The sequence below is a fragment of the Anolis carolinensis genome, chromosome 2 (assembly GCF_035594765.1).
Source record: "Anolis carolinensis isolate JA03-04 chromosome 2, rAnoCar3.1.pri, whole genome shotgun sequence".
Classification (NCBI taxonomy): Eukaryota; Metazoa; Chordata; class Lepidosauria; order Squamata; family Dactyloidae; genus Anolis; species Anolis carolinensis.
In genome coordinates, this window is record NC_085842.1 from 129,775,200 (window position 1) to 130,296,662 (window position 521,463).

Consider the following 521,463-nt stretch of genomic DNA (forward strand, 5'->3'; position numbering starts at 1 on the left):
ATAAATAAATAAATAAATCATTTTTATGTCATAATTAAGTATAGATAATTATATTATAAATAAGCATGACTACATACTGGATTTCTGAAAATAAAAATAGCAATTTTAGTAATTTCACTGTTGACATTTTAGATATAAACCTTTATCATCCCCTATACATTCATAATATTTTATTCTACTTCAAATATAATGAAGCAGCCTCATAGACACCCAGAAAGGGAAGGCTTTTATTAACAAGTTGCCCAGACTTTAGGCCTAGACTGTGCAATGAGTCTTCCAGGTAGTGTTGGACTATAATGCCTATCATTCTTCTTCACTGGCTGTGCCTGCTAAGAACTTCATCCCACAGATTTAGGGGTCCATGGGATGAGGTTCAGAAACGGAGCCCCAGGGGAGCCCCGGGGAGGCCATCACATGACTTCTGGTGGGACTCTGTGAGACTCCATTTCCGCAGCGCATGGAAACGGAACCCTAAAGCCATCTACAGTATTTGGGATTTTCCTGATTCCAAATGGGAGAAAATGAGGGAAAGATGGACTTCAATGTGGAAAGGATGTGGGATGGCTTGCCATCTCAGAAGATGGGGAAAGATGGGAGAGAACAGGATAAGACGGTTCCCTCTACTATCCCTTGCTTTCCACCCACTGGTGTGGTGAGGTCCTAAGACTGAAGTCCAAAACACCGGAGAGCCTGAGGTCCTCTGTTGTCATAGTTTTCAAACTGTGAAGTGGGCTTTCCAAACATACTTGGATCCTTAGCTCCTAACAGTCCTGACCAGCATAGCTAAAGGTGAGGAATGCCGAGAGTTACAGTCCAGCAATATCTTGAAGGTCATACTTTACCAACCCTTGCTTTAGCTGATATCCAGAGAGGATTTGCTGTTTTTTATGATGTGCCCTTACCAGTATTTCAAAATGTCTCCCCAGCTGGGAATATGGCACCCAATCTCTTTGCCATGTGGTCATGGGATACTTGTCCGCCTCTATTAAAGCAGCTCCACTGGCTGCCAATAAGTTTCCAGTCCCAATTCAAAGTGCAGGTTATCACCTACAAAGCACTTTACCCCCAGCCTGGGCACTATAGTTGCTTATTGCACAAGTACTTCCCCAACCCTCTCTAATTCTGATCATGCCCACCATATCCCTGGTTACTGGTTGTTGAGGTTTGGTTTTGACATGTTTTAATGATGTTTTTATACCCTGCTGTTTTAATTATTTAATTGATTGTTGCATTTATTATGTTTTTAACTGCATCTTAGTTGATATATTTTGTTGTATTGCCTTGGGCTTGGTCCCACCTGTAAGTCTCCCCAGGTACCTTTGGGGAGATGGTAGCGGGGTATAAAAATAAAATTATTATTATTATTTTTGAACTTGTCCACAACTGCATGGTATACGGTAGACTCTTACAGTGGTTAGAGGATCCCTCTTATCCTTTGCTGAATGTACATAAAATGTACCTACATAAAAACTCCAACCATCATCCAGGTCAAAAAAAGAAGTACAATTAAAGCCCTGGTAGACTGTGCAAACAGGATCTGCGAACCCTAGCTCCTCCACGGTGAACTGAACCACCTAAACTGGGCTCTATAGGCTAATAGATATTCTACAACAGACATCAGAAGAGCTGCAAGAACAAGAACAAGCCACGAGAGCAGAGACAAAGCTCCACCTAGAGGAAAAGTATTCTTATCATACAGAATGGGGGACGCCTGGCTTGACAGCAGTATGTGCAAAAAAGACTTTGGAGTCCTCGTGGACAACAAGTTAAACATGAGCCAAAAATGTGATGTGGCAGCTAAAAAAGCCAATGGGATTTTGGCCTGCATAAATAGGAGTATAGTGTCTAGATCCAGGGAAGGCATGCTCCCCCTCTGCCTTGGTCAGACCACACCTGGAATACTGTGTCCAATTTTGGGCACCGCAGTTGAAGGGAGATGTTGACAAACTGGAAAGCGTCCAGAGGAGGGCAACTAAAATGATTAAGGGTCTGGAGAACAAGCCCTATGAGGAGCGGCTTAAAGAGCTGGGCATGTTTAGCCTGCAAAAGAGAAGGCTGAGAGGAGACATGATAGCCATGTATAAATATGTGAGGGAAAGTCATAGGGAGGAGGGAGCAAGCTTGTTTTCTGCTGCCCTGCAGACTAGGACGCGGAACAGTGGCTTCAAACTACAGGAAAGGAGATTCCACCTGAACATCAGGAAGAACTTCCTCACCGTGAGGGCTGTTCGGCAGTGGAACTCTCTCCCCCGGACTGTGGTGGAGGCTCCTTCTTTGGAGGCTTTTAAACAGAGGCTGGATGGCCATCTGTCGGGGGTGCTTTCAATGTGATTTCCTGCTTCTTGGCAGGGGGTTGGACTAGATGGCCCATGAGGTCTCTTCCAACTCTACTATTCTATGATTCTATACATTAAAGTAATTACTGACTGCATAAGGAAGCAGAAACACCACCTACAAACAATTTACAGATCCACTTAAAAAATCAACAAATGCTACATTCAGCAAAGGACAAGAGGGATCCTCTCCCCTCTGCAGGAATCTACCGTATACCATGCAGCTGTGGACAAGTCTACACAGGGACCATCAAACGCAGCATTGTCCAAACACAAATCAAGGAAGATGAAAGGCACTGCAAACTAATTCAACCAGAGAAGTCAGCAGTAGCATAGCACTTGATGAGCCAACCTGGACACAGAATATTATTTGAGAATGCAGAAATATTGGACCACTCTGACAACTATCATGTCAGACTACACAGAGATGCCACTGAAATCCACATGCATGTGGACAATTTAATAGAAAGGAGGAAACCATGAAAATGAATAAAAACACCAGAATCAAGATAGTAAATAAGAAACACCACTCAGAAACAGAGGAACTTCAGATAGCAAACAATCAAGTGCCAGTTAACACCTCCCAAACAGAGGATGCCTTCAGGCAAGAGAGCCAAGGCTACCTCTATGTAGATACCCATGCTGATTGATATTGCAGTTTCATGGCTACTCAATGCTTCAGGCTTGCTAATTGCAACATTCACACTTGCTTCAAACAGACATGGGTGCTTTCTCCCACCCTGGACATTCCACAGCTGTATATACACTGAGGGCCATAACCAGAAAAGAATTGGGGTGTGTGTGTGTGTGTGTGTGTGTGAAATGTTTTTTTTTTGTTGTAAATCATGAAGAATAGTTCCATAACACAAAATAATTTAGAAATCAGGATCCATGATAAACTTCAGTGGACACTCATGTGGACTTGGTTAATCAGTTAAAATTCATGAGTAAACCAATTTTTTTTAAGCATGAAAATTTTCAGGTGGTGGGGGGGGAAGGGAGGTTTGAATCCCTAACCTCGCCCCCCCTCCCCCGGCTACAGCCCTGAATACACTCCACTTGGTTCACTGCCAATAGAACCTCTGAAGATGCCAATCACAGATGCAGGAGAAACGTCAGGAGAGAATGCAGCTGGAACATGGCCATACAGTCTGGAAAGCTCACAGCAACCCACGAAGAATATGAATGGACCCACACAGACCTGCTCTCCACACAAAATGGCTGCATCCTAAAGAGACCTTGTGAGGCTGGGTATTCCTTAGCATCGTCTTGAGCATCATGATTAATCTGGTTCAGCACACATGTCTTTTTGAATTCAATTGATTTTTTGGATGCTGAAATGGATTCCAATATAATTCCCTAAAGAGGAATTATCCTATCTGACAACAGAAATGTTTCCTTTTGCCAAGCATCATCTTATTTTATTAAGGGAGTAGCAGCAGCCTTTGAAAAACAATTGTCTTAAAAGTCTTGAGATTTCAGGTCTTTGTCAGAGCGTCAAAGCATCAGACTCTTTCTCCCCATATCTGAAATGCACCAAGAACCGGAAAGGTGGCCAGTGGCAATGGCCCGAGGAAAGGGATCAATTGTTCGTTTAATCCATTCCAGCACATAAACATTCCTCACTACAATAATAATTTCTTATTATTTCCAATGCTTAAATGAGCAACACTAAACAGTTTGGTGCCATTTCTAGAGCTCAAAGGTGCTGTTTCTTTCCATTCTACTGTCAAAGAATTTACTGAGTGGAGAAGAAACAACAACATAACATGAGTCAGTGCAAAAACACAGCATAAATGTCAGCATAGGCAGCACACTCTGCCATTACAGTTTAGTTATTAAGTTGCAAATCACATATCAACATTGTGCATGCATTTAACTAGAAGGAGGTACCTTGGGAAGCCGTGACCAATTTTGTACTTATTGCAGAATAGCAAAGGTGTGATTATCACACACAGCCATTTATGCTCAAACATCAGGTTTTCCCCTGTGTGGAAACACTAGTAGTCAACATTGTTTTGCAGTATTTGAATTGTCAGGGGCAGGGAAGACATACCCTCCAACTGTCCTGATTTGGCAAGGACAGTTTCATGTTATCCTCGATCTTCTTGCATTTTCGGCAGCTTTTATGCTGTTCCAGATTCTCTCTATTCCCATTTCCCACCTTTGTTTTCAGCTCATGTCAGGTGCTGCAAACTGAGTTCAAAGTGCAAACATTGTTTGCATGCAACTCACTAGAAAGGAGAGCAGAGGAGGGGCCAGATAGATTCTTGTTCTTCCCAGTATGCTCTCAGAAATGAAAACTGTGGCAGCCTCTCCTAGCCTGTACTTTGCCATCTTGATCATACTCTGAAGTCTTTTGGCCACACTGTCTTGGGTTTAATCTATAAGATGTTGAAAAGGAGGAGAGAGGAGGTGGGGCTCCCCTTGCCTTTTGCAGCGTCCCTCCGGATGACCTCTCCCAGCGGTTTCATGTAGATGTTGAATAGCATGGGGGATAGGATAGACCCTTGCGGGACCCCACAGGTCAATGGCCAGGGGTCCGAGAAAGTATCCCCCAGCTTCACCATCTGGGAACGACCCTCCAGGAAGGACTGGAGCCACAGCAAAACCGTGCCACCAAGCCCCATCCCGGAGAGCCTCCCCAGAAGGATACCATGGTCGATGGTATCGAAAGCCACTGAGATGTCCAAGAGAACCAGCAGGGTCACACTCCCCCTGTCCAGCTCCCTGCGGAGGTCATCCACCAAGGCGACCAAAGCCGTCTCAGTACTGTGCCCAGGCCTGAAGCCAGACTGCGAGCAGTCCAGAAAATCAGTGTCATCGAGGAATTCCTGGAGCTGCGTGGCAACCACCCGCTCCAGAACCTTGCCCAGAAACGGGAGGCTGGAGATTGGTCTGTAGTTGTTACATACAGATGGGTCCAGGGAGGTCTTTTTTAATAGCGGTTTTACCACCGCCTGCTTAAAGCAGGATGGAACTGTCCCCTGGCCCAAGGAGGCATTTATAATAGCCACAAACCAATCCAACAACCCATCTTTGGCCAGTTTAACCAGCCAAGAAGGACAAGGATCCAGAGCGCAAGTGGTCGCCCTCACAGTATTACATGGATGAAAATGCAAAGGGGTTGTGTTACATGACCTTGTCTTTGGGAAAGAAATGAGAATATCCTGGACTGCTTAGGTTGTAAACCTTTAGAGAAATGCCACTTCTACTTGCGGTAGTATCTTCTCCAAGTTTGTGGATAGAGAAAGCAACCCCCATCCTAAGCTGTTCCTCAACTACACGTGATCTGGTGTCCTAGTAGTTGACACTTTGGCACAACTCAGCCCTCCCCACAAAGTCTGTCTTTCTGAACAGCTGTGTAGATATATTGACAGAGCATCATGTTCCACCTGTGCTCAGTTGAATTCTGAATTTGCCATTCTTTTGCGCTTTCATGAAACACATAATAAAATAGCTACATGATTCCAACATTAGACTCTTAAGAGGAGTACATTCAATACTTTGATGTTCAGTCATGGATTCGATTATTGTAGGGATTAGATTGCACACACCTTTCTCCAAGGCACTTTGAGGAGAAAAATGAGTTCAAACATATGCATGGTCTAGGCAGAGTTGTTGATAACTAGGCTTCGTTGAGGTCTCTCATTCATAAAGTTACCCACAGTTGTAGCTGATAGCAAATAACAAATAGTAAAGATCTGCATGGATTATGGCAGACATAGTGAACATATCTGCTTAGCAAAGATTTAAAAGACTCTTGTCTCACATACCCATCTTATGTTTCTTAGGTTCTTCCCAAATTCCCCACCCCTATTGCCTCATCTGCAACCTACATGTTTTTCCCTGCTCAGTTCATGGTGCCTTAAACAGTTTGCATGGCTATAATATTTTCTCTGCTCTGTTTGCCTTATGTTGATAAAGCTTCTTTTATTTCCTACTAGTATGCCTCCTGTGTTTGCTCCCAATCCTCAGGCTTGTGGGATGTGTCTGTCCGTACTCAAACTGTGATTTCTTGCTGATTCTTAATCCCCCTCTACACTGCCATATAATCCAGATTATCAAATCAGATAATCCACATGATCTGTTTTGAACTGGATTATATGAGTCAACACTGCTGGATAATCCAGTTCAAAGCAGATATTCTGGATTTTATATGGCAGTGTAGAAGGGGCTTCAGCTTCAGGTAAGTGAAACTATGGGTACTGGTCCCACCAATACCTGGATCATACTGCATTTTGGAAGGAAGGCGAAAAAAACAACAACATCTTGCATATACTTTATTTAATGGCCTTTTCCTGAAGGCAGCCAGACCCATTTTGGTTTGGGAAAGAGATGGAGCAGAACATTCTCTCCTCTCAGGAACTGTGGATTTCATATCAAGCCATTTAAAAGGTATTGTATATAGCAATGAAATGCAACTGTTTTTCTGGTATTGTACATATTTCTACAGGGACTTCACCATTGTTAATAGGGTTCGGCTTGCTGTCAAGGAGGGCATGTTCCACTTACTCTCAAGTGTTACACAATTCAAGATGGGTTCCCTGGCATATCCTGTGGGCTAGTCACTGTGCAGTTGGACCATCACAGAAGTTAATTTCGGTGGGAGAGGCACCTGCCTTGAATAAGCCCCCAGCTCCTCTGTGATGGAGGTCCACTGGGACTGCTTTGAATATTTTACAACTCTCTTGAATTATTAACTATGTGTTAGTGACTTAAATGAAGGGGGTGTGGCTGTGAGTCCCCCAGGGTGACAGCGGTGGATGGTCTTGGAAGACAGTTAATGCGCCTGATAACCATGAATTAAGAATGGCAGCCCCATATGATGAGGTGTTGGTGATGGTCCCACCTCCCACAATAGAAGGGGACGGGCACAGGGGAGGGAAAGGGGCAGGAGACACCAGCTGTTGTGGCAGAGGGGGAAAGGAGCTATATTAAGCCATCTGCTTCTCAGCCCCTTCCTGTGAAGAGGCACCTATTCTAGGAGTTGTGAGCAGGGAAGGGGGGCAGGAAGGGAGATCAAGAAGCATGGAATATTTCAGCTGATGGATTTACTGTGGTAAGTGGAGAAGAACCATGGCACTCCGCAGGAGGCTACTGTCCTTTGCTTCAACTTTGGTATCTTGCTTCACCCCTCAGGTGTGAGCCTATGTTCAGTTTGGGGAAACAAAGGAGGCACAGCTTGTATTTTTCCATCTGTGGAGAGCAGTGGAAATTGTCCCTCTGAGCAACTTTCCTCTCATGGGTACATCTGAAAGTAGGAATATATTCACCCTCTTCAGAAGGATTCATTCTCAGGTTCTTATAAGGTGCTGGACACCAGCAGCCCACGGACCATACAGTGCTAGGGAGAGCCTTCACCCCAAAACTGCAAGAGAGGCACCTCCTGTCGGAATATTTGGGATCTAGAGCAGAGTAGAGTGCGGCACAGCTAGTGCTATATATGAGCTTATGGTAGGCAACAGGAGAGAAAATATTCTGATAAGATTCAAAAAAACGTTTTAAAAAATCATTTATTGTTACTGGTAATAAATTCTGTATAAAAGAGGAGATAGACAAGGAAATTTTGGTACAAGAGTCCCTAATGCTGACTCTCATGAATGTCAGCTGCCACCTTGCAGCAGAGAAGTCTCATGGTGCTCCCTTCTCAAAAAAGAGGGTGATAAAGCCCCCCAAAAACTTCTGGGAAGAAGGGGAAATGACAGTCAGGCAGGAAGCAAAACACATTGCGCTACATAGATCTAGGAAACGGGAAAACAAGACAGCACACATGTTCCTTCTGTCCCTAATGACTCTATATACAAATGTTGATGCTTCTTCACTTCCAGAATCTCCATCCCTGGTTGGAGCATGAACTGCAAGTGGCACAGAGTGACAATGCAAAAACCGCTGAAAGCCTAGGGTGGTGGTGGTTCAGGAAGTAAGGTAAAGCAATAAATTCTAGCTGTTGGAAGCTCCAAATTGAGAATCCCCTCAACACTCTATTACATAAGAAACCTAAAATAAATCTTCTAGATAGGCAAGAATAGACATAATCCCCCCACCTGTTTGTGAATTTAGCTGAAAGGTAACATAGAATGTCTTCTAAGAGCTTTCCCTTCTCCAGGTCCTTCTCTCAGACGGAGATCATGGGGGTTCCCTGTTAACTTGTTGTCTGACCTTGCAGGGCTGCTGCTTTTGAATGAGTCTACCATTCCTTGTACTCAGCACTCTCCTGCCTGAGAAAAGATAGAAATGAGAGCCAGGCACTAGGAAATGAGAATTGCTTCTGCTGTGGTAAATAAGGAAATTGGCATCAGACTGGGCTGTCTTTGATGCCAGAAATTTGGAGTTTTTCAAGGATCCCAGATACCAAGGAAAGCCTGGCAAGTTCCGCTAACCACGAATATTCTGAGACGGAAATCAGGATCTCATGAACATGAAGACAAATGACAGAAGCTTTATTCAGTCTGCAGATTGGGCACTTGCATGGCAATGGATGCTCAAAGTGCACAAGCATAAAGCACAAGGAAAAAGTAGACTTTTTTTTACATAAGAGTATCCATGCATTAACACTACTATGGTTCGAATTTCTTCCCATTCTCCTGATTGGCCAGCACCAGAAAGCCGGCCAGCATTTCCCAGGCCTCTGAGAGGCATGCCTCAGCCAGTGCGCATGCTGATTGGAGGATGATGATGTAGTTGGGCAGGGAAGCTCTGGGGTCTCCAATTGGCCAATGGAGGTGGTTCCTGGGGTGAGTGGTCTCCAGGGGGTTGTGTCCACCCCTGGGTTTGTGGCAATGGAATTGATTGGATTATGCAGATACTGGGTCCAGGATGCAGGGACAATGGATGCTGGGTTACCAGACATTTTCCTGTGCCGGGAAGACAAAGGAAAGGTCCAGGAAACGTTTATTGGAGATGATTGTATCATCAAAGTCTCTTCTTGGGTCTTTGTCCAGTGGGCTGTTTGGGTCCCCCAAAGGGGAAGTTCCAGGTGACCGATGGACGGCCTCCTGCTGGGTGTCAGGAAAGACTTTTGTCCAACAGATTATTGTCCTGGCCATGCCTTCTACCCAGGGCAGAGGAGAATTCCTGGAATAATTTGAGATTGCTCAGGAGGTTAAAGAGTTCACTTTGGTTTGCCTTTCATTTAATTTATCAAAAATAAAGCAGTAAAATAAAGCAATAAAATAATAAAATAAAGAAATAGGGATAGGAATCAAAGGAGATTCCATCATAGGTTCATGGCTAGAAATAAGGGAGAAGTGGGGGTTTGTCTTGGCTGCACAAAGGGTAGGAGGGGTCGTTCCATTAGTTATTATAAGCTCTGCACTGTTGTGGAGGTTAGAAGGAGGAAAGAAAAGATATATAGTATAGGGCTGGAGGGGAAAGTGTTGGTGAAGTCCCAAAAAAATGGAGATACATTGTATCATTATTGGAATTATGTTTCTGTTTTGCTATAATGGAGGTTATGTGTCTCTAGAGCAGGCATTTGCAAACTTTTTTCGCTTGGGACCGCATTGCATACCTGGCCAGGAAGGTCAGGCCAGGAGGGGGGGGCACACTCTGGGTAAGGCGGGTCTGGGAAGGGGAGGGTCCAGGAGAGGGTGGGGCCAGGAGGGGCCAGGGCAGGGCCTGGGTCATCCTCAGGTTGTCCTCCCAGCATAAGGACGGGGCTGCTCACCCTATCCTTATGCTGGGAGGAAGGTGGGACACGCAGTGACTGCCCTGATCCTCCCTCCCCCATACTCTTTCCTCAATCCTCGGGCTGTCCTCTTGGCATTATGCCTTGAGGAGGTCGAGACATACGGTGGCTGAGAGAACTCCAGAGGGCTCTCAGCTGCTAAGTGTCTTCCTCCCCCATGTTTTTGGCATAAGGATGTGGCGAGCTGCCCTGTTCTGCCAAGAGGACTAGGAAATGAGGAGGGCCTGAGGTTAGCACCCAGGGGGTTGCTCCTTCTTGAAAGACACAATATTTTTTCTAGAGGAAACAGATTTAGAAGAAAAAGAGACAGCCATATTGCATGGCAATACACAGGGTATAGCAAGTCTTCAAGGACTAGACACTGTCCATAATGTATGCTTCCATAGGTATTGTAGCATCCCTGTTCTATTAATAGAATTTTGTTTTTTTCCTTGTGCTCACAATACCCTTTTATAAAGCCTTTGGATTTCTGTCAATTGCTTTTCTCTTAGAGGAGGGTCAGATAGTGCCTTTGAGTATTATATTTTTAAAACCCCTTATATTTTCCCATTGCTCTTTGCTTTCCATCCCTAACTCCACCCTCACCTCCACCCCCAACATTAAGGTTGAAAGGCTGGGAGGAGCTGCACAATGTCTTTTAATTAGTAGCACTAGGCGTCCTTCCTCTGGAGTTTCCTTTCAGGTCACCTACTTGAGAATGAAGTCCAATGTATTCTTTTTTTGGGGGGGGGGGCTTTATCTAACTTGGTATCCCCAAATATTTTTAGACAACAGCTCTGATCATGCCCATTCACTATTGTTTACAGCAGTTGAAGATGGTGGGGTTATAGTCCTGGAGGATAGCTGCTGCAGAATATGAGTGTTGACCATGGATCGTTCCAGGACTTGGCCATTAGGAGGCAGGCAGGCAGGCAATAGGGAAAAGCACACAACAAAAATAATAGTTCCTCTGGGGAGCCAAAGCGTCTTTTTTCCTGATCTGGAGGCAGAATCGAAGGAATCAGCAGATGAATAGGAACGTTGCTCTACTGTGGATGTGTAGTCTCCTGAAACCTGAAGTATTTGAAATGATGGTACAAGTAACACCTCCAATGGATTACCAATTCGTTATAAAGAAGTGTGTGATATAGCCAAAGCTTGGGAATGTTATTTTTTGTTTTTGTTTTACAGCTCTCCAAACCCATTAGTTAGCATGGGTATTAAGATTTCCAAGTTCTGGTCTTAGCTCCACCTTGGAGGAGATCAGAGGCAGTGGTCTCCTTCTAAACCCGGATGTCTGGCAAAGTGGGCAGTCTTGTTCACTGCTAACCCCTCTGAGTATGGCATGGTGGTGAATGGGGGATACTCGGAGCCAGGGCAAGTCGCAGAGAGCAATTGTCTGAGATTGTTGAGAGTAAAACATTCTTAAAACCAGGATGTGGGAAAAACATGGCACCTTTATCAGAAAACAACTGCACCCACTCTCTGGGCACATATTCTTTTGGAAATAAATGGTAACCATGACCTTATTGAAAATGACAAATGATGTCATATCCATTTGGCAAATGTGAATATCTATTAACATGTGGAGACTACCTTTTGAAAACCACTAGTCAAGAAAAGCATGACCTTTTTAGAAGTCAACTCTTTGAGCAAGTAATATTCACAAGCATTCATGTAATGGCATACAGGTAATTCAGCTGTTTAACTGAAGAACCATGTCTTTGAACTGCCAAGGACAAAGACATGCCACTACAAAAATATATTTGGTTAGTAGAGGATGGTTGTTTCTTTGAAATTGAAATTACAGTTTCAGTTGTAATTGTAATTGTCCAAAACACATACTCTCCCTTTAAAAACATTTTAGTTTAAGATATGCACTCAGAGATTTTTTTAAAACAAAGTCTTCTTTGAAAAATAACATATTTTGTTTATTCATACACATCTAGTATTAATTCACCATACAGGCACATTCCTTATTAAAATTCAGTTATAGATAGGATGTAGCTTCTCTGTGTTGAGTACACAGGGTATCATTCATAAGCAATAGTACATAGTCTTTAAATATAGTTGTACTCACTGAAGTCCATAAACATACTTCTGTATTGAAGACCAAACACATACTTAATACAAAATTGAGTCCTGAGTCTGAACATGCTCAGTACAATCTAATGCCTATAACTCCTCCCACACTAAAGAGGTACAATCAAACTGGCAAATCAAGATACACATAGAATACAGGTTAGCAAATACATACACTAACTAATAAATAGTGAAAGGCCTGGGAGGATGCTATTTCCAACACCCTTTCAGTTTTTCCTCCTCCTTATATGGGAAGTCTCTGCAAAAGTGGGTTGCTGAACAGTCCAGCCTCCCTTATGAACCAGGAGATCTAGGTTCTCCTTGATGCTCCAGGATTCCTCTTCTCATGGAGATGTTCCATAATAATGTGGGGACAAGGCTAAAACCAGAGCTTCCTGGCTGTATTGATAGCTAAGAAAGCATACAACATCTGGCTGGCAATCTGCAATAAAGCAATTATTTCAAATTTCATTAAAACTGGAGAAAGGAGGGGGAAAAAAAAGACATACCAGCAATCTAGACAGAACACAGCCAACGTGACCTTTTTTGGCTCCTTCTGGGCAAAGAGACATGCTCCACCCTCAGTGCTTTTGGCATCAGGTCTCTTGAGAGGTCCAGAGTCCTTATGGACAAAAAAAGAAATGTCAGTGATACAAGATTAGAAAAGATTCCCCAAAGCCACATGCTAATAATACTCACCCCTTTGCTGAAGTCAAACTGGCTGATGTTTACGCAGCCTGTTGGGAAGATTCTCATTTTCTTCCATTGGTCCGTCCCTAATTATTGTTACAAAACACTTCTTAATAATTGTGATATTTATAAGCCTGCTGCTCCAAGGTTCCTGGTTCCTTGTTTTATGAAAATTTTAATTAAGGCAGAGCCAAAAGGAGGCATTTCTCATAACACTGTCAGACAAAAGCAAAAACATATCTTTTCCAGTAATTTGTCAGTGGTTCAAGGGGGCAAGAAATGCTTAACACATGTTGGTTCCAAAAGCATTGCCTTCATTTTTTGTGTGGCTTCATGACTTCATTTTCACAGTTTCAAACAAACCACTTTGTGATCACATTCACTGTACGACTGGCCAGGATTGCTAACATTATTATTCCCAGGAAGATCTCACAAAACGATGCTGAAATAGCACAAAGCTGAAAAAAACTGAACAGCAGATAAGGTGAATATTTGCATAAGTTGTGATTCTGTAATCTCCTCCACTCCTCCAGCCCTATTCCTGCTCTGAAAAATGAAATAGACTTAACATTTGGTTCAGCCTTAGTTTTTTATGTACCAGAATTGAGAGCATCTGCACATCCTCTCCCTGTGCAAAGATGGAATCTGGCCAAGGAGCAATGAAGGATTCTGAGAAGGCGCTCCCTATATTTCTAATTTGCACTGGATCTATTTAATCAAAATCCCTCTATTTCTTGCTGGGTCTGTGATACACAGTATAACAATTAGCCTACATCTCCTCTTGTTCATTTTTAGTTAGTTACCTCTTGCTTTGCCCTCACTTCAAAGAACTGATTTCTGTACTCTTTTCAGCAACTTTTTGCTTATGGCAACTCCATCACAGGGTTTTCTTGGTAAGACTTGTTCAGAGAGAGGTGGCTTTTGCCTTCACCTGAAGCCGAGAGAGTGTGACTTGCCAGGATTCATCCAGTATTTTTCATGGCCAAGTGGAAATTTGAAGGCTGGCCTCTAGAGTTTAACCTTTTATATGTGTGAAAATACTATTCCTGTGTCCGCTCACACTCTCCCGCTTCTCTTTTTCTCAGAGTTGACATGAAGTCTGTATTCTACCTTTCAGCATTATAACAGCTTACATAAAAGAGTATTCAAAGAAATCTGTCTGTTACTTCATGAGATAATTTTGACTGACATGACTATATCTTCTTAATAATCTTAAGGAATCATGAGCTTTGTAGTTTGGAGAGATATTCAGCTTTTGAAACTTGGGAATTCTAGCACACTCTGCTGTGAACAACAGCACTTAAGCATTCTGAAACTGAATTCCAGTCCCTGAGTGAACCAAAAATCCTAGAATTACAGGTGGTGTCATGGGTAATGAAAGTAGCATAACTGTCATGGATACCTTGTGGATCTCAAGAAGTTATTGTAATGGGCAGCTTTTTTCGTGTCAGGAGCAACTTGTAAAACTTCTGGTGTGAGAAAATTGGCTGTCTGCAAGGACGTTGCCCAGGGGACGCCCGGATGTTTTGATGTTTTTACCATCCTTGTAGGAGGCTTCTCTCATGTCCCCGCATGGAGCTGGAGCTGATAGGGAGCTTATCTGCGCTCTCCCCGGGTTGGATTTGAACCAGCAACCTTCAGGTCAGCAACCTAACCTTCAAGTCAGCAGTCCTGCCAGCACAAGGGTTTAATCCACTGTGCCACCAGGGGCGCAACTTATTGGATGGCTATACTATTTGGGCCTGTGGTGGTGGCACAGTGTGTTAAAGTGCTGAGCTGCTGAACTTGCAGACTGAAAGGTCCCAGATTCAAATCCCGGGTGCGGAATGAGCAGCCGCTGTTAGCCCCAGCTCCTGCCAACCTAGCAGTTCGAAAACATGCAAATGTGAGTAGATCAATAGGTACTGCTCCAGCGGGAAGGTAACGGCGCTCCATGCAGTCATGCCGGCCATATGACCTTGGAGGTGTCTACGGACAACGCCGGCTCTTAGGCTTAGAAATGGAGATGAGCACCAACCCCCAGAGTCGGTCACGACTGGACTTAACGTCAGGGGAAAACCTTTACCTTCTTATACTATTTGGAACAAAGAGGGGTGTCTGAATGGTTGTCTTATGATTTTGTCGCATATGTGGATTTAACTGCATTTTGCTTTAATTCCACACTGTACTGGGACAATGACAGGATACAAATTAAACAAACAAACAAACATTTTTATTTGTATTAGTAGTATGTGTTGGTGTTAAAACACATAAAAGGATCACCAAAATTCACTTCTCTGGAACGAACCATTGTCCTTTCAAAAATTTAGTGGCACCATCCCCATGAAGAGAGCCAGTGTCATGTAGCAATTTAGAATCTGGACTCAGACTCTGAAGAGTATGGTTTGATTTCTCTCTTGGCCACAAAATCCACTGGGTGACCTTGGATGAGTCATAAACTTTCGGCCCTAAAAAATCCTGTGATCGGTTCATCATAAGTTGGAAAGGCTTGAAGGACGCAACAATAACAACAACCATCCTGGGAAGGAATGCACCCTGTTTACTAAAAAGCCTTTCCATATGGTCGGTGCATTTCTCATGTTATGATGGGGTATGGAGAGGGAATACATCAGAGGGATAGAAAAACTACATTCTGCATCCTGGTTTTCAGGTGTTTCTAGGGAAGCCAAGAGAGCACAGTATTTGTCTTTCTGTGACTGCATTACGCTGCTCTTTCATATTTAGTCTAGGATCCTCTGTCCTTAGCAGTGCTGATATTCCCCAAATGAGGTCAGTGCACTGTTTGTCAGGCACTGCAGACAAAAGGTGAGAGACAGTTTCTGCCTCAAAGAGCTTTGAGGGGAAGAAAGATTGGGATTGAACCCAAGCATCCTGCCTGTCAGCTCAATAGCCAGTGAGGGAGGAGAAAGAGAGAAGGGAGGGGACCAGGAGAAAAGAGACACAGGAACTAATCACAGGTTGGCTAATTGCATTACCCCCCCCCTCCCTCTCCCTCTCCCTCCCTCCCTCTTCTCTCTATCACACACATGGGGCAAAGTAACCACAAATTCTATACATAGCAGCATTTTTAGGCATGTTCCTGTTTTGGCTTTAGGTGTAATAGTGTCCATCCAAAGTGTGACTTCCTGCTGGCTAGAAAGAGATAGCGAGAGAGCTCTCAAGCTGCTAAATCCTGCCATGCTAGTCCTGATATGGTCCTTTTAAATTAAAAAAAAATCACTATTAAAATCATTCATATGGAATAATGCTAAAAATGGGCTTCTTTCCTTGGCTTCAGAGAACTCTACAAATGTAGAGTGCCATCCAGCCCAAGTGAAGGACCTTTAAGTCCTATTGATTTTAATGAGTGATAGGAAGAAGAGAGTTACGCTCATGCCTAACTTCATCCTCTTGAAATCAATAGGCTTGTTCAGTGTCTAACTTTGGCTGGATTACATGAGTTCAGCTGTATTTGTTCGTATTCTTTTCCAAAACAAGAGAAGGATTTCTTTGTCTGTGCAAAAGATAAAATTTAAATCTAAGTTAACTCATGCCCAAGAAGGGAACATCCAATTTATTAATAGTTTTAGAAACACAGCATCCAGGAGTGGCCTGCTATCAGGAGCACATCATATTCCAAAATGTGAGTCTTCCCTTTGCTGCTCTTCTCTACATGGGGTGGCAGGTGGGGAGCAGGTATTTTGACTGTGTGTACTGTATAGTATTTTCAATTTTCAATGGTATGCTGGCTGGGGGGGAGTGTTCTAGATATGTAAAAATTATACTATGCAAAGGGTCCCCGAATGGATCCGTCACATAATATTGTACCTTTTTTCTTACCACGTTTATGGAACGTCCAAACTGGGAGGTTTGAGTATACCAAATGTCTGTGCGTGTTTCTGTGCGACAATTGAGGACACTTGTCTGACAACCCATGAGTGAATCTTAATGCAAAACAAATCCAAGGTCTGCACCAAGTAGTCGGCCAAAATCCCTCTTCTGACTCATGTTCTTATACTGGAGGTCCTCAGGAGAGCTTGGAAGTGAATCATCTAATGGGCTTTAAGAAGCAAGTGTCTTTGGATGAATGGCAGCTCAGTCTCTCACTCTTAGGTCTCAAAAATCCACGAATGGCTCAGAGGTGACTACAGACTTCATCAAACGGTCAAAACAGAGCCTCATAGGAGTCCCAATGAGGCCATCACATGGCGTAATGGCACTTCTGGTGGGACTTGTGTGGCTTCTTTTCCTAAGTACATGGAAACAAAGCCCAAAGATCTTTTTCAGGAGTTGGGTGTTATCTGACTTCAAGCAGCAAAATGTGGAAGAAAATGGAGAAAAGACAAGGAAAGGCATGGTAAGCACGTGGGATGGCTGGCCACACAGCAGACAGGGGAAAACCGGGAGAGAATGGGGTCGGACAGTTCCCTCTGCTTTCCCCTGCTTTCCCCCACTCCCCCCCATCCGATGAGGTCCTAACAAACAAGGGACCTCGACACTGTACACAGGGACTGTGTAGACAAAATGCCCAACCTTTCCCTCACCTGTCACAATACAGTTGTAAATTGCACACTTCTTGCTGAGCCACTTTTCCCCTCATAGGATATGCAATGGTTCAAAAGTAGTACTTTGCGGAGTAGGTCTACCAGTACAAGATCGACCTGGGCCCTAAGGTTTCTGGGCCAATATCTGAGACCCAGGGATGGCATTGGTGATATCATTATTCTTTAACTACCAACCACAATGTTAACAGGTTATCATTCAAACCCTGTCTAACCTTAAGCCGCTCCGAGCCCTAGGGGAGTGGCGGCATAAAAGTTTGAAAAATAAATAAATAAATAAATAAACCTTGGGGGAGTCAAATTTTCTCAGCTTCGCAGGAAAGCAAAGGAACCCTGCTCTCTGAACACATCTTTCCAAGAAAACCCCATGATAGGTTCACCTTAGAGTCACCATACCTTAGAAACAACTTGCAACAGCAATCCGCCTTCAGGGAGACAAAATGAGGACATCGTATCCTCAAATAAGAATTCTGAACTCCTCAAATGAATTTTTCCTTCAATTTTTTAGCAGTGCAGAAAATGAGACATTGAAAATCATTCACACCCAGAACTCTTCTGTTTGCTGTGTCTGCCTTCCCTTGGCCAATTTGCCTGCCCCTTTTTCATCAATGGCTAAACTGTATTTCTCAACTAAAGTTTTGTTACAGCAGTGAAGTAAATTTCACAGGGGAGCAGAATTCTTATTTGGAGAGGGCCATGCCTTCGTTTTGCCTTCCCTCCAATATTTACAGCTCCTTAGAAGAAAGGCAGTATATAGGTGTTAATATCAACACATATAGTAGCATTCCTAACAGCATCAGCAAAGGAGGTCCTGCCTGGGAATGGAGGATTTGGAGCAAAGTAACAAGAAAGCATATACCTGTCATTGTTGTGTGCCTTCAGGTAGTTTCTGACCTATCGGGATCTTAAAGCAAAGCCATCACAGTGTTTTCTTGGTGAGATTTGTTTAGAAGAGGTTTGCCTTTGCCTTCCTCTGAGGCAGTGGGTGTGAGACTTGCCCAAGGTCGTCCAATGGGTTTCCATGGCTTAACAGGGATCCCAGCCCTGGTCTCAACTACTAGACCATGCTGGCTTCCTGCATATACCAACCACAGCTAAAACATACCCAATCATTCTGTCAGAACAGTTGTTGATGTCTCATTAATATATATTTTTAAGAAATCCAAAGCCACAATCAATCACATATATTTAGAGAAGAATATGGGCCTTTTCTACACTGCCGTATAAAATCTAGATTATCTGGTTTGAATTGGATTATCTGGCAGTGTAAACTCATATTATCCAGTTTAAAGCAGAAATAATAATAATAATAATAATAATAATAACAACAACTTTATTTTTGTACCCCGCCTCCACCTCCCCGAAGGGACTTGGGGCAGCTAACATGGGGCCAAGCACAGGCAATTACAATAAAACAGAATAAAATACATAAAAGACATACAAAAACAATATCAAGTAAAAATGCTTATACAATAACATAGTAAAACAATAAAATAGTAACAATAGCATAATAAAACAGAGTATAAATACAGTACAAGAATTAAATGAGGGTGAGCTGGATTATATGACAGTGTAGAAGGGGACTTGCTGGCAATTACTTAATAATAATAATTAAAATAAAACTGTATTTATACCTTGCCCCATCTCCCAACAAGGAACTCAGAATGGCTTCCAGTCATAAAACATAATAGATATATAAAACAACTGGGTGACATAATGAGTTAAAACAAGTCAAATTAACACAAAAACAATCAACACATGAGCAATTATTATATAAAACAATTTAAGCAAGCTTTTAAAAATCCAAACCATTTAATGTTAAGTAAATAGGTCCAGGACTGGGATGTTTCTCTTTTTCAATGGTTTTACCTTATTCACAGAAGTTATGCAGGATCAAAATGACGTTATCTTCCACTTGCAACACTCCTGTTTTTCCCACTGATTTTTTTCCTTTCTGGAAAAAATAGATAAGAAAAAAAATATGGAATAATTGACAGTCCCCTCTGATTAGAAAAAAACTGAAAGATGCCCATTTTCAAACATAACCTGCAATATTGACATAAAGTAATTCTAACTCTATTGCTAATTGCCATGACCACTGATTTTTCTCAGCAACAACTGGCCCAATGTAAAATATACTGAAGTGTGCTTCTGATTGCAATCAAATGTAGGTATGACCCATTTGGGCTACATCAGTGGTTCTCAACCAGTGGGTCCCCAGATGTTTTAGCCTTCAACTCCCAGAAACCCTAACAGCTGGTAAACTGGCTGGGATTTCTGGGAGTTGTAGGCCAAAACACTTGGGACCCACAGGTTGAGAACCACTGAGCTACAGCAAGGTCTAGTGTAGCAGGTGAGTTTTGCTCCCCTCATTCTTTATAGATAGTTCATTTTTGACAAGTACATGTTGAGTATCTTTTATTTAAAATGCTTGAGACCAGAAGTGTTTTGGATTTTGTTTTTAAATTCTTCAGATTTTTCGATCCTTGTTTTTACATGCACATAGATAATACTGAAGATGAGATCCAAGTCTATACATAAAATTAAGATTTTGGAATACTGAATAAGGGATGCTCAACATGTATTAATTTCTGATGTCTTTATGATACCATGTCATTAAGCTGGTTCATATTGTTTGAGAAATGGTTCAGCTACACCTGTGACAATAGCTGAGTGCGGATGTGGTGTATCACACCTTTGTCACCTTTGTGCTGTAATAACATGATGTGCACTTTTTTTATCTGCACTGAGGCCATCATTACCACCTTGTTTGTGCTTCACAATTGGTTGCTTCATTTTTTAAAAAAAGTATAGCCATAATAACGCAATTACAGTACAATGTCATTGAAGCACAATGACATTAAAAACAAAAGTGCTTCTCCCACAAGTCAGGTGTTTTGCATTACCTTTTCAAAAACTGCTTCACTTATACTCATTAACCCACAATAACACAATTATGGCACAGTGTCATAGCACTATCACACTATTGTCATATAAAATTAATAATAATTAAAAATAATTTACAAAAATTAACACTGTGGTAGGTTGTATTTCAGGAAAATAATTGAGAAACATTCCATGCAGTAAAGGCATTTGAATGGTTTACAGGTCAGGACCACACCATTATTGTACTATAACAAGAAATCATTTATATTAAAAACTAGGAAAGGGTTTTAGAAGCATAGAGAACAAAGCTATTTTCTTGGAAAGTCTTGTCCTCACTGTCATCATCATCATCATCATCATCATCATCATCATCATCATTTAATTACTTATTAATCGCCCTTCATCCAAGATGCTCTAGGCGGTTTACAAGATAAAATTGTAAAGGATAAAAATACATACATACAAATATTGATAAAATTAACATAGATTAAAAGCTCTAGTAAAGAGCCAGGTCTTGAGTGCTAGGGTAAAAGGCCCCAACTCACGCATGGCTCTCATATAGGGCGGCAAGGCATTCCATAAGGCAGGGGCAGAAATAGAAAAAGCTCTGCGCCTGGTCCTTTCCAAGTGCACTTCTCTAGGACCCGGTATATAATAAAGTAAGTCACGTTGGGATGGTCGTTGCGACCTCCGATGATGGGAGAAGGACAGTCCCTAAGGTACGATGGGCCCTGGCCATAAAGAATGTTAAAGGTCAGAACTAGCAATTTATATAGACCATGGTAATCGGTTGGAAGCCAATGCAGATGCTGCAGCACTGGCGTTATGTGGCATTTCATGGGTGTTCTTGTGAGTAGCCTGGCTGCCGCATTCTGAACAATATGGAGCTTTCGGGTCGTGGACATTGGAAGGCCAACATACAGGGCGTTGCAATAGTCCAGCCTAGACGTGACCGTGGCATGGATGACTGTTGCCAGAGCCTCATCAGATAGATAGGGTGCCAGTTGCCTCGCTTGTCGTAGGTGGAAAAAGGCCTGTTTGCTGGCAGCAGCGACCTGAGCTTCCATTGTCAGCTGCGAATCTAAAACGACACCCAGGCTCTTAACGGTAGGCGAAGGAGATAGGGCAGCACCATCGAAGGTGGGTAGCAAATGGGTCAGACCAGTCGAGCGGCCATGCCAGAGAATCTCAGTCTTCGCCGGGTTCACCTTCAGTCTACTAGCACGTAGCCAATTCGACAGAGCCTCCAGACATAAGGTGAAATTGTCTGGTATTGACGTTGCTCCAGGCTCCAAGTGCAGAAGGAGTTGGGTGTTGTCCGCATATTGATAGCAATCTAGGCCGAAACTCCAAGCCAAACTAGCAAGGGGTCTAACGTAGATGTTGAAGAGAAGAGGGGAGAGAATTGCACCTTGGGGTACCCCACATAGGAGGGAAGATCTTTCAGAGACTTGATCCACATACTCCACGCATTGGCTCTGGTTTCAGAGAAATGAGTTGAACCAGTTGAGGGCCTGACCGCGAACTCCGGACATGGCGAGACGGTGAATCATTAGATCGTAGTCAACGGTGTCAAATGCTGCGGTAAGGTCGAGAAGTACCAGAAGCGCTGATCCGCCGCTATCAGACTGGTGACGGAGTTCATCTGTAATGGCAACCAGGACTGTCTCCATCCCATGGCCAGGGAGGAAGCCTGACTGGAAAGGGTCCAGGCTGGCTGTGTCATCCAAAAATTGTTGCAATTGTCCCAGTAGAGCCCGCTCTATCATCTTACCCAAGAAGATGATAGATGATAGTGATACCCAGTCATTGGACATAGCCTGAGGTTTCTCTGGTGGAGATTTTTTTAGGAACCCCCATAGAAGGCCCAACTAGACCACATTAATACCATACCCACCCACTAATTGATCATTTTTGCATTGAAGCAGAAGGAGACATCTGCAATCAGACTCGATGCTGAATCATACTGGGAAAGAGGATCATTAGTGGATTGTTTCCAGTATGCCCAATCACTGTACAGAACAACAACACTCAGAGAATCATGGCATCAAGTGATACGACTAATGGCGTGGTGTAATAAGGACCCGGTACCACATTGTATCATTCTTGAATATTACAGGGCCAAAAAGTTAAGGCTGAACCTCAGTGATGCAAGAGATGCTTTATGCACAGCATTTTCCAGGGTTAAGTCTAGGCGGATATGGATCATATCTGGAATTTTGAAAAACTGCTTTATGTCCTGGTGAAGGATAATGTGGTTTTGCAGATGGTGCTGGATTGGGATTTCCTTCACCATTGTCTATGTTTCCCAAGACAGATGGGAGATGCAGTCCAAAAACATCCAAAGAGCCAAACATTTCTCACCTCAATGTAGATAGCATTGAACTACTATGTCCAAATGTCCCATTCAATATCAGGCAGCTTCTATGAAGTCATTTTTGCCATCTCAAAAGGCATTTCTCCCCAATCTTCTTCTGATCAGACTCTTAATCATTTAAGACTTCATAACCCTCCCTTTTTCTGAAATGTTGGGGCTAGTAAACAGAAAGGGTATCTCTCTCTACCTTGATAATGGGTTCTTCATGCATGCTGTGATTCATTTTCTTGGAACCCTTTTTCACCTTCCATAACCGAGTGCACTTTGGGAGGAAGCCTGCTCATGTTTTGGCACTGCTCTGCCAGAAAGTAGTCAAAAGCCTTTACCTTTTCATCAGAACTGTGAAGTGCTGTTGTCTTTGTGTAAATCTGTAAAATATTGGAAACGGGAGCCTTGTGCGAATAGGGTGTGTATGTGCAGGCACATGTGGGGACCTGTGTATAAAATACAGATCTGTGCATTCCAGGGGATATTGAATGACTGAAACAGAGCACAGATTGATATAAGCACTGTGATTTCAGAGACAATTTTCACCTTTCTCTGCCTGGCTTGCCTAAGCTGTGGCCGCTAAGTGTCACAAAGTGTGGAACTCCCAGGATCAATTTTTTTTAGAAATCCTTCTCCCCAGGATGCTAAGATGAGAAGGCAGGCTGCATTTCTGTCCTCTGCTTACAAGGCTTTCCTTTTTTGTTTTTGTTGGGTTCATGAGAACGAAGCGGGTCGATGGTGGGAAGGCCAAACAGGGTGGCAGCATCTTTCAGTGGACTCACAGAGGGTTGTTGTGCTTCACCTTAGCTGCTCTAGGCCCTCCTAGGATGCCAAGTCCAGGACATGATTATTTATCATTTATTGAATGCTGTCAGTGCTGCAGAGCCCCAGAGAGAGACAGTCTCTGCCCCAAGGAGGTTGCTGTCTGGATGAGACAGGCAGGGCAAGGCAGAAAGCAGAGGGAGGTGGCTGGGGAGGGTGGTGGAGGCCAAGCTTGCTGACAGATAGTTGGCTGCATTTGAGGGATCACTTTAGCTGGGAACACACGGGGCCAGCTGAAGACTGAAAGCATGAAAGAAAGGGGAAGGGGGGTTGCTTAGGAGTGTGTATTTCTGAGCATGAGGGGAGACACAGGAGAAGGAGAAGGAGAACATAAAGAGAGGAAAAGACTGTGTCTGAAAGTAGATCTCATCAGCAGTGGACAGGGGTGACAGTGATGGCCTGACTTTATTATCTTATCACCCCACCTGGTTGATTGGAGGGGAGCATGAGCAATTCTCTCCAGCATAAAATCACACTGAACTAGAGCAATGCTTGAATTGCAAAGAGACCACAGTGGCGGTGGTGGTGGTAGAACTCCTGCTTTCCTCCTATCTCTGGTGATGCTTCCCTCTCAACTACTGTTTGGGAAAACTATTGGGGCACCATGCTTTTGGGCACACCATACCTTCCTGTTTGGAATTACCATTCCAAAAGTGTCTCCACATTAGTTTATTATAGCAAAAACAACCAAGAGTCCATACAGTAGTCCACAAAAGCTCATGTTATAATAAATTGGAGATGCCATGGAGCAATGTGCAACCATGTTTGCAAAATCAGCTATGTTTACACATGGGGGCAGTAGAGCTAGTGACAGGTGACTTGGATTCACTGCTCAACTTTTCTACTTTGTTGCTTTCTCACCTATAGACTGGTGCTCCCAAGGTAGCTTTCATTTCCTTTTGTAGACATATTCCTCTTTCTGTAGACATGTTCCTTTCTCTTTCTTGGTCATGGAGTAGAAAACACTTTCCCCCCATCATATGGTTCACTCTGTTGAAGCTTGGTCTTGATTGATGACAGTCTTTTATTAATGATTACAGACACCAGCTTCTACATAGGCTAACGCGACTCCTTGCTGTTCTAGGTCCACTATGTTTCTCCATGGCTGTGGGCCTGAGCATAATCTGATCTAACTTCTGGGTTTTGGTGGCTTTAAAAAAACCCCAAGTTTAAATATTTATCTATTGCTCTTCCTCCACTAAAGTCCAAGATGATCCATAATGCAACTGCATCTGAATTCCCCACCCCTTCACTTTCTCCAGTGTTATGGCCCCAGGCAGGATCGCTCTTTAGCTCCTACCTGCCCTGCCTGCCTGCCTGCGTTTGGTCAGATACTCTCCCCTGTCAACCAGAATCTGCCATTACACTTCAGAAGTCCCAGCTATCTTGAGAGTGACGCACACAGTCCCCTTCATGCGTTGAAAGGGTGTAATGAGGGAGCCAGAGGGCTGCATGGATTATTTCTGCACCTTGCCAAAGTAATGTGCCATCTCCCACTCCCAAAACACCTGAGCATTCAGTGATTGTCAGGAAGTGTTCTACTTACAGATCTCTTTATGACATCTGTCAAATGCGTGGAAATTCAGAGAGGGCCCTGCAGCACCTCTATCAATTGGCAGCTGGTGGACACAGTCAATCTACTCTAGGACTGAACCCATAACTTAAAGGAGCTATTCAAGGTGCTTGAACTTGTTTGGGGAACAGAGTTCAACCCTTGAGAAATTTAATTTACAGTTCAAGCTAAAGTCCAGAGGGGACTTTTGCACGGATATCATAGCCCTTGGTATCTGCTGGGGTTTGGTTCAAACACACCCATGGATAACAAAATCTGTGGATCCTCAAGTCCCATTGTATACAATGGTGTAATAAAATGATGTCCCTTTTACCATATGGGAAAATTAAAAATGGCTTTTTTGGTGTGTGTTTTAAAAAAATCATGAGGTGGATGCAGAATCCATGGATATGAAGGGCTTACTGTATCCATCTTTCAAGACATGTAGGTATCATATATTTAAAACTTCCTCTGAATGTGGGGCAACATCTACATCAAAAAGAATAACAGCTCCACAGTGAGTGTGCATCTCCTTGAACTCTAACACATGAATGAGCAAGAAGGTAGTTGAGAGTGTGTAGGGGGAATGGAGTGGGAATCTAACTCAAATAGTCATCTGGAACCACAAGAGGTAAGATGGGTTTCAGCATTGGGGTGTAAAATCAGAACCTATGCTGCAGAAGAAATGTGTTACTTAATCATGTCCCAAACATTTTTTGATTTTTTTTGTTCACCTGTATGAACGTATCACCCACACATATCATGTTTTCATCCTAAACATACAACATTGTGTACTAGGAAAGAATGATTTCTGCTCCGGCTGTTACACTGACATTTACTAGCATTTATCTGGGGTCTTTGAATCCTACCAAGATCATTGGTTCCACTCTTCCTGATTATTTATTTATTTATTTACAGCATTTATATTCCGCCCTTCTCACCCCGAAGGGGACTCAGGGCGGATCACATTGCACACATAAAGGCAAACATTCAATGCCATAACATAGAACGGAGACAGAGACAAGACGCAGGCACGGGCTGGCCTTGAACTCATGACCTCTTGGTCAGAGTGATTTGTTGCAGCTGGCTTGCTTTCCAGCCTGCACCACAGCCCAGTGTTTTGTCCTTCCTACTAGTTGTCCCTGCCTTCAGTTCATGGCTGAGATCATATCAATCTCTCTTATATCTTGAACATGTTCTCACAAAAACTGCCTTTGATAGCTAATGGCATCAAATTGCTGTAACTATGCAGGGTAGATACAGCTCAGAACATAAACTTATATTGGTACTAGCTGTGCCCGGACACGCTTTGCTGTGGCGAAGTATGGTGGTATGGGAAATAAAGTGTTGAGGAATTGGTGGTAGTTAAGGTAAAGGGTCCCCTGGGCTGAGTGGGTTGCTAGGAGACCAAGTGAGCAGAGCTTAGCCTTCTAACTGGCAGCAATTGGATAAAAACAATTATTCCTCTCCCTCTAATTAGGACTTTATTTTTCTTTTCGTTTTATTGTATCAACCTAGAGGCATGGATGAGGGGTTGTGATGTCAATTTTTGAGGTTGTGGGGTGTTTACTTTTGTTGTTTTGTCCGCTGCCGTGATGCCATCACTCTTTTATATATATAGATAACCAAAAATTGTATATATTTTGCCACCACTGATATTCTTGACTCTTGTTTAGTTTATAATCTACTAAAACATGTAGATTCTTTCCATATGTACTGCTATCAAAAGATAAACAGAAAACAGTTTTCATAAATATCTGCAATCACAGTCAGCAATTGAGTTAATTGTAACAGGGTAGCAGCACTGAACTGTGTTTGCCACCCAAAATCTCTGGTTCCTGGAAAAATCTACCCCCTACGGTGTTTGAGACCTGGACCATATTGGTCGGTTCTGGTGTTTGCTATGTCTTGTATATCTGACATGCTTGGTACACCTAGGCTGTTAGCAGCTTGAGACAGGTAGCATATCGGAGGCCAATTTTTCAGGATGGTGACTTTGCATGCAAATGCATGTGAATGTGCACAGCATGAGAATGTCTAGGAAGATCTGACTTCTGTAGGTTGTGCTGGCTGAGGCATACTCGCTGTGGGCAGGAGGGGGGAGTTGTATGCAAAATGCATGATGACCCCAAATTCCTAAGAAGAAGAAATGTGTTGAAGCTCTCAGTACTTGTACAACTGGACAAGCCAATCCATTCATGCATCACTTTTTGTCTTTCAAATTTGATTCTGAATAACACAGAGGAATGAGCCAGCTTGGCATCTCAGTTGGAGACTAGACCTAAAGTCAGTACAGATCATTTTAAACTAAGTCAGGGTTTACCACCAATAGCCTCTGAAGTGTTAATGTGTGCCAGGAGTCTCAGGGGGTAGAGGGAAGTCACAGGGCACAGGGCAGGCCCTGGCACTGAGCCCGACTCCCCGACTCCTAGTCCCGCTGTTTCTGGTCACAGACATCTCTCGCCCGGCTGCTCCACCTGTTCCATTTGGATTCTCCCCGTGCCACCTGCGTCTGTACAGGCAGGAAGGTGGCTGGAGCCAAGAAAGGCTGGGGAGGCCAGATCCCCCCAGCCAAGAGCCATGTCCCTGTCCTGTTATTACCATATTTATGAGGCTCAGTGGAGCATAAGCAGCCTAACCTGCTGCCGACCTCCCCCTTCGAAGCGTCCTTCCTCTTCGCCAGCAAGGGTGCTATGAGATATTCATGAGCAGCCTCCTTCCTGTGGAGCTGGGGCCTAAGGCTGGCTGGCAGCGAGTGCATTTTTTATTAATGGGCTTCTGGAGTAAGGGATATGCAGATGTGTGTGCATGTGTGTGTGTCTGGGCATACTGTCCAGAACTGCCGGCACGCTAGGACGAGTGGCCAAGAAAGAGGGAGTCATATTGCAGTCACTGAGCACCTTGTGATGCACACATGGAGCCACGTGATTTGCATTGCGGATGTGCAAACTTTCCAGGTGTCTCAATTTGGCATGGGCAATCCTGATTAATCTTCTATCATCCTGTTTTTTTCTATTGCCTTTAAAATTCCCCAGTTTTTCTCTCTTCCTCTCATTTTCCCTTTTTATCCTAAGCTTACTTCCATTGGTCCAAACTGAGTTCAAAATGTAAAAGTAGTTTGCACTCAGTTAAGTCAGCAGGGTGGAGAGGAGAGGGTGGAATCTAGCTGCAGTGTCTCCTAGCTTATATTTATTTATTTATTTATTTATTTATTTTATAGTATTTATATTCCGCCGTTCTCACCCCGAAGGGGACTCAGGGCAGATCACATTGTATACATATAAGGCAAACATTCAATGCCATGCACATAGAACAAGACAGAGACAGATACAGAGGCAATTTTACCTTCTGCTGAGGGGATGTTCGATTCCGGCCACAGGGGGAGCAGCTGCTTCATCACCCACTGCGATGGCACTTATATGTTCTTCATGATTAATAACTTTTGACATCTTGACCAAACTCTGATGTTGTTTGGCCACACAGGTTCCTTTTTCATCTATGAAATGTTATGCACATCTACATATCCTCTAGGTCTAGTACACACATGCTAGATATATATGTCCTAGAGCACCACACAAATACTCCATGTAGTGACTTTCATCAAGCATGGAAAACGTACTTTGCTTTTGGACTACAACTCCCAAAATCTCCCAAACATCATGGTAACACAATTCAGGAAAATGTAGTCCTTCAAAGTATTTCCTGTTCCCCCAATTCTGATGGTTCAATTCCTTATACCTGAATTTTAGAATGTAGAAAAAATGGCATTGGGTTTTGTTCTGGTTCTAAGACTTGGAAATGTTTGACTTTATTGGGATTGTAGCTCCCAGAATTTGCTAGCCAGCCTGCCAGATGGTCAGCGGTCATGTTGGTTGGGGAGTTCTGGGAATTGTAATGCACAAAATGCGAACAACAAACAAAAACCCCTTTCCAAAATCTGTCTGGTTCAGCAGTCTGGTGATTTAGCAGGAAGCAGAATTGCAACGCTCTGTATCAGACCAGGCAACAAGCACCGAACATGTATAATAATAAATTTTTTGATTTGATATATACTGAATGTGTCTTTCAAAACTCAGGTGTAAAATAGGATTTTAAGCTATTATGACTGCGAAAGTGTGGCAGTGAATACTTCTAGATTGCATTCACATACCTCTAAGATGAAACCTGGACACATGTGGTCATGGAAGACCAGAATTTGGTCAAGGCCCCATCTACACTGCCATATAATCCAGATTATCAAAATTGATAATCCACATTATTTGCTTTGAACTGGATTATATGAATCTACACTGCCATATAATCCAATTCAAAGCAGATAATTTGGATTTTTATGGCAGTGTAAAAAGGGCCCAAGAAGGCAAACATTATCAGTGAGAGAGAATGTAGCAGCTAGGAGAGACTTCAGCACTTTTCTTTTGCCTGAACCAACTGGGATGGGCAAGGCTCCACCTGCTCATCTCCTCCTACCAAGATAATAAACTGCAAACTACTTTTGCATCTTGAACTGAATTTGCAGCACATGTCTTTATTATTATTTAGTTTTGTACATTTATGAGTAATATTTGTAAGTTTATTCTCAACTTGACTACTGCTATTTATTGTCTATGTATTTGATTTGTTTGACCTGTGCTAATTTTTCCCCCTGATTGTCATGTGTGTTTTTGTTTTTATATTGTTTTTTCTGATGGAACCTGCTCCGAGCCCCCTTGGGGAGAGGGGGCGGGATATAAATAAAATTATTATTATTATTATTGACACAACAACATAGTATGACACAGCAAACAAGATAGATATGCTGGATTTCATATTACAAAATCACAAGTCGAACACTTCCCAAGTGTTTAGGACTGTTTGATGTATTTTCTGATGATGCGTGCAGATCCCAGTAAGGTGGCCTTTTGCAGTTGACAGATCGTAATTTTGTCAATGTTTATTGTTTACAAATGCCGGCTGAGATCTTTTGGCACAGCACCCAGTGTGCCAATTACCATCGGGACTACCTGTACTGTTGTGACTGCGCCTTCGGGGATTATGGTTGATGGTGATGGAATTCGAAGAGGAAGAAAAAACCCTCGTGATGAGGGTTCACTGGAGGAGTTGCGCAGGAAGCGACTTAGAGAGCTATATGGGGGATCTTCTGAGGAAGATTCAGATGGGGAGATGGATGCTGAGGAACAGGTGGTGGCTGGGGAAGCGGGCACTGAATTGGCACAGCCACCGGAGATGTCTGGGGATTTGGGGCCTATGGATACTTCTGAACCTGGGGTTTCTGCAGGAGCTGATCCCAATTGGGATGCTTGGAGAAGGGAGGATGGTTCTTTAAGTGTTCATGGGGCTAAGTGTGGGCAGGATGATTGGGACTCCGACAAATTGCTAGGTACTCCAGATCCACGAGCTCTAGCTGTGTGGAGTTCAGACTCTGAGTAGATTTGGGACACCTGGTGTTTGGGTGTGAGTGTTTGGTCACCCAGGAGGAAGGGGAATAAAATGGGAATGTTTGGCCACTGCACTTTGCGTGTGGCAAGGTGTTGCTGAGGCGCCATTGGGATCTCTGTGTTTCCATGAAGACTGGACTTGGACTATGATTTGAATCTGCTGATATCACCTAGCTTGGCTCTCGCTGTGTCTTATCGTGGACCTGTTTTGGATGACTGCACCCTCTTCGGACTTTGGATTGAATTTGACCTGGCTTCTGTCTACACCCTCTGACTGACGGCTACTCCCGGCTTCTGACTATTGGTTTGTCTTTCGGAATTTCTGCTGCCTCCTGACCTGACCTTGGATTCCTCTGACGACGGCTATTCATCATCCCTTTGAGGCTTTCGGCTTATCTGCACCGTGGAAGCAGCTTTATTGCTTTTCTAGTTTGTTTATTTTTCAGCAATTAACTCTATTTGTTTTCCAAAGCTGAATTGAAGCGTTATTTAGTTTTTTATTGAATGCCAGCATGGGAAATTAGCGTGGCTCGTTTTTGAGTTATTATTGTCCAATCTACTCTCGAAACACTGAAAAGTAAAGTGTTTCAAGGATATTTCCTGTGTTTATGTTATTTTCTGGCTTATCTTCGGAATAAACTCTGTTTTGTATGTTAACTGGCGTCTGACTCTTGACAGATTGCCACACGCCCAAACAACAACAACAGAGAGAGCCAAGTCAACATGGCTGGGCTGGACGACAGGCTGGCTGCTTTGGAATTGGAATAGGTAGCCTTAAAGAGGGCACAGCAGATTAAAGGACAGGTCATTGTGCCTGAACGTTTTGACGGGACCAGAGAAAAACTACCAACTTTTTTGGCTCAAGTGGACTTATATTTTTTGCAAATATCTGATCTTTCGTTTCCTACAGACACTAACAAAGTTGCATTTATTTTAAGTTTATTAACTGGGCCAGCGGGGCGTTGGGCAGTCAATGTAATTAGGGGCAATAGCCCAATTAAGAATAATTTGGTGGACTTTAAGGCAGCTCTTAATGAGACGTTTGGAGATCCTTTACAAAAGGAAAATGCAGGTTGGGCTTTATATCGGTTAAAGCAGGGTAAAGGGTCTTTAATTGATTATTTGAATAAGTTTAATTTGCTTAAGCATCAACTGGACTGGGGAGAACATGCTTTTATGTTGGTTTTTACTGCTGGGTTGAATGAATGTTTACAGGATGAGCTGTCTCGTGTGGAACCAGCTCAAAATTGGGATGAGCTGGTAACCAAAGTTTGTAGGATAGAGGCTCGAATGGAGTTCAGAAAGAAAACTCGTGGGACTCCAGTAGTGGAGTATCATGCTAGTGCCTCTGTGAACTCTGGGGAAGAACCCATGCAGCTTGGGATGCAACGCAAATTGTCCCAAGAGGAGAAAGACAGACGCAGACGATTAAGGTTGTGTTTGTACTGTGGAAATGGGGGGCATTTTGCTCATGGTTGCACTCTAAAACCATCTCAGCTGCCGGGAAAAGGGCAGCCCTAATGCGCCATGAATCCAGCGCATTAGGGCCTATGATGCAATTGCCTAGGGGGAATAAGCATGTGTTTGTGGCCATACAATTGTGTGTAATGGGTCAGAGACCAGTTAGTACCCAGGCATTATTGGATTCAGGGACTACAGTTTCGTACGCAGACCAAAGCTTTGCGGAGAAGAATAAAATTCCAATTGTGAAGAAGAAAGTCACAGCTTGGGTGGAGGGTGCTGATGGAAGGTTGTTACATTCCGGGATGGTGGATCAAGAAACAGCGGGTGTAACCTGGCAAGTGCAAGGGCAGAAGGGGATGTTAACTTTTGATGTCACTGCACTACCTAGATATGATGTCATTTTAGACATGGACTGGTTGGCACAGGTCAATCCTCGGGTGGATTGGGTACGCAGAACTATCAGTTTGGACCCGCCGGTGTGTTTAACACTAAATGAAGTTGGTGGGGATATGGAGGGAGTTCCATCTTGTTATCAGGACTTCTGGGATGTGTTCTGCCAAAAGGAAGCGGATAAATTACCACCACATAGGCCTTATGATTGTGCGATCAAATTGGTGGAAGGTGCTAAGTTGCCTGCAGGCAGGTTGTATGCGCTTACTGTACCTGAAAGACAGGCTTTAAGAGAATACTTAGATGAGAACTTGCAGAAGGGTTTCATTAGACCTTCTAATTTGCCTACGGCCGCTCCAGTCTTTTTTGTGGCAAAAAAGACAGGCGACTTGAGACTGGTGTGCGACTACCGTGTGCTAAACAAGTACACTGTTCGGGACAGGTACCCTTTGCCTCTAATCCCTGAGTTGTTGTCTCAGGTTCAGGGAGCTTCCATCTTTACGAAGTTAGACCTGCGTGGGGCTTATAATTTGGTGCTTATAAAGGAAGGGGACGAATGGAAGACAGCGTTTAACACCTGTTTCGGCGCTTACGAAAATTTAGTAATGCCGTTTGGGCTCTGTAATGCTCCAGCGGTATTTCAAGAAGCGTCCGTTCAAATGGACTATGGAGGCCAAGAAGGCTTTTGAACAACTGAAATGTAGTTTTCAGAATGGGAACATTTTAGTACATCCAAATGTGAACCAACCATTCATTGTTGAGGCAGATGCTTCTAATTATGCTCTGGGAGCAGTACTCTCGCAGAAGGACCCGTCTGGTAGATTAAGACCTTGTGGTTTCTATTCTAGACAACTCACTGCGTTTGAACAAAATTATACGATTTGGGAGAAAGAGTTGCTAGCGATCAAGGTGGCCTTCGAAGTTTGGAGGCATTGGTTGGAGGGGGCAAAACATCAGATAGTGGTCCTATCTGACCATAAAAACTTGGAACATTTGCAAACTGCAAGGAAACTGAATCAGAGACAAATTAGGTGGGCATTGTTCTTTTCCAGGTTCGACTTCAGGGTACAATTTGTAGAGGGGAAGCAGAACTTGAGGGCTGATGCTTTATCTAGGAAGCCTGAGTTCAAAACTGCTGAAATCCTTCTTGAACAAACCATTTTATCTGTTTCAGTGTTAAATGTGGTACAGGACAGGCAGGATCTTCATGAACGGGTGTTGTCTTCTCAAAAAGAGGATAGGTGGACACAAGAGCAGTTGATATTGCTCTCTCAGGATATGAGAACTATACTGCCTAATTTACAGGATGTGGACGGGGTGTTATCACGTAATGGGCAGATTTTCGTGCCGCCTGGCAAACTACGCTTGGAAATCATACAAGCATATCATGATGAGCCAACTGCGGGACATTTTGGCAGGTTTAAGACTGTGCAAGCCATTACTCGTCATTATTGGTGGCCCAAGATGAGGCAGGATATTTTAAAATACTGCGATAGCTGTGCTATTTGTCTACAGTGTAAACATCCAGTAGGTAGGCCCTGTGGTCTATTGTCGCCTCTGCCAGTCCCTGAAAAGCCCTGGCAGATTATTTCCATGGACTTCATTACTGATTTGCCTAGGGTGGGTGGCTACACTTGTATTTGGGTGGTGGTTGATTTGTTTTCCAAGATGGCTCATTTTATCCCATGCTCTAAAGTACCGGCGGCTACAACGTTGGCCAAATTATTTGTGCGTCATATTTTCCGTCTGCACGGGGCTCCAGAGGTTATTGTTTTGGACAGAGCGCCGCAGTTTGTTTCACTATTTTGGAAACAGTTCCATGCGCAGCTTGGAACTAAACTGAACGTCTCTACTGCATTCCATCCGCAGACTGATGGGCAGTCTGAATGGGTGAACGGTCTGTTAGAACAGTATCTGCGCTGTTTTTGTTTGCAGCAAGCTGGGGATTGGGTTCAATGGGTACCGGTGGCAGAGTTTGCGTATAACGCGGCGATACATAGCACTAGCCAATACTCGCCTTTTGAAATCATGTATGGTTGCCATCCACGTGGAGTAGTAGCGCCTGCGCAAAATACTGTGTCGCCGGATCCAGTGTATCGTTCCAGTGAACTCAAGGCCTTGCAAGACGTTGCGAGGAAGCTTCTGGTGGAAGCTAAAGCAACACAAAAGTCACAAGCTGACAAACATCGTCAGCCTGGAGTGGAATTGAAAGAAGGGGACATGGTGTGGTTGTCTGCTAAGCATATCAGGACGCATGCGGGGAAATTTGGGGCTCGGTACTTAGGTCCTTTCCCCATTGTTACTAAGGTCTCTCCTGTGGCGTTTCGATTGCAATTGCCTTCCACGCTGAAGGTTCATCCGGTGTTTCACCGGTCTTTACTGAAACTGGACACATCATGTAACAGGCCCTCAGTAATTACAGATGTCTCGGATCCCACATTAATTCCAGTGGGTGGGGCCTTTGCGGGGAGGGATAGTGTTGTGACTGCGCCTTCGGGGATTATGGTTGATGGTGATGGAATTCGAAGAGGAAGAAAAAACCCTTGTGATGAGGGTTCACTGGAGGAGTTGCGCAGGAAGCGACTTAGAGAGCTATATGGGGGATCTTCTGAGGAAGATTCAGATGGGGAGATGGATGCTGAGGAACAGGTGGTGGCTGGGGAAGCGGGCACTGAATGGGCACAGCCACCGGAGATGTCTGGGGATTTGGGGCCTATGGATACTTCTGAACCTGGGGTTTCTGCAGGAGTTGATCCCAATTGGGATGCTTGGAGAAGGGAGGATGGTTATTTAAGTGTTCATGGGGCTAAGTGTGGGCAGGATGATTGGGACTCCGACGAATTGCTAGGTACTCCAGATCCACGAGCTCTAGCTGTGTGGAGTTCAGACTCTGAGTAGATTTGGGACACCTGGTGTTTGGGTGTGAGTGTTTGGTCATCCAGGAGGAAGGGGAATAAAATGGGAATGTTTGGCCACTGCACTTTGCGTGTGGCAAGGTGTTGCTGAGGCGCCATTGGGATCTCTGTGTTTCCATGAAGACTGGACTTGGACTATGATTTGAATCTGCTGATATCACCTAGCTTGGCTCTCGCTGTGTCTTATCGTGGACCTGTTTTGGATGACTGCACCCTCTTCGGACTTTGGATTGAATTTGACCTGGCTTCTGTCTACTCCTCTGACTGACGGCATGGGAAATTAGCGTGGCTCGTTTTTGAGTTATTATTGTCCAATCTACTCTCGAAACACTGAAAAGTGAAGTGTTTCAAGGATATTTCCTGTGTTTATGTTATTTTCTGGCTTATCTTCGGAATAAACTCTGTTTTGTATGTTAACTGGCGTCTGACTCTTGACATGTACTGATTTCTGCCAGAGTCTTTGCAGTCCAGTCTTGAGGTCCTGATAGCGACTGAGTTTTTCCTGTTGTTTTTCATCAATCCGACTGTCACCTGGTATGGCGACATCAATAATCCAAACCTTTTTCTTTTCCACAACTGTGTGGTCTGGTGTGTTGTGTTCCAGAACTTTATCAGTCTGGATTCGAAAGTCCCACAGTATCTTTGCGTGTTCATTTTCCAATACTTTTGCAGGTTTGTGATCCCACCAGTTCTTTACTGCTGGGAGGTGGTACTTGTGGCATAAATTCCAGTGAATCATTTGGGCCACATTATTATTATTATTATTATTAGATACACAACAAGATTACTACACAGCAAACAAGATCACTATGCTGACCGTTGTATTGGATCACACATCAGACACTTCCCAAGTGTCAAGGACTATGTAATATATCAGCAAATAATGTGTGCAGATCTTAGTTGGGTGGCCTTTTGCAGCTGACAGATGGTAAGTTTTTAAACACAGTCATGAGGTCAGGAATATTGTGCTTCAAATCAGTCTGAATTTGGAGTCCCAGAGTAGTTTGATGTGTTCATTTTCTGTAACTTTTTCAGGCTTCTGATCCCACCAGTTCTTTGTCACAGGCAGATGGTATTTGTGGCACAAGTTCCAATGGATCATTGAGCAACGGTATTATGCCTCTACTTGTAGTCTGTCTGTGCGATCTTCTTGCAGCAGCTGAGGATGTGATCCATTGTTTCATCTGCTTCCTTGCAGGGTCTACACTTGGGATCTGTTGCCAACTTTTCAATTCTGGCTTTGATGGCATTTGTTCTAATTGCTTGTTCTTGGGCTACAATTGTTGTTGTTGTTGTTGTTGTTGTTGTTGTTGTTGTTGTGAACTGAGAACAAAAAGAACACGGGGGAAGAGAAGAGAGACACAATCTTCCAAACAGGAACAGTTGGAGTTTATGCATTCACCAGGATCCCCCCAATAGCTGAATAAACCAGAATGCCCCTTTTTGACGTTTGTTTGGCACTATGTGCAAACCAGGGTCATGGTCAGTTCCTCCTCTAGCATGACAGAATAGTAAACTGAGACCAGCTTTGGATTTTAATTCTAGTTTGTTAGGAAACCCAAATATTGCAGTATAGATGCAGTGCTAAACAGAGTTGAGGGTTCCTGGTTTATTTAGCTATTCCCACTAACAGAAGGAGCAACAGAGCAACTTTGCACTTTAAATAACATTAAATAGTTGGGAGTCCAAGTCTAAAAGAGATCGCAGCCCCTATGTCTTCAATTGCAGCATGTAAGGAAAGAATTTCCACAGATCCAGCTGCAGTACCTTACGTTTCTATACTCAAGTGAGGGATGAGCAGATTGCCATCACTCAAGAGACAAACAAACAAATACCAAACAGTATTTACTTAACTTCAGGATTTGTCGTAGGTAGCAGTATTAATTAAATGACAAACAGAACTGTATAAACTGAAAATGAACAATTCTAATGGTAAACCACAGTAGATTACAAGAGGCAATGCTGCTCTTAGTGGGACACTGACGTTGCTTTTTCAGCTTAGCTGCTGTTGTTTGCTTATCCTCACTGCCATGTCTTCATTTATCTTCTTCTCCTTCTCAAATTTTTTACCCCATCCATACCATTGTGGTTGTGTGCCTTCAAGCTGTTTCCAAGATATGGCGACCCTATGGCAACCTTATCTTGGTAAGACTTCAGAAGGGGTTTGCTTTTGCCATCCTCTAAGACTAAGAGAGGTTGACATACTCAAGGTCAACCAATGGATTTTCACAATCAAGTGAGGATTTGAATTATGGTCTCCAGAGTCATAATAATCCAATCCTCAAACCATTCCTCAAACCTCAAGCCACCCTGAGTCCCCTCGGGTGAGAAGGGCAGGGTATAAATGATTGAAATAAATAAATAAATAAATAAATAAATAAATAAATTACACCACACTGGCACTCTATGTAAGTGCACCCCTATAAAGATGCCAGATGTAGCGGCTCTAAAGCAGACCTATCACAGGGGTTTCTTGCTGAGGATTGTTCAGAGAAGCCTTGTCTTCACCTTCCTTTAAGGCAGAAAGAGCGTGATTTGGTCAAGGGCAATTGGTGGGTTTCCATAGCTGAGTGGAGATTTGAACCCTGTTCTCCTAGAATCCTAGCCCACTGCAGACCCACACTGACTTTATTGTTTTACATCCCACTTTCCTCTCTTTCCATCTCATGTGTCATGCCCCAAGCCTTTGGGGCAGGTAGCTTCTATTCAGTTGTTAAAACTACATGAGCCCCCAACCCCCTCCCTCTGTGTCTTTTCTTACATTTTAGTCCAGGCATGGGCAAACTAAGGCCCGGGGGCTGGATACGGGGGGCCCCCTGAATGCTTACTTTAGGCCCTGCTCATTTTCCTTGTCCTCTTGGCAGAAGGACACAGCAGCCTGCCATGTCCTTATGGCAAAAAGATGGGGGAGGCAGGCATGTAGCATCTGAGAGCCCTCTGGAGCACACTCAGCCACCATGTGTCTTGCCCTCCTCCTGGTGTTATCGACCGCGTTTGGGGGATCGGGCCCCTTTAGAAGGAAGCCGATCCGGTCCTGAGGGAACGGACCTTGGCGAAGCCAAAAGAAGAATATAAGCCGCAATACAACCTGAAGCCTGAAATGAAGAAGGTCCGCCAAGTTGAAGGAAAATCCGCCAAGGAGGTTTTATTGAGCAATTCAGCTGAAAAGGACGCTAATAGCGATCATTCAATCTACTAGCGTAACATATGTTTCAAATAAAGTCATATTTATACAATGTTTTGGTCTGACAGCCCCTTGAATTTCCCGCCCCGCTTCCCTGCCCATCTGATCGCGGATAGGCTGAGAGGTTGAACGAGGCGGGCTTTCGTTTCCCGCCTTGCTCTGCTGGCCCAATGGGGAGCCGTTTTTTGTCCCCCCTCGGGCCAATCAGAGAGGAGGAGGCGGGAGCTGTTGAAACAATGAGGTGACCGGACAGGAAATATCAGATTAATTCTGGCCCAGCCGATTTCTAAAGGAATTAATGGCACCCATCAAGGGTGTCCGGGGTCCTGTCACGTTCACAGATTTTAGATATGCCTTGGGGTGTCAGACGGGAAGTGGTGATGGGTGGTGATGAGCCGCCATTGACGGGCCCCACAGGGTGCCTTCCAGCGGCGTCCTGGCCTGGGATATGACAATGTTTGCCTTGGGGGCGAGTCACCTTTAGGAATTTGGTGACTCTAAACCCTATATTGTCCATGCGATCGGAATGAGATTGGATTAAACGGTGGCAGATTATCCTTTTGTTTTTTTGGGAAGGGAGGTCTGGGTCATGGGGCCGAGGTTCACGTTGGGGTCATAATATTTCCCATTTGATTTGATGATTTGACAAATATATGGGATAAAGTGAAAATTAAAATAAAGTTGGAACATAAACCCAGCTGGGAAAAACACATATTTTCCGGGGATCCCAAAGAGTATAAATACATATAGGCAGATAGGTAGATTTCGAGGAAATAAGGGAGAATCCATAAAGGTGGGTTACATTGCATAAAGGGGAATCATGAATGATATAAACAATTGAAAATATCTGATAAGAACGAAGTTCATAACATCTGGGGAACCCAATATGGAAATTCATAGAAGTGGAGTTTTTGCAGCATGATTTTACAATTCATGAAGTTGTTATCTCTTGCCTCAGAATGCAGGGATAATCCACAGTAAACTCCAGTAAAAAGTCTCAATCACCTTCTACTATAAATATATGGAATATAGAACATAAAGTCTTGATTTTTGAACTATCTTTTACAAAGTCCTGGAGGGGAGGTCACCTCGATCACATTTTCCCCCCTTCGGGGCTTGGAAATGGCTATGAACATTTCCCAAAGCCCCGACATTTTACTGCATGCAGGGCCTCTGCCTTGGTAGATCAGATTGTGCCTTTTTGTTGGAGGGCAGGAGCTTGAAGAGGTGAAAGCTGAGGTTCAGTCAGTGGTGGGTGATCCCATGGTGTTGAAACAGATGTCCCTTGGTCTGGAGTCATGGGAAATGGAGCATGAAGGTGGAGGTGGTGAGGGCTGGGGATGATGGAGGCTGTGATGCAGTACTCCCATTTGGCTGCCTTTTCTTGGCTGCAGCTTGGGCCCCCCTTTGTAGTTGGCAGCTGGGGGCAACTGGGCACAGCTTCTGCGCCTCACAACACGGCGCCTCCTGGTGACTGCAGGCAGGTCCAGCACTCCAACAGAGGAGACGGAAAGGAGAGAGTGCCTAGGGAAACTAAGGACAGATTATAAGCCCCCCCTCCCTCCCGTGGTGGGGTTAGTCAGGGAAGTCACTCATACCTTGTGAGGGCTCCAGCAGTCCTGGGGTCCTTCTTTGGCACAGCTCTGGTGAGGGCGGAACATCCTTCCCTCATGGTGGTCACTGGTAGAATCCTGTTCACTTCTTCTGGGACATCTTCTGCCATGGCGGCCAATTCTGTCCCCTGGTGATGTCATGAGGGCCTCCTTGGCAGCGTCAAAGGCAGACCTGCACTCAGTAGCCCTTTGCCAGGGCAGAACCAGGCCAGCTGGAGGGCACCATACGGTGGTCTGGCCATAAAAGCCTGCCATGTGCAAGAATCCTTTCAGCAGTGTCTTAGTCTCTAGCCCCTGAGCCAGGCAGATGGTGTTGCTTCCCCCGTGGGGGTCTCAGATCAGCCACAGGTGGGGCTGTCTCTTCTGGGTGACTGGGGGTCCGGGCTTACCCTCACAGGACCATCTCCAATGGCCTCTGGGTTCTAGCTGCTGCATGAAATCAACAGCGCACTCCGAGAGCCCCTACCCAGGTCTTAGAACTGTTCATGGTGGCAGGTATGGATTATGGGTCTTGCAGTCTGGTCTGATGTCCTCAGTCAGGTGGTTGGGTCCGGTTCTGGATCTCTTCAGCTGTGCCTGGAAGGTCCCCTGGACTCTGTACTGCCCCCCCTCATAATTAAAGGCAGTTAGAGGGATTTTTAAAACATTCACACGCATGCACTCAGGGAAAGGGAGGGAGAAGGACCCGAAAGGAAGAAAGGAGATTGTTGGGGAACTGTGGAGAGTGAAAGAGTGCCTTTACTATAAAAGTAAACCAGGATTTTGACTGAATGTTTATAAGGAGAAATGGGGATGCTGGGAAGGAAGGGGGGGGGAGCTTTGAAAAAGGAGAATGTTGAAGTGCATTTTGGCCTAGGAAAACATGAAGTGGAAGAGAGAGAGAGAGAGAGAAAAACTCACATATAGAAAAATACATCAATTCTTCCATCCCCCCCCTTTTCTCTCTAAGATAAGGGAGGCTTGAGGAGAGAGAGAGAAGAAAAAGTTAAAACCACAGAAGCAGCAGGTTTTCTCTGGGGGGGGGGGGTCTCACAAAATATTAGGGCTTGAACCTTTGAAAATAGGGAGGTGAGATGGCACAGAAGAAAAGGGAGAGAGAGAGAGCATAGCACTAAGCTAGTCCATTCCAGCCCTCCTTCCCAGAAAACTATATATCACTGGTGGCTTTTAAGGCAAAGGGATGAGTAGAGAAGAGTTTACAGCCCACACATTACATAAACACACAAAATTTAACCAACACTTTTCTGGGAGTCCCCCTCCCCCACCCAAATCCTTTGCCATGCTTCCCAGATGGGAGAGAAAGAAAAGGGGAAGTTAAGAAACAGAAGCGGCTAAAGGAATGCCCCCCTCCCCCTTTTTGTAAGGACCAAAGGAAATATAAGACAACACTGAGGTAAAATCTTATGGATAGTGTCTAGAAAATGGGAACAAAGGGAAATAAGGGATTTTTAAAGGTGAGAAGAGAGGAAGGAGAGGAGAAATGGATTTGAGATTTGAGGGAGAGAGAGAGATTTTCACTCAGGCCGGGGAAGAGAGAGAGAGAGAGAAAAGAAAAAAAGGGTACAATTTGAGGGTAGGCAAGGCAGAATATCAAGTTGGAGAAGATTTGATTTGAAAGAAGGAAGCAATCCTTGGAGAACTATAGATCTTGGTGGCAGGCTTCAGGACTGAATCTTCTCCCCCCTTTGCCCCTCCAAAAACAGGAAGAGGAAAAAAGTGTCCTCTTTGCACAATCTCCCCGCTGCCCCTCCTTCTCCTCTCTCTCCAAGAGAGGAATGAGCGCAGAGAGAGAGAGAGAGAGAGAGAGAGAGAGCCTGGTGGGGGCAAGAGAAGGAGGGGGATGGTGGGGCGATTCTTCCCATCTGAGGAAAACTCAGAATGTGGCAGGAGTTGAGTGGCAGGGGCAGATACAATTTGGGGGGGGGGGGGCATCAGGCTTCAAAGGAACGGCTGGGATGGGGGCTGAGAGAGTGTGACTTGAGAAGAGGAACAGTGTTTTGGATCAGGTGTGTTTCGGGGTGAGAGGGGAGGGGGCTGGGAGCCCTCCTTCACGTTAGACTGGGCTGAACTCTCTGGAGGGGAATTTCTTGGGGGGGGGATCCCTGAAGTAAGGGTTCCCTTGGAAGGCCAATTTGGATCAGTGTAGGACTCAGGGTGAGGAGAAAAAGTAGGGATAGGGATTGGGGGAGAGGGCAAGCAAATGTGTCCAGAAAATCCTCTGGAGGAGGGGGTAAGGGGAAGTAGGTCTAGAGAGGAGCTTCTGAGGAGGGTAGGCTTGGAGCCCACGTCCCTGCATGGGAAGACTTGGACCCCCTCTCCCCTTCCACTCTCCCTCTGGCTTAAGGCCATGAACATCGCAGCATAAGCAAGTTGGGACCACTTGCCCTCCCCCTGGCGAGTCACCTTAGGTCAACACTCCAAATTCGGCGACTTGAGCAAGGGGGGGCAAGCTGTTCCCCCTTCAAGGGCCACAAGGGGCCACTTATGTGCTCTGAGTTAGCCCAACCTGGCCTGCACCATGTTTTTCGATGCAAAGCCCACCCCAATTGGCCAGGATCTTTCCCAATGGAGAATCCCTGGGGATGTCTGCTGGGGTGGGACACCCTAGACGTGCTTGAACAAACACCCATCCTTGGCTCAGCCCCTGCCCAGTACCTGACAGTTAATGGAGTAACGACTCACCCACCGGCTGGATGCAACTCGTCCTTTCAAGAGTTCTCCCTACACCAAGGCTGAATGGCTGGCGTTCGTGGGATCCGCAGGTGCCCCGGGAACACAACCGTTCCCCTACCCCACGATCCTAGAACCTGTAATCTTACAAGCCAGACTGTTCTCACACACCACCGGGCGCCAGATGTTCCCGCGTTTCACCAGGAATTTGTTACCGAGCCCTGATCCGAAGTGCAATACCTCCAGAGCTCCGCCCACCTGGGTCTTAACAACGGGGCCGGTTCCCTTTTATTTTTTTTTTACAGGGCGTCCCCTGTTTCACGTTGGCGCCTTTCCTTCGAGGAGCTAAAAATCTGCTTCCTCCTATCTGGCTCCTTTATTCAGTACCCTGAATCAGATCTAGAGAGAGAAAGGGACTGCCAGAGAAATTTGGATGTGAAATGAGGTCAAATTGTTGGTCGGAGGGCCCTCCTTGCAGCCGTTTCTCTCCCCAACCTGTCCCAGAATATCTGGACCAAGGTCGCCGCTTGGAATTTTAGCCTAGAAATTGATCTTTGGAACTTCCAAGCAAGTCCCTTCGTGGTAAAGCCAAATTATGTTATCGACCGCGTTTGGGGGATCGGGCCCCTTTAGAAGGAAGCCGATCCGGTCCTGAGGGAACGGACCTTGGCGAAGCCAAAAGAAGAATATAAGCCGCAATACAACCTGAAGCCTGAAATGAAGAAGGTCCGCCAAGTTGAAGGAAAATCCGCCAAGGAGGTTTTATTGAGCAATTCAGCTGAAAAGGACGCTAATAGCGATCATTCAATCTACTAGCGTAACATATGTTTCAAATAAAGTCATATTTATACAATGTTTTGGTCTGACAGCCCCTTGAATTTCCCGCCCCGCTTCCCTGCCCATCTGATCGCGGATAGGCTGAGAGGTTGAACGAGGCGGGCTTTCGTTTCCCGCCTTGCTCTGCTGGCCCAATGGGGAGCCGTTTTTTGTCCCCCCTCGGGCCAATCAGAGAGGAGGAGGCGGGAGCTGTTGAAACAATGAGGTGACCGGACAGGAAATATCAGATTAATTCTGGCCCAGCCGATTTCTAAAGGAATTAATGGCACCCATCAAGGGTGTCCGGGGTCCTGTCACGTTCACAGATTTTAGATATGCCTTGGGGTGTCAGACGGGAAGTGGTGATGGGTGGTGATGAGCCGTCATTGACGGGCCCCACAGGGTGCCTTCCAGCGGCGTCCTGGCCTGGGATATGACAATGTTTGCCTTGGGGGCGAGTCACCTTTAGGAATTTGGTGACTCTAAACCCTATATTGTCCATGCGATCGGAATGAGATTGGATTAAACGGTGGCAGATTATCCTTTTGTTTTTTTGGGAAGGGAGGTCTGGGTCATGGGGCCGAGGTTCACGTTGGGGTCATAATATTTCCCATTTGATTTGATGATTTGACAAATATATGGGATAAAGTGAAAATTAAAATAAAGTTGGAACATAAACCCAGCTGGGAAAAACACATATTTTCCGGGGATCCCAAAGAGTATAAATACATATAGGCAGATAGGTAGATTTCGAGGAAATAAGGGAGAATCCATAAAGGTGGGTTACATTGCATAAAGGGGAATCATGAATGATATAAACAATTGAAAATATCTGATAAGAACGAAGTTCATAACATCTGGGGAACCCAATATGGAAATTCATAGAAGTGGAGTTTTTGCAGCATGATTTTACAATTCATGAAGTTGTTATCTCTTGCCTCAGAATGCAGGGATAATCCACAGTAAACTCCAGTAAAAAGTCTCAATCACCTTCTACTATAAATATATGGAATATAGAACATAAAGTCTTGATTTTTGAACTATCTTTTACAAAGTCCTGGAGGGGAGGTCACCTCGATCACACTGGCATAAGGATGATGTGAGCGGCCCCATCCTTATGCCAGGAGGACGGCTCGAGGAAGGCATGCGGTGGCTGAGAGCCTCCTGTAGCACTCTCAGCTGCCACCTGTCTTGACCTCCTCCTGGCATAATGCCAACAGGACATCCTGAGGATTGGGGAGGAGGATTGGTGCAGTTGGCGTGTGTCCCGCCTTCCTCCCAGCATAAGGATGGGGTGAGCAGCCCAGTTCTTATTCTGGGAGGACAATCTGAGGATGACCCGGCCCTCCCCTGGCCTCTCCTGGCCCCACCCTCTCCTGGGCCCTCCCCACCCAGTGTGTGCCCAGCCCCACTCACCCCTTGCTCGGACTTCCCAGCTAGGCCTGCAGTGTGGCCCCAAGGCAAAAAAGTGCCTGTTTTAGTCCCTTATTTTATTGTGATCTGGGTCTAGCTGTTGTTTTCCTGCCTTGCGCTTTGACCCATAACTTTGCCCTGTCCTTTTTATCCCTGTCTACTTTCCTTATGTCTGCCCTAACCTTTTTTGATTGCATCCAGGAAAGGCTCCTTGGCCTAATCCTTGGTATAATCAACATGCTTGTCCTATGCCATTTTTATTCTAAAATGCCTAAAATAATAAGGCCTTAGAAAACATATCAGCACTCGCACAAGCCGGCACCCATGGAAACGTGAATTTTCACCACTTTAAACTATTTGCATGTGGGTCTTAAAGGGTAAATATTTCTTACTGTGATTATACATTGCACAGGAAAAATTGCTAGCTGGTGTTTCCCAGTAGCAGTTCTTATGCACTCTTGTGGTTGGAACTCAGACATTTCTCTCATATCTTTTATCACAGATATAAACATACCTTTATGCAATATTTGTTTAATTGATTTATATCCCATCATTCTCCAGGACCAGTCCACAAAATTAAAACATAATTTTAAAAGGCTCCAATAAAATGTATAAATTAATAAAAAAATAAATCAATTACACTATTGAAACACCATTTAAGGCACTATAAAAATTCTACCCTAATAATAAATGATCAGTAAAATATTTAAGAGGCTGGCACATTCATTGTCTTTATGGCTGTCTAGACTGACTAGTGGTGTCATTGCCAAATTTAATATGCAGGCAGTCTTTTGTGACAATATACATATCCCAGCAAAGGAGAGTCCAAAATGCAGGCAGTTGTATCCATGGCACGTATATGAGACAATGGTATGTATATGAGAATTGCACTTATTCACACGGAGGGCGGTTATAATATCTAATTTATTCGGACCAGTAATTAGTCATGGGATAGTGAGCTGGCAGAGGGCACAGTGGTGAGCACATTTGACTCTGGCTGGAGAAACCGATGTCCGCTTGAGGAAATGAAAGAAGGGAACACAAGATGACTCCGAACAGTTCAAGACCACCAGCTCAAGATTTCCCAGGAGCGTCTTCTTTCAGTGTTTTAACAAACCAGCTGTACCAGTTTTGATCTCCCTCCCTTGGAAACAGACCTTTGGGAAGCTAATGGGTCTGAATTTACCATAGCTGCAGAAGTGACACAGAGCTATTGAGCAACATCACCTGAGACGACTGGCTGGATTAAAAAGTGCGGCAGATGCTTTGTGCTACAAGAGTTAGAGACCTGTGATTTACAAAGGATCATCTGCTAGCATTTGTATTCAGGGGGAAAGAAACTAAAAGTAGGCACAAAGCCACGTGGCCTCACCCTCCTTTCCTTGCTGTTTGGACAACTGCCACCCTGCAAGCTGGGTATGTGACTATCATTTTCTTTTCTTTTCTTTTCTTTTCTTTTCTTTTCTTTTCTTTTCTTTTTTTTCAGTTGCAGAATTGTGGAAACAAGAAAATTGAGAAAGAACTAAAGAAATTCTCAGCCAACAACAGTGAAAAGGATGAACCTGCTCGTGCGTTGCCTGGTTGCAATGTAGAAATCACATGTTTTTACATCAATGGGTAACTCTGGATTCATAAGGTGGTAGTAGTTCATTTGAGACTGCAGTTCTGGGTAGTTGGTTTTGGTTTCTTCAGGGCAGGATTTATAGTAATGTTCAGTGTGCTACAGTGTGAGGAAAACTGGTAAATTGCAACCAGATAACTACAGTGTCATCTGTGAACAACATATGGAAAATAGAGCAGGATATGGCAGCAGGACCTCCAACACTTTCCATTTCAGGCGCCCCAGTTCACTCTTCCTTGCCCACCCTTGGAAGGCAATGCATCCACAGTTTTGCCTATTGTGGGAAACTCACCCAGGTAACAACGGAATGAGAAAAGCAGCAGCAGCCACAGCATACCTTCCAACAATTCACAGAGGAAAACAAGGACACGTAGAGCCAGGGCTGTAGCCAAGGGGGGGGGGGGAGTTAGAGGCTCAACCCCCCTGAAAATGTTCATTAAAAAAACCCTTGTTTACTCATGAATTTTAACTGGTTAACCAAATCCTCATGAGTGTCCACTGAAGTTTATCTGTCTTGAGTGTCCACTGAAGTTTATCGATGGAGCCTGATTGCATTATGGAACTACTCTTCATGATTAGTGGGAAAAAAGTTTCAAACCCCCCACATCCTCGATTTTTTTTTCTGGCTAATATAGAATCACAGAATCAAAGAATCATAGCGTCGGAAGAGACCTTGTGGGTCATCCAATTCAACCCCCTGCCAAGAAGCAGGAAAATTGCATTCAAAGCACAATGATTGATCAGGATGAGCACCCAAGCTAGGAGAGCCTGCAGCAATTTGCTTTTGCCTGAACCAACATGGAAGGGAACATTTCTCTCTCTTTCTTTCTCCCTCTATCAACTGACTGCAAACAACTGTTTGTGTTCTGAGTTCAGCCCAGAAAACCCACAAGGGCTGTGTGGATTGCCCCCTTGGCAGTCCTTGTACTACAGAGGAGGCAGTCCTGTCAGGGTCCATAATGGATTAGATCCGGGTTTTTCAGGAAGGCACGGGTGTAATCCAGTACATAATTAATTCGGGACAAAGCAGGGTTTTCCTGCTTTGGACTTAATTAATTTGCTTATACCTGAGTTGCCATTTGGACGGCTCAGGTAAAAGTCCGAGAGTGCCCGTATTTTGGACCCTGTCTGGATGGGCCATGGGAAAAACAGTGAGGATGCAGAAAGAGGAGAAAGCAGAGGCTGGATGGCCATCTGTCGGGGGTGCTTTGAATGCAATTTCCTGCTTCTTAGCAGGGGGTTGGACTGGATGGCTCATGAGGTCTCTTCCAACTCTACTAGTCTATGATTCTATGATTCTATGAAAGAAAATTTGTCATTTTAAAAGTAGCTGAAAAAGTGAGAAAACAGAGGATTAATTCAGACTGTTCTTGCCAAACTGAGACGGTTGGAAATTCTGCGACAGCATGTCTACAGTCACCTCTCTACATTTGCAGATTTGACTATTTGCGGGTTTGATTTAAAATGTTCTCTTTAGGAATCTCCAGGTCCTCCAGTGTGATTCTATGGTCAACTTCTGCTGGAAGATGCTCAGTCATGTTGGACGACCTAGAGAGGACACCATTCTAGGAATCTCTAGGTCCTCCAGCACAATCTAGTGGAAATTGACTATAGAGACATGCTGAAGAAATTAGAAATTCCTAAGTTATCAGGTGAAAAAAATAGAAATTCTATTATTTGTTGTTGTATAATTTTTGCAGGGGCATGTGTTTCCGATCCCAGCAAATATGGAGGGCTGACTGTATCTCCTGATAAGAAAATAGCAGCGTTTAGTCTGGAGCATGAAAGAACTGCCCTATTCTGCAGCATAACTGGTACAACCAGGTCGCTCACTCGGCTCACTCCCACTGCTCTTACTCCAGAGTAGGCACTTGCTTGCTTGCTTGTTCCTGGTCATGAACTTTGGAAGGGGCCACAATAGCACCACCTGTTGCTCCTTGCCCACAACAGCATCAGTCACTACAGCAGGTGTTAATAACGATTATCAATGCTTATAATTATATGCCATTATCATTAATTGAGATAGAGGAAAGTAGCAATTATTTTCTTTGTGCATATACTTATAGGGGATCTTGCATATTTCCATAGTAGTCAATTACACGTATTAATCAATTCCTAAGATCCGGGAGGGGGAATCATGAGGGCAGGCAGCCCTGACATAAATGGTCACTAATGTTGAGAATATAGACTATCTGCCATCATTGGTCTGCTCAGTAATTATTGCTATTTGTTATTAATTATTACCATTGTGTTTTAACAGCCTCATCCCCATTGAAAGTACAATGGTGTGTGAATTTGTCCTTGAGGGACTTTGCCAAGAGTAAAAATCTCATTAAGGGGCTTGAGTTTTTTTTTTTTAATAGATTAGGGTTTCTGCGTTGTATTTTTTCTCTCTCTCTCTCTCTGCCTATTTGATTTGAATTAGTGAGATAATGAGCTCCCAGAGGTGTGAGATGCCGACAATTCCCAATCAAAGCACAGGAGAAGAATTAAAGGGAGAAAGAGAAAGTAAAATCAGTCCTGTTTTCCCAAAAATTCTAAAACACAACTTTAAGAAATGGGACTGGTTGTGCTTTTTGAATACTGACAGCAGCAGTGGCTGGAGAGGAATTTCAGACAGATGCCCAGAGCCCCACTCAGCTACAATCAGGCCACTTTTCCAAAGCAACAAAGCAACCTATATTGCTTCCTAAAGAGGTCAGATGTATGGCTGTTAAGTTTATCCCTAAAGTGGCCGATCTGCACTGCTAAGAGCCCGTGGTGGCGCAATGGGTTAAACCAGGCCTGGGCAAACTTGGGCTCTCCAGGTGTTTTGGACTTCAACTCCCACAGTTCCTAAAGTTAGGAATTGTGGGAGTTGAAGTCCAAAACACCTGGAGGGCCAGTTTGCCCATGCCTGGTTAAACCTTTGTGCCAGCAGGACTGCTGACCGAAAGCTCAGTGGTTCGATTCTGGGGAGTGGGGGGAGCTCCCGTCTGTCAGCTCTAGTTCCCCATGCAGGGACATGAGAGAAGCCTCCCACAGGATGGTAAAACATCAAAAATTTCTGCCGTCCCCTGGGCAACGTCCTTGCAGACAGCTAATTCTCTCAAACCAGAAGCAACTTGCAGTTTCTCAAGTTGCTACTGACATGAAAAAAAAATCCCATAGTCTGCCAGGAAGTCTGCCAGGGCTCAAGCATGGGATGGGGGTGGGAGAAGGGAAACCTTTGCCAGAACTCGGGTACCATGTTGATGGGGAAGGCTTATGATGCAACTGCTTTACTAGGTTTGGGAGGAGATAAATGTAGACTGTCAATCAAGGATATCTATGAGAACATATTGTATATACTAGGCATGGGCAAACTCCGGTCCTCCAGTTGTTTTGGACTTCAACTCTCACAATTGTGGGAGTTGAAGTCCAAAACACCTGGAGGACCAAAATATATACCCATGCTTAAATCAACTCATGTAAAAGTTGAGAGCAGGTCTGGAGCCTAAATTATGGATTTTTATATGACCCATGGATAAGTGGAAGGTCATTTTGCAGATAAGGGAGAGTGCCAGTCACTGCCATCATTTTCCCACCTAGGTATTCAAAGAGTATTGTGTCTTATAAAAAAATAAAGGAACCATCCCCTCTCTGAGGAGAGTGGAGAAAGGCAAGAGCTCCCTCCATCCTGAGAGAACCTAGAAGAAGCACCAAACTGCTGTATTATTCACCCATCTCTCCTTTGATGGGAAGTGCCGTGATCCCACCTGGGTAACCAGAAAGGCCAGAAGCAATGCCACAACAGAGAGTAGAGGGGGTGGTCCTAGGATGGACTAAACCAGGCATGGGCAAACTAAGGCAAAATGTGCCCTATGTTTTCTGATTGTTCAGCATATACAAACTTTGTTTCATGCACAAAGTTATTAAAATATCATTTAAAATTACTTCCAGGGTATGTGTATAAGGTGTAAATGAAACATCAATGAGTTTCATGTTTAGACTTGAGGCTCACCTCAAAGATATTTCATTATGTACATACAGGTCCCAAGCATTTGAGAACGGATACTCAACCTGTATATAATATTTAAAATAACTGAGTATGACATTTAAAAAATGATGTGTGAGAAAGGGAACACGAATATTGGGTTAGAAGCCAAGGGAGGGGATGATGAAGGAAACTCTACCTACCGAACAATTAACCATGTCTGAAGCAAGTGGGAGGGGGGAAGGGTGGGTGAAATCCCTGAGTATTTAGGACATGACTGGATGTGGGAAAGGGAACAAGAGTTATAAGGCATGAGAGCCATACACATAATAGCCCTTAAGTAAACAATAGGCGATAGATACTGTAGACCAGGGGTCCCCAAACTTTTTAAACAGGAGGCCAGTTTATGGTCCCTCAGACCGTTGGAGGGCTGGACTATAGTTTTAAAAAAACTATGAACAAATTCCTATGCACACTGCACATTTCTTATTTTGAAGTAAAAAATACGGGAACAAATACAGCCTCAATGTTAATCATAATCATAATCATAATAAAAATAATATAGAGGGTTGGAAGAGACCCCTTGGGCCATTTAGTCCGACCCCCTTCTGCCTTTGTGCACCAAAAGCACTAGCAAAGCACTGATTAATAATTAATTATTAATCAAATAATAATTAAAATACCATTACAAACACAAGCAAAGCTTTGGAAGGTGTGCACTGGGTGAGGGAAGAGGCGGGAAAGGCGCACACCTTTCCCTCCTCCCTTGCCCCGTGCGTGCCTTACTTGGTGGCAATGGTGGGAAAGGTTTGTGCGGTGCGAGGGAGGAGGGAAAAGGCAATGTTTTTCCCTCCTTCTCCTTCAAGCCGCACGCGCCTTCCTCAGCGGAGGAGGAAGCAGCTACCACCGCAGGAGCCAGATAAATGGCTTCAATGGGCCACATGTGGCCCGCGGGCCGTAGTTTGGGGACCCCTGTTGTAGACTATATTTCTGAGGAAGGAACTGGCAAAACTACCTTTGAGTATTCTTTGCCTAAGAAAACTCTATGTAAACTCACATAGTCACCACATGTCAATCCCACCAAACTACAAAGGTTTATGCCAAATCAAACCTATTACAATTTTACAGTACAATTTTTAATTTGTTGTAAAAAGGATTAAGGTTAGTTTCTTGTTACGCTTTAATTGTAATGTAAGGTACAGTTTAATGTAGTGTCATCTTCAGTGCAGGGGAAATGAATTAATTAGAAAGATATTGATAATATTTTTTAAATTGAAGTTTTACTAGGAGAGTGGGGGACAGGTGGGAAAGGGAAGGAGAAAAAATTGGAGGATATTAGATTTGTTATTAGTTAGTTGCACTTTTACCAAAAATCTAATATATCACAAGGAGAAAACAAAAGGGTGAGGATTGTTGATAATTAGTTGTTTCATCATTCTGATCATGAAGAGCATTGATCCTAGGGAACTGTAACAGCCAATGTTACTAACAGGATTTAGTTATGGGCTAGATTTAGTGTGGACTCAGATAACCCAGTTCAAAGCCAATATTGTGGGATTTTCTGCCTTGATATTCTGGGATATAGGGCTGTGTGGAAGGGCCCCCTGATTACTCCTCTGTCATCGCACTTTTTTAGCTGTTTTTGAAAATGTCCCAATTTCTCCCTCCTCCTCTCACTTTTCCTTTTCCTTTTCAGCTTTCTTTAATGGATGTAAACTGTGTTCAAAGCACAAAAACAGCTTGCCCTCAATTAACTCAGCACGGTGGAGTTAACAGCAAACTCTTCAGTCTTCGCTCTTTTCTTCATTAGTAATATTTGCAATTTGACCACATTTCCTCAGCAACTACGAAGAGGTAAGTGGGTTTTGGGTAGCTACAATTTTTGGGCCCTTTTCCCTTTCAGATGGGGACAGGGACAGGGCACCAACATGCCTTGTTCCATTGTCCCCGTCTGATGGGGGAAGGAAGCAGGGAACTACAATTCCCAAAATGAGCGATTGCTGTTAGCCCCAGCTCCTGCCAACCTAGCAGTTTGAAAACATGCAAATGTGAGTAGATCAATAGGTACCGCTCTGGCGGGAAGGTAACGGTGCTCCATGCAGTCATGCTGGCCACATGACCTTGGAGGTGTCTATGGACAACACCGGCTCTTCGGCTTAGAAATGGAGATGAGCACTAGCCCCCAGAGTCAGACATGACTGGACTTAACGTCAGGGGAAACCTTTACCTTTTACTATATACATATGATATTGATAATAATATTATCATTTTATACAATATAATATTAATAATAATACCATATAATAATATTAATTATATGTTATATATTACATATAATATTACAGTATAGTGGTATAGTTCAATATAGTAATATATAATGCTAATATTGTGCTATGCTAATAATATAATATATTGTATGTACATACAGCTGTTCTGAGTTCCCTTTGGGGTGAGAAGGGTGGGATATAAATGTAGTAAATAAATGTAGTAAATTAATAAATAAATAATTTTGGACTTAGGCTCGCCCAAAGTCTGAAATGACTTGTAGACACACAACAACAACAACAATCCCAATTAACCTGACTATCTCATTGGCCAGAAGCAGGCCTATACTTCCTATTGAAATCCTGATAGGTTTATGTTGGTTAAAATTATTTTCATTTTTAAATACTGTATTGGTCTTTCATTGTTATTGTTGTTGTTTTGCATTACAAATTAGATATGTGCAGTGTGCATAGGAATTTGTTCGTTTTTTTTCCCCAAATGATAATTCGGCCCCTCAACAGTCTGAAGGATTGTGGACCAGCCCTCTGCTTTAAAAGTTTGAGGACCCCTAGTGTAAGTCTTCGTTCCCTTACTGTCGGTGGTCATGGGATTCCATCCCATGACATATTCGGTCTGTTCCTGGCTTCCTCCTGTGTCCTCCCAGGCTTCTTGTATGAGGAGTTGAGTGTACACCCAAATCTTCTGGGTTCCGCATGGAACCCAACGGAGCCCCACCGGAAGTACCCCTGCATCATTTGATGGGTTCTGGCAGACTCTGGCAGGCAGCGTGCCGACAGCGCCACAAAGCAGAGCATATGATGAGGTCATAAATGTGATGGTATTAAGACATGGGAGATTAAACCACCATCTCAGAGAAGACAGATGATATACCTTTCAAGAGTATACAAGAATTACTCAACAAGATTAGACTTCTAAGGAGATTTGGGAGACAGTCATCAAGAGTTGTTGATGGGTTTTTTTGGTCAAATCTGGACCCCTCACTTCAAAAAAGAACGTTATTGAATGTATTAAGGAAACTGCAAAAAATTCAATGTATCTTAGAATATGAATAGAGTGGTTAAAAAAGAGAAAGACACTTGGTTTCCTCAGCTGACATCCCACAGCGCCCATTAGTCCTAGCTATGATGGTCAGGGATTAACTGCAGTCCAAAAACATCTGGAGGGTACCAAGTTGCCCAGTGTGGGTTAAGGAATTAGTCTGGCCAGGCTTGAAGGTGACTGCATAACGTACCATCAATCGATGATGAGAATATAAACAGGACAGTCCAATGCGGGAAGAAGCAAGCTTCGCCTAAAGGAAAGTAGCAACAGGGTAGAAACTCTGTCTTCACATTGGCTTCTTGAGCTGTATAAATCAAGCCGCTTTCTCCACTGGATGAAGCTTGCACAGGCTACATTTTATATATTAACCAGAACTGTGAGCATAGAGCTCTTAATCTTTCCATCCAAACCTTCACTGCTCCTGCACTTGTCTGGCACAGTTGGAGATACTGTTATCCACCCACTCACAACCCTGGGGTCATCTTTGAGTCCTTTATGTCATTTTCTCACATCCGAGCAGTAGCCAGATCCTGCTGTTTTTCACCCCTTTTAACATCTCCATGGGCTGCCCCCCTTTCTCTCTGTAGTTAGTGCTTAAACCTTGTCCATTCTTTAGCCACCTCTTATCTAGATTGCTGTAACCTCTGCCCTTTCTGATCTGGTTTCCTACTGTATCTTCCCTTCCCCATCCAATTCCGGTTAATTCAGAACAACTTGACTAAAACTAATTGTGAGCTATTTCTGCATGTTGCTATATTGCTAGATCAATTGCCCACAATAAGCTTCTAATCCTTAACATTCAAAGCTTTTAATTTTGTCACCCCAGTTGCAAAATTTGGGATGCTCTTTTTTTTTTGTACTATATCGTCCAGAATTTTTGTAATCTAAAACATGAACTTTTCCTGGCTCTATGAATTATAGGTATATCCTCCTGGTCAATCCCCATAGCCAAACCAGCCACTTTCTATAATTTCAGGTTTTAATCTTCTTTTCTTCTCTATTGCTGTCACATTAATTCTTTTCTGTAAGTGTTTGATTGTGTGGTAGCATCTAAGCAGAGATAGATACATACAGGACATGCACACAGAGCATGTCCTTATTGAACTCCACCTTGCATTGGTAAATAACCTTGTTTGGTGTTCTCTGTCCCACTAAACCCCATGTAAATGAACAACTCGTAACGCCATTAGAGCACTTAAACAGACACAATTGCTCAAGGAATCCCAGTGAGTTTAGGCTAAATTCCATTCCTGTCAATGGAATCTGCAATCCAGCTCAGTGCATTCCTGTAGAACAGATAACCGTGGACCTACCGAGTTTCATTCAGTCTTTGTGCATCATATTGTCTTCCTGTACACACACACACACACAGAGCTCCATGCCGTTGTCATTTACCAAGGCTTAGCCTCTTTCCTTCCACCCCGACTCCGGCACCTGTGCACCGTGTGTGCTGGGGGATTAGGGGCTTTGCTGGCACGCTGCTATACTGGGCCCTCCCTGCTCTGATTATTTCCCCAGGGATGGTGGAAGGGGGGCAGTGTTTGCTTAAGGCAAACACTGGCATAGCTTTCTGCTTTGCTTTCTGCTTCTTCATTCTGTCCTCACAATACAACTTGCCCTCTTGTTTACTGTCCCCTTCTGCCCCACCTCTCCCATCTGATCAAATGCTGCCTATATTCTCAATTCGAGACAGCTGCCCTCCCTTCCATCAGGCCTGATGCTCCAGTCCATCTCCTTTTCTTCTCTGCCGTTACCCCTTTATCTACCACGAGGCCCTGTGGTCTCTGGCCTGGGCTTCTTGTAGATCTGCTAATGCAGCTCAGTCCTGACATGGACACAAGTGTTGCCTCTGCTGAATCCTGGAGGTCCTGTGCTGCTGAACACAGAATCCCAATTTGGAGTGTTCCTTATTTTTTGTAATAAAACTGTATGCCCACAGATGGACCCCAAGGATGCTTTCCCAGCCTTCATCTCCTACAGACTCCTTGGACTATCCTTTTGAGAGAGAATGAATTGCCAGTTTGGGAAGAGTCCAGGATTGGCAGCTCTTCTTTTAAATTCCCACCTAAACACAGCAACACTGTTTAGCATTAACTACAGTCTGCGTTCCCCATTCACTGGGATATTTATATTATTTTTCGTGTCAGAGGCGAATTGAGAATACAGTTATAATTTATAGAAAACCACAAAGTTAAAAACTTGGCATTATACTAAATTTCTTTTGACCAGAAACTGGCCAATTGGAGTGCCTCTGGTGTTGCTGTGAGAAAGTCCTCCATTATGGACATTGTGGAGTCCTCCAGGGCTCAGGCTGCATTGTATTCAGTGGTCTGTGGTTTGTTCTTCTCCACATTCGCATGTTGTGGACTCCACTCTGTAGCCCTATTTGTTTATTTATTTATTTACTTATTTATGACATCTATATCCCTCCCTTCTCACCCTGAAGGGGACTCAGAGCGGCTTACAAGTTATATGTACATACAATATATTATATTATTAGCATAGCACAATAATAATATCATATATTGCTATACTGTACTAAACCACTATACTGCAATATTATTAGTAATATTACATGTAATATATATAATGTATTATATTATTATATTGTATTATTATTAGTATTATATTGTATTACAATATTATGATCAATATTATATGTATATACAATATATTATATTATTAGCGTAGCACAATATTAGCATTGTATATTACTATATTGTACATGACCACTATACTGAAATATTATTAGCAATATTACATGTAATATATAAATATAATTATTATATTGTATTATTATTAGTATTAAATTGTAATACTAATATATTATAATATATTATAATATATATTCATTGGGATTAGGGCACAGAACCCCCAAGAAAGTGGAAAACTGTAGATAAAAAACTGTTCTTTTAACTTCACAAAACACTCCTATGGGACTATCTATGTTCTCTAGTACAGGGCTTCTTAAACTTTCACTTGAGACTTCTCTCCACCAAAGAAAGTTTTACATGGCCTCAGACGGGTATATAGGTATATGGAATAAATATACAAATCAAACATTTACTGATAATCAGCATTTTCAGGGATTGCTAAACAGATTGATTTTCCTTTTTATGAAGTACAGCTGAAGCATTTTCTGCAGAGTTCACTGGCAACACTGCACGTTGTTGCTAATAGATTCGTGTAAAAGTCGTAGTGTTCAGATGCCTTTTAATGTTGCTAATTTTTTCTTGTCTCCAACGTTGAGCCAAGGGGACCCCATTTGGAATCAGGATTCACAGTTTAAGGAGCAGTGCAGAGCAGTCAATGTCCAGTGGAAAGATGACCACAGAATTGCATTGGAGGACCTAGAGATTTTGGCAAAGCTGTCCTCTCTAGGAATCTCTAGGTCTTGTGATCAACTTTCAGTGGATGTTGACCATAGAGTTACACTGGAGGACCTAGAATTTCTAGAGAGAACATTTAAATCAAATCCATAAATAAGCAAATCCACAAATGTCAAACTAGCAAATGTAGAGAGATTTTTTAAAGGTAGAAATGGATTTGTGTTTTTCAGGGTGGACAGTGCATGTGGCCCTCAAAGAACACAGGGCAGAAAAAAATGGGCCCTCAAAGGATCCATTTTGGTTGCATGCATTCACACTCTAGGAATTCTCACAATTTTCAGTTACTCCCCACTTACAGTGGTGCTGCCATGCAATATGCCAATGTAATAAGGTAAAGGTAAAGGTTTCCCCTGACATTAAGTCCAGTCATGTCTGACTCTGGGGGTTGGTGCTCATCTCCATTTCTAAGCCAAAGAGCCGGCGTTGTCCGTAGACACCTCCAAGGTCATGTGGCCGGCATGACTGCATGGAGCGCCATTACCTTCCCACTGGAATTGATCTACTCACATTGGTATGTTTTTGAACTGCTAGGTTGGCAGAAGCTGGGGCTGACAGCGGGCGCTCACTCTGCTCCCGGGATTTGAACCTGCGACCTCTCGGTCTGCAAGTTCAGCAGCTCAGTGCTTTAACACACTTCGCCACCGGGGCTCCTAATATGCCAATGCAACGTAGTGTCAAAATCAGTACATCGCCTTTTTAAAGTGCTGGTTCTCACAATGATGGGCATTAGTGCTCTGCTTTAAGCAACTGTATGTCTTCGGCCAAAAAGGGCTCATGGAGATGGTAACAAATGGATTGTGTCTGCACTTGACAGTTCATGTATCAGCCCGCAGGATCAATCTGTGATGAGTTAATTTTGCTGGTCCCAAGTAGGATTGTGCCTCTTTATTTCATACCCTGCTTTCTTATAGTTACTCAAGGTGGCTGACAATGTGAAAGAATTTAAAACCAAACACAGTTAAAATTGTGGATAATATAAAAGTTTTAGAAAAATTAAACTAACAAGATTATGAAAAACTTTAATTTAAAAGATAGACAAAATTTGAGTCCTGGAGAATTCTGTTGCAACTGCGAATAACATAACTGCTTGAAAAGGACTACATGCTTCTTTACTCCTTATCCTGCTCCATTGCACCTCAGAAATCTCTACGTTGGTGGGGTTGCCTGGCTTTTAAGGTGGATTTGGAGGTCACTCTTCATTATTGCACTGGTGGGGTAACCATAAACGTGAATTCCATTATTTACAATATTATAATTCCAATACAGCATCATTAATACTGAAGAGGATGCTAACCCTGGTCTTATTTATTATTTATTTATTTCAAATATTTCTATCCCGCCCTTCTCACCCGGAGGGACTCAGGGCGGCGTACAATTGGCAACAATTCGATGCCGATACATCATTAAAAACAACAACATATAAAAAATACAACAAATTAAATACAGTATAAAATATAAAACATAAAACGTGTTTAAAATCCGTTCTTCCAATATCCTCCAACTTTATCCATATAACAATCTGGGTCGTCTTTATCATTTATTCATTAAAAGCCTGGGCACAAAGCCATGTTTTAAGGCTTTTCTAAAACTCAAAAGGGTTGGGGCTTGCCGTATATCTCTGGGGAGGGTGTTCCATAGCCGGGGAGCCACCACCGAGAAGGCCCTGTCCCTCGTTCCCACCAGCCACGCCTGTGAGGCAGGCGGGACTGAGAGCAGGGCCTCTCCAGATGACCTCAGGGATCTTCCTGGCTCATAGGAGGAGATACGTTCGGACAAGTAGATTGGGCCAGAACCGTTTAGGGCTTTATAGGTCAAAACCAGCACTTTGAATTGGGCTCGGTAGCATATCGGCAGCCAGTGGAGCTGGCTTAACAAGGGGGTTGTACGCTCCCTGTAAGCCGCCCCAGTTATTAGTCTGGCTGCCGCCCGTTGTACTACTTGGAGCTTCCGGGCCATCTTCAGAGGCAACCCCACGTAGAGAGCGTTGCAGTAATCCAAACGGGATGTAACCAGAGCGTGGACCACCGTGGCCAAGTCAGACCTCCCAAGGAACGGGCGCAGCTGGCGTACAAGTCTTAGTTGTGCGAAGGCTCCCCTGGCCACCGCCGAGACCTGGGGTTCCAGGCTCAGCGATGAGTCCAGGAGAACCCCCAGACTGCGAACCTGCGTCTTCAGGGGGAGTGCGACCCCGTCCAGCACAGGCTATAACCCTATTGCCTGTTCAGCCCTGCGACTGACCAGGAGGACCTCTGTCTTGTCTGGATTCAATTTCAATTTGTTCGCCCTCATCCAGTCCGATACAGCGGCCAGACACCGGTTCAGGACCTGAACAGCCTCCTTAGTGACAGGTGGGAAGGAGTGACAGAGCTGGACATCATCTGCGTACAGATGACACCTCACCCCAAAACTCCGGATGATCTCTCCCAGCGGCTTCATGTAGATGTTAAACAACATGGGGGACAGTACTGAACCCTGCGGGACCCCACAAGTCAATGGTTGTGGGGCCGAGCAGGTGTCCCCCAAGGACACCATCTGCGACCGACCTTCCAGGAAGGACCGGAGCCACTGCAAAACAGTACCTCCGAGCCCCATCCCGGCAAGGCGCCCCAGAAGGATACCGTGATTGACAGTATCGAAGGCCGCTGAGAGGTCCAGCAGAACCAGCAGGGACACACTCCCCCTTTCCAGCTCGCGGCGTAGATCATCGACTAAGGCGACCAAGGCTGTCTCAGTACCATGCCCTGGCCTGAAGTCAGACTGTGCTGGATCCAGATAATCGGTATCTACCAAGAATGCCTGGAGTTGTGCGGCCACCACACGTTCCACGACCTTGCCCAAAAAGGGGAGATTGGAAATAGGCTGATAGTTCTCCAATTGAGTGGGGTCCAGTGATGGCTTCTTCAACAGCGGTTTGATCACAGCCAATTTAAGGCTCGCTGGAAATATGTCTTCCCGAAGGGAGGCATTCACCACCACCTTCACCCACTCGGCCAATCCCCCTCTGGCTTCTCTCACCAGCCAGGATGGGCAGGGGTCTAGGATGCATGTGGTAGCCCTCACCTCTCCAAGCACCTTGTCCACGTCCTCAGGCTGAACCAATTGAAACGAATCCATCAAAATGGGACAAGCAGGTGCTCTTGCTACATCCTCGGAGACTGCCGTTAATATGGTGTCAAAGCTAGAACGGATCAAAGCGACTTTGTCCGTAAAGAACTGAGCAAATGCTTCACAGTGGGCTGCCGAGTTGTCAGGGATCCCGTCTTGGGGGGCGGGATATAACAAACCTCTGACAACTTGGAACAGCTCCGCCGGACGGTTCTTTGCGGACGCAATATTAGCTGCAAAGAAAACATTCTTTGCAGCATCTATTGCCGCGACATATGCCCTGAGATAGAGACATAGCCGTGTTCGGTTTGGCTCGCTCGGCTTCGAACACCACACACCCTCTAGTTCCTTCTTCTTTCGCTTCATCGCTGCCAGCTCCTCAGTGAACCAAGGAGATGGTTTAGCTCGGGTACTCGAAAGGGGACGTTCCGGAGCGATCGTGTCTATTGCCCTAGTCACCTCCTTGTTCCAGAGGGCGACCAGAGCATCGACAGAATCACCAGCCAAGGTGGCGGGAAATTCCCCAAGAGCCATCAGGAATCCATCCGGATCCATAAGCCTCCTGGGGCGGACCATTTTGGGTCCTCCACCCCTGCGGAGGTTGGGGGGCGCAGTGATTCTAAACCTGATCAGGTGATGGTTGGTCCATGGCAAAGGAGCGATGTCTTTGGATAGCCTGGGCCCAAAGTAGACCAACTTGCATTCAGTATTTACACAAAACTGTTTAAGCAAAATTTACTTTCTTCTTCTTCTCTTTTTAACCTTAAAGTTGTTACAGGGCAAACAGTGCTGGCTTTGTGACATTTAGCATTCTATAGAGAGAGGTTTCAACTGGATCTTAACACCCAGTAATGGATGTCACCCTATCCTTTTCTGATATTTTGCTAACTCAGCTTGTGTAAACAGAAGGTGACACACAAAATGGCAACCAGTTTTCGATGCTTGTGGGATAGAAAACCATGCTAATGACTGACGCTAAACCAGAATACTTATTGGTGACGAATCTTTGAGCTTCATTTTTCCAGAACAAAGAAATGGAGGACCTCTGGGGAGAGCTTGCAAGTTTCCTGGCATGTGGATGGTCACCTTGGAGAACCTGCTTTGGCGAGGGGCTGCGTAATGTCGAATATAAGGAATCAGTCAAGGGCTGGGGTGAGTCAAGTGTGCAAGAAATGCTGGCAACTTCTTCTGCCAATGAAGCCCCTCACAAGAGGCAAGCCTTTAAAGCATGAAACTGGAAATGGGATCTGCCCCACTTCTTTAATTACTTTTCTTTCTGGGGACCTTTAGGGGTTGTGGTTCATCAACACATTAGCATCAAAACTCTGGGATGGTGCAAAGCCCATGTTGCATGCTTCAAAAAGACTTTGGGGCTATAAATGTCCTGCAGCCTTGAGTCTTTCCTACCCCTGCTTTAGAATGATATGGCTTAGCAGAATGATTTCCCAATAGTAAAAGGGTCGGGCAAGGCTGCATTTTATCACCCTATCTGTTTAACTTGAGTGCTGAACATATCATACATAAATCAGGATTAGAAGTGAAAGAAGGAGGTGTGAAAATTGGAGGAAGGAACATCAACCATTTAAGATATGCAGATGGCACCATACTAGTAAGAGAAGATAGCAAAGACTGGGAATTAAGAAACTGAAAGAAGAAAGTGCAAAGGCAGATTTACAGTTGAAAATTAGGAAAACAAAATAATGACCACAGATCAGTTACATAACTTTAAAGTGAATGATGAAGACATTGAAACAACCCAAGATTTATTTATTCATTTATTAGAATGAAAACATCAGAATATGATGATGTCATGGAAGAACTGCTATGAATAAATTAAACAAGATCCTCAAGTATAAAATATATAATTGAATACTAAGGTTAGGATTGTCCATGCCATTGCGTTCCAGATGGGAAGAAAATCAACGCATTTTAAATGTGGTGCGGAAAAAGAGTTATACTATCACCATGGGCCACTTAAAAAACAAATTCTGGTAGAGGGGTCCCTGAGCAAATCAAACCTGAACTCTCCCTGTAAGCCAACATTACTAAAATGAGATTGCCACATCATGAGAAGCCATGACTCACTAAAAAAGGCAAAAACAATATGGCATAGTAGAAGACAGTAGTACAAGTGGAAGACCACATTACAAATGTATAGCTCCAATGAAATTCCAGACCCGTCCAGACAGGGCCCATAACTCAGGTTCTCCTACGGTTTTACTGGAGGCATGCAAATGACATCTCAGGTAAAACCCAATTAATTTGAGACAAAGCAGGAAAAACCCTACTTTTCCCCAAATTAATTTGATACTCCATTTGACCTGGGTCTTCCTGAAAGACCGGGATCTAATGCAGTATGAGCCCTATGGGGACTGACCCCTCAGTAGTCCCCTTCACTTCTCTGGGTCCAGAGAAGCAAAGAGGGAACCCCCCCCCCTCCCCAACCCTCTCAAAACTTTTAAAATAAAATAAAAACTTACTGGGATGCCATTATGACTTTCGGCATGCTTTTTTTGGAACGTACCAATGTAGCGCCAAATCAGATAGGAAAGCCCACTTCTTTTGGGCACCCATGCAAACAGCAATGCGGGAGAAAACCCATTTTCTCCCACAATAAATTGCTGTCTGGAAGTGGCCTCCCTCTTCTACATCATTACAGACATATGTGCTTAAGCTCCCTCCAGGTTGCAGTCTGGCAAGCTGTAACCACCCTAAACCATCGAAGCCACAGTTCAATTTTCTTTCTTGGTCTGAGGTTTTGGTTTCACATAACTTTTTCACATACTTTTCCATACCTTGTAAATCCAAAGATGGCTAAACATCCTTTCCTTCCCTTATCTCTCTCTTCCTTTTTCTCTCTTGGCTCCCATCTCCAGATTTCATGTAGCATATCTTATCTCTCCTCCTCAGCTGTCTTCCCTCTTGTTGCTATTTTTCTTCTTTTTCCATCTTCTCCATTCCCCTGGCTACATTTCCCATTTCACCCCTTCTCCTTCTACTCCTATTTTCCCTAGCAAACCCCTCTTCTCCTCTTCCTTCTCCTCTCTTTTTCTCACTCTGGGCCCTTCTATACAGCCACATAACCCAGAATATCCAGGCAGAAAATCCCACAATATCTGCTTTGAACTAGGTTATCTGAGTCCACACTGTCATCTATTCCAGTTCAAAGCAGAAAAGGTGGGATCTTATTCAGCTGTATGGAAGGAGCCCCAGTCTCTCCAACTGCTTTTTCCCTCTCCTACATACCTTTAAACCATGACCAGTATATATTACATTTTCAGTATGTTAAAGCTGCAAATCCCATTAAACTCCAAAAGGGATTGCTTCTGAGTAGACATGCATAAATAGGATTGCCTTTTTGGTTTCTCTCAATCCTCTCCATCCATCTTTCTGAATGATAATAATGCCCCCCCTATCAAAAATATGTATTGTCTATTGGGAAAATTAAGATAATTTTGATAATGATTAATTTGTGGGTGAGAAAGGACTCCACAGCCTGACTGTAAAAAGGAAGAAAAAGTGGTTGGGAAGGAACAATTGTTAATAGGAGCAATCAACCTTTAGAAAAGTTCGCAATCCCCAGGTTTAGTGAAGGGCTTGAGAAACATAATTTCCCAACAGAGAAATGTTTTCTCATTTGTTATACTTTGTATGTTTATCTCATTTTACATAAATGAATGAATGAATGAATCTTGACCCCAACATGGCCTCTGAAGCAAAGCACAATCAATAAAAGACAACACTTTAAAACATCAAATATGCTATTGAAATGGGAAATGGCAGACAAGCAAATTAAAGACTGCATGACAAAGTGAGCACAAAATGTTGGGCATACAATGTTGGACCAATGGGAGAAAACGTGGAACAAGGGGCTAAAATTTACATTATATTATAATTTGAAAGAGGATTTTTATAAAATGATGTATCCATGGTATATGACTCCTGAAAAACCTTTAAAGAGGTTTCCAACACTTGTTCGGAATGGAAACAGCAAGTGGGATTATTCTACCATATGTGGTGGGATGTAAACATGCCAAGGAATATTGGATTCAAATACATAAGGTGATCCAAAAGGTTTTGCGGGAAATTATCAGTTAAAACTGGAGACTTTTCTACTTGGTTTGACTGATACAAATGACTATGATAAACTGTTGCAATCAGAGCTGTCCTGAGGTAATTTTCCTTAGTAGGCAAAGGTACTTTTTGGCGCCCCCCCCCCGCGGTGCGGGGGGCAGGGCCGCGTGGTGCGGGGGCAGGGCCAGGCCTTCCCGCCATGGCCTGGCTGGGCCTTCCCGCCGCGCGGCCTGGCCCCACCCCCAGCGCAGTCCCACCCCTGTGCTGCACGGCCCCACCCCCACGTGGCCCCCCCTTCCGTGCCGCACAGCCCTGCCCCCGAGGAAGGCCTGGAAAGGAGGAGAAGGAGGCAGGGGTGGCGACATCTTCCCGGGGCCTCGACGGCGCCCACCGGATGATGGTGCCATAGGCAAATGTTTCCCTCGCCTGGCGGTTGGACCGGGCCTGGTTGCAATATATGATCACAGAAGCCAGACTGCTCTATGCACAGAAATGGAAGAATTCAGCAACACTAAAAACAGAGGATTGGATGATAAAAATGATGGATTTGGCTGAGATGGACAAATTTAAATGTTTGCTAAAAGAAGGGACACTGGAAAGTTTTTTGAAATACTTTTTGCAAGAGGAAGAGAAGGACCTGCCAATTTTGAGTTTTGAAGAATAATTTGAGGGGAGAGAGGATTGTTCAAGAAAGAAGTCAACATTGGGAGGCCTAGAGGGTAAAGCCTATGTTGTTTTCTTTTGGCCAGGTGAGGATAGATTGGGGGGTCATCTATTTCTTCCTTATTGTTTTCTTTTGTTTTTTCTTTCTCTTTTTTCTTGGCATTTTTTGTGTTTCTATTCTGTGTTTCTTTTTTAATCATTTTGACTTTTAATGTAACTTAAAATTTTTGAATAAAGTTAATTTTTAAAAGCAAAACATCAAATAATTAATTAAAACCCAATTATTAGCAGTCCACGTTCTTCTTTAAAAACTGTTCTAAAACCATAAAAGGGTTTTAAAAAGCCAGATCAGACACCCCCAGTTTTAAGAGCCACAGACCTCCTGAAACAATGCAATCTTCATTTCCTGCCAGAAACTCAGAAGTGATGGAGCCAATGAGAGTTGCATTATCTGGATGCTGTTACAGAGTAAGTGTTGGCATATGCACCCACCAGCCTAGTCTCATTGGGTGTCTCTGCATGCTCCTGCCCAAATGTTATGGTCTAGGTAACTGTGGTTGATGCTTAATAACTATGTTGTGGCATCTCCAAGGACCATCCCTAGAGCTTAGGTTTTTATCTCTGCACCAGCTGAATTTGGGTCTAAGATGGGACAGAGAACTGTGAACCAAATGTCACCAGACTACAATTCCCCCCACACACATAACCAATAGTCAGGCCTGATTGCTGTTTTAGTCCAGCAACATCTAGCGGGCTAGAGTTTCCCATCACTGATCTTAAGAGATTTGCAGCAGGCTATAATCATGCTATTTCTAAAGTACAGTACTGCTTTTAAAAATATTTCACTTATAATTTGAAAGATGTTATAACCCAAATTTTCCATTTCACAAATAAGGACCTAAGGAGATCCCTGCTGGATTAGACAGAAGGTTGTTCTAGTCTATTGTTCGGGTGCCACAGTGGCCAACCAGGTAGCCACAGGTAGCCTATAATTAGGGCACGAACACAATGCTACCTTTCCTCTTGTGTTCTCCAGTATTCAGAGACCTTGAGATTTTTTTAAAAAAATGAATGCTATTTTTTCTTAAGTCCAAAACTGCACTGTGGGTTTTCCTAAATGCTATTTTCATTTCAGTGCCTCCATGGACCAAAATCAACAGATATTCTAGTCCCTCATTAGCCAGGACAAACAGACACAGTAGGAGAGGGCATATAACACATTACATCTGAGAGCAAAACATCCTGGACAAACCAAAGCTTCTAGTATTACTGCTGAAATCACAGGGGCATACTTTCCAACTTCCTGATTTGGCAGGGATGATCCCAGTCATTCCTCTGCTGTCCCACTTTTCCAGTTCCTCCCAGTTCCTCTCATTTTCCCATTTTCCCTCTTTGTCCCTAGCATATTTCAGTTGCTACAAACAGATTTCAAAGGACCCAAATGCTAAATTAATTTACCAAGGGGGAGAGGAGGGGAAGGGCTGAAGAATCCCACTAGGCTCAGGCAAAAGCAAGGTTGCTTGAACATAAAAGTTCTAGTTCTCAATGTTGTAGGGCATGTGGGGGACTGATGCCTCCCTTGTGAGACGTCCACTTTTTACTGAGGACATAAACACAGGGTGGAATAATTTGGCTGAACTGAAAGAAGTTCTAAGTCAGGCTTCTGGTGTTTACTGAGAACTCTTCTAACTTTATACAAATCTGGTGCTTTCTAGTATCTTTTATCACATCTCTGGAATACAACTAAGGCTGAACATATATTGTGCATTCAGTGCCCATTGGACTTTCCAACAGTCATAGAAATGAAACATTCATGTGATGAGTGAAGGGGTGGGTGGAAGTAGAGAAAAACAGTTTTGATACCAGTAACCATGCTGGCTAGAGGGTTCTGGGAGTAACTTTCCCAAAGTCTGCTCTCTTACATGTATCCTGTTTCACATATCCTTTGAAAGGCATTTCATTCAAAAAGATCATTGATGTAACTTGCTTGTGTAGTTTTCTGAGAACTGCAGTGGAGTTCTGGACTAGTGTCCTCAGGCAGACTACTCAAGAAGAGTTTACCTTTTTAGGCAGGTTATGATTTTTAAACAGGAAACAAAAAAAACAACAGGGTATACAGGCAAAAATTTGTACTGGTGTTTCAGATGGTGGATCATAACTTTAACTTTAGGTGAATAAGTCATTGTGTATCTTGAGGCAACACTATAACAGGGTTTTCTTGATGATTGTTCAGAGAGTTTGCCATTGCCTTCCTCTGAGAGAATGAGACTTGCCCACGGCCACCCAATGGGTTTCTGTGGCTGAGCAGGGATTAGACTCCTGGCCCCCAGAATTGTAGTCTGTAGTCAAACCACTATACCACGCTGTCTTTTGGGCAGGTCACACTCTCTCGGTATCAGAGGAAGCAATGATAAACGTCTTCTGAATAAATATCGCCAAGAAAACCTTGCAATAGATTGGCCTTAGGTTCTCCATAGATCAGAAATAACCGGAAGGCATACAACACCAGCAACCTTCCTAATAGGTTCAGCACCTTGGATAATTCATTTAAATATTGAGGTAAAACCCAATGAACCTACTGCTCATGTATGAAACATGCCACAATTTACTTGATGATGAGTAAGTGGCCACTATTTAATACCAATTGCCAAAAGATCCTAGAGCTAAACATTTCCTCCGTGAGAGCTTCCCTTGTTCTGCTTCTCTGTGCCTTACAAAATGCTTTCTTTTCTTTTTCTATTTTTGGCTTTTAAAAAAGCAAAGACATAATTATCTTACAGTCAATTCAGTAACAGTCAATTTAGTTAGAATTTGTGTCATTTTCTGTGTATTTTTATATTGGTAGGCACTGTGATACACATATTTAGCGTATTCCAAATAAAAATATGATCCAGTTTAATATCTAATTTAAAATATTTTATTAAAATCAAACATTGGCATAAATGCATAAAATGCAAACATATATTTTATACATAAATATTATTTCAATTATTTCTAACATATTTTATATAAAATAAACATATTTTGGAGTGAAATGTAGTTTTAATCACAAACTTACTTTTTCTTTCAACTTTTGCCTGAGTTCAGAGGCATGCTATGCCTGAGCAGGAATGTAGATATGGGGAGGGCAGCTATGTCCTCTACAGGCTATGAAGAGAACAATTAAGGCTTGAAATAAAAAGATTAGCTGAGGCAAAAAATGTTTCTAGCCAATGAAACAAAGGACAATTTAATTGAAACACAATTCTAACTCACTTTATTTTGTGTGCCCTTGGTTTTACCAGAAAAAGCTAGTTTTGTACTTGCTGGGCTACCCTCTCCATCTTAGCCTAAAACATTTAGTCAAAACTATTTGCATTTTGCTTTAACAAGCAAGCATATGGGTAAGGTTTCCCTATCACTCTCCCAAGAAGGATGGGAGTGACTAAAGCAACCAGGGTCTGCAACTATTCAAGATACCCATGCTAGCTCCTGATTGGCTCAGACACTATCTGGCTAGGATCCACTTCCTAACTGGTCTGGGATTTCCTTAGATGTCAACACTGGTTGGACTTTGTTGTGGTGGGAAACTCAAATGAATATTTTGAAGAATCTGGTAATTTATTAATCCACCTCCGAGAGGACTGTGATTGGAAAGGAATGCAATTTTGCAATCAATAATGGGTTTAATGTCCTGGCTCCAATGTACGCAATGTGTTAGTTCAGGACAAAGAATTGGTGTTTTAGGGTGATGATCCTCTCAATAGGTGTAGCAAAGGACTGTCGGGCTTGGGGCATGGAAGAAGAAATGTTCCCAGATTGTATCAGGTAAAAACAGGAAAGAGGACCCTAGGCTCTGATGCACGTTCATTGTGTGTTTCCCCCACATCTCCCAGTTAATTGTGAGGAGTTTATGATCATTTCAGGGAATGTTTCCTGGGGGTCCAAAGTGTGTTAGGCAACATTACAAAGCAATTCATGAAGGGGTACTGTAGGACAAAGAAGCGTGAGCTCGCTGTATGTCTCAATGGAGCCGTATCTCATAATTCACATAATTCTTTATTTGAGGTCCATTTTCTCAATAAAATTATTAAATTGGGAAAGCTTATTAGTACTGCACCTGTACATGGGTATTGACTTTTTCCTCTTTTAACAACCCTGGATCTTAAAGCCAAGGGAAGCCCTTACTTCAAACTCTGACTTCTCTTGAAGGGGATTAGAGAGCTCGGAGAAGTTTCACTCCCTGCAGTCAGGTCCCGATGGTGCAGGAGAGAGGAGATAGACGAGCTGGATTGGTGAAGAAGTAATAAACCATGATCCAAGTTTGAATACAACACTGCTACAAATATACAGTTGGTTTAGCTACTATGACTTCCAAATGAGTGCTAGCTTCAGCAGCACGCATACTGAAAAAATTGGACTTCCAAATGAAGCTAAATCAGAGTAAATGGGAAGTAGGCACCAGCATACTAGACTGTGAACAGTTAAGTTGAGAAATTGAACAATTAATGGTTGGGCTTTGGGCAAAAATGGCACTAGCTGTCACATCAGATAGTCTTTGTTCCCAAATCTGACAGGGCTACTGCTTGTGATCACATCCAACCCATCAAAGTCTTCTGTGTTCTCTTAATCCAGAAAGAATTCAGGGAACTAGGAGCAAAACAGTGTTCAAGAGACCCAAAAGTCAATTCTTACATGGAAGTGAACAGGTGAGAGGATACCTCTATCTGCATAGAGCTGACTGTCAGACCGATTGAATCAATTGGGTTGATAAACTGGGGGGAGGATATCATGAAGCGACAAGAAATCATTTGATATTGTGCACAAGTATTGGAACGTTGCTTGTGGGAAGTTAGGTGACAGGAACAGAAGGGATGGATTTTTCCCCCAAGCCAGTCAACATGGCTTTCTGTATCACTAACAGAAGCCAGTTATTAATAACATCGTGAACAGAAGCACTTCTCGATCATAATGAGCTGCAAGCAAGTTATGTGGTGGCCCATTTGCATGACACATTTTCGCACGTATGTAATTATGACAGCCATGCCAGAAGTCACCCAGTAACTGCTGGAAGTGGTCTAGGGAGGCAACCCGTAGGTGTGTGCGCCTGTTGCCCATCTGCGTGCTAAGAGGGTGTGTATGGCAGCAAGTGTTTAGGTTTTAGTGACTGTGTATCTCTGTGTGAAGAAATGGAAGTGAGAGGCAGCCTATTTTTAATGTGTTCATGCCCGTCCCTCTCCAGCTGACTACCACAAGGATAATCTCTGCACATAAGAGGAGCAGAGGAAAGGGGGAATCGTTTTTGGAAGTAGGTTTTGATGATGATCCAAATAATGATCAAAATTGCAATATATTAACTGTATTGAAATCCAGATTTTACTTCTGACCCAACTTTCAGGCCAAAATCTTTCTTTTCTACATTTATCCTATATGCAGAGATTTTGGAGTGTTATATCGGTACACAAAGAATGAAAGAAAGAGTTGGTGCAATCCAGCATCTGCCTCCACAGAAGGTGCTCTTGGGCCATCCATTTGCCAGCTTGGCTCTGCTGAACTCATCCGGCCCTGGCAAGTCAGGGCTGGACAGGGAACATGATCAAGATACTGTCTAGAAAATAAGGCCATAACTCTTTGCAGGACCAGATTTAAATTTGCATGCAGTTCTTTTCTCCCCTCTGTTGCTTTTCCATCTTTAACACTGTAATTCACAAGCAGCCTTGAAAAAGGCAAAACCTGCCAAGGCTGCTAAGCAACAAAGCACAAGAGGAATGGAAGCTGTTGCCACAAGCTTTTGGCGGCACGCAAGCCTTTCGCCCTTCCTTGGCTTCGCAGAGCCACCCAACCTAGCCTACCACTTCCTTTCCTCCGCTCTCCACCAGCAGGCAATTATTTCCCAGTGGACATGCCGCTTCTACCTCAATACGGATTCAGACATCTGCGGCTCTGGCCCCATCCCATTCCCTTCATTTTTTTTCATTAAACATTTTTTATTGAAAACGTCTTAAAACAAAATATCAAGAATGACAGCTTGTGAACAAATATAGTAAACGATTAGCATAGGAATATCACAAATATATTTTAAAGATTCTACCCAGGTCTAGCCATTTGGGAGTGTTCTTAAAGGTTCTGATAAAAGGGCAAGTGAAGTTATGTTATCAGCAGGTCCTTCCAAAATTTTGGGCAATGTGACAGGACTGTCCAAAGTTCATCCTTGTTGTTCAGATAATCAATAAATTGGGTCCATTTCCCATCCAACGTCTTCTCTCCAGCTTCTCCTGTTCATGGTCAATTTCTCATAGACTGGGACTTTGGGATCTGCTGGGATTTGTTTCTAGGATTTTGCATGGACATCAGTCACCCACTTTGGCCTTTGAGGTGCTTCTGCTCATTCCTTTGCAAGGCAGATTGGGATGGTTGGCAGGCTCCCCAAAGGCAGAGTGATATGCAGAATGTGAACCTGGTGGCCCTAGGCTCGCTGCTCCCTATGTTTTGAATCTGCAGTGGGTTGAATCCATGGATCTGATCTGTGGGACAATGCCAAAGCCAACATTCCTTGGAAGCATGCTCAAATGTTTAAATAATCCACAACCTCCCAATTTTGGGTTATTTGCTTAGGCATGACAAACAAAAGTTGTGAAATTCAGTATTTGTTATGTAGCAATGCAATGCAGAAAAAAAAGAAAACCAATGTAATTTAGTATGTTTACATTTTTTTTCTTGTAATAGCATCAGTACATTTAAGGACAGTGTTCCAAAATGCTCTCACTTTGGGGTAGTTTAGCCATAGGAGAATGGAGGGTTGTTCCCAGAAGGTGTTGCTGGGAGACACCTGCTCGGCCCCACAGCCTTTGTTCTGTCGGGTCCCACAGGGCTCAGTATTGTCCCCCATGTTGTTTAACATCTACATGAAGCCACTGGGAGAGGTCATCTGGAGTTTTGAATTTTGATGTCATCTGTATGCAGATGACATTCAGTTCTATCATTCCTTTCCACCTGCTACTGATGAGGCTGTTCAGGTCCTGAACCGGTGCTTGGTGGCTGTGATGACCTGGATGGGGGCAAAAAATTGAAATTTAATCCAGACAAGATAAAGGTACTCCTGGCCAGTCGCAAGGTTGAACAGTGTATAGGGGTAAAACCTGTGCTGGATGGGAGTTACAATTCCCCTTTAAGACACAAGTTCGCAGCTTGGGAGTTCTCCTGGATTCTTCGCTGAGCCTGGAACCCCAGATCTCGGCGGTGGCCAGGGGAGCTTTTGCACTGTTGCACCTGTACCGTGGGAAGTCAGACTTGGCCATGATAGTCCACGCTCCTGTTACATCCCGAATAGACTACTGCAATGCGCTCTACATGGGGTTGCCTTTGAAGACTGTTCAGAAGCTTCAAGTGGTCCAATGGACCGCAACCAAATTGCTCACTGGAGTGGCGTACAGGGAGCATACAACCCCCATTACATCAATTCCACTCACTGCCAGTATGGTACTGAGCACAATTCAAAGTGCTGGCTTTAGCCTATAAAGCCCTAAATCAGTGGTTCTCAACCTGTGAATCCCCAGGTGTTTTTGGCCTACAACTCCCAGTAATCCCAGCCAGTTTACCAGCTGTTAGAATTTCTGTGAGTCGAAGGCCAAAACATCTGGGGACCCACAGGTGGAGAACCACTGCCCTAAATGGTTCCAGTCTAGCTTACCTGTCCAAACATATATCTCTCTAGGAACCATTTCAGAGATTAAGATCGTCTGGGGAGGCCCTGTTCTCAGTCCCACCTCCTTTGCAGGTGCGGTTGGTGGGGATGAGAGACAAGGCCTTCTCAGTGGTGGCCCCTCGGCAATGGAACTCCCTCCCCAGTGATATTACATGATCCCCCTCCTTCCTGACATTCAAAAAGAAAGTAAAAACATGTCTATGGGATCAAGCCTTCGGATAGTAACCGTAGTGCAATAAATGGATACAGAATATGTACAATGACAACTGAAATGGCTCCGGATTACGATCTTGGACTGCATGGTTTTAATAATTGGTGTAATGTTTAGATATTTTAATTCTTTGGTTTCAGTGTAAATGTTTATTTTAATTGTATATTTTTATTGGCATTGAATTGTTGCCTACGTGTAAGTCTTTTCTGAGTCCCCTTCGGGTTGAGAAGGGCAGGGTATAAATGTGGTAAATAAATAAATGTAGTCGCTTGATGGATCTGGACCAAACTTTGCACACATATCCTTTATTACCGCCCAACTTAAAGTACTAGTGGGGCTTCAACTTTTAAAAAATGCCTCCCCCTGCCCCCCCCCCCCCCCGCCCAAACCTAAACAAATAAAAAGGTAAGTCAGTATGCGACTACCAGAGGGCAGTGTATTAACTACTGGCCTAGCTATGTGGTCTGATGCCACCACAAGAGGGCAGTGTGTAGATGGAAAGGATTAGCTCCTGGAAAGCCCTAACTGGGGCTGAAGCTGCTTAGCCTTCAAGACTAGGCCAGGCTTGGTCCCTTTCCAAATAAGAATGGAAGTACATAATTTATACTTTAAAATGGTGGCGAGTGTGCGCCTACATACACCCTGCTCTGAGGCTGAGAGAGTGAGACTGTGTAGGTCCCAAAAAGAGGCCCGCTCTGGTGTCTTTCAGATGGTTAGGCTTCCGGAGAGCCTTCATAGTAGAAAATGCCGGGCCCTGTAGTAACGCAAAAAATAGCCTCCTCCAGAAAAGGCCCATCATGAAACCTAGCCTGGGACACAAGGCACAACCCTAAAGGCCAGGCAATGACAAAAACCATTTGAAGGATCTCCCATGCCTTCCTCTGAGGGCGGGAGTGTGACTCACTCAAAACAATAATTAATTAATTACTGGCTCAAGTAACTAGTGCTGCCCAAGCATGCATTTTTATTATTTATTTATTTCCAATATTTCTATCCTACCCTTCTCACCCGAAGGGACTCAGGGCAGCGTACAATTGGCAACAATTTGATGCCAGCACATCATTAAAAACAAACAGCATATAAATCTATTACAAACAGTTAAATACAGTATAAAATATAAAACATATGCTTAAAATCCGTTCATCCAATATCCTCGTACTTTATCCATACATCAGTCTGGGTCGTCTTTGTCGTTTATTCGTTAAAAGCCTGAGCACATAGCCATGTTTTTAAGGCTTTTCTAAAACTCAAAAGGGTTGGGGCTTGCCGTATATCTCTGGGGAGGGTGTTCCACAACCGGGGAGCCACCACCGAGAAGGCCCTGTCCCTCATTCCCACCAGCCATGCTTGCGAGGGAGGCGGGACCGAGAGCAGGGCCTCACCAGATGACCTTAACGATCTTCCTGGCTCATAGGAGGAGATACTTTCGTACAAGTAGATTGGGCCAGAACCATTTAGGGCTTTATAGGTCAAAACCAGCACTTTGAATTGGGCTTGGTAGCATATCGGCAGCCAGTGGAGTTGGCTTAGCAGGGGGGTGGTGCGCTGCCTGTATACCGCCCCAGTTATTCATCTGGCTGCCGCCCATTGTACTAGTTGGAGCTTCTGGGCCCTCTTCAGAGGCAACCCCACATAGAGAGCATTGCAGCAGTCCAGACGGGATGTAACCAGAGCGTGGACCACCGTGGCCAAGTCAGATCTCCCAAGGAACGGGCGCAGCTGGCGCACAAGGCGGAGTTGTGCGAAGGCTCCCTTGGCCACTGCTGAGACCTGGGGCTCCAGACTCAGTGATGAGTGCAGGAGAACCCCCAGACTGCGAACCTGCGTCTTCAGGGGAAGTGCGACCCTGTCCAACACAGGCTGTAATCCTATTCCCTGTTCGGCCCTACGACTGACCAGAAGGACCTCTGTCTTGTCTGGATTCAATTTCAATTTGTTAGCCCTCATCCAGTTCAACACAGTGGCCAGACACCGGTTCAGGACCTGAACAGCCTCCTTAGTGACAGGTGGGAAGAAGTGACAGAGCTGGACATCATCTGCGTACAGATGACACAGCACCCCGAAACTCCGGATGATCTCTCCCAGCAGCTTCATGTAGATTTTCTAATGCTATTTATTAGAAATACTCATTGTTTTATTATTTTATGAATGGTCCCATTAGAAAATGCATGCCCAGATAATGCCGGGTACTTACGTTAGTAAATAATAAAGTAAGACCCTGTTGCTAGTTGGGGGATAGCAACAATTGTCTCAACTTTGGTCATGGCTTTGGAGGCCCCTGTGATTTGGCCCAGTCGTTCTCTATACATACAGTGCAACTCCCAGATCTGTGGGAAATACGGACCGATATTCAATCCATGCATACTGGGAAGGAACTGCGGATTATAGTGAACCCTCTATTTTGAACTATACTTGAGCTGGAAGCATTCTGGGAAGAGGGAAATGTTTTTTGAAGTATGAAGAAGTGAAATTATGGATATCTAATCCATGAATATAAAAGTTATATTGAACTTATCAGTCCGATCAAATCCAACCAAGAGATTTTGTAATTGGACAATTTCTGTTTCAGCAACTCTCTAGTTTTAATTTCTAATCCACTGAGTGAATCTCTGATTGATAAATAATCTGTTTTGTTTATAATATCTGTTACTCCACTAAAGTTTGTGCTTTTGACTTTATCCTGTGAAAAAATACATCTTATAGACAAAGGCAACTGAAAAAGCAATGCAGTCATTTTCTCCAGCATATTGCATTTTTAATGCAGCCAAAGAAAGGATGGTGGTCCTTTTGTTCAGATTAACAAAACTATGAATAATATTAAATGTTGGAATCACAGACGCCTTAAAGGGCCAGACTTAAAAGTGACTTCAAAACAGAGTTTATTGAAACAAAAGGAAAAGGATGCAGGGATACTTAAATGCAGTTCCACTGGTCAAAACTCAAAAACCCAAACCAAACCTGATCCAAAAGGTAAACAGAAATGTAATCCAGATTAACTGAATGCAAAGAGCAACAAGTCAAACAAAGCGCTCTAAGGCAAAACAAAAAGGCACAGTACACAAATGGTTAACAAAGGGAGTTGCAAGAAGAGAAGCATCGTCAGCTGAAGTCCATGGCTGAAGCAGGAGGAATGCAAAACAGTGTTGCTCCAGTGTCCGCAGAAGCAGTATCTTTAGCCAAACCGGTTCAGGTCCAAACTGCAGATCCGAGTCCAACGCCGAACATGAAACAGGCAGCAGCAAGACTACAAGAAACTTTCCCAATACACAGCACCCAGCACACGAACGCACATCAACACCTTGCCTTCTGCAAAGACCCCTCACCCCTAAAGAGAGACGGTCCAATAATGAGGCGAATTAAGCGGTCGCTTAGGGCCCAAAACATACGGGGGGGCACAGTTGAGACTGCTTTTTCTGTTGATTTCTTGTAAAACATGATGTTTTGGTGCTTAATTTGTAAAATCTTAATGTAATTTGGTGTTTAATAGGCTTTTCCTTAATCCCTCCTTATTATCCAACATTTTCGCTTATCCAACGCTTTTATTTTTCAGTGATTGGTTTGGGGGGCGCCAAAATTCTGTTCATCTACACTTGAAAAATACCTAGGGCAGGCTCTGCCCCTGAACCAACTTTTATCTACAAATCACCATCAGAAGATGAACTGACCACCGCCCCATCACCATCCCCCACAGCTACTCCCATAATTAATGATTATATTTTTAATGTCTTCCTCTGTTATGTGTTTGTTGAATTCAGAGATATAAAATTCATCAATAGGTTTGATTTTCAAAGTGTTAATAAATTCATTCAGGTATAAATCTTAACATTATTTCGATCAGTATTACTCTTTATTGTAATTTCCAAGTTCCTGTCATATTTTATTTGGAGATATTAAGGGCTTGCCTGTTTTAGATTTATTTAATAGAATTATATTTTATGACTTTTATAATCTTGACTTTTCTTGTTCACATAACCCCTTGTCACTGCCTTCATTGTCACTGCCATACAACAGCTAAAGACATACCAAATTCTGGTGTCATTTATTAGGTTTGGCCAACTCCCATATTAAACTCAAAGGTGAGTGATCAGATTTAATTATTAGAGTTTGTTTTAAACTTGGGCTGGATCTACTGCAAGCCTTCCCACGAGATCTGAATATTATACCATAAGTCAGGCATTGGAAGAAAAGGTGGGTTTTATTTATTGACAATGCATGCAGTGGGGGTTTACGACAGAGGGCTTACATTCACAGGGAGTTTACACTGAGAGGCTACCATGTCCTCAGATGTATTTGTGTGCACCTCCCTGCTCTGGGGGGAACCTGATGGTGTAGCTGAAAACAGGGATTTGTGTAGATTGCCCAAACAGACAGACAAAGATGACAGATCCTATTTCAAGAGGCTCCAAAAATGAGAAATCAGAACAATGAGCAAAATCCCTCTCCCTTGCATCTCACAGCCAGAGTGAATGAAAGCAAGGGGAAGTCCAGTTGTTCTCAGAGGAAAATGCCTGATCTTTTCCCTTCCTCTCAAGTGTCAAGTTGCAGTGATCATCACAATCTCTTGGCCTGGCTACAAATTTGTTTTAATTTCAGAATAGTAACATGCATATACCTTTTAAATGGTGCCATAAATACTTGATAATCACTCTTGATAATAGTTGTTAATTCCACTACAGATGGAAGTGATAGCAATGCATGGCAAAGCGGGGTGGGTGGGGGAGGCAAACATTTGTTTAAGTCAGCATGGCTGCAGATGCTCAGTGACTCAAAAACTAGAAAAATTCTTCAGCAGGAAAGGGTAAAGGTCTTTGCACTCCAGACGGGAGATAAGGAGAAGTAGGAAAGATGGATACAGCCACAGGAACTTTCTCCAGCTCGCATGTCACTGTGGCTGGGTCCCAAATGAAAATATTAATGGTGTGACACCCATTTCAGGGTGACTTGTCACCAGCCTCCTGGCAAACACTGATGTACTCTGTTGCTTTGGCAGCAGCTCAGATCTTGACAATGATCTCCTGCTCCCTTTAAAAAATTGTCTCTTTTTAAAAATATGTACATTTTGAAAACATTTTATCACATCAATTTGCTTTCAAGTGTTTTGTTTCTGATATATATATATATTGATAAGGAGCAGGGTGAGTGAAAGAAGTAAAAGACTGAGCCCATTCACTGTTGGATTTATCTCCACTCACCTCTAGCATGTGGTTTCAAAGAGAAAATGCCTCTGGACAGGAAAACATTGCCCATAGCTGTTCAGCCAAATGGTACTTAAAGGGTGAAAACACAAATACCTATAATTTCTGTAATTAGGGATAGCATTCTACATCGCCAGAGAAATAAAGTAATACAGTGTGATCCCTGTATCCATGGGGAGTATGTTTCCAATCACAGGGTGGTTACACGAAACCACAGATACAACTAAACATCATTAAATTGCCTGACTTCCAGTCTCAGCATACCACAAAAGTGCTCTATAAGATCCAGACATTCCTAGTCAGGTATCATCTCTAGGTTGCTAGGTCCTCCAGAACAACTATGGCAACTTTGTGGGGAAGTATGCCACAGAATCCCTTGAAAAACCTAGCAAATTCCTTGAAAGACCTCCCAGGTAGTGAAACTGTGGATATAGGTTCTGTACTTACAGGTGTTTTACTGTAATTTGTTTCTAGTATCTTACTACATCTGTTAAAGCTGCTCCCTCAACCTATGCTCAGACTGCAAGAAGCAAGACTTCCAAAACCCCCTCCAACTTCCAGCTTTCCTTATATGAAATGGGATTTATCCTCCACTCCAGGGAAGGGTTTTCTTCTTCCCTTGGATTAGTGAGCCTCAGTGGTTTACATCCCCAGATTTCAGAGGGGAAATATTACCCTCCCTCCCTAATGTATGCTGCCTCCCAAACTAGCCTCGTTTCCCATGGATTTCTCAGGGGCTAAACCTAAATATAATCCCACAGAATCTGAGTTTTCTTCTGACTTTGTACAGTTGTTTCTCCATATCCAGATTCAATCATCCACAGCTTCAAAATATTTTTAAAAATAATAATCCAAAAAGCAAAACTTGATTTGGCCATTTTATATAAGTGAAGCCATTTTATATAACAGGGTTTGAGCATCCACAGATTTTTTGAAACTAAAACCCAATAGACAACAAGGGCCCAATGAAGCCTTTAGTACAAGCACATATATCTCCCTCCTTAGGACATACAAAACATGCCAACTTTTACAGAGGGCTTAGCAACTGAGTATTCTTTACCTAAGAAAACCCTACATTATTCTTGGGATCACTGTAAGTAGACAGGAGACTTGAAGGCACCTACACATACATTGTATTTCTAAATATATATATTGGTTTTTAGGTTTCTGCATATTGCTGACAGTTGTGTTATACTATATAACTGTCAGCAATATGCAGAAACCTATAAACCAATATATTTCCTTTTTAGAAATACAAAGTGTATCTGCCTTCAAGTCTCCTATCTACTTACAGTGAATAACGTAGAGGAATCAGGCACAATCTTAGCATTACAGAAAATGAGAACATAAATAATAGTGATTGACTAGTGAAAAGGAATTTCTATAACCCCAAAAGGTGTGGGTGGGCTTTTGCTCACAGACTTTCTTGAAACAAGGATGGTACTGGATGGCTCTTGGATATATGGAGAACTGCCTCAGAGAGTCAATGACCAGGGGACCTTTTACACGAGGCCAGTGGTTCTCAACTTTTGATTCTCCAAGTGCTGGCAGCTGACCAAGGTAGCTAGGGTTCCTGGGAGTTGAAATCCCAAAGTTTGGCATCACTACACTAGACGTTTAACGGTGCTATTTTTCAGTTTTAACTGCCATGGTTCCAACATTTGAATCATCATTGGTTTGGCCATTTTGAAAGGGACATTTAGAATTCTTAGCCAGAAAGCTGCTGCATCTTTCCAAACTACAAAGCCCAGGATTCCATAGGACATAGGCATGCTAATGAATGTGGAACCATAATGTATCATGTATAATTGTCTAGTCACGTGAAAGACTTTCATGTCTTTTATTTACAAAAAGAGAAAGGTGAAACTTCCTACTCACTAAAAGGAAGAACCCTTTCCAACTCATTTCCTCTAGAACAGTGATTCCCAAACTCTAGTTCTTAAGGACTTTGGACAAACTCTCAGAATCCTGAGCAGTTCTGGCCAAGGATCAAGGGTTCTGGGAACTGAAGTCCAAACCTCTGAAGATCAAAGTTTGGGAAACTGTTGTACAATCCAGCCAGTTTTTTCTTACTGTTTTCCTTTCTGGGCTCATCTCAACGATTTTAGCTTCCTAGCAAGCTAAAGATTACAAAGATTTAACTAACTGATATTACTTGCCCTTATTTTATTACTTAAAAAAACTTTCCCAAAATCCACTCATATACATCAGATTTTATTACTTCATCCACAGACCAGAAATCATGTATAATAAAATCTATTTCTGGTATTTGGCATCTACTATTTTTGATGCAGCCAATAAACACGGGACAGTTTCTCTGAGTTCTTTTGGAACTTGACCTAATAGCCATTTAAAAACAGATTGCTTTGTAGAGCTAAGAATGCAAAATATTTTACAATTTATTACTCTGTTCACCTATTCTTTCCAAATGGCTCTATTGCCAGAGTAGTTCTCAGGTCAGGGTGGGATCAACTCTTCCTATCCATGATAGTGATTTGGAATAACCATAGGGCTACAAAGATCACGGGTTGGGAAGAACAGCCCTGGCTGAGTCAGCTCAGCCTCCCGCTCAACCAGACGACTGGAGGGAGGGAAAGAAGATTTCTGGCAAGTTCTCCCTCCACAGCCATCTGTCCCTTTGAGGCATGACCCCGCTCCCACTGGGGATGGAGAGGCTGCCTGGCTCACCAGGGCAGAAGGAGGCTGGGCCTGCCTTTATAAGCACACACACACTTAAACACACGCTTGCATGTCAAGCTGCTTGTGGCAGATGCTCCTCCTTCTCTGTTCTCAGCACACATTGCCCAAAAACACAGAGTGAGATCATTGCATTGCTGTCAGAGTCATTTGTTTGCCGTGTCACCAGGCAGCATCTTCAGAGCATTGGGCTTGCTCCCAGATGCCCACGGCTGGCCTCTGTCTGACCTTGCACACAGCTGAGGCTCTGCAATGACTCTGGCTAGTAGTCTACTGAGCCTAGCAAAGGGAGAGTTCTGCAGGGCACATGAAAATGGGGAGGGGGCAGAGGCAGCATGGGGCCAGGATCCTCTGGCAAGTGAACGGGGTCTAGCGGTTGGGGGAGACTTAGTCACAAGGGTATGGCACCCAATTTGGGATACTGGTGAGTATATCTCATGGATTTGGGGCACTCTGGGTAAGACCATCTCTCACATACTTTCCCTGGCTCTCCATCCACATCTCCATCCAGCTTTCAGCTCTTGAGTTTCAACTGTTATAAAATTTTGTCGTATCCTGGAGACCATCAGTACAGTATCTGAACTACAGCTCCCCATCTTCCCTAGCCAGGATCTCCCACTGGGGCTAATAATAAAAATAATAATAAATGTTATTTGTATCTTGCCCTATCTCCTCAATGGGGACTCAGGGTGGTTAACAACATACAGAAGCAAACATTCAATGCCATAAGATGCAACCAACACATAACTGCCATACATTAAATAAGAACACATTAAACATTGACATCAGACAGTAATAAAACATTACAGCAGATTAGACAGCACTCAGCTAAAAATTAAAGATTACATTTTAACTGAACTATTAAAACTGGACTTGGAAAAAATTAAGATTAATACAATTTTAAAATACAGTAGAGTCTCACTTATCCAACATAAATGGGCCAGCAGAACGTTGGATAAGCAAATATGTTGGATAATAAGGAGGGATTAAGGAAAAGCCTATTACAAATCAAATTAGGTTATGATTTTACAAATTAAGCACCAAAACATCATGTTATACAACAAATTTGACAGAAAAAGTAGTTCAATATGCAGTAATGCTATGTAGTAATTACTGTATTTACGAATTTAGCACCAAAATATCACGAGGTATTGAAAACATTGACTACAAAAATGTGTTGGATAATCCAGAACATTGGATAAGCGAGTGTTGGATAAGTGAGACTCTACTGTATTACCATTTTTAAAGATTTAGAACCAGAGTAGCAGCCATTACCATTTTGTTTACACCGAGGCTTTGGGGAACTGTAAGCCAAAAAGGTATCATATATATTCATGCATAAGACAACCTCATGTATAAGTTGAGGGTAGGTTTGGGGGGCAAAAATATTGATGTGACTTGTGGATAAGTCAAGGATCATTCTGTGGAGACAGGGAAACCATCAATGCCACCTCAGGCCGCCATCATCATTTCCCCACCCAGGCATTCAAAAAGGACAGAAACAGCATCACAGTGGAGATAGTGAAGGTCGTTGGTGCTTCGTTTAGATTCCCCTGGGATGGAGTAAGCTCTTGTCTTTTGCCACTACACAGAGAAAGGGATGGTTCTTTTTGTGATAAGAGTTAAGGTACCTTGCTCACATTGAACCACAAATAAATCAACCCAGATTTTTGAAGTTGATACATGGGTATATATGATAATATTTCATTTCTTCAGTCTCCCTCTTTTTCTTCTCACTTCTGTTGACACAGCATGCAGAAATGGTTTCTGGGGCAAACATGTTGGAAGTTTAAGGAACTGAGCAACCCTATCTGCCTCTATCTCTCTCTTCTTCCTTCTCTCTCCCTCCTTCCCTCTTTCTCTCCCTCTGCTTCTCTCTTTCTCTCCAACCCCTGACAAGAGCTGCTGCCTGCATCGGCCACGTGCAGAGGGCTGATTGTTACAGGTCTGGGGGGCCTGGCTGATCTGGAACAGTCATGACTACTGAGCTGGAAAATTGAGAGAGGTGCCTTTTGGAGAAGAGGTCAATTGGCTGTGGCCTGCTGTAGGACTGGCTCAGCCCCATTCCTTTGTAACCTAAGGGGGAGGACAGGGTGAAGTAAGCAAGCCAAGGAGAACAATATTTACCCAGAGTTAGTTTCCCCCTCTCTTGTAGGAACTTAATGAAGAAAACTCAATGTCTTGAGAGCAAACAGAGTCATCATTCTTTCCTTTCATAGCTCCTTCCCTCCTCCCAACCGGCCAACCAGGTGGAAGGTTGTGTACCGAGAGATCATTTTGGGACTCACTTCAATGCATTCCAGCTCTCAGAAAGCCAAATTGTCACTTACTATCTCTAATTTTGCACTATTCCCTTATGTTCCCATAGATAATATTCCATACAAGGTACAAGATAACACAAGATAATATTCCATACTGATTTATAGTTTCTTTGACTCTCAGAGCTTGCCTCTGAATAGAGACGGATGCAGTGCTTTTTCTTTTTAGTGGTATAGGGCATTTATACAAGAGGAAATTGAGAAAATGCATATTTGGTAGTCCAGATATCTGAGTGTATTGGACTGACAAATGTCCGCAATCTGCCCACTGACCCACTGGTATTTGCGACTGTTAAAATCCACATGGATCTCAAACAGAGCCCATCGGATGATTGATTGCAAAGAGCCATCTGTGGTGCAAACAGATGGTTGTGAAAATCTACCCCGGCAAACCAAGCCATCAAGATCAGCCCACATGAGTGATGTGTGAAATAGATTTTGACACTGCTGATTCTATATCTGGATCACTGGTATAAAAAGAGAGGGAAAAGTTTATAGAGTAGGTCCGCTTCTTATTCGAGCCCATTGAATGTGGTTTCAATTGTATGTAAAAAGCTTTGAATAATATAGAATTGTGCAGAAGGACCTAGCGATGCCTAGAGAAGCGTTCTCTCTAGACGTCCAGTGTGATTCTATGGTCAGCTTTCACCGGAAGTTGTGCTGGATGTTCCACCAAAAGTTGACCACAGAACTGTACTGGGAGCCCAGAGACAACACGTCTCTAGACATTGCTAGGTCCCCCTGCATGATATGGTATGCTTCATCTGGAAGCCCAAAACATTGCACATTTCAGGTTTTTTTTAAAAAGGTTCTAGATGCAAAAATCCTATTATGCTCAGCCATGATGGAGTCCTAGCGTAGAATGCAGACCCATATACACCCTGTTTTTCTTTCATGGGGCCTCATCACACAACAGTTTGGATCCACTTTAAATCCACTTTAGGGAGGGGCCTTTAAGCAGCTCAGCCAGACAGGTCCTGGGCTTCACCAAACTACAAACCCCAGAATTCTGCTGGAGGCAGAAACCTGATTTAAATGAGATACAATGCTCAAGTGTGATGAGACCCATGGAGATTGTAAGTCATATGAGACTGTAATGTTCTATTCATAAATTCAGGGCCTAATGCTCCTTGTACATTAAAGCAATTCAGGTTGAGGATCCCTTATACAAAATGCTTGGGACCAGAAGTGTTTTGGATTTTGGATTTTTAAATTCCTGTATTTGCATATACATAAATTATAAGATAGCTTGGAGATGGGGCCCAAGCCTAAACAATAAATTCCTATATGCTTCATCCACACCTTATACACATAGCCTGAAGATAATTTTTTACACTGTATATTTAAAACTGTTTTAACACAGTGTGCCCTGGTGGCACAGTGTGTTAAAGCTCTGAGCTGCTGAACTTGCGGACCAAAAGGTCCCAGGTTCAAATCCTGGGAACGGAGTGAGTGCCCGCTGTTAGCCCCAGCTCCTGCCAACCTAGCAGTTCAAAAACATGCAAATGTGAGTAGATCAATAGGTACCGCTCCGGTGGGAAGGTAACGGCACTCCATGCAGTCATGCCAGCCACATGACCTGGAGATGTCTACGGACAACGCTGGCTCTTCGGCTTAGAAATTGACATGAGCACCAACCCCCAGAGTCGGTCACGACTGGACTTAACGTCAGGGGAAACCTTTACCTTTTTTAATATTTAAAATGTTCATGCATGGAACAAAGTTTGTGTCCACTAAATCTCAGAAAGCAAAAGTGTCCCTTTCTCCATGAGGACAATTGTAGATTCCGGTGTATTTGGGGTTTGGGGATTCTGGGTAAAGGATGCTCAGCCTCAGCTTTATAAGACCCTTCAACCATCACTGCTACATCTGCCCAAGATTACCAATACCAGTGAGACCACACCTGGTGCCCCCTGAGTGTGCTTGACTGCAACTCCCATCATTCTTAAGACAGTGATGATGTGAGCTGAAGTCCAGGACATTTGATGAGAAAGCTTGGGAAAGTGTTCTCATTTATGCAGAAATGTTTGTCCTTTCATAGTAAGAAACAATGCTGAAACCAACTTTTCATTTTAAAACAAATGAAAATAAAATAAAAGATCCTCATTTTGTTCATCTGCATTTGTAGTAAAAGCAGCTAGCACATGAATTAATGAAAATGAGTTACTCGTTAAGTAGTTCACTTGCTTTGGCTTCTTTGCCTTGGAAGCACTGTTTTACATTGGAAAGTGCAGTGCAGGCCTTTAGGTTCAGTTCACAGAAAGGTCAAAGGGAAGCAGAAAGAACAGAACAGAGAAGCTGAGAGATGGGAAAGCTCTATTTAGAGAGGTCAGTAAAGGTCAGAAAAAGGTGCCACTAAGGAAAGAGTGCAATGAAATCAGACTGAAAGCTCTGTTCAGTTCAAATGGCAGGCTGAGTTTCTATTATTTCTATTCATTAAACTTGGCAGTAAAAATTGCATTGCCTTGTCTATCTGAAATTTTGCAGGCCTGATCCTGGCCAATAGAAGGCCTAGCCATGTTATCCTAATCAGATGAAAAATGAAAAAGTTGCAAGGAGGAATAGCTGTCTCACCCCTGAATGTAACTGAAAGATTATAAGATACGCACCCTTTTAAACTGCCTCTTTAAACCAAGAAGATATCCTACTTGAAATTTTGATGCCTGTCTGAAATTTTCCATGTCCTTTGTCTGGAAAATACAAATGTTGCACATGGTATATTGCAGGAAGGGCTTTCTATTAACATAACTTGGAAGATAAATAAACTGATTTATTAATAATGAATTAGCAAAATGAATAGAATTAAAAAACAAAAACAGATGGGAAAATGAAATTCTCCCTCTCAAGTTTCTAACAGCCAGAAGGAAAAATAGAGGTAATGGCTTAGGACCAATTGGTACCTCACAGAAAACACAGCTGATTGGTTGCCCCAAGGGGCTAGTTCAAACTCATACTCTTCCTTCCATTGAGGGTGGTCTAGGACAACTTAGTGCAATTGTCTAGTGCCGGGGTTTTCAAACTTTTTGAAGTGAAAGTTTCACATGGAGCCCCAAGAAACTTTTGGACACAGGGGCTGTATTGCATTTTCAAATTTGACAGATGGGCCAGGCCAGTGGCAGATGGATGGAGAATGTTTGTGTGAACTAATTAAAAAAAACATGAATTCCTATGCACATGCACATATCTTGTTTGTAGTGCAAATAGAAAGAAAGAAAGAAGGAAGGAAGGAAAGAAAGAACAATACAGTATTTAACATGAAGAACAATTTTAACCAGTGTGAACTTAACAGTATTTCAGTGGAAAACCTCAGGGGCCATCCAGTCTAACCCGCTTCTGCCATGCAGGAAAAACATAGTCAAAGCACCCACAACAGATGGCCATCCAGTCTCTGCTTAATTATAAGTAGTAGTAGTAATAGTAGTAAGAGCAAACCTACAGGTAACCCTACAGGCAATCCAGTCTTAGCCCATTCTGTCATGTACAATCAAAGCACTCCCAGCAGATGGCCACCCAGCTTTTGTAACAACAACAACAACAACAACAACAACAACAACAAGAGCAACCCCATGGGCCATTCAGTCCAACCTCATTCTGCCATGCAGGGAAAGCACAATTAAAGCAACAACAATAATAAGAGCTACCCCAGGGCCACCCAGTCCTACCTCATTTTGCCATGCAATGGAGGCCTTGCAGGTCATGGCGGCAACTTCGGGGCTCCCTAGGCCAGAGGCTTCGTAGGCATGTGGCAGTATTTAGACCTCTCCCCAAGCCACCTGGTAGAGTTTGGGGCCTCTCCCCAGGCTGCGCAGCAGTGTTTGGGACCTCTCCTCAGGCTGCCTGGTGGCATTTTGGCCTCTCCCCAGGTCACGCAGTGGCCTTTGTGCCTCTTCCTAGGGCGCGCGGCAGCAGTGGGGTTCTCCCCAAGCCACAAGTTTCATATGAAGGGGTTTTGGGGAGATGCTAAGACCCATGGAGCCATGACTGTGCTTCGTGGAGCCCTAAGGGCTCTGAGGAACACGGTTTGAGAACCACTGATCTAGTGTAACGTTTTCCAAAAGTCTTGTTATTTATAATGACAAAGAATTCTTCTTTGGTTCCAATAAGAGTTTCCCATGGACCAAAAACACTTTAGATCTCATCCCTGCAAACCCAGATTTCCAGGACCAGAAAGGAGCTAGAAGAGCCTATAATCCAGCCCCTCCTACTGATGCTTAAACCCCCCCTATTACACATCCTCGATACATAGTCAACTGGCCTTTCACTGACAAATTCTCAGGAAAATTCTAAGGCAAATTTGCTGTACTGTGGAACAACTAGAAGGAAGTTCTTCTTAATGTAACATTTAAATCCTTCTTCTTGTAATAATGTGTGGCCTCTGCCTCCCTTTGGATCAACAGCAAACCACTTTGCACCATCCATCATTTATGTGACAGCCCTTCAAAGATTTCAAGATAGCTCTCCTGCCACCTCTGGATTGTCTTTTCTCCAGGCTAAAAATATCCAAAGCTTTCAACCATTCCTCTTGGTCCCCAAGCCCCTTGCTTTCTTTGTTGCCCTCCTTGGGACATGTTCCACTTTGTTGATAACATTCTTAAAGTGTGGTGTCCAAGAGGGGAGGCTCCAGATGGTAGAATAGAGTCGTGCCATTACTTCTCACAGTCATGAAACCACACTGTATAAATGTTAGTAAGATTCCCACATGGCCCTTGATCCAGAATATTGCCATCTTATGAAAAGAGACGGCTGTGACCCACAGGTTCTCTTTCGCACTAAAAACCACAATCTAGTTGCCCTACTATCACTAGCCAGTATTGGGAGCAGAAATTAAAGAAGGAAAAGTCTGGTAAACATATTTGTGTCTTATTCTTGAGATCTCTTTCCTTGCCAGCTTCTGCAATCAGCGATTTGCTGGAGGTAAAGATGCTGTGGAAGGGAAAGGTGTTTAAGAGTCTTATTTCAGTACACAAGCAAACCATGGCCATTTTAGAAACAAATTACAGAAAGATAAGTGGAGGACAGGGACTGGCTGCATGCCACCAAAAAGCTCTGGACTCTGTGCTTGGCTTTAGTCCATATGAATTGGGGAGGGTGGGGGGTGGAGGGGGGAGGGGAGGAAAAAGACAAAAGCCATCTCTGGTGTTCACCAGAGGGAGGCAGGGCATGCCCTAACAGCAGGGGAGACCTCCAGGCCACTGCTATGCTGCGGAGGGATTAATAATGTGGCACAGCAGGAGGTAAGCGTTTGTTGTTTTTTTTTGCCCCAGCCCTGTGTTAATATGACTAATTGATTTCTTAATGAGAGTTCTAATTCTCTGCTAATAGGATGAGATCACTACTGTAAATGAAAGGTTACAATAGACCCACATTTGCCTTTGCTCAATTTTGCTGTGTCTCCTTCCTTCACGCTTTTCACCCTTTGCCCATCCATCTCCATATCCCTGTGCCAGGTTGATACCTGGGACTTACTTGGCAGCCCATTATCTCAGCAGAACCCTGCCCACTGACTTCTCCCCTGTCTCCAATCCAATGGGATTAACGCAGCAGCTATATTCTTATGAGCCATGCTGGCATTGTACAGCCAGACTGCCCAAAGCCATGAGACTTGTTTCTAATAGAATGGCAATGACATTGCCACACTATCTCCCTCCCTTTCATTTTCCATTTTATGAGTCAGTTCATAACAAACAAACAAAAAAATCTCAGAGCAATGAAATGTCAATAACAGATAGATTTAGGTATAACATTAAAATGGTGTGTGTGTGAACACACACACATACAGATCAATAGGTAAAAACAGCACAAATATTTACAGTGATATCACTGGATCCAGCACAACAGACGGGAAAACTATGTCATATGGCTAAAGTACAAGGGAAGACTAAATCCTTTCTGTAAAGAGTCTTGTAGAATCCTAAAAATAAATAGATGTATTATGATCTAAAGTTTCATGTAGCAAGTTTTGAGTCACAGGTACAGGTTTATGCTGGGATTGTAAAAAATAGTAGAAAGAAAAGCAATGCACATTATTAACAGCTGCCACTTTACAAAACTGTTGTTGACCACAGAAACTTCCTTGTGAACAATTGGTGGTCATTGATCCAAGCAGCTGGAGAGGACTCATTTAAAAAAAAATTCCCCTTAATACAGGGCATAGGAGATGGAACTGAACTCTTAATCAACCTCAGATAGCACTTGTTCAATAATATTCTCTCTTGAATGAATGCTCTTGTTGTTGTATACCTTCAAACCATTTCCAATTTATGGGGACCCTAATCTGTCACAGGGTTTTATTGGCAAGATTTGTTCAGAGGCAGTCTGCCTTCTTCTTCCTCTGTGACTGAGAGTGTGACTTTCTTACTGTGATCCAGTGGGTTTCTAGGGCTAAGTGAGGATTCAAACCTTCCTCTCTATGCTTATTGTCCAACCCTCAAACCTATGCTACACTGGCATCCTCAAACTGTGGCCCTCCCACCTTTTTGGCCTCCAACTCCCGGAAACCCTAGCCAGCTTGTTCAATGGTCAGGAATTCTGGGAGCTGGTGGCCCAAACAGTTGGAGGGCCACAGTTTAAGATTTGTTGTATTGGACTATCCTTTTTCAATCTTTTACCTTGAAGGAACAATTGAAAATGCTGCATTAAACTTACAGTTCAAGAAATTTTGGACTATCAAATGCAGGTTATTGAGATCTAATGTTAATTTTCTAGACTTTGAGGGGTTATTTCTTCTTAGCCGGTATGAATAAAATTGGCCTCTAGCTCTTGGGAGTTTCCTCCAGCCCAGGGGTGGTATGCCGTATTTTCCTCTCCTATTCTCCTTTCCCTGCCTCACTATTCAGAAAATCAACAGAAACCATATTCATAAATGAAAGGAGGGGGGGGGTACCATCTTTATTAGGATATTGTTAGGACAACCAAAACACCAGAAAACATGAAAGGCTTTTGTATTCTCCAGAAATTCATCCTCAAATGAAGAACTGAATCAAGAAAGTTTGAATCCTATTGGTCTTAGATGGGAATTAAGTGTGATTGGACTGCATTTCCCAAGATTCCTCACTATTGGTTTTGCTAGACAGGGTTGGCGATCCAGCAATATCTGTAAGTCTGCACAATCCTCAGTCTTCTTATTGGTAGACCCACTGGTTCAACTGTTGAATGATGAGGTTTATTTATTTATTGTATCAGAAGCGAAACCGAGGGTACAGTTGTAATGTATTTAGAAACACAAACAAAGTTAAAAACTTGTTTGTCCTTTGCCCAGAATCTGGCCACTTGGAGTGCCTCTGGTGTTGCTGCGAAAAGGTCCTCCATTGTGCATGTGGCAGGGTTCAGACCGCATTGTAGTAAGTGGTCTGTAGTTTGCTCTTCCCCACACTCACATGTCATGGACTCCACTTTGTGGATCCATTTCTGAAGACTGGCTCTGCACCTCATGGTGCCAGAGCACAGTCTGTTCAGTGCCTTTCACGTTGCCCAGTCTTCTGTGTGCCCAGAGGGGAGTCTCTCATCTGGTCTCAACCATGGACTGAGGTTCCAAGTTTTAGCTTGCCACTTTTGGACTCTAGCTTGCTGAGGTGTTTCTGCAAGTATCTCTGTAGATCCTAGAAAGCTATTGCTTGATTTTTTAGCCATTAGCGTGCTGGCTGATATCCAAACAGGGGATGGGCTGGAGATGTCACTGCCTTGGTCCTTTCATTGTTGGCTGTTACTTCCCGGTGGATGTCAGGTGATGCAATACCGGCTAAATAGTATAATTTTTCCAGTGGTGTGGGGAATAGACATCCTGTGATAATGTGGCATGTTTCATTAAGGGCCACATCCACTGTTTTAACATGGTGAGATGTGTTCCACACTGGGCATGCATACTCAGCAGCAGAGTACCAAAGTGCAAGGGCAGATGTCTTCACAGTATCTGGTTGTGATCTTCAGGTTGTGCCAGTCAGCTTTCATATGATATTGTTTCTAGCACCCACTTTTTGCTTGATAGTCAAGCAGTGCTTCTTGTAGGCCAGAAACACACAGGGAATGATGAGGTGACATTTATGTTAAGTTCACTTTTTTCATGAGTCACCTCAAATTGCGACTATAAATAGAATACATACCCCACATGTTTGGCCAGATATTTGGCCATTGACTTTTAAAATACAGCACAATACAGTATTCACAAGACTGGCACCCACAGTTTCATTTATCCACCTCCAACACAGTATACCCTCTCTAGGCATTTTCCAGATCCTCCAGTGTGATTCTATTGTGTTCTCAGGCCAGGAATCCTTCATTTCAATGGGGTTCACTGTTATCTGTGTATAACATAAAGTCCAGGAATGTATCCTCTGTGGATATGGAGGTCATATTGTCAAAGAAAAATGGATGGGGCAAGAGAAGGGAGAGACATCTGTGGCAACAGCAACAACATTTGAAGTGCTTTTCTCCATTGTAGGTTGGAGTCAAGCGGAATCCCAGGTCAGAAAGGTTGAAGGGTACAACATTAGCTTATGACTTGCTAGAGGTTGAACTTCAGTCAGAGATGACTGTACCCATTTTGGATCTGTCTCTTTGTACTTTGGCATGGCTAAAGAAATGCTATCTGACAGTTTATTTAAACTCAGCTTCTAGCATCTCCCACCCACCAACCCTTTTGTGCTCTCTTGGAATGACATGCCCTTTACAGCACTGCAGCAGCTCATTTCTTGACACAGTAGCTTTAGGGGAGATGAACCTTGTATATTTGGATAGAGCCAGGACTTCTGGGTTCTGCTCCCAGTTCCTTTTGGATAACCTTCCCTATTTTCTTCATTAGCTGGGCTTTTCTATTTTACGACCATGGCTGTAGAACAAGGGATCTTTGCTACTTGCCCATATTGAAGGGCACGGCTTGTGCCTACCCCAGTGTCAGCTGGCATCCTGCGGGTTGATCTGAACCCATCACCTCAGAATGCAAAGGCTCCCGTCGTGCCAGCTGAGCCACATCACCAGGTCATGCTATGTTTGTTCGTTTGCGCTCTCTCTCTCTCTCTCTCTCTCTCTCTCTCTCTCTCTTTTTCTCTCTGGATTGCAGCTAAATACATAAACCCCATCACTGTGTATAACCCAGTGTCAGGCACAAGACCCACTGCCATGTTGTAGCCAATCTAGCTGAAAAGTCTCTTTCACCGCTAGAAAGAGTGTGTGTAAAATATTCTCAGCCTAGGGTATTAAAGGGAAATGTCGCACTTTCCCCTGTTCAGGGTCAAGGGCTCTTCCCTGAAGCAGATATGATAGAATAAATATTCATCCTCCATTTTCCACAAACAATACTTGATTTCACCTTGATTTTGTTTCCATAACCAGCTATTGCCGAGCAATATTTTATTTGGCATAAAACAAATACCAAGTGTGTATAGTTGAGGATCACAGGGAAATCAAATATTGTTAACGTTCATGATAAAAAGAAAGGATATTGCAATCAAAGTGCAGGAAGGAGCAGAAATGTTATACTAATTGACAATTAAGTGCACCTAATTAGTGTTTAATCATGAACACTACAGAATTGCAGGGATGGCCATTCTTTAACTATTAGTACCCCTGAAGATTTAATAATGGAAATTTGTAAAAGGATGGTTATGTCACAGGTGTAGCTTTTCAATACTCTGCCCAAATTATCTCATCTATTCAAAAATGTAAAGTACAAGGATATAATACTAGAAAGTTGGTCATCTCAACATGAGTAGAGCCCTCATTTGATGCTGCTGGCAGAAAGAAACAGAAAAAATGTAGTCTCATAAAAGTATCTGCCACTTGCATGACAAAAAAGACAATGAGAACCTGTTGACATCCTGAATGTCTGCATCCAATGCACAGGATGATTGTGAAGATTTGACTCTCCAAATACTTCAAACTACAACGTGTGCAATCCCTTTTTGCTAGCCTTCCTGAATAGGGCCATTGAGAACTTGGAGGGTCAAATATTTCTCACTTCTGTCACAGGATAATATTCTGCCACATAAAGTCAGCCCTCTGTATCCACAGACACTGTATATATCTTGAAAATATTACCCTGCCCCCCTCCCCAAATCCATAAAGCAAACCTTGATTTTGCCATGCCATTGTATATAATAGGATCCATATATTTTGGAATCCAGGGGGTTGGAGTCCTGGTATGAAACCTTAGGAAATACCAGTGTACAAACAACATCAGTTCAGGGAGGAGCGTGGATGCTTATATCGCCAAAACATCAGCACCTACAGACAATAGGAATGTATCAACGGACTTGCAAGAATCTGATTTTTGCAGAAGTATGATGTTTAGAGCAGAGGTGGGGACCATGCAGTCTTCCAAATGCTGCTAGACTGCATCTCTCAGCATTTCTCCCCAAAGCAGAACGCTCTCACTGCAACATTTTGTTGCAGGTGCATCCTATTTGTGACATCTTTTTCCAGTACTGCTGCCAAATTTGTTCTTGAATGAAGAAACAAATAGCCTAACACTTTGGTCTGATATAGGGAACATCCTCTGACGCTTACTTAGATGTTATAACCCTCTTCAGAAAAAGGAGTTCAAAGCATTGCTCCACTGGATTGGCAGCCTCTGTCTTGCCCCTGGTTTGGCCAGGCTTGATATAAATACTAAAAGCTTGGCCTTATGCCTGTGCTTGGTCACCAGAATAATGCCTTCTGTCTCTTGCCCTTCCATTTCTGGAAATGGGCCTCCTGGACCAAAGACCTCATATTCTATGTTTGGAATCAGATCAGTTCCTGCTGTTCTGGCTTGGCCATGACAATTGCTCCTATTTTACAGGTGAGAGATTAGAGCTGACCTTTGGGTCTTTGGCCATTTTACACTACAACTCTCAACAACTGTGGTTTTCTACAGCTAGGATTGTCATAAAGGAAAGCTATTTTTGATATTATTCTTAATGAAACTGGTGGTGGATAACTCTTTTGAAAAAATGTTCTGATTGTTGTTCAAAAACCCATTACAAAAGACTGGCTTTCAGTGCTTATCTCCCCTCCCTTGCTTCCAGAAGTCCTATTCTCTGTCCCTATCAAGACGTTTCTGTTTTCTCCATAAAAGAAGACCGCTATAAACTTTATCCAGCATGGTCAACTCACTGTTGCATCATATGATTCAGCACTGTTTAAGCATATTGTAGCAGGCATGAGAAGGGACATCAAATTAGCCACACTGGTCTTTTACAGATTAGTTTGCTGATGCTGAGATGTGCTCCCCCCTTCTCTCTCTCTCTCTCTCTCTCTCTCTCTCTCTCTCTCTGTGTGTGTGTGCGTGCGTGCGTGTGTGTGTGTTCTATATGTACAGTAGAGTCTCACTTATCCAAGCCTCGCTTATCCAAGCTTCTGGATAATCCAAGCCATTTTTGTAGTCAATGTTTTCAATATATCATGATATTTTGGTGCTAAATTTGTAAATACAGTAATTACAACATAACATTACTGCGTATTGAACTACTTTTTCTGTCAAATTTGTTGTATAACATGATGTTTTGGCGCTTAATTTGTAAAATTATAACCTAATTTGATGTTTAATAGGCTTTTCCTTAATCCCTCCTTATTATCCAAGATATTCGCTTATCCAAGCTTCTGCTGGCCCATTTAGCTTGGATAAGTGAGACTCTACTGTATATGTATCTAGAGTGAGGGAGACATATTTTTCTTCGAGTTCTAATGCGACAATAGATAAGAGAAATAGTGAAACTGGATCTCATTGTATTAAACTAATGAATTTTTATGCTATAAATCTAACTTTAAAAAGTAGAAAATGGGAGAGAAGATTTTACCATCATACATCTTGAAATTATCTAGGGTATAGGTAGAAATTGTCTATGATAAGAGATTAGTGGGATGGCGATATAAGAAAGTGGAATATTTTCATTGTATGTCTTTAAGATGGGAAGTCCGTTTTCATATTGTCCAGTATATCTTGCATTTTTTTAAAAAAAAACGCAGTTAGGTAGTGCAAAATGAAAGAACAATACAATATTTTAAATGAAGAACAATTTCAACCAACATAAACTTACCAGTATTTCAATGGGAAGTGTGGGCCTGCTTTTGGCTGGTGAGATAGTCAAGTTAATTAGGATTGTTGTTGTTGTGTGCCTTTAAGTCATTTCAGACTTAGGGAGACTAAAGGCAAAAATTTAGGGTGGGGGCTGGGGAAATGACTTTGAAGGGCTGCATCTCTCTCACAGGAAGGAAGAAGGTAGGCAATGTAGTTTGTGAAATAAAATGAATTTTTCATAACAATTTACCAACATTCACAAACTTCCTTATACTTGAGGGTTTTTTTAAACAAATGTGGACAAAAAACAAACCAGCAAATTTGGCCAAATTTGTTTGAATCCCTTTTTATTCAACCACATTAGTGATAAATTAGATTTCAGCACTCTTTTTTTCTTTACAAGGTTGTTATCCTTAAGACTCTTTCATAGTCAGTCCCATCTGCTCATGCTTTTGCGCAATAATTTTACTACAGCAGGCCCTTGGTATCTGCTGGAGTTTGATTCCAAGATCACCCCTACCCCAAATACCAAAATCTGTGGATGTTCAAATCCCATTATATAAAATGATATAGTAAAATAGCAAAATACAGATTTACTTTTTGGATTTTTGTTCAATATTTTAAAGCCACAGATGGTTGAATCTGTGGATGCTGCATTGATTGATATGGAGGGCTATAATAGTCTTCTGAAGGTACAGAAGTCAGCTGAGTTGCTATATGGAGCTGGAATTGAAATGCTGAGGCTGGACAGCACAAGCGTCTTTTTACTCTCTGATAGAGCAAGGGCCAGCCCAAGATCTTCTGCAAAGCACAAGATAATGCCCCCTCTCCTCCCAAGCATAGAAGCAGAGCTGACAAGAAGTATGTATTTTTCAACACCAGTAACTAGACATCAACCTCTACTATTTCTCAGGGCACCAAGCTAGTCAGGACAGGCTGTATGTCCCACATGGCTCTGACCTCTAAAACCTCAGTGCTTCCTCCAAACATCTGCCCTGCCTTTCTACTTAATACAGGGATTGGCCAGAGTAGAGCTTACATGCCAAGTAGCTTATATCTGAGAGAATTCTTCCGGAGGAATTTTTTCTGGGCAAAAATCTTCCTTCTACTAAATAGATCCATCTTCTCTTATAGCAAGATTAGTCCAGTGTTATTGTTGCTATGGTTAAAGGATCAATGAAGTCACAGATGTTACATTAGGCCAATCCCAATCATTTCCTTTCTCAGGAATATTATCTAACAGGAACAAGTTTATTTCCACAATCTGGTAATCCATGAAAAAAAGCATTACACAAATTAACATATACCGCTGACTAGGCAGATAATAAAATGTCAAGAAGCGACTGCTTCACACTTCTGGGGTAATTGGAAGACTCTGCAGCAAACTGTTGAAGAGGCAGCTTTTAAAATGGGATGAACACAGGAATAGAATGTAACGTATTTTAAAAAACAGCCAATCTCAAGGCAAAAAGTAGGTTGACTCAGGCAAAGTTGATCACAATGGAGCTTACCAACCTACTAATGAACCAAGGGAGCAATCAAAACTGGCCTTTAATTTCATGTATATATAAGTTACATACTTTAAAGTCTAATCATCTTATATTTTCTGTTGGAGCCCCCGATGGCGTAGTGGACTAAAGCCGCATGACTTGAAGGTTGGGTTGCTGACCTGAAGGCTGCCAGGTTCGAATCCCACCCAGGGAGAGTGCGGATGAGCTCCCTCTATCAGCTCCAGCTCCATGCGGGGACATGAGAGAAGCCTCCCACAAGAATGGTAAAAACATCAAAAACATAAGGGTGTCCCCTGGGCAACGTCCTTGCAGATGGCCAATTCTCTCACTCCAGAAGCGACTCAAGTTACTCCTGACACACAAATTTTTTAAAAAAAATTCTGGGACAGAAGCTTTTGACAGTACTGAACCTGTTGATATAACACTGTGCATTTTAGCCTTTCAGCACTAGACCTAGATGTTGTGCCACAGGCAAAGTGCCTTGGGGTGGGACAGACTCCTTCCTGTTCGTTTCCCCTTCATTATTGCTGTTACCGCTTCTCATTTCTAGGCAAGGACAGGAATCACATGGCCCCCTAAATATTGTTAGATTGCAAGTCCCAGCTACTAATGGCGAGAAATGCTGGGAATTATAGTTCAACAACATTTAAAGAGCTAAACAAAGATTAGTGTCAGCGAGGTCACAGTCACCATGAGCCTGACTCTGAGCAGTGGCTTTTGCTCATTACATGCTCAGGATCACCAAAGGTCAAACCAAGTAGGTCTAGGCATGAACTTTATGGTCAGCCTCCCATGAGAGTTAGACCCATTGAATCCATTGTTGACTTGTGAGGTAACACTTGTATAAACGTCATCTAGGACTATGATGAAGATGAAGCACTTTAGTCATACCCCAAGGCTGGGATTCAGAATGACTTACAATTAAAAATTATTACACTATAGTTAACAAAAAGTCAAATAGAATTAAATTATTGACAGTATTAAAACATTACCACACCATCTTAAAAGCCCCATCCTCAAAAACCTTTCATTTTAGAAGTGTGAAAAAAAAATTGAATTTGCCTGCTGATGGAAGGACATCAAGGAGTTTCCCAAGAGAGAGAGAGTCCCAGCAATAGGGGGCTGCCACTGGGAAGGCCTTACCTCATATACCCTGCAACTCTACTTGTGAAAAGAGGTGGTGAACCCATCACTCCATGCGTCTTTCCTCTTCCCTAGTTATCACTAACAAGAGAATTCCAGTCCTAGTTTTTGTTTCTATTCACCTTCCAGTCTTATCTTGAGAGCATATTATCTATTTTTTGATAAATTAAACAGGAGTTACAAGGAGCCCCCGGTGGCACACTGGGTTAAACCTTTGAGCTGCTGAACTTGCTGACTGAAAGGTTAGCGGTTTGAATTCAGGGAGCGGGGTGAGCTCCTGCTCTTAGCCTCAGCTTCTGCCAACCTAGCAGTTCGAAAACATGCAGATGTAAGTAGATCAATAGGTATCACTCTGGCAGGAAGGGAACGGTGCTCCATGCAGTCATGCTGGCCACATGGCCTTGGAGGTGTCTACGGACATGCTGTCTCTTCGGCTTAGAAATAGAGATTAGCACCAACCCCGAGTCGGGCATGACTAGGCTTAATGTCAAGGGAAAACCTTTACCTTTACCTACAAGGTTATTTCTTAATGTCCACTGAAGTCCTGCTAATTCAGAATAACTTTGCTATTTGGCAACTAGTGGTTAAGAAGCAAAAATGTGTGCATTTGCTTTTTTTAAATGCATTTTCTCTTTTCTGTACCCCATATTTAGTGAAAGCACAAAAGGAAATATCAGACAGCTCTAGAAGTAGTCTTTTGTTTGCCTACTTGAGGAAGAAAGTATATTAGCACACTTAAGAAAATGTATAGCTTGCATTTAAAAGTACAGAGAACGGGCCAAGGAGAGAATGAGTACTTGTAAATACTGCTTGAATAGAGGCAGTATAAAAATTAGTTCTAATATCTTCTGAAATTCAGCCTAGCACAAATCAACAGAGTCTCTCGGCTCCAATTTAAATGCATTGATTCCAATTCATAGGATGGTTATTTAAGATAATTGCTTCAAAGTGTGTTTTTGACACTTGATTCAGTTTGAGGGGGAAACCTGAAGTCCTGATATGAATGCAATATTGAAATTTCCTTCCAGCAAGAAGAAAGGAGCAGTCGCGGGGGGGGGGGGGGGGGAGAAGCCCTTCCTTGATTGTGTAGCATTTAAAAGACTGAGAGCAGCACCTCAGACGTAAGTCACCATCACCCATTGCACACCTGTGATATGCTCTACCCTGGGGAGATACAAGCAAATCCAACTTCCTGAGCAAAATCTACTCCTATAGTTGGTCAGAGGGCTAACTGAGCTGATACCATTCCTGGACAGCCAAGTTTCCTTGCTTCCTTCTTTTTCCTCTTTCTTCCCGGAGGTCAGACATATATGGGCTAAAACAATTTTATCATCTGTTGAGAACACCATAGGGGTTTTAGCAGATGATGTAATCATTCTGCATCTGGCCTTAGACACAGCCAAATGTGTTTCCATCCATCCCTTCGCTCTCCATCAACCACTAAATAGTCATGGAGGAGCTGAAGCACCTTAACAGCAAGTTCACAGGGAGGGGAAAAGATTTGGTAATTGCAGAGCAAAGAAACAAATAGAGATCTCTGCAAGCACCAAAAATAATATATGCAGATGTAAGGTGGACATATGCCTCTATATGCCATCAAATGATTGTCAGCATTTGTCCAAGGGTCCCAGTGAACATATTAGTAAATCAACATTAAATATACTTTTCACATTTACATTGGCTTCCTGCTCTCTTGTCCATTTTCCATTTCAACTTCATAGAGAGCAACAGCCCAGCCCTATGAAAATGTATTCAGAAGGCACTTTCTCTTAACAGTTCCAGTCTTTTCCCTCTGCCATTCAGTGGCTGACGCTGAGCCATTCAACACAAAAGTTCCCCATAGGATTCGGAGATTGGATCCAGGATGCGACTCCTGTACATTTAATCCTCAACAACTTTTGGAATAGGACAAGGAATTGTAAAGTTCAGTCAGGCGGGTTCAACATACCTGTCTTCCCTGACCTTCCCAGTTCCCAATTTCAGCCACAGGGTTTCCTCCCTGCCTCATGAGCGGAGCATCCCAGCAAAGAGAGCAGAATTAGGGGTTCCTCTGCACCCTTTCTGCCCACTTTCAACTGGTGAAGCAATAACTGTACTGGGAGGGAATAGCCATGGCTAAAAAGTCAGGTTTAAAAGATGAGAGAAGATAGGGGTTTTTGTTCTTCTTGATGGAGCTTTAGAGTACCTCATCCTGCCTCCAAAACCATTGAGGATTAATAGCACAGGGCTCCATCCCAGATCTAATCTGGCAGCCCTACCGACAAAGCATGTTATCTGTCCTCCAAACTACTGCTCCTTCGGTGCTTCCGCAGTATGAAATGTAAGAGAAACAAAACGATGTACAAACATACATCCAGACCCCTGTCTGCTGCAGCTCTATCCAAACAACAAACACATTAAACACAGCAAATGACACAAGAGTCCAGCTACTGGCTGTTCCTCTGAGCATATATAGATCTCCACACTGTATAAATAAAACAAACAGTTGATCTCCAAAGCAGTTTTCTTTTGTCCTAACCACTGATGCCCACAGCAAAATAAAGCAACATTCCTTCTTTCCTCCTCATTACTTTAGAACTGCTGCAGCATTAATGAAAAAAATGGAAGTAAAAGTGCAGCAGACTGGCATTTCCCAAGCCGGTCTCCCCCACACAAGCTCACTTGCCTGGCAGAGCAGACTTGCTGGCAGCACCTTTAGTCTCTGACTGGTCAGCTATTCTATAAGAGTATACATTGACTGTGCTTGCTAATCTTTCCTTTGTGTTTCCTTTTGCTCCTCCCTTTCCATTGTTTCTTTAAGGCAGAGAAAAACCCAGTACCTTTATGTAGGGGGATCTTTGTGCCTGCCAGTCTTTATTACTCTTGACTACAAAGACACTACTGAGAGAGGAACTAACAGCCAATGTCACTCTATGGACTGGATATAAATAACAACGCGGGCAGGAGAAGGCTGGTAGGGTTATCCGTGATGAACCAGCTGCCACTGCTGACCCCACACCTGCTGTGACTCCCTTCATGTGCAAAACATGAAAAGGAAGCATCACAAGGCTGTTGACCTGAAGATACACTTTACCAAGGGCTGGAGATCTAAGGCGGCTTTTCACACGCTGCAACCCCATTACAATGAGAAGGAAACATAAGCTAAATCAGATCATTCTTGAGAAGACTTATGGAAACAGATTTTGTTGAATCGGTGCATACCTAACGCTGAGCTTGTTTGTTTTGCTGAAACTGCTCAGAAGAAGAGCAGAAAAAGAAAAAGTAATATTGTGAGGAACGAGTTGCTAGTCCATGCCCTTCTCTAGAATGAGAGGTGTATGTTGCTTGTGTTATTGTACAACTTAGGGCTTTTCTGAATAGATCAAAAATTGTATTCATCTTGTTGCTGCTATGATCCAAACACATAGCATTCTTAACTATTTGCTTAGAATGTGATTCTTTGGGCTTTAATCCAATTTTTAAAACCTTGTCTTTTACCCCATAATTTTCCAAAAAATCGAGATTTATTTTTTTTATTTTTTTACATGTGGCCAGCCTTCCGAGGCAATAACTCATTGTTGTGGAACAGATTGGTGAGAGGTAACCTGGGAGTAACTTGGTCATTCATACCAGGAACTATTTGTTTCCTGGTGATAATTTTATATATTGGTTTTGTTTAAGAAAGTTGTGTGTGTGGATCATTGCATATAAATATATAAGTATTAACACAGTCTAGCTTAACAGGAAATACCCATATCCGCATACATGATGGGGCGGAAGTGTAGTGGTCATGGACATTTGGCTAAAAATAGTTATAAGAACTGGAAATGATTGATCCACCCCCTTTTCCTTTACACTGTGGTGATTTAGCTAGAGGGAAATGATTAGCAGGTGATGCTCATCTTACCACGATTTGTATTGTGGTAATGGGAGGGGGGGCACTGCAGATGGCAATATACTACTGACAGAGAATACCAAAGACTTGGAATGACTATTGAAAATAAATCAAGGAAAAAGGTGCTAAGGCAGGTTCACAACAGAACATTAAGAAAACAAAATTATTGTTTACCAATTTAACTTTAAGGAGAGTGGAAACTTCAGTCAAGAAATCAGAAGAAGACTAGGACTTGGGAGAGCAGTCATGAAGAAACTAGCAAGATCCTGAAGTATCAGAATATATGTATAATTAAATACTAAAGATAGGATTGTCCATTCCATTGTATTTCCCATTTCTATGTATGGGTTTTAAAGCTGGACAGAGGAGAAAGCTGATAGGAATGTTGTGTGATTTCAGCTACCACAAGGACCACTGGTTCAGAGCCTGGTGTATCAAGCTCCCAAAGGATTTGATCCCAAAGGATCAAGTAGGACACAGACGGGCATGAAGGCAAAAATCAGAGGCTTTATTCTCCTTTGGCCAGCAGAGTTTGCGCTCCAAAGACATAAGCGCAGTTGCAAACTTACAAATTTATTTATAGCGCTTTGACAGCTATTCAAAACAAAGAGAATTTGCTGCATCTGTCCTTGATTGGTCCAGCTAGGATCCTTTCCTTGATAGTTCTGTCCACTGTCACTGTCAATTGGCTCTAGTTGTGGCAGGAAATGTAATAAACTGTCATTGTTTTATATGAAGGCTTGCGTCCGTTTATTGAGCTACCCAGTAAAAGAGTGTGGGCAGGAAGAAATGTGGCTGGGCAAAAGGTAATGGGTTGAAATAGTTCTCTTCCTGCCTGGACAATGGGTACCAGCCAAGTGTCCAGGTTGTTGGCACAGTACAATTGAGACCCCAGGGAAGAGGTCTGATCCAATGATTTGGGATGAGGAAACATTCCCAGGAATGAAATCAGAAAATGTCTGGGAAAACCCTATGGCTCTTCCAAAGCCTATTATGTGCCCTGTATGTGTCTCAGGATATTGTTTGAGGATTATGGTAACTAAATGTTTGAACATTTCCTGAGGTGTGAGGTTCTTGTAGTGCTTATGCAATATTTAGGTGAGTTCATTGAAGGGTTGCCTGAATCTAAGAAAAAGGTCATCATGGGCTCCCTGTTGGTTCCTATTGGGCCACGGATTCTAGGGTTCATCTTTTGGGGTCAGGGTTTCAATAACAGGATGACAACCAACTCATTTGAGGGCCCGGGCTGTGGCGCAGGCGGGAGAGCAAGCCAGCTGCAATTAACTGCAATGAATAACTCTGACTAGGAGGTCATGAGTTCGAGGCCCGCTCGGAGCCTATATTTGTCTTGTCTTTGTTCTGTGTTAAAAGGCATTGAATGTTTGCCTGTATGTGTAATGTGATCCGCCCTGAGTCCCCTTCGGGGTGAGAAGGGCGGAATATAAATGCTGCAAATAAATAAATAAATAAATAAATAAATAAATAATTTGAAAGGTTGTGTTAGAGGACCTGTCCAAACAGGGCCCATAAGGCTCCCTTGGTTTTACCAGAAGTGTCAAAATGATGTCTCCAGTAAAACCGAATTAATTTGAAACAAAGCAAGAAAATCCTACTTTGTCCTTTAATCCGTGTCTTCCAGAAAGACCCGGGTCTAATGGAGTATGAGCCCTGTGGAGTCCATCTGCACAGCCCAAATTACTTCTTAGGGCCCTGTGGGCCTGGAAAAGCAAAGAGGCAACCCCCTCCCCAAATCCTTTTTGTCCCCATTGTAGTGTGGTATTAACAACCACACTACAATGGGGAAACCCAAATCCCCCCCTAAAATCTTTAAAATAAGATAAAAACTTACTGGGCCACCATTAGGCCTTTCAACGTGCTTTTTGGAACACATCAATGTAGCGCTAAGAGACGGGGGAAATTGCTCCTCCCCCTCTTAGCACTACATTGGTATGTTTCAAAAAGCTTGCCGAAAGACCTAATGGTGGCCTGATAAGCAGGGCCGGTCCAACGTGGAAGCGGATTAAGCCACTGCGTTGGGCGCACGTCAAGGGGGGGCCGCTGTCGAGGCTTCGACAGCGCCCCCATGTAAATTTAGCACTGGTGTTTGTCCAGGTGCTGCCACCGCCGCCGGGGACCATCGCTCACCAAACAGCTGAATGAGGAAGGCCAGGCTCCAGGAAGGCCTAGCTCTTCTTGGGAGACCTCAGGAGACTTCGCGAGACCTCGCGAGGTCTCCCTAGAAGAGCTAGGCCTTCCTGGAGCCTGGCCTTCCTCGTTTGGCCATTTGGCGAGCGATGGTCCCCGCTGCCCCAGCTCTCAGGCATTGGTTTGTGTGGGGTAGGGGTGCCAAATTCGGGGGGGGGGGCATAAAGATTTGGTTCGCCTACCCCCCAAAATTACCTAGGGCCGACTCTGCTGGTAAGTTTTTATTTTAAGGTTTTAGGGGGATTTGAGTTGTCCCCATTGTAGTGTGGTTGTTAACACGCTACAATGGGGACAATGCACAGGAAAGCCCACTTCTTTTGGGCACCCACGTGGACAGCAACGCAGGAGAAAACAGGTTACTTTAACCTATTTTCTCCCATGGATAAATTGCTGTCTGGAAGCGGCCGAAGAAGATCTCTCCAGATACTGTGGACTGCTAAAAGACAACTAAATGGGTAGACTGCTAAAAAGACAAATAAATCAAGTTTGAACTTTCGCTAGAAGCCAAAATGACTAAACTGAAACTGTCATACTTTGGAGATATCATGAGGACATATGACTCAGAATGCTTGGTAAGGTGGGCAGTAGGAAAAGAGGATGACTTCATTAAAGATAGATAGACTCATTCAAGGAAGCCATAGCCCTGACTTTTCAAGACCTGATCAGGGCTTTTGATGATAGGGTGCCTTGGCGATCAGTCATTCATGGAGTCCCATAAGCTGAAGCTGAGTTGACAGCAGTTAAGAATAACATTTCAGTCTGGGTGTTATGTTAAATTAGGGGCGGTAATTGTATGTCTCTTAATATGTTGGTGGACTGCTACTCCCAGCAGTACTAGCCAGCACAGCAATTGATGAGGGATGCTGGGAATTGCAGTCCAACATAATATCATACAGCTCTGAACAGTTCCCACATCAAAAAGTAGAAGGTGGTAGGGGACAATGAGCAAGGATGTGGAAGAAAAAAACCTAGAATGCGGAATGGTATAATTACAGAAATATAATTATAGAATTAAAACCTTTTTTTAATTCTGTGTGTGTCTGGAATGCTATTACCAAGTTTTCAAAATAGCAATATGAGACAGTTGAAAGTCATGGTGGTGCAGGGTTGAGTCAGGAAGTAGCTATTAATCGGTTTGCATTCTACATAGATATCATTAGTTCTCTGCAAGATTAGCAGTGTCCACATTCAAACATTATATGAATTTCAGCTTTATGATAGACCATGGCCCAAAATATAAGATATTTTGGCATCTCAATCAGTCCATACAAAAGGAAAAGCTTTCCAACCACCAATAAGGAAACATCATGTATAAGAGATGCCTGCCAACCCTATAAAGGACAAGCTTCTTGGCCTTCAAATAAGGGGCATCACTTATAATAAGGGACACCTTGCAATCCTAGTTTGCGACTAGATGTGTGTAGGCAGCAGTCAGTACTGGATCTCTCCCCACCTGCTCAACATTTTTGGACTTTGTGCAGTATGGAGAAGGTGCCGCAGTATGAGAGGTGTTGGGTCTCTGTTCTTTCAGAGCTCAGAATAATATTGCTGCCTGTGCATTTGGGAAGGGAATAAAGGAGGCCCCAGGGCTGTGAGCCAGGCTTCCAGTCCTCTTTACAAAGCCTCTAGCCTCAGGCTGCAAGGACTGCTTCTAACAGAAAGAAGGAAAAAATCTTTAGCACATCCTCCCCTCCGCCCCTCCCTCCCGAAGTCTGACAAGGGAGGCACGATCAGGCCTTGGTGCACGCAAGCAGCACTGCCTAATGAGACCATATGCAATTACTGCAATATGCTGCCATCACTTTCTGTCACACGCAGTCGGATATCACAGGCTTCTGCAACCCAGTCCAGCAGCCGGAGCAAACAATAAACAAGTGGAGTTTAACCATAAACTGCACACCAGTAGTGAGGGTGGCGGAGGAGAGATGGGCTAGAGGAAGGGAAAAGGAGGACGCATGCACAGGGAAGCCAGCTCTTTAGCAAAGAGAGAAAATACAGTGCCACCAAAAAGGTATATATGGTCATGTGAAAACATAAGGGTAGTTCTAGCATTGTGTTTTGTGTTCTTGTTGGAATTTCGCATGTATCCTTCCACGAATGTTCTTCCACAAAGGGAAACCAATGCTTCAGGCACCTAGATTAGGAAGCAAATCTTTATCACAGTATAATCAAGATCAGAATCTATCATCCCTGCTTGGATTACTATACATATCCCCTGGTGCTGATGGTTAGAATCATAGAGTTAGAAGAGACCTCACGGGCCATTCAGACCATCCATGTTTCATGTATGCATTCTTATGCAATGCCCCCCCCCCAACACACACACACATATCACCCGATATTTCTCCCCATATATTTTTCATCATCCCGATCATCATTTATTATTTTGATAGTATTTCACATGTGCTAAGCACTTTACAATCAATCAAAAAGATGGCCTTGTAATGAAATAAAAAGTTACACTTGACTGGATGCCAAGATAATCAACATTAAGTCGTTAAGGCAAAGTCTTTCTCCCACTGTGCTCATAGCTTCATCTCCAAGATCCAGGTGGATTTTAGCCTTTGAGGACAAAGTTGTTTAGCCTGGTTGTTAAGCACAGATCTTATCGTTTTGAAAATTTATAGAAAAGGCATTTATTGGTTGATCTCTCTGTCGCTCTCCTCCATCCTACCTTCTCCTGGTCATTTACTTTCACACTAACATAAATCCGTATCCCCAAACGTCTAATTTTAGGACTACTATATAAAATGGATTAGCTCAGAAAGGGGGTCTGGAAGGCTTGTTCCGCTTTGAGCATTGTCTGCCCTGATCATGCCTCTTGTGTGTGGCTGATGCTCAGCTGATAGTCACATTGGCTGACTTCTCTGCCAAGCCTTCTCTCTATCCAGAACCCACTTGCTGGGGGATGGGGGATATATGCCCCCCCTTTGCATTGAGTCCCTTTCAATTGATGTGTGTGTATGTGTGTGTGAGAGAGAGGGGGAGAGAGAGGAGAGAGAGAGAACTGTTTATTTCCTGCCCTTCCCTCCCAGTCCCCCCAGTCTACAAATACAACTGAGGTGGGGGTGGGGGTAAAGGGGGAGAGGAAGCGGCTCCCAATGCCCCTGGGCTTGGCGTGTGCCCACACACCACCCGCCAGCCGTCATGCTCTTGCTGATGATGGATGAGACGGAGTGAACGGCACCTCCTGGAGGGGGTTGGGGGGAGGCGGGAAGAGGAGCTGAAATTCATTTCCAAAGAGAAATAAATAAACTTGCCCACCCTGGGGCTGCTGCCACTGCTGTATTAGCCAGGCTTTAATTTCATTCTTGATTTGATATGATTTCATTGCAACATATATTTTTTTGGACGAGGGGGATATCCATAGGAGAAAAACAATTGTGTCTGGCAGGTTATTGCAGATGTGTAGGCGAGCAACGAATGGTGGTGGGGAGGGGGTTCTTCTCTCATTGAATCTGAATCAAGAGTGGAGCTAGGAGGCGAGGTGAGCTGGCACATGTGTGGGAGTCCTTTCGATTCCTCCCAGTTCTGTGAAAGAACTCCCAGTCCATCCTTCCTCCCAGGGGATTAGACAGCTTTGTGGGCCTCAGTAAGGTTACCACTACACAATAGTCATGCTGGTTGTTATGTTATGACCAGCACACAGTTTCAAATACTAATTGATGGGAACTCCAGGAGCAAGGTGGTACTAAACCACTCTTTGTGGGCATCCCATAGGCATCTAATGTAAAAATACCAGAATTGCATTATTGATCTCATAGTGTGATTTTTTTTAATGTTTTGCTAAAATACATAGGTATCGGTTTGGCCATTGAGTTACAGAACGGGATAAAACAGTTTTATAAAATCATAAAGATTATGTCCTTGTTACCTAAGAGGCTAGAAGTTAGGAATCTGGAAGATTTTCAATGTTGCTCTGTAACATTTGACCTACCTCTGTTTTAATTTATCTTTTCAATTGCTGCTGCAAGGAATGAGAATGCTTTTATTTACTCTCGATGGTTAAACAATATCCCTTCCCTTTTAGGGGAAGATGTTTGGATGGTCCACATCCTCTCCTCCCCGGGGACTATCCTGGTTAAATATTAGGTGGCCGGCCTGCTTGCTTACTAGCCTGCTTTCCCTGGGGAATTTTCCACCTCTGATTTCCATCAGCTGATTCCAGCTCCTTCAAGAGCCCTTTAGTTCACAAGACTTCCGCTTCATGTTTATGCATATCATCAAATTTCAATCTGAAGAAAAAAAATTTAACCCCTCCATTTCTGAGTGTCAAGAACACATGCTCTCTATCCCTTCTCTTCTCTATTTTGGACAACCCTGTGGGTACCTAATGTTCACTAGCTTGCCATTGGTGAATTAAGGCAGAAGGTCTTGTGAGGTCAGAAATGAAGGTTTGGGAGGTGACCCAGAACTATTGTGGAGCAGCTGACTGTGGAAATAGGCATGAGAGAAATCTAGGTAAATTCATCCACAACGAGATAAAATCCAGCTAACTATGTAACATGGAAACCCAACATCAGGGAGAAAAAAAATGGCTTATAGATCGGCAGCAAAAAGCATCCAACAGTTGCTGCGAACGTCTACCATTAATTCTAATGGGGGTTCATAACCAATACAGGGCAGATGAGGATTTTGTTTTCCCAGATCTTGTGTCCTAAGCACCGTGCCACAAGACAACCTATGTGAGCCATCATTAGGACTCCCCTCACCTCTCCTTTCCTGTACCTATTCCTTCTCTCTTCCCCATCCTCTCCCCTCCCTCTGGGCTTTTTGGTGTGCTGACATGCATTTGAATACCATTACTCTGAGTGAAAGAGTCCTTCTACTAGGAGGGAGTGAATGGAGATAGATGCCTAAGGTTTAATGCCAGCTCACATTTGAAAAAGCCAAACGTTCTTCCCCTCTATAGCTGCTCACCCTGAGATTTGCCTCTCCCTTTAAAGAACAAGAGATGCCAGGACCCTGGACCTTTTGGGGGGAATGATGGTGGTTGTGGCTTCACATTGGCAGGCAAGTCATTATCAATTTTGCCTACTTGTAAGTAAGAAATGAATACACAATATGCTATATTAACATAACCACCATTATTTCGCTGAAGATTATAACAAAGTACTATGAAAATAATCCTCATTAAATACACTTCTGATTTAGAACTAAATAAGGATCTTGGTGGCTCAATTGTGCCAGATCATTTCAGAGAGGACTCAGCCCCCCAGACCAATCTTGGGAAGATGGCAGCCTCCCCAACCACTTTCTCCAGGCAGGGAAGCCTAGCAATCCAAGTCTGCCTGTTTTCCTTTCAGCTGGTTAGCCCAGCAGCCTTAGCTAATATAATTGTTATTGTTGTTGTTGTGCATCTTCAAGATATTTCTGACTTATGATAGCCTTAGGGCGAGCCCATCATGGTTTTCTTGGGATGATTTGTGCAGAGGAGGGTTTCCTTAGCCATCCTCTGAAGGATCTATAGTCAGTTCTCCATATTCACTGTGGTTATGGGTACAGAATCCCCACAAAAGTAGAAACATCACAAATTTAAAACCACTATTTTTTTACCTGAGAGAATCTTTCTAGGAATCTCAAGGTCCTCCAGTATGACTCTATGTCTAACTTCTGATGGAAGTCACCCTGGAAGACCTAAAGCTACTCAGAGTGCCCCATATGAACCAAATCTGTGAAAATCTTGCCCAAGGTCACCCAGTGGGTCCCATAGAGAAGCAGGATTTTTAACTGTTGTCTCCTGGAGTCCCACTCCAGCACTTAAATGCTGCATTGCACTGCTTGCAAGCAATGGGGAGAGCTGCTGAAAGCTGCATTCCTGCAACCTCTGGAACCTCACCCATTCCCCAACTCTAGCACACTGTCTCTCAGGACAACATGCAACCAGGGCCGGCCCCACAAATGAGGCACCTGACGCCGCCGCCTCGGGCGCAGGCCCGGGGGGGCGCCGTCAGGCTGGGCGGGAGGCGGGGCACCGCCCTGACGGTGCCCCGCCTCCCGCCCAGTGCGCCCTGGCCCGTCTGGCCTGCTAGAAAAGGCCAGACGGGCGAGCGGGAGTAGCGTGGGAGGCGGGGCCAGCTCTGACGCCGCTCCCCCCCCCGCCCAGCGTGCCTTGGCCCTGCCTCCCACGCAGCGTGGGAGGCGGGGCCAAGGCACGCTGGGCGGGGGGGGGGGAGCGGCGTCAGAGCTGGCCCCGCCTCCCACGCTACCCCCCGCTCGCCCGTCTGGCCTTTTGTAGCAGGCCAGACTCAGCGGAGGTTTCTCCAGGCCGCGACTGCGGCCTGGAGGAACCTCCGCTGAGTCTGGCCTGCTACAAAAGGCCAGACGGGCGAGCGGGGGTAACGTGGGAGGCGGGGCCAGCTCTGACGCCGCCCCCCCGCCCAGCGTGCCCTGGCCCCGCCTCCCACGTTGCGTGGGAGGCAGGGCCAAGGCACGCTGGGCGGGGGGAGGAGCGGCGTCAGAGCTGGCCCCGCCTCCCACGCTACCCCCGCTCGCCCGTCTGGCCTTTTGTAGCAGGCCAGACTCAGCGGAGGTTTCTCCAGGCCGCGATTGCGGCCTGGAGGAACCTCCGCTGAAGTCTGGCCTGCTACAAAAGGCCAGACGGGCGAGCGGGGGTAGCGTGGGAGGCGGGGCCAACTCTGGCCCCGCCCCCCCCGCCCAGCGTGCCCTGGCCCCGCCTCCCACGCTGCGTGGGAGGCGGGGCCAGGGCACGGGGGCGGGGCCAACTCTGGCCCCGCCCCCTCACTATTCGCCCTGGCCCCGCCTCCCACGCAGCGTGGGAGGCGGGGCCAGGGCACGCTGGGCGGGGCCAGGGCGCCGGTGGCGGGGGCGCTTTTCAGCACCCCCGCTTTACATCAAAAAATATCTCCGGCCGGCCCTGCATGCAACATGTATACAAGTGTAGAAGAAACTCCCCCACTCGCCACTCCCAAAGATAGATAGTTAGGGCTTCCCATTCCCCCCCCCACCCCCTCCAGTGAAAGTCTTGTGCTTTTAAGGAGCTAAGCAACAGCAGGAGGAAAAAGCACAGCTTCCCTGGCACAGAGATGGAGCTTTCCATATGTGTGGCAACGGAGGCCTAAAGCCAAGCTGAAGGACTTGTGTTGGTCCACAATCATACAGTGAAGCCAAAAATAGCGGAACTTGGCCAATGCTGGGAAGGAAAAAAAGTATCTTGGCTATTTCAGTTTTCTGAGTTATTTCCCTCTCAACAGTGGTTGGCATTTAATTAGGCTGCCAAACTTTGTGATGAGAAACCAAATGTGACTGAGATTGCTTCACTTCCATTTTCCAACCAGTAGGGGGAACATTAGAAACCTAACACCTGACTCGCAATCTCCAAACACTAGAACAGTGGTTTTTAACCTGGGGTCCCCAGATGTTTTTGGCCTTCAACTCCCAGAAAACCTAACAAATGGTAAACTGGCTGGGGTTTCTGGGAGTTTTAGGCCAAAAACATCTGGGGACCCTGTTGCATGAGAAAACCACCCCCAGGTCCTTGGGATGTCTAGTTTCCCTGGGCCAAGTCCCCACTCACTGAAGTCTCCTTTTTTCTCTTTTTTTCTTCCTCCTTCCCCCTCCTTTCCTTCCTTCCTTCCTCCTTCCCTTCCTTCCTTTCTCCTTTCCTTCCTCTTTTCCTTCCTTTCCCCTTTTCTTCCTTCCTCACTTTTTTCCCTTTCCTCCTTTTCTTCCACTCTGCCTGCCTTCCTTCCCTTTTTTTCTCTGGGAAGCCTGGCTTGTTAAAGATACTTTGGAAAAACTATGTCTCTCATGTATATAATTTGCCCTAAATGCTCCATGTTTTTTCCTATGTGTTCCTATTTTGCCTATATGTTGTGTTAACCTAATGTTTTAAACTCCTGAGATCCCCATTCCTTCCCTTTGGGGGAAACCTTGTTCCTGAACCCAAAGATGTCTTGCATCCCACACAATTGCATAGCCTGTGGAAAAGAAACCAAGCTGGGAATTTCCTCATCAGTTTCCAGCCTCACCCATATCTTGGACTTCATCTGGACATTGTAACACAATAGCTTACCTGGGCAGGGCAATCACCTCTCCCTGCCCTCTGGGGAAGAACCAATTTCATCACACTGCGCCTTTGATGAATGGGACCTCTCGCATTGGAAGGAAATCTGCATGTCTACAGCCAAACCCCAACCTCTGTCATTTTTGTATGATTGTATTAATATATGATGTTTTGTTTCTCTGGGGTCTGGAACTGCCAGCCCAGCCCTGTTAAGGGGCCATGCCATGTTCATCTCATAAGACAATAGCATTCCTGGATAGGGCCAAAGATGCCCTCAATCACTTTGAACCCCATTCATCGACACTTATTCATCATTTGTTCCCAGCCCATGCTGGCCAGTGGCTGTGACTGATCAGAATTAGAGGCTTGGGCTATGAAACTGTATTCTGTGTGATATCTACTTTGTGAATGTATCACTAGCTAGTATCTTATCTGCAGATAATAAAATCTTCCTTGGCTGAAAATCACCTTCTCTTCTTGCTTGCTGGCTAATTTCAATTGGGCCTAATCTGAATGCTCGCCATAGCAGGGACTCACTTAAAATGGGCGGCTCAGGTAAATCACTTGCCTGGGTTTCTGCCAACAGGCATCTTCCTGGTCTCACTGCCAGGGGTTGCCTCCTAAAAAAGGGCCAACAACCCCAAGTTAAAAACCACTCCACTAGAACCTGCCTTGACCCCTTTCTATGGAAGGATTTTCTGAGCTAACTACACAGGGAGTGCATTTCCCCACTATAAAGGGTTTTAAAAGAAAAATAAAGCAATCACATAATAATTCTGAGAGCCCCGATGGCAAAGTGTGTTAAAGCACTGAGCTGCTGAACTTGCAGACCAAAAGGCCCCAGGTTCAAATCACGGGAGCGGAGTGAGCACCTGCTATTAGCTCCAGCTTCTGCCAACCTAGCAGTTCGAAAACATACCAATGTGAGTAGATCACTAGGTACCGCTCCGGCAGGAAGGTAACAGTGCTCCATGCAGTCATGCCGGCCACATGACCTTGGAGGTGTCTATGGACAATGCCGGCTCTTTGGCTTAGAAATGGAGATGAGCACCAACCCCCAGAGTCAGACACGACTGGACTTAACGTCAGGGGAAACCTTTACCTTTACTTTTATAATAATTCTGAGGGATGAAATTACTAGAGTAGAGGTGCATAAACTCATTATTTGTGTGTTGGGAGGGAGACATTAAGGTTCTGTACAAAAGTAACAGTTTTATAAGTAAACATATGTGATGGTGTGGTGGAGGACGTTCTCAAATTGCATGTGGAAGCATTGTACAGGATTGTAAGGACTGGTATAAAAGGACAGCATTTTCTCCCTCATAGTCTCACTTGTTGTGTTCAAGTTATGTGCACAAAACCCCTGAAGCCACATTGGAAGCATGCATGGACTGTGGTGATCTCCTGCTGTCTGCAAAGCAAATGCAAAGAACAGGGGTTTATCCAAAAGGGTAGCACAGCCTCTAGTGCTGGACAGATGGTGCTGATGTGCAGAACCCTCAAATGATTTTGTCCTTCCTGGCAACCTGTTTTTTCTACACTTCCATTTTCCACTAAAGCTCAAAACTGGTATTATGGAAAGCTTCCATGTAGTCATATGCAAACTGATTCCAGTATACAGTGAGTTCTGGGAACTGACTGTAGGGGTGGCAATCATATGGCTATCCAGATGCTGTTGGAGTACAGTCCTCAACATTCCTCACACTTGTCTGCTGGCTAGGCCTGCTAGACATTGCAGTCTGAGAATGTCCAGAGGGCTACTTAGCTTCCCACTGATTTTAATTGTTTTATTGTTTTAATTCTGCCCACAGAATTGTTGCAAATAAAGACCATTTTATATACGATAATATGAAGATAACCCAGAATTTGCTTCCAAGTGTTGGTTTAATGAGAAGCCAGAGCTATCTGTAGCTTCCCTGACCAAGGTTTCTGCAGAAAGTGTGTTTGTAAACATGTGTTTGTCACACTCATATATAACAGTTTGAAATGTGCTCTAAACATTTAAGAATATGCTTGAAGGCTGTTACTGTATTAGTGACATGCTAGTGTACGTCCATTTTATGCTTGTCTATGGATTGTTTTGCTCCCTAGGGAGGTCAGTCTTTTCTTCTCTCAGCAATGGCCAACCCCAGGACTCACCATTGTGCTATGATAGCCCCCCTGCCATTCCATTGTTGGTACAGAGAGAAGGGGATTGGAGAGGCATCTGGATGTCCTCATGACTGGCAGCAGACTGATGGCATCATCTGCTGAGACCTTTGGAATACGCTAGCAGATCTTGAGAGAAGATATCCCCATAGCTAGCGGTTATTTAGATGGTTTTTTTACTTGCAAAAAGCCATGTACAGTGATGATTATAGATAGGTAGATAGATAGATAGACAGACAGTAGATGATTGATAGAGAGATTAAAAATCAGATGTTCCCAGAATCCTCCAAGCTGCAAAGCCAGGCTGGGTAGGAGATTCTACGGATAATAACTCCCATGAAAAATATTTCCAAAATCAGAGATCAGATTCCAGAAGCCAAAATCTCAATCCCAATCCAGCCCCTTTCCACCTGCTTGTGTTCACGGAACCCTTGGAAGGAACTCCTGGGCAGTCTCCTGGTTGGTGCTTGGGGCCTGGCAAAGGTCATTGCATAGCTAGCTCTGAGGTTTACCTGGTCAGTCTACAGAAAAGTGTGTGTGTGGGGGGGGGGGGGGGGGGAGCGGGGCTGCACAACCTTCACATTGTTAGAAAACATGTTGTTGCTCCCTGTTCAGAAAGCAACAACAAGGAGGCGCTCCAGTGGGACTGGGACCATGCAGGGTGGCTCTTTCATCCCTCCTACCCTTCCTGCCCTGGTGTCTGTCTGAGTTTCCTCCCAGTGATGTCTTCATGAAGCTGCCAGCTGCTCAGCTGTCAGGATCGGGGAGGAGGGGAGGGGCACTGTGCAACTCCTACTATTCTGTGTGGGTATTTTTTTAATAAAAAAGGAGGCCTGCCAGGCTTGGTTGAAGCCCCCTGGGCCCCCGCCCTTGGCACCTGATCGATGGAATGAGTGACGGGTTTGTGGGTCCGGGGTGAGAAAGCTTCCCCTAGCTGTTCAAACATTCAGCGTTTGTACCTGGCCCTCACCCCATCTATCAGCAAGGGTGGCAGCCAGCCAGTTCTCTCCTCCCCATCCCCCCCCCCCCCCCGCCCTGTGCCCCCAACACACAGATGCAAACACACATAGAACTGCAAGACATGAGATGGACAGTCACAGTCGACTCACTCTTCTCTGATTGTTTGCGAATGCAACACATGGAAATGAAAAGAAACGGAGGGGTTTTGAACAGACCCTCAAGACACAAGCCTATACTTCAGATCAATTTATCCAGAATAACTGTCACTTAATTTCTTTCCTGTTCTCCTTTCAAACAGTACTGAAATATATACTAAAAATACCACTGCACATATTAATTTTATGAAACAGAAGGAAGAAGAATGGTATCTTTTACCATTTTACCATGCATAGCCTTAAAGTATAAACAGACCAGAACTTCCATCAACCCCAGTCAGTCTTTGACAGGAAACATAGTCCAGTAACATTCACAAGTTGAAGACCTAATAGGAGTTACGCTAAATGTTTCTTGATAATGTGGCCAGTGATCTGCCTTCATATTCTTAATACTGAGAGACTATCAGGATATTACAGAACTGTCCTGGGCACATAAGATAGTGCCTTTTCATTGAATTCAGAGTATTAAAGAAGAGGTTTTTTTTATAGCACGGATAGGCAAAGAGCTGGTCTAGCAGATTTGTCACTATTTAGAAAGCCCAATGCAATTCATGTGGTCGCCATAAGTGAGCAGGAGACTTGAAGGCAGACCATGTGTCAAGTGTCTGATATTACTAATAATATTACCATATAATGATATAGTACAATATAGTAATTTAATGCTTATATTGTGCTATGCTAATAATATATTGTATGTTCATTTGATTTGTAAGCTGCTCTGAGTTCCCTTCGGGGTAAGAAAAGCAGGATATAAATGTAGTAAATAAATAAATAATATTGAACAGCTCTGGCAAATCCTATATGATGTAGACATACAGGACCATCCTATGGCTGTGTCTCCTGCCACTGTAAATGGATGATATTGGGAATACAAATGTAAAGCAAGGGACTCAGCCAGGCCTTTATTCTGCAGCAATGAGAACTGTGTGGTCTGGCAACTGAACCATATTAAACAGAAAATGATACCAATATGGACATTTTATACAAGAACCATCAGCTGTAACAGATAATCACAGAACTCTCCAATGTCCTGGGTTTTGTTGTTGATATTGTTATTGTTGCTTTTATTAATAGTTTGAAAATGATAGAAGGATCTTTATTTTCAGCAAGGAAAAAAATCATGTCCAGGTGCCTCAGGCAGCAGGATAAATGTGACCATCCTTTGTCACCGTGCTTTAACAAGACAAGGGAAAACGCTGAGGAGAGGCAGGAAAGTAGGAAGAGAGAGATCTGCAAACAGGAGTATAAGTGGAGACCCATTGATTTATGTTGGTCTTGTATTTTATGATGGATCCAAGCTCAAACCCCAAGACGTGGAAAGAATCAAGAGGTACAGTAAACAAGCAAGCTATAGAATCTGGGGTTCTAGCTAAATTTACATATGCGGTAAAAAAAAAAACAACCTCTTCTGTATAGAAAGATACTTTCATATAACAATGAGTTCTTTGGTTCCTTTTCTCTTCTCTTCCCATACTTCTCTCTTTTGCCAGCATTGTTTGCTTAATTCTGTAAGGGGTACTGCTAACAGTTTTTATATTTGGATTATCCCTTTCTCATTCCCCAATTCCTCCCCCTCCTCCTCCTCCTCCTCCTCCTCTTCACAATAAGGTCAAGTGGCCCTGCAATGTGGCCATTTCAGACATGGTCTTGCTCAGCCCAGGCATAGGAGTTCAAGGATAGCAGGAAGGAAAGTGAAGATGTGAAGGGGACATGATGATGCAGAGGTCCATCTGGCTTGAGATGAATGCCAGCCCGCCCTATGCAGTTTAGCTATCCAACTGTTCGCAAGCAGAGCAGTTGTTCATTTACAGAGGCTGGGATGGTTCAGGACCTCCCACGAGGCACATTTTCCACCTGTGCACCCAATCCGAGACCGTGCTATGCTCATTGTGTTGACTGAATCAGCCACCACCATCATCAAGATTTCTGTCATGAGAATTTTGTTTTATTATATCTTAGGCATGTAGATGTTGTATCGCCCATCTAAAAATCAGGCATGCAGAGAACCGATTTACAAATAATTGCATAGACAAACCTATAATCTCAAAAGCAGCATTGTCATTTTACATCCAATGATGCTCTCTTGCTAATGGCAGTTTCAAACCTGCCTCTTTCTCTTCCTCCTTTTATTACCACCTCATTCAAGTCAGGAAACAACTGTGGTAGAGTGCCATATTCTGAAATACAAGGACTCACTTTAATGTCTACAGTATATGAAGAAATCTTACCTGGAAAAAAAAACCCAGCAAAGTTTGTAATTTGGAAACATTTATGAATCCAAAGCTGATAGTGCCCCAATGCTATCCTGCCATAAACATTAGTAAAACATATGGAAATGTCAATTAACTCATTCGCTTCTATAGGCCCACCCGCAAATGTTTTGCCGCTAGAGGCTAAAAACAGAAAGGCACACATATACGCACCAGTATACACTATACAGTTGAATTTATTTCAATTCTGGTGATTCCATGGCATCCTGAAGGCAGTAAGGTGTCTTAGGCTGGCTCTACACTGTAGAATTAATGCAGTTTGACACCACCTTAACTGCCATGGCTCAATGCTATGAAATCCTGGGATTTGCAGTTTGGTGAGTCATTAGCACTCTTTGGCAGAGAAGGCTAAGGGTCTTGTAAAACTACAACCCCCATGATTCCATAGCATTGGGCCATTGCAGTTGAAGTGGGGTCAAACTGCATTAGTTTTCTGTGTAGATGCATGACTAGACAGTGCAGAGTGGATCCTCTAGCACAAAGCTTAGGGAGTCGGGACTCAGGAAGAATAACTGTGGGGGTGTTTCTGGGTCTGCTCCCCCATTTGTGCCACCCAAGGCAGCTTAATTTCTCTGCATAAAGGCAGAGCCGCAGCAAGGAGAGGCTGTCAGTTACCCTGCTCTAAACTGCCTTCTCTTCTGTTTCTCGCCCACCACTTTGCCCCACTGGTGAGCAAGACAAAGCTTTGCCAAAGACTAAAATACAGAGGGGACTGTGCTTGGCAACTTCAAATGAGACAGCATCTGTCCAGAATATCATAACTGAATATATTTCTGTAGCTTCCAGACGGTTCCTGGGGAATGTTAGAGTTTCTTGGAAGTTTGTCAGGGTTCGTAAGTAAGAAATTTCTGTAATGACTAACAAGCTTTCCTGAAATAATGGTGCTTAGGTTACACAGACAGACCTAGCCAAGGGGCCTGATAAGCTTTGCTCAGTCTGCTCAATGGCCTGAGGGAGAGGGTATGCATTATGTGTCCCATAATTTGCTACAATGTTCAGCAGATTTGCAGAATTTGATACTGAAGGTATCAAAGCTTGGGAGTCCAGGTTGAGCATCCTATATTGGAAATTACAAAATCCAAAGTACTCCAAAATCATACTCGTGAGTATGCTATCTCGTAATGCGATGATTCCCAAAGTGGGCGCTATCGTCCCCTGGTGGGCACTGTAGAGATCCAGGGGGGCGGTGATGGCCACAGGTGCATTTGCCATATATATTAATACATATATCTTTCTGTTTAATTGCTATTAAAAAATTTAAAAAATTAATTTCCAGGGGGTGCTGAGTAATATTTTTTCTGGAAAGGGGGCGGTAGGCCAAATAAGTTTGGGAACCACTGTCGTAATGTATGTAAGTGCAAATGCAGGCATTTCAAAATCTGAGGGGAGGGGGGATTCTGAAATCCAAAAAACACTTCTGGCTGCAATAATTTTGGATATGGGATATTCAACCCGTAATTAACTTAACTAATTACTCCAAACTCATTAACACTTACAAGAATGATTTTAAAATTGGCTTTTTTACTTAAACAACTTTGCTGTTAATTTTCTGAGAAACAACATGTTTTCATAATTGATTTTATTTCATTACTTTGGGAGTGATTGAAAAGGTTGGCCCTTATGGATTATTTTTAATTTCATTATTTTAAAATTTAAAACTAACACATTAAAAATGAACATAACCAAGTCATTTTATAATTTTATCCTTATTATTTAATGTTAGTGCATTACGGGTGGGGTGGGGGTTTGATGGTTTAATGTCAATGTGTAAGCCTAAGTGCTGCCATTTCAAAGCTCTGAGAAGCAGAAAATTTGAAGAATACTAGATTAGCAAAGATAGAGCTTTTGGGGATAGATATATGAGAAAAAAACAGGGACACACTGCCTGCACACTCCAGCTCAGACAGTAGCTGATTTCTTGTTCAGACCAGGGATTTAGGAACAAGATACTGCAAATCTGATTTCCATCCCAAGCTTTACATATCCTGGAGGTTGGGAAAGAAGATAGATAGAGAATCACCTGGTAGGTGTTTCTAACCAATTTAAACGGCTCAGAAAGAAACTCCAACAGTCAAGCAAGAGCAACAGGAGGAATGCTACACCTGCACCCACCCTCCACCTTACCCTGCTGAAACAAAGAGTGTAGATGCACCCAAAACAAGTTCAAGGGGCATAATGAGGAAGAAGAGGAAGAAGAAAAAGAGGAGATCACCATGTTCCTATAAACTTTTCATTCATAATTAACAATGTACATGCATGAAATGAAACATTATTTCCCACATCGTTTTATTGTAATGTTTAATGCACACAATGCTACTGCAACCTGACACTGAATATTGGTGTTTCTGTAGTCTTCACAATCCTCCCAGTCCTGATGCTGCTTAAAAAAACTATCCAGTTAGACAGTGGACAAGGAGGAAAAGTGAAGTGGGGCTGCTGGGTATCTGCTGTAAAAAAAAAAAAGTTTCACTGAGAGATATGAAATAATAAATTGTTTTGTTTAGTATTATCAGTTCTGTGAACATTTCATGGAGTGATGCTGCACTGCTAAAAATGTGCAAAATTTGTTGCGACTAAATCGCCCTTAAATGTCTGGCCAAAAGGTTTCTCACCCTACCAACAATTATGCTTGTAAAAGTGGTAAGGCTGGTACAAGGCCTCACTTAAGGATCATGGGGTACAAGCAGTCTCCTGCCAGGGTCCTTCTACTCTATAGAATTAATGCAGTTTGATACCATTTTAACTGCCTGGCTCAGTTGTGTGAACTCATGAGAGTTGTAGTTTTTCAAGGCGTTTAGCCTTCTCTGCCAAAGTGCTAGCCCTTCACCAAAAGTTCTTTCCTCGTTATTTTTATAATTCAGTGTACTCACTTTAGCGGTGATGAACAATGGAGTTTTCTGCTAAGGCAGGCATGGGAATCATGTATTCCTCCAAAGGCAGTTTGACTGAAGGTCCCAGCAGGCCTTTCCAGAATTGCTAGTTTTGAAGTATGCTGGGAATTACAGTCCAATAACATATTGAAGGCTAAATGATTCTCACTCTGCTCTAAGGGTTTAATGGGCACTTGGTGTCTTGTGGGGGCAGGGTGCTATACATCTATGTGTCAGAGCACACAAGCACAGCCGTCCCTCCCCTGGGCTCCAGGCATCAAAGAAACATGGAGGATTAGACACTTTCAAGGGGGAAAACTCTGCTTGTACTATAACTGTCTTAAGAACAACATGAGCTTGTCGAGAATATATTCTTCTTATTTTCCTCCATGTGTCAGTGCCAGGAACTGAATCGACTGCACCATGTGCCATAGACAGCTACATCTTCTGAGCCCAATTAATTATGAGCAGTTTTAGCATGTCGTGTGGGCTTCTCACAAGTTCAAGCCTACTCTCCAACTTACTCTGCCAAAGATCCTTCTGTGTGAAACTTGACAGCGCTGCTGTTATCATAAGCTGTGGGCCCACAGATATCTCCCCTGACGCCTATCGACCACCTCGGCTACCCTGCAAGCCCTGGGGCACCTGGCCTTGCTCACTGGTTCCCCATCCCTTGTAATGCTTGTATATTCTGGACCCTGTCTGATCATATTCCAGACATGCGTATCTGAGCAGAGCTACAGGTAATAATTGGTAATTTTTTTGCACATGACACAACAAAAACCACAAGTTCCTCTCTTGCTATTGTGTGCATGTGTGGAGGTTGTTAACATGAGCCTAAAAGGCAAGGCAAGCCATTTTTGTTCAAATCCAATTTACATTCTAGCCAATGGAACTTTATGTTCCCATTACAGGGACAGGAAATCCAAAGCACTAGAAAGTTAATGTTGTGTAGTTGTGACTATTTGGCTAAGATTTTGAGAGTCCAAGTTTAGTCCCCAATGACCCATGAAACTCACTGGGTGACCTTGGACTGGCCTGATTTTATCTGCCTGACCTACTTCACAATGTTATGGTAACGAAAAATTCAGAGGAGGAGAAGCATGCCTTCAATTCACTGGGGGAACAGCAGGATATAAATGTAACTGACAAATATGTGACATAAACTCAATTTAAGTATCATTTATGATTCTGAAAATAAACATTTTTGCTGAACTACCAAGAGTAATTCAGAGGCAGAGTAAATTCATATTTACTGCTCGTAGGGATAGATACACAAAACACAAATACAAACACAATCTTGTCTTTCCTCTTGATTAATCTGGAATAAGGAGCACTTAAAGTATTTTGATTAATAGGGAGTATACATTTTCTGAATAATAATACAAAATATCCCACTGGAAAGTAGATGATATCGCCATGGTCCCCATTACCAATTAGAAATAGGTTGGGCTGAAGAAATGTTACTCCATCCATGCAGCCTAATCCCATGCTGGCTGGATTACCATGACCAGAAGGACCCTCTGCCTTCTTAAACGGATTCTCTTTCACCTAGGCTTTAAAACTAACACCTGTGTGGATTCATAATTCTATTGTTTTATTGTGTGTTTTTAGTCTGTTGCTTCGGAGACCTCTGGCAATAAAGACAGCACAGCCCATCTTAATCAATAAGTGTCACTGAAGACTTTGATGTGGCTGTCCCTGTAGTCTGGACAACCTTTAGTCTGAAGTACATAGTTTCAGGTGATCTCTCCAATAGTGTACAGAACAGTGTACAGTCATATGCATCATGTTATTTTCTCCTCTACTTAACTGAGACACCTTTATCAGAGTATATAAGGAGACATACTGTCTGCTTCCAGGCAGGTCTTTTATTCTGCTGCTTTTTGCTGCATTGTTAGAATTTTATGGGAGGTTGAGACACTGACATCTAACATTTAAAACCTCTCCATGTTTCTTCACTGTTTTTTCCATCTGTAAAAAAAAAAAAGAAGAAGGAACCATTAAGGAAGGAATGGTGAAGGAGCTGCACTATGCCTTTTGGAGCGTGGTCCCAGGAGCCGTTTACCTGCAAGTGTCCTTGGCAATCTTCTTAGGAACTGCCACACTCATTTCCACCCCAAGTCCCGCAGCTAAAGAAGTGGGCCACTAGAATATGAACAAAAAAAAAACCCAGGTTGAGTGTAGCCATAACGCACACCCAGTTCCCCCAAAAGCCAGGTAGCAAGAGATCAGGTGGTACTAAATCCGTTTCAGGACAAAGAGGAAACTTTTGAATCTGAATCTTAACCTTATCCTTCCTTTCTCTCAACATAGTAATCATGGATAGTTCCCTGTAGAGTGGCAAATCCACTTTGGGTTTTAGACTGAATATTAAAGGAGCAATCCAAGCCCCTCAGCCTGTCTTGGGAATAGCATTCAAAACCTTGGATAGCTCCTTTGAAGTTCAAATTAAAAACCAAACTTGATTCCGTAGCTCACTGATACGGAAGCCATCCGCCACCTCTGTGTCGACACTTCTGTTATCCTTTACTGGTGCATCTTTGGTTCTGAACTATTTCACATGACTCTTACAAGTGCTCTATCCTGTAATCATGACCCTTGGCCGGTCTCTCTCTCTGTCTCCCTCTCCCTCTTTCGCCACTCTCCACACACATAACTTAGTTCATGGATTTTATAAATGCCATCTGCTAGGGAAACTAATGCTGGGTTGCTCTAATCCTTCCCTATCCACTGAGCAAATGCCAGTGTCAGGCAGCTGCCATGTGGCATTCACAGAAGCAGCTTTTCTGTGACATACTGCTCTCCTTGATTGTGATGGTTACCTGCATTAAAGACAAAAAGCCTTGCAGGCAGAAAGGGAGCACACACTGCCCTGCAGAGTCACTCAGGGAACGATACCTAGAAAGAAGCAATAAGCAGGGACTGGGGCCTGGGTTCTTGGAAGCCATCTTCTTTCTTGACAAGAAACTTCAGGAAGACTTTTTGTTCACCCACAGACTAGTCTTCCCCACAAAGTTTTTATGAAGATAAAATATTGGTTATGGGGAGATATGGACATGAAGATTTAGACATGAAGGCTGGATAACATATCAGAAATATGTTTTTGTGTGTGTGAGAGTATGCAAAGAAATAATATGATTTTGAAACTGTATTGGCCTGAAAACCTTTCGGAACATGAGCTGGTCCAGAGGGGGGCCGCTTCAGCATGGACCAAATTGTTGCTCTTTGTCTGAAGGCTATGCCAAGTCTTCAGTCTGTATCATCATGCACAGTAACATTGGCTTTTGTGTAACCCAGGAGACACCAAATAGCAGCAGTAGGCCTCTGAGTTGTCAACTGTCCACAAACAAAAAACAAAACCTGAAAGCAGACCCTGGCCTACTCTTGTAATGTTATTAGCAGTGGGATGTGGAAAAAAAATCAACCAACAGTTGTTGGTTCTCCCCATTGCATGGGTTTAGACATGATTCCTCGGGAGAATCTATTGAAGGCACAGTTATTGCTTCCAGCTGAAAGGTTGGCAACCATAATGCTAGTAAGAAAGCAGCCAGGGCCAGCAACCAGGCTCTATAATTCCTCTGATCCCTGCAATACAGATATTTGACACACATATGCATGCACACACACACACAGCCACGAGTCTGTGGCCGCCTCAGATCCACGCTGCCTGAGAGCAAAAGGAGGGGGACAGGAAAAGGAGGGCGGGGAGACATCCCACAGAGTCCTGAAGTGCTTAGCTTCACTTAAACAATTTTGGTTGCCACAGTAGCAAGGCTTGAGCTGCCTCTGGTCCTTTAAGTCTAGGCAGAGGGTTATAGATATATATATTTCCCACCTTTTTGTCTCCCCCCCCCCTTTATAAAGAAATCAAGGTATCGAGCGGCGCCTGGGGGGGGGGGGCTCACAGCTGCTGTTGCTGTGGCAACCAGCCTTACTAACCTGTAATTGGTACAGAAAGCAACCTGGTTTAAAGTTATTACAATGAAGGCAGACCAGATTTCTAGCCGATTAGAAACCTCCCCAGGTGCTGGTATAAATAGAAAGGGGCGGGGGGTGTGTGACTCCATGCCAGGCAAGCAGGGTGTCTCAACAGGGGGACAGGTGCACTTCTTGCAGACCATGGGCTACAGCCTTCTGTTATTCCAGGCTAAAAGAAGCACCATTGCATCTGTTTGAGTTAATTATGTCTTGGCTTATAATTCGAGGATTGGGTCGATGGGTCTAGTCAAGTTGGGGCTCACCAAGAGGGTGCCAGTTTCGGCTGATCTTGCCTGGCACTGGGCCACAACAGGGGAAGATCTGCCTTCCCCACAGAAGTAGAACAAGACAGTTTTCACTGGAAGGACAAAATGCTTTGGGCACTTGCCACTATAGAAGAGGGAATATAGGTAATGACAAAAATAATGCCCAATTAATGCATTTTAATTAGTATGATATGAAGCTTCTGCCCAAAAAAAGGCAAATCAGTTTGAAATTAAATGGTTTCCACAAGCAAAGTACAAAGTGGCCCAAGAGTCACAAAGGTATCTGATGTTTTCCATAATCTTGGGGCTGGGGAATGAAAATTTATATAATATATAAATTTCCTATATATATATGATATGATGCTATGGTGTTGTGCATTACAAACCAAAAATAAAGGAATTATTAAATATTGAAACCTCTTAGTAAACTTTGGCCCACCCTGTAGTTGTACTAACTAAATAGCAGTGGAAGTACATTTCTATTATAATGACCTGAACTGTTTGTAAAATCAAACACACTTTCAATAGGTTGTTTTCAAAAGACAAGATTATTAAGTTTGCTTTTTTCTGATGAAGCACCGCATGGCAGTATAGTGTCAGCCACATGTGTCAAAGTTGGGAATAAATTTCCACACAGAAATGTAGATGTACCAAAAATGAACAGGCAATGTGTACAGGCGTGGAAAGGCTTCCTTGTACATTTACAATGTTAAAGTTCATGAAATGTTAGTGGAAGACTTTTGCAGGATTCTACCACATTTTCAATCCCAAGTGATATTTCTAAATGGCCATTTACAATGCTTGAAATGTGGAGACTGGAGGAAAATTTCCTTTGAAGGGACAGAACACATATTTCTGAGTGTGGGGGATTTCCCTGTTGTCCCCTATAAGTTGTTGCTGCTGCACTTGCCTACATGAAGCTGATGGGTCCTGCTTTGTTTTCCTGTTAATTATGTTCAGTCTACATTTGGGGGTAGAGGGAGGTTGTCCTTCTGACACTGCAAAAACAATTGGTGCTTGGCTTGTTTTGTAAATATCATCTTTAAAAATGCAGGAAAGACTTTGAAATGAGATGCATCTTTAATATACAGGCCAATTTTGCTAGTGCCTATGGATGAAATTTAGCCTCCAGTGCATCAGCAGCCCATAATCCACTTTGGCATGATTCCTCCTACTGCTGCTCAGATCATGATCTGCTGGTAATCCATTCTGTTGGTATTTCACTTCTACTGGTTTCCTAGCTGGTTGGTGCTGCCAATGTATGCCACTGCCTGTGGGAAAAGACTAGCAAAAGGTGCTCTCACCCATTCCCATATAGAAGCTGACTGAACTGGCAATCAGACCTTATATTAGCACTTGCAATCGAGATAGTCTGCCTTACCACCTAAAGGCACCTAAGGGCACCAGGCTTGTTTATAGGGTGCAGTACAGAGTGAGTATCACACAGAACTATTTCTTTCACAAGCTAGAGGTGCAATAAATCCTCTTCACCATCTGCCATTTGGGTAAGTTGCTTACCTCAGCCTAATATGATAGGGCCAGCATTACAAATAAGGGGGAATTATTGTAGAGCTGCAAGAATAGAAGTACTCCTCACCTAAGTAGGGGCCTAGTTCCAAGGACTGGGGGAGTGCAGGCTTAGATATGTTTGTCACACCAAAAACAAGAAAAAAGTGTGTGGCACTTTAAATACTTAAGACATGGATTATGGCATAAGCTTTTCAGCTCTTGAGTCTATTTCATCAGAGGCATGAAGTGTTATCCTCACTTGGCAGGTATACACACACACACAGTTGCAAAGGGGGGGGGGGATGAAGAGGCAGGAATTAAATGGCAATGCAATGAAAGACAAACCGTCTGTGACAGTTCAATTAGAGCTTAAATGTATGCAAAATAGACACACTGACCCATCACAATGGCAGTAATTTGTGATAACACAATAATCTTAGCACTGGGGATCAAATTAACACCTGTAGTGGGATAGAAAGCCATTCTCCCTGGTTGGACTCAAAAGAAGTGAACTGAACTTTTTGATTAGTGAAAAGTAAGCAGTTTCACACTGGAACTTCCCTTTGTTCAGCGATAGCCATTTAAAGGGCATATTAGTATATACTGTGGGCCGGGCTTTGGTGCAGGCTGGTTAGCAGCCAGCTACAACAAATCACTCTGACCAAGAGGTCATGAGTTCGAGGATAGCCCATGCCTGCATTTGTCTCTGTCTCTGTTCTATGTTATGGCATTGAATGTTTGCCTTATATGTGTGTAATGTGATCTGCCCTGAGTCACCTTTGGGGTGAGAAGGGCGGAATATGAATAATAATAATAATAATAATAATAATAATAATAATAAAACTTTATTTATATACCGCCCTATCTCCCAGATGGGACTCAGGGCAGTTTCCAATCATAAAAACAACACAAACACTACACAGAAACAAAATAACACATCATTAAGCAAAGTAAAAATACAATAAAATACTGTAAATAAATAAATAAATAAACACCCACTCTGTTCCTGATTTTGGAAGTTACCATTTCTGAGGTCTGATTTGTGTCCATTGTTATTTTGTGTACTATACAACTTTTGTTTCTATGTAGAATGACTGTATCACACTCCAAAGGAAGCATGGTGTAGTGGTTTGAATGCTAGACTAGGAATATGAGAGCGCAGGGCTCAAATCCTCATTCAGCCATGGAAAGTCACTGGAGGATCTTGGATGAGTCCCACTGTTTCAGCGCCATAGGAAGGCAAGGGCAAAACCTTATCTGTACAAATCTTGACAAGAAAATAGGGTCACCATAAGTCAGAAAGGACTTGAAGACACCCAGCAACAATTACGCTACAAGGTCAGCAGGTAAATGAACTGTTTTGGTTGTGGCTGCTGTTATTAGGGCCTGTAATATTATTGGCTTAGTAGATATGGGGACAAAATTGTTGCAGGTTCTGGCATCTGTGTTAATATTTGTCATAGGCTGTCTCTTGCTGGAGATGAGCAATGGGTTTAGGTTGGGAGGGAAACTGTAAGTAAAAACAAAAACAGAACCACCACACAAGGCTTTGTGTGTGGGCTACATCAGTATGGGCTGTAGATTCATGATGATGCATTGGCGTGATTTCAGTGGGAAGTTATACATCACAGCAAGTGGCATTCTGCCATTTTCTCTTTTAGTTGTCTCTATTGTAGATTATCCCTGACTACCATTCAACCCTTGCTGATTTGCCTTTTCACTTTCTTAGGTGAATATATTAGTCTAACACCTGGTATTAATTCTTAACAGTGCAATTGCATACATGTCTTCCCAGAAGTCAGTTCAGTGAGATTTCTTTTGCCAGTTACTGAATTGCAGCCTGAATTGGGATTATTTGACAGATAAAAGATAAATCATATTATTTACATTATTATTATTATTGACACAACAACATAGTATGACACAGCAAACAAGATAGATATGCTGGATTTCGTATCACAAAACCACAAGTTGAACACTTCCCAAGTGTTTAGGACTGTGTGATGTATTTTCGGATGATGCGTGCAGATCCCAGTAAGGTGGCCTTTTGCAGTTGACAATCGTAATTTTGTCAGTGTTTAATGTTATTGTTGTTGTTGTTGTTGTTGTTGTTGTTGTTGTTGTTGTTGTTATTTTTTAAAGACAATGGATTCTATAATGTCTTGAGGTGGAAGACAGATAAATGCAAACACAAGTAGCAATCAGTCTACATTTGTTCTTATATGCCAGTAATAAAGTTTTGTGATGGTGTCTCCGGAAAATGTCCCCTTTTCATGGATTATTCCAATTCATGTTGATAGTAGGATTAAAGACCTGTTGGAAAATCTGAATAGTTTTCTATCCTGAATTCAGATAATAAAAATGGCATCAATACATGACTGCAGGTGAAGAAATAAGTTTTGAGGACTGGAGCTGGGAAACTGTTATTGGAATGTCACTGTATCATACAATTTTAAGTTTCCATGATGCCCAGGAAGCATTACAGTTTGGAATAAATTAATCAGCCGAGAAACAGTCAAAACAGCAATCTTTTGTAGTCATTATTCCCTGTTCTAGATCTTAGAACAACAATTATGTAGCAACGCAATGCTCAAGCTGTCCCTTTTTGTCTCCCAGAGTCAGGAAACACTTCTGGAGAAGGTAAAAGGAAGGAGGAAGAGGAGAAATTGTCTTAGGTTCTTCAACATGAAGACGTTAGATTTTATGCATCCCACTAATGCTTTTGGAGTACAAAGCATTCCACAGTCTCAACCTCTTTCAGGCTGTTCTTGGATTCAACATTATGTTTGGAAAAATACTATAGGCATCTTTCTTTCCAAGTCCAATTTCTGGCCAGGCTTTGATGATGATGTAGAAGAGCAGCAGGCACAAGGGGGCACTGTGCTGCAGGGAGTAGGGCAGGTGTCTGTGTCTGAGCAAACTCTGAGACAAGACTGGAGGGATACTGGAGGCGAGGAACCGGAGTAGCTACCTGGTGATGAGAAGCATCCCTTCCCTCAGGAAAAGAAATTAGAGAAAGAAAGCAGAATCAGCTAGTCCCCAATGTGAAAGGCTGCTCGTCTAAGACTTGAAAACTGCCTTCAGTCAGAGCACACAATATTTTGTCCAAGAAGTGGATGAAACGTATGAGGCAGCTTCTTGTATTTCTAAGTCCAAGCATATCCAGATGGGCTGTTTCAAGATAAACATTGTCTCAAATGTCTTTACCAAAAAAAAGCAGCTGTTCACAGAGTAGGGTATTGGATACTGCATGCATATTTAACATTCTGGTTATTGTTTCCAGTTCATCATTTTAATAAAGACCAGATAGATTTTGAATTAAATTCAGGATGACTTGCGTTAATCTTTTGTAGTGCTTGCACCTCTAACCTCCCAAGAGGAGTGAGCTTGGCTTTTCTGTTTCTCGTTGAACTAAAGTGACTTTCTAACCCTGGCTTTGTTGAAAGTCATTGTGGCAGGTCTTCTGCCTCTAGCAGGTACAAAATGATGGACTGGTTTATTTTTCCTTTTGCAAAATGAAAAAGAAGAGCATAGACCAGAAACTGGGATTCTAATAGAATAGATAGAGAGCTAAGGAAGCTATCAAGCATGGTTCAATTATTGGACCATGCAGTCCAGAATCCTGTCCCTAAAACTGTCCACCACTGTGAATGTATTGCTTAGCTGAGAAAAATCAGCAACTTACAACCAGCTCAAAATGATCACAGTGTGGGGCAAGGTTTTCCTGAATCTGTTTTACAAAGCCTATGACACCAAGAAAAAGAAGTCTTATGTCATGATGATGTTTTGCAGATTGATTTGTTTCTGTTTTGGGATCCTATAGATCCTGACTTCAATTCTCTTATAAGGTCATGCCGGGCACAGGGGAATTACCATACAAAGGATAATCTGAAAGTTATCTGTTGACTGTCATTCACAGTTCACACATATTTACAGAACTTTTATGGCATCTGCTGTAGCCACATTCCCAAGGAGAATCCATAGGTGTCTCTCGCTCTGTGTGTTTTCATATGCATGGACAGACAGATAAATTGATGGATGAATAGATAGATAGACAGATGAAATTTAGAATAAGTCATAGGAGCCAGTGTGGAGACCAGGATTTGAATCCCCACTCAGCTGTGGAAACCCACTGAGTGACCTTGGGCAAATCACACTCTCTCGGCTTCAGAGGAAGCTGAACAAATCTTGCCAAGAAAACTCCATGACAGAATCACTATAAGTTGGAAATGACTTGAAGGCACACAGCAGCAGCAGCAGCAGCAACAACAACAACAACAACCACCACCACTACCACCACCACAACAACAGGGAAAGTCATACTGCGGGCTTGATGGGACCTAATTTAGTCCTGCCCTTATTTCTGGTTTCAGTGAGTCTAGGTATGAAAAAATATGGATCTAACCAATACATACACACATGCTATTCCCTTGTGGAGAAAAATCCTTGAGCTGTAGTGAACCATGTTCTCTCTCTAGCATGCAGCTGCATTCACCTCTATTTATACACGTGATACAAAAAGAAAACTCAGAGGTTAAGAGATATGTTCACACCTCCACCCTGCTGTGGACCTGTGTCCTCCATCCACTTCTTTTTCCCCAAATGGAAGCCTCATTTAGTCAATATTCCAAGATCTGAACAGTTTATAACAAAACAATTTGCAGTTTTCTATGCTATACCAAGCCATCCAACCACAAGTCAAGTTAACTAATGCAAAACTGAGGCCTTCTTTGTCACAGCAAGCCATAAAGTTATCTGTTTGCTGTGGCCTGAATGATAGAAGAGAGGGTGAGCTTATTAAGCTAGTGGAAGATACAAAACTGGGAAAGACTGCAGAGATGTGGGTGGATTCACACAGAATGAATGATCTTGATGATGGAGAACTGAGCTGGAAAAAAAAACAAAAGACAACTCAATGAAGACCAATATAGAGGACACATATTGCCTGGGCAAAACAAAATACAATGCATCAATGGAAGATGGAAAACAACAGATTAATATTAGCAGAAATGAAGAGAGGACTACCCTGGAACATAGACTGAATGGCCTGTGAAATGTAGTGTTTGAGGGGAACACTTATGAAAATATATTATCTAGTACTTAACAGATAGAGTGCAGCAGCCCCTGAGCAAAGTGCGGTTCAAATGCTATTTTTTCAGTTCCCCTCAGATTTCCACGTGCCTGCTCTACCCTTAACACTTGTCAGGGAAAAATCTCATCCAAATAATCAGTAACCTGAAGCCTGGTTGTGTCCTCTCGCCTTCCCTGGGCATATTTTGTCATCTTATTCTTCCTCCCTTTGGTCTTCAGATCAGGACATTCCTATTAATAGTCACCCACTATTTTGAAGACAAGTGAGGAGGAGAGCCAAAATAAGCAAAACAGAACAAAAAATACTTCTTTTCTCAAATAGGTGGGAGTGTCTCACCTGGGGTCAATGTGTCCTTCCTAACCCTTGACATTGCCCTCTCTTAATCCAGCAGTGCTTTCCTTGGTAATGACCAGCCTCAGATGTATTTACCTTGTGATAAGTGATGTGGACACATTTAGGACAACTTCAAGGCCATCCTCCATTGGTTCTGTCCCACAGATTACCTGCATTTTCCCTGTTTGTTGTCCAGTACAATATGGAGGGTTGATTTAGAATAGATAAGACATAACTGACCTAATAACAAAAGCTCAGGATCAAGTGGTGTGGTGTGCTGTTCAAGCCTCCCAGAAGAGCTGTCAACTTGCCTGGCAGAATTTCTTATGTCAGGATTGGCCAACTATTAATGTGAGATCTTTCTGCCTTTGAATAGACAGCTTCTCCTCAGCCATCCTCAAAAGAGTTCCTAGTGGTTGTCAAAGGCCGAAATAGAGAATCCTGAATCAGATATTCTCCCCACCAGCCACCACTGGGTATACTAGGCTCTGAGATATACTTGACCCTTGCTTGCTGTGTATACAGTTAAGCAAGACTGGGAAATTTTCCTCATTCATATTACAACTTCCAGTCACCAAACAACTTTTCCAGTTTCTGCCTCTGTTTCTGCCCTTGCTTAAGTAGTTTCCCTAAACCTTCACACTTGGAGGATCCTTTGCCTTATGTTTTCCATACATATTGTATCTGCTGCTAGTCAGGGCTTCTATTCAAGGGTGGCTGTATCATTAGGGAAAGTGAGGCAGCCAACTTCTACTGGCAGATCCCGACTGTTTCCTAAACTCTCTGAATGATAGGTTTTAGGACAGAATTGTGTATGCCACATACCACAGCTACCAAATAGAAGTAGAAAACACTCTACCATTGTCAGATTAAATTCTATCATCAATTCATCTACCTTCTTATCAGGGCCGGCCCCACCATAGAGGCCAGTGACGCCGCCGCCTCGGGCGCAGGTCCCGGGGGGCGCCGTCAGGCTGGGCGGGAGGCGGGGCACCTCTCTGACGGTGCCCCGCCACCCGACCAGTGCGCCCTGGCCTTGTGGCTCCCTCTTTCGCCGCCCGGGAAGGGGAGGAGGGATCCCCTCCTCCCGTCCCCGGGTGGGGAAGCCTCCTTCTTTCGCCGCCCGGGAAGGGGAGGAGGGATCCCCTCCTCTCCTCCCCGGGCGGCGAAGCCTCCTTCTTTCGCCGCCCGGGAAGGGGAGGAGGGATCCCCTCCTCTCCTCCCCGGGTGGCGAAGCCTCCTTCTTTCGCCGCCCGGGAAGGGGAGGAGGGACCCCCTCCTCCCATCCCCGGGCGGCTAAGCCTCCCTCTTTCCAACCCTGGCCGCGCCTCCCATGCTGCATGGGAGGCGGGGCCAGGGCAAATAGCATGGGAGGCGGGGCCAACCCTGGCCCCGCCTCCCACCCAGCGTGCCCTGGCCCCGCCTCCCACGCAGCGTGGGAGGCGGGGCCAGGGCACGCTGGGTGGGAGGCGGGGCCAGGGCGCAGGAGGCGGGGCCGGCGGGGGGCGCTTTTCAGCACCCCCGCTTAATATTTAAATTTATCTCCGACCGGCCCTGCTTCTTATTGGACAATGGATACATTTATTTTGCCTCAGGTAGCAAAAAGTGTGGGGTTAGCTGTGTTTCTGGCGTCTGGCTATCTCTTAATCCTTTCCCATCTGCTTCACTCTATCTATGCTCCCTTCTCTGCCTGGATCCTGCTGCTTCTTTTTGTTCTGGAATGTTTAGTTGTAGATGTTAGCTTTTCCTGGAAATATTTTCATTTCTACGATCTCAGAGAACTTCCAATTTTGCTGACTTCAGCTTATTATTGGCCTTGGTTTTGGGTTCTGTTTGTTTTGGCAACTTGTCTCCAGGATGGAATGACTTTTCAGGTACTGGTTTCCTCTGCCTTCAGAATCCCAAATTAACCCTTATTGCTTTTGCTGCATCTCGGTCTTGGCTCTGCAATCCTGAAGTGTGTATGAAGAAATGGCAGAGGCTGCCTACAACTCACCTTATGGCAGGACCATTCTTCTATCCCCTGACCCTCCTCAGAAATAGCAAGTCACTCCCACAACACAGCAAAATGATGGCCGATAGTATGTAGGAGAAGCCACCCATGTCACATCATACATTGTAGATAATACAAAGCTCATGTTGTTGGTTCTGTTTTTCAGTTGACTCGAACTCATGGTGACCCAAGGGGCTTTTAGCAAGACTTATTCCAAGGTGGTTCGTCATTGCTTTCCTATGAGACTGTGAGAGTGTGGCTTACATAAAATTATCCAGAGGGGTTCCACAGCTCAACAAGAATTTGAACTCCAGTCTCCCACTAAACCATACTGACTCCTACACCTTCTAAAAGGTGATTCATTGCGTTTAAAAATAGACTGTGTTTTCTGTTGTGACAATGCTTACTACGCCTTCTGCTTTGACATATGCTGCACAACAAAATCAAAAGCAATAAAACACACACACACACACTTTCACTGTAACAACAAAGTAGCACCTGGAGCCCAGCAACAACAAATTTAGTAAACTCCTTTTTGCACCCCTTTAATAACTAACAAATTATTTTCTGTACAGTGCATCTCAGTGGTCAGGGGTCCAGATTCCTCTGGTTATGCAGAGAGTAATCTAGATCCCTGACCACTGGGATGTACATCTCAACCACAGTAAAGGTGCAGCAAATAAACAGCATTTGATAGTGTGATCACTATCAAGGTAAAAAGTAAAGGTTTTCCCCTGACGTTAAGTCCAGTTGTGACCGACTCGAGGGGTTGGTGCTCATCTCCATTTCTAAGCTGAAGAGCCAGCGTTGTCCGTAGACACCTCCAAGGTCATGTGGCCAGCGTGACTGCATGGAGCGCCGTTACCTTCCCGCCGGAGCGGTACCTATTGATCTACTCACATTTGCATGTTTGAACTGCTAGGTTGGCAGGAGCTGGGGCTAACAGCGGGCGCTCATTCCGCTCCTGGGATTTGAACCTGGGACCTTTCGATCTGCAAGTTCAGCAGCTCAGCGCGTTAACACACTGCGCCACCACCAGGGGCCAATCACTATCAAACCAAACTTTAAAAACCAAGGCGAATCTAGGCTGCATAAATAGTTCTATAGTATGTAGATTGAGGGAAGTCATAGTCCCACTCCATTCTGCTTTGGTCAGACCTTACCTGTAATACTGTGTCCATTTTTGGGCAACACAGTTCAAGAAGGATATTTGCAAGCTGAAATGTGTCCTAAGAAGGTAACCAAAATGATCAAAGGTTTAGAAGCCAGGCCCTATGAGAAGCAATTGAGGGAGCTGGGTCTACTTAGCTTGGAGAAGGGAAGGCTGAGAAGGGACATGATAGCCATGTTTACATATGTGAAAGGATGTCACATTGAAGAGGGGGCAAACTTTATTTTCTGTTGCTCTGAAGCAATGGTTCTCAACCTGGGGTCCCCAGATGTTTTTTGCCTTCAATTACCAGAAATCCTAACAGCTGGTACACTGGCTGGGATTTCTGGGAGTTGTAGGCCAAAGACATCTGGGGACCCCAGGTTGAGAACCACTGCTGAAGACTAGGACATGGAGCAATGGATTCAAATTGCAGGAAGAGAGATTCCACCCATACATTAGGAAGAACTTCAGTAGTGAAATATGCTGCCTTGGAGCATGGTAGACTCTTCTCTGGAGGTTTTTAAACACAGGCTGGATGGCCATCTGTCTGGAAGGCTTTGATTGTGTGTTCTTGCATGGCAGGGGGATGGACTGTATGGTCTCTTCCAACTCTATGATTCTCTAATTCTAAGGATAGCACCTGTTTTTCCAGGCTGTCTTTGGATAGTAGCAAATGTATGTATTCTTCTTTCTGGGGGAGGCAAGCGGGGGCTGACCCTCATCTTGGCTCAGACAAAGCAGGAAGGTCAGGGACAGGAAGGAAGAAGGCCACAAACAATAGTTCAGAACTGAGAGCTGGGGCCATCTCAGAGTATGGTCCATTGTCTCCCTGACACCAGCTGTTTACCTTTCACCAGCAAGCAGTAGGGGACAGAATCCCCCCCCTTTTCATAGGGCGGGGGGGGGGGGAATCTTTTAAATAGCTGCAGCCAAAAGAATTGACTGTTTCCCAGGCTTGGGGGGGAGGGCGCTTTTCAGAGACAGGTGTGAACGCTTTTCAAAGCAATGTTCTGTGCAGAAGTTTTGGGAAAAAAGGAAGTTGAATATCCTGACAGGTGGCAAAAGCTAAGATGGGAAGGGAGCCCAGGAATTCCGCTGACTTTCAGGGAGCAGAGGAACATTGTCGCCTACAGGGAAATGATGCCATGTGTTTTCACCTCTTTCCAGAAATGTTCTTATTCAGATTAACAGGCAACTACGTCTTCCTCCAAGATTCTTTAAGGAAGAGGTCAGAACTTTTTTTCTGCATTACAAACCTCAGAATCACCCAGCTAGCATGTCCAGCGGAGTTTAAAAAGTAACATTTCCAAACTCTGTTCTAAGAATCTCAAGAGAAAAGTTGAATTCCCACCTGCTCTGCTTTCTGGTTTTCTTTCCTAGCTTGCATTCAGCATGCTGTTTTAGGGGTGGGGTGCAGCCTTTCTTTTTTATGTATGTGTGGATATTTTTTCAAATTCAGCTTTTGGTTATTCCCCAAAAATCTATATTTCCCTTACCTTGGCTCAGTTCCTATTGATGCTCCTTTCCTGCACTTGCCATTAACAGGAGAGATGCCCCACTCAGAAGAAGGGTGGTGGTCTGGCATCCCTTTCATTCCCTAACATCATTCTTAGTTCATAGTATGCCCCTTCTTCCAATCCCTTTCTAAGAGGTGAAAAAGCTTTCCTGCTTTGCCATTCTCTTCTCCTAGAATGAGTTTATGTAGCTCATTGCAGATATTTTCTATTCTTTTCTCCTAGAATGCATTTACGTTGCTCATTGCAAGTATTCCATTGGCACCCTCCAAGAGCAGCACAGGAATATAAGCAGCACAGTAAATAAGAACTCCTGCCTACTGGCAGAAGCATTGGTTTAAAGGCTTATGGCTTATTGGTGAGTGCATCGCCTGGTGAGGAATGGTCTAGCCTGCTGAGTACAGTTGCAGCCCGGAGCCTTTCCTGGCCACTTTGAGATGCCTAAGAAAGACTCCAGACTCTTCCTGCTTCACAAACAGTATGGCTTCAAGCTTGGGGGCTTACTTTTGGACTCCTGGCTAGAGAGAGGGCTCCCATCAGCTGCTAAAAAGGGCTTACCACCTGAGTTGAGTGGCACCTTCAAATGTACATGGTCTAGTGTCTGGCACTCTTAAGTGATAAGAAACATTACCTTTTTTGGACTAGATCTTCCATAGTGCCCAGTAGGCATGCTGGCAGGGGAATTCTGAGAGTTGTATCATTTAAAAATGCTTTCTAAGCTCAGCAGACTGTGTGTCAACCAAAAAACCTTGCATTTATCTACTGTCCCGGGGAAGCACCAGGCATCTCCTGGGTGTGTTTCCCCCAAGCCCATCATCTCCATCAATAGAGATATGCTGCTGGTAGTAATATGATTTGTGGTCCAACACTGGGATGTGTCCTTCAGGTTGTGTGAGGCTTGGTATAATGCATGAGCTGACTAAAGTATGTTGATGCTACTGTCTTTTTGGTGATGAGACAGTCAGCTACAGAGTTTTCAAATGTGTTTTCTTTAGTTTCTATTTGGCATCTCAGTGGTGCCAAACCTGTCTTAAATGTGTGTAAACTTTTTCCCAGCTTCTTTTCAGAGCCAGGAACTGCTTGGTGCTGTGGGGGTTGGGGTAGTTTCTTAATCCAACTGCAGCTGTCTGCTGGAAACTAAAGTTGTGCAAATCAGATGTTCATAAATTGTTTGATTTGCATAAAGTATTTTGCTTGTAGCAAGTATGCAGACTTAGCTTTCCTGGGTACGGGAATCTTTGATTTTGACCCAGAGTCAGCATGGATTACTGGAGGTTTATGTAGCTGTAAATTCTATGGCTTTAAGGAGATAGACAAATAATTGGAAGATGAGTTTAGCACAGTGGTCCTCAACCTTTGGTCCTTCAGATATTTTGGATTTCAACTCCCAGAATCCTTGGCCATTGACCAGGCTGGCTGAGAATTCTGAGATGTGAAGTCCCAAACGTCTGAAGATGCAAAGGCTGAGAATCAACCCAGACCCTGCAGGATTTCCTAGAATTTGTAATGCACCCCATATGGGCTAAAGCAGGACCTGTCTGAGAACGCAGGAAACTGCTTGATATTCAGTTAGGTGTCTATTCCATGAAGTCCAGTATTGTCACCTTTGACTGGCAGGACAACTTCAGAGCCTCACACAACTGTCTTTCCTAGCTATGTCCAGAGCTTCTGGGGATCAAACCTGGGGCCTCTGCTTGCAGTCATCCAGTATTTCATGTGCTCTACCACTCACCTATGCTCCTTTACAATGGTAGAGTATCAGAGAAGTGTGTGAGTACGGCAGTCAGGCACATCCACTATGGACATCCACACACATGCTGACAAATAGCAACTTTTCTCCCATGGCCTCCTGATTCTAGGTTTTAAAATCCCATGTTACTGATGACAACTTCCCAAGAGCCTTAAGAACGGCTCTGAATCCTGCCCCAATTAGTGTGGTCCTGTTGAAGCAATGACAGTTATACTCACAATTCAACAGTGGTTTCACTGGGTCAACTCTATTTAGGACTATTGCTCTAGAGCCTGGCTCCTCTCCTGCTGGATGGAGTCGGGGCAAAACCTGAGCCCAACCTGCCTCTTCTGCTGGCCTCTTTGTCTTCTCTCCCTCCCCATCCAGCAGGAGGTTCTCTCAAGAAGGCAGATGCATGTTGCAAAATTAAATTTTCCCTGCTTCCTAGCAACAGTTGTCACGGTGCCAGGGTGGGGGTGGGAGGGACACATCAGGGTATCACACACGCCCCCTTTTCCTGCTTCCCTGTGCCTTGTGTTATTCATACCATATTGACATCATTAGAATCCAATCTTCATTTCCTTTGGGAGCCCCTGCCATCTACAGACATGCAGCCGTGTGTGATTCTTGAGTGTGTGACACATACACACTCCTCCCACACGCGGAAACAAATGCGGGTCTTTCTCACACATTGATAGACAAAGGACGCCAGGCAAGCGAGCTCACAGTGCACATAATGGTGCATGCAAATGTATGAAGACGCAAATGAATCCAACACAAACACACTCATGTAAAATCTTACAAAGCTGACAATTGCATGTGCATGAAACATGAAACATAGGTGCCAAAGCAGATAAACCCTCCAGCGCAAGTCTGTGAGCAGGGCTGCTGAAGTTCAAGAGTTTGGTAAGTTCAGCTTCCTCCATGTGGTGGAAGAGCAAAGCCGGAGTTCTCCGGGCAAAAGCTCTGGGATGTTTTGATGATCAGAGACAATGACATCATCCGCCACAATCCTCTCCTCAAGATTCCCTTCACCCTCTGAGCTTTGGCTGCAATCAGCAGAGTAGCTGGGAATGGGAGATGAGAGCTATGAACTCCCCTTCTCATAATGCAAAGTATTTGGGGTGACTTGAATGGGCAATTAGGAGCCATTAACTTTTTTTAAAAAAAAATGAGCTGCTGTTGGTGGAGATTAAAACTGCTCCAACTGGGTTGGTGATGCAGATCAAGACAGCTCCCCTCATTTCCCCATCCTTCCTTTGGGCATGGCTATAGAGATTGTCATGAGGAGCAGCTGCTATCAAAATGCTATCTCTTTTTTGCTGCCCTTGTGTTAAAAAGATTGACAATTTTCTACCATATGTTAGCTATATTTGCCAACCTGCTCTTTCCTGAAGATCTTCGTATAGGGCCAGGTGGTTTGACCTATTGATTTCATTTAAAGCCTCCCCCCCAATGAGGGCTCTAGGAGGCTTACCCAAAAAAACCTGAAAATATGTTATGACAAAACCTGTGCCTGTAAAGCATTAGCAGCACGGTTTCAGCTACCTTCTTCCAGAAAAGCACCATTAGATCATTTTCACCTGCTCAGCTCCAAAACTTTGCCTGAATAAATAAGCTTAAGAGAGCTTTAGAAATCTTACCAGGGATGTACACTGACTCGCCTTCACTCGCAATTTGTTCCTAAGCCTTGCAGCTATTTGGGAAAAGGCCCTGATCCTGCCAGCACCATAAATTCCCTGCCAAATTTACTAAGGTGGGGATTGGCATTTTCTGAGAAGCAGCTCCTGGGTGGTGAAGGACTCTTTGAAGGTCAAAACCAAAACCTTGGGCTTTAAAGCCAAGGATTCTTTGAAACTCGGGGCATTTATGTTCCCTTATTCTCAGAGAATGGATAGGAGTTTTTGAAATATAACATCAGTTCACCTTGAACACAGTGCTGATCCCAGGATTCCACAGGAACCATGGTAGATAAAGTGGAATCATAGTGCTATAACTATGCAATGTGAACTGGCCCCTGAGGAATATGTGGATGGGATCTCCAATGATGCAGGACTTCGTGTGGACACCCAATTGGCATAGCTCACTGTGATATTCAGGAAGGGCTAGAAAGGAGTCCGTCCTGAAACCCTGGAGTCGTTCTGCCAGCCAGAGTTTGTTTGATTTATATCCTGCCTCTCTCTCAATATGGGTCCCTACAGCTGACAAGATAGGGCTAGATGGACCAGTAGACTGACTCTATATAAGGCAGTCTATTTTTATGAGTCTAACTCAGTAGTTCCCACCTTTGTACCTCCAGGTGTTTTGGACTTCAGTTCCCACAGTTCCTAACAGCTGATAAACTGTCTGGGATTTCTGGGAGTTGAAGTCCAAAACACCTGGAGGCCCAAAGGTTGGGAACACTGGTCTAACTGGACTTGAGTTGTCAAGGGATGAAGCAAAGGTCCCTCCATTACAAAAACAGTGGCAAGATGTATTTTTAAGGATGGCTTTTGAACATGCTGGATCATCTTTCAATTACACCATAATGCTGAACCCAAGAGGTGGATCTCTGAGAATGATAGACACTTTAAAAACATGTTCATGGTGATCCTCTTTTCAAATAAACCTGTATGATGCCATCTGTGTTTCAATCTGTTGAGCCTTTCCATTCTCTTTGGAACACTTCTTGCTTCAAGAGATCTGCATAGTGTCCTCATTGCTAGTCTTCTCCCATAGGCTGAAAAACTTTTTGTTTGATGTGGTCTCTAACCTCCCATCAGTCTGATCTTTAGACATTTGCGTCCTTTGATGTATCATATATAAGTTGCTACTGCTGTGGGTTGCTCTTGTTATTGCCTTGTTTGTGTGTGTGAAAACGGATGGTAGCTGACTCTCTGTGTCCAGAGATTAAAGGCAAGATAAATATTTGTCAATAATCAGCCTGACTGGCTGTGGTGATCTTAAGATCTTAAGTACGGGGTGTTTTTCACAGTCCCAACTCATTATTAAATTGGGATGCTGAGTTGGGGTATTGCAGAGCTTGGAATAGTTGCATCTTAGCACAACAATTCTTGGCTGCTGGCTTTGAGAATTGCAGTCTGAACAGTAGCTTTTTTTGGGCTGTAGGGCCCTCTATATGTAATGTATGTGTTCTGCTCTAAAGGTGGGCCCTTTCCATCAACACAATGCCTTCCATGGGAGAATATACACTATGCTACCACATCAGTTCTTTTTTTTGTCTTCTAAAGCAGGCTTTCCTTTTGAAAATAAGCATCTAGTTTCCTGGTCTCATTTTTTTGACATTTTTCACAACCCAATTAGATTTTGCTAGGGTGGTTGCCTCCCGAAAATAGCTAGCAGTTTTAAAATCATTACAAACCTTCATGTTCCCTTTTTCAGATTTTTCTAGAACAGCCAGAGACATCACTAGCAGCTATCATTTCTGCACTTGGCTCATTTTAAAACTCTGGGTCCCCTGCATCCGTACAAGGTCTGGAAGCAATTGCATACCTGTGAACTTATTCATGATATCCTTTCTTCCTCCTAAGGAGCTTGTTTTTCATGAACAGCCCTCTATTCCTTACTGACTTGTCTAGCCAACCAGTCTAGCATCTGAATCTTCACTGAAATCCTCCATTGTACTATAACTGAAAACCACTGGATTCATTAGAAAGCAAGCTGCATAACACACACACATTCTGTGGCTCTCAACATCTACTGCTTGTGACATCATTTTACCAATGTGTATCCCCATTTTGGGTCTGCAGGTGTTGCTGACTACATCTTAGTTTAGTGCAATAATGGATTCGATATATGTGCAATGATAACGGAATGGCCTCGGATTATTATTTTGGATGATGTGATTTTAATATCAATGTAATGTTTTTAAATGTTAGTATGTATTGTTTTTAATTAATTTTATTTTAAGCTTATTTGTATATGTGAGGTATTGAATTGTTGCCATATGTAAGCCGCCTTGAGTCCTCTTCAGGGTGGAGAGAGGCAGGGTATAAATGGGTTAAATAAATAAATCTTCCAGAATCCATGACTATTAACTAAGCTAATGGGTTTGTGAGAGCTGAGGTCTGACAACATCTGTGAATACAAATTGGGGACCCCTGGTAAGTCCTATATGCAATGGTGTTGTTCCTAATTGCATGGGAGTTTATAATTCAGATATTAGGAACCATAATCGTCTCAGTAGAGACAAGAGTCTATGACAGTTTTGGGTACAACTTGGAGTCCTCTGGAGATTTTGGATTAGAACTCCCAACATCTTCAATTGACATGGCCAATGGATACTCTCAATAAACTGTTATCAAAATAAGACATCAGGTTTTAGTCCATGTTCTAGAGCTAACTCAGTCTCCATTTTCTTTATTGTTATGCACCTTCAAGTTGCTTCCGGCCTATGGTGACCCTAAAGTGAAACTATCACAGGGTTTTCTTAGTAAGATTTATTCAGAAGCTGTTTGCCGTTGACTTCCTCTGAGTCTGTGACTTGCCCAAGGTTACCCAGTGAGTTTCATGGCCAAGTATGGGTTCAAACCTTGGTCTTCAGGGTCATTACCCAATGATCAAACCACCATACCATATTGAATCCCCCCATCTCCTATATTAATATTGGCACAGGCAGCTTATGATTCAAGTTGGTTGGAATCAATACCTCTTTCCGACCTGAACTATTGGCCTCCTGACTTCTTTGGCTTCTTAGATGTTGCTATGATCTTCTGGGTCATAAGTTTTCTGGGGCCTATTCCTTCTTCAGATGATGCTCTAGTCACGCATGTCATGGTAAAATGTGTGTTTGGGGGCAGAAGGGAAAAAAATAATGTGGGACTTCTCCACACCATACCTCTGTCCTCAGAGAGGTGCCCTGCCCATTTCACATATGTGATTTCTTATCATCTGAGCATTGTGGCATGGAGCAACAGGAAAGTACGAGCTGTAATGCCACTCAGGAAATATGTGAATCAGCATAAGAGGGAGAGGGACAGGCTGTCCAATCTAACAAAAATGTCTCAATATCTTTGCAAGGCTGCAGCTCCCAGGGACTCTTAGAGGACACCATACAAATTATGTATTTGAAGAAGCTGTTTACGTTTGTAGCGTGAACAAAAGGTGAAAGCTGTATTTAAACTCAAATTTGAATAGGTAGGTGGACGAAGACTATATTAATGGAAAACACTTTAAAAACACCTTTGAACTTTTATATTCAACTTGTTGTTGAAAATACTGAATGTGCAAAACTGGACGTAGATGAAATACCTAGTGCACATTCTTGATAATATAGTTGTTATATTTGCATGACCAACCAATTTAACCCAAAGTTTTCTGTTCAAAAAGCTTCTTGGAGAATGTGTTGGGAGAGCCTTCATTCTTCCACTGAAGAGGCAGGGCTTACTGGGGAGGGGGAGTAGTGGTGGTCTATAGAGATACCATCTCCCTGACCAGCTGCCCCATCCCACAACCATCTAGGTTTGACTGTGTCTTTCTGCGGGTGGGTTGCCAAGACAGAATAGGGATTCTATTAGTGTACCACCCACCCTGCTGCACTACAGTCTCCCTACCTGAGCAGACCGGGGTGGTCTCGATCTTGGCGTTGGAATTCCAACAGCTGATTGTGCTGGGGGATTTCAACATCCACGCCGAGACCGTCCTATTGGGCGTGGCTCAGGACATCATGGCAGCCATGACAACCATGAGGCTGTCCCAACAAATATCTGGCCCTACACATGCAGCTGGACACACGTTAGATCTTGTTTTTTCTATGAGATGGGAGGAAGGTGACGGTGTGCGGGACTTATCTATAGTCCTTGTCAGGACCCAGGCTGCAGAGCACCAATAACCTTACACAGAGGCCAGTCTCTATCTAATATCTTTATTAAAGAAATATATAAAATCAATAAAAACAGGTGAAGAATATAGTTCAGAAGCAGACCTTTCAGATAAGGTCAAATATAGTCCAGAAATGTATTGTCCAATATAAGATATTAGAGTTCAAAGTTTTAATCCATTTGACCGAAACACACACTTTGCCAAGCAATAGTGTGGGGAAATAACAGAGTCCTTAAAGTCCAATGAAGCTTGACAACAAGGCAGGAAAATAACTTGATTCTCGACTAGATCCTTGACTGAAGGCAAGATGAACATGAAGCATGAAACAGAGTCCGTGGTAAAACGTGAGACAAGGCTAGACTTGAAACTTGATCCGGGAAGCAAGGAACTGGGATTACGAAGTCCACACACGATCTCTCTCCTCAAGCTGATCAATTGACTCCGCAAAGTACCCCTTGCGACAAACACCTATATTGGGTCTCGTTTTCCCGCCAACAGAACTCTTTCCCTAGAGAACGAGAAGCGAAACCCAACTCTGTCCAGATGCATGACTCCTTAGAATTTCCCAAGGGAAGCAGACCTAATCAGCCATTTGTTTGGCAGCGATTCTCAGGCTTCTGCGATTAGCCTCCCTGACTCCCCTATCTTTAGTATAATTGTCCCTCCGGGAAAACGGGGGGGAGTTCTGCCCAAGCCTGTTTGGCTGAATTCTTGAGGGCAAACGTCAACATCCTGCAGGTGAAGAGGCTCCGGCTCTTGCTGAACCGGCGAAAATCCCATGTTTTCCTCTTCGTCTGTCACAATAGTACTAGGAACAGGACTACAAGGCCCATGAGTCATCACACTATCCCTGCCCTCAAGGCCCTCCTCAAACAGGGCCCCTCTCCTCGAGTCACGGGGCCGCGGCTTGGGAGGGTAGGCCTGATGGAAGCGGCTGACTAAGTCGGGGGCATGGACTGTGGAAGCATCTTCCCAAGAGCGTTCTTCGGGGCCAAAACCTACCCAGTCAATGAGATACTGAAGGCGGCGGCGATGGAAGCGAGAATCCAAAATGTCCTGAACCTCGAACTCCTCCTCTCCGTCCACCAAAACAGGGGTGGGGCCCGGCCGGCTCGCATCAGGGCGTACACCATCCGCCGGAAGGAGCAGGGAACGATGGAACACCGGATGAATGCGCATGGAGCGCGGAAGTTGGAGTTTGAAAGTCACGGGGTTAAGTTGCGCCACCACTGGGTAGGGACCAATGAAACAGGCATCTAACTTCCAGCAGGGACGGTGGGAGGGCAAAAAGCGAGTGGACAACAGAACCCGATCTCCTACCTTGATCTCGGGGCCCGGCTGGCGATGACCATCAGCGTGGCGTTTATAGTCCTCCTTGGCTTGATCCAGTTGCTGGTGCAAGAGTTGTTGTACCGCTGTGAGTTCTTGCAGCCAATCCTCCGCTGCAGGGACTTCTGAGGTTTCAATGACAGAAGGAAGGAAGCGTGGATGGAAACCGTAGTTTGCAAAGAACGGGGTTTCTTTAGTTGAAGCCTGGACACCATTGTTGTAAGCAAATTCTGACAGAGGTAATAGGGAAGCCCAATTGTCCTGTTGGTAATTTACATAACAACGAAGGTATTGTTCCAAAGTGGCATTGGTGCGCTCAGTTTGCCCATCCATTTGGGGATGGTGAGCTGAAGATAAACGAGAGTCTATGCCCAATAGTTTTTGTAGTGCTTTCCAGAAACGAGAGGTGAATTGAGATCCACGGTCAGTGACTAAACTCTTGGGCAATCCATGTAGTCGGAAAACATGTTGAAGGAATAAATCTGCAGTCTCTTTGGCCATGGGGAGACCATCGCAGGGGATGAAATGGGCCAACTTGGTAAAAAGGTCCACCACTACTAGAATCGTGGTGAATCCAAGGGAGGGTGGTAAGTCAGTGATAAAATCTGCGGAAATTATCTCCCATGGACGAGAAGGAGTGGGAAGGGGATACAGTAGCCCTGACGGCTTTTCCCTTCGTGTCTTGGAACGCTGACATACAGGACAGGTATTGACATATTTCTCCACATCCTTGCGGATCTTGGGCCACCAGAAATCTCGCAGGATCAAGTGCATGGTTTTAAATAGCCCAAAATGTCCTGCTGGTTTGCTGTCATGACACAAATGAAGTGCTTTTTCTCTGCCAGGACCTGGAGGGATGTAAACATGATTCCTGTAGCATAGTAGCCCGTCTTTAAGTGAGAATGGGAAACGTAGTCCTTGGCGAATCTGTTCTTGAGCCCAGGCATCTGTCTGTTGACTGGCTCTAATTTCTTGAGTGGAAAGGGGTTCCGGTTTAGAGGGAGTTGGTTCAATTGGAGTGTTTTTGGTATTTCCCACTGTGAGTGTGGCAAAGTTTTCGGGTTGCAGCAATCGAGATTCTGAGGTCTCTCTGCGTCCTGCAGCATACTCTGGTTTCTGTGATAGAGCATCTGCTTGCTTGGTCTGAGCTGGGGTCACATAATGGATCTGGAAGTCAAAACGTTCAAAGAACAAAGCCCAGCGCTGCTGTCTTTGATTAACTTTTGTGCGGTCCTTAGATGTTCTAAATTTCGATGATCAGTATGAACTTCAACAGGGAATTTGGCCCCTTCCAACCCATGTCTCCAATTTTCAAAAGCTGCCTTTATGGCCAAAAGTTCTTTCTCCCAAATAGTGTAATTTCTCTCTGGGGCTGTTAGTTGACGGGAGTAATAGGCACAAGGATAAAGATGTTCTCCCACTGGTTGCATGAGTACAGCCCCAATTGCCACATCAGAGGCGTCAGCCTGCACAACAAAAGGGGTTTTAGGATCAGGGTGCTGTAGAATTGGCTGGGTCGTGAATAACTGCTTTAGCTGGTGGAACCCTTTCTCTGCTTGCTCCGTCCAGTGGAAAGGCTGTTTCCCTCGGATGCAGCTGGTGATTGGGTCAGACCAGCGAGCGAAGTCTGGGATGAATTTGCGGTAGTAGTTTGCAAACCCCAAGAAGCGCTGTACTTCCATCTTGTTGGTTGGCGCCCGCCAATCCGATACTGCCGAAACCTTTGCCGGGTCCATGGAGAGCCCTTGTGGCGAGACGCGGTATCCCAGGAAGTCTACCTCTTGTAGATCAAAGGTGCATTTCTCTAACTTGGCATATAGTCCATGATCCCGCAATCGTTGTAGCACCATTCTGACGTGTTGCTCGTGTTCCGATTGTGATCTAGAATATACCAAAAAATCGTCCAAATATATGATCAAGAACCGATCTAGATAATCCTGGAAGATATCGTTGACAAAATGCTGGAATGTTGCGGGAGCTCCGGATAATCCGTAATTCATGACTAGGGACTCAAATAATCCGAATTTGGTCTGGAAGGCGGTTTTCCATTCGTCCCCTTCTCTAATGCGAACTAGATTGTAAGCCCCGCGGAGATCCAGCTTGGTGTAAACCTTGGCCCCTCGGAGTCGGTCTAATAGGTCCGAGATCAGAGGCAGGGGGTAGCGGTTCCGCTTCGTGATGTTGTTCAATGCTCTATAGTCCACAACCAAGCGTAGGTCCCCTGACTTCTTTTTCACAAACATCACTGGGGAGGCAGCTGGGGATTGAGAGGGTCTGATGAACCCCTTGCGGAGGTTTGTCTCTATAAACTCCCTGAGAGCTTCTTGCTCTGGTTCAGTCAGGGAGTAGAGGTGTCCTCGCGGAATTGGGGCCCCCTCCACCAGGTCAATGGCACAGTCGTAGGGTCTATGTGGGGGTAGTTTCTCGGCTTCCTTTTCATTGAAAACATCCCAAAAGTCCGAATATTTCTTGGGCAAGGTGATGATGGGTTCTGCGTCTGTGGCATGGCAGACCTTGGCTACTAGACAATGGTTTTGGCAATATCTTGAGGCGAACTGCAGTTCTCTGTTGGACCAGGAGATGTTTGGGTCGTGGAGTGTTAGCCATGGAATACCCAAAATCACAGGGAAGTGGGGAACCTCGGTAACGAAGAAGGAAATTTCTTCCATGTGTTCCCTTATCCACATTCTGGTGGGTTCAGTCCATTGGCTTACTGGACCCGTCTTTAGGGGTCGGCCGTCTATGGCCTGCACCACCCGGGCATTCTTGAAATCATGATATTGTAATCCCAGAGAGTCGGCATACTCTCTATCGATGAAATTGTTTGTTGCCCCTGAGTCTATCATGGCATGGATCATGACGGGTCCTTTTTTCGCTGACCACAGCGTGACCACCAGGAGGAATAGGACCCCGGTTTGCGGCTCCTGAGTGGGGTTTTTGACCGGGTTGGCGAGCCTCTCTACGCCCGGTCGCTGGCTTCCCCCGCCGGCTTTGCTCCAGCCGCCTCGGCCGCCTCCACCTCCGCGGAGGACGCCGCCGCCAGGCGGGCGGCGGGCTTCTTTTTGGCTGGACATTCTCTGGCGAAGTGGCCCCCATTCCCGCAGTACCAACACAGATTCAAACGTTGGCGGCGGGCTTTTTCGGCAACATCTAGTCTGGGGCGCACATTGCCCAACTGCATCGGCTCCTCCTCGCTTCCCATGGGGTTTGGGGCTGGCGGTGGGGATCTCCATACTGGACGTGGCTGAACACTGGCAGAAGCGGGAGGTTTCACTCCGGCTCTTCCACTCTGGCCTCGGAGCCACTGTTTTTTGTTGGCAAGCAGGACTTCAGCTCGTAAACACTGGTTGATGAGTCTCTCAAGAGTCCCTGGGGGATCCACCTTGGAGATTTCTTCCTGCATCTCGATGTTGAGGCCCTCGCGAAACTGTCCTCTAAGGGCTATATCGTTCCAGCCGGTGCTCTGAGCCAGCACCCGGAACTTGGCTATGTACCGGGACAACGGCCTGTCCCCTTGGAAGAGATGCCGGAGTTTATGGCCGGCCGCCTCCTCGTCGTCCTCGATTCCCCAGGTCTTTCTAAGGTGGTTCAAGAAATTTTGCGCGGTGCTTAAATGCGTGGAACCCGCATCAAACAGCGCCGTCGCCCAAGTGGCTGCAGGCCCATCTAGGAGACTGTAGATCCACGCCACCTTGACATCTTCTTGGGAAAACTCGGCTTGGCGGGCTTCTAAGTACGCCTGGCACTGGCGACGGAAAACATGGACCTTGGAGGCTTCTCCAGAAAACTTGGTTGGTAGCGCTAGGGCAGGGAGACGGGCTCCGCGTTCCTTCAAGCCCCGTATTTCTCCCTCCTGAGTACGGAGTGTGTCTCGGATTCTATTGAATTCTTCCTGGGAAATGGTGTAACTGGGTGGTTGAGCTTCCGCTCCGGTTCCTGTAGACATTCTGGCCTTAGGTTAATTGGTGCTTAGAGTGGCGGAGTCAAACTGTCAGGACCCAGGCTGCAGAGCACCAATAACCTTACACAGAGGCCAGTCTCTATCTAATATCTTTATTAAAGAAATATATAAAATCAATAAAAACAGGTGAAGAATATAGTTCAGAAGCAGACCTTTCAGATAAGGTCAAATATAGTCCAGAAATGTATTGTCCAATATAAGATATTAGAGTTCAAAGTTTTAATCCATTTGACCGAAACACACACTTTGCCAAGCAATAGTGTGGGGAAATAACAGAGTCCTTAAAGTCCAATGAAGCTTGACAACAAGGCTGGAAAATAACTTGATTCTCGACTAGATCCTTGACTGAAGGCAAGATGAACATGAAGCATGAAACAGAGTCCGTGGTAAAACGTGAGACAAGGCTAGACTTGAAGCTTGATCCGGGAAGCAAGGAACTGGGATTACGAAGTCCACACACGATCTCTCTCCTCAAGCTGATCAATTGACTCCGCAAAGTACCCCTTGCGACAAACACCTATATTGGGTCTCGTTTTCCCGCCAACAGAACTCTTTCCCTAGAGAACGAGAAGCGAAACCCAACTCTGTCCAGATGCATGACTCCTTAGAATTTCCCAAGGGAAGCAGACCTAATCAGCCATTTGTTTGGCAGCAATTCTCAGGCTTCTGCGATTAGCCTCCCTGACTCCCCTATCTTTAGTATAATTGTCCCTCCGGGAAAACGGGGGGGAGTTCTGCCCAAGGCCTGTTTGGCTGAATTCTTGAAGGCAAACGTCAACATCCTGCAGGTGAAGAGGCTCCGGCTCTTGCTGAACCGGCGAAAATCCCATGTTTTCCTCTTCGTCTGTCACAATAGTACTAGGAACAGGACTACAAGGCCCATGAGTCATCACAGTCCTGTTGTCATGGACCGATCATCACCTGATCAGGTTTAGTTTTACCGCTGCCCCTGACCTCTGCAGGGGGGAGGACCAATTAGAATGGTCTGCCCGAGGAGGCTTATGAAACCTGATAGGTTCCTGATGGCTCTTGGGGATTGTCCTGCCACAGAGATAGAAGATTCTGTTGAAGCCCCGGTTGATCTCTGGAATGGAGAAATGACCAGGGCAGTTGACACAATCACTCCCAAATGCCCTCTCTCTTCTCTCAGAGCCAAACCAGCCCCTTGGTATAACGAGGAGGTAGCGGCAATGAACCGGGAGAGACAAAGGGTCATTGGAGCCAGCCTCCTAGCAAGTCCGACCAAGCACAGGATAGAGCTTATTTAAAAGCCTATTCCGCGGCAATGGAAGCAGCAGAAAGAATTCACATAACTGCCAATATTGCATCCGCAAAGAACCGCCCATCTGAGCTGTTCCGAGTGGTCCGGAGTGTTCTGCACTCGTCACCGAATGGGATGATCTCTGACCTCTTGGTGGCTCATTGTGAGGAATTTGCACGGCACTTTGCAGATAAAGTTGCTCGGATCCGTTCCAAGCTAGATTTCAGTTTAAATACAGTAACACTTAATGTGATTCAGGCATCAACTTGTCCTGTTTTAATGGATTCTTTTCAACTTGTTCAATCTGAAGATGGACAGGATCCTTGGAGGAGAGAGACACACCACATGTATCCGACACCCTTGTCCTTCATGGCTTATAAAACTTGCCAAAGGGGGACTGGCTGAGTAAGTCAAAATGGTGGTTAACACCTCATTGGCCCAAGACGTAATTCCAACTAGCCTCAAAGAAGCCATAGTGAGTCCCATTTTTAAAAAGCCATCACTTGACCACTTAGACATGAACAACTTCAGGCCAGTGTCAAATTTTCCCTTTCTGGGCAAGGTTCTGGAACATGTGGTGGCCTCACAACTCCAGGGATTCCTGGATGACACGGATTATCTTGATCCATCGCAGTCTGGTTTCAGGCTGGGCTATGGGACTGAGATGGCATTGGTCGCCTTGGTAGATGATCTACATAGAGAGCTAGATAGGAGGATGTCCCTTCTGGTTCTCTTAGACCTCTCAGCAGCGTTCGATATCATCGAACATGGTATCCTTCTGGACCACCTCATGGAAATGGGACTTGGAGGCACTGTTTTGCAGTGGTTCCAGTCCTTCCTAGAGGGTCGGGTCCAGAAAATGGTGCTGGGGGACTCCTGCTCGACCCCATGGCCTTTGTCCTGTGGGGTCCTTCAGGGTTCAGTTCTGTCCTCCATGTTATTTAACATCTACATGAAACAGCTGGGAGAGATCATCCAGAGTTTTGGAGTTCAGTGCCATCTGTACTCCGACGGCACCCAACTCTACTATTCTTTTCCACCTGATGCCAAGGACGCCATCCTGACCTTGAACTGGTGCCTGTCAGCTGTGATGGACTGGATGAGATTGAACAGGTTGAAATTGAATCCAGTAGGGCCATAGGGCCGATCAGGGTATTGGGTTGCAACCTGTGCTGGATGGGGTCACACTCCCCCTGAAGGCACAGGTTCACAATCTGGGGGTCCTCCTAGACTCAGCACTGACCCTGGAGGCCCAGGTGTCGGCGGTGGCTGGGAGGGCCTTCACACAGTTAAAACTCATGCACCAGCTGCGCCCATACCTTGAAAAGCCTGATCTGGCCATGGTAGTATATGTCTTAGTCACATCCAGGCTAGATTACTGTAATGCACTCTACGTGGGGCTGCCCCAGAAGAGCGTTCAGAAACTTCAGCTGGTTCAAAGGTCAGCTGCTAGACTGCTCACGGGAACGGGATATAGAGAAAGAACTACTCCACTCCTGAAGCAGCTACGCTAGCTTCCGGTTTGTTTCCGGACGCAATTCAAGGTGCTGGCTTTAGCCTACAAAGCCCTATACTGTTCGGGCCCAGCCTACTTGAGGGACCATATCTCCTTCTACCAAGCCACTTGAGCCCTGAGATACTCAGGAGAGGCCCTTCTCTCGGTCCCACCACCATCACAGGCACGTTTGGTGGGAACGAGAGGGCCTTTTCGGTGGTGGCCCCGCAGCTCTGGAACTCGCTCCCTAATGAGGTATGTTCAGCCCCCTCCTTACTGGCCTTTCATTCACAAATTAAAACCAGGCCTTCCCAGATTAATGAAATTAGGCACTGCCAGTATGATAATTTTTTTGATAATACTTGACAAAGAACTTCAGTGGCCAGAAGTTATCAATATCTTTAATATGGTGCTTGTTGTAAGTTTTAAAATTGTTTTATTTGATACTTAATTGGGTTTTAATTGGGATGTGATGTTTTAATTGATTATGTATTGCTGTCTAATGTATTTGTATGAATTTTATATGTTGTACACCGGAGCCCCGGTGGCAAAGTGTGTTAAAGCACTGAGCTGCTGAACTTGCAGACCGAAAGATCCCAGGTTCAAACCCTGGGAGCGGCATGAGCGACCGCTGTTAGCTCCAGATCCTGCCAACCTAGCAGTTCGAAAACATGCCAATGTGAGTAGATCAATAGGTACTGCTCCGGCGGGAAGGTAACGGCGCCCCCTGCAGTCATGCCGGCCAAATGACCTTGAAGTTGTCTACAGACAACGCCGTATCTTCGGCTTAGAAATGGAGATGAGCACCAACCCCCAGAGTCAGACATGACTGTACTTAACGTCAGGGGAAACCTTTACTTTTACCTTTATGCCACTTTGAATCCCACCCATGGGAGAAAAGCAGGATAGAAATGAAATAATAATAATAATAATAATAATAATAATAATAATAATAATAATAATAATAATAGTTTAAAAACCGCATATAGTTGGCATTTTATATCCACAGATTCCACCATCCACATCTTGAAGATATTTTCTAAAAATCCAAAAAGCAAACCTTGATTTTGTCATTTTATATAAAGTCCACTATTTTACTTTGTAATTGTACATAATGGGACTTGGGCATCCATGTGACCAAAGGCCAGTGAATACCGAGGACCTACTGTATTTCTGTGACTTAGGCTGGATCTGCACTGCCCTATATCCCAGGATCTAATACACGATTATCTGCTTTGAACTGGATTATATAAATCTACACTGCCAGATAATCTGAGATAAGTAGATAATCTGGGATCAGATCCTAGGATATGGGCAGTGTGGAAGCAGTGACAGAGGGATATCATTTGACTGCTGCAACTGTTGGGCAAGAAGGAGTGACACTGGTGGGCATTGGAAGCCTTCAGCAGCCCTGTTATGGATTAGCATTCTAAAATTAAAGCCCCACTTTGGTAAAAATGACACATTAAACTGGGTTGGTTTTGATTGCTGTTATGGTGCAATATAGTGTCTTCTTGCATGTTTATTTGTTTACATCCTACCTGTCATGAAACCTGGACCTTTTTTTTAAAGGTATAAATTATAACACTAAACCACAATTTAACTGCTTATTGTATTAAAATAAGCAAATTAAAAGCCATTTAGAAACACATGGGGTGCACTGAGTGGGGAGCAAGTACAGCACTTCCTTGAAATATGCCTTCCTTAGCAGAGAGTCAGTTATGTCTGAGTAATTTGATAATCTGATAGGGAATCTGATCAGGATCTGGGCTGCTTATTTTGGGGAGGTGGGCAACTAGTGGTCCTCCCGAGGCTGTTGGACTGCAGCTCTCACCACCTACAGATATCAAGTTCATGGTGGGAGATGATGAAAATGCATGTGTGAATGGAAGCTATTTAGAGCCAACCAGTCAGAATCCAGGGAATGATGTGAAGGGGGAAAAGGAAGGGAAGGAAGGGTGCAAACTAGCAGTCCATCTGCTAAAGCGTCAGGGGTGAGATGGGGAAAAGGTGAGATACCGTGAGGGCAGTCAGACACAAGCGGGAAGGGCTGAATAGAATTGTGGAAGTTGCAGGTGAGGAAGGAGTTCAGAGATTCATCTCTGATATACAGTCAGCGTTCCACATTTGGGGGACTGACGTTTGTCAATTTGATTATTTACATACTGGATTAAAATATTATTTCACAGAATCTCTAGGTCATCCAGTGCAACTCTATAGACAATTTCTGGCTGAGGAGTGACCACAGAATTGTGCTGGAGGATCTAGAATTTCCTAGAAGGGATTCTCTCATGTTAAAAATGCAATTTTTCAAATTTTGATTTCTACTTTCCAGGGGTCTTGTGTTTCTAATACCAGCAAATGTGGAGGGCTGGCTGTATTTGTTTTATAATAGGTGTTCATTTTATTTTCTATAGCTGTGTCTGACTATTCCATTTAAGAATTGCTAAGGAGGTTGGTCATGTGAACCATGCTAATCAGCACAGCCATTTATCCATAACAGGGAATCACCTTAAAGTCAGAGTATCAGATCCAGAAAGAGATCTTGAGGGTAAAAGGGCAAGGTGAGTGATAGAAGCCCAAGTGTTAGGACTATGGAGCCAGTGTGGAGAGGGGGACCTGTCATAGCAGGCTGTCCCAAAACCTCTACAGGGCCGCATGTGTCCCACTCCATTCTGGTTCCTGAAGTGGAATCCTGTCTTCTTTCCATCAGCAGAACCATCCATTTGCAACATGATCTCCAAATGGAACCCTTTTTTTCCTCAATGGGCCTCCAAATACAATAGCCACAGATGCCTAGAAAATGACTGTGACTTGGGAGAAAGTGCTTCCATTCAACACATCCTTTCCTTTGACCCTATGAATTGGTTGCAGCTGGAGGGAAGTGAGGAAACACTGGGTGCAACACACACACACACACACACATGCTTTTTTAAAAATAACTGGCATTAATGAACAGTGTGATCCACAAATTGGTAGTGCTTTGTGGTTGCCCATCCACGAAAACTAGTTGGGTTCCTCCAGAGTAGAGCGTTGCTGTGGCTCCTGATGCAATGGGCACGATGGATGGGTGGCAGTGAACCAGGAGCTAAGGGCCCTTGTTTAGAGCATCCAGAGATGCAAGTGCCAGGAGGACTCATTTTGGGGAGAAAGAGGATGCACAGCAGGGAGGCCTCTTTTCTTTTACAGACGAGAATGCCTGAAATTGCACTAGAAGACTACTCAGCCAATTCAGCCGTTGCCCCTTGGGGAGAGATGGCACTTACGAAAAAAGCCACTCCTAATTTCTTTTCAGGGCAAAACAAAAATACCCGAAACATCAGAGTGATGCTTCCTCTTTCCTGATCAGTAGCAAAATTCAGCATGGCTAGTATCACTCTTCTACACTGGAAAGAAAAACAGAATCTTGGTTGCTTTTATGAAGACCGCACCAGCAATGTTGCTGTAAAAGTAAACGCAAATGCAAGACATTCAAGAGAACTGCACGGCCTGAAAGTGCTTAGCTTTTCCTGGCCAGCATGGTTTTTCTCCCCCAGGTTCTATTCAGGACACATTTGCTGCGCTCGTAGGTTTAATAGTCATTTCTCTTCTCTGGGGAAGCCAGGACAATTAAACTGGTATAAAACCAATTTAAACATGCAGTTCAGGTATATTCATAGCCTCAGAACTCTTCTCAATATTCTGTTATGATCTTTGCAGCCCTGAGTTTCTTTTCTATTCTGAGAAAGGAAATATACAATCAGATGGAGATTGTATTTCATTCTCTTAAAAGATTTGAATCCAAAACAACAAAACAAACACAATTCCCAGATTTGTGCTTTTCAAAAATTCATTCCACGTAGTGGGGCTCTGATTGATTTTCAGTTCATTCACATTAGAGTAATTTGCTTTCTGTTCAAAGTTGCTCTCTTTCTTTCATTATCAGTCTTTTTCTCCTCCACTCCCTCCTTCACTTCTATTTTTCTGTAGACCTGCTTTCATTTTGCTCTACAAATGGGCCACTAATTTTCACATTTGATAACGAAATCCTTGTTGAACTAGGTCTGCTAAACTACAAAGGCCTTCATGTACTTTTCTCACCTTGCCTGGCTTTAGCTGGCATGGTGGTTGTCCTAGGTCTAGCTGCAAAGGTTTTGCCTCGAAGGCTATGTTCTGGAAAGAGGAGAAAGGGCCACGGATAAAGTAGCAGGGTTGTGCTGATGGTTAGATTTCCCTTGGTCTTGCTCCTCTCTTTAGCCCCCTATCAGTGCATGCCACCAGGTGCCTTAATAATACCATGGACAGAATACAGCAAAATCCACAAAAGAGCAGCACCCTTATTGTCCAACCAAAATGCTCAAACACTTCATGCAACTTTTGAAGCTCTACTGGCTGCTTCATCAGGGAAAAGATGTTAAAAACCATATAGGAAAAGAAAAGGCAAGTGATGATGTTGGAGTTGTAGGCCTACATGTTTTGTCAGATGTTTTTTCTGTTGTCTAGCTGGCCTGGAGGGACCTCAATTTAGGCACAGCCACTTGTTTTGGAATTGAGACAAATGACAGCAACATTTAAGTAACTGGGATCCAGAGTGTATCTGCTTTTTGTGAAGCCATAAACGACAGAGAACATTGGATTCCCCAAGAAGTCTACATACTACTACACCTGGAAAAGGTTTTAGGTGCTGTATAGGAGAAAGAGGTGCTTGAATTTCTAATTTTTCTCCCTCAAGAACTCATTACCCTCCATCCTTACTGTAATTCTTACTCGGACTAAGTAAACCTTCCAAATTCCAAATATAGGAAGTCCTCAAGTTACAAACAAGATACGATCTGTAGGTTTGTTCTTAAGGTGAATTTGTATGTAAGTCAGAACAGGTACATTTTTAAAGTGTAACTCCAGCCTATCTATCTATCTATCTATCTATCTATCTATCTATCTATCTATCTATCTATCTATCTATCTATCTAGTTTAGCTTTGGATAACATAGGGAAGAGTTAACACCCCTGTGGTACTTGTTTTGCTGTCTGTGGCCTTGTTCAGAAGATTTCACCTCATTTTCTGTCCCTGTGAAAATTGGATTTTGAAAAAATTGGTTTGTTGTGGAAACAGGGATTGGTGAGAAAGCTTCAGTGGAAACCCCTTTTCCCCATGATAACTCTTTTAGTTAATTTCCCTTCCGAGGGGTAGATTTCTCTCATTTCCTGTTGTCTCACTTCTTTTCTTAACTATGAATTGTTTGCAAGTTGGATGTTTGTAACTTGGGGACTACCTGTATGAATGTTTATTGTACCACAAAACCCAGGGAGAGGGGGGAGCAGATCTGAAATGTAGTAATACATCCTGTAGCCCCTCCTATGTGAATGGGAATTAAGGATGGAATTTAATTTAAATCCTTTGCAACCCTTTGGCTTTTCAGTTACTTTGAAAGCACTGGATTTCCATGGGAACAAATTATTTAGAAATAATGAAGGAAAATGTTGAAGAAACCCTAGAAACATTATGTCTTCTGCTGTGTCCTTACCAGAACATTGCAGATGCATAAGCTAAGCTGAGTAGTCTCTTCTCAAAGGTGCGCTTGGAATGAAATAATCAGGGCTCAAAAGGGAAAGTTAAAACAGTAGTTCTCAACCTGTGGGTCCTTAGATGTTTTGGCCTTCAACAGCTGGTAAATTGATTGGGATTTCTGGGAGTTGTAGGCCACAACACCTGGGGATCCACAGGTTGAGAACCACTGAGTTAAAAGATCTAGAACAGTGGTTCTCAACCTGGAGTCCCCAGATGTTTTTGGCCTACAACTCCCAGAAATCCCAGCCAGTTTACCAGCTGTTAGGATTTCTTGGAGTTGAAGGCCAAAAAACATCTGGGGACCCCAGCTTGAGAACTACTGATCTAGAGAGTTCTGGGTCTTATTAAAACCTGCAAAACATCTGAACAGAGCCAGATTGAGAAGAACCGAGTCGATCTTAGATGAGAATTTCCCTTGTCCATTGACCACTGGCCACACTGGCTGGTAGTGACAGAATGTGTGGCCCAGAACATCTAGGAGAGCACCAGATTGGGGTTGACTGTCACCCTCTCCAGATGATGTTGGACTGTAACTCCTAGCTTTCCGCCCATTGACTATCCTGGCTAGGACTGCTAGAAGTGTCATCCCAAACTTTGGAGAGATGCATGGTTCCCACCTCAGGTCAAATAGATTCCCGCCCAAGGTTGATTTGATCTGGACCACTAAAGCAGTAGTTCGCAACTGGTGTTGTAGATGGATATGCTTTCCGTATTTATTTGCCTCTCTTTCACTAAAGCACAAGACAAAAGGTCAAGTAACTCATTCAAGTTTATCCAGTGTATCAGTCTATGCCAGTGGTTTTCAACTTCTGAGTCCCCAGGTGTTTTGGCCTACAACTCCCAGAATGTAGTGTCGGGAGCTATTACGGAGCAGACCGAAGAAGAGATGGGTTTCCGCCATTTCCGCTTGATTCCGTCCCTTTCCAGGTGCCCACTGTTGACAATTCTAACCCACAGTTCACAAGAAAGGGCCTTGGCTCTCAGCCCGGTTCTCCAGAGAATGTTAGTTTTGACTGCCGATTATCTTGGGAGGCTTCGCGCGCGGAAAAACAGATTTTGAGAAGGAGCGCTCGTTTAGCAGAAAAAGCCAGCGTTAATTAGGCTGGTTCCCTTGAGAGTTTTCAGGGAGGACTGCATCTGGCAAAGTTGTTGTCTTGGGTCATTTTCCCTTGGGAAAGAGCTCGGACACCTGGCTGAGGAGGAGAGCAAAGTCCCATAAAAGTTCTGGGCACCAAATAGATCTTGCGGTGTTCAACGTGTCAGTTGAGGGATCACATCGACTCTAGTTTTGCAGCGCGCTACTCTCGAGTAGACCGGCTGCCTCTCGCCTTCCTGTCAAGCCTGGACAGTGATTCAGCTTTACCACAACTAACTTTGCCTTGCTTTGCATCCTAGCCCCGGATTGAGCCCTGGAACTCTGGACAGCTCTTGCCTTAATTCCCCACTCAAACAGCCTGCCGGTTTGAGTGTGTTTCGGTTAATGGATTTAAAACTTTGAATTCTAATACTGGATATCTGCTTACATATTACTGGACTATATTTGACCTTTCCTGAAAGGTCTACTGCTGGACTATATACTCTGCTTATTTTTTATTGCCTCCTTTATTTCCTTAATAAAGATATTAGATTGTTTATTGGCCTTCGTGTCTGATTCCCAGTGCTCACGCTGCCTGAGGTGTCACACAGAAATCCCAGCCAGTTTACCAGTTGTTAGGATTTCTGGGAGTTGAAGGACAAAAACATCTGGGGACCCACAGATTGAGAACCACTGGTCTATGAAGTTGCAGGAACTTATGCTTTGCATTGCTTCCTAGTGTTTTCACTTTTCTGTTTGCCATGCAAATTCCCAGTTAAAATGATTTAGTTCTAACTTCTGTGAGTTATTGTGAGATTCGGCTAGGATAATTTTTGTGAGGAGGTTGATGCAGTGATTCATCAGCTCATGTTACTAACCATAGAAGTGAATTAAGCAAAACACATTGCTTAATATTTTTTAAAATTTAATGATTAAATTAGGGCAGAATTTGGGACAGTGAAACCATTTACCTATTGGTAAAAATGCCATGAATAGCTAACTTATATAAATATAATGTGACGTATACTTTTAAAAGAACAACTGGATGATCCAGCTACAGGGTGACCACAAGCGAAAGACAAAGTTCCTGTGCCTTTTAAAATACATAATGTTTTTAAGTTGGTAAGTGGGAAGTCCATTTTAATATTTTAATTTAATTTATTTTTGTTTTTAATTGTATATTAATTTTTAAAACTATATAGAGGGGAAATAGAGGAAGTTAAGAAATTTAGGGATATGTGTTGTAAGTTCTTCTTGTAATATTACAGTTCATCTGAAACATATATGTAATACTTCCGTATATTTCCTTGGCTGAATTATCAATAAAAATTATTGAATTTTTTTAAAAAAGTATTTTCATTAGGCATAGCTTGTTACAGAAACTTTGCCTCCTGACCTTCTATCTTTATACAATTGTTAAACATAGAATCACCCCTCTCCCCCTGCCTGTTCTTCTAATGCATCAATAAAGGGAAGAGATCTTTAAAATGTTGGTCTTAAACATTTAAATCATAGGACATTTTACTTTAAAGGAAGTCCTGCTGAATCCAATGGAATTCTACTCAGGGAAGTATGCATAAAGAGCCTCAGGCTCTATTGCAGAGAGAAAAAAGCCTTGGGGAGGCTACCAGGGAGGGAAGAAGTTTTACAACTGAAAATGAGGAGGAAATGGTTTTAGCAGCCTAGGAGAAGGGATTTCCCCTCCTTTAAATAAACTGCTGCATCCTTGTGCCTGGCCCCAGCTCCGGCAAGAAGCCAGAGCAGAGTGCAATCAAAGTGGGCCCTCACCTGGGACTCCTTGAGCGGATTCAGGGCTGGTGCCATTGTGTGTCAGTTGTAAGCGTCTTTGAGAATCCTGCAGAGAAACCAGGTCAGGAGCCAGGAAGACAGTTCAAACGCAGAAGCCAAGGCAAGAGGGGAAACCAAAGTCAGAGTCAAGCAAAGCCAAGGTCACCGCCAAGGAGTCTGTCAAGCAGAGCAGAAAGCTGGGAGCAGCATCAAGCTAGCAAAAGTCAGGTCAGAAACATTGGCTGGGAAGCACAGACCAAAAACATACACAACAGACAAAGCCCGTGCAAAAACCACACCAAGCTTCAGATGCATGCAAAGAGAGAATAAACATTGCCTATTTAAAGTGATGTCTTCTCTCTTCTAGAAAAAGCCACATGCACAAACCCCAAAACTATCCCCTCAAAAGTGCTCCATAGAACATTTCCAGCACACATTGCACATTGAAAAGCAAGAAGTACCAAATCCAGCCCTTAGCTGTGAAAGAGTAGTGTCTTAATTATTAGGGTTGTTAGGGCTGCTGTCCCAGGCCCTGCAAAACCTGAGTAGTAGAGATAATTCACTGAGATGTTCTGGTGATGTTACAGGGATCAGCCCCTGGTGATATCATTAAGCAGGATACAGTTTGCTCTCTCTATCCATGGATTCAAACACCCACAGCTTGAAAGTATTTCCTCCAAACATTCCATAAAGCAAATCTTGAGTTGCCATTTAATATAAGGGGCGGCATTTCACTATGCCATTGTATATAATGGGACTTGAGCATCTGCCAGTGTAAATCCAAGGGTGGAGAATCACTGTAGATCCCATCAATGTAGATCCTATTAGTGTAGTGGCCCTCCCAAAACTATATTGTGCCATATCTTCCATGACACCCAGACAACAGAGTCAATGGAGTTGGAGCATGGAAATTGCTATTGAACCATGGTTATTTATTTTGTGGGCAGGGGGTCTTCCCTTATCCGCATGTTTTTAGACTACAACTTCCAGTAGCCGTAGACACCAAAACCAATGGGGAGGAATGCTGGTAGTTACAGTCCAACAACAGTTTGAGGGCCATCTAATTCTCCTCCTTGATTGCTTTGCTTTGCTTTATATCTTTCCTTTCTCAACTAGCTGTTGAAGTGGTTTACAATAAGATTCATTAAACAGGTATAGGTTAAAATTTTGAAAGTTGTAATACTGAAGTAGAATTAAACAAATTATAATATTAAAGTGAATAGCACTTTAAAAGCACATTGGAAATATCACACCCACCTGTTAAAAGCTCTTTCTTCAGTAAACAGTCAATTGTCAAAAGCTAAGCTGAGTAAAAAGTCCCTTGCCTTTTTAAAAGTCTCACATTCCTGATATCTGTTATAGATCTCACACTAATCTGAACCTCTATAAGGCAACTCCCTATGTTCCTAAAGTGTTATCTGAGGCTCCATATATACTGCCATATAATCCGGTTTCTGATCCCAGATTATCTGCTTTGAAATGGATTATATGGCAGTCTCATATAATCCAGTTCAAAGCAGATAATCTGGGATCAGATACTGGATTATATGGTAGTGTAGATCCAGCCTGTGCCTACTGCAATACCATAATAGGTACTTCAGAAAGAAGATCATCATTGTTCATTTTTTGGTCTTGGGGCCCTTCCACACTGCCCTTTATCCCAGGATCTGATTCCAGATTATTTGCTTTAAACTGAAATATATGAGTCCCCACTGTCAGATAACCTGAGATAAACTGATAATCTGGGATCAGATCCTGGGATAAAGGGGCAGTGTGGAAGGGCCCTTATTCCCTTCCTAGCTGCTGATGACAAGTGATGTGCATGCATATCAGACAGCCACAAATAGTTTGGTACTGCTACTTGTGAAAATCAAATCAACTCTCTTGTCTTATATTTTTAGAAAGTTTTGAGCCAAGGAAAATGCCAAATGACTTAAATGAGCATGTCAGAGAGGAAGACTCCCAGATCTCAAGACCTGGACTCGTTTGTCCAGACAGGAGGAGCTCAGAAGGAGAGTTCTGCCTTTGAAAAGTATGTCGGTAACATATATTTTTGATATGTTAGACATAGATTTTAACATTATTTCCATGGCATACTATGTGCATTTGTGGTGAATGCTTAATGTATCTTTTTATTGACATCACCAGGACCTGTGCCCTCTTACATCACAAGAAATAGCCTGGAGGGCTCAGGGTCTGGGCCTGAAATGCCAAGGACTTGAGATTATTCTGACCTGGAAACCCGATTTGGGCCATGTTCACCACCAGAACAGGACCAGGTGCCTAGGAGCAGTTGGTGTTCTAGTGATGGAATGGGGCAAATATATATGTACAATTGACCTTTGGTATCCTCTGGAGTTTGGTTCCAGGGTCCTTTGTGAGATACTAACAGTCCAATTATATACAGTGGCACAGTCAAATGATATCCCTTCTATAAAATGGCTTGAGATCTATTTATTTTTTTCATGTTGTTGATGGTTGAAATCCATGGATACAGAATCCATGGTAAAGAGGGCTAACTACAATCCTTTTTCAGATGACCAGAGGGCTTTCTGAAGTGGGTTACATCGAAGTCTGGACAACGCGTTCAGAAGAGAAGTCCATGGCAGGCATCTGCAACCTGGTTTGTTTCTTGCCTCTTCTGCCTAGAGAGGGGGTGAAAAATATTCCATGAGTGTGGAGGGTCTAGGAAAGGCATTCCCCTCTCCAACATTCCCCAAGAAGATTAAAGCTCCGTTGTTCTCTTGCCAATTTTAGCCCATTAAGCTAGCTAATCACAAGGAAAGGCCATTATTAGCTGAACAACACACTGTAAATAATTAATGCAAAAAGCAGGATTGCATCCCTGGAGAGGCATCCTGGGCTTCAGCCATCAGGGATAGCCCTGGTCCGGGGAGCCCTTCAAAGAGGGAGGGAGGGAGGGAGTGAAAAGGAGGGGTTTTCTCCATAGGCAATGCTAGTCACCTCCTTGGTGTGGAAAAGGAAGACAGTGGGAAGAAGCTAGTCCTCCTTCTCCTGAACAGAAAATGAAAGTCTTGATATGCAAGTGAAGGGGGCAGCAGTGGATCACTTGAGAAGGTGTTCACTGCCTGAGGTGAAGAGCATGAGGGCTGTATGGAAGCTGACTGGCCCTGACAGTTGAATACCACCATCCTCTATGACACCCTGAAGGCAGTAGGTTAGTTTAAGAAATCAGAGTGGATGCTAAATGTCCCACACAACCCAACAGACAGGGGATCAGGAGGAACAGGCTAGGGGGTACTGTTGCGTGGCACCCCACTTCCCTGCATCTCCTGGCTGAGATTGTTGCCCTATTTAGCTTCATGACGGGTCCAGAACTAAGCAGACACAAAAGCCCTATGGGCACAGGTCAAGATAGCTCTAATGCTGGGGATCAGTGTTTCCAGCCTCAACACACTCTGGATGTGCAAAGTACATTAACCTTCAATGTTCCCTAGGAATCTATATAGTTGGGGGAAGGTAACATTCTGGCAGAGTCCGCCTGCATTTCCCACAAGCCCTGTTTAGCAAAGGTAATCCATATGTTTTCACTTTGAAAGCGTCTGCCCTCACTAGTTGAAAAGATCCAAACACATCAAGCTGCCTTAAACTGAAACAGATCATTGCTCGCTCCATGCAGCTGAATACTGACTCTGTTTTTTTGAAATCTCAAGCTGGGTTTTTTCTGCTACTTTTAATGGAAAATTCTGCAGATTGAATTTTGGAAATTTCTCAAAGCTTGGAAGTACTGTAACTAGTTGTTTGTATAAAAAGGTTCTTATTAATCTTGTTTTGCAGTTACTAAAACACAGTTATGTTCTAATACTATTGTAACATATCAAGGGATAATGTAACTTCCTTCACTGTGTTACTGTATGTTTTTAGTTATTTTCATAGTGAACAAAAGTGTGTAGTCTCATTTCCTAAGTGTGTTTATTGTCTTCCATAATGGCTTGCAGCTTTTTGATGGGGCTTTAAAAGCAAGTAAAAGTATCCCCAAGGTTCAGTCCTGGAGCCAACAATCTTCAATAGTTTTTAATCAACATTTTAAATGACAGAGTAGAGAGAATCCTTATCAAACATGCAGATGATACAAAACTGGGAGGGGCAGCTAACACATTGGAAAATATGGAAGTAATTAAAAAATAATTTCAATAAATTAGAAAACTGGGCTGAAATCAATAAAATGAAACTCAACAGAGGAAAATATGAAATTCTACATTTGGGCAACAAAAGCCAAAAGCATAGGTATACTATGGGGGATACTTGGCTTAGCAATACTACATGTGAAAATTACCTTGGAATTATTGTGGATCTTAAATTGAACATCAGCCAGCAGTGCAATACTGCTGCAAAGAAGGCAAATGCTACCTTAGCTTGAATTAATAGAAGCATAGCTTCCAAGTTGAGAGAAGTAACAGCCCCTGCATATTTGGTGCTGCTGCCAGAGTACTTCATTCAGTTCAATTAAAAAGGATTCAGACAAGTAGAAACTAGCTCAGAGAGAGGTGCTAAGGCATATGGAGAACAAAATATATGAGGAGATGTTGTTGGGGATGTTGTTATTATTTATTCATTTTTATCCCGCGTTTCTCCTATAGGTGGGATTCAATTTGGCTTAGAGCAGTGGTTCTCAACTTGTGGGTTCCCAGGTGTTTTGGCTTTCAACTCCCAGACATCCCAGCCTGTTTACCTACTGTTAGGATTTCTGGGAGTTGAAGACCAAAACATCTGGGGACCCACAAGTTGAGAACCACTAGTGTAGAGAATATTGAGGGGTGACACACTTTAAACACCTCAAGGTCTGTCACTGAGAGGAAGGGGCAGACCCAGAAGCCAAGGAGGGGGTTACAGCATTATATAAGCTGAGGCCGCAGTGAGCTCGAGTTAGGATGGGGAAAGGATGAATGATTTGTCCTTGGAAGGCTGCTTCCAAGGACAAAGAAGGCAAGGGCAGGGAAATCAGGGAGAGCAGGCAACACACCCAGGAGGTAAAGGTTTTCTTGTGAAGGAATGAAGACATGGGAAAGCTCAACTTGTAGGAATGGTAGAATGCTTTGGGAACAATAAACCCCTAGGGAATTGAATTTGTGGCTGTGCCTCATTGGCGAATAATAGAGACTGGAGGGGGCAGAAGTCATCACATTCAGTGAGCCATGAAATAAGTAAAAATGAAGTTGAGAAGGTTGGTAAATCAGAATTCTAGCAGTAAATGATCACGTTTTAGAAGTAACCTTCCAAATATTCATTATTCTGCTTAAAGGGCTGTGCTCCGACACCAGACTAAGGCTCCTTTTTTCTCTTTTCCATTCCATTCTTTGGAGTTCGAGTTAATATCATCATGCTGGATATCCTGTGGCCTCCAAGTGATATTGGACTGCAACTCGCAGCAGACCTAGCTAGCACCGTTGAAAAATGCTGGGAGTTGTAGTCCAACATCTGAAGGGCCACATGGTTTCCACCCCTTTTATACAGAATCCTTGGCACGATATCATAATTCACAACAACCCTGCAAGGCAAGCTAGCCTCTGAGCAGTTCCATGCCATCCAGTGAATCTCTTGGCTAAGTGAAGATTTAAAACTTAGTCTCACCTTAGTACATTCCTGAGACTGTGCCGGCCAGAGCTTACTTGCATTCACCCAGGTGGCAATCGATTTATGAATGGAAAGCTGTGAAAGAAGCAAAAATACCCTGGCTCCTCCTCAGGTCGAGAGGCTGGAAGATAGTCGTAGGAGCATAGCTGTCACAAGGATGAAATCATTCCTCCCCTTGTGGCCGGGGGCTTTTGGGCAGTGCGTTCAGTGATGTCACCTGTTCTCTGAGCTGGAGGCAGCACTGCTGTATGGGAGGCAAGAGGAAGGGATCACTGGCTGGAATTGCAGCTCTGTGCTGTCTGCTTTATTGCTCCCCAAGAGAGCAGGGATGTCAGCCTGCCACCTTCTAAGTATTGTAGCTCTATTGAGGCTACAAAACAGCCTTCCTCAACCTATGACTCTTCAGATACGTTGGATTATAGCTACAATCACCCCAGCAGCACAAGGCATCTCTTTCGGAAGGATGGGAATTGTTATCAAATCTAGCTGGAGGAAACTGGGCAGTAGAAGAAGCTTTAAGATAAAAACATCTCTGGAACTGAATATCTAAAAGCCCCTTCATATTGCATAGTTATAGTGCTACGATTTCACTTGAACTGCCATGGCAACCGCCTATGGAATCCTGGGATTTCTAGTTTAGGATACTCAGCCCAAGGATTCCTCTTGTGTTTCTGACAAGACTTACAGTCCCAGGAGTCTGAATGGGCCTGGAGTCATGAAGAAGAGTAGTGGTGGAAAAAAACTGAACCTTTTTCTTAAGCTGTCTTCCTGTCATCATGGCCTAGCAGTATCTCAAGAACACAGGACCACCTCTGTGCTAAGAACAGCAAAGGATCTTTCAGGAAATGGCTTCAGGGTGTGAAAAAAGGACCCAGCAAGAACACTACTCAGGTTGGAAGAGAATATTTTACCATGGAGGTAAAGCAAAGAAATAGGTAGGAAAAGGGGTGACAGCTTTTGTGTGTTTCAGGTCCTATACATCAGGACCCCTGTCCGTGGTGGTCTTGCATGGAATAACTCTGACTATCAGCAGTCAAATGAGCTTATGTCCTAGATCTGCGTCCCCAAGGCACAAAACCTCATATTTTTCAATTCAGACAACACATTAATATTCCAGGTGGATAATGGTGCTGCAGAGGAACAAAAGCATTGCTACAGAGGAATAAAAACATTACTATAGATCTCAAGAGTTTCAAAAAAATGTAATACACGCACATTCTTAAAAATTACAGACTCTCTTGTTTGGTTGCTTCTTTGTAATGTAATACTGAATAGATCTTTTAAAAATGGCCTTTGACTTTCACTGCATATTATCTTCCTCAATCCACTATCCCTATAATGTCCATGGAGCCAAGACGTGCAAGGCTGTTCTCTTATGGGCAGTTCTGGAAAGACAGTCAATGGTACTTTTCAAGCACTACTAAAACCCAATGATTAATGGACCCTCGATAGAGTTGCCAACTTCTTCCTTTCCCTGCTTCCCTGGCAGGATGCCTGAGCCAAGAAGGAATGCATGAAGTTTTTCTCAGTATTATAGGTCCTTGTATAAGACAAGCGCCTTTCCTACTGAATGCCTGTTTTTATCACAGCTGTTACAAAATGTGTGACAGGACCAGAAAAAAATGTTGGCAACCCCCAGTGAAAACTTAGGGGTTTTGTCCTCATTGCCCTGAACATATTGTGCTACAGCAATTGGGCCTTGAACTTCCCTGCTGGTGGATCTTGTCCTGTTTAGTTGCACACAGGATTCTCCCTCGGTTCTCTTCCTCTCACGGCCAGACTTTGTGGGGTGGGGCAGGGGAAATGATGGAAGGGGCTCTGGACCCGATGCCATTGTGTGGCTTGTTTCTTCCTACACAGGCCATGCCTGCTATTCCTGCTTTTTTGTCCAATTGCCCTCTTTCAACCTCCTTTCTGGGAAAGCTGCACCCTCCCTGCTCCCCCCAACCCCACTCCGCCTGGCACCGGCGCCATTCTCTCAGCCAATGTGGTACCCGACTCCCTGCTAGACTGGAATTGGCGTGGCCTTCTCGTAAATCATGCTCCGAACAGCGTGGGCTGGGAAATACAAATGTGGGAGGGGAGAGTGGCAAAGCCCAGGGGTGGGCTGGGGAGGGGGGCATCGAGGAGGGAGAAGGGCCTGCAAGGCCATTATTGAGACAGGGAGGGAAACACTAATGGAAGAGCCTTGGGAGCAGGGAAAAGGGAGGGGGTTGATTGAAGAGTTTAATTAAAAAGAAATACAGGCTGCTTCTTGTGGATTCTCTCCTGCCACCCCCCACCCCTGCTGCTGCTGCTGTGCTGCACCCCCCCCCCCCAGCTGTTCCCAGGATTTGCAAGGCTTTTGCTGCCTCTGCCCACACCATCTCTCGATATGCAATATTAATTCTTTGGAACCTTAAACAAAAGCGGCACTGGAGCTCTGCACACTTCTGCAAAACATTCTGGCATCCTTTTGCATCGGAGCAATGTTTATCACACCAACACTGCTGAAATGTTTCTGACCATTATGAATCTTCTGGCAACATGACACTTCTGTGTAGAGCATGCCATGCAATCGCACACCTTGACACCTCAAGGTATGCCTCTCAATCAGAGTTAGCATGGATCTTCAATAGTATTCCTGCATGAACCGAAAGCATGAACCCTTAAAGAATCCATTCTTGCTACATTCTTGGCTTGGCCTATTCTGTCTTGGGAGAATAGGAATTGTTGTTCCAGCACAGCCTGGAGAACTACTAGCTTGGAAAAGCTGTTGGAAGGTGGCTAATAGTGGATGGGACCAAACTGTAACTGGTCAAATCCGTCCCCCTTATATGAGGAGGAGAGGAAGAGCAGATCTATGTGTCTGTGAAACCAAAGATTTAAGCAACAAAGCATATACCTTATATGTCCTTCTCCTTTTGCCCTGAGGACAAACATTTTACCAAAACACTAATAAGATGTTTCAGGGTGAAGACAGCATTGTTAGAGGTACTTCACAGGCATAATGCATTACAGCTAATACATGTTTTTCCACAGAAAGCCCCAGCATTCATCAAGAGGGAAAGCCCCTCCCAGTGGCGTAATAGGTTAAGCCAGTGGTTCCCAAATTTATTTGGCCTGCCTCCCCCTTTCCAGAAAAAATATGACTCAGCACCCCCTTGAAAGTGGGGCGTGGCTTAGAGGGGTGGGCGTGGCTCCTGCTCAAGAGGGCAGGGCTGAGCCTCTCCCCTAGTCCAAGATGCAGGGCTGCAAGGGGAGGTGGGCGGGGCCACAAATGGGTGGCCAGGACTGGGATGGGCGGAGTTACAAGCTCTGAGGCAGGGCTGAGCTTCTATCCCTATCCCAGGAGGCGGGGCTACTTCCCAAGTGCCTGACAGGGCCGAACCTCTATACCCCGCCCCCGTGTTCTAACAAGCACCTCAGGGGATGTATACAGAGGCTCAGCCCTGTCTTGCGCTCTTGGGAAGAGACCCCACCCCTAGCCTCGCCCTTTAGTCCTAAAAGGCCTCTCAGGAGAAGCATAGAGGCTCAGCCCTGTCTCAGACTCTTGGAAGGAGGCCCAGCCCCCTTCCCTAGCTCCACCCTCTGTGTCCCAACAATCGCCTCAGGAGAGGTATAGATTCTCAGCCCTGTCTTGGGCTCTTGGGAAGAAGCCACTCCCACTTCTCTAGCTCCGCCCCCTGTGTGTCCTAACAGGCGCCTCAGGTGCTCAGCCCTGTCTCCGGCACTTGGGAAGAGGCCCCGCCCCTCCTCTGGCCCCGCCTCAATGTCCTAATAGGTGCCATCACCGCCCCCCTGGATCACTCCAACGCCCACTTTGGAAATCACTAGGTTAAACCCTTGTGCTGGCAGGACTGCTGACTTGAAGGTTGGGTTGCTGATCTGAAAGTTGCTGGTTCAAATCCCGGGGGGGGGGGGGGCAAATGAGCTCCTTCAGTCAGCTCCAGCCTCCCACAAGGATGGTAAAAACATCAATCATCCAGGTGTCCCCTGGACAATGTCCTTGCAGACGGCCAATTCTCTCACACCAGAAGTGACTTGCAATTTCTCAAGTCGCTCCTGACACACACACAAAAATCAAGAGGGACCCCACAACACTGAAAAGCCGCTGCCATGTAAGGTAGGCAATATGGAATTAAGTGGACCAATGCGAGAAATTTCTGGTGCACCAGGACTACCAAGTTTGCTTTCCTTGGGATGAAAGAATACTGGAGACTTATGTTTACCCATGCAGGAATGAACCAATATTTGATTTATTTACAGATAAACAATGAGAATCTCTTGGATACAAAGGCAAGAACCAGTATCAGGCAAGAACCAGTAGATTCAGAGAGCAAGTGAGTGCACATATAACTCTATCTGTGATGGTACTTTGCTTTAAATGGTAAAGTTGGAACATCTGTATAATAAAAAAAGGCTTAACACGTTTCATTCATTGTTAGTGAGCTTGGGAACCTAATCCATTTATATTAGCATTAGATGGGTTAAATTTCATCACATTAAGTTACTATTATGTTAATCATTAATGTTATCATTCAGAAACATTAGCTTACTGTGGAAAAGGACATATAATACTTCGGTTGAGGTTTTTCCTGCAAATGGTGTATTTTTGTTAAAAGTATTAAAGTAAAGCTAAAGGAGTACATTCAATCAATCACAGTGCAAAAACACAATCTAAAGAACATCCCTGTAGAATTTAAAGACCATGTAAAGAACAGATTTGCACTACTAAGCCTAACTGAGCATGAACCAGAAGAGTAAAAAAAAAACCAAAAAAAAAAACCCGGACATTATTGGGGAGGGGAGATGCAGAAAGACTATCTTGTAGCCAAACAGAAGAAAAGCCTCACTGGATGACTGGTGAAGCACTCCAAATGGTTAAGGATAGGCAAGAGATAAAAGTAACAGTGACAGAAATAGGATGAGAATTCTGAATGATACTCTTCAGCAATTTGTCTGTAGGCACAAAGACAACTCTTATAATAATCAATGCAAGGAAATGGAGGAGGAGGAGGAAAGGGACAACAAGAGATCTGTTCTATAGGAGGTGCTTGAGATATTTGCATTTCCCCCCATTTTCATGGGGATCTTGGTCCCCTAAGTCCTGTGAATGTTGAAGGCCAATTGTGAATGGTTCAAGGAGCAAATTAAGCCTAAATGTAAACTGAGGCTTTTGCACTTTCGACATATCTTGAGATGACATGATTGGGAAAAATTATAATGGTCAGTAAAGTTGAAAACTGTAGGAAAACCATGTTATCTGATCAAGGAAGTAATAGGTCTGCATTTGCAAAATCAGAGCAGGACTTTTAAAAATTAGGGCCTATTGGATATTTCTCCTTCACAGGGTTGTTATTAGTTGAAGCTGAAGGCACAGTACAATAACAGTAATAACTGGCAGAGGTGCCCTGTCACTTTAAATCACCTACCCGAGGTTGGCACTTTCCATGCATACTCCACAATACCATTGCTGTCTGAGCATGGGAGAATTTCTAGTCCTGATTATGTGGAAAATACCAGATTGAGGGAAGTTGTCCTAAAACAATGGTATCTGATTACCTGCACAATCCATTTTTTCCAGTGGTTTGCAGCATTTTCCCTCTTGCACCTCTTTACTCCTAGTAACACATGTACCATTTATGCACCTGTCAAATACCATGGGTTGTTTAAGAGAGAGGGGCATATGATTTGAAAAACTCCTGTTGAAATGTCTGTAAAATGTCTCTTAAAAACAACTTTGAAAGTGAACTCGAATTAGTTGTCAATTGCACAAAACAGGTAATAACCTTCCTGCTCACTAGCTTTTGAAATGTTACTCCTTTTAGCCCACTTGATGTTTTATGAGGAGCCGTGTCCACATTAACTGATTACTTTCCATTTAGGCTTTAAGCTCCTCACCGGCCAGCAGGGAGCTCATCTCAGAGTAAACTCATGAAGCTGAATGGGTCATTCAGAGGATCCTCCACAGTCATTAAGGAACATTAAACATTCCTTTGTCAAGGTCTTGACCGCTCATTCACAGAGATCAAGCTGGCCACATTCAGTACAGTGTATTTGAGAGCACTGGAGAGAGACAAAAAATATGATATGCTACCAAGGGTGATTGTGTTTCTCTAAAATGTCTCTTAAAGTGAATCATAGTCCATTATTCACTGTGTGGTTTCTCACATTACTGATCTATAAAGGTGCTGTGCCACTCCCATCTCTGCATGAAGGACGGATGAGAATAAGAGTATTGTATTTCCCCACAACCCTTCTGTTTGATCCCTGGTACACTGCTTCGGCCCAGCTCATCTCATGGACCTTTTCCCTGTTCCTTTAAAATTGGTACTGGCTCTTTCCTCCACCCTTCTGCATACATTTAATTGTTTAATTCACAATGTGAAAATGGGGGATACAACAAATGCACTTTAGGTGTGGTTTTTGAACATGTTTTTGAGCTGCAACTCCCAGCATTTCTTACCTAGCTTTCCTGGCTATGATTGGTGGAATTTGTAGTTCAACAATATCTGAAGGGTTGCACAATTCCCAGACCTGTTTTGACTAGTCAGTATTATGCTGAGGGGGAAAGTGTCTCATGGTGGCATGTGAAGGACTATCTAATTTTTCTGTGCACTGTCTACTTCATCTTATGCCTACAGCATAAACTTCAGCTTGGCAGATTTATATATGCATCCTTGGATAGGCAAGAAAGGGTTGCAGATGGTCAGTTTAGAGGGAGCTGAAATATTGACATTACAGGCAGATTATTATTACTTGACCCATGGCTGTTAACAGCACAGAAACCAGCAGGGTGTAGCAGTTTCAGCTTTGGACTACGGCTCTGGAGGCCAGGGCTCAAACCCTCGCTTGATCGTGAAACCCACTGGGTGACCCTGGCCAAGTCACTTTCTTTCAGCCTGAGAGGAAGGCAGTGGTAAACCTTCTGAACAAATCTTGACAAGAAAACCTTGTGATAAGTTCACCTTAGATCACCACAGGAAACAACTTGAAGGCACACAATAACAACAACTAGTTGCGTAATAGCACAGATATGCCTGGATTAATGATCTGATCCACAAATACAAGAAGATAAAAATCCTAACAACCTCGTCACAAAGGGCACTTTTCGGTAGCATATGCCGTCTCCACCCTACATCACCCACAGAGCCCTCCAGCTCCTATCAAACTATGCTGGCGGGGCTCTGTGGGTGATGTAGGGTGGAGCCGGCACATGCTGCTGCCGCAGCAACTCAGAAGGCTTCCCATGTTGCCATTAGAAGCAATGGGGGGAGCTGCACGGTCGACACTCCCCCCATGGGATTAGCTGGAACAAGAGCTGGGTGATGCGGGACATGGGGTGCTGGGTTCCCCACGCCCCTCAACAACACGGGGTGATTCCAGAAGCCTTGTGACAAGGCCGTTAATCCCATTTCAAGTCATATGAAATAGAGTCAAACCTCTTAGTGCAGTGATTCTCAATGTTTAGGTTCTCACAATGTTTTGAACTTTAACATTCAGAATCCCTGGTCAATGAACACGTGGGCTGGTGCTTGTAAGAGCTAATGGCTAAAACATCTGGAAGAGCAACCAACAGCTGCCATTATTAATTCTTATGCTGCTGATTCATAGTGGAGTTTGCCTTTCACATTCTTTTGTGAAGATGATCCATTTCTTCTCCATATGGCTAAATTGCTGGTGCCTACCAGTGTAAAACATTTTCAGAGGACAAACTGTATATGTCTGGCATGGCAAAAGCCACAACCAGCCAACCAAGACTCTTGTGACAACTCACATATTTATAATAAAATGAGTTAATGGATCATCTAGAAACTTAACCCCTTGCCTTGTTTCATTGCATGCAAGTGTGATTTCCTAAGAGCAAAGGAACTTTGCTGGAGACCCCAGAGAGCTATTGCTAGTCAAGGAAGACAATGCTGGGCTTAGATGGACAAATAGTCTGGTCTGGTACAAGACACTCTCCTGTGTTCATAATTCTTCTGACAAAATGGAGGGAGACAAGGCCCTTGGGGCACAGAGGGAGAGCTTGCTCTGAGGGGGAACTCATCTTGGCCTCCCTGCTAAAATAAAAGTAGGTCAGAGACACCAAAGTGCACAACCAAGAAAGGAAAAAAGACCCCTTCCCTATAGGGTAATGCTGCTGCTTGGGAGGGGATGAGACGTGCTTGTGTTTGCCAGCTTCCAAGGGTTACAGGGACTTCTGTGCAGCATGTGAATCTGGCAAGAATAAAATCACACAGACACATTCAGGAAATCTTTGACATTATATTGGCATGATTATTCATGGTGTTACGGGTATGTGCCTGTGACAACCCATTTGCACATGGCAATCCTAACAGCAGTGAAAGCAAAGGGGAAACCATTCTTTATCACCGGGAGTTAATGCCATATTTCCAAGTAGGGCTTCAAAGAAGAAGAATAAGCTGTTTCTTCATAGGCAATAGAAGCATTGGGAATTGTGCTGTCAAGCACAAGAGCCTATAGTCAAGATCTGGTAGAGCATAATGTTCTGTCAAGGTTTTTATGCTGGAGACCCAAACTAGTGAAGGCTGCATGAAGGGAGCAGGTGGCATCCACTGGCCAATTTGGATCAGCAAAGTAGAACATCACGCAAAGGTTGCCTGACTGCATCTGTGTGGTTAGGGGGTCGGATAATTGTGTTCCTCAAGGAGGCACAAGATACCTCCTTGCTAAGATTCCAAACAGTGAGTACAGGTTGAGTATCCCTTACCTGAAATGTTTGGGACTAGAAATGTTTTGGATTAACAAAAAGATTTTGGAGTGCCTTTATTTGCATATATGTATATAATGTGATCTCTTAGAGATGGGACCAAACTCTAAACACAAAATTCATGTATGTATCATACACACCTTATACACATAGCTTGAATGTAATTTTATGAAACATTTTAAAATAATTTTCTGCATTAACCAAAGTTTTAGGTAAAGTTAAAGGTTTCCCCCTGACATTAAGTCTAGTCATGTCCAACTCTGGGGGTTGGTGCTCATCTCAATTTCTAAGCCGAAGAGCTGGCGTTGTCTATAGACAACTTCAAGGTCATGTGGCCAGCATGACTGCATGGAGCACTGTTACCTTCCCACCGGAGCAGTACCTACTGATCACATTTGCATGTTTTCGAACAGCTAGGTTGGCAGAAGCTGGGGCTAACAGCGGGAGCTCACTCCGCTCACCGTATTTCAATCAGCAAGTTCAGCAACTCAGCAGTTTAATCCACTGTGCCACCGGGGCTCCAAACAAAGTTTATGTACATTGAAATATTGGAAAGGAAATGTGTTACTATCCCAGCCACCCATGCGGATTTTGGAATTCTGGGTAAGGGATGCTCAACCTGGACTACTCCAGCATAACTCCTGTTTAGAGCAGTATAATTCAGCAAGAGGATTCTGACCACTGCACATCTTCCAACTTTTCATAGATAAAACCCAGTTCATATGTGGCTAAGCGACATCATAGAGTGGTCAAAATGACAAAAAAACTTCTACTGAAGAAGGACACACAAGCAGCCATTTGCTTTCGCCTCAGTCTTCTTCCTTCCTGTCCTTTTCTGTCTGCCCTACTGAGTTCATTGAGTGCAAAGTACTTTTGTACTTTGAACTCAGTTTGTAACCATGAAGTAAGCTCAGGCCAAGAGAGAGAGTAGGGGGAGGAAAGAGCGACTGAGACTTTATAAAAACTGCTTCCAAAGTGGAACATAACTGGGGACTGGTCCTGCCAAATCAGGATGGTTGGAGGGCATACTATTTCATATTACAGTAGAGTCTCACTTATCCAACATAAACGGGCCAGCAGAAGCTTGGATAAGCAAATATGTTCGATAATAAGGAGAGATTAAGAAAAAGCCTATTAAACATCAAAATAGATTATGATTTTACAAATTAAGCACCAAAACATCATGTTATACAACAAATTTGACAGAAAAAGTAGTTCATTACACATTAATGCTATGTAGTAATTACCGTATTTACGAATTTAGCACCAAAATATCACAATGCATTGAAAACATTGACTACAAAAATGCTTTGGATAATCCAGAACATTGGATAAGGGAGTGTTGGAGAAGTGGGAGTCTACTATATACGTTTTTTGAATCATTAGGATTTGAAACAGGTAAATAAAATGTTTAAGTTATTTTAAAGTTCAAAAGTTGCTGTCCACTGCTGAAGTTCTTTACTTAGTAAAATACATCTCATATAAAAGAAACATGATGGTGCAGTGCATTGAGTATTGGACTATGAGTTTGAAGGCTGGGGTTTGAATCTCTGTTCAGTTATGAGAACCATTGGGTGTCCTTGGGCACGTCACACTCTCTCAGGCTCTGTGATGACCCATGGGCCTTGTAGTCCTGCTCAGGACATTGTAATTCCTGATGAAGATGAAAACTTGGGTTTTTTACCTTCCCAGTCTGAACTGGATTCTTCTCAGCCAGATCTTTCCCAGGCAGATCTGGGAACCTTGCACCTGCAAGAAAGTTGTCTCCCAGAAGTATGTCAAACAAGCCCAGAGCCTACTTCTCCCGTGTTCTTGCGCCGGGAGTTTTGTAAACAACAGAGAAGTTTGGAATCAGCTTCGCGCAGGAGTGCGAGGATTGCAGCTAAGAATGTGGCCAATTAAGACTGCTTCTCGTGAGAATCTTTGGGGAGTCTCACATCTGGTCTCAGAGTTTAGCTTTCGGTTCTGATTCCCAGAGAACTGCTTCGGCGGGAAAGTTAGACTCTATTTAGGTGTTTTACCCGCGTAGTAACTTCGCGGAGTCAATTCGTCAGCCTACGGAGCGAGTTGTGTCTGGACAGCGCGCTCCGATTCAAGCCTCGCTCCTGCTCAAGCCTTGCCTTGCTATCCAGCCTTCGCCTTGCTTCCCAGCCTTTGTTTATCTACGGACTTTGCCTTGTTTCCCAGGATCAATCCTTGCCTTGTTCCACGGATTTTATCAAGTTATTCCACGGACCTTGTTCTTGTTCTTAGTTACCTTGTTCCACGTTCAAGCCTTGTTTCAAGTATCAAGTTATTTCCTAGCCTCGCTCAAGTTTCATGGACTAAAGGACCTTGTCATCTCCCCTCACTTTGCTTGGCAAAGTGAGTGTTTCGGTTATTGGATTACAACTTTGGACCTTAATATTTCTTATTGGACATTGCTTTTTTGGACTAATTCTGACCTTTCCTGAAAGGTCTAATTCTGGACTATTTTCTACACTTGTTTTTATTAACTTTATATATTCCTTCAATAAAGATATTAGATAGATTCTGGCCTCTGTGTATGGTTATTGGTGCTCTGCAGCCTGGGTCTTGACAGTTTGACTCCGCCACCCTAAGCACCAATTAACCTCGGCCAGAATGTCTACCGGAGTCGTACCTGGGCCGAGCGGCCAGCCGATTACCTACACCATCGACAAGGATGAGGTGGACCGAATCCGTGATAAGCTCAATGCACAGGATGGAGAAATAAGGGGTTTGAAGGAACGCGGAATTCGTCTTCCGGCCATGGCGTTGCCAACCAAGTTTACTGGAGAAGCTTCTAAGGTTCATGTCTTCCGTCGCCAATGTCAAGCTTATCTAGAGGCCCGTGCTGCCGAGTTTCCCCAAGAAGACATCAAAGTGGCATGGGTTTACAGTCTTCTAGACGGGCCAGCGGCCAGCTGGGCGACGGCACTGTACGACCAAGCCTCTCCACACCTAAGATCAGCGCAACGCTTCTTGGACCACCTCAAGGAGACTTGGGGAATCGAGGACAATTTGGAGGCAGCCGGTCACAAACTCCGTCGCCTTTTCCAAGGAGACAGACCTATGTCTCAGTATATAGCCGAGTTCCGAGTGCTGGCCCACAACACCGGCTGGAACGATGTAGCCCTCAGGGGACAATTCCGGGAGGGTCTCAACATTGAAATGCTGGAAGAAATCTCCAAGGTGGATCCTCCCCAGACCCTCGAGGCACTCATTGATCAATGTTTACGGGCTGAAGTCATGATTGCCAACAGGAAACAGTGGGTTCGAGGCCAGGGCGGTAGAGCCGGGGCAAAACCCCCCGCTCCCGCCAGCGTTCAGCCACGTCCGGTGTGGAGACCCCCACCGCCAACCCCATACCCCAGAGGAGGCGAGGAGGTGCCGATGCAGTTGGGCAATGTGCGTCCCAGACTAGATGCCGCCGAGAAGGCCCGTAGTCAACGCTTAAACCTCTGCTGGTACTGCGGGAACGGGGGCCACTTCGCCAGAGAGTGCCCAGCCAAAGGGAAGCCTGCCGCCCGTCTTGCGGCGGCGTCCTCCACGGAGACGAAGGCGTCTGAGCCGACTGGCACACAGCCGGCGGGGGAAGCCAACGACCGGGTGTAGAGAGGCTCGCCAACCCGGTCAAAAAATCCATCCAAGAGCCGCCAACCGGGGTCCTGTTCCTTCTCGTGGTCACATTATGGTCAGCAAAAAGGGGACCCGTCATGATCCACGCCATGATAGACTCTGGAGCTACCAACAATTTCATCGATAGAGAGTATGCCGACTCTCTGGGATTACAATATCATGATTTCAAGAATGCCCGTGTGGTGCAAGCCATAGACGGCCGCCCCCTCAAGACGGGCCCCGTAAGTCAGTGGTCGGAACCCACCAGGATGTGGATAAGGGAACATCTGGAAGAGATTTCCTTCTTTGTTACCGAGGTTCCCCATTTCCCTGTGATTTTGGGAATTCCATGGCTGACTCTCCACGACCCTAACATCTCCTGGTCCAACAGAGAACTGCAGTTTGCTTCACCGTACTGCCAAAACCATTGCCTCGTAGCCAAGGTATGCCACGCCACAGACACCGAGCCCATCATCACCTTGCCAAAGAAGTACTCCGAGTATTGGGATGTATTCAATGAGAAAGAAGCCGAAAAATTACCCCCACATAGACCTTATGACTGTGCCATTGACTTGGTGGAGGGGGCCCCGATCCCGCGAGGGCATCTCTACTCCCTGACTGAACCAGAGCAAGAAGCTCTCAGGGAATTCCTAGAGACAAACCTTCGCAAGGGATTCATCAGACCCTCTCAATCCCCAGCCGCCTCCCCAGTGATGTTTGTGAAGAAGAAGTCAGGGGAACTACGCTTGGTGGTGGACTACAGAGCATTGAACAATATCACCAAGCGGAACAGCTATCCCCTGCCCTTAATCTCGGATCTACTGGATCGGCTTCGAGGAGCCAAGGTTTACACCAAGCTGGATCTTCGGGGGGCTTACAACTTAGTTCGCATCAGGGAAGGGGACGAGTGGAAGACCGCCTTCCAGACCAAATTCGGATTATTCGAGTCCCGAGTTATGAATTTCGGTTTATGCGGAGCCCCCGCAACGTTCCAGCATTTTGTCAATGACATTTTTCAGGACTATCTAGACAGGTTCTTGATAATCTACCTGGACGATTTTTTGGTGTTTTCTAGATCACAATCAGAACATGAGAACCACGTCAAAATGGTGTTACAACGATTGCGGGATCATGGACTTTATGCCAAGCTGGAAAAATGCGCCTTTGATCTACAAGAGGTAGATTTCCTTGGTTACCGCATCTCGCCTCTAGGGCTTTCCATGGATCCAGCCAAGGTTTCAGCAGTATTGGAATGGCGGGCGCCAACTAACAAGAAAGAGGTGCAGCGTTTCTTGGGGTTCGCGAACTATTACCGCAAGTTCATTCCAGATTTTGCCCGCTGGTCCGACCCCATCACTAGCTGCATCCGTGGAAAGCAGCCTTTCCGCTGGACTGATCAAGCAGAGAAAGGGTTCCAGCAACTAAAGAAACTATTCACCTCCCAGCCAATTCTACAGCACCCAAATCCTGGAACCCCTTTTGTGGTGCAAGCGGACGCCTCCGATGTGGCAATTGGGGCTGTACTCTTACAACCGGTGGGAGATCACCTCCATCCCTGTGCCTTTTATTCTCGTCAACTAACCACACCAGAGAGGAATTACACCATTTGGGAAAAAGAACTACTGGCCATAAAGGCAGCCTTTGAAACTTGGAGACATTGGCTAGAAGGGGCCAAATTTCCCATTGAAGTCCACACTGATCATCGTAATCTAGAACATCTAAGAACTGCCCGCAAACTAAATCAGAGGCAGCAACGTTGGGCTTTATTCTTTGAACGTTTCAACTTCCAGATCCATTATGTGACCCCAGCCCAAACCAAGCAAGCAGACGCCCTGTCACGTAAACCGGAATACGCTGCAGGACGCAAGGAGACCTTTGAATCCCAACTGCTACAACCCGAGAACTTTGCCACGCTCACGGTGGGGAACACCAAATCCATTCCCATTGGTTCAACTTCCCCTACTCCAGGACCCATCTGTGCTCAAGAAATCAGGGCTAGTCAGCAAGCAGATGCCTGGGCGCAGGACCAACTTCGCCAAGGTCTGCACTTTCCCTTTTCGCTTAAAGATGGGCTGCTCTGCTATAGAAATCATGTTTATATCCCACCCGGACCGGGCAGGGAAAAAGCGCTTCGTCTGTGTCATGACTGCAAACCAGCAGGACACTTCGGACTATTTAAAACTATGCATTTGATCCTAAGGGATTTTTGGTGGCCCAAGATCCGCAAGGATGTGGAAAAATATGTCAACACCTGCCCAGTATGCCAGCGCTCCAAGATACGAAGGGAGAAGCCCTCAGGGCTTTTACACCCCCTTCCTACCCCATCTCGCCCATGGGAAATAATTTCCGCGGATTTCATCACTGACCTACCACCTTCCTGTGGATTCACCACGATCTTGGTGGTGGTGGACCTTTTCACCAAGTTAGCCCATTTCATCCCCTGTGAAGGCCTCCCCACGGCCAAAGAAACTGCGGATCTATTTCTTCAACATGTTTTCAGACTACATGGATTGCCCAAGAGTTTAGTCACAGACCGTGGATCTCAATTCACCTCTCGTTTTTGGAAGGCACTACAAAAACTATTGGGCATAGACTCTCGCTTATCTTCAGCTCATCATCCCCAAACAGATGGGCAAACGGAGCGCACCAATGCCACTTTGGAGCAGTATCTTCGCTGTTATGTAAACTACCAACAGGACAATTGGGCTTCTCTGTTACCACTGTCTGAGTTTGCCTACAACAATGGAGTTCAAGCTTCTACAAAAGAAACGCCGTTCTTTGCAAACTACGGCTTCCATCCACGTTTCTTCCCCCCTGTCATTGAAACTTCAGAAGTTCCCGCAGCAGAGGATTGGCTGCAGGAACTCACAGCGGTGCAACAACTTTTGCTCCAGCAACTGGACCAAGCCAAGGAGGACTATAAACGTCACGCGGACAAACATCGCCAGCCGGGCCCCGAAATCAAGGTAGGAGATCGGGTTTTTCTGTCCACTCGCTTCCTGCCCTCCCACCGCCCTTGCCGGAAGTTAGATGCCCGTTTCATTGGCCCCTATCCAGTGGTGGCGCAATTAAACCCCGTGACTTTCAAACTCCAACTTCCGCGTTCAATGCGCATTCACCCAGTGTTTCACCGTTCCCTGCTCCTTCCGGCGGATGGTGTGCGACCTGATACAGACCAACCAGCCCCCCCTCCTGTTTTGATGAATGGGGAGGAGGAGTTCGAGGTTGAGGACATTTTGGATTCTCGCTTTCACCGCCGCCGCCTACAATATCTCATTGACTGGGTGGGTTTTGGCCCTGAGGAACGCTCTTGGGAAGACGCCTCCACAGTCCATGCTCCTGATCTAACCCGTCGCTTTCATCAGACCTATCCCACCAAACCGCGACCTCGCGCCTCGGGGAGAGGGCCCCAGTTTGGGAGGGGCCTTGAGGAGGGGGATAGTGTGATGACCCATGGGCCTTGTAGTCCTGCTCAGGACATTGTAATTCCTGATGAAGATGAAAACTTGGGTTTTTTACCTTCCCAGTCTGAACTGGATTCTTCTCAGCCAGATCTTTCCCAGGCAGATCTGGGAACCTTGCACCTGCAAGAAAGTTGTCTCCCAGAAGTATGTCAAACAAGCCCAGAGCCTACTTCTCCCGTGTTCTTGCGCCGGGAGTTTTGTAAACAACAGAGAAGTTTGGAATCAGCTTCGCGCAGGAGTGCGAGGATTGCAGCTAAGAATGTGGCCAATTAAAACTGCTTCTCGTGAGAATCTTTGGGGAGTCTCACATCTGGTCTCAGAGTTTAGCTTTCGGTTCTGATTCCCAGAGAACTGCTTCGGCGGGAAAGTTAGACTCTATTTAGGTGTTTTACCCGCGTAGTAACTTCGCGGAGTCAATTCGTCAGCCTACGGAGCGAGTTGTGTCTGGACAGCGCGCTCCGATTCAAGCCTCGCTCCTGCTCAAGCCTTGCCTTGCTATCCAGCCTTCGCCTTGCTTCCCAGCCTTTGTTTATCTACGGACTTTGCCTTGTTTCCCAGGATCAATCCTTGCCTTGTTCCACGGATTTTATCAAGTTATTCCACGGACCTTGTTCTTGTTCTTAGTTACCTTGTTCCACGTTCAAGCCTTGTTTCAAGTATCAAGTTATTTCCTAGCCTCGCTCAAGTTTCATGGACTAAAGGACCTTGTCATCTCCCCTCACTTTGCTTGGCAAAGTGAGTGTTTCGGTTATTGGATTACAACTTTGGACCTTAATATTTCTTATTGGACATTGCTTTTTTGGACTAATTCTGACCTTTCCTGAAAGGTCTAATTCTGGACTATTTTCTACACTTGTTTTTATTAACTTTATATATTCCTTCAATAAAGATATTAGATAGATTCTGGCCTCTGTGTATGGTTATTGGTGCTCTGCAGCCTGGGTCTTGACAGGCTCAGAGGAAGGCCGAGGCAAAGCTGTGAACAAAACATGTAAAGAAAACCCTGTGATGCCGTAGTTTTGCCTTATCAACGTCATAGGTCAGAAAAGATTCAAACAACAACAACAACTCATATAAAGAGGAGAGGCTTCCAGGTAAAGGCTATATGAAAATTGTATGGAAAACAATTACAACCATATTTAATGAAATTGCATTTTTTTTCATAAGTTGTTAATAATAAACAACAGAAACAGTATCAAAAGAATGGAAATAAATCCACCAGCTTATCCTAAAGCTATATAGCACAAAACAGCTGCAGCATATTTTCCTCCAAAAAACAAAAACCATTGAATCTTTCATAGCACACAATATAAAAGAAAGAAAAGGAAAAGGGGAGGGGGGTCAAAAACAAAACCCAAGTCAAGAAACAGAGCAAGGGCATAATCTAACCAGTTAAGCACTTCCAGCATTCACAGTGAGGGTGATGCTGAGCACATGCTGAATTTTTCTGTTCACATAAATGTGCCTTTCTGGTGTTTAGTGGTTACTGAATAGCCTTCCCCTCCCCTCCCCCCTTTTTTTGTCTAACAGCACAGAAAAGGCATCATGTTATCGGGTGCCCATTTTGGATAGGAATGAGAGCCAACATTTGGGGCAAGAGTGGCACTAGGTTGGGGTCTCATGAAGGTGGGGGGGGGGGAAGCCTCCCTCTATCACTCCCCCTTTATTCCCCTTTTATTATTGAGATAATGTGGGAGGTAGCAGTGCTCATTTCCTGCCCTGAAAACAGAAGGAAGGACAGGTACTACAGGGGAAGGGGGACATTCATGTTTTGCTCCTACCCAAAAAGGAAATACATTGTTGAAAAAGAGGACCGGGGGAGGGGGGGGGTTGAACATGTGCATTTCTAACACTACATGCACACTTGGAAACAAAGATTAGACTTCCACACTAGTAAGGAGGGCTCAGGGGCATATACACTGTAGAATTAATGCAGTTTCATCCCACTTTAACTGTTCAGTGCTATGGAATCATGGGAGTTGTAGTTGAACAGAATTTTTAGTCTTCTCTGCCAAAGAGTGCTGGTGCCTCACCAAATTACACGTCCCAGGATTCCATAACATTGAACCATGGCAATTAAAGTGGTATCAAACTGGCTGCATTCAACAGTATAGGTGCACCCCAAGGCTGGCCTGGAGACCTGTGTGCCTGCCTGCGCCCTTGGTGCTCATATGCACCATTCTTTGCCTCTACATTACTGGAGTTGGGGGAGATAATATTTTCAATAGAGTGTACCTTATAATAGAATACAGACTTCTGTAAAGCAAGGTATATGACCTCCATAACAGGCACTGACTGGGGGATTCTGGAAGTTTTCCAAGTCTATGAACAACACAAATCACCACAAGTGCCACTTTGGACTTTTGATGAAGGCAAGTGGCATATACTGCAGCATCAGTTGGGAAATAAAAAAAATCGTCCATCTGTTCAGTTTGTTTGCTAAATGTGAGGCCACCTTTAAAAATGAGATCTCCCAAAATGGTATAAGTAAAAAAGGAACCACACACAAAGTTTAGAAAAAGTACGGCCATTATGAATAAAATTGCCAACCCAAAAATATGATTAAGGAAAGATAACTGAGACCAAGTGGACCACAGGAGCTTTCCTGGAGACCTGTGAAGAAGGGGCCTGTTAAGCCTTTTATGGAAACTCATAGTAAAGTTTGGATCCCTCCTGAAAAAGGCCTCACTCCCTTATACTTAACAACTTAATGGCTTTTGACATCCCACAAATGAGAAGTCCACATCTGTTGATGAAGTCAGAGTTCATAAAGATTTTTGTGTGTGAAGGTAGTCTCCCAGTAGTCCAGGCAATGTGTCTTTTCTGGCTGCTAACATACTGGAAAACTCATGAGTAATGGAGACTGTCAACCTCATCACAAAGGGCATGCAGCATCTCTGCCCTTCTTTACCCATTAAGCCTGCTGGCTCCCATCCAACAATGGCAGCAGGGCTCCGTGGGTGAAATAGGGCGGAGCCGCTATTCCATGCTTCCCCCCATGAGATTGCCCTCAGCTGGAGCCAGGCGATACAGGGTGTGAAGCGTTGGGTTCCCCACACACCCCGACAACATGAGATGATGCAAGGCAGTCACTACAAAAACCCCTATAGAGAGACTAGACTTCCACACTAGTAAGGAAAGAGAGACCACATAGCATGGGCAGCTGGGATAATCCAACCCAACAAGTCAGATTTATATCAACAACCCAGCTCTAACAGTTTTGATTTTCCCAGGAGGCAAGTCGTTTTAAAGTGAAATAGGTCTTGATGTTACAAGGGCAAGCCAGACCAGACCAGAATACTTTGCACTGCAAACATAAAGCTCACTATGGTGCTATGGTTGTTAGGAAAACCCATTTCTCCTTCAGCTGCTGCAAAGATTACATTTAATTTTTGGGAGAATGAAGAAGCTAGGGAGGCATGGCAGAGGACACTCCACTCATCAAAAAGTCTTGCTGTTCTGCCCAGCAAACCCAAACTCCACTACATAACTGAGAAATGTATTATTCGGAACAAATACATTCAAAAAGTTGGATACACTTCAGGTGTGGGTTGTACTTTGGCTCATATTAATGCTATACTTTTTGGTTATGGTTTGGTGTATTTGGTTGTTGTGTGTTTTCCGGGCTGTATGGCCATGTTCCAGAAGTATTCATATTCTCTCTTCACATTTCACCCACATCTACCTCACAACCTCTGAGGATGCCTGCCATAGATGTGGGCGAAACATCAGGAGATAATCCTTCTGGAACATGGCCATACAGCCTGGAAAACACACAACAACCCTGTGAGTCTGGCCATGAAAGCCTTCAACAACACGTTTGGTGTATTGCTTACCAAATTGATAGTCCAGAAACAGTCCAGAAAAAAAATCAAAGAGGAAAACAAAGTGAAAATAATTGGGAGAACAACAGCTGCAATATTTCTGCTGAAAAAGAACGCGATTACAAGTACGAGTCACTGTCCATTCTCTGTTTGTGCAATGTGTGACCTGGATTATTTTACTGGCTCAGTTTTCTTGCCAGGTGCCACTATCAATTTGTCCACAGTAGCATTATGCAAGAGTTTATTGGAAACCAGACGTGATTTTCCTGGCCTTTTTATCATCGTCAGATTTATATGCTTCCTTTCCCCCTCTAGGAACTTCCCCCCGCTCTGTTCCATGTTGTCATGAGCCATAACTGTAGGCATTAGAAGACTAGTCCAGGTATGGCATATGTGAGCCTTCTGCTCATTAACATCTGTTAATTAAATTGTGGCAATTTAATAATAATACTTGGCAAACGTATCGCATATTAACAGCATAATCCTATGTATGTTGACTCAGAACTTCAATTGTATTTAGTATGGCTTATTCCCTAGTTATGGTTTGTAGCCTTAAGTGTTTCGTGTCCACATTCCTTACGATGGCTCCCTTTGTCCATAAGGGTCTGATTTCTTTTAACAAAGGCATTGAACATTCTCTGAAAATTTGGAGGCACTAAATGAAGGCAACACTAAGCCTGGTGGATCAATAGTTTAAATACAGTCAGCCCTCCTTATCCAAGGATTTAATAATTTACCATGTGAAAATATTGTTTAAAATCTAAAAAGTAAATCTAGATTTTCTCATTTTATATAAGGAGACAGTTTTGATACACTAATGTATATAATGGGAGTATCCACAGATTTTGGTATCCACAGGGGGTCCTGGAACCAAATTCCAAGGGTTACCAAGAATCCACTGTATAAGGCAGCTCTATACCACAGGGATGGTTATATTAGCAAATAAGGCCCTTTTTCGAAGTCTTTTTATGCCTACCTTGCATCATCTTCTCTTTCTTGTGCTCTGTCTAGCTAGTCCTTTCTAGCAGCTTAAATAGTGAGAGAATAATGAGGAAGGGCTAGAGAAACACTAACTTTTTATGTCGGGATGCAGTAATAAAGCTTGAACTGTGGAAAAGCAGAATACTACTATAGTTGAACCAATTGTTTGTGTGTGGGCCTGCAACAGATGAAGTAAACAGCAGCTGCCACCAGAATCCTTTGCTGGCCATGGGTGACCAGCAAAATAGCCAGAAAAGGGGAAAGCAGAGTAGCCTGCTTTACCATCCCAACATGTTAAAAACACATTGAAAAATTTGTCCACAAGACTACAAATCATAACAAAAGTAGAGACTATTGGAACCATGAAAATGAACAAAATCTGGCCACCAGTATTGAGAAACACCAGAATCAAGACAGTAACGAAGGAAAACCACCCAGACACAGGACGCCTCAAAGCAGGAAGCAACAAAGAGCCAGTGGAGCCTGGGCTTTTGGATTCAAAACTTTGGGATTTTCTGATGAGCAAGGATGACAATATTGACAGCAAAACCTCTTCATTTTTTCTCCTTCTGGATCTATGAGCAATCATTGCAGTGACTGAATGGATTTTCATAGAAATCATGTACCGTATTATTGTGAGTGATTCCTCTTGCAATGCAAATTCTCTCGACATGGGTTGGACTTGAATAGGCAATTAACAGCCATTACTGATATAAAATACCAGTTTCTTCATTGTTAGATATCTTCAAGTCAACTGATTTATGACATCCCAATGAATGAGAGACCTTCAACTCACCTTGTGCTCAGGTTTAGGAGAAGCAGAATATTGATTTCTTTGATTGAGCCTATCCATTTGGAGTGTGGTTTTTCCTTTTCCCATTGCCCTCCACTCTACCAATCATTATTTTTTCTAGTTTAATCATATCTTCTCATTAGGTATCCAAAGTATGATAACCTCATCTTACAAACTCATCATAGAGGGCTAAAATTGGTGGCAAATGCCAATCTAGCCCTGGTCATCCATGGAGTCAGCTGGCTCCCATCAAATGACGTTGTGTTGGCTCCATGGGTGAAGAAGAGTGGAACTGGCATGCCACCGCAGCAACACAGGAGGTTTCCTGTGTTGCCATAGACTTTCATGAAGAAGCCGCACACTTGATGTGCAAACCACGCTTCCCCCCATGGGATTAGCTGCTGGAGGAGCCCAGCAATGGGGGATTTGGGGCAACGACTTCCCCATGCCCTGCAGCAAAGCAGAGAAATGTGGGAACTTTCAGTAGCTGTGTGATGAGGTCGATAGACATCTTAGCTTCTTGGGAAAGTTCAGGCTTGATTTGATCCATGACCCATCCACTTCTCTCTAGTGATGTCAAAAACAGCTAGCCTTGTTTTGCTGATACAGATAAACACAGATTCCTGGTTTTTTGGACTTACCTACTGGGAGCAGCTATTAGCAATGTCATGATGAATGTTTCCATTTCAGAATTTATTACTACACAGGACCATTGATCATGAATACTGGTAACTAATGTGCCACTCTGCTTATTATATAATCTTATATATCAAGTATCCTATATCAAAAGATCTCAGGACAGCGTACAAGTGAAATAAATTTTAGCAGGTTTAAACAATTTAAAGGAATACAAATTATTAAAATAGTCTAGAAGCATGTTAAGCAAGTTAACACAAGTCTAAAAGGTTAAAATAGCTTAAAACTATGTGCATTAACATCTATGAAAGAGATCAGTGAGGCCCAAATGCTGTAATAAGCAGTCATGTTCTTACTTGGTGTTAACCAGGTCTCCTATGGGAAGGCATTCTGCAATCGGGGTGTCACACAGTAATATATGAGTGACCTTTTAAATGTGTGGGTATGTGTATGGGGGGATGCTTTCTGTGATACATCTTTGGAGCGTGCCAAACATGTCTACTTGTGCACTTCTATCCATGGGAATGACATTGAAGTAGGGAATGGTGAACTAAGGCCAGGGGCTGGACCAGGAGAAGGAGGTGGCACAAAGTGGTGGCTCATGTGTGAGACTAGATGTCCTAATTGACAGTCATCCCAGCAGACTCCAAAATGTGCTGAATCTGGAATCAAAGGGTGAAGAGGTATTTGGGTCACTCTGTCATCCTAAGCCTATTAATGGATTATTATTTTTAAAGAAATAAGCATTTTTATGCATGTGTTGTGGCGAGTGGAGGGACAGGAACAAATGAATTGCTCAGTGTGCATTTTTACAAGGAATTTTTCAAAGGCTTACATTTGTGCTGAGTAGGGGGGTCAGTTTTCCCATTTTACCATTGGCTTTTTAAAGTGTTGTTATTGATGATGAAGTTCTGTTTGTGTGAGAGGAAAACAGATTCAGAGCTCTGCTTTTGCAGAAACATGTTGGAAAAGGAGGTAAACAGGGAAGAGGGTGATTTTTACTCTTGTCTTTATATGTACAGTTCTCTGGATTTGTTTTAATTAATTGTAGCTGTAGTTTTAGAGGAAAAGTGGGTTGTGTGTGCAAGGGGATAAGGAGAAAGATGAAAGCAGCAGAAACAAGAAACAACATGAGTTAGGGGACAGGAGACTGTGATCCATATATAACTCACAGGACTTCTCTTGAAGGCTTTTTTTTTTTTTTGGCAATGAAGAATACAGGACGGATAACCAGCATTGATACTGGCATCTACTTCATGTTAATTCTCATCATGTCATCCTTTTTCAATTACTTGAAACCAGAAAAAAATGAGTTCCTAGTAATTGTATCCAAAACATCTGATGAAGATTTATTCATGGTTTCTTATTTATCTGTGTGGTAGAACCCAATTGTGTTGTTGACCCTTGTCCCAATTAAAATATGCATATCTTCCCAGTACCATCTGATTTTTGTGGGTATAGGTTGAGTATCTCTTATCTGGAATTTTCCAAAATCCAAAATTGTCCACATGAGTGGCTAAGGTAATGATAGCATTGCTTTCTGATTATTCAGTGTACACAAACTTTGCTTCATGCACAGCATTATTAAAATATTAAGTATAAAATTACCCCAAGACTAAGTGTATAAGGTGTATATGAAACATAAATGAATACCATGTTTAGACTTGAGTCGCCCCTCCAAGATAGCTCATTATATACATACTGTATATGCAAACACAGGTATTCCAAAGTCTGAAAAATAATTCTGAAATTCAAAATAATTCTGGTCCCAAGCAATTCAGATAAGGGATATTCGACATTTACTAGGGCTTTTGAATAATTTAGGGCAAAACATGAACAAAAGTAAGATCTTTCTGTGTGTGTTTTTAAAGGAACATAAGTATGTGCATCACACTGCTACCTAGTATATTGACTACTAGTCTGTTCCTATGTATGGATCTTTTGAAGTAAATCTTCTTAATATCACTGCAACTTGCTTCCCAGAAAATTGGCATAAGATTGCATTTTTTTAGTGGAAGATGAGAAATATACCACATACTATAACAATACTGGAATTAGAATTACAAGGGCATTCTTCTCCAAATGTGTTGTTGAGCCACAATATATCCCCCGATAGTTTGCCATAAATATATTATTTTTATTATTATTATTTTCCAAGATTTTTTCAAACTTTCACTGTTTTAATAATACGTATCTACTTTTCTGAGATCTGCCTCACTTGTATCTTTATACTTTTGTATCCATTTCTTCTATATAGAATGTATAAGTTTCCTTATGAAATGTAGCAAGGTATAACGTTTTTGAAACCCCATTGCTGAGGCATTTCCTGAGCAGGAAAGGTTGGGCAATTCCTTCTGGCTGTTCCCAGCCACAGAAATCGTCATAATCCATTGTGTGTGTGTGTGTGTGTGTGTCTGCAGAGATAGACAGTCTCCTGTGTCAGACCAGATAAGCCTGTAAATATTTGTTTAGTTACATGGTCCACTTGGCCTGAGTGATTGCTGACCGCAGAAACAGAGGCTCAGAGTATGCACATTTGTTAAACTTTTTTTGTTGAGAACCTAATCCTTGATTGCTGAAAGCATTACCTTTTGTTTCTGGAGCCTCACACTTTTGTAACATTCAGAACTGGACAGTTGAGCTATTCAAAAGCTGGTCTTCACAAAGGATGTTCTCTCCCAGCGAATGTTCCAACAGTTGATTGGTTCCCCAGCTGGCAAATCCCTGGCTGACATTTCCCCATGAAAGGGAATCCCCGTTTGGAGGTGGCAAGGTCAGCGGCACCCTCAGCCAATCAGGGTATGGATCTAGACTGGCCCCTCTCTCAGCCTATCAGGGAGGGAAGTGGGCATTTTGAATAGCTGTCCAATTGTATAAGAAGTCTTGCTTTTCTCTGTATGTTTATGCTTACACATCTGAAGCATCCACTCATACTTGATTCCCTTTTGGCTGAATTGAATAAAACTCTGTGGCTTGTATTCAACCTGGTGTTTCTCTGTCCTGGCCCAATTCAGTATAGCCTGCGCTCACCAGGCATGGATTCTTTTATCCCCGGTCCTAGTTATACACAACAAGGGGAATCTGTCCTTTCTGCCCATGTTGATACTAAGTGGTTATGCCAAACTTCACAATCCCCAATAGAAAAGGAAGAGGGACTGTCTGAAGCAGAATGACATGATCATTCAATGTGGAACAGAATCAGTCAGTCACCAGAAGTCTGTGTGATCAGCCCACACATATCCTTTTGAGACTGCTGTTTGGACTAGAGGAGTGTGTGTGTGTGTGTGTGTGTGTGTGTGTGTGTGTGTGTGTGTGTGTGTGAGAGAGAGAGAGAGAGAGAGAGAGAGAGAGAGAGAGAGAGAGAGTTTGGCTGTATTCCTTTACTTTGTTTTTTATATACCGGATGCTTTCAAGCAATGCCATCCTTTCATCGTATTCCAGACAAATAGACTTAAATTAGAAATGAGCGAGTAGAAGAATAGCACTAGTCTTTAGCAGGAGGCATAGCGATCTCACCAGTTTATGTCTCCAGCTACATTCATGGTGTTGGATCAAAGCAAATGTAGATGCCCTGTTCACTTATTAAGGCAATGGACAAAGTCTCTCTGTAATGCTCAAAGAGACAAATCATTGTACCTAAGGCTGTCAATTGGTTGTTGTTGCTGCTGCTACTGTTGCTGATTAACTGGTTAATTAAATACTCAATTAAAAGCTCAATACTACATAATCTCAGCACACCCCCTGGGCATTGGTCCAAAGGGAAATTGCTTTTCCCAGTCTTGGAGGAATTCCACTTGCCCTTAGGGGAGCAGACAGTCACCCAGCATAAGCTGCCCCAATGTGCCCAGGAGAGTTCCTCCAGCAGACTTTATACCTCAGTCCAGCTTGTAGAAATCCCAGATGGGAATGAAGGTACTCCTTTCTCTTTCCTGCTTCTATTTCACATACACCTGAAAAGTACGACATGATGACAAATAGAATAGATAAAGTAGGGTATGAAAAAGTTACTTTTTTTTAGTACAACTGCTAGAATTCTCGAACCAGTATGTTGTTAGCCGCCCTGAGCCACCAGGGAGAGAGGAGGCAGGATACAAATAATTTTTGATTGTTTTTTATTGAGCATGGCAAAGTTTACAGACATCAATTCTGATCAAACTCTTTTTAATGTTCACAGTTTAGTTATTCAAGATGATCCCTCAGCTTTGCCTTCCTTCTCTCTCTATGCCCTTCTAAACCTCTCTCTGTTTGGTCCCTTGGCCTCCTATAAGAATTACAGTAGGCCCTCCATTTTCACTGGGGTTAGAGACACAGGGTCCCCACAAAAGTGGGAAAATTGTAATTTAAAAAAAGACCACGCAGTGACTTTTACTTGAGAGAACGTCCCTCCAGGAATCTCTGGTTCCACATCACAATTCTATGGACAACGTTCAATGGAGGTTGAGCATAGAGTTGCCCTGGAAGATTTAGAGATTCCTAGAGTGCATATTAATCAAATTTGTGAATAATCATAATTCACATAAGTTAAACCCACAGATGTGAAGGACCAACTGTATTCTCATCATGTAGGCTCCTGGCTGATCTCATATTCCCAGAAGACATTTTTGCGCATTCCCTTCAAAAGGAGACATGAACCTGATCTTAAGAAGGCAAGTGCTCTTGAACTGCTTTCAGTACAATGTGGTCTCCCAGGGCACCCAAGTCACTGACTTCAGGTTGGCCATGGTAGAGCAAAGGCATGTCAAGGGGAGATTCAAAGGGAGACTGTTGAATGGAGATGACTTCATAAATTACAACTAATTAGCTGAGGATGGAACAGGAGTAATGGCTTCTTAGCACAATACACAAATCATATGCGGGTTTTTATTCTGTTAGTGTGTGTAGCTTCTTCAAGATAAGACTATGTCTTCAGCAGAACCAATGTTCACAAGATCACTTTCACGTATAAGGACAATTAACATCCCAACACTTAGCAAACCTGTGTATTAACTAACAGATAACCATAATGTTTCTGTTAAACTCTTTGAAGATTTAAGTTTGGTGTGACAGTTGTCCATTTCTGACTCCCATTTCACCATTATCCTACCCTCACGAATATGTAACCTTAACATTTATACTTGAGACTTGAACGTTGCATTCCAACCAAAGGAATAATGGATTGTAATCCATTACAGTTTATGCTACAATAAACTAGCTGTTATTTACAGCACCAAACAACTCCTTATTTCTGTTTTACTTCCTTATTTTAAATTACGTACTTCAAGGACTAGGAAAGTCCATCCCATAGGCTGCATGAAGTCTCAATTTTGTTGCCCCAAAGACTTCCCTGGAGCCAGCATTGCCTTCCCATTTTTCTGGAGCATTTTGGGGACAAAGAAAATCAATTATGGCTGCAACCCCATCAAGCTCTCCAGCGGTGGGATGGGGACAATGCGGCAGTCTAAATTTCAGCACTTGCCCACCCTTGTCCCATCTGGATGTGCTCTCGGCCCTCCCACAAGACTTGGGGTGGGTGGCAGTTTTGTAATCCTTCTCCCAGCTCAGATTGGCTTTCTCAAACCTTTTACCAGCATCTGAAAAGGACTTTCTTTCTTTTATAAGTGTAAGATAAATTAGAAAACCAGGCCTGGTGAATCAAGGACCCAACTTTATTTAGGGAGAGGAATGCATTTGTCTCCCACCATGACAGACCAGAATTTGGAGGAAATGGTAGCCCTGAACCACAAGCTCTTATAGTCACTACTGCAAGACATGTATGTTGGGAAAGTTCCACAAAGCTAACAAATTCAACAGAAGTCAAAAGGTCTAGGCAACAATTGGTCATGTACAGCGTCCTGTAAAGTAAACAACCATTCATTCCCCAGTCTTAGCTACATAACGCTGTTCCCCAGTCTCTTGGTGTCACAGAGAGCAAAATATGTGATGTAACCTTCACAGTGTCAGTTTGTTCTTTTGGAAGAATTTCTCCAGCACCAGGAAACACAAATAAAAGAGAGCAGCATATGCAAAGCATTTTAGGTTCCCTTTCAATCGCTTCCCTGTGTTTCTCTTTCTATGGAAGACTACTGTGCCCCATCAATAATTTCCTGTTTCAGGCTTTTAATATGACTGCCACCACTTAAAGCATGTTTCTTTACTATAACTGTTTTAATTTTGCTGGTCAGTTCTTTCATTGTTGTAACTGCATATTGTTAAAACCTCAATGCAATTTTTGGAGGGGAGGGATGAAAAAGTACAAGAGAATTAACAATGTCATAAATTGGTACAACGGGACCTCCATCTCTAAAGATTCCCCAGATTCAAAAAAGCTGTTGCTCCTGTTGTAGATCAGCCAGAGGCTGAAGGTTTAACTGAGGATTTAGAGAGGATTGTGGGCTTCTCTGTGGCACAAAAGTGATGGGCTCTCAAATATGGAAAATTCAGGCCTGGGAAATAATATTTCACTCTGTGAGAAAACTAGCTTGGAAAGTGCAGGGCCTCAAGGCCAGTCCGAGGAGTCAATAGTTGATAAGGATTCAAGTGAAGAGCTGAGTGATAAGAAGGGTTCCCAGGAGAAGCCACCTGTAGCTACGGAGATCAACAAAAGTTTCCATTTATAAATCAGAGCAAAAAATACAGTGTGCCAAGCTGAGAGATTACATGGGAAAGTTGGGAAGAAAATTCACTGGAGACATAATGCTTTCACAGGTGGCTATTAAACAACAAGTTATTTAAGGGCAGTTCAGGCAACACTGCGGTAGAGTGATAAGTTAAGTCTGAGTTCTCTTGTTCATGATTCAAGCCAAGCCTTGATTTTGGATTTAATATATTCTGGAAATTTTCTATGTTTCTGTTCATGTACTCCTGCCCAAGTCTTACTATACTTACTGCTTGTGGATTTATGCTGTATCTGTGATTCCTGGCTTGGTTCTCACCTTTTGCTAAACCTTTTTGGATTATATGTCTTCCTTCCTTATTCCTGATTTTATATGCATTTTATCTGAATTTACAATAAACTGTTTGCTTATATTCCTGGACTTTTGTATGGTGCAGTGGTCATAGGTGTTTCCAGGCTTGGAGTGCAACAGCTCCTAAATTCTTAATAGATTTTGGGCCCTTCCACACTGCCTCTATATTCCAGGATCTGATCCCAGATTATCTGTTTATCCCAGGTTATCTGGCAGTGGGGACTCATTTATTCCAATTTAATGCAGATAATCTGGGATCAGATCCTGGGATAAAGAGCAGTGTGGAAGGGCCCTTTGAAAACTGGAGGACTTCCACGTTTTTGAGGATTTGACTAATATGTTCTCTAGGAATTTCTAGGACTTCTAGTGTTACTTAATGGTCGATATCCAGTGAAAATTCCTTGAGGGAACACTTCTCTGGGCATTTTAGGTCCTCCAGAGTGATTTTGCTAAACTTGTGGTGAAAGTTGACCCTAGCATTGTGCTGGAAGACCTAGAAATTTCTAATAAGGAATTCTCTCAGATAACAAAAACATTTTTTTTAAATAGCATTTTTTCACTTTTGCAGGGATCTTGAGCCTTTATTCCCAGCAAATGTGTATGTGTAGGGGAAGGGGGAAGCAGAGTGCTTTTGAGAAAAGAGATTGTCCTGGTGTCTTATGATTATTGACTGATGAATCAAAAGTTCTGTTCTCAGACTGGACCCACGTAAGCAGCAAGTGCTGCCAAAAAGTTCTTCCCTTCAGAGGCCGGGGCATATTTACGCACATTGACCTTAATCATCAATGCACTTTGCTTGCTGATCAGGCTAAACTGTCAATACTGCTTGTTTCCCCTTCAAATAGCAGCAGGGTTCCTTCAGCAAAGATCTTACTAGGCTCCAGAAACAACATCTGAATTTCCTCCCTGCTAGCCATGGTTGGCTAGATCTTAGGAGGAAGAGAAAGGTTCATTGAAATCAGTAGCGTTCATCGCAGTAGCTCTTTCCTGACCCAAAGTATTGATGTTGTTGGTACAGCTTCTATAGACAGGCAACACCAGATACAGTTGTTGTGCAATTTGCCTCTTTCTCCTGACATCCTTCACCACATTACATTACAGTATTGTATAGGTGTGTGGCAAACCTGGTATTTATTCTGGGAAATACTCACATAGAGAAATTGATTCACCAAAACTACATAATCATGACTTAGCCTAGATCTTTGGAGGACAAAATGTATTATATGAGCATTTCAAATTCATTTTTTAAACAAGATGAATTTCTAACCCTTGTGACAGCAGGGAAAAAAGCTTGAAAAGGTGAATCCAAATGACACAAAAGAGAAATTGGTTTAGGGGCAAAACTGGAGTGGAATTCTAAGCGCAGAACGGGATGGAAAGTCTTGGCCTCCAGAAAGTGGAAAATAAAAACTGGACTGGTCTTTCCCTAGATGGGAATGAACCAACAAGGCTCACAATGGATTCATTCAAAGGCTTTGCATTTCAATTCTGAGTGTGCTTACTCAGAGATAAATCATGCTGAATTCAATTAGATTTACTCCCAAGTAATGGTGCATGGGACTGCAACCTTCCAGTGGATGTGTTCAAACATTTTGGCTTTGAAAAACCTTTGGAGGGATGAGCTGTCTGATCTATTATTGCTGTTATTTTATTTTTTAAGAAACCCTTTATCTCTTGATAATAGCACGTGGGTTGATTAAATGCGCTTTATTAGCACAAAGCACAGGCTAAAAAAAACAGATTCTGCAACCATATGCCACTTCTTTGCAGATTTCTAAAGCAAAAAACACTTATTAGAAACACAAAGTGCCCCAAACAAAGGACATGGATATTGGGGATAGCATTTCCTTATCAGAGCCGGCATGATGTAATAGTTTCAGCAGTAGACTTTGACACTGGAAATCAAGGTTCAGATCTCCACTTGGCAATGGAAAGTCACTGGGTGGATGTCAGCAACTCACACTCTCTCAGCTTCAAAGGAAGGTAAGGTAAATTCCTTCTGAAGGAAAATCCTTTGATAGAATCACCTTAGAAGTGATGCGAAGGTAAACAACAAGAGCACCATAAGGATAATTCTCCTTTGTCCCATCCTCCAGTTACAGAGCATCACATTACTTACAACTTACCTACACGAGATGTATCTTCTTCCTCCTCACCTCCACAAAAAAGTAAACAAATAAATCCTGACCTATCCAATCCTCCTGTGCGATATAACAAACTCCAGTTCCCATCAGCCTCAGCCATCATTTTAAAGCCACTAGGGATGATGGGATTTAAGATCAGCCTTGGAGGGCAATGTGCTCTGTACCTGATACCAGTTGACCCCATTAGAGTCTTTCTTCCAAACAGATATGTCTGCGGATGTACTACCTCCAAAGTGCTTCCTAGGGCCAGCCTAAGGCATTTTGCTGCCCAAGTTGAAGACTGAGATATCCCCACCCAGAAACTGATTAGCACTTCCTTCAAAGCTAACAATAGATTGACATATTTCACCACATCTGAGGGCAACAGGCTAGTTTGGGTGATAATAATAATAATAATAATAATAATAATAATAATAATACTTTATTTATACCCCGCCCCATCTCCCAAAAAGGGACTCAGAGCGGCTTACAATAAAATAAAACACAGTTGATAATATAACAAAGTAGATAACATCAAATTAAACAAAACAAAAATAGCACAAAACAATTGAAAAATCAGTAAACAATTATATATGGAAACAGTTTAAACAATATTAAATGTCCCAGTCGTTGCTCTGGCAATGATAAGCCATAAAATCTGATTGATAGTTATTAGGAATTCTTACATTTTTCCATTTTCAAAGGCATGTTTAAAAAGCCAAGTTTTCAATTCCTAAAGGTAATGAGTGTGGGCACTTGCCTAATCTCCCTGGGGTAGGTGTTCCAAAACTGGGAGTAGCTGGCAGTGCTGTGTTGGGCCCCGATTTGAGAGAAAAGGCAGGATAGAAGAATAACAATAGCCAGTGCTGACGGATCCTGGGGCTTGTATCACAGTATTCAGAGAGCTGGATCCTCCATCACAAAGGGCATATGATTGTGTCACTCCCCATAAGTACTTCCGCACCCAGGAGCACTGCCTGTGTCCTTCTAGAAGCAACTTTACATCATGCCTGATCCTTGGTGCCTCCAATCTAGCCTCTTTTTCTGCTTACCAGATCCTTCCTAGCAGAGTAATTAATATCAAGGGTTGTGCTTGGAAGCCTTCTGTACGCACGCCACAGGCTGCTCTACCACTCAGAGCTGCATCCCTTCATATATTGGCCTGGAGGGAGTCTCTGGTTTGCTGACTTAATATGCAAAAGGCCAACCCAAGTGACATGTTGATCTGCCTTCTGGCTGCCCTTGTGTGCTTGGTGGAGAATTTTCTCTCTCAGGACGCATCTACATTGTAGAATGAATCCAGTTTGACACCACTTTAATGGTCCAGGTTCAGTGCTAAGCGTTGGAAATAGCAAGCTCTCAAGCCTCTCACGATTTATTTGTTAATACATATATTTGCTAACCTGTATTCTATGTGCATGTTGATTTGCCAGTTTGACTGTACCCCTTTGGTGTGGGAGGGGTTGTAGACATATGATTATACTCAGCATGTTCAGGCCCAGGACTCCATTTTGTATTTCTGTCTGTTCTACACCTCAGTGGAGGCGGATGCCTGTTTGCATCACACCTCAGTGGGAGTGGATGCATGTTTGGATTTCAATATAGAAGTGTGCTTATGGACCTCAGTGAGTACAAGTATACTTAAAGACTATGGACTATTGATTAAGAATAATACTCTGTGTACTCAACACACAGAGAAGCGACATCCTATCTGTAACTGAATTTCAATAAGAAATGTGCCTGTATGGTGAATTAATACAAGATGTTTATTAATATGTTATTTTTCAAAGAAGACTTTGTTTTTTTAAATCTCTGACTGTATATTTTAAACTAAAAGGTTTTTAAAGGGAGTGTATATATTTTGGGAAATTACAACTGCAATTCAAATGCAACTACAATTTCAACTTCAAAGAAACAACCATCCTCTGCTAACCAAATATATTTTGTAGTGGCATGACTTTGTCCTTGGCACTTCAAAGGCATGGTTCTTTAGTTTAACAGCTGAGTTACCTGAGTGCCATTACATGAATGCTTGTGAATATCACTTGTTCAGAGGGTTGACTTTTAACAAGGTCATACTTTTTCTTGACTAGTGGTTTTCAAAAGGTGATCTCCACATATTCACAGAGATACACATTTGCCAAACGGATATGACATCAATTTTCCTTTTCAACAAGGTTATGATTGCCATTTATTTCCAAAGGATATGTGCCCAGAGACTGGGTGCAGTTATTTTCCAATACTATGGAATTGTGGGAGTTATGGTTTTACAAGGTCTTTAGTCTTCTCTGCCAAAGAGTGAGGGTGCCTCACCAAACTACAAATCCATAGCATTGAGCCATGGCAGTCAAAGTGGTGTCAAACGGCATTCATTCTATAGCAGACATGGGCAAACTTAGGCACTCCAGGTGTTTTGGACTTCACCTGGCTGTTAGGAATTGTGGGAGTTGAAGTCCAAAATGCCCGGAGGGCCGAAGTTTGCCCATGCCTGTTCTACAATCAGTGGCTCTCAACCTGTGGGTCCCCAGTGTTTTGGCCTTCAACTCCCAGAAATCCTAGCAGCTGGTAAACTGGCTGGGATTTATGGGAGTTGTAGTCCCAAACACCAGGGGACCCACAGGTTGAGAAACACTGATGTAGAAGAATCGGCCAAGTCCCAAAGCAGCCCTTTCCCCTCTGCTGAGGGAAGCGCCTTTGGCTTCCTCCAGCACCTGGCTGCTTCCTTCTTCCTTCTGAGCCCCCCCCCCCGCCCCCCGCTGTGGCCCTGCGATCCCGCAGCACAAGGCCTCTGGGACCAGGCTCCCCTTGGTCCCTGCCAGTCCCCGCCTATGAGCCCCGCCGCAGCCCGGAACCTGGAAAGAGCCTTCTCTGTGGCCTGCCTGCCTGACGTGACTCCGCCTCCTCGGAGCATTCAGCAGACTCCAGGCCAGGTTTCTCTGCCAGCCAAGAGCATCCCTCCAAGTCCAGCCGAAACGTTCCCCGTTCCTTGGGGCCCGCTCGGAGACCCTGGCCGCATTCCTACGGGTTAAATCCTTTCCCAAAACCCGGGCGGAGGCCTAGCTTCGGTGGGCCAAGTCCCTTCGCGCCTTCTCCTGGAGCCGAGTTCCCCCCTCCTGCTTCCACCTTTGCCCTTTTGGGCCCCTTCCCTCCTCGATCCCTCCGGCCTCCTTCAACCCCAGCCCACTCTAGGTGCCAAGCAGCGCCTTAGTTCGCCCCTTCCTGTCTGATCACTCCGCCCCCGCTCTTCCTCCACGTAGAACGCCGGCCTCCCAGGTGTGTCAGTCCCTCCTGGAGTCCGTCCCGGGTTTTCCCTTCCGCCGCCGCCTCTCTCCCTGAATGGCAGCGCTGCCTCCCGGCCCCCGGCGGGCAACGCAAGCAGCAGCCCCCGCCGCGGGAAGCCTCCCTGCTCCGAGCCTGTGGCCGAGGGTCCAGGCGAGGGCAGCGGGGGGCCTCCTGCCTGCCGCCTGAGCATCCCTCATCACCTCTTCCTATTGGCTCCCTTCCTTCAGTCACCTTTCCTTCGCATCCACTGTCCGCCGAGAGGGGGCGCGCACCGCTAGAAAGAAGAGGGAAGGGCGGGGGAGGGGGAATTGAAGAGCGGGTTTTAATTTTATTTTGGCAGAGGGAAACCTTGGACTATACATAGGGAGACCTGGGGGTCCGTTGGGGAAGTAGAAAAACGCGCACGCATCCATCCATCTATCCATTTGTGTTTTCCTTCCTTCCTCGCCGGTGTTGGGTCTGGGGGAGGCGCGTGTGCTTGTCTGTGCGGGGCGGGAGCAGAGCAGGCAGACGAAGACCCCCCCCCTTTCCCTCCCCGTCCTCGCGCCGCCGCCTCCTCTAGGACGCGTGCGCGACCCCCTGCCTTGCCTGGCTCTCGCGCTCAGTCGCGCGCTCCTTTCCATCCTTCCTCTCTCTCTTCCTTCAGCCTCGCGCGCGCCCATCCGCCATCCCGCCCGCGTGCCAGTGAGGGAAGGCAAGGAGGGAGGAGAGGGCCAGTTGCGGGGCTGGCGGCTCTTGCTCCTCTCGCGCCCTCTCTCCAAAATGCCCCGGCCGCTTTCCACGGATGGATCTATTTTAAGGCTTCTTCTCGAGGCGGTTCGCCTGCGGTGACATCTTCTTATCGGGGCGGGGGAAAGAAGGAAGGCTTCGATTTGGCCCCTTCCTCCCTCCCTCCTTCCCTCCTTCCTTCCTTCCTTCCCCCTCCCTTCTGCTCTTTTGGGAGGGGGCGGCTGCAAGCAAGCAAACAACAACAACAACGACCAGGAAAAAATAGGGAGAAACAGAGACTGGTTTCTTACAGCGGGCGCCTCTTTCTCTTCTCCCTCCCTCCCACTCGAGTCCGTGGTCCCGGCGTCTGTGTGTATGTGTGAGAGAGACAGAGAGTGCGTGTGTTCTCGCGCTCCCCCCTCCACGCTTCTCTGAAATCGACGCCCCGAGGGAGGCAGGCAGGCAGGGCGGGGAGCCCTCGGAAGGAGAGCCAGACCGCGCTGACTCGCAGCCTCCCAAACCGACCGACCCACCGACCGCCCGCCTCGTGTTTCCGGAGACCCGCGGGGCTCCTGCCCTGCCTCGGCAGCGCGGGATGGATTAGGCAGCCCTGGATGGAGGCGCCCGGCGGAGCTGGACCGCCGAAGGTAAGCAGCAAGCGGGGGAAGCGCTTCCGAAAGGAGGGAGGGGGGGAGGGTGGATTCTGCCTTTGGAGGGGACCCTGCTGCTGCTGCTGCTGCCCAGCCTTCTCCCCATGAGGGACCCTTTCGGCCTCGGAGGCGCCGCCGAGGGACGTTGGCAGGCTTTTGAGCAGAGGGGCGAGAGTGTAGGAGGAGAGTTGTTGTTCTTCCTGCCGCTGTCACGAGTTTTCCTTGCGGTCTCCCCCTCCCCCCCCCCTCTCCCCTTCCCTTCTGCTTGGGGTAGATCATCGGACTTGGTGTTTCGCATCTCTTCCCCGGTTTGCGCCACCGAGACTTGAAATCGGGTTGAAGAGAACCGGGGGGGGGGGGGGCTGCTGTTGCTGACTGGACTCTGGCGCTGAGGACCCCTCCACACAGCCATAAAACGCAGAATATCAAGGTAGAAAATCCCACAATATCTGCTTTGAACTGGGTTATCGGAGGCCCCTTCCACACAGCTGAATAAAATCCCACATTGTCTGCTTCGAACTGGGGTATATGGCAGTGTGGACACTGATAACCCAGTTCAAAGCAGATATTGTGGATTCAGCTGTGATATTCTGTGTTATATGGCTGTGTGGAAGAGCCCTGAGTCTACACTGCCATATATCCCAGTTCAAAGCAGATAATGTGGGATTTCCTGCCTTGATATTCTGGGTTTGATGGCTGTGTGGAAGGGCCCTGAGAGGAGGGGACTGCTTCCTACCTTACCTCTCAGCCCCCCCCCTCCCCTCCGCTCCCTTGTTTCCCGGCGCCGTCGTCTTTGCAGATGACGGTCCCTTTTCGTCGCCTGTCTCAGCATCCTCCTCTCCCCCTTTCAGGTTCTGTCTCTGCATGAGCCCAAGACAAAGCCTATATACATACACCATATATATACCCTGCCCCTCGCCGCCGTTACTGCGGTATTTTCAGATTTTATATCTGTGTGTGTGTGTGTGTTTGGTTGAGGGGAAGAAATTGCCCTCAAAATACCGTAATGCACAAAGGGGAGGGAGAGCTGTTTTTGAAGATCTGGTCTTAGAGCTTAGCTTTACCTCCCTCTCCCTCTCCTCCCCCTCCCCACAAAACCTCTGGGTGGATTTTGCTGCAGGAAAAAAAATAAGCCGGAACCGCCACAAGATCGCAGTGGCGGCCCCTCTCCCCGTCTCCTGTCATGATTCCCCCCATTCCAATTTCCTTGATACGTGTTTTTTTATGTAACAGGCAGGCCTGAGAGGAAGAGGAGGCGGCGGCGGGCACACATGCATACATACACACACAGAGACACGCGCGCGCGCGCAAATCTCGCCCCCCCCCCCCGCGTACAATTGCACGGCGGGAGGAGGAGGATGCAGCCGGAATGGCTAATCAGGAGGGAGAGGGAGCGCGCGGGCGGCGGCGGCGGAGGAGGGGGGGAGGCACGCTGTTGTGATGGGGCTGTTCCGTGTTCCTCCCCCCGCTCTCTCTCTCTCTTTCTCGGTGCAGGCAGAGGTGCCCCTTATTTCACCTCAGGCCGGGCCCTTTTGGGTGGGGGTGAGTTGGAGACACCCCCCCCCCCACACACACACACCGCATCTAGGAAATGGGGCCGAGAGACGCGTTGTGTGGCGGTGGCTGGAAAGGAGGCGCCTTGATCTCCATCCCTCCGTCTACCATCCATAGGAAGGCTCTTCTCCGTTCCTCCTTTGACGGGTGTACGTGCGTGTGAATACGCCGTGTAGAGCGACTCCTGAGGCTCATGCCCCCCATCGAAGGCTGGTAGAGGGGAGGGAGGAAGACATTTACCTATTCTTGATAATCCCAAATTTTATTTGTTACCAGCCTCTTCTCAAGGCAGGATGCAACACTGTTTAAATATATAGATAAATCATAAGCCCGCCAAAACACATATATGAAAAGACAGGCATAAGATTAAAATCATTCTTATGACTAAAATGTAACCCTAGGTGAAAATTGACTGGGTAGGCCTGTCGGAAGAGATAGATGTTTTTAAAATGGCTATCCTTAAAATACTGTGTTTCTTTGCCTTCCCCTCCAACCCGCCTTTTGCTCTTGGTATCCCACTGATTTTTAAGATGGGAGGGGATGGACGGTTGGATCCTTTTGGTCTGAAGTCAGCCGTCCTTCTAAGAGCCGATCCCAAACGAGATGGATGATTGCTGCAAATCTGTGGGATTTCATCTTCTCCAAAGGGGTGTGGGATGGAGCAGCCTGGCAAGGCTGGATGCGGTGAGCTCTTTTTCCCAGTTGGCAAATAAACTCGCCGCGTGTCTATAGCAAGGTTTTCGATACCCCCCTCTTTTTGGCAATTGATATAGGGAAAGGAAAGAGGCTGTGAAGAAGGGAGGGGGGATATGCAAAAAGAAGGGGAAAATGGTTAGCCAATATAGATAGTGGGAGGGAGGGAGGGAAAGAAAAATGTGGATGAAAGAGGAACAGATGGACAGATGTAAAGGGGATTGGATGATCAGATAAAGACCCTGTTTATAATCATTCTGGTCCTCCTTTTCCATGAACGTGTGGTATGTGAAGGTCTTCCTCCACTCACTAATGTCCCATGGTGGGCTTTCTGCTCTTTGTGATGATTGAGGGGTCTGCTACATTTGTCCAACCATACATGTCTTCTCACAATGTTGGCTTGGCAAACGTGAGGGAACCTGGAGATGTCAAACCATATTTCTTTAGGAGTGCGACAGTGCAAGGGGTCATTTCAAGGGAAGAGTTGATAATAGGAAGATGTGGTTGGTCTGAAATTCTCTCATTTTGGCACAAGGGAGAGGAAGAAAAGCAGAACAGGATGGCCTGCCACTGCTAAAAGGGTTTCATTCTGTTCTGAAACCCACTTCTCCATTTTGTCTGCCTTTTCTAGTCCTGTTCCCCATCTTTGACTGGCCCTCCATGCTCCGTGAGACCTGTCAAAAGTCCATGTGGCTGTGTTTAAGGGAGCATGGGTGCAACAGGTCACCAGTACTGCGGTTTAAATATATTTGGGAAAGTGGGGTAAGGAGACAGAATTTCAAAAGAGGAGGGAGGCTATGGCAGCTTTCACATCTTGTCTGCAACATTAAAATTGACATGGAAACAGTTCCAGATTCCTCCAAACCTTATCCTGCCTTTGGAGCAAGAGTAACTGTAGGTTGTATCCACAGTACTGGAAAAGAAACATGGTCTGACAGTTGGAGTTAGGGAGACTGGGGAACCAGGGCTTTCAGGTTCTCCTTACAACTTATTGACAACCAAGTGAAGCTGTGGTCCCTGCAGCCAATGCCTGATAGCTTTTATTTATTTTTTTCAGATGTGTTGGGGCTGGTTGTAGTAGTACTCCTTGTGTTGGAGCAAAATACTGTGCACATAGTTAAGAATATATCAACAATATTAATTTTCCACAAGACCATGAACTGAGCCCTTATAACAAAAAACAAGTTAAGATCTGAGCCTTTTAGCTCATGGGTATAATTTCTAGAAGTTGTTCAGAAAATCCTCAATTCTAAGTGAACTTTCAATTGATGGTTTTTGGTCATAACTGCCAGTGGCTACTGCATATGAAACTGTATATGCTACTTTCAGAACTGAAAGCAACATGGTCCTGAAATGCTAGTACTGTAGGACATAAGGAGCAAGGTGCTCTTGTCCCTGTATCTTGCTTGCCGGCTTCATCTACTTTTAGTCCCTTCAGAAGATTGGCTGCAGGGCTAAACAAGGCCTTTGGTTTGAATCAGGAGGTTTCACCTTATTTCATATGAAAGTGAGGTTTTCTTCTTTTGCTGTATTTAAGAGGTTTTGGCTAGGGTTTGAGGTCTTACTCCATATTCTTAGCACCTTGTATGCCATTGGACAAGTTGACTAAATTGGTGAGGGAGAGAAGAGTTTATTTGTATGATCCCTCCTTGTCTGTAGAATCTCATTGAGCGGGGGTAAGATTCTAGGCCTGCATTGTAGCAGTTAATAGAGGTCAGTGTGTACCACATTAATTGCAGTCCCGGATTCCTTGCTATTGTGGGTGAGAACCAACCAGGCTTTGTGCTTGTTGGTGCTGTGAGTTGAACAGAGTAGAAGGGCAAAATATCACATTGAAACTGATTATACCCCAAAACATTTCTGTAACTTTTGTGAAATCTTTCATAATTCTCTGTTTTCTTCCCTTTTGTTTGCACTATGTACTCTTGGCAGTGTTGTATTGTCATAATGAAACCCAACTGGAAGGATATTGTTGATGCAATTGAAATACAAGTAATAGTTTTATCCTTTTCATATCTGGAAATTCACAGTGCATCTGCATTGTAGATTTAATGCAATATGACACTTTAACTGTCATAGCTCAATGTTATAAAATCCTAGGATCTGTAGTTTGGTGAAGCACCAGCATTCTTTAGCAGAGAAAACTTAAAAAACCTATGTGACAACAACTCCCATGATTCCATAGCATTGAGCCATGACAGTTAAAATGGTATCAAACTGCATTACTTCTGCAATGTAGATGTACCCCCAGTGAATACAATAGAGGGTACAGCAAGAGGAAGGGACAACTTCCACTTACATGTTAAGTATTTTTGAACTCCCGTCCCTGGAGAACTGCACAGCTTACACCACTTTTATCTGTGATTACATGGCACCATAGATGCAGGCCTATCCCTCTGCAATCAATGGTCTAACCAAACCATGATGTTGTGGATTGGAAGCCATAGCAAGTGCAGGAGTTAAAAGTTACATGAGACTCAGTTGCTTGTTTGGAAGAAGGGCCTATATTTTTCAGTGTGTTCACTCTGCTGCCTTGGGAGTTATAAGTCCAGCTGGTATGCATTATTTTTCCAGTGGTTAAAATCAGCTAGGTGCTTTGGTGCTGACAAATGCACGATGTGATTCTCAAATAGCATGGAAGCTTTTAAGCCCCTCATCATCTCATCAAAGTTCTCTGTGATGATCCATGAATTCATTTCCATCCTCTAAGTTCTTCTCTTTCAAAGTGCCAGTAGTATTTGGATGATGAGAAACAAATATCTTCTTGGGTTTGTGTTTACTAGTTCTACCTGGAAAATAAAGGAACTTCTTAGTCAGCTGTACTAGCTTTGATTCTTCAGGGTCTCAGTGACTGTGTGCCTAGGAGGGGACTGGCTGAAAGACTTGCTGACCTGGATGACGTGACCTTTTCACCTCACATGTATATCCAGTTAGTTCTCTAAGAGCCTGACCCTGTTTGGTATGGACAGGAGGAGTGGAGTTGCATCTGTGAAACAAATTGCATGGAGCACACAAGTGGAGTATTTTTGGAGGAATTAATGCAGTCAGCCCAGTTTGGTGTAAACTGGCACCACTTTTTCAGAGCCAATAAAGTTGGATCCCTTAATGGATGTAAATCACCCTCCTTCCTTTTAAATGGATGGGCACTGTACTGATTAACACCAGGTGGAGGTATACAGCCTTTTGCCAAATACATTTACGCTGTGGCCCTGTGGGGGTGAGTGCAGTCTGTGTCAGGGCCTTTGCTTATGTGAACCTGTGGCACTTGCCAGGAGCCAATGTTACATTATTATAAGGAATGCCATTTCCTGACATTGTAACACAAAAATGCCTCTGAGCAAAGAGCTCTTCAACCAAATCTAAATCAACATCTCCCTGCATAGAGGCACAACCTTACCGTAGAAATCTCACCAGCAACAAAGCCCAGGGGTGTGTGTATATGTGTAGGTGTATGGAGGGAGGCTGTTGTTCTGTCCATCCGGAACCTCTGATGTGACAGGAAGAATTCCCTTCTATTCCTGGTTATGTGGGACACAGATTCCTACAGAGATTTCAGCCATTTGCAAGCCAGTAAGTGTGTCCCTGACATTAAAACCTCTCAATTTTCTAGAGACTGGCAAGGCAACAGTGGTTTATATACAGACTGCCCATGGACTGCAAGCAGGAAGAGGGGGCAGCAGGTTTTGGGGAGATTTTTTGTTTTGTTTTAAATGCATTTCCTTTCCATCCATTCCTACAGTGTGGGTGGCTCTTTCTAAGCTCATGTGCATAGTGTCTCCCCCTCCCCCCTTAAATTAATGATTATTATTTAGCTGAGGAATGTGTGGGCGTCTACAGCCAATTTCTGAAGCTGAGTTACCTGTCATGCATTCAGCAATGGGGGATATTTCCCCAAGGGCTTCCGGCAGTTGCACTGAATATATTAGTGACACCTCCTTGGCTCACGTTCACATAGAGGCTTCTGTTTGTGTGTGTACACACATGCAGAAGTTGTTCATCTTTCTGTGTGGTCTTGTATATGTATAATGCTTGCATGTGTGCCCTCAGCTTTCCATGCATCTTGTCCTGCCTTTTCTGGTTTTGTCCTAAATTCTTCTGTGATCTGCCTGGCAGATGAACCCTTTCTTCTGCCCAGTCCCTCAAATATGCCTGGGGATTAAAAACAATATGCAAGGGAAAATTGAGGGGGTGATTTGGTAAGAATCTGGATTGGGATGGTATAGCAAAATGGGAGGAGGAAGGAACTAGCCCAGCCTCTTCCTTTTATCACTGCACAATATCTTAGTTCTAGAGCTTAGAAGCAACATGGTGGCTATACCAATATCACCTGTAAGCTGTGTCTTTTGCATGGTAATGACATATTTATCATGTTCTAACATTTGTTTCCTTTCTTTAGTGCTGTTTATGTGTTACTTCCAAAATATTTCTGCAAAATTCTACAGGAGGCAGAAACCGGATTTAAAGTGCTCTAGTGTGATGAGGCAGTTAGAGTTGTAGAAAGGCTATGGACCAGGAGGAGGAGGAGGAGGAGGAGGAGGAAGAGGAATTTTGAGACAATGATCCTCATGGAGTGTTGTGTGGTTTCCGGGCTGTATGGCTGTGTTCTAGCAGCATTTTATCCTGATGCTTCACCTGAATCTGTGACTGGCATCTTCAGAGGATCTGATGGTGGTAAAGCAATTGGAGTTTTCTCAGAACCAGTGTGATGTGGTTAGCGCTATAGTTTTTAGGCTTTCATCCATCGTTGGATTTCAATTTCCAGAAACCCCAATTTTCCTAAGCCATTGAGATTCTGGGAGATGTAGAAGAGCAACATTTGGGAACTCAATGTCAATCTCATTCTGCAGGCTGAAGTGAAACAACACTAAGGAATGCAATTTGGAAAATGTTTGATGAACGTGCTGGACTATCCCTGGAACTAGACCAGGAGATCAGAGTTCAAATCCCCGAGTCACTGTGGACCAGTTGTTAGCTCTCAGACTAGTCTGTGATGGGCTTGTAATGCTGTTTTGTTGTTGCTTTAAAAAAACCTGTCCTTTAATTAATTTTAAATTTTAATTGTTTTAATTGTTTTTAAAACAACTTACATCTGTCTAGATTATTTTGTATGGTTTTTAATCTGCACTGGTTTTAAAAAATTACAAGTTGCCTTGAGTCCAACAATTGAGAAAGAGGTGAGCTATAAATGAATAAAATCATCATTATCATCATTTGTCCACCATATGTGAGAATCACCACCACAAGATGGACCATGTATACTTTGTTGATCTCTTTGGAGGAAAAGTGATGGCATAAATGCAATTAATAAAATAAATGTTTTAGCTAATATTAGTGCTGGAGAGTCTTGTGCTATTGTAAGCAGTCTGGGACCAGGCGTGTAGCGGGGGGGGGGGGGGGGGGGGCCTTGAGGGGCATCAGCCCCCCCCCCCCCCCCCCCCCGAAATTCTCAGGGTGGTCCACAAGAAAGCCCTACATTTATTATTTAACTGTTATGTTTATTCATATCACGATCTAATCACCATGCTCAATATATTCCATATGCATGGGGGTATTGGGATAACCATACAAAAGGTTTGCTAGGGTAGACCCTCTCCCGCTCAGACTCAGCCCCCCCCCCCCCCGAACCAAAATCCCAGCCCTCCCGAAACAAAATCCTGGCTACAGGCCTGTCTGGGACCATTAGGAGAATGACAGTATTGCCCTAATAGTGAACTCACTATTCATCTCATGCTATTTTCAGTGTACAAGTTAAGGTTAAGGTATCCTTACTATAAGATGTGCTGCTGCTGGCTCTCTGCTAACTTCCCAACAGAATAGTTTTCTGGATAGAACAAAAGAAAGAGACTAAATACTCTGAAGGGACCAGACTCCGTATGAAGCTAAGAATGGTTAGCCTTGGCTGGTATTTGGATGGAAAACTTCCAATGTATAACAGGCTATATTTTAGAGCAGTGGTTCTCAACCTGTGGGTCCCCAGATGTTTTGGCCTACAACTCCCAGAAATCCCAGCCAGTTTACCAGCTGTTAGAATTTATGGGAGTGGAAGGCCAAGATATCTGGGGACTCACAGGTTGAGAACCACTGTTTCAGAGGAAAGAACTGACAAAGAACTTCCTCACTGTGAAAGCTGTTCGGCAGTGGAACTCTCTGCCCCGGAGTGTGGTAGAGGCTCCTTCTTTGGAGGCTTTTAAGCAGAGGCTGGATGGCTATCTGTCAGGGGTGCTTTGAATGAGATTTTCCTGCTTCTTGCAGGGGGTTGGACTGGATGGCCCATGAGGTCTCTTCCAACTCTACGATTCTATGATTCTGTGAAAACTACCTTCAACCCTAATAAAACCATATGAAATTTGTGTGGTCTCCATAAGTCAATATGAGACTTATAAAACATAAACAGTCTTAAAGCTGCTACTACATAATCCCCCCCCCCCCCCCCCGCGTTCCCTTACTCCTTTTTATAGAGGTAACCGAGATTTGTTAAGTTATATTTCTTTAAACAAAAAAGACATCCTTCTGATGTGCGGGTGAAACCAGCTACATTCTTCAACATTTAAACTTTCTTTTTAGCACGCATCCTCTCCCTAATTTGGCTTGGATGGTTCTGTTGTATAGTCGTCAGTGGCATTTCAGTAAACCAGTTTTGGTGTCTGAGGTCAGTAAGAGCATGCTCCCTAGCAAATTCACAATGGCAGTATGGTTTGTAGTGGAAGACACCATGACAGCCATCTCATTTGGGTTGTCGTCAACTAAGTAAATGGGACAACTCACAATAATTCCGCTCTTTAGAAAAGAACTAGAAAATCTTTGGCCGTACAGATACTTTGACTACCTACCATCTCCACATTGCCTTACTCTTTCACCACATCAGTTGGTTGTTCACAGAGTTGAAAGTCAAACCATTTGAAGGGTCAAATGTTCCTGAGATCTGCTTTAGAGGTCTCTTGGAGAAGCACAGAAGAACTATTTATTTCATAGGGTTGTTGTATGTCTTTTGGGCTGTGTGGCCATGTTCCAGAAGTATTCTCTCCTGACGTTTCGCCCACATCTATGGCAGGCATCCTCAGAGGTTGTGAGGTATGGATAAACTAAGTAAGGATAAACTCATATTCATATGAAATAAAGGCAACCTCCCATCCCTACCATATAGAAATAAGATGTCACAGATACCTCTCCTGTGTTCCATCTAAAACCATTTTTGTATCTCTCTCATCTATTTAAAGTGAATGCTCTGTATCACCTAAAATTTAAATCAATCATATCAGTGTCAAGCTTGGTTTTGGACTAAACCAGAGTGTTGTTTTTTTTGTTCAAAAAGCATTCTCTATAGATCAGACTTTTAACAGCAAGCTGAATTGGTCTCTCAAAATAAAAGTGTACAGAACTCAAGAGGTGGTAGCTTTTAATGTTTAAAAAAGAGAACCAGAGGGTAAGCTTTGAAAAGCTCTTTATGTTGCATTTATTGAAGGCAAAAATAAAAATATGAAAGACTGAAGGCATTAGGGAAAAAATGTATATCTTATCCCTTCTCATTGCTCTATATTTACATCTTATAAAAGATTATATTTTTGTGGATAAAGTTGTAGGTAGGAATATTACTTGCTCTTTTGTATTTATGATCAGATTAACCTGTTTTAGGCCAACTGCCTGTGCCTATTCCTTAGTTTTTGTTCAGCCTACTTCAAACCAGTTTGCCCAATGCAGTGGACTATGTACCTCATAATCTCTACCAGCATAGCAGTAGGATGGGCGATTTGTCACATTATAGAAGGCTGCTCTAATAACATCTCAGAGGAACAAAGCCATGCAATATCCAATATTTTTGCCTCGCGAAGAGTTGTGTATGTTATAAGGTCTCCTCTCTGTGCCCCCATGCTGCATCTAAGATGACAATTCAAATTTAAAACTAATGACTTCTGTGCCTATATTCCTTCTATGATAGATTAATTATTCTGCAAATAGATTCAGTAGTGAGTTTGGAAAGTAGTTGAAAAGTATGAAAGGTCATTATCTACAGTTCTACCAAGGCCTTTCAAAAATAATTAGTATTGATATAGTTTTAAAAAATTAATTATTGACTGTTTTTTGTCACCAAAAACCTGAAATTTTAGTTCCCTTTATAAGCTGCTGGTACTTATAAGTTACGCCTTTGTTGGGAAAAGGTCTTAACAACAGAGCTTTTTTTCAAGCTCTGGGCAGAGGATCATAGTGGGATAACAATTAAGACTATTATAAGCTAGATCTTAGGAGACTCAGAGGGCTGTTCGTTCACAACTGCTCTTCATTGTTTTCCTCTGTCCTTTTTCTTTTGCTTTGTTTTCCCCTCCCCTCCATCATTTTGTCTTCCTCTACAGTTTTCCCATCTACAGCTCCTGGCCCCTTTTCTGCCCAGGCTGCAGCAGCTAATTGATATGATAACTGGGTACACACCTGATTATGGCGATAATTGACTGGAGCCAAGCTGGGAAGAAGAATCCCAATTTAATTTGGTCAGGGGTTTGGAGTATTTGGGAAAAAATCCTAATCAAGTTTCTGGCAAAGCAGTACATGCAGTTTCTGCTGCTGTGGTTTCTGTGGTGGCAGGGAATTGAGGGAAGAAAAGAACAGGTGCTTCTTGTTTGATGCACACAGTTTACTTTCAGACTTAAAGAGTTGATGTTGGAACAGCAGATGTAGGTTTGAAAACTCAGCTCTTTGTCACATTGCTATACAGCAGAAGGGTTCTTCTTGGGCTAATCTGTAGGTCACTCTCTAGAGAACTTCTTCGTACATTTTGTTGATAATCTATAAACCAGATGTATTAAATGAGTAGCTCTCCATTATACTGTACATTGCAATAGCTGGCTAGGCCTTTGATATCTTCAGAGGAGACCCTTCCCTATGTCCCATCATCCTGCCACCCTTGGAGTACATTGGAGGCCTTTTGGGTGACTACTTCAATGCTTTGGACCTACCTCTTTAGGGAAGCTAGGGTGGTTCCCAGCTTGCTCTCCTGTCATCAGATTAAAATGTTTCCATTCTAGCAGGATTTTAAGAACTGACTACAAAGACCTTTACTCTGCTGTTCTGTTACATTTTTATGTTTTGTCTTTGATCTTTTCAACTGATTTGTTTTAAATGGTGTTAATTTGGTAGAGAGTATATATTTTTATCTGTATACGTTTTAATGTTTGTAATCTACCTTGAGTTTTGGGGAAAATGTGGGAAGAAGAAGGAGGAGGAGCTGCTGCTGCTGCTGTCTAATAAATACTTGGAGGGCAATATATTCTGTAATCATTTTATAGGCAAACAGTAAGAGAACTTCTGGCAGCCAATGTTGGGAAGTAATGGCGGCATTGCGATGTAACCTTCCAGGCTCAATAAAACCCACTGCAGTGCAAGAGTTTCTCATTTTTCAGTGATCCCCAGGGTCATATCAATCTAGACTTCCAATACCATTTTCTATAAACTGTTGCCCCACTTGGTGAATGGGGCTTCTGATCCATGACACTGGGATTGCAGGTAACCCATATACATGTTCATTTCACTTCCACTTCTGTGAGGAGGGCTGAAAGCTGTAAAGCCAAGCTGTAAACATTGACTAAGTGTGCCCAGGACCGCTCCCTGCAGGGGTGATGTAGATTAATGAGCATTAATTAGCTCCTGGCTGCCTGTCACTGGGGATCCCAATTCACCTTACAGACGTGGGCTAAGAATGCTCAGAGGCATTGCTGAGAAGAGAACCTTTTAGCTTGAACTCTCAATCCTTGCAGTTAATGCCTCCTCCTTTACCCTCTACTAATACTAGCCTTCTCACAGACTGCTTGGCTTCTAGGAGTACTCATGCTTTCTTCCCTATCCAAACTTAGGAAATTGCTCTATTGCTTCGGTTTACACTATATCTTTAAATTTTGTTTTAACTATAATTGTTTTCTTGGACCTGTATAGCTTCTGCAATTGGTGGTTTACACACACATTTCAAATCATGATGAGGCTGCTTACAAATATATCATGTATGATTGGATACTGGTCTGTTTCTGAACACAATTCAAAGTGTTTATTGTGTCCTATGAAGTCCCATATGACTTTAGTCCAGAATATGTGAAAGCCGTTATCACCTTGTATGAGCCTGCTTTATAGGTGATTATGTATAAAGCACTATATGCTTTATAGGTCTAACCTACCTTCAAGACCACATCTCCTTCTATTAACCAGTGCGGGCTTTGAGGTCTGCTGGGGAGGCCCTTCTCTCAGTCCCACTACCATCTCAAATACGGTTGGGGGGGGACAAGAGAGAGGGCCTTCTCGGTGGTGGCACCCCAGCTCTGGAATGCCTTCCCTAGAGAGATCAGGCTAGTCACTTCACTTCAAGCCGCCTGTTCCAGCTTACAAACATGGCTCTTTAAGCAAGCCTTTGATCTTACATAGGTTTTCAAGAATTAGTCAGAGGACTTACTGTGGGCATCACGTTGGCACAGGACTATGTCAGTTGTGGGCATCACGTTGGCACAGGGCTATGTCAGTTGTTTTTATCTGCAGCTATGACAGCATTTTATGAATTTTAATGTTTTACATTGTAATAATGTATGTGTGTGGTTGTAATTCTGTGGTTTTAATTGTTTCATATTTATGTATTATCTATATGCGGCACTTTGCTGTGTTTTGTTGGCTGCCCAGAGTCCGTTCGGGGAGATGGTGGAGGGGTAGAAATATTTTTTCTAGGGAAGGGCTTCCTCTTAGACCTATCACCATGACAGGCCCATCTAGTGAAGACATGAGAGAGTGCATTTTTGGTGGTTGCTCCTATGGAACTCTTTTATCTCTGGTTTGGCCTTTGTTCCGCAGAGAGAGGCCAAATGAGTCCCTCCCTTCCAAGGTTTACCAAGTGATCTGACTTTTGGGGAAACAGGATTAGCCCAAGTTGGCTGCTTGAGACAAAGAATAGGACTTAGTCAACAGTGATGGAAAATTAATATCTTCCAATAATTCCGATGCATCTGGTTGGTTTGAAGGCAAGCTGTGTGGTAGAATGGAAGAGCTGAGGAGTGGAAGGACAAACTAAGAATTTTCCACTTCTGCCTCCTTCTCACCCCCCCCCCCCCCCATGTGTGCTGCCCGTAAAGTCACCTTGATCTTCCTAATGGTTGGACAGGTTTGGCATTAACCCCTTTGACTGTGTCAAGCAAAAAAGGCCTGCAAACAGCAGACATGTGTGATCAGCTGTTCAATAGCTTGGTTTGGACTTTGACTGGATGTCGGAGAGAGTCAATTCTAGGAAGAGACTGTTGCAATGTCTCTCCGGCTTGCAATGGAATCCTGTCACTCTTAATAAGATCACCCTCTTGCTGTCAATAATATCACTCACTGCTAAGGCTTAAGAAGGCGGCCAAGGGAGGGGGGAAGAAGATGGCATCTCTTTCAGCCCATTCTCCAGTGATCTAATATTTTATAACAGTGGAAAATTCTGAGGACGAATTTGGATGAAGGAATATTTAACAGGACTGTAGGTGACAGTTATCGATAAGCTCTTCATAACGATGAAATAAGGTATGTAGTAAGAAAAAGTTTCGTATTTTTCTCCCAGGAAAGGTTATGATCTGCTGCCACATCTTCTCACTCTGCTATTCAGGATATTGACTCTTTCTTCCTTTTTAATGTTTACTTGTGTGTTTTATACTTGATGTTTCCTATATCATTTATGAGTTTTAATACTTCAATTATAACATCATTATTTCAACTGTATTTTATTGTTGCTACCTTGAGCACTGTTGCCTGCGCTGGTTGTGTAGCCAATGAGAACCCCTTGATCATCAATGGTTTAACTCTGCTTTGAAAATGTTGCTTTGAGAGTCATGGGTATGATGGATCTGTGGGTAAAGAAGAACACATATTGGGAAGGGTGAGAAACTTTTGATCCTCTACATAAATGATGGACTCCAGATGGAAATATTAGTTCACCAGCATCTCCAAGTTGCCTAGGTAAAACTGCTAAACAAATTTACTTTCTGATCCATGACCAAAGGGTGTTTTGCCTTGTTGTCCTGATGAACTGTATCACTGATCTCCAAAATCAATTTGCACAATTGAGCTATTTGTACCTCATTGAACTATGACAGTTTATGGCTTAAGCTGCATGTGTATTGTGCAGGATGGGGAGAAGCTAACATTTCACATGTTAGTGATGCCCCTTGGCCAGCTTGGTTGCTCACCTATCTGAGAAGAAATCCAAAACTGGGGAGAGTCTAAAGGAATTTTCTGAAAAGACAAGGAACACATATCAAGGCTTTTCTACTAATACAAGAGGCCATCTGTTGAATATCTTCAAATGTGTCTCGATTGCACCTGCTTCAAAACTCAAAAATTGCTGCAGTTCAATGGGACATGGATGAAATTGTCCCAAAACTGCTGGTGGTATCATTTTAAAGAAAGTGTCTGATTTTGTCCATTTCAGGGTTTTAAAAAAAAAGCTAAACCTCTGCTCATTGAATAGGAATTCTGTGCTCTGTATCCTCTTCTAGTCTCTACTATTCAGCATCCCTATATCCAAAGCAGATTTCAGAATGGGCAGGAGAGGGGTGGAGTGAAATTACTGTTCACATCCCAGGTTCTTTCATCTGTTCCATTTGTTAAGCATCAAACATGTTGTATAAGCAGCTATCTGTATATCCCAGTCAACTAGATAAATTGAGCCAGGGGAAGGTTAAGAGGAAGAAATGAACACTTGGAATTGATTAAGAGATGATGCATACTCTAGGAAGTTTACAGGTGATCCTGTAAGATGTGATAGTTTGGTTTTGGGGCAGTTTATAGCTGCCAGTTTTCCACACCACTCTCTTTAAGATAAATCACACAGCATCCAATCACCATACTCCTTTCATTCAAACACAAAACAGCAAGCAAGAAGTGCATATCTGGCAAAAGTCATGGTTGGAAAGCAAAACCCAGCGAAGGAAATTCTCACATCTCCATTTCATGTCATTGAATTCCTGCTAAAAGAGCTGTCCTCGTTAAATGGTGAGCTTCCTTGGTGATGACCTGTTTTCATTTTGTGAGTCAACTAGTCAGTACTATCTACAAAATAAATAATACATAATTTGAACTTTCATCCCCTGAAAGAGGGAACAGGCCAGAATGTATGGCACTCTGCTACTGAGGGCTGAAAATAAAGTTTTAATAAGGTTGCTTGAGCAGCCTCTAGTAAGATCCCTAAATATCAGATCCGCTTCCCTAGTCTCAGGGATGGCTGAGGGGGAAGAACCACAGGGTGGGAAAGTGCTGTCTTGAAAAAGTGTGTACAGTATTTCCTAATTTGCCAGACTTCCCAAGTATGGACGCTTAGAATATTAGGTGCAATGTTATTATTAGGGCCCCCCAAGTCTGACATCACATGGGATGAGCCCTAGCACTTCGATTTTGGTGCAGTAATCAGAGCCAAGGATACTCCTAACCTTGCAGTGTAATTCTAACTTGATCATTGTCTTTACTTGAAAATACACATACTGTACATCTTATAGATAGGAATGTTCTCCCTGGTAACAGTGTGTATGAATGTATATGCATGTCTGCTAAAAATAGATATGTGTGAACCACATAATAATAATAATATAGTAGTAGTAGTAGTAGTAGTAGTAATGTTATTTTTTTAACCTCCTCTCCTCATGGCTTGAGGCAAAGCACAACTTTGTAAGAAACACACCATCAAAAATTCAGTAAAATACTGAATATATTAAAACATATTTCAATAAAACACACATATTAAAATACACAGAACAAAGATTAAACCACAGTAGACACAGGACGTGAATTGAGAATTTACTGTATTGTTAAAAATTGATTGGGTAAGACTGTCAGAAGAAATAGGTCTTCAGTTGTCTCTTAAATTCCAACTCATTTAGCTGTCAAAGTTCTTCCAGCAGGTCATTCTATAGCAGTGGTTCTCAACCTTCCTTAATGCCATGACCCCTTAATACAGTTCCTCGTGTTGTGGTGACCCCCAACCATAACATTATTTTCGTTGCTACTTTTTCACTGTAATTTTGCTACTGTTATGAATCGTAATGTAAATATCTGATATGCAGCATGTATTTTCATTCACTGAACCAAATTTGGCACAAATACCTGATATGCCCAAATCTGAATACTGGTGGGGTTGGCGGGTGGTGGTTTTGCCATTTGGGAGTTGTTGCTGGGATTTATAGTTCACCTACAATCAAAGAACATTCTGAATTCCACCAATGATGGAATTGAACCAAACTTGGCACACAGACCTCCCATGACCAACAGAAAATACTGGAAGGGTTTGGTAGGCATTGACCTTGAGATATGGAGTTGTAATTCACCTACATCCAGAGAGCACTGTGGACTCAAACAATGATGGATCTGGACCTAACTTGCCATGAATACTCAATATGCTCAAATGTGAACACTTGTGGAGTTTGGGGAAAATAGACCTTGACATTTGGGAATTGTAGTTGCTGGGATTTATAGTTCACCTACAACCAAAGAGTTCCTTGAACCCCACCAATGATAGAATTGGGCAAAACTTCCCATATAGAACCCCCATGACCAACAGAAAATATTGGAGGAATCTGGGGGAAATTGACAGTGATTTAGGGAAGATGTAGTTCACCTACCTCTGTGAACTCAAACGACTATGGATCTGGACCAAATTTGGCACAAATACCTAATATGCCTAAATTTGAATACTGGTGGGGTTGTGGGGGGGGGGGATGATTTTGTCATTTGTCAGAGGGGTCTTTGGGGACCCCTCTGACACCCCCTCGAGTGTAGGTCCACTGGGTGACATACACTCTCTTTGCTTTCTTTGTCAGTTATCCTGTATGCAAAGGGTCTCTTTGAGACTAATAAGCTAGTGGCATAGGTTTTTAAAGATTTTATCAGATATATGGCGAGATCTATAGGGTTAGACTTACATGAGGTTGCTATGTGTAGCAATAGAAATGCAGAACTTCTGGGTATGGTTTTAGGTAACAGAATTCAATTTTAACAATGGTCATAGAAGATCTAAGGCAAGAAGAAAGATGTTGCCTAAAACCAAGGTGAATAGATAACTAATGAATGGTGGAGTGAATTATTGAAATGTAGTGTGATGCTGGCTTTGAACCAGAAATAAGATATGATAACATGACCAAGAGAGACCTCATGAGGCTGGGGTATTAACTAGTGTTATAGTATTCATAATGTATTAGGAGACAATTGTCTGTATTTGGCCCACTGTTGATGGATTGGAATTCATGGGTGTATTCTATTTCTGTTTCTCTTTCAAATCATCTTTCATAGTTTTTTTGCTTTTTGTTCAAGGATTGCTGTTCTGAGGCCAGAGAGGGAATGTCTAGGAAGATTGAAGTGTACTTCAACTGTTTTTTGTGCGTTCCCATTCCTAAAGTCTGGTTTACGTCGATTTATCCTCTGTCTCTGTAAGCCAGAATTTTACTTCATGTGAATGTGTTTTAATATATAGTGACACACAACCTACTGCGCCTAGAACTTGGGACAGTGCCATTCCTGAGGCCAGTTAGTAACTAAATATTTCGAATCCTACCTAAGTACGACAGGGCAGTTGTGATTGTGGTATCTTTAGATACGATGGAACCATTCACTAATTAGATTCTCCTCAATAAAGGAATAAGAACCCAAAGTTTTGGATGTTTCCCCTTTGCACCCCTCCCCAATAATGAATTCATTATTTAAAAGCAAGAAAGCAACCTTCATTATCATATCTAGAAAATTACCCCCGCTCCCTTGAACCGGCAATTTGCCTGCCATGAGGCTCCGCTCTGACTTGCCCATTAATTACAGGGATGAAAAATCATTTAGAAGCCAGGAAAAGAAACTAATTGGATCTTCCCCCAGTAAGAATTAATGAGAGACAGAGAAGATATAACAAGATGGGACCCAGAATCCATAGTCATTGAAGAGCTTCAGATTTTTCTGTCTCATTTTGAATACTTGCCACTGGATTCTCCTCCTCCCTCCCCCACTTTCTTTAGTTCTTTGTCAGAGACCGTCTTCCCTTACCTGTTTTTTGAACCATGATTTCCCTGCCATTACATAAGTAAAAACAGTTTGCCTCTGCTTGGCATGCTCTCTTTGCTGGCTGGGGCTTCCTCTTTTATTCTCTGAGCACTTGTAGGATTATAATAGTAGAGGCATTCCCCGAATTACAAACATCCAGTTTACAAGGACTTGTATTTAAGAATGGGAGTGAGACATCAGGAAATGAGAGAAATCTACCTTCAAAAAGGGAAACTCACTCCTGAAAGAGTCATGGAGGAAACGTGTCCCAGCTGAAGCTTTATCACCAATCCTTATTTCCACAACAAGACACTTTTTTCAAAATCCAATTATCACAGGGATGGAAAGTGGGATGAAATCTTCTGAACAGGGGCACAGACAGCAAAACAAACATCACAGGGGTGTTAACCCTTCCCCGTGCTATCCAAACCATACACACACACACACACACACAGTAGCTACACCTAAAAATGAACCTGTTCCGACTTACCTGCAAATTCAACTGAAGAACAAATCTATAGAACTGATCTTGTTTGTAACTTGGGGACTGCCTGACACATAGTTTACCCCAGTAAAACTAGAGGCTGCTGCCTTCTCTTGTGCCAGGCATCTAAATTTTGCAAGGATTCAGTGAACTGGAGCACATTGCTATCAAAATCAGATGCCATAATTGTATGTAGACAAAATTAGTTATGCTTTCTATCTTGTTGAAATAAGATCTTCCATCATATTGGCATTATGACTTTGGAGAAGTGCTTATTCTGGGTATCTCTGTCTGTAACCTTTAGATGGTGAAAGTTTAGAGCACATCTTGAAAACTTATTTTGGACTATAATTCCCACCCAGATTCTCTGAGCAATCATATAGGCATTAGCTACACTGATTATATAATATTCTGACTGTTGTAGTCCAAAAATATAAATCTTCCAAGCTCTGTTCTTGTATACTAGGAATGTAAATCCTTGTAAATTTAATTCTCTTGGCCTGAATAGTTAATTTAACTATTTCCTCCCCACTATGAAATTCAGTTTGGAACTTACTCTGTGAAAATCCATGCAAATAAACATATTCTGGTTAGGAATTATATTAATGTGCAGGAGTTCTGTGCAGAACTGCATATGTATTTTTGCCTGGAATAAAGCTGGAACTGTGAAGATGCTTGTCTATCCATGAATCTTCTTATTAGGAAACCTCTTTTTTGTCTGGGATTTGAATATTTATGAATATATTTTCCATCCCGTTTTGCACACAATTGCTGGTGTAGCAAAATGGCAAAGGATCAGAACTGCAAAATTGCAATTATCCAGTTCAGGTCTGACTTCTGCCATCTCTGAGAGGTGTTTTACTATACTGATCAGTCTTCCAGGGACAGTTTGGGATAATATCTATGCCCATTGAACTTTTCAAATGCTATTTAAAACATGCTATTGTTGTTTCTAATACAGGAACCTGGATCCTTTTATTGTCCAGATGTTTAGGACTTCAGCCCCCAGATGTTCCATCCTAAAAGGTTCAGGAGAAGTATCCCTATCCAAAACACTTGGAACCACCAGTGCCTAGAATTTGGATTTATGGACATTTTCAGATTTTGGAATATCTGTTATTGCATAATCATACATAATGCAATATATGAGGTCACAAAGAGTCAGAGACGACTAAACGACTGAGCAGCAGCAGCAGCATTGTAGATGGGACCTAAGCCTAAATATTAAATTAATGTATGTTTCATATACATATATGCTGAAAACAATTTTATAATTAATGCTTTTAAATAATTGTGTTCATGAAACAGTGTGTAGACACTGAATTATCAGCACCATTTTAGCCACCCATGTGGACAGTTCTGAAATATTTCAGATTTTGGAATTCAGGATAGTGATGCTCAACCTGCAACAGGAAGTGTAGTCCAGAAACATCTAGAAAGGCAACGTTTCCTAGCCCATATCCTATTATTTCTTTTTTCCCTCATCATCATGATGAAAGATACATCAGTATTGTGATCAGGAAGTAAATGAGACATTGTGGTATCTCATAACATCAGGGCCAAAGCAGCAGAGATCAAAGAGAAGGATGTGATATCCAAGGTCAAGCCAGACTTCATGTACGAGGCCTATGGACTGATTTCTCTTTCCCGTCTTAGCTACCATGCAGGGGCTAGATTTGGATCAAGGTCATAGTGCTTCAAGTATGAGGCTATACATATGAACTCCTCCACCCTCAGTCACATTGCCTCCTTTGGGAGATTGATATAGGGAAATGAAGAACTTTCCCACTGTTGTAGGCTTGCTTCAAATTAGGAGTCTTGTGACTGTTTATCTGTGTAAAACCAGCAGTGCATGAAGGCTAGTCTATGAATCACAGACAATCAAGTTTGACTCTACTGCTGAAGGGGAGTAATAGGAGAAAGTATAGAAGCTGGTTGCCCAAGATTTGGGTGACAGAATCGTTATCTCTGGTACGGTGAGATGCTGCCAACCCAGTTCTGATGGCTAGCCTGTGCCCAGCTCAGGCAAGCATTTTAAAAGAGCTGCAATTCCCAGTGGTGTCCTGACTTTCATTGCCAGGAAAGTGCTGATGAGTGGGAATGTGATACTGGGAGCTTGGGCACATGGCGGACAAGATAAATTTCAAAGTCCAAGCATCAGTGTTACCTAATTTATTTTGCTGTATGCATCTCTTAAGTTTCTCTATGGGGACCAGTATCTCCATGAACAGTAAAACTATTTTATTTTTCCTGGGTTTCATGATTAGTCCTACAGTTAGATATACTGTTGCAGAGAATAATCCAGTCATTAGGATACTAACCATGATTTACTCTTTTTGGGGAATCAGCCCATATAACATCATGAATAGTGTCCTGATTAATTAAGCCATGTGTATGCTTCCATGTGCCTTTCTTACATGTAAACGTTATTCTGAGTAGGCAGGTAACATTGCTCAAAAATTCTGTGCATACTCTATGACATCTTTAGTGATTTCAAAATGGATGCCATATAGGGCATGTGAGGGCTATTTTTTTGGTTTTTAGGCTAAATATTTTTCTCAGGTAAGTATACTTGCCATTAAGAATTCTTTGCTTACCTCCAAGGGTGAAATAAGGCCATATGGCAAATTTCTTATCAGACTCAATGGCCAATTGGCACTGAGGGGGTTAGGGTTAGAACTGGGCATTAAAGACTGCTGCTGATATCGCCAATTATACGAAGGGTTTAAAAAGGACAAAAGGAGGGGGGTATGTCTCCAAATGATATGAACTTGAAACTATATTAAAAAAAGGAAAAGAAGTTAATATCCAAACTGTATAAATATATCTTATGCTATAACCTGGAAGACAACAGAGTAGAAACCTCCATGATTTCATGGGCTAAAAATCTAGGGAGAAATATAGATTTTAATAACCAGTGGAACAAAGGTTTCAAATTTTCAGTTGTGGTTTCAATTAGAGACAATTTATATAAAAATTGTCTCCCAGCCAAAATAGATCAATCACAATCAAGATTCTGTTGGAGGTGTAAAATAAAGAAAGGGACCTTCTTCCATGTGTGGTGGTCTTGTGAATTGGTGCAGGCTTATTAGAAAAAAAAATAAGGAAACAAAATGATCCACAGCAAAGATTTTAAAAATCCAGATATGTTCCTATTAGGGTTATTCAGAGACAATCTAGAGCAGCCGGAAAGAGAAATTTGCCAGGACAGCTTTGTGGTTGCACATATAACAATTGCCAAAGATTGCACAGGTGAAAAAAATGCTAAACATTAAAAATTGGAGTGACAAATTGTGGGATTACACACAGATGGCCAAGATTTCTAGTAATTTGAAACATGAAAGCCATGAAGTTTTTGGAAGAAACTGGAAGCTGGCTATAGCATATTTGACAGGAGAATTTAAGAAATAAAAACCAGAGGAATCTGTTGACCTAGAATTATAGAGAGATAAATAAAAATGAGCACAAACTCTACGAGGATTCGTGATGGAAGCCAAGGTGGTGGGTGGGACGAGGGGTAACTGCAACGTGGGTGGTGGGTTGTCTGTGTATGTGTACATACATGTTTGTATATGTGTAATGTAGGTGTAGTATAATATTAAAATAAATTATTTAAAAAATAATTCTTTGCTTAGATGCATGTAAATATGGTAGGTGATTTGGCAATGGAATTTAATTTGTGCATCTCCAAATGTATGTGAAGTGGTTTGGAAGAAAGCAATCTTCTTAGTTTTTTCTCAATAAGGGGAGGTAGAAAATGTCAGTCTAAATGTGTACAAATGTATATCTGTGAAATTATGATAAGGGCCATGGATGTGTGACTAAGTGGAATAGTACTGGGAATATGATAAAGCATGTTAAAGAAAGGTTATGCAGATGTATTTGGAAAAAAATACACTTATGAGGCATCAGACCCAAAGTGTTGTTATAACAGCAATCATTGTGAAAAAATATTTTGCACGTACAGTAGAGTCTCACTTATCCAAGCTAAACGGGCCAGCAGAAGCTTGAATAAGCAAATATCTTGGATAATAAGGAGGGATTAAGGAAAAGCCTATTAAACATCAAATTAGGTTATGATTTTACAAATTAAGCACCAAAACATCATGTTTTACAACAAATTTGACAGAAAAAGCAGTTCAATACACAGTAATATTATGTTGTAATTACTGTATTTACGAATTTAGCACCAAAATATCATGATATATTGAAAACATTGACTACAAAAATGGCTTGGATAAGTAAGACTCTACTGTAGTTGTGTACAACTGCAGAGATACAGTTGTGTACCCAAAAGGTATGTCTTATGTACTATGTGTTTAAAATAGGGTTGTTCTGACACACCCGTATGTGTTAATGAAATCTGTATGTGTTAATGAAATCAGCTCACAAACCTATACATTGTTCTTCCAACATGAAGGCATTCATATAGGTAAAGGTAAAGGTTTCCCTAATGTTAAGTCCAGTCGTGAATGACTCTGGAGGCTGGAGCGGTACATATTGATCTACTCACATTTGCATGTTTTCGAACTGCTAGATTGGCAGGAGCTGGGGCCAACAGCGGGCGCTCATTCCGCTCCCGGAATTTGAACCTGGGACCTTTTGGTCCGAAAGTTCAGCAGCTCAGCGCTTTAACACACTGTGCCATCAGGGGGCCCATATTAATATAGTTACACCTCTCATAAATCTCATATTATCCTGATGAGGCTCAGACTACAAAAGACGGGGGGGGGGGGGGGACAGACAATGCTGACAGATTTTCAATTGATCTTCTAATCCATGGCATCTGTGCCCCCTGTTACTTGCTCCCATTTTTTACTGTGGCCATCTCTGTCATTGTGCCGTCGCGCCTGGGGCTGTAAACTCTTAGTGAAAGAGGCATGGACGTGACATCTTTCCCCAGGGGATTGCTTCTTGCCCTCCTTTAGGGAAACTGGAACTCCCAAGGACCAAAACACTGTAGTTAACTCAAAAACTGGGTTTATTCTTCACAAAGGGGGTAAAAGAAAATATACATTACAGTCTTTGGTTGTTTAAGTCCATGAAGCTTGTCCAGATCCCTCTTTCTCTGGCTGTGAATGCCGGAGCAAACTCAACCTCAGTCCAATGACCTATATCTGAAGACAAGAGTCTTCCTCTGTTGCCAAAGGACTGATGTGAAGGCGCTTGAGACTCCTCAACGTTGTTCAGGTTGGCCCTGAACATGAAGTGTGAGTCCCAAGGGTAAGAACCTCAGAATTGGTGCTGAGAGGTAACTTTTGAAGGGTTTTCAGAGCCAAGCCTCTCTTTCACGTCCATCCGATAAGAGAGCTTGCTGATGGAATGAAAAGGAGGAAACACAGTCCTACTCCAGGAAGAGGTGGAGCCAAACAGTTTTGCTGAGTGAGCAATATAACAGGTACAAACAACATTGATTGACAGATATAAATAACCAATCCAACTACATTTACAGGGTAAGGGCAAAATCAGGCATGATACAACAATTCAAGTCTTGAAACTTATAGTTCCAACATATAGATGGCGCCACTCGCGCCGTCACACTCCCGGCCTAGATTTCCGGACTTTCGGAAATCTAAACAAAATGGAGTTAAATACTTTAACTCTAATAACTTTAAGACTGTATGTCTTCTGAAAATAACACAACCATGTCGCTGATAGGCCTGTCAAATAAAAAAAACCTTTTCGTTAGAGACGACCTTAACCTGGGCCTTGCCCACTCTATTGTCAGAGCTAGGATATAATTTTGACACAATACCCTTAGCCCATTGGTATCTAGGAGCATCTTTTGTTTAAGTAACACCAAATCCCCAACCTTTACGTTGGCACCTAACAATCCAAAACCCATAGTTTCTTAGGGCAGACTGAGTAATTGACCTTCCTTGGTGTTTAACCTTTGCGTGGAAATGCTGTGTCAACAGCAGAGCTATGTGGCTATGGTGTGGCAAAATAACAGGATTTTTAACACAGGATCTAATCTTTGCTCTCTTTAGTCTGCCTCCAACCCTAAGGAGACCCTCATTGTCCAGGAAGGGGTTCAAGTCCTTTAAACAACTATTTTTGGGCAAGGATGCTTTTCTTTCTAAACAAGCTATTTCTTCTGAAAAACACTGTCTTTGAGTGGATCTCAGGATGACTGTTGAGGCTTTCGAAAGATCTTGGGGCTGAATTGCACCACTGTTTTTTGTAGTGATATAATGTATGAGCCTGGCAATGGCTGCCTGAAGTCTAGTCCGTTTTGAAAATCTTTCAAACTTGGCTGGATTTAAACCTTGCCTTGATAAGTCTTGGCCATCGATGGTAGATTTGCAGGACTGAATTTCTGGCAACTCAGTGTCTTTGAGCACGGAAATGCTTTCTGGAAAGGAAGGATTTTGAAGACATTTGGGTCCAGTGATCCAGGATGACTTGGACAACTTTGCGGCTGATGTTCCTCGGGATGTCACATCTGCCGGATTTTCTGAAGTGGATATGTAATGCCACTGCTCTTCTCCCTCCGCACTCACGCTGGCTGGTTCAGCGTAGTTGCTTCTGAAGAGGTCTTCCACAAACTGGGTGATCTGGGTCTTTACCTTCGGATCTTTTAGCATCCTTCTTCTTAAGGACAGGAGACGATGAAGGGCAACATCTCTGTTGTTGGGTAGAGATGGTCTTTCCGGCTTGAAAGGTAAAGGTGCTATCCAATTACCTTCAGAGACTTGAGTGACTTGGCTGTTCATCATCTCAAGGAACTTCTGTTCATTTTTAGAGAAGGCTGTTTGCTCATCTCTCTCTGTGACTTTGATGATGGGAGAGTAATCGGGCATTACTCCCTGGCAGCAAACTGAGATGTGGCTGGCACATCCTTGCATTAGTGAAGGCCTTTTAGTGACAGGCTGGAACATCTTGTTCAGGCAGACTGGGCCTAACACCGTCCATCCTAAAGGCAACTGCTGGGCCATGGGTGATCCCTTAGGACCTTCAATCTGGTTGCTAACACGGAACAGTGTGGGACAATCTGCACCGATAAGCATGACGATGTCTGTTTCCAAGTCCAAAGCTGGTATTAGATCTTGAATACCTTTGAGATGAGGATGGGCTTGTACCACCTCCTTCGTGGCTATCTGTTCTTTGTTCCTGGGAATCAGGCTGCATTCTATAAGGTCAGGAAGATCGTACCTGACCTTTTGTCCAACAGGCGAGATTTTGAACTTTGTTGCAACTCTGCCATTCATCTTATTCTTTCCGGAACAAGTGGATATGGTGTAATCTATTGTCTCGGTATGAAGGTTGAACATGTCGAAGAACTCTGGGGTTGCAAGAGATGCGTCACTTTGGGCATCCAAGGCGACGTAGACCCTTTTCTTATTCCACGGCTGCTTGTCTGGATACACCTCTGCCAGGCAGATTGGGTGGCAAATCCTTGGCTTGTGGCTATTTTGACAAAGCTTGGTGCAGGCAACCGCAGGAGCCTTGAGGGCTACCTGAGGTTCTGTAAGCCTTTGGTCTTCTTTGGTTTCTTCTTTGGTAGGAGAATTTGACTTTGCTTTGAATTGAGGGGAATCGAAGTTGTGCATTGCAGAGCAATGCTTGATGCTGTTGCAGTGTTGGCATTTAACCTTTTCTTTGCAGTCTTTGGAGAAGTGAATAGTGGCGCCGCAGCATCTAAAGCACACCTTGGCCTTTTGAACTATTTGGAGTCGTTCTTTGTAAGGCTTCTTTGCGAACTCTCTGCATTCAGCTAGGCTGTGTGGCCTTTGATGAATGGGACAGGATATGGTGTTGTTGCTGACTGGTTGAGCAGAAGTTGCAGGAGTTGCGTCTGTCATCTTGACACTCAGGTTCCTTCTAAGATCTTTGCCCTGGGCTTTGTCTTCTTTGGAGGTCTTTTCAGGCTTTAGGTCTTGGTACAAAGCGAGAAGACCTGTTTGAGGGTCATTCCTCTCACGGGCTGCTCTAGTGACGAAATCCACCAAAAAGGTGAAGGGCGGGTATACATTTGCATTCTCCTCTTTGTACTTGAACACCTGTTTCCCCCAAGCTTCTCGAAGAGGAAAAGGAAGTTTGCAGAGAATGGCACTCTGCGACGTGTGCTGGTCCAGACATGCTAAACCTGGCAGCTCTGGATTTCCTTTGGCTGAAGCTAGCTCTAGTAAAAGATCACTAAAGTCCCAAAGCTGTTTGCAATCTTTCATCTTCAGTGATGGGAACCTGTTGAGTCGATCCATGAGGGACGCTTCTATCTCAGTGCTCGCACCGAAGCGCTGGTCCAAGCGAGACCACGCTGTGGACAAAGCTCTTTGGGGGTCTGCTACATGAGCAGCATAAAGTCTTTTTACTTGCTCGGCTGAGCTGGGTCCAAGCCACGCCATAAGAAGGGACAGTTCTTCATCCGCTTCTAGCTTGAAATCTCGAATGGCCCTCATGAAGGTGATTTTCCACAGAAGGTAGTCATCCGGTCGGTCAGTGAATTTCTGGACGCCTTTGTCTCTGATGTCTCCTCTTGGATTTCTCAAGAGGGAACCCAATTGAGACTCCAGTGTGTAAGGGTACATCTGAGGAGTGTGATGTGGCGTGACAAACTCAATGTTCTTCGGTTGAACACATCTTTTCGCGATGGTAGGCGATGCTGGGTTCAGCAGATTGCTGGCAGGCAGCACCTCTGAAGCCTTCATCTTCAGCGATGGGAGAATTGACTTGGTATGCAGGGATGAATGTGGTGGTTCACTCCCGGCCATGCCTTGCCAATGTGAATGGACATCTGGATGTTGTTGAAAGACGTCATCCTTTTGTTCCCAAGTAGACAAGTGGTATCTCTGAGGCCTAAGTACAGGGATGGACTCTGACAGAGATGGCACTCTCCCGGCCGTGCTTTGCTGTACTTCTGAGGAATGGGCTGGCCTTGAAGTTGCAAACACTGGAACAGGTGAGCGATCTTCAAGGTGGCGAAAGGAGATATGACTCTGCACTACAGGTGATTCCAGTTGCAGATGTGCTGAAACCTTTGCTGTAGGCTCTTGTGTTGGCAGGAAACTAAAGTTTTCTTGGGTTAGTTCCTGTGATAGAGCTTTGGCTAGAATGTTAGCTCTGACTATCTTTTGTGCTGTGTCTCTTTTTACTTGAAGCAGATCTAGATCCCGTTGCAGTTCATCTTGCTTGGCTTCAGCCATTGCAAGCTCTATTTCTCTCTGGGCCCTGGCCTGTGCTAGGAGCAGTTTCTGCTTGGCTTTAGCCTGTTGAAGGAGGAGTTCCTCTTCATTGAAGGCAAAGTCTTGCCTAGCCATTTCTGCAGACGCCTCTGCTTCTAAAACCTCTTTTCTAATTTTCAAACGGACAGCCTCTCTGTTGTAGTGGGCTGCTTTGGAAGAAGTACTGATGAATGAGTGTGTGGATTGGGAGGAACTGCTATGCCTAGATGAATGCTTGGATTTAAGGCTAGCATTAGATGGAATCTTGAGCAGACTGGATCTAAGGCTTACACATGGGGAGCCTTGAACCCTTTCTTCTGCACCTTCTACAAGGGGGGATTTGACCCTTGTCTGCAAAATCTCATTGCTATGACTTGACATTCTGTAATTCAAAAGGAAACTTATCCCAAGTTTCAAACAGTACAAAATGCAATACTATGGACAGGTTGCTCACCTGTAACCATGTTTCTTCGAGTGTACTCTGTGAATTCACACTAATGGAGAAGCTGCGCCTGCGCAGGTTCCGACGGAAACTCTTCCAAGCTGAAGTTCAAATTTTGGCGGTAACCACGCCCCCCTTCCCAAGGGGCATATAAGGCAGCCCCAGGCGCCCGCTCTCCAGTTCCTACGCCGCCAAGGCAACGAGAAAGGGAGAGGTTTGCCAGAGGGGAAGGAAGGGCGGGTTTGTGTGAATTCACAGAGTACACTCGAAGAAACATGGTTACAGGTGAGCAACCTGTCCTTTTTCTTCGTGTACTCTGTGAATGCACACTAATGGAGACTAACACGCTAAGGTCCCGGATGGTGGGACAAGGCAAACTCGACAATCAGTGAATGTCCAAACACATGTTTATTAGGACATAGAAAAAATAACCGTCCCAAGGGACCAGTGCAATAAATTGTCCGAAAGGACCAGTGCAATGCAACATGAGCATCATAGAAGAAGAACATAACATGGAAGGAATTTTTCAATAAACATGATAGAGAAAAATACACAATTGCGTAGTGCATATAAACGCTCTCCCAGGGGGAGAGGGACAAACACATCTTGGTCTTTGGCATATCCGCCAGGGCCAACGAGGCGGTACAAAGCAACAGAGCAACTGCTCAATACAATCATGGGAAAAAAAAAAACATATCCCTAGAGGCAGGTATGGGGAAAAAACCCCGTCCAACTTGAAGGAGAGGTATAGAGAGTCACCTGTGGGTGAATATGAAGAGAAAAAACGTCTGAGAGTCAGGAGAGGCAAGATGAGAGTACTGATCTTGCAAAGGCCGAGTCTTTAAGGGCCTTACTGTCCAGCCTGTAGTGAGAGACAAACGTGAGAGGGTTTGACCAGATAGCCGCTTTACATATGGAGTCAAGCGGAATACCCCTAAGGAAGGCGGTCGACGCCGAGAGGCCCCTAGTCGACCTCGGGCGGATGGAAGGAGGGGGAGGTCGCTTGGCTAGTTCATAGGCCAACTCAATGGCCTGAGCGATCCAGTGGGACAGTCTTTGGGAAGAGATGGGATTACCCAACTTGTCCTGGGCATAGGCGACAAAGAGTCTTTGTGACTTACGAATGTCCTTAGTACGGTCCCTGTAGAAAAGAAGTGCTCTCCGAACGTCGAGAAGGTGCAGTTTTTGCTCGAGAGGAGAGGAGGGGTTAGAGAAGAAAGCTGGTAAGACAATGTCCTGGTTGAGGTGGAAGGCTGACACCACCTTAGGAAGAAAGGTAATGTCCGGGCGAAGAACAGCGCGGTCATGGTGGAAACGAAGATAAGGCTCGTCGACTCTGAGGGCAGCGAGCTCGGATGGCCGTCGTGCCGACGTGATCGCCACCAGAAAGGCCAACTTCCAGGAGAGCAGGCGTAGATCGGTCGAGGCAAGCGGTTCGAAGGGAGCAGAAGACAGTTGAGAAAGTACAAGTTCGAGGCTCCAGCCCGGCGTAGGTGGTAGCGACGGCGGGCAGATGTTATTGTAGCCCCGGAGAAAGGTTTTGATCAGGTGGTGAGAAAAAAGAGATGGCTGGCCGTGGCGCTGAAAAGACCAGGAAAGAGCTGCGAGATAAGCTTTTATAGAGGCAAGAGAAAGTTTCTTCTCGACGAGAGTCATGAGGAAGTCGAGGACCACCGATACCGAGGTCGGGAAGGTGTCGACGTTACGGGATCGAAGGAAGGCATGAAAGCGAGAGAGTTTGTAGGAATAAGCCTTGGTAGTAGACGGCTTATGGGCTGCCCGCAGGACGTCTTGCAGATTCTGCGGAAGAGAGGCTAGGTAAGAATCCTCTATGCAGTGAGATGAAGGGAAGAAAGGTCCGGGTGAAGAATTTTGCCGTCCTCCCGTGAGAGAAGGTGCGGCGAGAGAGGCAGAGGGTGAAACGATCCTCTGGAGAGGCGAAGAAGGGCTGGATACCACGGTTGGCGGGGCCAGGCCGGAGCTATGAGAATCGCCGTGACCGAGATCGAGAGAAGTTTTTCGAGAACTTTCGGTATGAGGGGAATCGGTGGAAAAAGATAAAGCATCTCCGCCGACCAGTCCAGAAGAAAGGCATCCCCTAGGCAGCCGGGGAAAGAGTTCGGGGGGAGCCTCGCTCCGTAGCGGGGTAGCTGAGCGTTGTGGGGAGACGCGAAGAGATCCAGAGTAGGGCGCCCCCAGAGGCGGAACAGACCGTCGAGGACCTCGGGATTGAGCTTCCATTCGTGAGAGGAAGAAGTCATCCTGCTGAGGGCATCCGCTAAGCCGTTTTGGGCGCCCGGTAGGTGGATTGCAGAGATCTGTACGCCGTGGGCTATGCACCAAATCCAGAGACGAGAGGAGAGGAGCATCAGTTTCCTCGAACCCGTACCACCCTGTTTGTTGATGTAGAATACTGCTACTAGATTGTCCGATTGAATGAGGATGGACTTGTGGCGGATGAGGGGGGAGAATGCTTTTAGGGCTTTGAGAATGGCGAGAAGTTCGAGGAAGTTTATGTGGTTGGCCCTCTCTGACGGGGACCAAAGATTTTGAACCGTTAGACCGTTCATGTGGGCTCCCCAAGCGTAGGTGGAGGAGTCTGTGGTTATGGTTAGCGATGGCGGGGCTGGATGGAAAGGAAGGCCCTTGCACACGTTTTGGTGAGACATTCACCATGAGAGAGACTGGCGGACGGACGACGGTACCGACAGGTATCTGGAGTTGTGGTGGTGGAACGGTTTGAAAGTGTCTATAAACCACCTTTGCAGGGTCCGAAGGCGCAGCCTGGCAAACGGGGTCGTGAGAACCGTGGAGGCCATGTGGCCTAGAAGGACCTGAATGACACGGGCTCTGACCCTCCGGGCAGATCGACAAAGGGCGATATGGTGGCGGAGAGCCAGGAATCTGTCGAACGGAAGTGACACAGTCTCTGCGACGGAGTCGAAGAGGGCCCCGATGAACCGGATTCGGGTTGACGGGGAGAGATTTGACTTCTCGGAATTGAGTTGGAGGCCGAGAGATTTTAGAAGACGCAGCGTGAAAGAGACGTGATTTTGGAGAAGAACCGGGTCGGGCCCGACGAGAAGCCAGTCGTCCAGATAAGGAAAGACCGTGATGCCATGTAGCCTGAGGTGGGCCGCTACGGCGGCGACAACCTTGGTGAAGACCCTCGGGGCCGTGACGAGACCGAAGGGCAAAACGGTAAACTGGTAGGTTTGGTCGAGAACTTTGAAGCATAGGAACCGTCTGTGCGCCTCTCGTATTGCCACGTGGAAGTAGGCGTCTCGTAAGTCTATGGAGGCAAAGTAGTCTCCCCGCTGCAGCATCGGGAGGATAGAGGCAATAGAGACCATCCTGAATTTGGAGGGGCGGATGAATATATTGAGTGCCCTTAAGTCCAGAATCGGGCGTAGCCCGCCTCCTCTTTTCGGGACTGTAAAGTATCTGGAGAAGAAACTTAAAGGGTCCAGTTCGGGAGGGGAGGGACGGATAGCGCCTTTGGCCAGTAGCGCTTCGACTTCGGCCAGTATCTCTGGGGAAGGGTTTGAGTGGAGAACGTGACCTGTAGGAGGGAGGTCCATGAACTCTAAGGCGTAGCCGTCTTGGACAATGCGGAGAACCCATGCATCTGAAGTAATAGAGTCCCATTGATTGTAGAAAGGGGCTAGTCGGTCTGCAAAGATACCGAAGGGACGAGGCAGCGTGGGCTCTACAACGGTAGCGGGCGAGGAGCTTTGGCAGGGGTTGGCGTCAGGTACGCCGATTAGGCTGCGGAGGAGCAGGGGTGGATCGACCGCGTTGCTTTTGCGGATGAGGTCCCCGGCGAGGTTGGTGATGGGCTTGATTGTTCGAGCCCGAAGGCCGCCTGAAAGAATGGTGTCTGAAAGATTGCGGCGGGAAACGGCGGGAACGGTGCGGGAACCAGCGAGTGCGCTGAGGTTGAGGTTGGTCGCCACATTTAGACGCAAGAATTTTAAAGTCATGATTAGACTTGAGTTTGTCATCGGTACCGGCGTGAAACAGTCCGAGCGCGTCAAAGGGAAGGTCCTCAATGACCTGTCTGGAAGATGAGGAGAGACCCGAAGACCTCAGCCAGGCGTGGCGGCGAATGGAAATCGCGTGGGCAATCATTTTACCCGCAGTATCACCTGTATGCTTCGCCATTTGTATTTGGTGGTGAGCGAGCGAGTCTGCCTCCTGTTGGAGGGTAGTGAGGACGGAGCGGTCTTCGTCCGACATCTTAGCGAAGAAGGGCTGCGCCTTCTCCCAGATAATTTGTTGGTAGGCACCCATGCAGGCTCCATAATTCGCCATGCGGCAAAGCAAAAGGGCTCCGGAATAAAGTTTTCGACCCACGGCGTCGAAGCGCTTCCCCTCTCTGTCGGCCGGAGTATTCGACTGACGACCTGAGGATTGAGAGGCCTTAACGACCAGGGAGTTAGGGTCGGGATGGTGTTTGAGCCACTCCAGGGTATCATCGTCGGTACGGTACCAAGTCTCGATCCTCTTCGAGGTCGGAGGAATGGAGGAAGGGTTTTTCCAGGAGGCCTGGATAACGTCCAACAGATAAGGCAGAAAGGGGAGAAGCGTGGCCGGCGGAGCTTGGGCCTGCACCCTTTTGAAGACTGGGTCAGACACTGCTTTGGAGGTTTGCTTGATCTCCAAACCCAGGGCGTCGGCCATCCTGACCATTTGCTCAGCGAAAGCGCGAACATTGTCAGTAGGAGAAGGCGGGTCCGCCTCATACGCGTCGTGGGGAGGAGAGAGGTCGAGACCGAGAGAGACCACCGAGGCCGAGAGGACAGAGTCTGGGCGGTCGACATCAGCATCTTCCTCCTCAGCCCCTTGGGGGGACTGAGGGGGAGAAGACAGCATAGTCTCGGGAGGAGGCAAGGCCTCGCGGGAAGAGAGGGCCGGAGGCCGAAGGTCCTTAGAGGCTGAGGCCTGGGCTGCCCGAGCCAGGCGAGCCGTTTGTCTGCCACGCTCCGGTGTCGAGGTGGGAGGGAAGAGCTGTTGGCGCGACGAGCGAGGCGGCGCAAGGGGCTCCGGCACCGGCACCCTGACCACCGTTTGGGTAGAGTGGTGGGGTGAGTCCTGCAGCTCCCCATCAGACAGGGGGTGCAATGGAGACTGAGAAACATCTCTAGGCCTCTGGGCTGGTACAATAGGAGAAGACCTTCTCGAGGAAGTTGTCGAGGAAGATGGCGGGTCTTTCTTTGAGGAGGCCGAGGAGGAGGAGCGCTGAGTTAGCCGTTTCTTCGCCGGCGGTTGCTTGGATGCAACTCTCAAGGACTTGCCAGGTGTGGGAGGAACCACAGCTGAGTCGGATTGCGCTCGACGAGACTCCTCGTGAGCCCTTTTAAAGGCTATTTTGATAGCAGAGGAGGACGGAGGGGAACCGATACGAGAGCGGATCGAGGTCACCGAAGCCAGAGAGCTCGACGTCGAGGAAGGTCCCACCTTTCCGGAGCGGGTCGACACGGTCGCCGTCGTCACAGTACACGGTGGTTTGACCGGTTTAGCGGCCCTGGAGGTCTTGGACGCTCTGGACGAGACCGAGGAAGCCTTGGCTGCCGGAGGCTTAGTTGGTGGTGCCGACATAGCTCTCAAAGCTGAGGACGCCGACGTACCCGACGTCGACGGAGTCGGTTCTGGCGCGAGAGATTTTTCGTAGAGCGCCGCTCTAAGCCTAGCGGCTCTGTTCTTTCTGGCCTGAGCCGTGAGAGCTAGGCAAAAACGGCAGGTACTGACCACATGAGCCTCGCCAAGACAGAAGAGGCACTTGGCGTGGCCGTCCGAGTCAGGAATTTTAGCAGCACACTGCGTGCAACGCTTGAAACGAGTAGTAGACATGCGAAGAGTCCGAAGTGAACCTTGCGGCGGAAAAAAAGGAACTGGAGAGCGGGCGCCTGGGGCTGCCTTATATGCCCCTTGGGAAGGGGGGCGTGGTTACCGCCAAAATTTGAACTTCAGCTTGGAAGAGTTTCCGTCGGAACCTGCGCAGGCGCAGCTTCTCCATTAGTGTGCATTCACAGAGTACACGAAGAAAAAATAACTATACAATTAAAGGCACACAAAAGGGCAATGCAATACTTTAAACAAGACAATTAAAACAGCTGCTTAACTGAGAAGTTAAGCCTGGGCTTTCATAAACTTGCAGCAGGCTTTGAAGAAAATGGCAGGAACTGCAGAAGGTTGGAATTTATTGCTTTGCAAACTGGTTTCTGGAAGAGGCTTGGTTGCTGTAAAGGCTGGCTTCTGGAGAAATGTATCTACTTTGCAGAAACCTGGATTTTGCTGCAGTTGAAGAGCTGAATGTAGCAATTAGCTGGCTAGCTTGGGAAACAGAAAAGGCGGGAAACCTAGCCAATGTTTCAATTTTGCAAAGGCTTGGCTTCTAGCAAAATGTATCCACTTTGCAGAAAGCTTGATCTTGCTGCAAATGTCTCAATTTGCAAAGGCTTGCTTCAGATGCAAAAAGGGCGGGAAAACTAGCAAAATGTATCAACTTTGCAGAAGGCTTGAACTTGCTGCAGCTGCAAGAGCTGAATGTAGCAATTTGCTGGTGGCTTGAGATGCAAAAAGAGCGGGAAAGCTTGCAAATGTCTCAATTTTGTGAAGGCTGGGCTTCCCTCTGAAGGCAAAGGCAGGCTTCTTTTGACTTCTTTATCTTTAGGAGACTATGGGCTTGGCAAATTCAAGGCCCTTCCACTCCTTCTTTCCCCTTCTTAGCACTTCTGGAAGGCCTCTTTCAGCAGTTCTGGAAAAGAAGGCTCCTCTCTCAGTACTCCTGGAAAAGAAGGCTTCTCTCAGCACTGCTGGAAAAGAAGGGTCCTCTCAGCACTGTGCCGTCGCGCCTGGGGCTGTAAACTCTTAGTGAAAGAGGCATGGACGTGACATCTTTCCCCAGGGGATTGCTTCTTGCCCTCCTTTAGGGAAACTGGAACTCCCAAGGACCAAAACACTGTAGTTAACTCAAAAACTGGGTTTATTCTTCACAAAGGGGGTAAAAGAAAATATACATTACAGTCTTTGGTTGTTTAAGTCCATGAAGCTTGTCCAGATCCCTCTTTCTCTGGCTGTGAATGCCGGAGCAAACTCAACCTCAGTCCAATGACCTATATCTGAAGACAAGAGTCTTCCTCTGTTGCCAAAGGACTGATGTGAAGGCGCTTGAGACTCCTCAACGTTGTTCAGGTTGGCCCTGAACATGAAGTGTGAGTCCCAAGGGTAAGAACCTCAGAATTGGTGCTGAGAGGTAACTTTTGAAGGGTTTTCAGAGCCAAGCCTCTCTTTCACGTCCATCCGATAAGAGAGCTTGCTGATGGAATGAAAAGGAGGAAACACAGTCCTACTCCAGGAAGAGGTGGAGCCAAACAGTTTTGCTGAGTGAGCAATATAACAGGTACAAACAACATTGATTGACAGATATAAATAACCAATCCAACTACATTTACAGGGTAAGGGCAAAATCAGGCATGATACAACAATTCAAATCTTGAAACTTATAGTTCCAACATATAGATGGCGCCACTCGCGCCGTCACAGTCATTGTTGTTTTCTTCCCAAAATGTTTTTAGGTCTCTGCAAACCCCTTAGAAGTTTCTGGAGAAAAACATTGGTCCCTAAACCTGCCACTGTTACCCATTGCTGTTCTAAAGAATGCACAGAAGTATGTTTGCAGATTCTGGATTGTAGCTCCTAAAGCACCAGTGTGGGTTGATTTCCCTTGGGTTAAAGTCAGAATCAATCAAATCCAGAGGATTTGTTTTGTCAAAACGATGGCCTGGAGCTCAAAATGGGTAGGTGTTTATTCTAGAATACATGAAATTATCCCTCTTGAGAATCACTGCCTCTTTTTTCTATCTTGTACCTGGAAGAACAGGTTTTTAGGGTGGACAAAGTGTGGCTTTTGGCCACCAATATGCTGTCTTGAAGCTCACCAAAGCCCAAATACAAATTCAAAAAAAAAAAAAGAAAGAAAAAAAAAGAAGAAGCAGCTTTGGGCAATTTGCATCCCAGACCCTTCAAAACAGCTCAAAACTACTGCAAAATGCAATGGTTTGTCCCTCATACTTTAATTCTTTCCAGTTGATTGGAAAGCAAGTACAGTACAGTAGAGTCTTGCTTATCTAATATTCGCTTATCCAATGTTCTGGATTATCCAACGCAGTCTGCGACCCGCTCGGATACACAACTGTTTCTCTAGGCAGCAAGGACTGAACTTTTTACGGATTTAACTTCCAACAATGTTGTTACTGCAAGTTCAGTTTATGCAATTCTATCTTTATTTGTAGTCAATTTGTTAGCAGCCAGCGTTTTTGTAGTCAATGTTTTCAATACATTACGATGTTTTGGTGTTAAATTCGTAAATACAGTAATTACTACATAATGTTACTGTGTATTGAACTGTTTTTTCTGTCAATTTGTTATAAAACATGTTTTAGTTCTTAATTTGTAAAATCATGTAATTTGACATTAAATAGGCTTTTCCTTAATCCCTTCTTATTATCCAACATTTTCGCGTATCCAACATTCTGCTGGCCCGTTTATGTTGGATAAGTGAGACTCTACTGTATATGTGCAGGAAGTAAAACCACTGCATTTACAGCAGTTTTAAAACATTTTTGGAGCATGTATATGTGTGTGGATAGCTGTCCAGAATTTTTAAAAAATCGAGGTTTGGGAACAATGGATGTGAAGACAAAAATGGTCCCTTGTCATATTCACGTTTTCACTGTTATCTGTCCTAGTCTGTTATTGTTGTCATTATTTTAATATGTATGCTTTATTAACTATTATGCTTTCTAAATTTTATTGTGTATTTTTGCTGACATGTTTTTAACTATGCCATGTGTCTATTTGTTGCTGTATTTTAATCTGTTGTTCTCTGCCATCGGGAAAGGCAGGTAAGAAGGCATCCTTGTGCTCATAGATCAGAAGTAGGAACGAAATGAAATACCCCTTCCATCCTCCTTCTCTGAATTCTGTGACCATTACTAAGATGAAGGCCTCATTAGTTGATTAATCATATGAATATAGTTGGCTATGTAATTAATCAGTACAATGTGTATATTATTAAAGTGATTTCTTCTTCAGCAAGAAACAACTCTTGTTTTCGGATGATGCCTACGTTTGTTGTAGCAGGTGTAATTTCAGAAGAGTGGACTTGCCTGTTTGTGAGTGGTACACCTGACTCTTTCCCTGACTGTTTTCAAACAGGTCACAAAGACCTGGATGTTTCCAGCAGTCTTTAATTGATGCCAGTGAAGCATATAGCCAAGCGATGGAATTTGCTACCATAGAACACAGTGACAGCTGCCAACTTGGAACAGCTTGAAAAGGGGATTAAACAAATTTATGGAGGAGAAGGCTATTGATGGCTATTAGTTTTAAAAGCTTTCTCTTATCTGTAGAGTTGAAAAGGGGTGCCTTTGAAATCAAAGGTGATGGGGAATGTGGGCAAGAGGATGAGGTTCTGGTTACATCTTTTTGAGGTCTTCTTCTTGAGACACTTCATTGGTCGCTGTGTGAACAGTAAATCAGGGCTTTAGTATGTTCTTTATTCCTTATTTTACCTTTTGTGGTTTTCACAGTCATTTATATTTGTATTATTTGCATTCAAATGACATTTGAATGCTAATGTTTTAGTGAAGTATTATGTATTGTTTCATGTTTGTGTTTTGCAAGCTGCCATGAGAGTTTAAAGACAGCATCTTTGAAAAACAATGCATCAATAAAAACAGAAAGGAGTTCTTGCTATCTGCAATTTTTATAAATACTTTTAATCAAAAGTAACTCTGTGGATTTTCTTAAATGGCTTCCTGATTAACAACAGCATCTTCAAAAGTATGAATTTCCCATTAACACTCTGCACATTGACCTTCCAATATAAAGGCAATACCATAGACATCCACAGTGAAGAGAACAAGGGTGTAGCGCCTTCCAATCATGAACCATAATCTCCGGATCCTAAGATTTCATTCTTTTAAAAGCTAGAAATTGAGACATGAAGCAAAATGTGCAGCCACTTTTCTTTCCATTTGTTTTGTGAGTTCTGCAGTGTTTCAGCGTATTAACTGATAACATTACTGTCATGCACTCCCTCTGGAGAAGGACTTTCCTGGTTTAGTTTAAAGCCACTGCTTTAATCTGTCCAGGTGGGAAGTGATTGCAGACCTATAAAGAGTATGATCAGAAGTTCCAGAGCATTATGTAGCAGTGACTGGGCAATAATGTTCAAGATGGCAGTAGAAAAGACAAGCATTCATGATGCTTCTAACTCGACCCTTATTTAAAATATGTGTGGAGGTTGTAAACATTTTTTAAAATATCTTACCAGTGCATGGGAAGAATTATTATGTCCATATTGTAAGAAGCAGAGCCATGGATGGGAGATTGTGACATACTGTTGTTATGCTTATTTTGACAAGGGGAGTTAGAGAGCGTGGACACCAACATGTTTTCATGTACAAAATCTGCATCTCCTGCCCCCAAAAATTGTTACAGCTCAGAAAATAGCTGTTTAAATAACAAAATCTATGTTACAAAATTTGAAAATATGTCTGTTCTTGGTTTGAACGTGCTATTTCCTGTTTAATTATGTGGTACTTACTTTGAAAGTAGTTGCTATACTCCAGAAACTTTGTTTTTGTGGCTGCCACAAACTATGTTGAATTGTTTGAAACTTGATAAGATATTCATAGAAAAACTATCGCAAAATGAGCTGCATTACACATTTTGCTATAGTTTTTGCAGTTTAATAAACTTTTTCCATTTTCATGATAGAACTAATTAGGAAATTAACCTAGGAACAAAAATCGTGTTACATAGAACATAATAGTTTATATTTTCCATTATACAAATTAGCAATTTTTCCTCCCCACACCAGAGATAGCAATTACAATATTCCATTGCAAATTTGTATGGAATGCCCAGTATTATTTCAAAGATAAAGGAAATAACTAGAACATGAAAATGGTTTTTCAACAAATCTGGTGAAGTTGCCCATGTAATGAAAATACCTAAGACACTCTTAACTACTTTATCTGTGTCCTCTCACCTTTCTACATTTTATTGGCATTCACGATGCCAGTTGTCTTTTGCATGAGTGCTGTCAAATTCTAAATTCTGAAGATATTCCTTCCAATGTTTGTAGGTTTTTACATATACAGTAGAGTCTCACTTATCCAACACTCGCTTATCCAGCATTCTGGATTATCAATGTAGTCAATGTTTTCAATACATCGTGATATTTTGGTGCTAAATTCGTAAATACAGTAATTACTACTTAGCATTACTGCATATTGAACTACTTTTTCTGTCAAATTTGTTGTATAACACAATGTTTTGGTGCTTAATTTGTAAAATCATAACCTAATTCGATGTTTAATAGGCTTTTCCTTAATCCCTCCTTATTATCCAACATATTCGCTTATCCAACATTCTGCTGGCCCGTTTATGTTGGATAAGTGAGACTCTACTGTAATTGAATATTGTGGTAGGAATCAAAGCATGTGCACAAACACACAAGGAAAATCCACAGGTGTGTTTTAGCAGTATGTGCTGCATGTACAAATCATACTTGTATATCATCATACAGCTTTCTGTTCATGGATTATTGTTTCTGCTAATCAAAAAGCTTTAATGCTTTGACCCAGAAAGTCTTGACCCTACTATAACATTGCCAGTAGGTCCATGCTGTCTACTCTGACCCAGCATTCTCTCTTTTAGGCAGAAGTCTTTCCAAATACTGCTCCTTCAAGCCAATTCATACTGCAAAATTATTTGCAGTTTAGGGAGGAATAGTTAGAATGTTGTGCACATTGCTCATTTACTCATTTGAGTCTAGTGCCACTGACCAAGCTACAAATCACAGCATTCCACTGGATTTAGCCATGGTAGTTAAAGTACAGCTAGCCCTCCACATTCGCCGTGGTTAGGTACATGGTACCCTCATGAAAGTGGAAAAATACAGATGAAGAAAGCACTTTTTTTTACAACACTTCTCTCTCTCTCTCTCTCTTTTTTAAAGTGCACTTTTATTGAAATATATGTATACAACTTATATAACATCTTTTTAAATTAATGTCACTGTACACACAGGTAGAATAATATCAAAATCAATCACCATTTCAAAATACATACAAAATGTTGTTCTCTTAATATTCTTAACATTGCCAATTCTACTTTTGTCTCTCATTTGTGTCTATTGATATTACTCCCCTCTCCCCCCTCTCCCTCCACCCTCCGGGAACTGTACTTTCCTTCATTCAGATATTATTTTTAGTGATCAATTGTGGAGAGAGAATGGTTCAGTTCTTTGCATTTTCCTTTTCCTTTGACTTTATCAATCTTCCCCATTTCAGATCCCAGTCCTTCTTAATTCAGCCTGATGTATATTTGGTTCTCCTTTCAAGGATATAATCCTGGAGCATGAAGTCTACTAGATATTCAAACCATTTTTTTAACTTCTCACTTTTCTATGCTCTTTCCAACCCAAAGTCACAGTAGCTTGGGTGGCGACTGTCATGTATTTTACAATTTCTGCCCAATGTTTTAGTTCTTGTTTAGTTTCTGGGTGAATAAGTCTTTTTTTATTCAACACCAATTTATGCCCTATTATTTTTTCCATTGTCTTCTTTATCTTGTTATAAAAAAATTGTACTTTGTCACATTCCCACCACATATGCATATAGGAGCCAATTTCTCCACGTCTGTGCTGCTAACACAATTTTGTGATTGATTTAGTTATGTGAGCTAATTTAATTAGGGTTCTATACCATTTCATCAGTATTTTCCTTTGTGTTTCTCTGTCTTATGTACTTGTTCAATGTCTGACTCATTGCTATTTAGGTCCTCATTCTATATCTCGACCAATATTTGTTTCAATTTATATTGTTTTCCAACTAATTTCTTGTATATGAAACCCATCAGGCCTTTCTCTTTTTCCAATTTCTACTTTAAAATTTGGTCAAAATCTGTTTCTGGACCTTCCTTTTTCCTCCAATTTATAATCCTTCATTTCAAATCGTTTCGAAGAAGCCAGTTACATTGACCACAATTGCCCTTTATCATCTCCCAATCTTTGATTGTCCATCTGGGTTTAGGAGGTCTCTTATCAATTTCATTCCATTCTGTCTCAAATTTGTTATCACTTTGTCAAATATCTGTTCCTTTTTATTGTCTAGAAACTCTATTGGGAGTATATCTACTTTATTTATTAGTAATTTACGTACCTTGCAATTTTTTTCCAGCACTCCATGGATGGGATCATTGCCCCCCCCCCCCCTTAGTTTCTTTTAGAGTTTTATTATCCACCCATCCTTTTAAGCACAGGCAATGATCCCATCCGTTTATTGTTTTTTTTCAATTCTGGACCATCTTCTTGTATCATTGAAGTCTAATTCTAGCAATCTTGCCTGCAGATATAACACTAGGAATCTTTAGGGCCTCCGGCATGACTCTATTGAACAACTTCAACCTGAAGGTGACCATAAAACCATACTGGAGGACCTATAAATGCTTAGGGAAATGTTCTGTCTAGGAATCACTATATCCTCCAGAGTAACATCTGGTGGAAACAGACCACTGATTGCACTGATCGATCTTAGAGATTCCTAAAGAGAATATAATGTGAACAAGTCAAACCCACAAACGTAGAAGGTCGACTGCAATTCTGTATTACAAAAGGGTTTCTTTTAAATGAAGATCCAAACATCAAAGTTGAAAACTGTATGTGAAAACATATGCATTTACTTCATCTATATACAGTATTTAAAAAACCTTTCATCTGACTTCATTTTTTTCTGATTGTTTTGTTTCTTAGCCCAAAAAAGTATTCTAGCTTTTTTCTGTAATCAGTACGGCTTGAACAATGAAGAACCAGATGACAAAATTATGAGAATTAAGAACCCAGTGGGAGTAGGCTTAATCCTTCTGATAAAATGCTTTTGAATTAGAGAGTGAAACACTGAAATCTGTTGCCTATAATCAGATGTGAAATTTCATACATGTGTTCCCAAAGAATAAGTTCTGTGCATAAGGTTGTATTTGTGACTATTGTTTTCCCAGTACTTATTTCGTTTACTGGTTTTAGATCAAATTGGGGTATTTAAGCTAGTCATTACTAACTACCGTGTTTCCCCGAAAATAAGGAAGTGTCTTATATTAATTTTTGCTTCCAAAGATGCGCTAGGTCTTATTTTCAGGGGATGTCTTATTTTTCCATGAAGAAGAATTCACATTTATTGTTGAACAAAAAAAAATGAACATTTATTATATACTGTACAGTAGTTGTCATCACAAACCAGTATAACCAGATAAACTGTGAATCCTATCAAGAATTTCTTGTTACCATTATTTCCATGTACAACACTCTATGGTACGTACATTTACCGATCTTGCATGCTCTGGTGTTCTGTTTGATGGGCATGCTTCCAAACAAAAACTTTGCTAGGTCTTACTTTCGGGGGAGGCCTTATATTTAGCAATTCAGCAAAACCTCTACTAGGTCTTATTTTCTGGGGATGTCTTATTTTAGGGGAAACAGGGTAGTATGATTCAAGTATGAGTTAAATCATTAGCCTTATGATTTCAGTGGATCAACCCAGCATTGATCCAACTCACTGAGTCCTACATTAATCTGGTGAGAGTTTTTGGAGTGTTTTTGCACATGTAGCTTTTGTGAGGTAATTGATTGTGTTACGTGATTGTGTCAATTTGGATTTAGTCTAGAAGTATTTTATTACTTTCCTGTGAAATTACTGTTTATTGTCAATTGTTGCCCTCTTCCTGCTTTGAGGGTGTACATCTGTGGTTTGCTTCAAATGTTTTTCTATGTCTATGCACAGAGCAGATGTGTGGGCAGTATAATAGGGCAAGTCATTAAAATAGCTTGACCATCACAGACAATAACTATTTCATTTTCTGTGTAAGAAAGTGAGTTAACCACTGCCTCTGAGATGCTGTAATTTCATCTTTCCCTCATATTAGGATATTCTCCTGCCAGACCCAGTTCTAATATTTGCATGTCTAGAGGCTATCTTGATAATACAAATTGGAAATAAAGGAACAGATTATAGAAGACTGAAAAGAAGAAGAAAAATCCCTAAACAGCAGCAAAACAAAGCAAACATGTAAATGACTAATAATAACTAAAGCAAAACAGCTATCAGTCACTTTACTCAGAGAAAATTCAAAGGGCACATTCTTGCAGCTGGCAGAGCCTTTAAGATAACTATCTTTTGACCAGCTTAGTTTTGGTGATTTCTTGAAAAGGAGAAAGGTGTGCAGTTATGTCTTCATGGATATATAGATCGAAATCCTCTTGGGGAAATTATACTGGCCTAAATCCTGATTTTCACTGGCAGGTGTACATTTTAGAAACTTTTAAGGAAGTATTTGATAACCTGTACACAGGGTGTTTCTACATTGGCTCACAATGCTACAGTTGCAGACACCACATTTCTCCCTCACCCCTTGACCACAACCTCACCTGGAATGGCTGGAAAGCCAAGGGCCACATATGTCTGGCTGTTGCAATAACTGCTGTCACATCTTTCCCTAAAAGTATGCACTAAACAGGAACTTTGCCAATGTAAGCAAAGTTGCAAAAATAAATGTTCATACGCCAAACTGGTTAAAAAATTTCTTCTCAATACATGTATTGGACTATCTGGCATGTCAAAATGTAGCCATATACCAAACTGTTATGTTACTGTATTCCTTCAAGTAGTTGACAACATATGACAACCCTAAAGCTATAATGAGGTTTTCTGAGGCTGAGAGTGTGACTCACCCAAGATCAACCAGTGGATTTCCATTATTGAATAGAGAATCAAAACCTGGTCTCTCCAGAGTTTTAGTCTAACACCAAAACCACTACACCATATAAAAACTGCCAGTTAAAAACTGCCATACCACACAGCTGTTGTTTCGTATTATTGCTTTGTAAATGTATGCTCCAACTGTCCCTGTTTATGTTCTGGCACTGGTTCTTAGCAAGTTTCTACCATTATTATTATTATTATTATTATTATTACTACTACTACTACTACTATTACTATTCTGCAGGGAAACGTTTGAAATGCCTTTTAAAAAAGTGTAAGTGTGCACATTGGAGGTCTCCCAAATCCTGTTCCATTCCCTGTTCAAGTTAAATATCTGAATGGGAATGCATTTTTCATAATTTGAGCAATCACTGACATCCATGCATATACACACACACAAAATGCTAGTGTACTGCTTCTCTTCCATTTCCCTGCACAAATGCCTATTGAGACATTAAATGTTGCTGAATGGGTTTGGGTGAAGGAATTCTTCAGTAATGATGGGCAGAATTATTTATTTATTTACTTTATTTCTACCCTGCTCTTCTCACCCCACGGGGGACTCAGAACGACTTACAAATGTTGGCAAAATTTCAATACCAGTGTTATACAATAAGAACAAAACTCAATAACATGTAAATTACAATTAAAACCAATTAAAACATGGAACCAAATTACAGCTATCACAAGGATTCGGCTGAAAGAGGGAAGGATTTATCCTGAATGATGGCAGAAGTGAACCAGCGTCAGCAGCAGGAATGGTGATGTAGCCAAGCGGCAAGATCACGGAGTCCTCTATGGCTGAGGCCCACACAGGCGTGGTCCTTTTATGCCCCAGCCTCTGGAGGCAGGCAGATGTTCTTGCTGGGCCTTGCTTCACAGAGTCACTGAGTCACAGGGACACGGCCTCATTTCTGCAAGAAGCGAGTTCCAGGAACTGAACCAGAGGCAGCAAAGAAAACAAAGCCTGCCTCTTTCCTCAAAGCCCCTAGTGACGGTACCTTCACTCCCTTGATGGTCCAGAACCATTGTGAGACCCTCTTGTATTTTAAAGGAATCTTTTTATGGTCACGTCATTAACATGCATGCTTCAGGTTATGGCAGAGTAATGAAAATAGCAGGCACGCCCCCTCCCGTGCTTTCATCTACGTATAATGAAGAAGCTGAACTGGGCTAGTGATCCGTAGTGATAGTTCGAGAGTAAATGTTGGTTAGCATATCTTCATAGAGTTGGAGGACAATATACCCAACTCATGGGAGTGAAGGTAGGGGAAGGAACCAATATCAGTATAAAAAGTTGTTCTGGGGTTGGGAATTTATGGCATTGTTTCATTGTGCTCAGCCACCCATGGGACTTTTGGAAGAAATATTTCAAATAATAAATCAACATTATTTCTGAATGTATTTTATGCTTCCTTTTAGGTAAGGGAGTGGGGATCATGTGGCCTTTCAGATGCTGTTGGATTTGAACATCCAGCGTTGCTTACTAGTCTGCTGGCTAGAGTTGCTGGGAGTTGCATTCCAACAAGATCTGGGGTGCCGCATGATCTCTCACCCTGTGTTAGGGCACAGTAAGACATTTAACAGAATTCATGCCTCTGTCTCAATCATTACATGCCATTTGCAGTTATCTGCACAAGAGTAATATGAACATGTGTGGCATTATATTTGCTTTATATTGTAGAGAAAAGGCGAGAATCATGCCCCTCCAGATATTTATGGACTGTAACTTCCAGCATTGCTCACTATTGTCTTTGGTGGCTAGGGCTGTTGGAAGCTGTAGTCCAGCAACATCTAATTAGTCACGTGTTTTACCCTGTTTTAGAAGTTCTCTGGGCATTGCCCAGGTTCTAGCAATTAGAAAAATATAATTTCAACCCCTTGGGTTTCCAGTTAGCTACTACCATTGCTCAGAAAAATTACTTTTAGGGACTACAGTTCTTAGAATCCCCCAGGTAGCTAGCCATTGACTTGGAGATTTCGGCTGTTATAATCCAAAACATAACTTTTCCTCTGGATTAGTGTCGTTTGTAAATATCAGTGCCAGGGTCTTGGAGAATGACAGAGGTGAGATTTAGTAATTCTGAGTTTGGTTCTGGACTGTGGAAACTCAGCAGAAGAGAGTGTCCTCAATGGATGAATGATTGATATATTGGAACGCCTATGGAACGCCCTCCCAAATGAAATCAGCCAGACTTCCTCTCTCCTTTCCTTCTGTAAAAGGGTTAAGACTTGGCTGTGGGACCAGGCCTTCAGACCATAGAGGCAGCATCAATTACAACATATGTTTTAAGATATGACAGACCCGGTTTAAATTCGAAATATGCCTAAATGTATATTTATATGTATATCTATGAATGTTTTAATGTAATCAAATGTTTTAAACTGAGTTGAAATGTTATTCTAATTGTTTATATATGCATTTTATAGTGTAAGCCGCCTTAAGTCCTCTTGTTGGGTGAGAAGGGCTGGGTAGAAATACTGTAATAAATAAATAAATTATTAACAAGAAATTTTGGAAGAACATGTTGCTTCTTTTTGTTCAATAAGTGGTGTGAGAGTTTCAGTTCCAAAATTTCAGAAGATAAATTTCAAACAACCCCTGAATAAAGTATTTGAAAGCATTAACAGACCGAAACACATTAAACTTCTTATTAATAAGTTATTAATTGATCTATTCAGTATCTTGAAACCTGTCTCCTTTTTTCTGATGGTGGAAATCTAAGCCAACTTCATACATTTATAGCAATCCTAAGAACTGGAATTGAAAGTCAGGTTTCATATAGATACAGATATATATTTAAGCCAATATGTTTGCTTGTCAATCATTTAAAGGAAGGAAGAGTAGGAAACCTTTGCCCCTCCACCCATTGACAAACCAATGTATCTATAATGACAAATGACTGTTTCCATGGTCCCACCAGCTATGGCTGATGGCAGTTGAAGTGCAGTAACATCTTAAGGAGCCACTTTCTTGTTGTAAAAAATTAAAGCAATGGTAAATGAAATACAAGCTGCTCTGATTTTAAGTCTGGAATAGTTTTCACATAAGATGGGTAGCTAGTGCTAAGACAGATATTTCCATTTAGTTTATTAGGTTATTAATATTTTTTCTCCACTTGGTTTACTGGGCCATTAAAAGTTCATTGGAATATATACTTTCATCTCTCTGTCTCTCTGTATGTATACATGCTTAATGTATCACTTTCATTTTTATTCTGCTTTTGTGATGGTATATTGTGCCCTAAAACATGCCTTTATGTTGAACACATATAATAGCCCAAAATGTATGGAAATAAAAAAAAATCCAATAGTTGTGTATGTCTTCTGGGAGGGGAGGTTCATTGGATGTAGGATGAGCAGGGAGGTGAATGTTCTGCAGTTGTAAACTCAATGGGCTTGTATTGGACAAGTTACCTTTAACCACAGTCAGTGCAATTCAACTGTATACTGGGAATGAACAGCAGTGGATTTCTGCTCACACAGGAGAAGAATCTAGAGCAGGGATCTTCAAACATTTCAGTTGAGGGCCAGTTCACAGTCCCTCAGACAGTTTGAGGCTATAGTTTGGGATGGAAAAGAACAAATTCATATGCACACTGCACATCCCTTATTTGTAGTAAAAAAAATGAAAGAACAATATAATATTTAAAATGAAGCACAATTTTAACCAATATAAACCTACCAGTATTTCAGTGGAAAGTGTGGCCCTGTTTTTGGCTTATTTGATAGTCACATTAATTAGAATTGTTGTTGAGAGCCTTCAAGTTGTTTCAAGCTTAGGGTGATCCTAAATATAATGTTTAGGGTGGAGGCTGGGTGAATAGTCTTTGAGGGCTGCATCTGGCCCATGGGCCTTAATTTGGGGATCCCTGATCTAGACTATGAATACAATTTCCTTTCCCTCCTGGAACCACCCTCCCAAGTATTCCAAAAATGTGCTCCAAAGACCTGGGACAGAGGAAGAAAGGATACTACCACAGATATCATGGTGGATTGCAGCCAATGTGTGCGCTCTCCTTCCCCACTCACACCATGTGTCTGTTGTGACAATGTAGGCTTTTTACATTCCAAAGTACTCTACTTACTTAGAGTCAAATAGAAGAGATTACTAATGTAATAGTGCTTCTTCCTCCAGGGTGCAGGATTTAGTGAATTTGGCTCCTTCCCAACTTGTTAGCAAAGGTGTTACAAATAAGAGATTTTCTTTATCCTCAACTGGTTTCTCATTATGAGGCTATTTTTAGCTCTACACCAAGGCATACATGCACCATTTAGAAGTCGCCAAGTAAGAATCAACCAGAGAAATTTGGCAGTCGGATCATGGTTCCTCAGGATATCTAGTTATGATTTTGACAATTGTTTTCTTATTATCCTGTTGTTTATACCAGTGTTGATTTATTTCAACATTTCTATGCTGCTGCCTCTTGAAATATAACTTATTTGGATTGAGATACAACTTTCGAGAAAACTCACATATAGGAGGAGGCAAAAATGGATGCCATTATTAGTGGAGTTTAGGAAATGGAAAAATAGCTTTCCTTTGCCCACTATTTTCCCCTCCAGTCCTTCTTTTCCCAGCCCATTTTTTCCTCTAAGACAGGGGTGTCCAAACTTTAAAAGCTGAGGGCCAGTTCATGGTCCTCCACCTGTTGGAGGAAAGAGTATAGATTGAAAAAGAAAAACATAAACACATTGCTATGTACATTACATATGTCTTTTTTGTGGTTCAAAAAATCTCATGAAAGAACAATCTAATATATATAAAACGAAGAATAATTTTAACCAGTGTAAATGTACCAGTCTTTCAATGGGAAGGCTGGGCCTGTTTTTGGCTGATGAGAGAGTAAAGTTAATTAAGACTGTTGCTGTTGTGTGCCTTCAAATCGTTTCAGACAGTGGTCTCAGAGTATGGTGGAGTCTCCTTCTCTGCAGGTTTTTCAGCAGAGGCAGTATGGCCATCTGTCAGGGGGGTTTTGATTGTGGAAGGGGGAATTATCCTTGCCGCCTGGCTCTTCCCTTTTCTTCCCAAGGGAAGAGCTGCAGCCTTTTTGGAAAATGTGGAGTGGCAACGCAAGGCGAAGGCAGGGTGGAGAAGGGAAGGAGGGAAGGATGTCAGGCAGGCGCTCAGCCTCTAGGGCCTGCCCTTTCTGACCATGTAGCAGCAGCAGCAAATGCCTGGGGCAGGCAGGACAATTGCGGAGCCTTTGTTTTCAAAGAAATAGTTGCAGAGAAAGAGAGAAAGGGGGAAAAGGGGCCACTTGAGGAAGCTCAAGTCCAGAGCCATCTGGTGAGAAGGCAATGCTTAATCCTAGTGAAGGGATGCAAGAGGCGGTCATCTCTCTCTCCTCCCAAGGAACCCACCTTTTCTGGGGCCCTGATGCCCAAGAAGGAAGGAACTAAGAGAGGAAGAAAGTCAAGAAAAGGAAGGAGGAAGGGAGGGAGGCCTGGAGAGAGAGAGCCGACTTTGGACATGCCTGCTCTAAGAACTGATTTCGGACTAACATCATGAGGGAAGCCAAGCAGTGAGCGAGAGAAGGATTAAGTGCCACTATCCTTATGACTGTTTTTCTCCATAAAATTATCGTTTTTCCTACTTCCGAATTTGCATTGTCCTATGCTTGAAGGAAAGAATCTGCTGTCATCACATGTTCTGTTCTTAGGGCTAGGCTATCCCAATACATTTTGCAAAACACCACGAAGTATACCTACATAATCAGAGCTATGAAGGCCCGAATTGGGTAAAAGCCAGGAATATTTGGGAGCAAAACAGCCCAAGGCACACCCCACCCTAGCAATCCAGTTGTCTTCTCAGGTGGGAATGTTTTCTGGAATAACTTATACTATCCAGCCAAATAGAGTATGTGCTCCACTTTCACAGGGGTTAAAGGCATAGGACCTTTTTGAAAGTTAAAATAAAACCCAGCAAATAAAAACCCACTTTTTAAACCTGAGAGAACATCTCTGTAGGAATCTCTCAGTCTTTTGCGCTGGATCAAGAGATTTCCACAGAGAGGTCTTCTCTATGAGTCTCTAGGTCTTCCATCACAACTCTTTGTTCAACTCCCAGAATAAGTTGACCATAAAGTCACACCGGAGGACCAAGTGAATCCTCAAAGACCATATAAATCAAATGAATAATCAAATCTGCAAAACTTAACCTGATAATGTGGAGGGATCTTTGTAATGACATAGCTGTAGAGTTAACAGTGTTGTTTTAAACAAGCTACTCTTATCCATTCAGCTGTATGCTGGTAACTACAGGGTTGTTTCTATCTCTGGACTTCTTGGAAACTTTGGGAACACAGGGGGAAGGGATATCCAATTTCTGATGGAACATTTCTCTTTAGGGATGAGTAAAATGCCAGGAAATGTATAATAAGAAGACAGTAGTAAAATAGACTATAGTATAGAGAAGTATAATTTCTGAGTGCTCTGTAGACCAATGCTGAGGAACTATACGAGATTAGGGATTGCAGTCCCTCAGGAGATATTGGAGAGTCACACTCACACCACATCCCTCCACTAGCAAAAACTTTTTAAAAAACACTTTAAAATAAAAATAAAAAATCCCAGTGATCTCTAGGAGACATGTATGTGGGGAGGGTACCATTTTCACCATGTTTTTAGGGCCCTCTAAAACTTTAAAAACCCAGAAGTGACCAGAAGCCTCTTCCAGTTTAGTTTTTTTTAAGCCATCCTGGTCCTAAATGACCCAGTGGATCCTAAAACATGCTGAAGCTTTTTATGTTTTCCCCTTTGAGGTCCCAGTGGGCTACAAAAAATGCAACTGAGTGGCCCCATTTTGCCCACCCCTGCTTTTGACTCTCAAATCCAAAATTTATTTCTTCTAGTGTGACTGCCACCTTCATAAGAAAAGCAAACAGGATAGAGCAGGTGGAATGTCATTGATTATGATGATAATATCCTACTGGACGGTTCAGTATTTTCAGTCATTGTTGTGTGCTTTCAAATCATTTCCAATCTTTGGTGACCCTAAGGTGAAACAAGATTTTCTTGGCAATATTTCTTTGGAAGGGGTTTGCCTTTTCCTTCTTTGAGGCTGCAAGGGTATGACTTGCCCTTGGCCACCTGGTGCATTTCCATGTTTGAGCAGGGTTTTTGACCCTGGTCTTCAGAATCGTAGTAAAACCACTATACCATGCTGGCTCTTTATATCCAAAAGAGCTACTGTCCTAAATAATTTCAGCTTCTAATTGTGTGAAACTGGTGCTGTTCAAATAATGAACTATACTTACTTTAAAATTTGTGATTTCAGTTTTCATTTTAATACATGTACTTAAGTAAAATAGGGTGCAGTACTCTGCAACCTTTTCTTTAGTGTATGATGTACTGATAATTTTCTTTGTGTCTTTATATTTTTTATTTTAATAAACTTGTCAGATAGTACAGTTTTTGTTTTGGTTTTATATGACAATAAATATTGAATATATTTCATTATTCCCCAAATGCCCACTTCCCCTAAAAGCTAATAACTTTTCCCATTGATTTCCAAAGCTGGAGAACTATGAATGACCCCATTTATTTCTGTTTATAGAATCCAGCTAGGATAATGCCTTTCCCCCATAACCAAGATAATACTATTTGTGTCCAGAGTGGTTTAGTCCTGGAGGTTCAAGTCAGACAGTGCTCCAAGAGAGGAGAAGGATGCCCAAGTAGCTCAGGAGGAATAGCTAGGAAGTTGGCATTTTTATCATCTTTTCTCTGCCATCATAGGTACACTCAACCCTAAACATTCACTGGAGTTAGGGGCACAGAACCCCCACAAAGGTGAAAAATCATGAATAAAGAAATACCTTTTTTCTTACCTGAGACAAACTTCTCAAAGGAATGCCTAAGTCTTCCAACATGACTCTTTAGTTGACTTTGTCTCGAAGCTTATGGAATTGCTCTAGAGCAGTGTTTCTCAAACTCTGCTCCTCCAGGTGTTTTGGACTTCAGCTCACACAATTCCTAACAGCTTGTAAGCTGGCTGGGATTTCTAGGAGCCGAAGTCCAAAATACCTGGAGGAACAGTTTTAGAAACACTGCTCTAGAGGACCTAGAGATTCCTAGAGAGGTATTCTCTCTAAAAACAAAAAAATCCTAGATTATCCAGAATGACCATAGAAAATTGATAATAGAGTCACACTAGAAGACCTAGAGATTTCTACACATAACATTTTTATCATATATGTGAATAATTAAATCCAGGTCAAAACTGCAAATATTGACGGATGACTGTAGTTGCTTCATTCTTCTTAATTTTAGGGATGATATTGCACACTCTTTCTGCCAGCATTAAGAGATGGCAGTAGTCAGACAATGAGTTCAAGATAACATCCCCATCCTTTTTATTTATACTCTGGCTTTCCCCCTGAACTAGAACCCAAAAGACATCATAGCCAGTGGATTTTGTCTTTCAGGAAAACTTGTGGTTGTATATTTAGGAAACTTGGGTTTATCGTTTTGAAACCCCTGATTGATTACCTTTGTACTGTATAGTATTTTCTAAGAGACAATGAACTGTATCATCTCAGATAGCAAGGAGAATAGCTGAATGCATCTCCACCACCACTTTGCACCTATGTCAGAAAGAAAGCATCTTCAATCACAGTTAATTTAATATGTACAGCAATGGCATTTTTTTTTCCATCAGGGATGTAATTGTTCACCTAATGTCTGAAATGGTACAGTTCAACAATAAATACACCATAGTTCTTAGATTTACTTTTTATGCTGAATACAGCTATATGATGTATGTGCAACCCCTAAACACAATTTGTGTGGTCCTTCATATTCCCAGATTATTTGGATTGCCTTTTTTTCTGGGCAGGGGGCGGGACGGGGCGGGGTGAAGCAAAGTATTTTTCCTGGAAGTGTTTCTCATTTTTAAGGTTGAAAAAAATCCTGTGGTTTGTCAGCCAATTCTGATTTTTGGTTTCTGATTTTGACTTGTCTGTGGAGCCTTCTGAGCGTCACAGGAGCAGAAAACTGGCTGTTGGCCACACAACAGTTGCTCACCTCTGTGACGGATCTTTGGTTTGGGTTGTATAGACTAACTGGGTGTCTAGGGATCCTAACACTGTCCAACAGCAGTTGGATGAAATTTTCCTGAGAAATCGTGGAAAATGTGTGATTATGAATGCCAAGCCATCTTGACAAGTACCAGGCAAGCTAAAGTTGCAATGCAATTACATAATGACAAGAGAAAAGCAGGGGGTCATCAATAGTAGCAGCTCTATTGTAAATGTTCTTCTTATGTTTGAGTACAAGCCCTGCAGTTAGAAATGTCTTCCTGCTGGACTAATTGTATAAAATGCATCAGGATGAAGCTCTCTCTTAGAAAAATCAAACTGCAGACATGTAGCTGCAGACAGCAGTTGCAGCTATTAATATCGTTAGGTGTAGTCTTGATAAATGAGGTAAAATGCTTGAAATAAATAGACAAGGGTTGCAAATCTTTTTGAAGGCACTGGGAAAGGATAGGGACAGAATTTTGTTTCTTGATCACTAATGTACAGGAAGGGATGAATTCAGAGTAGAAAAATTTGCAAAAAAAAAACAAAAAACCCTACCTGTAACAAATATGGCTCTTTCTCACTCTGGAACCATCTGGAGCCACGAATGTAGGAAGCTACTTTGTTTAGCATCATATTGTTTGCCCCTGTAAACCGTCAGAACCTGGAACCTGCTACATGCAAATCACATATTCCATCCTCTTAGGCCCCACTATAGTTTTATCCTGCACAAATACCATTTTCATTTATGCAGGTTTCGTGTTTGATCAGAGCTTGGGAATTCTGCTGCAGTCCTGCTGGCTGAGGAATTCAGGGAATGGTAGTCTTTAAAAAGTTACTTTTTACCTGGGTTTGGGAAATCCTTTAGGACTTTTTTGGTCATCTTGGAACATTTACCATAGTTTTCTTCAGCATCTGTTCTGCTAGCTCCATTGTGAATTTGTCTTTGTACAGAGATCTTATCCTTCACGCACACAAACTTCAAATAAACTGAGATACAAAGAAGAGTATCTACACGTGGGCACAGGCCCCACACTCCCTTAGCAGTCAAGCACATGAAGTACTCATAATTCTTGTTGCCTCTTGGGAGCTGGTGAACTTGGTCTACCCCCACTTCCCAGCTTTGACTAGAATATAGTGCACTGATGGGAATCTAGTTCTTGTGATCCTTCAAACTTTCATCAGAGGAAATAATTCAGTACACTAGCTGCCTAGATCTGTACTCTTGAGAGCAGCAAGCGTTCAAATGACACCTGATGTCTTGCTTTAGACCAGAGGTACTCAACCTGTGGGTCCCCTGGTGTTTTGGCCTTCAAGTCTCAGAAATCCCAACAGCTGATAAACTGGCTGGGATTTCTGGGAGGTGAAGACCTACAGATTGAGAACCACTGCTTTAGGCCTAAGGAGGATGGCAGTCAAGGCTGGGAAAGTGTCTGCTGAGCCTAGAGGAACTTGAAAGCTGAGATGTTAGTAAATATGATAAGTAAGTACTTGAGTAGCACATGCAAAAATGCATTAGATTTTGATTTTTGTTGTTTTGCCCTGCCAACAGAGTGTCTGTCAAAATGGCTACTGTCCCACCTTTGCCACCTTCCTCTGCCATCTGCTGCCCCTTTCCCAAACAGTGCCAGATCACTCGGTTTCAGTTTTCAGGGAGCTGCGAGTCTTCTATGGATTTTTGGTTTGGGTGCTTCCATGCAAATGATCTAGGAGCAAATGCCTTTTTTTTTGGCACAGGGACTAATCTCTAGTAGCACCATATCACCCGCAACAATGGTGCCACCAAGCTGACAGGAAAATTAGCTTCTGTTGTGCCCTAGCTCCATTTCAGCCCATTAGTGAGAAACACTTCTTCAGGCAGAGAGATCAGCAAATGTAAAATCAGCCTTCATGAGCACCACAGCAAATGATGAGGTTGCAGACTGGACATGCACAGGGAAACAGAGCTGGCAAAACCAGCCCTGGGCTGCTTGTTGTCATCTTTTAATCCTGAACTACAGTTTATGCTATCTTTTTTGCCATTGCTACTGAGCAACCTTTTTGAAGCATCTCTAGTGAGTTAAAGATATAAAAAGTCATAATCTTTGAACAGAGGACATATTTTAGGTAAGGCAGGGTGGGAGAAAGGGAAAGGATTTGACAAATGAGTCGTATGTATAGGTGAGGTAGAAGTCTGCAGTACCTCAGCAGAAGGCATTTCTGAGTCTTGAGCAATGATTTGATAAAGGAAAGGGAATGGATTCATGAAGAGAAAGAATCAAGGTGTTTCTGGGATAGGGAGCAATATTCCAGAGGAAGTGTGCCCACCATCATGTTTAAATGTATAGAGATGCTAATTAGCATCTTAAGAAAAAGATATGATAGAACTGTAACAAATTTAAAAAGAATTAATTAAAGGTGTTGGAACATGCTTACTTAAAAGAGATCCTAAAGAGTTAGGTACTTTTTCATTAAAAATGACTGTGTTAGGGGACAATGAGAATGTATGAATGCTGTCGAGAGTGTCTTATAATATTAGATGAGATAAAAAGAAGTACCTTTTCACCCCGTCATAACTTAATTAAATTAACAATACAAGATAAAGTAGTGGCCATTGTCCTAACACTGTATTTTAAAAGGATTAGACAGACTCCCAAAAGATGGGTATGTCTTATTTTTTGTTGTTGTTGTTTGTATGGACTACAGGTTTGAGCACCAAGTATAAATCAAGAATATAGGGTGAAGAACAGTGGCCAGGGAGGATGTGAAGTGTGACTTCCCTACTCTAAATGAAGGGACATCCATCTCCTTTGTGTCTTGCTGATGAGCTAATGGGGAAAGCTAATGGACCTTCCTCTGTTCTTAAATGTGGAAACTCAAGTTCTTTTGGGAAATGAGAATGGGGCCTTGATGGCTTCTGACTCCCATTTTAATGGGACAGTAAATCAGCAGGTTTTAGAGCAGTCTTCAAAGGAGGCATCCAGAGTGCATCACTATACCACCTTGGATAGTTTGTTTAAAATTGAAGCTAAAACCAAAAACAATCTTTTTAGGTGGATATCACCAGCTGTCATTAGAGAGGAAGAAGGAGATAAAGTAAGTTGTATATGCCTGGCTTTTGTACAGAATGTGTATATTGGTTTGAGAAGCATGGAGAGAGGTGTTCAAGGGAGGACAATCAGACCTTGAAGGGTAAAAACTAGAAATTTGAGTTCGTTCAGAGAGTGAGAGAGGCTATTAAATGTGTATATGGAAAGAAGTGAAGTAAAGCTGGGGCAATGGCCTTAATCATCCCCACCCCCACCACCACCCCCACCCCGGCCCAGTCACAGACCAGTCTCAGGCTTTTCTGATATCAGATGAGATTTGCCTCCCACCATGTCTCATGCTGCCTGTGCCCAAAACATTTCGCTGTAGTCCTTCTGCCATCCTGATTCTCATACTGATGCTACTTCTCAATCCTGACCTTCTGAAGTCATTTTAAGCCTGAGGTTAATTGATATGAGACCTTATTCTTCCTTTGTCCTTTATTTACTACCTAAAATCTCATTAAAAATAAACACAATAGAAGCGGAAAGGAAAAACTCGAGGGGGCAAAGGAACAACGGCAAGCATTATTATGAAGCTGCGGATTAAAAAGAACACAGAAAACAATTTTCTAATTCTTAAATAGGAAAGCAGAGTTTACAAAGCTTCTTCCTAGGAGGGGTGCCATTCCAGTGTGATACTCTGTGGCAGTAATATCACAACCTGCCTTTACAGAGAGCTCGAGACAATGGCATCTTCCAACCTTGCTCACAGACCACAATTAAGTCTCCAGATTTCCTTTCCAGATTTCAGTGTGTGTGAATTTATCAAAGCCATTGTCTACCGGGAGGGACCCCTTCACATATCTCCAAGGGACCATGAGTCATTCAGTTCACACACGCGTGGGCAAGATTAGTTGTTACCTCCTAGGCTTGTTTAATCAAAATCCTATTCTGCTGGCTGGAAAGAGGCAGGTTTTTTGTTTTATTTATTTATTTTAAATTATTTCCACCCCACCTTTAACAGAAGCACTCAACTTAGCTAGCAAAATTAAGTCACATATACATAAAACCATTTAAGAGTGAATCAATAAAGACAGTAGCAAAACTTTAAATACCAACAAGAAGGTAGGAAAAATTAAAAAAAAACTTGATAAAACTCCTACATGTAGAGATCGAGAATATGTAACCCCCATGTGATGTTAGATTGCAGCTTCCAGCATCCTTCACCATTGCCCCTGCTGGCTAGAACTGATGGGAAATGGATCCCAATAACGTCTGGAGGGAAACATGTTCCACACCTTTGCCTTTGCAGTATTTGGCTCTGGCTGACATCATCTCACATTCTGAGAAGGGATTGAAAAAATAGAAGAAAACAGATGAAGTGAGATTCCTGAGGGACATGCTTTCAAAAGATGACTAAAGCACCTTATTTGTCATCCCCCGTGGGCTCTTTGAGGCAGTGGCACCCATTAGTAGCAGTGCCAGGTGTTTGACAGCCACTGTCTAAATTTCCCACAAAGCCCCAGGGTGACACTGTGTCAGATGCATTGTAGGAAATTTAAAAACTGCATTATCTGAAATACTGTATCTTCTTATACAAGCCAACTCAAGTTCTGAGATCTGCAGTGGAGGGCTTTTTCTAATTTCCACTACCATCGCAGGTGCATTTAGTGAGGACTTGGGACACAGCCTTCTCAGTGGCTGCTCCTAGGCTGTGAACCTCCTTTCCATGGGAATCTCAGTTGGCACCCTCCTTGCAAGTGATAGACTTTGAATTTTAATTATGGAACAGTAGTGATTATGTGAAGTGGTGAGTTGTACTTTTAATCTTTTCCTGGTACATACATTTTAAATGTGTTTAACTGGTTTAACAATGCTTTTTAAAAACATTGTTACTTAATTATTTTTAACTTGTATAAATGAATATTTAGTTTACCCCTTTAAAAATCATTGTAAGCCAGTTTAAACACCATCTTGGGAGAAAGGCAGGATAAAGAAAGGCATCTTGAGTCCATATATTGTGAAAAAAGCAGGATAAAAAAGCAAATAGCTACATAAAATATGGTATTTCAATGCATAATAATTACACTCCCAACCCCTTTCATTCCCTGGTTTCTGTTGTTGGTTTTTTCTTTTAAAAAAATTACAATGCTTACCTCTGAAAGAAGGGGAGGAGGAAGGATGATCCAACCTCAAACAAACAGCTCAGTTTCTGTTTGTTTGATTTTTTAAAACTGCAGAGCCATTTGGTGCTGATTGTTCCTTTCCTGTCCCCTCCCTCCCTCCCTCCCTTCCTTCTCCAAAGGCAAGGCAAGAGCTCAACTCTTTTTCCCCTTTCTCTGAGGCAAGGCAGTTTACAAAACGTAAAATGGAAATCTTTGGAACTCAGATCTTCCCTCCTTCCTCCTTTCTCCCAAGAACTCCATTCTAGGTTTTGTAAACTATCTTGCCTCAAAAGGAGGGAGGAAAGAAGAGTGGAGCTTCAGAGACCTTCATTTTATAGTGTTTAAACTGCCTTGCCTTCAGAGAAAGAAGGAAGGGAAACGTGTTTCACACCCTTGCCTTTGCAGTATTTGTCTCTGGCTGACATCCCAAATGGGAATGTGGCTATTATATGTAAGGAAAACAAAAACATAATTTTTGGCACCCAAAAAATGGGTGTGTGATTATAATGTGGTGGTGAACTATTATGCGATGAAATATGTGAAAATAAATAAATGAGTACACATGTATGTACAAGAAATACATAGTCACCCCTCCACATCAGTGGTTTTGACTTTTACGGATTTGATTTAAAATGTTCTCTCTAGGAATCTCTAGAAATCTTCCAGTGTGACTCTGTGCTCAATTTCCTCCAGCCAAGCTAGAGGACTTGAAAATTTCTAGAGAGAATACTTCTCGATGAATCTCTAGGTCCTTCAATGAGATTCTATCAGCTTTCAGCAGAAGTTGACTATGCCATGCTGAAGTGGCCTTGTCCCAAAACTGAATGGGAGGAAAATTCCTAATCATCATCATCATCATCTTTATTTCTACCCCACTACTATCTCCCAAAAGGGACTCGGGGTGGCCTACAAAGCATTTGTAATGTAACAATACATACGGTGCAATAAATACAGATACATAAATATCAAAGGGAAACATAATTCACTATCCTATATGTGCTATTTTAGACCCAAGAATAGACCCATGCTGCATGTTTAGGTAGCTTTCTCAAGTCCCAATTAAGTCTCTTCCTTTAAATAGGTTTGCCTATATGACTGAGCCAGTATGGTGTTGTGATTTGAGTGTCAGCCCAGAACACAGGGAGATCACAGTTTAAATCCCTGCTCAGCCATGGAAACCCACGGGATGAGCTTGGGGAAGTCATTCTCTTAGCCCCAGAGGAAGGCAATGATGAACCCCATTCTGAACAAATCTTACCATGTTTTGCTTTAGGTTCACTATAAGTCGGAAATGCAGCTAGCATTCCATACCCACTGATCCACCATTCACAGTTTCCTTCATCCACAGCTTGAAGATATTTTTGAATCCCCCAAAGAAAATATTTTCCATTTTCTATAAAGGATGCTATATTACTATGCCATTGCAGATAATAGCTTTTTGTTATCCATGGGGGGGGGGGGGGGGAGTTGTCCTGATTTCGGTATCCATGGGGGGGGGGGGGTCTTAGAACCAAACCTCAGCAAATATTGAAGGGCCATTGTAACTTGAAGGCAAATCTAAAGAACAAAGCCATATTACCATGCATTAGGCCATATGGTGGAAAGGAACCCACAAAGGGGCGGGGGGAAATTCTGTTTGTTTTTAGGTCAGTAGTTCTTTCCAGGTGTTCTGGAGCATAGCTCCCAGAAGCCTCAGGCAGCATAACCAATGGATAGGGATAGTGGGAAATGAAGTCCCATAACATTTGGTAGAGATTGAGAACCTAGGCCACCTGTGCATTTATCCAATAAGCATTGTCCTAACATTGCTCTTCCCCTACCACTTATTCTGAAAAGTGGCATTTCTGGTGGTAGTGCTTGGAAGCAAAGGGAGTTGTGCATCAGATTCTTTATTTCTGACTGGAGAAAGGGGAGTTAAGGATTAGTGAAATTGAAGACAAGGCTAGATAGCTATATATATAACAATGAGTGTTTTAAAAATTTTATCACATGTTTCTAATTAAGCTATTCCTTGGTTTGAGCCACAAGATGTGCTGCTGAAATGTGCAGTGCAGCAACATCAGAAAAAACAGAAATCGTCTACTGTCTGATCACTGTCACCCCAGTCAGAGTTGTTACTACCATATATTTCATTATAGGTAGATCAGGAGCACTGCTGAACACCCAAGATGGTGTTTGCACCTGAGATAAAGTATTACGTAACCCTGATCCTAGTTTTAAAAACTGTCATTTTTAAGTTTTAACATCCAGATTCCTAAACACTGTATTATTTAAGTAAACCAGAACAAAGTAATTAGAGTCTTATGTGGCTTTAGGCACAAGTTTTTGAATAACCAAAGGCAAGCTCTAATATAATTTTAAAGAAAGGAAGGAAGAAAATATAGAAACAGACATATACTCAGCATTCAAAATTACAAGCTTGCTTAACTAAAACTCTGGCTCAGCTGGAGATAAAAGTTGATATCAGATCAAGGCAAAATAATTGTATGACAGCATCCTAATCTCTTGAAATCCAATTTTCTACCTTTTATAGCTTTTATTACTTTTTATGGCTTTTACTACTTTTATGTCTTGTTTTATGAATGGTTTATGTTGGGATGATGTTTTAACAATGTAAGCCGTCTTGGGTCCAACTGAAGAAAGGCAGGGTAAAAATGCCCTAAATAAATTCTTTTGAAACCATGATCTTTATCATGCTTTTTGCTCCTAAGTTTTTGCATTCTGTGTTTGTTATAACATCTGTCTCCTGAGCCGCTACCAAGAGCAACAAACACAACCAACAACCTAGATGTGTTGTTTAATAGGTTAAAGACCATACAAAAAGTAGAGGTAGTCATGCTGGCTGTTAGAAGATGCCTACAATCCAGACTAGGTTAATAGTTACAGAAATGTTACAGAAATGGAGTGTTGTGTGGTTTCCAGGCTGTATGGCTATGGTTTAGCAGCATTTTGTCATGACGTTTTGCCTGTATCTGTGGCTGGCATCATGAGAGGATCTGAAATGCATGCAAGCATTTGAGATATCAAGATGTCTTCATTAGGCAAGATGATAAAAAATAAGGCTGGAGGGAAATACTGATTAAATCTCAGTCATGCAGTTTAAGATGTTGTTTATTTATTTAATGGATTTTCTTTTTTTAAATGCCCTTTAGGATAGTTTATTTTTCCAAGGCAGTGCACATCTGTCTTCTTTTCTAATTTCTGAACTGTTTCAAAGAACTGCAAACATCCATGAATCATTGTGATATTAAAAATGGTCAACTTCCACATGATCAAAATGGAGAAAATGTCTCCACTCCATGAGAACCTATCCTTTAAAACTCATTAGTGTGTATGGCAAGGAATAAAATATTACTATACCTTTATCACTATGGATCACCAAATACATACATGATGGAAGTCCTTACTGCTTGGGGAATAAGTTATACTGATTGAAATAATAATAATAATAATAATAATAATAATAATAATAATAATAATAATAATAATAATAATATATTTTTTGTGTCAGGAGCAACCTGAGTTGCTTCTGGTGTGAGAGAATTGGCCGTCTGCAAGGACGTTGCCCAGGGGACCCCCGGATGTTTTTTTTTTATGTTTTTACCATCCTTATGGGAGGCTTCTCTCATGTCCCTGCATGGAGCTGAAGCTGATAGAGGGAGCTCATCCGCACTCTCCCCGGGTGGGATTCGAACCTGGCAGCCTTCAGGTCAGCAACCCAACCTTCAAGTTACAAGGCTTTAATCCTCTAGGCCACTGGAGGCTCCATAACAACAACAACAACAACAACAACAACAACTTTATTTATATCCCACCCTATCTCCCAAGAGGATTCAGGATGGCTTACAAGGCAACACAGTGCAAAACAAAATACATAAAATACACAAAAATTAACCAAAATCAGTAACAGCACCAAGTAACAAAAAATTACAATGTACAGGTGTAAATGAAATAACAATAAAACACAAAACATAATTGTAATTAAAAGCAAACCATACAAACCAAGTTTAACGGTTAAAATATCAGCATTAAAATGTCATGGTAGAGCTGCTATCTAATTTAAAATGGTATATCCAGTATATGTGTGTGTGTGTGTGTGTGTGTGTGTGTGTGTAAACACTGTCAATACCTTGTTTGTAGTGCAAAGAAAGGAAAGAAAAAAAACAGTACAATATTCAGAATGAAGAATAATTTTAACCAGCATAAAGTTAACAGTATTTCAGTGGAAGACCCCAGGGGACATTCAGTCCAACCCCCTTCTGCCATGCAGTAAAAGTACAATCAAAGCACCCAGACTTTGAAATAATAATAATAATAATAATAATAATAATAATAATAATAATAATAATGGTCCAACACCCTTCTGCTATATAGGAAAAGGATCTGGACAGTGAGGAAAAAAGGCTTTTGGTGGCAAGGCAGGTGCGGGAGGGGGATGAACAGAGGAAGGAAAACGTAGAGAGGGAGGGGAAGGGAGGAGAGATCCGTGGAACCCCTCAGTATGCTTCATGGAGCCCCAAGAGCTCAGCGGAGCTCATTTTGAGAATCACTGATTTGAACTATATTTTATATGTTTCCCACTTGTTTGTCTTTTTAATTTTTTGTACCTTGTACACATAGTGTATTCTTCCGCTTGTGTAATGAAGCTGTTATCTGCTCTAGAATTAGAACACTTTGATAGCTATATTTTTGCAGGATATGGTAGACAAGTGTTTAAGGTTTGACATGTCTTGTGCAAGAGAGCCATCAAATTGAGATGTGAATAAGACCAAATAGTACAGTAGCATCTCAGTTCTTGGCTGCTGCCCTCAGCTGGGAATACCAGCAAGCTGATGTCAAATGAAGTCCACCAATCCAGCTGTTCTCTTGATAGCCTAACAATTTATTAAAGTAAACAGCTCAAGTTATATCATTTTTAAGCCCTTGACACTGTAATTCTCCTGCACTGCTCATATGGAGAGATATAAAGTAAGATAGGGATAGCAATCTGGTCTCTGCTTTAAAGAGGTGAATGTAAGAGAGCTCAGAAGACGTCTTAAAAAAAAACCAAAACTACATCTCAGAGAATCCCCTAAACAGCATGGCACATGGCTGGGAGATTCCAGAAATTGTAGTTCAAAAGACCCCTCTCCTGACAAGAAATCACTGTGGATGACTGGAGCCTCCCAAACATACTGCTAATCTGTTCAGCCATTGCATTAGATCAGGGGTCCCCAAACTAAGGCCCGGGGGCCGGATGCGGCCCTCCAAGGTCATTTACCTGGCCCCTGCTCTCAGTCTTAGACTTAGGCTCGCCCAAAGTCTGAAATGACTTGAAGGCACTCAACAACAACAACAATCCTACTTAACTTGACTATCTCATTGGCCAGAAGCAGGAACACACTTCCCATTGAAATCCTGACAGGTTTACTGTATGTTGGTTAAAATTATTTTTATTTTTAAATATTATATTGTTCTTTCATTTACTAATATTGTGCTATGGTAATAATAGAATATATTGTGTATACATATAATATTGATACTAATATTATAATGTCATACAATATAATACTAATAATAATGCAACATAATAATATTAATTATACATTATAGATTAAATGTAATATTACTGATAATATTACGTATAGTGGTATAGTACAATATAGTAATATCTAATGCTAATATTGTGCTATGCTAATAATATAATATATTGTATGTACATATAATATTGATACTAATATGATAATGCCATACAATATAATACTAATAATAATGCAACATAATAATATTAATTATATGTTATATATTAAATGTAATATTACTAATAATATTACAGTATAATGGGGTTTTTTTAATTTTTAATTTTTATTACATTCCAACAATTAACAAAAATTTTGCGATGCATGTCTTATTTCAATATACATAATACCAAAAGTAAGTAATGCTTAAATGACATTTTAAACGATCCTTACAGTATAATGGTATAGTACAATATAGTAATATATAATGCTAATATTGTGCTGTGCCATTAATATAGTATATTGTATGTACATAGAACTTGTAAAGCACTCTTGAGTCCCTTCGAGGTGAGAGAGGGCAGAGTAAAAATGTAGTAAATAAACAAATAAATGTTGTTGGGAGGGGGGGTTGCACTACAAATAAGACATGTGCAGTGTGCATAGGAATTTGTTGGGGTTTTTTTCCAAGTGATAATTCGGCCCCTCAACAGTCTCAGGGACCATGAACTGGCCCTCTACTTTAAAAGTTTGAGGACCCCTGCATTAGATAGCAGGTCTCCTTTCCTGGCCTGACAGCTGGCCAAGGTGGCTCTGGTTTTGTTTTGTTTTTTCAGGCAGAAAACTGTTGAGTATGAAGACACTGGGGACCCCATTCAAAAGCAGCACTATGAAGAATACAATGGTTCTGCTCTGTTGTTCTTGGAAACATTCGCTGCAAGCAGAGGACTTTTCTCTCCTCCCCCCCACTCTTTCACTGAATGTTACTAGTGCCCTGCCTGAAGACTATTTCTTCTTTGTGGTCCCTGTGAGTCACACAATTGGATCTAACTGCGCCTGCACAGATTCCAACAGAAAGCTTTCCTAAGCTTTACGCCCTCCTCCCCAGGGCATAAAAGCCTGACCCATGGCTTCCTGGTTCCTTTTTTTCTGTTGCTGCATCAACTTTGGAAGTTTCACTTTTCGTGCATGTCCTTGTTCCTTGCAACAAGATGTCCTCCATGCGCTTTAAGCGCTGCACGATCTCCGCAAAGATTCTCGACTCTGACTGACATTCTCTTTGCCGCCTCTACCCCAGAAAAGACCACATCATTGGAAGATGCTAGCACTGTCAGGCCTTCATCTCCCAGGTCAGGAAGAACAGGGAAGCAAGGCTACGCTCCCTCTTACACCAGAAAGCTCTTGCTCCATCGGTGTCCGAGACTCTTTCAATAGCTTCTTTCCAGGCCCCAGCTTCAAAAATTGCAGCTGCCTCAAAATCCAAGAAAGCTTTGATGCTGAAGTCCCAGGCTTCCAGGCAATCAGCTCCATTGACAGTGGTGTCGATATGGAGTTCAGTCACATCTGTATGATCGACCCACTCGATTGCTGCCATGCCGCCATCTTCCGCCTCAATGATAATCACTTTTAAGACACCGCACGAGGAGACCAGGAGGGTAGAAATTGTCATTCCGCAATCCACAAAATCTGTGGTTCCTCCTACACTATAAAAATCGTTGGAGGCTGAACTCCAGAGGAGGAGATCATCTAAGAAAAGAGGCTCCAGCAATCCCCTTCCTCCACCTCTTCCAGGGCAGAGCAGGTGACTTCTTTGGCACAATCCTTGCATTGCTCTTCTCTGTTGCTGCCTCTTGTACAATTGCCCTGATTGTATCCAGACTCCTTAGCTGACCCCCCCCCCCCCGGAAGGTGAGCTCCAAGACTCCTCCCAGAAGTCTACAAATACGGTAATTCAGAGACCTACCGCCCCTCCAGCACCATCCCCAGCTCACCAGGAGCTCTTCCCAGTTCAGTCTTTGACTCCTCAACTGTATTGTTGTTGCTAAACAGCTCACCTCACCAGGGCAGCACAGGCATTGGCCTCAAAACATCGTCCACCACCCAAGAAGTTGACCAGATGGTTGTTGTGTGTTTTCTGGGCTGTTTGGCCATGTTCCAGAAGAATTCTCTCCTGACATTTCACCCACATCTATGGTAGGCATCCTCAGAAAGCCTTCAACAACAGCTGACCAGATCTTTGTCCCCCTCACCCAGAGTTTTCACTGGCTCCTCTCCAGCCAGAGGAACTCCAGACCTCTGATTATCATGACTAAAAAGCTCCTTTTTCTGAAGACTCTGTCTTGGTGCTCTTGCTCGGAATTGAGCTCTTCCCACCGCATGATGCCTTCTCCACCAGCCTTCCTTCCCCCACTGACAATGTTCAAGTCTTTGAGATCAGATGGTGAGGATTGCTGGGGCCCTCCATATCAAGGTCAAACAGATCTCAAAGAAAATCAATGAGCCCAAAGGGAAGCTCCCCCAGCCATGCTGCTTACATTCCTTCCATACCTTCTCAAGATCATCCACGTTTCCTGGAAGAACCCTTCATCCATCCCACTGATACCAAGGAAAATAGAATCCTGATCCAAGATAAAGAAGCCAAAAACATCTGGGGACCCTAGGTTCAGAACCAATGTTCTACGCCTTCCCACCTCTTCCTCTGATCCTGAGGGTGATCGAGCAAATAACTCTCCACCACACCAATTGCATCTTGGTGACACCGGCCTGGCCCAAACAAACCTGATACTCCCCCAAAGCACCTATCCAAGAGGCATCATGACACTTTTCCACAGATTCCGCATGTTCTGTTGAAAGAAGATTGTTGAATTCTCCATCCTGACATCCCTCCCTGCACCTCACAGCCTGGAGGATCCAACCTTAGCAGACCTCTCAGAAGGCCTCCACACCATCCTTTGTGCAGCGCACAAACCTTCCACGTCAAAACCCTACGCCCACAAACTTACCTGCTTCTCCTTCTTCCTTACCTCACGAGGAGCTTCTCTCACTAAAGCATCGATCCTAGATCTCCTCGATTTCTTTCTTATCCTGTCAATCAAGGGCCTTGCAATCTCCTTGATAAAGACTTACCTGGCAGCCCTTTCCTGGTCATTCCAGCAGAGAGGAAGCCCCTCGTTCATCTCGAACCAACTCATAAAGACCTTCCTCTTGGACTACACCAATCTCCACCCCCGACCAAAATGTCGTGCTTGTTTGTCTCCTATGCCCCAGACAGGGAAGACCTGCTACTTGGACCATGGTAGAATCGATAGCCTTCCTCCAGGGCATTCCCTTGGACTTGGTCTTCAGGGCAGCCATCTGGTCTAACTGATCTGTGTTTCACATTACAGATTGGATTTTAGAGCATTCCAGGATGCTGCCTTAGGACGCTCCATCCTATCCTCCTGTGTCTTGTGACCCCTACCTCTGGCACCATATGTTTCCCACAGGTGCAAATCATGACTCCACACTTCTTCTTGGTGAAAATTTTTGGCCACTTTACTGGAAGTTTCTTACTGAAAGTTTGTTATTGAATATTGCTTTATTTGAATATTGCTGATTGATTTACTCTGTATCCCTAGAAGCGCTTTGCTTTATCCCCCACCCTACAGCACTCATCCTGCTTCCTATTAAGAGAAGCAAGGGTATCAGCACTCAAACAACCATTCCTGTTGTTATGCTTTTTGTTTTCTGTCTATGTGTGCTATGCACTATTTGATAATGAAGACTGACATGTACATCTTTATATATGGGTATATCAATATCCTCTACTATTTCTCCCTATTGTATGCTCTTCATCCAGCATTGATTGTGAATGTAACATAATTACTTACCAGCTCTTAAGCCCGTCCGTCAATCTTGATATGGCTACCCCATTACTTGTTCCTCATTACCTCTCAGAAGGTGTTAAGTTAACTTGTTATTATGCACTTTTGGTCAATTTGAGTCTGTTCTTATTGTCCCTTTGGATTCCTGCTCAATAAACTTGAGTATTTTGCACTGTTTTGGTGTCAGTTTGACATACTCCTTGCCTCCCTTCACCTAAGCTTGCTAGTCTCCAATTTTGTGATTCACAGAGACCACAAAGAAAAAAGACAGGTTGCTTACCTGTAACTCTGAATTCACACAAACCCGCTCGTTCCTCTCCTCATCTATGCAACCCCCGCCCTTTCTAGATGCTTTGCTGCTAAGGAATCACCAGTGAGGGCTCCTTTTATGCCCTGGGGAGGGGTGGGTGGGGTGACTGTCAAAACTCAAAAGTTAAAGATTGGGAAAGCTTTCCGTTGGAACCTGCACAGGTGAAGTTACACCCAATTGTGTGAATTCGCAAAGGACCACTCAAAGAAACACAGTTACAGGTACGAAACCTGTCCATCTAATTCCCCCATAGAAAACAGTACTAAGGAGAACTCGGGGACATCACCACTGCACCCCAGTACCTTATATTAAATTTATTTAACTAAGTTATGCACTTTACAGAAATAAGGTCTTCCTGTTGTTTTCAGTAACCATATCTACATGTTTTATCTATGTTAGGGTGAGCAACTTTGTAAATTAGAAGAAAACTCTGCCACTTGAACACTCCAAGGGCTACATGGACTGCCAGAAATGCCCCTAAAAATAAAAGAAATGAAAAACGAAATGGCAGTTTCTTTGTGTGTTCATCCATGGGGGAGAAAAACATGTTTTGTTTTTAGGTACCACAAAGAAATAAATAAAATATGCTGATGATTTTGGCAGGAAATCGTTCTAGTTTGTAGGAACTTTGGGACTAGGTCTAATTTCTGTGTTGCAGATTAGGCCATATCTAAGGACAGTAGAAACCATTTTTTAAAAAAGAATTCTTTACCCCCTGGATCAAATTGATCATTAACACTGAAAGATGCTTAGAGAGTGTCCATTCCCAAACCTTCTGAAATGTTACATGTGCCATTTTTGCTTCATAGTTCCTCTATCCTCACAGGTATCATCAAGAAGGTTTGGCATGAAATTTTGAACCAGGAACCAAATGTAGGCATTATCCTACCCTGTCCTTTTAGACATTTCATCTGTGTTGCTGACATAAGCCACAGTATAGTCTGTTGTTTCTCTGTGTAAAATTAGTGAGTCATTAAATCAAATGACAAGATTTTTCCACTGTTCAAAACAAAAGATGAAACAGCAGCCATGCTGGGCACAACAGGTACTCATCTTTGATGAGGCCGCCCTATCAATCTGTGCCAACATAAACACACACATACACTTCTTAGTTATCAGCAGGTATAAGCACTAGAATGATGGCAGGACATGCCTGCTTATCAAAAATCTGTGGAGGAGTGATATGGATAGAGTGGAGGAGGCTTGTGCCATACTACATGCAGGGCCTAACTGCTGTGACATATGGCACCATTTCTGTAATTAGACATTTTTCATACACTGATGGTGTTTGCTGCTGATCTTTCTTTCTGAAGAGAATGAAGGTATTTTGGGTTCTACTTTCAGTGCACAGCCTGGGGGTGAAGATGGGCATCTGGATGAGCATCCAGTTTTACTGAAAAGCAGTTTCTCAGGGGAACTTGTTCTCTGAACTTGGAGAGGTCAAAGGTCTATTATAAAAAAGAAGAACTTGAAGACATTCATTTTTTTAATTATCTGGCAATTGTGGTCCAAAGATATAACTGTTAAGTTCTGAAAGGAAGAAACATGAGTATGTGTGTGGATTCCTTAGTGGTCTGAAACAGAGGTAGGCAACCTGAAGTCCTCCAGGTATTTGAAAATATATATTTTATAAGTGCTGTCTCAGACTTATCTGGAGGTTATCAGGCTAGTAGTCTTGAGAAATTAGTTTTGAAAAGTAATTTATGAATAGCTATAGTACCAAGATCCAAACAAACATTGAGTAGATGCTGTTATAGTTAATATAAATTACATTACTTGCCAGTTTCTTAAAAGTTTTCACTTATTTTAGTTGCTTTCCATTTGAAGTAAGCAGTACAGGCAAACACTAGAAACCTGCAGTATTTCCCCTATATTAATTCACAAAGCTACATCCTCGTAAATGTGAAACTATAATTACAGTGCAAAAGGAGTAAGGAACAATGGCTTCAAACTACAGGAAAGGAGATTCCACCTGAACATCAGGAAGAACTTCCTCACTGTGAGAGCTGTTCGACAGTGGAACTCTCTCCCCGGGGCCGTGGTGGAGGCTCCTTCCTTGGAGGCTTTTAAGCAGAGGCTGGATGGCCATCTGTCGGGGGTGCTTTGAATGCGATTTCCTGCTTCTTAGCAGGGGGTTGGACTAGATGGCCCATGTGGTCTCTTCCAACTCTACTATTCTATGATTCTATGATTCTATGATTCTAGGTTATTTCTTAACAAATTAGTAATAATTTAACCTAGGGTCCTTCTGCACTGATCATATGATGCAGTTCAAAATATACTCAAGACCACTGTAGCCACAAACCACATATCAGCAAAGCATGCTACAGCATGCACCTAACGGTATATAATACACTAAGAAAAGTCTCAGGAAAGCCAAGAGTTCAGACAAAAAATGTGCTGCAGCAGGCGTTAGTGCATCCCAGATACAAAGCAAAATAGGCCCTGCAAAATGCAGAGCATGTAATAGACACCTGTCCCTGCTAGAGCGCATTATAGGGGGGGGGGGCATGCAAGAAACGCCCCAAGGGCATAGCTGGGCAGGAGGAAGTTACTGGGAGCGGAAATGGATTACCTCCAGTCCGACCTGTCACTTTCACTTTTTTCTTTCACTCTATATGCCTCCCGTGCACTAATGTGTATCTCTCCTGGAAGTATAAAAATACCCTGCAGAGCAGTTTGAGACTAGTTAATGTAATCAGTTTACTGGCTTCAATCCAGTTCTTGCATAGCAATCTCATCACCCCCACAGTGAAACCAGTCTCTACCAAACCAGTTCCAATCTGAATTAGAGGGCCATAACCCATTATTTAAATTAGTTACATTGAGTCCCTGGTGGCGAAATGGGTTAAACCCTTGTGCTGTCAGGACTGCTGATCTGAAGGTTGCTGGTTTGAATCTGGGGAGAGCGCAGATGAGCTCCCCCTGTCAGCTCCAGCTCCCCATCCGGTGACATGAGAGAAACCTCCCACAAGGATAGTAAAACATCAAAACATTTGGCCGTTCCTTGGGCAGTGTCCTTGCAGACGGTCAATTATCTCACACCAGAAGTGACTTGAAGTTTCTCAAATCGCTCCTGACACACACACACACACAAATATAGTTACCGGTACTTTGGTTTCAATACCTGTGCCTTATTTTAGTAAAGACCAGAAAAAAGGGCCACATGATGTTTATATTGTAAGAACATTTCATTAGAATATCATGTTAGTGAGCTTCTCTTGATTTAATTTCAGGAGCGTAGTTTTCTTAGCATGAGTGTCCTCATCCCACAAGAATTCCACAGTTCTCCCATGAGCAAAAGAAGGATTCTTCAGGAGTGAAAAAATTAATACTGACTCAGGCCGCCCTAAATCCCCCTCCCAGAAGGTTGGGATATAAATCCCTGAAATAAATAATAATAAATCATTGCAGTTCAGGCATCAGGAAATCATCTTTATTATGCCCACACCAAATTGGATCTCTTAGATCGCTATTTGTATCGGTGATTAGATCTTGGAATACTTTTTATTATTTCCTGTAAATATTGCACAAAATGTTTTTTGTTGTCAAAAGAACAGAGTTCTGTGATGTGTACTTTTTTAAAAGTTCAAGCGAAAGCAAATTGAGAAAACAGGATGGGACAAGCAGCACCTATTGTGTCATCTTGATCCAGTGGTAGCCACTTTTTTTTGCCAACATCTAGGAATTTTATCTGAGAATATTCGTTCCCATCCGTTTGGAAGACATATCTAACCATCTCAGATGTAGGTCCCAACTGAAGGCCCTTCCACATAGCCATTTAACCAAGAATATCAAGGCAGAAAATCCCACAATATCAGAACTGGGTTATCTGAGTCCACGCTGCCATATATTCAAGTTCAAAGCAGAAAATGTGGGATTTTATTAAGCTATGTGGAAGGGCCCTAAGTTGTCCAGCTCAGAGCAACTGAAAATGTGCATCCAGATGTGATTCTGTATCAGCTATATGTGTTGCTCTGAAGTGTGGATCCCCATGTTGAATTGGAGTATTTGGGTTATTGTGGGCAGTGTTTCAGAAAGATGTAACAAAGTTGAAAAGAGGATAGGCATGGGCAAGCAGTAAACAAATGAAAGCTGACAGGAATTTCTTTCATAGAAACATCTAAGGTTGGAGATGGTGGAGACATATATGGAGCCAAACTTTTTATTTCAGAAACTAAATGCTGGATACATTGATGGGCAATTGTATAATTGATTAAAAAAGGGGCAAGGCAGAGCTGTGGAAGATGGAATTGGCACTCTTAACTAAGGTGTTTAGGCCATTCATTTCCTTGCAGATGCTGACCCCAAACATTAGACTGTTGGAAACCAGTGGTGATTGATGAGAACTGGAGTACTTTGTTAGTGCACTTTGCTGTTATATACTTCCTTAAGAAAGAGGCACGTCAGAGACTGAAAACAAGAATAGAAGCACCATAGGATTGACATAGTAAGTCTTCTGTTCAGGACTGTATGTATCCAATTATTGCATGTGACTAATTGGCCATTTTATAACATAATGCAATACACATACAGAAGCACAGATATGACTCCAACCTTATGGCTCTGATCAAATATAGCACAGTAGAGTCTCACTTATCCAGCACTCGCTTATCCAATGTTCTGGATTATCCAATGCATTTTTGTAGTCAATGTTTTCAATACATCGTGATATTTTGGTGCTAAATTTGTAAATACAGTCATTACTACATAGCATTACTGCATATTGAACTACTTTTTCTGTCAAATTTGTTGTATAACATGATGTTTTGGTGCTTAATTTGTAAAATCATTACCTAATTTGATGTTTAATAGGCTTTCCCTTAATCTCTCCTTATTATCCAACATATTCGCTTATCCAACATTCTGCCGGCCCGTTTACGTTGGATAAGCAAGACTCTACTATACGTGTCTGCATGTGTTTGTGTGTAGTGAGTCTTTCTGTAGTGAGTCTTTCTGTTATGCTCTACAACTCTGTTTGCTTGATTCCAGAGCTACCAAACTTATTTATTAACAACTGGCACCAAAACAAAAATGTCAGTGCAATTGGCCCTCTGTATCCATTAATTCTTTATCCATTGATTCAACCATCCACAACTGGAAAAAATTCCAAAAAGCAAACTTGATTTTGCTATTTTATATAAGGGACACCAATTACCTGCATAATTCTATACTACATAATGGTTTCTGGGCTTCCACGTTTTTTGGGATCCACGGGGGCCCTCAAACCAAAACCCAGTGCATACCAAGGGCACACTGGACAGTTCTGTCAGCTACTTTGACTACCTCATGAATAAACATTTCACATTTCTGTATTTTAAAATTCTTGAATCCACATTTATCAACAAGTTTTGATCAAACGTTATACTTATGCTTAGAAAGGCATCACAAATATTTTGTGTAGTTGTCAAGAGTATTCAGCAAATTTTGACATTATTGAAAAAAATCCTGACATGGGTTTATTTTTCATGAAATTATGTGGGAAAATGTTTTAAGAATTACAACCACTCAAACTTTTGTTTTATTCAAACCATTAACAAACATGTCAATATTACCCCAAGGAAATCCAAATAAGTTGTCTGATATAGCAGTGTTGCTCACAAAAGAGAAGAAGCCAGAATGTGGATGTAGTGCACTCTAGTATTTTAATGTGTACTGTTTTCTAATAACTAAATCATAAATACTTTGGATTATGATTAAAGTTTAATTAGGGGCAGTTGCACTGCTTCTGAGATCTAACTAATTTCTAAATTATTTAAATAGTTACAAGGGTGTGTGGTTCAACTGCAACCTTATGTTATCTTGAAATTGTTGAAGCAATAACTGAACAGAGAAGAGAAAAGTGAGTTTTGAGCCATAGACCAGTAGCTTGTAGTATTATTTTTTCCTAAATGTAAAGTCACTATTTTGCTACTTCTGAAAACTGGGAATATGATGAGTTAGTTTTGAATATTTTGCAATTATAAGATTGACTACATGAATCAAGAGAACTATTGGGCCCGGGCTGTGGCGCAGGCTGTTGAGCAGCCGGCTGCAGCCAGCTGCAACAAATCACTCTGACCAAGAGGTTATGAGTTCGAGGCCAGCGTTTGTCTTTGTCTTTGTTCTATGTTAAGGCATTGAATGTTTGCCTTATATGTGTAATGTGATCTGCCCTGGGTCCCCTTCGGGGTGAGAAGGGCGGAATATAAATACTGTAAATAAATAAATAAATAAATGTAACTAACTCCTTTTTAATAGTTAATTTTCCAAGCTGCTGAAATAATTAATAGCCCATGTTTTTCAGTCTGTGTACTAGTGACTGGCAAAAGGCCAGTCCAAGAGGGATGTTGGAGGCATAAGGATACAGGGATTCTGGTTACTTGTATTCTGGTCTCTGGGCCTGTTATATGTTCCCAACGGTTTTTCAAGCTTTGTTCCCATTACAAATTGCAACCTTGCTCTTCAATAAATGGGTTGGGTTTTTTTTTTTTAGAATTAGGATTTCACACAACAAACCAGAGTGCACCACACAGATTCTACCAACTGCTCTGTCTGTTGCCATTAGACTTAATCTGAAGCTTGCATTTCTATTTGTGTAAAAGCTCAATTTTCCATTTAAAACCACTGTCCCTACTCTGTGAACAGACAACAGAAAAGCTAAGATTAAGTTCTGTTATGTTGGTTATCTTCACTGTCTTTTATATTTCCCAGTGAAATCCAATTGAAATGGAAAATGCACCTTGCAGTAACTTCTGGATGGCAAGTCTTGGTGGTTTGGTGCTATGATATTTCTTTACTTTGAAATCTTATCTTCTTGCTGAAGGCTTGATGACCTGCATCCAATTTAAGAACTATGTATCAGGTAGATAAAGGGTTACACCTTAGCTGTGGTTCTGAGCTACATGAGGATAATTTATCAGCCGGCAAGTGCATTGGCTTATATTGATCCATGCACAGCCCCGTGCAAATAGAGTCAGAGGGAGTGAGAATTAGTCCCAGCATGATGGTGACATTGCTGTTTCTATTACAAAGCAGCCCTGTATGTGCTTAGGACCTGTTAAGCTGGGTGGTGAACAAAGGCATAGAACAAAAGTCTCTGCCCCAAAGGTCCCTCACTTGAAGGAGCCAAGGACAAGGACACAATGTTGAGGTTGCTGCAGAGTATCAGAGGTGTGCAATGAGGTTCCCAGAAATACAGCTCTTTCCCCAAAGGGAGGCATATTCAGTAATGGAGAAACTGAACAGCTTCTTCCAGCTAGTTTATACGGCATCAGATGCCCTTCTGTGTCTGTCTGACCTCTCCCCCCGCCAAAGTTTTATACCATGAGCTTATAAATTTGAAATTTAAACTTTTATAAAACCATATTTTTCTGTAGTTGTCACAGTTCTCAGGATTGTGGTTTGTGCTGCCATTTGTGTTGCCATTGTAAGCACAGAAGCTACATTCAGGCTTTGCCATATTTTTCATAGCTCCCAGCCTTTCCTTTTTTTTCTTTTTTTTCCCTTTTTTTTTTTTTTTGCTCTAGAGATTAGCACAGCTATGGTAAGAATGAGAGAAGAGAGACCAAGTAGGCTCAGACATGGCTTCAGGGGCCTGGTCATAGAGTTTGGTGTCTAGAGAGGTACAGCACCCTTTGGAAAGACTCCCGAGCTGCTATGCTCCATGGCTGGTTTTCCCTGACTCCCATCTTCTCTGCTGTGTTCCTTGTGACAGTGGTGACTGGCATATTTTGGACTGTAAGGACCTGATATGTCATTAGAAAATGCTTGGCAATTAAGAAGGATGGGCAAAAATTTGGTTTGGGGGTGGACAGGTAAGTACCGGGAAAGAGATGGGGAAATGGAAGAGTGGTAATAATAATAATAATAATAATAATAATAATAATTATTATTATTATTATTATTATTATTATTATTATTATTATTATTATTATTATTATTTTATACCTCGCCACCATCTCCCAATTGGGACTCAGGGCAGCTTACATATGGGACAAATGTCCCTAGATACACAAAATACAAATATCCATCAAAAACAAAAACATAGATAAGAATAAAAACAATAGAAATAACAAAATGGTTAAAAACACACATTTTCAATCAAACATAAGGTAGAAAAGGACAAAACTTAAAGAAAGGAACAGGGCTGTGGAATGTGAGTGTGTATGGATTGGTAGACCTGAGTGTGGTGTGAGTGTGACAGAAATAGCAGCAGAGATGGAGAGACACAGAGAATTAGGGTTCTAATTGCTTGCTTTCCCTCTATTGAGATTCTTATGAGAAACAGACAAAGGTAAAGAGTAAGGCAGTGATGATTTTAAGAATGAGAGGGAGTGTGATATTGTGGGGTAGTTCTTGAGTTGATGACATGCAGCTCTTGGGGGGATTGCCTCCAAGGACTGCTTTATATGACTCTTGATGGTGAAAGGTTGTTCCAATTGTAAATATTGGACTTGCTTTGAGCTTACTTCAGTTTTCAACATATTCCTTTCCTGAAGTTTCAGTTCTCCATAGAACTCGGAAGCAACAGATATTGGTACTCCTGGGTCTGACATATTCTTCCTTCTCTCCACAACCCATTCGGTTTGTTTTGTTAGCACTGTTTCATAAGGTAGGATCCAAGAAGGGAGTGTGTGAAGGGGAAAAAACTTTCCTAGTGATGGCTCTATTTTGAGATCAAGAGAAGGAGTTGTCCTCTGAGGAAAGAAAGGTGCCTATATCATTCAATCAAGTGAAAAGCACGTCTCCCATCCGTTGGACTCTGGGGACATCCTGTCTCTAGATCTAGCAAGACAAAACTGTAATAATCAGATGAGAGAAAAATCTAGAGAAGTTGTGATTAAATGATTAAAAGGGTTTAGAGGATTAAATAAGTAAGATTTTAAAAAGGTCAGTGTGTCTAGAGCAGCAAGACAGGAAGTGTTCAGAGGGAGCCTTGAACTGCTATATAATGCAGGCTTTAGAAATGTGAAGATGAACAGGAAAAGACCTCATAGTGAAGACATTGTTTAAAAAATGAGCTGGAGAAAAATGAATGGGGACCTGACATGGCAGGGGTTCTCAAACTGTGCTCCGCAGAGTCCTTGGCGCCATGTTGCTTCCCACCACCTTCTCTTTTCTCCTCCTGGGAAATGCAGGGAAATTAAAAGTTTTGAGCTGCTGGAAATGACAGCGGCAGTGTCCTCCCAGGGCACAGACCCTCCCCCCTCACTTCCCAGACTCTTTTACTCTCTGCCCGGACACACACACACACACACACACCGCACTATGCCTACTTTACTTCCAAAACTCTGTTTCCCTCCTACTGCTCAGCGGGTGCTTTGATTGTGTTTTTCCTGCATGGCAGAAGGGGGTTGGACTGGATGGCCCCTGGGGTTTCTGTTGTTGTTTTTGTTGTTGTTCTTGTTGTTGTTGTTGTTCCAAATCCTGGATGGCCATCTGTTGGGATGTTTTGTTTGTGTTTTTCCTGCATGGCAGAAAGGAGATGGACTGGATGGCCCCTGGGGTTTCTGCTTATTGTTGTTATAGTTATTGTTGTTATTATTATTACAAAGGCTGGATGGCCATCTGTTGGAGATGCTTTTATTAAACTTTTTCTGCATGGCAGAAGGAGGTTGGACTGGAGGTTGGCCCATGGGGTCTTCCACTGAAATACTGTTAAACTTACGTTGGTTAAGTTTAACATAGTTTATGTAGGCCGGGTGGAATAGCAGTGAATAGCTTTGCAGCCTCAAAGCCTGGCCGTTTTCTTCTTATGGGAATGTTTGGTGAGCTGGAATACAATGGAATAGGCTTGCTGCTTGCAAGGCTGGGTACATTTGCGTTCTAGGGGAATGGTTTTTTGGGCTGCTAGAATTGCAATAAACAGCCTGGCTGCTTCAAAGCCTGGCTGCTTGCTACCTAGGGGAATCTTTGGTTGGTCAGCTTCAATAGTACAGAGTAGTATTGCTGCTTCAAAGCCTGGCCGCCTTCTACCAAGGTTAATCCTTTGTTGGTCTGGTTGAATTGCACTGAAAAGCCTTGTAGCTTCAATGCCTGGCTGTGTTATACCTAGGGCCTGCATCAATAGGGGTATAGCGTCTAGATCTAGGGAAGTCATGCTTCCCCTCTATTCTGCCTTGGTCAGACCACACCTGGAATACTGTGTCCAATTCTGGGCACCGCAGTTGAAGGGAGATGTTGACAAGCTGGAAAGCGTCCAGAGGAGGGCAACTAAAATGATTAAGGGTCTGGAGAACAAGCCCTATGAGGAGCGGCTTAAAGAGCTGGGCATGTTTAGCCTGCAGAAGAGAAGGCTGAGAGGAGACATGATAGCCGTGTACAAATACGTGAAGGGAAGTCATAGGGAGGGGGGAGCAAGCTTGTTTTCTGCTGCCCTGCAGACTAGGACACGGAACAATGGCTTCAAACTACAGGAAAGGAGATTCCACCTGAACATCAGAAATAACTTCCTGACTGTGAGGGCTGTTCGGCAGTGGAACTCTGCCCCGGACTGTGGTGGAGGCTCCTTCTTTGGAGGCTTTTAAGCAGAGGCTGGATGGCCATATGTCGGGGGTGCTTTAAATGCGATTTCCTGCTTCTTGGCAGGGGGTTGGACTGGATGGCCCATGAGGTCTCTTCCAACTCTACTATTCTATGATTCTAGGGGAATCCTTGTGTGGCGAGCTTGAATTGCATTGAATAGTCTTGCAGCTTAAAAGCCTGGCCGCTTTCTACATAGGGGCATCCTTTGTTGGCCAAGTTGAATGGGACGGAGTAGCCTCATTGCTTCTAAGCTTGGGGGTTTACTATCTAGGGGAAATCTTGGTTAACCAAGATGAACAGCACTGAATAACCTTGCTGCTTGAAAGCCTGGCCACTTTCTGCCTTGCAGAATCCTTGGTTGGCCAGATTGAATAGCAATTTATAGTCTCGGTTCGGCAGGTATGAATGCTGCAGTTAGCCACCTTGATTAGCATTTGATGGCCTTGCAACTTCAAAGCCTGGCTGCTTCCTGCCTGGGGGAATCCTTTGTTGGGAGGTGTTAGCTGGCCCTGGTTGTTTCCTGTCTGGAATTTCCCTGTTTTCAGAGTGTTGCTTTTTATTTACTGTCCTGATTTTAGAGATTATATTGTTCTGTATTATTACACCACAGTAATTATTATGTATTATATTAATAATCTTATATTATCTGCTTAGAACTGGATTATATGAGGCCCCTTCTATGCAGCTGTATAAAATCCACACTGAACTGGATTATATGGCAATGTGGACTCAAGATAATCCAGTTCAAAGCAGATAATGTGCATTATCTGCCTTGGCATTCTGGGTTATATAGCTGTGTGAAAGGGCCTTGAGTCTACACTGCCATATAGTCCAGTTCAAATCAGATAATCTGTATTTTTTTAGGCAGTGTGGATGAGACTTAAGTGCACTCTGCCTGTGCCTTGGGCACTATTTTGGCTGAGGGAGTTGCTAGGACACAAAGGGGGCAGGGCCTAAAGGCAGTGGGGGCCTAAAGGCAGCAGGGCCTACTGGCAGGGGGAGAAATGCTCCTCCTCATCCTCTGTAATTTGGGCTATTTTTCTAGTTTTTTTTTAATTGAAAGACATAGATTGGATGACTATGTCTTTTGTGGCCAAATTTGGCATGATTGGGTTTAGTGGTTTTGTTGTTTACTCCATGGGAAAAATGCACATTACATTTTTTATATATAGACTAACTATGCCCGGCCACTCATTGCTGTGGCGAAGTATGGTGGTATGGGAAATAAAGTATTGAGGAATTATTGGTAGTTAAGGTAAAGGGTAAAAGTTTTCCCCTGACATTAAGTCCAGTCGTGTCTGACTCTGGGGGTTGGTGCTTATCTCCATTTCTAAGCCGAAGAGCTGGCGTTGTCCATAGACTCCTCCAAGGTCATGTGGCATGACTGCATGGAGCACCGTTACCTTCCTGCCGGAGGAAGGTATTGATCTACTCACATTTGCATGTTTTAAAACTTCTGGGTGCGCTTGGTTGTATGTGGTGAGGCCTGACAGTGTCTTTTTGTGTAGGGCAGTGTGGACTCAAGATAATCCAGTGCAAAGCAGATAATATAAGATTATAAATGGGTTATATAGCTGGGTGGAAGGGCCTTGAGTCTACACTGCCATATAATCCAGTTCAAATCAGATAATTTGTATTTTATAGGCAGTGTGGAAGAAGCCTGATTGAAGAGGCCCTGGGCTGAGTGGGTTGCTAGGAGACCAAGTGGACGGAGCTTAGCCTTCTAACTGGCAGCAGACCAAGTGGACAGAGCTTAGCCTTCTAACTGGCAGCAATTGGATAAAAACAATTATTCCTCTCCCTCTAATTAGGACTTTATTTTTCTTTTCTTTTTGTTGTCAGAACCTAGGGGTAAGGTCATTGGATTGTGCTGCCAAGTTTGGTGGTTCTGGGACTTGTAGTTTTGTTGTTTAGTCCTAGGCCATGATTCCATTACCTATATATATATATACTAGCTGTGCCCGGCCACGCGTTGCTGTGGCGAAGAATGTGGGATGTGGGATGACTGCATGGAGCGGCGTTACCTTCCCACCGGAGCAGTACCTATTGATGCACTCACATTTACATGCTTTTGAACTTCTGGGTTGGCAGAAGCTGGGGCTAACAGTGGGGGCTCTGTCAGTTCCCCCAATTCAAACCTGCGGCCTTTCGGTCCAGAAGTTCAGCAGCTCAGCGCTTTAACATGCTGTGCCATCAGGGGATATTATTTCCTAAAGGTTGTGAATATACAATATTTCTGATTGTTTTGTTTTTTTTTTGTCTGTTGGAGGCAAGTATGAATGCTGCAATTAGGAAAAATGATTAGGATGTAATGGCCTTGCAGATTTAAAGCCTAGCTGTTTCCTCCCTGAGTGATTTTTTTGTTGGGATGTGTTAGCTGGCCCTGATTGTTTCCTGTCTGGAATTACCTTGTTTTCAGAGTGGTGTTGTTTCGATATTTTATATGCTTCTACTGTCCGTGGCCCTGAGAAAACAGAGGATTGGCCAGACTTTGATGATGGGAATCATTTGTTGGGAGGTGTTAGCTGGCCCTGATTGTTTTCTGTGTGGAATTCCCCTATTTTCAGAGTGTTGTTCTTTATTTAGTGTTCTGATTTTAGAGATTGTATTGTTCTGTTTTATTATACCACATTAATTTTTATATATTCTGATTTTAGTGTTTTTGAATACTTGGAGCCAGGTTGTATTCATTTTCACGGTTGATCGCAACACAATAATAATAATAATAATAATAATAGTAAGGATAGTAATGATAGTAATAATAATGACTTTGGTAATACATAGTGCTTCACTGCCTTCTCAGCTTCCTTTCTGGAAGAATCCTTTCTTGGGAGGTGTTAGCTGGCCCTGATTGTTTCCTTTGTGGAATTTCCAATTTCCTTGCTTTATTTACTTTCATTATTTCTTTATTTCTTTATTACTGTCTTGGTTTTAGAGATTATATTGTTCTGCATTATTCTATCCTAGAAATTATTTCATATCAAAGTAGAATCTCACTTATCCAACATTCGCTTATACAATGTTCTGGATTATCCAACACAGTCTGCCTTTTCATAATCAATGTTTTTGTAGTCAGTGTTTCAAATTCATTGTGATATTTTACTGGTAAATTTGTAAATACAGTACAGTAGAGTCTCACTTATCCAACATAAGTGGGCTGGCAAAATGTTGGGTTACCGAATATGTTGGATAATAAGGAGGCGTTAAGGAAAAGCCTATTAAATATCAAATTAGGTTATGATTTTACAAATGAAACACCAAAACATCATGTTAGACAACAAATTTGGCAGAAAAAGTAGTTCAATACGCAGTAATGCTATGTAGTAATTACTGTATTTATGAATTTAGCACCAAAATATCACGATATATTGAAAACATTGACTACAAATATGCGTTGGATAATCCAGAATGTTAGATAAGCGAGTGTTGGATAAGTGAGACTCTACTGTAATTACTACATAGCATTACTGCGCATGGAACTACCTTTTCTGTCAAATTTATTGTATAATATGATGTTTTGGTGCTTAATTTGTATAACGATTACCTAATTTGATGTTTAATCAGCTTTTCCTGAATCCCTTCTTATTATCCAATATATTTACTTATCCTGCCGGCCTGTTTATGTTGGATAAGTGAGAGTCTACTGTATATTGATCATCTTATATTATCTGCTTAGAACTGGATTATATGAGGCCCCTTCTTCACAGTTGTATAAAATGCACACTGAAGTGGATTATATGGCAGTGTGGAGTCAAGATAATCCAGTGCAAAGCAGATAATATAAGATTATAAATGGGTTATATAGCTGTGTGGAAGGACCTTGAGTCTACACTGCCATATAATCCAGTGCAAATTAGATAATCTGTGGAAGAAGCCTAAGTGAGGCCTAAATTTGCCTGTCCCCTAACTGAAACCTGGCTGTCCCTTGGTTGCTAGGCAACGAAGTGAGCAGAGATTAGCCCTCTAAACTGGCAGCAATTGGATAAAAACAATTATTGCTCTCCCTCTAATTAGGACTTTATTTTTCTTTTCTTTTTGTTGTATCAACCTAGAGGCGTGGATGATGGGTTGTGTTGTCAAATTTCGAGGTTGGGGGGCCTGTAGTTTTGTTGTTTTGTCCACTGCCCTGATGCCATCACTCTTTTATATATATAGATATACACACACACACACACACACACATTTATTGGGGTGCCACAAAAAACTTTTGCTTCCAAAAGGGTTCTGCGACTGGAAAAATTTGAGAACCCCAGTGCTATGGAAAGATGGGGCTAGGCAGACCCTTTCTCCTACAGAGTAGGATGGGTGGATGAGAACACCTGCAGCCATTGCTGATTTGCACAAATTAATCTATGTAAAACTTACATCGTGAATAAGAGACCAATGTCTATGCCTGCAGTCATCCATAAAAAGCACCTGCCAAGGCTGCTGTGGTGACTACCCCTCCCTTTTCTGCTAGGCATTTCTGCCCTCTTCTCTGAATCTCAAATGAAAGAATGGATTGCAGTGGGCTCAGACAGCCGTAAAGCAGAACCAGGGAGTTTATGCCCTTCCAGATGTTGTTGGACTACAAGTTGTATCAGCCCAAAACAATAGAGATAGTGGGGAAGGCAATGAGCATTGCAATTTTACAGTGAAACATAGTGCACCTATGCCTTAAATTTGCTTGTTATTTTTTCAAACCAGAAAGTGATGACCTCGCACCAACTCTGAAAGCTAGAACCCAATCCTGATTTCTCACACTGGTTTGGAAGAAAAGGGAAAATGGCAGGTAATTGTGTTCAAAAAAATGGGAGGTGCCACACATGTAGGAGATGTAGTGTGAAGGCATATTCTGTACCACCAAACTGTTCCTTTGCATTGTTGAAATAAACTGCAGAATTAGCTGGATTATTCCCCTTATATCCTTTGTGTGCAATTTCTGCTTTTGTTTTATTTAGGCAGGGGTGTCTTCTATTATATATTCCTTGCAGTGGATGTTTCTGTTTACAGCAATAAGAAAAAATGTGCCTTTAGTTAGGTTGCCTTGTTTTTATGAATTACTGTCCAAATTAAAAATTATTGTTATTGACCGTATATATAATTTTCCTCATATTCATGAGTTTAAAGAAAAGAATACAAATAATGTTTACATCTTTGTCAAAATCATTTCATTACTGCAATAGGACAATTGTTTAGTAGTTATTTTATAGGATGTTTATTTCCAAATGGCAGAGCAATGCTATAGGAATAAAATGTAGGTCTATTGTGTACATATACTTTAGACTGAGGTTCATATAAAATAATTATAATTAACCACTGGTAACCAGGGCCATAGGCAGAAAAATTTGGCGAGGGGGAGGGGGGAAACGGACTCTTATTTTTTTTTTTAAGCAAATCATGAATAGTTCCATAACGCAAAATAATTTAGAAATCAGGCTCATGGGGATTTGGTTAACCAGTTAAAATTCATGAGTAAACCAGGTTTAAAAAAAAAACAAACTGAAAAATGGGGGGGGGGGTAGAACCCCTATACACACCCCAGTTATAGCCCTGCTGGCAGCTAATTACTTTTTTCATCTATAGAACTATAACAGTGGCTAAAAGCAATGTATTAAGCTTTCTAAAATGCCTTAAATTATAGTGGACATATAGTTCTGAATCTAGCTGTTAGCCCTAACTGGAAAATACCCACTAAGTCAGTTCAATTTACGTAAATTCTGATTTAACATTTTCCCATAGAGTGAAATGAATATATTCTAATTTGAACTAACAGTTGGAATCTTGTGGTCCTCCACATGTTGTTGGACTGAAGCTTCCAGCAGTCTAACTGGCAAAGGAATGGTGAGAAATAGTGTGTGTGGCAGTTCACCAATATGTGGAGAGCCACACAATGTCCACACCTAATTTTGCTCATAAAGATTGCATTTACTTTGGGATGCACACCAGGACAACAAAGCAGGCAAAACTAAAGAACCTCTGGCTCTTGGCTAACTAGTGCCTATGCAGTGTATTGGTTGAAGTAACAAACTTTTCATATGATAGTTTAGTGTTTCTCACTGATGTTATGTTAGAAAACAAAGGATCGCAGCAGTGTTCCACCCTATGACATTGCCCTATTATTAAGAAATTTAATATTTTGTTAATCAGTTATTTCATTTTGTCTGATTCTTGCTCTTTGCACCATTCCGAGCAGAAATATGCATTCACCCACATAACACCTCTTTCCCTTGTTATTTGCCACCAATTTGCCTTCAGTTTGTGGCAGCACTATGAATGAAATTCATCAAGATTCATCATGAATTCATCAAGATGGTTTATCCAGGCTGTCTCCCATCTAAGCATTGACAAGACCCAGAGCTACTTAACTTTATCAAAGTATCACATGCCTTCAGACAATGCCACGGGACTTCCCATGAGTAATGAATTGCCCCAAAATGACTGAACAAGGCTTCGAGCTAAGAACATGTAAAAATGGAATTGCATGGAAGCTAACCTGTATTTAGATTTTGTTTTCAGAAAGTACTTAGCCTTCAGCTCCCATGCAAATATTCTTTGTATAGCTTGTGCTGTCCCCTTCTAATAAGCTGAGGTACAGGCTATTAATCAGTCCAGTCAAATATAACCCCCCCCCCCCCCGCCATTTCTGCCACAACTACTCTTACTTTTTTGTATGTGCAAAATATTTGCTGTATGTGGTGATTTCTTGAGATGACCTATCAGGTGGCTCAAATGATCAGCTAATCTAAAGGATGTTCGCATCATCCAGTTAGCAGAACTGGAGAAGCACTAAACTGGAATTGTACAGGATTGAATAAAGGATATGAAAAGAATGTCTACTAATTATATGTGAAATTGCTCTTGGCTAAAGTGGGACACCATACCTGACTGACCAGTAGTCTTGTTAGGAGTGAAAGATAACTGCATTCCCATTTTGAGAATCTGTGCTACAGGTCTGCTTAGGGAAGAAAAGAATCATGAAAGCAAGCAGCTCTTTGGGGCCAAGCTTCATATGCTGTTATGATTCATAGCACTGAAACATTTTTCCATCTTGCCTGATGTTTTCAACAATGGATGAAGTGTGCCCCGGCAGGGTTTCATGCAGAAATCTTTCCCATTGCCTATTACTTGTTGCTTCCTTCCTTTGGGCTGCAGATACTAACAATCAAACCTAGAACCATCTTCATGCTCTACCATTGATTCAGAGCCTCTCCCCAAAGATTATTTTACAAGAGCTAAAACAGGAAAGGGTTTGGTTTGAAATTATAATCTGGAAACCTGCTAAGAGTAGGGATAGAAGAACTTCCAATGATCAAACAGCCATAAACAGGCACCGAATCCTGCTCCTCTATCAAAGCCCAGGATAAAAACCACATTGTCTTTTCTCCAATTAAAATGTTCAGTCATTGGATCAACCTGCACCAGCTAGACACAGTATAAATGCCCTCTTGCTTCTCCTGTGTAATAATCTCTTCCAAGCCTATATCTAGCTCCTATCTCACCCTGGTGTACATTACAGAGATATGTACATCGCCGCCCTCTTGGGGGTAATGCAATAATTTGGCAGTTTTAGATGTAATTAGGTAGTTTCTTAAGAAGCAGCATCTTTTCCCAAGAGAGAGCAAGCAAGAGAGCAGCCTTGTGGAGAGATGATAAATCCATAATTAGGGAGGGTTTCTGAAAGTGTCTTTAATGCACACAGCCCTGCCTGGGGAAGTGTACTCCTGGTCTTGCTTCACAAAGCCCAGAGCAAACAAGGTGAAGTGCTGCAGGACAAAAGCTTGGGACCCTGCTGAGGCAGGAGTTGGACAGCATTCTCACAGCACTGGGAAGGAGCAGGCGTGGGAGAGGCTTTCAGTCTGCTTGTTAAATCTCTAGCTTAAGCTGGGATGGTTTGGGTCAGTTTGCATGGTGGAGCAGGAAATTAACATGAAAGGCTCTTCAGGGGATAATCTCTCCCATCAGTTAGTGCTGACACAACAGGAAGGGAAGTATTGTGCAGCAAGAAGGAGAGGGCAATGTGATGAAGGCAAAGGGATCTCAGACATTACATGCATCAGTCAGAGGCTGCCAGAGATATTTTCTTCATTGTGTGTGTGTACTCAAAGGACATCAACCAAGTTTCTAAAGTGCCTTGCTCTTGGAATTTGGAAATGCTAATTCCTCTTTGGACTACAGCTTCCAGAATCCACCCAGACAACATTTTGTGTAAAAAAAAGTGTTCTGAGTTCTGATTGTTCCTAAACAGTTCCTAAATCGGAGCCTTAGCAACACAACCATTTCCCAAGCTCTCATTGTTGAATACTGGTGATGGAGTCATGGGGTGCAGACACTCTGCTTTAGAAACATCAATAGTGCTAAGCATGGTAAATGGCTCAATTTATGGTGCTACTGTGCCAGCTCTGATAGTATGTGAACATCATTGATCATAAAAACACTGCCATCTATCACCAATTTAACTTCCATGATGTTTAGCAGTGCATTCACTCCTGACAGAAAATAACAGCACCAATGGTGTATTGCCAGTCATAACGTTGTAAAGAAAATGGCTTTGTTTGAGATTTCAGTGAAAAAAGACATATGTCCTGTACTTACAAAAGTTCAGTAGAAGACTCTGTGCTACCAGACTTGGAGTATCAATAGAAGATGGATATTCCTGTGGTTTTATTCATATGTCTTTCTCACCAAGTTTTAATTTAGTGTTCATGTGGCCTGCCCTGGTTTTTATTGCTTTTTCTGAATTTTGGATTGTAATGTATGTTATTATTTATTGTATTGTTAAATTGTGTTATGATATGTTGTTTTATATTTTGTCATATTTTATGGCTTTGGGCATGGCCCCATGTAAGCTGCCCCGAGTCCCCGTTGGGGAGATGATGGCGGGGTATAAATAAAGTTTTATTATTGTTGTTGTTGTTATTATTATTATTATTATTATTATTATTATTATTATTATTATTATTATTATTATTATTCCCCAGCCTACCCATTGCACAACCCCCTTGAATCTCAGTTATCCCTCTTCATGTTTATTGCAGGCTTTAGGAGGTGGGGCAAAAGTCTATTTCCCTGAGCCAGATTGGGAAATATTCGCTTTCCTGGCACGTAGAAGGTACACTGGGGGGCGGGGGAGGGGGGGAGGAGCATTGCATGAGTCCTGTTATGCTGCACCCTCTATTAAACCTGGCCAGAGTAGGCAACGTGAAAAGAATGACTCCTGCCTTCTCAGAACGCAATGTTCTCTGTCTGTGATATATGCAGTTCTGTTTTGCCCCATCTCCTGTCCTACTCAAAGTTAAGCCATGGTCTTTTATTCCACGAGAAAATTTACAGCTGCTTGCTCATGTTGTGTCCTTAGCTTCCATAGGGAATCACTGTCCCCGTGCCAGAGAACCGGACACTGAAGCCAAGAGTGGTGTGTCTGTATTTCTCTTTTCTCTTTGCAGTTACTGTCAGCATCCCCCTCCACTTTGGGGAACCCGCAAGAGCCATGGTAGTCAGGAAACACTAAGCCCAGATGCAGGCAGGATTGACAAAGTGAAAACTAGAAGCACCTCTTGCACCTTTAATGGTTATGTAGAATTTCTGCATCTGTTACCTGGTTATATAACAAGCAACACTGGCTGGAATCCCCCTTTTCTAGACAAATATTGTAAAGTAGAGGAGCTGTTTTTGATTTTTAATCTGGCAACTCTAGTTGCAAGAGACAGATTGTGAGAACAATTGGAATCAGAGCCTTTATTTTTGCTGGTTTCTAATTTTTAACTGAAAATGTGGAGGGTTTTATTGTGCTTTCCTCTATTAAAGCCAGAACCTTTTTCATAGCACATATGTGGAACTTAAACATAGAAACTGCATTAAAACAGCTTTGGGGTGGGATTTACAGAGCCCCGCTGATTGCTATCCCTGTTGCCCCCTTAATGCTTCTCTAAGATCGAATTCTAAAGCCTTTGCCTGAGACACCCTCTAGATTTTGTTCCTGTTCCAGTTCAAGCAATGCAAATTAATTTCTGTATAAAGGCATTGTAGTTTTTCATAATTAAGGAATACAGTGCACTCTCCCATTTTGAGTGAGCCTTTGGCCTAAAAATGGGATTGGTATTTTAGGTCATAGCACAGGGGGTGGCTTAGAAGATTGAGAAGCCATTGTGTTTAAATCATCCAAGACCCCATTGTAGCTCAGCTGGGGGTCGAGTAGCAGCTGCCAGAGCATCTGTCTACCAGCGGGGGCCTGTTATCAGACTTGGCTATGGGGATTATGGCTGGAGAGTTGGTTGTTGTTTCTTCTGTGTTGAAGATATTTAATCCCATGTTTACACCCTTCTTTTAGTGAATAGAGACTATAGGATAGCTCATTAATAATGCAAAATGCTTGCTTATGTGCTATTCTACCCAGATCTGGACTACCTAGACTCCATTTGCTCTACACCTGAAATTATAGGCCTAGGGCATGGGATGGAGGAACATATGGTAAGCATGTCTTAAGTTCTGCTTTAGCATCTCTTTGTCTGAAGCAGTATTTTCAGGGCCTTCTTAACGGGGAGCACCACAGTTTGAATGGCGGGCACATTGCCATGGCAACCAGGGTAGTGCAGTGGCAGTAGTACAAGGATTTCGTGTTGAAAGGGGAGCATTATTTCACAAAGTATATAGAAAAGTATGTGCTGAGAAAAGTATGTGTAACTTGTGGTCCCTACTTTCTTTGTGTAATACTTTCACTATTATGTCATTTTCAGTACTATGTCAGTTTCAGTCTTATTTCAGTATTCTTGAGAATAATGCATGCTGGATGGGAAAGTGGAAAATGTTCAGCAATATGGAAAGTATCAGGCTGTTGAAGGGTGCTCCAATGAGTCCCAATGCTGATTTTACTGGCTTATATGCTAGTTATACAGTAGACTCTCGGTTAATAATACTTTGTTTTTAAAGAAAACCACCCCCTTTTAATAATACTGTAAAACTGTGTTACATTGTGTTGTTTGTCTTTATTTCCATTTAATTACTGTGTTTCAATATTAACATTAAGTCAATACAGAGTTTATGTTATGTTATAGTATGGGGCATAGTATTAGTTTGGTCTGTTGTTAATAGTAACTCTTAAGCAGCCAGAAATTACATTTGTCTGGTATCTATCAATCTCCAGGGGTGCCAGTTAATTGAGAGTCTACTGTATATTAATTGGAAAGGGAATGATCATACTTGGGGCCTTTTAATACTACACAGTAATAATGCTACGATTCCACTTATATTGCCATGGCTGCATTCTATAGAAATATAGAATTTGCATTTTAAGAAGGAAGATTTAGCATTCTCAGCCTCAAAGCTTCCATGGTACCCTCACCAAACTATAAGTACCAGGGTTTCAGTGGATGTTGAATTGAATCATAGTGCTGTGGTTATGTAACACAGAGCGGCAGTATGGTATAGTGGTTTGAGTTTTGAACTTGGTCTCTGGAAGACCAGGATTAAATCCCTGCTTGGACATAGAAACCCACTGGATGATTTTGGTCAAGTTACACTTTTCTCAGCCTTAGTGGGAGACAAAGGCAAACTCCTTCAGAACAAATCTTGCCATGAAAACTCCATAATAGGTTGCCATAAGTCGTAAACAATGTGAAGGCATACAACACACAATTGTGTAGTATTGAAATGGACCCTAGTAAAAGTTTTTCTTGCTGATATTTCTTCTTAAATGTAAGTCCTAATTTTGGCTGCTTTTCTGTTTGTGGCTTACCTGGGGTCAACTGTAAAGACCCACCAGTAGTAATGGTGGCTATGGGAGTATGCCTTAGTTATATTATCTCATATTGTCTTTCTGAATTCAAAGGATAATTGCTTTGCCCCCCCTCCTCCCCCAAATATATTGCAGTTTGCTAGTCATTCATGGTCTGCCTGCCTGCCTGCCTTTGGGGCCTCTGACTCCTTAGGAAAGGGCACAAACACTGGTGTAAAAAGCAAATTTAATAGGAGACATTGTAAAGAAAGGAATAGAAAATAAAATAGTAGGTGTCATAATGCCATAAATAAATCTGTGTTATGACATGTGCAGATCTGGTTATTCATCTTAAAAAGAGAAATTAAATTGAAAAGCTACAAAACTGAACAGCCAAAAAGATAAAAAGGTCAGAAGAATTTCTGTATGTCTTGAGTAAATAAGTAAATCTGCATGTCTGTGTGTGTGGAGACTTTATGGGAGATAAAATTGAAGATTTTATGAAGACTAAAACCTGTCTAAAAGTTAAATTAATGAAAACAGAACTCGAGAATCTGCTAATGAAATTGATTGGTAGGCATTTGGAATAGATAAAAGAAATCCTTTCTTATATAGTGCATAACTTGTGAAGTTCATTGCCAGAAGATGTAATGCTGACCACTGATTTAGATGAGATTAAAAGGAGATTAGAGTAATTAATGGAGTTTGGTATCTTAGTGAAGCTTTGGCATTAGTAAACAGATGTTGGACAGGGTCTTTTCTTCAGATTCAGCCAGTCTCCTGTAAAGTTCAGGCAGAATGTAGAGAGATCTCTGGAGAACAGGTAACTGAGAAGTAGAGAGTAAGAGTGAGGGCACTTCCAAACTTCACAGAAATGCACACCAAAGCGGGTTTAAAATTCCCGTTTTGGCGTGCATTTCTGTCGCCACACCTCCTTTCAAAACCCAGGCTTTCCTGGGTGGCTGTCTCCATGCCCCCCCCCCCCCCCAGCCTCCTGGCACATTATTTCTATGTGCTAGAAGGCCTCCAATACTGGCAGCCCAGTACATTTTTTCTTATTTTAAAGGGCTTTTGGGGGAGGTTGGGGAGAGGGGTGCCCTTCTCGGTTCTCCGGGCTCATGGGGTCTGAAGAACTGAGATGGTGTGATGACTCATGGGCCATGTAGTCCCGTTCCTAGTACTATTGTGGCAGATGAAGAGGAAAACTTGGGTTTCCCACCGTTTCAGCCAGAATTGGAGCCCTTGCACCTGCAAGATGTTTGCCCACAAGAAGTCAGCCAAACAAGCCTTGAGCAGAAATCTCCCCCATTTTCTCGCCGGGATAATTATAATCGAGATAGAGGCGCTAGGGAGGCAAATCGCAGAAGCGCCAGGATTGCTGCCAGACAATTAGTTGATTAAGCCTGTTTCCCTTGGGAAATCTTAAGGAGTCATGCATCTGGACACAGTATGGGTTTCGTTTCTTGTTCCCCAGGGAAAGTGTTCCTTGGCGGGAAAACAAGATTCTATATAGGTGTTTACCCGCAAGGAAATCCTTGTGGAGTCAATTCGTCAGCTTCGGGAGTGAGATCGTGTGTGGACTACGCTACTCCAGTTCCCTGTTTCCCGGACCTTGCCACGGACCTTGTTCTAGTTCCAAGCCTGCCTTGTCCCCGGATCTTGCCACGGACCTCGTTCTTGCTTCTTGCCTCTTGTTGCCACGTATCAAGCCTTGTTTGCCAAGAATCTAGTTTGCTTCCAACCTTGTTGTCAAGCTCCATTGGACTAAAGGACCCTGTCTTTTCCCCACACTTTGCTTGGCAAAGTGTGTGTTTCGGTTATTGGATTATAACTTTGGACTCTAATATCACATATTGGACATTGTTTTCCTGGACTATATTTGACCTTTCCTGAAAGGTCTACTTCTGAACTATATTCTTCACTTGTTTTTATTGACTTTATATATTCCTTTAATAAAGATATTAGATAGATTCTGGCCTCTGCGCATGGTTATTGGTGCTCTGCAGCCTGGGTCTTGACAGATGGGCTGTGGGGACTGAACCCTGGGTAGTTGCGAGACTACCCAGTAGTCAGTCCCCACAGGACCCATACCTCATTCAACCTGGGCCTTTCAGAAGGACCGGATCTAATGGAGTATCAAATTGTGACAAAGCAGGGTTTACCTGCTTTATCCCGAATTAATCCCCTTTTACCAGAGGCATCGTTTGATAAAAGTCCGACAGAGCATACATTTCAGGCCCTGTCTGGAAAGAATGCTCTGGGATGCAAAGGGAGAAGAGAGCATTGTAGGGTAGAAAAAGAATGGGGGTATGGTCTAGCAGTCAAAGGAATAAAGAGAGAGAGAAAGACTGCGTGTGTTATGAGATCTTGAAACTGAAAGAGAGAGAAATATTTCTGTAGTACAACTAGAAATCCAGTAAGCATTTTTAGTAACCATGCCAGCTAGGACAGAGCATCCAAACTGTTTCGTGTGGAGGACTAGCCCCAAGTGTGCCAGGGCCTGGCATAACCTTCGTGACCATAAACTACAGCTGTTTCTTTCTTTCCAGGAAATTTATCACGGAATAGAAGCCAATGTTCCAGGGTCAGCCAATTTTGAAAAACACAGGACTACAGGATTCTGGGAGTTGTAATCTGAAGAAATAACTTTCCCAAGCTCTGATAAAAAAGGGCTTTTAAAAATGATTACTGGGTGGAACTGTTTTGAATTAATAAGAATTTTAAAAATTATAATTACAGACCAGTGCTTTTTATGTTATCTGATGGAATCTAGTAATTTGTATATGTAATGTAGTAGAATTATATTGATTTGTATAACATTTTCTATGCAAATGTATATGTTGGAGGCAGAGCCGTCCTGAGGTAATTTTCCTTAGTAGGCAAAGGTACTTTTTGGCGCCCCCCGCCCCCCCCCCCCCCCACGGTGTGTGGGGGAGGGGCCGTGCGGCGGGCGGGGCCGTGCGGCGTGGGAGGCAGGGCCAGGCCTTCCCGCTGTGGCCTGGCTGGGCCTTCCCACCACGTGGCCTGGCCCTGCCCCAGAGCAGCCCTGCCCCCTGTGGGAAGACCTGGAACGGAGGAGAAGGAGGCGGGGGTTGCGCCATTCTCCCGGGGCCTCAATGGCACCCACCAGATGATTGCGCCACAGGCAAATGTTTCCCTCGTCTGGCGGTTGGACCGGGTTTGGTTGGAGATACTGATTTGTCATATAGTGTAGATGGAAATCCAGTTCATCAGATGATAATGTGACTCAGTCTGTAATTCAAGTGCCAACTTCTGGTCAGCTATTCCTTCTTATTCCTTGCTTTTGCAATGCATAGTGATCGGGTAGGACTTTAAATGCTGTCTTGTGGAATACATTGCTGTCTTCTTGTACTTGGAAGGATTTTTTTTTGTTGTTGGGGAAAGATAACGTTCTTGTATTTTCTAAACCACTGTGCCCTGTAAGTCTTTAAAACTCAGAAGTCGAATTCTAAGTGAGGAAGCAGGCACTCTCTTCAATAATCCATTTTTCGATAGAGTTACGAGTTGGGTCGATACAGGGAATGCTGTGGATGTAGTGTACCTGGATTTCAGTAAGGCCTTCGACAAAGTCCCCCACGACCTTCTGGCAAACAAACTAGTAAAATGTGGGCTAGACAAAACTACGGTTAGGTGGATCTGTAATTGGCTAAGCGAATGAACCCAAAGGGTGCTCACCAATGCGTCGTCTTCATCATGGAAAGAAGTGACAAGTGGAGTGCCGCAGGGCTCCGTCCTGGGCCCGGTTCTGTTCAACATCTTTATTAACGACTTAGACGAAGGGTTAGAAGGCACGATCATCAAGTTTGCAGACGACACCAAACTGGGAGGGATAGCTAACACTCCAGAAGACAGGAGCAGAATTCAAAACGATCTTGACAGACTAGAGAGATGGGCCAAAACTAACAAAATGAAGTTCAACAGGGACAAATGCAAGATACTTCACTTCGGCAGAAAAAATGGAAATCAAAGATACAGAATGGGGGACGCCTGGCTTGACAGCAGTGTGTGCGAAAAAGACCTTGGAGTCCTCGTGGACAACAAGTTAAACATGAGCCAACAATGTGATGCGGCTGCTAAAAAAGCCAATGGGATTCTGGCCTGCATCAATAGGGGAATAGCGTCTAGATCCAGGGAAGTTATGCTCCCCCTCTATTCTGCCTTGGTCAGACCACACCTAGAATACTGTGTCCAATTTTGGGCACCACAGTTGAAGGGAGATGTTGACAAGCTGGAAAGCGTCCAGAGGAGGGCGACTAAAATGATTAAGGGTCTGGAGAACAAGCCCTATGAGGAGCGGCTTAAAGAGCTGGGCATGTTTCGCCTGCAGAAGAGAAGGCTGAGAGGAGACATGATAGCCATGTACAAATATGTGAAGGGAAGTCATAGGGAAGAGGGAGCAAGCTTGTTTTCTGCTGCCCTGCAGACTAGGACACGGAACAATGGCTTCAAAATACAGGAAAGGAGATTCCACCTGAACATCAGGAAGAACTTCCTCACTGTGAGAGCTGTTCGACAGTGGAACTCTCTCCCCGGGGCTGTGGTGGAGGCTCCTTCCTTGGAGGCTTTTAAGCAGAGGCTGGATGGCCATCTGTCGGGGGTGCTTTGAATGCGATTTCCTGCTTCTTAGCAGGGGGTTGGACTAGATGGCCCATGTGGTCTCTTCCAACTCTACTATTCTATGATTCTATGATTCTATGATTCTATGTTTGATATGCTCTGTATCTCCAAGTGGAGTATAGTTTATGAGAGCACCAATTTCTAATAGTGCAAAATCCTGGAGAGTGTTGTCATTTTTGAGGGCTTATATGAACACCTCAATATTGCAAATTTATTGATTTTTTAAAAGGAAGAGCACTTTAGACATAGATTAATGCTTTGAATTCTATAGAAGCAGCTCTATGAAATGTATCAAAAAGAGGATTTAATTCTTCAGAAAAGTCATAGGATTGAATGATAATCAGAATTTATCAAAACCCAAATCGAGATGCTAGTACAATTTTAGAATTATCTGAAAGAATCAGCCTTTACTCAGTTTCAACAGTTATGTTGGAAAGGACAAAATCACTCCTGGCTGGTCAAAATCAGTACAAAAAAGAGTTCAGGGGAAAAACTAGTCCTATTGTTCTAAAAGCACTCTGCACCAAAAAGGCCCACACTTTGAGACAGCATACATAAGATGCCAAAAAGTTGAAATAGGGTTGGAGGAGGTGGGGGAGTGCTGAACTAGACAAAAACAATGCTAAAGAGGTCTAAGTTTAGAAGCTCACTGTCATGTATCATCTGTACTCAGATGATGTATGAAGCGACCACACTAGTAGAGAACCAGTTTTTCCTAGGGTCCTTATTTTGTGAAGATACTGATCCTTAAAGGAGAACAAATTGCACAATGTGCGGACAGCCATTAATTTCAGAACAGATTGATGATGTGGTACTATTGTGCCACCCAGTTTGCCACCTCCTGGTTTGGTTTTGTTTGGTTATGCTCAGGGCAAGAGCCAGATCTGTGTTACAGCCTGTTTTATATATTTAGAAATGTTGGTTTGGAAATCTGCTTGGTCCCAGAAAACCTAGGTGTAACTTGATGAAAGCAACAGTCAGTATTATCCATTTTCCGAGTGAAGGTAAATTGTACATCTTAATCATAACATTGAAATAGAGTAGTTTAGAGCAGCCGCAGATAGTGAGACCCGGGCTGCTTGTGGATCCATGTGCCTGGTGAGATGAAGAAGTTACTCCAATGTTCCCAAATAAATCTTACTAAGTTGAAGAAGAAGCCACCAAAATATTTTGTAATCAGCTGAAAGTGATGTAGCCTGCAGTAATCCGCCAAAGTAAGCTGAGATACCATACATAGCAAAAAGTTGACATTTTATAGACAGAAATCTGTTGAATTCCCTATGCCTGCCCCAACTGAAGCTGGCTTCGCCATGATTGGCTGGGCTCTGCTGATGTCTGGACAGGGAGGGATTCCCTGCAGAGGCAGGACTGTAGTGTCCACCAGTCAATCAGAGAGCATCCCCTGCTTCCACTGTAGATTTCCCTCTATCCAATGGCTGAAGTGGGGCAGGCAGAAAAAGAAGGCATTGTTCTATGAATTGATTATGTGGTCCCAGCAAGGGACAAACAGTGGGTTCATCCATTCTCAGGAGTCTTTATTGTTGGAATGATTATCTGAGGCCGAAAGTGAGGAAGAGCTGAGGAGCCTTATCACCAAGGTGAAAGAAGAAAGTGCAAAAGCTGGGTTGCAGTTAAACATCAAGAAAACAAAGATCATGGCAACTATACCTATTGATAACTGACAAATAGAGGGAGAAAGTGTGAAGGCAGTGATAGACTTTATATTTCTAGGCACGAAGATCACTGCAGATGCAGACTGCAGCCAGGAAATCAGAAGACGTTTACTTCTTGGGAGGAGAGCAATGGCCAACCTTGACAAAATAGTGAAGAGCAGAGACATCACACTGGTAACAAAGGTCCGCATAGTCAAAGCAATGGTATTCCCCATAGTAAACTCTAAATGGGTTCCTGAGTCAACTCAAACACAAATGACCTCCTATATATACAATTGAAAATAAACCAGTTCAGTAAACAATATGTCTGGCAAATTAGTATACTGTTTAAATTCACAGTAATATCAAACACCATCAAATGGATTGTCCAATATACATTGAAATGCAGTCGGCGTTAAATTCACAGTAATAACAAGCAGCCTCAAATGGATTGTCCAATATACATTGAAATGCAATCGGCGTTGTGTATTCTAATGCCGAGAAGAGTAAGTCCGCCACGACCGGTTTCGGCCCTGCATCAGGCCTTCCTCTGGTGGTCTGAAAATAGTTACGTACACTAACATAAGTAACAAAATATATCCATAAAACATCATCCATTGCCTAATACTAACATGGTTCCAAACTTAACACTTGTTCTCTTTAGAGATACATGTCATTTACATTGTGAAATGTATATCAAAGACACCAATAGTTACATACACAAAATATAAGTAACTACCTATCCATTGAATAACAACATAAAAAACATTGCAATATACTTACACAGTTCCAAATTTAACACTTGTTCTCCTTAGAGATACATGTTTTTTACAGTGGAATCTAGGTCAAAGGAACAAGGAGTGGCCATAAGCATTAAAGAGTTACATACATCCAAAAAATTGTTTTTAAACAAATAGTATATTTCTAAAACAGTATATACTCACGGGATACTCTGCTGTGTGTTGGGTTCTAATTGCGAGTATGAAAAGCATCAAGGGGTTGCCTCAATTTAAAGGGGAAGATGTTAAAGAAACAGAGAGGTTTATTTAAAGATATAGAAGAAATTACCACCAGATGGTGCTATGAGTTCCCTTATTGTATTGGGTGTATTCAATTAGGGATTTATAGTATGATAAGGTTCTATATATAACAACTGTATGAATTTTGTTCATTTAAGCCCTGTGGATGTTCTGTCCGTAATCTGCAAAGGGAAACATATTGGATTTTCAGATTACGGACAGAACATCCACAGGGCTTAAATGAACAAAATTCATACAGTTGTTATATATAGAACCTTATCATACTATAAATCCCTAATTGAATACACCCAATACAATAAGGGTACTCATAGCACCATCTTTCTTCTATAATTTCTTCTATATCTTTAAATAAACCTCTCTGTTTCTTTAACATCTTCCCCTTTAAATTGAGGCAACCCCTTGATGCTTTTCATACTCGCAATTAGAACCCAACACACAGCAGAGTATCCCGTGAGTATATACTATTTTAGAAATATACTATTTGTTTAAAAACAATTTTTTGGATGTATGTAACTCTTTAATGCTTATGGCCACTCCTTGTTCCTTTGACCTAGATTCCACTGTAAAAAACATGTATCTCTAAGGATGTGATGACTCATGGGCCTTGTAGTCCTGTTCCTAGTACTATTGTGCCAGATGAAGATGAAAACATGGGGTTTTCGCCGGTTCAACAAGAACTGGAGTCTCTTCACCTGCAGGATGTTGATGTTTGCCCTCAAGAATTCAGTAAACCAGCCCTTGGGCAGTACTCCCCTCCGTTTCCCAGAAAGGAATTTTATTCTAAAGGCAGGGGAGTCAGGGAAGCTAATCGGAGAAGTCTAAGAATCGCTGCCAAACAAATGGCTGATTAGGTCTGCTTCCCTTGGGAAATTCTAAGGAGTCATGCATCTGGACAGAGTTGGGTTTCGCTTCTCGTTCTCTAGGGAAAGAGTTCTGTTTGCGGGAAAACGAGACCCAATATAGGTGTTTGGCGCGAGGGATCCTTTGTGGAGTCAATTGATCAGCTTGAGGAGAGAGATCGTGTGTGGACTTCGTAATCCCAGTTCCTTGCTTCCCGGATCAAGCTTCAAGCCTTGCCCTGTCTCACGGTTTTACCACGGACTCTGTTTCATGCTTCATGTTTTGCCTTGTCTCCAGTCACGAATCTAGCCAAGAATCAAGTTTATTTCCAGCCTTGTTGTCAAGCCTCATTGGACTCTAAGACTCTGTTATTTCCCCACACTATTGCTTGGCAAAGTGTGTGTTTCGGTCAAGTGGATTAAAACTTTGAACTCTAATATCATTTATTGGACAATACATTTTGGACTATATTTGACCTCATTTGAAAGGTCTGCTTCTGAACTATGTTCTTCACTTGTTTTTATTGATTTTATATATTTCTTTAATAAAGGTATTAGATAGAGACTGGCCTCTGTGTAAGGTTATTGGTGCCCAGCCGCCAGGGTCCTGACAAAGGAGAACAAGTGTTAAATTTGGAACTGTGTAAGTATATTGCAGTGTTTTTTATGTTGTTATTCAATGGATAGGTAGTTACTTATATTTTGTGTATGTAACTATTGGTGTCTTTGATATACATTTCACAATGTAAATGACATGTATCTCTAAAGAGAACAAGTGTTAAGTTTGGAACCATGTTAGTATTAGGCAATGGATGATGTTTTATGGATATATTTTGTTACTTATGTTAGTGTACGTAACTATTTTCAGACCACCAGAGGAAGGCCTGATGCAGGGCCGAAACCGGTCGTGGCGGACTTACTCTTCTCGGCATTAGAATACACAACGCCGATTGCATTTCAATGTATATTGGACAATCCATTTGAGGCTGCTTGTTATTACTGTGAATTTAACGCCGACTGCATTTCAATGTATATTGGACAATCCATTTGATGGTGTTTGATATTACTGTGAATTTAAACAGTATACTAATTTGCCAGACATATTGTTTACTGAACTGGTTTATTTTCAATTGTATATATAGGAGGTCATTTGTGTTTGAGTATTCCCCATAGTAACCTATGGTTGCGAGAGCTGGACCATAAGGAAGGCTGAGTGAAGGAAGATCAGAGTTCAAAAGCATCTGCTTTTGAACTCTGGTGCTGGAGGAAAACCCTGAGAGTGCCTTGGACCACAAGAAGATCCAACCAGTCCACCCTCCAGGAAATAATGCCCGGTTGCTCACTGGAGGGAAGGATATTAGAGGCAAAGTTGAAGTATTTTGCCCACATGAGGAGACAGGAAAGCTGGGAAAAGATCATGATGCTGGGGAAAATGGAAGGAAAAAGGAAGAGAGGCTGACCAAGAGCGAGATGGATGGACGGTATCCTTGAAGTGACTGGCCTGACCTTGAAGGAACTGGGGGCGGCAACAGCCGACAGGGAGCTCTGGTGTGGACTGGTCCATGAGGTCACAAAGAGTCAGAAACGACTATGTGACTGAGAGAGAGAGATTATCTGAGTTCCCAGTGAATGGGAGCAATGCCTCTGGCATTGAATGAGTTGAGAGTCCAAGGCAGAAATATTGTCCCTCCTGATAGGATTAAGTAGCAAGTTTCTTGAAAAAGGGAAATGTTATTGGTTGACAATGGGACATGAACTCCTGGTGAAATGGCTGGTAATGTGAGGTGATGAGTGGATTATCATGTCCAGGTAGCTGAAACAAAGGACATGCAGCTCAGTCCATGGATCCTGTTGTCCTCTGCACAGCTGGAAGTTATAGGGCTAGTAGAGATGGATTAGCCCAGAGATTAAGAGTGATTGGATCCTTTGCTTTTTAAGATGAAGCCCAGGAATACGGCTGGAGGGAGTTCCTGGGTCAAGAGTGCTAAATGAAAGATCATTAAGGTGGCTTGCTTCTCCAAAGGTTTTTAGTAAGACATAAAACATTAAACATTAAACATACACACACATGAGGGCACATTGGGGTGGTGAAAGGTGACTCAGGGTTAGTTGGGGAGAAGGGAGGACACATTTGAGATTTGATAAATACAGTAGAGTCTCACTTATACAACGTTCTGGATTATCCAACGCATTTTTGTAGTCAATGTCTTCAATACATCATGATACTTTGGTGCTAAATTCGTAAATACAGTCATTACTACATAGCATTACTGCATATTGAACTACTTTTTCTGTCAAATTTGTTGTATAACATGATGTTTTGGTGCTTAATTTGTAAAATCATAACCTAATTTGATGTTTAATAGGCTTTTCCTTAATACCTCCTTATTATCCAACATATTCGCTTATCCAACGTTCTGCCGGCTCGTTTATGTTGGATAAGTGAGACTCTACTGTAAGTGCAATATTATAAAATATTTTCCTTGGCTTCCCTTTGCTAACCTGTTAGCTTTCCCAGCATAGATATGTAAATGTCCCTTACCCCAGCTAGACAAAAGACATTGAAATTCCTTTGTTTGTGAGTCATTGCATAAGAGCAGGATCGTTTAACTGTTGGCTTAGGAAGAGCAAAGGTCAAATGCCTTTTGCAACATGGATTCTAGTATATTTGTTATCTGTTCATTTCTGCTATAAATATATAAAATATGAAACCTTGATTAAATGTACACACTATCTAATACGGGAAGGGGTCCCTGTTGCTGTTGTTCTCTTGCCGACACAAATGGAAGGTCTCCAGCTGCAAGGCACACTCCATGCACTGGTCACTATATCCACATAGCCTGAATTCAGTGTTGGCGATTTCATCACAGCAAAGGGTGCAGCAGTTTTCTTTGATGCTCACATGCTTCAACAAGGCCAAGCGTCTGTGTCTGGGTAAAATTATTTTCTCTTCTGCTGTCAGGAAGGCATAATTGCCGTCTTTGGTAGCCCATCTGATCTAAATCACTCCAGAAGTGATGATGGTGACTTCATAATATCAGACTCCAAAATCCACACAGAAGGTACACCAGACGCTTTCAAAAGAGGAGGCATCGCATCAGACATTCAACCCATGCAATGAGATCTGAAGGTATTCACTGATGTTGTTACTATTCAGCATGGCATTAATGTGGGTCAAGCCAACCTCCTTGAACGTAAACTGCCTGCCTTATTTCAAAACAGATTACCTAAACTCCACTGAGTGCAGAAACCAACTTGGTGCGTTAAGTAGTCCAGATTATCCATCTCTTTCTCTAACAAGACAAGTTGATCGCTGATGCAAGTCTGGGAAACAGTCACTTTATTTTCACTTGTTTGTGCAAACTTTTCCAGGGCTGTTAGTACAAAAAGCATTACTGTTGGGTGGGACTGGAACTCCAAGCTCTGCAGCAAGTATTCCAAGATTCCTTGACTGAGTAAACCTACACTTGCAGGACCTGCAAGCTTCTCTGCCAAACAGCCCAGGATGGCGGTGGTGTTCAAATGTTTGGCAGAATGGCACACATCCTGGTGCGCAACGGCTCTCCTTATATTTAATATTTCAGTCAACTTCTGGAATGCATCTTTTATTGGCAATGGACACTCATCAAGTAGTAATGTTATAACAGCTAGACCCAGGGGATCTTCTAATGGAATAACTTTAATTAATGATTGAACAACTTCCAGCCAGCCTTCATCTATTTCAGCCATTTCATGCAAAGTCATCATGGAATAAGGAGGTTCCTGATTATTGCCAACAAGTGTCCAAATGATCGCCAGCATGTCCAGTAATAATCCATCCACGTTATTTTTTTTCCTCCTCAGTTCATGGGACCCCTGTCCCCGTCAAGGGGGCTGTATGGGGTCGCTATATAATTTTTACTGATATTTTATAATATGATATGATATACCATGTTTCCCCCGAAAATAAGACAGTGTCTTATATTAATTTTTGCTTCCAAAGATGCACTAGGTCATATATTCAGGGGATGTCTTATTTTTCTATGAAGAAGAATTCACATTTATTGTTGAACAAAAAAATGAAAATTATATACTGTACAGTAGTTGTCATCACAAACCAGCATAACCAGACAAACTGTGAATCCTATCAAGAATTTCTTGTTACTGCCATTATTTTCATGCACAACACTCTATGGTATGTACATTTACCACTCCTGCATGCTCTGGTGTTCTGTTTGGCGAGCATGCTTCCAAACAAAAACTTTGCTAGGTCTTACTTTTGGGGAGGCTTTATATTTAGCAATTCAGCAAAACGTCTACTAGGTCTTATTTTCAGAGGATGTCTTGTTTTCGGGGAAATGGTAATAAATAATGTGATATTTTATAATTTTTACTTTTACTGAGTAAAATTTCTCGATTTTTGTGTTTTTTCTCCATATCCCCTGCTTATTGGACTGTTTAAGTGTACAAACTATTTAATGCCTAATAAAGATATTGTGCAACAGGATTTTAAAATTATTTCAGGGGAATTTGACAAAGTATGCCAGGACACTATCATTTTTCATGACACAGCAAGTATCCTTCATTGTCATCAAATGTTTCAGCTTACTGATAAACTACACAGTCTCAGTTCATATTCATTGCTTATATGGTACAAGACCCTCATTTGGATATTGTTTTAAGTAATGGAGTAGTTGGAGTAGTTCATGGGACTACTGAAAATAGTGGGCAAAGTAAAAGAGTTTGGAGAAATTATTTTGGAAAATAAAACAACGTAATAGGAACCAAAGTACAGCATAAAGACATACTCTGAATAATTCCCATTCTGTTTCAGAGCTTACCATTTGCAATCACAAGCCCTCTGAAGATTTTTTTTTCAAGGAATGGTCAGGGAACTCCTTAGAGAAAATGAAAGGAGTTCTCTTAATGGACAACATTCCACCTGATACAAGATCTTACATGATACATCATTAGCAAACAATGACAAAACACAATTTAGTGTTTTCAATAAGAGCCATAAAAGAGCCATGAATTCAAGATAAATGAGGGTATCTATCTATCTCTTTCTCTCTCTCTCTCTCCACCCCACCCCACCCCAGTGAAATAAATATCTTGATAGGAAAGTCATCTTACAATGTGGAACAAAGCCATACTCAAGGAAGAAAAGTACTATCAAAAGGCTGAACATACTAACCGATGTATTCTGATATCACGTTTCTGAGAATGATGATCTATGTACTTTAAGACATTTCCTCAGAGGCACAATAACTAAACCTAAAATTTATCACAGTCGAATTTTCTGGACCAGGTCAGGAAGCTGTTTTTATACAGACTGATAGTGATAGGGTGCCAACAAGCCAACATAAGTCAACATTTATACAAGCCACTATAAACTAGGTGGAAGATGTATTGCATGGTTCGAAATGTATGTCAAATGCATTATATTCCAGACCAAAAAATGCTATTTACAGATTGGAAAGCAATACGTTGCTAATGTGCAAACATGCCAAACCTAATAGGTTTCTGTAGGGTCTACCTTTCAGGATGTTCTCAAAATCCAAATATTGGATTTAAAAAAGTGGTTTTAGTTTTTCAAAAGTAACTAAATTATTACCTTTAAAAAATTGAATGCTAGACACATGTGGTATATAGCACATTCTTCCTTTATCAAACTTCTGTATTCACAGCAGCGCACAAAACAGCATGTTCAGGCAGAGCACAGATCAATACTTAAACCATGTCCTATTCTCCTCCTCCATTTAGTAAGGCTCCCCATGACTATAAAAGTAACTAAAAGGTTGCAGTTGTGCTATAAAAAGATTGACATTCTCTTGTTACATTATAAATGTAATGTAATATAATGTAATTAAACCTTAATCATTGGGAAAAGAAATAATATCAGGTAACATTATTTGTAAGTAATAACTACCAAGATCTGTCAGGCCATAAATATTTGATGACCTTGATTAAAGAAAAAGTGTGAGAGTGCCGGTATATTAAAAGTCACAAGGAAAAAAAGTCATAAGCAATAGGGTAGAGCAAACATTTGACTAATGGGAAATGGGATTGCTGAATTTTGGGCTTGGGTTCTGTGAGAAGATTGGAAACTGGGTGTGGCTCCTGTATGTTTAATATTGTGCAGAGGAAGGCATTTCAGCAGGAGCTGCATGTCACACAACCAATAACAAGCAACATCAGCCAAAATTCCCTATCCTTCACAACCATTAAAAGTATAGACGACTTCTCCAGTTTTTACTCTGGCAATCCTATCTGTGAAAAATTGATAAATAAAATATACCATATTAGTCATGTTAAACATGGTTACTCCTTTCTAGGAAGTTCCACTGCCAGTCCGTGCTGAGATTTTAATCTTCCTTGCACTTTAACACAACTTATTTTAGTAAATCCATTGTTGTTTTTCTGTCTTGACTATCTTTATAAATTTCAATTAAATGTTACTAGGGAATGACTGATGTTGCTTACATCGGTAGAAATGTTGTTTATGTCGGTAGAAAAAGGAAGAACAAGGAAGCGATAAGGCTTCTGCAAGGAGAAGACGGGGTAATGCTGACAGGGGACAGGAAAAAGGCAGAACTACTTAAATGCCTTCTTTGCCTCAGTCTTCTCACAAAAGGAAGACCGTTCTCAACCTCAGCAACATGGAGTGGACAAAGGATATGGGGAAATCCAACCTCAAATAGGGAAACAAGTCGTCCAAGAATATCTGAGCACTCTAAACAAATTCAAGTCTCCAGGGCCAGATCAACTACAGCCAAGAGTATTGAAGGAACTAGCAGAAGTCATTTCAGAACCACTGGCAATCATCTTTGAGAGTTCTTGGAAAATGGGAGAAGTCCCAGCAGATTGGAGGAGGGCAAATGTGGTCCCTATCTTCAAGAAGGGAAAAAAGACAACACAAACAATTACTCATATTGATACCAAGCAAGATTCTGGAAAAGATCATTAAGGAAATGGTCAGACTAATCTGATCTCTTTTTTTCGATAGAGTTACAAGCTGGTTAGATGAATGGGGGATTTCTGTAAGGCCTTCAACAAGGTCCCCTATGACCTTCTGGCAAACAAACTAGTCAAATGTGGGCTAGGCAAAACTACAGTTAGGTGGATCTGTAATTGGCTAAGCAAACGAACCCAAAAGGTGCTCACCAATGCTTCCTCTTCATCCTGAAAAGAAATGATGAGTGGAGTGCCGCAGGGTTCTGTCCTGGACCCGGGTCTGTTCAACATCTTTATTAATGACTTAGATGAAGGGCTAGAAGACATGATCATCAATTTTGTAGATGGCACCAGATTGGGAGGAATTTCAATTTCCTTTGAACCATTGGGATAACGCCATGTGGAAATAGCCCCCATCATGCTGTGGTGTGTGTGTGTGCACGCGTGTGTGGACACCAGCTCTTGAAATTAAGTATTTTTGCGGGAAGTGAAGGAGTGTACCTGAGTAGACCGTCGGTGTGTAGCTCTCTGGGGCTAAACATGGTGGTCAGAAGAGGGATAAAGAAAAGCAGAGAAGGAAAAGGAGTATTTGCATGCATAGATAGAAGCCTTGCATTCTGAACCACCCATGAATAGTTTTCCAGGTATTTTCCACAAAAATGGAATTGACAAATTCCTAGCAGCTGATGACTGCTTAATTGAGCCTTCTCTAACCTGACACACCTCTGTGTTGGGCTACACTTTCATCTATAGCTAGCACAACCTTTGTTGTATTAATAGGATCTGAAATCCAATGCAACCAGAGAGCAAAGGCTGAGGTAGTCATAAGAGTCTTCTACCACTCCTTACTTTAGGTATTCTATTTACCCTCCCCTCTCTCCTTTTAAAATTCCTGTATGCTAGTCAAATGTGACAAGAAAGGCCTTCCTTATTGAATTTGTGCTTATTCCTTTCTGCTAAGAAAGGATGCTTATGCGCCCCCCCCCCCAAAAAAAAAAACCAACATTCTGTTGCACTTGTTTTAAAAACTCATTGGGGAGCACCAGTGAAGGGTGAGGAAAAGGTGTTGCTATTGCAACGCCTTGCAGATGATGTGGAACACCAGGGTTTCCCAAAAAGTTTGTCAGCTGTTCCTCAATGAGAAGACAACTCATGATGGACCCAGCTTCCACAGACATTCAGCGCAGAATAAATACCAGCCTGGGCACATTCTCAGTTTGAGGGAAGTGGCGATTGGCCCGCTTGACTTGATCAAGTTGCCCTGTGGAAATTGTGAATTTGTTCTCTAATAATGGACTCAGAATCCTCTGCAGCATGCAATGGTGCAAGACCTGACATGCAGAGGATAGTGTGGAGCCTATCCTCTGCATGCGAGGAAGCATTTCAGTAATTTAAAAAACTGCATGTATTCATTGGTACCCTGTTTCCCCTAAAATAAGACATCCCCAGAAAATAAGACCTAGTAGAGGTTTTGCTGAATTGCTAAATATAAGGCCTCCCCTGAAAGTAAGACCTAGCAAAGTTTTTGTTTGGAAGCATGCCCACCAAACATAACTCCATGTACGTACCATAGATTGTTGTACATGGAAATATTGGTAGTAAGAAGAAATTCTTGATAGGATTCAGAGTTTATCTGGTTATGCTGGTTTGTGATGACAACTACTGTACAGTATATAATAAATGTTCATTTTTTTTGTTCAACAATACATGTAAATTCTTCTTCATGGAAAAATAAGACATCCCCTGAAAATAAGACCTAGCACATCTTTGGGAGCAAAAATTAATATAAGACACTGTCTTATTTTCGGGGAAACACGGTAGCTAGCTGTGAACCAGTAACGACATCTACCTTGGATACTGTATTTAAAACAAGAGGGGGGTTAACATGGATAACATAGCTGTGCATTGTGCATGGCTGGAAATAAACGAAAGGAACAAGATGTCTCTTAGTAAACAGGTGGATATATCAAGAAGTTGCTTGAACATACCAGTATTTTAAAAGCATCCTTTGCATGTGTAATTTTCTGTGGAGAAGATAAACTAAAGAGAAACGGCACATTCTTGTAGGCTTCAGCTCCCTGTTTCACTTCATTTTAGTTGCTTAGCAGGTGTTTGACCCAGTTTTGTCTATTTCATTCTAATACAGTATGTGCTTTTAAAATGTTATGAGGAAAATCAGCTCTGTTTCCAGGTGACCTATTCCTAGAACCCATAACTTCAACACCAGTCCTGATGAAACTGACTTTTCTAGAAAAGAGGGTGGAGTGGGGTGGAGAGGTGTAGTGTATTTAGCATATTGGTCCAAGATCTGGGAAATCCAGGTTCTACTTCTCTGAGCCATGAAATTCACACCAGTCATACTTCCTTAGTTACTCTTTCGACAATCACACTTTCTCAGCTTGATCTACTTCGCAAGGACTGTTTTAGGTTGGGAGGGGGAGACCTAGATATGCTATAGGAAGCTCAGTTGGGGGGAAATCTGGGCTACAAACAGATAAAAAGAATGAGTATATAGTTGGACCTTCATACAGTATTTGCATTTTTTACTTTTGCAGATTTGATACATTGATTTGATTAAACATTATCTCTAAGAATCTCTGGGTCCTCCAGTGTGACTTTATGACCAACTTTTCAGGAAGGACTGGAGGACAGATATTTTTTCAGGAATCTCTAGGTAACCCTGTGTGACTCTATGCTAAAGCATCAAAATATTCCTAGAGAGTAATTCTCTCAGGTTAAAAAATAGCATTTTTTCATTTGTGGTTTTTTTTAAAAAAAAACTTTCATGGGGATTCTGTGCCCTAACCCCAGCAAATGTGGAGGGCTGACTGTACTGTAACTTCATAAAAGGGTGTGCCAGTCCTTAAGGGAGGGGTGTAAGGGAAGAGTTGATGGGGAGCATGCAGTATGGGCCCCAAGAGGAAGAGTATATGATATTTACTGGGGACAAAACAAGGTCAGAGAATGAAACTTGGCACAGTCCTGTTGTGTTCTTGACCAGACTCAAGGCTTTTCTTTCTCCACCAGGCCTGCTGTTGCGTCCCTCGCTCTGGGATGACTAGAGTGGCCTTCAGTTGCTGACAGTCCCAGCATTGAGTGCAGCATGGCCCGGCTCATCCATGCCCTCTGGAGCCTCTGCATCACCACCGTCCTTGTCACTTCAGCCACCCAAGGTAAGGGGAATTTGAGTGAGGCAGCCCTTGGAAGGCAACACTGGGAGGGAGGCTTTTTGAGCAATTGGTTCATGAACATTTAGGCCATGACACAGGGTCAAGAAAAGAAATCTCTCTTTTGCTTTTAAAAATATAAGAAATGGGCAATTGCAAAGGAAAGTTTTTTATTTTTCTCGGAGTAAGCAGGAGAAGAAAAATAGAACAGTGTTTAATAACTGCTTCTCCTGTGTACTTTGAAATATTTTATAATTAAGTCCTGGAAATAGAAGGATTTATTTAGAAATATACAATGCCTTGCAATTTGTGTGTATGGGTGTGGTGAAATTGTGCTTGAGTAAGTCCCTTCAATATGTAGATGGCACGTTCTCTAACACTGCAAAGGGAACCCGTGCATTCTTACTGCCTTTTTGTGTACCTGTTAACCTAGTTCTTTCTGTTCCTGAATTTTTGAGAGATGGGGCAGAATCAGGAGTGGGCAACTATAAATCCGGAGTAGGCAACTAGTAGGTGTCCTGTTGTTGATGCCTTCCAGCATAGCCAGTGCTGAGAGATGACGAGAGCAATCTGGAAAACATTGAGTTGAACATGCATGATGTAAATGAAGTAGGCAAAGTATGTCCTGTGAGCCATATGCAGGAGTAAAAAAAATGATTTTTGACAAAAAATAATTTAAAAATAATATTTTTTGCCCACAAATGCCCTCTAGGGGCATGGCACCACTTTTACTATTTTATGCCCAGGAAAAGCTGTTTACTAAGGAAATGAACAGAAGTCACTTCCATTTATTTTCTGTTAATGCAAGACCTCTCTCACAAAAAAATGTCAAAACTCCCTGCACTCCTTTTCATACTCACTTTTATTCAGAATAAAGAAAGCACAGTAAAATGGTTTATTTTGTGTCAAAGGTATTGCATAATAAATAAGTTTAAAACTGATAAAATAAAGGGATCACAAGCAGCTAAATACTTTTATACCAAAAACAGGCAACAGCAACTGCATTGTCTATAGCTTTATACAGTGCATGAGACAGGGCATTGTGGGCAAGCATACAGATGCCAAGTTGTTTGTTCTGCTCAACAGTCACACAAGGTGGAGGATTCTTCTAGGTCGTGGCATTTTGCCAGGTTGTCTTTTGATCTGCCAACTCCACTTCTGAGTCTGTTCAAGTAAAAGAGTAATATTTATTAAAAAGAAACAGGGTTTTTAGAGTATATATTGCTAAAACTATACAGCTATCTAACTCACTACTACAATCTACAATCAAACAAAGATGAAGACAAACACACAGTGTGCTGCTTACCTACATTAACATAGATACACAAACTATATTAACAAAAAAAAAAACAATTTTATGAATCCCACAAACATATGTTGGTTTTTATCTCTATTGCCTTTAGATAATACTATATAACCACACTTCTACCTTTGGTAACATGCTTCTAATTCATAAATCCTTAAGTTGGTGTTTGTCCCCAATATTGTTGTGAAACAGTAATAAACAAGTCTCAGTATTTCTTGAAGTCTCTCCTTAATCAGTTTGTCCACCTCAGCTAGTTCACAGATATTTGTCAGCCATTTTCCTAGCCTTGAATAACTGGTTCCTTCCATCTCTGAGTATAGAAGATTCTTGCTGTAGTTATTTATTGTAGTAATTGCCCGAATTTTCTGTCTAATTGGTTTCATCATGAATTTAATCTTAAACATTTTTTCCAATATCTTATGTATCCGAGTCCAATATTTCTGAGCCTTTTTGCAAGACTACCACAAAGGATAAAATGTCCCAACAATGTGCTCGCATTTCCAACATTTACTAGAAGTGTCTTTTTACATCTTAGTCCCTCTAGTGTCAAATACCACCTATATATCATCTTATAAAAGTGTTATTTTAAATCATTACTCTAAGTAAACTTCGAATTCTTCATCCATATCCTCTCCCATTGTCCCAACTGAATTTGTGTAACTATATTTTGAGTGCATTTAACTGTACAGTCTTTCACTTGTGCTTCCCCCATTTCATATTTTAACAACAGTTTATACATTTTTAAATCTAATTATCATCCCCTGAATAGAGTAGGTTTTCAATCTCAGTTTTAACTGTTATGATTCCAAATAAGTTTTTAACAATCTTAAACTTCTTGGTGATCTATGAACAAACCACTATATTTGGTAACCCACCAAATTCCTCTCTCTGCATTATTATTATTATTATTATTATTATGTTTATACTCTGCTTTTTCCTTTCACAAGGAGACTCAAAGAGGCTTATATTAAAAACATTTCAATACAGTTAAAGTCTACAAATATACAAACATTAAAACAGAATTAAATATAAATGGTATTTAAAAATCCACAGTTAAAATCCACAAAACCATATTCACAGCTAAAAACCACAGCACCCCTTGACTTGATCTTAATAACCTTCATCTTTAAAAGCCTGCCTGAATAAAAAGATTTTAGCCTGCTACCAGCGGGACAGCAGGGAGATTGCCGTTCTAGCTTCCCTGGGCAGGGAGTTCCAGAGTTGAGGGGAAACTACTGAGAAAGAAGGCCTCCTCTCTCGTTCCCACCAACCAAGTTTGCGATGGAGGTGGGACTGAGAGAAGGGCAGGTTTATACTGTACAAGGGGAATGTAGTCAGCCAAATAGCCTGGACCTGAGTTGTCTTTAACCTAGGTTGATCATTTACTAGTGATAGCAAGTCTTTATAAGTTAACCATTTTCAGTCTATAGAGATTTCTCTACTAAACACAGTAGTGACCTCCTCGTGAAATAATTGTCAAAACTTGAATCTGTTTTATTTTGTCATACTAGGGGTAGATATGCATCCCAAATTTCTAACCAGCACCTTCTAACCAATCCTTCAACCATGTAAAACAATAAGCTTAATAATACATTTTCAGACTGGAGATATCCATACCATCTCCTCTTTTTCTATCACCTTGTAATATGTGGAATCTAACCCAGGGTCTCTTACCTTGAACAAGGGAAGCCACCTTGGCTTGGGATAGAAAAGAGTCATAGCATTCGATGTCAATTGTATATTTATGGTACTGCACCTCAAAAGTCCAGATGGCCAATCCCAGGGGTTTTATGTAGATGTGCTTGGCACAGTCAAATGCTTTAAATATATCTAATGCTATTATTCCTGCTTTTATCCATTGATTTTTATTATCTACATTTTGTTTATTAATTTCCCTACTAAATTGGATATTTGTCTTCCTTTTATAAAACCGCATGGATCCCTATTAATGTATTTGTATATCCAATTGTTCATTCTGTTTGCTACAATTGCTGGCAGTATTTTGGCATCCTGATTTATTAATGAAATTGGTCTGTAAGCCCCTAGATCTGTTTAATCTCTATTAAGTTTTAGAATTAATATCACTAATGTCTGTTTCCAGGATTCTGGAATTTTTCTCCATGTAATATTGCATTATATAACTCTGCCAATTTTGGGATTAGTTTTTTTCCAAATATTTTGTAGTATTCTGATCCATAACCATCCAACCCTGAGCTTTCCCATTCTTCAATTTTGATATTACTTTCTCGATTTCTTCCTCTTTTATTGGAGCTTCTAGCAATTTCCTATCCTCCTCTATTAATTTTATGTTCCAATGTCCTTCTACATATTCATTTATTTTATCAATTGAGATTTCTCCTGCTTGGTATAACACAGAGTAAAATTCCTTGAATATTTTTAACTTTTCTTTCATTAATCTACATATTTTTCCTGATTTGTCTCTTACCTTATTTATTTAAAAAATGGCTATCCACCATATTCTTTGAGTATGTAATGTTCCAGAATAACTGATGTTACTTAAATTCTTGGAATTTCATAGCAGTTCATTCTCTTACATTAGTTTTTGCGAACCATTTGTAACTGCTGTGTGGAATAACGATACCACTTTAATTTTTATACAATATTAAGAATGTAAGACTCCACCTCAAATGTTTTTGGAGGTGGGAAAGTTAGAAGATTGCTTTTTTCAATCAGATCCACCCAGCACCATCTGTCTTGCACTCTAATTTTAGATGTAGTGAATGTGGCTAGTTTGAGAGCAGGATTGACTGGAGGTCTCATGCACGGAGGTGGAATCTGCATCCTTCCTTTGAGATGAGAAAAACGTCTCCTTTCGGTGTATTTGGTATTGAAGGGTACAGTATTTCAGAACTCTTTGGTAAATGGAAAGAGATTAAAGTGTCTCTTTTTCTAAAGGAAAGCATTGGGATTTCATAGGTCTACGAGGCTGTTTCCCAAAGGAAGACACCATCTGCTAGCTTCCTTTTTAAAAAGTCTCTTTGGAAACGTAGTTCCATGGGAGGATCAGCCATTGAATATGGCCAATTGAATCCACCAGAGGGAACTTCTATTTAGAGGCAGGTAACTGCCTCTATGCTACTTACCCAGTAATACACCCATTGACAAATATCCAAGCCATACAAAGTTTCATTCCACGGACTAATGTACAGACAGTAGCAGCCCATTGTGAAAGGTTCCAGGATTGCTTTAAAAGAAAAAAAGTTTAAAAAATTGCATCCAAAAAAGCTGAATCCTGTGATATTGTGTATGAATCATGTGTATTTGTACATATTTGCTTACTTTGCATTGTTCTGCTTCTGCTAGTTACAAAGTATCCGCCCTACATAGGTTGCCTGACCACTGAGTCTAGCACTGGAATGCTTTCATTTATAGTCAAAAGGATGCTGTGAAGGATCTTCCTCTCCCTAATTAAGGGCTTTGTCTCTGGGTCTTTGGTCCAGACTTTAATTTATTGGGGTTTGTGGGGTCTACTCCAATGTAAAAATTAATGGTGAGCTCATGGATTTGAATTAGACTGAGTTTTAGCATTTGTGCCTATGTAGATTTAACTAATCTCACCAGAGTTTTGAAAAAAGGAGAAATAAGACCCATCCTTATGGTCCCAGTGATACAGACTGCATACATTTAGACTTGATAATAACTTAGGTGTCAATGTAGTACCTTTATAAATGTGGTATATACGCAGTGCATGGATGTGTTTCTTGACATACCTTTGCTAGTCTGAACATTTGATCCTAGAGCATTCTCTTGAAATGGAGAGGTCAAACTCACCTTTATCTCAGCTGTCTTTAGCAGGGCTGGCCCAAAGCACAAAGCTGCTTTGGGCAAAGGCCAAGATGGCACCTCTGCCCTAACCCTAGTTTTTTGTTTTGTTTATGTAGTCTTGTTTATTCTTAAAGAAAATACTTGTTTGTTTGTTGTTGTTATTGTTGTTGTCTGCCTTCTAGTCATTTCTGACTTATGGCAATCCTAAGGTGAAGCTATCAGAAGGTTTGCTTGATAAGATTTGTTCAGAAGGGATTTGCCTTTGCCTCTGAGGCGGAAAGAGTGTGACTTGCTCAAAGCCACAAGGTGTGTTTCCACGGCCAAGCAAGAATTCAAACCCTGGTGTCCAGAGTCATAGTTCACTGTTTACTAGAATTGATTATATATTCATAACACCACCCCTAGCAAAATATCTTAAAGAAGTTAATGTAAATTTAAATTCTATAAGTGACTATCGAGATGTGAATATGGTATTAGAATATCAAACTGACTACGAGCCCCTAAAGAGAATGTGGATGGATATAAAGATTATTAACAAAAAAAATTATAAGGGAAAATATTTTAAGAGAATGGGCAGAAATTTGGGAGTTGAATGAAAGGGAACCCCCTTCATATAAGGTGCTCTGGGATGCAATGAAAGCTATTTTAAGAGGATTGTTTAGTAAATATTCAGGTATACTAAAGAAACAGGAAAGGGAACATGAGAACCAACTGACAGGTGAAATAAAAAAACTTGAATCAATGTACTTGTTAACAAAGGATCTGAAGATTATAAATAATATTACTAGATTAAAGAAAGAGTTGGAGGTTAAAGATATAGAAAAAGTTTAAAAAGACATGATGTATACAAACAGATATAATTTCGAATATAATAATAAAAGCTCAAAACTGCTGGCAAAAATAGCACAGACAAAAAGAGAAAGAAGGGAGATTGGAAGTATCAAGGATAGTAATGGTATTTTATGTGCCAGAATGGTAGATAAAATCTAAGCAATACAGGATTTTTATTCTAATATGTATAGAAGTAAAGAAGTGGATATAGTTGAGCTGGACAAATATCTGAAACAAAATTTAGGCAAGAAATTAAGCGAAAAACACAATAAGGAAATGGAGGCATCTATAACACAAGAGGAAATTAAAGGCACAATAAACAAATTAAGGAAGAGTAAGTTGCCAGGCGAAGATGGTATTCCAGCTGAAATTTATAAAATTTATCTAGAATTTCTAGTACCCAAATTACAGAGGGTATTCAATGAAATATTGAGGGGAAACCCCATACCAAATTCATGGAAACATACCAGGATAATACTGATACCTAAACCTGGTAAGGATAAATTAATATTAGATTCTTATCGCTCTATTTCTCTAATTAATCAAGATGCAAAAAAAATTACAGCAATTTTGGCAGATTAAATTTTTTTGTTGAGGATTATATTCACCCAGACCAATGTGGATTTCTTAAGGGAAGACAAATGTCTGATTTAGTCCGTAGAGTGATAAATATTATCTCTCTCTCTCAGTCGTATAGTCGTTTCCGACTCTTCGTGACCTCATGGACCAGTCCACGCCAGAACTCCCTGTCGACCGTCGCCGCTCCCAGTTCCTTCAAGGTCAATTTAGTTACTTCAAGGATACCGTCCATCCATCTCGCTCTTGGTCAGCCTCTCTTCCTTTTTCCTTCCATTTTCCCCAGCATCATGATCTTTTCCAAGCTTTCCTGTCTTCTCATGATGTGGCCAAAATACTTCAACTTTGCCTCTAATATCCTTCCCTCCAGTGAGCAGCTGGGCATTATTTCCTGGAGTATGGATTGGTTGGATCTTCTTGTGGTCCAAGGCACTCTCAGGATTTTCCTCCAGCACCAAAGTTCAAAAGCATCTATGTTCCTTCACTCAGCCTTCCTTAAGGTCCAGCTCTCACAACCATACGTTACTATGGGGAATACCATTGCTTTGACTATGCGGACCTTCGTTGCCAGTGTGATGTCTCTGCTCTTCACTATTTTGTCAAGGTTGGCCATTGCTCTTCTCCCAAGAAGTAAACGTCTTCTGATTTCCTGGCTGCAGTCTGCATCTGCAGTGATCTTCGCGCCTAGAAATATAAAGTCTGTCACTGCATTCACGCTTTCTCCCTCTATTTGGCAGTTATCAATAGGTGTAGTTTCCATGATCTTGGTTTTCTTGATGTTTAACTGCAGCCCGACTTTTGCACTTTCTTCTTTCACTTTGGTGATAAGGCTCCTCAGCTCTTCCTCACTTTCGACCATCAGAATGGTATCATCTGCATACCTAAGGTTGTTAATGTTTCTTCCATTCGTTTTAACTCCGGCTTTGAAATCGTCAAGCCCCACACGTTGCATGATGTGTTCTGCGTACAAGTTGAATAGGTAGGGTGAAAGTATGCAGCCCTGCTGTATTCCTTTCCCAATCTTGAACTAGTCTGTTGTTCCGTGATCTGTTCTTACTGTAGCTACTTCTTCTTTATACAGATTTCTCAGGAGACAGATGTGACTCAAGTTGTGTCGCACCTCAGGCTAAGTTCACCTTGCTAGGATACCCAATCAACACACAAATAGTCTTTTAAAGTCTTTATTAAAGCAAAGCAGTATATAGATGAAGCAAACAATCAAAAGATAATTCAAAGTTATAAAGAAAGTGTCCAAAGGTAGCAGGGAATCAATAATGCATAAATGTCCATCAGTTCAAAAGGCAAGGTCCATTGGTTCGAAGGCAAAGTAATAGCAATAATCCATAAGGCACAGAGTTAGTCCATGAAATCCAAAGCACCAGGTCTTAATCCATAGAATCCAAAGCATAAAGTTCAGAGCACAAAACACAAGGTCCAAAATATAAGTAATCCACCAAACCAGGTATTAATCCGTAGGAAGCAAGAAACAGGGTCCAAGAATGCAAAGAAATCCCAGAGGCAAAGTGTAGTCCTTAGAAAGCACAAAACAAGGCCCTAGACTCCAAGACGCTGGCAAGGGAAACATGCACAAGGATGAAGCGATGAATTGCTCTAACAAAGGGCATGGTCTGCACAGGCTTCTTTTAATAACAACCCAAGAAGGCGTTTCTTTTGCCACAGCTTGATTCTTTCGAAAGCTGTCTTTTGCGCGCCAAACGATCACTTCTGCGGAGCTTAGAGCCCCGCCAAGACAAACGGTCTTGCCTGGACAGCTCAGGGTCACTGTTATCTCGCACCTGGTCTTCAGTTGCCCCGGCTCCGTCATTATTTGTTAGTTCTCCAGTTACCTCCTCATTATTTCTCACAACTGTCGAATCCTCCTCAAAAACTCCCAAAGTAAGAATGTCAGCTTGACTGTAATCTGACTCTTCTGGGGCCAGCAGGTCATCTTGCTCAAAGTGAAACTGCATGTCTCTAACAGGAGGCTCAGACTGCTGCAAAATCCCCAAACCAGAATCCTCTTCTGTTCCATCTTGGAAACCAAAATCCCCTTCAGTGTCATCATCTTGAACGTGGCCGTGGCCAGCCTGTGGCTGGGATACAACAAGTTGCTCCTGACACACACACACACACACACACACACACACACAAAGGAGACAGACAAGTTGACTTGGTATCCCGATACCACCAAGAACATGCCACAGTTTATTATGATCCACACAGTCAAAGGCTTTAGAATAGTCAATAAAGCAGAAGTAGATGTTTTTCTGGAACTCCCTGGCTTCCTCCATTATCCAGAGGATATTGGCAGTTTGGTCTGTTGTTCCTCTGCCTTTTCTGAACCCAGCTTGGACATCTGGCAACTCTCGCTCCATGTATTGCTGGAGTCTGCCTTGCAGGATCTTGAGCATTACCTTACTGACATGGGAAATAAGTGCCACTGTACGGAAGTTTGAGCATTCTTTAGCATTCCCCTTTTTTGGTATGGGGATATAAATTGATTTTTTATAGAGACTGCCAAAAACGAGAAAACTCAGGTAGGCATTATTGCACTGGATATATATAAAGCCTTTGATACAGTGGGTTGGACAGTATTAAAATCTTCGATTTAAAAATACGGCTTTGGAGAGGGTTTCCAACATATAATAGAACAAATATATTCAGAAAACAGGGCTAAAGTTATAATTAATGATTCGGGTACTGAATTTTTTTAGTATTAAACAAGGAGTAAGGCAGGGTTGTCCTCTTTCCCCAGTACTATTTATTTTAGTTATGGAATTACTAGCCTCTGCGATCAGGAAAGATAAGGAGATAGAGGGAATGGGAGTGAACAACAAAATTAAATTGGCTTATTTGCGGATGATACACTTTTGACAGTTAGGAATCCAGATAGGGCACCAGATAAACCTACATTTAAAAGAGTTTGGAAAAATAACAGGTCTAATAATTAATTGGAAGAAAATGGAAGTAATAACAATAAACCTGGAGGGAAAGGTCAGAGAGAAAATAATGGAGCAATTTAAGGTTAAGATTAGAAGCAACATTAAGTATTTAGGAGTAACAATAACCACTAATTATTCAGAGTTAAAAACATTAAATTTTGATAGACTATTTAGGGAAATCCAAGAACAAATACTCGATTATAAAAAATTTAATCTCTCATGGTTTGGCAGAATTGCCATTTTAAAAATGAAAATATTATCCAAATTTAACTTCCTTTGTAATATGTTACCTATTAAATTAACAGATGTTGATCTTAAAACATAGCAGAAATTACTTAATGAATTTTGTTATGGAAGAAGAAGATCTAGGCTATCAAGAGGTTTATGGTATATTCCACAGAAATTAGGGGGATTAGGAATACCAGAACTAAAAACCTATTATGAGACACATATAATAAAGGGAGTGTTTAAGCTGCTCTCAGAACTCAAATTAATTTGGCAGGAATTGGAAGTAAAATGTTGGCAAAGAGATTGTAGGGAAATGTTTTTCATATCAAAAACTGGCAAAATAATTAAGGGGTATAAACATAATCTGGCTAAAGATGTTATGGAAACATGGGCCAAGTTAAAAAACAAGATATTTCCAGGAGTTTCTCCCCTAACCCCAATAGTCTTACTGGAAAATTTCCCAGAAGACCTGAAAATTAAACTTAAGAATAAAAAATTAGTGGAGGTGGAAACGGCTCTTTCTTGGAAGGAGTGGATACAAAATTCGAGGGGTGAGTTTAACAAGTTAGAACAACATGGTGCCCTGAATTGGTTTGAGAAGCAACAACTATATAATTGGAAAAAGGACTGGTTAGGTAAAAATCCCAGATGTAGAGAGCTTAATAAATATGAAGAATGGCTAAGTAAACTTAAAAAGCAAGAAATATCAGGGAAAGGATTAATGGGGAAAGAATACAATGGATTAATAGGGGAAGAAATAGGGCTGAAGCTGTTAGAAAAGGTATGGGAAGGACACCTAGGGCTGCTGATGGACTTCGATTGGAAAAGGGTTTTAAAGTGGAAAGTGGTTAAGAATTTGTCAATAAGATTAAAAGAAAATGTATATAAAGTCATATGGAGATGGTATACCACACCGGTTAAACTATACCAGATGGATAGGAAGCAAAGTAATTCCTGTTGGAGATGTTGCATGCTCAAAGGGACATATTTTCATCTATGGTGGGAATGCCCCCAGTTGAAGAAATTTTGGAACAACATATTTATAGAAATCAGTAACATTATAGGAACAAACATCACTCCGGATGCTAGGTTAGCATTATTAATGGATGCCACAAAGTTGAATTTAGAAATGGAAAAGAAAGAATTGGTGATTATCTTACTCACAGTGGCGAGACTTATAATTACAAGGAATTGGAAGATAGTAACCAATCTTACACTGGAAGCATGGTATGGGGAGGTATGGAATGTAGCCTTAAATGATAAATTATCAGTGGAAACAAGGGTGTTCATGGGGAAAACTAATAGATCTGATTTTGATTTATATTGGTCAGTTTTAATAAATATGTTCTAGAAAGTGAAAAAGGAAAACAATACAATCATGTTGGTCAGGAATTTTTGATATGACATTTGTTTAATGGTTGACTTATAAATCTTATGGTAAAGGAAATGATACTTATTCGGGCCTTGGTGGGGGGGTTATGTGTTTGCAAAATGTTCATTGCTTTTGTGTTTTGTTTTACTGAAAGTTGTTAATGTATGTAAATAAAAATTAATTATTAAAAAAACAAAACAAAAATTATACCATGTTGGCTCTCTGAAGAGTCTCGTGGCACATAACAATTTTGATGCAGCAGTAGCTTTAGGGTGCCCAAGACTATTTGTTATTTTTGCAAAATACCAACGCAACTGCCCTTCTGGAAATTTGTTGATCTTAATTATATTTATTTTACATACAATGGAACAGAATTATATAAATATTTACAAATTTGTAGCAGATTTTATTACAAGTGACCTGGTTATGAATTGATAACTATTGCCTATAGTGAGCTATAGATCAATATAACAAAGAAAAACCCAGCAGAAGCATTATGAAACTTTCCTTTTGAATGCAAAAGTTACATTGTTGTAGAGGTGGGACAAATTGAGGTTTTCAAATCAAAGATATATTCTTTTCATGTGAAGATTTTAGATAATCGGGCTTCTTTGCATATAACTTTAAATCCTAGATTTAGAATGTGTGGAAGAAGCCAGGATAAGCACAAGCAAAATACTAGCATCGTCCTTTTCTCTCCTTTCTCTTTCCCCTGCTTGATTGGTGGAAAATTTCAGCAGACTGAAAGTTAACATTTAAACCAGGAATGTTAATTTTAAAACAAACTGTGGTCGGTGACTAATTAAATCTATCTGTGGGTTCAAAATCTGATTTGTTGTTGTCGTTGCTGTTGTTGTTGTAAATTAGAATCCTTGATTAGGGAGAGCCAGTGTGTTGTAGTGGATTGTATGTTGGACTGTGACTCTGGAGACTAGGGTTTGAATCCCTGCTTGGCCATGGAAACTTACTGGGTGGACTCTCAGCCTCCAAGGCAATTCTTGCAAAAAAAATCTGCGCCTTAGGGTTACCCAAAGTTGAAAATAACTTGAAGGGACAGAATAACAACATGATTAGAATGTAAGTACACTACTATTCTACAAAAGGGAAATTCAGCTCTACTAAAGCCCTTTAATAGCTATAGTCATGAAACAAAATCCAATATCCACAAAACAATGCTACTTTTATTGGCAAACCAAAATGCACAAAATACATCATGGAAGCTTTGAAATCTATGAGAGTTCAGAAAGAGAAGGAAGCAGAAAGATGAAAAGTCTGAAATTTTCACTAGGCTTGCCTATATAGCTCAAAACCTGAAGGGACAACTTCTTAAAGATTGCTTTGGTCCACGAAACCCAACTAGGAGCCACCAAATTGCTACTGCTGTTGCTGCTAAAACCTGATTGCAAATTATTATTATTATTATTATTATTATTATTATTATTATTATTATTATTATATCTCGCCTCCATCTCCCCGAAGGGACTCAGGACGGCTTACAAGGGGACAAGCCCGATCCAACAAAAATTAAAACTAAACCTAGATTAAAATATATCTCAGTAGAATCAACAACATTACAACAAGACAATAACATAAAAACAGCATCATCAACAACCAATAGTCTGAGCAGTAATGGGTACTGAAATTCAGGTGGAAGGGAATTGTGCAATAGAATTTCAGAACAGGGATGGTGGACAAAAATGCAAGGGCCGATAATAAATTAGAAATAAAAGAACAATGTCAGATTAAAACACTAAACCTATAGGAGGATGGACATGGATAAAGTGCGGGAAATTCTGGTAGATATAGTTGGGGGCCGAATATCTTGTAAACTGCTTAATCTAAAGCATAATGGAACATCCACATTTTTAGCTCTTTACTGTACATGGACATTGTGGGTGCCAGTCTAATCTCCCTGGGGAGAGAGTTCCAGAGCCGAGGAGCCACCACAGATAAGGTCCTCTCCCTTGTCCCCACCAAACATGCTTGAGACAGAGGTGGGGAGTGAAAGAAGGGCCTCCCCTGCAGTTCTTAGAGCCCACGTGGGTTCATAGCGGAAAATGAGATCGCGAAAATAAGAACACTCTCTTCAGTCTATGATTCATGAAGATGCTAGAATATCTTCCTGTATCATAGAGCTCCCTGAGTCTGTTGATGTCCACTTCCCTTCTTGATGGTGCTAGAAGAAAACAGGCACTGTTATTTTAGCAGTTTTGCAGTGTACTCATATTTAACTATTATAAGCATTTCAGATATATTTTCCAAAAATATTTTTTCCTAGTTGACTGTTGCTAAGAAATGTTCTCTGTAACCTTAGACATCATTCCCTATTTAAATTAATCTAAGTATATATGTATAGCAGAACATAATTCTTTCAGGATGGAATAAGACATTGTGAAAGGAGCAATTGTCTTTTTTGCTCTCTCACCCTTGAAACCTCTACTACAATGCAATTCATGTGATATCATTGCATTATGTGGGTGCCTATGTCTTTCTCTCAGTTAGAGGCATTTGCTAGGTGCATGGGATCATGCTGATGCAAAGAAGTAAATTCACTTTCAAAGAAATGAGTAACACATGTGCATTTTAGGTAGAGGTCATGTGAAAATTGTTACACTTAATGTCTAGTTCAAGGTTGCTTTTCCTGATATCCACTTCACATTTTTTGCACATGTTCATATTGCACCAGATCATACTGTTGAAAATCAGATTCTGACCCTACTATCAGACAGCATGAGGCAACATTTTCAATCAGTAAATGCTGGTGGGGCAGCAATGGCAGCCCTCCAGCTGTTCCTCTTGAGCCTCCTGACTTTTCCTTTGTTAGAGAACAGAGCTATTCATGTCCAGTACTCCAGAACTATGGGAGATGCAGGAGGAGTAAACGACCCAGAGCCTGCAGGAGAATTCTCGTGGCCCCTGAACCACCTCCTCCCACAAATAGTTTGGGTAACCAAGATGGCAGGCCCACCGGGTTGAAAGTTCTGCTGCTTAATTCCACACTGGTTAATGGAAAAACAACAGCCATCCAAGATTCAATTTTGAATGAGCATTCCAACTTGGCTTGCATTACTGAGACCTGGTTGGATGAAGGAGAGGGGGTTAATCTCTCCTGGCTTTGTCCACCAGGTTTCAGTGTGTAGCAGCAGGGAAGACTTGGGGGATGGGGAGGAGGAGTCGCCGTGGTCTATCAAGATTCCATCCATCTGGTCAGGTGTTCTGTCCCACAGTCGACCACTTTTAAATGTGTCTGTACGGGTGAGTGGCAAGGACAGAACAGGTATTCTGTTGGTGTATTGTCCACCCTGCTGCTCAACAGTATCCTGCCTGAGCTAGCCGGGATGGTCTCTGGCCTGGTGTTGGATTCCCAATGGCTAATAGTGTTGGGGGACTTCAACATCCATGCCGAGACTACCCTGTTGGGAGCGGCTCAGGACTTGCCATGGCAACCATGGGTCTGTCCCAAATTATATCTGGCCCTACCCATAGCACTGGACACACATTAGACCTCGCCTTCTGTTTGGGGCAGGATGATGGTGACGGTATTGTGTAGGAACTGTCCACAATTCCTTTGTCATGGACCGATCACTACCTGGTCAGGTTTAGACTCACTGGCGCTCTAAATCTCCACGGGGTGGAGGACCGATTAGGAAGATTCACCCCAGGAGGCTTATGGATACTGATGGATTCCTGATGGCTCTTGGGGATTTTCCTGCCACTTCAGTAGGTGATTCAGTCAAAACCCTGGCAGACCTCTATAATACGGAGGTGGCCAGGGCAGTTGACACAATCGCTCCTGGGTGTCTCCTTTTATAACAGAGGTCCAAGTCAGCTCCCTGGTACAACAGGGAACTTGCGGCGATGAAGCAAGTGAAATGGAGACTAGAGCAGCATTGGCATACTTCTTACAGTGAGTCCGACCGAGCACGGTCTAGAGCTTATTTAAGAGCCTATTCCACAGCAATGAAGGCAGCAGAAAAACTGTACATGCCCGCCACATTGCATGCGCAAAGAACCACCTAAGAGAGCTGTTTCAAGTGGTCAGGGGACCTTTAAACCCTGCCCATTCAGGGACGCCTGACTAATCAGCAGCTCATTTTGATGAATTTGCTAGGTTTTTTGCACATAAAGTCACTCAGATCTGCCCTGACTTAGACGCCAATATTAGTGCAGTCTCTGTGGATGTAACTGAGGCATCTGCTTGTCCCTGTTTAATGGATTCCTTTCAGATAGTTCGGCCCGAGGATGTGGGCAAAATCTTGGGAGTAATGAGACCGATTACTTGTTTTCTAGACCCTTGCCCATCCTGGCTTATAAAATCTGCTGGGGGGGACTGGCGGAGTAGGTGAAGGCGCTGGTTAACGCCTCCTTGACCCAAGGCATAATGTCACTGATACTTCCTTTCTGCAGCATCTCATTGAATTGTTGGGCGATTTTTCCATGTAAACTAATCAGATGTTTGAGCCAAAATCCATGAAGATTATTATTATTATTATTATTATCATCAACACAACAACGTTGTATGGCACAGCAAACAAGATAGATATGCTGGATTTCGTTTCGCAAAACCACAAGTCGAACACTTCCCAAGTGTCTAGGACTGTGTGATGTATTTTCTGATGATGTGTGCAGATCCCAGTAGGGTGGCCTTTTGCAGTTGGCAGATGGTGATTTTGTCAATGTCTATTGTTTCCAAATGCCGGCTGAGATCTTTTGGCACAGCACCCAGTGTGCCCATCACCACCGGGACCACCTGTACTGGTTTCTGCCAGAGTCTTTGAAGTTCAATCTTGAGGTCCTGATAGCGGCTGAGTTTTTCCTGTTGTTTTTCATCTATGTGACTGTCACCTGGGATGGCAACATCAATGATCCAAACCTTGTTCTTTTCCACAACTGTGATGTCTGGTGTGTTGTGTTCCAGAACTTTGTCAGTCTGGATTCGGAAGTCCCACAGTATCTTTGCGTGCTCATTGATTAAATTATTATTATTATTATTATTATTATTATTATTATTATTATTATTATTATTATTATTATTACAATTCAGACTGTCCTGTATCTCTTCAATTAGTCAGATGTCCTCAGGTAAGATTTAGCAGCTAGTCTGTTAGTTTCTGCATATGGCAAGGAGGCCAGGGACAGGGCAGAGTTGCCATCTTGTCCTTTGCTCTGAGCAGCTCTGTATTTTGGGCCAGATTTGCTGAAGGTGGCTGAGAAAGAAGCGGGTTTGATCTCCTTCTCTATTTCAGGAGAATACTCTAGTAGTCAAAACCTCTGGTGATCCTCCCATAATGCTCTTGGCTTTACTTTAATCAATGCTTTTCTATCCCCTGCTTCTCACTTCAAGGCACTGCGGTGGCAGCAGCATCCAATGTTTCATCTCTCAGGCCCTTTGTGTTCCTCTCCTAGGGCAACAGCACAGCGTTTGGGTCCAGCATCAAAGCATTAGCCACATGGGTTTTGATAGGCAGGGGGTGGCTTTAAATAAAACCAGTTATCTGCACTCACCCTTGGCTCATTGTCTGCATGGCTGAGCTTGACGGCATGGGTAAGGATTGCTAATGCCCATCATAATGCCCTTCATTGTATGGTATACAATGACGTTCCTGCTTGTAGTGGATAGAACTAAGATGAATGAGCTACTGGTAGCCTAAGAGGAGGAGTGAACTCTCTGATTTGAAATATCTTGCAAAGCAAACCCACCCAGGGGATGGTTTCTCAATCCCATTTTGTTCTCCTTTTATCCTGTTTGCTCCAGATTGCCTCCAACACCCAGTGTTGGATGCTTCAGGAAATTGACTTTTTTGGATTATGACTTACAGAATTCCTCAGCCAGCTCAATTTATGCCCATGCTGGCTGGGATATTCTAGGATCAAAAGTGCCCCCAACAAAACCCCTTTCCTAAGTTCTGCATATTTCTGTGCAGTATTACTGTGCTGTACAAGTTAGAGCCATTAGCATACTATTTGATCACCATTTTATCCTGTGTCCTTCAGTCTGGATATTAAGGCTTATGCCTTAACTATTTAATAGCAGTCTCTTTGCCATTCCATGTGTTCAGATGTGTGTTCACTATCTGGGAATGCTTATCAGCATCTTGCTTCAAAGGAAACCTACTTCTCCATGGCAAAACGCCAACTTGTTGTGTAGTTTGTAGAGAAGACAAACCTGTAATGTGGGTGAGCAGGGATATAGTCTTCAGGGACATTTTGGTGGGTTTTGAGTCTATTTTTTCCTACTTGGGGATTGCACTACAGGAAGTATGGGAGAGAATTAAGGTGATTTTTGACTCTCCTGAAACCTCAGGAAAAAGCCTTTCCTGGGCCTAAAATGGCCCAAATTGATTAAGACCCAGAAAACAAAATTTTCTTGTCATTTTAATACAAATTTTAAACAGAAAAACACAAAGAAAACAATGTCTATACATACATCAACATAAGCATATTTGAACAGTTACATAACTAACCACAGAATTTATCTCACCAACATACACCTTTCCCCTAATTACATGTAAATCTAAAATACAAACATATATACATAAATTAGTTTTAAAAGAGGATTTTCTACTTTTCTTTTGTTAGTTTTTCTATAGTTTAACATTTTTTCTTGTACCTTATATCCAGCACACTATTTACTTCTGCTTGTTTTTTACATTAACAAATGAATATCCCAACATTTTATATCTCCGAACCTATAGATAAAGTCTTTTCTTCTCCCTCAGATATATATAATTCGAAAGGCTCCATTGTTTTAAGAATGTGTTCAGTTTTCACTGAATCACTGAAAACAAAGTTTTCTTCACAATGGTGCACCGTTACAAGAGCTTTTGGAAAAGTGTCTATTCATACCATATGTACTATTGTCTAGAACTAGCTGTCTTCCCTGAAATCGAGGAGATGCTACTTCCTGGCTCCTTACAAACACATTCAGATGCAGTTGCTGGAGGCTTGCTGGACTTTATTGATATGAACCCATTGCAAAGTTTGCCCATGTGAAAACCCATGGTGTTCGTCCCATTTCAATTTCTCCTATATATAGAGCCAAACTCTTCCATCTCTTGCTCTTCTCTTGCTCTCCATTCCTACATACATTCTCAGCAGCCTTTTCTTGCTCCCTTAGATCCTACCTTCTCTTGTCTGCTGGGCTCCCCCTCTCTGCCCCTGTCGCAAACAACCACCACCAGTGCCAGCCTGTACTAGTTAGTTACTCAGCTAATGGTTTAATTACATACTGCCACCACAGGGCTCTTCCATTAACCCAGCGAGGGGGAAATAAAAATTACACAAAGAGCTGCTATGACATGCTTGCTTCCTAGTCCCCCTCTCTAGCTGCCCTTTAAAGCCCTGAGTGCCACTAATACATGCTCCCCCACTAGGGGCTCTGAGTCCTGCCCTTTGCCGACAAAAGCACAGACCTCTGCACTGATTAACTCCAACAAGCTTAAGAGGGTCTGAGGAGCCCAGGAGGAGGGCTGATGTCCTGCCAGATCAGGAGATGGAGAGGGAACATCACAGCACACCATTATGCTGCACACTTTGCTGTTTTCTCTCATGAAATGTGCCAGCTTCTCCTAGCCCACTCTTGTGGTATCACCAAATTGATGTGTTACCCAGTACACTTCAGATTACAATGACAGGGGTACCAAGGGCAAAGGGTAGATCAAAACAGATGGAGCAGTGAGCAAATGGGGTGTTTGTTCCTGAATCACTGATATGCCAACAAAATAGCCAGAGCGTGTTTGTTAGTTCACACATGCTGCTTAGTTCTGTGACTATTGTTTTGTTGTCATCCTGGCCATATTTGTCAGGGCCCTGATACTCTTTCCTCCAGGGCAGTGGTTCTTAACATGTTTACTAGCTGTTAGGATTTCTGGGAATTGAAGGCCAAAAACCTCTGGGACCCCAAGTCGAGAACGATTGCTCCAGGGGATTATGTATGTGGCATAATCCTTGCAGGTATTCCTCCCACTGTTGAAAGCAGAGTCAAGCAGCAAAGAAATTTAGCTTTAGCTTTACCTTCAAGGACTCTTCTGTTTCCCAGTGACCAACCAGCTTAATGGTCTGAGGTCATGCATACAAAGCAAATAAAGTAAAGGAAATCCAAATGGCAAAGACATGGAGAACACATAGAGTGAGTAAGATCTAAAACCAGGTTCAAGCATTAGACTAAGATCCAAAACCAGTCAGGTTCATGCAGCAAAAAGGTAGGAGTTGTCCAAGAGCCATTTCAAACACCATCAGAAAACAAGGAATGCAGGAATAGCTAGCTGTTTTGTTGTTGTTGTTTCTGTTTTGTTGTTGTTTTCCCTCTAGTCAGTTCCAACTCATGGTGGCTGTAAGGCAAACCTGTCATGGGATTTTCTTGGCAAGATTTGTTCAGAGTTTGTTTTTGCCTGCCTTTGAGGATGTAAGAGAGTGTGACTTGTCCTTCAGGTGGAAGGTTAAAACCTTTTTATTCAGGCAGGCTTTTAAAGAAGAAAGTTTTTAAGATCGCCAGGGGCTGCTGTGATTTTATATACTTTTATTGATGTTTAATACTGTTTTAATACTTGTATATTTGTGTATTTTAAGTTGTATTGCAGTGCTTTTAATTGTGAGCCACTTTTAGTTGTGAGACACCATGTGGTGAGAAAAAGCAGGATATAAATAAACATAATAATAAAGTCCATGGCTGAGTAGGGGTTTGAACTCTGCTTTCTCAAAGTCCGAATACAACAGCCAAACCGCTATCCCAGGCTGGCTCTCATTTATGTCTTACATATGTCTTTGGTTCGCCTATAGGAGCAGATGGATGTTCTGTTTACAAAACAGAAGTGTTTACATCTACAGTTGTTAAAGCACAGTTGTATGTGTGATGCTATTGTGGATGCATATTCTTGGCCATCTGCCCCAACTGAAATAAGCTGAAATGCACCTTCTATTGTGTATTTGAAACAAGTCACATAACCTCTTCATCTATCCTAAGCTCAGCAGGAGGCATTCCAGCAATTGTTATCCTTCAGAGAACTATCTTCCTCAAGGGCAATGGTTCTCAACCTGGGGTCCTCAGATGTTTTTGGCCTTCAACTCCCAGAAATCCTAACAGCTGGTAAAGTGGCTAAGATTTCTGGGAGTTCTGGGGAACCACTGCTCAAGGAAATCTCTTGTACTTAAGGAGACACCCTACTCTTGAGGATCCTTTCCTTGCATAGGGATTATTTGTTGAATAGTGTCCAGCCTTGCTTGTGCTTTTATCTTGTAGTACTCTCTGGAACTGAGAGAAGGATGTTGGGGTTGAACCGCCAATGTCTAGCTGAAGCTCCCTCTGCCTGCCTCTGAGATCCAGGATCCACAGGGAAACTCAGTTCCAGTTATGACTCAGACCCATCCTTAGATCCATCCTTACTGGGATATGGGAGGGACTGGGAAATACATCAGGAGTAGACATGAAGTACCTGTTTTCTGGCGAGCTTTCACTGCATGTACTTCATATTAAATAGAGGTGGGAATTGTGCAGCCCTCCAAATGTTATTGAACTGCAACTTCTTCATTCCAAGGGCCCATCCAGACAGCCCCTTTAACGCGGGACTACCCGCAATTTAAAGGGGGTGTCCAGATGAGATCCTAAGGAAACATGAATTAATTCACCACAAACCAGGAAAAACCTGGTTTGTGGTGAATTAATTTGTTAGTGGGTTTATTCCGTGCATTCTTGGAAGGCGCGGGATAAACCAACTACTACCACTGTCTGGACTGCTTCTTCAAAAGTTCTGGGCTTTTAAGGGGGCAGTCCAAACAGTAGTCCCATAGTTTCCAGGCTAACTTAGCCTGGAAAACCACAAAGACACCAAACCCCTCCCCAAAACCCCTTTTAAAAGTAAAGGAACTTACCCAACCTCTATTGGAGTGGTGCCAGAGCTCTCCTGGCGAGTAGGAATGATGTGCCAGGAGACCGGGGGGGGAGGGGAGGGCTATTTTCCTCCCTTCCTCCCTCCTCTCTCCCGGTGCATCATTCCCACATGCCAGGAGAGCTCCGGCATCACTCTAAGGGAGGTTGGGTAAGTTCTTTCATTTTTAAAAGGGGTTTTGGGGGGGGGGGGGGTTGGGGAGGGGATTAGAGTGTCCAAGTGTTCTCCTGGACACGTACCCCAGAAAGCATGCACTTTCTAGGGTGTGTGTGGATGAGGACCAGGGAACATTCACGTTTTTAAAATGTGAATGTTCACGGGTTAAAGGGCTGTCTTGATGCTCCCCTAGTCAGCATAGACAGTAGTGAAGAATGCTAGAAGTTGCAGGTCAACAATATCTGGAGGACAGCCCAATCGTCATTCTTCTTGTTAAAAGTAAGCAAAGATAGCAAATGTATGGGGAGAAAGAGATGCAGCTATTTGTTGCAAGAAGGCATGCTTTCCAAAATGCCTTCAGTAGTACAATATCTATAATCTAGCAGAGCAGTGCCTAGAGAGGGGAAGGAAAAACCTGGGTCTTGTGGTAAATGCAATCCAGAATGAATGGACCGTGTGCCAAGATGAGCCCACATTTGAAGCATCCCAGTGAATAGCTATATCCAGAAATACCACTTTTACTTGCTACACTGCAGTAAATAGTGGTGAAAATAATTGCAAAGTGAGGGATTTTCCCACCACTATTCCCTGCCAGCCCCAGATATCCAGCTTTGGATAGATGTCCTTGGGGTCCCTGTTCTTTCCTTCTTAAATATGGTGACAGAATCTGAGGGTATGCTCAAAATATGATCTCCTTTCCATAGTAAAGGTGAAGAAAAATCTCTAGTATCGGTTTTGCTGGAAACCTCCCTAATATCTATGCTCAGTCTTTCGTTATTCCCCCCCGCCCACACACCTTATTTACTTCCCACTGCCACCTCTACAGACTTGAAAAACCTTGCAGGATTTTTAGGAGGATTGCAAAGAATTTTTGCAGTACATTTCCCAGACCCTTTTCTCAGTGGCTGCCTCTAAAGTGGGTCACGGATGGTGCGGGGAGGCAAGAGCTTTATGAAAAACATGTCTGGGTTTTTAAAGACACATCTGCCTGAATGTGCAGAGCTGAGCCTGAATATATAGCTCAACCTAGCCAACGAAGGACCAAACTGTTTCCCCACAGATGTTTCTTGTGTGGTGCTGGGGGCAAGCACACCTTGGCATTCTAAACATGTACAGATATGCCACAGTGTTGGGAGAAGGATCTTGAAATCCCTGCTGTTCTTTTTCAAAGAATGACATGGCAAACAGTGGCTTAAAAGTACAGACATACATTGTAGCTCTTGCAGCATGAGAGTAAAGAATATGAAATAGAGAAAAACAAAAAAACAAAATCCTGATTTAGCAGGTTCCCCCCCCCCCCCCCTTTCTTGGATATTAGGTAGCGTACTAGATTCCATTGTTGGGGAAACAATCCTGGACTCTCGGTGTTCATGCTTTGGTCTAATGCTATGTGTTATGCATACCAAAATATGGAAGGATATTGCAGTACTCCACCAGGAAATGAAATGGAATTTGAGGGCTGTGTAGCATAAGACTACTGTGAGCCCTCACTCTCTCATCTTCTATCCCCAGCAGGTCTAAGCCGTGCCGGCTTACCCTTTGGTCTGGTTCGGCGAGAACTGGCATGCGAGGGCTATCCTATTGAGCTTCGCTGCCCAGGTAGTGATGTCATCATGGTGGAAAATGCCAACTATGGACGCACGGATGATAAGATCTGTGATGCTGACCCCTTTCAGATGGAGAACGTCCAGTGCTACCTTCCAGATGCCTTCAAAATCATGTCCCAAAGGTAAGAGACATTGTGGGATTCCAGGCTGGGCGAACAAGGTGCTTCCTTTTTCTAGCCTTCTTTTCTTTCAGATTGCCCTAGGGCCTGTGGTGTTTCTCCAAAATCATGAGATTATGTTTCTTGAAGGCCAACGCCTTTCTTTTTTTGTCCCTTTGGCAAAATCAGAGATAGATGAATTCACAAATGCATTTTCACACTGAAGCAATCATTATTAGATTGAGAGTCAACTATAGGTAGTGAACTTATGCATCCCCAGATTAAGTTGGACTTCAACTGCCATCAGTCCCAGGTACCATGTGATTGTTAAAACTGGAGTCCAAAAACATATGAAGGTTCTCTTTTTCAAGGATGGTGGTAGCTACTGTTTGATTAAGATTGGGGAAATGGATTCAAATCCCCCATAAAGAGCACTAAAGGAACTTAGACTGATAACTTTATTTCAATTGAACCTTCCTCACAGGGCTGTTGTGAATGAAAACAGGAAAAACATGAACGATTCACAGAGCTGTTTGGAAGATGTACAGAATCGAAATAAAGATGATGATAATTATTATTTGCATAAACATACATCTGGCCAACTTTTTCCAAGGGTTTCTGCAATTTTTAAGAAAATCCATACAAATTTTTGAGTAGTTAAGAAATGAAAATAAAGAAAGGCTAATATTTATTTACCATATTTCTCCTCTGCTCTTCTCACCCCGAAGGGAACTCAGAGCGACTTATAGTTTGGCCACTTCAGTGCCATATTGCAAAAATATAATACAATACGAATCAAAGCACATTTAACATAAAATACAAGACAAAAATCACACAAAGCATAATAATGTCCAGAAATAAGATATAAATAAATATTAAGCATTAAAAACCTTTAAAACCAATTGCAATTATTGTGGAGACTTATTAATTAGCAACAGAGGCAGCCAGAGGGTGAGAGCTCTACTTTAGAACTTCTGCCTGGGGCCAGCCTCACCAAACATACTGGGCGTGGCCCCCAAAGCTGTGCTATCTCACCTGAAGCCAGCAGCAGATAAAAACGCCATCACTGGACCCAGAGCCTGCTTTGCTGAGCAACAGAGGCAGCCAGAGGGTGAGAGCTCTACTTTAGAACTTCTGCCTGGGGCCAGCCTCACCAAACATACTGGGCGTGGCCCCCACAGCTGTGTTATCTCACCTGAAGCCAGCAGCAGATAAAAACGCCATCACTGGCCCTTTGTCGCACCCTGTCTTGCAGGTGTGCAATTTCGTATTAGAGACTTACCATAGTCTTCGTTAGTTTTTGGGTTCGGGAAATTTTACCATCGCCTTTGCAAGGATTTGGGGGGGGGGTCTTGGAGGGTCTTTTTGGGTTCAGGGTGGGTTGGGCTATTTTAGTTTAGGTCTGGGGTGGGGTGGGTTGGACAAGACTTGTGGACTAGACAAGCTCGAGACTCTGGGTTCATGTGCAATCCACCTATGTTAAGCCAACCAATAAGATATTGGTGCTCTAGGACTTTTACCAACATGGACAGAGACATCTCACCATCACGAGAAAAAACACCCCCACCTACTTCCCCAAGGACCTCATATCACAGTTTACACCACCCGCCCCCCATGAAGACCTGGGCTGTGCCTGAACAGTATCCAGAGGAGTCCTTTTTTGTGATGATCTGGGAATCTTTGGAAGGGCATAAAGACTGGGACTAGACATGATGGGGAAGGAATCGGGAGGTAAATGGGGGAGCGGAATGATAACCAAACCTTTTTAACTTGGTCCTTTTTAACTTGTGGAATTGTGTGATATAATAATTCTAATTCAGCCAGCACTTTAAACACTCTGGCACTACATCTGCCCTGTTGGATGTCACAAAGGGCCATTTTACGTTTAATGTTTTAACTGTTTACTAATATTAGATCTATTAGCAAACATGTCATAAATGTTTGATTTATATATTTAAATTTCTATTTTTGTTATTTTTGAATTGTTCGATAAGTACACCTAATGTTCATTTTATTGATTATGATTTGATCTGTTTATGTTTTCACATGTATGGTTGGCATTGAATTTTGCCATTATGTTGTAAACTGCTTTGAATCCCCCCAGAGTTGTGAAAAGCAGTATATAAATGCAGTAAATAAATAAATAATAGTATATTTAGCTAAGCTTAGTCATCAGGATAAACATGAGGCAGCAAGAAAATTAAGAGAAGTCTCCAGAAAACCATCAAGCAAATATAAATAAAATAAAATCTGAAAACAAAACAAAAACAAAAGTCCCCACTAAAGCCCAGGAGGAACAGAGTTGAAAGTTGAGCATCCGCAGATAAGTCAGCGGCCCCAAGCCAAGCCAAACCTGGGTTCAGTACTAAGTTGATGGTCAAAGGGAGGCTGGTTGGTAGAATTCCCCAGTACTGTCGTCTTATAAGGTATCAGTGACTTGAAATAACTTTGGGCTATGGCAGTTTTCACGAATTCTCAAAATTTGATTAAATATAGATTTTCACTTTGACCAGCAGAATTTGACACTGTCACCACCCCCATCCCTCACAAAGAAAACTTTTGGCCAAGCTCTCCAATGGTATCCGGGGAGGAAATAATGAAGATTTTGCTGGAAAATAGAGACTTGCATTTGGTTATTTAAAAAAGAAAACAAAAATAGACTTTGAAATAGCCGCACAGGGAATTTATTAATGTAATGATATGGATAGGTTTTGATTAGATACTATTGCCATACTGAGTGGTGTCGGAAGTCATGGGGGTGGTTTACGAGTGGGGGAAGTGGGGAGGTGAGTTTGGGGAAACAATATTTGTATTTTGAATTTGTATATTGTATGTTACTTTCACATAGCACAATAAAAATTTAAACACTTTTGGCTCAAATGGGCAGAAAGGATAGCTAAGTCTAGCAGCTGACTCTGAAAAGAAGGGAAAATAAGTTCTGTTTTTCAAATAAAAAAACCCTTTTGGCTTAATATTTTGTGTTTAGGACTTTTTGTATTCATTTAAGCTCCTAAACCCTTAGAAATTGCAGCTGTTAAGCAGCACACCCTTAACCGGTGTATGATTTAACCAGTATGGATGTAATATGATTAACTCCAGCTTCACCACTACTCTAGATTGCAGCTTAAAACAGTAATATGGGATGGGGAGAGGGAAATAACTTTTGGCCTCTATGTGGTCTATTGAATCCTTAACAGTGTTATTATTAGTACAGTTCTAAGACTTTTTTAACGTTCTTGCACTCAAAGCCCTATCGAAACAGTGGAAACCCATTCATCACAAAAAGGTAATTCAGTGGCAGAGTCAGTCATGAAATGGTGGCAGATGGGGGTGGAATTTGGCATCACTGACTGGCAACAAGATATATAATTTTACATTGGGAATCATTCCTCTGAATATTGTACTAGAGAATTTCATAGTTTTGTTTTCTTCAAATTACATCCAGAGATTGACTCTGGGCATACAATAGCAGCATTTTATGGGGTCTGGTTGTTTTTAGACACTTCAGATGTGATTGATCTCTGGAGTATCTTTGGACTTTACTCAATAACAAGACAAGAGCTCATTTTACTAGTGACAGATCCAAATATTTAGGAGAATGAAGAACTATCAACTATAAATTGGTATAACAGATAACAGCAAGTGAGTTAAGTCATTCAAGTGTAATTTTTGCCCTTTATTTTAAGGACATTTTTTTCTTCACCAGCAGACAGGGTGGTTTTATATTTCTTCTGCAGTCTTTGAGACATAATAGATCAGGCCTCATTCTCTGCATTGTCTCCTGCCTCCCATTCTAGAATCCTTCCCTCCTGGTTTCTCCAACACGATGGTCACAGAATAAAAACCAAACAGTGTCTAAAATTGGCCATATGTGTGTGTCACATTTTACTAAAGAGCAAATAGTTTATACTACTGCTAGGACATACCACATACTAAACCCCTCCCTTGACCTAACAACATAAACTGTTTCCCAAAAGACAACCTGCTCAAACAAAAATCTGCTGGCAAATCTAATCTTAGCAAGTCTAGAGGGAAAAGATAATACTTGTCAAATTGCTGGAGGGTACTCAACTGCCATGAAGAAGTTACTAACCATCCAGCCTGCCAAATTTCAGATCAATCTTTTGAGCCATTTTCTGAGTGTAGACTGGAGAATCTTTGTCCGCTAACCCTGGTTATAATGGTGAAGTGAGGTTCATTAGACCCACTCCTTAACATGATCCTTTTCCAGCAAACCTACAATTTCCAAGACATGTGTGGAATCTGTGGTGCTGCAAAAAACACTTAACAACTGAAATTTTTGAGTTACTGGGAAAGAAAAGGTTAAGGAATGAGTCAGCCTTTCATTGTCTTAACTCGGTCTTCTTTCATCAAATGCCCCAGCAGTGTACCATCTGTTCCATTGTTCCTCGTCAACAATAAACATTACTTCTTCATATCTTCCTTAATGTGTGCAGGTCAGGAAGCCACACACATCCCTGTGTGCATTTCCCATCTAAATATCCTGTACTGCATATAAATGCATTTCTGGTGTAACAGACACTATTCATGTCACAGCCTGATTTTATCCTGTGCCATAGAACTGAAAAGATTAGATCAAGTGTTCTCAAATCTTTTCATAATAGTCCTCCTGAGTCTACAAAATCTCTCTATACCTTCTCCAATGTAACTGAAACAAAAGGAACTGTTGGTTCCTTTATCAGCTGTATTACTGGCAGACATTCAACAGGTTAGGTTTCCCCAGACATGAAAGAAGTAGTGATGAGACCCCCACTTATGCATCTAATTGAGACACTTTTGCTTAGAAAATACAATATTTGAGTTTTGGCATAAAACTTGACTTTCGGCATAAAACGGATGATACTGAAAATAACTAAGCAGCAGAGCAATTGAGCACCATCCAAGGAAACCTAGGATTTGGGCAGGGGCGGGGTTGTTAAAGCCACCCTGAAAGGAATTAAACTTGATTCTCTGGTATTTTGTTCAAGCCATAGAATTAATCTGTAACTAGTATTTGTATGCAATGCTTTCCTGTGAATGTTACTTCCCTGCTGAGCAAGAATGGCTACCTAAATTATTTAACATTCTAATACCAATGTTGTCAGTCACCATTTTAAAAATGATTTCATTTATTGGTAGTAGGATATAGGAAATAATATTTCCCAAGCACTTAGAATAAAATTAGGGTATATTTAGGTACTTTTTTCAGGCAATCTACTAATGTGACACCCCATGGGAAGGTGTAGTGAACTCTGCAATGCTTTCATGTGGTTGGAATATAAGGTCTGCAAGTATCCATAGAGAAGTGAGAAATAAAGGGTACCACAAAACACCTCTGTGGGCCACATTTGTCATTCCTTTGCTTTTACAGGAAGCAAGGGCACCTTGGGTCTGATAATAAACTACATTGTGACCTCCACGCTGTGCATCTTTTGAGAAACTCTGGTTTCCCTGACTGCTACTGAACTATAGTTGTTGTCATCCTTCACCATTGGCAGCACTGGCTAAACCAGCAGTTCCTAACCTGTGGTCTGTGGACCTACAAGAGGCCATGATGTCTTCCCAGAGGCTTCCAAGCAGCTTGATGCTTGCCACCACTATTTTTAGAAACTAAGCACAGAGTGTTTTCATGGGTTTGTAATTAAGCACTGTGACGCTTCAATGTTTGTCCTCATGCTAATTGCCAATTTTGGTGCAGTATCTGAAGACTGCATTTTTGCCTGTAAATCCAATACACCCTGATCTAAGCAGTTACAGCCTCCTAGCTATCCCACCCACCTTCATAACTTGAATTTCATAACTTGCTTGCTTATCAAGCAGCTCCTTACCTTTCTAGTTTGGTAGAAAGGCCTTGTAAGTTGGTGACTGGCTTCCTTTACTCCTACATACTTTTACTGGTGACTGGCTGCCCACCAAATTATTTCCTCAACAGAAGCAGCTGTAGTGGGAAAGCAAGCATCCTAAATAGCCCTGAGAACTGCGGGTGGATTCAAAAATAAAAATAAAAGCAATTGGCCTTTGCAGAAAAAAATCATTAATTGTAATTTACAATATTAAGTGATTTTTTAAGAAATTGGTATGATTTTTAAGTTTCTTTTTTCGCTACTTAAAATTATCCTCTAATTATACAAATGGAGCCCAGAAAACATACGACAACCCAATGGGGTTTCTGTTGCTATATTTCTTACATGCTCTGCAATCCACCGTCCATTCATTCCAAAGACAGGCCAGTTAGACTTAATAGGACTTTACATAGTGAATTGTCAGGGTAGGTTGGGGTGTAATTACTGGTTATGCTGGCCCGACTGGGTTTCACTAATTCCTGGCTCCTTGTAGGTTAGAGATTCCCCAATGTGAGACATTTCATGAACCAATAAATGCAAACATGGGAAGAGATTAAAGATTCTGGACTGCATATGTTTAACAAGTAGAAGATTTGGTCTAACCAGCTGCCATAAACACATGAAGCAAAAATACTAGTATTTTAAAATTTCCAAGTCAATATTTAACTAATTCATGTGTAGATTAAACATTGAGAAAGAAGCAGAAAATAACATGACCTCTTGAAATCTTCTTAGCACAAAATGAAGACTGGATCTACATTTTCTCAGATAATTTAAAGCACTGTTCTGCAGACCTCTCCAATGTAACATGTAAATGCCCCCAGAGCCCATTTGAGGTCTTTGCTGGGCCAAGAGCACACTGGGCTACTGCTGTATCACGAGCCAGCAGCAGCTTTCATGTAGAGGCTTGCTACTTATGTTGCTTCTGCTGGTTACATGGGCGCCCAGTTATGATTTCATCAAAAGCCACATCACATGCAAGCCTCTGCAAAGGAACTGCTGTGACTGGTGACATAGCCGTGAACACTGGATCAGGCTGGATGTAGCCCAGTTCAGCTATCCACATGTCAGAAATACTGGGATCAGTCTGGAGCTTCCAGGAAGTTCCAGAGTAAATTCTGTTTCCCCTTGTTCTGGATTAAGTATTGGAAACAACACCTGAGCTGTGAATCCAGCCACATATCATATGGACTTCCTGCAGCAGTTGCAAAGTACGTCTGCTTTATTTGGCCCATGTAGACATGGCCTAAATCTCTAGGAGAGTGGCTGTGATATCTCTCATGTTACCAGCGAAAAGATGCTGTTAGGTGCTAGGAAGCTCATTATACACACTATGCAGGGAAAAAACAGCATAGTCTATAAAGCATAATCTTTGATTCAATACAGTTTTGGTAATGTGAGCACTTTTTGGACAGAGGTGGGAATTTGTGGTTTTGGATATGTTTGCTTTTACCTTCAAGTCTCAGAAGTCTTAGTCCAATGTTGTAAAATTTTGGGAGTTGCTGCCCCAAAACATCTGAAAGTTGCCCAGTCTCCAGGGCCACAGAGAGAGCTTGGAAAAGTTGTGTTTTTGACCTTAAATCCCAGACAGGCATGGTGGTGGTGGGTATTCTGGTAATTAAATTAAGTTTGTTTGTTTGTTTTATTTTTATCCCATCTTTCTCCCCATGGGGACTCAAGGTGGCTATCAATAACATGACACAATACAATATAATTTAACTATAAATCAAATACATATACATATTTTTGTAAAAATTTAAAACAAATATTTGTGTCATAGTATAAAAGTTAAAATACAATTAAAATTACATTTAAAAACTAAACATCCACCCACAATGTTCCCAGCAGTCTGCCCCTTAATCATTCCCTAAATACTTGATGGCAGAGATATGTTTTCACTTGCTTGCAAAAGTCAAGCAGGAATGGAACCATGCTGGTCTTTTCTGGGTTGGAGTTTCTGTGAATCAGAATATGAACTTAACTGTTTCTGTTCAACATGAAATACCTATATTATAGGCTAACACTATTTTGATGATGAGCACAGTAGAGGCTGCCTAAAAGAAGATGGTGCAGGCACCAAAGGTATTGGTCATTGATACTTTGCAACCCAAGGGAAGACTGTTTAGTTCACAATCAGACCAATATTTAAACATCTAGATTTGGGCTTTTCAGCCTTCGGCCCTGTGCTCCTTTGGCCTTGGCAGTCTTCCAGCTTCCCTTCCTCTTTCAGTACTTTCCTGCCAGTATTTCTATTTTGGCGTTTAGGACAAAAAGCCATTACAAGGTGCCTCACACACAATATGAAAACATAACATAGAATTAAAGATTGGCAGATTTACTGTTACAACACTAAAACATCCATCTAAAAACACTCTAACCTAGCACACAAAATTTACTTAAACAGATTAAAACAGAGGAAGCAGCAACCACAGCCTCATAAAACATGAAACTAAAAGCAGAATGATTGGCTACAAGGCATGTGTGACTGTGCCAAATGAGCATGTTACTACCCCACTTTGCCTATCTGTAGATTCAGTTGCCCTTTTCTCATCCAGTTATCATATCTCCTCTACTTGTTAGGCTTCGTTAACCTCTGCATTCCCAACAGTCTTTTCTCATTTCTTGCTTGTTTGCCTCCTGCATTTCTGCCACCTATCTTTAAGTGACCTTACCACTTTGCCTGCATTTAATTTCTCATATTTCTAAAACGTGTCTGGACAGTTATAAGATGCATACATTTTTCAAAGATTAGTAACTGCTAATAATGCATACACACACTATAAACAAGACTGAGAATATTCTAACATATCTTACTCTTCATATGTCCTTCTTGAAAGTTTCCTTAAACTAGTTAATCTTTCTCGTATTAGTTGTACTATTGTTTTGAATCATAATGCTGAAAGAAACTTTCTGAGCAGTTGGAGTGTTCATGAAGTTTCTGTGACATCGCAGCACCTCAGTCCTACGTACAGAATTGTCACTACCTAAAGAGACTTTTCTCCTTAATTTGAAACAGTTTTCTATATTTCCTGATGAAAAAGTGGATGAGTGCATTTTCATCATTTAAGCCTAATCTCTATGGGTATACCTATGGGTTGGGGGGAAATATGAAATCTGTCCTCATTACATTTTCTTTTAGTCCCTAAATTTCTAGTATTGCAGTAGCTTAAAACTTCATTTAGAAATACAGTTTGGCATCTGAAGAAAATGGGGAGTCAAAGTTATCAAGAGAAAAAGCAAACACAGTAAGTACAGTAGAAGAGTTCTGTTTGTGAACTATTTTCAACCTCTCATTCTCTGCAGTGGTAGATGTTGGGGGACTGAAGGAAAATTGCATGAGAGAGGGTACAGAATTCTCATTTGAAGGTATAGCGCTCCCACCCTTAATAGCTACACTTCTGCCTTCCCCCTGACTTTTCCTTATCCTTCCATTCTCCCCCTCCCAAACTTTCATGTATGCCTGCAGTCAGATGTACTATAGCACCTTCAAATTATGGAATGGAATCTTTTCGAATGCATACTCGAAGACACTACTCCGTAAACGGTGGGTCCTAACCCCAAATGGAGTCGCCTTAGCTCTGTGTTGGAGTCACTAAAATTTGGCAACAGTAAAAGGTTTCTGAATGCCACCCTTTTACACAAATCCATTAGTAACAGCGTGAAATGTTTACAGTGGACTCTGCAGAAAATACTTCATCTTTATTGCACAAAAAGGAAAATCAGCCTGTTTAGTAAGCTTTGCAAATGCTAATTTTTATCTGTAAATGTTTCATTTTATATCTATTTTATATACTTATATACCTAGGGTCATGTAAAAATGTCTTGGGCAGAAAAGGGTCACAAGTGTTTCTTCCGTTTTTTAAACTGCTTGCACATTCATGGTTCCAGCTATCTCCTCTCAGCCTGTTCAGATAACAGATTTGAGTTAGGCACTGGAGAATTAATGTTATTTACCACTGTCTCGATAAATCTTCAGAAGCACTGATGTTATGGGACCTCTCTGCTCTGCCACCGGCCGGAAGTCTGCCACCGGCCGGAAGTCAATGAAAGAAAGATCTGGTCAAATTCATTTGGAAAAGCAAAAAAAGCCAGAATAGCCTACCGGAACTTTATTGATGGGAAAGACAGAGGGGCTCTGGCACTGCCAGATCTCAGATACTACTATGAAGCCACAAATTTTAGTTGGTTAAAGGATTGGATTAAATTGGACAATATGTAGTTGCTTAAGTTAGATGGCCATAATTTAAGATACAGATGGCATGCCTATCCATGGGATGAAAAAGACAGGGTGAATAAAGAATTTAATGGACATATAATAAGAGTCAGCCTTTTAGCAACATGGAAAAGGTACAAGAATGGGATAGAGTAAAAAAAAAAAAACCCTTATGGCTGCGCTCACTGGAAGCAGTCCAGAAACCGGCTACAGATACTGAATCTGGCATGTACAAGGAATATTTGGTTAAAGAGAAAGCGTAATGGACACTTAAAGGTAGAGAAGAATCCGAGATAAAAGACTGGTTTAGCTTCTTCCAACTGCATGACAGATTCAGGAAGGATGCGAAGGTAGGATTTGCCTGCAAAAATCAGAGTTGGAATGTATCTTCGAGAAGGGCAACAAAGGCCTAATCTCCAGGTTCTATAAGTATATTTTAGAATACAGCTTAGTAGACAATCAGATAAAAAGTGATATGATTACGTGGGCCAATGATTTAGGTAGAAATATTGATTTGGAAATTGGGAACATCTTTGGAAAAAGGGGTTTAAATTTTCAATGACTGGCTCAGTTAGAGAAAATATGTTTAAAATGTTTTATAGAACTTACATAACTATTTTGGCTACTGGCCAAAACAAAGAAAACAGGATGAGGGACTTGTTGGAGTTATAAGAAGGTGAAGGGATCTTTTTTCCGCATATGGTGGACCTGTAAAATAGTTCAAGATTTCTGGAAAAACGTGATGAAAGAAACAAATAATATGATTAACAAAAAGGTCAAGAAAATCCCGGAAATGTGCCTATTAGGACTATTTAGAAGACATATTAGCTCAGGTGATGAAGAAATGTGTCAATATTGCTTTGTTGCTGCGAGACTAATAATAGCTAAAATATGGAAGGGGGGGAGAGTTAACTATTAAAAACTGGAGAGATAAATTAGTAGATTTTATCCAAATGGCCAAGCTGACAAATAGCATCAGAGGAGGAAATAATGAATAATTCATAAATAAATGGAGGCTGGCACTTGTGTATCTGGAAAAGAAGACACAGGTAGATTTCAAGATTGCCATATAGGGGATGTAGTGAAAAAAGACATATGGGTAGCTGCTGGTTAGTTATGTGATCCTTATTGACGGGTGTCAGAGGTCATGGGGTTGGGTTCACGAGTATGAGGCTAGAGGGATAAGAAATGTTAAGGTGTAATAACTGTACAGCCAAATTGGGTTTTTCACATGTTTAACGAATGCTGACTGTATACCATTGTGTAAACTTGCTTATTCTGTTGTATTTTTTCTTTTTTTTCCTTTTTTTCCCTGTTTTTTTGGGGAGGGGTTATAGTCTTTGTTTTTTATACACACTATAAAACCATAACAAATTATTTTTAAAAGAAAAAGGTGGAAAAAAATTAAGTTCTGCTTCAAGGCAAGGAATTCCGTGGGTGACTGTCATGCCCAACCAGAACTGAAAAACTGACTAAGCCCTTGGTGGGGTTTCTTTGGAGGTAGAAACCTTGTAAACCTAACCCTCATCCTGCCCATTAGCAACCTCAACTTCATTGAAGCAGGTGATGGCAGGTCTGTGTCTCAGGAGATCTGAGCTTATGCTGGCTCCAGTTGCTTTGGCAGCCTACAGCCCCTGGGAGCCCCCCTTCTAACCTCCCTTGCCTGTTGCATCAGCCTTTCAAGGGAGAGCAGGTGGCAGAAGCTAACGAAGTGGGGAATAGAGGGGCAGTGCTTCTTAGTTACCCTTCCAGACTGGAATAAGGCTGGACGGGGAGAGATCTGATGATTTAACAATAGGTTGTGAGAAGACTGCTTATGGCCTGGATTGATATGTGAAGGAGACAGAAAAATAAACCATTACATAGGGATTCCCTTGCTTCACACTGCTGATGTAGATGTCAGGTATTAAAATCCCCCTACCCTATCCAATGAATCCTATTCTCTTTTAGGAAGTGGTATATAAGTACAGCAATTTCTTTAGGATGTGGTAGTATTGGGCTGGATGGAACCATTGTCTGGTAGTGCGGGATAGAAAAGAACATTTAACTTCTGCAAGATGTGTCTGAAGAGCCATAAAGTGTCAGTGAAATATGGGAGTTATTTGTCTTCTTGAGTGCTTCTACAAAGACATATTTGATGTTGTTTGGAGACAGATAAAGGGCTATAGCTTGCTATTGTATGGGTGCGTCTTTTGGATTTATGAGAGAGTGCTAAATATATGACATGGATTTAGTTTAAATATGTGGGACTTTCTTTACACATGCATGAAGGCTGTTAGGTATATTCTGTGCCCAAGAGAGGCTTTTCATAATGCAAACCATAATGTTTGGATGGTTTTGGCAAGATCTAGCCTAAAGTCGTTTTTCATGTAGGAAAAAGTCAGAGAGCGAAAAAGATGTCTTCCAAGTCCAGACATGTTTTTGCTTTCAGACCAGATCAGAAATGAGGTTGGTTAGTAGAGCTCTCTCCATGTTATGACAAAAAAGTATTTTGATTATCCTAGTAGTTGTTGTGCCTCCTAATAGCTGGCAAACGCTTTATTCCTGAGATTATGTTTCCCAGACAAAATAGCTGTGCAGCAGTTTTTCAGACTCTGAAAATTACTGAGCAATTCTGAGTGTCAGTCAGTGCCATCTAGTGGCTTCCTTTAGAGCTGCATTATATGTTATTGATTTCACCATCTCTTTCTCTTTTTTGTCTTTCAGGTGTAATAACCGGACACAGTGTGTCGTGGTGGCTGGCTCAGATGCTTTTCCAGACCCTTGCCCTGGCACCTACAAGTACCTGGAGGTCCAGTATGATTGTGTCCCCTACAGTGAGTCCATTTCTCATTGTACTCTGATGCTTCTCCTGATTTTTGTTCTTGATCTAATTATGGTCCCTGCTTGACCCAGGGAGGAGAGATGCTGCAGGCTGGCCCCTAATATTTTCCTAGGCAGTTCTGGCATAAAGTATGGGAGCATTATATATTTTATAGGAACTGCTAGCAAAAGCATAAGACAAAACAAGGAACTCGGACATTCATGCCTGTTGTGTCAAAGGGAGGAATTCAGTGACTAGAACAATGGTGGAGTTGACCAAAATACCTCCATCCTGCAAAGAGAATTAAAATTAATGGCTTTGATCTGGATAATGGAACCATGGGGTTCATGGTTTCTATCTGCCACTCTATCACTCAAATGGTGTTTGGGCAACAATTGCCATAGTGTCTCTACCTTTTCCCCACACTGAACACTTTATATATTTGGTTGCCATTCACTTGACCAGGTAATAAATTCTCTGGCTCCAAATTTTGGGTATAATATTTCTCTGCAGTATAATTTTTGGATTGAAGGTTTAGGATAGAATGTCACCCCAGCTCCACTTATATGCTGTTACCTGAATCAGGAACCCTTTGGCGGGGGATGCTACAATAGCAGAGTTTGCAAAAGCTATTGTTTTTGACTGCAGGTTCCAGAATCTCCCTTGCTGCACTGTCTGGGGAATTCTGGGACTTAATCCAGATTGACCATGACCCTCTTCCATTTCAGTACCTGGGATTGATTTTTCCTGAGATCCACCCTTTTTCCTGGGTAACTGTTATGACAGCAGGATTATACAGAAGGAATGCCCTTTCACATAATTTGAAAAAATCTGGAATTCTGAGTAGCAAACAACTATAGAAGAAAGAATATTAATGAATATATGTGAGCCCACACATGCCTGCATATGCAAGCTGTAGGTGTTTGAGATACATGCTCTTGTTGTGCATGGTATGTTTGCAATAATTGTGTGTGTTAATTTGTGAGGATATGTGTGATTCTGTAGCACTTGGCTTATCCTTCATATCTTTGGTGCATTGTGTCAGGCTTTATATGGGAAATACACCTGGTGTGCTATATCTATATATCACATGCTCTGAATTTATATGCATTGAGTCCATGCATATATGACCTTTATGCCCATATGGATGGTACAGAGGATTTGTCTGCACAATTGAATTGATACCCATCTCCATGTTTGTGTGCATTGCATGTGCACAAACTCCATAGTGCATTTACACATGCATGCTTCTGTGTCTTTAGTGTGCTTAGGGGTTGCCTTTGCATCAAGGATAAAGGAACCATCTGGGAAGCGGGAGCCTGATTTCAGTGTAGCCATGGCAGCAGGAGGCAGGGGTGCTACCACACAGCAGGCTAGGCTGAACGTGACAGTGGTTTCCCCAAAGACATTGCTGGTCATTGCACGCCAGGGCTAAGACAGTTGCTTGCATTTATGTTTTGAATGCTCATAGACAGATGATATGTATTCTTATTTAGGAGACTCCTTATGAATACTCACACAGAATGTGTGAATTAAATACAAGCATATTGGTGGCTCTGCATATATGCACATGCATAATTATGGAATGTGGACATGTGTGGGCATACATGTACTTGTGCCATCACTTTCTTGTTATTTTTAAGCACAAACCTATTTTCCTCCAAACAAGAGGTCTAAAAGGAACTTAACGGCTATATTTTTTCTTGATGAATAGGAAAAGAAGGGTGAGCAATCTAAGCAATTCCCTGTGAGAAAGCATTCATGTGCTATCATTTCTTTCAAATGTAACAAGATGTGACATTCAAAAGAATACAGGACCATTTTATTCTCTGGTTCGAGAGATGATCATTGTGCACTCTGGAGCGTAAAAGAACAGTGGGAACATTTCTGTCTCATGAAGGGGCTCTTCTCTCCTGCACCCAGCCTATTTCATTCATTAAACTGGAATAAACCTAGTAAATGTTGTGGTATGTCAACAACTCCTTAGCCTGATGTCTTCACTCATCTGAGAATGATAGGCCATGCTTGGGTTGTTCAAGTGTGTCTGCTTCTCAAAATGAGATCTCTTGTTTGATGGAATAAATTACTCCTAATTTCAGAATAGCTGCACAAATCCTAACTGAAATGCCTTTCATCTTGCACCAGGGATCCTGACCATAATTGATATATTTTGCTGTCTTCCCAAGTCAAATGATTGTGACTAAAAAATGCCAAGCTTGAGAATGTCCCTCCTTCCTGGGTCAGCAGCTCATTTACACCTCCTCCTTTCCTACTTTGTGTTGCTTGGGGTGTGTGTAAGAAGGGTACTCCTCGTCTTTTGGTGTCTTGTACATTTTCCATTGGGACCAGGGGCCATATGGGAGGGTAAGTCTTATCGGATGTGCCTCCCTCCTTGCTAATATCCCTTTGGTTTCTCCTCACAGATAGAAGTGGAGCAGAGCAGGTGTGGCCTCTTAACCTGTTAACATTCCTTCCTGCCTCTTTTCCTTCCAGCTGCCAGGTGGCTTCGAAACAAACCAGCCAACATTCATCTCAGGGTGGAACTAGGTCTGATCCCCCACTGTTAACAGCACTGGGGACCCATAAAAACAGCAAAGGGCACTAATTCACGTGGGTAATAAAAAGTTGGAGGAGGGGACCCCCTTTTTCTCACCTCACTTCCCTTATCCCAGACCTTTTCCATTCCCCCTCCCTTTAATCCTTCTTTCTTTTGTCCAATAATCTTTCCCCCTGCTTTTATATTTCCCTATTGTAAAATTAGCTTAATAAAAATTGATACAAAAAAGTTGGAGGAGTAAAAATCAAGGCAATTGGAAAGGCAATGGAGCACAGCAGACTTTTAGACACGGATTTTGCCCCTCAGTATTGGTGACGCCAGTAAGTGTAACATTTGTATGACTCTAAGTATAAAGTATGTGTCTTTAAGTTTCCAGTCAACTTATGATGACCCTGTGAACTTCATAGGGTCTTTGGCAAGGAATACTCATACACAAACTTGTTTTTTATAAACCTAAACCTAGTTAATAAACCTAAATAAGCACATTTACAGACTCATTTATATATAAATATTTGTATGTAATTTCCCAGAGTCATATGCAGAATTATTTTTTTCATACTTTAATAACATGATTACATTCGTAAATATATTTGCATGTATTCACCCATTCAGGGCCTAAATACCCTTAAGGCACCAGATGCTATCTGATTTTGGAAGCCCATCTTGGAAGCTAAGTGGGGCCAGCCCTTTAATACTTGAATGGGACACTAACAAGAAATGTAAAGCGCTATGGATTATGTTTTGAAGGAAGGAACTGACAAAACCACCTCTGACTATTTCATGCCTAAGAAAACCCTATAAAATTCACAAGATAAGTCGACAGGCAACTTGAAGGCAAACACATATGTCTCATACTCTTTATCAGTATATTATATCTATATATATAAAACTAGCTGTGCCCGGCCACGCGTTGCTGTGGCGTTGTCTGGTGGTGTTGGTGAGAACTTGTTGAGGTAGTGGTGGTATTGAATGTCTGTTGTATGGTTGTCTTTATGTTTAGTATGCATTTGGTTATTTGTGTACTGTGAAAGTGGTGAGGATAGAGGGGGTCTATGTCCCTGTGTAGTATTGTATAAGGAGCCCCGGTGGCGAAGTGCGTTAAAGCACTGAGCTGGAGACCAAAAGGTCCCTGGTTCAAACCCCGGGAGCGGCGTGAGTGGCTGCTGTTAGCTCCAGCTCCTGCCAACCTAACAGTTGAAAAACATGCAAATGTGAGTAGATTAATAGGTACCGCTCCGGCGGGAAAGTAAGGGCGCTCCATGCAGTCATGCCGGCCACATGACCTTAGAGGTGTCTACGGACAACGCCTGCTCTTCGGCTTAGAAATGGAGATGAGCACCAGGCCCCAGAGTCAGACATGACTGGACTTAACGTCAGGGGGAAACCTTTACCTTTACCTTTAGTATTGTATAGTATTTATACGTTGTCCATGTGTTGTGAAAGCTTGGGTTGTGTCCAGCTGCATAGTAGAAAGGGTTGGGCTGGATGGCCCCTAGGAGTCTCTCCAAACTCTTGGATTCTATGCTTCTATTATTATTATTATTATTATTATTATTATTATTATTATTATTATTATTATTATCTTCTTCTTCATCATCATTATTATGTAGAGGCTGGATGGCCATCTGTCAGGAGCGCTTGGATTGTGTCCTCCTGCATGGTAGAAGGAAGTTGATCTGGATGACCCTTAGGGGTAACTCCAAACCTTAGGATTGTATGATGTTATTATTATTAGTAGTAGTAGTATTAGTATGGAGAGGCTGGGTGGCCATCTGTTGGGAGTGCTTGGATTGTGTCCTCCATGGCAGAGTTGAGTTGGAGTGGATGGCCTTTAGGTGTGTCTCCTAACTGTCTGATGCTATGATTCGATGTGTGTTATTATTGTGCAGATATTGGATGGCCATCTGTCAGGAGAGGTTGAATTGTGTCCTCCTGCATGATATAAGGAAGTTGAACTGGATGATCCTTAGGGGTATCTGCTAACCTTAGGATTGTACAATATTCTTATTCTTATTCTTATTGAGAGGCTGGGTGGCCATCTGTTGGGCGTGCTTGGATTGTGTCCTCCATGGCAGAATTGGGTTGTTCTGGATTACCACAGTAATTATTTCATATTACAGTAGAATCTCACTTATCCAACATTTGCTTATCCAAAGTTCTGGATTATCCAACGCAGTCTGCCTTTTAGTAGTCAATGTTTTGTAGTCAGTGTTTTAAATTCATTGTGATATTTTGGTGCTAAATTTGTAAATCCAGTAATTACAACATAGCATTACTGAGTATTGAACTACATTTTCTGTCAGATTTGTTGTATAACATGATATTTGGTGCTTAATTTGTATAATCATTACCTAATTTGATGTTTAATAGGCTTTTTCTGAATCTCTTCTTATTATCCAACATATTCACTTATCCAACGTTCTGCCGGCCTGTTTATGTTGGATAAGTGAGACTCTACTGTATATTTATAATCTTATATCTGCTTAGAACTGGATTATATGAGGCCCCTTCTACACAACTGTATAAAATGCACACTGAAGTGAATTATCTGGCAGTGTGGAGTCAAGATAATCCAGTTCAAAGCAGATAATATAAGATTATAAATGGGTAATATAGCTGTGTGGAAGGGCCTTGAGTCTACACTGCCATTTAATCCAGTTAAAATCAGATAATCTATGGAAAATGCCTAAGTGAGGCCTAACTGTGCCTGTCCCGTGAGCTGAGTAGGTTGCTAGGAAACTAAGTGGGGGGAGCTTAGCACTCTAACTGGCAGCAATTGGATAAAAACAATTATTACTCTCTCTCTAATTAGGACTTTATTTTTCTTTTCTTTTTGTTGTACCAACCTAGTGCCGTGGATGATGGGTTGTGTTGTCAAATTTTGAGGTTGGGGGGCCTGTACTTTTGATGTTTTGTCCACTGCCCTGATGCCATTACTCTTTTATATATATAGATGATAAAGTTGTTTGCGCAGTGACTATAACAACAAAACTAAACATCCCAGAAATACGAAATTTGGCAACACAATGCAAAAGGCTTGCCTCCAGGTTACAACAACACAACCACACCACAAAACCACAATCCAGACCCACAAAACTCACAACAACGCATCATGCAATAACAACACAACTAAACGCCCCAGAAATACAAAACTTGGCAACACAATGCAAAAGCCTTGCCTCCCAGTTGTAACAACACAACCACACCACAAAACCACACAGGACCCACAAAACTCACAACAACGCATTGTGACTGTAACAACACAACTAAACGCCCCAGAAATACGAAACTTGGCAACACAATGCAAAAGCCTTCCCTCCAGGTTGTAACAACACAACCACACCACAAAACCACAATCCGGACCCATAAAACTCACAATAACGCATCGTGACTATAACAACACAACTAAACGCCCCAGAAATACGAAACTTGGCACACAACTAAACGCCCCAGAAATACAAAACTTAACAACACAACGCAAAAGCCTTGCCTCCCGGTTGTAACAACACAACCACACCACAAAACCACAATCCGGACCCACAAAACTCACAACAATGCATTGTGACTATAACAACACAACTAAACGTCCCAGAAATACGAACCTTGGCACACAACTAAACGCCCCAGAAATATAAAACTTGACAACACAACACAAAAACCTTGCCTCCCGGTTGTAACAACACAACCACACCACAAAACCACAATCCGGACCCACAAAACTCACAACAACGCATCGTGACTATAACACAACTAAACGCCCCAGAAATACAAAATTTGACAACACAACGCAAAAGCCTTGCCTCCCAGTTGTAAGAACACAACCACAACACAAAACCACAATCCGGACCCACAAAACTCACAACAACGCATCATGACTATAACAACACAACTAAACGCCCCAGAAATACAAAACTTGGCAAAACAATGCAAAAGCCTTGCCTCCCGGTTGTAAGAACACAACCACACCACAAAACCACACTGGACCCACAAAACTCACAACAACGCATCATGACTATAACAACACAACTAAATGCCCCAGAAATACGAAACTTGGCAACACAACACAAAAGCCTTCCCTCCCGATTGTAACAACACAACCACAACACAAAACCACAATCCAGACCCACAAAACTCACAACAATGCATCGTGACTATAACAACACAACTAAACGCCCCAGAAATACAAAACTTGGCACACAACTAAATGCCCCAGAAATACAAAACTTGGCAACACAACACAAAAGCCTTGCCTCTCAGTTGTAACAACACAACCACACCACAAAACCACAATCCGGACCCACAAAACTCACAACAACACATTGTGACTATAACAAATACAAAATTTAACAACACAACTCATCCACCTCCCCAATCCCTACATTCACACTTGGCCTCCAAAAAAACAATTACAATAATAACAATGACAACAACAACAACAACAATAAGAATCAACACCATCACAGGCAAGAAACAGCCAGGCACTGAGGCTGAGAGGCCAGTCAGTGCTACACTGGGCCTCCAAAAAACAATACAGTAGCATCTAACTTATCCAACCTTCATGACCACTACAACAACAACAATAATAATAAACACCTACACAGGCAAAACAAAAAAAAGACTATTGTACCACAATAAAAATATAAACCGCACTCAGCAGAATCAGACATTACAATTAACAACAAACCAAAGACAACAGGGATCTCAAGCAATTATCAATCAACACAAAAATTGAAGAAGGTAACAGACTTCAAATACTACTGCTAATGTGAGTATAAAGAAGGGTGGAGGTCACAGCATCAATACAACCTAATGTAGACTGACCAACACCACCAGACTAAGCCACAGCAACGCGTGGCCGGGCACAGCTAGTGTATACTATTTCCATTTACAGTTACTCATGGGAAATGTATGACTCATGAGGGAGAGGGTCCATGCGATCCTTGGTCCATCTGGGTCTACACAGATTCTGCTGAAAATCACTTTTCTAGCCAAAAATAGCACCTAGGGTAGAAATTACGAAAGTGTACCCACAGGTCCCATATGACTCCTCAGCTCTATGTGAGGTTTTTGGACCTTCCCTACGATCCCCTTGAAGCCTTCCAACACAGGCATTAAAAAAAATCAGCATAATTTTGGGTGACTTTCACATCAAAGCAATAGAGGTAGCCCAACAAACATTTAAAAAACCCTCTCCACTCCAAAATTTCCAAATGCTTCTTTTATTGGAACCGTGTTCAGATGGTAACGGGAAGTGATGTGACATGGTGGGTTCTGAAGAGAATCTGAGGAATGTTGGTGGACTGGTGGGGGTATGACCGACAAGGAGAGAGGGGTTGGCCTCCAGTCCCTACAGCTTTGTCTAGCTTATCAAGTATCTGCAGGTGGCCTTCTGACTCATAACTACTCCAATGCAAAACCTCTTGTTCAGTTGATTCATGTTCATTTCTCATGCAGATTTTTTATTAACTATGTTTTAAAATTGATCCAAGCCTTCATAAACCATGAGCCATAGCTTGTTACATTGTAATCGTACTGTGACCCTTCTCCCTTTCTTTCGTCTCCTCACATATTGGCTTTGGGACAGCATTAAACCAGAGTTCCTCATTACACTGGGAAATTCTGGCTTAATGTTGTTTCAACAAACCAGGTATTAAGACAGATGGAAGATTACACACTCATAGTGAAAGTGCCGCATGAGTCCCCTACATTTTTTTCACAGCTTCATAAACCATGTGACCATGGTTTATGAACCCATATCCAAAGATCAGAAGTTAACAGTAATGTCTTCAATTAAAATCCAGATTTTATTTAACTATTCATTGTAAAGGGAACGAAGGATGATTCTCTGTCACACTGATATAAAATAGCGGCCTCTATGTGTTAGTCTCCTTTTAATACAAATCTGCTGGGGCTACATGGTCTTCTCAACTTCCTTCCAAGGTTTTTTTTTTTGTTCTATAAAAGAGATGGAACCAGTCACGTTCCCTTGGTTTTTAGCACACATTTAGAAATATCATTTTGTAGCTTTCACTTTGGTAAATATTTGACACACATACTCCCTGCTCACCACAGAACTGGGCCTCCAGAGTATCTGGTATGTGTCTATTATATGTGATGTATTGCCAGGAACAGAAATATTTTTTAATAGTTATTGTAGTCTCTTGCTAGTAATGAATAAACTGAAGAGCCATCTTCCCTGAATTTATACAGTCATGTGCTCAGCTCACTGCAGGTAACAACAAAGAATGCTGGGAGAGATGCTTACACATAACCAATTGTGGAAATCTCATTTTGATGTTCAAAAATTAGGGGTCCACCTTCAGTGACAGTATTCTCTTACTATGAGATATTTCACTTGCAATGCTGTATGCTGGATGAGCTATAGATGCCTGTTACTGTATAGTCATATGCTCACTGAATTTCTAACACACCGTTCTAAGTTGTCCTCTTCCACCTCCAATCTTAAATAGGAGATGACTTGATCCAGTGCTGTTTTGTGGTTGGGATCAGGGCTGGGTCTGGTGAAGCGAGGGAGAAAGCACAGAAAGCTGGAGACTTAGGGGAGGGGGGTGGCCAACAGAGGGATGGTAGAAGCGGGCAGGGCCTATTTGTCAGACCCTTTTGCTTCCTTCCTTTGCAGCTGCCTCCATTCTAACCAGATGCTGATCTTCCTTCCTCAGGGCCAATATGACATGGGGGGGGGAGCAACAAAACAATTGATTTAATTATGTGTCCAATTTTTGGTTTAGAAGTTTTAAAAGTGAATTGTTGTTATTGTGTCAATATTTTTTTAAACACAACATCCCTTTCCCCTACCTTCTACCAGCTTCTTTTCTTGGCTTTCCTTTCTCTTTTCTCAGTTTTCTGACACCTGCTTTCTTTTGCCCCCCCCCCCCCCTCACCCATTCCTTTTCTTCTTCTTCTTCCTTTTTTGTTAGATCAGGACTGCTTGGTTCCCCTCTGTAGAGGAATCTTCAGACAGGATGTAGATGTGCAAGGAACATATTTTGATGCCATCACTCATGCAGGGATAATGGTTGTTTGTGCACTTATTTAGCACCTGAATTCTCTTGTTAAAATGAGTGGGGTTTTTTAGGCTTCACTAGACAGATATTTCAGTAAATTAGGCAAAGAACTGAGAGCTGGCAGGAAAACCCAGTTTTTGATAAATCTGTGGTTTTCCTAAGTGGAAACTCCAGAATCAAATATTGGAGCCAGGCCTTAGTCTGTCCGCAAGTCTAATCACATCCTAAATAGATCTTAGTAATTGAGTATAAAGATTTAGATTGCAATGATTTAAGAGTGGTTCAAACCATTAGCATTTCTACATTAGAGGACCAAAGGTAGGCAATGTATTTTGAAGATAAAGGGAATGCTAAGGAAATAGCATACCTTAATTTCAGTTCCCCATGATATTTTCACAAAGTAACTAATAAAATGTGGACTAGACAATGCTATTGTTAGGTAGATAGGGAATTGGTTGACTGACCAAGTCCAATGGGTGCTCACATATGGTTGTTCCTCCTCCTGGGGGAAAAATGACAATTGGGGTGCCACTGGGGGTCTGTCCTGGAGCCAGTGCTATTCAACATCTTTATCAATGGCCTGGACAATAAAATAGAAGACATGCTTATCAAATTCTCAGATGACACCAAATTGGGAGAATAGCTATTACCCCAGGACAGGATCAAAATCCAAAATGACCATAGCAACTTAGATAGCTGAGCCAAAACTAACAAAATGAATTTGAACAGGGAGAAATGTACAGCACTACACTTAGGCAACAAAAATGAAATGCACAGATATAGGATTGGTGACACCAAGTTGGAAAACAGTACATCTGAGAGGGATTTAGGAGTCTTGATAGACCGTAAACTGAACATGAGTAAACAGTGTGGTGTGGCAACTAAAAAAAGCCACTGCAATTCTTGGCTGCATCAGTAAGAGTATAGTGTTGAGATTGATGGAAGTCATAGTCCCACTCTATTCTGCTTTGGTCCAACTGCACCTGGAATACTGTGTCCAGTTCTGGGCATCACAGTTCAGAAAAGATATTGACAAGTTGGAATGTGTCCAGAGAAGGGTGACCGAAATGATCAAAGGTTTGGAATCCAAACCCGATGAGAAGCAGCTGAGGGAGCTGAGTATATTTAGCTTGGAGAAGAGAAGACTGAGAGGGGACATGATAGCCATGTTTAAATATCTGAAAGGGTGTCACATTGAGGTGCTTCTTTTCTGCTGCTCTGGAGACTAAGACACGGAGCAATGGATTCAAATTGCAGGGGGGAAAATTCCACCTAAACATTAGGAAAAGCTTCTTAATGTGAAATATGATGCCTCAGAGCATGGTGAAGTCTTCTTCTCTAGGAGTTTTTAAGCAGAGGCTAGATGGTCATCTGCTGAGAGTGCTTTGATGGTGTGTTCCTGCATGGCAGGGGTTGAACTGGATGGCCCTTGTGATCTCTTCCAACTCTATGATTTTATGAAGCTATGACATAGTCATAGACATAGTATTATTATTATTATTATTATTATTATTATTAATTCATTTATTTACTTTTCTCCCACTTTTCTTCCATGAATGGGACTCAAAGTGGTGTACATAAGACCGCAACAAGTACATAATACAAAACCCCTTATCCCACAACCCAAGATATGAACAACAATAATAATACTGTAATAATAAAAACTTTATTTATATACTGCCCTATCTCCTCGAGGGACTCAGAGCAGTTTCCAATATACAGGGAACATGCAACAAGTTACAAACCATACAGCAATTAAAACACAATATCATGTAAACATAAATACATAAGACATATAGCCATGAAACAAGGATTTAAAATTAATAACAAAACTCCACCACAAATTCCTTGTATAGTGACCAGGATTCGGCATTGAAGTGGCTGGCTAAAGTGCTAGGTGTATCAGATGCTACAATACATAGTGGATAGGGAAGTGGGTAAAATGCTAAGAGCATAGCTGGCAGGCTTAAAAAAGCTCTGCTCAAAGATCTGCTAAAACCACCAAGTTTTCAAATCCTTGTGAAATGAGGATCTTTCTGGGAAGGGTGTCGGGGAGCCACCACCAAGAAGGCCCTCTCCCCCATCCCCGCCAACCATGTTTGTGACAGTGGCGGGAGTGAGAGAAGGGCCTCCCCGGAAGATCTTAGAGCACGCACCGGTTCATAGGAGGAGATACAGAGCACTGTTCGGAACCTTCTAGAATCACTAAGTAGAAGCATTTTGGCGGTAACCCCACTCACCTTTGCTTGTTGAGTTCTTCTTTGGACTTTAGCTTTCGCTAGTGGACTTTGGTTCGCCTTTTGTTGGTAACAACTCTGGTCTTCACTTGTGGCCAGTTCTTGGTCTCTTGTGGCTGGTAGTTTGTCGCTGTTGCTCCCTCTTTGATTCTTCATGCACTGAGCATGGTGTTTGGCCTGTTTGTGATTGCTTCCACCGCTCACTCTAAGTGGTGCAAGCAGTGTTTGGGCAAATTGCCCAACACGGATGGATACTTGAAGTGTCTTCTTTGTTTGGGTGAAAGATATTCTGTTCATAATTGCATTCATTGCCAGGCTTTCCTGCCTCAGGCACAAAATAATAGAGAGCCGAGGCTTTGTTCCTCTCTGCATCAGCAAGTCCCTTTTGGAGACAAAGCTGGTGGATGTTCACCCTTCCACTTCAGGTTCTGGATGGGCTTCGGGGAAACCAGTACCCCTTCCAAATTGTTGATGAAGACAGCCATGAAGCACTCAGCTGAAAAGGCAGCTGCCTCTCATTTGAAAAAGACCAAATCCAAGGAGCCCGCTTCCTCCCTGGAAAAACTTCCCAACACCTGGGAAGAGCTACAAAGCTAGGAGACCCAAAGAAGGGCCCATGAGGCTGAAGAAGCAAAAAAGAAAAAGGCCAAAAAAAGCTTCTAGGAGGGTCGATTTACAGGCATGCCACAACAAACAGCCAATTCTGACCACTACTATACCAGGGGCCCAGAAGGCAGGTCCAGAGACAGACCCACCAGTCCTTTAGGTGGAAGGGCAAGTTGATAAGATCTTCCCCTGCCCCCCAATCTGAGGGGTGAGGAATTTGAGGCTTCCGTCAAAGCGGTTGGGCCTCCACCTCCGACACCATCACCCGATTACAGGACCGAACTGGTCAAAACAGTACTCATTGAACCTGAGGGGGCTCCCATCGCACTCTCTGCTTTGGCAGATCGTGCTGTTAAGGTGATGATCCCTTTAGTGCCACTGCAATGTTAAGCTCTTTTGGTGCCACCACACCACCGACATGACAGGGCTTCACATGAGCTTAGGCCCCCAAGGCCCCTGACTCCCCCTCCCAGACGGGGATTGTTATATGCCTCCAGTGGGTATGATTCCCCATGAGGTCAATTCATTCAGTGAATGATGACTTTCCGGATGATAACTATGTTCCTTGATCTCCTTCATGGTCAGAGGTCAAATCCTGTGCTTCTTTGGGATATTGTTTCCCAAATAGATCCCCAGAGCCAAGAGTTTTCATCATGGATGCTCCATCCCGACAGATGGTCTGAGGGAGTTTACGGACCAAGTGCTTTGTATGGCCACAGTCCTGGGCCTTGAAGTTAAGCAGTCAGCACAGCTAGTTGATGATCTGCTGTTCAGTGATGCCTAATGGGTTGCTTCCTCTGCGGCAACCTTTTCTTCTCTCTTTACTTGCTACAAGTAATTAAATTATCTTGGTCCAACTTGCTGTCAGTGCCTGCTATGTCCCGGAAGATAGGAACTTGATACCATATCAATGACTCTGATCTCCACTGGCTGTTACATAACTCTAAGACCAACTCCATTATAGTTTATGAAGCCCAGTCGAGATTAGGCCAACGTCTACACGTGGCTCCAGCATATAAAGAGGGGGAAAAGATTTATGTCATTGGCAGGAAAGTCTATTCCGGTACAGCCTTGTTAGTACGTATTGCCATGTACGGTGCATCCATGGCGAACTATCAAAGACACCTGTGGGACTCCATCGTGTCATTCTTTGACCACTTGGATGATGAACTGAAGACTGACCTTTCCACCTTCCACCAGGAAACTCTATTCTTGGCCAACCATCAAGTCCAATCGTCCAAGCACATCACTGACACTGAAGAAGATGTTGGTGCATGTGATTGCTGTTCAGCAACATGCTTTGCTCCGCTCCGCCAACATTTCTTTGGCAGCCAAAACAATAATTGAATACCTGCCATTCGACAAAGTGTGACACTTTAATGAATCAATTGATTTGAAATTGAAAAATAATCAGAAAATGGGATTGCTGGCTAGGAAGTCACCAGTCATACATGTCATTTTGGGTTTGATGGCAGTTCCCAAAAGGCCTAGAGTTGTTCCATACCTCCATTTCAGAGGTCCAAGACTCATCCTACCTTCCACCAGCAGCCTTCCACCCAAGGTAGCCAGGTGTACCGCCAATGCTCCAGGTCAGCCGGCCTACAGCATCGAAAGGGCTGACTCACACTTGACAGAAAAGGACATGTTTCCCACTGTAACATCACCAATGCAGTCAACTCAACATCCCGTCTTAACTCTTCGCTTCAAAGATAGCTTAAACAAATTCTTTCCTGCCTGGTCCAACATTGCTGGGAATCACCAGGTGCTCAACATAATTGAATTGGGCTATATCATTGAGTTTGATTTTTTACCCCCTAAGGGAGCAATCCTCCAAACCACTCCTTCACCTCCAGTTCTGGAGGAAATCAAAACGTTCCTTCAAAAGAGACAATATTCCCACTTTACAGAAAGGATTTTAAATGGGCTTGCTTTTCTGTGCCAAAAAAGGACAGAAGCTTTCATCCAAACGTGAACTTCCACTTCGTCAACTCCTTCTTCAAAATAAAGTGGTTTTGAATGGTATCATTCCCTTACATCTTGCCCCTGCTCCGACATGGTGACTTGTTTGCGATATTGGATTTGACGTTGCCCAGGGTGACGCCCAGCTGATTGATGTTTTACCATCCTCGTGGGAGGCTTTCCTCATGTCCCCGCATGGGGAGCTAGAGCTGACAAACAGGAGCTCACCCCGCTCCCTGGACTCAATCCACCAACCTTTCGGTCAGCAGTCCTTCCGGCACAAGGGTTTAACCCATTGCACCACTGGGGGCTCCACATGTGGTTGAAGATCATTCTTGCTCTGTCTGTATGCAAAAGTCCGCAAACTACATTTACAAGATGAAAAAAATGGAATGACCAAATGTGAAAAAAGACAATGTTCCCTCTTTTAGACTTCCTTCAGCTGTTGTGGACAGCACAGCCTATTCTCTAGCTGAACTAGCCTGAAATCAGTTCCCTAATTGGTTTCACTGCCATAGCTTATCCCAAAGAAATATTAAGAGTTTTGCAAGGGTGGTGAGAATGCCTTTTAAGAAGGGTTCTGTCATTTTTGGAGAATTACAGTTCTGGGGCAAATGCTAGATTTGCATGAAGCCCAAAGGAGTGGATTGACAACAAATCGGATAGGATAGGGTAGAATAGGACAGTTCTGAATATGACTTAGTTGGGAATCATGAAAGTGGCACAGCCTTAAAAATTATTAAAATTTGCTTAAACCTCTGAAGTGCAGAAAAACCCAGAAAAAATCCAGGAGACAATGGCTACTCAATTGTGCTACTATAAAGTTGCTTGAGGGCAATTTAAAAGTAACTATGAAACAGGATGAAATTATTACTATTGTATAAAAAATTATTTGTTTTTCTGGTAGACTCAGAAATAATTTTGCTATATTCTTGGTTTTGGTTGAGCTTGAAACTTATATTCCAACCAGACTACATTCTAAAAGAAGATGAGGAAAACCCCCAAAGGATTCAGAGTACAAGTATGAAAGAGCTCTGTGCAGCAGTCTGAAGAAGAAAAAATTAAATAGAGAATTGTTAACAGTCTTCAAATATTTAAATTTCAGATGTCATAGATGTAAAAAATAGTTGCCATTGCCAAGAAAGGTCAGACTTAAAAGAACAAATATAGACTGCATACCAACAGATTAAGGCTGAAATAAATTCTCTACTTTTGCAGGGGTTAGGGACACAAGACCTGTTCAAATGTAGAAAAACATTATTTTTTAGCTGAGATAACTTCTCTAGGAATCTTTAGGTCCTCCAGTACAACTATGATTAATTATCTTTAGCTGTTAACAATAGAATTGCACTGGAGGTCTAAAGATTACTAGCTCTCAATGTCCCTCTATACTGGAAGTTGAACATAGAACTAAGATGGAGAAATTAAAGATTTCTAAAGAGAACATATTAATCCAATGTGTGATTAATCAACTCTGCAAAAGTTAAATTCACAGATGTGGAGAGCCCAGTGTTAATGCTGGAAAATATTAGTAGCCTGATGAGCAGCTAAGAATTGAAACAAATGCTGAGGAGAGGTATGGAATCGCTTTCCTTTGTTACAGAATGGCTAGATATACATATCCTATTTACTTGAATCTAATGCTCACAATTTTTGCCTAAATTACAATGCTAAAATTAGGGTGCACATTAGATTTGCATAATGCGGTAATCTTAGTGCTGAGCCAAAGCAAAAGGGGAAGCTGCTTCAGGAGGTGCACCTAGAGCTCCTCTTTGTGGGACGTCATCTCTAAATGGTCAAGACTAAATGTTTTGCAATCCTGGGATTTGTAGGTTGGTGTGTAATCAGCATTCTTTGACGGAGAAGGATCAAAACCTTGTAAAACTATAACCCCCATGACCCCATAGCATTGAACAAGAACAATTAAAGTGCATTTATCCTACAGGATAGATACACCACAAGGTTTTCTTTCCATTGCTGGAAGCTTTGGTATTCTGACACTTTTGTTTTTAAAAAAGACATTCTAAGCAGGTAGCAACTGTAATGCACACCTTTTTGGCCAAATGACAAAAGAGTGCACTTTTTGCTGCTGCGCATTACATTTGGCAGTAAATACTTATTTGGTTTCAGGTTTTTGAAAACTGAAGTGCACATTAGATTCAGTGGCACTTTAGAGCAGTGATTTCCAAAGTGGGTGCTACTGCCCTCCCCCCCGGTGGGTGCTGGAGCGATCCAGGGGGGCGGTGATGGCACCTATTAGGAGACGGGGACGGGGACGGGGCCAGGGGAGGTGCGGGGCCTCTTCCCAAGTGCCGGAGACAGGGCTGAGTCCTTGAGGTGCCTGTTAGGACACAAGGGGCAGAGCTAGAGGAGTGTGTGTGGCTTCTTCCCAGGAGCCCGAGACAGGGCTGAGAATCTATACCTCTCCTGAGGCGCTTGTTGGGACACAGAGGGCAGAGCTAGGGAAGGGGGTGGGGCCTCCTTACAAGAGCCCGAAACAGGGCTGAGCCTCTCCTGAGTGGCATTTTAGGACTAAAGCGCGGGGCTAGGAGCGGGGGCGAGGCCTCTTCCCAAGAAAGCAAGACAGGGCTGAGCCTCTGTTTACCACCCCTGAGGCATTTTTTGAACTCCTCTAGCCCCGCCCCCGTGTCCTGGCAGGCGCCCTGCCTCAGAGCTCATAACTCCGCCCATCCCAGTCCTGGCTGCCCATTTGTGGCCCACCCACCTCCCCTCGCAGCCTTGCATCTTGGACTAGGGGAGAGGCTCAGCCCTGCCCTCTTGAGCAGGAGCCACGCCCACCTCTTTAAGCCACACACCCCTTTCCAGGGGGTGCTGAGTAATATTTTTTCTGGAAAGGGGGCAGCAGGCCAAATAAGTTTGGGAACCACTGCTTTAAAGGTATACGTGGAATGGTAGGCCACTCTGACATCCTGTTTCAGCAAACACTAAATGGGCTTTAAAGAAGCTTTGGTTTTATTTATACTGTGGGCATCAAGGCTTCATCTCCATTTCTGTTTCTCTTCCCACATCCAGAACTAGACACACACACACACACACACCCCTCAGTCCCTCATTCATGCCGTAATAGCCATGGCCCTTTGCCTTGACCATTGCTTTCATCTGTGGCCTTTTCTTGATCTGGTCTTCCTTTAACTCTTGACTTTTCCCTTTCTCTTTTCTCCACCCTTTCTCCTTGTATTCTGATTGCACTTTCAATTTTGGAGATACGAGTTGCTTATGCTGTTGTGACAGCACAGCAAAATGGGTTGCAAAGAGCTATCCTCGGGGCCAAACTAGCTCAAGAAAATTCTTTTGTTCACAAGGAGAGCAAATATTTGAGGGGCACTGTGACTTATTTGATCCTCAGTTTCTCTATTTCTTCAAAGAAGAGATCATCTCAATTTCAGAGTGCCACCTAGCCTATAGAAAATGGACTCTGTGTTCATTTCTAGGAAGTTGTCTATTTCAAACTTATTAAACCATTCAAATTCTGGAGAGCTACTGACACATTTGAACTTTTTCTGCGCATTCTTGACCCTGCTTGGTGTGGTATCTCAATTAACTGAAGTCGTAGAAAGATTCATTTTAACACATTGTGATGACCCATGGGCCTTGTAGTCCTGCTCAGGACATTGTAATTCCTGATGAAGATGAAAACTTGGGTTTTTTACCTTCCCAGTCTGAACTGGATTCCTCTCAGCCAGATCTTTCCCAGGCAGATCTGGGAACCTTGCACCTGCAAGAAAGTTGTCTCCCAGAAGTATGTCAAACAAGCCCAGAGCCTACTTCTCCCGTATTCTTGCGCCGGGAGTTTTGTAAACAACAGAGAAGTTTGGATTCAGCTTCGCGCAGGAGTGCGAGGATTGCAGCTAAGAATGTGGCCAATTAAGACTGCTTCTCGTGAGAATCTTTGGGGAGTCTCACATCTGGTCTCAGAGTTAGCTTTCGGTTCTGATTCCCAGAGAACTGCTTCGGCGGGAAGCTAGACTCTATTTAGGTGTTTTACCCGCGTAGTAACTTCGCGGAGTCAATTCGTCAGCCTACGGAGCGAGTTGTGTCTGGACAGCGCGCTCCGGTTCAAGCCTCGCTCCTGCTCAAGCCTTGCCTTGCTATCCAGCCTTCGCCTTGCTTCCCAGCCTTTGTTTATCTACGGACTTTGCCTTGTTTCCCAGGATCAATCCTTGCCTTGTTCCACGGATTTATCAAGTTATTCCACGGACCTTGTTCTTGTTCTTAGTTACCTTGTTCCACGTTCAAGCCTTGTTTCAAGTACCAAGTTATTTCCTAGCCTCGCTCAAGTTTCATGGACTAAAGGACCTTGTCATCTCCCCTCACTTTGCTTGGCAAAGTGAGTGTTTCGGTTATTGGATTACAACTTTGGACCTTAATATTTCTTATTGGACATTGCTTTTCTGGACTAATTCTGACCTTTCCTGAAAGGTCTAATTCTGGACTATTTTCTACACTTGTTTTTATTAACTTTATATATTCCTACAATAAAGATATTAGATAGATTCTGGCCTCTGTGTATGGTTATTGGTGCTCTGCAGCCTGGGTCGTGACAGTTTGACTCCGCCACCCTAAGCACCAATTAACCTCGGCCAGAATGTCTACCGGAGTCGTACCTGGGCCGAGCGGCCAGCCGATTACCTACACCATCGACAAGGAAGAGGTGGACCGAATCCGTGATAAGCTCAATGCACAGGATGGAGAAATAAGGGGTTTGAAGGAACGCGGAGTTCGTCTTCCGGCCATGGCGTTGCCAACCAAGTTTACTGGAGAAGCTTCTAAGGTTCATGTCTTCCGTCGCCAATGTCAAGCTTATCTGGAGGCCCGTGCTGCCGAGTTTCCCCAAGAAGACATCAAAGTGGCATGGGTTTACAGTCTTCTAGACGGGCCAGCGGCCAGCTGGGCGACGGCACTGTTCGACCAAGCCTCTCCACACCTAAGATCAGCGCAACACTTCTTGGACCACCTCAAGGAGACTTGGGGAATCGAGGACAATTTGGAGGCAGCCGGTCACAAACTCCGTCGCCTTTTCCAAGGAGACAGACCTATGTCTCAGTATATAGCCGAGTTCCGAGTGCTGGCCCACAACACCGGCTGGAACGATGTAGCCCTCAGGGGACAATTCCGGGAGGGTCTCAACATTGAAATGCTGGAAGAAATCTCCAAGGTGGATCCTCCCCAGACCCTCGAGGCACTCATTGATCAATGTTTACGGGCTGAAGTCATGATTGCCAACAGGAAACAGTGGGTTCGAGGCCAGGGCAGTAGAGCCGGGGCAAAACCCCCCGCTCCCGCCAGCGTTCAGCCACGTCCGGTGTGGAGACCCCCACCGCCAACCCCATACCCCAGAGGAGGCGAGGAGGTGCCGATGCAGTTGGGCAATGTGCGTCCCAGACTAGATGCCGCCGAGAAGGCCCGTCGTCAACGCTTAAACCTCTGCTGGTACTGCGGGAACGGGGGCCATTTCGCCAGAGAGTGCCCAGCCAAAGGGAAGCCTGCCGCCCGTCTTGCGGCGGCGTCCTCCACGGAGACGAAGGCGTCTGAGCCGACTGGCACACAGCCGGCGGGGGAAGCCAACGACCGGGTGTAGAGGGGCTCGCCAACCCGGTCAAAAAATCCATCCAAGAGCCGCCAACCGGGGTCCTGTTCCTTCTCGTGGTCACATTATGGTCAGCAAAAAGGGGACCCGTCATGATCCACGCCATGATAGACTCTGGAGCTACCAACAATTTCATCGATAGAGAGTATGCCGACTCTCTGGGATTACAATATCATGATTTCAAGAATGCCCGTGTGGTGCAAGCCATAGACGGCCGTCCCCTCAAGACGGGCCCTGTAAGTCAGTGGTCGGAACCCACCAGGATGTGGATAAGGGAACATATGGAAGAGATTTCCTTCTTTGTTACCGAGGTCCCCCATTTCCCTGTGATTTTGGGAATTCCATGGCTGACTCTCCACGACCCTAACATCTCCTGGTCCAACAGAGAACTGCAGTTTGCTTCACCGTACTGCCAAAACCATTGCCTCGTAGCCAAGGTATGCCATGCCACAGACACCGAGCCCATCATCACCTTGCCAAAGAAGTACTCCGAGTATTGGGATGTATTCAATGAGAAAGAAGCCGAAAAATTACCCCCACATAGACCTTATGACTGTGCCATTGACTTGGTGGAGGGGGCCCCGATCCCGCGAGGGCATCTCTACTCCCTGACTGAACCAGAGCAAGAAGCTCTCAGGGAATTCCTAGAGACAAACCTTCGCAAGGGATTCATCAGACCCTCTCAATCCCCAGCCGCCTCCCCAGTGATGTTTGTGAAGAAGAAGTCAGGGGAACTACGCTTGGTGGTGGACTACAGAGCATTGAACAATATCACCAAGCGGAACAGCTATCCCCTGCCTTTAATCTCGGATCTACTGGATCGGCTTCGAGGAGCCAAGGTTTACACCAAGCTGGATCTTCGGGGGGCTTACAACTTAGTTCGCATCAGGGAAGGGGACGAGTGGAAGACCGCCTTCCAGACCAAATTCGGATTATTTGAGTCCCGAGTTATGAATTTCGGTTTATGCGGAGCCCCCGCAACGTTCCAGCATTTTGTCAATGACATTTTTCAGGACTATCTAGACAGGTTCTTGATAATCTACCTGGACGATTTTTTGGTGTTTTCCAGATCACAATCAGAACATGAGTACCACGTCAAAATGGTGTTACAACGATTGCGGGATCATGGACTTTATGCCAAGCTGGAAAAATGCGCTTTTGATCTACAAGAGGTAGATTTCCTTGGTTACCGCATCTCGCCTCTAGGGCTTTCCATGGATCCAGCCAAAGTTTCAGCAGTATTGGAATGGCGGGCGCCAACTAACAAGAAAGAGGTGCAGCGTTTCTTGGGGTTCGCGAACTACTACCGCAAGTTCATTCCAGATTTTGCCCGCTGGTCCGACCCCATCACTAGCTGCATCCGTGGAAAGCAGCCTTTCCGCTGGACTGATCAAGCAGAGAAAGGGTTCCAGCAACTAAAGAAACTATTCACCTCCCAGCCAATTCTACAGCACCCAAATCCTGGAACCCCTTTTGTGGTGCAAGCGGACGCCTCTGATGTGGCAATTGGGGCTGTACTCTTACAACCGGTGGGAGATCACCTCCACCCCTGTGCCTTTTATTCTCGTCAACTAACCACACCAGAGAGGAATTACACCATTTGGGAAAAAGAACTACTGGCCATAAAGGCAGCCTTTGAAACTTGGAGACATTGGCTAGAAGGGGCCAAATTTCCCATTGAAGTCCACACTGATCATCGTAATCTAGAACATCTAAGAACTGCCCGCAAACTAAATCAGAGGCAGCAACGTTGGGCTTTATTCTTTGAACGTTTCAACTTCCAGATCCATTATGTGACCCCAGCCCAAACCAAGCAAGCAGACGCCCTGTCACGTAAACCGGAATACGCTGCAGGACGCAAGGAGACCTTTGAATCCCAACTGCTACAACCTGAGAACTTTGCCACGCTCACGGTGGGGAACACCAAATCCATTCCCATTGGTTCAACTTCCCCTACTCCAGGACCCATCTGTGCTCAAGAAATCAGGGCTAGTCAGCAAGCAGATGCCTGGGCGCAGGACCAACTTCGCCAAGGTCTGCATTTCCCCTTTTCGCTTAAAGATGGGCTGCTCTGCTATAGAAATCATGTTTATATCCCACCCGGACCGGGCAGGGAAAAAGCGCTTCGTCTGTGTCATGACTGCAAACCAGCAGGACACTTCGGACTATTTAAAACTATGCATTTGATCCTAAGGGATTTTTGGTGGCCCAAGATCCGCAAGGATGTGGAAAAATATGTCAACACCTGCCCAGTATGCCAGCGCTCCAAGATACGAAGGGAGAAGCCCTCAGGGCTTTTACACCCCCTTCCTACCCCATCTCGCCCATGGGAAATAATTTCCGCGGATTTCATCACTGACCTACCACCTTCCTGTGGATTCACCACGATCTTAGTGGTGGTGGACCTATTCACCAAGTTAGCCCATTTCATTCCCTGCGAAGGCCTCCCCACGGCCAAGGAAACTGCGGATCTATTTCTTCAACATGTCTTCAGACTACATGGATTGCCCAAGAGTTTAGTCACAGACCGTGGATCTCAATTCACCTCTCGTTTTTGGAAGGCACTACAAAAACTATTGGGCATAGACTCTCGCTTATCTTCAGCTCATCATCCCCAAACAGATGGGCAAACGGAGCGCACCAATGCCACTTTGGAGCAGTATCTTCGCTGTTATGTAAACTATCAACAGGACAATTGGGCTTCTCTGTTACCACTGTCTGAGTTTGCCTACAACAATGGAGTTCAAGCTTCTACAAAAGAAACGCCGTTCTTTGCAAACTACGGCTTCCATCCACGTTTCTTTCCCCCTGTCATTGAAACTTCAGAGGTTCCCGCAGCAGAGGATTGGCTGCAGGAACTCACAGCGGTGCAACAACTTTTGCTCCAGCAACTGGACCAAGCCAAGGAGGACTATAAACGCCACGCTGACAAACATCGCCAGCCGGGCCCTGAAATCAAGGTAGGAGATCGGGTTTTCCTGTCCACTCGCTTTCTGCCCTCCCACCGCCCTTGCCGGAAGTTAGATGCCCGTTTCATTGGTCCCTATCCAGTGGTGGCGCAATTAAACCCCGTGACTTTCAAACTCCAACTTCCGCGTTCAATGCGCATTCACCCAGTGTTTCACCGTTCCCTGCTCCTTCCGGCGGATGGTGTGCGACCTGATACAGACCAACCGGCCCCCCCTCCTGTTTTGATGAATGGGGAGGAGGAGTTCGAGGTTGAGGACATTTTGGATTCTCGCTTTCACCGCCGCCGCCTACAATATCTCATTGACTGGGTGGGTTTTGGCCCTGAGGAACGCTCTTGGGAAGACGCCTCCACAGTCCATGCTCCTGATCTAACCCGTCGCTTTCATCAGACCTATCCCACCAAACCGCGACCTCGCGCCTCGGGGAGTGGGCCCCAGTTTGGGAGGGGCCTTGAGGAGGGGGATAGTGTGATGACCCATGGGCCTTGTAGTCCTGCTCAGGACATTGTAATTCCTGATGAAGATGAAAACTTGGGTTTTTTACCTTCCCAGTCTGAACTGGATTCCTCTCAGCCAGATCTTTCCCAGGCAGATCTGGGAACCTTGCACCTGCAAGAAAGTTGTCTCCCAGAAGTATGTCAAACAAGCCCAGAGCCTACTTCTCCCGTATTCTTGCGCCGGGAGTTTTGTAAACAACAGAGAAGTTTGGATTCAGCTTCGCGCAGGAGTGCGAGGATTGCAGCTAAGAATGTGGCCAATTAAGACTGCTTCTCGTGAGAATCTTTGGGGAGTCTCACATCTGGTCTCAGAGTTAGCTTTCGGTTCTGATTCCCAGAGAACTGCTTCGGCGGGAAGCTAGACTCTATTTAGGTGTTTTACCCGCGTAGTAACTTCGCGGAGTCAATTCGTCAGCCTACGGAGCGAGTTGTGTCTGGACAGCGCGCTCCGGTTCAAGCCTCGCTCCTGCTCAAGCCTTGCCTTGCTATCCAGCCTTCGCCTTGCTTCCCAGCCTTTGTTTATCTACGGACTTTGCCTTGTTTCCCAGGATCAATCCTTGCCTTGTTCCACGGATTTATCAAGTTATTCCACGGACCTTGTTCTTGTTCTTAGTTACCTTGTTCCACGTTCAAGCCTTGTTTCAAGTACCAAGTTATTTCCTAGCCTCGCTCAAGTTTCATGGACTAAAGGACCTTGTCATCTCCCCTCACTTTGCTTGGCAAAGTGAGTGTTTCGGTTATTGGATTACAACTTTGGACCTTAATATTTCTTATTGGACATTGCTTTTCTGGACTAATTCTGACCTTTCCTGAAAGGTCTAATTCTGGACTATTTTCTACACTTGTTTTTATTAACTTTATATATTCCTACAATAAAGATATTAGATAGATTCTGGCCTCTGTGTATGGTTATTGGTGCTCTGCAGCCTGGGTCGTGACACACATACCCATTAAAGCAGGGGCTCTCAAACTTTTTCAGCCATTGAGCCCTTTTTGAAACAAAAGCTTCAAAAATACAAATACATAATATATACAAAATACAAATACAAAATACAAATATATAGATACAAATGTTATCTATATATATAAAAGGGTAATGGAATCACGGCACCGGACAAAACAACTAAACTAAATGCCCCACAAACTTGAAAATTGACAGCACAACCTCTCATCCACGCCTCTACGTTCATACAACAAAAAGAAAAGAAAAATTAAGTCCTAGCCACAGCAACGCGTGGCCGGGCACAGCTAGTTATATTATATTATATATATCAGGCGTGGACAAACCTTTTGACACATTGCATTTTAAAATTTGACAGATTCACTGGGCCAGTGGCAGATGGATGGAGAATATTTGTGTGAAATAATTGAAAAAAACAACAAATTTCTATACACACTGCACATGCCTCATTTCTAGTGCAAAAAATGAATTAAAAACAATATTTAAAATGAAGAATAGTTTTAACAAACACAGACTTAAGAGTATTTCAGTGGAAAACCCCAGGGGCCATCCAATCAAAGCCCTTTCTGCCATGCAGGAAAAGCACAAAGCATCCCTGGCAGATGGCAATACAAGCTCTATAGTAATAGTAGCAGCAGCAGCAGCGATGATGATGATGATGATGATGATGATGATGTCATCCCAGGTGATAGTCGCATTGATGAAAAACAACATGAAAAATTCAGCCGCTATCAGGACCTCAAGATTGAACTTCAAAGACTCTGGCAGAAACCAGTACAAGTGGTCCCGGTGGTGATCGGCACATTGCGTGCCGTGCCAAAAGATCTCAGTCGGCATTTGGAGACAATAGACATTGACAAAATTACGATCTGCCAACTGCAAAAGGCCACCCTGCTGGGGTCTGCACACATCATCCAAAAATACATCACACAGTCTTAGACACTTGGGGAAGTGTTCGACTTGTGATTTTGGGATACGAAATCCAGCATATCTATTTTGTTTGCTGTGTAATACAATAATAATAATAGGAGCAACCCAAGAAGCCATCCAGTCCAACCCCCTTCTGCAATGCAGTAAAAGCACAATCAAAGCACCCACAACAGATGGCCATCTAGCCTTCGTAGTAATAATGATAATGATAACAGCAGAAACCCCAGGGCCATCTACTCCGTGGGGCATGGGAGAAAGCATCTGTGCCCTAGGAGGACAATGCTGCTGCCGCTGCGGCAACTAATAGGAGTGGGAAGGAGGCTTGGCCATGGAACCCGCCTGTGGCTTCCCCCCACGCAAGGTCTCCTTCCCTCCCTCCACGCAAGGCCTCCTTCCCTCCCTCCCTCCATGCAATTACTTCTTTCTGGGCCCGCATTAATTCCCTGGCAGTGAGAAAGCCACTGTTTCACACGCTTGGGGAGGGAGCAGCAGGGAAGAGGAGGGAAAGTCACTGCTGGGCATGTACTTGAGGTGGAGGAAGAGTAAAGGGGAGGGAGAAGAGAAAGCCCTCGCTGCACGCGCTTGGAACTAAGAGGGCGAGGAGGGAAGCTCAGAGCCCCTCAGTATATGTCCGGAGCCCCAAGGACTCCATGAAGCACACTTTAAGAACCGCTGTGCTAAAGAAATATAGAGTCGTTACATACATGGAGAGTTAAGATCTGCATATTGTCATAAATGTTGGTTTCTCGGTAACAGTAGTAATTCATTTAAAGTAGTTCTTGACTCCTGAGCCAAGAACCTCTTTGACTATTTACTTTTACTTTCCTCTGTTCAGTACAAATTTGTGGGAATTATTGAGTAACCTGATATCACTTGTATTCTTATTATAATTTTGGAGATTAACATCAACCAGTTTTCCAGATATCCTGGAATAAACTAATCCAAGCAGAAAGAATAGTCCAGTATCCCATCTGTTTAATGTTAAGATGTGACCAAAATCACAAAGGACATATCAATCCGTCATAAAATAAACTGCCAAATCATGAATTTGTTTAGAAATTACAAGATTTTTGTTATTTGTGTGATTACCGTAATAACTTTATATCCTGCTTATCTCATCTAAAAACATGCCTCTGTTTCAATAACGACTTTTTACTTTTATGCGTCTAAGTGTAATTTTATAGCATTGCAACAAATCTGGTGAGAAATGCAAATGTATTGAAAATAAGATAAGCTTTTTATAGTTAAGAGTGTGAGAAATTCCAAAAATAAATACAGAGGCATTGTTTGAAGTGCAACAGAAGTCCTTAAACCTATGCACTTTATATTTTTTGTCACTTATGTGGAACTGGGCAGTTCTTCCCTAAGGTTTCTGACAGAAAATACTACATTTAAAAATTCAGAGTTTTTTTTTCAATTCTATTAAGAGGAACTAGTTAGAAGATAAATGTGGTGATAAATGTGGTTATATGTACAGAAAACCAATTCCTTTCAATGTTCCTTTACATATCGGTCATTCCATACATTCCTTTTCCCAATTTGGTTGATCTAATCACAGTTTTGTGAAGAGTCAGGCACAGTTCACCTTTAACAATGCTACTACCATTGCCACTTATGTTAGCAGTTTACCTTTCCAGATGAACAGCAAGATCACTGCAGTCTTATTCTTCCTCATACATAAACATATATGTAAAACCCAGCTACATCTGAATAGAATTTGGAAAGGCAACTTTTCAGACTGTAACTCGAAAAATCCTCTAGCCAGCATGTCTGCTGTATTCTTGAGGAGTCTGGGAATTTGTAGTCCCAAAAATACCTTTTCCATATTCCAGGTCCATACATTCTGTCTCTCTATTGGCAATGGCATCCAATCACACACTTCCAGGAACCCCAAAATAAATCAAGGAAGCCCTCGTTGGTTTCTCTTCACAATATAAATGGAATTCTTTGGTGGACATAGAGGTTAATTTAGTTAAAGCGGTTAAAAACTCTTGATAAGTCTTCCATGAATTTGTTTAATTCCCTTGTAATGTAAATGGAGAACAACATCATCCTTAGCCCTTCAGATGTTATTGTTTCACATTCTTGACATTTGGGTAGGTTTAATGACATTTGGAGTCCAATAATGTCTTGAGAGGTACTGCTTCCCCAAAATTGTTCTAAATGCCACTTTTACAAGCAGAGTTTTGAAACACTGCTTTTTGAAATATAATTCCCACCCACCCCTTTGCCATGGTCATTGGGGGATTTTAGAAAAATATAATCCAGAAATATTTTCATAGCTCTGCAACTGACATATTTTCAAACCTTTTGTCAGGTTGTGATCTTACTAGTGCAAACCCATGTCCCCAGTTCAACATCAACTGCACAATTGCTCCATATAGTTTGGATTTAAACTTGAGCCAGCTGTCTGTTGGCACTAACCTGCAAGGTTTTGATTATTGACTGGTGTGAGCCTTGTGTTGCCATCTCCGCAGGATTGGAAAATATTTCAGCACCACTTCCTTCCATCCTTCAATCCTTAGCACTATTTCTCTGCACCCTTTTCCTTCCTGCTGTGTTTTAGCATTTGCCTATGAAAGTGAGGGTCAATTGTTTTTGACATATCTTGGCATAATTTTAAAGATGTTTGGGTTTTGGTGTCCTTATTTAATTATGCCCATTACCAATTACTATTTCAATGCCCAAAGATTTCCTTTTAAATTAAATTTTTAAAGCTTTGAAAAAAATAGTCAGGCATCAACATACATGCTTATCTGGCTCTTTTAGAAAAAAATAAAGGGAAATATACCTCATTATAAACTTGAGCAGACCAATATGTTCTGATTAATTTCACTACAAGATATGAAGAAATGGTTGTAGTTAAGAATTGGACAACCCCCACCCTCCCTTTGTCATTACAGTAGAGTCTCACTTATCCAACATAAACGGGCCAGCAGAACGTTGGATAAGCAAATATGTTGGATAATAAGGAGAGATTAAGGAGAAGCCTATTAAACATTAAATTAGGTTATGATTTTACAAATTAAGCACCAAAACATCATGTTTAACAAGAAATTTGACAGAAAAAATAGTTCAATACGCAGTAATGCTATGTAGTAATTACTGTATTTATGAATTTAGCACCAAAATATCATGATGTATTGAAAACATTGACTACCAAAATGCGTTGGATAATCCAGAACGTTGGATAAGCGAGTGTTGGATAAGTGAGACTCTACTGTATTAGCAATGTTTCTACATTATTAACGGATGATGCCTATTCCTTTCCTGGGCCCAATGGTGGGGTTGTTTTTTTCAGTCCAGAGCTAGAAACCAATATAGTTGTTTAAAAAAACTGCACACAATTATTATTTCAGTTATTATTGCAGTAACTGGGTCATAGCAGGAACCCCCCCCCTTTCTTTTTTTTTAGTATGTTTTAATTTTGGACATGATGTTGGGCTTTGGGCATCAGAAACTGGGTGGAAATGCAGTCAAGGAGTTGTTCCTGAGTGACAGTGTTCATGATTTGTCTTTAAGAAATATAAGACAAATCAAAGTCTCAAGTCCTAATCCTTGAGACTTTTCCCCCTTAAAAGCCTTATAGCGAGTCAGTGTCAGCACTCATTCTGTTGCAGCTTATATACTGGCATTGACACCAACAACCTGAAAGGTGGTCTAGAATGACATCAGAGGAAAAAAACGGGAAGTTAGTGTGATGTGGATATGACTACTTAAGGCACTGGCAAAACCTTGTCTGAGCATCCCTTGCCTAAGGAAATCCTATAACATTCAAGCAGTTGGCATAAGTCTACAGGTTTAGCAAGTCACACTCTTTCAGCCTAAAAAAAGGCAAAGCCAAACCCTTTTTGAACACATTTGGGAAAGGAAATCCTGATAGATCTTGCCATAAGTTGGAAATGACTTGAAGGCACACAAGAACAACATGTGTATGTGTTCTTGTGTGCCTTCAAGTCATTTCCAACTTATGGCAAGATCTATCAGGATTTCCTTTCCCAAATGTGTTCAAAAAGGGTTTGGCTTTGCCTTTTTTAGGCTGAAAGAGTGTGACTTGCTAAACGTCACCCAGTGGGTTTTCATGGTTGAGAATGCTGTAGTTCATTACAAAAGAATCAGAACATAGGGAAAATGGCATAGATGGCTTCACTGGCAGGCTGCCTAGGCAATTCTGTTGAGGTGAGGATAGGTCAGTCTTATTTAGAAAGCAACAAAATATTCTGGACTACCCCCCTTCCCTTTCAAATTCTAGCTCTTCCTTTCTCATTTTCTTTTCTTAGTTTTGTACTTTGCTGTCCCTCTACCCTTCTCTGCTCTTCTCCTCACATCACACCAAATGCTTTCCTCCCAGCAGCCTCCCTCTCCTTTTGTGTTTTGTTTCTTTGTCGTTCTTCCTGGTTGGTTTTGATTTCTGACTTTTCTTCTTAAGTGCAATGTCAACGGCACAAAATTAAAAGCAACAAAAGAACACACTGATCAAATGATGTTGGGGGCGGGGGGGACCAAGAGGGAGGAATGATACAATGCCACTATTAACCAACAACAAACCCAACAGGCTCTCTGCCTTGCAATGATTCCCAAGTGGGAGGGTTTGGGGTTTGTTGGGCCGGTGGGGTGCTGGGAGGGAAAATTTGCAGTATAAGAAAGAAAGAAAAACGGTTTTCAGGTGGGGGAGGGGAGAAACAAAAGCAATTTAATCTCTTTTCTCTTTTTTTTCCTTCTTGCACCTTTTTTTTCAATATATTTTTCTTCTCTCCCTTCCGATGCATAAAGTAGAAGTGGAACAGAAAGGTAAACAACAACAACATTACCACTGACCCCACCCTTAACCCAGCACCTTGTTTTTTTTCTCTGTGGCCATATTTAATGTGACCTTCCTCTACCTTTTCTCCTTGCTCCTTCTCCTCCTAACCTCCCGCCTTCCCTTCCCTTGGTTTCCCCACCTCTTCTCTCTCTGGTCTCACTAATTTTAATTGGCATCCCCTCCCTCTGCAGAAATAAAACCTTCCAGTAACTAAAACAACACCCAGCAAATAAAGGTGATCAAACATTCATCTAACAACTGCCCCCCTCCAAACCTTTCCATTTCTCCTTGCTCACATGTGGAGGGAAAGCACCATTAATGTCTGGGATAAGGATGTCCTCTCTCCGGTTTTACTTCCTTCAGGGGAAATAGACTTTTTCCAAACCGTTCTCTGCGTCTTTTATCATTCAACTGATTCTCTCTGCTCCTTTCTTCATGTTTCCATGGCAACCAACTGGGTACCTTGGCCTACCTCAACCACTACTTCTCTCTTTCCTTTTTGAAATCAAAAACATCCCAAATCCTGATTTTTAAGGAGATGCTTCATTTTTTCTGAGATTTACATATAAAATTTTGTCACAATACAGAAGAATAATGGCAAGTTGGTTTTCCTTTTTTAAAAGAAAAGTGTTTTTCTCTCTCATTTATGTATTTCTTTATTTATTTCATTTTGGGCATTTCTAAATAATTCTTCCAGGACTTCTTGCACATTTTCAGGCACTTACATACACCATGAACTTTTCCCCTCCATTATGGAAGCAATCTAGCTTTAAGCAGTTCATAAGACTGGAAATTTGGTTCTATGCACATAGAAAAATAAATACCACTACAGTTATTGAGACTCATTTTCATACATATATATTATCCACAGTAAGATCATGATCACCGTGTTTAGTTCGCTCCTGAAACAGAGGCCTTTTTAAAATTTGCTACTCAGTGGAGTAGGAGTTTTCATTTGAGTCTCTCACAGCTAATATGCTAATGTTTGTGAAGTCACTTAGGTGGCAAATATAGACATGTACAGGCTAAGTGACATCATTTTAAATGATGGGGATTTTGTCCTCATTCTGAAAATTTGAGAATAAAATTTAACATGTTAATCTCCTTGTGAGTTCTCTTTTTTGTGTGAATTTCACCTCAAGCATACATAGTTCTTTGGTGATAATTCCAAAGCTAGATTCTTTAATAGAGTAATTCCTCCAGCCCTTCACATTTATGATCTTAATTGTCCTAAAGAGCCCCTTTCTCTTAATGTAAATATTTTCTGTGCTGTAATAATGAAATAATGAAATAATGTAGAAATCCACAGGAGACACGTAGGAAATAACCTTTTTCTAGAACACATATACATTCATTATTCCAGTATACTAACCACATCAATATGGAAAACTTTTAATTTCCTTGCTTACTGTTTCTTTTTCTTCCTTTCCTTTAAAAATTTCTGATCAATCCTGGGTGATTTTATTTGTGTTTTTTTATTTATTTCTTTTCTACCTGTTTTATTTAAAACAAAAGCTGCAGTCATGATCACTGACTCTGTCTGTTATTGGGGAAAGATGCGGGTGGTGCATGAAAGAAGGGGTTAGTCAATGTATTTTTAATTGAACATCTTGACTAGATCTGGAGGTGATAAACCTATTGTAACTGCCAGGAGTCACAACTGCAGTAAGTCTGTCTTGACAAGGAACAAGCTGTCAAGTTAGTTGTAGGAATCCAACAAATTATCTAATTTCAAAGTAGCAAAACTCAAAAAGCCAGGCTTGATTCTATCCAATCCATGTCTCTCTTCTCTCTGTTTCTCTCTGTGTATTTCTCTTTCTTTCTCTGTTTAGTTTGCTCTAAAAGCACAATTGATCCCCTTCCCCTGCATTGCTTTGGGATTTTTTTTTCCAAGATTGGGGATGGAGGCATATACTTATACTTTTCTTTTCCACAGGTTTCCATGGTTTTGGATGTGGCTTTTTACTGATTGTTTCCTTCTCTGTTTCTGACATCTTCTCCCCCAACCCCAGAGCACAGTTGCCCCCATCCCGACTTAGAAGGCTGAGTCGACACTGCCCCATCCATGAGGGATCGGAACCAGTTAACGCTTTGTGCTGTCCCCCCCTCGCCAGCGCTTCATTCTTTAATGGTGTGTTTCTCCTCCCCCTGCCAGGAGCCATCCATCACACCCCCACCAACCCAGATGGGAAGCTGGGCTGAGCGAACCTGTGAGAGTCCATGAAGCTGCTTTGTGGCAAAATTGCCAGGCAGGTGTTCAGAGAAGGCAGGAGTAAAAAACTGAAATTGGTTCAATCTTGTCCCCCTCTCCTGCCTCCATTGAGCCAAAAGGCAGTTCCCAAAACATATAGGCCTTGCTACTTCATGCACAGGCCAGAGAGAATGGCATATGCAAAGCACAAAAGTATAGGGGCACAGCACAGAAAATGGTACATGTAATTTACATCACAACACTAGATGGAAACTAGAAATAGTACATTCATAATGAGGTTTGCATGAGCCTATCCAAACAAGTAGCTTTTTAAAAAATCTGTTATAAAACCTATCTACAGCTTGAGTATTCCTTATCCAGAAATCTGAAAATCCACAGACGGCAAAATCTGAAATAGTCCTCATGGGTGGATGAGATAGCAACACCTTTGCTTTCTCATAGTTCAATGTACAGAAATTTTGTTTCATGCATAAAATTATTTATAATGTTCTGTGTAAAATTACCTTCGGGCTTTGTTGTAAAATGTGTATGAAACATAAATTAGTCTTGTGTTTAGACTTTGATCCAATCTACAAGATATCTCATTGTGTGTATACAAATATTCCAAAATAATCCAAAATACTTCTGGTCTCAAGGATTTTAGATAATAGATACCTAACCTGAATATATTAAATATTGAATATATCTATTTGTTAGCAAAAACAAAGGCATATTTGACCCTCAGAAACATACAGATGACACTTAGACATGGACAAATTGACACACCTCTATGATTGTATTTGCATTTGCACAGTTAAAACAGTTTTATATTACTTTAACAGACATTGCTCTGTCCTGTGGAATGCTGGAATTTGTAATTCAATGAGGCCCTTAGAATTCACTGCTAGAGAGCTTTCACACACTCCCCTCAACTACACCTCTAGTGCTCTCTGCCATATCACCAAATTAAAAATTCCAGAATTCCATAGGATGGAGCCATGCCAGCAAGTGGTATCAGCTGCTATTGCGATGAGTACTTCATTAGATTGGAGGGTAATATATGTTTGAGTAAAGCCTCCAAGCTCCCATAAACAAATACAGGAATATGCATCAATTTTTATAAGCATGTTCTCTGTGTGTACAATGACTAGATGTTCCTTAGCAGCCCTGTTTGCAGCCTCTGCAGGCTCTTGTGAAACTGGGCACTTTTTAATGCTTCTAGACTACCATATAGCTGTTCAGGACTATATGCTCTGAGAAAGTAGGGGATGGCCACAGAGAGGTCATCCGCATTCATGCTTCTTTTTCCCTACCAAAACAATTGATAGCTTTACACACAAAACCTGGCAAAATATGTATGCATTACATCTTCATTTCTAGGATGATGAGTGCCTCCTTGTCTTTGCAATCCAAGTAGAGAATAAGGGAATAAGTACAGTAGAGTCTCACTTATCCCAGCTAAACAGGCCGGCAGAAGCTTGGATAAGCGAATATCTTGGATAATAAGGAGGGATTAAGGAAAAGCCTATTAAACATCAAATTAAGTTATGATTTTACAAATTAAGCACCGAAACATCATGTTATACAACAAATTTGACAGAAAAAGTAGTTCAATACACAGTAATGTTATGTTGTAATTACTGTATTTACGAATTTAGCACCAAAATATCATGATATATTGAAAACATTGACTACAAAAATGGCTTGGATAATCCAGAAGCTTGGATAAGCGAGGCTTGGATAAGTGAGACTCTACTGTATATATATAAAGAAGTACTACTGTGGGCCTTAAGTGGCAAAGGCATAAGCTGGCAGCACCATGACTGTTGGAGCTCACAGGTTCAAGCTTCCCACCCTGGCTTGATGATAACTATCTTTTTCGCTTTTAAGCTGTTTCCCTGAAGCATGATGATCAATTTGCAGGGAGATTTGGATGGGTTTGGGCATGACATTAGACTGGTACCTGGCTACGTGGCTATTTTGGTCCTCAGGGGTCAGAAAGGAGAGCATTACAGTCTCTTAGGATTGAGACACTGTCACCTTCCAGTAATAAAAGCAATAGCCTCCTTTTCTTATTGGCCAAAGAACTCTATAGTAGTTGTATAGATCATGAATTATCAGCAGCAATTCTGGTCATGGAGAGAGAGAGTGATGAATTTAGCAAATCATACAAGTTGATTGATTAGTTTATATAATCTGCTCTATTTTCCAAACAGTCACTTCTCTTCTGGATTAGTCATGAGCAGGTAATGTTCATTGTTATATTTTCAGGATATTTTCCAGCTTTTAATTTTCTGGCACAAAAGCCACAAAGTCCCAACAACATTGCCCAGAATAAAACCATTCATGGCTTGCTGTGGAATGCGCCCTTTTGAATGGTAGGGAAATTTGTTGGGAGAATACATTTCTCACTTAACATGAAAGTGACACATGCATCCAGCTTCTCTGAAGTGACACTGGCAGTCTTAAGAGTGCTGAGACCTATTTCAATAAAAACAAAACCCTTTAAATGGCCATCAGTTACACATTGTGAGTATTGAATGGATTTGATCTTGACTTAGAGAGAGTCACTGTGGCAAAATTTGAAAACTGTGGACTAGACATAGATAAATAGCTCACACAGGGGACATCATGCCGTGCTGCAAAATCCAACTGCTCCACATTAAGTTGTTCTTGTCTAGTGACTCCCACCAGAAAATTACAGGGATCTTTAAAAGACCTTGTCATTATTGTATAGGCTAGGCTCCTATCTTTCTGACATATTGTCATTCAGTCGTGAACTCATCCATCACTTTGCAAATCTCTGCTCCACATATAATTTCTGATAGGCATATTATTTTAGGGGAGAAGACAAAAAGCAAACATACCTACATACCTGGTAGACTAGGACCGATTTAAAAAACTTCAATCCCCAATTCAGGCGCAAAAATTGATTAATAACTGCCCCTTAATTTACTACATCCGTACATCCTTTCAAAAGGGCAGAAACTTGTGGTCTTCCAGGTGTTGTTGAATTGCAATACAGTAATGGAAAAGAATGACAGAACTGACAGAACTGTGGAGGCCCAAGTTACCACCTTTGAACACCGAAAAGTTAAAGGGGTGGGACCTGGCACTTCTCATAGTGTACCAAAAAATACACCTTTCAAATTTTATGGGGTTTTAGGTATACAAATTTGGGAGGAGGAACATGCCAGGAGCTGCTATTTCAAGAGCTTTATTAATCAGTTATTTATTATTACTGAGAAAGATGCAGCATGACATCTCCATGGAGACCAAAACACTGTGAATAAGAGTGAATTCATTAGGTTGCTGACTCAGACATGTTTCCCCTTCCCGAGCTACCTTGGGACTATGACCATTGGAAACAGTGGGATCAATCTAACATACACTTCAGCCCACACAAATCCCCTTGATTTCAATGGGGCAAACTTTGTTTAAATGGAATAGGTTTTGCAAACAGGTTCTACCTGGATCTAGGAAAATAAGGGGTGGATTATTTATAAATCCTTTGTGGGAGCCTGTCATTGTCAAAAGTGCTTCTCTCCTCCTTCCCCTTGGTTGATGTCAGTCTCAGTCCTAGACTTCCCATTAACATCTGCTATGCATCCTCTGCCATCAAGTGTGTTGTAGCAGGAGTTGATGCTACTGATCCCAACCCAAGGAAAGTATAACCACAAGCTGCACCCTGAGTAATATGGCACATCATAGCAACTGTGACTATTTCATAAATGCAGAGCAGAGAATTCACTTTTACACTCCCAGGTATTCTGGGGCTCCTCCAAGGTCCGAGTAAGATAACTAGAGATATGACAGTTAGAAAAAGATTTAATTCCAAGAGTTGAAACAATAAGCCAGCGCTGGGCTGCTGGGAATCTGATTTCTCCATAGCCCTTACAACTGTGACAGGAAACCAGCTGACTAATCCTAGCCCTCTGTAACCCTAGATCGGGGTAGTAAAGACACAATGCAGTTATTAAGGCCTGGGTTTGGTTGTCTGCTCCTGTGTCTCCACTGTGGTTGTTCAGGGCATTGTGTTGTGATAGGCAAGGTGAATTCTCTGCTGTGATGCTCTCCTTACCCCACTCCACCCCCCTCTTCTTTCACCACTAAATGCTTTTTTTCTCCCAGCCTTGATCCAGCTAACCAGAGGCAGACACTTGCAGAATGCCTGGCCTGATTTGTCTTCCTTTCCAACCTTTTTTCCTCCTGGCTTTTCCTAAGATTCCAGGCTGCCAACCAGGGTGTGGGTGAAAGTGAGGGGTTTTCCTTTCCCACCTGCCCAGGTCTCTCTTCCTCTCACTGTCACTGCATTCCTTCACCTACCCACCCCAACATATGCCCTAGTCTCATGTCCTTTGCTGATCTGAATCAAACCTGGCTGAGAAGTTGCTCCAGTGACACCCAGGATATGGGAAGCAGAGGCTTTACATAATGTTACTCTTCTGCCATGATCCTCCTAGCTCTTCTTTTCAGAAGGGAACCAATCCCTCAGCTAATCTACAGCTCTCTGTCCCCAGGGTTGAAAGTAGTCTCTTTCAGCAGGAAGAGGAAACACCCTATCTTTTCCATTCAGTAGGCTTTTAAGTGGACAGGCATTGGATCTTCTTTTATGTTTGCTTTTCATTCCCCATTCAACAATGTATTGATACCAAGAAAGAAACATCAGGGCTGGATGCTGGATGCTGCTTAGCCTTTTTCAAAGGGAAATATTATCTCACAACTGTTCTTAATATAGGCATAAAGTGGTTCTACGTAGTGGGTGGAAAGTCAAAGTTGCAGCAGTGCAAGTTGGAAATGGGTGCTTCTATACAAAATATTTTTTATAATTTCCCTGCCTCAATCCTGGGAATATTACAAGAAGTCCAGATGAAAAATATTACACTTGTAACCTTCATGCTTCCTCACTTCTTCTTCTGCCTTTTTAGTTTCCCTTTTAAAAATCCATAAAGGATGAGCAAGTGAAAACATCTATACTGTGACTTATAGCTAATAATTGTAGGAATCCTCCATCGCAAACACAACTTGGGAAAGTCATTTTTGACATCAGGTCACGGAATTGATATGGCAGCAACCAGGTCTTCCCATGTTGTTTTCACAATGACATTGTTGATTTCTGATATATATCTAGAGTACTGCATTGAGCTAACTTGCAGCTCTGCTGGGATTTTTAGCTAATATCTGGAATCTAGGAAAGCAGAGGTCATTAATAAATTATTCCCTCCCTCCATTCCAAAAAAGCACTAGCGATTAATAAATTAAGACGCCTTTCTGTTACTAAAACTACTGTGAGAAATTAGAACAAGGAGAATTAGAACAAGGAGAGTTGTAGAAATAGGACCAGATTTATGACTGCCTCATCACTGCTGGTGTTTATGCCAACACAAAAAGGAGTTTAAGTGCAGCACTGTGCTGGAATAAGGCCCCTTCTACACCGCCATATAAAATCCAGATTATCTGACTTGAACTGGATTATAGGGCAGTGTAGACTCATATAATCCAGTTCAAAGTAGATAATGTGGATTTTCTGCTTTGATAATCTGGATTATATGGCAGTGTAAATACAGCCTGTTAGCCATGTTTTCTTGAGCTGGTAAAACAGATCGTTTCTCTAACCAGCCATAAAGGTATTTCTTGCAGAGGAGTTTCCAGAACAGGAAGTTTAGCTATTTCAAAACCTAGTTGAACAAAAAATGTTCGAGAGTCCAGCGATGCCAATACCCTACTCCAAAGAGACACTTAGAATGCCTAGTCTCAGCAGACTAACAAAAAAAACAGACAAACATACACTACCTAATGAATTCCTTTTTGAAGGCAGCCTTGCAACTGAAGACTGAGCCTTTCATTTTTGACAATCCAGTGTGGAAACCACAGTGCCCCCCAAGAGCTGCAAGGAAAGGGATCGAATTTAGATCACGTGGAGGTCTAGTTCAGGTTGTTCACTGGGCACAGAGCCCTTTAAACCTTTTTGAGCTGGCCACCAGTGATGGAGAATATATGACCAGGGAGTAAGGGACAGCATAGTCAATGCAGTAAAAAGTCTACTCAAACTTTCAGGTTTTCCAGATGCCACTCTAGGAAACAATTTGGCTTCCCCTGTTTAATGCCAGAAAATATAGCAAATGTAGGGAACAATGGTTTGGAACCCTAAAATACCCATTTTAATTTGATCTGTAGAAAGTGTTTCTTTCCTCTGATGCTCCTCTGCACCTCCAGTATTTATTTAACATGTCACTGAGCCGTCTCTGCTCAATAACAGATAAAAGTCTCATGATTGCAGCTGCTCTCAAAATTCAGCGCGGATTTCATTTCTCCTGCCAACAGGCTTTTACAAATTTATCCTTTCTTTTCTCTCTTTCTTTTCTTTCTCTCTTTCTTTTTTTTCTCTTGTTCTATCAACTCTCTCTGGATTTCCCACCCTTTTACCCAATCATCCTTTCCTCCCTTCCATCCCCTCCCTAGTTTTCGTTTGCCCGGGGACGCTGCACAAGATCTTGGAACCTACCTCGGCTCATGAGTCAGAGCACCAGTCTGGAGCCTGGTGTAAGGACCCACTTCAAGCTGGAGACCGTATATATGTCATGCCATGGATCCCTTACCGGACAGACACATTGACAGAATATGCTTCATGGGAGGACTATGTGGGTGCTCGACACACCACCACATATCGCCTCCCTAACAGGGTTGACGGCACAGGCTTTGTAGTGTATGATGGAGCAGTCTTCTACAACAAGGAGCGGACACGAAACATTATCAAGTATGATCTACGAACTCGCATTAAAAGTGGAGAGACAGTCATTAACACAGCTAACTATCATGACACCTCACCCTACCGTTGGGGCGGCAAGACTGACATTGACTTGGCTGTGGATGAAAATGGGCTGTGGGTCATCTATGCCACTGAAGGCAACAATGGACGGTTAGTGGTAAGCCAACTCAATCCCTACACACTTCGCTTTGAGAACACGTGGGAGACTGGCTATGATAAGCGATCAGCATCGAATGCTTTCATGGTGTGTGGGGTGCTCTATGTAGTCCGGACAGTCTATGTGGATGATGACAGTGAGGCAGCTGGTAACCGTGTTGACTATGCTTTTAACACCAACATGAACCGTGAGGAACCCATCTCATTGACCTTCCCGAATCCCTACCAGTTCATCTCTTCCATTGACTACAACCCCCGTGACAATCAGCTTTATGTATGGAACAACTACTTCGTCCTGCGGTACTCCCTCGAGTTTGGCCCACCTGACCCTAGCACTGGTGAGATATTTTGAAATCCAATTATGGGCTGGGGAAAATTTTGGGTCCCTAGTTTCTGTTCCCAGACTATATTAATGCGGTTTTAATTTGCATAGATTTCCAGTTATTGATCTATCATAGATTTCTATACATCTTGCATTTGAAAATACATTTTTTAAAAACACATATTTAAAAATATATACTTTACACTAAATCTTTTATATCAACAATCCCCCCAAGGGCACATGATTTAAATTATGACATTTTTACTTGAGCTAAATACTAACATACTAGCGCTCATTGAAGGTGTGTTGTAAGTGATTGCAAGTTACTCAGCCAATGACTTTCTCAGCTGCTACTGTTTGATGCATTTGTCATCCATCTCATTTCAAGAAACATTAAGCAGTATACCAACAAAATCATTTTTCTTTTCTTTTTAAAATGAGGTTTCCATGCTGACTTTTCAAAATACCTTTTATTTTATCACTTTGCCACTAGCAGGTATTTGAGTTCCAGTCAAACCGTAAACATCAGAAAATCTGCTCAGTTCAGTTCAGGCCCCTTCCACACAGCTGTATAAAATCCACATTGAACTGGATTATATGGCCCTCAGACTCCTTGTGACCTCAACAGATTCAGCATGGACCAGGAATTCTAACAGTTAGGGCCCTTCCACACAGCCATATAACCCAGAATATCAAGGCAGATAATCCACTGCATCTGCTTTGAACTGCATTATCTGAGTCCACACTGCCATATAATCCAGTTCAATGTGGATTTTATGCAGCTGTGTGGAAGGGACCTTGGTGTCACGTGGAGTATAAATTGACATAGATGGATTGTCTGATGTGTGGTATTTAGCAGAATCTTAGAGTCTACAAAAACTTAATTTCTTGAAGCTGGACTGAAGGTGGAGGTGGGGAGAAGGGTAGAATCCATAACTTATTTTGAATAAGGAAAATCAAACTATTTATGTTTCTGTACCAGATCCAGAATGTTTTAGTAGCTAATATGCTTCTCTTACTTTTTCCATTCACTCTCCTGACCACTTTGCACAACTGCTGTCTGAGTAACAAAATGAATATTTTGCAGTTAATATCTCATGCTGTGGCAAGTTACATATGAGATTCAGCTTTTGTGTAAATGCCTTATTGACACTTACGTTTGAATAAGATTCCTTTTGCATATGGTTTTAAGGTTAGAATGGAGTTAAGTCTGGCCATAGTTCCTCTAATGTGCCTCTTTAAATCTTCGGAAGAAGTGAAAGATAAGGTAGCCCAGCTTTCATTATGACTGTTTTACAATTAAAAAGAGTGTGAGTAAAGGGGCAGAGTTTGGCAGCATTTCTTATTGAATGGCAGCTCCCAGAATCCCTTAGGCAGAATTGTCCTAGGGGCTGCCATTCAAAAAAGTAACCTGGTATGGCTATAGCCCTCTCTATCACATATAGTGGCAATAGGTTGGAGTTTTGAAGGACCCATCCAAACTGCTGGAATTTGGGGATGGGGGGGGGGGGCTAAAACTCAGTATCTTGGGTATCTCCTTTAAGGTATGGACTAAAATGTGGAGCAGATTCATCATCACATTAGCAAGGAAGGCAGTTGTTTAGTAATGATAATAATAATACTTTATTTTTTTACCCCGCCTCCATCTCCCCAAAGGGACCCGGGGCAGCTTACATGGGGCCAAGCCCGGATAAAACAGCAAACCAAATAAAAACATCAGAAATACAGACACATATTAAAATTCAACACAGTAAACATCACAAGAATATAAAATAATAGTTCAGGAGACACTCCCCTTTTGCAACTCAAAGATAAATAGTGACCTGTAAACTCATTGTGAATAGCATACATTTTGCAAATTGCACAATTTATTAGAATATAATCTAAAGGATCAATAGCATCCAGCCAGGGAGAGACGCTCATTCTTTTCACTATAGCAACAGAAATAGTATTGAGATGGAGTTACTGGTTAAATATTGTAAAAGACACTGTAGTCATGGGAAGCATGACAGTGACCTAGGGGATACTTGTCATCAGTGGAAAAGGGATCAGAAAGTTTGGACTGGAAACAATTGAAAGAAAAGGCACTCGTAACTGGAAACCCTTTTCAGACTTTCATTTTTTAAATCTTTAACAGGATCCGTTTTCAGCATCTAAATACCTATTTTGTAATCTTGGTAACTAGAACTGTAGATTTAAAAAGTGGAACTTTCTGGAATCTGAAATGTAACTTTTGCCACAAGGGAAGAGCCCAGGCTGCTGTGCTGGATTGACAGTGCAAAATAACTCATTTTGCTGTGGGAAATGCTACAGGTTTGGTTGTCCCCTGTTTTAACCATTTTAAAGGAACAGAAATAGCAAAATTGTACCATTATCCATCTATCTATGCATTCAGTGCCACCATTATTGTACATGATTCTTACATGCAAAATAACAACAAAACAGTTTGGGAAGGCCCTTGGACCAGAGCTTGGGAAAGTTATCTGTTTGAACTACACCTCCCAGATTCAAGGAGTTGTGGCCCAAACAAACAACTTTTACAAGGCCCAGGCATGATGGTTGTTCTTGGAACTAAAACTTGGTAGCTGGAATCTGGGAATGTGGGGACAGTTTGCATGTAGAAGACAATCTTTCTCTCTAATTGTCTTTGTAACTTGCAGGCCCTGTCACCTCGACACCACTCAGCACTACAACAACTACCCATCTAACCACAGTCACAAGTACAATTTCATCAGCTGCCACAACAACAACACGGCAAGCTCCCCTCACCACCCATCCCATTGGTGCCATAAATCAGAAGGGCACAGAGCTGCACCCAGTTACAGCCGTTTTGCCAAGCACTCGCCGCCCACCAGCAAACAATCAGCATCTCTCTCCGGAGCTGTTCTGTGAGGCTAAGGAGGTGCGGCGTGTTCAATGGCCAGCCACACAGCAAGGCATGCTGGTTGAAAGACCTTGCCCTAAGGGCACAAGAGGTAATGTGTATAGCAGCATGATGTTTGGGGGGGGGGGGGGCAAACAAAGAAAACTTGGTCTCTATTCTTGAGGTGACTGATTGGGCCCTGGGGCTGAATCTGACTCTCTTAAGGTTAACAGTCTGACCTTATGGGTTTTCCTAGGTAGCCACAACCCCCTTCTCATGACACCATCCTTTGCTTTTATATGGGATTTTCCCCATTTCAAAAGTCTCTCCAAGGGCTTGGGTGACTGGAAGTAAGACCTTTAAGTCCCAACCCTTTTAATTTTGGCCCCAGTCATCACTGGAATTCAGCTTCTGAGAATCTCTCTTGAACCTATTTCAGCCTTTGAATTGAAAATAATTCTCCACTCTTGTACCAGAAGGAAGCAAAATGCATTCCACTGGCACTATGGCAGTGTGTGTTAATTCCATTAGACATATACTGGAGGCCAGCCTTCTTCTATTGCACCAGTAACTATGTCAAAACTCTGGGGATAGCCGAAGTGAAGCCAGGTAGCCTTTGCAGAATTGATCACCCTCTTTTCCCCCTCTCCCTGATGCCTTCCCTTCCCTACAGGGATTGCTTCCTTCCAGTGTCTTGCAACTCTTGGAATCTGGAACCCGCGGGGACCTGATCTCAGTAACTGCACAAGTCCTTGGGTCAATCAGGTGGCACAGAAGGTATTGCTTCCCTCTTCCTGTTGCCCTGGTCTCTATTCATATCACTCTACATGCAGAACAGATACCAAGCAGGCTCCAGGCTTGCCCAGCTCCTTTTACCTAGCTGAGGCTCATCTGTCTTTTCTTCCCCTTTCCTTGGCAGATCAAGAGTGGAGAAAATGCAGCCAACATTGCCAGTGAGCTTGCCCGACATACACGAGGTGCCATCTATGCCGGAGATGTTAGCTCCTCTGTCAAACTGATGGAGCAGCTCCTCGACATCTTGGATGCACAGCTTCAGGCACTACGCCCCATTGAGAGAGAATCAGCTGGCAAGAACTACAACAAGGTGTGTCATGTTTGTCCCAATTGATAGTACAAGCAAAAGGGTGGTCTTGGGAATGCGGATAAACATTTGAATGAAGAAAGATCTGTCAGCATGGAAAAGCAACTATGAGCAAAACATCATCTGTTGAATGTCTTGGCAGAGAAATCCCAAAAGGCAAATAGGAGTTTGGAACAAAGAGTAGTAATTACAAATTGGCTCTCGCAAACATTGGGAACAATGATCATATTGAAGCAGAGGATTGCTGCTGATAGTAAGAATAATGAAAATAAAAACCACAAAGCTGCATTCAATCTTTCTGCAAACTATATGAGATAATTCAAAATCCAAAAAACAAATATTTTTCCAAATTTATATTAGCGGACACCATTTTACTATACCATTGTATATCATGGAACTTGAGTATCCACTGATTTTTCTTTTTTTCTTCAGGACGCAAATATATGTTGCTTTCTGGTCTCATTTTTTATTAGAAGTAATGAAGAAAGCATTTTGTAGTAGTAGTTCTCACAGAACAAAATAGCTCTGTCTCACCAGTGAAAGCATATCACCATGTGAGGGCATGAGAGAAAACTTTCTCTACTGTGCTGCACAGGTTGTGCAGTGCCCTCCCTTTTGAGGCTAAATTGACACTGATAGTGGTCTTTATTTCAAAACCACGTTTTAACCATACTTTTAATTAAATCATTTGGGGACGTTGTTATTTTATCCAGTTTGTATGTGTATGTGTGGTTTTAATTAGTTTATTGTATTTTAAATGTTGCATAGTTTTAGTAGGTTCTTAGACTGCAATTTATTTTCAATCTTTTATATCTTATAAAAGATTGAAAATAAATTACAGTCTAATAACCTACTAAAACTATGCAACAGTTAAGCTGTTGGGGATAGATTTAATGGATTTTATTATGTACTCCTTGGAAGGAGGGTGGGATATGGACAGGTTGCTTACCTGTAACCATGTTTCTTCAAATGTACTGTGTGAATTCACACTAGTGGAGATGACTGCGCCTGCGCAGGCTCCAACGGAAACTCTTCCAAGCTAAAAGTTTGAATTTTGGCAGTAACCCACCCCTCTCCCCGCAGGACATATAAGGCAGCCCTGGGTGCTTGCTCCCCAGTTTCTGCACCGCAAAGGTGACGAGAAAGGTAGAGGTTTGCCAGTGGGGAAGGAAGGGCGGGTTTGTGTGAATTCAGAGAGTACACTCAAAGAAACATGATTACAGGTAAGCAACCTGTCCTTTTCCTTCATGTACTCTGTGAATGCACACTAGTGGAGACTAGCAAGCTTAGGTGCAGGATGGTGGGACAGAGCAAATCCAACAAACAAGTTGAGTGTCCAAACCCAATATTTATTAGCACAAGAACAACAACAGTCAGTGCGTGAGAGAGAAGAAACGGGTCGAAACACCAACCTAGTGCATAAAGACAAACAAGTCTCGCAAGACCCCTCGGTACCATGGCCACCCCGGTATGAACGAGAGGGTACGTACATACATGTAAAAACATTTCCAAGCAAAGAAATAAACCATAAACCCATCCCTAAACATAGGGGAACAAAGGCAGGTGGGTACCTAGGTAGCAACCAGCATTGCAATACAAACAGGATTGCCGCAGAAGCAGGTACCATAATATGAAGATGTTCAATACAACAAGGTATAACAATAAAATAAGTTCAATAATGCAAAAGGTTTTTGACTCCTTCCACAAAGCAGGAAGGGAGGAGGGCATAGGAAAGAAAGGCACTTACGTGAGGCAGGAGGAAAGGACTGATCTGGCAAAGGCAGAGTCCTTCTGAGTTCTAGTGTCCATTCTGTAATGAGAAACAAAGTCCAAGGGGGTTGACCAGATAGCTGCTTTCTCAGGGAACGCCCCTGAGAAAAGCAGTAGAGGCTGACAGGCCCCTCATGGACCTCAGGCGAACCGAGGGAGCAGGGGAGCACTTAGCCAACTGGTAAGCAAGTTCGATGGCTTGCGCAATCCAGTGGGACAGTCTTTGAGAGGACACCGGGTTCCCCAATTTATCCGGGGCGTAGGAAACAAAGAGTCTGGGAGTCTTACATGTGCCCCTGGTCCTGTCCCTATAGAACAGAAGAGCCCTCCTAACATCGAGGAGGTGAAGCCTCTTCTCGAGAGGGGAGGAGGGGTTTTGAAAAAAGGCTGGAAGAACAATATCTTGGTTGAGGTGGAAGGCAGACACCATCGTCGGCAGGAAGGTGATGTCTGGCCAAAGGACAGCACGGTCATGGTGGAAACGAAGGTAGGGCTCGTACACCCTGAGGGCCGCCAATTCAGAGGGCCTACGAGCTGAAGTGACCACAACAAGGAAGGCCACCTTCCAGGAGAGCAGATGTAGGTCCGCTGAAGCTAGCGATTCGAAGGGGGAGGTCGTGAACTGGGAAAGTACAAGTTTGAGGCTCCAACCCAGTGTAGGAGGTTGTATTGGCAAGCAGAGGTTATTGTAGCCTCTCAAAAAGGGCTTGACAAGATGGCTGGCAAACAGAGAAGGTTGGCCATGCTGCTGGAACAACCAGGACAAGGCAGTGAGGTAAGACTTTATGGAAGCCAAGGAAAGTTTCTGGTCAGCAAGGGTGAGAAGAAAGTCCAGAACCACAGGTAGGAATAATGTCAATTTCCAGGACCGAAGGAAGGCATGGAACCAAGAGATTTTGTAGGCATACGCTTTCAACGTCGTGGGCTTATGGGCCACATGGAAGATTTTCTTCAAACCTGGATGGAGTGTGTTCAGGTGTGAATCCTCCATGCAGTGAGGTGGAGAGACAGAACGTCAGGGTGGAGGACTTGCCCGCTGGTCAGAAGGTGCGACAGAGGTGGGAGTGGACAGAATGTCCCCAAGGATAGGTGTAGGGCTATAAGGATCGCTGACGCTGAGGCAAGGCGAAGTCTCTCCAACACTTTCGATATCAGGGGAATTGGCGGGAATACGTAGAGGAGTTCCAAAGATCAGTCCAGGAGAAAAGCATCTCCGAGGCATGCGGGAGCTGCCACTGGAGGGAGTCTCACCCCGTACCGAGGTAGTTGAGCGTTGTGGGGAGAGGCAAAGAGGTCTAATGTTGGCCATCCCCAATCATCGAAGACGTAATGGAGAGTTTCGGGATCGAGCTGCCAGTCGTGGGAGGAGCTCATCATCCTGTGCAAGGAATCGTCCAGCCTGTTCTGCTGACCTGGAAGATGGAGGGCCGCCACGGAAAAGTGGTGGGCTATGCACCAAAGCCATATCCGAGTCGAGAGGGACATCAGTTTTCTCAACCCATGCTGCCTTGTTTGTTGATGTAATACATCGCCACCATGTTATCTGTCTGGACTTGAATGGTCCTGTGGGCGATCAGCCAGTCAAAGGCTCTGAGGGCTTAGAAGATGGCAAGAAGCTCCAGAAAGTTTATGTGGTGGGCCCTTTCTTGGGGGGACCAGAGGCCTTGGACCGTGAGGTTGCCGAAGTGGGCTCCCCAGGTGTAGTTCGATGAGTCGGTCATTATGGTGACCAACGGTGAATGGAAGGGCAGGCCTTTGCAGACGTTGGACTGTTGCTTCCACCAGAAGAGAGATCAGCGAACGTGGCTCGGTACCATAAGGAACATAGAATTGGAGTGGTGAAGTGGCTTGAAAATGTCTATGAACCACCTCTGCAGTGACCTGAGATGTAGTCTCGCAAACAGTGTAACCAGGACTGTGGAGGCCATGTGGCCGAGGAGGACCTGGATGGACCGAGCTCGAGTCCTTTCGCAAGCTGCTATTTGCTGCTGTAAGACAATGTCGGTTGGAAGGGAGGTTGTTTGGGTGATGGAGTTGAAGAGGGCCCTGATGAACCGTATCTTTCTTGATGGAATGAGGTGGGACTTTTCGGCATTTAATTGGAGCCCGATAGAGTCCAGGAAGCGGAGCATATGAGCGATGTGGAGCTCCAACACAGCAGGGTCGGGACCGACGAGAAGCCAGTCGTCCAGATACGGGAATACGGTAATGCCTCACTTCTTGAGGTATGCTGCGACGACGGCAATGACCTTGATAAACACCCTCGGCGCTGTCACCTGGCCGAAAGGAAAGACCGCAAACTGGTAGGTTTGGTCGAGGACCTTGAAGGAGAGGAAGCGCCTGTGGGACTTCCATATGGAAACGTGGAAGTACACATCGCGTAAATCGATGGTTACGAAGTAATCTCCCCACTGAAGCATCGGGAGGATAGATGCAACGGAGACCATCCGGAACTTTGTTGAGTGGATGAACTGGTTCAGTGCCCTTAGATCTAGGATAGGGCGGAGGCCTCCTCCCCTCTTCGGGATGGTAAAGTATCTGGAGAAGAAACTTTGAGGATCCCGCTCAGATGGAAGAGGTCGAATGGCGCCCTTGGCGAGGAGGGAGTTGACCTTGGCACAGATTTCCGGAGAGGGTTCAGTATGGAAGACGAGGCCCATGGGTGGCAGCTCTTCGAATTCTAAGGCATATCCCTCTCGGACCATCTGGAGAACCCAGGCATCTGAAGTGATAGTCTCCCATTTGTGATAGAAGGAGGCTAGACTGTCCCCGAAGCGGCAGGCGGGGGGAGGCAGTGAAGGACAGAGGTAGCATGGCAGAGGTAGCATGGCAGCCGCTACGGTATCGAAAGCAGGGACAGTACTGGGGAGTACACCGTCAGGCTTGATGGTGAGCTTGGGGAGGTGCAGAGGTGCCTCATCCTCGATTCTTGGAGGCCTGCTGATGGCGGTGCAGCTGCTACAGTTGGCATTGTTGCCCGGATCTTGAGGCCTGCCTGTAGCCTTGCTGGCAAAAGGATTGGTGAGGATAACAATGGTAATGGTGAGTGTACGTTGGGCGTAAGGTTGCTCAACTCTGCATTTTGCAACTAGAATTTTAAAGTCGTGGTTAGACTTAAGTTTTGTCGTTGGTACCGGCGTTGAACAGGCCAAGGGCATCGAACGGAAGATCCTCTATGACCTGCCTGGAGGAGGATGAAAGTCCCGAGGATCTTAGCCACGAATGGCGTCGAATGGTGACCGTGTGGGCGATCACCTTGCCAGCGGTATCGCTAGTATGTTTGGCCATTTGGATCTGGTGGTGAGCCAGCAAATCGGGCTCCTGCTGCAGTGTTGTGAGGACCGAGCGGTCTTCATCAGAAAGCTTTGTGAAGAAAGGCTGGGCCTTTTCCCAAAGAATCTGTTGGTAGGCCCCCATGTACGCTCCATAGTTAGCCATTCTGCAGAGAAGAAGGGCTCCGGAGTAAAGCTTTCGACCCACTGCGTCTAATCTTTTTCCCTCTCTGTTGCTCGGCGTGTTCGCCTGGCGACAGGAGGACTGGGCTGTCCTGTTTTGTCTTTCAAGAACAGCCTTAAGACACCGTGGTAAGTAAATGAAAACTACTTTACTTCAGCAAAACATAAAGTACAGCACACTCAGTGGTATAATGCAAAAGAAAGCCAGGAAGTCTTACTTCAGACAAAGAAACAGCAAATAAATCCAGATGCAGACTTGGAGCAGGCACACAGAGAGCGAAGGCATTAAATTCCTAATTACTCAGCTGCATTTCTGGCAGCTAATCTAGCTGAACAACATCTTTGCTCTGTTTCCCTTCGCCTCTCCTGGAATTAGGGTACTTGCAAAGTCTCCTTCTCAGATCCCAACTCACCCTCACCCTCACTTTCCTGCTCCCCTTCCTCTTCTGAAGAAGAGGAATCCCTAACATGGGCCGCCTTGACCACCATCAAGTTCGGGTCCAGGTGGTTTTTGAGCCATTCAAGATCGTCATCGTCCGTACGATACCATGCCTCGATCCTCTTCGAGGTTGGTGGTATCGAAGAGGGGGTCTTCCAGGATGACTGGATAACATCCAGCAAGTATGGAAGGAAAGGCAACAAGGTGGCTGGAGGGGCCTGTGCTTGGACCCTTTTGAAGACAGGGTCGGTCACTGCCTTAGAAGTTTGCTTGATATCAGAGGAAACAACTGTTGTTGAGCCTGGCAGTGCTGCAGAAGGGGTTCCGGCACGGATAACCTGACCAGCATTAGAATTGAGTGTTGGGGTGAGTCCTGAATTTCACCTTCAGACAGCTGCTGAGGTGGAGACTGGGAAGCCTATTGAACCAGTTGTGCCGGCTGGATGGACGACAACCTTCTCGACGAGGTGGCCGAGGAGGAAGGGACATCTCTCTTTGAAGAGGCCGAAGAAGAAGAGCATTGAGTCATGCACTTCTTCGTGGGGGGCTGTTTGGAAGGGACCCGCATGGATCTGCAAGGTGGGATCGGGCAAGCAGCCGCCGAGTCCAACTGTGCACATCTTGACTCCTTGTGGGCCCTCTTGAAGGCGATCTTCATCACCGAGGTCGAAGGTGGCAAGGCTACATGGGACTGTGTCGACGTCACCAATGCCAGAGAACTCGGGGTCGAGGAAGGGCCAACCTTGCATGACCGAGTCGATACCGTAGAGGCAGTCACCGTACAGGCTGGTCTCGAGGGCTTAGTGGCCTTCAAGGCCCTGGAAGTCTTCGAAGAGACGGAGGGCGCCTTTTGAGGAGCTGAGGCTGACGTCGACGCAGAGGCCCAAGTAGCAGGTTCAGGCACGAGCGTCCTCTGGTAAAGAAGCGCCTTAAGTCTGGCTGCCCCATTCTTTCTGGCTTGTCCCGTGAAGGCTAAGCAGTGGTGGCAGGAACCGACAACGTGGCCCTCACCAAGACAAAGGAGGCACTTGGCATGGCCATCAGAGTCTGGAATCTTAGCCGCACACTCGGTGCAGCGCTTGAAGCACGTGGTAGACATCAGAGAAACTAAGAGTCTGAAGTTAGCTTTGCGGAAGAGAAAAAAGAACTGGGGAGCGGGCGCCCAGGGCTGCCTTATATGCCCTGCAGGGAGAGGGGCGGGGTTACTGCCAAAATTCAAACTTTTAGCTTGGAAGAGTTTCCGTTGGAGTCTGCGCAGGTTCAGTAATCTCTGTGCATTCACAGAGTACACGAAGGAAAAAAATATTTTTTAAAATAAATTTCCTAAATAAATGAAGTGTGTATAGAATTGCAATCAGGCTACTTCAGACTAGACTCCAGCATATTCCAATATGCTGCTAGAGAGGGTGGAGAGACATTTTTATTTTGCCCTTTTTGCTGTTTTTGTTTTCTTTGTAATGTTCCTATCCCACTGAAAGCAATGGGAAGAAAATTGTTGGGATCCCTTCCAGACCTGGTCTGCACATTCTATATTGCCAGCAGCTCTCAAAGGACCCTGGTGGTCTTATCACTTCTCTTTGTTTCAGAGTTAGAGCTCTGCTATTGGGCAGTTACAGCTCTTTCTGGAAAGCTAAGGAGAAAGTGAAAGTATCTAAGATCAAATCTCTTCCATTAAGACTTGAGGAAATGCTGGGGTGGAGTGTGGAGGTGGGACAGTTCTGACCTGTCTCTGGGGAGCCCTTGGGAGGGATTAAAGTGTTGCACTTTAAAAGTTCTTTTCAAAGTTTGAATTTCAAAGTTTAGAAGTCACCATTTATTATTACAGTTATACACATGTATGCTGTTCGTGATTATAAGTCAAGCAGTCTTTAGCATAAGCAAAGAAAGCAAGATAGAAAATACAGTAGTATGTTAATTTAGACTCCAGTTTTTTATCAAGATTATGCCTTTCTTATATTCCTGTCAATATTGAGTAGTATCTGTGAGCTTCAGGGCCAGAGCCAATTTGATTAAGAACTCTCCAGGGCAGGGCAGGGGAAACACTGGTCTTCTTAATTTGGGACTTCGGTTCCCAAAATTCTTTACCGTGGTCATGTTGGATAGAGCTTCTGTGGGGTAAAGTTAAAAATATATCCAGTGCCAAAGGTTCTCCGTCTCTTTCATAGATAAAGTTTCCTTTCAGGAATTCTAGTTTTATCATTTTCTTTTTTCATTATTTTCTCCACCTGAACCATTGTTGACTGTGGGCTTGGATGCTTCATCTTGCAGATGCACAAAAGAGAAAGGACATGCAAGGACTACATCAAGGTGAGCATCATTGACTGATCCTGTTGCTAAAATCCAAGCAGAGATTGTGGTCCCTGATGCAGTTTCCACAACAGTGGACCTTATGGTGAATCCAGGACTTAATTATCTTGGCTTCAGAAAGATCCCTGCAGCTACGAAAACAATTGCTCTAGTGGGATTGCCTTCAGTTTACAGAAGGAAAAAAAGGAAAATGTATTTCATTACATTTCACTTTTATTTGTTCAAAAATGTATATCCTCCATTCTGATGTATTCACATTACTTAACCATCAGGAAAACATATAGTAAACACATAAACATAATAGAACAATAGTGCTGATCAGGTAAAACTCACCAAAACAAAATGTGTTGAATTTAGATGGGTCTTTCTCAGAGTTTAGAAAAGTTACTGTCTTAGATGGCAGGTCCCAGGGGTTTCCCAGATCATGGACGATATCGCATTAGAGTTCTAAAACACAGGACCCTGTTTCCCTATCACACAATTCGCTCCTGTAGAATTCTGGGAAATGTAGTTTAGCAAACTGGATAATAGTGAAACGCAGACCTTTAGAACTCTAATGTAATATTGTCTAATATAATTGGCTCTGTAACAGCTTTGGAGGCCATCTGCATGGGTTAGAAACCCCAATTTGGCCACAAGTTGCTCCTGAATGTCCACACAACGTTCAGGAACTTACAGCCCTAATCTTGGGTGAAATTGGTTCACCTGACTTTATTCATTTGCAGAAGTCAGTGAATTCTTTGGAATTGGTTGATGTGGACAGCTGGACCAACTCTAATTTAAACTGGTCCAGTGCTGCCATCCTGTAGCACAAGGAAAAGGGGATGTAACCTATATGGGCTGTTATTTATCACTGTGGCAGTGGTCATGGAGCTCCAGAGAGCTCTTAATCATTGCTGTGCACCTTTGCTGACATCACAAAGCACCAGCACAACCTGGGTAAAGGATGGAGATTACTCCCTTCATGACAAGTAAATGTGGAATGATTATCCAGCAGGGCCAAACCAAGTTTGGCCTTGCTGGACAGTCTGGACTCCATTCCCATCACTGCTTCATATTGGCCCCAGATTTAGGATCCATGTAGATGGGCCATAGTCCAGAAGAGCTCTGGAGCAGATCCCTCACATCAGGGCTCCATCCTTTCAGTTTTGTAGGAAAAGCTGTTTAACTGTAGTTTTCTATGCACATACATGTACACACATACACAAATTCAACATTAAAACAGGCTGAGTTACTACATCAGAATGAGGGCTTAAAGATTAGATTTAATTCACTGTGATCATATGCCTTATTTAATATGAAAGAGATTGCAAACAGACTGTGAATCATCACCTTATGCTTTGTGCAGTAGTCTTCCAGGTCTCAGCCCAATATCCAGACTGCACAAAATAGAACAGGTTAGTTTTGCTAGATTCACCATCACTACCTTCCTTTCAAAAACAATGGCAAATGCCAACTGCACAGTTTTAGAAAGCTAAAAACTGTTTGGTTTTTATTTTAATATAACAAAATGATATGTACATCATAGTAAAGAATATCATTGTATTTTGACATTTTATTTCTTGTTCTCTTAGTGTACAAATAATATTCAGTTTTTCACTAAACGATCTGTTGTCTTTTTTATTTGTCATATAATTTTATAGCTTTGTTATTTCACCTATTTTCCATGACTTCCTTAAATGGTGATATAGAGTACATTAAATTCAATATTTTAAAAAAATGAAGGCAAAAGGTTCACAAAATGGCTGGGCATTTATGTGAGGAGAAGCTGCCAGGGTGGTTAGGTGTGTGTTCCTGTGATGAATAATACAGGAGAGGCTCTAAAACATTAAGTATGTGTGCGTGTAGTGGGAGGAATCTAAAAACTGTTACAAATGGTATGATTTTTTAGACATTGGAGCTGTGCTGCTGATCAATGTGCACAACAAAGGCAATGTCCAGGAGGCGCCTGGAGTACAGGCTCAACCACGTTACCTAAGAGCAGTGCATAGAAATGATTGTGGTATCTGGAAGAATAATTAGCTTTTCCCCAGCTACTGAAAACACTTTGGCTTGGAGCCAAGTGTAGCTTTCAGTGAACGGAAGCGCTCTTTCTGTCCAGGGAAGGCTTTTGATCCAGCTGGGGGTCCTTCTGGCAGAAGGGAAGAGAGGTGAGCTTATTTTCAAAGGGCACCAGGCCAGAAGGAGAAGGGGGGAGGGATCAGCAAAAACTCCCCACCCTCTACTTTCAGTAGCTGAAATTTCACTCAAAATATCTCCTACTGCCTCATCACACTAGAGCATGGATCCACTTTAAATCCAGTTTCTGCCTTCTGCAGAATTCTGGAGTTTGGTGAGGCCCAGGACCTATCTGGCTGAGCTGTTTAAAGCCCCCTCCCTAAAGTGGATTTAAAGTGGATCTGAACTCTAGTGTGATGAGGTACTACTTATTAGTAAAACAAAGGCAGGATGCAAGACACTGTCCTTTACAACTGAAGAGATGTTTTAAGGGAGGATATCCAAAATCCAATAAGTGAATATCTTTTGTGTGTTCCTGGCATGGCATCCAGTGGCACATATGAACATTGCCTTCTGCTGCTGAAACAAGGTGTTAGTATAGGAGGTAGATCTCTAGCAGTTCTCCATCATAGAAGACAAGAGGAAGTGGCAAAAGAGAGAGATGCTGTGGCATAGATAGGCTGGTGGAAAGAAATGAAAGGTTGTGAGCTTTGGATCTCCTTTCCCTCATATCTTTGTCTCACTCCAGGCTGTGGTGGAGACAGTGGACAACCTGCTGCGACCTGAGGCACTGGAGTCCTGGAAGGACATGAATGCCACAGAGCAAGTGCACACAGCCACCATGCTGCTTGACATTCTGGAGGAAGGAGCCTTCCTGCTGGCTGACAATGTCAAAGAGCCAGCCCGTTTTGTCACTGCAAAGAATAATGTAGGTAAGTTATGGACACCTGGCTCGTGTCAAAGAGCTGAGGAAGGAGCAGCCACATACAACAGTGTATGTAGGGCTCACACTCTATTTCCTGTATGGAGTTAATCACCAGATATCTTCCTGTTTTGGGAATTTCAATGTTGTAAAATTAATGCAATTTGACATCACTTTAACTGCCATAGTTCAATGCTGTGGAATTATGGGAGTTGTCATTTGGTGACGTCCCATTCCCATGAGGCATTCCAGAAGGATACCATGGTCTATGGTATCGAAGGTCACTGAGAGGTCCAAGAGGACCAACAGGGTAGTAAGGTGACCAAAGCTGTTTCGGTTCCATATCCCAGCCTAAAGCTAGACTGTGCCAGATCCAGATAATCAGTTTCCTCCAAGAATCCCTGGAGTTGCAAGACCACCACATGTTCCAGGACTTTGCCCACAAAGGGGAGATTGGAAACTGACCGAAAGTGGGGTCTAATGATGGGTTTTTTTCAACAGCGGTTTTATGATGGCTTCCTTTAGGCCTGCTGGAATCTTGCCTTCTTGTAAGATGGCATCTACCACCACCTTCACACACTCTGCCAAGCCCCCTCTGGCTTCCTTTACCAGCCAGGATGGGCAGGGTCTAGGATTCATGTGATTGCCCTAGCTTCTCCAAGGATCTTGTCCACATCCTCAGGCTGCACCAATGGAAATGAATCCCATCAAAATGCCAAATTGAACGCCAGCTCCTTGGTGAACCAAGGAGCTGATTTAGCTCTGCCATGTGGAAGGAGACGATCTGGAGCAATCATGTCTATTGCCCTAGTCATCTCCCTATTCCAGAAAGTGACCAAAGCATCAACAGGATCACCTACCAAGGTGGCGGGAAATTCTCCAAGAGCCATCAGAAATCCCTCTGGATCCATAAGGTTCCTGGGGCAGACCATTTTAATTGGTCATCCACCCCTGCAGAGGTTAGGGGGCAGAGTAAACCTAAACCTGATCAGGTGATGGTCCATGGTAATGGAGCGATAGTCAGCTCCTCCACACCACCACCTTCCTCCCATCCCTGGCAGAAAACCAAGTCTAGTGTGTGTCCAGCTCTGTGGGTAGGGCCAGATAATAATTCAAACAGCCCCATGGTGCTGAGCCGCTCCCAACAGGGTGGTCTCTGTATGGATGTTGAAGCCCCCCCCCCCAGTTGGCTATAAGCTGTTGGGACTCCACCACCAGGCCCGAGATCACTCTGGCTAGCTCAGACAGATAGACTGTAGTGCAGCAGGGTGGTTGGTACTCTAGCAGTATCCCTATTCGGTTCCGGTTACCTACCCTCAAATGTAGTTGACTGTGGGATGGGATGCCTGGCCAGGGAGATGAAATCTTGATAGACCACTGTGGTCCTGCCTCCCCGCCCTCCAGATCTAGGCTGATACTACATGAGAAGCCTGGTGGACAAAGCAGGGAGAGATATTCTCTCCCTTTCCCTAAGCTGAATTGGTTGTTTAGTTCTCCCTTTCCCATAACTCCCCCTCCCAAATATTATTTTTATGGGGGCCCCTCAACCATTGGAACTCACCCCTCCCCCAGTATGCCCTGCCCCCTGCCCCAGAGTGAACAAACAGGTGGCCAAAAAAGGGGGAGACTCCAAGACAGCCCCAAGAGGGAAGATTACCTCAGTTTGGTTGATAAAATTAAGATGGTAAAATAGAGTTAAATAGCAAAGTCCAGCTACACACATTGATAGAGTAAAGATTTAAAAAACTGTCACGACCCAGGCTGCAGAGCACCAATAACCATACACAGAGGCCAGAATCTAACTAATATCTTTATTGAAGGAATATATAAAGTTAATAAAAGCAAGTGTATAAAATAGTCCAGAAATAGACCTTTCAGGAAAGGTCAAAATTAGTCCAAAGAAACAATGTCCAATATGAAATATTAAGGTCCAAAGTTGTAATCCAATAACCGAAACACTCACTTTGCCAGGCAAAGTGAGGGGAGATGACAAGGTCTTTTAGTCCGTGAAACTTGAGCGAGGCTAGGAAGTAACTTGATTCTTGGGAAAACGAGGCTTGATTCAAGGCAACAAGGAAACAAGGAACAAGAACAAGATCCGTGGTAATTTCTTGGCAAAATCCGGGAAACAAGGCGAGGCTGAGTCTTAGAAAGCAAGGCAGGATTCGTGGAGTAAACAAACCTGGGAACGAAGGCTTGGCGACAGGAACGGAGGCTTGGAAGCGGAGTAACTGTCCACACACGCTACTCCGGTTGCTGACGAATTGACTCCGCAAGATCCCTTTGTGGGTAAAACACCTAAATAGGGTCCCGTTTTCCCGCCCAAGAGCAGTTCTCTGGAGAACCAGAAACGAAAGCTATTTTCTGAGTCCAGATGCATGACTCCCTAAAATTTCCAATGGGAAGCAGGCTTAATCAGCTGAATGCTTAGCAGCTATCCTAGCACTCCTGCGAGACGCCTGATCGACTCCTCTCTGTTGTTTACAAAAATCATGGCGAGAAAACGTAGGAGATTTAGGCTCAGGGCTTGTTTGACAGACTTCTGGAAGACAAATCTCTTGCAGGTGCAAGGTTTCCAAATCTGGCTGGGAAAGTTCCAATTCTGACTGAAACGGCGAAAAACCCAAGTTTTCCTCTTCATCTGGCACCACAGTGCCAGGAATGGGACTACATTGCCCATGGGTCATCACACTATCCCCCCCCTCAAGCCCCCTCTCAAAAATGGGCTCTCTCCCCGAGGTGCGGGGCCGCGGCTTAGCAGGGTAGTTCTGATGGAAGCGGCGGGCTAAATCGGGGGCATGGACTGCGGAAGCATCTACCCAAGAGCGTTCTTCGCGGCCAAAACCCGCCCAGTCAATGAGATATTGCAGGCGGCGGCGGTGAAAGCGAGAATCCAAAATGTCCTGAACCTCGAATTCTTCCTCCCCATCCACTAAAACAGGAGTGGGGGCCGGCCGGTCTGCATCAGGGCGCACACCATCCGCCGGAAGGAGCAGGGAGCGATGAAATACTGGATGAATGCGCATAGAGCGTGGAAGTTGGAGTTTGAAAGTCACGGGGTTAAGTTGCGCCACCACTGGATAGGGACCAATGAAACGGGCATCTAACTTCCGGCAAGGGCGATGGGAGGGCAAAAAGCGAGTGGACAGAAAAACCCGGTCTCCTACCTTGATTTCGGGGCCCGGCTGGCGATGTTTGTCCGCGTGACGTTTATAGTCCTCCTTGGCTTGGTCTAGTTGCTGGAGCAAGAGTTGTTGCACCGCTGTGTCAAGACCCAGGCTGCAGAGCACCAATAACCATACACAGAGGCCAGAATCTATCTAATATCTTTATTGAAGGAATATATAAAGTTAATAAAAACAAGTGTAGAAAATAGTCCAGAATTAGACCTTTCAGGAAAGGTCAGAATTAGTCCAAAAAAGCAATGTCCAATAAGAAATATTAAGGTCCAAAGTTGTAATCCAATAACCGAAACACTCACTTTGCCAAGCAAAGTGAGGGGAGATGACAAGGTCCTTTAGTCCATGAAACTTGAGCGAGGCTAGGAAATAACTTGATACTTGAAACAAGGCTTGAACGTGGAACAAGGTAACTAAGAACAAGAACAAGGTCCGTGGAATAACTTGATAAAATCCGTGGAACAAGGCAAGGATTGATCCTGGGAAACAAGGCAAAGTCCGTAGATAAACAAAGGCTGGGAAGCAAGGCGAAGGCTGGATAGCAAGGCAAGGCTTGAGCAGGAGCGAGGCTTGAATCGGAGCGCGCTGTCCAGACACAACTCGCTCCGTAGGCTGACGAATTGACTCCGCGAAGTTACTACGCGGGTAAAACACCTAAATAGAGTCTAACTTTCCCGCCGAAGCAGTTCTCTGGGAATCAGAACCGAAAGCTAAACTCTGAGACCAGATGTGAGACTCCCCAAAGATTCTCACGAGAAGCAGTCTTAATTGGCCACATTCTTAGCTGCAATCCTCGCACTCCTGCGCGAAGCTGATTCCAAACTTCTCTGTTGTTTACAAAACTCCCGGCGCAAGAACACGGGAGAAGTAGGCTCTGGGCTTGTTTGACATACTTCTGGGAGACAACTTTCTTGCAGGTGCAAGGTTCCCAGATCTGCCTGGGAAAGATCTGGCTGAGAAGAATCCAGTTCAGACTGGGAAGGTAAAAAACCCAAGTTTTCATCTTCATCAGGAATTACAATGTCCTGAGCAGGACTACAAGGCCCATGGGTCATCACACTATCCCCCTCCTCAAGGCCCCTCCCAAACTGGGGCCCTCTCCCCGAGGCGCGAGGTCGCGGTTTGGTGGGATAGGTCTGATGAAAGCGACGGGTTAGATCAGGAGCATGGACTGTGGAGGCGTCTTCCCAAGAGCGTTCCTCAGGGCCAAAACCCACCCAGTCAATGAGATATTGTAGGCGGCGGCGGTGAAAGCGAGAATCCAAAATGTCCTCAACCTCGAACTCCTCCTCCCCATTCATCAAAACAGGAGGGGGGGCCGGTTGGTCTGTATCAGGTCGCACACCATCCGCCGGAAGGAGCAGGGAACGGTGAAACACTGGGTGAATGCGCATTGAACGCGGAAGTTGGAGTTTGAAAGTCACGGGGTTTAATTGCGCCACCACTGGATAGGGGCCAATGAAACGGGCATCTAACTTCCGGCAAGGGCGGTGGGAGGGCAGAAAGCGAGTGGACAGGAAAACCCGATCTCCTACCTTGATTTCGAGGCCCGGCTGGCGATGTTTGTCAGCGTGGCGTTTATAGTCCTCCTTGGCTTGGTCCAGTTGCTGGAGCAAAAGTTGTTGCACCGCTGTGAGTTCCTGCAGCCAATCCTCTGCTGCGGGAACTTCTGAAGTTTCAATGACAGGGGGGAAGAAACGTGGATGGAAGCCGTAGTTTGCAAAGAACGGCGTTTCTTTTGTAGAAGCTTGAACTCCATTGTTGTAGGCAAACTCAGACAGTGGTAACAGAGAAGCCCAATTGTCCTGTTGGTAGTTTACATAACAGCGAAGATACTGCTCCAAAGTGGCATTGGTGCGCTCCGTTTGCCCATCTGTTTGGGGATGATGAGCTGAAGATAAGCGAGAGTCTATGCCCAATAGTTTTTGTAGTGCCTTCCAAAAACGAGAGGTGAATTGAGATCCACGGTCTGTGACTAAACTCTTGGGCAATCCATGTAGTCTGAAAACATGTTGAAGAAATAGATCCGCAGTTTCTTTGGCCGTGGGGAGGCCTTCACAGGGAATGAAATGGGCTAACTTGGTGAAAAGGTCCACCACCACCAAGATCGTGGTGAATCCACAGGAAGGTGGTAGGTCAGTGATGAAATCCGCGGAAATTATTTCCCATGGGCGAGATGGGGTAGGAAGGGGGTGTAAAAGCCCTGAGGGCTTCTCCCTTCGTATCTTGGAGCGCTGGCATACTGGGCAGGTGTTGACATATTTTTCCACATCCTTGCGGATCTTGGGCCACCAAAAATCCCTTAGGATCAAATGCATAGTTTTAAATAGTCCGAAGTGTCCTGCTGGTTTGCAGTCATGACACAGACGAAGCGCTTTTTCCCTGCCCGGTCCGGGTGGGATATAAACATGATTTCTATAGCAGAGCAGCCCATCTTTAAGCGAAAAGGGAAAGTGCAGACCTTGGCGAAGTTGGTCCTGCGCCCAGGCATCTGCTTGCTGACTAGCCCTGATTTCTTGAGCACAGATGGGTCCTGGAGTAGGGGAAGTTGAACCAATGGGAATGGATTTGGTGTTCCCCACCGTGAGCGTGGCAAAGTTCTCGGGTTGTAGCAGTTGGGATTCAAAGGTCTCCTTGCGTCCTGCAGCGTATTCCGGTTTACGTGACAGGGCGTCTGCTTGCTTGGTTTGGGCTGGGGTCACATAATGGATCTGGAAGTTGAAACGTTCAAAGAATAAAGCCCAACGTTGCTGCCTCTGATTTAGTTTGCGGGCAGTTCTTAGATGTTCTAGATTACGATGATCAGTGTGGACTTCAATGGGAAATTTGGCCCCTTCTAGCCAATGTCTCCAAGTTTCAAAGGCTGCCTTTATGGCCAGTAGTTCTTTTTCCCAAATGGTGTAATTCCTCTCTGGTGTGGTTAGTTGACGAGAATAAAAGGCACAGGGATGGAGGTGATCTCCCACCGGTTGTAAGAGTACAGCCCCAATTGCCACATCAGAGGCGTCCGCTTGCACCACAAAAGGGGTTCCAGGATTTGGGTGCTGTAGAATTGGCTGGGAGGTGAATAGTTTCTTTAGTTGCTGGAACCCTTTCTCTGCTTGATCAGTCCAGCGGAAAGGCTGCTTTCCACGGATGCAGCTAGTGATGGGGTCGGACCAGCGGGCAAAATCTGGAATGAACTTGCGGTAATAGTTCGCGAACCCCAAGAAACGCTGCACCTCTTTCTTGTTAGTTGGCGCCCGCCATTCCAATACTGCTGAAACCTTGGCTGGATCCATGGAAAGCCCTAGAGGCGAGATGCGGTAACCAAGGAAATCTACCTCTTGTAGATCAAAGGCGCATTTTTCCAGCTTGGCATAAAGTCCATGATCCCGCAATCGTTGTAACACCATTTTGACGTGGTTCTCATGTTCTGATTGTGATCTAGAAAACACCAAAAAATCGTCCAGGTAGATTATCAAGAACCTGTCTAGATAGTCCTGAAAAATGTCATTGACAAAATGCTGGAACGTTGCGGGGGCTCCGCATAAACCGAAATTCATAACTCGGGACTCGAATAATCCGAATTTGGTCTGGAAGGCGGTCTTCCACTCGTCCCCTTCCCTGATGCGAACTAAGTTGTAAGCCCCCCGAAGATCCAGCTTGGTGTAAACCTTGGCTCCTCGAAGCCGATCCAGTAGATCCGAGATTAAGGGCAGGGGATAGCTGTTCCGCTTGGTGATATTGTTCAATGCTCTGTAGTCCACCACCAAGCGTAGTTCCCCTGACTTCTTCTTCACAAACATCACTGGGGAGGCGGCTGGGGATTGAGAGGGTCTGATGAATCCCTTGCGAAGGTTTGTCTCTAGGAATTCCCTGAGAGCTTCTTGCTCTGGTTCAGTCAGGGAGTAGAGATGCCCTCGCGGGATCGGGGCCCCCTCCACCAAGTCAATGGCACAGTCATAAGGTCTATGTGGGGGTAATTTTTCGGCTTCTTTCTCATTGAATACATCCCAATACTCGGAGTACTTCTTTGGCAAGGTGATGATGGGCTCGGTGTCTGTGGCGTGGCATACCTTGGCTACGAGGCAATGGTTTTGGCAGTACGGTGAAGCAAACTGCAGTTCTCTGTTGGACCAGGAGATGTTAGGGTCGTGGAGAGTCAGCCATGGAATTCCCAAAATCACAGGGAAATGGGGGACCTCGGTAACAAAGAAGGAAATCTCTTCCATATGTTCCCTTATCCACATCCTGGTGGGTTCCGACCACTGACTTACGGGGCCCGTCTTGAGGGGGCGGCCGTCTATGGCTTGCACCACACGGGCATTCTTGAAATCATGATATTGTAATCCCAGAGAGTCGGCATACTCTCTATCGATGAAATTGTTGGTAGCTCCAGAGTCTATCATGGCGTGGATCATGACGGGTCCCCTTTTTGCTGACCATAATGTGACCACGAGAAGGAACAGGACCCCGGTTGGCGGCTCTTGGATGGATTTTTTGACCGGGTTGGCGAGCCTCTCTACACCCGGTCGTTGGCTTCCCCCGCCGGCTGTGTGCCAGTCGGCTCAGACGTCTTCGTCTCCGTGGAGGACGCCGCCGCAAGACGGGCGGCAGGCTTCCCTTTGGCTGGGCACTCTCTGGCGAAGTGGCCCCCGTTCCCGCAGTACCAGCAGAGGTTTAAGCGTTGACGACGGGCCTTCTCGGCAGCATCTAGTCTGGGACGCACATTGCCCAACTGCATCGGCACCTCCTCGCCTCCTCTGGGGTATGGGGTTGGCGGTGGGGGTCTCCAGACCGGACGTGGCTGAACGCTGGCGGGAGCGGGGGGTTTTGCCCCGGCTCTACCGCCCTGGCCTCGAACCCACTGTTTCCTGTTGGCAATCATGACTTCAGCCCGTAAACATTGATCAATGAGTGCCTCGAGGGTCTGGGGAGGATCCACCTTGGAGATTTCTTCCAGCATTTCAATGTTGAGACCCTCCCGGAATTGTCCCCTGAGGGCTACATCGTTCCAGCCGGTGTTGTGGGCCAGCACTCGGAACTCGGCTATATACTGAGACATAGGTCTGTCTCCTTGGAAAAGGCGACGGAGTTTGTGACCGGCTGCCTCCAAATTGTCCTCGATTCCCCAAGTCTCCTTGAGGTGGTCCAAGAAGTGTTGCGCTGATCTTAGGTGTGGAGAGGCTTGGTCGTACAGTGCCGTCGCCCAGCTGGCCGCTGGCCCGTCTAGAAGACTGTAAACCCATGCCACTTTGATGTCTTCTTGGGGAAACTCGGCAGCACGGGCCTCTAGATAAGCTTGACATTGGCGACGGAAGACATGAACCTTAGAAGCTTCTCCAGTAAACTTGGTTGGCAACGCCATGGCCGGAAGACGAATTCCGCGTTCCTTCAAACCCCTTATTTCTCCATCCTGTGCATTGAGCTTATCACGGATTCGGTCCACCTCATCCTTGTCGATGGTGTAGGTAATCGGCTGGCCGCTCGGCCCAGGTACGACTCCGGTAGACATTCTGGCCGAGGTTAATTGGTGCTTAGGGTGGCGGAGTCAAACTGTCAAGACCCAGGCTGCAGAGCACCAATAACCATACACAGAGGCCAGAATCTATCTAATATCTTTATTGAAGGAATATATAAAGTTAATAAAAACAAGTGTAGAAAATAGTCCAGAATTAGACCTTTCAGGAAAGGTCAGAATTAGTCCAAAAAAGCAATGTCCAATAAGAAATATTAAGGTCCAAAGTTGTAATCCAATAACCGAAACACTCACTTTGCCAAGCAAAGTGAGGGGAGATGACAAGGTCCTTTAGTCCATGAAACTTGAGCGAGGCTAGGAAATAACTTGATACTTGAAACAAGGCTTGAACGTGGAACAAGGTAACTAAGAACAAGAACAAGGTCCGTGGAATAACTTGATAAAATCCGTGGAACAAGGCAAGGATTGATCCTGGGAAACAAGGCAAAGTCCGTAGATAAACAAAGGCTGGGAAGCAAGGCGAAGGCTGGATAGCAAGGCAAGGCTTGAGCAGGAGCGAGGCTTGAATCGGAGCGCGCTGTCCAGACACAACTCGCTCCGTAGGCTGACGAATTGACTCCGCGAAGTTACTACGCGGGTAAAACACCTAAATAGAGTCTAACTTTCCCGCCGAAGCAGTTCTCTGGGAATCAGAACCGAAAGCTAAACTCTGAGACCAGATGTGAGACTCCCCAAAGATTCTCACGAGAAGCAGTCTTAATTGGCCACATTCTTAGCTGCAATCCTCGCACTCCTGCGCGAAGCTGATTCCAAACTTCTCTGTTGTTTACAAAACTCCCGGCGCAAGAACACGGGAGAAGTAGGCTCTGGGCTTGTTTGACATACTTCTGGGAGACAACTTTCTTGCAGGTGCAAGGTTCCCAGATCTGCCTGGGAAAGATCTGGCTGAGAAGAATCCAGTTCAGACTGGGAAGGTAAAAAACCCAAGTTTTCATCTTCATCAGGAATTACAATGTCCTGAGCAGGACTACAAGGCCCATGGGTCATCACACGCTGTGAGTTCCTGCAGCCAGTCCTCTGCTGCGGGAACTTCTGAGGTTTCAATGACAGGGGGAAAGAAACGTGGATGGAAGCCGTAGTTTGCAAAGAACGGGGTTTCTTTAGTAGAAGCCTGGACCCCATTGTTGTAGGCAAACTCTGACAGCGATAACAGGGAAGCCCAATTGTCCTGCTGGTAGTTCACATAACAGCGAAGGTATTGTTCCAAAGTGGCATTGGTGCGCTCAGTTTGCCCATCTGTTTGGGGATGATGAGCCGAAGATAAACGAGAGTCTATGCCCAATAGTTTTTGTAGTGCTTTCCAGAAACGAGAGGTGAATTGGGACCCACGGTCTGTGACCAAACTCTTGGGCAACCCATGCAATCTGAAAACATGTTGGAGGAATAGATCTGCAGTCTCTTTGGCCGTGGGAAGGCCATCACAGGGAATGAAATGGGCTAACTTGGTGAAAAGGTCCACCACCACTAGGATCGTGGTGAATCCACAGGAAGGTGGTAGATCAGTGATAAAATCCGCAGAGATTATTTCCCATGGGTGGGATGGGGTAGGGAGGGGGTGCAGAAGCCCTGAGGGCTTTTCCCTTCTTGTCTTGGAGCGCTGGCATACTGGGCAGGTGTTGACATATTTTTCCACATCCTTGCGGATCTTGGGCCACCAGAAATCTCTTAGGATCAAATGCATGGTTTTAAATAGTCCGAAATGCCCTGCTGGCTTGCAGTCATGACACAGACGAAGTGCTTTTTCCCTGCCCGGTCCTGGGGGGATGTAAACATGATTTCTATAGCAAAGTAGCCCATCCTTAAGCGAAAAGGGAAAATGTAGTCCTTGGCGAAGTTGGTCCTGTGCCCAGGCATCTGCTTGCTGACTAGCCCTGATTTCCTGAGCACAAAGGGGCCCTGGAGTAGAGGGAGTTGATTCAATGGGAGTGGATTTGGTGTTTCCCACTGTGAGCGTGGCAAAGTTCTCGGGTTGTAGCAGCTGAGACTCCAAGGTCTCCTTGCGCCCTGCAGCGTATTCCGGTTTCCGTGACAGAGCATCTGCTTGCTTGGTCTGGGCTGGGGTTACATAATGAATTTGGAAGTTAAAACGTTCAAAGAATAAAGCCCAGCGTTGTTGCCTCTGATTTAGCTTGCGGGCAGTTCTTAGATGCTCTAGATTTCGATGATCAGTATGGACTTCAATGGGAAATTTGGCCCCTTCTAGCCAATGTCTCCAAGTTTCAAAGGCTGCCTTTATGGCCAATAGTTCCTTTTCCCAAATGGTGTAATTTCTCTCTGGTGCGGTCAATTGACGGGAATAAAAGGCACAAGGATGAAGATGATCTCCCACTGGTTGTAGGAGTACAGCCCCGATTGCCACATCGGAGGCGTCCGCCTGCACAACAAAAGGGGTTTCAGGATCTGGATGCTGAAGGATTGGCTGGGACGTGAATAATTTCTTTAGTTGCTGGAACCCTTTCTCTGCTTGATCTGTCCAGCGGAAAGGCTGTTTCCCACGGATGCAGCTGGTGATTGGGTCAGACCAGCGGGCAAAGTCTGGAATGAACTTGCGGTAGTAGTTCGCGAACCCCAAGAAGCGTTGCACCTCTTTCTTGTTGGTTGGCGCCTGCCATTCCAATACTGCTGAAACCTTTGCCGGGTCCATGGAGAGCCCTAGTGGCGAGACGCGGTACCCCAGGAAATCTACCTCTTGTAGATCAAAAGCGCATTTTTCCAGCTTGGCATAAAGTCCATGATCCCGCAATCGTTGTAACACCATTCTGACGTGGTTCTCATGTTCCGATTGTGATCTAGAAAACACCAAAAAATCGTCCAGGTAGATGATCAAGAACCGATCTAGATAATCCTGAAAGATGTCATTGACAAAATGCTGGAACGTTGCGGGAGCTCCACATAAACCATAATTCATAACTCGGGACTCGAATAATCCGAATTTAGTCTGGAAGGCGGTCTTCCACTCGTCCCCTTCTCTGATGCGAACTAGATTATAAGCCCCCCGAAGATCCAGCTTGGTGTAGACCTTGGCTCCTCGAAGTCGGTCTAATAGGTCCGAGATCAAGGGCAGGGGATAGCTGTTTCGCTTAGTGATATTGTTCAATGCTCTATAGTCCACCACCAAGCGTAAGTCCCCTGACTTCTTTTTCACAAACATCACTGGGGAAGCGGCTGGGGATTGAGAGGGTCTGATGAATCCCTTGCGAAGGTTTGACTCTATGAACTCCCTGAGAGCTTCTTGCTCCGGTTCAGTCAGGGAGTAGAGATGTCCTCGCGGGATCGGGGCCCCCTCCACCAAGTCAATGGCACAGTCATAAGGTCTATGTGGGGGTAATCTCTCGGCTTCTTTTTCATTGAATACATCCCAATATTCTGAGTACTTCTTGGGCAAGGTGATAATGGGTTCAGTGTCTGTGGCATGGCAGACCTTGGCTACAAGGCAATGGTTTTGACAATATTTTGAAGCAAACTGCAGTTCTCTGTTGGACCAGGAGATGCTTGGGTCGTGAAGTGTCAGCCATGGAATTCCCAAAATCACAGGGAAATGGGGAACCTCGGTAACAAAGAAGGAAATCTCTTCCATATGTTCCCTTATCCACATTCTGGTGGGTTCCGACCACTGGCTTACGGGACCCGTCTTGAGGGGGCGGCCATCGATGGCTTGCACCACACGGGCGTTCTTGAAGTCATGATATTGTAATCCCAGAGAGTCGGCATACTCTCTATCAATGAAATTGTTTGTGGCTCCTGAGTCTATCATGGCATGGACCATGACGGGCCCTTTTTTTGCTGACCACAAGGTGACCACTAGAAGAAATAGGACCCCGGTTGACGGCTCTTGAGTGGGTTTTTTGACCGGGTTGGCGAGCCTCTCTACGCCCGGTCGCTGGCTTCCCCCGCCGGCTGTGCGCCAGCCGCCTCAGACGCCTTCGTCTCCGTGGAGGACGCCGCCGCCAGACGGGCGGCGGGCTTCCCCTTGGCTGGACACTCTCTGGCAAAGTGGCCCCCGTTTCCGCAGTACCAACAGAGATTTAGGCGTTGGCGGCGGGCCTTCTCGGCGGCATCTAATCTGGGACGCACATTGCCCAACTGCATCGGCACCTCCTCGCTCCCTCTGGGGTATGGGGCTGGTGGCGGGGGTCTCCATACTGGACGCGGCTGGACGCCGGTGGGAGCGGGAGGTTTCACCCCAGCTCTACCGCTCTGGCCTCGGACCCATTGTTTTCTGTTGGCAAGCATGACTTCAGCTCGTAAACATTGATCAATGAGTGCTTCAAGAGAGTGGGGAGGATCCACCTTGGAGATTTCTTCCAGCATCTCAATGTTGAGACCCTCCCGAAATTGTCCTCTGAGGGCTACATCGTTCCAGCCGGTGTTGTGGGCCAGCACTCGGAACTCGGCTATGTACTGGGACAAGGGTCTGTCCCCTTGGGAGAGGCGCCGGAGTTTGTGGCCGGCTGCCTCCAAATTGTCCTCGATTCCCCAGGTCGCCTTAAGGTGGTCCAAGAAATGTTGCGCTGACCTTAGATGTGGGGAGACTTGGTCGAACAGTGCCGTCGCCCAGTTGGCCGCTGGCCCGTCCAAGAGACTGTAAATCCACGCCACCTTGATGTCTTCTTGGGGAAACTCGGCAGCACAGGCCTCTAGATAAGCCTGGCATTGGCGACGGAAAACATGAACCTTAGAAGCTTCTCCAGAAAACTTGGTTGGCAACGCCATGGCCGGGAGACGGATTCCGCGCTCCTTCAAACCCCTTATTTCCCCATCCTGCGCATTGAGCTTGTCACGGATGCGGTCCACTTCGTCCTTGTCGATGGTGTAGCTAAGTGGCTGGCCACCCGGCACAGTTCCGGTAGACATACTGGCCTAGGTTAATTGGTGCTTAGGGTGGCGGAGTCAAACTGTCCACACACGCTACTCCGGTTGCTGACGAATTGACTCCGCAAGATCCCTTTGTGGGTAAAACACCTAAATAGGGTCCCGTTTTCCCGCCCAAGAGCAGTTCTCTGGAGAACCAGAAACGAAAGCTATTTTCTGAGTCCAGATGCATGACTCCCTAAAATTTCCCATGGGAAGCAGGCTTAATCAGCTGAATGCTTAGCAGCTATCCTAGCACTCCTGCGAGACGCCTGATCGACTCCTCTCTGTTGTTTACAAAAATCATGGCGAGAAAACGTAGGAGATTTAGGCTCAGGGCTTGTTTGACAGACTTCTGGAAGACAAATCTCTTGCAGGTGCAAGGTTTCCAAATCTGGCTGGGAAAGTTCCAATTCTGACTGAAACGGCGAAAAACCCAAGTTTTCCTCTTCATCTGGCACCACAGTGCCAGGAATGGGACTACATTGCCCATGGGTCATCACAAAAACTCCAGCAAAAAAAACACTCAGTGGGGCTCGATGGAGGGGATACAGCAAGTGATCCACAGCAGCTGGCAGTCCAAGGCAAAGATGGCGGCGAGGCAGCAGGAGCTTTGCTGAGCTCGGCAGCCAGAAGATCTTTAATCACCGCCAGAATCCTGCCTTTCCATCTTTAACCCCCCCAAACCCTGTGTCATCTTAAGGGTTGGGGTGTTGGCCCCCTGGTGAGGCTTTGTGCCTGCCAGGCTGAGCCTGGGAGTGACAGGAGAGTTGCAGAAGAGAAGGCAACGCCGGTAAGGCAGAACCTTTGTGGGCCTCGTGAGTTTGTTGCAGGCAAAGTTCCAGGCAAAGTTTAAAACTCCAATACTGCTGTTCTTTTACTGCCCTTCCCTGAGCAATAAACTGGGACTGAAACCCCAGGGAGGCACAGGTCACACAGGAGGAAGTCCTTGTGTTGCAAAAGGGATAAGAATAAAGAACAAACAAACAGAACAAGCGAAAGGAGCAAACGGGAACCTGGAGTGACAGAGAGGGAAGGAAGGCTCCGCCTGCCATTGCTCTTTGCTGTTAGACGCTGAGACTGCGTTTAAAGAAAATCGAAGCCTTACTGTGGTTGCCTCTAACATCTAGATGCCAAATTGCCTTCAAGGACCCCTCCATCGTCCCTTTCTCCTCATACCTTGTGGGAAGAACTTTTCTGGGATCAGCTTACTGTAAAACCTGAGGCCTCCACCTGAGCCTGGGCAGAGAACACCATCAGTTGCTGGCTTATTTCCATTCCAGCCGGAGTGTGGGGCACAGAGTCGCTGTGCCAGCTGCTGTTTTACACTGCTGGCCGGTTCCTGCAGCTGCTTCCTGCAGTGTTAGCCATTGCCTATCAGTGTCGGTCAGTTTCTGCCAATAGCCACCATTTCCCACTGCACCGCTGTGCCAACCACCGTTTCCATCATCGCGGTGGGTGGCAGGATGATCTTCGTTGCTGCCACTGATTATCATTGTGGGCGCTGTGTGGAGAAGGAGGGCTTTTGGAGTCTAGCCGCCAGCGACCTGGCTGTGGTTTGTTTGTTTCATCTGGGCCAAAGACCTAACTATTGCTGTGTCAGCGTGGGCAGTTTGCTGCCCCCAGTTGGGGAGTTCCATCCTCCATCATCCATAAGACCGAAAGCACAATTCCACTCCTTGGGGCCCTACCACTGCATTGTGTTAGCCCGATAAGTAACTATATTGACTGGGTCTGAGCGCTGCCTGCCCTACCAGCCTTATCTAACCTTTTTTTGGCTGCTTTGGTATCCGGGTTTACCTGAGGATATATTGATTTCATCTACTAGACCAACATCTGGACCAGCACTTTATCTTACTGCTATAATTGCTACAATTTATTGCTCTATTGTTTATTGCTGCTAACATCTGCTATGAAATTCCACCTGACTTTTATGAATTGTGTTTAGTCCTATAATATGACGCTGCTAGTGGAGGGCTAGGGAGGGTTGCCCGTGGAGTTTTGGGGAGAGGGGGCCTGTTACCGACCCAGTATATAGCCATAACCCGTCCTGATTTTTATATCATAGCACTGAGTCACTTTATTTCTTAAAATTGTATAACGCTGCGTTAGCTACTGGCATTTAATTGAGAACCCATTATTGTTTTTAGCTCTCCATGAGCCCCTCTCCCTGTGAGTTTTATGGGAACCTATGAACTAGACCCCCCTGTCTTTGCACTGTGCACTTTAATATCAAGCTAAGGAGGGGGGGGGAGTTACAAAGCTTTTTAGTGCACTTTATTCTAGTAACTCCTAAAGGGGGGGGGAGAAAGGAGTGGCTTGTCTACATCTATAGCCAGTGTTCTTGTCTCCAGCTATAGCCAGTGTTAGCCAGATGTTAGAGAATAGGGAGAGGGGCCATGTAGAGGGAGGGGGGATGTCCGCTAGCCGAGGAGCCCCCATTGAAGTTATTCAGGGGAGGAGGAGATGCGGGAAAAGGAGACCAAAATTAATTCGGCCTAGGGAGAGATTTCTTGTAGATTTAAAACGGTCTCCTGATATGGTAAATTTGGATAGCCGGGCTGGCGGTCCCTTCGGACTAAAGGTGGTGCTGTTGAACGCCAGGTCTGCAAATGGAAAAACCGCAATTATCCAGGATCTTATCCTGGATGAACGGGCAGACCTGGCGTGCATAACGGAGACCTGGCTGGATGAGGCGGGTGGGGTTAATCTCACCCAACTCTGTCCTCCTGGGTACTCCGTGCAGCACCAACCAAGATCCGGAGGGAGGGGAGGCGGAGTCGCAGTGGTCTACAAGGATTCCATCCCCCTGACCAGGTGCCCCATCCCGCAGTCAACCTTGTTTGAATGTGTCCACCTGAGGGTGGGTGACCGGGACAGATTAGGGATTCTGCTAGTGTACCGACCACCCCGCTGCACTACAGTCTCCCTGCCTGAGCTAGCGGGGATGGTCTCGGGCCTGGCGTTGGAGTCCCAGCGGCTTATTGTGCTGGGGGACTTCAATGTCCATGCGGAGGCCACCCTGACTGGCGCAGCTCAGGACTTCATGGCCACCATGGCAACCATGGGGCTGTCCCAATTGGTATCTGGTCCCACCCACAGAGCAGGGCACACACTTGACTTGGTTTTCTGCCAGGGATGGGAGGAAGGTGGTGGTGTGGAGGAGCTCACCATCACTCCTTTGCCATGGACCGACCATCACCTGATCAGGTTTAGACTCGCTGTGCCCCCCAACCTCCGCAGGGGTGGAGGACCTAATAAAATGGTCCGCCCCCGGAGGCTTATGGATCCGGATGGATTCCTGACGGCTCTTGGGGAGTTTCCCGCTGCCTCGGTTGGTGATCCTGTCGATGCTCTGGTTGCCCTCTGGAACAAGGAGGCGACTAGGGCAATAGACACGATTGCTCCGGAACGTCCCCTCTCGAGTACCCGAGCTAAACCATCTCCTTGGTTCACCGAGGAGTTGGCAGCGATGAAGCGAAAGAAGAGGGGTCTAGAGCGCGTGTGGCGTTTGAAGCAGAACGAACCAGACCGAGCACGGCTGTGCCTTTATTTAAAGGCATACGCCGCGGCAATAGATGCTGCTAAGAATGTTTTCTTTGCAGCTAATATTGCGTCCGCAAAGAACCGTCCGGCAGAGCTGTTCCGAGTTGTTAGAGGTTTGTTGAATCCCATCTCTCAAGATGGGATCCCTGACAACTCGGCAGCCCGCTGTGAAGCATTTGCTCAGTTCTTTGCGGACAAAGTCGCTCTGATCCGCTCTAGCTTTGACACCATATTAATGGCAGCTTCCGAGGATGTAACACGAGCTCCTGCTTGTCCTATTTTGATGGATTCATTTCAATTGGTTGAGCTCGAGGATGTGGACAAGGTGCTTGGAGAGGCAAAGGCTACCACATGCATCCTAGACCCCTGCCCATCCTGGCTGGTGAGAGAAGCCAGAGGGGGATTGGCCGAGTGGGTGAAGGTGGTGGTGAATGCCTCCCTTCGGGAAGGCATTGTTCCAGCGAGCCTTAAATTGGCTGTGATCAAACCGCTGTTGAAGAAGCCATCACTAGATCCCACTCAATTGGACAGCTATCGGCCTATTTCCAATCTCCCCTTTTTGGGCAAGGTCCTGGAACGTGTGGTGGCTGCGCAACTCCAGGCATTCTTGGTTGACACTGATTTTCTGGATCCGGCGCAGTCTGGCTTCAGGCCGGGGCATGGCACCGAGACAGCCTTGGTCGCCTTAGTCGATGATCTACGCCGGGAACTGGACAGGGGGAGTGTGTCCCTGCTGGTTCTGCTGGACCTCTCAGCGGCCTTCGATACCGTCGATCACGGTATCCTTCTGGGACGCCTCGCAGGAATGGGACTTGGAGGTACTGTTCTGCAGTGGCTCCACTCATTCCTGGAGGGTCGGTCCCAGATGGTGTCATTGGGGGACGCCTGCTCGGCCCCACAACCGTTGACTTGTGGGGTCCCGCAGGGGTCAGTACTGTCCCCCATGTTGTTTAACATCTACATGAAGCCGTTGGGAGAGATCATTCGGAGTTTCGGGGTCCGGTGTCATCTGTACGCAGATGATGTCCAGCTCTGTCACTCCTTCCCACCTGTCACTAAGGAGGCTGTCCAGGTCCTGAACCGGTGTCTGGCCGCTGTGTCGGACTGGATGAGGGCTAACAAATTGAAACTGAATCCAGACAAGACAGAGGTCCTTCTGGTCAGTCGCAGGGCTGAACGGGGAATAGGGTTACAGCCTGGGTTGGACGGGGTCGCACTCCCCCTGAAGACACAGGTTCGCAGTCTGGGGGTTCTCTTGGACTCATCGCTGAGCCTGGAGCCTCAGGTTTCAGCGGTGGCCGGGAGAGCCTTCGCACAACTCCGCCTTGTGCGCCAGCTGCGCCCGTTCCTTGGGAGGTCTGACTTGGCCACGGTGGTCCACGCTCTGGTTACAGCTCGTTTGGATTACTGCAACGCGCTCTACGTGGGGCTGCCTTTGAAGACGGCCCGGAAGCTCCAGCTAGTACAACGGGCGGCAGCCAGATTAATAACTGGGGCGGCTTACAGGGAGCGTACTACCCCCCTGCTAAGCCAGCTCCACTGGCTGCCAATATGCTACCGAGCCCAATTCAAAGTGCTGGTTTTGACCTACAAAGCCCTAAACGGTTCTGGTCCAATTTACCTGTCCGAACGCATCTCCTCCTATGAGCCCACGAGAACCTTAAGATCATCCGGGGAGGCCCTGCTCTCGATCCCACCGGCCTCACAAGCACGGCTGGTGGGAACGAGAGACAGGGCCTTCTCGGTGGCGGCCCCTCGGCTGTGGAACTCCCTCCCCAGTGACATCCGGCAGGCTCCATCCCTTTTGGGGTTCAGGAAGAAGCTGAAGACCTGGCTATGCGCGCAAGCGTTTAATGAATGAACTCAGTTAGCATTGACATGGATCGGATTAAGGCTTTTGCACAAGGTCTGATGGATGATTGGTATATATATTTGGTGTTGCATTGTTTTAAATCTTATATATTGTATTTTATTATGTTATTTAATTATTTTAACTGTTTTATTCTTATTTTATTGTATTATGATGTACTGGTAGTGATCCTACCAGTTGTGTAAGCCGCCCTGAGTCCCCTCGGGGAGAAGGGCGGGGTAGAAATATTGGAAATAAATAAGGCAGCAGGCGGTCTGCAACCAAAGGCTGAAAGGTCAAGGTCCAGGGATCCCTCAGTTGGAAAAGTGGGCAAAGCAAAGCAGGCTCTGGGTCCAGTGATGGCTTTTTATCTGCTGTTAGCTTCAGGTGAGATTGCACAGCTATGAAAGCCACGCCCAGTATGCGTGGTGAAGTTGGCCCCAGGCAGTGTTGTAAAGTAGCATTCTCACCCTCTGGCTGCCTCTGCTGCCCAGCAGAGCAGGCTCTGTGTCCAGTGATGGCTTTTTATCTGCTTCTGGCATCAGGTGTGATTGCCCAGCTGTGAGAGCCATGCCCAGTATGTTTAGTGAGACTGGACCCAGGCAGAAGTTGTAAAGTAGAGTTCTCATTCTCTGGCTGCCTCGGCCGCCCAGCAAATTAGCTGACCAGAAAGACCTGCCAGGCCTTGTGCTCAGATGGTGGCCTCAGAAGATCTTTCTGGTCAGCTGTTCGAGGGTGTAGAGCAGCGAGGCAAGGTTGGGGCTCACGGGGGAGGCAGCGGCATCCACAGCAATGCCCCCCTCCGGGCTCTCCCTTTTCTACAGCATCAAGGCTTCTCCAGGATGCTGGCCATGCTGAAAGGTGTCAGGGGCTTCTCAGAGGAGGAGGCAGTGGGAGGTATGGCCATAGGACAAGAAGAAACTGACCACTAAAGCTCGCGCCACCAGAGCGCCGCCACTGGAAGTGCCACCAGCAAAGCACCACCATTGGCAGTGGCAGGAGGGGGTGTGGGGCAGGTACTGGATCCACCAATGGGCCTCCCCACCTTTCTTCATTGCCCTGTTTTTGGCAGTAGCACTTCCGCACAATAGGAGGGGGGAGGGGAAGGGATGCATGGAGCCCTTGACTGCTTCGCAGAGCTCTAAGGGTTTTGCAGAGCACACTTTGAGAACCACTGCCCTAAAACAGAGCAAACAATAAAGCTCCAAAATAGTTCTAATTAGTTTAAAAATGAAAATAGCAATCAACAAATGAATTGGGGTGGGGGTGAGGAGTCAGGTAGGTGAGGGCTGTGTATAGATGCCTATTTATTTATTCATAGCATTTATATTCCACCCTTCTCACCCCGAAGGGGACTCAGGGCAGATCACAGAACACATACACGGCAAACATTCAATGCTGTTATACAGACAGGACAGACAACAGACAGGCATTTCCCATCTTCGGCATCCTGGAAGATGTGCTTAGTTCCAGCCACCGGGGGGGGGGGGGGTGCTGTTGCTCCATTCTCCATGACAGAATGTTAATGTTTAGCACAGTACCACACCATGTGTAAAGCAAAACAGACTATCACTAAATGTGTTAGCAACCAGAAAATACGGATTGTAATTTGACAACCACAAAGCATTTGCAGAGCAGAGTGTACAATTAGTCTGACAAGATGGCCTGAAACAGAATCACTCCATTTTTCACCTGGTATTCCAAAGAACAGAAACATCTGGAAGTTATATGCTCTGCATATTGTTAAAAGAAAAGATGAAGTGCTCCAGATGTCATTTTGCCTGTTTCTTGTTTTCTGCTTCTTCTCATCTTACTCCTCCCTTGCATTTCAGTGCTGGAGGTCTCAGTGTTGAATACAGAAGGGCAGGTGCCGGATATTGTGTTCCCACATGATCACACAACCAGAAATTCCATTCAGCTGTCCGCCAATACAATCAAGCAAAACAGCCGTAACGGTGAGTGATAAATAGGATTTTAGGATTAGGGAAGGAAGAGGCTGCCAGGACTTGGCCAATTTCTGGCATGTTCTGGAAATCATCTTTGCTCTTTGTTTCCCCCCACTCCTTCTAGGGCTTCATAGATCCTTTGTATTTGTGCCCCAATGATATGTCTCTTCTCTTTTCAGGGGTGGTCAAGGTTGTTTTTATTCTCTACAATAATCTGGGATTTTTTCTCTCTACTGAGAATGCCACCATCAAATTGGGTAGTGAGATTGGTCCACTTAGCCCCTCGCTGGTTGTCAACTCACAAGTTATTGCTGCCTCCATCAACAAAGAGTCCAGCCGTGTCTTCTTGATGGATCCTGTCATCTTCACCCTCTCCCACTTGGAGGTGAGAATAGTGTGACACTTGGAACCACTGTGCTCATTTATCCTCCCTTGGTACCTAGCAATCTGTATCCAATTTCTGCAGACCCAAGACACCACGAAGGATTCTGTGGTTTTGGATGGACATTGCCATCGCTTTTCTGGCCATGTGTGATTGAAGAATCCAATAAATGAGTATCTTCTGTATATCAATTCCCTTCCTTTTTCTTATCTTTCTTTTTTATTATAACAAACCACTTTTCTGTACTCCACCTCCTCAAAACCTGGACTCCCTCTGCCACTGTGAAACCAACCCTTATCTTGTTCATAGTGGCTCTTATGGGGCATACTTCTTATATGCATACTTCTTTCCATACAGGACAAGAACCATTTCAATGCCAATTGCTCTTTCTGGAACTATTCAGAGCGCTCCATGATGGGTTACTGGTCCACACAGGGGTGCCGGCTGGTGGAGACCAACAAGACCCACACCACCTGTGCATGCAGCCACCTCACCAACTTTGCTGTGCTTATGGCACACCGTGAAATTGTAAGCCTATGGTTTCTACTGTTGGAAGCCAGGGGGGAAAGTATGCTGGGGGGCTCGGGCTGTGGTGCAGGCTGTTAAGCAGCCAGCTGTAGCCAGCTGCAACAAATCACTTTGACCAAGAGGTCATGAGTTCGAGGCCAGCTCAGAGCCTGCGTTTGTCTTCTGTCTTTGTTCTATGTTAAGGCATTGAATGTTTGCCTTATATGTGTAGTGTGATCCGCCCTGAGTCCCCTTCCGGGTGAGAAGGGCAGAATATAAATACTGTACATAAATAAATATGCTAGAATGGAGGCAGAAGAAAATGTTTTTTGTCGTTATCCCAATCACTGTCAATATCACCCTTCCAATTTATTTATCATATGCTCTTCATGAAATCAGAATGAAATGAAATACTTGGGATTTAGTCCTCTGCTGTTGTTAATAAAGATTAATTGGATTACCAAAATTCAGACTACAACTCCCAGACCTCTTCAGTTGGTATAGTCAATAGCTATGCTGGTTGGGTGATTCTGGGAGTTGTGATCCAAAAAAATAAAAATGTTAGGGTTTGATGGAGTAACTCTAGCATCAGAAGATAGTAATAGGTTTTGGATTTCATGTAAAGTTCCACCTCTAAAGCAGGAGAGAACACAAAACAGATGAGGGAAGTTGTATATCCCCCAGTCTCATTTCCCTTCTCCTTCCAGTACCAAGGCCGCATCAATGAGCTACTTCTGTCAGTCATCACATGGGTGGGCATAGTGATTTCTCTCGTCTGCTTGGCCATTTGCATCTCTACCTTCTGCTTCCTACGTGGGCTGCAAACTGACCGCAACACCATCCACAAAAACCTCTGCATCAATCTGTTCATCACTGAGCTACTCTTTCTCATTGGCATCGATAAGACACAGTACGAGGTACGTGACAAATGCTGAAAGAGTTAACATGGCATATTCTTCCTTCAACCTGAGGGGAATTGAAAGCATACTGAGAATGGAACATGGTCCAATAGGATAGGAGGAAGATATCCCTAAGATACATTGGGCTTAGTAAATTAAGACTATCAAACCAGATCTTCTGTAAATCTACCAGCAAGCAAGATGGCCCTAAGTCCCATTTGGTCTGGCAAATCAGCATGCCGCTAGCAAACCAAATCCTCTTGATTCAGTAAGTGGAAGGTATGGTGAGTATACATGTGTGGTAGGCAGCTATCAGGAGCTCTGATCCACTAAAGACCAAACTAAATTCAGTGCAGTATTGGAAGACTTCTTAGGAATCAGAAATAATGTTTTCATATGTCATGTTTAGAATTTTGACTTGTAAAGCTCAAGGAGTCATAAAAAGCACATTCTGCTTTACAAATTAATTTGGGAATGTGTTTCCTCCAAGTATTTGAGCTTTCATATTTGATTATCCCTCACTGTTGGCTATCCTGGCCAGGGCTAATGGGAGTGTAGTGGAATCTTATCTGGTGAATTACAAACTGTTCTAGTTCTAATTTGGAGCCCAACACTTTCCAAGTCACTTCCTTCTCTTTAATGCTAAATGCTTGTTAGGCATGTGATCAGAAAGAAAAGCAAGATATAAGCATGCTGAATAAAACAAATGAACCCCTCTACACAAAAAAGAGGGGTCACACTAATGGGAACTCTCTTCCTTTGTCCCAGATTGCCTGCCCTATCTTTGCTGGACTGCTGCATTACTTTTTTCTGGCAGCTTTTTCCTGGATGTGCCTGGAGGCCATCCATCTTTACCTCATGTTGGTTGAGGTCTTTGAGAGCGAGTATTCCCGCAAGAAATACTACTACTTAGGAGGCTACTGCTTCCCTGCCCTGGTTGTTGGTATTGCTGCTGCCATCGATTACCGCAGCTATGGTACCGAGAAAGCGTGAGTACAAGAGAAGTCTAAGAGCAAGTTTGTGGATGGGTGAGGGTAGAGGAAGAGTCTTACTGGAGAGGTGGGCTAGTGCATCATCTTTCCCATTCTTTTGCCCTAACCTTGGGAAGAAGAAAGCTACAGATATGAAAAGAAAGAAAGATTTGGAGAGTGAGCTTAGAAATATTCCATTTGGGAGATACAGTTCTTAGAATCTGGGCCTTGTAGGCATATTTCCGTCCTCTGCGGTAGAAAGTCACCAGCAATTTTTCATTCAATTGTTGGTTCCTTCGAAATCTCAAATAGTGCAATCTCTGTTGGACTCTCTTAACCAACACTGCTGTATCAACACCCCAGATCAGATCCTCCTTAACAGTGACACCCAGGAACTTAAAACTGGCCACCCATTCTACTTGATCTCCATTTGTGACTAAGCTGGATTTCTGGTCTGTTCTTTCTGTAGTCCACTATAAGCTCCTTGGTCTTATTGATGCTATTGTTCCTGTCACACAAGAGCAGCCGATCCACCTCATCCCGATAGGCACACTCATGCCCTTCAGAAATAAGCCCCACCACTGCCATATCATCTGCAAATGTGGTAATGATATTGCTCTGATGGACAGGGGTGCAATCATATGTGTAAAGAGTATAAAGCGGAGGACTCAACACACAGCCCTGTGGTGTCCCAGTGATGAGAGTGACAGCTGAAGAGGTATGATTACCAGATGTAACCCTCTGGGGACATTCAGACAAGAAGACCATAATCCAGGAACTGACTGAATATGAAAATCTAAGTGACTTTGGTTTTCCAGATGTTTTTGGACTTTAGCACCCAGAATTCTTATCATTGGCTAAACTGGCTAGTGGCGTCTGAATTTTAAAATCAGTAATAGAAGGGAAAGAGCTGAGTCAGAATCATCAACAGGATGGATACAGCCTTCAGGGGGAATTGATAGGATGGTGTCATCTCATGGCAATAAGCTGTGAGGCAATTCAGTTTTGTGATGTCCTCTGTCCTCTTCTGTCTGCATTTGACATTATTCCTCTCTGTGTTGGCAGATGCTGGCTTCGAGTAGACAACTACTTCATCTGGAGCTTCATTGGACCTGTCTCTTTTGTCATTGTTGTAAGTCACTGGGGCTTATTTGGAGAAAAATACACAGGGTTTTTCTTTAGTAGTTCTGGGCACAGGGTCCTTAAAGCAAATTGAGGGGAGCACCTATACACAGATCTTAGGAGAGTGATCTGGAGGCCCTAGTGCTCATCCCACTCCAACCCACATGGTAAACTTCTTGATAGGAATTCTCTCTGCAGAGTCACTGCCAGCTCAAGCATGGTTGCGAGGAAAGCTATTATCAGTGGGGAAATGTAACTTTTGTGGCACAAAGGAGACTCTTTCCCTTACATCCAGTTGTGCATATCCCCAGATCAATTTGGTATTCCTCATGATTACTCTGCACAAGATGATCCGCAACACATCTGTCCTCAAGCCTGACTCCAGCCGACTGGACAACATCAAGTGAGTTAATGTTTTCATTATTTTTGTTCCTCTGTTTTAAACCCAAACATAAACATGCCTTAATAACACAGCTCCAGCATCCTCTGACTCCTACAGAATGTCCTATACATCTGGTTCTTCTAAAGCAGTTTATCACAGGGTGAGAAACACAAACACACACACACCGCTTTGCATCACCCATTTTTTGGGCCTCCTGACACCAATTTTGCTACCATACCAGTAATTTTGATGAATAGCAATTTTCCTTCAAGACAAGGAGAAGTCATACAACATGTTTTTGTATTTAGTTAGGCTGTGGGCCAGTTTTCTGAAAGAAAGTATGATCTGTGCTTAAAAATACAACACATGTTCACAGAATACATTGCGTTAAACACAGGAAAATTCCAATTCGTTTTGTTACCATTAGTAAAATCTGTGGTGGCTGTAGGGCAGCAGGGCCCATGTGCTCCAAATGTAGCTAACTCTGTGTTTTAAGGAAATGGCTCTTTACACAGAGCATGCAATAGAACAGGACACACTTCAGGTTTGTCAAAGCTACTTTAAAAAGACCAAGTAGAGATTGGTGCAAAAGACATGGAACTAATCAACTTCTGTTCACCATCTTTATTATGACTTTGATGAAGGGTTAGAAGGTAGGATCATCAAGTTTGCAGACAACATCAAATTGGGAGGAATAGCTGATACTCCAGAAGACAGGAACAGAATTCAAAACAATCTTAACAGATTAGAGAAATGGGCCAAAACTAGCAAAATGAAATTCAACAGGGACAAATGTAAGATACTCCACTTAGGCAGAAAAAACGAAATGAAAAGATACAGAATGGGGGATGCCTTGCTCGACAGCAGTACATTGAAAGAGGTCTTCGAGTCTTTGTGGACAACAAGTTAAACAGAGCCAACAATGTGATGTGGCAGCTAAAAAAGCCAATGGGATTTTGGCCTGCATAGAGAGGTGTCTAGTGTCTAGATCTTCTATTCTGTCTTGGTCAGACCATGCCTGAAATACTGTGTCCAATTCTGGACACTGCAGTTTAAGAGAGATGTTGACAAGCTGGAATGTGTCCAGAGGAGGGCAACTAAAATGATCAAGGGTCTGGAGAGCATGACCTACGAGGAGTGGGTTAAAAATCTGGGCATGTTTAGCCTGCAGAAGAGAAGGAGAGGAGACATGTTAGCCATGTATAAATATGTGAGGGGAAGTCATAGGAAGGGGGGAGCAAGCTTATTTGCTGCTGCCCTGGAGACTAGGACACAGAACAATGGCTTCAAATTACAGGAAATCCACAAGGTCTCTTCCAACTCTATGATTCTAATAGAAAATGAGATTTCAGCAGCCTGTCTAACACATAAGAAATAATATTGTTGTTGCTATTGATAAACCAAGAGATTTGTTGATTCATGGCAAATTATCCCAAGACCATTCTGTAGTCTTGAAATTGAGGGCCCTCATCTGTCAGTCCAAGCAGTGTCACTCTTCCAGCCCAACAGCAGAGAAGGAAAAGGCTCACTTCCAAAAAGTCATAGACTGAACACAAAAACAGCATCCTAGGATGAGGAATATTCATACCCATTACACTTGGTATCATCCTGAAGCATTTGTCTGACCATTTCACCAACAGTTTGGGACTGTTGGCAGACTATCCTGCATTCCAAATTATTGTAATGGATCATGGGATACCAGCTTTTATCCCCTTATATGTGGTAGTTTATCCTTAACACACATACAAACAAGGCATTGGGTTAATAAAATCAGATTGATTTCACAAAGCTGGAGAAAGTTACTTTTAAAAAATAAGTTCCTACAATCCACAGGGCATTCTAGCCAATGGATTCTAAGAGTTGTAATCCATGCTCTGTGATTTGTTCAGTTAGGTGACTACAGTGGTGCTGTGTGAATCAAATTAATTAAATAAAATAGTTTTTATCCCATTGGAAGAAATTTGGAAAGACGAGTAATTGTGCTTCAAATATCAAACCATGTGTTATTCTCAATTGTGCATCTTCTGATATTCATTGAGAATAATCCAGAGATGAAGGTTTAAGGAGATGCACCTTGGTTAATGCTAAATTAAAATTAAATATACTATTAATTTAACAAAACAGAGTTCATGTAATGCAAGCAGCAATGGCATGGTAGCTGGAACAGCTGCTGAATAATATGAGCAGCAGGGGCTGCTGAATCTCCCAATGAGCCAAAGGAACCAGATAAAGACAGCCCTGGAAAGTTAGGTCTTTGTTCAAGATGGACATTCAGGTGGAATGCAAGATGCATAGAAACAGCACAGGAGGCAGTCACATACACATCACTTGTCCTGTACTGTACTGTGCCTCAAATCCCAATGTGTATACTCCAGAGTTGCTATTTCTCAACTTTTTGAATACAGGGGGATCCAGTCAACAGTTAGTATGGCCCGAATTGTGGGTGGCCAGCATCGTACAAATCTTACCCTTGTTTTCTATAGTGTAATGATGTAAATTGAGGATTCATTCCAGACTAACCAGATTTGCTTAAATTGCATCGAGCACCTACAAAATGTGTAACTATGCCTAGGAGATAAGCTTTTGTTACCTAACAAAACACTGCTATCAGCAATACAACTGTTGCTTTTATCTAACTTCTCAGCCTTTATGTGTTTGATTATCCTACTTTTCATAATCAATTTACTGAAAATATCTAAAATGTTTCTTTATTGTTGATGTGGTTTCACAGTTCACTTCCTGCATTCTTGCTTTATTTATTTTTGATGCCAATCAGAGCTGTTAAGCAAATCCTCAAGCCAGAAATAACCATGTTAACACAGTTCTTTTGCTTCCCACTTTTTCACTCATGGTATAAATAGGCAGTTGATCACTTCTTATTTTAATTTGTTTAAATTTATTTTATCTCATTTAATCTATTTTATAACTTACTCTGTTTTTAATATGCTTTTAGCTTTTAAAATCGTATTTTGTTTATATTGTTTAGCATTTGTGAAATCTGTTTTATTGTATCTGTCCTGAGATCTCGGATAGAGAGCAGGATATAAATACTTTGATAGATCGACCGATCAATAAATAGATCAACACTCAGACACACACGTTGCCTTCCATTCAAAGAGAAGGTACTGCAAGATCTGGTTTTAACTTTACCATAAAGTCAGTAGGATATTTGCAACCCAGTTGTAATAAGCTTTACTCATTAGGAAGTTTAGCTTCCATCTTATGGGTACTACTTTGAGAATACCTATGATCTTGTTGATGAACATCATATATGCCAGGTTGCAGGGCATGTTTTCACTATGAGCCAAGTTAAATCAGTGTAATTCCAGTAATGGATTCAACAAATGAACAGTTCTTTTGAAGAGGGCTTGAAATAAGACTGCCTCACTCTAGCCTGTATCACTGCTTGAGTAGTCTCTGTGGTCTTTTAAGTAAGAACCCTCCCCCTCATACCAACTGTTTGGGGGTGGGGGGGAGACCCAGAAACATATAATACTGCTGGAATAATCTAGCACAGTGGTTCTCAACCAGCTGTTATGATTTTTGGGAGTTGAAGGCCAAAAACATCTGGGGACTCCAGGTTGAGAACCACTGATCTAGCACTAGAAGGGGAAGCCATGCAGTCTTGCACTTGAGGAGAGGGGGTAGAGTAGTAAGAAATAATTTAAAAAGAAAAAAATCAATACAGTTGACTGCAGATATTTAAAAAAAACGGCAAGTACAAGGAAAAAACTGCAATCACATGTCAAAAAATCCAAATAAATATCAGTAGAATAAATATAACTTAGCTAGATCCAAATTGGATTATATGACATTGTAGATCCTACATGCCTAGGTTACATCCTAGCTAGATTGCTGTAACACACACTACATGGGGCTGCCTTGGAAGAGCGTTTGGAAACTTCAGCTGGCCAAAGACCTACAGCCAGGTTACTTACTGGGGCTGGCTTCAGGAAACAGATAATTCCCCTGTTGCAGCAGCTCAACTGGCTGCCAGTTTGTTTCTGGGCATAATTCAAAGTGATAGTTATTACCTATAAAGGCCTATATGTCTCAGGTCCAGGCTATTTGGCTGTCCGTATCTCCTTGTATAAGCCTGCCCAAACTCTGAGGTCTTCTTCAGGAGAGGCCCTTCTCTCAATCTCATCTCCATCTCAAGCTTGGTTGATGGGAACAAGAGAGAGGGCCTTCTCAGTGGCTGCCCCTTAACTGTGGAACTCCCTTCTTCCCAGGGAATGGCCCCCTCCCTGCTGTCCTTCCGGGGTCAGGCTAAAACCTTTTTATTCAGGCAGGCTTTTAAAGGAGAAGGTTTTTAAGATCAAATCAGAGGGTGTTGTGGTTTTAGCTTTGAATGTTTTCAATCAGTTTTTATAGATTTTAACTCTGCATGTTTAATACCATTAATATTGAATTCTGTTTTAATGTTTGTATGCTTATAGATTTTAAATTACTGTAATGTGTTTAATGTAAGTTGCTTTGAGCCTCCTTTGTGGAGAGGAAAAAGTGCTGTATAAAGAAACATAATAATAATAAGAAATAGTAGTCCCTGTGTGTAATCCACTCAGTCATTTCTTTCTGATTCAAACACAAGGAGGACACAAATGTTGAAGAAGGAAGTGGAGAAATCCTGCCTTCACCATACATTGCAAGGAAGGATTTGCCAATGAGCCTGGCTACATAGAAACAGAGGAGGCAAAATAGTACCATGTGGCAAGATGGACTTTGGGCATTCAGTGTAGTTAATGCACAGTGTAGCACAGCCTGATTTTCCCAACCTGGTGCTTTTCAGACTTAGAACTCTCATAAAGTTCAGGCCGGTTAAGGGGATGAAGCACCTAGTTCCAACTCTTTAAATTTGCTAGAAAAATGCACTAGAAAACATTTTTAGCATCTTGGTAAATTGAGATTTTCTAATGTATTGTGACAAAGAATTCATAACAGAAAACACAGTTCTGTCTGCATGAAGTAATACCATTATAAACCATTACATTTCACTAAAAATGTGTGGTAGCCTAAAATGCAGTTTTCCTGTGATGGCAACCTTGCATTACTCAAGTTTGCCCAGAACACACTCATATCTTCTTCTATAGGTCTTGGGCACTTGGGGCCATCACTCTCCTTTTTCTCCTGGGACTCACTTGGGCATTTGGCCTCCTCTTCATCAACAAGGAGTCTATTGTCATGGCCTACCTCTTCACCACCTTCAATGCTTTCCAGGGCATGTTCATCTTCGTATTTCATTGTGCACTACAGAAAAAGGTAAGTAGAATTGGGTCAGAACAAAAAGACATGATTCATACTTAAGATTAAGGGGTAATGGCATTTTAAAATGGTGACTCAAAAGACCTGCAAAGCTGGATTGTATGGCTATGGTTAGATCTGCTGCTAATCAAAAGAAAGCTATTGATGGCAAAGAAACTGGAATCCAACATGAAAGATGTGACACAGAACCCATTTGATTAAAGAAATTTAAATCCAGCAGTTAGTTGATAAATTAATTAAATTTGCATAATTTACACATTATTTAGAGCAATGATTCCAAAGAAAGAAGTATATTTTCTTGACATTGAAAGTGTTGTACATATGTATCATACATGGAAGGGGCATTACAACAGGGTAGGGACTCCCTACTATGTAAATCAGAAGTGAGGTAATGCTTCTTTTCAAAATGGTGCTTGCCATGTTCATTATATGGATATGTATTCAATTTTTTCTTTTAAAAATCTATTTTCCAAGAGGGAAAACTGTTTAGTCAATTTTTATTTAACCAATTCATTGATTAAACATTAATGCTCTGGTACTGCATGATGGTAGAGCTAAACGTAAAGGTTGAAAGAGAAGAACCAGCACAAAGCACCCTGGTGTTGCTGGAACAATGTGTTTCTTCATTCCCCTTGATGCATCTTCCTACATCCCAGGTTCATCGGGAATTCAGTAAATGCCTGCGTCATGCATCCTGCTGCCTACGGAGCCCACCAGGAGCCACCCTGGGCTCCCTCAAGACCTCAGCTATCCGCAGCAACAACCGTTACTACACTGGAACACAGGTACATCTGAGCAGAATGACAGTGGGTTTCGTTACTAAACTGAGGGTCTCTTAGCCAAGGTAAAAGGCCCTGGGGATTGTGTGATGAATGAATGGGAGATGCTAGAAAATGTCCTTAAGTCTTAGAGTTCAACTGCTCTGCTAATTCCAGGATGGTCCTTTTTTCAGAGCCGAATCCGGAGAATGTGGAATGATACTGTAAGGAAACAGACTGAGTCCAGCTTCATGGCAGGTGATCTCAACAGCACACCAACCCTTAATCGAGGTGAGCAGATCCTGTTGCTTTGTCTTTTCCCAAACCAGAATGAGAAAAAACACTGCAAGAATGTGGGAGCACCTTTCTAACTCTAGATCCTCACACTGGTCATTCACAAATCCTACCACCACCACATCCCCATCTGATAGAGAAATTCCTGCCCATTTCTTCCTTTCAACTCTGTACCAATTTCTCCCTAAGGTGTTGCTGTTCCCATTCCCATTCTAATTTTACCCACATAACTGTGGGCATTTCCCAAGAGGGTTGCTTCTCCTCCTTCCCCAGACATTCGTTTGCCACCCAAATGTGGAAGGCCATGTTTTCTTCTCTCAGTGTAGTGTTGACATCTTGCCTCTACCTGGTCTTGTAGGGACAATGGGAAACCACCTGCTGACCAATCCCGTGCTGCAGACACGGGGCGGGACCAGTCCCTACAATACACTCATTGCTGAGTCTGTGGGCTTCAACCCTGCCTCACCTCCTGTCTTCAACTCCCCAGGTAAGACACTCGACAATATAGAAGATGGATTTTTCCTTGTGACGTGTATGGATACAAAGAGAGAGATTGAGAGAGAGACTTTCAATTTCCTTTGGTGAAGGGTGTTTATGCAGTAGGAATGCATGAAGATTCTGCTTTTGAATCAAAAGTTGGTAGAAGATCTTTTCAAAAGAATTTACTCAGGGCTTGGGCATTGGGGGGAAATGGGTCAGGAGAAGTATGTGTGAAGTAGCTTTTCCGCTCCTTCAGCAGGTAGAAAACTGCCTTCTATTGAGTCGCAGTGTTGATTCAGTTCAGCTCAGCGGTAACTCTCCATAGGTTCAGGCAGGGATGTCTCTCATGGAGATGCCAGGGATTGGACCTGGGACCTCCTGCATGCAAAGCATATGCTGCTCTACCTGCTCCTCCTAGGGAGGATCTGCTCCATCATTCATAATGTGTGATTGTTGGCATTGGCTGCTTAGGTAACTCTATTTCTTTTCTCTTTCCCTCTCCAATATTGTTGCTGCCTGCAGGGAGCTTCCGAGAGTCCAGTACGTCCCTCCTTTCCAGTTCCATTTCGCAGTAATGTTTCTTTCATTGCTAGTTTGACTGGCAGGCTGGGGGTGGGTGCAGCACAGATGTGCGCAAGTAGAGGGTGTGTTTGGCTGCAGCTGCCAGCAGCAGGGAGCCCTGTAGAGAGGACAAGAGTGCTGACTCTTACTGGCCCAGGGGAGGTGGGAGGTCTCCACTCCTATTTCAAGTTTCCATTTCTGAGTGGGTGTGGTTAAGCAGCATGGCTCATGCAGTTCTGGCTGAAGGGCACTAGATGGCGCTAAAAGCTCCTGCAGAGCTCATTCTTCCTGTCCCTGCATGCTAAATTTAACCAGTGGGGCCTGTGGGGTATCCCTGCCTCAATGGGCTAACCATAGCATACCTGACAGCCCCCATATGTCTTGCTTTCTGGCTGGAGACAGCTGGCCCTGTAGCTTTTTTTAAGCAGGCTTTTTTCATTGGCAAAACAGATTACGTGTCTGCTTCATCATGCATGTGACTGTGCTGCTAAAGTAGGCATGCCTCTGTGGCTGTTCTCCTTCTGCATCACCCTAAGGATACTTTCTTATTTGTACTTTTGCACAAATATGTCTGTAACTACTAGAAAACCACCTAACATTACTTGCAGGTGCATTTATTTTCACACATGTACACCAAATTCATGTGCCCTGTTAAATACTGTACCTCTCTGCACACAAGTCCCCCAAAAGACATCTTTGGAATTTCCAGTACACAGTTTGCATGTTGCGATTGCCATGTGAATCTAATTCCTTCTATATTTATTGTAAAATCCTGCCAAAGGAGTAGAGCAGTAGGCAGATAAGAGCAACCATTCATTAAAGCTTTGGAGCTTTGCTTATTTCAAGAACAGTATTTGCCCTAGTAGGCAAATGCAGGTGCTCTCGCCATAAGCAAGCCTTGAATGTTCATTTCTGTCTTGCTGGCAAGACAAGGTAGGTCTCTGTGTGTCAAAGGGACCATCTTTTAGCATTATAATAAAGTAATTTTAGACTGTAGACTTATGGTCTTACAAGGATGGGGGCACTTCAGATAGTTATTTGTATTATTTTACCTCACCTATACATGTAGTAATGTAGTAAGCCAACCTTTTTAACTGGAGCTGGGGAGTGGGGTGTTGAGGTCACAAACTTCTGCCCTAAAGTCCTGTATGGACAGCAACACTAAAGAAAATTATGCTGTAAGAGACTACCCACTCCCCTAAACCCCTCCTCCCCTTTTCTTCTGGAACTAGAGGGGTTGATGACAAAGGCACTTTCAGGACCAGAGGAGAAGTAGAGGGGGTCCTGCATACATGTGGGGATTGTAATGTGTGAATCACATTTCATAACTGAAAATCAGGGGAAATATACAACTTCTTGATGAAGCCTGATTTGTTGAATTACACTCACCATTTCAATTCAGTTTAACCAATAACCCTTTCAGCATCAGGTTCACATTCACCTTTTGGGTTTTCCAGACGTTGATTTGTTTGGGGGCCAATACCCTCTTGTTCAATATACACTGTACAGTTCTCTCAGTGCAACAATTCCCAGTGGCTCACATATGAAATGTATTAGTAGTCTTCCATTACTTCAGCACAAATACAGTATAGGTCCTTTTGCACTTGCACATTCTGGTTTAAATGCTGCTCAAGATACAGTTTCTCCCCTCCCTTGCATACACTGTCTGGCCATTTCTAGTTCAGTTCCCAAGTGATCACTGCCACTTCCAGACCTCAGGCTGTTGTTTCCTTCCTTCTTCGCCCTCTAATATCTTTATCTGTGTCCAACTTACAGAGCACCCCTTGAACAACAGCCGAGACGCCTGTGGCATGGACACCCTCCCGCTCAATGGCAACTTCAATAACAGCTACTCCCTCCGCAGCGGTGACTTCTCAGCCGATGGCACCAAGATGGCTGATTGCCGACGCAACCTGAATGACGCTGCTGCCTTTGAAAAAATGATCATCTCTGAGCTGGTGCATAACAACTTGAGGGGGGGAGGCAGTGGTGTGGTCAAGGGAGGTGGGGGTTCCACTGAGACCTCCAACCCACCTGGGCCACCTCCCCCTCCCAGTGTAGGAGCAGGGGGAGGGGGTACCAACAATGAAGATGATGCCATTGTGCCTGACGCCCCTTCCTTGACCCATGAGGAGAACATGGAAATTGAACTCATGTATAAGGCCTTAGAGGAGCCGCTCTTGCTTCAGAGGGCACAATCCATCCTCTATCAGAGCGACCTGGAGGAGTCGGAGAGCTGCACAGCTGACCTGACAGAGGGGGGTGATGGCCAGGCCCCTTCGCCCAACAGGGACTCTTTATACACCAGTATGACTAACCTGAGGGACTCCCCATATCCGGACAGCAGCCCCGAGGCAGTTGGGGAAGTACTTCCTCATGCCCAAGCCATCAATGAAATCTACTACACCAACCGGCCAGCTTTGGTGCCACGCAACCAGCTCCAGGCCTACTACCAAGTCCGAAGACCCAGCAATGATGGCTATTTGGTCCCAGGAAGCTTAGAAAACCCAGCAGTGGAGGGAGATGGCCAAATGCAGCTGGTGACCAGCCTCTGAGGAGCTGAAAAGGGACTGAGGGACCACATCCCCCCCCCCCAAAAAAAAACCCAATGCGGCATCTTTGCGGTGACCTGGACATTTTCATTTTTTCCTGGAGGAAAGGGTGGGGAAGAAGAGAATGAAGCAGGGCTGGGGAACAGAGGAGAGGAGGTGGAAGGAAGAGCTGAGGCAGAGGGCTTCTACAAGAGGGAGGGCAGCCATTTTCTCCCTCTTTCCTTCACCCAATCAATTTTCCAGACACATTACCTATTTGGTTATGTCAGTTTATTTTCCAGACAAATGCAATTGAAGAAAGAGAACGCTATTTAGGCAAAATAATAATAAATGATCAGACATATCTTAACAATACCTCCTAGATGGGTGGGTGGGGATGAAACAATAAATTGAAAATGCTTAAAAGAAAAAATAATTAATTTTTAAAAAATCTCTATAAAAGTTAAAGCCATGAGGGTGCCATATGCAGAAAATAGGGCACTTGGGGGAATGCTGTGCCTCCTGGCTCAGCACCTGGCCTCCCCCCTCCCCAACCCATGACTTTATTGATGTGTGTGTCTTTCAGAAGAATATGAGGGACAAACAAGACCTCACAGCCCTTGACCTTACTGGGGTTTTAGATATAAACATTGCCAAAAAATTAGAAGGGAAAGGTAAAAATGGGGAGAGAGGAAGGAGTTGTTCAGAGAATTCTAAGCCCAGAACCTGCCTTCCAATAATTCATGGCTTATTGACAGGATTTGCATTTAAGTTCCTACTTTCTTTCAAGATGGCAGAACCACAGGAAAGTTACCTTTGTTTCTTTCTTTTTAAGTCTACATAGGAATGTTTGACTTGCACCATTGTTTCTGGGGAAGAGAGAAGAAGTAGGACCAAGGTGGCTATCTTTAGACTTTATTTTTATTTATTCTGGTTGCACTTGGAAGCAGCTCCCCTCATAGTGCTTTGCTATGGTCACCTGAGATGAAATGCAATCTCACAAAACAAAAGATGGAGGAGGGAGGGGAGCCGGGGGCCCTTCATCCTGCTTCATCCATTTAACTTGGTTCCATTCGCAGTTGGCCAACCCACCACCCAAAATGGCCTACTGAGAACCTGCTCCAATATTAAGCAGTGATGCAAGAAGAATAATATTCTTTCCCTTTCATTCCTGCCTATGAAGAAGCAAATGTCAGGAGTACCTTACAATGCAAATATGGCTGCTGTCAGAACACATTTGGGACCATGTGGGGAGAAAAAGAAGAGTGCCGATTTTCCCCTAAACTGGATGGATTGTCTTTCAGATAAAAATGACAAAACAAACAAACAAAAACATCAACAACAGGAACAAAAAAAAACACTAACCCAGACTTTCCCCAAAGGAAAAAGAAATAGCAAAATCTCCCTCTTCAAGCACAACTCCGACTTTTCTCACCAGCTCTCATCCCAAGGGAGTTTGGGAAGCCACCAGTCTCACCTGGAGGCATCATATCTCTGGGGCGGGCGGTGGGCGGGGTCAAAGTGGGGTTGGGAAGGGGATGTGTGATACCAATTGAAATGCTGTAAATACGGAATCCTAAAAACAACAACAACAAAGATTTGATTTACTCACTTGAAAAAGGAAACAAAAACGAAGGAACTTTTTTGTCTGGGTTTTCAATATATCTATATCTATATAATATATATAGATATATAGCACGCAACTCTGCTCTGGCCCCACGTATGGTTGCAGGAGTATGAAAGGGAAACCAGAAATCCCAGTTTTGATGAAGACGATGGGGGGAACCCACCAAGAGCAGATTTTTACAATCAAAAAAGGAAAAAAAAACATTTTGGCACAATTTTTATGTAATATATAACATATACTGCGTCATTTCTGTGACCTTGAAGCATTTCCCCTTTCCTGCCGGATGAGGTACCTTTTTCATACATCTCTACATGAAGTTGGTTATTTTCTCATTTACTGCCACTTTGGAATTGTGGGTGGAGAAAAATTTCAAAAAAACATTTTTTACTACAAGACCCAAAGATGCTGTAATTCTCTAGGTTCTGGGAGAATATGTTCCTTTTAGGAATTCAGGGGCAGGGGACAGAATGTTGTTTCATTTCACTTTTTTTAAAACAACAACATCATTTGTATTTATTTTAAAAGCTTTTAGGATCTCAGTTTTCTGGTTACAATATATGGGAAAAGAAAATGATGTGAGGTTTTGCTACAAAGAGCCTTGACTTTTCGTTTTCTTGTTTTATTTGTGTTTCTTTGTCATTTCCCAGCTAATAGCTAGCATTCATGAGAAATTGTCAAAAGCATAGAGGGTTTGGCATTTTTTGAGGACTGCCTTCCTAGGTGTATGAAGGGCCTTCCCTTTTCTACACTGTACTGTGTTGGGGAAGAGCCACCAGCAAACTCCCTGGCATTGCTTTTCATCCTTTTGCCAAGTGCCACTTCTAAGACCCAAGGACTCAATACTAAATTGCTCTGGATGGAGGGAGCAGAACCCACTGGTGTTTCCTTCTCCATCAGACGATCAACCTAATCCTAATACTAGCAGAATTTACATATTGATTTGTTTACAGATGCTCAATCATCCTCTGATTTGTCACTACTGGCCTGTTTATGTAGTCCAGTCCCATAGCAAATGCATGCTTCCAGCACCCAAAAACAGCCCTTCATCATTTTTGGTAAAGAAAAGCATGTCCTATTCTGTTTTTTGGGTTTTTTTCTATCAATAGCTGAGCTAATGATTGACTACAGTCAGCAGCAGTGAAACAGACAAAAGTGCATGCACTGCGTAGCTCTGCCTTTAGAACATGTCCTGCTCAAGTCTGTTAGATTACCTTATTTTTAACTCTAAAATAAAATAATTTAATACAGCTTTAGAGCACAGAGCTTGAACTGAACATCTTTTAGAAACTAGGGAGCCAGCATGTTGTGGAATTACTCAGACTTTTCTGCTTAGGGGTTTTTGCTTCCTGCTACACATCCTCAGCCTAAACAATGTGGTAATTGCATTTCTGCATCGAGAAGCAGGAGGGATAGCACCTCTGAAAATGTTTAGAAATCTTTTGTTTTCTCATCTGGTTACTTCTTTTCGAAATCACAGCAGATTGGACCTTACTTTATTGTTGTTTTACAGGATTTGGGTTGTATTATTCCTTGGGATCTCTTTGCATGAAAGTTGGAAGATTCCCGATAAACATATCTTTGCCCAAATGCCTTTCTGACACTCTTGGTCCAGAAGTAACTTGTTCCCTTTGTTAGCCTTGTGAAGACAAGTTCTCATCATTTCACCTGTTTTCTCCCCAGACTGGTTTCTGATCAGTCTTCTCCCAAATGCCAAATAGCCTTATTCACCCCGCTTTCGTTTGCTGCATTGGTCCAAAGAAGGTTAAGGAACCTTCTTGCCATTCTTACTAAGAGGTACCTCTGTTTGGAAACCTCATGTTTAAAAACAACAAAAACCAAAGACATATCTGCCCTCCTCTACCCAGTCAGGAGTGAAATGATGGGAGACTGAATATTTAGTGGCTCAAGGCTTTGCACTTTCCAGCTCCGTGTTAGCTTTGAATTGCTTTCACCACAACTGAGATTTGAACGAATTGGAAGGAAAACACTGCTGCTTGTTTTGCCCTAACAAGAGAGTAATGGTAGAATGTGACCTGGCTCTTTAGAGGATTCAGCTGTAAGAACAGGGCTTTTAGCATCCAGACTTCGGGCTCAACCTTGATGCCACCAGCTGTGAGAGTGGTGACACTGAGCATTTCCATGCATTAAATTGTGTTTTTTGATTGCAACATTTGGGCCTTATCATTGCCCAATTCCTTTTTCCATTTTTTTACCTCAGTGCAAAGTACTATTTAGCCCTGTGTGACTATACAACAGAGCCATTGTAAGTTTAGGCTTGTAGGCAAAGGCCAAGAAGAATACTGTAGGGGAGAGGAGAGGCATGTTTGCTTGCAAGCTGTTCTGGAACAGAGGAGAGGACATATTTTCCCCTCTGGTGTCAAAGGGGTGGGGGTGGGGTTTCCAGGATCAGCTCCAGGACTGAAAGTGTCATGAGCAGAGTGCCTTTGGGTCAGTATCTCCTACATTATTGCCACTGCAGCAGGAGAAGCTCTCCAATAGTGGTGACTGAAGTCGAGGTTTTTAAAATTCCCCACAGTACTTCTGATATAGTGGAATTACACTGCTTTGAGAGTTTTATGGTCTGTTTAAATTACAACCATGGGGTGCTAGAAACCATGCATTGAAGAAGAGATGCAGGATAGGCATTAGCCAGTGGTGGGCCCTAAACCCAAACATCTGCCCACAGATGCAATGGATTGGCATTTAGACTGTCCTCTCCTATTATCAACTAACCACCCACTCGCTCCACCTTGGTTAATATTTCAGCTTCTGACCACTGAGATTAGGCCTGAAAAAACTAGCTATGCAGCCCAGTGCAGAAAAATGAAACTCCTACTTGGACAGGATGTTACTGAAAAGAAAATAATATAGATATTTTGAGATGCTGCTTGCATTTTTCATTCCATACAACATCATTTTTAAAACTCTTTTCTACCCCAACCCTAGCCCGCCCCGCTTTGTAAGTATGATTCTCAAAGCCTTGGACAATTTTAGTTGCTCCTTTTTTACCTTTCCCTTTTCTTCCATCTTTGGGAGGAGGGCAGGGGGGAGAATCTCAAACTAATTCTGGGTACATTAAAAATGATCAGAATGATATATTGCAACTTTTATTATTTTTAATCCTTTTCCTATTATTGAATGCAATATTTTAAAAAATAATAAGCAGCCACAACCAAGGTGATACTGCATTTTCCTCATTTTTTCCTTTTTTATTTTTTAACTTTAACAGGATTTGTGTTTCAGTCAGTGAATAGGACTTTCCCTTGTATCCAGCACTGACAATAACAAGCTCCTCTAATTCATGAGGGATGGGGAGAGAAAGGAGGAGTTCACTTATTCAAAGTAAAGAGGTTTGATCCTTAGGGTTTTCACTGTTCTGCGTAATGCAGAAATCTGGCAGCATGTCTTGGGTCTAATAGTGCAAGGTCTGGAAGGACTGCCCAATATAAGCAGTATTGTCATTCTAGGATGGAATGAATGGGGCAGGGAGATATATTGGGCCTTGTACAGATTGATTACTGCCATATCTTTGTACAGAATTCATTTTTTTCTATACATGTATTTTATTTTATATCACCGAAGTCTTACTTTGGCAATTACCTTTTTTAAAGGTATCATATGTTGTGAGGTGGAATTAGTGGGAAAAGGAGCCAGGGAAGATTACATGATGGCTCCATACCTTGTGAGCTTCATGAGGTAGCAATTGCCAATCTGTTTTCATGGCTGCAGATGGCAAGATCTTCTTAATAATGAGAGAGCCCACTAAGCTTCCTATTCAACAGTTCCGACTGTTGGCCACACATCTAGCCATGGTGGGCACTTCTTTTTGCTAACAGCCCATCAAGCTGAAGCTTCTGGACTGCAGTTTCTCTTTCTTTATTCTCTGATCAAAGACTTATGCAAATCTGTGAGCTCAGCTCACTTTAGTAAAAAGTATTCCTGCTGGCTTCTCAAAAGCCATCTACCATCACTGCCTTGGTGCCATTAAGACCAATTGGCTGGTTAGCCCTAATTAATCCCTATTAGCCTTTGGGCCAACAGCATAGAGAAGATGAGACATCGTCTAGGGCAGGTGCTCCCATTCTTTGGAAGATAGTTGGGGACCACCAGCCTCTATGCCTCACACCAACTGCCCTGCACTCTGCTCATCTAGGCCACCTCTGCCACCTCTCTAATTGGCTGCCAACAAGTCAAAATGAGGGGCACTTATGCACAAGCTAGTTTAGGACAGCACTACCTCTAGGGCAACTTTAGAACTCCGACTGTGCTGTCAAAAAGCCATTCTGAGCAGAAATCACTGGGCACAGCAGGACCCAGGCCCTGTTTCCTTCTTATATGAAGTGAAACGCCCATCCTTCTCTGCCAGGAACTCTCAGGTTGACTCTGAGAGTGGATTCTTTTCGAAGTCCATAGGGGGAGAGGACAGCCATAAAAACTGCACCTAACAACTCTTGAAAACGGAGAAACACTCGCCTTCCCCAAACTGCATGGACAACGCATATGGTTGAAGCAGGGAGTCCATATTATTTGTTATAGTGGTGTCTCCTGCTGGCTAAGACTACCCTGAAAAGGTTCAGTATACACACAGCTCTATTGATGCAGGTCTAAATGGTGTAACCCTGTGTTTTAAATTGTATGTCTCACTCCTCTGAGTATGTAGTAGCTGAAACCATACGTGCAAGGCAGCCAAAGGGTTGTTGTATGTTTTCCGGGCTGTATGGCCATGATCCAGAAATATTATCTCCTGACTTCTCGCCCACATCTATGGCAGGCATCACAACCTCTGAGGATGCCTGCCCTAGATGTGGGCGAAACGTCAAGGGAGAATACTTCTGGAACATGGCCATACAGCCCGGAAAACATATAACAACCCTGTGATCCCGGCCATGAAAGCCTTCGACAACACAAGGCAACCAAATACCACTTGGTGGGCAAATATGCTAAATCATATTCCAATAGACAGTCCTAATTAAGGTGGCTATCATTAGAGAGAGTGAGGTAAATACCTTTGGAGCAAATTTGGCTGTGAAAAGGTGAGTAGCAGCTTTCCACTTGAGCCTGTCTGCTTCCTTCTGTTGCAGGTGTGCTGCATGCTGCATATATCATATGGTGTGTCCTAGGGCTCTAAACTGGCCTGCTGTTTCAGGTGTGGGGAAGGCTACAATCTCATTGAAAAAAGAGTCAACTGCCAATCCAGTTAGCTTCTATATGGGAAGGAGGGGTGTCATCTTGTATTTTTGTCTCATGCAGCAAAATGTGGGCTGGCCCTTACTCTAGATATGGGAATTGTCCTGCCAGAGAGAAGCAAAGCCATAGTTGCTTGCACTGGAACAAGGTCATAAATACAAAACAGGAAAGAATGCCTGTTGACAAAACAGGAAATGGGATTAAGTCACACTGCCTCTCGAAAGTTACCCTGGTCTCCATGGTCATTCCCAGCAAAATTTCCCTCCCGTTTATTGGTGTGAAGCTGTGCCTTTTGAATGGCAGCAAAAAGCCCTGCGCCCTAGAGCTCAAGGCCTGCTGGGAAGGTTGGGATTCATTCTCTCCCTCATTGGTCCCTTAATGTCCCCTTTTACAGGTTGGTGCTGATCCATTTTCTATCTCCACACCATTGCTTTTGCCCACTTCGCCTTTTTTTTGTTCCATTTCTCTGTCTTTCAGTTCCCTTCCCTTCCTTTCAACATGCCAAACCAATTTTGGGTCGAGTGCATTAAACAGAAAAAATATAATAATGAAAATTTTAAAAATATTTAAAATATGGAAACTTGTTGAGTTACAAAAAAATAAAACAATAAAGAAAATATGATTTCTTGGAACTGCAAGTGGTTGTGAATATTTCTTTGTGGTTTAGGGGATCCAAGAGAACAAAGCAGAAAAGGAGCCATGGAGAAGATTGTACATTAAGCATTGGATCACTTGTTTTAAAGCAATGGGGCCCCTCTATGAGTCAAGAGTTAACAATTCTAAACATCTATATTTGGGGCTAGTTTAGAATTGTTAACTCTTGACTCCTAGAATTAGAGTTGGAAGAGACCCAAGGCCCACCCAGTCCAACCTCATTCTGCTACTGTTGCAGACAATACTTTAATTCCTAGATCTTGGCCTAGAGCAGGGGTCCCCAATCTAAGGCCCGCAGCCCAGATGCAGCCCTCCAAGGTCATTTGCCCAGCTCCCACCCTAAACTTCAGACTTAGGGTCGCCCTAAATATGAAGTGACTTGAAGGCACATAACAACGACAATCCCAATTAACTTGACTATCTTATCATTCTAAAGCAGGCCCACTTCCCATCTGAAATACTGATAAGTTTATGATGGTTAAAATTGCTCTTCATTTTAAGTATTGTATTGTTCTTTCATGTTTTTATTTGCACTACAAATAAGATATGTGTAGTGTGGAGTAATTCTTTCATATATTTTTTTTCAAACTATAGTCGAGTCCCCCAACAATCTAAGGGACCGTGAACTGGCCCTCTGCTTTAAAAGTTTGAGGACCCCTGGCCTAGAGCTGCTTCTCCTGAGGAATCTCAGCAAGTAGGCTACTTTGCAAAGCCTAGCTGTCATCTGTCTGTCTCCTTCTCCCCCAAGTGTATGTGTGTGCAAATACCTCACTTATTAGACTTGATCTTTTTTATTTGAATGACATACCAAATCAGGCATGTACTATGTTATATTTGAAAAATTTGACATAGGTCATACAGATATTCCCAACTAATTCAACACAGTTACATTGTTACAGAGACTTAGTGAGAAATGCTCTTGAACAATTTGCATTGTGAAAATGAAGGAGGAGGCGCCACAATCAAGAGCACCCCCAAAAGATCCAATCTGTACTAGATATGCCAGGGTACAGCAATCCTGTTATTTAGGAAGGGGTTGGAAGTCCGTGGAGATGTACCTGCCCAACTTACAAGAGAAGCATTCCTCCTCTGCCCACTCAAATTAAATTTTCCTTCAGACCTCAATTTTCTAGCATTGCAAAAAAAATTGAGATGTTGAAAATCCTTCTCACACACAACTCTTATTCTTGTGATACAGTCCCTTGATCAGTTTGCCTGCCCCCCTTTTCTTTGGAAGCTCAACTAAGGTTTCTAAGTTATTACAATGCTGGACATTTGGCAAATTTCATGAGGAACAGAATCTTTATTTTGGGGGCATTCTTATTTTGCCTCCTCCACTCCCCAATAGCTACATGGGCATCCATGTGTGTCAGATGGAGGGGGATTAAAGGTGAAGGAATAAACCAACAAAAACATTAAGAAACAAGATGCCATTTGATATCAAGGCAGGCTGCAAATCTATTTTCTCCACTTAGTCTGCAGCAAACCTCCAGGGTTTCAAAAAGTCAAGGCTGCTTCCCAGTATGATCTGGCAATGCCAAAGACTGAACATGAAAGAATCTAAATTCAAAACACCATCTCCCCGTGTCATGGCAGAGAATCACTTCCTAACAAATAGGTTGAGTGATATTATAACACTATGTAACACAATTTTTATCCTGGGTCATAAATGTCATTTCCTAATTGGTTATATCATTAAAAACACAGGAAAAGTTTATTAAACTGCAAAAACTTAGTTTTTTCAGGACATCTTGCAACACATTTTGCTATAGTTTTTTCAATGAATACCTCAGTCTCAAACCAATTCAACATAATTTGTGGCAGCCACAAAAACTAAGTTTATAGAGTATAACAACTACTTTCAAAGTAAGTACCACACAATTAAACAGGAAATAACACTTTCAAACCGGGAACAGAAAAGTTTTCAAAAGTTGTTACATAGCATAATCTGTGACTTGGTAGTTGTAGTAATATTTATTTAGTTAGATCTATAATGGTAGAATAATCAGGGTTTTTTCTTTTCTTTTCATCAAAGTCAAGATCGGGATGGGGGAAAGAGCTCTACTGTGTATTAATGGGATGCATGCCTTTTCTTCCTTTTGTTTCTTATTTTTGATTGCATATTATTTTTATTGTAAATTAAACTGTTGTTTCTTTGGGGGGGGGGGGGGAGATAGGCAGCTTCCACACAGCAAAGTCAGTGATGGGAGTACTAGCTGGAGCTTTGATTGCCACCCAACATCTTAATTCTGCTAGCCATGCTAGCTCTATCAACAACATAGTTATGTTGAGGACAAGACCAGTACAATTATTACGGGGTGGCTGACAATAATGGTCTTAGGTCAATTGATTATTAGCATACTATGTCTTGTGGAAGGTGTGATTTCATTTTATCTCCAATGTACAATATATATGTTTTATATATATGTCACATAAGAATGTTGATGGTTTTGGTGATGAGGGAAGGACAAGAGGACTAGGAGAATGAGGAGATAGGTGGGATGGTTGATACTGACAGTGCTAGGATGCTAGGCCAAATGGAACAAGACTCCAAGGAATGCCATTGGCTGCTCCATTCCCACCCAATCCCAGTCTATACCACTGGAAGGAAAAATACTGCACATACTCACACTCTCCGGTGCCACCAATTGATAGCAGGGGTGGCGAATGCAGGCATTTGGCCTGTAGTTCCAGTCAGTGTCATGGCTTCTTACCAGCCATCACAGTGGACCCAGAGATGATGGACTTCTTTTGCCCTGATCTTTGTATTGTCAGGTATTGTTTCAGCACTTCCTTCACCTCAGCCAACTCAAATAGAGCCACAGGATGGAGATGGAATGTTTGGACTATAGGACTAGGAGAAGAGACTGCAACACTCTGGAGGCACTAAATTTGCTCTGTTTTTGGAAGCTACTCATGATGAGGCCTAGTAATACCTTGGATGGTGGACCACCCAGGTACAACAGATATTCTTGGCTGTATTTCAGAGGAAGGCAATGGCAAATAACCTCTGAGTACTCCTTGCCAAGAAAACTTTCTGAGTCACCATATGTTGATAGGTATTCTGCGGGGGATAAGGATCTTTTTAATGCTTCCACATTTGCCATTCGCTTTATCTGAATCCTACATTAAGAGAAAATACCAGCTTAGGGAGATGGCCTTGGAAAAATGTAACTGTGAGTTTAGTATCTTTCCCTAGCACAGGGCATAGCTTATAGCTGCAAATATGGTGTTTTAACTGCACAATATCCAGTTCCTGCTCTCGTTTGACTTAAGATAGCGTTCATGTGGACTGGACTGCCGATACACTTAAATGTTTCTGCAGTCAGTGATCTGGCCCCGCTGCTGCTCCCTGCTGGCTTGTAATAAGGAAACAGCCACTATTCTCTGTTTTACCAAACATTTTAATGAAGCCCAGTGCTGAAAAGAAGATTTGGATGTTCATCACTTGCTTACATTGCAGATAAAGGAACCAAAGAGGATGGCCAGTTTGGCAGCAGGGTGACTCTGTCATAATCAGCATCGTAATTCATCAGACTACAGAACAGAGGGCCACAGTCTGAAAGATTAGGGGAGAAATGTTTTGTCTGTTGGAATGAAGAGGAGACATAAATTAATTTAAAGAAGAGCCTGATGTTATTTTTCTGAGAGATTGAGATAAAACAGAGTTTGATGAATTAAAATAGACAAGCATGGACCAAAAGCCGGAATTCTGTTATTAATTTAAAGAAGTTCCATGGAATTAATGGGATTTATCTATGTGTTGGACATCCGTAGTGATACCAAGGTGCTTGTTTATAAGGCTATTGTCCTCCAAACCCTGTTATACGCCTGCAAAACATGGACTGTCTACAGACGTCACACTCAACTCCTGGAACAATTCCATCAGCGTTGCCTCCGAAAAATCTTGCAAATCTCTTGGGAAGACAGGCAGACAAATGCCAGTGTGCTGGAAGAAGCAAAGACCATGAGCATTGAGGCGATGCTCCTACGGCATCAACTCCATTGGACTGGCCACATTGTCTGAAGGCCCGATCACCCTCTCCCAAGGCAGTTACTCTACTCCCAACTCAAGAAGGGAAAATGGAATCTTGATGGGCAGGAAAGGATTTAAAGATGGGCTTAAAGCTAACTTTAAAAACTGTGGCATAGACATGAGAACTGGGAAGCCCTAGCCCTTGAGTGCTCTAACTGGAGGTCAGCTGTGACCAGCAGTGCTGTGGAATTTGAAGAGGCACAAATGGAGGGTAAAAGGGAGAAATGTACCAAGAGGAAGGCGTGTCAAGCCAACCCTGACCGGGAACACCTTCTACCTGGAAATGGATGCCCTCGCTGTGGAAGAACATGCGGGTCAAAAATAGGGCTCAACAGTCACCTGTGTATCCACCGCCAATACTGGAGCCCCCGGTGGAGTAGTGGGTTAAAGCCTTGTGACTTGAAGGTTGGGCTGCTGATCTGCAAGCTGCCAGGTTCGAATCCCACCCGGGGAGAGCGCGGATGAGCTCCCTCTATCAGCTCCAGCTCCATGCGGGGACATGAGAGAAGCCTCCCACAAGGATGGTAAAAACATCAAAACATCCGGGCGTCCCCTGGGCAATATCCTTGCAGACGGCGAATTCTCTCACTCCAGAAGCGACTTGCAGTTTCTCAAGTCGCTCCTGACACGAAGGGGAAAAAAGACACTGCACTCGGACAATGAGGGATCGCCTAAGTAAGTAAGTACTCTAACTGGCAGTAACTAAGAGAATTCAGACCAAAGAATGCTTTGATTGGGATACAGAGTTTCAGAATTCTATTTCCCGCTTTGGCTGAACACAATATGGGAAGAAATATAACTGTACAATTAGATGCTTTTGTGCTTTCAGTCTTTGCCATTCCATTCCCAACACTGCAGAAAGGCCTGTTGACTCCCATGTAGAGATTATTGCTTATGCAATGAGTGCATTTCCAGAGTATATAGTGGGAATGAATTTCACACCTTGCCCTATGCCTGACTACTTGGAAGCGAGTCACATTTACTCCTGGCCTAAGCATGGATTGGGCTGAGACTTAGGGGGCATCTACCCTGTAGAATTAAGGCAGTTTCTCATTACTTGATGTGCTATGACTCAATGCTATTGATCATTATTGTAGTTTTACGAAGACTTCAGCCTTCACTGCCAAAGAGTTCTTATGCCTCACCAAACTACAAATCCCATGACAATTAAAGTGGTGTGAAACTGCGTTGCTACTACTGGTTCTTTCCTTTAGCATATTCCTCTGTTCATGGCTCCTTGTAAGGAACTGAGCAGTCTAGGATTGTTTCCTTCCAGAAAATGACGCATACATGCAGGCACAAATGCTGGATTCCTCTCAACTTTTGGATTATGTGATAAAGATCATTTTACCCCTTCCAGAATGCAAAACAACAACGGTTCATAAAATATTGAATTAGAAGAAGAATGCAAACAGTTCTCTGAATGCACATTTTCACTGTGACTTCCGCATTGGAACCATGAAGTTCTGTCTTTAATTAGCACCATAATTTTTCATAAGGTTTAAAAATAAAACAGGTGGCATGTGTTATGCTGCTGGCTGCAAGCATTCAAACATCAAGACAGATGGTCTTTGAGAAGTCTGAGGAAAGCTCAAAGTTATTTTAATTAGTACAATTTGGGCTCTTTGTGTGGCCGTGAGCACGGGAAGAGGCAGGAGCCCTCAAATAACTGGGAGAACTTGAAACAGGGCTTCACGGAGTCTGGAGAGTCAAGTAAGGACTCCCACAGAGTCATTCCTCCAGTGGCCAAACTGTCTACACAAGTGTCACTGGTGTGCCCCTGTACAGATGCTTTTCTTGATGTTCGACACCCCTTGCATTTGCTTACAGTCAACACTAGGTCTTCTGGCTCTAATTTAAAATAACGTTATTCTTGGAGTGATGATACTGGAGAACAGAGGCTTGAGGGTAAGGAGAAACTCCCCTGCCCTCATTCTTCTGTGCTGTTAATGGGCCCTTCAACACTGACTGCAGATTATCTGTTTATCCCAGATTATATGGCAGTGGAGACTCATTTCAAAGAAGATAACTGGGATTAGATACTGGAATATAAGGACAGTATAAAAGGGGCCAATGTACCTTCCTAAATAGCTCCTGCTTTTCTCTCCACACACCCCTCACACACACAATTCTTTTAAACCACCATGTGGGCTTTGTTGCTTCTGTTTAGTTGGAACACCGCTTTGCTTTTTGACTCAAGATGCAATTGTGTGGATGTCTCTGATGCAGGACATGGAAAAATTACTATTTTACTACAATCTCCACTCACTGACTGCAAGTCCCACCAGTCAATGCTGTTTATACTTTCTGGGAGATACTAGGAGGCACTGTTCAGAAAACCTTACACACAACTTTTCTAAGTTCTGAATTAAAGACTCCCAAGATATACGAGAGGTCCTATGTTTCTGCAATACTTTTATTACTTCAGGAAGATATATTGATCTGGTGTGAATCCATCAGTAACAGCTTTGTTCAACTAATTTTGAACCTCTATTCAACACTATCACCCCTTCCAAATGGGTTGGCTTAGAGTACCAACCCATTTCTCTTTGAATGCCTTAGCTCAATGGTTTTTAAAGTGTGCTCCATGGAGCCCTTGGGGCTCTATGAAACATCCTGCGGGGCTCCGGTCCAGCCACAGGAACACAGCCAGGAGGGGCCCTCTTCCTTCAGGCCCAAGAGAGCTTCAAGAAGCAAAGTGCCTTTGGCTACCCCCATTTCTAACTGGGGCCACCAGTGGGGGAAATGGGGCCTAGCAGGGCCTTCTCTCGGCCTTCAGGGCAGGGCAGGATTGTCAGCGCCCATTTTCCCGATGGCCCGCAGCTGCCCTCACAACAGGAGGGAGGCAAGCAGAAGCTCAGAAAAGGAACCCGCCCTCTGGGCTCGAAAGAGGAAAGCAATCAGGCAGGCAGGCAGGCAGGAGGTCGACAGGCACATGTGGTGTGCTCCTCAAGGCCCCGAGAGCTGAGAAGCGCCTCCTGAGGGCCGCTGGTGAAGCAGAGGGGCTTCTTCCCAAAGGGCCAAGCCTCTGGCGAGTATTTGTGGCTACACGAGCAAAGGAGGCCTAACCTGCCAAAAGTGCTGGGTGCTGTGGATGGACACTAGAGGAAGGGCCCGGGAGGCCCCGAGAGGCCTATGGGGTTACCCTCAGCGGGCACAGACACCAAGGTACTGTGCGGGAAAGCCTCTTCTAAGGCAGAGCTGGGCTCTCACACTCTTCCCATCTGTTTCCACCTGCTGTCAGCTGCGGCGCAGGTGCAGAGAAGGCTGGAGGGTGCAGCCATGTCCTCCTCCTCCTGGCCTTTATTCTTTATCTGGTTGGGTTGCTCCTATTATTATTATTATTATTATTACAAAAGGCTGGATGGCCATCTGTTGGAAGTGCTTTGATTGTGTCTTCCCTGCATGGCAGAAGTGAGTTGGACTGGATGGCCCTGGGAGTCTTCCACTGAAATACTATTAAGTTTATTTTGGTTAGTTATTTATTGGTCAGTTAAAATATTGTATTGTTCTTTTCTTTTTTTACACTACAAACAAAATATGTGCAGCATGAAGAATTTTTTCATGTTTTTTTCAATTAGTTCACACAAACACTCTCTGTCACTGGCCCGGCCCATCTGTCAAATTTTAAAATGCAATGCGTCAAAAAGTTTGTCCATGCATGGTATGTATATGTATATGTATATGTATATGTGTGTGTATACACACACACACACACATTATATATATAATATAATACATAAACATTTCTTGAGGCACCACAAGAAACTTTTGCTTCAAAAAGGGCTTTGTGGCTGGAAAAGTTTGAGAACCCCTGCCTTAGCTCATACCACAACCCTCACAATGATTTTTTTATTTCAGAAAAAAAGTTTCCTTTCCTCTTGATTTGATATCATTTGCCCTATACCGTACAAGTGCTCAATGTGGTCATACATGTTCTCCCCCACTTTATTCTGCCAGTCATCCTGCAAAATTAGGCTGGAAAGTAGTGACAAGTCAAGGGAGACAATGAGCAGAGACTTGAACTTGAGTCTCCCCAGATCTAGTCTGATGCCCTAACCATGAAACCATAGCACTTCAAGTGCCCGGCATAGATTGCAAGAGACACCAATCATTCCAGAAAACTGCAACTCTTCTTCTTCCTAGTGTTTGTCCCACAAATTTGTATGGTCCGCTTTGCCTGTCGTTTCCACATGGCTTTGTTTTGGGCATTCCTTAAAAAAAAACCTTTGTGGTTTTGACAGGTGGATGCAATGGTTTGTACTGCAACTGGCGTGTCGCACTGCCTATCACTGCAGACTGTTGCCCTGTTGGTTGGTTTAGCAGGCAGCACCGCTGTGAGATGGGGTCGGATTTTTTCCGGCCATTCTAAGAAACTGCAGCTGGCTCATGGAAATCCAAAATCTATGTTTAGGAGTGTTGATCCAGACATTTTGGTTGACAATAATGGAAACTGTAAGGAAAAACTCCTGTCATTATTTGAAGGAGGGGGGGGGGGCTCTCTACATTGCTGCCTCACACTTCTGCACTGCTGCAAGATGGTTTATTATAGGGAAGGAATACAGTAGCATCCCATATGAGGGCAGCAGAGGATAATGTCACTTGAGGCCACAGCCACACTGCTTTAGCCACTGAAATGGTTGGCAGTAGTACAACAGGGTTCCCACAGGCTCCCAAGGAGATTGTCGAGGTAAAATCAGTGATGAAATGACCCTTCATTTCTTTCTCCCACCAGAATGCACTTTTATTGTGGCTATCCAGTGTTTTTGAATAGCTTGTTCCTATTGCCTTGGGTGCTTCTGCAGCAATATATGCAGACATCTTGGCTCTGTGTGTCTACAGCCTATAAATAATGTACGTGTTGAAATGGTGAACTGGGACTTGAGCCATTAAACTTATTGGACTGGTCATTCTCCCATTTTCACTCATTATCATTCTCTCTCTCTCTCTGGATGCACTACACTATACAATTAATGCAGTTTGACACCATTATAGCTGCCATGGCTCAATGCTATGGATTCATGAGATTGGTAGTTTGATGAGGCACTGGCACTCCTTGGCTAAAAAGGCTCAAGACTTCATAAAACTGCAGCTCCCAAGATTCCTTAACATTGAGCCACGGCAGGTCATATTCCCATTCAGAACAAATGTTGCCAAAAAAAATTCTGTAGTAAATTTATTTATTTATTTATTTATTTACCATATTCATACTCTGCCCTTCTCACCCCAGAGGGGACTCAGAGCGGCTCACATAAAGGCACAATTCGATAAATTCACATAAATTCACTTTAGGGTTGCCAGAAGTCAGAAATGAATTGAAGACACGCATCAACATTTGTCCACAAAATCTCGTCTGGAAACTACTTTTTTTTGGATTACAACTCACAGAATAACCCAGTCACCAATAAAACATACTATCTGATGGACTTTGAGAGTTGTAATCCAAAAAAGTAAATTTTCTAAAGTTTGCTCGCACTCTAAACTTTGCACACATTGATTTAAGGCAACATCCATAACTAATGTACTATTTATTTATTTTGGGCATTTGAATGCCCAATCATCATCTCCCAAAGCAGTTACTATGCTCTCAACTCAAGAACGGAAAATGGAAAGTTGGTGCATAGGAAAAGAGATTTCAAGATGGTCTTAAAGCTAACCTTAAAAATTGTAGCATAGACACCGAGAACTGGGAAGCCCTGGCCCTTGAGCGCTCTAACTGGAGGTCAGCTGTGATCAACAGTGCTGTGGAAGTCTAAGAGATACAAATGGAGGGCGAAAGGGAGAAACGTGTCAAGAGGAAGGTCCATCAAGCCAACTCTGGTTGGGACTGCCTTCCATCTGGAAATCAATGTCCTCACTGCGAAAGAACATCCGGATCCAGAATAGGTTTCTACAGCCACCTATGGACCCACCACCCCAACACCCTATACTTGGAAAGCAATCATGCTTGGCCACAAATGATAACCTATAATGATGATTTTTTATTTCGTTTATTTTATTTAATATCCCGCCTTTCTTATAATAATGAAATGGAGAGTGGCTAACAATATATTTAAAAACAATAATCTTGTATATTTTATAAATATATATATTTAAAAACTGTACAAAATAAAACTATTAAAATTGTATGTGTGTGTGTGTGTGTATGATTTTTTAAAGAAGGGGTTAAATAATTTTTAAAGTTAAAACATTAAACATTAAAAAGATTACAATCCATTAAAAGACCATTAAAAGCTTTAAAAACAGCATCATACTTAATTTAAACAATTTTTGGATTTTTTTTTCATGTCAGGAGCAACTGGAACAACTGCAAATCATTTCTGGTGTGAGAGAATTGGTTGTCTGCAAGGACATTGCCCAGAGGACGCCAGATGTTTTACCATTCTTTGGGAGGCTTCTCTCATGTCCCCATATTGGAAGCTGGAGCTGACAAATGGGAGCTCACCCTGCTCCCTGGATTTGAACCGTCAACCTTTTGGTCAGCAGTCCTTTGGCACAAGGGTTTAACCCACTGCGCCCCCAGGGACTTCTTATTTTTGGACGTATTCCATACCTGAACTTGGTTAAAGGAGTAGTGCCAGATCCTGTTTGCTGCAACTCCAATAAACCATAGCAAGCATAACCAATCATGAGGAATGATAGGAACTCCAATCCAGCACAATTTGGATCACCAACTATCAAATCCAACTAAAACTACAGTGATGGGCTCATTCCAAATCATTCAACAAATAACCGTATTGTTCTTCCAGTCCAAGCCTAACCTCCTAGTGAGAGAACAGAATGGGGGGAAAGGAGGCTAATTTCCACAATTGGACCTCATTGCTGCATATCCTGCTTTTGTTTTGCAGTTCAAGCCCTTGGAATAGAAATCAGCCTGGGATGATGAAACAGGAAATGGTTTGGATTTAGTTCTGACAACTAACAGCTATTAATGGCATAAGCTCTGTTATTAATTATGGCAAGGCCCAATTTAACCACATGAATCCAAATGTCATCTAGTCTAGGCTTACCATTTACGAACATGTCGATGTGAATCATTAATTTTATATCCCTCCAAAAAGTTATCATAACCATTGTTATTTCTATTTTATTTTATGTGGCATGGCTGGGCACTCAAGATCTGTTAGTTCCACACAAATCTGCACATATACAAAAACCCGAGCAAGCATTCGTCATGACGATCAGCACCTCCGGCCTCCGGCTCCTGTGTGTCCATGGAGCTGCCCATGAATCAGGGCTGGTTTGCTGGTTTCTCGGCAACAGTCAACTTTATATATGTGTCTATTTTCTACCTTCCTCATTTCTAGCTGGTGGAAACCCTGAGAAGGGAACAAACTGGCGTCACACAAAAGGAGAAGCACACTCTGCTCTCCCTTGCTTAAGATATTTATATCCTTGGGTACAACATCTGCATACAAATGATGTATGCATTGCATCAGCCATGGGACAAACACATGCAGTTCTTGTTTTACTTTTTGCATCTTGACATTTTGACAAGGTGTGCAAGAAGGCAGCAACTGGGAAAGGGACGTGCCTCAAACCATGCTAAAGAGAAATTTATGCTAAAGAGAATTTGCTGGAAAATGCCCACACACATGTTTTTCACACTGGTACATACCCAACATGTCTTTGGGCATCATCTCCTGATCAAAGGCACTCTTTTGTACTTTGTATGTGTTCTGATCCTTCTTGCCTTATAAAAGCAGTTAAGGGGAGGGAGGACTGGCCACTTGGGTAAAGAAATTAGTGAATGAATACCTCTTTGCCACAAGGAAAGATTTCAGCCTGCCTAAAAGAGGCAGTTGTGAGACTGTTGTGTAAAAAGTATACAATTGGGCCATATTGAAGAGCAGTGGTTCTCAACCTGTGGGTCCCCAGATGTTTTGGCCTTCAACTCCCAAAAATCCTAACAGTGGGTAAACTGGTTAGAATTTCTGGAAGTTATAGGCCAAAACACCTGGGGACCCACAGGTTGAAAACCACTGTTGTAGAGGATCATTACCAGTCAATTTCCAGTATTTTCAGACAAGGTCTTAGAGCACCTCTCAGCTTCAGGAAGCAGATTATCTAGATCCATTTCATGCACAGTTATGAGATAAGGTAGTTTTTGTCACTTTGATGATGAACTGCACCAGGAATTTGGTAGACGGAGCACATTCCTTTTGGTTCTGCTGACCCTCCCAGTGACTTTCAATGTCATTCATCATGGTATTCCAGGATTGCTTCTCTAGAATTTGGTCTTTTCTCGAAGAGGAGGATTAGGGACTTCCTGCCATCAGAATATGGCTCTGACTTGTCTGCCATTCAATTCCATATTCACACAAAACTACCTGAAGAGATTGTCCAGAGATTTGGGTTTTAGTATCATCAATATGCTGATGACACCCAATTCTGTTTCTGCTTTCCAATCCAAACTTAACAAAGTTTCATCGAAACGTAACAAAGTTATTTAAGTTCTAAGACAACTCCCATGATTGGTTATGGACTGATTGAGGATTAACCAATTGAAGCTTATTATTCAGACTCGATACAGCAGTTCCTTGTCAGTTAAAAACAAATAAGGGAATAAGGATGAAACCCATGAAGAAAAGTGATACATTTCATCAAACAGTTAAGTTTGCACTTTGGTTGCCCTTCTGGATTTAATCCTGATCCTGGATTTCTAAATGTAGTACTGACAGAGAGTGCATTTATGTAACTGAAACCACATGTCTTCTGGAGATATTTCATATTTGGTGATACATGTCTAAGGACCTCATCACATTGAGTCTGAGAAATGTCTTCTCCTTGCTTCTCTGTCCTGCTGGAATGCTCCTGGCATGGAGTCCACCGGAGCCCATCAAATGATGGAGGACTACTTCTGGCAAGGCTCCGTTGAGCTGCATGCCAGCATCGTGCTGGCAGCACCAATAAGCAGAGCTCAAAAGAAGGTGGGGAGGAAGTGGGAGGAAGCTGGGGACAGAGATCCCATGACCACCAATGGTAAGGGGACGAAGCCTTACGCTGCCCCATGGTTTTCCTTGCCGGCCTCCAGCTTCTCAGTCTCAATGTGATGAGGCCCTTAGTTGAATACATTACTATAACATCCTCTATGTGAAATTGCCTTCAAATAATGTTTGCAAACTGCAGCAATAAAAATGTTGCAGCCAAGATGTTGACTGTGACTGTTTGCAGCAGTGGTTCCCAAACTTATTTGACCTAGCGCCCCCTTTCCAGAAAAAATATGACTCAGCGCCCCCTGCTCAAGAGGGCGGGGCTGAGCCTCTCCCCTAGTCCAAGATGCAGGGCTGGGAGGGGGAGGGGGAAGTGGGCGGGGCCACAAATGGGCGGCCAGGACTGGGATGGGCGGAGTTACGAGCTCTGAGGCAGGGCTGAGCTTCTATTCCTGTCCTGCGGTGCCTGCCAGGACACGGGGCGGAGCTAGAGGAGGGGGCGGGGCCTCTTCCTGAGTGCCTGACGGGGCTGAACCTCTCTATCCTGCCCCTGTGTTCTAACAAGTGCCTCAGGGGAGGTATACAGAGGCTCAGCCCTGTCTCGCGCTCTTGGGAAGAGGCCCCGCCCCCACCTCTAGCCCCACCTTTTAGTCCTAAAAGGCCTCTCAGGAGAGGTATAGAAGCTCAGCCCTGTCTTGGGCTCTTGGAAGGAAGCCCCGCCCCCTTCCCTAGCTCCACCCTCTGTGTCCCAACAAGTGCCTCAGGAGAGGTATAGAAGATTCTCAGCCCTGTCTCGGGCTCTTGGGAAGAAGCCATGCCCAGTCCTCTAGCTCCGCCCCCTATGTGTCCTAACAGGCGCCTTAGGTGCTCAGCCCTGTTTCTGGCACTTGGGAAGAGGCCCCTCCCCTCCTAGGGCTTCGCCCCCGTGTCCTAATAGGTGCCATCACCGCCCCCCTGGATCGCTCCAGCACCCACCGGGGGGGCGGTAGCACCCATTTTGGGAATCACTGGTTTACAGGAAATATCTGACTCCCTGTTACAGCCGTTTAACTGGTCCATTTTTGGGCACAATGTAGAGAACTAATTATGACCTGTTGTAGTTAACTGCCTTCTACCTATTCTGTTTTGGCCTTTTGTCCCGAATACAGGTTATACATCGGGATAGTTAAATATTGCAGCATGCCGATTTTGTAAAATGCGATTCTTTGGCCCCATCCACGCAGGCACTGAAGTGAATTAAGATTGTGGAGAGGGCATCCTGATGATGTTCCCCCACAATGTGAGCTCCCACTCTTATTCACCCTGAATTTGTGTGATTAAAAAAACTCACCCCAAACCCTTAATTCTAGCTGGAAGGTTCGCTGCATCCCTCCTGTGTCTAAACAAGGCACAGGAGGGAGCAAATGCAAAAGGTGAAACACAGGTGTAAACAGCACTGGGGAAGCATAGGAGGGATAACGCTGCTGCACTTTCCAGCAGAGGAAGGGAAAGGAAGCCTCCCCGTATGGGCCCAGTGTTTCTGTGGGAATGCTCAAAGCTCTTGCCATGTTTTTGGGCGAGCTTCAAGAATTGTTAGTGAAGCTGTTTCCCAGCAGATAAGGAGGAAAGTTAAATAAACTCCTGGGTTTTCAGGGAGGCAATTCATCTGGATAAGAATGAGATTTCAGAGCTCTAGTTAGTGTATGAACTGTCTTTCATCTCTTACCCATTTTGTGTGGTGCCTGTGTGGGCAATCCAGAGCGAACCAGATTTCTTAAATTCACATTCTGCTCTGTATTAATTTGCTGTGTGGAAGGACCCATCGTTTTTAATGCCCCACACAGCTCAGCCTCTTGTCTCACAGAAGCAGCCAATCCCAACAGTACAGAAAGGTAGTATCATGGTGAGGTGTTTTTTATTATAAACGATTTGCAGAAATTTTACTAAAAGTATTATATGGAGATCAAGTTGGCTTTCTCCCAGGCAGATCGCTAAACCAAAACATGAGGATGGTTTTCAATATACAGTAGAGTCTCACTTATCCAAGCTTCACTTGTCCAATGTTCTGTATTATCCAACGCAATCTGCCTTTTAGTAGTCAATGTTTTTGTAGTAAATGTTGCAATGTTTTGGTGCTAAATTCGTAAATACAGTAATTACTACATAACATTACTGTGTATTGAACTGCTTTTTTCTGTCAATTTGTTGTAAAACATGATGTTTTGGTGCTTAATTTGTAAAATCATAATGTAATTTTATGTTTAATAGGCTTTTTTCCTAATCCCTCCTTATTATCCAAGATTTTCGCTTATCCAATGTTCTGCTGGCCCGTTTATCTTGGATAAGTGAGACTCTACTGTACTAGAGATGGGAGAGCAAGATCCTAATAGAGATATTGCTCTATTATTTTTGGAAGCAGAGAAAGCCTTTGATAACATTTGCTGGGAATTTATGGGAAAGATACTAGAGCACTATGGAGCTGGTCAGCAATTTAGAATAACCACAGGTGCCATTTATTCAAAACAAAGAGCTAAATTAAGAATGGTCAAGGTTGTTCAGGGCTTGTTCAGATTTTTGTAATTTTGAAAAGGTTTTTAGTTACTTACATCGCACCTGATTTAATATTGTATATAGATTATACAGCAAAACAAAAAGTAATCTTGGTGTCTTGGTTTTTAGGGATTATTTGGGATGCTGATTCAGAATATTGCATTGAGTAGACCACACTTGTGCAAGTACACACACACACACACACACACACACTAATTATACTATGGGGTGACCAAAGCATGGCCTATAGGATAGGTATGCACCCTAAACTCCACCTTGGTTACAGTCTGAGGTCCCCCACCCCTTAAATTAAAAAAAAATCTGCCATCTTCCACGTGAAAACCACCAAGTCAACTAAAAATGCAGTGGTTTACTTCCCAAACATCTGAAACTCTGAAAAAAAGATCCCAAATTGGCCAAAATTACAGTGAGAAATGCAATGGCATCACCTCCAGTGTGCCAAAATATGATAGTGTGGTCTTCCAGGGTGGTACAATAGACATAACATTAGCCTCACCCACCCCACCGTTGCCCACTCTGTTCTACCACAATCAGCACATGGAAAGCAGGCTGGGAAAATATGTGGTAAGCAATGAAATCAGGACCTGGATAGAGGAGAGATTTTACTGAGTATCACCTGTGGAGATAAAGAAACTTCTTACCTACTCAGCCCCCAAAAGGAACATTTCCAAGAAAACTGTTCTACAAACTCTTCAACTTATCATCTGTCCCATTCCCTAGGTTGGTGGATTTGTTCCTCATAGGAACAGGAGCCTAACTAGTCTAAATTTTCAGATACTAGAAACTTTCTGCAGAGGCCTTATTGACAAAGAATATGGGGGAGCTGGCCCCTTAATGTTTTTGTCCCATAATTCTTTCTCTCTCCCACTGAGTTCCAGCCGTAGCTGTTCCCTGCTCTGCTCAAAACAAAGAAACATAAAACCCACTGCCCGGATGTCCCATCCTGTCTCTCTTCCCCTCCGACAACCACTTTCCCTGTATAATGAATGGCCCAGTGTGAGTCAGAGGCCACACAGCCTCTTCAGGGGAAAAGAGATCTATAAATAGATAGCAGTGTTTTGTTTTGCAAATATATTTTTAAGCCTTCATTATATCATTAAAATAAGCTGGAGATCAAGCACAAATCCCCTCCATCAAGGTTTATTTGTGTGCAGTGTGCAAAACTGGCTCCCGCCAGTCTAATAAGAAAGGAAGTGAGGAGGTAAAAGGTCGTGGCACAGATGGTACCTCTATAATCAAGTGTGACATAAGTGAGACGATGAGCTGGTGCCGCCTTTGCTCCTGACACAATGTAAAATGGAGCCAGGAGACCTGCTGTCCGTCACACCTGTCGGCACATCATGCATCAACTGCACCTTGGACAGGAACAACATCCACAGACACAATCAAAGGAAGTCGAGGGTGCTTTGATTGTGTTTTCTTTATGACAAGGGCTAATTCTATGAGTCTATAATTTTATGATTTTCAGTCCTATCCTACAGTTATATGGCTCTTTCTTCCATCCCCTTCGGCACTACTGAGTGGAAAGGGCCATGAATAGTAGGGGAGGCAGTGTGTCTAGTGCTGGAAGTGCAGAGGAGGTGGCTATGAAGAAAAAAACACAGAACTAAGATACTGGAACTGCAGTGGAATGAAATAACCACACAAGAAACATTAGTTGATCAACAGCTATATTGACCCCATGAATGGAATTCTCCCCATCCGTTAAAAGATATGATCCAATCATATATTTTTTTTCGTGTCAGGAGCAACCGGAGTTGCTTCTGGAGTGAGAGAATCAGCCGTCTGCAAGGACGTTGCCCAGGGGACGCCTGGATGTTTTGATGTTTTTACCATCCTTGTGAGAGGCTTCTCTCGTGTCCCCGCCTGGAGCTGGAGCTGATAGAGGGAGTTCATCCGCACTCTCCCCAGGTGGGATTCGAACCTGGCAGCCTTCAGGTCAGCAACCCAACCTCCAAGTCACAAGGCTTTTATCCCCTAGGCCACCGTAGGCTCCGGTAATCCAATAATAATGAAAATGCAATACAATATCGGAAGAATCATGCCTTCATGTGAGAAAGAAAGAAAAAAACAGAGCTAAGCCAGGTCAATTGTCCATCAAAGCTATTGTGTGATAAAGTCCTTAGTCATTCACTTGATTTATGTCCTGTCTTCCCCCCCAAAAAACTGGGACCCAAGATAGCAGCTTACAAATTGAAACAAATAAAATGTAGCTGAAAGATTGGAAAGATGAACTTGAAGATGTAATTCAATGTTCAACATTAAAAACAATGCCAAGCATTCAATTAAAATAATAAAAAGGCACTTTATAAACAATCCATTTAGGACAGCACCCTATTAAAAGTCCTTCAAAATCACTGTGTTCTCAAAAGTGCCTTATAATCATGAGCCTTTGCCCACGGGCAACAATTCAATGAGTCTAACGCTGGGAAAAGCATGTGGGAATAATTTTCATTCATCCTCTGGAAAAGTTCATTTCTTTGTCCTCTAGAGATGAAGGCTCCCCAATTTCCTGTCATCAGACGGGGAACTTTCTGAGACTTTCTCCCTATTTCTGCTTTCTGAGAGTCCCAAGGGAAGGGATAAGGTCAAATCAGAGCAACAACAGCAAGTGCCAAAGAAGAAGCAATAAGTAAAATCAGATAGAAAAGCAAATAGAAATTGATATGCTGTGTCAGTCAGTCAGTGAAGCAACTTGGATTTGGCTAAGGAGGGGCTCTTTCTTGGGAAAGGAAATGGTTCCTAATGAGAAAATCACTTTACTTTACTGGCTCCAAGCATATTTACAGAAGGAGAGTGGGTTTGTTGGTGAATAACTATAATTATTTTATTAATAGGACAGACAGATACTAGGGCAGTGCAAAATTTCGATTTTTCATCGTATGTCGGATCTAATTTGTTAGATTCGTACATACGATGTAATGCGTATATACGAAGCGGAGGAGTACTTCCAAAGTGGCCTTTCTAAATGCATTTGGAAGAAGACCCCACGTATGATATTAATTCTTGCATCTACGGATTTCTAAATGGCTTAATGAGAACAGATCTAGCCTTCCCAAAATTGCTGCCTGAACAAGAATAGCAAATTGTGCACATGTACCCGAGTCTCTTTCTACACAATTATAGCTTTATGATTCTACTTTAACTGCCATAGTTCCATTCAATGGACTCTACAGTTGGTTGCTGTTGTTGTTGTTGTTGAGCATATCCAAATTATTTCTGATCTATGGCAACTCTAGTGTGAGCATGTCACAAGATTTTCATGGCAAGATTCATTGGGAACCTTTGTTCTTTATATACATTTTAAAGAAGTTACTGTGTGCATATGTCAGCAGTCAACATTTCGAGGAATGGGAACAGGCAGACCCTCTTTAATGCAAATCCCACAAAAATTAAGAGGTGTTCAGAGATTATGCATAGTCTCTTAGTACCTCAAATGTGCAGTTTGCATCCAAGCTATGGCAGGTGGTAAAATAGCACTATTACTACCATGTCTGTCCTTCCCCCACCATAGAATCATAGAATCATAGAATCATAGAATAGTAGAGTTGGAAGAGACCACATGGGCCATCCAGTCCAACCCCCTGCTAAGAAGCAGGAAATCGCATTCAAAGCACCCCCGACAGATGGCCATCCAGCCTCTGCTTAAAAGCCTCCAAGGAAGGAGCCTCCACCACGGCCCCGGGGAGAGAGTTCCACTGTCAAACAGCTCTCACAGTGAGGAAGTTCTTCCTGATGTTCAAGTGGAATCTCCTTTCCTGTAGTTTGAAGCCATTGTTCCGTGTCCTAGTCTGCAGGGCAGCAGAAAACAAGCTTGCTCCCTCTTCCCTATGACTTCCCTTCACGTATTTGTACATGGCTATCATGTCTCCTCTCAGCCTTCTCTTCTGCAGGCTAAACATGCCCAGCTCTTTAAGCCGCTCCTCATAGGGCTTGTTCTCCAGACCCTTAATCATTTTAGTCGCCCTCCTCTGGACGCTTTCCAGCTTGTCAACATCTCCCTTCAACAGTGGTGCCCAAAATTGGACACAGTATTCCAGGTGTGGTCTGACCAAGGCAGAATAGAGGGGGAGCATAACTTCCCTGGATCTAGACGCTATTCCCCTATTGATGCAGGACAGAATCCCATTGGCTTTTTTAGCAGCCGCATCACATTGTTGGCTCATGTTTAACTTGTTGTCCACGAGGACTCCAAGGTCTTTTTCGCACACACTGCTGTCAAGCCAGGCGTCCCCCATTCTGTATCTTTGATTTCCATTTTTTCTGCCGAAGTGAAGTATCTTGCATTTGTCCCTGTTGAACTTCATTTTGTTAGTTTTGGCCCATCTCGTTTTGAATTCTGCTCCTGTCTTCTGGAGTGTTAGCTATCCCTCCCAGTTTTGTGTCGTCTGCAAACTTGATGATCGTGCCTTCTAACCCTTCGTCTAAGTCGTTAATAAAGATGTTGAACAGAACCGGGCCCAGGACGGAGCCCTGCGGCACTCCACTTGTCACTTCTTTCCATGATGAAGACGACGCATTGGTGAGCACCCTTTGGGTTCGTTCGCTTAGCCAATTACAGATCCACCTAACCGTAGTTTTGTCTAGCCCACATTTTACTAGTTTGTTTGCCAGAAGGTCGTGGGGGACTTTGTCGAAGGCCTTACTGAAATCCAGGTAGGCTACATCCACGGCATTCCCTGTATCGACCCAACTCGTAACTCTATCGAAAAAAGAGATCAGATTAGTCTGGCATGACTTGTTTTTGGTAAATCCGTGTTGACTATTAGCAATGACCGCATTTGTTTCTAAGTGTTCGCAGACCACTTCCTTAATGATCTTTTCCAGAATTTTGCCTGGTATTGATGTAAGGCTGACCGGACGGTAATTGTTTGGGTCGTTCTTTTTTCCCTTCTTGAAGATAGGGACCACATTCGCCCTCCTCCAATCTGCTGGGACTTCTCCCGTTCTCCAAGAACTCTCGAAGATAATTGCCAGTGGTTCTGAAATAACTTCCGCTAGTTCCTTCAGTACTCTTAGGTGTAGCTGATCTGGCCCTGGGGACTTGAATTCGTTTAGAGAGCCCAAGTGTTCCTGGACAACTTGTTTCCCTATTTGGGGTTGGATTTCCCCCAATCCTTCGTCCATTCCGTGTTGCTGAGGTTGAAGATGGCTTTCTTTTTCTGAGAAGACCGAGGCAAAGAAGGCATTAAGTAGTTCTGCCTTTTCCCTGTCCCCTGTCGCCATCACCCCATCTTCTCTTTGCAATGGCCCTATCGCCTCCTTTTTCTTCCTTTTTCTACCAACGTAAGCAAAAAAGCCTTTTTTGTTGTTTTTTATGTCCCTGGCAAGCCTGAGCTCATTTTGCGCTTTAGCCTTGCGAACCTTTTCCCTACAGGTGTTGGCTATACGTTTGAATTCTTCTTTGGTGATTTCTCCCCTTTTCCACTTCTTGTGCATGTCACTTTTGAGCTTTAGCTCAGTTAGAAGTTCTTTGGACATCCATTCTGGCTTCTTTGCACTTGTCTTATTTTTCTTCTTTGTTGGCACTGTTTGCATTTGCGCCTTGAGTATTTCACTTTTGAAAAACTCCCATCCATCCTTAACTCCCTTGTTTTTTAATATCGGCGTCCATGGAATGCCGCTCAGTAATTCCTTCATTTTTTGGAAGTCAGCTCTCTTAAAGTCCAGAATGCGTGTTTGACTTGTCTTAGTTTCAGCATTCCTTTGTATTGCAAACTGCAGGAGCACATGGTCACTTGCCCCTAAGGATCCAACCACTTCAACTGTATTGATCAGGTCTTCCACATTTGTTAAGATTAGATCAAGAGTTGCTGATCCCCTTGTTGCCTCTTCTACCTTCTGGACCATAAAATTATCTGCAAGGCAAGTGAGGAATTTGTTGGACTTTGTACTCTTGGCTGAGTTTGTTTTCCAGCAGATATCGGGATAATTGAAATCGCCCATGACTACTATATCTCTTCTTTGTGCCTGTTTGGTCAGCTGTTGACAGAAGGCTTCATCAAGTCCTTCATCCTGACTCGGAGGTCTGTAGTAGACACCCACGACAAGGTCTTTTTGAGTCCCGGTTCCCTTGATTCTTATCCAGATGCTTTCAAGCTGGTTTCCTGGATTACAGTCTTGCATTTCTTCTGCAACGTAACTGTTTTTGACATATAATGCTACTCCCCCTCCTCTCCCCTTTGTTCTATTTCTGTGAAAGAGGTTATAGCCCTCAATGGTTAAATTCCAGTGATGGGAGTCATCCCACCAGGTTTCAGTGATGCCTATGACATCGTATGTGTGGTGCTGTGCTAGGAGTTGGAGTTCGTCTTGCTTATTTCCCATGCTCTGAGCATTAGTGTAAAGACATGTAAGCCCCTGTGACCTCCCCTTGAGCTGTTTATTTGGGATTATTGTGCTCACCCTACCATCTTTCTTCATTTCTCCTCCACAAGATTACATGGAACCACCACTTCTCATTTTTCATTAGGAAGGAAATGTCAGCTAGATAAAGGCATTTAAAATATACCTTCAGAATTTGAAATTATTGTGAAGGTAGCGTCAATCCACATCACATAGCATATGAACTCAAATACACTGTTACCGTTAAGTCTTGCTTATTTCTTTCATTTGTCTCTTGTCCTTTCTCAGAGTGGGGTCTTAGAAATGTGATTTCTCCAGATCATCTAATATGCTTCACTGCTGCACAAGTTTTTAAGCCTGAAATTGATATAATGCTCACTGCAGTTACTGTATCATGTCATATCACTTCTTTTTGAGCAATGTGAAATCCTTCACTCAGCCATTTATTGCTTCTGAGGTCCTTTCTCTTTCCCAAGCCATACTACAAATCTCTTTCAGCGTTTCCTCAGTGATGTCTTTTGGACTGGCCCAAGACATTTTGCTACTTAAGGCAGAGGTCAAAAGGTTGACCCCTTCCTAGCCCACGTACTGTCAGTTGACTGACAGTTGACATTTACTTCCACTTGTGATGAGATAGCAGCAAGTTGTTTCAGTGGATGCAGGACAGGTTGCGTAATATGCATAATTCCCCCTTCCGCCTCAGAGGGCAACAAAACAGCTTCGAAGTTTTGAAGCAAGATCACCACTATCCCTTTGCCACCATCTGCTGCCTGTTCCCATTGGCTCACTCTGCCCAAGGCTAGGGACGGCCCTGACAGTGCTGAATAAACTGTGATTTTCAGCTAGGTGGGCACACCTGAATCATTGCTGACAATCAACTGACAAAAAGCACTTTCAGATGAAACAAGTAACATTGGGACTCCAAATCGTATTGTTGTAAAATATGTAACAGACTAAATGTCCTCGCATACAAAATTCTACCCTGAAGCTAGGATTAAAACCAGACAGTATGATAATACAAATTACACGGCTGTTCTTTTCCTCTCTGGTGACCTTGCATGGCCCTGATCCAGGCTGGGACTCACAGGAGGCATAGCCTTTTCACCCAGATGCATTTTTATTTCAAAATCCCCTTCTATGGGACTGAAAATTACCCAGAAAAATCCCTCAGCTGATACAAAGGTTTTTTTTAAACCCTTAAAAAATCCCTGTTGATCGGGAATGTTTACGCTTCTGCCACAAATGGTGGTTCTACATAGGCATTAAAATGCAGTTCCATGCTATCTTGAGGGCAGGATGTCCATAAAATGTATGCTCCCAACTAGAATCAATATGTTAAAAAAGAAACTCACCAGAGATTCCAAAATAGGCCAGACAATATAGATATTTATTTTATTTATTATGGTCGATGACCAGCACCAAAAAAATGAACAAGGCGAGACAATAAACTCTCACAAAAACAATAAACTATCAGTGCTCTATAGTTTGTGTAATCACCAGCACAGAGAAATCATTTGCTTTAATAATGGTTTGATACGGCATTAAATGGTCAGTGTAGATGTGCCCAAAGAAGCAGGGGAGAAGTACTGCTGAACTAACTTTAAGAAAACAATTAATGCTTTTGTCGAATGCTTTCACAGCCAGAATCATTATGGTGTTGTATGGTTTCCGGGCTGTATGCCTGTGTTCTAGCAGCCTGAGGTTTTGCCTGCATCTATGGCTGGTATCTGAAGGCCATGCAGCCCGGAAACCACACAACACCCCAATTAATGCTTTTTTTTTTGTGACCTTCTAGTCTATACAAATGGTAACACAAGGAATGAAACCTCTTCATTTCTGCTCTGTGACTGTTTCTAAAAGGTTTGTTTTTGCTACTGAACAGGTTGCACTTATTCACATGTTTAAAAAGGTGTGAAGCCACCGGCCTTGCACAAACCTGCAGTTGCAATTCCCTTTTCTTTGTGTCATGTCTTATTAGACCCTAAACAGGAAACTGTCAAATCAACAATTTGCAAGCCACTGTGAGAAGCTTTTTGGCTAAAGGACACAGTATAAACACTTCAAATAAATAAATATGATATATTTTGTGAACCCTTTGCAGTTATGAAGTATTTGTGACTCATGAGAAAACTGAGCTGAGCGTTACAGTAGATGATGTGATGAGATTAAACACATTCCTATCCATTTGGAGGGGAACATTTGAATGGATCAACAGATGTTGTGTGTATGCAGATGCTCACACAAACACAGATATACACACTTAGGCCCCTTCTACATTGCTATATTATCCATAATATCTGATTTGAACTGGATTATATGGCCATGAAGACTCATGTAATCTAGTTCAAAACAGATAATTTGGATTTTCGGCTTGGATTATCTGGATCATATGACAGTGTAGAAGGGGCCAGAGAGACATATATTGCTTCAGGGGGAGGTTTGTCCTCCAAACATTTGGAGATTAGGTCAAGATAAGGACCCGCCTAGCCTTGTCTTTTGTAGCCAGCCAGGTGCCCTTGGAAATATGGAATAAGACTCCCTCTTATTCACAATTTGCTAAAGTGCCTGTTTAAAAAGCAATGCAATTTATATAATGAGGCTCCAGAATTTACCATATCAGCTCATTTCTAACTCTCTCTTCTCTCCCTTTGTCTCTCTCTGCCAGTCCATTTCCATGTGAGACATAAAGTAATGATCTTAGAGCCATGTGTTCTTCAGGGCTGGGGGGTTCTAGAAGTTATAGCCCAAAAGATCACTATTACCAAATTCTGTTTGGCCCCACTTGCCAGCTACACCAAAGGCTCACCAATCATGTGGGTAAAAGAAGAGTTCAAAATCCCTGTGCACACAGAGAGAATGCCAGACCACTTCCAATAATATTTTAAATACAGACCAACAACTGATCTGAGAACTCAAGTTGGCTAAATTGTAAATGATGTTAGATTGTTCTAGGAACTGCTGCTTTCAAGGAGGGGATGGGTGTATTTCAGTAGCATAAATAAGATCCCCTGAGATCCAGACATGGATGACAGAAAGGTTGTGGATTGGATGCGTGTGGCAGAGGGAATGACTGGCAAAATCAAGCTACTAGGCTAGCTGTTACCAAGCTCTTAATTTTGAGGTCCTGTGTACCAACTAGACTACATAACACACATTTTCTTCCTGGATTATAAATGTAATTTCCTAATTGGTTCAATCATAATAAAACATGGGAAAAGTTTATCAAACTGCAAAAACTTTGTTTTTGCAGGACATCCTGCAGCATATTTTGCTATAGTTTTCAATGAGTACTTCAGAGTCTCAACCAATTCAACATAATCTGTGGCAGCCACAAAAATGAAGTTTCTGGAGTAACAACTATTTTAAGTACCACACAATTAAACAGGAAATAACACTTTCAAACCAGGAACAGAACTTTATTAGAGTGCATCTACACTAAGAAGTAATACGTTTTGACACCACTTTAACTGACATTGTTCAATGTTATTTAATCCCGGGAGTTGTAGTTTGGTGAAGCATTAGCACTTCTTGGCAGACAATGCTAAAGACCTAGGACCTTATCACATTAGGAAACTTATCGCATCAGTTTCTGAGACTGATTGAGGACAGTTTCTAACGGGTCCCATCACATGACGTTTGCTCCATTCCATTAGTAATCTGTTGAAATCCATCTGATAACTGGTAAATAGAGGGAGAAAATGTGAAGGCAATGACAAACTTTATATTTCTAGGTGCGAAGATCACTGCAGACGCAGACTGAAGCCAGGAAATTAGAAGATGTTTACTTCTTGGGATGAGAGTAATGGCCAACCTCGATAAAATAGTGAAGAGCAGAGACATCACACTGGCAATGAAGGTCCGCTTAGTTAAAGTAATGGTATTCCCCGTAGTAACCTATAGATGCGAGAGCTGGACCATAAGAAAGGCTGAGCGAAGGAAGATAGACACTTTTGAACTGGTGTTGGAGGAAAATCCTGAGAGTCCCTTGGACCTCAAGACGATCCAACCAGGCCATCCTCCAGGAAATAATGCCCGACTGCTCACTGGAGGGAAGGATATTAGAGGCAAAGATGAAGCCACATAATGGGAAAACAGAAAAGCTTGCCCGTTATCAATCAGTCTGCCATCATCTTGGTTTTCTTGATATTTAACTGCAACCCAGCTTTTGCACTTTCTTCTTTCACCTGGTGATAAGGCTCCTCAGCTCCCCCTCGCTTTCAGCCATCAGAGTGGTATCATCTGCATACCTAAGGTTGTTAATGTTCCTTCCAGCAATTTTAACCCCATCCTTGGATAGATAGATATTGATAGAAACAGGTTATTTCCTAATGTGATGAGGTCTCTAGTTAAGCTATAGCTCCCAAGATTCCATAGCATTTGGCCATGACAGTAAAAATTGTGTCAAACTGCATTACAGCTGCTAAGCAAATGGACCTTTACTGTCCCAAACAGTCTGCCTCATTGGGAAAGGCAGAACCATGAGAGGGTAGAATGCTTTTCATTTCCATTCAGTACTAAGTTTATATGGAGGTTGTGTTTGTTTTTTATGAGTCATGGTCCATCATTCTGAAGAGAGTATGTGTGTGGGGAATGCAAAGCTTGATGCATTGTCCCTGTTGACCCCCATGCTAAGTTATAATGTGTGGGTTGCCAGGCCTCCCGAGGCTCAGATTCTGAGAAACTGTGTTGGGCAGCTCAGGAGGAAAATAACCTTTTTGTACTTGATAATGACTTTAAAAAACAGAAGGATTAGCCTGTCCCCTTGCATCTGTTTTCTGATTCTGAGATTTAACTGATCTCTGGAGTGAAGACCCAAAGGTTCAAACTGCTTGCTGGAAGTAGAGACTGAGATTCTCAGTTTGACATTTTAAAAAAACACAAAGCAGTCTGGGCATGCTGTGATTTTGAATAGAGGAGGAGAAGAACCCTTAAAGAAAGACTGGTAATCCCACTCCTCTTCAGTTCTTTTCCTGCTTATCCTCTTAAACAACTTTTAAACCACTTGTGTATCCGCACAACTTTATAACATATTCACCACTAAATACCGTAAAGGCACTGGATCTTGTTGATCTTGGAAGCTAAGTGGACTCAATTCTAGTTAGCATTTGGATGGGGGACTGCCAGGCAGTTCCAGGGGCCATAGGATACATTTCAGAGGAAAGAGCTGGCAAAACCATCTCTGAGGGCCCTTCCAGACAGGCCCCAAAATGAAAGTCCTGTCGAGCCTTTACCGTAGGTGTCCAAACTACTCAGCCGATAAAAAAGAATTAATTTGGGACAAAGCAGGTAAACTCTGCTTTGTTACGAATTAATTAATTCGATGCCCCATTAGACTCAGGCCTTCTTGAAAAGCTTGGTTTTAATTGGGTATTGAGCCTGTGGGGACTGACTCCTGGGTACACCTGTGGGTCAGTCCCCACAGCCCTCTCGGTTCTTCGGGCTCGATGAGAGGACACCCACCCCCTTCTCCAACCCCCTCCCAAAAAGCCCTTAAAAGAAGTAAAAGGGCCAACAAATTGAAATTGAATCCAGACAAGACAGAGGTCCTCCTGGTCAGTCGGAAGGCCGAACAGGGTATAGGGTTACAGCCTGTGCTGGATGGGGTCACACTCCCCCTGAAGGCACAGGTTCGCAGTCTAGGGGTGATCCTAGACTCATCGTTGAACCTGGAGCCCCAGGTCTCAGCGGTGGATTAGGGAGCCTTTCAAAACTTGTGCGCCAGCTGCGCCCGTACCTTGGGAAGCCAGACTTGGCCATAGTGCTCCACGCTCTTGTTACATCCTGATTAGACTACTGCAATGCACTCTACGTGGGGCTGCCTTTGAAGACTGTTCAGAAGCTTCAAGTAGTCCAACGGGAGGCAGCCAGGTTGATAACCGAAGCAGTGTACAGGAAGAGTACTACTCCGCCGTTATGTCAGCTCCACTGGCTACCAATTAGCTACCGAGCACAATTCAATGTGCTGGCTTTAGCTTATAAAGCTCTAAACGGTTCCGGCCCAGTTTACTTGTCTGAACGTGTCTCCCGCTATGACCCACCACGTAATTTAAGATCTTCAGGGGAGGCCCTGCTTTCGGTCCCACCAGCCTCACAGGTGTGGCTGGCGGTGACAAGAGACAGGGCCTTTTCAGTGGTGCCCCCCTCCCCCCGCCTATGGAACGCCCTCCCAAGTGAAATCAGGCAGGCTCCCTCTCTCCTCTCCTTCCGTAAAAGAGGTAAGACATGGCAGTGGGAGGCAGCATCAACTAAAACATATGTTCAGGATATAATTGACAGACCGGGTTTGGACTCGAAATGCACCTAAATGTACATTTATATATGTATTTATGAATGTTTAATGTAATTTAATTTTAAACTGAATTGAAATGTTATTGCAGTTGTTGATATATGTGTTCTATATTCTAAGCCGCCCTGAATCCCCTTATTGGGTGAGAAGGGCAGTGTAGAAATACTGTAATAAATAAATAAATAAATAAATACTGGGCCGCCACAGCGCTCCTCTGGCATGCCTCCTGGCGTGTAGAAATGAAACCTGGGAAAGCCTGGGTTTGAAATACGAAGTTGAAGGAGGATTTCACAGATACCATGCCCTGCCAAAAAGACAAATAAATGGGTTCAAACATCAAACTGTACCTAGAAGCCAAGGTGATTAAACTGTTACTATTGTATGTTGGACATATCATGAAATGACACGAGTCATTAAAGAAGACAATGGCATTTGGTAGTAGGAAAAGAGGAAGTCTGTATTACAGATGGAGAGAACCAAACCCACTAGTCCCACTCTCAGCCTCAGGGCCCTTCCACACATGCATTATAACCCAGGTTAAACTGGGTCAAAAAGGGGGTGGTAGTGGCTAAACAACATTTAGCCAAAATGCATGAGGAATCACGTTAAAGGGTGAAAAACACATGTTTATAAGTTACCCTTTAAACCCGGTTCTTCCTGAGACACACATTTTTCCATGCCTGTGTAAACCTGTGTAAAGGGTATTTAGTGGTGAATATGTTATAAATAATAAATACTTTATTTATAGCCTATCTCCCCGAGGGCAGCTCATAGCAAGGTAAAACATATTGGCCAGATACCCAGTCCAGACTCCCTCCTGCCCCACATTTCCCTCTCAACTTACCAGAGGAAGCCTTCCATGTAGGCCTGAAACCACTGCCTCTAACAGAAGAACCAACTTGGGGGGGGGGGGCTTGGAGCAGAAATCCCCCTCCCCTACCCAAGGCCCACCTTGTGCTCTTCCAGGAAAGAGGAGGAGGATGGAGGGAGGCTTGAGGCCTTGTTGAGTCTTCTCCTGCTAAGTCCAGAGAGAAATGGGGGAAGGGAGGGGGAGGCTGACTGTGCCCGTGTGAGATCAGCAGGGGTAAGTATCTGGACACCCTCCTGCAAAATCCCAGGGTTTAGACCAGCTGTATGGCCTCCATCCCAAGATGAACTGGGATTTAAAATCCCAATTCCTCTTACAGTTTTTTACCTGTGTAGAAGGGCCCTCAGAAGAAGGCAAAGGCAGGGCAAATTCCTTCTGAACAAATCTTGCCAAGAACCCCCCATGATTTTTGGGTTACCATAGATCAGAAAGGTCACCATAAGTCAAAGGCAGTTTGAAACTGCATTAGATGACTAGTGTAGAGTCATATCATGTAGTACAATGCGGTTAAACTACATTATAGGAGTCTACACCGACTATCTAATGCAGTTTCAAACTACATTATATGGCAGTGTACATGGTATCAAAGTCTACTTTATGGCAATTAACAACAAAGACAAATTTGATATGCCTTTGTTGTTAATTTTCTTCTAGAGAGCTCGCTCTTCCTATAGTTTGGGAAAATTCACTAGAACTCTCTCTGGCCAATAAACTGAAGCGCCTCACCAAATTATAGGATTTCATAGGGTAGATCAAACTTTATTTTGAGAATTGACCCCAAGCATATTGCCTGAGACAAAACAGCAAAGTCAGAAGTTGGATATTGTCTCCAGCCAGTTAAGTTATTTTGGTACAAGTCCCATAAACATTTCTACCTATTCCTGGCAGTAAAACCACAATAAAAAGTGGATAATTAACAGCTTGATGTCATATGACACTCAGAATCTGAATTACATAGCACCTCCACAACTGCCATCGTTCTCCTCAGATGACGTTTGTCCAAAATTGCTGTACCTCAAAATAGACTGGTATTCAATGCTGTTGGCATAACAGTAAAGCAATGTGTATGTATGTTGCCTGTCAACTTTATGGCAACCCCATAAATTTAATGTTTTTTTCCATAGGAAGAGGTGGTTGCTGCTTCTTTCCTCTGAATATAATCTCAGCACCTTGTTACACAAATAAAGCAACTCTGATCTTGCTCATTAGATTGTTTTCCAGATGTTGCTTTAGTGCATCTTCCTTATCTCCCCAAAGTAATTAGCAATTTACAACTATGTGACTTTATAATTTGTTTCTTTCAAGCTCTGGCATGAGCTTTCTCTCAAATCTCTTGGAACTTTCTTATAATAACGTGTGGAGAATTCTCACCATCTGTGGTAACAGAACATCACGGTGAGGTTTGAGGCATGGACATTCTGATCATGAAGCCGATTAGCTGCTGACGTCCACAGCTGACCCTAGCGTGTCCACCACAGCCATCATTTCGAGGAAAATATGACTTTACAGCACAACAGTGAGGATTAACTCGTTCACTCGTTGTTACTCGTTCACTCATAGAATCATAGAATCATAGAATAGTAGAGTTGGAAGAGACCACATGGGCCATCTAGTCCAACCCCCTGCTAAGAAGCAGGAAAGCGCATTCAAAGCATGTGCCGTCCGCCGGACAATAAAAAACTATAAAACTGAAACGTGCTGTCCTTTATCCGGGCGAACTGCAAATCCCTATAAGCTGTCCTATAGATATTGAACGACTGAGTCTGGATAACTTCAAAAAAGGATGTTTATTCATACAAGGTTGTAAACCTGGCACAGATCTTAAAGTTGCAGAAAATGAAACAAATTTCCATAGGTTTTAGTTGCAGAATTATCCCTGGTTCCAGAAGGCAAAAGTGATTATAAAACCACTATACCCTAATCACGCTGCCTATATTAGAAGGAGAAACTCTTTCCTTCCCTATCTTTACAGCAAAGATTAGTTCTAGAAGCGATGGAATAACTTTGCTCCTCTAACTAGATTTCCTATTCCAGATCAATATAATTCAATACTTATCTAATTTGGATAGGCTTAGATTGGCCTGGTTTTGAGGATGATTTGTCCCAGTTAGCCTTGCACAGCTCCAGCACGTTGGAAGACAATAGCCAGAATGAAGCTCCAAAATGGAGACTAGACCCTGGTAAAAAGGGCGGTCCTAAGATGTTGCACTCTTTGACCAATCACTGCAAAGAAAACTGCAGCCAGCTATTGCAGATTCCAAGCCACTTTTCCTAGGCTTTTGCAGCCAGAGGCTCAAACAAAATGCAAAGGAGGGAAAACAAACAAACGACCAATAGGTAAGGCAAACCATCGTCCTGGGGGACGGAACACTCCCCGCTAAATTCCCAGGATGTGGGAATTTACCAATCAAAAACATACAAACACCTTTGTATACACAACAATACAACAGTATAAAACTTTAAACATCTCCAATAAGCAACACGAGGTCACTAATTGGTCTGTCCAGGACAGACATTTTGTCCTTACTATGAGTCTTTACTTGAACTTTTCTAACCTTACCGTCAGGGCAAGGAAAGGTCTTTAGTATAATGCCCATAGGCCAGGCATAGCGGGGCAAGTCTTTGTCCTTTGGCAACACAAGGTTTCCCACCTTGGCATTGTCCTTTGGGGTTTGCCAGAGTCTTCTGGTTGGAAGCTGGCTTAAGTATTCGGCCTTCCACCTCTTCCAGAAGTGGTTGGCTAAGGTCTGCACATGCAAAATTGGTGCCACAGTCCGACCAAATTGACTTAATTGGCCCTCTGAGGGCTATGAACCTTTTCAATGCGTTTATGAATGATGAAGTGTCCATTCCCTCTGCAACCTCTATATAGACAGTTCGTTTTGACAAACAAGTAAACAAACCCGCCCATCTTTTGTTATTTACAACACCACCCCTGGTTTTCCTAGTGACAACCTCCCAAGGACCAAACACATCGATTCCCACATGGGAAAAGGGTGGGTCTGTCAAAGTCCTATCCTGAGGTAGTTCTGCCATCAACTGACTTTGACAGTTTCGTCTGAGTCGCCGACATTTGACACATTTGAAAATACAACTGTTGACCAACCTTTTGGCATTAACTACCCACAGACCTTCATTTCTAAGGGCTGCCTCAGTTAGAGTTCTACCCTGATGATGGATCTTCTCATGGTAGTGACGAACCAACAACAAAGCAATATGGCTATTGGGGGGTACAATGATGGGGTTCTTTATACACACTTTGAGTTTAGCCTTAGCTAACCTCCCTCCCACTCTTAAAATGCCCTCCTTGTCTAGAAATGGGTTTAACTCACGCAAGAAACTCCGGCTGGGGGTGTCAAGCCCTTGTTCTAACCTGGCTATTTCTAGACTAAACTCATGCCTCTGAACTGACCTGAATATTACTCCCTTAGCCTTCAACATGTCCTGAACTTGCAAAGGCTGACTATCTTTGCAGACTAAGCGATGTATAAGCCTAGCAACTGCTCTAAGAAGACTGTGCCATTCCGAAAAACGTTCAAAATGGTGTCGTTCCAGACAAGATCTTTGGCCCATCTTGATTTCTGTGGTTGATTTGCAGGCTTTCACCTCTGCACTTCGTGAGACTTGAGTATTCATAATGTCCGAAAACCTTTGCTCATCTTTCGAGAGCGCTGTGGCTTCGTCTCTCTCAGAGACTTTGAAGATGGAGGAATACTCTGGAGTTATTGCTTGGCAGTAGACCGAGATATGACTTAGGCAACTGCGCACAAGTGTAGGACGTCCACCTTTAAGCACCTGTGCTTGATTGGAGTCCAACGACGATGGTGGGTGCATCTTGTTTATGCACACTGGGCCTATGACTGTCCAGCCTAATGGCAATTGTTGTGCGATAGGTGCACCTGGAGGTCCTTTAACTTGGTCGTTCACACAGAACAAGCTCGGGCAGTCCGAGCCAAGCAAAAGGGCAATGTCCACATCTGGCCGAAAGGCTGGTATAGCATTCTTTAACCGTCGCAAATGTGGATGAGCCTCCACAACTTCTCTGGTGACAATCTGCCTTTTGTTCCGGGGAATAGAGGAACACTCAATCAGGTCTGGCAACTTGAACTGTCTCTTCTGGTCGCAAGAGGAGACAACGAAGCCAGATGCTATGCGACCCTGCAACTTCTTTTTTCCTGCACACGTAGTCATAGTGTAGTCGACCATCTTGGTTTTAAGGTCAAACATGCGGAAGAACTCTGGAGTAGCCAGGGAGGCGTCGCTCTGTGAATCCAGGGCCACATAGAGTCTCTTTCTAAGCCAAGGGCTCTTGGCTGGATATACATCCGCTAGGCAGATAGGATGACAAACTCTGTACTGGTGCGAGTCAGAACACAGCTCTGTACAGGCGACTGCTGAAACTTCCACCTGCATCTCTGGTGCGGCTGGCTTGTCGGTGTCTTCGACTGCTGACTTTTCTTTTGGTGAAGCGTTCTCTTTGGGGTGGGAGATGATATTGGAGTTGTGCATTGCAGTGCAATGCTTGAGGCTGTTGCATTTCTCACACTTGATGTTTTCTTTGCAGTTGGATGCAAAGTGTGGAGTTGCTCCGCAGCATCTAAAGCAGATTCCCTGCTTTTGAACTAGCTGTTGCCTTTCTTTGTATGTCTTTCTACTAAACTCCCTGCAGTTGGCCAAGCTGTGAGGCTTTTGGTGAATAGGGCAAAGCAACTCTTTTACCTCCGACCTGGGTTCATCAGTCTTGTGTTGAGTTTCGACTGCCTTTACGCTGACAGGTCTATTGGCCTCTCTAGATGGTTTCTTGTCCACTTTAGGTGCCTTCTCTGGCTGGGTCCCTTGGTATAAGGTGGGGAGGCCCGTCTGTGGATCATTCCTTTCTCTGGCTGCCCTGGTGATGAACTGGACCAAATGAGAAAATGGAGGGTATGCCCGGGAGTGGGCCTCCTTGTAGTTGAAGACCTCCTGTCCCCAGCGTTCTTGCAAAGTGAAGGGCAGCTTGGTCAAGATCTGCCTCTGGGACAGGTGCTGATCGAGGCACTTCAAACCGGGCAGTTCTGGATTCTCCTTGGCCGACTCTAATTCCGCAAGGAGATCGCTAAGGTCCCACAAGAGTTTGAAGTCTTTGAGTTTTAAAGCTGGGAACCTTTGGAGCTTGTCCATAAGAGATGCTTCAATCTCTGTGCTGGCCCCATACCTCTGCTGCAACCTGGCCCAGGCCTTTTCCAGGGCTTTGTCGGGATCGGCTACGTGGGCTGCGTAGATCTTCTTAACTTGTGAGGATGAGGCTGGGCCCAACCATGCAGCCAGAAGAGTCAGTTCTTCCTCAGGCAATAACTTTAAGTCTCTGATTGCTCTCTGGAAGGTGGCCTTCCAGAGAAGAAATTCCTCAGGCTTGTCCGAAAACTTTTCGACACCCTTGTCCTTAAGATCTCTTCTGGGGCTTCTGATGATGGAGACAAGCTGGGACTCTGACGTCGAAGGGAACAATTGAGGAGTTTGCTGTTGTGGAGTGGACTCCCACCGTGTACCTTGCGTCAACCTTTGGCCTCTTGGAGGGATGACATCGACCACTGACGAATCGATGGTTCCCTGTGCAGCTGTCTGTAGGGGCCAACTAGCGCTCGGCCTTGAGGCCCTGATTGACTGACCTAGGGTTTTAGCAGGAGGCACAGGTAGCTCGAGCAAGGGTGAGCTCCCCGCTATGACGCTCTGCTCTGCAGGAAATTCAAAAGTGACTTTGGGGCCCTGCTCTGGGTAAGGAGAGAAGTCTTCCTGTTCCTCATCCGAAAACTGGCTGTTCATGCTGCCAAGGTGCGCAAACACTTTGGCAGAAGGATCCTGTATTGGTAACTGGCTTACATTTTCTTCTGTGAGTGGCTCAATTAGGGCTTTGGCCAAAGTCTCAGCCCTTACCCTTTTGGCTGCGGCATCCATCTTTATTCTAAGCATCTCTATACGAGCCTGTTCTATTTGCATTTCGCTTTGTCTATGGGCCTGTTCTATTTGCATTTCGCTTCGTCTATGGGCCTGTTCTATTTGCAGTCGTTGCTCTTCTTCTTTAAAGGGAAGGGTGAGATCAGCTGCCTTAGCATCAGCCTCCGCCCCCGCCACTTTACTCTGCAGCTCCAGACGTGCAGCCTCCTTAATGTGCAAGGCAGCTAGGGAAGAGATGGCACTCCCAGCAGCAGAAGACTTGCTAGAGTGGCTGTGTTTAGACGATGCACGCTCCCTTAGTTTAGATACCTGACTAGAGCGGTTGGACTTAAGACTAAGTGCCACAGCAGGTGATTTTAAAAGATTGGTCTCATGGCTGCATAAGGAAGCTAGGATTGCCCTCACCCTATTTTCTTTCTCATTAGTGTCAGCTAAAACACTCACTATTTCTAACTCTGAATCCTTGGCGTTAATGCGCTCGAGGACCTGGACTATCTTAGACACCAAACCCCTCCAAAGACCGAAGGTCTCTTCAAGGTCTGTCTGTAATATGGATGGCACCCTTGTAATACCCAAGCTCTCTATTCTGCCCATTAATGTTACAATGCGCTCCCATGCCGAACCTAACCTCACATGGAGGAGCTCCTTTTCATCTATTAGATGGGCTAGCATCTTGGCTGAAGGGTGCTTTATCCTTTGGGGCCTTTCATTCCTAATTTCAGCCTCAGAAGGAGATATACCATTTGTATCATCTTGAAATTGCATAGACATTATGTATTCTTAATAGCAAGTAAATTTACAACAAAGGCAAATGCAATATACCTGCAAGTAAATTTACAATAAAAGCAAATTCAATATATAATACAATTCACAGCACTTAACCATAGCAATATATATCACTAAGTAACTATACTTTACAAAGATAGTGACCTTTGGCGCCAGACTTTGGTGGGCAAGCTGCAAAATGTCAACTGACAGCAACTTGCCACTTGATACCTCCCTTGCCCGAGTGACGTAAACTGCCAAAATGGCGACTTCGCCAAATTTTCAAGCACCTCGTGCTCTGCGGCTCGAGGCCTGCCGCCGAAGGAGCACCGAGGCTGGCTTTGGAAAGGAGGAGAGAAGAGACGCCTCCTCCCCGCTGTGAAGGGAGGTCACCACCGCAGGTCGATGAAGCAGGTCACCACCGCAGGACGATGAGGCAGGTCACCACCGCAGGACGATGAGGCAGGTCACCACCGCAGGACGATGAGGCAGGTCACCGCCGCAGGTCAATGAGGCAGGTCACCACCGCAGGACGATGAGGCAGGTCACCACCGCAGGACGATGAGGCAGGTCACCACCGCAGGACGATGAGGCAGGTCACCACCGCCGGACCATGAGGCAGGTCACCACCGCAGGACGATGAGGCAGGTCACCACCGCCGGACCATGAGGCAGGTCGAAGCCGGCCGAGTGCTCCGGCCGAACTCGCAGCAGCGTTGCCAGGCCTGTCCAGGTTCTAGCCTGGTTCTGGTGGGCTTCACGCCTCAGAGCCAGCCAAAGAACTGTCGCTGGTGCTCCGCGGCTCGAGGTCTACCGCCGAGGGAGCCCTGGACGTTGCTGGGAACTGCACAGCTTGTGCAAACCCAGAAAGCCACTGGGCCACGTGCGCACACGCGAGCCAAATAGCAAGGAAATAGAGCCCCACTATTTGACTCCTTCAGGTCTGAGAGCGGGCTCCACTGCCTCAGACGCTGGTAGAGTCTTTAGGTATGCAGACTGAGCTCAGGCGGAAAAGCCGCAGCCTATACTAAAACTTCCTAAACTATAAAAAACTATAAAGCCGTGCAAGCTAGCTGAAGCGGAAAACCGCTGATCGACCTCAAAACTGTGCCGTCCGCCGGACAATAAAAAACTATAAAACTGAAACGTGCTGTCCTTTATCCGGGCGAACTGCAAATCCCTATAAGCTGTCCTATAGATATTGAACGACTGAGTCTGGATAACTTCAAAAAAGGATGTTTATTCATACAAGGTTGTAAACCTGGCACAGATCTTAAAGTTGCAGAAAATGAAACAAATTTCCATAGGTTTTAGTTGCAGAATTATCCCTGGTTCCAGAAGGCAAAAGTGATTATAAAACCACTATACCCTAATCACGCTGCCTATATTAGAAGGAGAAACTCTTTCCTTCCCTATCTTTACAGCAAAGATTAGTTCTAGAAGCGATGGAATAACTTTGCTCCTCTAACTAGATTTCCTATTCCAGATCAATATAATTCAATACTTATCTAATTTGGATAGGCTTAGATTGGCCTGGTTTTGAGGATGATTTGTCCCAGTTAGCCTTGCACAGCTCCAGCACGTTGGAAGACAATAGCCAGAATGAAGCTCCAAAATGGAGACTAGACCCTGGTAAAAAGGGCGGTCCTAAGATGTTGCACTCTTTGACCAATCACTGCAAAGAAAACTGCAGCCAGCTATTGCAGATTCCAAGCCACTTTTCCTAGGCTTTTGCAGCCAGAGGCTCAAACAAAATGCAAAGGAGGGAAAACAAACAAACGACCAATAGGTAAGGCAAACCATCGTCCTGGGGGACGGAACAAAGCACCCCCGACAGATGGCCATCCAGCCTCTGCTTAAAAGCCTCCAAGGAAGGAGCCTCCACCACGGCCCCGGGGAGAGAGTTCCACTGTCGAACAGCTCTCACAGTGAGGAAGTTCTTCCTGATGTTCAGGTGGAATCTCCTTTCCTGTAGTTTGAAGCCATTGTTCCGTGTCCTAGTCTGCAGGGCAGCAGAAAACAAGCTTGCTCCCTCCTCCCTATGACTTCCCCTCACGTATTTGTACATGGCTATCATGTCTCCTCTCAGCCTTCTCTTCTGCAGGCTAAACATGCCCAGCTCTTTAAGCCGCTCCTCATAGGGCTTGTTCTCCAGACCCTTAATCATTTTAGTCGCCCTCCTCTGGACGCTTTCCAGCTTGTCAACATCTCCCTTCAACTGTGGTGCCCAAAATTGGACACAGTATTCCAGGTGTGGTCTGACCAAGGCAGAATAGAGGGGGAGCATAACTTCCCTGGATCTAGACGCTATTCCCCTATTGATGCAGGCCAGAATCCCGTTGGCTTTTTTAGCAGCCGCATCACATTGTTGGCTCATGTTTAACTTGTTGTCCACGAGGACTCCAAGGTCTTTTTCGCACACACTGCTGTCAAGCCAGGCGTCCCCCATTCACTTGTTATTAACTCGTTGATAAACTCTACAAGTTAGCTGGCATTGCCCCTCCTGACGTGCGACGGGAAGTTGCTGCTAACGGTGAGAGAAAGAAGGTTGAACATTGTGAAAGCCACCCACTGCATGGCTATCACCCTCCTCCCACCAGACTCAAATCAAGGAAGGGCTTCATGAGAACCACCACTCCTCTTGATGTTCCTCCAGCAGCAGCAAGGGTGTCTCTCTGGGCAGCTAAACCTGGCAATTCTAACTGGATGGCCCCCCAAGAGGGTCTTCCTCCAGGGGCAAACCAGGAATGGGCAACTTGGAAGTCCCTGAACAGACTCAGAAGTGGAGTGGGCAGATCAAAAGACAACTTGGCAAGGTGGCACTACCTGGAGGAATCCTCCACCTTGTGTGACTGTGGAGCTGAACAAACAACTCAGCATATGTATGTTTGCCCACAATGCCCTGCCTCATGTACGGAGGAGGAGTTGTTTAAAGCTACGGACAATGCGGTTGCTGTTGCCCGCTTTTGGTCCAAAACTATTTAGTTGCTTGTGATTTCTTTTCTTTTTTTATTTTATTTCCATTATTTGAAATGTATTTGCTGTACCAATGCTTTTGACACGAAATAAATAAATAACTCGTTCACTGTGACTGGGAGTGTTGACCTATGACTTTCTATATTTATGAGAGTGAGTGACAAAGGGATAGATGTCCATTGGAGATCCAGACAAAACAAAAACCAGCATTTGGTGGGGCACATACAGTGTTCCCAGAGCTACCTCCTCCCATTTGGCTATATGACATGCAGGTTTGAAGGGAGAGATGGAGGGGAGCAGAAATATTTGCTTCTTCCTCATGAACCCCCTTGGCTGTTACTTTGTGTGTGTGGACATAACCTGAGGACACCCAAACATGACTGCTACCCCAGTGTCGTAGAAGACACTAGGCTACCACCAATACTGAATTAAAGATAAATTACCTTACCAGCTGGCTTCCTTACAAGGGGCATCTTCTTGTCCATTGCCTTAGGTTGGCCTTAAGTATTCTCTCCCTCTCTCACACACACAAATTAAAGTCCCCCAGTCCTTATAACATCTTCCTTGCATGTGAGTCACCACTGCTGTTGTTCTCAGCTAGTACATTTGGAGGACACCAGGATAAGGAAGTTGCCTTATGATATGATGCAGAACTTGCTTTATTGTCATTCCCTGTTGTCTAAGAAAGCACTTAAGGACTCACTTACATTAACCAATTATTGTGGGCACAGGTCAGAGCAGAAATGCTCTAGTCCTGGAGGCCACAGAGGTAGCTAGACACTCCATCCCCAATGGGGAGGGGGGGCACAGTCTACATCAGGCACGGGCAAACTTTGGCCCTACAGGTGTTTTGGACATCAATTCCCAGAAATCCCAGCCAGCTTACTGGCTGTTAGGAATTGTGGGAATTAAAGTCCAAAACACCCGGAAAGCCGAACTAAAGAAATGGAAAGAGGCAGCAAACACAAGTATCACAGCAATAATGGTTAGCTTAAATTTACTTGAATTTCTGGGGAGGTGTGTTATCTCTGGGTGCTGCACAGATATAATTACTCTATATCACATAATCTTGTTTCCTACTGCAGCTAAGTCTGTAGACCAATTTCTGATTTATTCATAAGCAATATGAAGGAACAGATTCAGGATATAAATATAGCTGAATTTCTAGGAAATAGATACCATCATGGTCAAAATCCAGAACTATTTATGGAGAAAGGGGAGAACACCGTACTTAACAGTTAACTTTCTACATAAACAGAACAATGCAAAAATGAGGACACTAATTAGAACACAATGTGAAAAAATAGTTTATAAGACAAAAAATCCCACAAAAATGCACAGGCAGTATTTTAAAATGCCAGCACTACTATATATAACATCTGGAAATGAGTAAACAAATACTAGAATTACTAAACAGAAGGAAGATGCTATTAAAAGCAGATAATCATCTTTTAAAAACTCAAGGCATATTTCAGATGTGGGCAAAGATACTGGCAAATTGAATGTAACATAATAAGTTGTGATTTTTAAGACTAGCTAGGAAATATACAAAAGATAGCAAGAAGAATTTTAAAAATATATTCAGACATAGAGGTCATCGGAAAATGCTCCAGTTCTCAGTTCAGAACTTTGTTTTTCCTACCTTCTCTATATACAATGGTGTTGCATTGTATTAATTATACAGTGCTGTTGTCCCCCTAGTCTACCTACTGGGAATATATATATTTCACTGAAGCAACTCTTCCTTCAACATTCATAGACTATGACCATACTACCTTCCACCAACTACAATATTCCCTTCACAAAGCATTTCTGCCAATCAGGATATGACTGAAGGGAAGATGCTGTCTAGTGTTGTCTACCATAGCACTGTGAAGGATGCTTCAGTATCACAGAAGGTATGGGTTTATTGCATGAGGCAGGCAAATTGCAATTAGAGATGGACAATACCATCTTTGCTTTGGATTTATCACATGACAATGCTCTATTTTCACCACTCTCCTGGTAGCAAACAAACTTGAAAGTACCCATATTTACTCAAGTCTAATGCACCATCAGCTTTAGTGCACACCTCAATTTTCAAACCCTGAAACCAAAAAAAAAGTATTTGCTGCCAAATATAATGCGCAGCAGCAAAAAGGGTGCTCTTTGTAATTTGGCCATAAAAGGTGCAAATTACTGCTGCTGGCTGCTTAAAATTCCTTCATTATAAACAATTGTTATAAAACACCAAAGCCTCCAGCATCGGAAAAGAAAACTTTGGGATGCATCTATGTTGTAGAATGAATCCACTTTAATTGCCTTGATTCAAGACTATGGAATTTGGGAGGCTGTAGTTTGACAAGGTTTTGAGCCTTCTCTGCCAAATAATGCTGGTGCCACACCAAACTACAAATCCTAGGATTGCATAACATTGAGCCCTGGCCATTTAATTAGAGATGATTCCCCTTAAAGAGGAGCCCCAGGTGCACCTCCTGAAGCAGCTTCCCCTTTTGCTTCAGCTCAGCACTGATATTACTGTATTGCACAAATCTAATGTGCACCCCAACTCTGGGAAGGTCATTTAGCCAATAAAGCATTAGGTTCAAGTAAATACAGTATTGATTTTGCAAACAGAAATAATCCTATAACTACTGCCTTTTGTAAAAGAAATGCCTTTCAACAAAATCCCATCATGTGATAAGTCCAAGGCAAAAATGCTATTGTTATGTGATTTTAGCTTCCAGAAGGCCAGATGAAACACAGATGGATTGAAGGCAAAATCAAAGGCTTCATTCTCAATGGCAAGAGAGGATGTCAGTGAAGAACAGCACTCTATAGAACTTACATACCTCAATTCAAGCAGAAATATTTATAGCACTTAGACAGCTCTTCAAAACAAAGTCCCATTGCCACACTAGCTCCAAATTGGTCCAAAACTACTCCCTGATTGATCCAGGGCTTTGTTTGATGTCATTGCTCATTGGCTCCAGTCGTGGTGGGAAATTTAATAAACTATCATTGGATTATTTTGATGATTTGTGTCCATTTATTGGTCTGCCCAGAAGAAGGGTGTGAGCAGATAGAAATGTGATGTGGCAAGAGATAATGCGCTGAAATAGGTCTTGATATCTCAGTTCTGGTTAATACAATGGGCGCCAGTCCAGATAGACAAAAGGATTTTTAGGATGTTGGCAACATTCCAGAGAAATTCACGCAAGGTTATTATAGACAAATGGAAAACACAATGCAAGCTCACTATATATCCCAGTGGAGCTGCATATCATGATTCATAACTTTGGGATCTAATTTTCCAAGCAAGACACTATTGCCTTGCTTGGAAGTGTGATTTGCCATCCTTGTGTGATAAACCATATACTTATAGTTCCAGCTTCAGCCCATAGCATTGCCAAATCACATTGGAGGGGAAATCCTGTCTGAAGCCAACAAGAGCTGTCTTCGCTGTAAAAATTTACTGTGATTCCCTTATTGAAATTAACGGCTTTTGCTGTAAGTTACCATAAAGTTGCCCTGGAGGACTTAGACAATTCCTAGAGGGGTATCTTCTTTAATAATTGGCTGGGTTCTCCAAAGCAATTCTCTTGTACATTCTGGTGGATACATACTATAGAATCACCTGGAAACCTAAAAAAAAATCCTCAAGAGGACATATTTTGTCAGATATGGGCAAGTGAAACCATAAGTACCATCCCCATAGCCAAAGGGGTCATACTATTATGAACCTGATGGCCAATAGTCTGACTGAATATAATGCCACTTCCTATTTTCCTATAAAGTATTTGTATTTTCTTGTTTAAAATGGGTTTTAGGGACCACTGTTCCTTGGATCCAGTTTTATCCTGTCTAAAGCAAACATATACCTCACATACTCAGAGCCACTGTTTTTCTAAATTCCTTTTAGTGAGGAGGGACAGACACATCTATAAATCCATAATAAAGTAAACTTTCTTGGGTTATCATTCTTCACACTTACATCAGACCCCAGCTCTGGCTGAGAATTTCCCCCATGTTTCCATGCCATCCCTTGTTAGGTACCAGCTGTCCTTGTGTTTTTCTGGTTCTGCCAACATGTTTTCTAGACTTCAGAAAGCCTGTCTGGCTTCTACTTAAGCCTTCTGGTCCTTGTGGAAGGATGCCAAATGAGCTGAAATGCTACAATAACAAATACCGAGTATGCTTTTGAAAATGTACTCTGATTTAATATATAAACTTGTTATGTCTGCCTATGACACCGTGGTCCAAACACATTTGCGGTAGATACCACATGGCACCTCTCTTCCCACTGTCATCGATCGATCCAGAGAACAGACTGAGCCGAGCCGACACAGCAGCCCCAGACTTGGTGTGATTCTTAACACAATGAGGAAGATGGCAGGTGTCACTTGAGAAACCTTCTAACTAGCACTTCTTTCACAGCAGCTACCAGTGCCTTATGCATATTTATCTCCAGAGTGTCCCTACTTTGTTTGTGAAAAGCATTCAGCACTTTACCAGCTCTCCTGTATTTAACTTGTTTTGGTTCCCTATTTAACTAGTTCAAAACATGGTGCTGCCTGAGATGGAGCAGCAAATGGCACCTCCACCCACCCAGGTCAAAGAACATAGTACCCAAAGCCAGCCCAAATTATTTTGAAACACTAGACAGAAAATTCCACCAAAAAAAGCCTCTTCCCTTCCCTTTCTCTGGCAGCAGAAATACAATAATAGCACAGGAACGAGTTAACAGTCTGCTGCCCTGTTGTGACACCTCAACTCTGCTGCCTGGGGCGACTGTCTTGTTCTGCCTAATGGCAAGGTTGGCCCTGGCAGTTATGATTCCTACTTTTGCCAAATTTCAGAGTGAAGGGTAATGCATATGAGGAAGGATGGCTTTTAATTTCTCATTTATAGATTGACATATTCTCCTGAGCCTTGAAACAGTCCTGTATTGTGCAGCTTTTTTTTCTTTTTCTTTTTTTGGCAGACGATCTTCCTTTCAGGCTTCCATGATGCTCGGCACTCTCACGTCAGAGGATTTGTAGGCCATGTCAGAATCCTGTAGTACATTCTCAGCTCAAGGGAAGTAAAGAGATATTAATTAATCCCACGCTGCTACAGAGCGGTAGTAGCACAGCAATTGCCATCACTACTCTTTTGTTCTACTAAAACAGTAGAAGAGAAACATAATGAATGAATACAAATTGCCTCAGAGTCAGGTCACCAATTAACTTCTGGATATACTAATGCAGAACTTGGAAAATTAACTTTTTTGGCCTACAGTTACTAGCATCTCCTAATCAGCTCAGACATTGGATGTGCTAGATGCAGTCTTCTGAGAGTTATATTCCCAAACCTTAACTTCCCAAGTTTCACATAGTGGAAAGCCATAACCACAAAATTAAAACAACTCTCATTCTCGAATCTTGAAGCCGGGTGATCCCAAGAAAGTCAGAATAGGTTGAGCATCCAGTATCTGGAATTCTGAAATATGAAATCCCCCAAAATCCAAAATTGTCCGCATGAATGGCTGAGGTCCTGGAATGAGGCTGTTCATAGTTTACTGGTGTTCGCTTGAGTTTTACCTTCAAAATTTATTTTTTTATAAAGCATATAGAAATAAAAGAGAAATAAAAAGAAATAAATTATTTCATATGGGGTCAGGAAAGGCTGGCTGGGGAAGGAAATGGCTGATTGTGTTATTTTTGTTATATTTTATAGGATGAGCATGTGTGCAGATTTGCAGGAAAAAAATAATAAAAATAAAATAGTTATGGATAGTGGGGCGAAGTGGAGGGAGAAGCAATAGAGTCTAGCGTGGAAGAAAGATGGATATAATGTATTTCCAGCAGTGGGGCCGGTTGACACTCTGTGACACCGACCATGGCTGGCTTCCCCAGGCTCTGCTGGTGCACTGGTGTGGAAAGACCCCAGCTGGGCTGGTGTCATGAATAGCAGGTTTCAGAAAAGTGAGGGTTATGTGTTGCTGGTCAGGAGTACTTGGGTACAATTAGGGAGACTCAGTGGGACAAGGGCTGTGGAAACTCATTGAGGCTCTTCATCCCCGGGAGACTATAACTCCTGCTGATACTGAGTCTCCACTTTATATGAGGGAGGTATTGTTGTACAACACTATTTTAATTGGTCAGTTTGTTCCTTGGATCACATCTCTGATTTGTAGACACCTTGTAAGAGTTTTGCAGAGACTGTTTAATATGTTAGATACTTCATTTTAAGTGGTTTGGGTTATTTTTATGGGAAGGCAGAAAAATATAATTACATGGGTCAGCCACACAGAATTTACACAGCCTACAAAGGGCTGAAGTATCTTTCTCTTCACTTGGTTGTCAAATGAGGATAAACACTGGTTTTATCTGCAGCATTTATTTTTAAATCGTCTGTTTTATGAACGTCTAATTTTTTGCATTTGTATATATTATGAGCAGAGAGAAAGCTAGGAAGCCTGTGATGGCAAACGTTGCATTGTTTTCAACCATTACCCCTTTAATGTGGCAAGTGAATATGGCAAGGGGAAAATAGAGCTAACTAACAGAGATTAAGGCAGGGGAGATGGGAAGGTTCAGCTCTCCTCACCTGTCTGTCCCTTTTCCAGAGAGAAGAACAATTAACTGGTTGTCACATATTATTTCAGCCTTTGACAGTTCCTTTCTGTAAAATATGGTTGCTGAAATTTTGTGTGTCTAGAATCCCTAACATAAAATGATATTTATGTTATTTAAGCAGATTACTATGCTTCAAGCAATTGAAATATCTGGATAAATATTACTATCCAGCAGTGAAAAATATCAGCAAAAGTAAATTTAGAAGATTAATATGGATCTGAAAAGCTTCAGGAAGAGATAGTACGTATAATATAGATGATGATGATGATGATGATGATGATGATGATGATGATGATGATGATACATGCATTAACGTATAAAAATGTGCATGCTTAATGATCCTTTGCCTTGATAATTGAAAGATAATGTATTAAATGGGGCAATAATGAAGATAATTTAGACAGGTAGAAGACATATAAATTAGCTAGATTTAAATTCCGTTAGTAAATATTTCATTATAAGATCAAAATCATAGATGGTCATTTAAAAGGTTAATGAATTTATATATATATATATATATATATATATATATATATATATATATATATATATATACACACACACACACACACACACACACACACACACACACACACACACACAGTAGAGTCTCACTTATCCAAGCTAAACGGGCTGGCAGAAGCTTGGATAAGCGAATATCTTGGATAATAAGGAGGGATTAAGGAAAAGCCTATTAAACATCAAATTAGATTATGATTTTACAAATTAAGCATCATGTTATACAACAAATTTGACAGAAAAAGTAGTTCATTATGCAGTAATGTTATGTTGTAATTACTGTATTTACGAATTTAGCACCAAAATATCACGATATATTGAAAACATTGACTACAAAAATGGCTTGGATTATCCAGAAGCTTGGATAAGCGAGGCTTGGATAAGTGAGACTCTACTGTGTGTGTGTGTGTGTGTGTGTGTGTGTATGTATATATGTGTGTGTGTGTGTGTGTGTGTGTGTGTGTATATATATATATAAAACACCACATATGCATAAATATTGTACAAATCAAAATAAGTTAAATTTTGAAGTTAGCTTGGAGAAATTCCAAGACGTTGCAGTCTAAATTTTATGCTGTTTTTTCTTAGAATGGAGAAACAGAGATAAATCATCTTGGACACATGAGGCAGAGATATGCAAAGAAACTTAATCAGAAACAGCATTCCTTATCTAGTAAAGGCTCTTGTTTTCAACTTTATTTAGTTCTAAAAAAAACTGGTATAAGATGGCATTGCAGTGGTGTTTTTATGTACATCAAACATTCAAAACATACAAAATCAGAAGAAGAAATTGCTGATACTTCATGATGAAATAATTTGAAATATGATATGTATATGTTTGCAAATTGTTTTTATTGTTAACTCTTTAAATTATTTCTGAGTCTTGACTACCCTTAATTGAATCTATCATAGGGTCTTCGCCATGGAAAGATTTATTTGGGGAGGGAAGATGTCCATCGCCTCCATCTGCAGCTGAGAGAGTGTGACTTGCCTGAGATCACTCAATGGGTTTCCATGGCTAAGAATGGGGTTGAACCGTGGTCTCCAGAGTCATAACCCAACATGCAAACATTATATCACAGTATTATATCAAGATGATATACTAAGAGAGGCCTAGCAAGCTTTGCTAATCTCAGATAGCACAAATCAGGAACCGAGAATCTCATCAGGTTGAAGGCAAACGACAGTTTTTATTCAGCTTGCACAAAAGGGACACTCATACAGCAAAGATGCTTGAAGTGTAGAAGTGTAAAAGCATAATCATAAGCAGACATTTTTATACACGTAAGTTTCCATTCACTGACATTGTTCTGTTTTGAAGACTCCCTCCTTTCCCCCCGATTGGCTGGTGCCAAGAAGCCGGCCAGCGTCCTCCTAGTCTCTGATTGGCTGGGGGGAGGGTTCAAGCTGGTGCTCACCTTTATTGGAGGAGGCAGCGGTGATGTAGCTGAGGATCTCTGCCCAGCTAAGCAGGGAAGCTTGGGACTTCCGATGGACTGGCGGAAGCAGTCTAAGAAAGAAAGGGGACTCCAGAGGCTGTGCCAACCCCTGGGTGGGTGGCATTGGAATGTAGAAAACAAAGAGAAGTCCAAAAGCTGATCTGACAGGATTATGCAGATCCCAGACTCTGCCGGAGAACACAATGGGAGTTGTTGCCCCAGACATCACCCTATGCCAGGAGACAAAGGAAGACTCCAAAAGATGCATATTTGTTGATGGGATTGTAATCATAGTTTTGTCCTGGACTTTTGTCTTGCAGAGAGCCCCTGGAGGGGATCTGCTGTGCAGGTGGCAGCTGGATTCCTGCTGAGATCCAGGAAGGTCCTTTGATTGTGTCTGGTTCTCACACAGGGCGTATAAGGGGCATCTGGAATTGCTCAAGAGAGGTTACTGGTTCATAGGCCTTCATTCTATAGAGAATAATAATAATAATAATAATAATAATAATAATAATAATAATAATAATAATAATAATAATAAATAAAAATATAAGGAAGAGTTCATGAGATATTTGGTATAGACTCATGGAGAGAGAAGAAGGGGATGAAGAGTGAAGGTCTCGCCATACCTGAGCATAAGATGGAAGAGATAATTGCTTTATATTTTATCTCCTCTGCTTGTGCGCACATTCACAGAAGGAAAAGAATATTTTAAAAAAAAACCATAATGAGATACATAGTAGCAGGGGGTGATGGTCATGGAGGTGCTTTGGTTACATTGTAGCCGTTTGGCTGGTCCTTCTGCTGAAAGGGAGGAAGAGGATCAGCTGGGCGATCTCCATGGAGGCTGTGGAGATTCACTGGGGGAGACTGGCTGGAGCCAAGCAGCTGAGCCAGTGGTGCGTGTCCATGTGTGGGGACTCGGAGCTGCTACTGGTCATGGGAGAGCTCGAGGGAGGTCGTGGGGACAGAGGCAGTTTCCAATTCATCTGGCTTTCTGTCCTCTACAATTTCCACAAATCAAACTATGTCCCCTTTTTATTAGGGGTGGGGTTGGGGGTCTTTGATAACACAATCACACCCAATCCAGGTTATCCACAACTTTATCCACATCTTGCAGGGCAGGGGCTTGGATGGCTGATGCTGGAAGGCAGCAAGATATTTAAGGAGAGATCTTGTGGGCGACCTTGCATTCCCTGAACTAGCTCTGTGACAAACATCGTAAAATGACTTCCTTGCCAGTTCAGACAACTTTTGTAAATGGGATGGGGGTGGACATCTTCTCTTCAGGCAGTCAAATGTCTTGGCTCTGCATAAAACCACTTTCCGCTTTCAGATATGGGATGCCATCCTCATGATTTCATCACAGGCCAAATTCTTTCAGTTTCCTGTAAAAGGAGCTGTAAAAGAAGTATTAACTCTCTCCCCCCCCCCCCCAAAGTTTGATACCTTTCCAAACTGTATGCCTGGGACTCATCCTAGGGCTCTTTCATACTGCACACTTAAAAGGGCTATGATTCATCCTTAAATACTAAAATAAAGCAATGTCTTGTGTAATTAGAGCAATGGCCAACCTCGATAAAATAGTGAAAACCAGAGACATCACACTGGCAATGAAGGTCCGCATAGTCAAAGCAATGGTATTCCCCGTAGCAACATATGGATGCCAGAGCTGGACCACAAGGAAGGCTGAGTGAAGGAAGATAGACGCTTTTGAACTTTGGTGCTGGAGGAAAATCCTGAGAGTGCCTTGGACCGCAAGAAGATCCAACCAGTCCATCCTCCAAGAAATAATGTCCGGCTGCTCATTAGAAGGATATTAGAGGCAAAGATGAAGTACTTTGGCCACATATGAGAAGACAGGAAAGCTTGGGGAAGATGATTTAGTTATTTATTTCATGTCAAAAGCACTGCATAATAGATGAGTTTAAAAGTGATAAAATAAAGGAATCACAAGCAACTAAATAGTTTTAGACCAAAAGCAGGCAACAGCGGCTGCATTGTCCGTAGCTTTAAACAACTCCTCCTCCATACATGAGGCAGGACATTGTAGGCAAGCATACATATGCGGAGTTGTTTGTTCTGCTCCACAGTCACACAAGGTGGAGGATTCCTCCAGGTAGTGCCATCTTGCCAAGTTGTCTTTTGATTCGCCCACTCTGCTTCTAAGTCTGTTCAGGGACTTCCAAGTTGCCCATTCTTGGTTTGCCTAGGAGGCTGGGGAAAATGGAAGGAAAAAGGAAGAGAGGCCGACCAAGGGCAAGATGGGTGGATTGTATCCTTGAAGGGACTGGCTTGACCTTGAAGGAACTGGGGGCAGCGATGGTCGACAAGGAGCTCTGGCATGGACTGGTCACAAAGCCACAAAGAGTTAGAAATGACTGAACGAATAAACAACAACCTGTGTAATTCTGGGACTGGAAAGTGGGGTTGGGGATGGCAGTGTTCAAAAATTGGCAGCCAGAAAACTTTGCCGGTGCCACTGACCAAACTACAAATCCCAGATTGACATGGGATGCAGATATAGTTAAAGAGAAATCTGTGTAAGAGCCATGCGTCTTGCTCTTGGTGCCCACCACTCATATTTGCAGCACAAAACTCAGTTCTGAGTTTGGCCTTAGATTTGGAAAGGACAAATCTCAGACGTGTGTAGTCCATCCTCTCCCCTGTACAGGACTGGACTGCTCTGGGTTCTCCGCCAGGGTTATTCTAAGTCTCAACCAGCCCCCAGGAGCCCCCGGTGGCGCAGTGGATTAAACCCTTGCGCCGGCAGGACTGCTGACCTGAAGATTGGGTTGCTGATCTGAAGGTTGCCGGTTAGAATCCAACCTTGGGAAAGCGCGGATGAGCTCCCTCTATCAGCACCAGCTCCATGCACAGACATGAGAGAAACCTCCCACAAGGATGGTAAAAGCATTAAATACATCCGGGCGTCCCCTGGGTAACGTCCTTGCAGACGGCCCATTTTCTCACAGCAGAAGCGACTTGACACGAGAAGAAAAAAAGAGCCCCCTTTGGGGTAGGGCAGGACGGGGCATCTCCGGAGGCTCCTGTTGAGCGCTGGCCTGGGCCGCAAAGCCCCGCGCTCAACTTCCCCTCGTTTCCCCGCGTCACGCCCTCTCCCCTCCCTCCTCCCTCTGCTTTCGGGGCGGGTCCCGCGGGAGGAGGGCGCCGCCCTTCCCTGCCTTCTCCATTCTCTCCTTCCCTCTCGCCCGCTTGCTTTCTTGTCCCCGGCTACGATGTTGCCCACGCCGCGGCTACTCCTGGCCCTTGGTAAGTCTTAGAACATGCGGGAAACCAACCTCCTTCCGCGCGCGGGCTCCCAGGGCAGCGGCTCGGGCGGGGGAGGCAGACATGGGGCACAAATCTGTATGCATTGTAGGCATAGTATGCATTGTATGGGTCCACAGGAGGCATGAGCAAACTTGGGCCCTCCAGGTGTTTTGGACTTCAACTCTCACAGTTCCTCAGGCCCCTTCCTTTTCCCCCTCAGCCGCTTAAGCGGCTGAGGGGGAAAAGGAAAGGGCCTGAGGAACTGTGAGAGTTGAAGTCCAAAACACCTGGAGGGTCCAAGTTTGCTCATGCCTCCCGTGGACCCATACAGTGCCATTCAAAGCAGTCCAACATTATATGGGTCTCTTTCTACATTATATATAATAGTGCCAGAAGCAACCCGGTGCGCGAGGGTGTTTCCCAGGTGTGGAGCGTCGTGGGCGCCGCGCGGCTGGGCGGGAAGTTTCCCCGCAAAGAGTGACAGCGCTGCTGTTCTGGGGCTGCTCTTCTTCCCGCAGAAGAGGGCGAAGGGACGCGCCTGAGGGCGGCTCCGGGTCAAGGCACAGGGGCGGGAGCGGCAGAAAAAGCCCTCTTTAAGGTGTGACGATATGGGGGGTGGGGGGGGGGCGGTGGGTAAAGCAAGTAGAGAGGTTTGGATGACCCTTCTTTATGGACCTCCAAACTGCCTTTCTAAATGCGCAACTGAATCATGAATTTGGGAACTCAAGAATAATTCAGTGCGAAGGAGAAATAGCCCCAGTTTGGTCTTCTCTTGTAATTTCTCTCCGTTTCTCATCCACTAGCCTTCGCTGTCATAGCTGTATTTGTCTGGAATACGCGCTGGGCCATCTTGTAGCACCTTTGAGGTTGACAGGACAAAGCTGGTGGCAACAGGTTCTCAAATACAGGCAGTCCCCAAATTAGGAACAAGATAGGTTAGGTAGGTTTGTTCTTAAGTTGTGTTTGTGTGTAGGTCAGAACAGGTACATTTCTAAGTGTCACTCCAGCCATTTAAAAAAAATTTTTGATAGCCTAGGGAAGAGTGGAGACCCCAGTGGCGCAGCGGGTTAAACCGCTGAGCTGTTGAACTTGCTGACCGAAAGGTCAGAGGTTCGAATCCAGGGAGTGGGGTGAGCATCCACTGTTAGCCCCAGCTTCTTCCAACCTAGCAGTTCGAAAACATACAAACGTGAGTAGATCAATAGATACCACTTCGGCAGGAAGGTAATGGTGTTCCATGCAGTCATGCCGGCCACATGGCCTTGGAGGTGTCTACTGACAACCTGGGAGACAACACTGGCTCTTTGGCTTAGAAATGTAGATGAGCACCAACCAGGCCTGTAGCTGGGGGGGGGGGGGGGGTGTTAGGGGTTCAACCCCCCCCCGAAATTTTTCAGATTTTTTTTAAAAAAACTGGTTTACTCATGAATTTTAACTGGTTAACCAAATCCCCATGCTAAGTCTATGAGACACAAAAAATTAAGAGTCCCTCCAGGCACTATCTCAAGCAGATATTGACAGGCCTGTAGCGGCGGGGGGGGGGGGGGTTGAGGGGTTCAACCCCCCCCTGAAATTTCAAAACCCCTCCCGAATTTTTTTTCTGGCTACGGCCCTGGCACCAACCCTCAAAATTGGACTTGACTCCATGTCAGGGGGAAACTTTTAGCTTTACTTTTAAGGGAAGCACCCCTGTGGTGCTTGTTTTACTGTCTGTGCCCCTGATCACAAGATTTCACCTCACTTTCTGTCCCTGTGAGAATTGGGTTTTGAAAATGTTGAGTTGTTGTGGTAACAAGGATTGGGGATAAAGCGTCAGTGGACACACCTTTTCCCCATGGTAACTCTTTCAGGAGTGAATTTCCCTTCCTAGGGGCAGATTTCCTCTCATTTCCTGTTGTCTCAACCCCGGTTCTTAACTATGAGCCATATATAAGCCATATATAAGATACTTGCAAGTCTGGGACTGCCAGTACTAAGAATGTTGACTATCTATGAAAGTTCAAGCTACCAACTTTGCTCTTTCTAAGATGCTCCAAGATCGCTTTGCACACTGGTAAACTATCAGTAGTCAGAAAGAAGTGTATCGCATAGACATAGTGACTCCCTAACAAGGGACAGTCCAATGAGTTAGATTGAGTTGTTGTCCTCCCACCCCTTGAGAACAGGAAGCTATTCCTTGCTTCACTTGAGAACCCTGTAGGAGGAGGAGAGGTCATGGTCTCCTTGGTTCTGCTTAGCATATCATGTGAATATGTGTGAGAGAGATCCTGTCTCCAGGAGTGTATTTGGACGTACAGTAGAGTCTCACTTATCCAAGATAAACGGTTCGGCAGAAGCTTGGATAAGCGAATATCTTGGATAATAAGGAGGGATTAAGAAAAAGCCTATTAAACATCAAATTAGGTTATGATTTTACAAATTAAGCACCAAAACATCATGTTATACAACAAATTTGACAGAAAAAGTAGTTCAATACACAGTAATGTTATGTTGTAATTACTGTATTTACGAATTTAGCACCAAAATATCATGATATACAATAGAGTCTCACTTATCCAACATAAACGGGCCGACAGAATGTTGGATAAGTTAATATGTTGGATAATAAGGAGAGATTAAGAAAAAGCCTATTAAACATCAAAATAGGTTATGATTTTACAAATTAAGCACCAAAACATCATGTTATACAACAAATTTGACAGAAAAAGTAGTTCATTACACATTAATGCTATGTAGTAATTACTGTATTTACGAAATTTAGCACCAAATTGTCATGATATATTGAAAACATTGACTACAAAAATGGCTTGGATAATCCAGAACCTTGGATAAGCGAGGCTTGGATAAGTGAGACCCTACTGTACCTGGCAACAGTGGCAGTGGCTCTGTCTGCCTTGGGCTGTGACCCTGCCTTCTGCTTGCGTGGGACTTCAGTGTACTGCTTGGTCAAAGCCAAAGCAGCCCTTCAGCTGAAAAAAATTCCTGCCTCTGTGTATTTAGTATTTAGTTATTCTGGGAAGAGTTCCACTGAACTCCACTGAACTTACTTCATTAACATAGGATTGAACTGGTACTCATTAAGTTGAGTTTGTGGCGTAGTACTTTGAGTGTTGGGATTATGGCTCCGGAGACCACTCAGCTATGAAAACCCACAGAGTGACCTTGCAGCGAGTCAGACTCATGATTAATGCTGGAAGGACAACCACTGGCATCCTGTTCAGTAAAAACGATGTTGTAAACCAAACTTGCGACACTATAAATATTGTAACTCATATTTGCAGTTGCAACACCATTGCAGATGTCCCCCCTTCAGAGGTGATGGCACATATCTTGGTAGTCTTGTCCCCCCTTTCCTTTCCTACCTCCCCTCTCCAGCATCAAGCTGTCCCTTTAGCAAGTGATGGCAAAGGTGAAGAGCAATGACCAGGAGCTCTTTAGAGCTCTGTGGCTGCCTGCTATGATTGCAACAAGCTGACAAAGGGTTGAGCCTCACTGGACAGTCTGAACTCCCTCTCACCACCACAGCAGCATAGAGGCAGTTAGTGTGGACTCCCCCAGGCTAGTGTGATGTCTCATGGGCCATGTAGTCCCGTTCCTAGTACTGTTGTGGCAGATGAAGAGGAGAATTTGGGTTTCCCACCGTTTCTGCCAGATTTAGAGCCCTTGCAGCTGCAGGATGTTTGCCCACAAGAAGACAGTCAAACAAGCCTTGAGCCGAAATCTCCCCCATTTTCTCGCCGCCTTTATTATAATCAAGATAGACACGCTAGGGAGGCGACTCGCCGAAGCGCCAGGATCGCTGCCAGACAATTAGATGATTAAGTCTGTTTCCCTTGGGAAAGTTTAAGGAGTCCTGCATCTGGACACAGAATAGGTTTCGTTTCTTGTTCCCCAGAGAAAGTGTTCTCTGGCGGGAAAACAAGATCCTATATAGGTGTTTGGCCACAAGGATTCCTTGCGGAGTCAATTCATCAACTACGGGAGTAGATTGTGTGTGGACTACGCTACTCCAGTTTCCAGGACCTTGCTCTCGTCCCAGCCCTGCCTTGTTCCCCGGACCTCGCCACGGATTCGCCACGGACCCTGTTCTTGTTCCTCGTTTCTTGCTGCCTTGAATCAAGCCTTATTTGCCAAGAACCTAGTTTGCTCTCCAGCCTTGCATCAAGTTCCATGGACTAAAGGACCTTGTCATTTCCCCTCACTTTGCTTGGCAAGGTGTGTGTTTCGGTTATTGGATTATAACTTTGGACTTTAATATCTCATATTGGACATTGTTTTCCTGGACTATATTTGACCTTTCCTGAAAGGTCTACTTCTGAACTATATCCTACACTTGTTTTTATTGACTTTATATATTTCTTTAATAAAGATATTAGATAGATTCTGGCCTCTGCGTATGGTTATTGGTGCTCTGCAGCCTGGGTCCTGACAGTTTGACTCCGCCACCTTAAGCACCAATTAACCTAAGCCAGAATTTCTACTGGAACCGGGGCTGCATAGGTGCAACTGTCTTTCGGGGCTGCATAGGTCAACAGCAAGCCAGGGCTATTAATGGTTGGAGGCTTAACCCGACCCGAGCTTCGAACTCATGACCTCTTGGTCAGTAGTGATTTATAGCGGCTGGTTACTAGCCAGCTGCGCCACAGCCCGGCCCCAAAGTTCTTACTCCAAAAACCTACATTTTTGCATACCCCCCCCCCCAAACATTTTGAGTGGCTTGTGAAGAACATGTGATGGCCAAGAAGCCCCTAGTGTATGACTCTATTCCAAATGTGTAAAGATGAAGGCACTACCTGGGGCCTCTTGTGGGCCCTCCAGAAGCCTAGGAAATAACATAATCACTGAATATCTAGCTATAAGTCTATAGAGGACATCCACACACTTCTTAGATGCTCTCCCTCACATTATTTAACAGTCACTAAATGGTTATGGGCAGCTTGGAAGAAAGTATGTTTCTGAATACAGGATCTTGACTTAGCTATCCATGTATTTTACCAAGGTTTTTGAATATAAATAAGATTATATCAGTGGCAACTCATGGACCAATCAAGGAAGAAGCAACCTGCCTCACTCAAAAATGATACAAAAAGATACCTGCCTATGCAGTTATCAAGTCAAAGCTGTCACAACCCCTAGCCTTGAGCCCTTACAGTTTCTAGATGTGAGGCATTGATTGTAATTTGGCTGTGTTACAGGTTTGAGGAAGAGACAAACCATGAGAGCAGGAAAGCATAGAAGTGAAATGCACTACCCTAATTTCTCCTTCTCTCCAAAACTTCCTGTTTTACTGCATGTCAAACAAAGCTGAGGTCCAATACATACATATTCACTTCAGAATGAGTTTTAATGGAATCTGTTAGACTTCGTGTCTGAGTAAATATGAATTACATTGTAAATCTTGACACCAGCTTGAGACTTTCTCCTCACTGTTTTCTTCAGCTTCTGCTATCTCTCCCTTAAAATGAAGAGAGAGAGAGGCCTTTACTTCAGATCTGTCTTGGACCCCAGAAAAAATACCGCCCCTGCTGAGGAGTGCCTTCAGAGCCGCCGCATCTTTTCTTTTGTTACTATTATTTATCATTGTTATAATATTAGTAGTTCTGAGTAATGGTGTTATAAGGTAAATCCCTATTTATGTTGCAAATCAGATGGTACCAAACTTGAGACTGAAAAAATGAATATGTATATAGTATAACCTCTGCATCAGTAGGGCTATGTTCTCGTAGCTATTATCATGGATTCATGAAACTGCAGAAAAACATTTCAGCTCTATTGAAATGAAGGATTTCTGACCCAAGAATACCATAGTGCCCCAGTGGAGAACATAGAAAATGCCAAGAGATGACATATTTTGTTGGATGTGGATAAATGAAATTGGATACAAGAGTCACATTCACTTCAAAGCTAATTATGAAAAATTGTATTTATAGTTAGTCCCAAGAATTTGGCATGTACATTTTAGAATGGAGGCATTATAGCATATTAAAATTTTAGGGTGCAATTTAACGCACAGCTTCAGAGAAAACAGGGAAAGGATTGGGTGATATATTGTTGCAATACAATGCTAATAATAGCAATTAGAAGGCAAATATTTCCCATAGCTCTACATCTTTGTGCTAGAATTGATGTCATCACTGTTTAAAGACACAAGGTACTTGTGTAGAAAAATAGTTGGCAGTCCCATCTGTGACTTCGCGGACTGAAAGAGAAGCCAAGAGGCTTTTTTCCTTATCAGACTCCATTTGGGCATCAGTCTTTCCTCAGGCTTGGAATTAGTTAGGAAGTTCTTTGAGGTGATTGTGACACAAGCCAGGAAGAATTTCCTCTCCTTTGAGGCATATTTTGATATTTCTCACATCAAGGACTTTACTTGAATGTCACATTCTTTGACCCTAGTTGGGTTTGCTGTTTAAATGACATTCAGCGAGGGGGATAGGTGAAGTCAGCCTTGCTGTAGGATTGATTGGGTTCCTCACAGACAAGATGGCCCTGAAATCCCAGAACTTAGTGTTTATTGTTCTAGACTGAGCTCTAGATTTGCTTCCTGACTATAACTTAGTTTATATGTGGTGCTTATCAGCCAGGATGCCTCTTGTCAGAAAAGTACATCACAGAAATGTGGGTTGCTGTTTTTTAGGCATGTGATATGAAAATGTATTGGGAGAAATTTCTGCGTACTTCAAACTTTCCTCTAAGTCATATGACTTCATCACACGGGTCTTTGGAAGCATTCTAGGATGCTTGCCGCATATTTCATCAATGGAGCCTCACACTGCCCATCACTTGACGCACACTCAATTCTGGTGGGACTCCGTAGATGAACTGTACTGTAAGTGTCCTAGGATACTTCGCCCAGAACACAGGAGGCTTCCTGAGTTTGATCGGAAGCAATGGGGCCAGCATGGGGGGAAGCTGCATCGGGAAGCATCATTGCAGGTGATCCAGGGCAGGAGGCGACAGGATCGCCCTGCAGATTTGCCACAGGGGCTGGCAAATCTCCACAGATCCAAGTGTTAGGAAGTCCTAAGGCTGCTTCTATGTAGCCACATAATCCCTATCAGAATGTGGATTAAAGAAATCCAGTTCCACATCGGAGAGTCTCCACAGAGCTGATAACCATCAGTTTGCAACTAGATGGTCTGGTGCAGAACAGAGAACAGCTTTTAAAAGCTCCTTTAAGCAAGCCCAGCACGCTAGACACTGAAAATGTACACAGGCCTGCCTATGGTGATGTTTCTGGGATAGAACCCAGGTAGTTGCATGGTATCCGGCCCAAACTATCAGCAGTGGAGAAGGAAAGACGCCAGAGACAGGGGCTATGCTGGTATTGCCTGGACATTTGGCTAGGATTTGCAATGCCAATCCTCAGATGTTTTCTCAGTCGAAGAAACAGAGCTTGCCTGGCCTGATGGGGCTCACAGGTCAGGTGGGAGGATTGTTGGAGCCTAGGAAGAAAGACTTATTATTAGTGGTTGTGACTTTGGAAACCAAAGTTAGTTGGGGTCATGATTGACTCGGGCTTTTGACAATTTCATGGGCAAAGATTTCACTAACCAGCAGGACATTAAATTACAGAACCTGCTGGATCCATGCCCTATCCAAACCATAGATGGGAAGATGTTAAAATCTGGGCCCATCAAGAGAATGAATGTTCTAGTAACCATGAACATGCATGAACATACAGGGACAAATAGAGAATACTGAGAATACTGATAGTACTGAGAATGCCTTGACTGGCCAAGTATGATCCATCAATTACTTAGTAAGATCTTGTTTGCTTCTCCTTATTGCAGGGAGCATTGTTGGCCAGAGTAAGTGTGCTCTGCACATAAAGAGGCTGAACCAGATGCCCTAGCACAATTGCCTTGGAAATACAGTAGAGTCTCACTTATCCAAGCTAAACGGGCCGGCAGAAGCTTGGATAAGCGAATAACTTGGATGATAAGGAGGGATTAAGAAAAAGTCTATTAAACATCAAATTAGGTTATGATTTTACAAATTAAGCACCAAAACTTCATGTTATACAACAAATTTGACAGAAAAAGTAGTTCAATACCCAGTAATGTTATGTTGTAATTACTGTATTTACGAATTTAGCACCAAAATATCACGATATATTGAAAACATTGACTACAAAAATGGCTTGGATTATCCAGAGGCTTGGATAAGCGAGGCTTGGATTAGTGAGACTCTACTGTACTGCGATTTTCAGGATGTGTTTAATGAAAAGGAGGCCGATTGCTTACCACTACATCGGCCTTACGATTGTGCCATTAGCTTAGTTCGATGGGTATCTATTCCTAGTGGGTGTATCTAGTCTCTTTCAAAACCAGAGCTACAAGTGCTGCGGGAGTTTGTGGAGAAGAATCTACACTGTGGTATCATTCATCTATCTATGTCACTGGCAGGAGCACCAGTTCTGTTCATAAAGAAGTCAGGGGAGTTGTGGTTGTGTAATGATTATTGTGCTTTGAACCGCATCACCATCTGGTACCCTTGCCTCTAATTCCAGAGTTGCTGGTGAGATTTTGGGGTGCCAGATTATTTACCAAGCTGGATGTGAGGGGAACCTATAATCTTGTGAGTATCAAGACAGAGGTATTCCTGGTCAGTTGAAAGGCTGTGATGACTCATGGGCCTTGTAGTCCTGTTCCTAGTACTATTGTGGCAGACGAAGAGGAAAACATGGGATTTTCGCCGGTTCAGCCAGAGCCGGAGCCTCTTCACCTGCAGGATGTTGATATTTGCCCACAAGAATCCAGCCAAACAAGCCTTGGACAGAACTCCCCCCCCCCCCCCCCGTTTTCCCGGAGGGACAATTATACCAAAGATAGGGGAGTCAGGGAGGCTAATCTCAGAAGCCTGAGAATCGCTGCCAAACAAATGGCTGATTAGGCCTGCTTCCCTTGGGAAATTCTAAGGAGTCATTCATCTGGACAGAGTTGGGTTTCGCTTCTCGTTCTCTAGGGAAAGAATTCTGTTGGCGGGAAAACGAGACCCAATATAGGTGTTTCGCGCAAGGGAGACTTTGCGGAGTCAATTGATCAGCTTGAGGAGAGAGATCGTGTGTGGACTTTGTAATCCCAGTTCCTTGCTTCCCGGATCAAGTTTCAAGCCTTGCCTTGTCTCATGTTTTTACCACGGACTATGTTTCATGCTTCATGTTCATCTTGCCTCCAGTCAAGGATCTAGTCGAGAATCAAGTTTATTCAGCCTTGTTGTCAAGCTTCATTGAACTTTAAAGACTCTGTTATTTCCCCACACTATTGCTTGGCAAAGTGTGTGTTTCGGTCAAGTGGATTAAAACTTTGAACTCTAATATCTTATATTGGACAATACATTTCTGGACTATATTTGACCTTATCTGAAAGGTCTGCTTCTGAACTATATTCTTCACTTGTTTTTATTGATTTTCTATATTTCTTTAATAAAGATATTAGATAGATTCTGGCCTCTGTGTAAGGTGCCCTGCAGCCTGGGTCCTGACAAAGGCTGAGCAGGATTCTAGGTTTCCAGCCTATGCTAAACGGGGTTACACTCTCCCTGAAATGACAGGTTCGCAGCTTGGGAGTTCTCCTGGATTCTTCGCTGAGCCTGGAACCCCAGATCTTGCCGATGGCTAGGGGAGCTTTTGCACAGTTAAAACTTGTGTGCCAGCTGCACCCATACCTTGAGAAGCCAGACTTGGCCGCGGTAGTCCATGCTCTTGTTACATCTCGAATAGACTACTGCAATGCGCTCTAGGTTGAGTTGCTGTTGAAGACTGTTTGGAAGCTTCAAGTAGTCCAACAGACGGCAGTCATATTGCTCACCGGTGCAGCTTTCAGTGAGCATACAACCCCCCGTTACATCAGTTCTACTGGCTGCTAGTCTGCTACTGAGCACAATTCAAAGTGCTGGTTTTAGCCCATAAAGCTCTAAACAGCTTTATGGGCTAAAGCTCTAAACAGCTAGCCCAGCTTACCTGTCCAAACGTATCTCCCCTTACGAACCTACTCCCTGTCAAGATCTGCCAGGGAGGCCCAGCACGGTCCCGCCCCCTTCATAGGTATGACTGGTGGGGATGAGGAACAGGGCCTTCTCCCTCCTGGTTTTCAGAAGGAAAGTCAAACCTGACTGTGGAACCAGGTGTTCGGGAAATAGTAGCATAGCCACGGTGCAATATATGTCCACGGAATCGATAGCAGGATCAGGTGCTATGTTTTTAACAGTGTTTAATCATATGTATATGTTTTATTTCATTTTAAAGTTTAATGTGTCATGTATTGCATGCTTTTATATTTCAATGTGGCATTGAATATTTGCCAAAACTGGAAGCTGTTCAGAGTCCAGGGTGAGCTACAGCAGGGTAGAAATACAATAAGTAAACAAACAAAGAAACAAGTAAATTTGATCTGAACTAGAAAATTATGATTACCAGCTTCTTGGTTCATTTGTCTTGTCTGGATTAAGCTTTAGTTGGCCCTCATCCAGCCCGTCACAGCAACCAGGCACTGGTCCAAGACATGGGGGGATTCCTTGGAGTCAGGTGGGAAAGAGTAGTAGAGTTGAGGGTCATCTGCATAGAGATGGCACCGAACTCCAAAACTTTGGATGACCTAGCCCAGTGGTTTCATGTTAATGTTGAACACCAAAGGGGATAGAATAGAACCTTGCGGGACCCCACACGTCAAAGGCCAGGTGGCTTTTATGAAAGGCTTTGTGGAAGGGAGAAGCTTGTTCCTTTTTTAGTTTATTAGGCTGAGGTAAATCATCCAAACCAGCTCAAGGCTTCACATGTGTGACAAGCATTGTCCTCGTTCAGGGCATATAATGCCCATATTATATTTTCTTTAAAGAATCTTTTGGGATTTCTTTATTTGTACTGAACAGCTGAAGGGTTCCACACAGAGTTGAGGCCATTTGAGGTTCAAGATTTCCATGTTTGGGACTTGCTGTTAGTAAATCAGGTTTCTTTACAAATAAAGGCCACAAGTTGGTCACAAAATGGCTGGAGGGGTTCAGACTCTTATCTGCATTTTGTTGCAAGTCCTGGAAGCAAAACAAAAAAGTGGCTTCTCAAGCCTTCTTTGTTCAATTTCAGGATGTGACTATAGTTGCCAACTGCCCGGGGGAAGGGGAGAAACACTAATTAACACTTCAACAGTTAATATTTTTCTCAGCATGTAGCTGTACTCACATCTTTCTACTGTTGAGGTATAAAGGAAAGCTGACAACACTAGATATGAAATGCTGCAAATACAGCAACAAAAATTGGTTCACATTTTTTGTGTGATCCCTGCTTAGTTATGGTTTTTGTTCTTTGGACACAAATAGTGCCAAGTAGAAAATAAAGAATCTAGACTGCTTTTTGCTCATGGCCTATATTTAAGAACAGTGAATTCATATACTGGGGGTCTGCATGCTATTTCCAGTGTCCGGATTGACAGCTGCCACATTTTGTTCATAGGGAATGTTTAAGCATTGGGATGACAGTGTCCAGTCATCATCCATGTGGTCAAGAATGTGAGGGGGTGAAGCTTGGTGATCATCCACTGTGAAGTGTTTGTTCTCTTCTTTGCCAGTTTTAGTTTTTGGGTATTTCCCCAAGATCATTATGAAAAGTTTGCATTCTCTGATGCCACATATTTAAGATGGGATTTCCAGCTTGAACTCTGAATGGTACTCACAGGTATATCTTTAGTAATCCAAGTCATTCAGTGTGCAATGGGATAGGCATGGCGAAGAGGCCAGCAAATGAAGTACAATCTACATTTTCCATTTATATACAAAATGTTGTTTTTTATGTGCTTTCAAGTTGACTCTGACTAATGGAAACCCTATCACAGGGTTTTCTTGACAAAAGATATTTGCCTTTGCTTTCCTCTGAGGCTGAGAAAGCATGACACCCGAAAGGTCATCCTGGGGATTTCTGTAGCTGAGCGAGGATTTAAACAGTGATCTGCCGTCTTAATCCAGCACTCAAACCACTAACCATAATGGCTCTATACAAAATATTAGGTGTTAATATTGTCTTTAACAGAATAATAGATTCATAGAGTTGGAAGAGATCACAAGGTCCATCCAGTCTAACTCCCTGCCATATAGGAACAATCAAAATAATAATTTTGCAAACTGAAATGGCACTGGGGATTGAATGATCTCAATGTAGCATTTGTTGACATTAATTTTATTTATATCCTACTTTTATTTCTCAAAACTGGGACTCAAGGTGGCTTACTAATTAAAGACAGACAAAATATAACTGAAACATACAAAAGATTAACATTAACAAGTAATTATACTGCTAATAATTTTAAACAATTTAAAACATACCATTAAAATAATAAAAAGCAGTTAAAAGTCCTATCTTTTAAACTAGCCAACTCTCAAAGGCAACGTTTGTGAAGACTGATATCTAGACTCTTATAAAGTGTGTATATGTTATTCTGTTTGGAGAGAGGTTCATGATGCCAGATTCTTAAGAAATGTAAACTGGACTAATTCCATTAAATATTGTTTTTCTGATGGAAGGAAGTAGCCCACATGCCTGCTTTTGTTTGTAAGGCTTGCATTCGGTTTTTATAAACAAATGAAAGGACAAATCTGGATGAGTTGTTACAATGACAAGGCAGAGCAATGCTAGAGGCTTGTGAGAAATCACACTTAAATGACCTTATGACATTGGCTATTGGATTCGTCATGCATTGTGGCAAATCCGTGGATTTCCAGCAGAGGGCCATAGCCCCACATCACCTGACTAACTGCTGGCCCCATCCCACGGGGGGGGGGGGGCTCAGCTACCCACCATTGTTCAAAGGGAACACGGGAAGCCTCCTCGCCCCTTTTGCCACAGAGCCCAACCAGAAGTAGATGTGCATCGTGTAATGGGCTCCATGGTGAATGGAGCGAGGAAGCAGTGTATGACAGGCAAATAAGCCTGTATGATGAGGGCGTAAATCACATCAGAAAATACTATTTTTGCACTCTCACTGGAAGGACATGATGTGCTACAGAGCTTGTGCTGAACTACTGTAACGTGTTGTATGTGGGGCTGCCTTTGGAAAGTATTTGAAAATATTGCAGCCAAAATGCTGACCAGAGCCAGTTATAGGGGGGATATGAGTCCTTTGTTAAGGCAGCTTCACTGGCTACTAGTTTGTTTCTCGGCACAATTTAAAGTGCTGGTCATGACCTATAAAGCCCTATATGACTTGAGTCCAGACTATCTGAAAGATGGTATCTTCCCATCAGAACTACTAATACCACCGTCACAGGCCTATTTGGTGAGACACAAAAGAGAATCTTTTCAGTGAGTACCTCCATCCTGTTGAATTTCATAGGCTAGTGGCGGTCCCATCCCTCCTTCCATTTCTATGGTAGGCAAAGATATTTTTGTTCAAGCAGCTTTTTATTTGAGATGGTGTATTGATCTCTTAAACTTTTTTGTGTTTTAGTTTATTTTAAAATTTTATACAGTAAATGCAATAGTAATTGTTTTGAAATTTTACTGTAAGCTCTTTTTACTTTAGTATTTCTGAAAACTGCCTTGGGTCCCACCCTGAGATTAAGGCAGCATATAAATGAAATGAAATGAAATGAAATGAAATAGTCCATGTGGTAAATGAGTGAAAGCAAAAGTTATTTTAAAATAATGAATAATGACCCTTTTAGGACCACTAACAAAAGAGGCAAGCTTTTGAGTTTTTCAAAATCATTCATGGGGCTAGGTATTGGACAAATAGTTTTCTTGAGGGGAGGCATAGAAAGGCAAGGTTTGGGGCCTGGTTTTTGTCACCCACCCCTTATTCCAGCACCCATCCGGTGGAAAGTTCTGAAAAAGTCAACAGAGGGCCTTTCGGTGTCTTCCACAGTGTGCCTAATTCCTCTTACAGCAATAGTTCTTTGGAAGCTGTAGTTCTTTCTCTTACCCAGAAGTCACTTGTGCTTCCAAGCTTTGCTGGTAGGGGAAGTACCTGCGTTTCAACACATACAGTTATTTCTGCTTTCTTCCCATCATTCAGGAAATGAGTCATGCCTGCCAAGTTACACATTGATTCCATACTGTGACCCTCTTTTGCCCTTCCTCTCACAGCCTACATTTTGATGCCTAATTCAAGAACCATGTGTATATTTGAAATGAATGAAACAATGCCCCTAATCTAGCGGGACATCAGGTTTCCATTTCATGTGTTCATCCAACTTTCACTTTCCCACCCTTCTTACTCCCCTTTCTTAAGCCACCAGAGCAGACTGCTTTACAACAGAGAGGTTTAGATGATTGAGACAGTAGTCTGGGAATACTGCTGACGTTCAAGTATTCCAAGGAAGGCTCTTGCCTGTTCAGTTTCTCACTGTGAGAAAGACATTTACTGAGAAATAAATCAGTGAGGCCAATTAATTTAGCTGGGAGTGTAAAAACATTGTTTGTTTCAAGAAGCAGAGAGAAGGGTGACCTATAAAGAAAGAAACTGTATATTTTGCCAACCTACTCTTAAACTGAAAAGGTTCCATAAGTCACTTGCATGTGCTAAAAATACACAATCTAAACTTTCTAGATATTGTTGTATGATGGTGCCCAGCAGTCCCAGCTAGTATAACTCTTGGTCAGAAATGATGGGATCTGTATTACAACAAAGTCTGAAGTGTTCACAGATTCCTAATTCTCTGATTTCAGAGATGATATAAAGAGTGCATTTTGCAAGGTAGAAATGACAAAGCTGATCTGGAGTGGGGTACACCAGGCCAGCATTGCCGGTGGCTGCACTGCTGATATGCAGAATGACAAATGGTTCCCCCTCTCCCCCTGCCTTCTCGATTGCATTCATTCTCTCTCTGGATATCATCACACCAGGCTCTGAGTCATGAACAGCACCATTTTATGCCTACTGATCACTGCAAATGGAAGTTTGAGGTGAGCAGGGTAAGTTACATCCTTTGTCCCTGGGCTGCCCAAGCCCAGGGAAAGCAGGTTGGTGTATGATCAACTGAAGTGGTACAATTGATTATATGTGCCCAAAGTCACTGGTTACTCCAGGGTTTTGGAAAACCTCCAGAGTATTCAGCAACTTTTATTATCATGGTTCAAGGCAGCTTTAAGCAGCCTTGGCCCACAGTATGCTGAAAAAGACCATTTCTCACAGATTGCCATCCAGAGATGAATTAACAAAAACATCTTTGTGTGCTCAAATTCATATGTAGTTTTTTCAAACACAGAGTTTAAAAGATTTGAAATCAACAAGCATTAAAAGCAGGTTGGAAGGTGTTTTGTGGGAGGAAGATTTGCATCCTGATGTTCTCTTTCATTCTGCACCAAACTAAGGTTTCAATAGATGTGCCAGGAAACATAAGTTTGAAAACCCTTAGTGCTGGGACTTTTGCTGGGGTTTCCCTTCTGTCTACAGTGAATATGACTGATTTAGATGTTTAAAACTTATTAACAACGTTCTGCCTTTAAATTTTTATATTAATTTCCTGTCTCTGCTTTAAAAGCACAGGAACAGATACTTTTTATTTATTTTAAACAAATCATTAACTGAAGCAATTTCCTTCTTATGTAGTGATTTCAGACATTGACATAATATTTTGTGCATAAAAAAAGTACAAACAACTGCTGTCTTTTAGTTTGGATAGATGATTTCCAGGGTGTGGGAGTGAGAAGCATTCATGAAAATGTTGTTTATGTCTGTTTACGGCTGTTGTTGATTAAATAGTTTTATCACATCAGTTTGTACCAAAATGGTTCCAAAATATTTCTGTTGGGCCAGCCAAATCACTCTCTAAATAAACCTACAGTTAGTGCCTGGTCAAATTCCTGGTTGTCACATAAATATTATTGATTACCTAGGATCCTGTATAACCACATTTTGCCTCTTTTGTGACTACAGTTAGAGTTTACATGGTCCACTGCCCTTCTTTTTGGTTTGGGTTTGGAAGAAAATAGTAATGCCCTTGTTGGCTGTGAGAGAGGGCGCTTCCAGACATCACTAAAACTTGTACTGAAGCGAATCCGCCAAATTAACCCCTAAAACTTATTGAAAATGGTCCCTGGCCGCCATAGAGCCTCTCCTTCAATACTCGTGGTGCAAGAAAATGACACCTTAGGAGATAATAATAATAATAATAATAATAATAATAATAATAATAACTTTTTTATATCCCACTCCTCTCCCCAAAGGGACTTGGAGCGGCTTACAACAATGTGACAGTAAAAACAAAAATAATCATAAGCATATAAACAATATAAACTAAATAAACAACCAATATCAAACAAAATACATAAAAATAAAAGGTGGAAACATTCATAATAGGTATAACACAAAAGATGTTCATAAATTAATAAACAGAACAAACAATATTTACACCATACATCATAACACTTTTAAGAACACCCCAGCCACTATTCTATTCTATTCCAGTCCAGTCCAGTTAAAAATCCCAATTGAATTCATCCATCCATTGGCTAACTTTAACCATTTCAAAGGCCTGTTTTATAGCCAAGTTTTCAACTCTTTCCTAAAAATCAATAGTGTGGGGGCCTGCTTAATTTCCCTGGGGTGGGGGTACCAGAGATAGGGGACCACCACCGAGAAGGCCTTCTCCCTCATCCCCACTAACCTCGCTTGTGACGGAGGTGGGACCATGAGGAGGGCCTCCCTGGCAGATCTGAGAGCTCAAACAGGTTCATAGGAGAAGACGCAGTCACGAAGATAGGTTGGACCCGAACCATTTAGGGTTTTGTAGGTAGTAACCTGCACTTTGAATTGGGCCCGGAAACATATAGGCAGCCAATTGAGCTGTTTCAGCATGAGGGTGATGTATTCCGTGTAGCTAACTCCTGTTAAAAGCCTGGCCACTGATCTTTGAACTAATTGCAGTTTCTGAGACGTCTTCAGAGGCAGCCCCACATAGAGTACATTACAGTAATCCATCTGAGATGTAACTAAGGCGTGGATCATGTGGCCAGATCTGGCTTTTCAAAGTACAGGCGCAGTTGGCGCACATGTTTTAATTGTGTGAAAGCTCTCCCGACCACCACCAACACCTGTGTATCCAGGATCAACGCTGAGTCCAGAAAGACCCCCAAACTGTGGACTTGTGTCCTTAGGGGGAGTGTAACCCCATCAAGCACAAGGTTGCCACCCTATATCCCAATCGGGCTCATGACTGACCAGGAGGACCTCCGTCTTTTCTGGATTGAGCCTCAGTTTGTTAGCCCTCATCCAGCTCATCACAGCTGTCAGTGACTGGTTCAAGGTCTGAGCAGCTTCCTTGGTTGGGATGGGATGAGGAGGATGGGGGGATGAGGAGGAAAATCCTTCCATGCCCCCCCCCCACACCCCGTCTCCTCAGACATCATTTTTCCATACCTTGAAGACGCAAGGAGAGTCTCCATGGCAGCCAGGGATTATTTTCAGTAAACTTTAGGGTAAATTGGGGGCTAGAAGGGAAGGGTGGTCGCCTTCCCACTCCTCCAGGCTTTTCAAAGCCTAAAGAAGCGGGGTGGCTGTGGAGACTCAGCCATGGGACCGAGGAGGCAGTCCTAGTAGCGAGTCCACACAGCCCAGCACCTCATTAGACTCGGATCTTTCATAAAGATCCAGAGCCAACAAGGTGTTTAATTAATGCAGAGTAAACCAGGAAAAGCCCAGTTTACTTCACATTAATTTACTTTTACCAGAGGTGTTGTTTGGTTGCGTCCTGTGTTTTGAGCCTGTCTGGATGGGCCCAGAGTAAAGTAGCTTCCTCTGGCCAATGGTCCAGCTTATCTGGCTAATTCCAAATTATTTAGAATAAATTAGAATAAATTAAAAGTGACATTCAGATAGTTATAAACAAAATGTGGAAAATATGGTTTTTTGGACTTTAGATTGCAGAATCCAACAGAGTGTGATTTTGGTTCAAAAAAGTAAGTTTCTAATCTCTACAAATAAGAATGAGTCTTGAGCTTGTGTATTATGATGCCCTTCTCCACTCTCTTTAGTTTGTGTTTGATAGTTAAACAACATTTTTCATTCCGCCTGAAATTGAAATTTTCTGGTTTGCACGAAGAAATGATAAGTAAGCTATGTTCAAACTATGGCTTACAAACCTGGTTTGCACGCAAATTATAATGTATATAAATTCTAGCCAGCTCTTATATGAAACCACTGCCTTTTTTCCTTGGCAATGATGATTTAGATTTATTAACTTTGGTAAATTCCAGAGTAGATGAGGAGAGGTTCAGATTTAAGGCTTGTGACTGATAATTTCAGAACTTAAAACTGACATTATATTTGAGTAGCATAACATACTTATTCGTCACATCAATCAGTGAACACATTCCCCAACCCCATTTTGTTGGAAAGTGACAGGGAAAGATCAGGGCCGGTTGGACATATGAGGCTGCTGAAGCGGCGGCCTCGGGCGCTGGCCGCTAGGGGCGCTGTCGAGGCGTCGACAGGAGCCCATAGTGCCACAGCAGAGATTGCCCAATTCTCCCTTAGTTCCTGGACGCGGCCGCAGATCACCCTGGCGACCTGCGGCCGCGTCCAGGAAGGGAGGATTGGGCAAGGAGGAGGCAAGTGGACAATATCCACAGAAAGGAGGAAACCATGAAAATGAACAAAATCTGGCAAACAGCATTTTAAAACTCTAAAATCAGGACAGTAAATAAAGAAACACACTCTGAAAATGGGAATTCCAGACATGAAACAACCAGGTAACACCTCCCAACAAAGGATTCCCACCGGTAGGAATCAGCCAGACCTTGAAGCTGCAAGGCTTTTCACTGCTAATCAAGGTGATTAATTGCAACATTCACACTTGCCTCCAACAGAGAAGAATTCTTTCTCCCACCCTGGACCTTCCACAGATATATAAACCTCTCTTGCTTAGTTTTCAACAGACCTCACAACCTCAGAGAATGCCTGCCATAGATGTGGGCGAAACGTCAGGAGAGAATACTTCTGGAACGTGGCCACGCAGCCCGAAAGACATACAACAACCCTAAAGGGTAAATGTTTTCCTCCTGACATTAAGTCCAGTCATGTCTGATTCTGTGGTTTGGTGCTCATCTCCATTTCTAAGCCAAAGAGCCAGCGTTGTCCGTAGACTCCTCCAAGGTCATGTGGGATGACTGCATGGAGCGGCGTTACCTTCCCGCTGGAGCAGTACCTATTGATGCACTCACATTTGCATGTTTTTGAACTTCTGGGTTGGCAGAAGCTGGGGCTAACAGTGAGGGCTCACTCTGGTCCCCCAATTCAAACCTGCTGCAGCCTTTCGGTCCAGAATTTCAGCAGCTCAGCGCTTTCACATGCTGTGCCATCAGGGGATATTATTTCTTAAAGGTTGTGAATATACAATATTTCTGATTTTTTTTTGTCTGTTAGAGGCAAGTATGAATGCTGCAATTAGGAAAAATGATAAGGATGTAATGGCTTTGCATATTTACAGCCAGGCTGTTTCCTCTCTGAGTGAATTTTTTGTTGGGAGGTGTTAGCTGGCCCTGATTGTTTCCTGTCTGGAATTCCCGTTTTCAGAGTGGTGTTCTTTGCGATATGGTATGTGCTTCTGCCGTCTGTGGCCGTGAGAAAACAGAGGATTTACCAGACTTTGATGATGGGGATACTTTGTTGGGAGGTGTTAGCTGGCCCTGATTGATTCATGACTGGATTTCCCCTGCTTTGCTACACCCATTACAATGGTCCACCCTGGCGTGGCACTTCTGAAGGACAAGAGTTCACTTCCTGAGAAAGGAAGTGTCTATTCTCCTGAGGCTGCGTTCTCCCAAACAAAACTGATCTGAAGCTAGTCCGAAGTCTGAAAAATCTTCTGAAGAGATATCATGACCAGGAAACCTTTGTGTAGTACTTGTAGACTAGAAATAACAAAAAAATTAAAATTGTTGCAAAGTTTATTAAAATATTTATTTATTAAAATGCAAGATTGGTGTTAATTCTATGTAATGTTACTATATGAACATAATGTTGTTAATAAACTTCTGGTTGTAAGGTAAACTCTTTTATCCATTCTATTCACCTCTACCTTCTACCTTTTATTTCTCGGTGATTGGGTTTTTTTTTGAGGGGGGGGGCACCAAAATCCTGTTTCGCTTACACTTGAAAATTTCCTTGGGCCGGCCCTGGGAAAGATTAGTGGAAATCCTAATTTATGAGGAATTTTAGGGTTCTTCCACACATGACTAAATCTCAGGAGGAACTGGGCTATTTAATCCCAGTTCCTCCCAAGATTCAGTCCCCACCCCCATCCCAAACTCTGGGCTTTCCCTTGAAGGGTTGCTACATGTCACTCCCACTCCCATCAGAGGATGACCCAGGAGAGCACCCAGCCACTTCCACCCCCACCCCAATTTAGCCCCTGGTAAATTGGTCCCTGGTATGGCTAATGGAGGGAGAGCGGACTTCTCTCTCCTGATAGGTCAAAAACAGGCCTCTTGATTGATCTCTGTAGCTGATCCTTAACTTTCTTCAAGCTGCTTTTAGAGTGTTTTAGATAGAAAAAATGCTGAGACATGCATAGAGATGGCCCATGTATGTAGAAAGATAGAATTTGATAGGTTTATGATGCTAAAGTGACATAGTGATGCTAATGCATATGTAGGAGCATGTTTCTTTGTTTACCTATATTTGAAGATGTATAAAAGGGAAGGACAACACCTTTGTCTGGTCTGCTTTTGGAACTGATCCACGAACAGGGTCTGAGGTGGTACTTTTAAATAAAACCAGTGTTTTTCCAAGCCATACAAAGGATCTCTATTGGTGTTTATCTTTCCTATTGGCCACATAGGGACTTCTTCTTCAAAGCTTCTCGATTGCCTAACTCCCAACCAATTTGTCTTTGCATCTTGTATGAACCGGCTGTTGAGAATCTGCCACATTTCATTATCTTTAGGACTCCTTAGGAAAATTTGAACTGAGGACTTCATAGTGCTTTTGATTAAATGACTCCTAAGTAGACATTAATTATTTTAGGAATATTATCTGTTAAAATATCCTAATTTGCACAACATTGTAAAGTGGTTTGTGCCACTATACAGCCTTGAAGATGAGATACTTCCAGTTCAGTAGGGGCCTATCATAAAAAAAAAACTCCCAGAGTAGACAGAATGTAGATCTGGAACCATTTGGCAAGGAAGCTGTGGTAGTACTGGGTTGTTTTCTCTGTGCAACAAAGGATTAGATGCTTCCAGATTGCTTCTGAGTTCAATTCACGATGCTGGTATTGATCTACAAAGCACTAAAATATTTGGGGCCAAAATGTCAGAAAGGACACCATCTCCCATATAAGCCTGCCAGAAATTTGAGATCTTCAGAGGAGGCCCTGTTGTGTTTGTCAACATTTCGTGAAGGTAGGTTGGTGGTTACATAAAACACAGCTTTCTTTAGAGCAACATCTCAACTGTAGAACTCCCTACCCAAGAAAATTAGACTGCCCTGATCTATTTTAAGTTTTTTTTTAATTTTTGCTGCTATTGGAAGAGTGTTCTGCTACCAGGATACTCACAGCACCTCTTGCCTGTTGTCAGGTATAGGTAGTGGGAATTTGTGAAAGAACCACAACAAATCCCCCAAGATTGAAATTGAACTAATATGGTGCAGCCAAGCAAAACTGGTCTTGGATGACTTCTAGATTGTATGGTTCTAGACAGAAGGTGTAATTCGGATTCATTGGTCCTGGATATGAAAGGAAGCATGCCTTGTGCAGAATCCTTGTCCTTCACCTGGAATAGATCTAGTGCCAAAAATGGTTGCCTTTTTAATTCATTGGTTTAATAAAACTTATCGACATCTGTAGCAGAATTTCCAAAGAAAGCCTCATTTGTAAAATGTGGGTATTTCCTAGTTGACTATATCACATTTGACAGCTTCTCTTCCTCATGCTGAAATATCATGTGACCCTAGTTACATGAATGTATTACAGTTTCTCTTTCTGGACCATCTCTACCTCTTTTTTCTGAGGTGGTGAATCTTTGTGGAAACTGGTGGAAGATTTTTGTCTTTTCAGTCTTCGCTTGCTTGCAAGTTAGGTTTCACAGAAGAGGTGACAAGAGTTCTCTTCTGTAGAACTTGTATCACAAAAGATAGAGACAACCCATGTGTCTCTCTTTCATTTGAGACTTAGAAATGAATTGAGAGAGAAACCCCATGAACCTAGCTTTCTCTCTTGTCTTTTTCACACAACATGCAAAAGAACCTTCTGTTTGCACTACAAGCCTTGAACCAATTTTCAAGACTGTTCCTGTACCAAGTTTCCCAATTTTGTAATCTCATTATCTTGGTAGCAGCAAATCCATATTAGACAGATCACCCTTAAAATAATGCCATTGGAAGGAAACCATGACTATTTAAACCAATATTAGCCAAGCTTAAATGTATGACATAAATAACACCACTAATTCTTGCCTCCATCCCATTCTTACTTGTTTTTTCTAGTAGAGACTAAGCTCCATAATAAAGCAAATGTCTTATATACTTGCTACATCTTTGCCAGCATGAATGGTGGATTCTGCAGTAACAAAAGGCAAGCCTTTATGGGTCAGTTTAACAATGTGTCAGGTTTTTTTTACTGCCTTATGAAATCTTGATGACACATATGATTAGTTCTTTAACTTCAAAGACAGTCTTCTCAGGTTGCTTGGAGATTGTTCCTTGGACTGGTTTTTGGCCTAAAATACAAATGATTCACACAATAGTAAATCAGAGAAGATAGTTTCCCCATCACCAAGGGATTCATGTTCTGGGCAAAGTGCCCAGGTTGGGAGGCTGTTGGGCTGTGACACTAAGTATTGAAAAGGCTAAGAGATTGGAGAAAGTAAAAAGAAGATGAGAAAAACATACTTTTTATCCTAATGTAGTACTGAAATATGACTTCCCACAAGGAAAATAAGATAAACTAAATGATAGAAGTCGAGTTTTCTAATTTAAAAAACAAGTAAATTAACTGACATATTAATAATGTAAGAGTATAAGATTGTTTTAAAAACTTAACAACAAAGGTAAGAATGCATGTCCCATTAGAAATGAATGAACCCAGATTCCTGGTTTTGATATTTAAGGATTCCTCGCAAAATAGTTTCACAGCAGAGAGTCATCCTCTCTGCTGTAAATGCCCATCTGCTCACCCATCTGCCTGCCTGAAGACCCACCTGCACACTTCATTCACTCGCCCATTTACCTGTCCATCCACTTGCCTGCCCAAAGACCCACTCACCCACGCACTCACCCACACATGCACTCACTCGAACGCCCATCCATCCTCTGTGCATGCACTCACTCTCTTGGATGCTCATCCATCCTCTGCTCACCCTTAATTGGGCATAGAATGGATGGGCATCCGAGTGAGTGAGTGCGTGGGTGAGCGAGTGGATGCGTGCATGCCTGGATGAGTGGGTGGGTGAGTCCATGGGCAGACAAGAGGATGGGCAGGTAGATGGGTGGGCAGACGGGCAAGTGGATGAGGCAGGTGGGTGGGTCTTTGGGCAGGTGGGCAGCGGATGGGCAGCGGATGGGCATCCGAGTGAGTGCACAGGCAAGTGAGTGAAATGGGAGTAGATTTTTGGGCAGATGGATGGGCGAGTCAGTGAGAGAGTGATGGTCTCTTGCTAAAAGGGTAAAGCAGAGAGACATATGAAGGGCATGCTGAGAAGTTTGTATATCTCAGAGGCTGCCTTCCTTCACAGAACTGCTAGCCATGAATAGGGGTTACTCATCAGGGTTCAAGCTGAGAGTCATTGCTGAGGAGCATGGAAACAGAGTTGCAGGAAGGCAGTTTTCTGTCAGCGAGAAGTAGATGCATGACTGGAGGAAAGGTAAAGACTACTAGAGAAAACCACCCTTACTCTGTGTGCATTTTAGAGGTAAAAAGGAAAAATATGGTATATAATATAGTACGAGGTAAGTAATGTTTAAGTTATATACTTCTACTGTAATGTAATCCTTTATACATGCAAATGTAACAAAAAAATTATATTCAAAACTGTATAGGCAAGAAATTGTGGTTCTACACCCTTTCAGGTCTGAACTGGGTTTAAATGCCAGGTTGAAGAAAGGTTGTAGAACCACAATTTCTTATCCATGCAGTTTTGAATATAAAAAATTTTTTGGTACATTTTGCATGTATAAAGGATTACATAACAGTAGAAGCATATAACTTGAACACAACTTATCTCGTATTATATTATATACCATACTTTTCCTTTTTACTGTGTATTATAGACATCTGTGCATATAGTTGCATTTTAGAGGTCCCAGACAGGCATGTTTCCACAAATGAACAAGAAAGTGTTTGCGTATGTGACAAAGATGCATGACAATGAGCTATTATAGATGAAAACAGAGGAGGAAGCCTGCAAATACAACATTCCCCCAACTCGGTTTAAGGCAAGTCATGTCTGGGTTATGAGGTTCATGCAATGACACATCCTGCTTTTGCCACATTATGCCAAAAGCTGCCACCTGATTACACCAAGATGGTGGAAAGCTTTTATTGCGTTGTCTTTTCTCAAAATGACAATGCTGACCAGATATGCTCCACAAATTGCACTGAAAGCATCATCTATTGTCACTGTGAGAGCCAGTAGTCATGAGAGATTGTGGTGCACCATAATGATAGCCATTACAGCTGATAGAAGGAAGTTGCCACTTTACGTAATTTTCAAGAGTGCCTAACAGTTTCCCTGTGGACTTGTGTACTGATGCAGGCAAAGGGTTGGATGGAATTAGAACTCATGATGGATTGTGTTAAAACTGTGTGGAACAGAAAACTAGGTGCTCTACGGAAACAGTCAGCTCTGCTAGTTTTGGACAGTTGATGAAGTCACATGAAGTGAAGCAACTTCTCCCTGACACAAGAGGTAGAGATTCCTGGTGGCTTAACCTCTATCTTCTAGCCATTGGATATATCGGTGAACAAGGTATTTAAAGGCCACTTGCACTGTTTGTATAATGAGTGGATGATGAGTGGCGATCACCAGTTGACACCTGCTGGAAATATGAAGTGCCCACCCTTGGAACTGATGTGTAAATGGGCTGTTAAGAGTTGGGACCTTATCACAGAGGACATTGTTGTGAAAAGTTTTGAAAAACTGGCACTTTTAGTGCACCGGGTAAATCAAGTTGATGCACTCTGGGAGAGTGATGGGAAGGAAAAAGACATCTGCTGGGAGCAGTGCTGAGGACAGCGCATCACATACTGACAGCATTGATAGTGGTGTGGGGTCTTCCAACAAGGAAGATTAAAATATTTCATTTGTTTTCTGGGCACTCAGAAAATATAATAATAAATAATAAAACTTTATTTATATGTTCTCAAGTTGTTTTCAACATACTTTTATTAAAAAGTTACCATTTTTTCCTCCTGTAATAGTTGCCACACTCTTTTTTTAAAAGAGAAAAGTGTGACTATTATGTGATAAAATATGGTATTTTATACCACACATGGAAAAATAACTGGAATTCAAAAGTGAAGAAATGCTGCTCTACACAGAAGAGTTTTTTTTAAGTATCTTATATTTTCTCTGGCAGATAGTGTGTGTGTGTGTGTGTGTGTGTGTAGTAGGGAGATGTGTTTATTTACTATGTTAACATGGTTGTAATGGTGAACAGGACAAATGAGATGTCTGAGAGTTTGTTTACAACATGGACTTAAAAGAGTTTAAAATCTAGCAGCAGAAGAAGTGAGTCATCATAGTGGAAAAGTGAAGGGCTACCACTTTTTGCAAGATATGGAAGGACAATCAGAAGGACATCAGAAGGAGTAGGCCAAAGAGACTGAGCTAAGACGAGTTCTCCGGGTGTGATCAATTATGGTGATCTCACAATATGTGTGTGATATATGTGGTGTTAACTGGGATCACTGTAAAGTCAATGCAGATCAGGAAAATGCGATGAAAACATTTTTTTTTGTCATTGTGGACAAGTTTTATCTATGTAGTCATATTGTATGCCCTGATAAATAGATTGTGAAATGTTATCAAAAAGCTAGAAGAGATAAACAGAGAGACTAGATGTCTGGGGCAACAGATTAGAATAAAAATTAGAGAAGGGAACAAGATAAGGCTTTTGATCTGATTGTAAAAATTAAGTGGTTTGCATATGTTGCAGAAAATTGGTGATAAAAATAATACCATAAAACGGTAGTCACAACATAGTCATAATCCTTTCAAAGTTAAATGTATGCTTGCCTTTTCAGTTGAAGTCAATGAAATTTAATTAAGTTTAGCTCAAACTGACTTAGATGACTGTATTTGAAGTGGGGAAATAAGGAATATAAAAGACGTGATGAAAATAAAAGGAGAATAGAGAAAAATAATAACCAAGAGTGTATCTGTACTGTAGAATTAATGCAGTTTGACAATACTTTAACTGCCATGACTCAGTGCTATGGAATCATAGGAGTTGTAGCTTGGTGAAGTACCAGCATTATTTGGCAGAGAAGACTAAAGACCTTTTAAAACCACAACTCCCATGATTCCGGAGCATTATGCCATGGTAATTAAAGTGATGTCAAACTGCATTAATTCTACAGTGTAAATATACCCTAAGATAGAAAAATGCCCAATTCAGAAAGGACTTGAAATTTGATCTAGAATTTTAGGGCAGGTGTAATGAATTTGCAGTCCTCTAGATGTTATTTGACTCCTCATCCTGTCATCTTTAAAAAAAAATAACAAATACAACAATTAAATTCATATTTTACTAACAGTTATTTATATAACAGCAGTTAAAATATAATCATCAGCTCATATATAGAAGTGATTTCTCAAAAATGTCTCTCAAGACTCCATAAACTATTCCAGATATGATGGCATTCAAAATATCTGGAGGGATACAAATTGATACGCTCTGTTTTAGAAGAGCATTCATCCCTGCACAAAGGAATTAATTGTCTGATAATCAATTTGTCAGACAAGAGACAAATAAATTATCAGACAATTAATTCCTTTATGGACCAATCTCTGGTTTATCCAATATTTTGTTAAAAGAAATGCACCTAACATATCACTCTGAATGCCAGTTCTAGGAAATTTATAGTACAAAAATAAATAAATGCAGCAAAGGGGGAGGGAGAGGTTTTTTTTTTTAGTTTTAGTTTTGTCTGCTCTGCATCTTTCACTCTTACTGCTTCAGTTGCAAAGATAGAGGGGTGGTAACGGGGTATGGCTTTTTAAAAAAATCTGTGTTGTTGTTTTGTTTTTTGTAACTTGGCATTTTCTCCTATGCCTGTTCACAGAAAGGAAATTCTGATGAAAGATAGCTGGTGTCAGACTCTTTATTTCAGCTCTGTATTGGACTATAGAAAAAGGAAAAGGTTGTGCTTGCCAATGTCCTATTCAGGTTTGCAGGGAATAAATATATGCATTTCTGTCTGTGTCTTTCAGCTAGGCTTTTAAATCAGTGTTGCTTCAGAATGTGATACTTTTTATAGTCTCTAGTTCAGTTGAGCAAACTTCTGTAGCATTTATATTGACATGTATTCAGGACTTCATGTGAACCAGGGCTTAGTGTCATGTCCTCTGAAATAATAATTAAGAGGGATGTCGGACATTTGCAGTTGTATTTTGACCTCACTGTGTAAATGTCGTCCCAAGAACAGGAAGGCCTAGTCCCAGTGTACCAAAGCTCTGAAGTTGCAAATTTGAAGAAATGCAGAGGTGGATGCCCGATCTGAGGTTTTTATTCTTCAGTGATCAGAGAAGGTTGCCAGGGGAAGGTCCCAAATCTGACATGTTCTTATGGTGGAGTCAACCTGTGTTTTATCATATTACAAATATAATATAGTTTGCTCTTATTGGCTCAGTACATGTAATGTGTTTCTCATTGGTTTAATGTACATACATTCTGGAATTTTGATAACAATAATTTTCAGATTGTATATGGTGGGAATTCTAATTATTTTTTTATTGGAGATTTCAAATTACTAGTCATGTCTCAGCCTCCTTCCACAGGCTGGGTTTTCTGGAGAAGACAAAGGGTGGTGGGGAGGGACAGTGGCTGATGGTAGGTGGTGATGAGTTATCTGGATTATAGGGTTAGGTTGCCTTTAGGTAAAGGTAAAGGTTTTCCCCTGACGTTAAGTCCAGTCATGACTGACTCTGCGGGTTGGTCCTCATCTCCATTTCTAAGCCGAAGAGCCGGCGTTGTCCGTAGACACCTCCAAGGTCATGTGGCCAGCATGACTGCATGGAGCGACGTTACCTTCCCACCGGAGCGGTACCTATTGATTTACTCACATTTGCATGCAGGATTACCTTTAGGTGGTGGGATTTTTCTGTTTCCTCTCAGTGGGACAATGAGGAGTTACACTTAGTTGATGGGATTCCTGACCCTTCTTAAATGGGATTATTGTATTTGTCAAACACATCGTTCAGCTATTGTCCTAGTCCAGATGTTTACTGAGTATCTGACCTATCTGGAATTTTCTGCGTCTCGCGTGTGAATTT

General features: G+C 43.1%; 1 protein-coding gene, 4 long non-coding RNA genes and 1 pseudogene across 9 annotated transcripts; 2 read left to right on the plus strand and 4 right to left on the minus strand.

Annotated features, from left to right (window-relative positions):
• Positions 1-11,017: 11,017 nt before the first annotated feature.
• LOC134296229 (uncharacterized) lies at positions 11,018-13,332 on the minus strand. The gene is made up of 3 exons (XR_010002844.1): positions 12,784-13,332; positions 12,626-12,706; positions 11,018-12,526 (listed from the first exon to the last, which is right to left on the minus strand). It is a non-coding gene; the product is annotated as an uncharacterized LOC134296229 (long non-coding RNA).
• A 105,252-nt stretch (positions 13,333-118,584) lies between these two features.
• Positions 118,585-138,206, minus strand: LOC103277847 (uncharacterized). Of its 2 annotated transcripts, XR_010002846.1 has the most exons (4): positions 138,043-138,206; positions 122,302-122,381; positions 122,083-122,207; positions 118,585-119,810 (listed from the first exon to the last, which is right to left on the minus strand). It is a non-coding gene; the product is annotated as an uncharacterized LOC103277847 (long non-coding RNA). The 2 variants fall into 2 exon arrangements; XR_010002845.1 differs by having other exon boundaries at positions 118,585-122,207.
• Positions 138,207-160,013: 21,807 nt separating this feature from the next.
• LOC103277846 (uncharacterized) lies at positions 160,014-163,999 on the plus strand. Its single transcript, XR_505712.3, has 3 exons — positions 160,014-160,308; positions 161,982-162,112; positions 162,617-163,999. It is a non-coding gene; the product is annotated as an uncharacterized LOC103277846 (long non-coding RNA).
• Positions 164,000-200,108: 36,109 nt separating this feature from the next.
• On the plus strand, positions 200,109-442,496 carry adgrl1 (adhesion G protein-coupled receptor L1). 4 transcript variants are annotated; one of them, XM_062970519.1, is made up of 23 exons: positions 200,109-201,411; positions 309,778-309,923; positions 332,511-332,727; positions 345,466-345,575; positions 384,369-385,169; positions 387,814-388,128; positions 388,690-388,793; positions 388,936-389,121; positions 397,051-397,089; positions 399,836-400,019; positions 420,788-420,910; positions 421,081-421,286; positions 421,641-421,811; positions 422,498-422,707; positions 423,458-423,678; positions 424,726-424,792; positions 425,094-425,185; positions 430,255-430,423; positions 431,083-431,211; positions 431,379-431,475; positions 431,837-431,965; positions 432,481-432,529; positions 434,296-434,505. In XM_062970519.1, the coding sequence occupies exons 2-23, from the start codon at positions 309,854-309,856 to the stop codon at positions 434,363-434,365; spliced, it is 3,759 nt and encodes a 1,252-aa protein (XP_062826589.1). In that variant the 5' UTR covers positions 200,109-201,411; positions 309,778-309,853; the 3' UTR covers positions 434,366-434,505. The 4 variants fall into 4 exon arrangements, with proteins under 4 accessions (XP_062826589.1, XP_062826587.1, XP_008102813.1 ...); XM_008104606.3 differs by having other exon boundaries at positions 200,111-201,411; positions 432,481-432,498; positions 434,296-442,496; XM_062970517.1 differs by lacking the exon at positions 432,481-432,529 and having other exon boundaries at positions 434,296-442,496.
• LOC134296230 (uncharacterized) lies at positions 298,266-299,283 on the minus strand. Its single transcript, XR_010002847.1, has 2 exons — positions 298,722-299,283; positions 298,266-298,496 (listed from the first exon to the last, which is right to left on the minus strand). It is a non-coding gene; the product is annotated as an uncharacterized LOC134296230 (long non-coding RNA).
• Positions 302,552-307,292, minus strand: LOC100554668 (RING finger and SPRY domain-containing protein 1-like; annotated as a pseudogene).
• Positions 442,497-521,463: the final 78,967 nt, after the last annotated feature.

What these genes read in the sequence shown, in the direction of transcription:
- adgrl1 (XM_008104606.3), top strand. Translation starts at nt 309,854, where the DNA reads ATGGCCCGGCTCATCCATGCCCTCTGGAGCCTCTGCATCACCACCGTC. An exon ending in TTCAAAATCATGTCCCAAAG is followed by an intron (nt 332,728 to 345,465) that starts GTAAGAGACATT and finishes TTTGTCTTTCAG; the next exon opens with GTGTAATAACCGGACACAGT. An exon ending in GTTACTACACTGGAACACAG is followed by an intron (nt 431,212 to 431,378) that starts GTACATCTGAGC and finishes TCCTTTTTTCAG; the next exon opens with AGCCGAATCCGGAGAATGTG.